Below are 487,587 nucleotides of genomic sequence, written 5' to 3'. Positions count from 1 at the left end.
TGCTTCCTTGATTCGTTGCTTTGCAGACGTTGCAAAAACTATCCCTGCATCATACAATACAGCTGATGAATGCGACCTTTTCAAACTAATGGGGCCGCACCACAACTGCCCCGCATGTGTGTGCAATGAACATGGTTGTGGCATGGTAATACAGATGGTTAGGAGGCAACATGTTGACACTGCGCTGCCTGCCAAACACTTCTGAAAAGTGATCTCACTGCGGATTGCCACTGCTCTGCCTGCCAAACACTTCTGAAAAGCGATCTCACTGAGGATTGCCACTGCACTGCCTGCCAAACACCTCTGAAAAGCGTTCTCACTGCGGATTTCCACTGCACTGCCTGCCATACACTTCTGAAAAGCGATCTCACTGCGGATTGCCACTGCACTGCCTGCCAAACACCTCTGAAAAGCGATCTCACTGCGGATTGCCACTGCACTGCCTGCCATACACTTCTGAAAAGCGATCTTACTGCGGATTGCCACTGCACTGATTGCCATACAATTCTGAAAAGCGATCTCACTGCGGATGTGTAAATTCAGCCTTAATGAGTTTCTAACCAATCCAGTATACTGTACAGTTGGAGGCTTTGATTTCACAACAGCCAACACAGATCAAAGCTTTCTATGCCAACTAGATACTGCTAGCTGCATTAGGTTGGTCGTACACTATTCAATCTGATTGTATTATCTCTGTACAATTTCCTTTAAGGTGACCATATACTATATATTCAGATTGTGCAATCTTCTTCAGATCTACTTTCAGTAGTGCAAGGGCCTGCCTGATTTGATACAAATTGATTGAGATGTTTAGATTTGTCCTCTAATTATTAGTTTTGGTACATCTAAAAGAAATTGTACAGGAATTGCACATTTCAGATTGTATAGTATATGACCAGCTTTACATTGTTATATAAGGGCAAACCTAAAACATTCATTCATTTAGTATCAAATCATGCAGGCCCTTACACTTTACAGCTGATGATACATCTAAAGGATTGTATTGTGTATGGTTAGTTATAGATTAAAAGAATTCTTTCTTTTTCTTTGTGTTTTGTTTGTTAGAGCCAAGTAGTACTCGATTCGTGACATTCTATCCTTTGCAGGGTAACGGGGACATGGTCATTTGCTCCAGCAGTGACACACGTGTAGCAGTAGAAGAGCCATGTATACAGAGTGCAGGCTGGGGGCTGGGAGAATATTAGAGGAGCGGGATCCGCCCAAGACCTTGTTAGGAAATGTTCCATCAGTCCTTCCTAAGTGTCTGAGGATGTGTCTAGAAAGATCCTGAGTGCTGCTTTATCCTGTCACTTTACCCATTCATTACCACGGCAGACATGGCTCAAGCTAAGATCCAAGCCAAGGCCAGCGAGGGGCCCAACGGGGGCAAGTTCTGTCGCTCTATGTCTATGGCCGCGCGCTCTTGTCACCTGCTGGAGATGTTAGACGATCTGGAGATCAGGTAAGAGAGTGCCGATTCTTCATTCGTACACCACAACGTCAGAAGGAAAGCTGATTGTCGGGACAGAGTCTGCCATGACCCGGACAGTGATCCGATGACATTCCAGGACATAGTACGCTTGTATGTCACATCCTCTAATCCTTATTGTGTATTCTCTACATGCAGCTACAGGACAAATCACATTCTTTCCACTTCCAAGTGCAAGGAATGATGGAAGTCACTTCATTCACTAAGCTCTGGAGAAAATTCCCTTGCAAAGCGAACAGCCTATTTACCTTTAATAAATCAAGCCCATTGCATTCATGTGTCAGAGTACAATGGGAGAGTTCAGACAGCTCCACTGGTACGTGATCTGTATTACAGTGTGAGAGGTCATAAATGACCCCCCCACTGATGAGTGTTCTGTAGTACAGTGTGAGAGGTCGTAGATGACCCCCCCTCTGATGAGTGTTCTGTAGTGTACTACAGTGTGAGAGGTCGTAGATGACCCTGCACTGATGAGTGTTCTGTAGTACAGTGTGAGAGGTCGTAGATTGCCCCCCACTCATTCGTGATCTGTAGTACAGTGTGAGAGGTCGTAGATGACCCAGCACTGATGAGTATTCTGTAGTACAGTGTGAGAGGTAGTAGATGACCCCCCACTGATGAGTGTTCTCTAGTACAGTGTGAGAGGTCGTAGATGACCCTGCACTGATGAGTGTTCTGTAGTACAGTGTGAGAGGTCGTAGATTGCCCCTCACTCATTCGTGATCTGTAGTACAGTGTGAGAGGTCATAGATGACCCAGCACTGATGAGCGTTCTGTAGTACAGTGTGAGAGGTAGTAGATGACCCCCCACTGATGAGTTTTCTGTAGTACAGTGTCAGAGGTCGTAGATGACCCCTCACTCATCCGTGTTCTGTAGTACAGTGTGAGAGGTCGTAGATGACCCCCCCACTGATGAGTGTTCTGTAGTACAGTGTGAGAGGTCGAAGATGACCCCTCACTGATGAGTGTTCTGTAGTACAGTGTGAGAGATCATAGATGACCCCTCACTCATCCGTGTTCTGTAGTACAGTGTGAGAGGTCATAGATGACCCCCCCACTGATGAGTGTTCTGTAGTACAGTGTGAGAGGTCGTAGATGGCCCCCCACTGAGTGTTCTGTAGTACAGTGAGAGAGTTCGTAGACGACCCCCCACTGATGAGTGTTCTGTAGTACAGTGTCAGAGGTCGTAGATGGCCCCTCACTCATCCGTGTTCTATAGTACAGTGTGAGAGGTAGTAGATGACCCCCCCACTGATGAGTGTTCTGTAGTACAGTGTGAGAGATCGTAGATGGCCCCCCGCTGATGAGTGTTCTGTAGTACAGTGTGAGAGATCGTAGATGGCCCCCCGCTGATGAGTGTTCTGTAGTACAGTGTGAGAGATCGTAGATGGCCCCCGCTGATGAGTGTTCTGTAGTACAGTGTGAGAGGTCGTAGACGGCTGTCTCTGGAGCGTGTTCTGTAGTACAGTGTGAGAGGTCGCAGACGGCTGTCTCTGGAGCGTGTTCTGTAGTACAGTGTGAGAGGTCGCAGACGGCTGTCTCTGGAGCGTGTTCTGTCGTACAGTGTGAGAGGTCGCAGACGGCTGTCTCTGGAGCGTGTTCTGTAGTACAGTGTGAGAGGTCGCAGACGGCTGTCTCTGGAGCGTGTTCTGTAGTACAGTGTGAGAGGTCGCAGACGGCTGTCTCTGGAGCGTGTTCTGTAGTACAGTGTGAGAGGTCGCAGACGGCTGTCTCTGGAGCGTGTTCTGTAGTACAGTGTGAGAGGTCGCAGACGGCTGTCTCTGGAGAGTGTTCTGTAGTACAGTGTGAGAGGTCGCAGACGGCTGTCTCTGGAGCGTGTTCTGTAGTACAGTGTGAGAGGTCGCAGACGGCTGTCTCTGGAGCGTGTTCTGTAGTACAGTGTGAGAGGTCGCAGACGGCTGTCTCTGGAGCGTGTTCTGTAGTACAGTGTGAGAGGTCGCAGACGGCTGTCTCTGGAGCGTGTTCTGTAGTACAGTGTGAGAGGTCGCAGACGGCTGTCTCTGGAGCGTGTTCTGTAGTACAGTGTGAGAGGTCGCAGACGGCTGTCTCTGCAGCGTGTTCTGTAGTACAGTGTGAGAGGTCGCAGACGACTGTCTCTGCAGCGTGTTCTGTAGTACAGTGTGAGAGGTCGCAGACGACTGTCTCTGGAGCGTGTTCTGTAGTACAGTGTGAGAGGTCGTAGACAGCTTCCTCTGCAGCGTGTTCTGTAGTACAGTGTGAGAGGTTGTAGGCGGCTTCCTCTGCAGCGTGTTCTGTGGCCAGTCTGACAGTGAATAAACAGGACAAGGGTTAGGAGTTCAGCAAATTAAAAAAAATCATTGACTCTTCTTCTCACTTAGTTTTATTACACAAACTACGACCCTATTTCAATACTTGATCAGCTGCACCAGCCTGTATATGCCTCTTCATTACTACACCCAAATACACATATATATATATATATTACCAAATAAAAGTTACACTTTAAACAATGTCAAATAAAAGTGACAGGACAGTAAAAACATTCCTGCAATGCCCCCTTTTAGGAAAGTAGACATCCCAAGGTGTTCTCATTTTTTTGCCACACTTTATGTGCATGTTGTCTAATGACGAGTCGATCACAGGCATTGTGCTTGTGCAGGGCATGCAAATAAGTAGTGAATAGGGCACCATTTATACTCCAGAACACCAGGGTCACAGCTCACCATTTTAAAACATATGCAGTGCAAGGCAAGCAAGAGTCTCAAACTGGTGGTCCTCCAGCTGTTGCCAAACTACAAGTCCCATGAGACATTGTAAGATTGACAGTTGCAAGCATGACTCCCAAAGGCAGAGGCATGATGGGACTTGTAGTTTCAAAACAGCTGGAGGGCAGCCAGTTTGACACCCCTGGTCAAGGAATTGTATTTTCTACTGTTGCATTATAAAGCAAATAAATAAATAATATATGTAATCCTATCAGGCCCTGAAATACACTGGGCAGGCGGCCCTTTTCACAGCTGGAGGGATTGTCCATGTACTGACAGAGAACAAGGCAAGGAGACCTTTGTGCTATAAAAACCATAAACACTTTAATAGGTAACAATAAAAAGAATTCACAAGAATACAACAGTGGCGTGAGAGTTTTTACAGGGTATTATATAGAGGTGGCTGGTTTTAAGCACATTATACACTCACCGGCCACATTATTTGGTCCACCTTGCTAGTACTGGGTTGGACCCCCTTTTGCCTTCAGAACTGCCTCAATTCTTCATGGCATAGATTCAACAAGGTGTTGGAAACATTCCTAAGAGATTTTGGTCCATATTGACATGAGCTACTCTTGCCTTTCTATCATCTTGAACCAGGCTGCCCATTCTCCTCTGACAACAATAAGGCCTTTGCATCCACACAACAGCCGCTCACTGGATATTTTCTCTTTTTCGGACCATTCTCTGTAAACCCTAGAGATGGTTGTACGTGAAAATCCCAGTAGATCAGTAGTTTTTTTAAATACTCAAACCAGCCCATCTGACACCAACAACCATGCCACCTTCAAAGTCACTTAAATCCCTTTTCTTCCCAAATTCTAATGCTCGGTTTGAACTTAAGCAAGCCATCTTCACCATGTCTAGATGCCTAAATGCATTGAGTTGCTGCCATGTGATTGGCTGATTAGCAGTTTGTTTTGCCAAGCAACTGAACAGGTGTACCTAATAAAGTGGCTGGTGAGTGTATATAAAGCAGGCTCCAAGGCACAAGAATGCTAAGGATGCCACTATTCTTTTAGCCTCTGGCAGGTCTACCAACTGTCAGATCCTATATCTAGGCATGATAAGCTACTCCACTTTTTTCTGTGTGTGAGCACATTTTATTGTTATCTATAAACCTCTTGTAGACCATGTAATGCATATATGTGGCAGCAGAGAGATGGGCCTTAATTTTCGCATGCTGCACTAATGCTCCCATGGGGCCATGGATTCTGTGCTGAGAACACTCTCACTGCATGCTCCCGGCACAGTGACTGAGCTGTCAAAGACAGCTTTCATTTTCTGATTATGATTGCAAGCTGGCAGGATAGGCTCCCAATGTTGTGATTAGTGTGAAAGCCAATCACAGTGATCATGTGATCAGAAGGGCTGTCCTGCTTCCCAGAATTTGGACCCTCTTAAAGATCTGCCAGGAAAGGGTTAATGTGTATATAGTTTTAAAAGCATGAAGGTCACCTCACCTTGTTCGTTATAAACAGTGCTTCCTATCCTTTCTATAATTTACAAATATTCACAATATACCTTAATACTACACCATGTTTTAAATCACATACAATACATAAATGATTACAAATAAAAAGAAATGGTATGGAATTAAAACAGAAATGAAAAATGTCTACACTCACTCTTCTATACATATAAAAAGTTATGAAAGATATTTAAAGTGTTACTAAACTGGGCAACAGTGGCTAAATGGTTAGCACTTCACCTGGCAGTACTAGGGTTGTTGGTTCGAATCCCAACCACGGCACCAACTGCCTGGAGTTTCCATGTTCTCCATGTCCCTGTGTGAGTTTCCTCTGGGTACTCTGGTTTCCTCCCACTCTCCGAAGACATGCTGGCAGGTTAATTGGATCCTGTCTAAATTGGCCCTAGTATGTGTATGTATGAATGTAAGTTAGGGACCTTAGATTGTACGCTCCTTGAGGATTAGGGAGTGAGGTGAATGTACAGTATATATGTAAAGCGCTGCGTAAATTGACAATGCTATATAATTACCATAAATAAATCCAGGACCCTGCATTCACTATATCTGGTCTCCCACAGAACATGGAAATTCAATTATTTTAGTAAATATAAACTGCTAAATATCTTCTCATCAGCCCTTACAGCAGTCTTGTGACTTCTATCAGTGTCCTACCGGGCACTGGTTAAAGTTTGTGGAAGGAGTTTTCATTTTGTCCTTGGAGGATGTAGAACCCCTGACTTCTGTCTGGACAGTGCTGATTGGCCCTGTGCTGATCACATGCACTCTCCCAAGAAAAAAAGAATCTCCCTAGCAATACGCATCAAACTGAGCATGTGCAGACTCCACACAATATGTCTTATTAGAAGAAGGGGGTCACTGGAAAAAGGAGAGGATCATAGAAGTCAGGATCAAACAGCCTTTTTACACAATGCAGAGGATTAACCCCTTAGGTTCCACAGTGAGTATAACAAGCATGCTTTACTGCATATACAGACTGATTTTACTGTGGTGGGTTTAGTAACACTTTAAAGCAGAATTAAACTGTATTTGAGTATCATAAACCAAAAACACTATTTAATGAAGAAACAAAGCAAAAGTTTAAAGCAAGTACATGTAATATTCTGTAGCTTTCTATCCATATACTAAGGCTAGCAGCATAAGGAGTAAAAATAGTTAATGTTGATTGAGAGAGTGATGTTGTGCTCTAAAAACAGGGTATATAGAACTGGATAGGAAAAGTGATTCCGATGAAATCACAAAGTTTTATTCTGGAAAAAGTTATCCCAAAGATATCAAATCAGCCCAAGCATATATTAGGTTGATATACAGTATATTTTATTTGTATAATACAGAATTTATATACAACCAACAGTTTGTGCAGTGCTTTATAAAAGGGAGACAGTACAGATTCAATTCAAGACAAGAGGTTAGCGGGGCCTTACTTGTGAGAGCTTACAATCTAAAGGGGAGGGGCATGTGTTACAAAAGACATTCATTGTGCGGGATGAGCTGACAGAGAAGGTAGAAGTACAGTTTTTAGGTGGAGTTTAGATAGGCCTCCCAGAAGAGATGAGCTTTCAGGGATTGCATTATGGCTAGTGCACATTATGAAAAAATTGGCCGCTTTCGGCGCGATCTTCCAATATTCTGATTGTTAGTACACAGCTTTTGAAAGCCGATCATGACATTTCATGCAAAAGGGACAACCACAAAAGTTTTTCTCGTAAGATAACAGAAAGAATGATGTTCATGTAATCAGTACAGTATTTGTCTGTAAAAAATTGAATGACCAAGACCTTGCATGCTAAAAAATGAAAGAATACATTACAATACAATACGGTACATTACATCTTCGTGGGATGTTGTATTCTGTCTTACAAGAGTTTTTGCAACTTTAGTAACCTATTCATTTTCAATACGAGGCTAGCATGCATCCCATATTCTCATCATGTGTACAAGGCACAAAGGTGGACAGAGTAGGGGATAGCAATTCAATCGCTTTTGTTGGGTAGATTGCATTTTCACATTGTTCAATGGAGACGATACTGGGCATCATGATTTGAAGCAACTAAAAGTAAAACAGTTTAGGTTTTAGCAACCAGTTGGTTTCTCTCTTTAATTTCTTAACCACTTGCCCTCCTGAGGATTTACCCCCTTCATGACCAGGCAATTGTTTGCGTTACAGCGTTGCATTATTTTAACTGACAATTGCGCAGTCATGCAATGCTGCATCCAAATCATTTTTTCCCCACAAATTGAGCTTTCTTTTGGTGGTAGTTGTGTGTTGTTTATTTTTTGCGCTATAAGCAAAATAAGACCGACAGTTTTGAGAAAAAAAACAATATTTTGGACTTTTTGCTATTAAACATGTCCAGTAAAAAAAAATAAAATAATCTAATTTTGTCATAACTTTAGGCCAAAATGTATTCTGCTACATGTCTTTGCTAAAACAAATCCCAATACGTGTAAATTAATTGGTTTACATAAAATTTATAACGGTATAGATAATGTGTTTTTTTTGCTTTCTATTAGTAATGGCGCCGATCAGCAACTTTTAGCAGGACTGCGGTGGACATTGTGACACTAGCGGGAACTAACTTGGTGTCACTAACACCCCAGTGACACCAATACAGTGATCAGTGCTAAAAAAAAGCACTGTCACTGTACTAATGACACTGGGCAGGAAGGGGTTAATGTGAGGGGTGATCAAAGGGTTAACTGTGTGCTAGGAGTGTTTTACTAGGGGGCGAGGGGGTGTTCTTCACTGTAAGCACACTGATCGGGATTGCTGTACTGTGCACAGCCATCCTAAGCAGTGTGCTCGAGCTGACAGGGAGGAAGATTGTTTGTAAACAAAACAATCTCCCCCCCATCGCAGATGCTCGGTAATCACTGGGTGCCGGCGGGTAATTGCTGGCCAGGACCCAGTATACTGTATATATGATCCTGTGCACAGGTGCCGCCCTGTAGCAGTATATCTGCTATAGGGTGGTCCTTAAGTGGTTAATCTGCCCTAGTAACAGAGAAGGGTGACTCTGGTTGGTGATGCAGCACAGACAGTTTTGGTTCCAGTTGGTTTCTCTCTTTAATCTCTTAAAGTGTCTCTTAAAAGTCTCTTAAAGTCTCTTCTGTCTCTTAAAAACAGAAATGAAAAATGTCTACACTCACTCTTCACTACATACAAAAGTTATGAAAAATATTTAAAGTGTTACTAAACCCAGGACCCTGCATTCACTCTATCTGGTCTCCCACAGTAGACAGAACATGGAAATGCAATTAATTTAGTAAATATACTTCGTTTGAAATCCCATAAAGGCTGTAAAAGCAATAGTTTCTCCTTCTTTCTGGCTGCATTCTTGCAGCCAATGAGAAATACTGTGTGAGCTGTGATTGGTCACAGCTTGTCACATGGTACAAGGCAATTGTGAATAGCCTTGTACCATGTGACCTCTGTGATCATTCAGATTTCACACGTAGTAAGCAATGATGTCAGAAGTGACATCTTGCTTACTACTCTGCATGTGATCACTGATTGGCCAATCAGTGATCACATGATCGGGACCTCGCACAGAGGTCCCGTACGACAATCTGTGTTCCACTGTGTCCGGAGGACACAGCAGGCACTGGATCGCGGTGCTGCACGCTCCCAGGGAGCACGCACAAGCAGGTGGCGGGGAAGCTGTTTATAAACGGCCACCCACCCCTGCACTGCTACCATCCGGCCGTTTATATACATTGGCCGGACGGTAAGTGGTTAAACCTCTACTGCACTAGGAGTCCTTGCCTTCTGGTCTGCCACGTTCTGATTGCTTGCTGTCTGTTGCCAACCTGACCTGGCTTGACTTCGCTTGAACTCCGCCTGCACCAACCCAGCTTACCCTTTGATTACATCTCTGCCTGTTCCTCTGCTATCTGCCTATGGTTGCTGACTTCTGGCTTGAACTTGGACTACCCACTTGCTTGCTCCTTGTACCTGATCCGCCCGATAGATCCTTGTCTGACTACTTCTCCAGCCTTTGACTAATCACTTGCTACCAGCTGTCTGCAGTTGCCAAGTTCCTGCTGGTACCTTCCAGCCACTGCTTCTGCTCACCTGCATCCGCAACTGACCTGCATCCTGGTCATCTGGGCTACCCACCTGTCGGCTGTCACCACAGACCTGCCAGGCAATCTTCATCACCCCCCCACAAGTGGTACAGTGTCACCATGGTGACACTGTACTGCTAGGGTGACAGTATGTAAAAAAAAAAAAACATAAATAATAATATAAAATAAAAATGTAAAACAATTTGTTAAAAATTATAATTTTTGGTTATAAACTAATTTGGGTTATTTTTTTTTTTGCTAAAAAGATAACTGAATACATTTTGGCCAAGATTTATGATGAAATTATTTATTTGCAAAATTTTATAAGAAAAGCACTTTTTTTCAAAATTTTTGGACTTTTTCATTTATAGAGCAAAAAGAAATAAAAATCCCAGTGGTGAATAAATACCACCAAAATAAAGCTTTATCTGTCTCAAAAAAATACTAAAATATTCATATGGGTTCAGTGTTGCATGACTGCGTAATTGTCATTCAAAGTGTGATAGCACTGAAAGCTGAAAATTGGCATGGACAGGAAGGGGGTAAAAGTGTCCGGACTTGAAGTGGTTAAATGGATATTTATTGAATTCTGTTGTATAAAGAAGGGCAGGCGTGCAAACACATGCGCACAGGCACAGCCGGCGGGCACCCGGCATTGGTGCATTGATGTTCGCCTGGGCATTCTCTCTTTTCCCTGACATAGCCTTTTTAGGCACAGCAGAGGATTAACCCCTTAGGTTCCACAATGAATATAACTAGCATGCTTTACTGCATACACAGACTAATTTTACAGTTGTAGGTTTAGTAACACTTTAAAAGAGTAGTTTGAAGAAAAAAAAACCTGTGATACTCACCTAGGTGGATCCTGGGTCAGTGAGCAGAGTGGGCAGGTGACTGTCAGTGATTGGCTCTTTGCCATGCCCCTCCATCGCTCACTGGAGCACCGGGCTAAGCAGTAGGTGAGAGTGGCTGGCTCAAGCTCTCAGTGGCATGCTAAGAAGCTCAAGCCTCTGGGTTCAACACAGGGGCAGACTGACAACTCATGGGGCCCCCGGGCAATAGGGGATCATGGGGCCCCTGTGTCCTTGCCCAAACTAAAAAAAGCCTATGAAAAAGGTACCAGGGGCATCTCATGGGGCCCCCTACTGACCCCGGGCCCTCGGGCAGTGCCCGAGTTTCCAAATGGTCAGTCCGCCCCTGGTTCAACACTAAAGCTGGGGACTTTCCAGAGAGTGGACCAGCTAAATGACTTCAACTGGCAGCAGCTGCAATTGGGTCACAGGAGTGCAGAAATAAGTGCACTCCTGTGATCCATAGGAGAAGTAAGGCCAAAACAGCGTTGTCCCTACTTCTTTAATCTACCCTGGGAACATGGAAGGGTGACGCTATTTGGTGATGCAGCACAGACAGTTTTGGTTTCAGCTATGAGGCCCTCCAGGTTCCTGCTTGTTGACAGCATGGTGTTGTCAAATTTGAAGGAAATACACAGCTGGGAAGTAAAAACCTGTGCTCATCTTAATGCCAGTATATAGCAGACATGCTGTATAGCAGGCCGTGCATCCAAAGAAAGCATTACCAGTGACCAGAGTTAAAAATTCCCAGTCTATGGAGCTCCTAGCTATTTTCATGTCACTGAGCTGATGTGTTTTAGTGTAATAACAGATGGCCCTCCCCCCTCACTGCTCGTCCTTAAACCTCTCTAATACATTCATACAGCAACTGAAAACCTAGCCGCGCCACGTACATCTGCACTAATTGCTCTGAGTCACATTACTAGGTCTTGTCCTGCACAGCTGCCTTTTCGATTTCCTTCTCTGCAAACATTAAACAGTGGCAGTGTGTGTAACTATTGTGTAACAAAAAAAGGGAAATTTCTATGTATTCTTCTTTTATGATGGATATTTATTGAATGCTGTTGTATAAAGAAGGGCATAGGGCTGGACAATCAGATAAAATAATAGACAATATCCACGCTGAATGAAAGTGCAATGCAGCTAACACCAATAGGTAGTATCAGGGTGGATTTGATTTAAATCAAACTGATTTAAATCACGATTTAAATCACTAGTCAGTAAGGCTTGATTTAAATCCTAGTTTTCTACATAAAGACTAATTCTTGCTGGTATAACTTTAATATGCAAGTAGATGAAGATTTTTAGAATAACAACTTTTCATATTCGTTTTTTTATCCCCAATTTAATAGGTTAATCATTCATATTTGGACAACTTTTCTGTTGTACTTAGAAAGGAGAAAAATAATCATTACCTTAATAATAACAATTTATATAGATTTATTCAACTGAAACAATAACATTCCAGCATATGTTATTTGCCTAAACAAACATCCATGTTTGTTAACTAATTTGGCTAAACAAAATATATATATTTTAAGAAACTTAGATTGTCAGCCCCTTCCTCCTCACACTTAGCTTCACTTTCTTCTTGTGCAGATCTATTCCACTCCAAACAATCAGAAAAATATTGTTTCTATTCTATTCACTGAACTTCTTGAAACTTAGCACTGAAGGGGTTGATTCTGTATTCATAGGTTTGTAGAAGTTAGGATTAAGGTCTTTTTCTTAGCTTTGTTCATTATATAACATTTTTGCTGTGAAGAAGAGGCATGTGATCTCCGCTGAGTCAAATTCAGTTTTGAGAACTGCAAAAGTAAACCAAACATCTGTGAATATATCATGTAGGCAGAGAAACTGCCCAATAATCTTACAAAAACCTCTGGAAGAGCATGACATTGTGAATGGATTAATGGAATTTATTTACCAAAAAAATTAAATATACACAGCCTTCTTCTACATAATTAAAAAACTAATCTTTATTTCATGATGGAATAACCTTTGGATGGTAATATATTTTCCTCAAAAAGCATTTTATTCCAAAAAATCTGATTTAAATCAAAAAAATCCAATTTAAATCCAAAAATCCGATTTAAATAAAAAAAAAATCAGATTTAAATAAAAAAAATCCAAATTAAATTAAAAAAATCAGATTTTTTTGATTTTTAAAAAAAAATCATTGATTTTTATCCAACCTGGGTAGTATACAAACCTAAATAATAATTGAAAACATAAAGTGTAGCACTAAATATATAATAATGAAATTAAAGTGCACCAAAATGAATGTCTGTGATATCAAAAATCAATAGTGCAAACAAAAATTTGTTTAAACGCATACCACCCAGCCACTGTACATATACGGTGGCAGGGCGGCACTCACAGACAAAACCATGTTTTAAGACGTGTGTTTTGTAAACAAATAGGGGGCGCGTGCGAGGCGCGCCACCACCCTATTTGTCCCGCGGATCACCGCCGCAGATGTCAGTCGCCGGGTCACAGCCGCTCCTTAGCGACTATGTCCCGGCGATCGGCGGCAAACAGTGACAGAGAGCACAGCTGCAGTAGCTGTGCTGTCTGTCACTTCCTTCTCAGCTCAAGGATAAGCTGATCGAGAAAGAACAGTTTCTCTTTCTCGATCAGCCTTGTCCTGCCCAGTACACACCCCCGCCCCCTAGTAAAACACTCCCCTCACTCCTATAACCCTTCCCTGCAAAATAAAGTTAACCCCTTCCTCCCCATTGCCATTAGTACAGTGTCAGTTTTTTTTTTTTTGCACTGATCACTGTATTAAGTGTTTTTGGGGATGTCAGTGACCCCAAGTCAGTACCCCCCAATGTCAAAATGTCCGCCGCAGTCCCGCTATAAGTCGCTGGTTGCTGCCATAAGTCCTTGATCGCCGCCATAATTCGCTGATCACCGCCATTATTAGTATAAAAAAACCCCTAAAAATCCCAGTATCTTTCCCACCATTTGTAAACGCTATAACTTTCACGTAAACCAGTTAATTTACACGTATTGGGTTTTTTTTTAGCAAAGATGTCGCAGAATGCATTTTGGCAGAAATTTATGACTAAATTTGATTTTTGCATTTTTTTTTACTGGACATGTTTTATAGCAAAAAGTCCAAAATATTGTTTTTTTTCCCTCAGCCTTTTTTTTTTATAGCGCAAAAAATAAAAACCGCACAGGCAATCAAATACCACCGAAAGAAAGCTCAATTTGTGGGGAAAAAAGGATGTAAATTTCATTTATGTACCATATTGCATGATTGCGCAATTGTCCATTAAACTAGCGCAGCGCTGTATAGCAGAAAAGTGGCGTAAATTGCAGTATTTTTACCATAGTTTGTAGACGCTATAACTTCCACAAAAAGCAATCAATATACACTTATTGGGATTTTTTTTTACCAAAAACATGTAGCAGAATACATTTTGGCCTAAATTTATAACCAACTTTGAGTTTACTATATATTTTTTATAGCTAAAAATAAAAAATATTGTTTTTCTTCAAAATTATTGGCCTTTTTTTGTTTATAGCGTGAAAAATAAAAAGCGCACAGGTGATCAAATTACACCGAATGAAAGCTCTATTTGTGTGAAAAAAGGACGTAAATTTCGTTTGGGTGCAGCATTGCATGACCGCGCAATTATCAGTTGAATTAGTGCAGCGCCGAGTAGCAAAAAGAGGCCTAGTCATTAAGGGGGGTAAATCCTCAGGAGCTCAAGTGGTTAAAATAATATGTTAAAAATAATATCCATCCACCACCATAAAGTGCTCTTGCTTGCAGCAAAACAACTCCAATCAAAATTGCCATCACTGTCTGCCAGTGAATTGAAAACTTACCAGAAATGATGGCTGCCACTACAACAGCATAAATGCCCATATGTTTAACCTCTAGACGCCAAGCGCACGCAAATATGCGGCCTCTTGGCTTCTAGGCCTTGACGCCAAGCGGCTGCATATTTGCGTGCCATTAGAAAATACATATGTGCTGAGAGCGCACACCCTGCGCTCTCCCAGCACATATGTCCGTGACCCACGGAAAGTTCCCGATCTCCCCTTGCAATCAAGACCTTTTCCGATCATGTGACCGCCGTGACAGCGAAATACGACGGTCACATGACCCTAAAACCCTGCCCAGCTTCTGAAACTCTTAAAGGGCCAGGAGGCGCCATGGCAAATGGGCTAAGCAGAAGCACATGTATCTTGACATGAGATTCTGTAAATAGGTGTCATTCTGTCTGGCCAGGCTGTAGTAAAATAAAGCTCGCCAGGAGGAAATAAACTTCCAGTAGTGTAGTATTTATTAAACACCAAGAGAATAAAAAATACATATAGCAAAGAGATGTCAGCTTACATAAACAGCCATTGCCGACCTGGAATCGTGCAGCGGCATGACGTCAGCACTGTAAACTCCTCCCCTTGGGCTGGACAATGCATGTAAAAACCTACAGTCTCAGCAAAGTTTGGGAACAATCTGAATTCTTGGATACAGAGAGATGCTGTCCATTTATCAGGGGAAGCAATAATCAGACAATTGTAAAACCTGTTCTATTGCTTATGTTATCCTCCGAAATAAGCAGCAAATTCTTACCGTGCCACTCTTTTCTGACTGTTCATGTTTATTGCCTTATTTACATGGATTTTTTTTTTAACACAAAAGAGTTTTTATTAGTATTGAAATAGACTTAAAGAGTAACTCCACTTTTGTTGACAAAACAGTATACCCCTCTGGGTGATCTATGTACATTGCAGGGATTTTAACAAACTTTGTTGCAGATTCCTACCTTTTGTTATTCTGAAGAAAGAGCTGTTTGTCTGTGTAGAAACTGAATCTAATGGGAGTGGTTTCATAATTATCAATAAGCTGCTGCACTTACAGGACTCTGTCAAGGAAAACTGCAGGGTCTGCATCCTTTCATGCAGACCCTGCATCCTTTCATGCACACATCATTTTCTATTGGGAATATCTTACCAAAAATGACATTTTTGTTGCAGGGGATGACTGAAATCTGACTTATCTTAGTGCAGACTTCTGGTTGAATCAGTGAGCTAATTATACAAGCAGAAAATGATGTTTCTGGAGGGTGTTCTGTATACCATCTGTGTACAGAACAACTCTGGGTTGCCATATTGAATTGCATTTTACAGAAAATGACAGAGCTGCAAATTAAAAAGGAAAGGTAATTTTTAATAACATTCAATTACAATATGACTTGTATCGCGGTTGTATATGCTATATTTTTTTTCCCCGTTAAAGTAGAGTTACCCTTTAAAATAAGTAAGATCAGTGCTGACAAAGACATGCACCTATGATGTGCGTATTAATTCAAAGAAATAGATAAGACAAGGTCTTTGCAATAAGACATATACAGAAGGATTGTATTATATTGACAATTGTCAAGTTTTCAGATTGCTGAAGACAAATGGAATGAGAGGCATAATCACAGACTGTTCACAGGAATAAGTGCAATATAATATCGCAAAGCCCATATAATTGCTTGAGAAGCTATGAAAACCCAAACCAAAAATGTTGGGTGCCATCTCAAATAGAGGGATATTTGGAATGTAGTAGTACCCTGAGACATCACAGATCACAAATGAGTACTAGTACAGTGGGGATCGAAAGTTTGGGCACCCCAGCTAAAAATTTGTATTAATGTGCATAAAGAAGCCAAGGAAAGATGGAAAAATCTCCAAAAGGCATCAAATTACAGATTAGACATTCTTATAATGTGTCAACAAAAGTTAGATTTTATTTCCATCATTTACACTTTCAAAATAACAGAAAACAAAAAAATGGCGTCTGCAAAAGTTTGGGCACCCTGCAGAGTTAATATCTTGTACTGCCCACTTTGGCAAGTATCACAGCTTGTAAACGCTTTTTGTAGCCAGCCAAGAGTCTTTCAATTCTTGTTTGAGGTATCTTTGCCCATTCTTCCTTACAAAAGTCTTCCAGTTCTTTGAGATTTCTGGGCTGTCTGTCACGCACTGCTCTTTTAAGGTCTATCCATAGATTTTCAATTATGTTGAGGTCAGGAGATTGTGAAGGCCATGGCAAAACCTTCAGTTTACGCCTCTTGATGTAATCCCCCGTGGATTTCGAGGTGTGTTTACGATCATTATCCATTTGTAGAAGCCATCCTCTCTTTAACTTCAGCTTTTTCACAAATGGCATCAAATTACCATCCAAAATTTGCTGAAATTTTATTGAATCCATTTTTCCTTCTACTCGTGAGATGTTCCCTGTGCCACTGGCTGCAACACAACCCCAAAGCATGATTGATCCAACCCCATGCTTAACCGTTGGACAGAGGTTCTTTTCATTAAATTCTGTGCCCATTCTTCTCCAAACGTACCTTTGCTCATTCCAGCCAAAAAGTTCAATTTTAACCTCATTGGTCCACAGAACTTGTTTCCAAAATGCATCAGGCTTGTCTATATGTTCATTTGCAAAGTTCAAACGATGATTTTTGTGGTGAGGACATAGAAGAGGTTTTGTTCTGATGACTCTTCCATGAAGACCATATTTGTACAAGTATCTCTTTATAGTGGAATAGTGTACCACAACTCCAGTGTCTGCCAGATCTTTCTGGAGGGATCATGCAGTCAAACGTGGGTTTTGAATTGTTTTTCTCACAATCCTGCGAGCTGTCCTGTCTGATATTTTTCTTGGTCTTCCAGATGTTGCTTTAACTTCCACTGTTCCTGATGACTGCCATTTCTTAATTACATTCCGAACAGAGGATATTGACATCTGAAAACGCTTTGCTATCTTCTTATAGCCTTCTCCAGCTTTGTGAGCGTCAACTATTTTCAGTTTCAGTTTTCTAGACAACTGCTTAGAAGAACCCATGGTGCTGATTGTTGGGGCAAGGTCAGATGAGTCTGGGCATTTAAAACCTTTGAGATTGACATCACCTGGTGTTCCCAGACAATGATTGAGAACAATCCATGACACTGGCAGGTCTCAGCTTTGCAAAGGGGGCAGTGCATGCTATAAATTCTGCAGGGTGCCCAAACTTTTGCAGACGCCATTTTTTTGTTTTCTGTTATTTTGAAAGTGTAAATGATGGAAATAAAATCTAACTTTTGTTGACATATTATAAGAATGTCTAATCTGTAATTTGATGCCTTTTGGAGATTTTTCCATCTTTCCTTGGCTTCTTTATGCACATTAATACAAATTAATACAAAATGGGTACAACAAGATATAAATGAATGGGTGAGCTTATCAGTAGGTTTCAGGGAGACTAATCGGTGACTGGTTAGAACCTCTTTCCAGGTCTCATCATCAGTAGGACCCAGTTGGCCTCCCACATAATCGTTCTCTTACAAGCCTGGGCTCATGCCATAGGGTTAAAGAACGCTGAGTAGAATTCCAAAATCATTTGCTCTAACAAGAAGTGACAGTCAAATGATTCTATGCAAGCACAGATAATATGGCCCCAAAATCCCTGGAGACTGCATGTCTAACCTGAACAGAAACAGAAAAATATGGAATTCGGCAAAATAAATTCCTATTTTAGATCCAAAAAGGGTTTAAAGTGATTGTAAACCCTCACCTTGTAAAGAAAAAAACCTATTCAGTTTAAAATAGAAATGAAAGGTAAAATGTGTGTTTAGATATAGAAAAATATTATAAATACCTTTCCCTTTTTCCTCTTGTTCTCAGCTGCATAAGAGCTGGGGGAGGAGAAACATCAGGCACATATCTTCCCAGTGATTGGCTGTGCAAAGGGCATGTCAGGACAAATCTGATCATTGGAGGTGAGCAGGTTGAGTTCCCAGCACAGCTAGCGAACTGACCATGCTGTGCTTTCCTGCATAGTGTGGTCAGTTTTTAATAGGAAAGCAGAAGGACTGGCTGGAACACCAGAGATTTCACACAAAGGAAGTAATACAAATAAAACAGGATACTTTCTTATACAAGTACATGGTACAGCAGGCATATATCAGGAATATGAAATGTTGGGTTCACATTTTTTTTTATTGCCCACCAGTTAGGATTTGAGCTAAACCAGTGATACCATGTCTATATTAGATTCAGCCTGGATTTTAGTGCCAGCTGCAGCAAGGGTCCTGCGTATTCCTGCAGCTGCATTCCCAGGTGGATGCAGATAGTTGTAGCTGCTCGGCCTGTACAAAATAATGACAGGCTGACAGTGGCCACAGATGTCTACATGTAAATACACATGAAGCAATTACTTGGGATTAGGGACAGATGGTAGCCCCTGGATACAAACAGTGTGCTTCCGTGGAGATCATTTGTGCCCAGGGGCGGACTGACAACTCATGGGGCCCCCAGGCAATATGGGATCATGGGGCCCATGTGTCCTTGCCCAAACTCAAAAAAGACTATGAAAAAGGTACCAGGGGCATCTCATGGGGCCCCCTACTGACCCCCAGCCCTCGGGCGGTGCCCGAGTTTCCAAATGGTCAGTCCGCCCCTGTTTGTGCCCAACCACAGGTATTTGCTCCATGTGTAATTACACTTAAATGCTACTGCCTCTGTCAGTCTGTTATTCTTTTGTAGGATAGAGCTGAGCTGCCACAACTATCCACATCCATGTGTAAATACAGCCAGGACTTTATAGGATTCTTGCCGCAGCTGACCATAAATCTGACCTATCACTCTTCTAGCTCATAATCACTTTACATGTGATTCCGTATAGTCTACAACTCATGATACATTAGTGTGATAGTCAGAGGTAAGAATGCTCCTTACACTTGTGGTCATTAGGAAGAATTACCTTCTTACAGATTGCTAAAAAGATCAATGGTGTCAGTGGGACCTTACCTGAGAGGCAAAAATTGCACATTGCTCAAGGAACCCCTGGCAACCTCTGCAGGAACCCTAGGGTTGAGAAACCCTGCCCTAGACTGTTTACTGAGCTAGAGGAGTGGATAAAGCTGTCTGCCTGACTGCGGCTACACTAGTCGGAAAAGAACCTGGGACAAAATCAGTGGGAGTTAGCGCTACAGGTTTCGGACTTTCCTAGTAGCAGTCAATGCGCATGTGCGGGAAAACCCTGCATGTGCTGGGATGACCAGGAAACCCAACACATGTGTATATGTGCCGCAGGGCTCTCTCCGTACCCAAGCTCTGTGGCACATCTGCGCATGCTCAGGGGGCATAGAGAGATTCTCCATTAGGTGAGAGTTGCACAAGTGCTGCATGGCAGCACAAATAAAACAGTAAGAAAAATAAAAATTCCATATGTACGAGAGGAAGAGGGGAAGAGGCAGGGCAGGACAACATGCCCTCTTGGGAGAAGGTCCACTTTAAGCCAGTCTTGTGATTTACACCAGTATTTCTCAACCTTTTTTCAGTCAAGGCACCCTTTATAATTATGGACAGTCCTGAGGCATCCTTTATAATTATGGACAGTCCTGAGGCATCCTTTATAATTATGGACAGTCCTGAGGCACCCTTTATAATTATGGACAGTCTTCAGGCACCCTTTATAATTATGGACAGTCCTGAGGCACCCTTTATAATTATGGACAGTCCTGAGGCACCCTTTATAATTATGGACAGTTTTGAGGCACCCTTTATAATTATGGACAGTCCTGAGACAACTTTTATAATTATGGACAGTCCTGAGGCACCCTTTATAATTATGGACAGTCTTCAGGCACCCTTTATAATTATGGACAGTCTTCAGGCACCCTTTATAATTATGGACAGTCTTCAGGCACCCTTTATAATTATGGACAGTCTTGAGGCACCCTTTTTAATTATGGACAGTCTTGAGGCACCCTTTTTAATTATGGACAGTCTTGAGGCACCCTTTATAATTATGGAGAGTCTTGAGGCACCCCATTCTAAAATGTGAAAAACTATTCTAATAGCAACATCCACAGATGTAGGACACCCAACATTAGAGGTGATTTATTCTTCCAAAGGAAATACACTTTTGCACACTGGTACTGACTAGTATTCCAATGTTTCTCTTCTCCCTCAGCTTTTATCCATCACTGAGCTAATGTGACCCCAGCACTGATGGAGAAGGGCAGGGGAGGGTCAAACCAGGATGCTGTGCAGGCAGCTGACATCCTCCTTATCAACTGATGGTGTCATTGGTTGTCAGGATGCCGGCGGCTAGAAGTTCGTAATGGTGCAAAATGAAAACCTGTGGCTTTGTGTAACTTAAAGGCTGGCTTGTATACACATTTTGGGCAAATTTTAGACATTTTGCCAAGGCACCCCTGTATGTAGAAACCTCAAGGCACCCCAAGGTGCCTGGGCACCCTGGTTGAGAAAGGCTGATTTACACACATCTGCCATACTGCACATGCAGGAAAGTCACCGATTGCCTACTGATTCAGTTCTGTGGCTCAGAATCATTTTTACTTCAAGTATACATATGTATAACCAAAACTATTTTTTTAGTTCTGGAAAGAATAAAGGTTAAAACTCAAGTCAATACACTTTTTCTGCCTGTGTCCTGCTGGGTATATTTTACTTCATGTTCTGCATTCGAGATGAAATGGGAAGCTGAAAAAATGTAGAAAGTTAGGTGAATTCCCAGATTTCTGTTAGCAGAACGTTTGTCCTCGCTGTGCCGATACTAAGCATTTGCACAAGCACCCTTACTCGTACAAATGGCCTGAAACTGATATGTTTGCAGAGAAATCTGAGCCCATGCAAAATGAATGGCTCAGATTGCAGTGCAAAGAATCGCATGTGATTTGAACAGGAATGCTGCGTGATTCATGTCTGAACCACATGCAGTTTCCCTGTGGGTGTGGTGCGCTTTGCAGTGCAATTTGAGCTGTTCATTTTGTATGGCTCAAATCGCACCGCACCTGCAGGGAAATTGCGTGAGATTGGGACAGGTATCGTACCACATTCCTGTGCAAATCACATGCAATTTTTTGCAGTGCGATTTGAAACAATAATATTGTATGGGCTCAAATTGCACCACAAAGGTATTGGTAGTCAGCAAGTACTTGAGCACAAGTATCGGTACTCACCGATTTAAAAAAAACGTATTGGCGCAACCCTGGCTTATATGCATTGTTTATTGCTGGTTTTGCTGATTCATGAGTTAATCCCAGGCTAGTGGTATGGAACTCTATTTTAAAGTGTTACTAACCCCACAACAGCAAAATCAGTCTGTATATGCAGTAGAGCATGCTTGTTATACTCATTGTGGAACCTAAGGGGTTAATCCTCCATAAAAATGCTGTTTGATTCTGACTTCTCTGATCCTCCCATTCTTCCAGTGTCCCCCTCTTGCCTCCTGATAAGACATATCGTGTGGAGACACTCTGCACATGGTCATTTTGGTGTGTATTGCTAGAGAGGTTTTTTTTTTCTTGGGAGAGTGCATGTGATCAGCACAGGGCCAATCAGCACTGTCCAGACAGAGGTCAGGGGTTCTGCATCCTCCTAGAGCAGAAAGAAAACTCCTCCTACAGGCTTTAACCAGTTGAACACTGATAGAAGTAACAAGACTGCTCTAACTGCTGATGAGAAAAGGTATTTAGCAGTTTATATTTACTAAAATAATTGTACTTCCATGTTGTGTGTACTGTGGGAGACCAGATATAGTGAATGCAGGGTCCTGGGTTTTAAGTTACCTGGGCTCCTCTTGAGAAGAGGAGATTAAGGGGGGACATAATCAACATGTATAAATACATCGGCGGTTCATATAGTGAACTCCATGTAGAGCTATTCACCCTGAGGTCATCACAGAGGACAAGGGGGCACGCTTTACATCTGGAGGAAAAGAAATTTAATCTCCAAACACGGAAAGGTTTCTTCACAGTAAGAGCTGTAAAAATGTGGAATAGACTCCCTTAGGAGTTGGTTCTGTCCGCTCAGTAGATTGCTTTAAAAAAGGCCTGGATTCTTAGATACACAGACTATAACTGGATACTTACATTTATAGGTAAAGTTGATCCAGGGAACATCCGATTGCCTCTCGGGGGATCAAGAAGGAATTTTTTTTCCTGTAAGAGAAAATTGGATCGTGATTTGCTGGGTTTATTTGCCTTCCTCTGAATCAACTGCGGATATAGGATTATCACTTTTTTTTTTTTTAATGGTTGAACTGGATGGACTTTTGTCTTTTTCCAGCCAGACTAACTGTACTGTAGTGATTATACTGTCTAGTGGACTGTGTCTGAACCTATTTCTGTGTTCTTTATATATGCTCAAACCACTATTTATTCTAACCCGTACCAATACAAGGCATATAGACTGTGCACTTTGCAATTGCAGTTGCACTCATTTTCCTTAAGGTAAATACAGAAAAGCTTCACTTTGTAAAGACTACCCAATCAGGTGCAAGGAAAATAAAAAACAGCATTTTTGCCTGCACATCATTGGATGATGGAAGTCAGCAGAGCTTTACCACATTTACTAAGCTCTGGGAAAATAGAGTACAACTGCACCTGGAAGGTGCACAGTCTATATGCCTTTAGTAAATCCACCCCATTGAGTTTATTTACCACTAAACGGTCTTGTGTCTAACTCCTGAAGATAATTTGAAGCTGAGTTAAGGGTCCATTCACACTCATGTGACTTCAAAATCCTGCGATTTTCATTGCGACTTTACAGTGCGACTTGACGCACATTTGATGCGACTTTGGATGAGTGCGACTTTGGCTTTGACCAAAGCATAATTGTTTCTGATGTACAAAGTTGCACACAAGTCGCAATCAAATGGCATGTACAATATTCAGGTACGACTTTCATGCAACTTTGGAGTGTTTACATTGAAGTCCATGTCCCTCAAGTCGCATGAAAGTTGGACCAAATAGTGCAGGAAATACTTTAAAGTCGCTGTGACTTGAAGTTGCACATATATGAATGGTACCCATTGGGAAATGGGGGGGGGGGGCACTTGTCATGCGACTGTGGACCCTAAAGTCGCATGACAAGTTGTATAAGTATGAATGGGCTCTAAAGGTACCTACGCTCGTGTTTCTATAACTGCTTGCCGTAACTTTCACTCAATCAGGTGTGTCAGCGGGGTGGGGTTGTTTTTGGAGTCGAAGCACAGAACAGAGAAATCAAATTACCAAGCGGCTCCTGCTGGGGTAGCACTACATTTGAGATTTAGGTTTAGTGAATAGGAAGTTAAACCAAAACACTGGATCTCTGGCAGGATCAATAGATACTTTTCTGTACTTGCAGAAAATGTGGATCGTTGAAGTTTGGATAAAGCAACATGCCACATAATGTATTGTTTTTTGTTAGCAATAACCGCTTTCCCGCCGCCCTGTAGTAGAAATACTGCACACAATCACGTGTATATATATATATATATGTGATTTTGCATTTCCAGGCCGGGTAGGCCATTGGTGGCCTCAGCTGTCGATCACCAGGTCCCGGCCGGTGATTCCCCGCTGGCACCCGGCGATTGCTAAGTATCACTGACGGGGGAGAGGTCTGTATGTAAACAATACAGATCTCTCCCCTGTCAGCTCCAGCACACTGCTTTGTATTATTCTGCATAGCAAAGCAATACAAAGCACTGTGTTGACAAAGTGAAACACAGACACAGCCCACAGTAAAACAGCACAGAGTTAACCCTTTGATTGCCCCAGATGTTAACCCCTTCCTGCCCAGTGTCATAACAGTGTCAGTGCTTTTTATTAGCAGTGGTCACTGTATTGGTGTCACTGGAGATGTCAATGACACCAAGTCAGTTCCCCCCAGTGTCAGAATGCCCGCCGCAGTCCCGCTATAAGTCGCTAATCTCCGCCATTACTGGTATAAAAAAAATTACAAATTCCAGTATAGATACCACCATTTATAGACACTATAACTTTCACGTAAACCAATAAATTTACATGTATTGGGATTTTTTTTAGCAAAGACATGTAGTAGAATACATTTTGGCCTAAATTTATGATGAAATTTGTGGTTTTTTTTACTGGACATGTTTAATAGCAAAGACAAAAATATTGTTTTTTTATCAAAATTGTCAGTCTTTTTTTGTTTATAGCGCAAACAATAAAAAACGCACAGGCGATCAAACACCACTGAAAGAAAGCTCCATTTGTGGGAAAAATGGACATACATTTCATTTGGGTGCAGCGTTGCATGACCGCGCAATTGTCAGTTAAAGTAACGCAGCTCCATATCGCAAAAAATGGCCTGGTCAGGAAGGGGGGTAAATCCTCTGGAGGGCAAGTGGTTAAAAAAAAGTTAAAGAAAAAAAAAAGTAAACAATGTGATATGTTATTGAAACACTGGTATACAAGTCCCCCCCCCCCCCCCCCCCCCCAGCATGCTCTTGTTATAAGTAGCATATTCTTGCTGGTGTGAACAGGCCCTTAATGTGATTTTTTTTTTTTTTGCTCATTGTTTTGGCATTGAATATTACAGTGTACAGTAGTGAATGCAAGTATCTGGTGCACATAATGTTGTCCTCTGACAGGTGTTTGCTCTATAACCTGTTTATCCTTCCCAATCTGACCTTGAGCTGCTGCCAGCTGTTTCCTGCTTATCAGTAAAGGCCATTTTGTGACCGAGTGCAAATCCTCCTTCCCATTCAGTGCAAATCCTCCTTCCCATTCCTACTTCTCCCTAATAAACGTTCATCCATGTGCTAGTTGCATGATAGCTGATAGCAGCGTTCCACATGCACCTAAATGATAAATTCCCTCTGTTTGCACTTCTCCACCCTCTTCGAAATTTCATTTATTCATTTATTTGCGTTTTCTGCTATTCATACTAATTGTAGCAGAGCTTTGTTTTTCTACTTTATTAATTACTCAGCTGATTATGACTACTAATGCACATAAAAAATTAAAGAGCAATTCCTGGCAACAAATGGAATTGGTCATCGACTTGACATGCTGTCCAGGAAACATCCTCTATGTACTAGTACGCAGAAGAATAGGATTTATCTGAGATGTGCCATTTTTTAAAAGGAAATCCATTGAGCAGGATATGCTGCTGCAACCAAGGCATTTATTGGATCATGCTTTGCTGGGGTTTTGCTGGATCAACTGTAGGTAAAAGGATTATAACTTTTTTTTTTCTATGAAAAAACTTGAACTGGATGGACTTTTGTCTTTTTTTCAGCCAGACTATCTATGTAACTATATTATCTAAGATGGCTCTCATTTGTGAATATTCTGTATTATGCAATATTTCTTAAATTTTCATAAAGCTCAAGTTTAGTCGCAAATAAATAAATCAGCACAAGGGACATTACTTACAGTCTGTAAGATGTGTCCCTTGTGCTGTGGCTGCTCTATTAGCTCCTCCTATCAGGGGCGGGCTGACCATTTGGAAACTCGGGCACTGCCCGAGGGCCCGGGGTCAGTAGGGGGCCCCATGAGATGCCCTTGGTACCTTTTTCATAGGTTTTTTTGAGTTTGGGCAAGGACACAGGGGCCCCATGATCCCCTATTGCTCGGGGGCCCCATGAGTTGTCAGTCTGCCCCTGCCTCCTATATCCCCCTTATTAACGGGGGTTAATGGAACCAATGAAGCCGTGACAGTCACTCATCAAGAGCCTGCAGAGAAATGCATTATTCTTGATTTAGTTTGGAGCTTGTAGAGGCTGTAGACAATTGTATATTGTCTGTGATACTTTTTATGTTTGTACTAACATCCAAATTTCCAGGACAAGCTTTTGGGGTGTATCCCCTTCTTCATGGTCCAAGCAGTACTAATACACAAAGTTTTAGCAGAATGTTAACCGCTTTCCCGCCACCCTATAGCAGAAATACTGCTACAGGGCAGCAGGGCTGCGCAAAATCACGTATATATACATGATTGTGCATTTCCAGGTGGGGGGCACGCGCGGCAGCCTCAGCTATCGGTCACCAGGTCCTGTCTGGTGATTCCCCGCCTGCACTTGGCGATCGCCGAGTATCACTGACAGGAGAGGTCTGTATGTAAACAATACAGATCTCTCCCCTGTCAGCTCCTGCACATTGCTTTGTATTGCTCTGCATAGCAGAGCAATACAAAGCACTGTGCTGACACAGTACACAGGTAACCCTTTGATCGTCTCAGATGTTAACCCCTTCCTGCCCTTTAGTACAGTGTCAGTGCTTTTTATTAGCACTGATCACTGTATTAGTGTCACTGGGGATGTCAGTGACAGTTAGTCAGTTACCCCCCAGTGTCAGAATGCCCTCCGCAATCCTGCAGTCCCGCTATAAGTTGCTGATCGCCGCCATTATTAGTATAAAAAAAAGAAATTCCAGTAAATATACCGCCATTTGTAGACGCTATAACTTTCACATAAACTAATTAATTTACACGTATTGGGATTTTTTTTAGCAAAGACATGTAGCAGAATACATTTGGCCTAAATTTATGGCAATTTTATTAAAATTTTTTTTACTGGACATGTTTAATAGCAAAAAGTCAAAAATATTGTTTTTTTCTCAAAATTGTTGGTCTTTTTTTGTTTATAGCGCAAAAATTAAAAATCGCACAGGCGATCATATACCACCAAAAGAAAGCTCTATTTGTTGGAAAAAAAGGGCATACGTTTAATTTACGTGCAGTGTTGCATGACCGCGCAGTTGTCAGTTAAAGTAACGCAGCGCCGTATCGTCAAAAATGGCCTGGTCAGGAAGGGGGATAAATCCTCTGGAGGGCAAGCGGTTAATAAGATCCAGGGTAAAAAACAAACATACATAGCAAAATTGAGGATGGTTAGTAAGATAAGGCAGGGAAGGGGCTGTGGACTGGGAAGGAAGAAGAGTCACAGAGTTGAGAGTGGTTGTAAAACTGTTAAATAGTGATTTAGAAAACTGAGGTCCACATTTAGTGCATTATCTTTTGTGTCAAATACAATGATCATTCTTTCAAAGGTTTTCCTCTCCTGAGTAGTTTTGAAGTTCCCTTTAAGAACCAAAATATTCATTTCTTCCAAATGGACTATTCAAGCACACATGCCAACTTCCTGGACACCACAGTATGCATCAGGGATGACAAGCTGCATACCTCAATATACAGAAAACCCAGATGCAACTATCTCCCAAAGAAGACAAGATGGGGTTATATTACAGGAGGTGGGGAAAATGGGAAGATTTTGTGCCCAAGGTGAAATATATGAAGCAGTAGAGAGGGATATGTGAAAGTACCCCTTATTTTGGAAAAGATGTAATGGAGAAATGCAGAGTGGGTGGTTTTATTATTGGGGGGGGTGGTTTTAGGGTGGGTGGGGGTATTAGATAGGTGCTGGGGGGTAATTGGAATAAAGATAGAAAGGGATATAACTGATGGTTTTGTATGTTATATGAGAGTAATGATGAAATATGTATTTTACATGGAAAATTAATAAATATTTAAATTTAAAAAAAAGAAGCAGTCTCTTAAAGGGAGTGCTGCTAATCTCATTTTTTTACCTGTATAAAAGACACCTGTCCACAGGAGCAATCAAACAATCAGATTCCAAACTCTCCACCATGGCAAAGACCAAAGAGCTGTCCAAGGATGTCAGGGTCAAGATTGTAGACTTACACAAGGCTGGACTGGGCTACCAAATATCACCAAGCAGCTTGGTGAGAAGGTGACAACAGTTGGTGCAATCATTCGCAAATGGAAGAAACACAAAACAACTGTCAGTCTCCCTAGGTCTGGTGCACCATGCAAGAGCTCACCTCGTGGAGTGTCAATGATCATGAGAACAGTGAGGAATCATCCCAGAACTACACGTGAGGATCTTGTCAATGATCTCCAGGCAGATGGGACCACAGTCACCAAGAAAACAATTGGTAACACACTACGCAGACAAGGATTGAAATCCTGCAGTGCCCGCAAGGTCCCTCTGCTCAAGAAAGCACATGTCCAGGCCCATCTGAAATTTGCTACTGAACATCTGAATGATGCAGAGGAGGACTGGTTGAAAGTGTTGTGGTCAGATGAGACCAAAATCGAGCTCTTTAGCATCAATTCAACTCACTGTGTTTGGAGAAGGAGGAATGCTGCCTTTGACCCCAAGAACACCATCCCAATGTCAAACATGGTGGTGGAAACATTCTGCTTTGGGTGTGTTTTTCTGCTAAGGGGACAGGACAACTGCACCGCATCAAAGGGACGATGGACGGGACAATGTACCATCAAATCTTGCTTGAGAACCTTCTTCCCTCAGTCAGGGCATTGAAAATGTGTCGTGATGGGTGTTCCAGCATGACAATGACTCAAAACACACGGCCAAGGCAACAAAGGAGTGGCTCAAGAAGAAGCACAATAAGGTCCTGGAGTGGCCTAACCAGTCTCCAGACCTTAATCCAATTGAAAATCTGTGGAGGGAGCTGAAAGTTTGAGTTGCCAAACGTCAGCCACCAGAGTTTGAGTTGCCAAACGTCAGCCAGCAGACCTTAATGACTTGGAGAGGATCTGCCAAGAGGAGTGGGCCAAAATCCCTCCTGAGATGTGTGCAAACCTGGTGGCCAACAACAGGAAACATCTGACCTCTGTGATTGCCAGCAAGGGATTTGCCACCAAGTACTAAGTCATGTTTTGTGAAGGGGATCAAATACTTATTTCCCTCATGAACATGCAGATCAGTGCATCATTTGTTAGACATGCATTTCGTTTGAATTTTTTGTTGCTATTCTGTCTCTCAGTGTTACAATACACCTACCATTCGATTTTTAGACTGATCATTTCTTTGTGAGTGGGCAAACATCCAAAATTAGCAGGGGATCAAATACTTATTTCCTTCACTGTATGGTATTTGAAGATACTAAATCCCAAGAAACAAAAAATGGAGCTATAAAACAGATGTGTACCAGGAACCGCCAAGGCTATGCAGAGAAAAAGAGGGCAGTACCTCAATATATTCTATTCCTGAAAGTAATATGTACACCCAAATCATAAAAAAGGGTAACTTCACTGTATAAGTGTTACACCTCTGAAAAAGGAAGAAAAAAGGATAAAAAGGCAAAGGAAATCCAATATTGGTGGACCATAGATGAGAAATGTGTGCAGTGTAAGGGTGACAGTGACAACACCTTAAACACCAAGAAAATACTTGCTAACACAGAAAGTTAACCCATGTGAGTATCTAGGGTCAGTGAATAAAAGTGCCACCAGAACTGAATGCTTGCACATGTGGAATATGGATCTCCAGCAGCAGTCCTCTGTCCCAAGTCAGGGTAACCACCCTCTATCTGTCCCTCTGAATTTATCCTCAGAGGGGAACCAAGCCCCTCCCAGTACCATGTAGCCCACAGCTATGCAGGGACCAAAGTCCCACCACCCAAGCTCAACAACATGTGGGCAAGAGGGTGCCAGAGCCTCATCCCACACCAAAGTCTGATAACTTCATGAACGCATGCATTATGATGGGGTGATGATGTCAAATGCACCATATGACATCATGCACTGGGAAAACATGGTGCCGATGCAGATGGATCCCACCGTCTCCCCACCTAACAAAGTGGCGGCAATCGAAGTTAGAAACAAACCCCCCACCTCACCCAACAAACATGGGAGACGAAGGTAGAGAGTCCACCAAGCACAGTAACTCTACCTAACGCTAGGTTCACACCTATGCAGTTTGTGTTTGATCTGTTTCTGCAGTGCATTTTGTGTTTTGCGTTTTTGCCACATTTTTGGTGCGTTTTGTGGGTTTTTAAATTTTTTTCTTGTTGCTAGGCAGATGTAAAATGCAAACCGCATCAAAAATGCATCACAAACGCATAAAAAAACACACTACATGCTTTTCTGTAGTATTTCCATTGAAGTCTATAGAACCAAAAACACAACATTTTGCTTTCAAAAAACGCACTGGGTGAAAACGATGTGATGTGAACGTGTCCCATAGGAAATCATGTTAAATTGACTGTAGTGTGTTTCTGCAAATCGCTGCCGAAAGTGCTAAGGTGTGAACCTAGGGTGATAATCATACCAACATCATCCAATGTAAATATCATGTGTCCACAAGTGCCATCATTTACAACAAGATTCAATATCATTATAAAAGGGTAACTCCACAAAACATTAATTATGCAAAGACTGACTAACTCATAGTAATAAACTTAATATGAAATGGTTGATTAGGCATCAGGTCACAGAGGTGGAAATGTTGTTTTACACCTAAGTACAATATTATAAAAATAAAATTGTGACCTGGTGCCTACAGTTGCAAGAAAAAGTATGTGAACCCCTTGGGATTACGTGGAGTTTTACATGAATTGGGCATAAGATGTGCTCTGAACGTCATCTAAGTCACAACAATAGAAGAACACAGTCTGCTGAACATAATACTACACAAACATTAGATGTTGCCATGGTTTAATTGCACATAACATGTAAACATTCACAGTGCAGGGAGGAAAAAGTATGTAAGGCCCTAGCTTAATGACTTCTTCCAGAGCTAATTGGAGCCAGGAGTGAGCCAACCTTGACTCCAATCAGTGTGATGATATTGGATGTGTTGCTGACAGTTGTCCTGCCCTTAAAAAACACACACCTGTTTTGGGTTTACTGGTTTCAAGAAGCACTGTCTGATGTGAACCATGCCTCTCAGAAAAGAGCTCTCAGAAGACCTACGATCAAGAATTGTTGACTTGCATGAAGCTGGAAAGGGTTACAAAAGTATCTCCAACAGCCTTGATGTTCATGTGTCCACAGTAAGACAGACTGTCTACAAATGGAGAAAGTTTAGCAATGTTGCTACTCTCCCTAGGCGTGGTCGTCCTGTAAAAATGACTGCAAGAACACAGCGCAGAATGCTGCATGAGTTAAAGAAGAAGTCCAGAGTGTCAGCTAAAGACCTACAGAAATCTCTGGCACATGCTAACATTTTTGTTGACACATCTACAATAAGGAAAACATTAAACAAGAATGGAGTACATGGGAGGACACCACGGAGGAAGCCATTGCTGTCCAAAAAGAATATTGCAGCACGTTTGAAGTTTGCAAAAGAGCACCTGGATGTTCCACAGCACTACTGGCAAAATATACTGTGGACAGATGAAACCAAGATTGAGTTGTTTGGGAAGAACACACAACACTATGTGTGGAGAAAAAAAGGCACAGCACACCAACATCAAAACCTCATCCCCACTGTAAAACATGGCGGAGGGAGCATCATGGTTTGGGGCTGCTTTGCTGCCTCAGGGCCTGGACGGATTGTTGTCATTGATGGGAAAATGAATTCCAGATTTTATCAAGACATTTTGCAGGAAAACGTACGACCATCTGTCCGCCAACTGAAGCTCTGCAGAGGATGGGTGATGCAACAGGACAATGACCCAAAGCATACAAGTAATTCAACAAAACAATGGCTGCAACAGCATAGAATACGCCTTCTGGAGTAGCCCAGTCAGAGTCCTGACCTCAACCCGATTGAAATGCTGTGGCATGACTTTAAGAGAGCGATTCACACCAGACATCCCAAGAATATTGCTACACTGAAACAGTTTTGTGAAGAGGAGTGGTCCAAAATGACTCCAGATCGTTGTGCAGGTCTGATCTGCAATTACAGGAAACGTTTGGTTGAGGTTATTGCTGCCAAAGGAGGGTCAACCAGTTATTAAGTCCAAAGGTTCACATACTTTTTCCTCCCTGCACTGTGAATGTTTACATGTTATGTGCAATTAAACCATGACATCATCTAATGTTTGTGTAGTATTATGTTCAGCAGACTGTGTTCTTCTATTGTTGTGACTTAGATGACGTTCAGAGCACATTTTATGCCCAATTCATGCAAAACTCCACGTAATCCCAAGGGGTTCACATACTTTTTCTTGCAACTGTATAAGGCTAAGCCTCCATCTTGATACAACTCATACACAAAAATAATTTGCCCATGGGACTTTAATTGAGGCATCACATATTGGTAATAAAATATCAATGTATTAAACAATGAATAACCTGATTGTATTTAGGTGGAAGACAGCTTTGCCCCCCTGTGACCTGATGCCTAATCAACCATTTGATGTTACGTTTACCTGGTTGATACTACGAGATTCATTTGTTTTTTACTCTAGTAAAAGGGTCTCCAAACTTCCTAAGCAAAGGGACCGTTTACTGTGCTTTAGACGTTAGGAGGGCCGGACTGTGACCAGTGGGAGTAGAAAATGCTCTGGCATCAATGGGCATAAACAATGCCTCATCATTTGTTTGAATGGAAGGAATTCCTATTGTTTGTATCAATTGGAAGGCATAAGCTGGTGGAATAGTGCTCCAAGGGCCAGAAAAGGCAAGCCAAGGGCCACATTCGGCCCCCGGGCTACATTTTGGAGACCACTGCTTTAGTATAATATTTGTATTATTATGACTTAGTCAGTCTTGCTATTAATGTTTCATGGAATGACCCTTATAATGATACTGAAACTTGTCAATCCTGGTACTTGTGGATAGGAAGTAGTTTTAATGGTAGAGGAGACTCAATATGGCTTTTCTGCCTGAAAGCACTTTCTCTGGCCCCTAGCAATTTTTTTACCAATTGTACACTGACAGCAGCGCAGCTTCATGGGCAATCTCAGCATGAGATCCAGAATGATGCAATTCCTGTGTGCACATGTGGGAATTATGTCATCAAGAACATTAGAAAAGAAAAGACTCTGGGCCAGTAGACTCTTGGCAGTGGCAATGGGTAGCATGAACCTCGTATCATTGCAGAAGAGCACTTTGGAAGGTAAGTATGCCAAAATGTGCAAATATGATGTACAGCCTGGTCCAGGACCCATGAATGGACAATTATGGAGCAGTAGTACATTGATGACTTCACCTTACTCTTGTAGGCAGATTGATTACATCCCCTCCATTCATAGCAGTTACAATGGAAGAGGTAGTAAAGAAAACGCATAGTACTTTGTAACTTAGTGTCCTCAGGCAGTGGTGAAAGAGTTAGAAATCCATGAGAGTTGTATACAGGATAGAGATCAATGCACAGATAAAGCATCACACTTCATCTGGCAGCTCAAACTCAATGGAGGGTATGCGTAAACTAGAAAATGACGGCAAATAAAGAGAAAAGCATACAATTTATTTGATAAAACCACAGTGGCAACTTACACATTATCAACTTGAAACAGCACTTATTAGGCCATAGGTGTACAGTCTGGTATTAGTCTGTGTGCCATGACCAGTGGCGGGGTAGGACGATTTTCTTGCAGCTGTTATTTCTGCAGATGGAACCTGTTGACAGCTGTCAATTTTAGCCTTCTGGCTGCAACACTGCTATCTTTGAAATCGGTAGCGTGGGTTCCACATGCAGAAGTGACACTTGCAAGAATTTCTTCCAGCCAGCTGTCTATGCTGTGCAGGCTAATACTGGACTTTCTACTTATGGCTTGATGTGTGCTGCTTCAAGTGGATAATAGGTGAGTTGCTGCTATGGCTTTATACAATAAATGATATATATATATATATATTTTTTGCACAAGACCTTTTGCATGTTTCTCTTTCACGCTGTTGTCCTCCATTCATAGCTTAAGCTGCAAATATACTGTATATCAAGACATTATTGTGATATATTGTGACAAACCAGACATAGTTTTCAGGGCATCCCTGCCCACTTTTATTTCAAAAGAAAGTAAAGTTCATACAGGTATGACATTCAGCCTCCGGGCTCTCTTGCAGCTTTACTGCTCTGATTAGTACCTCTTGGTCCTTCTGGCCCTTTGTACCTTTTTGGTCCTCCTATCAAAAATGTCCCAGTGTTCATGCACAGGCGCCGCACCTCAGCTCTGCGTCTTTCCTTGCAGTTCCCTAGCTGCTCTGTCCCTCATGGACTCTCTCAGGACAGTCTGGTGCATAGTAGCACCTCTCATGGCTCCCTTCACACACTGACCCCCTTGAGAGGGTGGGGTCTTGACCTCTATCTCTGGCTCTCATATGAAGCCTGCACACACCTGCGCCATTAGAGTGCTCGCTTCTTACAAAATCTGGTGTAAACCACCATTTTAAACAGTGGCACAGGTCACCCTGCCACAAAAATAACATATATATATATATATATATATATATATATATATATGTATATATAGAGCACTACCCCCTTAGGAGCAGCTGATGATTTGCCTATAGTCCTGCACATCCAGGAGTCAGTAACAAGTCCTTGAGCTTGTTTTGATATTTTATTAGGGGATTTTAGAATTTGGATGGGGTAAAGGGTGCACGGGATGCCCAAAGAACTGGGGAACCGAGGACAACTTTCTGAACTTTGTACAGATGGTTACAGCAGCAAACTCTTTTGGAGAGGTAGCTGTAGTACCACCCCAGACCCCAGCTGCTCCTCTATCTGGCTGCCTGGAGGAATCCCTGTGCAGGGGATCCAGTGCCTGTCACTTTAAGAAATAAGACAGTCCCAAGTGGTGGCTAATCTGGTTTCCCACCAGAATGCTCCTTCCCCTATCTGACCCAGGGGGTGCAGGTTTACTCAGTCCTTCTCGGTGGCTGCTACTAGACCTTTTAGTTGGGATGCTCCTTCCCTGCTTCACAGGTGGTCCTCTCAGGGGGGCATTGAAGTCCCAAGCTTTCCTCCTTCCAAGGTCCTCTGCCTGTAGGTGAGCCCCTCTCCATCTGGACCCCCTCACAGCCTCCTGTCTCCAGCCTCACATCTTCCCCATCTCCCACCCAAGCTCTCCTGTCTCTTACCAAGCCTCCTGTTGGGGATTGCCCAGGGTCCTCTAAGAGTAAAGTTCAGCCACTCCTCAAATCTGCTCACTGCTTCTAGACCTTTCTAAAAAGTTCTATAATGGGGAAATTCCAGAGGGCTGGTCTGCAGAGCATCTCAGCTTTGACCCTGCTAGCTATCACATCCTCCTGTGTGACAACTGAACTAGAGCAAACTAGGAGGGTGACACACACACACACACTAACTAGGAGGGTGACACACACACACACACTAACTAGGAGGGTGACACACACACTAACTAACTAGGAGGGTGACACACACACACTAACTATATATATATACACATAGTTCCAGCAACATTTTTGATAAGTCATATAGAATGTAATGATTTTTTTTTTGTAAATACATACTAGAAAAATACACAGGCTGTGAATCTGGACCTACCTCTACAAATACTAGCTGTTTCTGGCTTTAACACTTTATGGGTCACTGATCCAGAACAATCATGCAGCAAGTTAAGTCAGAGGGAAGTCAGAATTCATGATGTACAGTAGATACTTATTCCAAATCAGTGACTCAAAAAGTATAAAATCCATTGTATCAGCTTGACAGCCAGACAATTAGTATATATAGAAGAAGAGGTAAGCAATGGCAGCCTTCATATTCTCTCATTCCTCTTCAACAAGTGGCTCTGTGTAATTTCTGTAGCAATGAACTATATGACATAGGCATATAAAAATAGAACAAATGATGAAGCCATTTATTTTAAAATACTTGAACTTTTTCTCTCCCTAGAGTCCAAGCCCTGCGTGATTCAGCATCAGCCCTGGAGCTGGAGAAAGAATCTCTCATAGAACTCATCCACAGTATTCAGAACAGCCAGGATATGAGGAATATCAGTGACGGTAAGTCGTGCTTACACAGTTTCACCACCTAAAACTGGCTTATTTATTTTTATTTCACAGCAAAAACAAATGCAAGAAGGTGACCATAAGTGGAGGAAAATCTGTGAGTATAAAAACATGGGAGCTGCCATTGGTGACTTGAGGGCACTTGGCCTGCTGAGGTACTCTCCTTGACACCTTTACTTGTAGGTAAGCTGCAGAGTGCTTTACGGGTCCAGGAGCGCAGTACACCCTGTTCTTGAAGACTCATTGGTGGGATATGCCCCCTGGTTCTGCTCCGACTGACTGGGGTGCCTTGACACAGTCACTTCAGCTTACACATATATACAAATGTGTGCAACTATTATTATTATTATACAGGATTTATATAGTGCCAACAGTTTGCTCAGCGCTAAACCCCTTGTTTTTAATGTGAACTGTTCGACAGGGTCAATTCAGTTTTGTGGCACGCTGGCTGGTAAGCAAACCTGGACTGGCCATAGGGCACACTGTGCATTTGCTGGTCCACATGTATTTAATGTTAGGCAGCTGCAAAATGCAAATCAGATGCAGCAGCTGAGCTGCCCCTCATCTCGAGCCTGCACCGCTCCTTGGTCTCTCCATGGCTGCACAGTTAGTTTTCATCCTGTATGGCCATCAGAGCAGGAGGCGGGAGCTAGAGGTCAGCTGACCCATGGGCTGCCAGGTGACTGTGAAGGGGGAGTAGCTGGTGGAGACCCCATCACCTGATGCCAAATAGGTGTCACTGCTGCTGCCACAGACAGGGAGCTGGCCTGGACTAAATAAATGTGAGTGAGTGCCAACCTGCCACTGCCAGTGAACACTTACAGTTACAACAAATTATAAGACAATTTGTATAGACTTGCTGGACTGGGCTGTCTCTTTGCTGGACTGGGCTGTCTCTTTGCTATATTGGGCTATCTCTTTCCTGGATGGGGCTGTCTCTTTGCTGGACAGGGCTTTCTCTTTGCTGAATTGGATATGTCTCTTTGCTGGAAGGGGCTGTCTCTTTGATGGATGGGGCTGTCTCTTTGCTATATTGGGCTACCTCTTTCCTGGATGGGGCTGTCTCTTTGCTGGACAGGGCTTTCTCTTTGCTGAATTGGGTATGTCTCTTTGCTGGAAGGGGCTGTCTCTTTGATAGATGGGGCTGTCTCTTTGCTATATTGGACTGTCTCTTTTCTGGACGGGGCTGTCTCTTTGCTGGACTGGGCTGTCTCTTTGCCTGATAAGGCTGTCTCTTTGCTGGACAGAGCTTTCTCTTTGCTGGATTTGGCTGTCTCTTTGCTCGAGTGGGCTGTCTCTTTGCTATATTGGGCTGTCTCTTTCCTGGATTGGGATGTCTCTTTGCTGGATTTGGATGTCTCTTTGCTAGACAGGGCTGTCTCTTTGCTTAACTTGGCTGTCTCTTTGGTATATTGGACTGTCTCTTTGCTGGACTCGGCTGTCTCTTTCCTGGATTCGGATGTCTCTTTGCTGGACTGGGCTGTATCTTTGCTGGATAAGATTGTTTTTTTGCAGGTTTGCGCTGTCTCTTTGCTGGACTGGGCTGTCTCTTTGCTGAACTGGGCTGTCTCTTTGCTGAACTGGCCTGTCTCCTTGCTCAACTGGGCTGTCTCTTTGCTGGTCTGCACTGTCTCTTTGCTGGATAGGGCTGTCTATTTGCTGGATGGGGATGTCTCTTTGCTGGTTTGGGATTGTCTCTTTGCTGGTGTAGGCTTGTCTCTTTGCTAGATGGAGCAGTCTTTTTGCTGGACTGGGCATGTATCTTTGCTGGATGGGGATGTCTCTTTGCAATATGGGGATGTTTATTTGCTGGATGAGGCTGTCTCTTTGCTGGATGGGGCAGTCTCTTTAATATATTGGGATGTCTTTTTGCTGGATTGAGCATGTCTCTGCTGTATGTTGCTGTCTCTTTGCTGGGTGGGGCTGTCTCTTTTCTGGAAAGGGCTGTCTCTTTGATATATGAGGATGTTCCTTTTCTGGATTGGGTCATCTCTTTGTTGAATATATAGGAGGCACTGGGTTTAGAAAGAAAAGGGGGGGGGGCTCTAAACTTCAAGGTGATAGGGGGCTGTGATTGCTAGAGGCATTGTAATGCAAAGGGGCACTGTGATATAAAGGGAGGGAACTGCACTGTAAAGGGACACTGTAATCAATTTTCTGTCACCACTGTCACCAACCGCCCCTGTGAATGCCTGACCACTATTCCCTGGTCAGGCATTGGTCCGAAAAAGAGAAAATTTAGCGGCTGTTGTGTGGATGCAAATGCCTTGTTGTTGTCAGAGGAGAATGGGCAGCCTGGTTCGAGATGATAGAAAGGCAAGAGTAGCTCATGTCAATATGGACCAAAATCTCTCGAGGAATGTTTTCAACACCTTGATGAATCTATGCCACAAAGAATTAAGGCAATTCTGAAAGCAAAAGGGGGTCCAACCCAGTACTAGCAAAGTGTATCTAATAAAGTGGCTGGAGAGTGTATGTATGTATAAGTCCTTGTTGAGAAGTGGTTATATCAGGATCATGACTGCAGCTGCAGCCATGATCCTGATATCATTCACTACAATGTAAAAGTTAATCTGAGTGGCTATACAGCTACCAGATCACTTTTACTGGTAGCTGAAGGAGGTTCCCCCCGCCTCCTGTCATCAGCTGCCACCTTCCCTGGGCTCTCCTGTCCCACCTGGGAGCTCAGAACCAAGGCGACCTGGTCACCAAAAGTTCCTTCCCTTCTTCTGTTGTGTCAGAAACCGGAAATGACGAGGATTTAGTCAATACCAGTTTTTGTTTGTATGTTTAGCTGCTTAGTTAGTCAGCTGCTTAGCTGCTCAGCTGCTTTGGACCGCAGATCTGTCCATAAATCTGTCAGTTACGGCCCATGCTATCACATGGGATATTGTTCATCCCTTGTGATAGCAATAAAGTTCAATAAAGAAAATAGAGAGAAAGTGCAAACATATATATAAAAGAAAAAAAATTCAAGTGCCCTTGTCCCCCTGTGCCCACGTGCAAATGCGAACGCACATGTAGGTCCTGCACTCATATGTAAATGGTGGTTGCACCACACACGTGAAGTATTGATGTAGACATCAGAGTGAGAACAATAATTCTAGTGCCAGGCCTCCTGTGCAACTCTAAACTGGTAAGATTATTAAAGTGGTGCCCTCCGATAAAGTGGTGTGTCCGATCACTATACGGGACCTCTGTGTGAGGTCCCAATTCATGTGATCCCTGATTGGCCAATCAGTGATCACATGAATAGTAGTAAGCAAGATGTCACTTCCTGACATCATTGCTTACTACTAGTGAAATCTGTGAATGATCACAGAGGTCACATGGTACAAGACTATTCACAACAGCCTTGTACCATGTGACAAGCTGTGACCAATCATAGCTCTCACAGTATTTCTCAATGGCTGCAAGAATGCAGCCAGAGAGGAGAAATGATTGCTTTTACAGCCTTTATGGGTGTAAAAGCAATCAGAGTGAAAAAAGAAAAAAAAATCTTCATCACCCCCCACAAGTAGTACAGTGTGACTATGGTGACACTGTACTGCTAGGGTGATGGTATGTTAAAAAAAAAAAAAATATTAATATAAAAAAAATTAAATTAAAATGTAAATTTTTTAAAAAAATTTGGGTTATTTGTTTTTGTTTTGGACTTCTCCTCTCCCCACAAAGCACCTTCCGGTTTCTCCCTACACCTCCTTCTCTGTTGTTTTGAATTGTACTGCATTCGTCTTTTGTTCTCCAGTTTTTCTGATGATTGCAATAATTTACTGGCCTCCCGGCCCTGTGTCACACTTTCTCGATGATTTCTGCGGATGACTATCCTACTTTCTCTCCTCTGAAGTACCCGCCATAATCCTCGATGACTTTAACATTCCAATCAATGTTAACACCTCAGCCACTTCTCAACTACTCAGCTTAACCTCCTCTTTTACCCTAACATAATGGACACAAGCCACCACTCACTCCATAGGCAACACCCTCAACCTCATATTCTCCCATCTCTGCACTCCCTGCAACCTCTCTAACACCCCTTTTCCTCTCCCTGATCACAGCCCTATCAGTTTCACACTCTCTCTGTCTCCTGCCTCCCATGCGTCCAACCTGTTACCTGCAGGGAGCTTCGCTACCTCAACCCTTCCCTTCTTCATCCTGGTACTGACTGCCTTTATGATAAAATCGCAGTCCTGTCCTGCCCAGACCCGGCCACTTCTGCCTACAACATACTGTCATCTTCCCTGGACACACTCGCTCCTCTCTTTCCACGCAGAACCAGACCACGCCCGCTACAACCCTGTAAAACAGATGACACCAGAAAAATCCCTGCAAGACTTCACCCTCTACAAATCTGCCCTTTTCAAATACAACTCCTGCCTCCACACTGCTAAACAAACCTACAACATCACTCTCATCAAAATCCTGTCATTCAAACCTCGTCAACTCTACCCTTAATTCCTTACTTCACCCCCCCCCCCCCCCCCATTGCCTGCACCCACCAATTTGCTCACTGCCCAGGAGATTGCCAATCATTTCAAAAACAAAATTGACACAATTCGTGATGCATCTAGCTTTCTCCCCAAACCAACACACAAGGTCCAACACCACACTCAACACTTTCCTCCTTCAACCCTATTACCAATGAGGAAGTTACCAAACCCCCATCCGCTGCCCACCTCACCATCTGTCCCCTCACAATTACTGTGACCACCTTCCTACTCCATCCTAAACTCTCTAACCTATATCTTCAACCTCTCCCTCTCCTCCGGCACCTTTCCCCTCCCTGCTCAAACATGCACTGATCACCCCCATACTTAAAAAACCCTCACTGGACCCCACCTGTTTGAATAACTTAAGACCAATCTCCCTGCCCCCATTTGCCTCCAAGCTTCCTTGTCCACATCCATATGAGTTGCTACCTTACTGACAACAACCTTCTCCATCCCCTACAGTCCAGCTTCCACCCACAACATTCCACTGAAACTGCCCTACTAAAACTCACCAATGACCTACTACCTGCTAAAACCAACGGCCAGTATTACATACTCATACTTTTAGACCGTTCTGCTGTCCTTGACACAGTTGACCACCCTCTCCTCCTCAACTCCACTTCCTTGGCCTCCATGACTCTGCTGTTTTCTGGTTCTCCTCCTACCTATTTCAGCGCACTTTCAGTGTCAGATACAACACAATTTCCCCCATTGCTCTTGCTCTTTCTGTTGGGGTACCCCAAGGTTCTGTTCTTGGGCCCCTCCTCTTCTCTCCCTATACCTCTTGCCCAGGCCAGTTGATAACCTCCCATGGCTTCCAATACCACCTCTATGCTGACAATATCCAGATCTATCTCTCTTGAATCAACTCACTCCCTCAATCTCCTCACGTATCACAAATTTACTGAGCGACATATCAGTATGGATGTCACACTACTTCCTCAAACTCAATCTTTCTAAAACCAAGCTTGTAATATTTCCTCCTCCCTGATCCCCTCCCAATGACGTTACCATTGAGATCAACGGCACAACCATTGATCCCTCCACACATGCCAGGGTGCTAGGTATAATTCTAGACTAATACACCTTACTAACCGATCCGTGACTGCTGCCCCTCTCTGCCAGTCTCTTCACTGGCTTCCCCTACCCCATCATATAAAATTCAAAATGCTACCCAAAACATACAAGGCCATCCACAACATCACCCCCAGCCACATCACCAACCTTATCTGCAGATATTGCCCAAATCGTCCTCTCCACTCCTCCCAAGCTCACTTGCTCTCTAGCGCCCTTGTTACCTCCTCCCATGCTCGCCTCCAGAACTTCTCCAGAGCCTCTCCCATCCTCTGGAATTCCCTACCCCAGTATGTCCGGTCAGCTCCTACCCTGTTCGCCTGCAGGCAATCCTTGAAAACTCATTTATTCAAGGACGCCTACCCCGTCTCAACCTAAGAACTGTACTTGAGTCACCTCCATATGATCATCCCCTGCAGCTATTACTTTGTGTACCACCTGTCCCTCCCTTTAGAGTGTAAGCTCCATGAGCGGGGCCCTTTTTTCTTTCTGTATTGAACTGTATTGTAATTGTACTATCCCCCTTTATATTGTAAAGTGCTGCGTAAACTGTTGAGGCTATATAAATCCTGTATAATAATAATATTTTTTAAATATTAATTTTAAGAACAGTCATAATTTCTGTTTTTTGGGGGGCTGTTCTCGAAATTATGAAAAGCTGCCAACACTGATGGAAGATCTTTGAAAAGTTTTGGCTTCAAATTAACTTTGATTTATATTTTTGAATAATACATTGTTGAATTAAATGCCTTTCATTTGCACTGAGATTTTCTTTAAATATTGGTTTCACTGTATAGGAGAAAGAGAAGAACTAATTATAACAGCAAAGAGGCTGATGGGTCGTGCAGTGACTGTAGAGGTCTGCGTTGAAACTATAAGAAGCCCCCAGCAAGCTTCTTCTCTGGAACAAGCCACCAACATGATTGATGACATTCTGAAGAAAGTCATGGATAACTTGGAAAGTGGCAAGAAAGAGCTGGTATCTTTGTACGGAGCATGTAGTTCAGATGTTCCTTCAGGGCCAGTAGATCAGAAATTCCAGTCCATCATAATTGGATGTGCAATTGAGGACCAAAAGAAAATTAAAAGAAGACTAGAGACCCTTATTAGGAACATTAACAGTTCTGAGAAGTCCATTACACTTCTGGAGAACCAGAAGCAAAAATCAGCTGATCAGCAAAATAAAATCTAAAGTACATTTAGCAACTTGTTTTTGTCCATGGTGCACAATATTGTAGATTTAGAACCAGGTTTATATGCATTTAAGTGTTTTCCTTTAAGAAGTTATGTGTGTTCTTTAGATGACACCTTACTGATGAAGAAGCCATTTTACCAGTAGAACTATTCAAGGATTCATTCAGGTGCTTATTTGCAATTTCCATAGCTCTTTTGAAAAGGTGCAACAGATCAAGTGTACAGTATCTGTGCTGCTGTATTAGAAAAACAGCCTGTGGTTTAGCATATTTCAGAACATTTGGTTCATTAATTAGGTTTAAAAAAAATGAAAGTCTAATTGGACAATTATATACAGTATGTATATATAAATGTATGCATAACCTCTGACCCCAAAATAATTATCCAATGAGTAAATCAGTTGCCATATACATACTGTAGGTAACATATGCAGAAGCAATGCTGGAATCAGCAACACCGATATAATACTTTGCCTGTTTCACCTTTGTCAGTTATGCATCTGGAGTGGGAAGCAATACACCAGCATTCTTTAACACAAGGACATTTAGGGCCAGTTCACACCATAGAAACGCATAAAGATATCTGTTAATATGCAGGAAATGCAGTCATCTTTTAATTTAGTGGGGGGTTTTTTAAACTGAAATAGAGAAGAGTGTAAACCCTGCCCATTTTTTTCTTTTTTTGTTAACCTAATAAATCCCTTTCACTTTTACTCATATCCACATTTTAAGGGAGGATTGTTCAGTAGTCCAGTGTTTTTCAACTGGGGTGCAGAGGCAAAATGACATAAAACCCTGTACAGTCCAATCTGAAAGCATTCCTGTGTCAAAGTGTTACAAAACCCACAACAGTAAATTCAGTCTGTATATGCTGTAAAGCATGCTTGTTATACTCACTGTGGAACCTAAGGGGTTAATCCTCTGTATTGTGTAAAAAGGCTGTTCGATCCTGACTTCTCTGCCCCTCCTCTTGTTCAAATGTCCACGCTGATAAGACAGACTGAAACCGTAACCCTTCTGCACATGCTCCGTTTAGTATGTATTGCTAGAGAGGTTTTTTTTTTGGGAGAGTGCATGTGATCAGCACAGGGCCAATCAGGACTGTCCTGACAGAGGGTCAGGAGCTCTGCATCCTCCTAGAGAAGAAAGAAAACTCCTCCTACAAGCTTTAACCAGTGCTCTGCTGAAGTCACAAGACTGCTCTAACTGCTGATGAGAAAAGGTATTTAGCAGTTTATATTTACTAAAATAATTGCACTTCTATGTTCTGTGGGAGAACAGATATAGTGAATGCAGGGTCCTGGGTTTAGTAACACTTTTAAGTAGTTGTAATCCCTTACATACCGTATACCAAAAGAAGTGACTGGCCTCAGGTGATACACGGAAATGAAACAAATCCTCCTACATAAGTTGTGCTTGTTTGTCTGCAGTCTTCTCTTCTCTACATCCATTCAAAGTCCAGAATTTAGAAAGCTTCTCTAAAACTTCAAAAGTTCAGCTCAGGGGGTAGGGATCTGAAGTTACACTCTGCAGAGCTTCGTGAGGAGAGTTCTGAAAGCTGATTGGAGGGAAGAGACACACCTCCCTCCACACAGCTCACAGGAACAGAGCTGAGGCTGTCAATCTGCTGGAGGTCCCTCCCCTGCAGGGGCGGACTGACAACTCATGGGGCCCCCCGGGCAATAGGGGATCATGGGGCCCCTGTGTCCCTGTCTAAACTGAAAAAAGCCTATGAAAAAGGTACCAGGGGCATCTAACGGGGCCCCCTACTGCTGCTAAAACATGCTCAGACCAGTAAAGTCACGTGTTTATGCAGTGCTCATAATCCCAGTGGAGTTAGATGAACAGTCTGTAAAGTCCAACATAAGGTAGATGTGGTGAAGTTGGAAGGAATCCTGCAGCTCCTGGTATATGGATCTCTGATCAATCCCTCAATGGAATATGCAAAGAAAACAGCAACAGGGAGAAAGGATCAGCATGGGGTAAAAGCAGCACTTTATTGTATATTCACATTTACATCTCAGAGAAGTGTGCTTCAGCTCCAACAGGCAGCAAGTGAGAAGTGTACAATAGAACAACAATCCAAGGGCTGGAAATGCAGCTTTTGGGTGCAGACACAGGCTAGGACTCATCAAGATGATGGATAGCCAGTGGCATCTATAGCTGTCAGCAGAAGACACAGCGGTGAGAGGAGGTGGCAGGCGACAACGCGTTTCTGAGGGTCCATCTCCTTATTCAAGAAGCTTCAGTGCAGTGTGTTTTCTGCCTGCCTTCTTCTCACTCTCAGCCTGTTGGAGCTGAAGCATAGTGCTCTGAGACGTAAATGTGTATTTACAATAAAGGGCTGCTTTTAACCCCATGCTGATCCTTATGCCCTTTTCTTTGCAGATTCATGCTGGTAGTAGAAGAATGAGGCAGCAAACATAAATTACACTTCATGCTTTAAATGGAGACAAATACACACTATAGAGACATATGTTTTGTTCTAACAATGTCAGAGGTTTACAATCACTTTAACTCCCGCACCTCCTCCCAGTTCTCTCCTCCTCTCTGCTCATGTCATTACTGTCGACAACCCAGAAAGGTATGTGTGCTGCCCATCTGTGTCCTACCAACTGATGATCTCATCGATTGCTAAGGACAGGTCAGGAGGCCCACACAGCTTTCTGGGTTGCTGACAGAAGTAGTGAGAGGAGGAGAGAGATGGGAGGAGGTGTGGGCTGTGCTCTCTCCCTCCTCTTACTACTTCTGTCAGCAACCCAGAAAGCTGTGTGGGCCACCTGACCTGTCCTTAGCAATCGATGACATCATCAGTTGGTAGGACACAGATGGGCAGCCCACATAGCTTTCTGGGTTGCTGACAGAAGTAGTGAGAGGAGGAGAGAGATGGGAGGAGGTGCGGGCTGTGCTCTCTCCCTCCACTCTGTACACAGGAGTGAACACAAAATGCTCTCAGACCAGACTGCACAGGGCTTGATTACCTTTCCCCATCTCCTCCCAAGACTGCTCATGTCCCAGTTGCATAAATTGTGGGTAGGGGTTGGTAATCAAATCCTGCACAGTCCGATCTGAGAGTTCTGTGTCATCTCTTGTATACAGACAGGAGGGAGAGGAGCTGGAGGGGGTGGAGGGAGAGCACAGTCCACAACTCCTCCCAGCATTGCCTCCTCTCTGCTGCTGTCACTGCTATTGTAGTGATGAGAGCGAAGTGGTGGGACAGGGAGTTTTGTGCTAGGAGGGGGATGAATTTGTGCTGGGGGGTATTTGTGCTAGGAGGGGGGATCTGGAAACGGGGTATTTGTGCTAGGAGGGGGTACTTAGAAGAAGGGAATTTGTGTTAGCACAAGGGATAACCCCCCAAAGCAAAAACAAAACTGGCAGACTCGATGGACCACTTTTTTCTGCCATCACTTTTCTATGTTTCTATATTGGAGGGTGGGAGATTTGTGCTAGAAGGGGGATTTGAGGGGATTTACAAACTTAACTCTACGTTAAAACTACATTTTAGGGCTTGTTCACACCAGGTGCAGTGCAGTAACACGACTGAAACTGAGTGTTTTCCCGCACTACACAAAACTGTGCTGCCTTTTGCAGCAGCAGGGTAATACAAGGCAGCTTGTTTCCCTAGTAAAACAGCACACAGTTAACCCTTTGATTGCCCCAGATGTTAACCCCTTCCGGCCCAGTGTCATTATTACAGTGTCAGTGCTTTTTATGAACACTGATCACTGTATTAGTGTCACTGGGGATGTCAGTGGCAGTTAGTCAGCACTTTTGTGGTCTGCAGTGTATCAACTAAGGCAGGGGTGTCAAAGGCCTCCAGCTGTTGCGAAACTACAAGTCCCATCATGCCTCTACCTTTGGTAGTCATGCTTGTAACTGTCAATCTTAAAATGCCTTGTTGAGACTTGTAGTTTGGCAACAGCTGGAGGGCCGCCAGTTTGACACCCGTGAACTAAGGTAAAGGCAACACATGCAGAAGGAAAGGATTTATGCATGGGGGATTATGCACCAAATAGCTGTGGCAGGAGAACCACCTCAATGAGAAAATCAGTAGCAAAATCAACGCACTGATTGTCAGGACGAAGTCCTTGAGCACCCAAGGGCAAAAAGGTGAAATCACGGCCCACTCCCTGAGCTGTGAAAGAGTTCAGCAGGATAGATTTCAGGTTTACCTGTTTTGGACCTCACCCCCGTCTGCCAGTTTATGGCCTGTGCTGCACCATAGAAGCACATACCTGGGCATGCCTCCCCATCTCCTGCCCCTTGGTGATAGTGAAAGTATGGTCTCTTCTCTCCTCGAATCAATGACCTTAGGTGTTCATACTCAGAACCACCAGTGCCCCTTCCCCCCAAGTGCCGCAGAGCCTATGGAAAGCCCCATGGAAAATGCTGCAATGCTGCTTTACAGCCAGTATGCCTGGGGGACAGGACCTACACTGAGCTATAGACTTTGGATGCTCTAATGGGACAGGCAGGCTGAAAGGTGGCTGACCCCATGCCAACTTGTGCCAGTGCAGAGACAACTAGAATAGTGAACTACAGTGAGGCTCATGATCTCGCTTGTGTTCTTGCTAGAGCACACACCGCATGGTGTAATATCATGGTCACTGGAGATAGCAACAGGAGAAAGAGGAAAACTTTCTATTGTCTCAGATCCAGCAAGATCCTTCACCTATTGCCTCTATCCCTGTGAGGCAGAGTCAGCAGGAGACAGAGTAGGAGGAGTGCTGCTGGTGAGAAGGGGTAGAGTTGTGCTGTTGGTGGTGTAGTGAAGAAGGTTTGGCAGGAGAATGAATTTCTGAGGGGCTTCAAGAGGGTTTTCACTGCTCCCCAATCCAAGACAAGAATAGTACAGCGATCTCTGCAAGAGGGAGCACAAAGAACGCCCCTCTGAGGTAGCACAAATGACCTCCTTGCTGCATTTCCTGATGGTGGATGGATCCACCATCCTGTAGGCATAAGTAAAGGGCGTATAACTTTGCCCACCACTTCAAGAAGAGACAAAGCCGCCCTTTGTGGGGCACATCACCATACTCTTCTGCACAACAGAGGTTGACTCAAAAGCCCCACTCTGTTTTGTCCCACAATTTGCCAAATCTAACATAACATTAATTTAGTCTTGGAAAATCAAAAGGCATAGGATGACCGCCCTCACATAAACATAGTTGTTTTTCCACTTGTTCTTGACACAGGGAAAGCTTGTCTTCCTTTAATGTTCCAGTTGTTGATTTTTTCTTATTCAAGGAGTGAGAGAGCCACTGTCTCTGAAACAAAGATAGAAAAGACAGAAATTGGCCGCTGATAGTGCTAAAAGTAAAACACTGGTCCAGCCCCATACGTTTCCCTCCCCCAACTGTATCATTTTGAAATTTATTCAAAACAGTATTTTGAAAATAAGCATTTATCATTCCAACTTGTCATGAAAAATGTAGTGATTATCATTTTAAGGTAAGGTAGTGCCTGCACTGGTCAAGCAAAGATGGCAGGTAGGGACATCAAGAATGGAAGCACAATGCTTACACATTCATGAACTATTGGGTGTACAGAGTGGAACTCTGTCAGGAGGTGGCCCAACATGTGTTGCCTGTCTCATGTCAGAGAGGGCCTTCAAAGTCATTTACCCTTTCTGATTGAACCAAATCCTCCTTTATTTGTGTCTCACCTCCTCCACTCTTCCCTCCAGACACTGCAGCTCACAGTGGGAGGTCTTCAGCAACAGAAGATGTGCTGTCAATCCAGGAAGCAAAGACATGACTAGGTGTGGCCAGGAGCTGATTGGCAAGCTACAGGCTGGCAGAATGCTGACAGCCATGTCCTTTGTAACCTTTTTTTTTTTTGTATCCCACTGTAATGCAAGCAGGCACAGTGTACATGACAGTGGACAGTGGTGCATTTAGGTTTTGTGCTGTTCTAGGCATATTGTGCCCCCCCCAATCCCCAGCCAGTATCTCCCGTCCCCCTGGCTGGGCTCCTTCTCCTATTCACAGCCAGCACCCTCCGCTCTCCCCGCACAAACAATGGGCAGCACTCACAGATTAGCGGAGGCTTCTTCCTCGTCCTGCAGATATGGAGGCCACCATCCTCTCATGGATTGGATCCCATGTAGCGGAGAGTGCTGCAAGAAAACAAGCCTGCAAACATAATGGCTCCTGTGTGCCACTGCTGGGGAGTGGCGACATCCCCCCCCCCAGAAAGATGCCACCCAAGGCAAATGCCTTGTTTAACTCGTGTTAAATACGCCCCTGGCAGTGCCAACTCTGAATTTAGGGGCAGTGCAGCACAGTTGCCGGGCCATAAACACCAAGTTGCATTTGGTGGACCTCAAAAGTATTTAATAAGATCTTGCAGGGGGTCACAAGAAAACTGCAAATGCAGCAGCACATATTTATTTTTTCTTAAAGGTCATAATTCGACTTTACAGTCGATTTGGTGGCAAACCTTGATAGTCATTTTTAGGGTTAACAGACATGTTAGGGAAAAAAAAGCCTAGGAAGCTAGTGGGCACTGCCATGAAGGACCTGTACCAATGTCAACATTTGTTATTAAAACACTGGACAACAAGAAAGACCTATTCTGTACATGGCATTATGGAGCATCAAGATTTTCACAGCCTCAGTGACAGCATACTTTTGGCAGTGCATATTTAGTTGAATTTATATTTTTTATTTTTTAATTAGCATAGTTTCTATACAACAGCAGCACCCCAATCCATTTTTTTAAATTAATATGTTGGTTAAAAAGCTCTTTCATGCAGTTTTTGGTAATGCATGCTTTCACCAAGCAGTACTAGGCCTGCTGTGATCAGTGAATAGAAAATTGCCAAAGGTTTACCTACTGTCAGGGCTGCTGTTAGAAACCATGCGGCCCCATACAGCCCCCCCCCCCCACTAAAAACCCCAGTTATGAATGAACACAGTGAGTGATCGGTACCGATCACTTGCAGCTTGCGGTGGAGAGGGAAACCGCCAGCACTGTGGCATTGGGGGGGCACACAGGGGGAAACGTACGGTGCACAAGGAGGGTGATCGGGCGCAGCAGGAGGCAATTACTGGAACCGCTCTTTCTGCAACAGTTGAAAGCTAGCAGGAGGGAGAGAATCCAGCATTCAGCTGCTGTATAAGAGCCATACAGGGGATTGGTTCCAGTAATTGCCCACCCGCCGTGCGGATCACCCTTCCTGCCCACATCCGATTCATCTAGCTGTCTGGGCCCTGTACAGGAGGACTGGTGGTACCTCCTTATCCACGGCTCTGCCTACCGTTCTCACTGCTGCAAAAATCTTCAGCCTCATCTAAAATTTGCTGATGTGGTATCTTTTGTTAAATGAATTGTTTGATACATTTTTATGTTGAGGTAATTGAAGCCAGACCAAATGTATGCATCTCTGGCCCCCCTTCAAGAAAAAGACTCTAAATGCTGGAATGTACCCATGAATACAAACTTATTTGGTGCAAAATTATACATTTCCAGAATCTGAAAAGAGTGCATGTAGAGAAGCATTAAACAATATGCATTTGTAGTAATCTGACCATATTGGATTTGTACAAGGCTGGGTTCACACTAGAGTGGACAGCTACCAGAGCATTTCACCTATCCAGCAACTGTGCACTCCCACCTGTATAGGGAGCAGTGTGGTGCATGATTCAGCTCTTTTCTTTTGGACAAACTTTATTTGAAGTGTACTAAATGTACTGAGCTACTGTACAGTGCCATGCTACTCTGTACAGTGCGCTGCGATAAAATGTAGCATGTCATGCAGTGTGAATGGGACACTCGGGAAATTTTTTTCTGTGTGTCCTTGCAGTGACAGGCGTTTTTACAATGCAGTAAAGCATCTGTCACTGCACAATGTGTGAATAAGCCCCAAAGGCAACGTTCACCTTTTTTGTTTTAAATCTGTTTTCCTATGTGCTAATATACCATTAACGTACCTCTGTTGCAGAAAATAAAATGTTTTCTTTAGATTCTAGGACAGGCCTTACCTCAACCTCCAGTTTGTTCCATAAAAAATTCCTCCATTACTTCCTGCTACCTGTCCTGGTCTTTGGGATGTGAAAATTATTAAGATTTAGGAAGTAGTTCAGCAGCTGACCTCTTTAACATATACTCTGCACCTGACATCCCCCTGCAGCAGATTGTCCCAGTCACCGCTGTAGCTTCATGCTTCTCCAATGCAGGCAATGTCATAGAGCACCATTCTCCTTGAATACACAGCCAGTGTCTTCCTTGTTGTGTACCTTACTTTTTATCTTGCATAGATTGTTCATTTGGCAGCATGTGCAGGAGCTGAGCGATCACATAACAGCCTATGTGGAGCAGAGCTGTAGTATTAAAAACAGGAGAAGTGTGTCCCTGGAAGTCTGTTAAGTTCACCATACAATCGGATTGTACAATCTCCTTTAGCTCTACTATCAACTATATAGTGCAAGGGCCTGCCTGATTGGATAGATAGGCATGTCCTCCTATTATATAGTTTTGGTAAATATAAAGGAGATCGTATAGTGCATGACCACCTTATACACCTAAAATGAACTAGTTGTGCTTTAGGTGCCATTAATTGTTAACAGCACCCCAAATGCAAAAGAAAACTCGCATGTATACACCACAAAATGCCCCATGAGCTACTTTGCTGCACTTGTGTGTAGAGTAGTCTATTGAAATCAATAGGCTGCCTTATGCCTGTCGTGGGAAAAATATGCCAAGAAAAAGAGAGCTCCCTTTAGGCTTACACGAGCTATGAATGTGTGCCAAAATCAGTGAGCTGGCGCCCTGTATTTTTCACAGATGAGAGCAGGTTCATCCTGAGCATGTGACAGACGTTGAAAGGGTCTGTAGAAGCCATGGAGAATGTTATGCTGCCTGTACCATCATTCAGCATGACCGTTTTGGTGGTGGGTCAGTGATGGTCTGGGGAGGCATATCCACGGAGGGGCGCACAGACCTCTACAGGCTAGACAATGACACCCTGACTGCCATTAGGTATCAGGATGAAATCCTTGAACCCATTGTCAGACCCTATACTGGTGCAGTGGGTCCTGGGTTCCTCCTGGTGCACGAAAATGCCCGACCTTGTGGCGAGAGTATGCACGCAGTTTCCGGAGGATGAAGGTATTGATACCATTGAATAGATCCCACGCTTGCCTGACCTAAATCCAATAGAACACCTCTGGGATGTCATGTTTCAGTCCGTCCGACAATGCCAGGTTGCACCTCAGACTGTCCAGGAGCTCAGTGATGCCCTGGTCCAGATCTGGCAGGAAATACCTCAGGACACCATCTGCTGTCTCATTAGGAGCATGCCCCAATGTTGTCAGGCATGCATACAAGCACGTGGGGGCCATACATACTACTGAGTACCATTTTGAGTTGCTGCAATTAAATTTCAGCAAAATAGACTAGCCTGCTGCATAATTTTTTCACTCTGATTTTTGGGGTGTTTTTGAATTCTGTCTTGTGTAGGTTAATAATTTTCATCAAACGATGAGGCATTCTTATGTTCTTAACACATTACCCAGTCCATATCTGTATAGATATCCAGCTTGATATTTTTCCCCATTGAGATCTGATGTGGTTTCAAATGTTCGCTTAATTTTTTTGAGCAGTGTATAATCAGTTATAAAACATATTTTCCTTTCATGAAGAGTTTTCCACTACTCATTTTCCTATCTTTCCACATTTATGCATCCGCTTAGCTCTTTGGTTTGCAAAAAAAAGGATTCCTTACATTTTGCTACTTACAAATTCACTTTTTACTAGGTTGTTCCCCAATGTTCTTTTTCACTTAGCAATTATACTAAGTGAAGGACTTTTGGTTGTTTTCAGATCCATCAAAAGTACATCAGGGTAAGTCTCTGATAGATCTGCCCTGTATGTATTTTTGTTTTATTAAATTGACTGTGTAGGTGTGGTGTTTGAGTCTTGAAATGAAACCTGTTGGCATGGACCAGTAAATCCTCTTCATTCATGGAAGGTGGAGCCTGTAGTTGACTCTATCCTCTGGTTAGATATTCCACTTTTTTACAAATCATTTAATTCATCCCTCTCCATCCCACCATAATACATACCATAGAGGGTGGTAGCAAGAAGATCACAGACTTCCAGAGGTGTAAGATTGTGATTTATTTTACATAGCTTATAAACTGAAAACACAACCAATTAAAAATACCACACATATCCATTTTGTTTCATGTTTTAATAAAATCATGTAATTAAAAAAAAATCTTGATCTGGTGATTTTATCTCGTTGAAGCACACCTTGCTATGTATATGTAGGCTCAGGTTGTGTTAAACTATACCCCTTTAAACCCCTCCTTCACAACTGCATGCTAAGACAGCTACATCATGTTTATTATTTTCAGTGCTCAGGTGTGCCCCAGGTTTTTCATAATTCTAGCAAGAGCCCTGGTTGTTAGTTAATCTAAAGCAGATTGTTCAATGAATGACTAAAAATTACAGACCACACTGACGTGCTGGCAGGAAAATAGTGATTCACCTGTACTTCAGGCATTTGTCAAAGTAATTTATTAACAGCCTCATGGTTTCTTCAAGCATACACGCTTCTCAGCGCCTTAACCATCTGTTGGTGTTTTTCATTTGACTTTGTGCACTTAAAAATTTTGTATTTTTTTGACTCAGCACCCTCTTCATTTTAGCCTTTTTATCTTCCAAGAGGTAGACTCTAGCCTTATGTAGCTTAAAGCTCCAAAAATACTCAAACTTAAAAAAATGAATTGTTCTCTATGGTGCCTATTCACACGAACAGGCACTATAGAGAACAAATAATTTTTTTACGTTCAAGCATTTTTGGAGTGTCGAGCTTCAAGCTACAAAACGCTCAAGTGTGCATGTAGCCTTACAAGCCTTCAACTTCGTGGGAATCACGAAACCCAGCAACCCCTTGTCCCTTTCCATAGCCGTCAAAGCCAAAGACAGCAAAACAGGATGGAAGACTTGACCCTGGGAATGAAGGTCCTCCTAAAAGGCAGTCACTAGTGAGTGTCCACAACCAGTTAGACCATGTCCGTGTACTGCAGACAATGGGGCCAATCTAGAGCCACCAGAATGACCATAATCCTTTTAATCTCTAGTCTGTGAAGCATGCAGGGGTGCAACTTGAGAGGAGGAAAGGCATGAATGAGACCATACTGATCCCACAACACCACCAGCACAATCTTCATGGGATACTTCACCCTTGTCACAACTTCTGGACCTTCCTGTTGAGGTGTGATGCCTGCAGGTTCATGTGTGGCATCCCCCAGCATAGGCAGATCTGCTGGAATACATCCAGGTGCAGGACAAATTGCCAGAGTGCTAAACTGCTGCCTGCGTGTAGGAGAATGTGCCTGCCTCAAGTGTGGAGGTAAAATAAGATGGCCACTGCACAGCTACAAGAAAATGCCCCCCCCAACCAGCTCCCATGCATCTCAATGGAAGAGGTATACTGAAAAAATGGCCACTGCCTTCTTGCTACAAGGAAATGGCCATTGAAGCCTCATGAAAATGGCTGCCGCCAGCCATATGGAGAGCACGGTGGCTGCCCAGCACAGTTCTGACTCCAGGATAGAATCCCTCGATGCTACCTTGCCAGAAGAGGGGGCCCCACCGGAATGCTCACCCCAGGGAGTACCCTCTATCACACTGCTTCCAAAGAGGGGGGCAGCTATTTCCTGTTCCAGCAGAGCTTGAGGGAAAGGCTCCAACAACAGATCCTCCTCTCCACTGAAGTGGGGCAGCTGTTGGCCAGGGTAACATGAACTCTGGTGCCCAGTCATGTGTCCCCACGAGACGTTTAGCTCGCTGACCGCTCCAGTCCAGGAGTGGGCTTTCACAGCCAACCCAGCGCATAGCATAGGTCTACATGCACTCTTTAGTCAGACTGGCGTGACCACTGTATCTAGATTATCCAGTCTATCACCCAGTCTGGCCGTTAACTGATGATCTCTGCAGGAAATAAAGGAAAAAAGATATGGAACCCCAGATCCCAGCAGGGAACTAGGTCTTTACTCCTGAAACACTAGAGAGAAATGACTGGATTGCATATGCAGAGGGGGAGGGGTTTTCCAGTAAGGGTTGCCCATAGGAGGTGCCCCCCAAGTTCTTTTATGCCTAGTGTCTTACTCCTGGTAGGTGGTGCTATAAAACCCTATCAGTCTTGAATATGAAGTAGAGAGAAGCTGTCTCTGTCAAAGAATGAAAGAAAAATGAATGATAAACTTGAGATTACCATAATTACATACACTAATGTATGTACTTTGAAAATATTGAATAAAAGGATATTTGACAAGAATTCACTTGTGACCATTATTTATTGCCTTGAAGAAAAATGCCCCAACTAAAATTCATTATAAAAAAATAAATAAATAAAAATTAAAAAAAAAAATCAACTGTTTGCACAAGGTTAAACTGCATTTTCGCACACATCTAGCTGATAGTAGTTGGAGCTTTTATTTAGTATGGATTGGCATTTAAAGACTACTTGGTAAAAAGTTGAAAAAGCTACAGACAAAAGACGTCAGTTTTTCAAAGTGGTTTATTTATACAAGATAATAAATATTCCATTGTTAATATACAGATATGCAAACTTGGATTCTGCTTCAAACCATTCTAACAAGTCATTTTACCATGAAATCCTTTTAAAAGTGTAACTAAAGGCAAAATTATTTTTTTCCATTTTGGACAGAGAAAGGGAGAGTTATACCCTATAACCTGGAAACTTCCAGTCCCATAGCCAAAACAGGAATTCCCTCCAAAGTGAGCGAATTCAGGAGTGTCAGCAGAACTAGTGTCCCCATTGGAAGATTTCCCCTCTGTTAGTGTTCTGATGTCAACTCAAAGTTTAGGATTTTTTTTTTTACTTTCGCTTGCAAAGAATGGTAAACAGAAGGTGAACCTCCCTAATTGGGGCATAGATAGCCATAAAAACTTGACAAGTGTTCTGATCCCTCTCCACTCTATCTAAAGCTAAAAAAAAAAATAATAATAACTGAACAAAGGTTTTGCCTTAAGGAACACTTATTATCCACACTACAATCAGTTGTGGGATTTAAACGATTAATGGTTGCAGCAGCTCTCACACGGATTCTGTACATGCAGAACATACCGTGCATATTAAAACTCTGCCCTGCAGATTCCAGACTGTTGTGTGGGCTGGTTTGGAAATTTAGTAAGTAAAGTGCACCTGAGTTGAGGTTTGTCTTTGCGTTAGCCATTCTCAAGCTTAAGCTGTCCATCCACTGACAAACACTGCCAAAGAAAAAAAATATATGCAACCATGCACCTCTATGGATGTAAACAATTAGTATTTGTAAATGTATTTTAGAAACTAGCAGACTACTTAAATGATCATCCAGTAGGTTCTGGTGGGCATTCTCTAGTCCTGCGCTGGTTTTCACTGTAACTGGCATTGTAAAGATTTGACTTCTTACAGTGAATGGTGTTAACAAGCTTATAAAAATAATTTAACAGGAAGGTCTTGGTGGTGCCCCACTTCTAAAATGTCATTCAGTATAGCTTGTTATTAAATTATATCCAGTTTGTCTAATTATATCTATATATTTTTAGCACATGTAGCCACCCTCCAATCACACTAAACTTTACTATACATTGTCACAAAGAGGAATTGATACTCAATATTCCAAATGCCTTTTAAAAGCAATATAGAAAGGCGATGATCTGGCCAAAGCATTCCAACTTCATTTAGTTATATGTATAGGTTACACAAGACAGATCTACAAGAAGACACGATAATCTGACAATGACCGAGGATGTGGCTAGATACAACCCAATTCAGAATTCAAATCAGGTTGTGCTGTAAAGCAAGACATTTTAGCGTACAAATACTAAATAAAAGGCAAGAAAAAAAAAAAAAAGTTTTTCAAGAACTGTAAAATTAATTAGGCCACTCAAGAACTACACAAGGCTTCCTTGTGAAATTTGTTTATACAAAACATCAAGACAAAGACACGAAGGAATGTCTGATATGATGAGTCCACCAAAAATTAACATTGCAGATTTAGATAGTTGTAAGTAATAACCGACAGATCTGGTGAATTCCCTTCTGCACATTAAAATCAAAGTTGCTAGATCAAACCACCTATGCAGACATTACTTAGGGAACTGCTGAAGGATTTGACTTTAAATCACGAACAATGTAAGAGGAGGATTGACACTGCATGGCGAACGGCCACCCACGCTTGTAGGAAGATTTTATCCCTGTAGTGTCAAAGACAAGGTGGTTGAATAGCACACCCATGTCAGTTTTAGGATAGACAAACCCTTCAAAGTATGGCCACAGACACTAGAGTCTGTCCTTCACAATTTGTGTAATATTAATAAACGTGAACAATAGTCACAGAAGAAATAAACAGTGGTTGTTTGGTAGAATTTGCTTTGCTGGACCTGCACCACCTCCTCTATCAATGTAGAAAGATATAAGCAATGAAGGTCACAGTTCAGTATGTTGAAAATCTTTTTGGGATTATCTAATAGACCAGGACTGCATCTACATTCATCTTCAGACACCTGCATGAGTACTTTCATTTAACAAGATTCCACCACCAGTCAATAGGATTGCTTTTTACAGTACTTTATAGAAGCTCTTTTTTGCCACCTGGACAACAGACTAATAGACATTAGGAGTTGGTGACTTCCCACATGTATTTACCAGCATGTCTCAAACATCTACATTTGGATAGGATAATCATTAAATGATACCTTCTTATAGCACTCTGCAGTTGTAGGCCAGCAGCCTCATACCATCCTCTTATTGCAGTGTGTGAACATAACATTTGATGAATAGTAGAGTTAAAAAAAAAACAAAAACAAAAAAAAACAAACCCAAAACTTATATTAGCAGCGCAATGTCAAGGAGTTTGGCACTATGCACATCATTTCATTCATAAAGGTCCCAAAACATTTATATCAGCACATCCGTTTAGAACTGACTATTAAAATATGGGGAAAAAAATGTAAGGATCAGATTTAATGAAAATGGCAAACATCCTTGATGGGATGACATAAAAGACTGATAGACTGTAGGAAATATCTTGTGTGTTAGAATAATATTGCACAGGTACCAGTAGTGTTTACCATGGTATTCCAAGGTATTTGCAACTAGGTCTATAACCGCTTATATTAAATACCTAATTCAGTTTAAATACTAGTTAGTACCAATTTTATGGGTTTGTCCAGAATCACAAAAAAAAAAAAAAAAACCAGGACTGGGCAGCATTTTCTTTTGTTGAGAAACCTTTAAGTTTGTAAATTGTGATACTAGTGTCAAACACTAGGTGGTATAAGAGTCCACATAATTCTTCGGAGGTAACCCTCAGTTTGACTTGTTTCTGGAAGTGGCTGTATTCCTGTGTTTAAGAGTAATTGCACTGTAGTCCCCGATTTGCAGTTCACCTGTTTTTGCTATGTGTACAGAACAGTTCTAGAGCAGGTTACAACTGCTAAAAGGACTTTTGTTCTTCTTGGTCCTCTGTTTGTTTGGCCTTAGACTAATTACATTGCCTCCATTCATAGCATCAGCCTTTGGGCCAGAGTGGCTGCCACCTGCTGTGTTAAATACCCCTAAAAGATAAAGATGAGACTTTAACAGCACAGAAAAATGTGATTATTGTGAAAAGAGCACTTGTAACACAATGCTGTACAGTGTGGATGCTTTTCTAAAAACTATTCATTGCATTAACAACCTACAACGTGCATAAACCATAAAAGAAAAAAAAAAAGCGACATCAATATTTGGTGTGCCCACATGCACGCCTTTCGTTACATGGGGCATTTTCATTTTTTGCACATTAAAATGCACATTTTAGGCCTGTGATTTACCCCCCCCCCCCCAATGTCTTCTGAATGCAGAGACCCTGGAGAATAAACTCTTGGCAGCTACAATTTTTTTAAGTCACGATGTATTAGCACAACGGTCTATTAAACCCATATTTTCAGTAAAAATACACTAAGGTGAATTTTAGGGCAAACAAACACAAAATATTTTTCAGCTAAAATATAAAACATGAGGTTGTGTCGAGGATGAAATGCGAGAGTACTCAAAATTGTACAAAGGTGACACTTTGAAAGCCTTTACAGCTCATCAAGCTAACATTCAATGATGGGCGTAGAATTTTTGCTCTCACTTCAGCATGTGTGGTGATACACAATATGTGGCACAATGGTCATTTTCTGCGTTCAGGGCTGATCATCACAGGTAATTGCTCCATGAGTGATTACATACGAGCACCCGTGATTAGCTGTGGGTGCAGTCAGCCTCCCATTGTGTAGAATGGGGCTGCAACCCGCAGCTAAACACCAAGAACCCGCACTGGGTCATCTGCAGGTGTGAATGGGGCCTAAGCCATCTGACACATGGGTGGTAGTGAGCAGTTTTAAACCCCCCCCCCCCGGCCACCCACCTAAAGTGTAAAATAAAGCCAGCGAAGGCACATGCCGCGGCTGCGGTGCATTGCAGTTGCAGCACAATTAATTTGCCATGCCAACAGACAGCAGCGCCTGTCAAACTCAGCCAATTAAATCAATAGGGCTGCACCACAAGTGCAGGCCAAATGCTTGGTTCGCATTTGGGGACGCATTAGCCCTAATAAAACTGCGGCTTGGCAAAGGGAAAAACAAATATATATATATAAAAACCAGTATGCTGGAAACTGCAGGATCACCTCCTGAATACCTAAGAGTGGCTGCTTAGCTGCACTTTGATAAACGATGTGTGATGGATTGCTTTTCAGATCACAGGCTAGTGTGAACTCGTGTACAATGCTCCTGGAAGAATTCATGCCATTTTAAGCCAAAGGGTGGGCACAACAAATGTTGATTTATTTATTTATTTATTTTTTTAATATGTTTATGCACTTTGTAGGTCATCTCTATGTTAACTATCAGCGGAGTCTGATACTGTTTTATATCAAATCTTTAGGGCTGGTTCACACCAGCAGTGTGCACTACTGCACAGCAACTGATATGTAATGCAAAGGCAGCAGTGGCAATGGAAACTTTTTTTGGGGGGGTTAGAACTTTACTGAAATGTCACAACATAACATTTCACTCAGTTCCACTGGCCACAGTGTGATGCATTTTAGCGGACTGTGTTGCACCACTCTATGCATCTACATCTGGTGTGAACCAGCCTTAAATAATAAGTCAGAAAGTACAGTTTGTTGACTGAGGACAGAAGAGTGTAGCATATAAAATTGCACTCACTTGTGTGTCCCTGATACAGTTATGCTGCTTCAAAGTCCTAATTCTGCCTTTGACTGATGTATTGTCTACATACAAAATTCTACAAAAATATGCATCTTTGGGGACTTGGCTACAAAGATGCACCTTGTGAGACTGATGACATAAGATAAATATATAATGTTAAATACACTCATCTTAAGTGTTTTCATTTCCCCCTACTGAGAGAATCTACTAACTAGGAGCATGCAGCTCTGTTCACTTCTAGTTCTGAGACTAGCTGTCAACAACAGCCCTGATCTCACACTAACAATTGGGTAACATACTAACTGGCTCTTGGTCTTGTAACCAGCATAACCGGGAATCACAGGATTGTTTAGAGACAATTCTGCTTTCTCAGCCATCACTGTGTCTCGCACAAAAAGAGGCATATTGACAGATGCAACTGATCATGAAAGGGCCAATCATCAATCCATCAATTTTAACTGTGCAACTTCATTCACTAGAGTTTGCTCTTTATAAAATACCTTAATAGTGGTCCTTACCTATTTTGTTGCCACTTGTGTGTACAACCTCTGTGTCTTCTGCTGTCTGTTGCTTTAGCCTTTGCAAATACTTGTCAGCCAAATATTTAAAAACTGAAAAAGAACATGTGGATGTTACTAGATGTACCGTGCATATATTTAACATTTTACTTACAATCAGTTTAATCTGCAAATGCTCTCTTTGTGTATGGGAACAAGTTGAAGGAAAAACACACCTAAAATTGTTCCACCACAAGAGCAAAGGCAACGATACCTTCATCCAGAAGGCCCAAGTGAGCTCAATGGAAATGCCAATCTGTGTGGTGAGAGAGGAAGGTTGGAAGTGAGAAGAAAAGGAGGGGGCAGGAGGAAAAACTCCAGTTTATAGTCCTGGGATCCCATTTCTTGCACACAAGCATCAGAGATGCATATTTTTCAAGCGTACCCCACTGTGTAAATCGTGGTTCACCAAGGAAAGCTTGTTTGCAGATTTTGTGTGCCAGACTTAATGTGTAGACCTGTCTTGAAGGGTCTTAATCAGAAATTGGAGAAACAAAATGACTAAGAGTCAGAGAGGTGGGATAACTTGGCAGTCTATTCATCAGGCTTCTTCTGCTGATATCTAGAAACAATCCAAAGACATTGGGGTTGATTTACTAAAACTGTAAAGTGCAAAACCTGGTGCAGTTTTGCATTGAAACCGATCAGCTTCCAGGTTTTATTGTCAAAGCTTAATTGAACAAGCTGAAGTTAGAAGCTGATTGGCCTCCATGCACAGCTGCACCAGATTTTGCACTCTCCAGTTTTAGTAAATCAATCCCACTGTGTCTTGAAGACCATGTAGAACAAAATCTTTTGATACAAGAAGTCTGCAGTTCAGCAACATAACAAGGGTGTTGCTAAGCGCCACAATAAAGAAAAAATAAATTCTAAGATGCAGGAGTAAAAGCCTAAGACCTAAATGGGTCTGAACAATTCTTATTTTAGAGAAGGGATAGAGTGCAGCTCCAATAACAAGCCCAGCAACGGACTGATCAATCCAACACAGAAAAGGCCAGCATGTCAGTCAGATTTAACGGGGAATGGGAGAAGGGGAAGGCGGAAGGGTGGCAGAAGGGAAGACACTTAAAGCAGAACTATAGGCAACCATAGCCAAACAGGAAGTGAGTGGAAAACCCTGAAAATTAAGAGGAGTTCCTTGGGGACCCCCAAGTCACCAGAGGTAGTGTCCCCACTGGAAGATTTCACCTCTATTACTTTTCTGGGGACAACCCAAAATTTGGGATTTTCTTTTACTTTCTATTTATCCTATTTACGGTTATCTTTGAAAGTGAAAGGGTAATTGTTATTAATGGGGACACCTACAGCAATAAAAATTGACATGGGCTTTAATCCCTCTTCACTCTATCCAAAACTAAAAAGGTTTGCTTTTAGTTATACTTTACTGACACATGGGCCAGAGGTAACCCCCAGCGGACAGTTAAACCAGACCATATTGAGCCCCACATAACAGCCAATGCCCTGCAGTGCACTTGTATACACAGAGCAACCCACTTCTGTTTGCCAGAGACAGGAACTGAAGGCCAAACTAAACATGTCAAAAAGGTAAAGATCCCCAACTAATCCTCCACTGTTTGGAGGTAGTTAAAAGACAATGGCCTTTAACACAGCTGTGGCTAATACTGTACCCACTAAAGAACTTGTAGTGGCCATAGAGAAAACTGGAAATCCCCTGGTTGCTCAAAGCGAAGGGGTGAGCACTTTTTCAAATTTTCATCAGGGCATGTGGATCTTCAGGGAAACAACTGAACAAAAGAACCCACCACAGCTGAATACTAACCAGAAAATACTTGAAATCTAAAAAATTTCCCTAGCAAGCCAGAGAAGAAAAAAAAAAAAGAAAAAAAAAAAAAAGGAGGGCTCCTTGATGTGGCCAATTTGTAAAGTACATAAAAATGTAAGCAAGCATAGGTCATCATAGACACACATGTCGTCGTCAAAGTTTCTTGAATAAAGACTCACACAACCTCTGTACCTCACAGGTTTAAAAGTTCACCTTTTGCACAAAAATAATAAAATGCAGGTAATAAAATGTGCATTTATTCTTTTGGTTTGCAGGAGCCTAGAAAGCATTGCACCAGCAATCAGTAGATCACTGGTGCCATGCAGGTCTCCTGCAGATCTGTCATTATATCTGCTTGTCCATACAGGATGTAGAAGCAAGCAGATGTACTGACAGAAAGATTCAATGAACCACCATGGGCTCCAATGCCCTTCATCTCTTTACCTGTATATATTAGCTAAGGGACATCTTGCAAGACCAAATCAAACAATTCACGGCCTTGTGATGGGAGGACACCATCACAAAGCAGGTCTCTATGTGGATAACATGTTGCCTTATGTCTTGAATCCCAGGTTAAATTCCCCTCCATGTTGAAAGTATTCTATTTGCCCAACTGAACAATTTTAAAGTAAATATTCACAAATCAGTAGCTCAAAACAGAACACTTCCATGGCCCACCTCCTTTCCATTCCAGTGGCTCGATTTGGTCCATCAAGAGACATTCCTGGCTAGGCCATATTGTTTTGTTTAAGGAGTTCTAGACTTTGGGCATGTTAGATATGCTCACAAAAATTTTTTACATTGTACACATGACATGTGTAGCAGGTCCAGTGTCTCTGCCCTTCTACTGGGACCCCTTCTCATAATATGCAGCAATTGTCGGCTTTAATTAATCCAAGCCAGGAATGCTGTGTACTCAGAGAAGGTGTTGGAAGCTGTAGCTGTCAAAAAAACCAGTCTGAATCAGTGTTTATAAACAACACTGTTCTGTGAATACAGAAAGATGCAAAGTAACTTTTGTATCATTTTGTTCATTCATCTGCAGATCAAAGGGATAAACTGTGATTAGCAGATTATGTCAGATAAAATCAACCTGACTTTTTTTTCTTTTAATAATGTTCCTCTGTTTAACCTCTCATTAACCCTTAGTTTACGGCAATCTTGTGACAGTAGGTTAAAAAAAAAAAAAAAAAAAAAAATTGTGAATATTTTTTAATTTCTTAATTTTCCACAAAATGACAAAAAAAAATGACAACTTCAAAAAACTCATCATGTCTCTTACTAAATACCTCAGACTGTCTACTTTCTGAAAAGCGGTCATTTGGGGGTATTTGTACTGTCCTGGTGTTTTGGGGCCTCAAGAAACGGGATAGGCCATCAGTACATCATGATTTATCGATTTTTAGATATAGAACAGTTTTTGGACGCTATAAACTTTCCTACCAACTAAATAATAAACAATGATTTGGATTATTTTCACCAAAGAAATGTAGCAGAATACATTTTGGCCTCAATTTGTGTAGAAAGATTATTTATTTGCAAAATGTTATAACAGAATTAAAGAATCCTTTTTTTAATTTATAGCGCAAAAAATAAAAAACCCAGTGGTGATTAAATGCCAACAAAAGAAATCTCTATTTGTGTGAAAAAAACATTATAAAAATTTCATATGGGTACATTCACTGTCAAAGTGCGACAGCGCTGAAAGGTGAAAATTGGCCTGGGCAGGAAGGGGGTAAAAGTGCCCGGTAGGCAAGTGGTTAAACAAAACAAAAACAGGATTAAATGTGTGCTTTTTATCTGCAGTAACACTTTTTTGAAATTAACACTGCTCAAAAAAAAAAAAAAAAAAAAAAAAGGATCTTTTGCTTAGTTGTATTGCATATTAATGTCTAAGGATTGTGAAAAAATTTTTTTGCAAAGCAAAATAATGAAAAGAAAGAATTGTTTGTCCTTAAACAAGAAATGTATTAGCTTTATTACCCTATGTATTACTTGTTATCTTTAGTAATGACAAAGATATCGCTGAATAAACAGGTCCATAGCAGAAATGTAAAAATTGCTCTGGTCCATAGGGGGTGACTATGCCAACACCTCTGCCTCTATTCCTTTTCCATTGGATTTTTCTATCGACTGTCCCTGCCATTCTGCCCTCCCTATATATGTACCGCCTCTTCTGCAGACATCTCTATGGCACCTATAGTGGGAAAACCTGCTTTCCTTTACTTTCTTTTGTTGGTCCAATGGAAGTCTCTCTCCGATAACCCATTCTAAGAGCGACTCCTTCCTGACCACCTGCGATCCTCTGATGTGTAGCTGAAGATGAAGCACACTACCAGGAGCTCAGTGTGTAACAGCAACCTTCCGTGTGTGGTATATCAGCCAAATAAAAGGTTTTATTGCGCTAGGTTGCACTTCTCTTATGTTTTTCATTCATTCTCTTGGCCCACCATTCTTTGTTTCTTGTCAGCACTAGATTAATTCTACTGTATAGGCCTGGGGTATTGTGGATTAAGCTTTTTTCCTTAGACTGTCAAATCCCAACTTCTATAGTCTCTGTTCCAAAAACACTAATAAAATATTACTATTTAAAAGAAACAGAGTTGTGAAGGAAAAAGTCACTTTCACGCATTGCTCCGCTAATCTGTTTTGACAATACTGCGTCAGACAATTTTAGATAAAAGTAAGGAAATAATCCCCAACACAGCATTAGTCTGCTACATCCAGTCACGAAAGGTTAGTCTCCAGAGACAGAGTCAGGTGAAAACTGCCCCAGCTCTGAACTGAAATCTATTCCCGTCATACTGGCCTGACCTGAAACGTGTAATCCTTTGTTAACTGCAGCACAAATGGCAGTCACTGCCAACTTAAAATCTGACAAAAGGGAACACAGGTTTAGAAAAACTAGAACCTGTGCTGCTTGGCATACTGGAGAGCTGACCAGGGTTTCTATATTCAACCTAAAATTCATTGGCAGCTACAAATGACTGGAGACACTCCCAGAAATTTAGGGCTGTTGCAGAGATAACACTAGTATAAAACTGGGAACACGTGTTCTTGCTGAATGACTTGAGACACTTCCAGGATTAAATTTATGCAGCATTAATGTACCAGTAACCTGCTGACAGCAGAAAAAACTTCCAAATATGCAGAGAACTGCATAGCAGAAGAAAACTTGTTGATTCTCTAAGGAGTCTAGCAAAAAATGGTGGCATGATTGTGGGCAGGATTATCTTGTGCTGGCCAACAGCTTTTTTTTGTTGTCAATGTCAATTTCTCTTGCAGGTGGCAGCATAACCTGTCAGTCTAAGAATTCATGTGTGCCCCAATGGACTATAAATAATTATAGCACAGAAGTATAAGATGAAGATCCGGCAACTCGTTCTCCCGATAAAAGTATTTTATTCATAAAGGGTACAGTGTGCAAGTTATAGCAGCTTACACGTTTCGGTAAAAACCTTATTCATAGCCACTGGCTAGAAGTTTATTTACCGAAACGCATAAGCTGCTGTAATGTGCACACTGTACCCTTTATGAATAAAGTACTTTTATCGGGAGAACGAGTTGCCAGACCTTCATCTCATACTCCTATGCTGTTCAAAGTGCCAGGAAACCACTGAGCTTTGGAGCACCGTTGTTCTACCTCCAGGGGAATTCTACCTAGGTGTACATTTTTGTTTATAAAGAATTCTGCCTGTGGCATGAAAGTACTGCAAACTGGGATAACTAGGACACCATATTCTGGTATTTTTGAAAAAGTGCAACTTGTAAGTTGTACTTATGGTTTGAAATATAACCAAAAGATACAGTTTCCCATATTAGTACGTACATCAGCTTACGATAATCACACGTACAGGTAATATATTAAACACAGTATGCCAATGTTCTGAAACAATGAACGTGAAAACTGCTTAAGTAGACAAATCAATTACAGGTTTATAGCCAGAAAAACCAAAACATCTAGAGAAACTGCAGAACTGGTCAGGGTATCTATACCCTTCAATAACATCAGGTCAATGAAGGCTTTTTCTTGCACACAGATGGATGTAAAAACTTTAATGTACCCGACATTATCACTCACCTTCAGTAACATTAAGATCTTCTTTAACAGATGTCCTGTAAAACCGCAGTTTTAACCTCTTGGCAAGAGCTTCTGCCTCTTCGCTAAAATAAATTAATAAAAACAATACAAAGTAAAAAAAAAAGAAAAACATAAGGAAACTGCATCCGAACCCCCAAAATGTTCTCTCCTGACCAACTTAATTTAAGGAACTGCATCTTCCCCATACACACACCCACACACAAAATTTCTCTCCTGGTGACAGCTATGGAATTTATATGCATGATATAGGATCACTATTACATATCTCAGTGTCTAAGCTCCTCTTTCTTCAGGACTCTAACATTGTAACTTTGTTCAAGGAAATACACTCCTCTTCCCACTCTCTAGATCCTTATCAAATAGCTCACCATGACTCCAATCCTTCTATTTTTAGGGAACAACACAATAAAACAACAAATACAGTACATAAATACTAAGTACTGAAACTAACTGAAATATTTGAATTTTGTCTCGCGCTCTTGTTGTCCAATCCTTAATTCTTTTCTAAGTTGTACTTACTCCAACAGAATTCCCTACCACGTATGTCGCTTACTCAACAGTGAGCTTGTTCATATAGATATATGGCTTTCATCACGTGAATAACCCTTATTCTTTATATTTTAACACATTTTTTCAATAAAATATTATATAGAAATATAAAATTTATCTTACTAGTAGGCATACTAACCAGTGGCTTTAAATGTTAAACTGTTTTGGAAGGGCTGCCCCAGACCACTCTGAGCAGCCAGAGTCAAACTGTCATTCTCCAAAGACCATATTCCTACATATTTATGTTGCTGAGTTTTTTTAAAACAATTTTAGGTCTTCCTGCTAAAACTTACTAATGATCTACTAACAGCTCAAACTAATGGCCACTACTCCGTACTCTTACTACTTGACCTCTCTGCAGCTTTTGATACGGTTGACCATCTCCTCCTCCTCAAAAACCTCCACTCTCTTGGCCTGCAAGACTCCGCTCTCTCCTGGTTCTCCACCTACCTATCACAGCGCTCCTTCAGTGTTACCTATAACTCTGTCTCCTCCTCTCCACTCCCTCTTTCTGCAGGGGTCCCACAAGGTTTTGTTCTTTCACCCCTTCTCTTCTCCATCTACACCTCCTCCCTTGGTCACTTGATAAACTCCCATGGCTTCAAAGTACCATCTCTATGCTGATGACATACAAATCTATCTTTCTACTCCTCACCTCATCCCTTCAGTCTTCTCTTGCATTACTAACCTACTAAGCGACATATCGGCATGGATGTCACTCCACTTCCTCAAACTCAATCTTTCCAAAACTGAGTTCTTAGTATTCCCTCCAGCCCGTGCCCCCTCCCTTGACTTCTCCATCAAGACCAATAATACAAACATCAGTCCCTCCCCTCATGCCAGGGTACTAGGTGTAATGCTAGACTCCAATCTGTCCTTTCAGCCCCAAATCCAATCGCTGTCCAAATCATGTAGACTTCACCTCCGCAACATCTCCAAGATATGGCCGTTTTTAACCTCAAAAACTGCTAAGCAGCTTATTCACTCCCTTGTTCTATTTTGCCTTGACTATTGAAACTCCCTCCTCATTGGCCGACCTCAACGCAGGCTATCCCCTCTTCAGTCCATCATGAATGCTGCTGCCATATTCATCCACCTTACCAACCATTCCATATCTGCCACCCCTCTCTGCGAATCCCTCCACTGGCTTCCGATTGCCCAACGGATAAAATTCAAAACATCAACAATAACATATAAAGTCATGTATAACTCTGCCCCAAATTACATCACCAATCTTGTCTCCAAATATCACCCAAACTGCACTCTCCGCTCCTCGCACAACTTCCTGCTCTCTAGCTCCCTTGTCTTCTCCTCCCATGCTCGTCTCCAGGACTTTTCCAGAGCTTCCAGCATCCTCTGGAACTCTCTACCAAAATTTGTCAGACTATCACCTACTCTGCTCACTTTTAGGCGATCTCTGAAAACCTCTCTCTTCAGGGAAGCCTATCCTGCCCTCAGCCAATAATGGAATCTTCTACTCCTCCTACCAGTTCATCCCCTACAGTTGCCACCTTTTGTACCACTAGCCCTTCCCTCTTAGATTGTAAGCTCCTAACCTTCTTGTATTGAACTGAGCAAACTGCTGGCGCTATATAAATCCTGTATAATAATAATTATAACAATAGTGGCCTTACATGTGATGATAAATGAATAATCACAGATTTGATCATCTAAGAGTGGATTCACACTAGGTGTGATGCAGTTTTGAGCTCTGATTTCAGTGCGAATTTAAAGTAGTTGAACGGTTGAGGACAGGATTTGAAGAGAGAAAACCACGCTAAAATTGTGTTCACAAACGAATGACGTGTGCTTTAGAAGCTATTCTCATAGAAGTCAATGAGCCTGAATTCTCACCTGAACAGGACCCGCACTGCTCAGAAAACATACAGGATCCTTTTTGAATTCACACTGAATCTGCACTCTGGCTGCACCAAATATATGTGAACCAACGCAATAGAAATCAATGTTCTTTCACATGTCACGTGAATCTGTTCAAAACGCATCTGATGTGCAAATAAGTTAAAACGGCTCTCAAGGGCTTTTTGTTTAAAACAGTATGGGTCTTTCCTTTTCTATCAAAACAGTGGTTTGCCTAGCAAAACAATTATTTTCTGCAGTTGATTTCTAGAAATAGCAATTATTATTATACAGGATTTATATAGCGAAAACAGTTTGTGCAGCACTTTACAAAATGAAGGTATACATAACAGGTACAATACAATACAGAGGGCCCTGCTCGTTAGAGCTTACAATCTAAGAGGAAGGGTTGAGTGATACAAAAGGTAATAATCCTTTCATCAAAACAAACCTTATATTAACCATATTGTTATATTTATGGCCAGCTTGAGAAGTTATGAATTTTACCAAAAATGGAAAATTTAAGCTTTCTATTTAGATGCTCTGGACTCAGCAAAACATCTAAAGTAAATGTGCACACAATTTTGCATGATTCCTAAAGCAAAATGGGAGGGAAAAGTGGTTGTAAAGGCAGAAGGTTTTTTTTAACCTTACTGCAGGTTATGCAGGAAGGTAAAAAAACAAAACAAAAACAAAAACAAAAAAACCACACACCTTCTGCATAACTTCCCCTGCAGCTCTCCTCCTAAATACATACATGAGCCCCATCTTTATTCAGCAATGTGCATGAAAGCTGAGGCTGTCTCGGCTCTCTCACTCCTCATTGGCTCCTGCTGCTGTCAATCAGAGCCAATGATGAGGAGTGGGGAGTGGAGCAGAGCCCTGTTCTGTGTGTCTTATGCGCACACACACACACAGCAGGGCTCGGGAGTGAGCATGCATGAGTGACCCCAGAGCAAGCAGCTTGGAGCCCAGAGCATTGGTGAGGGACCCCAGAAGAGGAGAATCAGGGTTAAGCAAAAAAAAAAAAAGCAAACAAATCTTTCATATCACTTTAAAACACCTGACCCGGCAGTCCTTATAAAATAGAACTCTTTGCAGTTAAAAGTATACTAGGTTACTACCTCCCCTCCTTCATCTTTCCTATCTGTTCCACTATTTAATCCTACCGGTTTTCTTTTTCACTCCCTTCTTTCTCTATCTACCAACTACTATTAGGGTGCTTGTTTCTATCCATATCACACCCTCCCTTTACACTCTGATCACTTCCAAATATTTCTAATCTGTCCCGGATTTTCTTAAATCTTTTCTTTCTAGTGTGATATAGTTCCTCCATCCTATGTATATACTTCACTCTATTTATCCAATCTTTTATTTTTGGGGTTTCTAGTGTTTGCCAGAATTTGGGAATCAGTCCTTTAGCCACATTTAATAAATGAAATGTCATCATGCTCTTATATTGTTTCACTGTATACTCTGAATTGTGAAATAAACAAACCCAAAAGGTCCTTCAATGCACTAATATCCGTTATCTCCTGTATTTGTGGTATTACTCCCTGCCAAAATTCCTGTATTTTAGGACATTCCCACCAAATACGTGCCATTGACCCCTTCATCCCACATACCCTCCAACATAAAAGTGAACTTTCTGCTCCTAAATTATTTCCACACTGGGTGTAATGTACCGCCTTACTAAACATTTAGAATTCATTTCTACTATATTCATATGAATGGGGTGGAATCTTATATATCTGAGAAGTAACATGTTTTCGTATTATGTTTTTCTCAAATGGACACAAGTCTTCCCCCGTTCTTAGTGGCCACGGGAGCGCAATTACAAAATGTCTTAGTTGTTAGTAATACCACTCATCTTACCTAAAAAATACTTCTGTCTAATCTTTCAAATCTACAAAAGAACACAATTCCCCTTTGTTAGTGATAACTTTCAAACGTGCATGTCTCTCTTTTATCCATTTGCCTGTGATATTCTCTTTTCCTGGGGGGGGGGGGGGGGATCTGTTCCCTCCAGTGGTAATAACAGTGAATTATACTCCCACCCCCTTTGTTTATAGATTCTATCCCATATATTTCAAACATTCCATGCTGGATTGCTTGTGTTTTCAGAGAGATTTCGATACTGTTGTGGAAGCCAGATTATCGTCTCTAATTGTGTCTCACTCAGTGTACTTTCTATCTTTACCCAGCTTTTCCCCTCTAAATTATATGTCCAATCTGCTATTCGAGAAATCAATACAGAGCAGTAATATCTCCTAAAGTCTGGCACATTTAAGCCACCATTAATTCTGTCTTTACATAGTGTGTCACAGCTCTATTTTTTTTTTATTTGCCCATATATATTTAAGAATCATCCCTTTTATAATGTCAAAAAATTACCTCAGTAAATATATATTGGGAGCATATGAAGTTTATACAGAATCTCTGGGACTATCACCATCTTAATCAATTTTCAGAAATATACTATAGTAAAATGTAGCAAAATACACAATGGCCTAAAATTATGAAGAGTAATTTATTTTTTTTTCTCACAAATAATCAGTATTAAGTTCCTTTTTATATAACAAGTTTTAAAACCTAGTGGTATTAATTATCACCAAAATAAATTTTCAGTATAAATTTGATTTGGATCCCATTGATAAAGGACCTCAAGGATGAATTGAGGAGATTGTCAATAAGATCACTCTTGGATAAGTTGCATAAATATGGTAGAGTCCTGATGGCCTCTCTCATTTATTGAGGCCCAAAAATGCCAGGACAGTACAAATATATCCAAATGACTCCTCTTTGGAAAGTAGAGAGCCCAAAAGGTATTTTAAGAGGCATGGCGAGTTTTTTGAAGTTGTAGTTTGCCACATTTGTTTGGAAAATGAAGAAACTAAATAAAATTTATTTTTATTCACAATTTTTTTTTAAATACTGTCACCAGTGCAGTACAACATCAATTGACTAGTGTGGCAATGATCAGAGATTCAGTATGTAAAACACAAATTAAACAAAAAAAATAAATGTGATCATGGATTTTTTTTTTTCTTACTGTAACAGCAATTATTTGAGCTGTCATGAATGGTTTTCATAGAATACCAGTCTGCAGCCACTAGATGGCGCTTGTTTATACTAGTACACTAATATACAGTATAGTTTACTTCAATTGTTTGTTATTGTGTTTATTTTAATTACAGTAGCTCATATTCATAGCAAAGCTGACTTTTCACCTTTAGAAATATGCAGGTCTGTTATGGTCATATGTATTATGGAAGATGCCAATACTGACTTACTTATGAAGGTGCAAGTCCCAGGGCTGACATCCTTGTACCTGCTTTGTTATTTACTGTGTCTATGTGCCAGAACAAGCTTGTGTTTTAAATGCCCTGGGAAGGGGACAGAAGCTCTTGGCACAAGGTACAGTAAATATCTATACTCTACAAACTAAACAAACAGTTAGTGGCCAGGATTAAAAATGACCTGCTTTGATTAAAATGGCATGGGAAAGCATTCCAACTAGGCAGCAGGGATACCTTCAGGAATAGGGAGGCCCAATATATGCTAGCTTTGTTTAAATAGAAAACAGAACCTTGGGCTCAAGAAGCCTGTTCTCGGTTTACATTTTAGAGTGTTTGGCTATGCCAGTGGAGACATTTCTTTTGTTGAGTAGTCACTAACTGAAATTGAAATTGTCTAATTTTCTTGGAATTATTCAACTATAGCGAGCTAATGTAAAAAGGACAGCTTGTCCTTTGTTTCTACCATTCCGTGACATATGAGTACAGTAGCAACTGCACACAAAACTTGGTCCATTGACCATTTAGCTATTCTCACACATGCAAGTGTGTCTCAAGTAATTTTATGTATTACAGGTACTTATACAGCGCCGTCAATTTCTGCAGCGCTTTACATATATATTGTACATTTACATCAGTCCCTAACCCTCAAGGGGTGTACAATCTAAGGTCCCTAACTTACATTCATACATACACATACTTGGGCCAATTTAGACAGCAGCCAATTCACCTAGCAGCATGTCTTTGCCTGCGTGGGTTTCCTTCGAGTACTCCGGTTTCCTCTCACACTCCACAGGGAGAACATGCAAACTCCAGGCAGGTGGTGCCGTGGTTGGGATTCAAACCAACTGCCCTAGTACTGCCAGGCGGAAGTGCTAACCATTTAGCCACTGTGCTGCTTGTTCTATAAAAACAACCCTGTACCCCTTTTGTGCAGAAAGGAGGCTTAACCTCTGCACGTTTTACAAACAAAAGAAGGACTAATATTGCTCTGACATCTCAGAAAGGTGTGGACAGAGTAATAGACCAGTTTAGCCACCGCAAAATCTCCATATCAACTGGAAATCTTTTTAAAAAGGAAAAAAAATATATATATATCTTTGTATCAATAGGATGAAAATATCAAGGGAATGCTGACTTACTTCTTAATAACTGTATCATCAAGCAGGTCAATTTTATTCTGAACAAGAACTGTGGGAATGTCCCCAACTTCAGCCATGACTTTCTCCTTCCAGTTGGGAACTGCTTCAAAAGATTCCCTGTCTGTTGTAGAAAATACCAACACACAAGCTTGGGCACCTAGAAGACAATGGAGGTGATTAAAGTAAATGAAATCCAATTTAAAAGTCATGTTGGGGCCAGTTTATGACATACAGCAGATAACGCTATCCTCTCTTTGTTAGGGCCCATACACACGTAGACAGCTACCACACATTAAACCACAGCTGCTTAGTGTCTAGCGGCTGTCCATTTCAGCTAAATAAACTTTATTTGAAGTGCCCAAAAGTGATACTTCACTCATGTCACTGTACAGCAGCATGCTGCATTGTGCTACTGTACTGTGACATGCGACCCAGCTCAGAACGCAGCGATAAAATACAGCATGTCTGCATTGTACTGCAGAGCATTGCAGCGCAGCTCCAGACTGAACTGCAGTGTCAACAGAACACATAGAAAATGACTGATTTCTGTGTGTCCTAATGGTGACTGGCTTTCTTCAGTGTGGAAAAACTATGTATGCACTATGCATGAATTGGCCCTTCTACACCAGATTACATTAAAAAATGCAGCCTGTGGTGTAGAGCCATACGGAAAGTCCTGGACTTTTCTCCTTTTTTTTTTAAACAATATTTATTTTAAAAGAAGTTTGAAGCAAGCAGAAAAGGGCCAAGCACAATTTTGTTAAGCAGATCATTGTGCCATATACATGGGCCTTTTTTTTTTTGCTAAAAAGCAGTATTATGGTGGCCATACAACTGCTTAATAAATGGGTCTCTTAGTTTGCTAAAGCACTGTATTTAAAGTGGTATTAAATGTTTACCTGCAGTTAAGGTTATAATAAAGCTTACCTGTAGGTAAAATGAGTATCTCCTAAACGTGCACTGTTTAGGAGAGATTTATGTTCTGCAGCTGGTGACATAACCGGAGCATGTGCATAGAGTATGCTGTCCCTTCAGAGTGCTGCTCCACAACTGTGGCTCCTGTTCGCATGTGCAGGAATGATGTCATTACAGCTTGGTCGTTTAAATGGCTGGAGGTGCAAAATTGGAAGGAACACCGGGTGCAGAGGGAAGCCCTATAAGTGGTGACAGCACACCACTGGAGGACTTTTTTTACATGCAAGTCTTTCACAATGTGCTTGTATGTGATGCATACTAGCACACTATGCCATTACCTCGTGGGGAGGTGGGGCATCTCAATGCTGTTGATCTCCTGTAACCTCTTTACAGACATTTCCTGTCTACATTAATGTACTACAGTGATGGCAGCATGTCATTTCTAAGGGTGGGCGTCCTGATGGTGAGAACAGCCATGCCTGTGCAACAATGGTCACTCCATTGAAAAGCTAGGGTGACACTGCAGTTAAGAGACAAGGACAGAGCATTATCACCCTATAACAGGAAGATCCTGCACAAAGGAAGTACCAGGTATAATTTTAATTAAAAAAGGTACATTTCAAAATATATAAATATTAAAAAGGACTTGAAATTACATTATGTTAATATCCCCCTTTCATCCAGAGTGGGGGCACTCTAAGTCCCCGATCACACCACTCCGACCTCCAGTGAAGTCACACGATTTCAAAGTCGGATGTCATTCCAACTCAAGGTATAACTTGCAAGACATCTGCGACTTTTAAGACACAGATGCCTAAGCAAGTTGCACCTGAAGTTTCAGCACCAAAATTGGTGCGACTCTGATCAAGTTGGAATTGCACCGATATGACCGCTTTAATTGTGGACACTAGAGTGCAACTTGCCGTGCAATTTGAAACTTGCATCACATGGCAAATTGCATGGCAAGTCGCACCCAGTATGACCGGGCACTAATACAAGAGAGGTGTGTTCCTGACCAGATCACCAGGTTAAAAACCAAGAGAAAAAAAATCCTAAAAAAAAAAAAATGGAAAAAACTAATGCAGCCACTACATCTAATGACTGATAATCCGTAATATATCCTGTTTTTGGTTTAAATACTAAAACTGTACCTGAGAAGTACACCTGGCATACGGTATGGTTATTTTGGAGCGTATTCACACCAAATGCATTGAGACACATTGGCCATTTTTGCCCAAAACACAGAAAAGACAATTTGCCTTGAGTTCCAGGAGCCAAGATTATACCACTACTGAAAAAAAAATAGCATATGCTCTACTTTTTTTTTTATTTTTCATTCCCCACCACTGAACAAACTATATCCTCGGGTTTTGTATGATTTTCCTGTGTTTGAGAAGTTACTATAAATGTGTTACAACACATACGGACATTGCAGGCAGTCCCCTCTCCACCGGCCTCTCACTAGCTCAGCGGCTCCCTGTCCATCCACTCCGCTCGGTGGCCCCATTCAGTCCTGGCCACGACCACACTTCTTACTCTCCTCCTCCTTCTCGGATACGCTGACAAGCTGCCCTTCCCGCACCCCTTACCTCAGCACTCGCTCTCCTCTCAATTTGTATCCCTCCGTCTGCATACACTCTGCTGCAGAACACAGCGACCCAGACCACCATAGAGGACACATCAACGGCAACACACATTAAACTGTGTCCTATTACTACTTATCTACTCCACCTGCCACATCCACATTATGCGGTGAAAAAAAGAGTCTAACAAAGTGTGTTATCCCCATACTTGGGGAATGCTTTTTGGGGTGTAACTAAGTATGCATATTTTGTGTGTGAGAAATAACTTGTTAAAATGACAACTTTGTGAAAAGGAAAAAAATGATTTAATGTCTTCAATTTTCGAAAAAAAAAAAAAACCACAAAAAAACACCATGGCTTTTACCAAATACCTTGGTCTGTCTGCTTTCCAAAAGGGTTCAGTATACATGGATTCACATTATTTTTACCAAAGAAATGTAGCACAATGCACTTTGGCCCAGATACATAAAGAAAGATTTATTGGAAAGTTAACACAGGAAATAAGAAAACATTTTTCCCTAAATTTTCTCCTTTATAACAAAAAAACAAACAAACACAGTGGCGATTAGATACTATCAAAAGACAAAAGATTTATCTGTCTCCAAAAATGATATAAATTCCTTTGGGTACAGTATTACATGACTAAATTGTTATTCAAAGGGTGATACTTAAAACTGAAAAATGGCCTGGGAACGAAAGGGTAAAAGTCTATGGTGTGGAAAGTGGTTAAAGTACACAGCTAAATGGAAACTGGGTATGGTTTTCCTACTGCATGAATAACTGTCCTGGAAGCTATTATACTTGATCATAGAAAAGAGTAGCCCGTTTGTCGGAGATCAGAGGATTAGATGAGTTAAGTGGACTAAAAATGCATGTTCACTAGAGACTTGTTATTCTGCTGTCCTTATTACCTGCAGAAAAAAAACCTTCTTGTCCTGTGCAGACAATATTACATCATGAAGGTCTATATACAATGCACAATTGTAATATTTCATAAATAGTATAATTAAAAATGAGTATTTAGTCTTGCGTTGGGTTTGTTCTCCTAGGTAAACTGTATTACTCACGCTGTTTCCACACTTTAAAATGATTCATGTTTAGTAATAATTATCATATCCCTACAGAAAAACTGATAGGGTCTCTAGTGATCTAGCTGTATCATTAACAGTTACTTTGCCTCTGCAATGTCCTTTTAAAACACACATGTACCCTTAATAAAGCCTGCCATGTAGGATCCCAGAAGGATTGGGCTTGAGCAGCCTTGTTCCATTTCATTTGTTGATCTTACACATTATTTTATGTGATAGAAAAAAACAAATGACATCTCCTTTGTCACAATGCTCTGCATAAAGAGCAATCAGTATTAATATCTTAAATGGAATCTGTGTGAATAAAAATACGGAGTGTGTCCTATTTTTATAAAAAAGAAAAAAAAAAAAAAAGTGCTGGTTTATCTATGGAGCCATGGACCAAAAATGCTTCAACTCAATCTTTCCATGAAACAATGAAATACACTACTATGATTTCATCACTCCATCAATAATTGCATCACTGTCAGAAGATAATGAAAGGCTTTAATTCTGCCTTAATTAAATTAAATGCTCGTGTTTTAAATATGATGCATCCTCTGCTTAAAATGTGTTTCAAATTGCTTTCCCCATTTACTAAAAACAGCTCTACTCACCCCTGTAAAACCCTGTTTAGCAATACAGACAAAACAGTAAACAGTTTACAGTATATGAACAATGACCAGACCATTTAAGGAAGGCAGCTGTTCAGTTGCACCCTCAACTAATTCTATGAATGTTTCCGTATAAAGGTTTGAAATGTTGACTAGGAGGTTCAAAGAGCTTTAGGAGTCCTGCTGTTTGGTAAATGTAACCCCAAGCAACTGTATTAAATTATCAGTAGGTTAATTGGATCCTGTCTAAATTGACCCTAATACAGCAATGGGCAAACTACAGCCCGGCGGACCTTTTAATCCGGCCCGCGGAGCGTGGCAAACATCGGCTGTCAGAATGTGTGTAGGCGGGGCAGCGTGAGGAACGTGAGGGGAGCTAGGCTCCTCTCACAGTCCGCCCTGAAGACCGGAACGGCGCAGGGGACACGGCGAGAGGAACGCGCGGAGCAAAGGTAAGTGAATTGATACAGGGGGGACTTGGCTTACTACTTGGGGGGGGGGAATAGTACTGTGGGGGATGAATTACTATAGGGGGGATGAATTACTATAGGGGGGATGAATTACTATAGGGGGGATGAATTACTATAGGGGGGATGAATTACTATGCTTACTATGGGGGAATATTACTATACTTACTATGGATGACACATACACATCATTCATCTACTCTTGGTCCGGCCCCCGGGTCCAATATATGAATCCATTGCGGCCCTCAAGTCAAAAAGTTTGCCCACCCCTGCCCTAATATGTGTTTGTATGAATGTGAGTTAGGGACCTTAGATTGTACACCCCTTGAGGGTTAGGGACTGATGTGAATGTTCAATATATATATGTGTAAAGCGCTGCGTAAATTGACAGCGCTATACAAGTACCTGAAATAAATAAATAAAATAATAATAAATCAGTAACCAAATGTGCTTGGAAGCCCTCATAGCCAATTTTGCCCTTTACTATAATACAGGAAAAAAATCCCATGGTGCATATCAGTAAGCATTAGAAGGGGAGGATTTAAACAAATCAAGCTAGCATAGGCACCCTTTGCTTTTGACTACGTGATATAAAAAAGCCCAGCATGAAACAATAAAACCAAAAAAAAGTTCCATTTGTTTTATATTTTGGAATGGATTGGACGTAGTGATATATACAAGATACAGGGTTTGTTCTAATGTTCTAACCTCTGTAGTATGCTTTAGTAATTGCATCAAATTCTTCTTGCCCAGCTGTGTCCCACAGCATAAGCCGAACATCTTCATCATTTATCCTACAGGATGAAAAGAAAAAAAAACAAAAACAAACAAAAAAAACAAAACGTTAACATAAAAGATTAAACAAAAAAAAAATTCAGTTTCCAATGTTGTCTTATCACCTTAGTTTTGCCTGAACATTACCTGGGTCTTAATGATTGAGTAAACTATAGTTTACTTGTACAACATGTACAATTACCAAGTTGCAGGAGGCAAGTAAGAAATCTCTGACGAGGCTCTCTGATGAGCTTTCCCAGGTCACTACATAGATTTACAGTGAATTTCTAGTGCAAAACAGCACGTTAGCTTTTCTACACAGTATAGCTGCTGGAGTCTTGTACAATAACAAAATACAGTTATTTTAGCAGTTATTGGTGGTATTGGAGGGCATGGTGCAAAGTTTGCTTTCCATTTACAGTGGGGCAAAAAAGTATTTAGTCAGCCACCAATTGTGCAAGTTCTCCCACTTAAAAAGATGAGAGAGGCCTGTAATTGGCATCATAGGTAGACCTCAACTATGAGAAACAAAATGAGAAAAAAAATCCAGACAATCACATTGGCCGATTTGGAAAGAATTTATTTGCAAATTATGGTGGAAAATAAGTATTTGGTCACCTACAAACAAGCAAGATTTCTGGCTCTCACAGACCTGTACCTTCTTCTTTAAGAGGCTCCTCTGTCCTGCACTCATTACCTGTATCAATGGCACCTGTTTGAACTTGTTATCAGTATAAAAGACACCTGTCCACAACCTCAAACAGTCACACTCCAAACTCCACTATGGTGAAGATCAAAGAGCTGTCGAAGGACACCAGAAACAAAATTGTAGACCTGCATCAGGCTGGGAAGACTGAATCTGCAATAGGCAAGCAGCTTGGTGTGAACAAATTAACTGTGGGAGCAATATTTAGAAAATGGAAGACATACAAGACCACTGATAATCTCCCTCGATCTGGGGCTCCATGCAAGATCTCACCCCGTGGGGTCAAAATGATCACAAGAACGATGAGCAAAAATCCCAGGACCACACGGGGGGACCTAGTGAATGACCTGCAGAGAGCTGGGACCAACGTAACAAAGGCTACTATCAGTAACACACTACACCGCCAGGGACTCAGATCCTGCAGTGCCAGACGTGTCCCCCTGCTTAAGCCAGTACATGTCCGGGCCCGTCTGAAGTTTGCTAGAGAGCATTTGGATGATCCAGAAGAGGATTGGGAGAATGTCATATGGTCAGATGAAACCAAAATAGAACTGTTTGGTAGAAACACAACTCGTCGTGTTTGGAGGAGAGAGAATGCTGAGTTGCATCCAAAGAACACCATACCCACTGTGAAGCATGGGGGTGGCAACATCATGCTTTGGGACTGTTGATCCGCAAAGGGACCAGGACGACTGATCCATGTACAGGACAGAATGAATGGGGCCATGTATCGTGAGATTTTGAGTGCAAACCTCCTTCCATCAGCAAGGGCATTGAAGATGAAACGTGCCTCGGTCTTCCAACATGACAATGATCCCAAACATACCGCCCGGGCAATGAAGGAGTGGCTTTGTAAGAAGCATTTCAAGGTCCTGGAGTGCCCTAGCATGTCTCCAGATCTCAACCCCATAGAAAACCTTTGGAGGGAGTTGAAAGTCCGTGTTGCCCAGCGACAGCCCCAAAACATCACTGCTCTAGAGGAGATCTGCATGGAGGAATGGGCCAACATACCAGCAACAGTGTGTGCCAACCTTGTGAAGACTTACAGGAAAACATTTAACCTCTGTCATTGCCAACAAAGGATATATAAGTATTGAGATGAACTTTTGATATTGACCAAATACTTATTTTCCACCATAATTTGCAAATAAATTCTTTCCAAATCAGCCAATGTGATTGTCTGGATTTTTTTTCTCATTTTGTCTCTCATAGTTGAAGTCTACCTATGATACCAATTACAGGCCTCTCTCATCTTTTTAAGTGGGAGAACTTGCACAATTGGTGGCCGACCAAATACTTTTTTGCCCCGCTGTATATATCACTGAAAAATCCTGCTCCGTCTTTATTAGGTACACCTTGCTTGTACCAAGTTGGACCCCCTTTTGCCTTCCAAACTCTTAATTCTTCTCTTCTTAATTCTTCATGACATAGATTCAACAAGATATTAGAAAGCTTCCTCAGAGATTTTGGTCTATATTGACATAATAGCATCATGCAGTTGGTGCAGATTTGTCAGCTACACCTTCATGATGTGAATCTCCAATTCCACCACATCCAAAAGGTGCTCTATTGGATTGAGATCTGGCGACTATGAAGGTCAGTGGAGTACAGTGAACTCATTGTCATGTTCAAGAGACCAGCTTGATTTGAGCTTTGTTACATGGTGAATTATCCTCCTAGAAGTGGCCATCAGAAGATGAGTACACTGTAGCCATAAAGGGATAGACATGGTCAGCAACAATACTCAGGTAGGATGCTCAATTGGTACCAAAGGGCCCAAAGTGTACCAAGAAAATTTCCCCCACATCATTACACACCACCAGCAGCCTGAACCGTTGATCCAAGAGAAAGGATGGATCCATGCTTTCATGTTGTTTACACCACATTCTGACGCTGCCATCTGAATGTCGCAGCTGAAATCAAGACTCATCAGACCAGGCAACCTTTTTCCAATCTCCTATTGTCCAATTTTGGTGAGCCTGTGCGAATTGTAGCCTCCGTTTCCTGTTCTTAGCTGACAGGAGTGGTGTGTATTCAGAGACTGTATTCTACATACAGCTTGGTTGTAACGAGTGGTTATTTGAGTTACTGTTGCCTTTCTATCATATCAAACTAGTCTGACCTCTGACATCAACAAGGCATTTTTGTCCACACAACTGCCACTCAATGGATATTTCTTTTTCAGACCCTTCTCTGTAAACCCTAGAGATGGTTGTGCGTGAAAATCCCAGTAGATCAGCAGTGTTTGAAATACTCAGACCAGCCCATCTGGCACCAACAACCATGCCATGTTCTAAGTCACTTAAATCCCCATTCTGATGCTTGGTTTGAACTTTATCGAGTCGTCTTCACCACATCTAGATGCCTAAATGCATTGAGCTTCTGCCATGTGACTGGCTGATTAGCAATTTGTGTAACCAAGCAATTGAACAGGTGTACCTAATAAAGTAGCTGGTGAGTGTACACCACCATGCAGATAAGGTCCCTGGGTGGAACGCTTAACTGCTATACTGGCAATCACCAGAAGGTTGTGTATTCATTAAAGAATCAGCATTCTAGCTCATAAGGATTGCTATGAAACATCCTATGTTGAGAAACCTAACTAGTCATTCTGACACACAACAGCATGTGCTGTCAAAGGACAAACAGTGCATTTTTGGATTGTGGGAGGAAACCCAAGCTATGGAACGTGTGTGTACGTGTGTGTGTGTACGTGTGTGTACGTGTGTGTGTGTTACCCCACCATTGGTTATGCCATTTAAAATGCAAGTTGAATGGTCATGCTGATCTAGTGACTTGGGGGTGGGGCCAAGCCGCAAGTGCCTCCAGAGCAAGCTACTTGCTGTGGGGGCACCCGACATAAGTGAGGGGCCAGGAGAGCCTGCGGAGGACCCGAAAAAAGGAGGATTGAGGCTGCTCTGTGCAAAACCACTGCACACAGTGGGTAAGTATAGCATGTTTGTTATTTTCCAGAAAAAAAAATGAACCTTTAGAATCACTTTAATCTGACTGCAAGTACAACAGGGCTATGGGTGAAGACTGCACTCTTTGATGCTACATGGAGGGTCCCCAATCAAACGGTTGTACAAAATCAAAGAAAAAAAGAAGAATACAGGAAAGTATGCAATAACAATAAGGTATTTCCACATCTAGGCTTTGGTGGCAACTGGATTGGCATAAATGGGAAGGTAAAATATACTCAAACAATATTAAGGAATATTAACAAAAAAAGGAAGAAGCCCTACCATGACAAGCTAGCAAATACATCATGGATAATTATTAAGCTTCTCATGCCAGTTAATCCAATCAAAGTAAGATGACACTGAGTGTAAACGATCTTTGCTGGCAGTTAGAATACGCTCATATAAACCATGAGCGTGGATTACAGACATGACTTCCAATCTGGATACAGGGTCAGGAGATTTCCAATGGTGGACTGTAGCTAATCTTGCAGCCAATAATATATGGGTAATAAAGAGTCTCGTATGAGGCAGTAAATGTTCAATGTCTAAATTCAATATCTCCAAAAAAGAGGAGAAGCAGAGGGGTCAAATTTACTTAAGAGGCGGGGCACAATGTATCATCAGAGATTAAAGTGGTTCTAAAGGCTCAAGGTTTTTTACCTTCATGCATTCCAACCTCCTCTCTGCAGCATCGATGCCAGCACCCCCCCCCCCCCCCCCAACACTCGCCTAAGGCTCCTCTCAATCCAGAGATGTGCACTAGATTCTTGACTATCCCGGCACTCCCTCTCCTCATTGGCTGAGACAGAAGCCATCGGCTCCCACTGCTGTCAATCACAGCCAGTGAGCCAATGAGAAGAAAGGGGGTGGGGCTGAGCACCAGCTCCGTAAGTGAATGGACACAGAGTAGTGGGTGCCCCTTTACAAGCTGCTTGCTGTAGGGGCACCCAACAGGAGGGAGGGGCCAGGAGCGCCAGCGGGGGCCCCCCAGAAGAGGAGGATCGGGACTGCACTGCAGGGCTGCGGTCCACTGGGAGTCCGTGAAAATAGAGATTAAGTCTACTTCCCACTTCTGAAAGGAAGTTAACTTAGAGCAAGTGACCTTGTCTTAAAACAGGTTATAGAAGAGAGAAATGTCATTCATTGATGGAGTGGTTTTAGTTAGTTAAGAAATCCCTGGCTTATGCATCATTTTGAGAAGGTGCGGGCTATGGAGCAAACAGTAGCTAATTTGGGAATATTTGTAGTAATCCAAGAGTGGAAGGCTGAATTGTGACTGAAGTGTGCAGAAGGGCTTACGTCCCTTTGCTGACCATCAAGACAAGTTGGGGATAATCAATTTGAGCACAGCAACAGGAATTGGAAATCATACCGGTGCAGTGCTTTGTTGCTCTTTCTGTAGGAGGTATGCAAAGGCAGATCTCGTGGGAAAAATTGTGGATAAAAGCAGGGTATCAGTACCCTTTACCTTAATATCACATAGTAGCCAGTTGTAAAGGACTTTCTTGAGCTAGGCTAATAAGTTTGCACATTAGTAGTCCCTAAAGTCCACATAGCCTGCTCCTCCAGCAGATCTATGTTTAATTAATTTTACAATGGAGCAGCCTGGTTTCTTACCCTGCCATACAAATTGGGCTAGTACTGACTGAAGGGTCGTGAAGTATGATACAGGTACTGGGATGGGCAGGGCCCTGAAGATATAAAGCAGTTGAGGTAGCTACTGTTGCCCAAGCATAAGGGTAGTGTTCTCTCAGATGAGATATTGTTGTAGGGTACATGCCTAGGTCAAGAATATATACGATTTGATGGCACTTTGTAATATGAAGGAGCACTGAAAGTCAATAAGCTCTGTACCACAGCCAGGGAGGGTTCAGAAGGAAGACCAGGTGACACCCCCCCCCCCGCCCACATACACACTAACAGCAAAGCGCAGGAGGGCTTCCTTTGACAAGCAAGTCTGTCGTAATGTACGAATATGCGGTGCATATTAGCACATTATGACATAAAGCTGCAGGGGACCATAAAAAAAAAATATGTATATATTTTACTACTGCTTTAACAATGGCATGATCATGTGCACGATTCTCTCTATATTTTCAAGTACGTAACACCACTCTGCCCATGGCTAATTGATGCAGTCTGTCAAGGTCAACTCAACTTCAATCTGACAACCAACATGTTAGTAAAAACACATTTTCTTTTCAAGCCTCCAACAGAGGCTTTTTTTTTTTCTTAGTGATTACCAGGCACTTTGTAGAGATTTTAGAGGCGTTTTGACTCTTCTCTACTCAGAAGGCTTATATATTAGTTTTATAATAGTAAAAAGTAAAGGCAACTTTTTGATTGTTTGCTTTCTGGAGATTCCTCCTCATCTTCAGGATAAAGCTTCTATCCTTTTTCCAATCTATTCAGAGTTAAAAAAAAGCATGACTACCTGAAATCAAGAATTTTAAAAGGTAACTCCAGCCAATTTTTTTTTCTTTTATTTCTTTAAGAAATTTCTTAAAGAAATCCACCAGTGAAAGCAAAGGTTCATTTGTGCTACTGAGGCTTTTTGTTTTTGTATTAAACCACGGCAGGTTTACTTTAAAAGTTCCCCTTTTGCTAAAAAATAATAAATGCTCATTTTTTGGAGGTAGTTCATTCGGAACTGCAAGCAGACAGCTGCTAAGGCTGTCGGGACTTGTTGTTTCTCATTCACAAAGGACTATGAATGAGTGACGCGGCCAGGTGGGAGGAGCCCAAAACCACCAATTTTTAAAAAAAACTTTTGACAGCTGGTGGGAGGAGAAGATCCCCCACTAGCTGCCAAAGCGGGAGAGCGGGGGCTGGTCTATTCATAACATGCCACACCCTGAATATGGGTGTAATATGTTGTGAAAGGTGAACTTAACCTTTAAACAATTAATAGTAAGCATTATGTCTGTTGTATGCATGTATGATGCTAATTTTTTTTTTTTTTGCTGGCTTGCTTCTGTTAATAAAATATTTGTGAATACATTGCTACAGAAGCCAATCAAATTACAGCAACTAGCATTTTTAAGTGTAATCGCTATTAGTTTTGGAAAAAAATATTTTTGTTCACAAGGTACCTTTTTAAGGTATATTAGGCTAAGCAGGTTGACGTTCCCTTGCCCATTTACTGGCTATGAGCTGCTGCAGATTGACAGCCACACTCCCTCTGGGAGCCAGAGTTGCGGTCACATATCTCAGGAGGGTTGAGCAGGGTGCATGGCAGGTAAATTGACTATGGAAATACAGAAATACCGTGCATCAATCACACATCCTGTATCTCCAAGGAGTAAAGTGTAGTACACTGTGAGAAAATCGGAAGAACGATCGTCCAATTCATCACGAAGGTGCGTATCATGATGTAAACAACAGCATTAACTTGTACAAAATGTCTTGACACACAGAGGCAAACATAGCTACATACTAGTGTAGTAGAAAAGGAAGTGTAGTGCTTCTGATCATGCATGTACTTTTCTTATAGATTATTTCAGTACGATTACTGTACACAAACACAAATCGGACATTATGTTCAATTATACATCCCGCTCCTATGCCACCTTTCTTACCCTTCTCCTCCTAACCGCGGGGGATATCTCCCCGAACCCTGGTCCTCCTCCACCTCACTCACCCACAAGGCACCCACCTTCTTCCACGAAGTGCCGCATCCCCCTCAACCTAATAACGGTCCCCCTGCTCCCCAAAACCACCCCTCCATTTTCGTGTGCACTCCTGAACGCCCGCTCGGTTTGCCACAAACGTACCGCCATCCACGACCACTGTCTCCCGCTACCTCAACCTCCTGGCGATCACCGAAACCTGGATCCAAACCACCGACTCTACCTCCCCTGCAGCACTCTCCTATGGAGGTCTCACCTGGACCCACTCACCCAGACCCAGTGGTCGGAAAGGTGGTGGGGTTGATATGCTCCTGTCACTGCAGAGCACCTTCCAAGTCCTCCCTAACCCTCCCTCCCTATCCTCCTCCTCCTTTGAGGCCCACTGCATCCGACTACTCTCTCCAATCTCCCTGAGGATCGCAGTAATCTATCGGCCCCCTGGACCAGTTTCCTGCTTCCTTGATGACTTCTCCGCCTGGTTAACCTTCTTTCTCTCCTCCGAACTGCCCACCCTCATCCTTGAAGACTTCAACATCCCGACTAACAGCAATAGCCCGGCCACATCCCAACTCCTCCACCTAACCTCTTCTTTTGCACTCGCACAGTGCATACAGCCCTCCACCCACTCTGACGGGAACACCCTGGACCTTGTTTTCTCATCTCTGCACCCCCCACAACCTTACAAACACCCCTTTTCCTCTCTCTGACCACAACCTCATTACCTTCTCCATCTCCTCATCCTCATACACCTACCCCTCCAAACGTCAAACCATCACCAACCGAAACCTCCGCAACCTGAGCCCTGCCCCCTTCCTCTCTGCAGCTGACCAACTCTACGACAGTATCCTTCCCTTGTCCTGCCCTGACCTGGCCACTACTGTCTATAACAACTCGCTGTCAGCCGCTCTGGACTCCCTAGCACCCCTAACCACACGAAACATTAGACCTCGACCACTTCAACCCTGGCAGACCGACCGTACCAAAAACCTCAAGCGACTCTGTCGCGCGATAGAGTGACTATGAAGCAAAACCAGATCCCAACAAGCGTTCTCCCGATATAAATTCGCCTTCCTCACCTACACTTCCTCCCTCCAGCTCTCGCCGGCTCTTCTCCACCTTCAACTCTTTGCTCTCTCTGCCCCCACCTTCACCCAGTACCTCACTCACCGCCCACGAGATTGCTAACCACTACCAAAGCAAGATCAACGCAATTCGCAGGGGCATCACCACTGCTCAGACTTCCGCCCCACCTAGCATCCTTCACACGAAAACCCCCCCATCACGCCTCTCCTTCGTCCTCACCACTGTCCAGACCTCTACCCCGCCCAACATTCCCCACACTCAAACCCCCTCAACACTCCACTCCTTTGACCCTGCTACCACTGAAGAGGTCACTAAGGTCTTCTCTGAAGCTCGCCTTACCACCTGCCCCCTTGACCCTGTCCCCACACAACTCCTACGATCACCCTCCTCCTCCATCCTACGCTCCCTCACTCACATCTTCAAATCTCTCCCTCTCTACTGGCACATTCTCCTTCCCTCTGAAGCATGCGCATATCACTCCCATACTTAAAAAACCCTCCCTGGATCCCACCGACCTAAACAACCTTAGACCCATCTCCCTGCTGCCATTCTCATCCAAACTCCTTGAGCGCTTACCCTATAATCGCCTAAGCTCCCACCTCACTGACAACAACCTCCTTGATCCCCTACAATCTGGCTTGCGTCCCCTACATTCCACCGAAACCGCCCTACTCAAACTCACCAACGACCTACTAACCGCTAAAGCCAAAGGCCACTACTCAGTGCTATTACTCCTCGACCTCTCCGCAGCTTTCGACACGGTCGACCACCCCCTCCTCCTCAAAAAACTATTTTTTTTTGCCTCAGAGACCCCGCTCTCTCCTGGCTCTCTTCCTATCTATCACAACGCTCCTTCAGCGTCACCTATAACGTTGCCACCTCCCCCTCACTCCCCCTCTCTGTTGGGGTCTCCCAAGGTTCTGTCCTCGGGCCCCTTCTCTTCTCCATCTACAGCTCCTCCCTTGGTCAACTGATACACTCCCACGGCTTCAATTACCACCTCTATGCAATGAAACCCAAATCTATCTCTCCACCCCACGCCTCACCCCTTCAGTCTCCGCCCGAATCACTAGCCTTCTGAACGACATATCAGACTGGATGTCACTCCACTTCCTCAAACTAAACCTTGCTAAAACCGAGCTCCTAGTTTTCCCCCCAGCCCGCACCCCCCCCCCCCCCCCGACCTCTCCATCACGACTAACAACGCCAACATCAGCCCCACCCCACAAGCCAAAGTACCAGGTGTCATTCTAGACTCCAATCTGTCTTTCCAGCCCCAGATCCAATCGTTGACAAATTCATGCAGACTCCACCTCCGCAACATCTCCAAAATATGCACGTTCCTAATTCCTGAAACCACAAAGCAACTCATTCACTCCCTTATATCACGACTTCACTACTGCAACTCCCTCCTCACCGACCTACCCCAACACAGGCTATCCCCGCTTCAGTCTATCCTGAATTCTGCGGCCAGACTCATCCACCTCACCAACCGCTCCGTATCCGCCTCGCCCCTCTGCCAATCCCTTAACTGGCTTCCAATTGCCCAAAGCATTAAATTCAAAATATTAACATTGACGTACAAAGCTATCCATATCACTGCCGCAAACTACATCACTGACCTGATGTCCATCTACCACCCAAAACGCACTCTCCGTTCCTCACAAGACCTCCTCTCCAGTTCCCTGGTCTCCTCCTCCCATGCCCGTCTCCAGGGCCTCCCCCATCCTCTGGAACTCACTACCCCAATCCATCAGACAGTCACCTTCCCTCCTCCCCTTTAGGCGCACCCTGAAAACCCATCTTTTCAGAGAAGCCTACCCAGCCCTCACCTAATTGCTGATCTCCTCCGCTCTTCCCACCACTCCATCCCCCACAGCTATTTCCTCCTGTACCACTCTCCCCTCCCTCCTAGATTGTAAACTCCAAGGAGCAGGGCCCTCAAACCCCTCGTGTATCGCATTGTATTGTTACTGTACTGTCTCGTGTACTGTCTCCCATTATAATGTACAGCGCTGAGCAAACTTTTGGCGCTATATCAATACTGTATAATAATAATAATTTCGTTAAAAATTTTCTAGCGTGTACCATCAGTTTTTGTCATCTGAAAGTCGGAATTGGCTGTCGAAAACACTATACTAACGGATAATCGGCCGATCGTTCCTCACACGGAAATGCTCGTAAGATTTTCTTATCGTGAGCTGAGATACAAAAACTAGCCGTGCCAACACACATCTCATTTTGAACTGAATTCTTGTGGTAAACTAGGCATGACTATGGAGGTCAACTACCAAAAGATGGAAGAGTTCAAAGTTGCAAATTTAACTTTATGGTAGTAAATCATTGACCTACATCCACACCCCACCATCCTGTACAATCCTTTAACATTTATATGTACAATAGAGATATAGAAAGACATACGGATTTGATAAAGTTTACTTACTGAATTTGCCTTTCCAGAAAATCTACTCCAATGGTCTTCTTGTAATCCTTTGTAAATATGCCTTTGCAGTATCTCTGGATCATGCTTGATTTTCCAACAGCACCATTCCCTACTACCACCACTTTAATGGCCACCTCCATATCTTCTTCCAACATTGTGCTGGTCTTGTGTGATCACAGCTGTTTATTCTTTAATAATGTTCAACCTGTAAAGTTTATACAGGACACGTTAAAAGCCACAATCTAGAGAAAAAAACAACAACATGTTAAAGTGCACCTCTGCCCAGACTATGGACATTCAACTATTTACACATTCTAAAGAAGAAATCGTGTTAACTGCTTCAGCTCCACCCCATAGCAGAAATACTGCTACAGGGCGGCAGCTGTGAACGAAATCAAGTATATACACATCATTTTGCATTTCTGGGTAGAAGGCTCACGCCCTACCTGCACCGCCATTCGGGGCTGCGGCTGTCAATCACCAAGTCCCGGTCGACGATTGCTCGCTGGCACTTGGTGATTGGCGAGGATCTCCGATGGGGGAAGAGAACTGTTCGTAAACAAAACAGTTCTCCTCTCTGTCAGCTCCGGCACACTGCTTTGCATGGCTGTGCACAGCACAGCCATGCAAAGCAGTGGGCTTACAGTGAAACACAAACACAGATCATGTAAAACAGCACACAGTTAACCCTTTGATTGCCCCAGATGTTAACCCCTTCATGGCCAGTGCCATTAGTACAGTGTCCATGCTTTTTATTAGCACTGATCACTGTATTGGGGTCACTGGGGATGTCAGTGTCACCAAGTCAGTTACCCCCAGTGTCAGAATGCACTCCGCAGTCCCGCTATAAGCTGCTGATCGCCGCCATTACTAGTAAAAAAAAAAAAAAAAAAAAAAAAAAAAACACACCACACAAAAAAAAGCCCAGTATATATACCGCCATTTGTAAATGCTATAACTTTCACATAAACCAATTTACACGTATTGGGATTTTTTTTTTAGCAAAGATATGTAACAGAATACATTTTGTCCTAAATTTATGAGGAAATTTGATTTACATTTTTTTACTGGACATGTGCAAAAAATAAAGAACGTACAGGTGATAAAATACCACCGTAAGAAAGCTCTAATTGTGGGGAAAAAAAAAAGGCCGTAAATTTCATTTGGGTGCAGCGTTGCATGACCGCGCAGTTGTCAATAACATTAACGCAGTGCCAAAACGCAAAAAATGGCTTGGTCAGGAAGGGGGGGGGGGGAGGTAAAACCTCTGGAGGACAAGTGGTTAAAACAAACTAATCCTGACTTCTCTAATTGCTTGTAATGTTATTGCTTCTCAAAGATCCTCCAAAATAACAAAGATTCTGAAGTTTGGTTTCAGTCGGTTTCCAACAGCTTAGAAATATGTGCTGGGTTTTCATTAGAAAGAGAACAACCTGATAAGATCTGCTTTCACAGAAAAAACAGTGCCTAGGTTATGCACTTTGAAAATAATTTTTTTTCGCAATGCCTGTAACTACAGTTTTAAAAGGCTTTTACTGATTGCACATAATATGTAAATACTTTGGTGTGCATGATGCTGGCACAGGTTCACTTTAACCACTTCCCGTCCGGCCCATGTATATAAACAGCTGGACGGGGGCAGTGCAGGAGCGGGTTGGTGTTCATAAACGGCGCCCGCTATTTTAGTCTGTGCGCGCTCCCTGGGAGCGTGTGGCACCGCAATCTGGAACATCGATCACTGTACGGGACCTCTGTGTGAGGTCCCCATCATGTGACCACTGATTGGCCAATCAGTGATCACATGAATAGTAGTAATGTGAAGCAAAAACAAAAAAGAAGCGCACCAACCTTGCACATTACCTTAGTAGACCAAATATTTATTGAATACAAAAGTATACTCACAAACAACGAAGTATTTCAAGCATGTCAGTTCTCAAAGGAACTATGGAATGGTAAGACCTGCGCGAGTCCCATCATAGGGGTGGACACTCAGGGAACAGCTCACGCGTTTCGAAGGATGTTCCTTCTTCATCAGAGCTTCTGACATCATTGCTTACTACGTGTGAAATCTGTGAATGATCACAGAGATCACATGGTGCAAGGCTATTCACAACAGCCTTGTATCATGTGACAAATCAAAGCTCGCACAGTATTTCTCAATGGCTGCAAGAATGCAGCCAGAGAGGAGAAATGATGATTGCATTTACAGCCTTTATGGGTGTAAAAGCAATCAGTGTAAAAGAAAAAAAAAAAAAAAAAAAAAAAAACCTTCAATCACCCCCCACAAGTATTATAGTGTCATCATGGTGACACTGTACTGCTAGGGTGACAGCATGTTAAAAAACAAAGCAAAAAAAAATATAAACAAAATAAAAATGTAAAAAAAACTTTTGAAAAATTATAATTTTTGCTTATAAACTAATTTGGGTTATTTTTTTTACTAAAAAGAGAACTGAATACATTTTGGCCAAGATTTATGATGAAATATTATTTCTTTGCAAAATTTTATAAGGAAAATACTTTTCAAATTTTTTGGACTTTTTCATTTATATAGCAAAAAAAAAAAAAAATCCCAGTGGTGAATAAAATACCACCAAAATAAAGTTTTATCTGTCTCAAAAAAAAAAAAAAAAAAAAAAAAAAAAAAAAAAATTCATATGGGTACATTGTTTCATGACTGCACAATTGTCAAAGTGTGACAGTGCTGAAAGCTGAAAATTGGCCTGGACAGGAAGGGGGTAAAAGTGTCCGGACTGGACGTGGTTAAAGAACATCTGCACTACCATACATTTGTGGAGGGGGAAGGGGGGGGGGGATCTGTTGGGTCAGGGAAGGTGGATCAAAAATTTCCCCTATATAAAAAGACAAATAAAATCAGCCTTGTGTTCAGCAACACATACTGCTTGCTTTTTAAAAAATACACATTTGAGGATAAGTATCTGAATCCGACTTATGATCCACTAAACAGTGAAGCTCAGACTGTGAGAGATATAGCAGCACAAGGAGCCAGTTAGGTGCCAACAAGAAACATGCTGATAGGAGAGAGCAAAGTGACAGAAGGCAGGGCAAGGAATTTTTTCCCGTTTTACGGTCCAGTCACAGGCTGGACCTCACCTGGAGCCATCAGGATTTTAGTTCAACAAACTTAATAAGTAGGCAGGCACTGTTTTTGTGGGGTTTTGTTAGGTTTTACAAATAAAGACAATGAGCAGCACTCTAGTGACATCGGCAAATCTCTTGGTGCTAGCAGAGGCATCCCTGCTTTAGGTCTCACACTGCAGATATACAGCAATTGGAGTTTTAGCAGTGCAGTGCCCATGCATGTTAACATACAAGGTAATGCATTGTGGGGTTTTTTTGGGGAGTAATTTACAGACAAAAAAAAAAAAAAAAGGTACATTTTTCAAGCTACTTAGACACAATTGACATTTCCAGATGTTCCCTCAACCAGGGGTCCCCAACGTCTGGGCCAAGGACCAGTACCGGTCCATGGCCTTTTAGAAACTGGGTTGCAGCACTGCACTACAGGAGGTAAGCAGAGTGGCTTGATGTTTATTTACAGCCACACGCTGAGAGAGAGCATGGTGGGGTGGTTGATTGCGCTCTGGCACGACCTAGTCAGTGCCTTACATCAATCTCCACCCCAATTCCCGGGGTCCTGCCCAGCGGCTTCCAACCCGTGGTGACTGCAATACACCTGCTGCAGGATAGGGGACAGAGGGATTTGAAATTACAGAGAGAAATGAGGAATCTATTGTTCAGCTCTACAGTGGCCATGTTTTCTCCTTAACAGGGCATCAGCAAGAATGGGACACTGCCATGGCCCCTACTCGGGTATTGTGTGTGCATAGTTCAGCTCCCATGTTAGCCCACACTGATGACCCAGGGTCCTGTTGTCACCATTGCTGTTTAAGCAGCATTCCAGTATTTGGGGAGCTACCACAACATACAATGTCCAAATTACAAATCGGCAAAATACTTGGAGCCCCAGTGCTCTGACTTCACTGGTTGCTTGCATGTTTTGAAATAAAATGCACAATAATTTCTAGAATCAACCCCCGCCTCCCCAGTACATGAAACAATTGTCTTCCATTAAACCAGTTCCTGGCACCAAAAAGGTTGGGGACCACTAATCTAAACCATAGCAAATCTTCACTATTTCAGGTCCACTTTAAGACTCCCATCACACCTATGCATTGTAGTTAGACACACTGCCAGCGCTCATTCTTACTATTAGCAGTGACCTGTTTTTCAGCACTGGATAAACACAACTGACCACTATGACACATAGAAAACGAGATGTTTTCTATGTACCCCATTCACACCTCAAAGCTGTGGAAAATTGCAGCATGTCTACATTTATCTGCAGAGCACTGGATGGCATGCATGCCACTACACAGCAGCACAATGCACTGAGTTGCTGTGCAGTCATACTTCAGAGTTAGGGAAAAAAAAAAAGAAGTAACCTGTGTGATGTGCTGAATTGTGCATCACCATGCTCCCTGCTGGAGCCAGTACTGTTACTAACCTGCACAGTAAAACACGGTTACCATGTGGGCTAATGTAAATGTAGCCTAAAACATGAAAATGGCACTGGCTCTGTGGCGAGTTAGGCTACGTTCACACCAGCGATTTAGGCTGGGGGGAATTTCAGCGACAGGAATATGACTCTTGCTGCTGGGAGCGGCTAAGTGTGGCCACAAACCCTGTTCGCTATATTGACCGGTCGGGCTCGTGGTCAAGCCGGCGACCTGAGCAGACATGAGTGACCGACGTCCCACACCAGCCTGCTGCAATTATCCAATTTTTTTTTAGGGGTCTTCCCCTATAGGTGACATGATCTACACCTCAGCATCTTGCGGCATGACCAGAGGTCACTTTGGGACCGGATCTAAGCAGGTCTCCACCTCCAAACCTTCCCAGTCTGTAAAAGGGAAAGGCGTCCTGGACCGTTCAAATATGGCTACCCAGACTGAGGCAGGGGATCCCGCAGCATTGGAATCCGATTAATCTACTGCCATCTTGGTTTGTCAGATGATGCTCACTGCTAAGACAGACCTTCTGCAGAGAGACATTGAGCTGATTAGAAGAGACATGGGCAAGTTTCAAGACCGGCTTACCCAGGCAGAGAGGCGCATTGGCGACTTGGAAGACTGTTTTGGAACACCGTGCCTCCCTGCATACCCTCAAGGTCAAAGTGAAATCCCTGGAATGCCGAGCAGAGGACATCGAAAACAGGAACCGCCGGAATAACCTATGGGTAGTCTGGCTGCTGAGGGGGGCTGAAGGCCAAGATCCTATGGTCCTCACGGAGCGCTTACTGTGCATGCTCCTCCATCAGGCGCCATTCTCTTCCTTCTTCACAGTGGAGCGGGTTAGAGATATGGTACTGCAGGAGATGCGAAAACTGGAGGTGCTGCATTAGGAGAATGTTAAGCTTATGCTTTTTTCTGACTACTTGGTGGAAACTCAGAAGCTCCGGAGGACCTTCTACCACATCAAGGCCCAACTTTGCACTCGAAGTTTAAAATACAGTATGCTATTCACCTCCGGGTGGAGGACAGCGAGTCCACTCGCCATTTTACCTCTCCTGAAGATGTCTCACAATGGCTTAATACCCTGCCCCATGCTCGCGGTTATGACCTGCATTGTATTGACCGGTCACACCTATTAGCAACTGTCCACACCTGTGGTAATTACTGGCTGCGCGGACGGCCGTAAATAGCTGCTGCTTCTGGCAACCTGGCAGTATAGTGAACAGGGAGTTTGCATGTTTTCCCTGTGCGGGTTTCCTCTGAGTACTCCGGTTTCCTCCCACCTTCCAAAGGCTGGTAAACTGGCCCTAGTATGTATGAATGCGAGTTAGGGACCTTAGATTGGACATCCTTAAGGGTTAGGGATTGATGTGAATTTTTATATCTCTATCTATCTATCTATATATATATCTATATATATATATATATATATATATATATATATATATATATATCTCTCAACAATAAAGTGTCGCACATCAGACTTTAATTGTTGTTTATTTTTTATATAAGACATTGGTCTGTTGCGCTACACTTTGTTATTCATTTTGGCACAGGTGTTGGGAAGTCATCAACAGTGTTTTAGCAGCAACTATTTAGAGCACCATCATATTATTTTAAGGTGTGCTGCACTGATTGAATAGGGTTCGCACAGGCCTATATTGCTCATGTAAATATAGCCTTAAATGACCATTTACAATGACCAGGTTGTCATAGTGTATGTGGTAAGGAGGCCTTAACAACTGAACAGTTAATACATATATATGTAGTGCAATTGAGTATTTAGCTGCTGTTGAGCAGCTAAATACTCAATTGCACTACATATATATGTATTAACTGTTTTACCTGCCAAAGGACCTTTAATACTTATAAACAAGAAAAGACACACTGCAGTCAGGTCTTTGAACGCTAGCAGCACAGCATGTTCAAAAACACAAGTCCAACCTGCTGAGTGAACATGAAGGAACAGTAAATCATGAAGCAGTAATCCCTTTGCTCACTATTCTCTGTATTACCATCATTTTCCCTGTCAGCATATGTTTTCCAGAAGAGCCTGAATAACTCTTAGGGCTCGTTCACACTTGACTTTTTTTCCCAACTCTTGCCAAAAGCCCCTATAGCGTTTGACAAGAGTTGGTCCGGCGTTTGCGGAGCGCTTTTAACGCTTCAAAAACGCTGTATGCGCGGTTTAGCGGCGCTTGCCAATCCTTAAAAATACCCCACAAACACCTATAATGAAGTTTGAATGGTGTTAACGCTCCGCAAACACCTCGCAAACGCCCAGCATTTGTGGAGCTGCACCATAGACTTGAGTAGGAGGCTTCAACTCCTCCTGACTCGACCAGAGGTGTCCGTTTTGCCAGGACACTAACGCTCCCGTGTGAACAGCACTATGTGCTGCAATGCACAGAATTTTCCGAGGCGTTTGGAAAGCGGTAAAAACGCTTCCCAAATGCCTGTCTGCCGCTTGCTGACAAGGCTAGTGTGAACGTAGCCTTAATGCTAGAGAAGGCACACAGTAAACAGTGGAGCAAATGCATATGGCTTACAGTAGTGTCCAACTGATATAATTGAAAATATTAAGAAAGGATATGCAAACTGACTGTGGTTATAACATTTTAGCCTGAGTGTTAAAAGGGGTGTTAAAGGGGTGTCATCCTAATAAGAAGAAAACCCACCACAGCCTAAACATATTTTCCAAGGCGAGTATCATTTAGACACCTCAAATTCTTGCTGAGTGACCTAAGCAGGGAAAAAAATAAGATGCCTTGTTCTAGCCTTCCAGACACTTCAAGTTTTGAATAGTTTTAAAGGAAACCTGGTCTAAAAAACTCTGTGTCATTACCGATTGTTGGTTGCCTTCCATCCTTGTTCCAAATCAGTGACTGACAGCAATGCAACTATCTATAGTAGGAGAGGGCAACAATGGCAGCCTATGTATTTCTCTTAGCACAGGGTTTTTGAATTTTAAACATTTTAAACGTTAAATTCCTGCCTAAGAGAATGCATCACATGGTGTTTGCCACTGCATTTATCAGTCAGACAATCCTTGTTTGTGCATCCCACATACAACAAGAAGACCAGTCAGAGAACAGCAAGAAGAGTGGCTTCAGGGGACCAGTCATGACAACCAGACCCAAAGGGGAGGAAGACTGCATTTTATAAGTTTTTTGAAAACCCAGGGTTAGCTCAAATATTTAAAAACCAAATACACTTAGGTATTAAAATCACTAAGGCTCAGTTCACACTGCCACGACTTGGGATCCAACTTCTGAGACCCCAAGTCGCAGGACATGTGAAATCCCATATTAGTCAATGAGAGCCATCTTAACCTCCCTAGTGGTCTGATTATGTCCATATTTCTGTGCTCAAAGCAGTACTTTTTTTGCATGGAAATATGTATTTTTTTTTTATTGTAGGCCTGTAATGTTTAGGAATAACTCACTGAAATCTGTCCGAACAAGAGTCCAGTAAACATCCCGGGTATGATAAAACTTGAAACACGAAATCATAAATTATAATTTAATAAATAATCATAAAAAAATAATAATATAATAAATTTAATTCAATAATATAATCAAACCAAAAACACTGAAATTTGAAATATAGCGCCAAGTTCGCACATCACTGAGCAAAGGTGCAAAATCGTTTTCAGTGTCTGATGATGAATTTCCCCACGAATCATTATCACTCAATTCTGCAAGTGGTTCTAATTTACTATCGCTGTTCTCTAGCTGGTCTAAAACCGCTTTTGACCTAAAGGGACGCTTTTTCGGACGCCATGGACGTTTCTCAGTTTCCAGGCAGAAAGAATAGTAACAAATGTAGGCAGAGCACAGGACAAAGCACTCGGGACAAACTGTATGTGAAATGGTTTGATACAGTAATGTTTTACTATGTGATTTTAGTGAATGTCACTTTTTGTCATTTTTTAATTTCCCACCGTTCCATCCCCCGTACGTCCCGACGCTCATAAGGGACAGAACCCAGATGAAAGATGCCAGCATCCGCCGGATTATATTGGCCGGGACACTGCAGGAGGGACATTGCGGGAGCGCAGGACAAGGTAAGTGATCGAGGGATCGTGGAGCAGCGCCGCATAGTATTCCCGAGTGTAGCTCGGGGTTACTGCTTGTGGTACTGAAACTTTACCCTGAGCTACACTCGGGAACACCGCCAGAGAGGCTACTTAGCCCTCTTGAAGTTGCTCTGACTTTAGAAAAGGTTCCTGTACTACTTCAAGGTGACTTCTATCCAACTTGTGCTCATGTACTTTAATAAAAGTCACCTCCAAGTCGGATCCTCGCCTATATTGATGTGATTTGGATCAGACATTACAGGAAGATTACCCAGGCATTCCCTGAAAGTTGCTTCAGAGATGCTTCAAAATATTACTCAAGCTGCCTGGAAATGTCGCACTGCAAATCGTGTGACTGTCAGGTAGCAGTAGTGTGAACGGAGGCTTAATGCATTCTACAACACAGCAATTATGTCTTACAAGTAACAATCGGGTGTATCACATCATGCACAAAAAGAGCTGAAGACCTATAGTGCTCACTCAGACTAGGTTCACATTTGCAGGCATTGCAGCTATTCCTACAGCCGAATCTCGCTACTCTTGCAGAATGCGCAGGGCTGCCATTCATTCTGAACTGCACTCCAACGCATCTCAGCCCACAGTGCAATTGTGGGGACTGCAGGGAAATCGCACGGTCAAAAAAGACCACGTGGGTTCCCTGCAGCTGCATTTTCAAAAAGGTGGATGCACTTTTTGTGTGCGAAAACGCAGGCACAGCCCCCCATTAAAATGAATGGGCTGCCTTGCCCGAGCAAACGCAAGCCACACGGCCCGCAATAGTGTGAACCAAGCCTCATTGTCCAGTCACAGGCTATGTGTATGGAGGTATGCTTTGGATAGCTGTGGAAAGATGAGAATCCCTGTCAACCATTTATTGCTATGAGATGGCATCATCATCTCCCAGGGGAGGAAGTGCTCAAAATGTAAACAAGTGGTTTATGGAGATGAGGAGAGGAAGAAGTGTTCTGTAGTTCAGCATGGTGGAAATCAGACAGGGCTGACATCGCTACTTGAGATAACAGTGAAGTAAAAGCAGTATTAGCTCACTACAGATGTTTGGATTTCTGGCAAGATCACCATGACATGCATAAACATGTGGAACTGTGGATGTGTTGAAGAGATGAGCTGAATACATTTTGTTCCTTATTTTGCCAAGATATCCAGTACACTTCTAGCTAGGCTAGGGCTACAAGGGTAATTTAGTAACTGAGCTGAACTATTAAAATCTTCAGGATAAGATTTTTGACACTGCTTCTGTCCATATTGGGGGGAGGTTGGACAAAGCATGAGTGTTAACCAAAGAACTCAAGTGCAGATATTTCAATAAGAGTCCTAAAGGAATCAAAAGAAATTGCAGTCAAAGTAGCAAAAAAGTAGGAAGACCTGGTAAATGTGGCCATGATCAACCAAAATCTATGAAGACCTTATAATAGTTCATACTGTGGTAGCACCCAGATATGGCAGAGTTCCCATTTAAACTAACATCTGTAACAGTATCTGCTTGCAAGGTTTTTGGCTCATCTTCTCCCTTCCCTTATTTCCGGTGAGCGATTTGTACCAGCTTGTAGTTAGTACCCTTATCTGCAGCTGCTATTTCAAGGTTATTCTGCAGAGTTTAGAAAGCCTTTTGAAAGTATAGAAAGTGAAAGCAGAAATGTATGCATTGTGACATAATTGTTAATATGTATACTCTGTGAGATGTTTTTCAACTCACTTAGCAGATGAGAGCATGAGCCGTCTGTTAGGTCAAAACAGCACTGTTTTAATAAATCACTTGTATTCCTCAAGTCCGTGTCCGGCATTCTCTGGTTTTCCAAAATTGCAACAACAATACCAGAAGCAATACAATACATGGCTGGCTAACTTGTTTTATAAAGGGAAGAGTGATGTGCTGATCACAGCAATTCACACTGGTTAACTTTTGTCTCTTAGGACCCAGTCACTTTAGAGCAGTGACTGGTGTTTTTCCAGCACTGGAAGTAGTTTTCTATGTGCCCCATTCTCACTAAAATGCAGCCTGGAAGTGTGGTGCAGTGAGGTACATGGATGGCAGCTGATGTCACCTCACAGCAAACGTAAAGCACCATTCTGCTGTGTGGTGACATGAATGAAGTGTCACTTTGAATACTTCAAATACAATTCCTGAAAACAAAAAACAAGGGAGCCATGTGATGCGGTAAAACCTGCATTACACCAGCCCCTGCTGCACATCACTGCAGCTCAAAATGGACAGCTGACCGCTCACTAAACCACTCAGGTTTAGTGTGTGGGCAAGTGTGAATGGGCCCTTACCTTTACTGAAATGTCACAAAGTTATGTCCCATTTATTTTCATTCATTGCAGCATGTTATGATGTGGTGTGCTGCACTGCAAAATGATGCACTGAAAAGTACTGCATGTCCTACTTTTTTTCAGCACACACTACTGTGGGAGGTGTGAACTGAACACATAGGATTCAGGAAAAATTAACTTGTCTGTGCATTCTGCAAGGCTGCCCAGAACAGTCCAAAACATATGGTGTGAACAGGCCCTCCAGTGTTAAAGGCTAACTTCACTTTAAAAAAAAAAAAATTCCAGCTTCAGTATGTACCATTATAGCATTAATGTACCTCTTTTGCAGAAAAGAAAAAGGCTTTCTATTTTTCATACACCAGCCCGTACCTCAAGCTCAAGATTATGGTATGGAAAACTTCTATATTACTTCCTGGACAGACTTTAGGCTATGCAAACCAGTAAGACACAGGAAGGAGTTCACCAGCTGACCTCATTAACATACACCCTGCAGCTGCCCCCCTCCTCCAGGAGTTAGCTCCGACCCACCTCTGCAGGTACATTAATTTCCAATACAATCAGCAATCACCGTTTTCTCTAAATACTCAGCCATCAGTTTTTTTTCCCTTGCATAGATCGTTCATTTGGAAAAGTGTGCTGGTGCTGAGTGGTCAGCTGGATAGAGCTGTAGTATTGAAAACAGGAGAAGCCTCTCTTGGAAGTATGTACAACTCACCATACAATCTAATTGTACAATCTTCTTCAGATCTACCATCAACTATGTAGTGCAAGGGTCTGCCTGATATGACAATAATTGGACAGATGGTGTGTCCTATTATATTAGGAATACTAAATCTAAAAGGAGATTGTACAGAGATTGCACAGTATATGGCCACCTTTATACACCTAACACTAACTAGTCACACTTTTTGCCAATTGCAAAAGCAAAAAAACACATTCTGCCACATGAAAAACAAAGAAAAATGAAAAACACAGCAAAATGCACAGTAAAATACGTGCAAACTGCAACATGCCAAAATATCCTATGAGCTATTCTGCCACACATAGGGGGGCCCGCTGAAATCAATGGGCTGTGCTATGCGTGTCATGGGAAAAATAAGACAAAAAACATGCGCTTTCAGAACACTAGGTGTAAATAGGGCCTGAAAATGAAATGGGTGTGTTTACACAAGAACAGCGAGGGTCTGCTTCACATCTATAAACCGAAAACCGCATAGAAAACATATGCTTTGCTGTGTGTTTTGCAAACACACATTGCGTGTGCATTGCTGTTAAATGCTAATGGCACCACAAGCACGGGTTGCAGGCATGCATTTGCCTAGTGACTAATGTGATGCAAAAATACTCCTAAATACCCCACAAAAAAAAGCATGCCTGAACAAGAGTTCCTGTTATGCGGAGATGTGAATGGGGCCTTACAACTGACTGTCTCCGTCCTATGTACTTGTATAAAGATAGCCACACACTATGCAATATGATTGTACAATTTCCTTTAGATTTACAATATTTTAGTTCTGAAAGGAAAATTTAAATCCATCCAGGAAAGAAAAACATTTGAACTAAGAATGATAATTCTATTTGACACTAAAGAGAACGGTCTTAATTTGGACATGGGATTCCTCAACCACTATCCGACAGCTTTATGACTATCTATTAGCTAAAACTTGACCCCCTCTGAGTGAGTGTTGTATCCCCCCTCCCCCCCTCACTTTTGATGTATCTTATCTGTAGCCCCCTTTTTTTTTTTTTTTTTTTTCTTCTTCTTTCTCTCAATCCATTCTAACATTCTGCTTAAACTTTGTGATTTTTAATAGTACTGCTTAGACCTTGAAGAAGGGGACATACCCCGAAAGCTTGTCCTCAAAATTGTATGTTAGTGCAAATAAAAAAAGTATCACGGACAGTACTCAATTGTTTCTGTCGCAAATGCACTAATACGGCTACAATCACCTTTAGATTTACCAAAACTGTGGAATAGGAGGACACACCTGAACAACCTACAGTCATGGCCGAAATTGTTGGCACCCTTGATATTTTTCCTGAAAATCAAGTATTTCACACAAAAAAGGTATTGCATTAACACATGTTTTGCTATACACATGTTTATTCCCTTTGTATGTATTGGAACAAATATAAAACAGAGGCAGAAAAGCAAATATGACATAATGTCACACAAAACCCCAAAAATGGGCTGGACAAAAGTATTGGCACCCTTAACTTAATATTTGGTTGCACACCCTTTGGAAAACATAACTGAAATCAGTCGCTTCCTATAACCATCAATAAGCTTCTGACACCTCTCACCCGGAATTTTGGACCACTCTTCCTTTGCAAACAGCTCCAGGTCTCTCTTATTGGAAGGACACCTTTTCCCAACAGCAATTTTAAGATCTCTCCACAGGTGTTCAATGGGATTTAGATCTGGGCTCATTGCTGGCCACTTCAGAACTCTCCAGCGCTTCTTTGCCATCCATTTCTGAGTGCTTTTTGACGTATGTTTGGGGTCATTGTCCTGCTGGAAGACCCAGGATCTTGGACGCAAACCCAGCTTTCTGACACTGGGCCCTACAGTGCGACCCAAAATCCTTTGGTAATCCTCAGATTTCATGATGCCTTGCACACAGTCAAGGCACCCAGTGCCAGAGGCAGCAAAACAACCCCAAAACATCATTGAACCTCCACCATATTTTACCGTAGGTACTGTGTTTTGTTCTTTGTAGGCCTCATTCCGTTTTCGGTAAACAGTAGAATGATGTGCTTTACCGAAAAGCTCTATCTTGGTCTCATCTGTCCACAAGACGTTTTCCCAGAAGGCTTTTGGCTTACTCAAGTACATTTTGGCAAACTGTAGTCTTGCTTTTTTATGTCTCTGTGTCAGCAGTGGGGTCCTCCTGGGTCTCCTGCCATAGCGTTTCATTTCATTTAAATGTCGACGGATAGTTCGCGCTGACACTGATGCTCCCTGAGCCTGCAGGACAGCTTGAATGTCTTTGGAACATGTTTGGGGCTGCTTATCCACCATCCGGACTATTCTGCGTTGCAATCTTTCATCAATTTTCCTCATCCGTCCACGACCAGGGAGATTAGCTACAGTGCCATGGGTTGCAAACTTCTTGATAATGTTGCGCACTGTGGACAAAGGCAAATCTAGTTCTCTGGAGATGGACTTGTAACCTTGAGATTGTTGATATTTTGCCACAATTTTGGTTCTCAGGTCCTCAGACAGTTCTCGTCTCCTCTTTCTGTTGTCCATGCTTAGTGTGGCACAGACAGACACACAATGCAAAGGTTAAGTGAACGTCTCTCCTTTTTATCTGCTTTCAGGTGTGATTTCTATATTGCCCACACCTGTTACTTGCCCCAGGTGAGTTTACAGGAGCATCACATGCTTGTAACATTCTTATTTATCCGCAGTTGTGAAAGGGTGCCAATACTTTTGTCCAGCCCATTTTTGGAGGTTTGTGTGACATTATGTCGAATTTGCTTTCTTTCCTCCCTTTTTTTGTTTTGTCCCAATACACACAAAGGGAATAAACATGTGTATAGCAAAACATGTGTTAATGCAATACGTTTCGTGAGAAATACATGATTTCCTGGAGAAATATCAAGGGTGCCAACAATTTCGGCCATGACTGTATTTAATTTGAATCAAATCAGACAGGCCCTTGCACTACATAGCGAAGGATAGATCTAAAGGAGATTGTACAAAAAGTGGGTGGAAGGTGGTAAAGTAATGAGGGAGGTTTGGTCCAGAGTGATGATCTTGCCCTATCACTCACTCATCTGTGCTGCAGTAAGGCAGTGCATGCTGGGATTCAAAGCTTCCCGGGGGTCATGATCTGCATGAAGTGATGGAATTAAAAACATTTTTCAAATACTCAAATAAATAGAAGAAATTTCAAAGCTGCTATAGATGAAATAAGTGAAAGATAAGCACATTGGGATGCCTGGGGCAGAATTGATATTACAAAAGGCTTCTATTTATTAAAAGTGAAATTTTGCCCAAAAAAGTAAACTTAGCCTTTAAGTAGACAACTTCATGAGAATCCAGGGGAGACTGGAAAGTATATCGCATGCAGTACCCATATTTTACCTCTAAACACAACAGTAAGTATAGTAGAATGAATTTCTCACCAGATGTATGGTTGACAGTCAAGGAGAAGCAAGGCCAAGTCCAAAGCCCTGGTACAGACTCTGAAAAGACCCCAACTTTAATGTTGGGATCCACCTAGATGTCTAACCGGCAGCTGGCTCAGCCTCTTAGCGTGCCTCTGGGAGACTGAGCTCCACCCCCTGCATGGCTCAGCACTCCAGGGAGTGCTGAAGGGGCAGAGCAGAGAACCGGTGATTGACAGTCACCAATTCTGTGCGCGATGAAGATCTAGAATTGAGCGATCAGTGGTCTTTGATCGCTCAGTACTCGGTGTAGAGGCAGCGGGGGACTGATGCTGAATCCACCTAGGTGAGTATGCATGTTTGTTTTTTTTTTCCTATTCTCACACTTCTTTATACTTTCATTTGTAATGGGAGCAAAAGAAAAAAAAAAAAAAAGGAGGGATAGAGTCAAGACATATGGGGCTTTACTGATCCCCCTTAAATTGGGGCTTTCACATGTAAGGAGTGAGGGAAAGCTGGATTGAGATAGGGTGTCCTGGAACAGATTGCTTTGGCATGGATTAAAGGCCTACTATGGCTGTCAGCCTATAAGCACTTCCAACACAGAACATCTTGCACAGTACACAGTATGTGTAAAAATAAGTACAACCCCATGGAAATTGGTAACTTCCTCAACATATCTGAATAGGCAAACATCAGATCTTTACTTGCATAAAAGCAAAAGGATCACTTGCCTTTCCAATCATTAATTTAACAAAAATATGAATATATGCAATGATGTACTGAGAAAAAGTAAGTACACTCTTTGCCTCAGAATCTGCTGTTGCTCAAACATTAGTTGAAAATAGCTAATATAAAGCAATAAAATGATACGGCAGGCCAATTCCAATTTGTTCTAAATAGGAACTTAACAGTACAGTCATGGATGATTCTTGGGATGCTTCACATTCATCAGAAAAATATTTTTGTTGGAAACATATGTGTAGGGCGTTAGCACATAAGACTTCAGGATTTGCAATCTGTTTAAGTAAAACAGAAATCCGAGCGTGTGCCTTGGAAGAAAAGGGAACACAGATCTCCTATGACACAAAGTAATGGAACATTTCCCTGGCATTATCTACTTGCAAAAACTAGCAGCATGCAGAAAAAGAAAATATACTCACTTTGCTATGTAGTCAGGAGCAGTAAAAAGGTTGTACTGTGGTGAAAAGAAGGATGGACAAAAAGCACGTCAATGTTCTCCAGGTTGCTCTAACTTGTAAGAAGATATGTATGAGTATAGCTCCAGGGGACGCTAGGTGGAGAAGACTACAAGGAGGTTGCCATGGAGAGGGCAGTTTATTTACTTTAGAGCTGAACAGAAACTGAACTGTGACAGCCAACTGGTCACAGCTTTCTCTTGGTATTCATCTATCATCACAGGTGTGAACACAGGAGGGGACAGAGTTTAATTGAGAATTGAACACATGCCTTCCAGTGACAACTCTCTTCAGCCCTTTTTGCTGGGAAGACAATGTGGGCGATTTACTAAATGAATAAAGCCTTCTCACTTTGCTATACAATTGTATTTAGATTAGTGAATCAGTTGAATTTATTTATTATTATTTCAGTTACATATATAGCGCTAGCAATTTACACAGCGCTTTACATATATATTGTACATTCACATCAATTTCTAACCCTCAAGGGGTGTACAATCTAAGGTCCCTAACTCACATTCATACATACACATATTAGGGCTAATTTAGACAGCAGCCAATTAACCTACCAGCTTGTCTTTGGAGTGCGAGAGAAAACCGGAGTACCCAGAGGAAACCCACACAGGCACAGGGAGAACATGCAAACTCCAGGCAGGTGGTGCCATGGCTGGGATTTGAACCGACGACCCTAGTACTACCAGGCGGAAGTGCTAACCATTTAGCCACTGTGCTGCCCAAATCAGTTTTAATTTGTGTCTTCCAATCATATACAAGCAAATACAATTTTTAATGTAATTCTCCCTGCACATGACTAGATGTTTTTAAAATGAACTGTAAAGTAACAAAGTAAGCTTTTTTTTGCCACAATTAGCTCGAAAAGAAAAAAAAAAAAAACACACACACTCACTGGACATTACTACATCAAGCCCAAGTTTAAAAAAAAAATAGTAATCTTCCAGGCTCTCATCAAATGCCCAACTATGCCTGCCCTTTCCACTCAGCTCCTCCATTCACAGAAGCCATCGTACAGCATCTAGGAATAAAACTATTTATGAATGGAGGGGCGGAGGTATCAAACATCCTCCATTCAGAGATCCTGTTTCATTCATACAAGCTTCAGTATGGCTTCAATAATGGAGGAATTGGGCGGAAAAGGTGGGCATAGTCGGGCACTCTTGATGACAGCCTGTGACAGCTCCTAAGTTCTAATAACCCGTCACACACAAGATTTTTACTGAACTAGAAGACAGGAGCACAAGGGACATATCACACTGAGGGCCTGTTAACACTATGCGCAATTACCTTATGTTTTCCCTCATGAATGAATGCAGGTAAATGGAATGGCACATAGAAACCCCCCCTCTCCCCGCAGTACCTTGGGACACATCATGAACAGTGGGCAGCTGGCTGTGAAGCCACAGAGTCGAAGTCAGCTGCCCACATTTAAGTAGCAGGAGCCAGGGACCTGAAGATCTGTGAAGAGCCAGGATAGGGGAGTGTGTGTTGAACCCTGGGATAGGGGAGTGTGTGTTTTTTTAACATTTCTGTTTACAGGGTAAAAATCCTCTTTAACCACTTGCCGACCACCCACAGTACTTATACTGCGGGCGAGCTGCAAAAGTAAGCTGGATGGCATACATGTATGTCATTCACCCTTAGATCAAAGAGAAGTAAAAGTCCGGCATCGAAGCATCTTGGAAAAAAAAAAAAAATAGGCTTTATTCTTAATGCACCCAGCCTGCTGTGTCCGCCGGAAATAATGGATTGCGGATCCCAGTACCTGCAGCCCAGTGATCACGCGATCTATATGCTGTTATTGGACCACAGCTATCACATGGTCCCTGGACCAATTAAAAAAAACCCTGTACCATGTGATTACCTGTAGCCAATCACAGATCAGTATTCACCACAGCTGTCATAAGTGTGAAAAAAAAAAAAAAAAAAAAAAAAACCAGCCCTGATCAGCCAATCAGGGTAGTACAGGGTTACTATGGTGACAGTGAGCTACTCTGACAAAAGTATGTTGTTAAAAAAAAAAAAAGTAAAAAATGAAAAATAAAAAGGTTGAAAAAAAGTGAATTTTTTTTTTTTTTTTTTTTTAACATACTAGCCTGATCGACACCAAATCAGTCATATGATGACACTACTACAATGGTGACAGCAAGTTAAAAAAAAAACAAAAAAACATTTTATTAAATTTCTGCATTTTAAAAAAAATAATTGTGACAAAATTACAAACTTCAAAAAACTCAACATGCCTCTTACTAAATACCTCAGACAGTCTATATTCCAAAAAAAAAAAAAAGTTCATTTTGTGAGATAGGCCATCCATACATTAGAACTAAATATATTATATATATATATATATATACACACACACACACACACAAATACACACATACACACATATGCTATAACTTTCACACAAACCAATTAATAAACACTTATTGGGATTTTTTTTTTTTCTACCAAAGACATGTAGCAGAACACATTTTGGCCTAAACGTATGAAAATTTTTTTAGTTTATTGGATATATTTTATGACAAAGTAGAAAATTAATATCGCAAAAAAAAAAACAAAACCCAGTGGTGATCAAACAACACCAAAAGAAAGCTCTATTTGTGTGAAAAGGTATATAAATGTAATTTGCATATAGTACTGCATAACCGTGCAATTGCCAGTCAAAGTAGCGCAGTGCTGAATGCCTTGTTCATGAAGGGGGTACAACTGTCCAAAGCTGAAGTGGTTAAGTCATTCTCCACCAGCCAATCTAGACAGCCAAAGACCCAGCAACTGGAAGACGCTGGGGAGAAGGTGGCAGCGACACTGAGGAACCCTGCTGATGTTGCGTCACTTAAGTGGGAAGTATTTGGGGTGTTTAGTTCTACTTTAAAGTGGAACTAAACCCTCCAATCCTTTACAGCCAAGGAAACTGCCTCTGATCACAAATCGAGGTAAAGGCCAATCACAGCGGCCCTTTACCATGTGATCAGCTGTGGCCAATCACAGCTAATACCATTGTAAAACAGACTTGCCGGTTATCGGCAGTCCTTTCCTTACGCGCGGTCACAGCGTCAATAAAGGACAGATCATCAGTGCAGCCCAACAATTCCACCTATCAGTGCCCATCATTGCAGCCTATCAGTGACGAAGACAAAATTACTTATTTACAAAAGTTCTAACAGAAACTAAGAAATTGTTCAAAATTTTCATTTTTTTCACTTTGTTTAGCAAAAAATAAAAACCCAGTGGCAATTAAATACCATCAAAAGAGAGCTCTATTGGTTTCAAAACAATGACAAAAATATAATGTGAGTACAGTGCTGCATGACCACAAAATTGTCACTCAAAATGCGACAGCACTGAAAACTGAAATTTGGCCTGAGCAGGAAAGGGGTGAAAGTGTCTGATAAGCAAGTTTTAACATCCAAAAACAAACAAAACAAACAAACCAAAAACTTTAGCTGTGCTGCTTAAGTTTATTTTTCTTCTTCTCATATGGACACCTCCATGTATTCTTGGTGTGAAAACCTGTGTTGTGCATCTCTAAAGATACAAATCAGGGCTATATAAGAGGAGAGGTTTTGTTGTTGAAAATAAAGCTTTGTTAGTTAAACAAAAACTGACTGCTAACCTTTCTAGCTGGCTCCTAGATTCAAAACAAATGTGTCAAGTCCTATTGTAAACCTCACCTTGTAAAACAAACCATTCAGTTTAAAATAGAAATGAAAAGGTACAACATTTATATATACATATAAAAAGCATTATAAATACCTTTTCCCCTTTCTTATAAGTGATCGCATATCCTCTCTTCACAGCTGCATAAATTGCTGAAGAAGGAGAAACAGCAGTACACTGATCTTCTCAATAAATGGCTGTGCAGGGATGGGACAAGTCTGATCATTAGAGGAGAGAAGCACCAGCATAGCTAGAAAACTGACCACGCTGTGCTTTCCTGCTTAGTGTGGTTAGTTTTTAATAGGAAAGCAGAAGGACTGTCAGGAACACCACAGATATCACACAAAGGAAGCAATACAAAGAGAACAGGATACTTTTTCATACAAGTACATGGTACAGCAGGCATATATCAGGGATATGAAATGTTGAGTTTACATGTTCTTTAATCACGCAGTGTGTGGTGGGACTATGTTGGGCACCTATTCCAGCGCAGCCCCACCGCAAGAGAAAGCTGAATGTCTTGTCTTCTATGTAGACAGTTCATGTCACCACATTGCAGTGAAGTGCACTGAATAAAAAAACAAAACGAAAAAAAAAAAAAAAACAAGGACTGCAGGCCATACGTTTTTCCAGCACAGGGCAATACAAAGCAATCCACCACCTCACATTGTGCAGTGGTCAATAGCACTTATTGAAATGTCACCATGACATTTCAATAAAATTTACTTTTTAAAATTTATTTTAGGTACTTCTATAGCGCCATCAATTTACGCAGTGCTTTACATATATACATTCACATCAGTCCCTAACCCTTAAGGTGTGTACAATCTAAGGTCCCCAACTCACGGTTTTACCGCTTTTGTGGTGCAATTTTTATAGGACATGTGACTCAAAAAACACACCAAAAATGCACCATAGGTGTGTTCTTACCACGTTTTCCATTGATTTCAATGGAGAGGTGAGTTTTTCTACTACACCAAAAATGGAGCAAGCAGGATTTTAAGAAACGCACCTGACCCACAATGGATCAGTGTGAAGAGTTCCACAGAAATACACGGTTATGCGTTTTTCTTCGGGTTCTTTTCTTTTTTTAACGCAGATGTAGAAAAATGGATCAGTGTGAAAGAATCCTTAGCCATGGAGCAGAGATCACCTGCGCTGTCTGACATCACAAGCTATATATACCCAGAAAGGGTTAATGAAAGGGCAACAAATGACTTACTTCAGATGACCTCTGACCTTAGTCGAAGGGTCAGACTCTGATAAACTAAGTACAGCTCTACATGTGGAAACATTTAAATCTTTTAAAACATTTTTTTTACATTTTGACTAGCCTAAAAATGGAGAGTTATAACCCATCAGGTCTTTTTGTTTTTTTTAAAGAAAAAGAAAAGAAGGTGCTACTACCCATCCAATGCTCATCCCAGGAACTAGGCAGGTGCGTGATCCACAGTTGCTTAGCTGTTCCAGAATTAAATGAAATCCATCTGCCACTGTTCTAAAATCTTCCGTTTATTAAATCGACCACAGTGAATACAACACAGGTACAAAGGTTGACGCATTTCGGCTTGGGTTATGACTGAGGCTTGTTAAGCTGAAAAGTGTCAACCTTTGTATCTGTGATGTTTTTACTGTGGTCGAATAAAAAGAAGATTTTAAAACAATAGCGGTAGTGCGCATCAATTTCTTTTTTTTTTTTTTAGCCATCTGTGTGCCATTGGAGAGATTTCCCTTTGCTTCCTGTCACAAGTCAAAACAAAAAGTGAGAGGAAATCCCTGAAAAGTGAGGTTTTGCTTTTAGTTATACTTTCAACTATAACCGAGATTTATGTCTGAATAATGCAATTCCTTTGGGGCTCATGCACATGTGCGTATCCACCCATACAGCATTAAAATAAAATCATATTTAGGCCTTGATAATGCAGGGAGATTACATCTGTGCCCCATGCAGGGCCATGATTTACCAGCACAGGTGTTCCATACATCCCCGTGAAGGCAGTCCCATTGTTGTTTATTGGGTTACCTTCTCTGCATAGACAGACGCTGCTCCCAATGTATCTTCTAGGCGGGCGCTTAGCCCCAAATGCACCCAGGATGTCACACTGTGATGTAGTGTCTGTGTCCCAATAGACTACCATCGCAGTGAAGCACCGAACACTTGTAAGTCCCTGTGCTGGTAAAACATGGCCCTGCACGAGATACAGATGTAATCGTCCTGTTGGAACGTAGCCTTAGCACCAAGAGCTGCACCACTACTTGCCACAGACTGCCCCCACAGAGAGAGAGGCAAATCAGAGACTATGCCACACCGCCAGTTAGGGTTGCCACCCCACCCCTTTATAACCAAACACATTAATTGCACAGGTTCGCTGGCTGATTAAGGTGGTAATCACCTTAAATCCCCCGATTTCTTTATCAAAGTCAATGGCTCAACCACCAATCCTTCCCCTATGCCAAGGTTCAAGGTGTAATCCTGGACTCTGAACTATTCTTTTGGCCCCATATCCAATCACTGTCCAAAGCTTACCACCTCAACCTCAGCAACATCTCTAAGATACGCCCCTTCCTAACCAATGACATCACAAAGCTCCTAACTCACGCCTTGGTCATCTCTTGTCTTGACTAATGCAACTCCCTACTCACTGGCTTACCTCTCCATAGGCTATCCCCCCTCCAGTAAATCATGAATGCTGCTGCCAGGTTCATCCACTTAACCTAACGTTCAGTGTCAGCTATCCTTCTCTGCTAATCCTTCCACTGGTTTCTGTTTACCCAATGAATTAAATTCAAGATACTTACAACAATGTATAGAGCCATCCACAACTCAGCCCCCAGGTATATTACTAACCTAGTCCCAAAATACCAACCAAATTGTTCTCTTTGTTCCTCCCAAGACCTCTTGCTCTCTAGCTCCCTTGTCACCTCCTCCCATGTTCGCCACAAGACTTCTCCCGAACCTCTCCCATCCTACAGAACTCCAGTTTGTCTATCTCCTACTCTGTCCACGTTTAGGAGCTCCCTTTTCACCTCCTCACATGCTTGCCCCACAAGACTTCTCCCGAACCTCTCCCATCCTATGGAACTCCAGTTTGTCTATCTCCTACTCTGTCCACTTTTAGGAGCTCCCTTTTCACCTCCTCACATGATCGCCCCCAAGACTTCTCCCATCCTATGGAACTCCAATTTGTCTATCTCCTACTCTGTCCATGTTTAGGAGCTCCATTTTCACCTCCTCCCAGGCTCGCACCCCAAGACTTCTCCCGAACCTCTCCCATCCTATGGAACTGCAATTTGTCTATCTCCTACTCGGTCCAAATTTAGGAGCTCCATTATCATCTCATCACCCTGAGGGCTTCTCCAGAGCCGCTCCCATCCTCTGGAATTCCCTTCCCCAATTTATCTCCTACTTTGTCCACTTTTAGATCCCCTAAAAACAAATCTCTTCAGTGAGGCCTATCCCTCACTCCATACTTAACTGTACTTTTATTTTCTCCATCAGCTCATCCCCCACAGTTATTACCTTTGGTACCAATTGACCCTCCCTCTTAGATTGTAAGCTCTAGGGCGCAGGCCCCTCCAATCCCTCCTATACCCATTTGTACTGTAATTGTACTGCCTGTCCTATATATATTGGTGCTATATAAATCCTGCAGTTATAATTAAACTCACTCAGCTGCATTAAATTATCCTCTGAACCAGTGTAATGAACATGTGTTCGGTTTTACAAGGATGAGGTGGCAACCCTACTGCCAGCACAGAGAGACCCACAGACAGAGAGCGTGCCCCACAACTGACCCCACACAGACTGCCCCTGCCCACCACACACACACTGACTAGGAGGAACACGAGGAAAGAGCGCTAGCTACTACCGTGAATGAATTGGAGAAGCGAAGGCAAGCTGTGGGTGGAGACTGCTGAGCTCTGGACAACCAAACAGTGCAGCGGTGTGTTTATCCCGGAAGACGACTCCAGCAACACCCGGCGCATCGGGCGTGGCTTTCTGTCACATGCCCATGTGCGCCATGAGATCATCGCGCAGGCGTGCCTTTGGACCCGCCCCGCTGCTGGAGCCCGGCCGTTTACAATTCGTCCGTCTCCCGGACAACCCGCACACTTCTTCCTGTCACAGAGTTATTTTTCTTTGACAAACCGCCCGAAATGTCTGCGGCTGACGAGGACACCGAGCTGAGGGATCTGCTGATCCACACGCTGGAGAATAACGGCGTGCTGAACAAGATCAAAGCGGAACTGCGAGCCTCGGTCTTCATGGCTCTGGAGGAGCAGGAGCGGGCGGAGAGCAAGCCGGCTCTGGTCAATGAGAGGCTCCGGCAGTTCCTGAACAGTAGAGAGGGCCGCCTAGTAGCCGGGCTAGTCACTGACTTCCTGCAGTACTTCCACCTGGACTTCACCCTGGCTGTCCTCCAGCCTGAAGCCAGCCTGCCCAGTATACCCAATGATCGGATTCATGTGGCCGGAGAGCTGGGCCTGCCCGAGGCTGAGAAGGGTGGCCCATTACTCCTAGAGCTGATCAGGCAGTTCCAGAAGATACAGAACGGACTGCCGGAGCAGGAGCTGCCCCCTGGACACCTAGCGGAGGCACAGACCAAGTTTCAGCTGTACGATGGTGACAAGAACGGAGAGATCAGCAGAGACAAGCTGAGGGAGCTGTTCGGGGAGCTCTTCCCTCACTCCAATAGGGACACGCTAGACAGGTACATCAACAATGAGTACACCTCGGCCGATAAAGATCGCATAGACCTGCATGACTTTCTGGCCATGTACAGGCGCCTGTTCACCCAGTGTAGGGCTGTGGAGGGTTCAGAGATCGCTTATCCCTCCTTCGCCAATCTGCACCCCCATAGGACAGACAATTCTTCCTCCATTAGGAGCTCTGACAACCAAATGCCACAGCCCACAGCAGAGGAGCTCCAGTTGAGTCCACAAGAAAGCGAAGGTCCCAAACTGGATGAAGATGACCAGGACGGAGATTCTTTCTATGATGACCCGCTTCCTAAACCAGAGAAGACTTATGGCTGGAAAGAGGAGATCAGCAAGCCTAATGGGAGTCTATCAGCGCTCCTCAATTCACACTCTCACAAGTTGGAGCCCAGTTCCTATTCAGAGACACCCAATACCCTTCACAAGGACCTCAAATCAGCTTCGGAGAAAATGGCTTCCCTTGAACTGGGAGCGGGGAACGAGGATGAGTACGCCGACGACTTTAACAGCACTAGTCAACGTTCCGATAAAAGTGAGGTCAGCATTGGGGAGGATCTGGAAGAGGAGTTGTCTGTTGATGACCTCACTGGCAGTGACAATAAACTGGAGGATTTCACCTTGGACAATTCTATATCTCATATAAGTGATGTCGCAGATTACCTGGAAGACATTTCATGATGAATGTACTACTTTCTGCATTGATCACAAACTTTACAATCTATTTTTTTATTGCTCAATAAATTGCCTTCAGACTTTATATGAACAGTCATCTATACATCTGCTATATAGTTTAGGGTGGAAGCTAAAGCTAATTTAGCAAGAATTCTTCACAAGGAAGTTGGGAACTATGTGCAAGACTGTAGACGGTTATAGAATTGGATATGAAACCTAGAAATAAATAAAAGGGAAATCTTAACAGTATGAGGCTCCAGTTCACTGTCCATATTTCCATAAACTGACTTTTTATGGTATTTTTGTTCATATTGTATTTAAAGCTGGCCATACATGGTTCTTTTTTCTTTCTTTTTTTTCCCTTTCATCCAGCCAGCTGAACAAAAAAAACTGAGGTGGATACGGGAATCCACCTTGCTGTGTCATTGTATTTTGACATTGGAGAGATTTCCTGCTGTCAGAATATACAAATCAGCGCTGATTAAACTGAAAGTAGATTTTCACCTTCAGGGGAAACTTTCTCTTCTCTCCACCCCCTTCCCCTGCTAAAAATAGGGGTCATTTTTTTTTTTTCATTAATAAAGTGCAACCTGACCCACCCTCCACCTTGCACATCACACCCTAGGTGAATGCTGTGCAAGGTCCTCCTTTTGCCTCTTAGAATATGCATGTCACATATCCCAGGAGGCATATCGCTTCATTCAGAAGGGATAAAGGAGCAGGCCTAGCTCCATATCATCCATAAACGTGCCAGATGAACCAGGTGGCCTCTTGATGCTGTTACAACATGGTGATGCGGGACCAAAAGGCTGTGGAATACAAAAGCATCTCAGCGCAACAGCGCTGGTTACTTTGGGTGGGTGAGTATCATAAATGTGTCACCTGGACCACCTGGTAAGCGGAGATTGGGTAGTGGTGGCCAAAGATCCTCTTGAAATTTACCAGCAGTCCTATTTGTGAAATATATCAACTTCTCATGAATGGGAGCTGCCATACATGGATCAAATTTTAGCCCATTCCTGCTGAATTGGCCAAATTTTGATCCATGTATGGCCAGCTTTAGTATTATACTGTACATCTCGCCAATATGCTACTCTGTAGCTGTCTTTGGAAAAAAATAAAATAGTCCTAGATTGGCTGAGTCCTCCATATGTGATTGAGGGTGGTGGGTATGCTGGTGTTTATATTCCCAGCATTTGAGTCATAGGTTCAGGAAGTCAGTCCTATACAAACTGTTTAAAGCTGAATTCCAGTTATGGCTATTTTTGCACAATTACAATGGTCCTGCTTGGACCAATTTAAGTATTCATGTTCCATAGCTGGCTGATCCCCTTGGAAGCTGGAAATCACTGTAGTTAGCAGCACTATTACAATAATTACCACTAGCTTCCAGGTCCTGTGCTGAGCAGCTGCCTTGCTTCTTAGTGAACAGAGGAGGTTGCTAGCTCATCATGTGTGCCAGTCAGAGAACACTTCTCAGTTTCTCAATGAATGCAGAGCTTTCCATGAATAGGTAGGACAGTGACAATGTATTAACCACTTGCCTACCGGGCACTTATACCCCCTTCCTTACCAGGCCAATGTTCAGCTTTCAGTGCTGTCGCACTTTGACAATTGCGCGGTCATACAACATTATACCCATATGAACTTTTTATACTTTATCTCACAAATAGAGCTTTCTTTCGGTGGTATTTACTAGCCACTGGGTGTTTTACGTTTTTGCGCTATAAACAAAAAAAGAGCAAAAATGTGAAAAAAAAAAAAAAGTTTCTTTGTTTTTTTATACAATTTTGCAAACAGGTAATTTTTCACCTTCACTGATGTGCATTGATGAGGCTGCACTGATAGGCAGCACTAATGAGGTGGCACTGATAGGCGGCACTGATGAGCTGGCACTGATGATGGGTACTGATAGCGGCACTGACTGGCGCAACTTCTGGGCACTGACTGCTGCAACTGCTGGGCTCTGAATGGTGGCACTGCTGGGCACTGGTGAGTGGCACTGCTGAGCACCGATCATCAGTGCCCTGATGATCGGTACCAATCCCTGCTCTGACAACTGCCGGTTCTCGGTAGTACTTTCCTGACGCTCTGACAGCATGAGGAAAGTGCAGTCGAGAACTGGCAATTGCATTTCCCAGTGATCAGCGTGTCATTGGACACGGCTGATCTCGTGGTAAAAGGCCGCTGTGATTGGCCTTTTACCACATCACGTGATCAGCTGTGTCTGTAGGAAACAGTGATCACGGAGATCGACGGGGGCGCGCAGGAGAGCATGTTCTGGGAGGACGTCATATGACGGCCTCCCAGAACTGGCCGGCCGCAGTGCAGCCGTCATTCGGCTATCTGCGGTCGGCAACTAGTTAATATCTAACTGTGCTTATGAGTGGCACTTGTCAAGGGTCAATTATGCCCAACCTTCTGCCCCTGTGCTCCATACATAGCACCTGTATTGTAGGTTCCCACACCATGAAGCAAAGTTTTCCACGATTGAAGGAGGCTTTTAATCTTCAGTCCTCCAATCATGGAACTCTTTGCATTCTGGGAACCTATAGTAGAGTTGCTATGAATGGAGACAGTATAGTCAGCACTTTTGACCCTATTACAGGCGCAGCTGCTGATATTGAACCCCACAGCACTGGTCTATTAGGCTACATTCACATAGACGTTTTGCCACAATGTGAATAGCAGCAGCAGGAATATATGGATATATGCTGCGGTTTCTGACGGTGGGGAGCAGCTAGCTGCTGCCGCTGAGCCCATACACTTCAATGACAGGTTGTTGGCTGCCACAGCTATTCATTCAGCAGTGATTCCACAAGTAATCACTGGCTATGCAAACAGCTGCAGCCGCTGTAAACCTATCATTGAAGTTTATTAGCTTGGCAGTCGCAGCTAGCTGTTTGCACCTGTAAAAACTGTAGCAGGAGTTATTAGATTGCTGCTGCTATTTGTACCATGGCAAAACGTCCATGTGAATGTAGCCTTGTAAATTAGTGTGGCAGTCTATAGCATACTACTCATAAATCAATAATTATTATTCATCAGTAATGTGCATGTACAGTCATGGCCGAAATTGTTGGCACCCTTGATATTTCTCCAGGAAATCATGTATTTCTCACGAAACGTATTGCATTAACACATGTTTTGCTATACACATGTTTATTCCCTTTGTGTGTATTGGGACAAAACAAAAAAAGGGAGGAAAGAAAGCAAATTCGACATAATGTCACACAAACCTCCAAAAATGGGCTGGACAAAAGTATTGGCACCCTTTCACAACTGCGGATAAATAAGAATGTTACAAGCATGTGATGCTCCTGTAAACTCACCTGGGGCAAGTAACAGGTGTGGGCAATATAGAAATCACACCTGAAAGCAGATAAAAAGGAGAGACGTTCACTTAACCTTTGCATTGTGTGTCTGTCTGTGCCACACTAAGCATGGACAACAGAAAGAGGAGACGAGAACTGTCTGAGGACCTGAGAACCAAAATTGTGGCAAAATATCAACAATCTCAAGGTTACAAGTCCATCTCCAGAGAACTAGATTTGCCTTTGTCCACAGTGCGCAACATTATCAAGAAGTTTGCAACCCATGGCACTGTAGCTAATCTCCCTGGTCGTGGACGGATGAGGAAAATTGATGAAAGATTGCAACGCAGAATAGTCCGGATGGTGGATAAGCAGCCCCAAACATGTTCCAAAGACATTCAAGCTGTCCTGCAGGCTCAGGGAGCATCAGTGTCAGCGCGAACTATCCGTCGACATTTAAATGAAATGAAACGCTATGGCAGGAGACCCAGGAGGACCCCACTGCTGACACAGAGACATAAAAAAGCAAGACTACAGTTTGCCAAAATGTACTTGAGTAAGCCAAAAGCCTTCTGGGAAAACGTCTTGTGGACAGATGAGACCAAGATAGAGCTTTTCGGTAAAGCACATCATTCTACTGTTTACCGAAAACGGAATGAGGCCTACAAAGAACAAAACACAGTACCTACGGTAAAATATGGTGGAGGTTCAATGATGTTTTGGGGTTGTTTTGCTGCCTCTGGCACTGGGTGCCTTGACTGTGTGCAAGGCATCATGAAATCTGAGGATTACCAAAGGATTTTGGGTCGCACTGTAGGGCCCAGTGTCAGAAAGCTGGGTTTGCGTCCAAGATCCTGGGTCTTCCAGCAGGACAATGACCCCAAACATACGTCAAAAAGCACTCAGAAATGGATGGCAAAGAAGCGCTGGAGAGTTCTGAAGTGGCCAGCAATGAGCCCAGATCTAAATCCCATTGAACACCTGTGGAGAGATCTTAAAATTGCTGTTGGGAAAAGGTGTCCTTCCAATAAGAGAGACCTGGAGCTGTTTGCAAAGGAAGAGTGGTCCAAAATTCCGGGTGAGAGGTGTCAGAAGCTTATTGATGGTTATAGGAAGCGACTGATTTCAGTTATGTTTTCCAAAGGGTGTGCAACCAAATATTAAGTTAAGGGTGCCAATACTTTTGTCCAGCCCATTTTTGGGGTTTTGTGTGACATTATGTCATATTTGCTTTTCTGCCTCTGTTTTATATTTGTTCCAATACATACAAAGGGAATAAACATGTGTATAGCAAAACATGTGTTAATGCAATACCTTTTTTGTGTGAAATACTTGATTTTCAGGAAAAATATCAAGGGTGCCAACAATTTCGGCCATGACTGTATATCATACACCATTTAAAAAGGCACCAAGTTGTAATCCGTGCTAAGTGTCCATATTCCATATAACAGAATTCCAATATTCAACTCTCCTTAGTAGGGTATCATCATTCAAATGTAAAATCTTCCATCCAAAGAAATCCTGTGTGCCACTCCACCTCAAATTGTGATTTAAATTTCACCAGTGTACTCCACCATGAAAAAGTCCCCTCTTAGAAGACCATCAGTTATCCTTGATGTGTTTGAGGTCCAAATAACACTTTTACAGTTGTGTTCAAAATAATAGTGTATTGAAAAAGGTGAATAAAGCTCAAAATCCTTCTAATAGCTTTTATTTCCATACAGACAAATGCATTGGGAACACTACACATTCTATTCCAAATCAAAACATGAAGAAAAATATATCAAATTTGTGTTGTTCCTCTAAAATAATTGAAGTAAAGTGAATATTAGACTATTCAAAAAAATAGCAGTGTTTGTATTCTTCTTTACAAACTCAACATTCACTATATAAACTGAAAAATGTTTGAAGATTTTGCTTTCCTTTGAATCACTTAATATTTAGTTGTATAAGCACTGTTTCTGAGAACTGCTGTACATCTGTGTTGCATGGAGTCAGCCAACTTCTGGCACCTGTGAACAGGTATTCCAGCTCAGGATGATTGGACTACATTCCACAGTTCTTCTCTTTCTTGGTTTTGCCTCAGAAACTGCATTTTTGATGTCACCCCACACGTTTTCTATTGGATTAAGATCCGGGGATTGGGCTGGCCACTCCATAACGTCAATCTTGTTGGTCTGGAACCAAGATGTTGCACATTTACTGGTGTGTTTGGGGTAGTTGTCTTGTTGGAACACCCATTTCAAGGGCATTTCCTCTTCAGCATAAGGCAGCATGACCTCTTCAAGTATTCTGATGTATTCAAACTGATCCATGATCCCTGGTATGCGATAAATAGGCCCAACACCGTAGTATGAGAAACATCCCCATATCATGATGCTTGCACCACCATGCTTCACTGTCTTCACAGTGTACTGTGGCTTGAATTCAGTGTTTGGGGGCCGTCTGACAAACTGTCTCCGGCCACTAGACCCAAAAAGAACAATCTTACTTTCATCAGTGCACAAAATGTTGCGCCATTTCTCTTTAGGCCAGTCAATGTGCTCATTGGCAAATTGTAACCTCTTCAGCACGTCTTTTTTTCAACAGTGGGACTTTGCGGGGGCTTCTTGCAGATAGCTTGGCTTCACATAGGCGTCTTCTAATTGTAACAGTACTCACAGGTAACTTTACACCTTCTTTGATCTTCCTGGAGCTGTTTGTCCTTGCCATTTTGGCTATTCTTCTGTCCATTCGAATGGTAGTTTTTCGCTTTCTTCCACATCTTTCAGGTTTTGGTTGCCATTTTAAAGCATTTGCGATCGTTTTAGCTGAGCAGCCTATCATTTTCTGCACTTCTTTATACGTTTTCCCCTCTCCAATCACTTTTTAATTAAGGTACGCTGTTCTTCTGAACAATGTCTTAGAATTTCAGAGAGAAATGCACTGTAACTAGCATGTACAGCATTTGCTGCCTTCCTTCCTTAAATAAGGGCAATAATTGCCACCTGTTTTTCAAAGAATAAATGACCTCACTAACAGAACTCCACACTGCTATTATTGTGAACATGCCCCTTTCAATTAGTGATTCAATTACACAGAATCAGCAGCATGCATGTCATGACTGTTGGGTCTGTTGGATTTCTATTACTCTACTACACCTGCTAGTAAATTATTTGCCATGTAGAAATATCATTTCTACCAAAAACAGTGATTGATCAGGTTAGTGATGTCTGACTGCTATTATTTTGAACACAACTGTATATAAAAAAAGGACAGCGCCCCTGGGAACAGTATCACAAAAATATATATAAAAGATATATTAGGAAGAGCCGCTATCTTACCCCTGCAAAGCAAGGTACAAAAATATACCAAAAAACTGAAGGCAGCGCTCTTCAAATTAATATATCTCTGAATGAGTGAACTCAACAAGATAAATAAACAATAATATAAAATTATTACACCAAGTGATATCAAACAGAACAAACCAATGTGAAAAATAACTGTGAATAAATGAATAAATTTGTGTGCAACAAAAAAGTCCATATAAATAATCGTGTTCTTAGAAGTGATGTTCATGAAACAAAAAATCTTCTTTGATCCTTGTATTACGTTCTAAATAATGTCAAAAAACCACTATGAGAATCCACCACCAAATGAATTGAATCCACTCACCAGAGCTCCATGCTGGTAAAATTGTAAGCCAGCTGTAACTGCTCAAGCTCTGGAAGCAACAATCTGCAAGAGCATACCCCAGCTGATTGAAACTCCTTCAAATAACAATTGGCTCCTCATATACTCAGAATGGGACATAAAGGAAGACGAAAGGAATCCACATAGTGTAAAACCATCCATTTATTCAATACAAAACGTTTTAAAACCACTCATATTTGTCAGTGTCAAAGCCGACACTAGCATATACTGCACAGAACATAGACAATCACAGGTTTGCTCCGATTAACGGCAGCTCACCCATACGTGGTGATGTCATCTCTGAGGCCCCGCCCTACACATTTGTCATCTGCCGTCCTCCAGGTGCGGTAGGACGTGCATCACCATTGGCTGGCATTTTATACCCTGTACAATTACTTGTGCAAAGCCAACTAACCATCTAAAACCACTTATGGCAATATATATCTACAAACATTGTACAATACATCGATGCATTAGATCCTAGCATGCTAAAAACTGCAATTATATCAATATTAGTAGACGAATGACACAATCGTATTTTTACAGGACCAGTACATATTAAATGGCAACTCTAATCCTAATATCAAAAAATATCAAAACATTAACAAAATGGACATTCCTCAATGCTATAAATAGTAAACCTATTAAAAATAACATCCCAGTTATTATAGGAACTAATTATTAAAACAAAGTGTCCAAAATATGTGCTGAACAATATTATATTGTAAACACAGGATCTTAATCCTATTCCCTTTTAACCTGCATATCCTGACATAGTTAAATCAATGTAAACATGACATCTACATATTAAATCTTACCACTCTTAAAGGGCCAGTATCTATTAAAGGGTAACTGTGCCAACAAATTAAACATTTGTCAAAAAAAACAATTCAAATCAGTATCAATATTTAACCCTTTAGCTTGTAATGTATCTAATTTGTATATCCAATGAGTCTCTCTTTTTGACACCTCGTTCAACATATCTGTTCCTTTCCAATGATAATTAATTTTTCAATTCCATAAAAGGTTAATAACCTGAGATCACTGTTATGTTTCAATTTAAAATGTCTCGAAACACTATGTTTATCGAATCCATTACTTATGTTTTTAATATGTTCCCCTATTCTGGCTTTTAATTGCCTCACTGTCCTACCTACATACTGGTAGTGACAAGGACACTCCACTAAGTATACTACTTGAGAAGAATCACATGAAATCAAAGACTTGATATTATACTCCTTATTGGTAGACATGGACATAAAAGTTATTTCTTTTCCTCTTTTCTTTTTTCACAGTTCTACATGCTTTACATCTATTGCAATGATAAAAGCCTCCCAATTCGGGGAATAGCCTAACAGACCTAGGTGGATCAATAACATTATGTCTGATTTTAGTTCTTAATGATTTATTCTTTCTATATATATTCTATTCTTGTTACTCTTATTCACCAGGAGTGCTTCTCTATCCTTTAATCTGATGTTCTCTTTTTCTTTTTCCAAAAAAACCTTTATTATGACCATTCTCTATGAATCTATTGATAAGCAGATCAGTAATTAAAAAAGTAAAGAAATATATAAGGGATACAGATGATTATAAAACCAATAAGGTGTATAGATGGCATGAAGATCTGATGTCAGTTGACTGTGATTCCAAACAATCGACACCAGAAAAAAGATCAAAAGGTTGATACTGTTCCTCAACAAGTTAATTCAGATAAAACCATTAAAGGTACATCACCATCTAAGAGTAAGGTTCAGTTTCAGAGAGGTGTTGAACAAAAGACCCCAGAGAGAGGTTTTCATCGGTATGGACATCAGAGAGAGTTTCATAGAGATGGACAAGGAAGATCCATAAGGGGTTTTTCCAATTACAGAATGCATTTTTGGCAGAGGCAATTGGCATAATAGGGTTTTCAGGGGGGGGCCCAAGAGGGGGTTTCCACAGTTACAACAGATGGTGGAATCATGCACTGAGAGGGTAAAGGTCACAGAACCACTTCACGGACCCACCTTACTGAGAGTGGAGATGTGACAAATCATACTCAGAATTATATAGTTGTATGTTGTCAAAGTCCTAATGAAATGGGACAATTCGTTGACATTGCTGAGTCTATAAAAAAATCAAATCACAATTCATTCAAAAGATGCCATATTAACGTGCCACTAAGTCAATTCCAAAGTATCCAAAGATTGAGACCTACCAAGTCGGAGAGAAAGATGGATGACCTGTCCACTGGCTGCACATGCAACTTACGGACCCACAAGATGGAGTTTATATAACAAACAGATGGCTTATGATTGCACCAATCATAGTCCTTTACAAATTAACCTGGTAAGAACAGCCTATCACCTCATGGTGGTCCACAGCGGCCACATCTTTTTTGTTCCTATAACAGTGACTTTGTTTTTTTCATTTTTAAGTGCACCATTACTGTTTGTCCTATCTTTATTATTGCTCATTTATATATTTTCATAGAAATCATAATTTTGAATGGGGCATTCCTATCTGTCACCCAGTTGGGTCAGTGAAGTGGTTTCTCTTGGACGTAAGTGGGGCAGCGCCCTTTCTTCTTTTCCCTTCTTCCTCTCTTTATCTGGTTCGGAGGATTTTGGAAATATTGGCCTCATCTACGTTATCTCTGGTTTTATCCAACTGGCAGTGTTTTCATGTTCTCTGCTCATATGTTGGGCTATGTAAGTGATATCCTTGTACTTGTGATTGTAACTCCTATTGGAGTTATATGAAGATGTGATTATAATTATATATCCATTACAGGTATCATGCTTTTTAGGCACTTTTGAAGAAGAGATTATTTTTCGTCTCAAAACGCATCAAGTGCTTGCATGAATTCTTCTCTGTTTCTCTCACCCATGCATTTATTGCAACAGCTATGTAATGTATTACCACCATTTCTTGTGTGTTTATGTTCATTTTAATATTTTGTATAAGTAAAATATGGTCTGTAAAAATTATTACTTATCTAATGATTCTACTGGTTTTGTCTGTGCCTTTAAAATCCCACAAAAATGAGGGTTTTTCCATACATAATGCATAGTGTTGAGCTTTATGACATCACATCACAAATTTTATTTCACATGAATGTACTGCTTAGTAATTTTTAGATAAATGTGTGATACAGTGAGCACTATGAGCCTTTTTTCTTACTTTAGAGTGGATGAACTGATGGGGGAGAGTGATCTACCAGGGTAGGCTTGATCAGAAGCCATCCAGGATAAAGATGTTTAACCCCTTGAAGGTAAAAGTGCTATTTGGACCTCAATAATATTGGATCCTTCAAACAAGCTGAGAGCACAACTGGTGGTCTTCGAAGAGGGAACCTTTTCATGATGTAGCACACTGGTGAAATTGAAATCACAGTGTGAGGTGGAGTGGCATACAGGATTTGTTTGGATGGAAGACTTTGCATATGAATGATGATACACAACTAGGGAGAGTTGAATTTTGGACATTTATGGACACTTAGCAAAGATTATAACTGTTTTGAAATGGTGTATGGTATCTGTGCACACGATTGAAGAATATACAGTGGGGCAAAAAAGTGTTTAGTCAGCCACCAATTGTGCAAGTTCTCCCACTTAAAAAGATGAGAGAGGCCTGTAATTGACATCATAGGTAGACCTCAACTATGAGAGACAAAATGAGAAAAAAAATCCAGACAATCACATTGGCTGATTTGGAAAGAATTTATATGCAAATTATGGTGGAAAATAAGTATTTGGTCAATATCAAAAGTTCATCTCAATACTTTGTTATATATCCTTTGTTGGCAATGACAGAGGTCAAACGTTTTCCTGTAAGTCTTCACAAGGTTGGCACACACTGTTGCTGGTATGTTGGCCCATTCCTCCATGCAGATCTCCTCTAGAGCAGTGATGTTTTGGGGCTGTCGCTGGGCAACACGGACTTTCAACTCCCTCCAAAGGTTTTCTATGGGGTTGAGATCTGGAGACTGGCTAGGCCACTCCAGGACCTTGAAATGCTTCTTATGAAGCCACTCCTTCGTTGCCCGGGCGGTATGTTTGGGATCATTGTCATGTTGGAAGACCCAGGCACGTTTCATCTTCAATGCCCTTGCTGATGGAAGGAGGTTTGCACTTAAAATCTCACGATACATGGCCCCATTCATTCTGTCCTGTACATGGATCAGTCGTCCTGGTCCCTTTGTGGAGAAACAGCCCCAAAGCATGATGTTGCCACCCCCATGCTTCACAGTAGGTATGGTGTTCTTTGGATGCAACTCAGCATTCTCTCTCCTCCAAACATGATGAGTTTTGTTTCTACCAAACAGTTCTATTTTGGTTTCATCTAACCATATGACATTCTCCCAATCCTCTTCTGGATCATCCAAATGCTCTCTAGCAAATCTCAGACGGGCCCGGACACCTACTGGCTTAAGCAGGGGGACACGTCTGGCACTGCAGGATCTGAGTCCCTGGCGGCGTAGTGTGTTACTGATGGTAGCCTTTGTTACGTTGGTCCCAGCTCTCTGCAGGTCATTCACTAGGTCCCCCCGTGTGGTCCTGGGATTTTTGCTCACCGTTCTTGTGATCATTTTGACCCCACGGGGTGAGATCTTGCGTGGAGCCCCAGATCGAGGGAAATTATCAGTTGTCTTGTATGTCTTCCATTTTTTAATTATTGCTCCCACGGTTGATTTGTTCACACCAAGCTGCTTGCCTATTGCAGATTCAGTCTTTCCAACCTGGTGCAGGTCTACAATTTTGTTTCTGGTGTCCTTCGACAGCTCTTTGGTCTTCACCATAGTGGAGTTTGGAGTGTGACTGTTTGAGGTTGTGGACAGGTGTCTTTTATACTGATAACAAGTTCAAACAGGTGCCATTGATACAGGTAATGAGTGCAGGACAGAGGAGCCTCTTAAAGAAGAAGGTACAGGTCTGTGAGAGCCAGAAATCTTGCTTGTTTGTAGGTGACAAATACTTATTTTCCACCATAATTTGCAAATAAATTCTTTCCAAATCAGCCAATGTGATTGTCTGGATTTTTTTCTCATTTTGTCTCTCATAGTTGAGGTCTACCAATGATGCCAATTACAGGCCTCTCTCATCTTTTTAAGTGGGAGAACTTGCACAATTGGTGGCTGACTAAATACTTTTTTTGCCCCACTGTACATTATGAGTAGTATGCTATAGAAAGCCACATTAATTTATAACATTGTTTGTAATAGGTTTTGGTGTTTTTTGCACTTATAAATGTGGCCAACTACATAGCTGCAGGATTGCAGTGCATGAGTATGTGAATAGATAGCTTGAAGATCACTGCTGTGGAGGCGCCCACGGCAGAGGAATGGAAATTTTTGCTGTAAATAGCAGCCACCATCACACAGGACACACTTAATTGCTGATGAGTGGTGTCCTGGTGCTGTTTAGGAAGTAAAGAAAAAAAATATAAGCACTAAACTTCACCTTTAAGAACAACACTCACTATACAGAAGAGATGGGTCTGTTTTCTTTTTTTTCCTAATTAGTTATAACTGGCAGTATAAAAGAATCAGAAGGTTTAGTCTTTATAAATGTGCAGGCATTTTTATGACAGACAAAATATGTTGGTCGGTGGAGGATGCAAAAATGAGTTGAGTTGATGTGTCAGGGATGAGATGTCACCATATTTATGAAGCTAAAGCACACCTGAAGTGGAATATACAGTAAGTATCTAATCCATGCTGGAAACACCTTGCACAGTAGTTCCATTATTTGATGTAATTACCCACACTCTGGTAATCTGTATATACCTGTATTTTCTCGGCTTCCTGGGTTAAAGCTGAACTCTGGGAAAATTATAAGTTCTTTGCAGCGGGGCTGTGCTTGCCTAGGTGTCAGCTATATCATTATGCCATTCAGGGACATTTACAGATGAGACTATGGTTAATCCGTTTTCCCCCTAGTGCCCAGCACTGGGACTGCTACATCACTTTCTGTTAGTAGAGTGGATCCATTTCTTCTGACAGCAGAGGATCCTGGGACCTGTAGTCCTATAGCCAATACATACTGTATTTCTGAGTGCTGATTGAACTACAAATACCAGAGAGCTGGTGAACCAGGTTGCCGAGGGGAGCAGATATACCGTATTTTTCGCTCCATAAGACGCACCTGTCCATAAGACGCACCTAGGTTTTAGAGGTAGAAAACAGGAGAAAAAAAATTCTGAACTAATGGACTGCAGACATAGTGCAGGAGATGACCAGAGACTGCGGGCACAGTACAGGAAATGACCAGAGACTGCGGACACAGTACAGGAGATGACCAGAGACTGTGGACACAGTACCGGGATGACCAGAGACTGCGGACAGCACAGGGATGACCAGAGACTGCGGACAGCACAGGGGATGACTGCTGACCTTCGGGGAGGGGGGGGAGCGGGTACCTGAATTTGACAGGTACCCGCTCCCACTTCCGCGGAGTTGTTCTTTCATCTTACCTGTTCCTCTATCCAGCCGCGCGCTGTCTTCCCGGCTTCTGTAATGGCGCTCGGCATGACAGCCGGGTGCCCAGTGCGCATGAGCGAGAAGCACTTGCGCTTTGTGATTGGTCCGGCGGCTTCTGGGATCTGTCATGTGTCCCAGGTGCCGCCTTACCATTCACAAAAAGCACCGCTTCCTGCGCATGCGCACTTGGCACCCGGCTGTCATGCCCACACTACAGAAGCCGGGAAGACCGCGTCGCTGGATAGAGGAACGGGTAAGATGAAAGAACAACTCCACGGAAGTGGGAGCGGGTACCTGTCAAATTCAGGTACCCGCTCCCCCTCCCTCCCCAAAGGTCAGCAGTCATCTCTATAAGGTCCCGCTGTAGAGCTGAGCGGCCGGCCCGGTATTCTGACACGGCGGCGGTGGAAATAACGGACCGGCCGCTCCATATTCGCTCCATAAGACGCACTGACATTTTCCCCCCTTTTTTGGGGGGAAAAAAAGTGCGTCTTATGGAGCGAAAAATACGGTATTCTACAGCAAAGAAATGATTCGCTCTTGGTGCAGGATTCAGAGATGAACACAGGGGGGCTGCTATTCTCCTCCAGACAGATTGCTGACTATTCCTGCAGGATCACATCAGCTTCTTTGCATCAGGACTGTTACTATCCAGTCTTCAGTCAGTTATCTCTGCTTGTCGTACTGACAGGCTGTCAGGCAGTAGCTCTGCACATTTCTGCAAAGAGCCAAGAGCCTGTGCAAGAACCTTGTTCCTTGGAGGCCTTGCTATCCATGGGATTGGTGAACGGGTGGATGCCCAACCTCTTTTTCACAATACTCTAGAGGCACTGCATGCAGACATCTTTACCCATCCAAACAAATATATATTTGCTTTGAGCATTTACCACAGCCTGTTATCTTCATTGAATTACCGTCACTCACTACTGTATGTGAGCCCCACCATTGCTAGAAGAAGACAACAGCTACTATCACTTCAGGAATTTTAAACATCTCAGGTCTCAATTTGCTATTTCTAGTTAAAGGGACCTCTTTGCATCTAAGCCATTTTTATTAAAATTAGGGTGTCTCTGCCCATTTATGCCAGAGTATATATATATTTGCATAATCAACAAGCCTTTTCATCCCCTTCCTGCTGCTGATGTTGCAGTTACATAGTTACAATGTACCATTTGTGCCCATATAACGTTAACGGTTGCTATTTGGTTAATGGGGATGCAGCTCCTAAACCTTCATTCTGTGGTCTATGCTGTTGAATGAGCCTAATGTAGAGGTGCTACAAAAGAATCGTGTCTCTTGCATTATTATTCTATAGCAGGGGTGGACTGACCATTTGGAAACTCGGGCACTGTCAGAGGGCCCATGAGATGCCCCTGGTACCTTTTTCATATGCATTTTTGAGTTTGGGCAAGGACACAGGGGCCCCATGATCCCCTATTGCCCGGGGGCCCCATGAGTTGTCAGTCCGCCCCGTTCTATAGTGTTAAAATATGTCTGAACCAGAGTGTTGAAGGTGTCAGAAGGGTTGGAAGGTCAGGACAACCACTGGGGACAAGCATTATCAAGTGGGCCCTATAGGGGTAGCACTACAGAAGTGGTAACGTTTTTATGTCTAGTGGACCAGGTAAAGTACTTTTATGTACCTGATCCTCCACTTCTGCAGACTCCTGTGCTGCTAAACTGGTACCTGCAGTCTTTTCTCCTCCATGCTGTAGTAGTGGTTGGATGTCTCTGACGTCATCGAGACCAATGCAGGAACCATATCCCTGCATTGAAGGAGAGGACACTGAAGGACAGCCCACTGATGGCGTACAGAGGAGCGCTGTTTGCTAAGGAAGTAGAGGGTCAGGAAAGTAAAAGTGCTTTTACCATGCTTGAGCCTAAATGAGCATTTAACCCTTGCCATGCTGTGCGTTTACTTTTTCTGGAGTTGGGCTTTAAACATCTGCTCCTTGTTCTATTTATCTCTCACTATTGGATAATCACTGTAAATAGTAGCCTCAACGGTTGATTGCGATGCTTGGAAAGTGGAGCTGCTGTGTGTCAGATGAGCTAGGATTGGGAGCACCCACAACACAGGAGGTGCCGGCTAAGTGCTGCAAATATGGATTAGATACATATAATTTACTTTCCCCTGGCCAGGAAAAAAAAAAAAATACTTTCAACCTCACACCCCAAAAACAAGCTCCAAGGCAACTGTTGCTAATTATGCTCTACAGGAGGTAGAGAATTTGATTCCTGAATTTCAAAGGTCAGGTGGATCAATTTCATTCAAAATACAGTATACAATATCATTTCATTATAATTATTTGCTGTGAGAAAAGAAAAAAATGTTCATTTTTTTTTTAAACTGTTCTTACCTTTTGTGATAAGGCTTTTCCCAGCACCGCTGTCAGTCAAAGCAGAACTCCAGGCAAAAACGTCTTTATCCTTGTTGCTGATTTCCTACCTTCATTGAATTTGTCATCCATCTTTTGGCTCTCTCCGTAGTTGCTCTGAAATAGCCGGTTCATTTTCAAATCAAACCATTCTCTTTGGTTTCCTGTTTGTAAGACGAGTGGCTGCTATGCCCCCTATTCCCCATGCCACTGGTCTTGGCACATCCCTTCTGTAGTTCTTTCTCCAGGAAGCAGTGATGTAATTAAGCCCCACTTGCAGTGGTAGGCGGAGCGAGACTCTTAAGACACATTCAACATGTACAGGCCTAGTGTACCCACCCACATTCACTACAATTCCCTGTGGTTGGTGGGAACTGTAGTTTCCTTTTACTGCAGAGAGAGGAGAGGATATGATGCTGTTACATCACCTCCTTGGCAGAGCAGATGCTGTTATCTTTTGAATTACAAAGATGAGGTCATGAAAATTCAATGAGCCTTTTCTCCTAAAGGGTAAGGATTATCAAAATTTTAATAACAGTTTTGGGCAGGGGTGTACGAATGGACAATTTTTTTTACCTATCCCAGAGTTCAAGTGTGCAAAACAACTTCAAGTAACAGCTAACTGTAATTGTTTAAATTTTTCTAAACATTTGGAATGTGTTATTTGATAACGCTATACCAACGCAGATGATTGGTTAGGGGACTGTGAGCCGAAAAGCAGGTGATTGGGTACCAACTATCAGACTCCAAGTAAAGTCTCAACCTTTACTGGCAAATATAAATATTTGATAAGTTATCCTGTGAAGTTATCTTTCAAGAACAGATATTCAGATTCTTGCACTTCAGTTTTGACTGGAATGTTTTCTATAAAAACGTAGCTATGTGAACAGGATGTTTTTGTATTGCAGAAGAGATATACAATCGCAGGGAATTTATCAAAACTGGGGCAGCTGTGCATGGCAATCAGCTTTTATCTTTCATTGTCAAAGTTAAAGCAGAACTTCACCCAGAAAGAGCTCTGTGCTCTGCAAGGCAGATACATGCCTTACCTGTGTAGGGTTGCCACTGAAAAGGAATGGCACTGCAATGCCCTAATGAGTACATGGTGCATTGCAGTAAGTGTTAATAAGTCCTAAAAGTAACAGAGATACAGACAAGTTTAATATTGTCTGTTTAACTCCCTTAATACTTTTAGGCTGGGATCACACTAGTGCGTTAACACAGGATGAAATGTGCATTAACATGCACATGTTAAGTCATTGCATTTAGGCAGCAGGGCACTCCAGTGTGACCAAAACTGCATCTGACCATTTTTAAATAAAGCAGTGTACCTTTTTGTTCTAATGCAGCTAGTGTATTATCATGGAAGATGTTCTACAATGCAGGTGCGTGGGGTACCATTCAAACTGTATGGAAACGCAAGGTGTGACACCGTGATGTATGGCAGAGTGTAGTTTTGTATGTATGGCAAAGTGAAGCACACTCCAGAAGCATTTGAGCGTGCATGTTTTTTGACACATTTTTGGTGTGTTGCGGTTAATTCCCCCACCCCCCCTCCCTTTTTTCTTCAATGTAAATAGGGCCATGTGCATTCCAGTGTGTTGTACCGCATTCCAGTACAGTACTGTGCAGGTAAAATCCAGCCCATTCTACTTTTTTTTTTTTGCAACCGGAACGCAATTGAAATGCAAACACTGATGTAAACTATGACATTGACAACCATATAACCTACTTTCTGTGCATTGTGGATGCATAAAAAAAAAAGCACACTGAAATGCATGTAGTGTGAACTGGCCCTGAAGGTTCTCCAAAAACTTTGAGAACTCCTTACCCGGTTTAGTATAGAAATGTCATAGTGAAGAATACCAGAATGCTCTTAGGGGTTTGTTTGGAAAGGCAATGTAAATAACTTGCTCTTAGAGCATCCTATCAGAAATCATCTTTCACTGCAATGAAATATGAGCTGTGAGAGGAAGCCAATCTGAATGAGCCTCAAAGCAAGAAAACTAGGTTTTTCTGTATTTTTTCAGCACACTGCACCGCAATGCACATTGAAGCTTTTGAGGCAGGGCTGGCTTTAAGGTGGACCAGTGCCTTGAATACAGTTACAAAAAATTGGGAACAATTACAACTTAAAAACACAAAAAACTTGCCACATCTCTTAGTAAATGCCTCAAGACTGTCTACTTTACAAAAAGAGGTCATTTTGGGTATTGTACGGTATTGGCATTTTAGGGCTTCAACAGTGACATTACCAAGAAATGGACATCCCTCCAAAATTGATGAAAAGACAAGAAAGAAACTGATCTGGGAGGCTGCCAAGAGTCCTACATGAACATTAAGGGAGCTACAGGAATATCTGGCAAGTATGGAAGCCTTTTCTTACAAAGAAAAACATCCAAGCCTGGCTAAATTTTGCAAAACACATCTGAAGTCTCCTAACAGCATGTGGGAAAATGTGTTATGAACTGATGAAACCAAGGTTGAACTTTTTGGCCATAATTCCAAATATGTTTGGCACAAAAACAACAGTGTACATCACTAAAAGAACACCATACCCACAGGGAAGCATGGTGGTGGCAGCATCATGCTTTGGGGCGGTTTTTCTTCAGCTGGAACTGGGGCCTTAGTCAAGGTCAGTTCCAAATACCAGTCAATATTGGCACAAAGGCTTCAGGCTTCTGCTAGAAAGCTGAACATGAAGAGAAACTTCATCTTTCAACATGACAACGACCCAAAGCATACATCCAAATCAACAAAGGAATGGCTTCACCAGAAGAAGATAAAAGCTTTGGAATGGTCCAGCCAGAGCCCAGACCTGAATCCAATTGAAAATCAGTGGGGTGATCTGAAGAGGGCTGTGCAGAGGAGATGCCCTCACAATCTGAAAGATTTGGAGTGTTTTGCAAGGAAGGTTGGGCAAGTATTGCCAAGTCAAGATGTGCCATGCTGATAGACTCATACCCAAAGAGACTGAGTGCTGGAATAAAGCCAAAAGGTGCTTCAGCAAAGTATTAGTTTAAGGCTGTGCACACTTATGCAACTGTATTTTAATTTTTTTATTTTTACTTCCCTCCACCTAAAAGATTTCAGTTTGTTGTTCAACTGAGTTGCACAGTTTATATGTTACATTAAAAAGTGGAAAAAGTTCTGAAATTATTTATCTTTGTCTCATTTTTTTGACATCACAGAATCCTGACATTTTAAAAGGGGTGTGTAGACTTTATATCCACTGTAGAACAGCCTCTTAAGATCCACTAGAGTTGATAATTAGTGCTGTGGAACACCCAATGTGTTTCAGAATAATTTTCTTTCCCCAGAGGTGTATTAGTGAGAAGGATGCTGGAGATACCTTCTATAAGAAAAATAAATAAATCACAGTAAAAATCATACATTTTAACATGCTGTTCCAAAATGGTTAACCTTAGTTGCAAAAAAGTAAGTACATACCATCCTATGCACTTGCATTGTTAGTAGCCATAATTATGTAAAAACAATCTGCCAATGTCTGCCAGACCTGCCAGGATAAGGGAAACACCACTGAGAGGCCAATTGCCCTCACACTGGGGCCACCTAATGCGACAGCTCAAACCAAGCTACAATTAAATATGAATAGAATCATAAGTATATTGAAAAAAATTATATTGTGATTTATTTATTTTGTTATAGAAGGTATCTTTACCATCCTCCTCACTAATACACCCCCGAGGAAAGAAAATTATTCTGAAATGCGTATGGTGTCCCATATAACTAATCATCAACTCTAGTGGATCTTAACAGGATTATCTACATGCCCAAGTTCATATGTATATGTCTTCACTATAATGTAGCTATTATATTATTTTTAACGGACTAAACGTGTTGAATAAAATTCTTGGAATTTTACCTCAGTACTTGGTTTCTTTGCCAATAAAGTCCCGAACAATTTTTGGGAGAATCTCCATTTTCTCTATGATCTGGGACGTTGGTGAACAATTTATAGAGCTTGACAAGTGGTTACTTTGGTCATGTAACTAGATCAAAACACACTTTCCCCACACTGGGGTGAATCACAGGCTCCGTTCCACTACTACTCAATGTTCCCCCTAGTGCTTCTGATGGTAAACACAGCATATTTAAAAAAAAAAGGATTTTTTAATTAAACATTATTGCACTTACATTAGGTTAAAAATGACAGACAACTGGGCCGTGGCTCCTGCATCACTTCCGGTCTTGGCAATTGTCGCCTGACATGTCATCCATTGAGAAAGCTGTGCCAAGGCCACGACTTCTGAGCCCATGCACGGGAGTGACGCAATCACAGTTTTGCCATTCAAACAACCAGAGCCCGTGAACCCGGAAGGAAGACCGGGGGAAGGATGAAAGCCTTGTCAGCTGTGACAACGCGTCATGGAGGGCTTTGTTTTACGTAAGTCTTTCATAATGTACAAATATGTGCTGCATACTAGCACATTATACTCTTAACTTGCAGAAAGAAGAAATTTTTTGTTTATTTTTTGTGGTTTACTATTGCTTGAAGTCTCATGTAGTGGGGTAGGGGGTATAGAGGTATGCCTAAGGGGAGGTTTCTAGCAAAGCTTTGCCACTGTCCAGTCACCTAAAGGTACCAGCCTATACCCAGGGTTTATGTGTCCTTTCCTGTAAGATTAGGATAATGGGATTCCTAGTGTCATGCAATGTCACATGACAAATCACACAGGTGTGAATGTGGACTAACAGAGAAAGAACAAGTGTCAAACTGAAGAACAGCAAGTGACAAGTTTTCAGTGACAGCATTCCACACTTCAGAAGAACAGGTACATACAAAATTAACAGAATATTTATTAGGCAACCTAAATACAAGCAAGCATAATATTACCTAATTTGTCCCTCACAGACAAAATTACATACATATAACCATACCAAATACATAATATTGAAGTATTACATAATAATGAAGAATTACACAATTGAAAGTGAAAGCATTTTAGATACATGGCAATTGACACTGCCTTTTCGTAATGGTCACCTACTTGCTTGCAGCTGGTCTTATAGAAGACTTGTAATGAGAGAAGCATGTTGTAATTTCCTTCTAAAATGGTATTTCTCTACTTTAAACACAGCCTAAGCCAGAAAAGTCAGAGTTCCAGACAGAAGCAATTGTTTCAGGTCATTGACAAAGTGCAAAGACCACTGTATCAGCATGACAATCAAGTAGCTTGCATGTTCAAAAACCAATGTCAGCAGTAGCACACTACATTTATAAGAGTACAAACCTTCTCTAAAGAATTCCTGCACTAAGAACAAAGTAATCAGAGCAATGGTAAAATTTGACAGCAGACAGTCACCAGCTTCTCCTAGTATGCCACCGGATACACAGCTCAGACTCTGGACCAAAAAAAAAGGTCTAGTCAAGCACAACCTTTCTAAAAATTAGTAATTTGAACAGAGATAGGCTTTCCCCCAAAGTAACAGCACTCATGGGTCAAGTGGTAAACATGGCATTGTTTTGGCAGGGGAGGAGTATAATTTTTTTTAACGGGCTGTGGTAGTGGATTTCGGTAGCTAATAGATCCAAGGAACCTGCTGTTCATGTTTACCTTTGAATAAATTATGCTTAGGAATGGTTTGATTTAAAGCTACACAGCAATTATCCCAGTGAGTTAGACTTGGTTACATGGCCATTGTCATTTAGAAGGGACCCTGGCAGCTGACTGATCTTGCATATGTATGCTTACCCAAGCATATATATAGTGAATGGAATGAAGATGGACATCCAGCACCACCACCACCACATATTTTAAATAGCAGCAATACCAATGCGGCAAGGTTTGCCCCATTGTTTTTCCTATCAGTCAGCTCATCTGGCTAGACTAGACCAGGATTATCTCATGTTATGCCCAGCTTAAAGTGGAATTCTGGGATATCACCAACGAATCCTAAAACTGCTCCCACCCCTTTCCAAAACCTATACTAATTAGCCTGTATATAAAAGATGTATATAAAACTTTCCTATTTTCTCGCTGCTTTGGTCACGTGAGTGACCGTCAGTGTTCAACAGCTTCAGGGAAGAGGAGGGAGCGCTGACAACAGATGGTTTATAGTAAGCCTGTGGGTAACATCACCACTTAGGCATTATAGCCATTGTTGGAGCGCTCTCCTCTCCCCTGTAGCCTGCACTGGGCAACACCGGGGAGATCACACAACTGGACCAAAGTAAATGCATTATTCTTCTACAGTTTACTTAGTATGTGTTAGAAGTGGGTAGGAGCAGTGTTAAGGTTAATTCTGGAACTCTACTTTCAAAAAAGTGTTTTCAGCTGTCTTCACTGACTTATTTTAAAGTCCTGTTGCCAAGTAGCTACAGTATTAGGGAGGGTGATGTATATATAACTTTTCCTGCATAGTAGTCAAATAAGGTAAAGCAATTTAAAGCACTGCCAGTTGTTTCCTTCTTCAAATCTGACAGCGGTACACAACATTTATCAACTACCAAGTGAAACTATTTTTTTCATTTTTCTTTATTAATCTTGGCCCTGAAAGGAAGCTATTCAATACTGGCTAATAACTTCCTAATGGTATGAGAGCTCCCAGAGGATCCAAAACACAGTCCCACCCAATGACCAATGTACACCTGAAGTTGGATAATTTGCCCTTCACAAAATCTTCTTCATGGCAATATACTAACTTTGCAATACCATGTTTAATGCAAAGAACAGGTCTGGAAATCCCAAAAGCAATGGCACACATGTAGTTCAGAATATGAACATAATTTAAGTATTAGATTGACTATTAGGTTAAACAGAAAAAGCATGGGTTTTATTTAAGGCAGCAGCACTGATGATAAATATTCCTTTTATTTTTATAAGGAACCAGGAGTGTTCAAGATCCATTCCAAAAAGGGCTACATTTCCAGTAGGCTTCTTCTCATTGCTTCTTTAAGAGCAGCATCTGTAGAAAAGGAATTATACATATTAAAATCAGCCTGTCAGTTACAGACTTTATTCTCAAGGAAAGAACTTTTCATAGTAAATTTTAATCCATTACAAAAAACACAAGTCATGGCCTATTTACACATTTATGTGTTTAAACATGAGTTTTCTAGGAAGGGGGATCTTTCTAACCAGCTTGACAATGCATATAAGAAGTAGATTATTTCCTTTGCTTTTGTTACAGTTTCACAGAGATGTGGTATAGTGCACTAAAATCTAAAATGGTTTCCAAGTATGGAAAGACAGCATAAAAACAAAACAAATTAAATAAAACAAAAATACTGTAGTAGCTAAGGTGCAAAGATTGAGGTTGCCTTAAAGTTTGTAGAAATTTATATTGCAGCAGATGATGAGCCCAGACAGACACTATAAAGCAGAAACCAGGGGTTGTCTGAAGAATGAAGCAAAAAAAGTGCTGGTCTACAGCAAATTCTCTCTTGTGTTTTATATGTAAAACTTGATTGGCTGTTGTGAGAAACTGCTCCATTTTTGCATTGCTCTTGGTTTTCTATTTCTTGCACTTTCTTCTTTACTTTACAAATTTTAGGAACTGCAACCATTTTTATACACAATCCCTCCATTTTCAGGGGTTCAAATGTAATTGGACATATGAATATGATTTAAAAAGGAACATTTTATGTTTTGTTGAGAATCCTTTACTGGCAATGACTACCTAGAGTCTGGAACCCATGGACATGACCAAAGACTGGGTTTCCTCCTTTCTGATGCTTTGCCAGGCTCTAAATGCAGCTGTCTTCAGTTGTTCTTTATGGGTCTTTCTCAATTGGGTTGAGATCAGGTGATTGACTAGGCCATTGCAGAATATTCCACTTTTCCTTCAAAAGCTCCTGGGTTGCTTTTGCTGTGTGTTTTGGATCATTGTCCATCTGTACTGTAAAGATATACTGTCAGCCCAGATTCAGCCAAATGCAGCAAAGTTGATTGGATGGCACTTCAAACACTGCAGAATTCATTCGGCTGCTTCTGTCTTGTCACATCATCAATAAACACCAATGACCCAGTGCCACTGGAAGCAATGCATGCCCCTGCCATCACACTGCTTCCACCATGTTTTACAGATGACGTTGTGTGCTTTGGATCATGAGCAGTTGCAAGCCTTCTCCACACTTTTTTATTCCTGTCATTCTAGTACAGATTAATCTTAGTTTCATCCGTCCAAAGAATGCTTTTCCAGAACCGGTCTGGCTTTTTTTTTTTATTTTTTTTGGCAAAGTCCAATCTGGCTTTTCTATTCTTCAGGCTTATGAATGGTTTGTACTTTATGGTGAACCCTCTGTATTTGCTCTCGTGAAATCTTCTCTTGATTGTAGACTTTGACAATGATACGCCCACCTCCTGGAGAGTGTCCTTCACTTGTTTGGATGTTGTGAATGGGTTTTTCTTTACAGTAGAGAGGATCCTGCGATCATCCACCACTGTTGTCTTCCATGGACGTTCGTGCCTTTTAATGTTTGAGTTCACCAGTGCATTCTTCTTTCTTCAGAATGTACCAAACTGGTAATTTGGCCACTCCTAATGTTGCTGCTATCTCTCTGATGGATTTGTTTAGTATTTGGAACCTTACAATGGGCTGTTTCATTTGCATGGACAGCTCCTTTAAACGCATGATGTAGCTTCACAGAAATAGATTCCAAATGCAAATACCACACTTAGAATCAACTCCAGATCTTTTACCTACTTAACTGATAAAGAAATAATGAAGGAATAGCTCACACCTGGCCATGAAACAGCTTTTGATTCCATTGTCCAATTACTTTTGGTCCCTTGAAAAAGGGGGTGGCTACTCTTGCGAGCTGTAATTTCTAAACCCTTACTCCAATTTAGATGTACATACCCTCAAATTAAACCTGAGAGTGTGCACTTTCAGCCCATATCCATTATATAACTATAGCTTAAGTATGTTTTGGAAAATACCTGAAAAAATCTAAAATTGTGTCTGTGTCCAAATATATAGGGACCTAACTGTACATAAGACCATTGTATTAAAAATAAGCCCTTTGTCTTATTTAAAAATTTGTAATAAAACCTGATTTTACTTCAAAATCCCATTCACCTATTTCTGCCCGCTATAGGCAGTAAAGGGCTCCTCAATTCTCAGGTTCACAATTTAACCTATGGAATTCCTTTGCAGGAGGAACTTGGATGAGGACTCCTTGGTCTTCAGGACTGGTGAAGGTTTGCAAGGCATTGCAAGAACACTGGAAGATTGAAAGCCAGGAAGCGAGGAGGGAGTGGGGTGAAAATGTCACATCTAAGCCCGAAATATCAGAAATGGCATCCAAGCAATGTGGATGCAAGATTTCTAAATGTCTGCAAAAGCCAGAAGAACATCCCTCCACTTTGAAAAGTGAGGTGCACTTTTATGCTAAGGAGGGTTTTTTTCGTAGGCTTAACATTCTTGAGAATGTCAGCCTTTGTAGACTTACAAAAAAAAAAAAAAAAACATTGGAGGTATCAATACCGTAGCAGTTACCACGTGTTGGCAAAAAGGATTTTTTTTGCAAAGGAAAGGTGTAGGTTTATAAACCTGTCCTTTTCGCCAATACTCTTATAGCCAGTGATGTCCATGACTAGCTTGTACAATGATCTAAAACTAGATATCAGCTGTTGGCCTATGCCAGTAGCAGCCAAATCCCACTTAAGAGACAGAGGCCAGTCAAAAATTTGTCTGTGGAAAGAGTGTAGCATAGTGCCAGTGAGTGCAAAGACCATGGAGAGGGCTTTTTCTGTAGGATCCTTAAAGGAAAGTACTCGTTCCAATGGAATGGTAATCGCTCTGTTCAAATAAGAAATACAAATAATAAGCTATATCTGTAATGTGTTACATATTACAACCTGAATATGGGTGTAGCATGTAACATGTTACAAAAGGGGAACTTATCCTTTAACATCCCACACAACTAATCAAAGTGTTATTTTGGAAAGCGGAAGCAAAAAGATCCTACTAGAGTAAAACATGTAGGTTAATTGACAAAAGAAACAAAACTGATACAAAGGAGCACAGCAGGAAGACAAACTACCAAACATGCAGGATTCTGAAAAAACAAAACAAAAAAATCATGCTCGCGAGACTAGAACAAACCTTCATCCTGTCCCATGGAATTTATTTCCATGTCTTCATCAAGTATGCCTGTAGAAAAGAAAACATTCAGCTCTGTGAGCTAAAAACATGGCGATATTATATTAAATACAAATGCAAAAAAGTTTAAAAAAGCATATTTGCAATGGCGGAGCCACTGCTTTTCTATGGTCACGAACACTTAGTTAACTTGAATTAAACCTGTGTGTTTCCTACGCAGGTGATGAGCTTTTCCCCTTTTGTAAAACACCTTAAACTGCAGAGTAGACTGAGTTATATGAGATATAAACATACCGTGTGTAGTTTCTGATATGCTGTTAAGTAAAGCACACATCACATCTCCTCCCATATGGTGAGGGTATAGGATATGAGCTGAACGCTGAGTTTTCTTGAACTGGTTCTCCAATTCCATGACACCTTCATCACCAGAGAGAACAGTAAAAGGAATTTGCTTAGGAAGCAGCTCATCTGAACGACCAGCCTGAAAGAAAAAACACAATCAATAAGGCTCCATGCCCACTAAGAGCTGAAAAACACACCCATATGTCCATTTTTGCCTGGCATTTTTACTTTTTTTGTGCCAGCGTTTTGCTGCCTGCATCCTTAACAGATGGCTCCTCAGCTGTCAGCAGGACTTCCCGCTGACAGCTGAATGTAAACAAAAGAATTGCCAGCAATTAAAAATTGAGAAAAAAAACTGTGTGTGAGCCCTCTGAGTCTGGTATAGATTTTGAGAACCCCATGCCAAAAATCACCCCAAACCATACCAGACCCTAATCCAAACCTGCAGCCTGACATGGGAGGGGGAGTGCTCTGGGTTGGGGGCGGGGGGGGGGGGCTTATCGGAACCCGGAAGCCTCCTTTAACAAGGGGGCCCACGTATCCCCCCCGATGTGAAAGAAAATACCCCTACTCATTCACCAAAAGTCAAAAATAAATAAAAAACACAGTTTGTGACAAGTCCTTTATTAACCACTCGCACTCTGGAAGATTTACCCCTACTTTTTGACCAAGCCATTTTTTGCTATTCAGCACTGCGCTATTTCAATTGGTAATTGCATGGTCATGCAACACTGTACCCACACAAAATTTATGTCCTTTTTTTCACACAAATAGAGCTTTCTTTTTTGTGGTATTTGATCATCAATGGGTTTATTTTTTGATATAAATGAAAAAAGACCAAAAATGTAAAAAAATAAAAGATATCTTCTCCTTTCGGTTATAAAACAAAATCTCCAATAAACTCAGTCATAAATTTAGGCCAAAATGTATTCTGCTACATGTCATTGGTAAAAAAAATCCCAATACGTGTATATTAATTGGTTTATGTGAAAGTTATAGCGTCTACAAACTAAGGTATATATACTGGAATTATCTGACTGCCTATCACATTTCTTGAGGTGCTAAAATGCCAGGGCAGTACAAACCCCCCCCCCCCCCCCAAATGACCCCTTTTTGGAAAGTAGACACCCCAAGATATTTGCTGAGAGGCATGTTGAGTCCATGGAAGATTTTATTTTTTTGCCACAAAATTTTATACAAAGGACAATTTATTTTTTGCTACCTCGGGTATGGGGATACCACGTGATTTTTTTTTTTTTTCTTTAAATTTGTTTTTTATTTTTTTCACTGTTCCCTTTTATTGTACTATACAAAGGATGCAATAGTATAATTCCGTTTGTGATCAATATATTGATCTGTACAAACACTACACTATTAATGGCGGTGATCAGCAACCTATAGTGTGAGTGGAATAGTGTGCAGGCAATCTAACAGTAGCTGACCCTGGCTGGGAGGGGAGCTTACAGACCCCGACAATGTCTGATGTCACTAGTGGCAGTAATATCGTGCTCAATGAAAAATTCTATACCCTGACAATGTATTAATGGCACTGGCTAGGTGACAGGGTGATCAAAGGATTACTGGGGTGAAAAACGGGTTATATGTGCTAATCTAACATGTGTGTGTAAAATGTAGTGCTTGTTCTCTTTTCTCTCCCTGGACCGACAGGGTGGGCAGCAGGGGCTGCAGGCGCGTTCACACCCCGAAATAGAAAGCAACATAAGGGTACGTCGCTTTGCTCAGAGACGCCACTTGCCCGCGCATTGCAGGCAGACGGTCGGCAAGTAGTTAAAAAGAAAAAAAAAAAACCCTTAAAAAAAATTCTCAAAACATAATTTATTTAATTTTTACACATTTATAAAAGAGAAAAACAAAAAAAAAAAAAAACCCCAAAACACACTTATCAGAGTAGTACAAATGTTACCATAGTAACACTGTACTACTCTGGGGAAGTGATCAGGGATTTTTTTTTTTTTTAAAGATTTCTTAAGATTATTGTTCTGCAAAGCTTGCTTAGAACTGTCATGAATGGATTAAGTTTAAGACAGTTCAAAATAACAGTGATCTGTGATTGGCTAGAGCTGGTCACAAGGTATAGGGTGCTATGATCGGCCCAATGTACCATGTGAGATCTGTGGACCAATCACAGCTCACCAGGAAGAGAAGCAAAGCTGTCGTGAATCTGATTGATTCACATAGTTGGGGAGGATCTGGGGACCCCCTTGTTAAAAGGGGCTTCCAAATTCTGATCAGCAGACCCCCACAACCACCACCCAGGGTTGTAGGGAAAAGGTCCTTGTCCCCATCAGCAAGCACCCCTCCCACTATGTTGAGGGCATGTGGCCTGGCATGGTTCAGGAGGGGGGACACTCACGCATCCCCTCCCTTTCCTGGACTACCAGGCTGCATGCTCAGATAATGATCTGGTAGTGACTTTGGGGGAACCCCACGCCATTAAAAAAAAAAAAAAAATTGGCGTAGGGTTCCCCTTTAAATTCATATTAGAACTGAAGGGCCTAGTATGGATTGGGGGAGAGGCATGCGGTTTATTTTCCTCAAATTATTATTGGCAATTCTTTTGTTTACATTCCGCTGTAAGAGAGGAACTCCGCTGAGGAGTCATTTGCTGTTAAAGACTTCAGTTCCGAAAGAAGTTTCGGGAGGGAGACCAAGGGGTTGGAGAAAAAAAATAGTAAATCATCTGTGTAAGCGGCAACCTTGGGACCCAAACGGAAGTCGACAAAAATGTCACGCAATTCTTTTGCACCATTCATAGGAATGGCTCCAGAGTGAATAAAAATCAATGGTGAAAGGGGGCAGCCCTGGAGGGTCCCATTGATGATCGCAAATGGAGAGGAGAGATGACGGTTTACCTTCACTTGAGCCGAAGGGCACGAGTAAATAGCCCGCTTCCAACTGAGCATCCGCTGCCCTAGGTCAATATGTCCCAAGGTTTCCTGAAGGAAGGTCAGGCCCACACAATCAAAGGCCTTCTCAGGGTCAGTGGAAAGTAATAACATTGGCAATTTGCGCTTGCTGGCAAAATGTGCCTCCCTGGAGGGAACAAAACCCACCTGGTCATCATGTACCAGGGCAGGGACATACTCCATCAGCCGCATTGCTAAAATTTTGGTAAACAATATAAGATCAATATTTAAGAGCGATACAGGTCTGTAATTTTGGCTCAAAAGCTTATTCTTGCCCTCCTTCGGAATCAACGTGATGTGGGCCGTAGCATATCCCAAAGGAAATCATCTCCTGTCCCTACCCCATTATAGGTTGCAAGAAAATGCGGGGAAAGTATCGCACCAAACGCCTTGTAATATAGCAAGGAATAGCCATCCGACCTGGCGCCTTACCCGTGTTCATGTGAAAAAGGGCCACTCCGAACTCCTCTGCCATCAAGGGAGCATCCAAGGAATCAACTGCCTCCTCCGGTACAGTATATAAGTACCAAGTCATGTTTTGTGAAGGGGATCAAGTACTTATTTCCCTCATGAACATGCAAATCAGTGCATAATTTGTTAGACACGCATTTATTTTGAATTTTTTGTTGCTATTCTGTCTCTCAGTGTTACAATACACCTACCATTTAATGTTTAGACTGATCATTTCCTTGCGAGTGGGCAAACATTCAAAATCAGCAGGGGATCAAATACTTCTTTCCTTTACTGTATATTCGGTAGGTCCGAGTCCATCAAATAACGCCAAATATTCTCTACTCCAGCCGACCCCCCCAATGATGATTGTGCCGACAAATTATAAAGTGATTAATAATATCGCTGGAATACACCCCCTATATCGCCCGCTAAATGGACCATCCTACCAGGGTTGTCCTTAAGCTCCGGGATAAACGCTCTAGCTCTTTGATTCCGCAAGGCTCAAGCCAGAAGTTTGCTACATTTGTTCCCATGTTCATAGAAAGAACGGCGACATTTAGCAAGCATCGCCTTCACTTTATCCATGGCCAGAGAGCTCAACTGGTCAAGCAGGACTGTAAGTTCCGCCAAGGACGTATTAGCTAACAACTGTTTGTGAACCGCTTCTAACAATCTAATTTTGTCCAACAACTTCAACACCTGTTGTGATTGTTCCTTTTTCAGCCTGGCCCCCCATTTGATAAGAAGCCCCCTGGCATAGGCTTTGTGCGTCTCCCAAATCGTCATTGGGGTACAGTCTGGGTCTACGTTTGCCGTAAAGAAAGAGCGCAATTCCGCCAATAAGTTCTCTACTACCTCCGGAGTTTGTAAAAGAGTCATTTAACCTCCAGTGCCAATGTCTGGGGGTAACGGGTGATCAATTAGCATCCACCCACACCGGGGCATGATCCGAGAAAGTTATCGAACCTATGTCAGCCGCTGTGACCACAGGCAAAAGGGACTGAGGGAACAATATAAAATCAATCCTGGAATAAGAGTCATGAGGGTGGGAGTAGAACATGTAATCTCGCTGGGTAGGGTGCAAAACCCTCCAGACATCAACTAATTGCAAAGTATTAAGGGAACGCTTCAGATGCTTCAAGGCAGAGTATGACAACTGCGACGAAACCCTCGAAGCGTCCAGAAGCATATCAAATGTGAAATTGAAATCTCCTCCCACCATCAAAGTACTTCCCACAAATTCCTCCAATTTTGAGAGTCTGCTCGAGAAACATGATCTGGCGTGAGTTAGGAAGATATAAGTCCACTAAAGTAAACCTCTGGTTACCCAGCATACCTTTGACAAATAGAACCTGGCCCTCTGCATCACACCATTGATTCCTGAAGGTCCACGGCACACTTTTATGGATAAGGATACTCACTCCCTTAGACTTAGATTCCGCAGAACAGCCATGATATACAGTTAGGAAGAGGCGATCGGCCAGCTTGGGTATTTTGTCTGCACGAAAATGTGTCTCCTGAAGGAATCCAATCTGAGCTTTTAAATGATGTAAATTAGAGAGTGCTATAGAACGTTTCTCTGGAGTATTCAGGCCCTTTACATTAATAGACACCAGGCGGGTAGAGTCCCGTCCAACCGGCCAAGTGAGGAATGGCCTGGGAGACATGACCGTGAGGGGGGAAAAAACAAAACAAAAAAAAACAAATAAGACACTACAGTAGAAAACAAAGAAAGATAGCAGAGAAAGCAAGAAAAAAAAGGAAGGGGGGGGGGGTGTATGTGGGGAATGGGCTAGAAACCCAGAGAAAATAAAGTACCAGAAAGAAACGAGAGACGTCAGAGCAGAGAAAATTGGAGAAAGGATCCCAGAGAAAAAAACTATGATAGGCGAGAGGGAAAATCTCAAGCACCCACAAAAATCGTCGTGTGGGACAAACCCACGATGTGCAACCCTATGTGGGGGAGAGGCTGGAGACAACAGGCACAGATACTCTTCTGTCCCGACCCGCCCTGCTTAACAACCAGCTGCACGAACTTAAAAAAAAAGTAGACAAATGCTATGAAATCGTTACAGTCAACAAGAAAATAAAATATACCCAGCCAAAAACAACTAACCAACCCCTGAGGTGACACAAAGAGTGACTGGCATTCAACTTTCTGCCAGCAAAATCGCTCCCACGAATACAAACCCCCCCCCCCAAAAAAAACAAAAAACAAAAAAAAACAAAAAAAACGCTCATAGTTAGATGCTAGGAACATATTTTCAAGCTAGTGTATTTGGAGCCTAAAAAACTTTTTTAAAGCATGTCACTTAAGAGTGCCTGTACAGGGATTTTTAATCAATTGTATTTGCTGTATTTGTCCCTGTGCACAAATTGCCCCATACTTGCAAGTCCAGATGATGCTCAGAGCACTGTTGTGAGCCAACCTTCCCTGTTCACCCTCTCTTTGCAGCACATTTCCCATATAATCATTTGGGGAATCCATCAGCAATAAATACATAACAGAGGATACAATTATCTTTGACTTTACGGAAGAAACAGAGAAAAAGTAAAAGTAAGATAATGCAGATGTTGCCTAGCAGAGAAAAATTAAACTACAATGTCAGCCAGTATATAAAACCAGGAAATGTAGGTTAGTGAGCGCAATCCGGAAAGCGACCAATGCACTAAAAAGGAACTACAAGACCCTTTAAAATAAATTCATAAAAACAGGTAGTGCAGCGCTATATGAAATTAAACCTTAATAACAGAAAAATGAAAATAAGTCCACTGTAATATCAGTATACGGATTCCTCAGTCCACAATAAAAACTTCTAAAGTTGTAGATGCAATTCGGTCTCCCGTTGTGGTAATATGAATAGATTGCCTACTCACCAGAAACCCAGTACAAAAACGCATATCTGGATCACATGCATCCTCGGATCTCGGATAAAGACAGCCCGGAGATGGAATCCTCTGGTGGTCCCTCAACGGTATAAGAGAAGGATACCGATCTGGTCTCAAAGTGCCTACTTCTCCAAATCTGCAATAGTGCCTAAAACACTGGGGCTGAGGTGTGAAGGCTCAGTGCCAGATACGGAGAACAAAGGTGCTCATAGTGTAGTATTTAAAACTGTAAATTTATTGCATTTAAAATCTGAGCAAAATTACACATACATAAATGACTGTATACAGTATGAGACTGCTGCAAGTAGTAGTAAAAGCACCCAAAAGCACTGACCAGTGTAAATCTAATGTGGGCCGCCGGACCTCCTGATCCGGCGGCGTAGCGTCAAAGCGTGCAGGGGCTCCTCCTAGACGCGTTTCGTGTAAACACACATCTGCAGTAGGGGTGATCCAGATATGCGTTTTTGGTCTGGGTTTCTGGTGAGTAGGCAATCTATTCATATTACCACAACGGGAGACCGGATTGCATCTACAACGTTAGAGGTTTTCATTGTGGACTGAGGAATCCGTATACTGATATTACAGTGGACTTATTTTCATTTTTATGTTATTAAGGTTTAATTTCATATAGCGCTGCACTACCAGTATATAAAACCAGTAAATAAATGATATATGAAACTTACATGAATACATATGGCAAAATGTAAACGATCAGAGCAGCGAGGGTGAAGGAAAAAACAACCAGTATTAGAAAGATGCTTAAAAAATTTGCAGTCCATCGGAGGTTTCCATTCACTCTTCTCTCCTAAAAATGAAAATAGTGTTAAATAGAGGTCTACTTTACTTATTCTACGGTTAAGTAAAATGTTGAGAACACTGATACAGTCTAAGGGCTCATGTACACTGCAGCTGATAAATTCACGTTTAGGAGCTGTTCAGCATTTTTTTCAGCAGCTCCTGAACTCACCCTAATGTTTTCCTATGTGTCCATGTACACATCTTCGTTTACAGTCATTTACAGGCATTTGAGTTTACAGTTGTTTTTTTGAATGCAGAAAACTTGCGTTCAGCAGTCGATTTTATCAGCGTTTCAAACGCAAAATGCTTGTAAACGCGGCAAATCGCATTTATAAGCATTTGCGTCTGAAATTTGTTTTTAAACTCTTTCAGTTCCCAATGCTGTCCAGAGCCTTTTTAAATCATGAAAAATGCATGCAAAGCGTTTATAAGGTACTGAGATGGACAAAACACTGAACACAGGATGTTCCTACTAAGCTCCTCACACATTGTAATGACCAATTCACACCTCAGACCTCTACCACCCTTGGAAACAAAAGATATATTAATGACCATTCACACCTAAAATTCCTCACGAAGACCCCCTGCCAGGTGGCCTTAATGACTCACACCACAAGACACCTTTCCCACCCTTGAAAACAAAGATATGTTAATGAGCAACTCCCACCTAATTATCTCAACACATTCTGCTCTCTCTGCTTCTACTCTCTGTATTTCTCTGAAACAGTCTGAAATAGTTAATAATTTAACACTTTTTAGTGCATTCTGGAGGTTCTCCTGTGCTTATATTTAAAAAACGCTTCTAAACGCAAAACGCACATAAAAGCGTTATGCAAACGCAGCTAAACATACTTTTTTAACCTACATTTGCCATCATTCAGAAGTGTCCCGTGTACATGGGGCCTAAAACACTCAGCTGCTAATTGAAAAAAGAAAGCTTAGAAGCCATTATAAAAGGCAACTTAAGGTATGCAAGACCTACCTACCACACAGTCACTGAACTATTTGGTTAATCTGACTAATAAAAAGAAATTAACCACACCATGGAATCATCATTCCATAATTATAGTCTATACAGTAAGAAATCCTTTAAAAGGGTACTTTGTTTTTGTAGAGAAAATAACAACCCCCTCTGGATGATCAATGACCACTACAAAGATTTTAACAAACTTTGTTGCAGATTCCTACCCATTTCAGCGCTGAAGAAAAAAACTGTTTGCTCTTCTATGTCTTTTGGATACCAATTTTGAATGGGAGTGATTTTTCTTTTTTTTTTATTAATGATCAGCTAATACACTTGGTGTGCTCTAATGAAGAACACTACATTGTCTGCATCCCTTTAGAAGTGATTAACCCTTTAGAAGCATTGCACCAAAGTTAATTTTTTTGTTGTTTTCTTTTTGTTGCAGGGGATGCCTAAAATCTGAATTAGTGTAGACTTATGGGAAAATCATTGAGCCAATCAGACAAGTAGGAAATTATATTTCTGGGGGCAGTCTATACACCAACTGTGTACAGAAGGCCTCAAGGTCACCATATTGCATTGAAGATTACAGGATATTACAGTGCTGCAGATCAATTTTTAATAAATTACAATATGGCTTGTGTCGCAAGAGTATTTGCTATTTTTTTTCTCACAACAGTGGAGTTATCCTTTAGGTGGAACTATATGCAAGTATCAACATAAAGCTGATTTTCTAGGAAAAAATTACGGATAAGCAAAAGCTTAGGCAACTGGTCACATGATCCAATGCAAGGACGAAAAGGAGGATCAAAGTTAAAGTGGTTTTGATGGGTGAAGGTTTTTTTTATTTTCAGTTTTGATGATAATGGTAAACCAAACAAATATAAAAAGGTAAGTCTCCAAAATTCGGGCAGACAGCAATAAAAATCAAATACCGTATTTTCCGGCGTATAAGACGACTTTTTGACCCTTGAAAATCTTCTCAAAAGTCGGGGGTCGTCTTATACACCGGTACACGTCAGGGGGCACTTTTTAGGGGGGGTGGCGCGGTGCTGCCGCCGTCCCCCCCTTCCGACGGAAGGGACACCAAGTACAGGGGTGGGCAGAGGGCTGCAGTCTCTTACCTGGCTCCCACGACGATCCATCCAGGAAGCGCTGCTCCTTCAGTCACTCCGGCCACTCCCTCGCTCCTGCCGCTCGGCTCCTCCTCCTCACCGGTGATTGGCCGCCAGAGCTGTAGCTCAGGTAAGGCACACAGGCGGCCAATCACGGGCGAGGAGGCAGAGCCGAGCAGACCCGCGAAAATCGAGTGAGGGTAAGTGTGCAGTGCAGAGGTGCTGCTGCAACCACATATGCTGGATGCAGCAGTACCATACAAGAACAGGAGTCAGCAAGTGTCATTGGGAAGAATAGTGCCCCATCATTGGTGTCACTGATACTAATGATGGGGCACTATTCCTCCCACTGACACCAATGATGGGGCACTATTCCTCCCACTGACACCAACGATGGGGCACTATTCCTCCCACTGACACCAACGATGGGGCACTATTCCTCCCCCCACTGACACCAACGATGGGGCACTATTCCTCCCCCCACTGACACCAACGATGGGGCACTATTCCTCCCCCCACTGATACCAACGATGGGGCACTATTCCTCCCCCCATTGATACCAACGATGGGGCACTATTCCTCCCCCCACTGACGGAGTACTATTCCTCCCACTGACACCAATGATGGGACACTATTCCTCCCACTGACACCAATGATGGGGCACTATTCCTCCCACTGACACCAATGATGGGGCACTATTCCTCCCACTGACACCAATGATGGGGCACTATTCCTCCCACTGACACCAATGATGGGGCACTATTCCTCCCACTGACACCAATGATGGGGCACTATTCCTCCCACTGACACCAATGATGGGGCACTATTCCTCCAACTGACACCAATGATGGGGCACTATTCCTCCCACTGACACCAATGATGGGGCACTATTCCTCCCACTGACACCAATGATGGGGTACTATTCCTCCCACTGACACCAATGTTGGGACGCTATTCCTCCCACTGACACCAATGATGGGGCGCTATTCCTTCCACTGACACCAATGATGGGGCGCTATTCTTCCCACTGACACCAATGATGGGGCGCTATTCCTTCCACTGACACCAATGATGGGGCGCTATTCCTTCCACTGACACCAATGATGGGGCGCTATTCCTTCCACTGACACCAATGATGGGGCGCTATTCCTTCTACTGACACCAATGATGGGGCGCTATTCCTTCCACTGACACCAATGATGGGGCGCTATTCCTCCCACTGACACCAATGATGGGGCGCTATTCCTCCCACTGACACCAATGATGGGGCGCTATTCCTCCCACTGACACCAATGATGGGGCGCTATTCCTCCCACTGATACCAATGATGGGGCGCTATTCCTCCCACTGATACCAATGATGGGGTGCTATTCCTCCCACTGACACCAAATGATGGGGCACGATTTGTTGCTCTGACACCAATGATGGGGCGCTATTCCTCCCACGGACACCAATTTTGGGGTGCTATTCCTGCCACTGACACCAATGATGGGGCACGATTTGTTGCTCTGACACCAATGATGGGGCACTATTCCTCCCACTGACACTAATGATGGGACACTATTCCTCACACACTGACACTAATGATGGGTCACCATCAATGGTGTCCGTGGGAGGAATAGTGCCCCATCATTGGTGTTAGTGGGAGGAATAGTGCCCCATCATTGGTGTTAGTGGGAGGAATAGTGCCCCATCATTGGTGTTAGTGGGAGGAATAGTGCCCCATCATTGGTGTCAGTGGGAGGAAGCGTGCCCCGTCATTGGAATACCATACCATATTGAAATCAAATCTGATGTTTTTTAATTTTTGGTGTGCGTTGGAAGAGGGGTAGTCTTATACGGCGAGTATAGCCCAAACCCTATATTTTAACAGGAAAAGTAGGGGGTCGTCTTATACGCCCAGTCGTCTTATACACCGGCAAATACGGTAGGTATTCTAATCCATCTCCAGTTTGACCAAACCTAAATTAAAAGGTTTTACCTTTAGTTATACTTTAACTTGAGCATCTTACTGAACCACACAAGTATATCACCCTAGGTGAAGCAATTTCCCTTTAGCGGATTTTAGCTTGCATTTATAGGGACCGCCTAACAATACGTAATGCAGCACAGCTTAACACAAGTGTACTCATTCGCATGAGGATGTGTGATGCTATGTGTTTTTATTCTTAAACAAATCAAAGTAATGCTCACCTTGAAAACCCCACACAAATGTTCCCTGGTTTAGGTATCCTGGCAGATGAGAAAAAAACTGGGCCCAGTTGTCCAAGTCAATAAAAACAATGTGGGTCATTGTTTTGAGAAAATCCAAATCTGGTAATTCACAATCATGCAGTTCTAGAGGGGAAGATTTATAAAATTTATCATTACTCTGGTCAAAGTAAGTGACAAAAATAAGCAATAACACAATGGGAAAGTAATCCTTGAAAAAGATGATGAAGATGAAATAAATCCCAAAATAGAGCTCAAATGTTGTCACAAACAATTTTGTGACAGGGACATATTAAATTAAAAGTAAAAACTATGATGCCACAGTAGAAGGAAAGGGAAGATGCTGTTGAGGAAAAAAAATAAAATAAATTGAATTTTGGTGGTGAGGTCAGCTTTCGTTAAAAGTACTTTGTAGGAAAGTAAAAGTACAAAGCAAAGGTAAAAACAAACTAAAATAGGATGAAAGCCAAAAGCCTGGATTTGTGCCCCAACTCCCACTTCAGTTTTGCAAACAACTTTGATACCATAATAGATGCAGCAATAAAGAAAGGAGTAGAACCACTCCTGAGGATTTACCCCCCTTCCTGACAAGGCCTCTTTTTGCTATTCAGCGCTGTGTTACTTTGACAATTGCGCGGTCATGCTGCACCCATATTAAATTTACATCCTTTTTTCAAACAAATAGAGCTTTCGTTTGGTAGTATTTGATTGCCTGTGCGCTTTTTATTTTTTGCGCTATAAACAAAAAAACAAAAAAAAAAACAAACTGAAAATTCTGAAAGAAAAAAATATTTTTTAACTCGGCTATAAAAAAAAATATAGTAAACTCAAAATTAGTCATAAATTTAGGTCAAAATTTATTCTGCTACATGCCTTCAGTAAAAAAAAAACCCCAATAAGTGTATATTGATTGCTTTGTGTAAAAGTTATAGTATCTACAAACTATGGTATATATACACTGCAATTTAAGCAAATTGTATTTTTTGCTATACAGCACTGCGCTAGTTTAACTGACAATTGTGCGGTCATGCAAAGCTATACATAAATGAAATGTATGTCCTTTTTTCACACAAATAGAGCTTTCTTTTGATGGTATTTGATCACCTCTGGGTTTTTTTTTTTTTGCGCTATAAAAAAAAAACAAAAAAAAACAACAACATTTTTAAACACCCCCCCCCCCCCCAACCCCTCATATTTTCTCATAAAAAATATCCAAAAAACTCAAATTTCGTCATATATTTAAGCCAATATGTATTTTGCTACATGTCTTTGGTAAAAAAAATCTCAATAACTGCATATTAATTGGATTGTGTGAAAGTTATAGCATCTACAAAACTATGGCATAGATAATGGAATTTACAGAGCTTTTGCTTTCTGACTGCCTATCAAATTTCTTGAAGTGCTAAAATACCAGGACAGTACAGACACCCCCAAATGACCCCTTTTCAGAAAGTAGACACCCTAAGCTATCTGTTGAGAGGCATGTTGAGTCCATGGAAGATTTATTTTTTTTCCCACAAGTTTTTGGAAATTGGCAAAAATATATTTTTTTACTATGCAAAGTTGTCACTTTTTACACTGACCCTTTCATTTTTTTTCTTAAATCACTTTTAATGCTATCCCAGGGATTGCAAATATCTCCTATAACTTCAATGGGCACTGTCATATATTTATTTTTGGGAAATCTGGTGTCTATCAGACTCTAGATAACTCCTCTGCCCTTACACTACCTAATCTCACCAAGATCGGTGTGATTAGATGCTTTCCCAATTTACAAATGGTGTTGTTTATATTCTTCGAAACTGAAGTGATAAAAGCTTCCGATTTCTTAGACTATAGAGATTATTGGCGCCATTCTGGTCTCCAATAAGCTCTATGGTCAGCTGGCAGAAACACTGGCTGCATTCTCAGGTTCCTGACTGCCCGAGAAGGCTGTGGAAGGCAGCAGGGAAGGGGGGGCTGCTACGAGTTAGCCACTAGGATTGCTTTTACATGAAAGCAGATTGCCGGCTGAAAAAAAACTATACCAGGCTGATGTCCGCAGCTGCAGGCATCATCCTGGTATAACCACTCATAGTCCAGTGATGTACCAGTATGTCGCTGGTCCTTGTTGGGTGTGGGCTCCACTAGTGTATGGTAGCGACAGAAGCAGTCCTTGAGGCAGAGACCAGGTTGGCCAGGGCAGGAGGGACAAAAAAAAAAGCAGGTGTCGCATTGTATTCTGTGTTTGCTACAGACACATCTTTGGGGTGATCTTTGGGTTTGGGTAATAGAGAGGACATCTGGAAAATGCCTCTCATGCAGCCGGCTAACTGCATTTGGATTTGAGGATTGGGCCACAGCACCTTCTTGATACAGAAGGGCCATGATGATCTCTTTCTGAAATTTTAGGAAGGATCCAGTTGCTTTGTAAATTACAAAAGAGTTATATATAGCCAACTGAAATAGACACCTTTGAGTACCAGTGTTGCGCTTTTCGGGAAACTAGGTACGGATTTATCATTTGGGCGTTGAAATCCACCCCTCCCATGTTAAGGTTATAATCGTGGACACAGAGAGGTTTCCCAACAACGCCAGATAACGTGTTCATTTGGACTGTCGCATCTGCGTGAATGGAAAACAGGACGAAAACATCCCGTTTGTCCTTCCACTTCACTGCGAGCAATTCATCATTCCTCAAGCAGGCTAAGTCGGGTATTTACAAGCCGTTGGGGAAAGCCCCGGCGATTAGGTCACACGGTGCCACATGAGCCAATTCCAAGATTGTACAGATACCTAAATAGTGACACGCTTGTATAGAGATTGTCCACGTACGTATAAGTGGTACCCCTTACAGATCAAAGACGACCCCAAGTCCCAAACTATCTTGCCACTGCTCCTCATGTAGTCGGGGGGCTCTACTTCGCTGTCTTTTTCCTCAAACCTTAAATTTGTACAAATAGCCTGTGGCCCTCTCACAGAGCTTATACAATTTGACTCCATATCTGGCATGCTTGATGGGGATGAATGCAAGGCGGCCTGTAAAGTGAATAAGGGACTCATCCGCGCAGATGTTTTGCTGGGTCGTATACACATCTGCAAATTTCTCAGTGAGGTGGTTTATGAGGGGTTGAATTTTGTACAGCAGTCATGTTCAGGGTCACCACGAGGACGACAAAGTGTGTTATCATTGAAATGCATGAAGCGCATTATCGGCTCATATCTATGCCTGGCCATGGCAGCAGTGGTAGCAGAGAACTTGGGAATATGATGAATCGAGTCTGTGGACCGCAACGCATGCTTTTTTGTAATGCCCATGTTGAGGGTTAGGCCCCAAATTTTTAAATTCGGAAACTAATAGGTTTCCATGCAAATGGTCTGGCAAGGTTTGAATTTGGGTTTGTGGCAATATATTGTAGAGCATATAAATTGCTTTGGCCCACAATCAAATTGTGAAATCTTCTGTGAAAAACTGCTCAAAAAAAAAATCAAGGGGAGTATTTCAATTTTCTGTTTCCACCAGAATTCCGGGTTGGGCAGTGAATGGGGGAAGTACACGTGATGCAGAATCTGTAGGCTGCCAATCAGGATTTGCAAGCACGTCCGGAAGGACACTAGGGGCTCTATGGGCCTGTGTGCGAATTCTTGGTGGATGCGGGACACTACTTGTGCTCGCCACTGCACCAGCTTTTACTGCACTGATGGGACTCGCCACATCACCAAGTGATACTGCAGTACTGGTATAAAAAGACCAGGATATACTGGGCCTCTGATGCTCGCCAGTTCACCAAAAAGGTAGTGCGGCATTAGTACTGGCACTCTGCTACCTATGCAACAAGTCATGTAACCAGCCCAACCCCCGGCTCCATCCTCACTGGCTCTGACAGCAGAGGGAGCCAATGGCTTCCTCTGCTGTGTCTCAGCCAATGAGGAGGAAGAGACCCGGGAGAGCTGCTGCTCTCACGACATCACTGAACTGAGATTGGGCTTAGGTGAGTATTGGGGAGGGGGGGGGGGGGGGAGAGGGGGCTGAGGGAAGAGCTGCACACTGAAGGTTTTTTTCCTTCATGCATAAAGATAGAAAATCCTTCAGCATTAACAACCACTTTAAAATGTTTTTTTTTTAATTTGCTTTATTTTTTTCCTCCACTTCCCATTTTCCCTGAAGGTAGTGGTGATGTAAACCTGGCCATACAGATGTAACCTGGGAAGCATCTCACCACTGCCTTCAGGGAAAGCCTGTACTTAAACTCCAAGATCTTGTTGTATTGTCACATTGCGCTCCTGACATCATAACACTACAAGCATCTGTGAGAGAGAGAAAAAAAAATAAAACAAAAAAAAACTTCCTATTATCTTGCATTTACAGATGCTTGTAGGGTGCTTCATCTCACACATGTGCATTATCATGGGATCTTTAAAAATGACAGCATGGGAATGAGGACAGAGGCAGGAGAAAAACAGAAAAGTATGAACAAAAAGTCACAAGGGTGTAGGTAGGTAGGATTGTTTCTCTCTCTCCAGTCAGGTTTATAGATGGGTTTAATCACAGATGTGCAAAATTTTGAGGCTTGACATATTTGATGTCCAATTACTCGATGCAATCTCTTTTATATTTTACCAAACAAAAATTGGTATTATATTGTGTTTGTGCTAAAATCTGAGTGTATTGAACATGGTCTCTATGAATATAAAATGCTTGGGGGAGGGGGGCCGGGGCTTAAGTAGCCTTCAGGGCACATTTGTGCATTTTAAACATGGGTAGGGGAAAAAAAAAAAAGAAAAAAAAGAGCTCAACAGCGAAAGGGTTAAAATGAGAGTTTAATCCAATCCTCTAATTTAGACTCCTCCCCCCACCAAGATACTTATTACTATGACTATAGTAGACTACTTTCATACCCAAGTTTCGGTTCACATATATGCGGATTGGACACGCTTGAAATAACACTGCTTCCTATGGTGCTTGTTCACATATGTCCAGTGCACTGGCGATGCTGATTCAGTGCAGATTTAAAGAGTCATGTACAATTTCTGAGCAGTGCCTTCAGGTTCAGGTGCGGATTACAGACTACTGACTTCTATGGGAACCGTTTCTAAACTGCAGATGTGTGAACAGAATAAAATCCTGACTTAATCCTGTCTTGTACCTGATGTAAACCTGACATGAATTGCTGGACAACTACTGTGTCAATTAACTGTGAAACCTGAGCTTCAATAGGCACTGCACATGCGTGAATCAGCTCTAATAGATAATAAAGTGGTCTAAAGCACCTAAACTATGCATTCATCCACCCACTCCTGAAAGCAGAACTTAGACAAGGTAATTTTCTGCCAGAGGATTTGGGAAATGCAGGATAGAAAATTATTATTATTTTTTTTTTTTATCGAAACGTTCTCAATTAATAAATATCTCATAAAACACATCACAGGCATACTTATAATTACACACCGAAACACATTCTACTACTCCTATCGAGTATGGTGATACCACATGCGTTAGACTTTCATAATCTAACCACATAGAGGGACCAATAATCCAAGGATCACTTTCAAATGTTCCAGGGGCATAAATTACGCATCTAATTTCCTGGCTACCTATCACATTTTTGGAGGCCTTGGAGCAGCAGGACAGTGGCAACACCTACAAAATGACAATATTTTGGAAAGGAGAGCAGGAGGAGGAGAGGGAAAGAGACAGAGACCTTATTTTGATTTTTGCAGCACTTGTGGTTGCAGCCGCCTAGGTGAGTGACGTCATTAGGATATCCTGTTGACTTCTGGGATATCGGCATCATGGATCTAAGGAGTCTTCGAGCATCCTCGGCATCTAACATTGCGGTATTTCCAGACCGGAAATGATGCGTTTGGGAGTTAGTTGCCATTTTCAAAGAAGAGGTTTGCTGCCAGGAGTAAGTAATGGATACCTGTGTGGACACCGTTATGGAGGCGCTGGCTGTAATGGTTGCACTGTGATGGGGACAACGGCTGTAATACAAGCACTATTATAGGGACACTGGCTGTAATGCAAGCACTGTGCTGGTGACACTGTAATGCGAGCACTGTGATGGGGCAACTGGCTGTAATGCGAACACTGTGATAGGGACACTGGCTGCAATGCAAGCACTGTGATAGGGACACTGGCTGTAAGGGGGCATAGTGATGAGAGCAACAGCTGTAATGGGGGCACTGTGCTGGTGACACTGGCTGTAATGCAAGCACTGTGATAGGGACACTGGCTGTAAGGGGGCATAGTGATGAGAGCAACAGCTGTAATGGGGGCATTGTGCTGGTGACACTGGCTGTAATGCGAGCACTGTGATGGGGGAACTGGCTGTAATGCAAGCACTGTGAAGGGGACACTACTGTTATTAATTTACATTATAGATTTGAAATGATAGGCCAGAGCAAGAACAGGCAACTAAAAAAGAAAATACACTCTTTTCACTCATCCCACACTGCTCATAACTTTCTCTTAGATTTGATAGGCCAGCGGAAGAGAAGATTGCAGACTTGCTATTCTTTTTGACCTTATTTGATCCATTATTTTTGGATAAGTGAAAAAAAACAAAACATACTCTATTTATCCTCCTCTCCAATTCCCCTCCCCCCCCCATCTCTACACTGAATTTCTACATTTTAACCTACCTTTTTGCCACTAAAAATAGTTATGCTATTTTTAACCGCTTCATGTCCTGCGACCTAACGGTATATTTCTGGATAGAGGGGGTGAACGAGATATCATTGTTAATATAGCATCTGGATTACTTTTACAGACGACGGAAGGGGGTACAACCCCCTTTACTGGGCTCTCCCAAATGATCAGAGCGCTCAGTAAGGATGCGACCGATGGCATCCTGTTCCTGAGACACAGTGAGAAGAACTTACTCCCACTGTGTAATTTCAGAAACCAGAAAGCAATGAGGATTTAGGCACTTCTAGTTTGGGTTCTTTGTTTACCAGGTTGCTACCGGCCAGTGAATCAGCTGATCTGTGTCTAATTGGCTGCACTGGAGGCCACATGAGAGATCTGGTGTCTAATATGCCCCAATCGCTCCATAAAGAGGATGTGTCACGTCCCATGATATCACAAGGGATGTTGTTCATCCCTTGTAAGAGCAATATAGTTGATATTAAAAAAAATATTGTAATGTTTTTCTTAAATAAAACAAATGATTAAAAAAAAAAAAAAAAAATTGAGGCCGCTCTCTCCCCCATGCTCGTGTGAAAAAGTGAATACATACACTGATCCAGCACGCATATGTAAAGACACTTGTACCCTACATGTAAGGTATCACCATGAATGCCAGAGTGAGAGCATTAATTCTACCTCCAGACTGCTGGCGTAACTCTAAACTGGTAACGTGTATATGGAGATTTTTAGGTACTGTAGTTTAGCACCATTCCTCGGGCATACCCAATTTTAACCACTTCCCATCTGCCCTATAGCAGAAATACTGCTACAGGGCGGCAAAATCACGTCTATATACACGTGATTTTGCATTTCCGGGTAGAGGGTGCACGCGAGCCATGCATGCGTCCCATCCACGCCACCATTCGTGGCCGCAGCTGTCAATCATCAGGCCCCGGCCAGCAATTACTTGCCGGTGCCCGGTCATTTCCGACAATAACCGACGGGAAGGAGGATTGTTTTGTTTACATACCAGCAACAGTGTGTGCCAACCTTGTGAAGACTTACAGGAAATGTTTGACCTCTGTCATTGCCAACAAAGGATATATAACAAAGTATTGAGATGAACTTTTGATATTGACCAAATACTTATTTTCCACCATAATTAGCAAATAAATTCTTTCCAAATCAGCCAATGTGATTGTCTGGATTTTTCTCATTTTGTCTCTCATAGTTGAGGTCTACCTATCCTATGATGCCAATTACAGGCCTCTCTCATCTTTTTAAGTGGGAGAACTTGCACAATTGGTGGCTGACTAAATACTTTTTTGCCCCACTCAATTAATTTACATGTAAGGTGTTTTTTTTTTTTTTTTAGTAAAGACATGTTGCAGAACACATTTTGGCGTAAATTTATGATGAAATTTGATTTTTACATTTTTTTACTAGACATGTTTACTAGCAAAAAGTCAAAAATATTTTTTCTTTAATAGTGCAAAAAATAAAAAAACTGCATAGGCGATCAAATACCACTGAAAGAAAGCTCAATGCGGGGGGAAGGACATTCATTTCATTTTGGTGCAGCGTTGCACAACTGTGCAATTATCAGTTAAGTAGCGCAGTAACGCAAAAAATGGCCTGGTCAGGAAGGGGGTTAAATCTTCAGGAGGGCAAGTGGTTAAAGCATGACAGGTTTGGTATCTATTTACTTGGCATAACAATCTTTAATATTTTCCAATTAGGTATTACATTATGTTTTTGAGCACTGAAATCCATAAAAGTACATTTTTTTATTTTTAAATGTGCGTTTGAAAAATTTCTGCGCAATTATCTTGTGAAGTACAAATATGCAACACCCACCATTTTATTTTCTAGGGACTCTGCTTAAAAAAATATATATTTGGGGGTTTTAATTAGTAAAAAAAAAAAAAAAACTATGTTTACATATAGGCATGTAGGAGAGGGATGTTAGAATTGGATTGGACTGGAACTGAATTAGAAATTTTTTTTTTACATTCTATATTTTATAGGTCCGAGGATGAGCAAATTTTCTACAATATTAGTTTATTATGAATTTAAACATTATGGTTAGGCTTTCTCCTTTCCATGACCACACTTACCTTTGCTGATGTGTTCTAGGTGGTTCTCGTTTATCGAGTTGCTCTATAAAACAGGGCATTGCGAGACCGGGAGGTGCATGCTTGGTAGTCAGCTGCACAAAATTCCATAAATAAATTAACACTGGCTTCACATGGTCACAGCTGTGATGGCCATTGCCAGAATTTCTCCAGGGGAGGATAAAGTACACATTTGACAATTTAATTTTATATTCACATGTATGATAATATCCACAGTAGATGCAGCAATTCCTAATAATTAAGAGGATGGTTTTATTTCAGTTTTGTTTAGGAGACTGTAGCTCCTCTTTAATGTTGTAGGAGGTCTAACAGGAGGTCACAGGCAATGTTCTATCACCATGTGCATCAGCACATCCAGGGTTACACAGGAGGAATCCTCATGCAGCTCTCAGACGACATGTAATAAATAATCAAAATGCCAAAAAAAGCACTTACATAATCAAAAACAAAAACTGCTTTGATAGTCACATCCATCCATTCAGCTTCAATACTCCTCTGCCCAGCCTCATGAAGCTGACCTAATATACTTGCAGCGCTCATCAACCAGAAGGTGCCCATAACTGCAGAGCTTCTCAGTTGGAAGGCGCTGGTAATATCAGAAACCCACAGGACGGGTATTGGTAAATGACCGTGAAGCTCTGTCCCTTACGTGGATACCCAAAAGGCTTCCTTAGAGTGTGGAGCATCACAGGTAACACCTGCTTATAACCGCTTTGGAGCCTGGTAACCCCGATGCACAACAAATCAATGCCATTTACAATGGGCCTACCTGGGGGGATTAACACTAGCAATGTATTTCAGGAAATAAATACAGTGGATATAAAAAGTCTACACACCCGTTAAAATGTCTGGTTTCTGTGATGTAAAAAAATGAGCGATAAATCATTTCAGACCTTTTTCCACCTTCAATGTGACCCATAAAACTATACAACTCAATTGAAAAACAAACAGAAATCTGGGGGAGGAGTAAACATAAAGAACTAAAATAATGTGGTTGCATAAGTATGCACACCCTCTTATAACTGGGGATGTAGTAGTATTCAGAATTAAGCAATCACATTCAAATTCATGTTAAATAGGAGTCAGTACACACCTGCCATCATTTAAAGTGTCTCTAATTAACATCAAATAAAGTTCAGCTGTTCTAGTAGGTCTTTCCTGACATTTTCTTAGTTGCACCCTACAGAAAAAGCCATGGTCCACAGGGAGCTTCCAAAGCATCAGAGGGATCTCATTGTTAAAAAGGTATCTGTCCAAAAGATATGTTTGGTGCAAAAACAACACTGCATCACCAAAAGCACACCATACCCCCAGTGAAGAATAGTGGTGGCAGCACCATGCTTTGGGGCGGTTTTTCTTCAGCTGGAACTGCAGCCTTAGTCAAGGTGGAAAGAATTATGAACAGTTCTAAACACCAGTCAATGGCACAAAACCTTCAGGCTTCTGCTAGAAAGGGGAACATGAAGAGGAACTTCATCTTTGAGCATCACAACAACCCAAAGGATACATCCAAATCAACAAAGTAATGGCTTCACCAGAAGTAGGTAAAAGTTTTGGAATGGCCCAGCCAGAGCCCAGACCTGAATCTGATTGAAAATCTATGGGGTGATTTGAAGCGAGCTGTGCACAGTTGATGTCCTCTCAATCTGACAGATTTGGAGTGTTTTTGCAAGGAAGAGTGGGCAAATATTGCCAAGTCAAGATGTGCCATGCTGATAGACTCATACCCAAAAAGACTGAGTGCTGGAATAAAATCAAAAGGTGCTTCAACAAAGTATTAGTTTAAGGGTGTGCACACTTATGCAATCATATTATTTTAGTTTTTTTTTTTTACTCCCCCCCCCCCCAAAAAAAAAAGGATTTCAGTTTGTTGTTCAACTGAGTTGTACAGTTTATAGGTTATATTAACCATTTGCCGCCCGCCCTATGGCTGAATGGCGGGCGGCAAATGTCATCAGCGTTTCGGGTGGACTCCATATGGCGTCCTCCCGCACATGCGCAGATTGCGCTCCTGCAGATCTGTATAGCTTGGACACGGCCGATGACAGATCTGCGTATCGGCCCCGTTGCCGGTACCATGTGACCAATCACAGCAGGTCACATGACAGTTGTATACAATGGATGGCTTCATTCATGCCATCCATTGTATACTAGTGTCTAGCTGTGAATGGTCACAGCTAATCACATGCACATGTCATGTGATTAGCTGTGGCCAAATCACAGCTAAGCACAAAGACAAAAAAAAACAATAAAAAACAAAAAAAAACCCTGAATGAATTGATGTCATTCAGGTAAATGTAAAGTAATTCTTTGCTATAAGCAAATTGTGTAAAAAAAAAAAAAAAATACGGATCACTTCCCCAAAGTAGTACAATGTTACTATGGTAACATTGTACTACTTTGGTCATAGTGAAATATGAAAAAAAAAATCTTAAAGAAAAATTTTTTTTATAAAAAACAATTTAATAAAAAAAAAATAAAAATAAAATTATATATATATATATATATATATATATATATATATATATATATATATATATATATATATATATATATATATATATATTTTTTTTTTTTTTTCATACTGTCACCAGTCAGTGTCCCTGACCACTGCCATGCCAGTTATATGATGACGCTGTACTGCACTGGTGACAATATGCAAAAAAAAAAAAAATAGTTAAACTAATTTTTTTAATTTTTTCATTTTCCGAAAAATGACAAAAAAAAAATACAACTTCAAAAAACTCGCCATGCCTCTTATGAAGTACGTCGGACGGTCTACTTTGCAAAAAGGGGTCATTTCGGGGATATCTGTACTGTTCTGACATTCTTGGACTCCAAGAAATTAGATTGGCTGTCAGTACTTCAGGATTGATCAATATTCAGATCTATACCATAGTTTGTGAACTCTATAACTTTCCTACAAACTAAAAAAATACATTATAATTTGGGTTATTTTCACCAAAGACATGTAGCAGAATACATCTCGGCCTAAATTTATGAAGAATAATTATTTGCAAACTTTTATGACAGAAACAAAGAAAAAAAAAATTTTTTTTCAAAATTTTTGGTCTTTTTTTGTTAATTTAGCAAAAAATAAAAACCCCAGTGGTGATTAAATACCACCAAAAGAAAGCTCTAGTTGTGTGAAGAAAATGATAAAATTTTAGTTTGGGTACAATGTTGTATGACCGCGCAATTGTCATTCAAAGTGTGAGAGAGCTGAAACCTGAAACTGGCCTGTGCAGGAAGGTGTAAAATTGCCCGGTATTGAATTGGTTAAAGGTGGAAAAGTTGTGAAATTATTATTTTTTTTTTTTTACAGCACAGATACCGAACATTTTAACAGGGGTGTGTAGACTTTTTATATCCTCTGTATATTATTGGTAAAATGACAGGCAGAAAGGATTAAGTACCCAGATTCCTTTTTTCTACTCAAGATACTTCTATCTCCTTGCTTTGTCAATTTTTGTAATTCTTTTCTGTTCTCAATAGTAGGGTTCTTGCCTAAATTTTTATAAGTAGCTCTGTCCTGCAGTAGACAATCCATCTCCTGGTCACAATAATCCTTACAAAGAATAACGACCTCCCCCCTTTTGTCTGCTGGGCAAATCATTACATTTTTCTTTTTAAACTAATTTCTCCCTTTTATCCACCTGGGAATGTTAACTTTCTTTACCTCCAATTTCTCTAATCCTATACCATGTTCCTAAATATCCCAATATATTTAAAATCCTTATTTTGAGGATTAAAGGATAAGTTCAACTTAACAAAAATAATAAATGCACATTTTCTTGCAGGTAAAAAAAAAAGTGCATTTATTATCTTTGGTTGCGGGAGCCTGGAAACCATTGCACCTGCTATCACTGGATTGAAGGTGCCATGCAGGTCTCCTGCAGATCTGTCAGTACATCTGCTTGCCCATACGGGATGTACTGGCAAGTAGATATACTAACAGGAAGAATCAATGAACTACCACGGAGCTCCACAATGCTGTGGTAGTTCATTTAGAAATACAAGCCATCAGCCAGTAAGGAAGTCGTAATTTGTAGTTTCTCATACAAAAAACTCTGAATGAGTGACGTGGCCGAGTAGATCCCCTACTAGCTGTCAAAGCAGGTGCCGGTGTGTTCATAATATGTTACACCCTTAATACGGAAGTAACAGGTTATGAAATGTGAACTTCTTTAAAAGACTTATCTATTTTTCAAAGTACTGTGTAGACATACTGCACTGATTGAGTCCTGGGATCCACTAGGGGATTAGATAAAAAGTATTTAACATTTGCAATATAGAATACTTCTGGATTTTAATATAGGTCTCACAATTCAAACCTTTGTCTAGGAATTTAAGTTCATTCTTTTCCAAAAGGTACACCTCTTAAACATTTCTTTTTTTTACATATTTGATATATGTTCATTGTCATCACAAATGAATCTTATTTTGTCAAGTAATAACCAAAGTGTAATACCTGTGTCAATATTTTGTATCTCCATAGCTTCAGTTTCTGGTTGGCTTTTGTCACAGAGATTTTTATCTTTTGTCTCAGCCTTGTGACATAATTCTTTTTCATGGCTGTGCTTCAGTTTTGATGATGGTTTATTAACAGAGGTATCACTAGCTGTAAACGTAAACACCTCACCTGTGGATCCATCAGTTTTGAAATTATAATTGTTACTTGGCTCTTTCAGAAAACAGTGTTTCATATGGTAGTGAGACTGAGCACCTTCTGGGTGTGCAAAAGATTTTGAACAGATGCTGCATTTAATAACAAACTTTATGCCACTGGACTGTCCTTCCTTCTTACAAAGATGTGAATTGATGCCTTTAATTGTTTGGTCAGTTGCTGGACATAAACAGCAGCTGTACCAAAGTTTTCCTTTCCCAAACAGTCTATTCAAGCAGAGTTTCCTATCTGTCTTCTTTCTCACTTTGAGAGAATAATTTTCCAGACAGCCACAAGTCAGCTGCTTTTCATGTTCACTGCATGTGGTCAATGTCACCTCTGGAATTTTAATATCTGACTGCCCCTGGTTTGGTACAAAACTATAGTCCAAAGTGTGAAAACTCTCATAGTGGTCAAGGAAGGCAACTTCATCATCAAAATAAAGATCTTCACAAAGCCCACAGAAATATTTCACTTTTATGTTCCCATCATGCTGAAGCTGACAATGCCTAAGTAATGTCTCCAATTTATGAAACTTCTTCTTGCAGGTGTTACAGCAATATTTATGAAATTGGTGAATGTTTAAGGATTGGCAGTGTTGTATAACTGTTTCTTCAGCATCAAACGTCTCCTCACAAATATGGCACTGCCACAATCCTTCAGCAGACAGCTGTGGTGATGGGGATGGGTTACTTGCTGGACTTTCAGATCTCATCTCAACCACTAAGGAAGTAGGTTGCTCCTCAGGCACCTCCTGTTCATAGTAAAAGGAATGACCACCATGGCAATCTATAATATGGGTCAATACATTTTCAATCCTTGCCAGCTCAATCCTGCACATCTGGCACCAAAAAAGAAAACTGTCCAAACGTGCACCACCATGAAATCGGCACATATGAAGGCGGATAATGGCAGTGTCATCAGCAAGCTTACCACAAACCATGCACTTGTGAGAAATCCTATTGGCTACCATAATGTGTTTTTCAGCATCTTTCTCAGCTGGAAACTGTTGAGAGCATTCACAAAACCAAGCAGTCACCATTATATCACTCTCTTTCTTTAAAGAACCAGTTTCACTTTGCGGTTTGCGTTTTGACAAAACACCACTGTCGTCCGTATCGTTTAAGCTTCTTTTAAGCATGCAGTGTTTCAATCTAGCATTGGAAGCCAACAAGCAGAAATCAGAAGGTGTTCTTATACCTTCATTTAGGTAGCAAAATGATAGAATGGACTCTTGTACAGAAAAAACCCGCTTGACTTTGTGACTTGTTTTTGCGATATGTTTTGCAATGTGTGCTTCATCACTCAGATCTCTTTTACAAGTCAGGCAGACAGCTTTTAGCTGGAAAACAGATGCAACATCAGCTATGCTTTTTTCGGAAACTGAAACAGGACCAGCATTTCGACATAGCGTCCTAAAAAACAAACATAAGACAATTGAGCAAGAAAACAAAAAAAAAAAAAACTCCCCAAAAAAACTGATAACCTCGGGAGCAAAGTATAATAAGTCAAACAGAGCGAATATTTTTGTTTTACAGTAGAGAGATACAAATTCTGTAAGCTTTTTTTATTGCCATCTGTTCCCCAAGTGTGGAGAAATAGTCTCAGTTCCTGTTCTAATGACAAGGTGTCACATGGCCAAGAAGTTATGGGTCTCGCTCTCCGATGGAGACAAACAGCAATAAAACATTTGTTTAGTAGACTGGGTTTAGTAGGAACATTTTTCAGGCTTTACTGCTTCCATTTCTCATCCTGATCTCTAAATCTTGTTAAATAGACTATACTGTCACCTGTGGGAGTAAAATGCAAAATACAAAAAAAATAAAAATACAAACAGACTAGGGGACCCAGGGGCACCCCCTTTCTAATGAGTTTAGATAAAAAACAATCAGTAAGAGGAAAAAATACAAAACATGGGCAATCAACAATCTAGAGGGAAAGGTGCAGTGGCAGTCAACAGAATTTTTTTGTTCAGTAAAAAAAAAAATTTAACTTGCCTACAAACTCCATCATCTTGGACAACAGTACAGGACACTGGCAACTCATTTATACACCATGGGTTATAGGCATATACCTTCAGGTCATTGGACACTGTCAAGCTTTTGGAAAAACCCCTGGGGCATCTCCCATATGACCCTAGCCCACTCCATGAGTCCTCCGCTTTGTAGCAAGCAATAGAGTGTATACAAGAAAGTTGGGGAGGGTGGCCTGTGTCCTATACGGTACTCCAAGATATGGAATTTAAGTAAAAAATTCATCTTAATGATACAATAGAGGAACAGGCAACTTATTCATACACCAATGGGCATCCATATGCAATGAATAGAAGTGTGGGCAACAACTAAGTAAAAAGGAAACTATAAAAACAGGCCTGAAAAAAACAGGAGTCACATCAGAGTGCTGCTGCAATAACCTTGCAGCCTAGAGCTGCATCCACAGAATACTGGACATCCACCTGGTAAACTTTGAGAAACTATGAACAGAGAATCAGGTGGTGGCTTTACAAGAGTTTGGAAACAGAGGGTTGGTGCCCAAAAGGCCCCAGATACTTCTACAGATCTGGTGGAATGGACATGCAACAGCGCAGGAGGCTTGAGCGCATAAGCTCTTGTAATAAAATTCCTGATTCACCTTGCAATGGTGGATTGTGAAGCCAGGAGCCCCCCTGCGAAGTCCCGAGAAAAGGACAAACAGGGAATCCATTTGTCTAATGGAGGCAATAGCTTCCATGTGCACTCCTCTAATGGCTCTTACTACGTCCAGGCAATGTAAAGAGAATTCCTTTGGGTGCTTAGGAGCAGGGCACAATGGCAGAACAATATCGTCATTGAGATGGAACAACAAAACCACCTTTGAAAGAAAAGATGTAATAGATACAAGTCAAATGGAAATAAGAGCGGAAAATTTTTAGCCAGGGCCTTACAATCTAAAAAAGCAGCTCACATCATTCATCAACTCAACTCCCAACAAGGTCACTTACTTAAAACTTCTGCGGATATCGCAGCCAAATTTAATATTATACTACCCTCTACAACCTACCCTTAAGCCTCAAAACCGACAGGGGATATTACAACACGTAAGGTCATTATCCAGACTTTTCTCTCCCAATATCTTCTTAAACCTATCTCCCAATCACAAGCAAGAGAACTAGATGGAGCTTTGACACTGACATAACTAAAACAGGCTAATGCTCAACTAAAACCAGGTAAAAGCCCAGGCCCAGACGGACTTAAAACCATATATTACAAAACCTTCATAGACATCCTCGCACACCCATTCCTAAAGGCTTTCAATTCACTAGATACCCCAGGACAGTCCATGCGCCATCTTTCTGAAGCCCACATCACGATTATACCAAAAAGAAAACAAGAACCAGACAGACATCGCCAGCTAACTATCGTCCAATCTCCCTCCTGAGCGTTGATCTAAAGATTTTTGCCAAAATACTAGCCAATCGTTTAATACACATCATAGGCCCCATTATTTCCACTGACCAGGTAGGGTTTGTACCCGGTAGAGAGGCAAGAGACAATACGATTAGGACAATAAATGCACATCATTGGTTGACACAGAAGAATCAATCTGGCTTCTTCCTCTCTCTAAACGCCGAGAAGGCCTTCGACAGATTGGCATGGGACTACATGGAGGCCGTACTGAAGGGCCTTGGGCCTTCCTCCACGTCTCTTGAACTTTATCATATCTTTATATACAACACCAACGGCTAAAGTTAGAGTCAACGGCCTCCTTTCAGACGCCTTCTCGATAAGCAATGGGACCAGACAAGGATGTCCAATATCCCGCCTTCTATTCATTCTTACTTTGGAACCTTTCCTTTCGCATGGCAGTCTGAGGCCATTACATACTTAGGAAACCAATTACCGACTCGCCTTACAGAACTCTATGCCAAAAACTTTACCCATTTTACGTAGCATCACCAAAGATATACAGACATGGGACAAACCATTTTTCTCTTGGTTTGGCAGAGCAGATATTCTTAAGATGAACGTGCTTCCCAGACTACTATACCTGATGCAAATGATTCCAATTAAACTGCCCAATTCCTTAAGTCCTATAAAACATTATGTACCTCGTTTCTATGGTGTAATAAATGCCCCAGAATCGGTTTTGAACAACTTACCATGCCTAAGACGGGGGGAGGTATTGGACTACCCGCTACTATAGAGCCTGTCACATGGCAAGAATAGTAGATTGGTCTATGAACCGCAACCATAAGGCTTGGGTCAATCTGGAAGCTGCATTTTCGGAGATCCCACTCGCCACTTCCCCTTGGCTGAAAAATTCCCACATCCTGTCTGAGTTCAGGGAACACCTTCTTATAGGCCCTACTGTAGCTGGCCAGCTAAGACCAGTCCTAGGTTGCTAATATGGTTCACATATATGTGTATACCAAACCTGCCAATAACCTCAGTACAGTATATATGTGCATATGTTAAAGCCAAAAGCAGAATCATTGCTGTAATTTAATGTCTTTGAATGTTATATGACATTTATATATTCACTGTGTTAGCAGAAGCAGAAAGGAAAATATGCCTTTAAGAGTTAGCTAAAGGTGAGCCAATCACAGACAGCCTCACACTGTACAGAGCCTTAACCAATCCCAGCCAGTTTCACATTTACACCTGTGTAAAACTCCCTGCTAGGATTTTCTAGAGACACATGCTCACCAGGCAGAAGAGGAAACAGGCAAGGTTCCAATCAGAGAAGCTTTATGGAGGCAGAGAAGGCCAAATTAGGTATTTAATGCACTTGTGTGTTCCTCTGTTGTTTAGTAATGCAGGTAGATCTGTATGTAAAAACTGTTGTATGTGTGTTTACTTGTAGTTCCACCGAATTTACGAATAAAGTCACTGTAGAGTAATCATAATCGAATGAATCCTATCAAATTTATCGAGATAAGCTATCGAATCAACCCAATGAAATACGAATTAAACCATTGTAATATGAAAGAAACAAGCCATTGTAAGCAGTGTTATATGAAGAAGATCGAAGTTATTAAAGAAGTTAACTAAAGTATTCGGTGTGCTCTTTAAACCTACTGCATCCATAGAGCGGCATTGGAGGAATTACAGAGTAAAGTCGGCCTAATCAAACAAAGAAACAGCAATTGCATAATTGTTCTAATGCCACAGCGCACTAGGCACCAAAGGGTGCTGCGCCTGCCACACCTACTCTATCGTGTTATCACCTGATAAGTCAGAAAACAGGTTTTTCTTCAACCCCTGGTCCACTCACTCCTATCAAAATGAACTCAGACTTACCCCCTGGTATGTCTCGTGCCTTTCTCGCCGTGTCTAACCCCCCCAGACAATTTGACTCTGCATCAACTCTTCAAAGATGGGACATTCATACTCAGAGACCACCTTTTGAACAAATGGCCATCCCTAACCCTGACGCCATGGATGTATAGACAACTCCACCACTTTATACATAGCTCCTCACATCTAAAAGATTATACTAGACCACTCACCCAATTTGAAAAACTTTGCTCAACAGACTCTCCCCAGACATGTTATATTTAAGCTCTACACATGCCTCGAAAACATCATTGACCTTCAGTCTAGAAAAGCTTGCAAAGCCTGGAGCTCTGACTTACAACTCAAAGTATCGCCAGAAGACTGGAATCACATTTACGAACATATACACAAAGAATCCATATGTGTCTCCACACAAGAAAACAATTTTAAACTATATTCTAGATGGTACAGAGTTCCGTCCCTGCTTCACAAATACGACCCTAACATCTCAGATTCGTGTTGGAGATGTCACCAGGCGACGGGTACACTCTTGCATATCTGGTGGGACTGCCCATTGCTGCAGCCTTTTGGGAGAAAATCCAACCCATAATCATGCAAGTAACTACGTACTCCCTAGACCTCACCCCGCACAATTCTTGCTCCACCATCCACACTTCTATTTAGGACATACCATAAATCACTCGCCATACACATGGCAAACGCGGCAAAACAATGTATCCCAGTCCACTGGCGCTCAACACATGTTCCCACTATACGAGAATGGTTGCTAGGATCAACAAAATTGAGGAAAGGGAGGAATTGATTTCTGTAGCAAAAAGACCATCCCGAGAGATTCAGGAAGACATGGGCTTGTTGGAGTCATTTCAAAACCACCACTACCGATCACCTATTATTGCATGAACAGCCTATACCCCCTGACTAAATAATAGGACACAATGTTATCTCAAAAGACACCCTATCCACCAGTGACGCATTTAATGCACATTTAAATGGATTGAGACTCAACATCATAACCTACCTTTCAGGTTCTTGACCCACATATTGCACCATTAAATGATCTTGCACATATTAAAACCTAAGCTATATAGCTATCTTTCTGGCTCGTATAAAACTGTGATTTATTTTATCTGCAGCTACCCATTCTAACATCCCCTCTGCTCCTTACCCATTCTCCCCCCCATAAGTAATTAACATAGTTAAATTAGGTTATTAACACGGAAATAACCATCTCCTTGGCAGATAACTAGGTAGTAGTGTAGGAAAGATGACCTATAAAAAAAACTAAGTTCATGAAAGTGAAAAATACAACTACAAGTCAGTATAAAAGGAGAGAGACTCCTGTGGTGGTAATGTAGTTCTACAGCAGGGGTGTCAAACCAGTGGACTTCCAGCTGTTGCGAAACTACAAGTCCCATCATGCCTCTACCTTTAGGAGTCATGCTTGTAACTGTCAATCTTGCAATGCCTCATGGGACTTGTAGTTTGGCAACAGCTGGAGGGCCGCCAGTTTGACACCTGAGCACTACAGGAAGACAAACTGAAAGATTTCAGTGATGGAACTTGACCCTGTAGATACTTCAATTTGTTCTGGAGAAGAAAAGCCCTTAGTTTGAAAAGTATCTAGGAGAAAGTCCAAGTGATGCAATCAATGAGGACTTCATGGTGCTCAGGACTTATTCTGGGTCTTCCAAAGTTCGAGGTGTTGACACACTCAAGTTCAAAGAACGGTACTGGTCTGTTAATTCACCGGAATTATATATATATATATATATATATATATATATATATATATATATATATATATATATATATATATATCCAGTGAATTAACAGACAAGTACCCAAAGAACTCTGTCCTTTCAGCAACAAATCGTCCACGTATCTAATAACATTATTGGCAACGCTATAGTGGCAGTATTCACTACAAAGTGAAGACTTTGTTTGAAACGGAGTCATATTTTCAAGGTGTATGATGGTGTTGAAAGCCATTGAACACAAATATGTTGAAGATTTTGTAAGGGTTTCAGAACTGTAGACAGTATTGAGCAAAAACCCTAAAATCTCTTGGTCAAAGGAATGGGAATAACCACCCCTTGGTGTAATAATCTTTGAACAGATGAAAGAAGATTTATGTTACATCACAACAGACTAATTTGTTGGCTATGTGGGTTTCTAATATGTTCAAAGATGAACAACTGTCCCCTCATCTAAGATGGAACTGGTGGGGATGGATCTGCATCTTTAAGGGCAACATTTGAATGCTCTGAATATTTTTGTTGCCAAGGCATTTTGAAGTCCCAGAAACCATGGAAGTAGAAGATCTATGCATTCAAAGAGCATCTTATTGATAAAGAATCAATTTTTTTGGGGGCTTCTGCATTAAGGAAATCACAAGATTTTGCCATAGGAGAATTACTGGGGAAAAAAGTCTATATTAATATGTTTGAAGCATACTGACCATTGATAACATTAGAGATATGTACAGATTTAGTGAACTTATTTTTTTCATATAACATGTCGCACATGAGTAAGATTAAAATACTGTGAATTAGAATGGTAAAGACCTAGCGAGCGCACATAAAGCAGCTATATGCACCAAAAGGAACCACAAAACCATTCTATGACAAGCAAATGTAAAATAAAGTGCAGCGCTAAAATAGATGGTATAATTATGAGACACAAATGGAAACCTTATATTATGGGTAAAATCATATATAACACCTTAAGTCAGTTAAAAAGTGCTAAAAAAAGTAAGTCCAAAAGTAGGGTAATGATATGGTGGCTCTGTTAACCCAGTATGGAATCAAATACAGTGTCCTGGTGAAAAAAATTGAAAGATTGCCCACTCACCAGAAGCACAATCTTAATGCGCGTATAGATATCTCAATGGCCGGGAGGATCCGTGCTGGTACTGCCTGGTAATGCGATGTCCCTCAGGGGGTCCCTCTCCTTGGTTATAAGTATGCCAGTTTGGTCTGGGACTTCTCTCCTTTGGTCTAAGCAGATCCCCTGGAATCCTGGGCTGGGGTGTGAAAGCTCAGTGCAGAGCAACAAAAATGTAGATGCTCATAGTGTAGTATTCAAAACAATTTATTAAGCATAAAAGTATATAGTGTAGGTGGTGTACACACACAGATATAAAAAGGCACAGGGTAACTGAGTAGCAATGCAGCATGAAGCTGCTGAATACACTGACCAGTATACAAGTGATGGTGGCCGCCGGACCTCCCTGATCCAGCGGCGTGACGTCAAGGCGTGCAAGGGCTCCTCCTAGACACGTTTCGTATAATAATACGTCTACTGTAGGGGTGATGCCATAGCTGCTGGACATCATTTGGTTCTATATATAGCAAGATGTGCGCGCAAATGAGCGAGCGCCATCTTGCCAGAGATTCGCCTCACTGCGCATGCAATTGTGGATCGTCATCAATGAGCATTAAACTGCGCATGCGCGAGTGTTGCGGTCGCCATTTTACTGGTGATCGCATGGAATGCAGACATATAAGCACAGGATGGTTAAAACAAATATATCAATCTAAAATCGGTTGTTAGCATATTCTGGTTAACGGTGCTTATATATTATAGGACACATTGCTAGAGATTGATATATAGTACATACATACATACATATTGATCCATATCAGATTAGTTAAAAATAATGAATTCTAAAATGCCACAGACATATATAAGTTTCTAGTGTGATGATGCACACCTTTAAGGATGTGAACTATATAATACATAACATAAAAAGTATGGATCGTAAAAGTATATGACAGATATAAATATGCGGTTTAACTACAATATTAGTCCACTAAAACAGAATATTAATAATAAAAATTTATTAAAATATTAAATATATAATATGTACTTGTTGGTTATACATGAATAAATGGTAAAATGGTACAATATCTGTCCAGATTGTTTTAACCCTCTGGGAGTTGGTGCTCTAGATACTCATATCTATAAGTGGTTTAAAATCATCACATTATAAGATAAAAGCCTGTGTGAAAAAATTAGTATGCTATAAATTGAAAAGGTAGTGGTAGATGTCAGCTGTTGTCGATTGAAGCAGTTAATGTCCACTTCGACATTGTGGCCTGCAGGGGTCAAAGTCTTGATTTCAAAAATCCACTTGGTTTCCAAGCGTGAAACCTGCCTACACCTGTTAGAACCACGCCAATGGTGTTGTGCCACATCTATCCCTACAAATTTGAGGGATGATGGGTCTCTATGGTGGAAATGCCTATAATGTTTCGATAATGAATGTTCATGGAAACCTCTTTTTATGTTGTATATATGGTCCCGAAATCGGTCTCGTAGTCTCCTGGTTGTCCGGCCGATGTACTGCTTCCGGCACGGGCACTCCAGAAGGTACACTGCATATCAGGTATTGCAAGTGATAAAAGTAGATATGTCATATGACTTCCCTGTTGTAGCTGAGGTAAAAGTTTCAATTGTCTTTTTTGGCATATTGCTATGTTGGCAGATTTGACATTTCTTGCATGGGAAGAAGCCTTTGAGGTTAGTGAATAGGCTAGGACGAGGAGGGGGGTCAGTCACATTGGGAGCAATCGTGTTCCTCAGTGATTGAGCCTTTTTGAAAACAATTTCTGGCTTCTCTGATAGGGCTTGGGAGAGGATGGGATCGGCTTTGAGCACATCCCAATTTTTCTTGATTATTTTGCGTATGGTCTTGTACTGAATAGAGAAAGGGGTAATGAAAGGGTAAAATATGCTCTTTTTTTGTGTGGGTGGACCGGAAAGCATACGGTCCCTGTTCATTTTTGCTGCATTATCAATTTCTGTGTCAAGAGTATTAACCCCATATCCTTTTTCTAGAACCCTTTGTCTTAAGATGGCAGCTTTGTCATAGTAGGCATTGATATCAGTGCAGTTACATCTGACCCTCATGAACTGGCTTTTGGGTATGTTAGCCAGCCATCGGGGGTGATGACAATCATCAGTGGGGATGTAGCCGTTCCTATCTGTATGTTTGATAAAAGCCTCTGTGGTGCAATATCCTCCTTTATTAAGTATGGTGACATCCAGGAAGTTGACTCTATCCGTGCTGTATTCAAAAGACAACTGAATGTTCAAATTGTTATTGAGTGTGCCAAAGAAATTTACAAGGGCTGTTTCATCTACCTGCCACAAAATGAGGACATCATCTATAGATCGTTTGTAGAACAGTAACTCTGGCCACACTCTAGAATAAATGATGTCCTCCTCCCACCTGGCCATGAACAGGTTGGCCATGCTGGGAGCGAATTTAGCCCCCATTGCGACGCCTCTGGTCTGTAGGTAGAAGGTGTTATTGAACCAGAAGTAATTATTCCACATCGCAAAGTCTAATAGGTCCAAAATGAATGTTTTATGTGTTATGGAAATGTTATCAGCCAAATTGAGATAATAATTGACTGCTGTCATGCCATCATTATGATCAATGTTACTATACGAGGCTACATATGCTGTAACCAGGAAGGTCATGAGTTCAGGATTCCAACTGAGAGTTCCAACCTCATTTAGCACCTGTTTGGTGTCCTTAATGTAAGATGGTGTGTAAGAAAAAAATCTATATATTCCCCGACCCTGGAACACAGGGAACCAATATCGCTGATGATAGGTCTGCCAGGAGGATGTAATGGATCTTTATGTATTCTGGGGAGGCACGAGAATACAGGAAGCCTAGGTGCCTTAGGACAGAGGTATTCCCTTTCTTTTTTGTTGATTACGTTGAGATCGTAACCTTGCTTGATTAGGTTCTTCAGGGAATGTTTATACGTAATAAGAGGATTTTTCGGTAATATGGTATAGGTATCTTTATCCCCAAGGATTTTATGGGCTTCCATCATAGTTAGGTCCATATATATTTGGACACAGGCACAATTTTAGATTTTTCAGGTATTTACCAAAACATATTCAAGCTATAGTTATATAAATGTATATGGGCTGAAAGTGCACACTCTCAGGTTTAATTTGAGGGTATGTACATCCAAATTGGAGGAAGGGTTCAGGAATTACAGCTCTTAAGAGTAGCCATCCCCCTTTTTCAAGGGACCAAAAGTAATTGGACAATTGAATCAGAAGCTGTTTCATAGCCAGGTTTGGGTTACTCCATTATTTCTTCATCAATTAAGCAGGTAAAAGGTCTGGAGTTGATTCTAAGTGTGGTATTTGCATTTGGAATCTATTGCTGTGAACCTACATCATGCCTTTAAAGGAGCTGTCCATGAAAGTGAAACAGGCCATTGTAAGGGTTCACAAAAACTAAACAAATCCATCAGAGAGATGGCAGCAACATTAGAAGTGGCCAAATCAACAGTTTGGTAAAATTCTGAGGAAAGAAGAACGCACTGGTGAGCTCAGCAACATAAAAAGTAATGGACATCCACGGAAAACAACAGTGGTGGATGATCACAGGATCTTCTCTATGGTAAAGAAAAACCCATTCACAACATCCAGACAAGTGAAGGACACTCTCCAGGAGGTAGGCGTATCATTGTCAAAGTCTACTTTCAAGAAAAGACTTCACAATAGCAAATACAGAGGGTTTGCCACAAGGTGCAACCAATTCATAAGCCTGAAGAATAGAAAAGCCAGATTAGACTTTGCCAAAAACATCTAAAAAAGCCAAACCAGTCCTGGAAAAGCATTCTTTGGATGAAACTAAGATTAATCTGTACCAGAATGACGGGAAGAAAAGTGTGGAGAAGGCCTGGAACAGCTCATGATCCAATGCACACAACGTCATCTGTAAAACATGGTGAAGGCAGTGAGATGGCATGGGCATGCATGGATTTTAGTGGCACTGGGTCATTGGTGTTTATTGATGATGTGACAGAAGCAGCCAGATGAATTCTGCAGTGTTTAGAGATATACTGTCAGCCAGATTCAGCCAAATGTAGGAAAGTTGATTGGACGGCGCTTCACAATACAGATGGACAATGATCCAAAACACATTGCAAAAGCAACCCAGGAGCTTTTGAAGGAAAAGTAGTGGAACATTCTGCAATGGCCGAGTCAATCACTTGATCTCAATCCAATTGAGCATGCATTTCACTTGCTGAAGACAAAACTAAAAGGCAGAAACACCCACAGTCAAAGAACAACTGAAGACAGCTGCAGTTAGAGCCTGGCAAAGCATAAGAAAAAAAGGAAACCCGGTCTTTAACGCCCATGGGTTCCAGACCTCAGGCAGCCATTGCCAGTAAAGGATTCTCAACAAAATATTAAAAATGAACATTTTATTTATGATTATATTCATTTGTCCAATTACATTTGAGCCCCTGAAAATGGAGGGACTGTGTATAAAAATAGTTGCAGTTCCTAAAATTTGTACTTGATATTTATGTTCAACCCCTTGAATTAAAGCTGAAAATCTGCACTTCAAATTCATTTGGATTGTTTTTTTTTTTTAACTTTATTCTGGTTGCATACAGAGCCAAAAGTATGAAAATGATGCCTGTGTCCAAATATATATGGACCTAACTGTATAATCACAATTAAATACAGTGTACCCTTCCCCTTATTCACAAACTTCCCCAAAAACACATATAAACGTTAAACCCCAAAAAGTGTGATAATCTTATGAAATATGCTTAGTATCCCAAGTATAAATACAAATATAATAAGTGCTCAAAACAAAAAACACACAAGTCCCAAAATAATAAATTAGTCCTTCAAAATATCAAAGTCATTCCAAATCTCAAAATCAACCCCCAGGTGAAGACAGCCTCCAAAGTAATTTCTGAAACCAAAAAACCTCGAAAAGAAAGGAAAACGCACAGAGTGTACTATCCTTTACTTGAATTATTCATTCCATAACGCATGTGATTCATATGTTGTCTGGGGACCATATATACAACATAAAAAGAGGTTTCCGTGAACATTCATGATCAAAACATTATAGGGATTTCCACCATAGAGACCCATCCCCCCCTTAAATTTGTAGGGATAGATGTGGCACAACACCATTGGCGTGGTTCTAACAGGTGTAGGCAGGTTTCACGCTTGGAAACCAAGTGGATTTTTGAAATCAAGACTTTGACCCCTGCAGGCCACAATGTCGAAGTGGACATTAACTGCTTCAATCGACAACAGCTGACATCTACCACTACCTTTTCAATTTATAGCATACTCATTTTTTCACACAGGCTTTTATCTTATAATGTGATGATTTTAAACCACTTCTAGATATGAGTATCTAGAGCACCAACTCCCAGAGGTGTAAACAATCTGGACAGAAGATATTGTACCATTTTACCATTTATTCATGTATAACCAACAAGTACATATTACATATTTAATATTTTAATTAATTTTATTATTATTAATATTCTGTTTTAGTGGACTAATATAAAATTTTAGCCAAACCACATATTTACAGTTGTGTTCAAAATAATAGCAGTGTGTTGAAAAAAGTGAATAAAGCTGAAAATCCTTCTAATAGCTTTTATTTCCATACACACAAATGCACTGGGAACGCTACACATTCTATTCCAAATCAAAACATGAAGAAAAATATATCAAATGTGTTGTTCTTCTAAAAAAATTGAAGAAAAGTGAATATTAGACTGTTCAAAAATATAGCTGTGTTTGTATTCTTCTTTACAAACTCAAACATTCACTATATAAACTGAAAAATGTTTGAAGATTTTGCTTTCCTTTGAATCAATTAATATTTAGTTGTATAAGCACTGTTTCTGAGAACTGCTGTACATCTGTGTTGCATGGAGTCAACCAACTTCTGGCACCTGTGAACAGGTATTCCAGCCCAGGATGATTGGACTACATTCCACAGTTCTTCTCTATTTCTTGGTTTTGCCTCAGAAACTGCATTTTTGATGTCACCCCACAAGTTTTCTATTGAATTAAGATCTGGGGATTGGGCTGGCCACTCCATAACGTCAATCTTGTTGGTCTGGAACCAAGATGTTGCATGTTTACTGGTATGTTTGGGGTCGTTGGCTTGTTGGAACACCCATTTAAAGGGCATTTCCTCTTCAGCATAAGGCAGCATGACCTCTTCAAGTATTCTGATGTATTCAAACTGATCCATGATCCCTGGTATGCGATAAATAGGCCCAACACCGAAGTATGAGAAACATCCCCATATCATGATGCTTGCGCAACCATGCTTCACTGTCTTCACAGTGTACTGTGGCTTGAATTCAGTGTTTGGGGGTCGTCTGACAAACTGTCTCCGGCCACTAAACCCTAAAAGAACAATCTTACTTTCATCAGTCCACAAAATGTTAAGTCATTTCTCTTTAGGCCAGTCAATGTGCTCTTTGGCAAATTGTAACCTCTTCAGCACGTCTTTTTTTTTCAACAGTGGGACTTTGCGTGGGCTTCTTGCAGATAGCTTGGCTTCACATAGGAGTCTTCTAATTGAAACAGTACTCACAGGTAACTTTAGACCTTCTTTGATCTTCCTGGAGCGGATTGTTGGCTGAGTCCTTGCCATTTTGGCTATTCTATCCATTCGAATGGTAGTTTTTCGCTTTCTTCCATGTCTTTCAGGTTTTGGTTGCCATTTTAAAGCATTTGCGATCATTTTAGCTGAGCAGCCTATCATTTTCTGCACTTCTTTATATGTTTTCCCGTCTCCAATCAACTTTTTAATCAAGGAAAGCTGTTCTTCTGAACAATGTCTGGAATGGCCCAATTTCCTCAGAATTTCTGAGAGAAATGCACTGTAACCAGCATGTACAACATTTGCTGCCTTCCTTCCTTAAATAAGGGCAATAATTGCCACCTGTTTTTCAAAGAATAAATGACCTCACTAACAGAACTCCACACTGCTATTATTGTGAACATGCCCCTTTCAATTAGTGATTCAATTACACAGAATCAGCAGCATGCATGTCATGACTGTTGGGTCTGTTGGATTTCTATTACTCTACTACACCTGCTAGTAAATTATTTGGCATGTAGAAATATAATTTCTACCAAAAACAGTGATTGATCCGGTTAGTGATGTCTGACTGCTATTATTTTGAACACAACTGTATATCTGTCATATACTTTTACGATACATACTTTTTATATTATGTATTCTATAGTTCACATCCTTAAAAAGGTGTGCATCATCACACTAGAAACTTATATATGCCTATGTGGCATTTTAGAATTCATTAATTTTTAACTAATCTGATATGGATCAATATGTATGTATGTACTATATATCAATCTCTAGCAATTTGTCCTATTATATATAATATACTGTATAAGCACCGTTAACCAGAATATGCTAACAACCGATTTTAGATTGATATATTTGTTTTTAACCATCCTGTGCTCATATATCTGCATTCCATTCGATCACCAGTAAAATGGTGACCACAACACTCGCGCATGCGAAGTTGCTTGTGCGCGCATGCGCAGTTTAATGCGCATTATGACGATCCACAATTACATGGCGCCCGCGCAGTGAGGCGAATCTCCGGCAAGATGGCGCTCGTTCATTTGCAAGCGCATCTTGCTATATATAGAACCAAAATGACGTCTGGTGGCTATGGCATCACCCCTACAGTAGACGTATTATTATATGAAATGCGTCTAGAAGGAGCCCTTGCACACCTTGACATCACGCCCCCGGATCAGGGAGGTCCGTCAGCCACTATCACTTGTATACTGGTCAGTGTATTCAGCAGCTTCATGCTGCATTGCTACTCACAGTTACCCTGTGCCTTTTTATATCTGTGTATGTACACCACCTACACTATATACTTTTATGCTCAATAAATTGTTTTGAATACTACACTATGAGCATCTACATTTCTGTTGCTCTGCACTGAGCTTTAACACCCCAACCCAAGATTCCAGGGGATCTGCTTAGACCAAAGGAGAGAAGTCCCAGACCAGACCGGCATACTTATAACCAAGGAGAGGGACCCCCTGAGGGACATCACATTACCAGGCAGTACCAGCACAGATCCTCCGGCCATTGAGATATCTATACGCGCATTAAGATTGTGCTTCTGGTGAGTGGGCAATCTTTCCATTCTTTTCACCAGGACACCGTATTGGATTCCATACTGGGTTAACAGAGTCACCATATCATTACCCTACTTTGGACTCACTTTTTAGCACTTTTTAACTGACTTAAGGTGTTATATATGATTTTACCCACAATATAAGGTTTCCATTTGAGTCTCATAATTATACCATGTATTTAAGCGCTGCACTTTATTTTACAAATACTGTGAATTGAACTGGGACCTGGAGAATTTGAAAGAGCAGGTCTTACTGCAATTTGTAGGACTCATTCAAATGGGTGCTGACACCCAATCTTGCATGCTGGAGACCTAAAGTTTCAGTGGCTGATTGTTCAGGAGCAGCAGGAATATCAGATATAGAATCTGCAGGGACGAGTGCATACTGATCACCTGTACATTCAGTCAGCAAATAATTGGGTAACTGGGACATGACATTTTGCATGGCTGTCGTAAAAACCTCAGCTGAGGGAAGAAAGGGCTCAGCCACACCCAACATAGCCAAGGAGGACTCCGATGGGAGAACAGAATCTAAGGTCAGAGGATAACTTGATGCTCCATGAAATTTACCAATTCCACCACAGATGTAACTAATGTTGTTAACGTTTTTCCTTTCCTTCCTACTAGAGTGGATAATGTCTGATTTTGCCACTTATGGCAGTGCCGCCATAGTAGTCTACTTTCTCTCCTCTGAAATACCCACTATCATTCTTGGAGATTTTAACATCCCCCATTAATGTGAACAACCCAGCTACATCCCAATTCTTCAACCTATCCTCATCTTTTGCCTTAACACAATGGACACAGTCCTTCACTCACTGATGGGAATACATTAGACCTTGTTTTCTCCCATCTTTGCACTCCCTACAACCTCAAACACCCACTTTCCTCTCTGATCACAATCTCATCAACTTCACAGTGTCTTCATCTTCAAACACCTATCCCTCCAAGCAGCAAACAATTACTCGCAGAAACCTTCACAACTTTAACCCTTCTCTTTTCTACTCTGCAAATGACCACCTCTATGATAGAATCTCTCCTCTGTCCTGCTCTGACCACTTCTGGCTAAAACAGTTCACTTTCATCCACACTAGACTCACTTGCTCCCATAACTAAATGAAGTATCAGGCCCCAAACAACACAACCTTGGCATACTGATGACACCAGAAATCTCATGAGACAGTCATGCACTGGAGCGATTGCGGCGTAAAACCAAATCCCAGCAAGCATTCACCGTATGTAAATCTGCTTTCTTAAAACAGAATTCCTCCCTCCATGCTGCCAAAACAAGTCTACTTTGTCACTCTTATTAATACCTTTTCATCCAGTCATCATTGTCTCTTCTCTACTTTTAACTCTCTTGCTCACTCTCTCACTTCCACCCAGTAACTCACTCACTGCTTACAAGATTGCCAATCATTTCAAAAACAAAATTGATATTCCATACTATTACTACTTTACCTCTCTGCGGCTTTTGATACTTTTGACCATCCCCTCCTTCTCAAACTCCACTCTCTTGGCTCCCCAAGACTCTGCTCTCTCCCGGTTCTCCTATCGCAGCGTTCCTTCAGTGTTACCTATAACTGTCTCCACCGCTCCACTTCCACTTTCTGTAGGGGTCCCTCAAGGTTCTGTCCTTGGACCCCTTCTCTTCTCCATCTACACGTCCTCCCTTGGTACTTGAAGTCATGGGAGTTTATCAAGTGACCATCTCTATGCTGATGCACAAATCTCTCTTTCTACTCCTCACCTAAGTGACATATCAGCATGGATGTCACTGCACTTCCTCAAACAAAATCTTTCTAAAACGGAGCTCATACTAATCCCTCCAGCCCATGTCCTCTCCCTTGACTTGTCCATCAAGATCAATAATACTACCATCAGTCCATCCCCCTCATGCCAGGGTACTAGGTGTAATCCTCGACTCCCATCTGTCCTTTCAGCCCAAAATCCAATCAGTGTCCAAATCTTGTAGACTTCACCTCCGAAACATCTCCAAGATACACCCATTTTTAACCACTGAAACCACTAAGCAACTTATTTACTTCCTTGATTATTGTAACTCCCTTCTCATTAGCCTACCTAATCGCAGGCTATCCCCCCTTCAGTCTAACATGAATGCTGCTGCCAGACTCATCCACCTTACCAACCGTTCCATATCTGCCATTCCTCTCTGCCAATACCTCCACTGGCTTCCCATTGCCCAACGAATAAAATTCAAAATATTAACAATAACATATAAAGTCATTTATAACTCTGCCCAAAATTACATCACCAATCTTGTCTCCAAATATCACCCAAACTGTGCTCTTCGCTTCTCCCATGACTTCCTGCTCTCTAGCTCCCTTGTCCCCTCCTCCCATGCCCATCACCAGGACTTCTCCAGAGCCTCCCCCATCCTCTGGAACGCTCTACCCCAATCTATCAGACTATCGCCTACTCTGCCCACTTTTAGGCGATCCCTGAAAACCTCTCTCTTCAGGGAAGCCTAACCCGCTTCAGCTAATAACTGAATCTTCCATTTTTCCATCAGTTCATTCCCCACAGTTATTACCTTTTGTGCCGCCAACTCCTTCCTCTTAGATTGTAAGCTCTAAGGATCAGGGCACCCTTAACCATCTTGTATTGAACTTCATCGTTGCTGTATTGTCTCCCTTTATAATGTAAAGTGCTGAGCAAACTGTTGGCGCTATATAAATCCTGTATTATTATTATAATAAGTCTGCAGACACTCATTAAAGCAGAGTTCCACTCAACCTTTCAAAAAAAATAAAAGTCAGCAGCTACAAAAACTGTAGCTGCTGACTTTTAAAAAAAAAGCCAGTTATCTGTCCCTCGGTCCCGTGGTGTGTCGCCCCGCAGCTAGTTTCACGGGCCGTCCTGTACTCCAGGAGGCCGGCATCTTCAGTGTGGGCACCCGGCTGTGATAGCTTGCGGCTTCACAGCATCGTACCTACTGCGCATGTGAGAGTAGCGCTGCGCTTCGTGAATGGTCCTGTAGTCTTCTGGAACCGGTCACGTGTCCCAAAAGACTACAGGGAGGGAGGACACCTTCCGCTTCCGATCGCCTAGGCGATCGGACTGGAAGTGGGAGTGGGTACCTGTCAAATTTGGGTACCCGCTCCCTAAAGGTGCCAATCCTTAATGGGGAGCAGTCCTTAAAGCAGAACGTCCCCTTTTGGGTGGAGCTCCGCTTTAAGGAAAAAGATGGGAACAGAGGGGCTTGGACTGTGATAGGATGCATGCAATGAAGTAACCAAAACCGTCCCCTAACAGAGGTAAACAATAGATGAGGATGGTAAAAAATGGGAGGTAGAACCTTTGCTTACTACAGGGCAGGAAACAAGTGTCGGCTGGGGGCGAATTTGCGTCAGTGAACTAATCCATCATGGAAAATTAGGTCCTAACTCCTTAGTACAGACAAAAATAAGAGCATTTCAGAAAGTGTGGGGGTCACCAGCAGGGGCCACACCTCAGTTGAGCTTTTGTTTTGTATATAGTGTCCTACTTTTGCAGCTGGCAGTATATCCCAATTGCCAAGATTAAGAGAGCTGTGTCCTTCAATGAATGAAACAAAAATAACTACTTGGTGCAGCGCTTTTAATACAATATACTGGCACAGAAAGTGGGAAAACAGTTCACAGTGATGCAATAGAAGCCTATTTAAAAAAACAGCATCACTGGGATGGTATCTCCAAATAGGAAGGAGACACTAAAGTATACCAGTACACACATGTAGGTTCAGGCTAGCTGCAATAGTAAGGTTATTGCAGTGAAAACCTTATATTTTAGCATAAAAATTTTTGTAAACAGATTTCATGACGAATGGGCTTTGTAACGTTAGGTCACTTTTAATAGGAGTCCTTTATATTCAATACACCCGGCCGTTGTGCATCTTACTGAAATATGTGCTTTGCAACTTCCACTCACGTTGTTTCAATAATCACATTCAAACTTGAATTTCAGATGACATTGGAAAAGATTTCCTGCTTGTTATGTTGATAGTTACTTAAAGTCTGAAAATCTAAGAGCCAGCTTTAAAAGACAGCAGTTAGCAAAATGCAGCTTTACTGCCAGGCCCAAATATCGACACGTAAACAACTATTAGAAGTATGTTAATTTATTGTTGCCTATCAGCCTTCAACTGTCATATACTTAGGTTTGTTAACAGAACAAGGATTCTGATTGGTTCCTATTGATAAGCAATTTTCACATTAGCAGTTATGCACACTGCTCACTAGGATGCACTGCTCACTAGGATGGCTGCCAGCCCTCTAGCTATATTTCCTGTTGGTCTGCACAGCCATATTTAGACCCAATGCACAACTGTTGTAACAGTGGAGGTAAGACTGAAAGTGGAGGTGTATCTGGCTCCATATCTCTTTTTGTGACTTAAAACTTTAAAGTCAGTGTTTGTTAGAACCCAAGATTTAAAGCTGAAAAAATGCTCAAGCAAATTAAAATGGAATTACAATTCAATTCTAACCAAGCCTAAACCTATTCCCACCCATATTTAAGTCCATTTTATCTGCCCTGTAAATGAAAAAATGTCTATACTTATCTATGCTGAAACTGTTCTCGGTCTGGTCACATGATCCGGTCCTAGTGACTGCTTCAGTGTAAAGGAGGGACAGCAAACAACAGTTGCCCCACTGTAAGCCTATGGGTGACATCATCATCCTCGCTCTGCAGCCGTTGTTGCTGCATATCCTATATACTGAAGCTGGCGCTGGGATGCGTTCATGTGACTGGACTGAAGGGGCTTTAGAATAGTTAAAAAGGAGAAAGTACAGCCAAAGCGCTTTCGGTTGTACTTCTCCTGTGGATCACAGGAGTGCAGTCATGTGACCCCTTTTCAGCTGACAGCGGGCTGATGCCTGCTGTCATCTGACATCACTCAGCCGGTCCTGGCTGGGGAAAGATCCTGACTTTAAAGTCGGGATCCACCCCAGAGTCTGGAGCGACACCCGACTCAGCCTCTCAGTGATCTATTGAGAGCCTGAGCAAGCAGCTCTGTCCCCCTCCACGATCATTGGAAAATTTCTTACATTTTGGCAACAGCAAAGGAAATACTGAAATGGGCATGCAGCACTTCAGTGCCTCAGACAAATTACACTAGGAACACCAGCAGGTCCTAAAACGTCAGCGAACATGTGTCTATGAATATCCTTAGATATACTTCATTCTTACAGTAACAGGACTGTTACTTCAAAAATGTTTTATAAAATGTTAAGTCAGTGATTTTTCTGGAACCAGACAAACCAAGGATTTACAGTGGAGTGATATCAATCCAGGTTACTCATTCAATCACAGCTACCACACCTACCCACCTGAAGTGTGCAGTTATTTCCATGTGAGAGCGCAGCTCACATCGACAAGATGTACAAACAACCTGAAATGGAATGTCTTTACAAAGTGCAGTCAAGACTCTCTTTGCATAGGATGGAACAGGGACTGGGCATGAAACTCCTTTTTCACCTACAATAGGAGAAAGTGTTTATTAAAACAGAATCAATGCATTGATTGGAAATTAACCAGTAATGATTTTAACTTTTATAATACAATTCAAAAATCTTTACCTATACAATTGCATTAGAATACTCATAAAATTTAAAAGCAAATATTTTTTTTGCTGTACTTTTTTTAAAAGTGTAAGGCTCCATGAATACTGGACCATTTAGCTGCTCTCAGAAGGGCTGTACAGGAAACCTGTGCCCTTCATCCGCAACTAAAACGCTAGAGCCCCATGCACTAGAGCTAAAAGCCTAGCATGGACGGGACCTTAAATGTTGTACGGACTCAAAACATTGCAATATGTCCAAGGCTGCATTATTATATGCTGTCATATTGGGATGCATTTACTGAGCGGTTTCTTTGGACAACTGAATGATACAGTGAAACTAATAGTTAATAAAATAGTTTTCATCTGCATAAAGCAACAGCCTTAGGGCTCATGAACACAGGCATTTGAAAAAACTTTTCTGACCGCTGGAAACTGACTGCTAGAAAACGTAGGTCAAAAATGTCAGTTTAGCCGCGTTTACCTACCGTGTTTATGTTTAGAAGTTTTTTATTAAAAGATAACCTCAGGAGACCCCCCCCCCCCCAAATGCCCAGAGTGCACTGAAAAATAGTAAATAATTAACTATTTCAGACATTTTGTGAGAAATAGAGCAGAAGCAGGGAGAGCACTACTTTTTGATGGGTGTTGCAACTGTAGCAAAAGTGGCTCGTGAAACATGCTTGGCACTCTGGGCGGCGCTACATAGTGCAGTAATGCCTCCGGATGCATTCTGGAGTGCATAAAACACTCCTTGTGCTGTTTTTGCTGTGTTCCAGTACAGTTCTGTGCAGAAATAATGCAGCACGCTCTACCTTTTTTCCCAGCATGAGAAACCTGGAACCGACTGCACTGGTGTACTAGGTCCATTTGAAAACATGGAAAACGCTGTGCATGCATTTTTGAGGCAGAAAAAAGGCACTGGTCAACATCTGGATATGAACCAGCGCAAAAACGTGGCTAAACGCAAACACGCATAAACGCGTTTACACGCAGTTACAAGTGTTTGAAACACCAGTAAACTCTACTCCTGAATGCAATTTTTGTGCTTTCAAAAAAATGCCTGTAAACTACTGTGAACGACTATGTGTACATGGACTTATAGGAAAAACATAAAAAGGAGAGTTCAGGGGCTGCTGAAAAAAAATGCACAACTGCTCCTAAACTACAGTTAGCCGCTGCAGTATACATGAGCCCTTATCCTGGCTGTTTCTTGCTCATGAGTAGACCTATTGCATAGATCTAGTTAATCATGCAGACTGGCTATCACACTGGGCAACAAAATTAAAAAGGTATCTAAACACAAGAACAAAAATGTAATATTATGGCTTACCAGTCCTTAGATTCGGTGGTTGCATTAGTTTAAATTTTTCTGGCTAAGTACAATTACTCCAAGTACAGAAAAGTACGTAATGATTCTGACAAAAATCTATAGTCCTTTCAACTTTCTGTGCAGTGAAATGAAATTTCAAACAATCTTATCAGTTTTCTGAACCATCTTCTGTGAACTACATATGCCTCTCCCTATGTAATGCAAATAAGGATAGGTTGTGCTTTATTCCAAATCAGGAGAACAGCTGCACTTCTACAGATACAGTACAGTAAATGAGTGTTGTCACCCTAGGACAAGAAGTGTGCTGCTAGTAGGATCATCAGGTGAAAATGGAGGATAAATACTGAAATATAAAGAAAACTAATGCACCTACCACATTTAAGGACTGGTAAGCTGCAGTATAATATTTTTTATAGTTGTCACAACATTCTTTTTCCAAGTCTATGGAGACACAGCCTTTGATCAAAAGATCAACCAAAACCAATAGAAAAAAAAAGAAGGGGTAGTGTCATTTGATGGCTTAACCATCAATTGGACAGAAATGTCAGTTAGTGGCAAGCACTACAAGGATAAACCATAACATGGCAATTAGCCCTGTTAGAAAGGCAGGAGCGATGTCCTTCAGTGAACGTTTAGAAAATAATTTAATGCAGAGTACAAATATTTAACTTTACCATTCGTCGCTGAGACACAAACTTTGACCAATAGGTCAACTAGAACCAGTGGGAGGTCCACAAACAGTACACTATCAACTGGTGGGCAAAAATTCCAATAAAACAAGGTAATTACTCCATCATCAAAATAGGGTGAATCACACTTCTGCCTGAAAAAGATTTGCAGCCAAAGCGGGCATCTACCAATTTAGCCACATTGACCTTTAAAGTGGTTTAAACCTGTGGACAGAAGGCCAAATTAGAGCCTTATGGACTTGGAACAGCCCTGATGGAATGAGACCAAAAAGGAGTTTTCTTAATAGCACAGGCATGGGTTATGACCGGTTTATTCCATTTAGAAAAGGTAAATGAAGGGACTGCCAAACCTTTCAGGCACTATCCGCGTTAACAAACAGGGAATCTGTGTTCCTAAAGCACACACTTGAATGTTAATGGTGCCCAGTGCTAGATGCTGATACACTTTTTTTTTTTTACATAAAAAATAAAATCCTGCAACAATAAAAAGTATGACAAGGAGTCCGAATGACTTCACACACCACCTGAAACAGGCTGCCACTCAAGAAATCTGCCCCATTTCTGGCATCAGTGGCAGACTTTGTGCCTCCTGGATAGGCAACATATTCAACAGCGTTGTTGGACCGTTTCCTTTACAGAGTGACCCTGAAGGAGGCTCTATCCACTGAAGCCGATCCAGTATGATCACCCAGAAGTCCTTTGAGAGAAAAAGTTGAGATTATTCCCTGGTCCAATGACTCCAAGTCCAGAAGGAGTCTAAAATTCCTCCTCCACTTGTAAAGTCTCATGTTCACTACCACAATCCTAAAAGGAATTTGAACCACACCGCCAGGGATGCGATCAACTAGGTCAGAGCTAGGCTTACACAGCTGTTAATACAAAATTTTCTAACCAAGGCTAACAGGGATTTGACCCACTTTGGCAGAATCTCCCACTGCAAATATCAAGTATGGAACTGGGCATATAGAACTGCCTCAAAGGCAGCTACCATCAGCCCCAGTAAAGACCACCAAGATCTTACATGCCCTGCAGTTTTTAAAGGTTTTTTTCAAGGGCGGAAAAATGTTGGCCAGTCCAGACTCAATTTCAGGGTACCCAACAGGGAACATGGGCAAGGAAAGAATCAAGCTCAGGTACCCAAAGTGGGAAGATGGGCACAAAAATTACCTGACATTCAGGAGTAGCTGAATACTGAGTGAGTGTGAAAGTGTCAGCTGGAGATTCTCCTCCAGCTCCTTGACAGAATTCACCCTCAGCAGTAGGTCATGGATGTATCCCACTATGAAGAGAACAATCAGATGAAGCACTGCTAGCACTTTTATGAAAGCCAGGACATTTGGGATCTGGGTAAGATGGTTCGTGTGTGTGCGCGCGTGTGTGTGTGGGGGGGGGGGGGCATGGCCAGATGTAGCAGATGCCAGCCTGAGGAGCACCCACGATCTTGACTCATCCTGAGCAGCTTTTACCTCTTAATCCTACTGGTCACCAGGTCCCAGAGTGTTGGACACATCTCCGCTGGTCTCCTGCACCTTCTTGAATGCCATCCCGCCAAAACCTCCCTGCCACACTGGCTGGGAAGAAAGAGTAAGTGCTGCAGGTCCCTGGTGTGGGTGCCATCTGGGCCAGAAAACTCCATATACTCCTGGCTGAGTTGAAGATGGCAGCAGAACCCGATGGCGCTGCAGTGCTCTCCATACAGGGAGACACTGACAACACTACTGTCATCCTGGCAGCCATAGAGCAGTGTAACACCTCTTTCCTTGTCCGGAATGATCGGGTGGCGTGTAATCTCATCAGAAATTACCTGAATAAAATCAGGGGCTGCTTCTCTGAGACCAAGGATCGAATATCTACAATGGAAGATTTAACAGCTCAACACATAGATTTTCTCCAGTCCTTGCAAACTGTAGTTCCACATCCCCCTCATTTGCTTTTTAAACTACAGGGACTGTGACCGTTATCCTTAGCTAACCCAGGAAACACCCCTCATTTCCTTATGAAAACACCACGGTCCATTTATACCCTAATTTTTCTGCCAAGGTCCAAAAGAAGCGCAAGTCCTTCAATGATATCCGCAGGAGGCTCCATGACAGAGGCATTCTATACAGCAAGCTGTATCCAAGCCGCCTGCGTGTCCCGCACAGGGGCTTGGTTCACTTTTTCGACTATCCTGAGGCTGCGGATGACTAGCTAACCATACTACCTTGAACCCTGGCAGAAATCAGAGGTTTCCTGATCATCTCAATCCCCTGAATTGGTTGTCTCTTCCTGATACATAACCTGGGACAGGTAAGATGTGACCTTCCCTACATTTAGGATATGGGGCAATGATCAGAACTATATTAAATTTTCCTGTCACTTAATACTACTATCCTTGGGGGGCCAAAACTGGAGATCTCTGGGGGAAAAGGGGGGGGGGGGCAGAAGAGTCCTCTGCCTCAGCCTTTGCTCATACCAAGACCTGTGTACTTGCCTAATCTCATTTTTTTCTTTTAAAACTGGACATCTGCCATCAGTTCTCTCCACGACCCCCCCCATTTACCCCTTTTTGCTGTGTCCCTCTACTTTTGGCCCTACATTGGTGTTATCAGGGAGCTCCACTGTCAGGTGCGAATACTGCTGCTGCTACCTGTTCACCCCCTGTTCCATTGTAGTTCGTCCACTGGAAACATGGATTTGGAGGTAAAAGTTGATATCTAGTGGACATTGTTTACACTAAGTTTTGGGAATAAAACTGTGATAGCCAAGTATGTTTATTGTTAGGCTTCACGGTAGGGAGTTCTATTACTTGGGGTATTTCTTCCTCACTCAATTTTCTCGCAATTGAGTGGGCAGTTTCTTATTTTGGAGGGGTAAATCAGATTAAGGGGGTGGCAACCCCGTTTACAGGTCTCCTATGTGGAACGGAGAGGCTGTATCAACTATTCCCCGAGTATTGTTTTATACAGTTGTGCTCAAGAGTTTGCATACCCTGGCAGAAATTGTGAAATTTTGGCATGGATATTGAAAATATAACTGATCATGCCCAAAAAAATGCCCTTTTATTAAAGGATGATGATCATATGAAGCCATTTATTATTAAATAGTTGTTTGACTCCTTTTTAAATCATAATAACAGAAATCACCCAAATGGCCATGATTAAAAGTTTACATACCCTAGAATGTTTGACCTTGGTACAGACACAAGGTGACACTCACGGGTTAAAATGTCAATTAGGAGGTTAATGTCCCACATCTGTGGCTTTTTAAATTGCAATTAGTGTCAGTGTATAAATAGTCAATGAGTTTGTTAGCTCTTACGTGGAAGCACTGACTAGGCTAGATACTGAGCCATTAGGGTCAGAAAAGAACGGTCAAAAGTCCTGCGTAACAAGGTAATGGAACTTTATCAAGCTGGAAAAGGACATAAAAAGATGACCAAAGCCTTGAATATGCCAATCAGTACTGTTAAATCACCTATTAAAAAAGTGGAAAGTTCGTGGATCGCTTCTTCAGTGCGGATCCATTACCTTTGATAGCTGATGATTTTGAGACTCTTCCGTGAGACCCCTCCCTAAAAAACTATTATCAGTAATATACAAGGCCCTTCTTCCCTCTATACATTTGGGTCTTGACTCATTACAAGCGAAGTGGAGGTCAAAGACTTAGAAGGAGAAGATTGGGAGGATATTTGGGACTATCCCCTCTCCCAGTTGGAGACAACAAGAGATAAACTAAACCAATTTAAAGTATTTCATACGGTCTAGTTAACCCGATCTAATCTACATAAAAACGCACCCAGAGTTATCTCCCCAATGCTGGCGTTGTGGGCACATCCCAGCTGAATTCTACCATATCTTTTGGCATTGTCCTTACATTAGTGAGTTATGGTCAGCAGTTATTAAGTTCATCCATCCTCTGACCACTATTAAAGTTCCCCAATCAGTGGAAGGGTGCTTACTGGGCCTGGCCAGTGCTCTAGCATTCACTAAGGCAACTAGAACAGTGCTTGGTTTCCTGCTCTTTTATGCCAGAAAGGCTATAATCCTAAAAATGGAAAGCTGATCAAGCTCCGTCACTGAATTGCTGGAAAGTGTTAATTCAGTTATACCACTTTGCAAAAAGACATGTCTAGGGGTGTCTGAAAAAGTTCCACAAAATATGGGATGCTTGGCTGGAATCATCTCCCACTGTTAATGCTAATGCAGCAGGGGAGGAAGAAGGGACATTTTAAAATAAAGAAGCTTTGTTTTTGCCCTGGGAATACTACTTGGTATCCACATTATTATTTAATGACGCTCTAGTGCTTCTCTATTGTGTGGGCGTGATATGATTATTCATGCTTGGGATCTATGATGGAGTTCCCCCCCCCCCCCCCCCCCAACACATTTGTTCTTTTGAAATCTTAAGACTGCTAGGGTTGCCGACCACCATCGTGTCACCTAGCTGAGGCTGTTTGGTAGCAAGGATGTTAACAGCATTACGGTTTTCTTTTTTGCGTTTTTATTGTGTTGCGTCAATCTGGGGTATGCCCAGAGGCTGTTTTGTACCTTTTACTTGCTCTGCAAGAGCTTGGACACTAGACCGCAACTAAAATTTTCCTCCAGGTGGGGGGTGTGTGGGGGAGGGAGCTGTCCCCTTTAAGTGACTTATTTTTTAATACAACTCAGCATCCTACTCCTACTGATGGCACAATATTCCTCTGCTTTTGGTCGCTCAAATGCTGTTTCTCAATGATCTGGCTGGGCCTGTACCACACAGGTCAACTGCACATTTTGTCTAGGGGTGAAGACAAGGTAGTGGCCTTGCAAAGCTGCGCAACAGAAGCCAGATGTTGAAAAGCCCAAGATGTGCCAACAGATACAGCTGAATGAGCTTTAACCTGAAAAGGGAGGCGCTTTACCCTTCAAATAGGGACAAAGAATTACCCTGCAACTCCACCTAGCAATCATGGATCGCAAGACTGAACAACCCTTTCTAGTCACATTGTTTAACTTTCAGATGGTTGAGTTGGCTGCAATGTAAAACCTCACAGCCGATGTAGGGCTACGTCCTTTGGGCCCATGTGAGAATGGCAAAAGGGGGAACAAAACAATATCCCCAACAATTGTGCTTACAGTGGGGATCGAAAGTTTGGGCACCCCAGCTAAAAATTTGTATTAACGTGCATAAAGAAGCCAAGGAAAGATAGAAAAATCTCCAAAAGGCATCAAATTACAGATTAGACATTCTTATAATATGTCAACAAAAGTTAGATTTTATTTCCATCATTTACACTTTCAAAATAACAGAAAACAAAAAAATGGTGTCTGCAAAAGTTTGGGCACCCTGCAGAGTTAATATCTTGTACTGCCCCCTTTGGCAAGTATCACAGCTTGTAAATGCTTTTTGTAGCCAGCCAAGAGTCTTTCAATTCTTGTTTGAGGTATCTTTGCCCATTCTTCCTTACAAAAGTCTTCCAGTTCTTTGAGATTTCTGGGCTGTCTGTCATGCACTGCTCTTTTAAGGTCTATCCATAGATTTTCAATTATGTTGAGGTCAGGAGATTGTGAAGGCCATTGCAAAACCTTCAGTTTACGCCTCTTGATGTAATCCCCCGTGGATTTCGAGGTGTGTTTAGGATCATTATCCATTTGTAGAAGCCATCCTCTTTAACTTCAGCTTTTTCACAGATGGCATCAAGTTACCATCCAAAATTTGCTGAAATTTTATTGAATCCATTTTTCCTTCTACTCGTGAGATGTTCCCTGTGCCACTGTCTGCAACACTACCCCAAAGCATGATTGATCCAACCCCATGCTTAACAGTTGGACAGAGGTTCTTTTCATTAAATTCTGTGTCCCTTCTTCTCCAAACGTACCTTTGCTCATTCCGGCCAAAAAGTTCAATTTTAACCTCATCAGTCCACAGAACTTGTTTCCAAAATGCATCAGGCTTGTCTATATGTTCATTTGCAAAGTTCAAATGATGATTTTTGTGGTGAGGACGTAGAAGAGGTTTTCTTCTGATGACTCTTCCATGAAGACCATATTTGTACAAGTATCTCTTTATAGTGGAATAGTGTACCACAACTCCAGTGTCTGCCAGATCTTTCTGGAGGGATCGAGCAGTCAAACGTGGGTTTTGAATTGTTTTTCTCACAATCCTGCGAGCTGTTCTGTCCGATATTTTTCTTGGTCTTCCAGATCTTGCTTTAACTTCCACTGTTCCTGATGACTGCCATTTCTTAATTACATTCCGAACAGAGGATATTGACATATGAAAACGCTTTGCTATCTTCTTATAGCCTTCTCCAGCTTTGTGAGTGTCAACTATTTTCAGTTTCAGTTTTCTAGACAACTGCTTAGAAGAACCCATGGTGCTGATTGTTGGGGCAAGGTCAGATGAGTCTGGGCATTTAAAACCTTTGAGATTGACATCACCTGGTCTTCCCAGACGATGATTGAGAACAATCCATGACACTGGCAGGTCTCAGCTTGGCAAAGGGGGCAGTGCATGCTATAAATTCTGCAGGGTGCCCAAACTTTTGTAGATGCCATTTTTTTGTTTTCTGTTATTTTGAAAGTGTAAATGATGGAAATAAAATCTAACTTTTGTTGACATATTATAAGAATGTCTAATCTGTAATTAGATGCCTTTTGGAGATTTTTCCATCTTTCCTTGGCTTCTTTATGCACATTAATACAAATTTTTAGCTGGGGTGCCCAAACTTTCGATCCCCACTGTATGTGATACCAAAAATTATTCCCTACAAGACAGGGCTGCCAGCTCTGTAACCTGTTTGGCAGAGGTAATAGACCCTAGAAAAGCCCCCTTATGATTAAGATCTACAAAAAGAATTTCCTGGATTGGGTAAAAGGGCACCTTTTGGAAGACCGAGAGAAACAAGTGTAGGTCCCAAGTCTGGAGAGGCAGGGCAAGTCTCGATTATAGGAAGGCAAGCAACCAATCCATAGAATAATGGCGAGGGTAATCATTCTGCTCACACCAAATGGAAACATGCCTTCCAAATACAATGATAGACAGTGGATATAAAAAGTCTACACATCCCTGTTAAAATGTCAGGTTTCTGTGATGTAAAAAAATAAGATAAATAAATTTAAGAACTTTTTCCACATTTAAATGTAACCTATAAACTGTTCAACTTAGTTGAACTACATACTGAAATCTTTTAGGTGGAGGGAAGTAAAAATAAAAAAAACTAAAATACTGTATACAGTGGGGCAAAAAAGTATTTAGTCAGCCACCAATTGTGCAAGTTCTCCCACTTAAAAAGATGAGAGAGGCCTGTAATTGGCATCATAGGTAGACCTCAACTATGAGAGACAAAATGAGAAAAAAAATCCAGACAATCACATTGGCTGATCTGGAAAGAATTTATTTGCAAATTATGGTGGAAAATAAGTATTTGGTCAATATCAAAAGTTCATCTCAATACTTTGTTATATATCCTTTGTTGGCAATGACAGAGGTCAAACGTTTCCTGTAAGTCTTCACAAGGTTGGCACACACTGTTGCTGATATGTTGGCCCATTCCTCCATGCAGATCCCCTCTAGTGTAGTGATGTTTTGGGGCTGTTCCTGGGCAACACAGACTTTCATCTCCCTCCAAAGGTTTTCTATGGGGTTGAGATCTGGAGACTGGCTAGGCCACTCCAGGACCTTGAAATGCTTCTTACGAAGCCACTCCTTCGTTGCCCGGGCGGTATGTTTGGGATCATTGTCATGTTGGAAGAGACACGTTTCATCTTCAATGTCCTTGCTGATGGAAGGAGGTTTGCACTCAAAATCTCACGATACATGGCCCCATTCATTCTGTCCTGTACATGGATCAGTCATCCTGGTCCATTTGCGGAGAAATAGCCCCAAAGCATGATGTTGCCACCTCCATGCTTCACAGTAGGTATGGTGTTTGGACGCAACTCAGCATTCTCTCTCCTCCAAACACGACGAGTTGTGTTTCTACCAAACAGTTCTATTTTGGTTTCATCTGACCATATGACATTCTCCCAATTCTCTTCTGGATCATCCAAATGCTCTCTAGCAAACTTCAGATGGGCCCGGACATGTACTGGCTTAAGCAGGGGGACACGTCTAGCACTGCAGGATCTGAGTCCCTGGCGGTGTAGTGTGTTACTGATGGTAGCCTTTGTTACGTTGGTCTCAGCTCTCTGCAGGTCATTCACTAGGTCCCCCCGTGTGGTCCTGGGATTTTTGCTCACCGTTCTTGTGATCATTTTGACCCCACGGGGTGAGGTCTTGCGTGGAGCCCCAGATCGAGGGAGATTATTTGTGGTCTTGTATGTCTTCCATTTTCTAATTATTGCTCCCACAGTTGATTTGTTCACACCAAGCTGCTTGCCTATTGCAGATTCAGTCTTCCCAGGCTGGTGCAGGTCTACAATTTTGTTTCTGGTGTCCTTCGACAGTTCTTTGGTCTTCACCATAGTGGAGTTTGGAGTGTGACTGTTTGAGGTTGTGGACAGGTGTCTTTTATACTGATAAGTTCAAACAGATGCCATTGATACAGGTAATGAGTGCAGGACAGAGAAGCCTCTTAAAGAAGAAGGTACAGGTCTGTGAGAGCCAGAAATCTTGCTTGTTTGTAGATGACCAAATACTTATTTTCCACCATAATTTGCAAATAAATTCTTTCCAAATCAGCTAATGTGATTGTCTGGATTTGTTTTCTCATTTTGTCTCTCATAGTTGAGGTCTACCTATGATGCCAATTACAGGCCTCTCTCATCTTTTTAAGTGGGAGAACTTGCACAATTGGTGGCTGACTAAATACTTTTTTGCCCCACTGTATATGGTTGCATAAGTGTGCACAACTTTAAACTAATACTTTGTTGAAGCACCTTTTGATTTTATTCCAGCACTCAGTCTTTTTGGGTATGAGTCTGAGTCTATCAGCATGGCACATCTTGACTTGGCAATATTTGCCCACTCTTCCTTGCAAAAACACTCCAAATCTGTCAGATTGAGAGGGCATCTCCTGTACACAGCCCTCTTCAGATCACCTCACAGATTTTCGACTGGATTCAGGTCTGGGCTCTGGCTGGGCCATTCCAAAACTTTATTCTTCTTCTGGTGAAGCCATTCCTTTGTTGATTTGGATGTATGCTTTGGGTCGTTGTCAGACTGAAAGATGAAGTTGCTCTTCATGTTCAGCTTTCTAGCAGAATCCTGAAGGTTTTGTGCCAATATTGACTGGTATTTGCAACTGTTCCCTCTACCTTGACTAAGGCCCCAGTTCCAGCTGAAGAAAAAAGCCCCAAAGCATGATGCTGCCACCACCATGCTTCACTGTGGATATGGTGTTCTTTTGGTGATGTGCAGTGTTTTTACTCCAAACATATCTTTTGGAATTATGGCCAAAAAGTTCAACCTTGGTTTCTTCAGGCCAGAACACATTTTCCCACATGCTTTTGGGAGACTTCAAATGTGTTTTCGCAAGATTTAGCCGGGCTTGGATGTTTTTCTTCATAAGAAAAGGCTTCCATCTTGCCACTCTACCCCATAGCCCAGACATATGAAGAATATGGGAGATTGTTGTCACATGTACCACACAGCCAGTACTTGCCAGATATTCCTGCAGCTCCTTTAATGTTGCTGTAGGCGTCTTGGCAGCCTTCCAGACCAGTTTTATTCTTGTCTTCATCAATTTTGGAGGGATGTCCAGTTCTTGGTAATGTCACTGTTGTGCCATATTTTCTCACCTAGATGACATCTTCACTGTGTTCCATGGTATATCTAATACCTTGGAAATTCTTTTGTACCCTTCTCCTAACTGATACCTTTTATCAATGAGATCCCTCTGATGCTTTGAAAGCTTTCTGTGGATCATGGCATTTGCTGTAAGATGTGACTAAGAAAGTGTCAGGAAAGACCTACTAGAACAGCTGAACTGTATTTGGGGTTAATCAGAGGCACTTTAAATGATGGCAGGTGTGTGCTCCTATTTAACATGACTTTGAATGTGAATGCATAATTCTGAACACAGTTACATCCCCAGTTATAAGAAGGCATGCACACTTATGCAACTACATTATTTTAGTTTTTTTATGTTTACTCTCCCCCCCTAAATGATTTAAGTTTGTTTTTCAATTGAGTTGTACAGTTTAAAGGTCACATTAAAAAGGTGGAAAAAGTTCTGAAATTATTTATCTTTGTCGAATTTGTTTACATCACAGAAACCTGACATTTCAACGGGTGTGTAGACTTTTTATATCCACTGTACCTTACAGGATGTAGCCTTTCTTGCTTTAAGAAGTAAGAAGCAGGAATCACTGAGTCTCAGACAAACCTCTCCCTTAGGACCTGGGCTTCAACAGCCATGCAGGTGAAGCTAGTGACCATGAATTGGGGGGTAAATGAGACCTTGCAACAGAAGGGTCTGGACTATCCAAAAGAAGCCATTATGGTAATGCTAACATGCAAAGAATGCCCAATAAACAAGCCCTTCTTGGCCAATTTGGAGTCATTAGAATCACCAGAGTGCTTTCCGATTCAATTCTGTGAAGCAGATGTGTTAACAACTGAAGCAAGGGAATGGAATTGATCCCCTGGGGTCACCAGAATATCCAGTGTCAAAAGGCAGAGGATCCCTCATTCTGAACACAAAGCTGTTCAGTTTCTTGTTTAACCTGAATGCCAAGAGGTCCACAACTGGAGTCCTGTAATGCCGACAGACCTCCTTTAACATCTCCACCTTTCCCCTGACATAATTTCCTGTTGACTTAAAGTCCAACTGTCAAAGCTCTACTCCCTAAATGTGCATGGCTGATGTGGCTGGAACATTTATCTTTGCCCACTGTAGGATGAGATCTGTGACTTCTAGTGCCTCCCTGGTGCTTGACGCAAGCCACAGCCATGGCCTTGTTGGACAGGATTCTAATGAGAAGACCCCTGAGAAAGTCTGGCCACCACAGAAGGAAAAGATGGATTGCTTTGAGCTCAAAGTCCCTTACACCGTGGCTATCCCTAGCACTCTTTCCCAGCCCAAAAGACTTTGTTGCCCTTCTCTGGACTCTCTCCAGTTCCAGCACATCCTGAGGACTGGTGACCAGAACTGGATAGCACACTCAAGATGTGGCCGAACCAGATTTTAAAAATACTTTTTTTTTAATGCATGCCAATAGCCTCCTGGTCTTGCTTGCTGCAGCTTAGCATTGCATGCTATTGATGAGTCTGTCTCTACCAGGACTCTCAGATCCTTTTCCATCCTCAATTCCCCTAGGAGGTGCTCTCTCTAGCAGATAACTTGAATTCAAAATTTTTCCCCACAAGTCCATACTTTACATTTTCCTACATTGAGCCTTATTTGCCATGTACCGGCCCACCTTCTATTTTATGAAGGTCTTCGTGTAAAATTCCTATATCCTGTTGTGAGGTTATTACACAATCAGAAGGGGTGGCATTCTTCTCCATTATGGTTCAACCCTGTGTTTCTTCATTTTTGTGAAGTGCTGGACCCCATGCTCTGGGCTGCAGAAGGGGTCAAACAAATCAAAGATGTAGTTGTGGCAAGGAAACTCCTTACCGTTGATGGATTAAAATCTAAATTTCAACTCCCAAACTGGTACTTTTTTTTGCCATTTACAGTTTACCTGCATGTGTGTCACAGTTTGGTAATGCCATGCTAAACACTTGGTACTCCTACTTGTAACAGCTGCTTTGTTCTGACTAAATGGTAAAAACATTGTCTGAAGTGTTTAAGGAGCTGTTCACTGCGAGGCCGAGAGCTCTTGAAAAATCTGAAGCACAGTGGATGTCTCGAATTCCAAATTTCCAGGGGGATGACTGGGAAAACATGTGGGACTACCCTTTTAAAAAACTGGTGTCGACTACAGACCTCCTCATCCAGATCAAACTCTTACACAAAATCTAGTATACACCAGCTAAATTGTCTAACACATATAATTTCCTGCTCAGAGGAATGTTGGCATTGTACATTCTCCAAAGATCTAGACTACATTTTCTGGCATTGTCAGGAAGTTCAGAAATCTTGGCTGAGGAAAGGGGTGACACTTACTCTTAATGAAAAAGATGGCTCTCCAAATTCCTATTACTATCTCAGTCTGCCTACAAGGGTTGGTGGAGGAGGTAGCAGTTTTAGGGCACAAAGAACGCTCCTCACTATTCCTTGTTTTATGCATGTAAGGCAGTACCATTGTCTTGGAAAAAAAAAAAAAAAAAAAAAAACCTGAGGCCCCCGCTTTAACGCTTCTCCTCCACCAGCTCTCTGAGCTCCTTATGCAGCTGAGAACATAAGGGGTATGTGATCACTTCTAAACAAAAAAAAAAAAAAAAAAAAAAAAAGAAGGGTACTTATGATTTTTTTTATATCTATACGCAAATGTTTCTCCTTTCTTTAAGGTGCTGATGTTATCCTATGTTTCCATGCACAGTAGGACCTTTAGAGGCAGAAAAAAGAAACCCCCCTGTTGTGCATTTTTGAGAGCAGTTTTCTGGCAAAAAAAAACACAAACAAAATGCTACACACATCTAAAGAAGCTTAATGCTAATGCAAAAAATGGTCAAAATTAGATTTTTTTTCCCCAAGAGCACTGGCAATTTTTTTAAAGCCAGTGTTCAGAAATTCTAAAGTTTCTGAGCTACCTGTGAGGATATAAATGCTGCGGTTCCTGACATTCCTGGATGAGCTTTTAAACAACTTCAACATTACAGAACAAGTCCAGTTGAATATGTCCCACTAGCTATAGCTACCTACTGGCTTTATCATGACCTGTATAAATGATAACCTTTAGAGATACAAGACAATTGTTCACTAAGTACGAACGATGTTATATGTATTGTTTTCCTCATTTTTTTCTTAACATTACAGAGTACTGTTCATACAGTTTGTCAAGTCCAAATAAATATAGCAGGTACAGCAAGACTGTAAACCACATACTGAAATACATGGCAAAGAAATAAAAAAAAAAAAAAAAAAGGACACCAAATGTTCAACATAAACATGATGTTCAACATACATACCACTAGCTGTGATGCTTTGCACAAAGTGATTGTTTGCAGACATGTGCTTCAGACATTCATCTCTTTGGTTAAAAAGAAGAAAACATCTAGGACAAGCAAAACACTGGATAACTGATGGAGGAAGAGTTTGCTGATGGCCATCATCCAAATTTATCTAAAATAAAGCAAAAAAATTAATGTAAATACAGATAAATGAGAAGTAATAATATATAAGCACTTGCATAGGTCTGACCAAAGTAATAACAGTGCAAATAAATTTATATATGCACATACAGATATTAAGTGACAACTAACCTGGGTAACAACAAAAAAAAGTGTACATAGAAAACGCTGTACACCAATTTGTGCCTAAATGCACATATTCGCTAGCACACCATGGATCATCAAATAGCATCCAAAATCTTTAATGAAGAATGATCACATCACAGAGGACATGGTGCAAAGTTTCTGAGCCACGCAGGACCCCTTCATCAAGCATGTGATGTGTACAATAGTGCAAAAGTATTTAAAGAGCTCTCCACCAATCAGAGTGCAAGAAGAAAAAAAAAGTGACATACCTGATGTCATATGATGTCGGGGGGGAGGCCCCCACACACACACACACACGGCAAATTGATCGGGCATATCTAACAGATGTGCCTGATCAGTTAGCAAGAGCCAGTATGGTCTAGCATCTCAATTGCCAGGCAACCTGCCTTAAATCCAATCAGGAAGGGATTACGGCAGCTGCCTGTATCCAGGCAACAGTAAACATTGGTCGACTGGGCTGCCGAGATCAGATGCCAGATGTAAACAAACTCATACTGTCAGAAGTGAGGGGCGGAGTGTCCACAGAACATGGGGAAAGGATGTAAAGAAACAGTACACTAACAATAATCAAGAACAGGGAATAGAAAGACAAACAAAAAATAAAATGGACAGAAAGAAATATGAAAAAGGAAAAATAAACAATTGAAAAAAAACAAAAACAGAAAAAACAAAAAACAGAAAAAGAATGAAAATAAGTGAAGAAATGAAGAAACCCCAAAACACAAAAAAAAGTCAAGAAAACTGAAAATAAAAAAAACACCCCACCCAAAAAAAAAAAAAAATTGAGAATGGAGGCAAAAGAGAAAAAAAAAAAAAAAAAAAAAAGGGTGGGGGAAATGACTAAATTAATGAATAAAAATATAAGCACTCTTGACCCCTCCTAATCCTTCACACATTGTTAGGGTCATGGTAGTGGTTGGGTGAGAAATCCCTGCTCCTACATATATTTTTTTCTTTGGTCCCCCCCTTTTTTTCCCTCTTCTCTTGTTTTTTCCTTTTACTTGTATTCTCATTTTATTTTTTTTGCTTTCCTTTCATTTTCACATATCTTAAAATTTTTATTTTTTCATTTGTTCACTTTTTTCTGTTTTTATTTATTAATTTTTCTTTTAATTTTTGTATTTGTTTTTAGATTTCCTTATTTCACCCTTCATTTTCCCTCTCCCCCCCGCCCCCTTTTTTGTTTCCTTCTTTTCTCCTCTCTCTTTCTTCTTTTCCTTTTTAGCCCTTGTTTTTCATCCTGTTCTCATCCATTGTTTGTTTTCTTTTTTCCTTCTCTATATTTCTTTTTTCTGTCTGTCTTTGATCCACTGGTCTTGATTATTGTTTGTGTCTCTTGGCAAGTGGGTCTTGACGCCAAGTGACCTCATACAGTGGATATAAAAAGTCTACACATCTGTTAAAATGTCAGGTTTCTGTGATGTAAAAAATGAGACAAAGATAAAAATCATTTCAGAACTTTCTCCTCCTTTTAATGTAACCTATACACGGTTTAACAACAAACTGAAATATTTTAGGAAGGGAAGTAAAAATAAACTAAAATATGGTTGCATAAGTGTGCACACCTTTAAACTACTTTGTTGCAGCACCTTTTGATTTTATTACAGCACTCAGTCTTTTTGGGTATGAGTTTACATCTGGACTTGGCAATATATGCCCACTCTTCCTTCCAAATGCACTCCAAATCTGTAAGATTTAGAGGGCATTTCCTGTGCACAGCCTTTTTCAGATCACCCACACATTTTCACATCAGATTCAGGTCCGGGCTCTGGCTGGGCCATTCCAAAACTTTAATCTTCTTCTGATGAAGCCATTCCTTTGTTGATTTGGATGTATCAAACTCTCCAATGACCTGCTAACCGCCAAAGCTAATGGACACTATTCAGTGCTCCTACTCCTTGACCTCTCTGCGGCCTTCGACACAGTCGACCACCCCCTCCTCCTCAAAAAACTACACTCCCTCGGCCTCAGAGATTCTGCTCTCTCCTGGATCTCATCCTACCTGTCACAACGCTCTTTCAGCGTTACCTATAATGCTACCACCTCCCCCTCACTCCCCCTCTCTGTTGGGGTCCCTCAAGGCTCTGTCCTCGGGCCCCTTCTCTTCTCCATCTATACCTCCTCCCTTGGTCAACTCATACACTCTCACGGCTTCAACTACCACCTCTATGCCGACGACACACAAATCTATCTCTCAACCCCCCACCTCACCCCCTTGGTCTCAGCCCGAATCACACACCTACTGAGCGACATATCAGACTGGATGTCGCTCCACTTCCTTAAATTGAACCTCTCCAAAACCGAGTTTCTTGTCTTCCCCCCAGCCCGGACACCACCCCCCATTGATTTCTCCGTCACATCCAACAACGCTACCATCAAACCCGCCCTGCAGGCCAGAGTACTGGGTGTCATTCTGGACTCCAACCTATCCTTCCAGCCCCAAGTCCAATCTTTAACAAACTCGTGCAGACTCCACCTCCGCAACATCGCCAAAATCCGCACGTTCCTAACCCCAGAAACCACTAAACAGCTCATCCACTCCCTCATCATATCACGACTCGACTACTGCAACTCCCTCCTCACTGGCCTGCCTCGCCGCTGGCTATCCCCTCTTCAGTCCATCCTGAACACGGCTGCCAGACTCATTCACCTTTCCAACCGCTCTGTCTCCGCCACCCCCCTCTGCCAATCCCTCCACTGGCTTCCGATTGCGCAACGGATCAAATTCAAAATCCTAACGCTGACGTACAAAGCTGTCCACCATACTGCCCCGAACTACATCACTGACCTAATATCCAAGTACCGCCCAGCACGCACACTCCGGTCCTCACAAGACCTCCTTCTCTCTAGTTCCCTGGTCTCCTCCTCCCATGCCCGCCTCCAGGACTTCTCCAGGGTGTCACCCATCCTCTGGAACTCCCTGCCCCAACCCATCAGATTATCACCTACTCTCCTCTCCTTTAGGCGCACCCTGAAAACCCATCTCTTCAGGGAAGCCTATCCCACCCCCTGCTAACTTGCCTCCCTCCTCCACTCTTCCTACCACTCCATCCCCCACAGCTATCTCCTCCTGTGCCACCACCCCCTCCCTCCTAGATTGTAAGCTCGAAAGAGCAGGGCCCTTGATCCCCTCATGTTTTGCATTGTATTGGTATTGTTCTGTCACATGTTCTGTCTCCCTTTGTAATGTACAGCGCTGAGCGAACTATTGGCGCTTTATAAATACTGTATAATAATAATAATAATAATAATGTATAGTGAAGGAAATAAGTATTTGATCCTCTGCTGATTTTGAATGTTTTCCTCACAAAGAAATGATCAGTCTAAAAATCGAATGGTAGGTGTATTGTAACACTGAGACACGATAGCAACAAAAAATTCAAAAGAAATGCATGTCTAACAAATTATGCACTGATTTGCATGTTCATGAGGGAAATGAGTATTTGATCCCCTTCACAAAACATGACTTAGTACTTGGTGGTAAATCCCTTATTGGCAATCACAGAGGTCAGACGTTTCCTGTACTTGGCCACCAGGTTTGCACACATCTCAGGAGGGATTTTGGCCCGCTCCTCTTGGCAGATCCTCTCCAAGTCATTAAGGTTTGGTGGCTGACATTTGGCAACTCGAACTTTCAGCTCCTTCCACAGGTTTTAAATCGGATTAAGGTCTGGAGACTGGCTAGGCCACTCCAGGACCTTAATGTGCTTCTTCTTGAGCCACTCCTTTGTTGCCTTGGCTGTGTATTTTGGGTCATTGTTATGTGGAACACCTACTCACGACCCATTTTCAATGCCCTGGCTAAGGGAAGAAGGTTCTTACTCACGATTTGACAGTACATTGCCCCGTCCATTGTCCCTTTGATGTGATGCAGTTGTCCTGTCCCCTTAGCAGAAAAACACCCCCAAAGCAGAATGTTTCCACCACCATATTTGACAGTTGGGATGGTGTTCTTGGGATCATAGGCAGCATTCCTCCTCCTCTAAACACAGCGAGTTGATGCCACAGAGCTCGATTTTGGTCTCATCTGACAACAACATTTTCAACCAGTCGTCCTCTGAAGTTTGCCATTGAACATCTGAATGATGCAGATGGGCCTGGACATGTGCTCTCTTGAGCAGAGGGACCTTTCGGCACTGCAGGATTTCAATCCTTGTCGGCGTAGTGTGTTACCAATTGTTTTCTTGGTGACTGTGGTCCCAGCTGCCTGGAGATCATGGACAAGATCCTCACGTATAGTTCTGGGATGATTCCTCACTGTTCTCATCATTGACACTCCACGAGGTGAAATCTTGCATGGTGCACAAGACCTAGGGAGACTGACAGTTTTGTGTTTCTTCCATTTGGGAATGATTGCACCAACTGTTGTCACCTTCTCACCAAGCTGCTTGGCGATAGTTTGGTAGCCCAGTCCAGCCTTGTAAAAGTCTACAATCTTGTCCCTGACATCCTTGGACAACTCTTTGGTCTTTGCCATGGAGAGTTTCGAATCTGATTGTTTGATAGCTCCTGTGGACAGGTGTCTTATACAGGTAACAAAAAGAGATTAGCAGCACTCCCTTTAAGAGACTGCTTCTAATCTCAGCTTGTTACCTGTATGAAAGACACCTGGTAGCCAGAAATCCTGCAGAATGATAGGGGATCAAATACTTATTTCCCTTATGGACATGCAAATCAGTGCATAATTTGTTAATCCTGCATTTCTTTTGAATTTTTTGCTGCTATTCTGTCTCTGTGTTACAATACACCTACCATTCGATTTTTAGACTGATCTCTTTGTGAGTGGACAAACATTCAAAATCAGCAGGGGATCAAATACTTCTTTCCTTCACTGTATGCTTTGGGTCATTGTCATGCTGAAAGATGAAGTTCCTCTTCATTTTGAGCTTTCTGGCAGAAGCCTGAAGGTTTTGTGCCAATATTGACTGGTATTTGGACCTGTTCACAATTCCCTCTACCTTGATGAAGGCCCCAGTTGTAGCTGAAGAAAAACAGCCCCAAAGCATGATGCTGCCACCACCATACTTTACTGTGGGTATGGTATTCTTTTGGTGATGTGCAGTGTTGTTTTTACACCAAACATATCTTTTGGAATTATGGCCAAAAAGTTCAACCTTGGTTTCATCAGACCATAAACATTTTTTCACACATGCTTTTGGGAGACTTCAGATGTTTTTTCGCAAAATTTAGCCGGGCTTGGCTGTTTTTCTTCGTAAGAAAAGGCTTCTGTCTTGCCACTCTACCCCATAGCCCAGACATATGAAGAATATGAGAGATTGTTGTCACATGTATCACACAGCCAGTACTTGCAGATATTCCTGCAGCTCCTTTAATGTTGCCTCTTGGCAGCCTACCAGACCAGTTTTCTTCTGGTCTTTTCATCAATTTTGGAGGGAAGTCCAGTTCTTGGTAATGTCGCTGTTGCGCCATATTTTCTCCACTTGATGACAACTGTACTCGCTGTGTTCCATGATATACCTAATGTCTTGGAAATTCTTTTGTACCCTTCTCCTGACTGATACCGTTTAACAATGAGATCCCTCTGATGCTTTGGAAGCTCTCTATGGACCATGGCTTTTGTTGTAGGATGCGACTAAGAAAATCTCAGGAAAGACCTACTAGAACAGCTGAACTTTATTTGGGGTTAATTAGAAGCACTTTAAATGATGGCAGGTGTGTACTGACTCCTATTTAACATGATTTTTAATGTGATTGCTTAATTCCGAACACAGCTACATCCCCAGTTATAAAAGGGTGTGCACACTTATGCAACCGCATTATTTAAGTTTTTTATGTTTACTTACCCCCTCCAAAAGATTTCAGTTTGTTTTTCAATTGAGTTGTACAGTTTATAGGCCACATTAAAATGTGGAAAAAGTTCTGAAATTATTTAACGGTCTCATTTTTGTACATCACAGAAACCTGGACATATTAACAGAGGTGTGTAGACTTTTTATATCCACTATATATGCAGCCCTATGTAAACAGTTTTCTGTGCTTAGAGCACACGCCCTGTGTACTCCCAGCACAGTTACTGGTGGGGACTGGAAAGCTATCGATGCATACTAGTGATTGGGCGCTTTCCAATCATGTGATCAGTGTGACTGCCAATCACAGCAGTCACATGATTGGAATGTCCGCCTCCCAGCATTTAGAACCTCTAAAAAGGCTGGGAGGCGTTGGCGGGAAGGGGTTAAATAGTTTGCACCAAGCTAGTCCAAACGAACTACATGCTTCACTGATAAATTCACCGGCTGGGAGTGCTGTATAAACTGTGTGTAGCATAAGCTAGATTTAGTATACAACACTGTGATCTATAATAGGGATTATCCAGAGATAAATGCATAATTCTGCCAACTTGCTAACTTGTAATGTGGTCTTAGTGGTTCCTAAATAGCTCATCAAAATACAAAAGACTGGCATAGATACCACCACCACCCTAAAGAAACAACCAGGGGCAGACTCACCATTTGGAAACTCGGGCACTGCCCGAGGGCCCGGGGTCAGTAAGGGGCCCCATGAGATGCCCCTGGTACCTTTTTCATAGGCTTTTTTTTAGTTTGGGCAAGGACACAGAGGCCCCCATGATCACCTATTGCCCGGGGGCCCCATGAGTTGTCAGTCCGCCCCTGGTAACAACTCATATAAAACACCATGTAGCATGTACTTCAAAGTTCTGTAAACAAAAAATATATTTATTAAATACAAACGAATTATCAAAATTCATAACAAAAAAAAAAAAAAAAATCAATAATGGCGATGAATTTTGCTACATCTTTGGCATTTAATAAACGTATTTTTGCTTACTGAACTCTGAAGTTCCTGGCATGAGGGTGGTGGTGCCTAGGTCATAACCCAGTTTTTGTTTTTTGAGAACACTGATCTAGCAATGGGACAGGGGCTTGCCATCTTATTCTCGGAACAAAATAGAGTTGGTCTGAGTGCTGCTCAGCCATTCACAGGAAGCCTTATGATTTATGAATACATCATTGACTTAGGTGAAGAGGTGAGCAGATGACATCACAATTTCCTACTCAGTCAATCTACGGAAGCCTTGCATTCATTTATGAAACATAAGGCTTCCTGTGAATGGCTGAGCAGCTGGGTCCAAAAAACTATTTCAAGTCACAAGAAACCTGCAGTTCAGCTTTAAGTCAGTCATAGTTTCTGCTAAACAATAACCAGTTTAAAGACATATCAGGCATACAAAACCTTAATCTTCCTTGAACGCATTGCCAGTACATGCATATCAGCATACATAAAGCGGCTCCATGCACACCTCCCTTAAACCCCTCTCCCCACTTCCGACATACTGGCTATAAACCACAGGGTCAGTGGCTCCACTGGCTCAGAGCTCACCATCAAATCACAACAAAGCCAGACTAAAAAGAATATAAGTACTTTATTTGGTAGAACTAAAGACTGTTACCTCAACATTTTATATTCCTCATATGTGTCTGTTGTACCATGAATGTGTACTAAAAAAAGCATCCCGTTTTCTTCACATTGCTTCCTTTGTTTGAAATCCCTGGTGTTTCAGCTAGTCCCTTGGCTTTCCTATTTCATACTTCCCACTCTAGGCGTGAGAGCACATTCATCCCAGTGTAGTCAGTTTTCTGGCTGTGCTGAAAGAACAGTCTGCATGTCTTCCAATGATCAGAACTGTGCTGACACACCCCTTGCACAGCCATTTACTGTGAAAATCAGCATTCTTCTGTTTCTACATCCCCAGTTCTCTAAGCCTCTTATGCAGCGGAGAAGAGCTTATGTGATCAGTTATAAAAATTGTGTGTATACAGTATATGTATGTATACAGTTAGGTCCATATATATTTGGACTCAGGCACAATTTTAGGTTTTTTTTCAAGTAATTTACCAAAACCTATTCAAACTATAGTTATATAATGGATATGGGCTGCAAGTGCAAGTTTAATTTGAGGTTATGTACATCCAAATTGGAGGAAGGGTTCAGGAATTAAAGCTTTTAAGAGTAGCCATCTCCCTTTTTCAAGGGACCAAAAGTAATTGGACAATTGAATCAAAAGCTGTTTCATGGCCAGGTGTGGGCTACTCCATTATTTCTAAATCAATTAAGCAGATAAAAAGGTCTGGAGTTGATTCTAAGTGTGGTATTTGCATTTGGAATCTATTGCTGTGAACCTACATCACATCTTCGATCGAGCTGTCCATGCAAGTGAAACAGACCATTGTAAGGCTTCAAAAAAGAAAAATCCATCAGTGACATACAGTAGCAGCAACATTAGGAGTGGCCAAATCAACAGTTTGGTGCATTCTGAGGAAAGAAGAATGCGCTTGTGAGCTCAGCAACATAAAAAGGCATGGACGTCCACGGAAGACAACAGTGGTGAATGACCCATTCACAGCATCCAGACCAGTGAAGAACACTCTTCAGGAGGTGGGAGTATCATTGTCAAAGTTTACAATCAAGAGAAGAGTTCATGACAGCAAATACAGAGGGTTCACCACAAGGTGCAAACCATTTATAAGCCTGAAGAATAGAAAAGCCAGATTAGACTTTGCCAAAAAAAAAACATCTAAAAAAGCCAGACCAGTTCTGGAAAAGCATTCTTAAGACAGATGAAACAGAATGATGGGAAGAAAAAAGTGTGGAAAAGGCTTGGAGCAGCTCATGACACAAAGCACACAACGTCATCTGTAAAACATGGTGGAGGCAGTGTGATGGCAAGGGCATGCAATGCTTCCAGTGGCACTGGGTTATTGGCGTTTATTGATTATGTGACAGAAGACAAGCAGCCGGATGAATTCTGCAGTGTTTAGAGATGTACTTGCAGCCCAGATATAGCCAAATGCAGCAAAGTTGATTGGACAGCTCTTCACAATACAGATAGACAATGATGCAAAAGCAACCCAGGAGCTTTTGAAGGAAAAGAAGTGGAATATTTTGCATTGGCTGAGTCATCCACTTGAACTCAACCCAATTCAGCATGCATTTCACTTGCTGAAGGCAAAACTAAAAAGGCAGAAAGATTCACCAAGAACAACTGAAGACAGCTGCAGTTAGAGCCTAGCAAAGCATCAGAAAGGAGGAAACCTAGTCTTTATGCCCATGGGTTCCAGACTTCAGGCAGTCATTGCCAGTAAAGGATTCTCAACAAAATATTAAAAAATGAACATTTTATTTAGGATTATATTCATTTATCCAAATTACATTTGAGCTCCTGAAAATGGAGGGACTGTGTATAAAAATGGTTTCAGATTCTAAAATTTGTACTTGATATTTATGTTCAACTACTTGAATTAAAGTTGAAAATCTGCACTTCAAATTCATTTGGATTGTTTCATTTTAATTTATTCTGGTGGCATAAAGACCCAAAAGTATGAAAATTGTGCCTGTGTCCAAATATATATGGACCTAACTGTATATACACACATACATTATACTGCCAAAAGTATTGGGACGCCTGCCTTTAAACACACATGAACTTTAATGGCATCCCAATCTTAGTCCATAGGGTTCAATATAGAGTCGACCCACCCTTTGCAACTAACAGCTTCAACTGGTCTGGGAAGGCTGTCCACAAGGTTTAGGAGTGTGTCTATAGGAACGTTTGACCATCCTCCCAGAAGCGCATTTGTGAGGTCAGGCACTTATGTCGGATGAGAAGGCCTGGGTTACAGTCTCAGCTCTAATTCATCCCAAAAGGTGTTCTATCAGGTTGAGGTTGGGACTCTGTTCAGGGCAGTCAAGTTCCTCCACCCCAAACTCGGTCATCCATGTCTTTATGGACCTTGCTTTGTGCACTGGTGTGCAGTCATGTTGGAACAGGAAGGGGCCATCCTCAAACTGTTCCCACAAAGTTGTGAGCAAAAAATTGTCCAAAATGTCTTGGTATGCTGAATCTCTAAAAGCTCCCTTCACTGGAGGGGCCAAGCACAACCCCTGAAAAACAACCCCACACCATAATCTCCCCTCCTCCAAACTTTACAATTAGCACAATGCAGTCAGGCAACTACAGTTCCCCTGAAAACCACCAAACCCAGACATGTCCATTGAATTGCCAGACAGTGAAGCATGATTTGTTACTCCAGAGAACATATCTATACTGCTCTACAGTCCAGTGGCGGTGTGCTTTACACCACTGCACCAACGCATTTCATTGCACTTCGTGATGTAAGGCTTAGAAGCAGCTGCTCGGCCATGGAAACCCATTCCATGAAGCTCTCTACGCACGGATGTTGTGCTAATCTGAAGACCACATGAAGTTTGGAGGTCTTTAGCTATTGATTCTGCAGACAGTTGGCAACTTCTGAACACTGTGTGCCTTAAAATACGCTGAACCTGCTCTGTCATTTTATGTGGCCTACCACTTCATAGCAGAGTTGCTGTTCCCAGTTGCTTCCACTTTATTATATTATCACTAATAGCTGATCGTGGAATATTTAGTAGCAAAGAAATATCACGTATGGACTTACTGCACAGGTGGCAACCTATCATGGTACCACGCTTGAAATCACTGAGCTCATGAGAGTGATCCATTCTTTCACAGATGTTTGTAGAATCAGTCTGCATGCCTAGATGCTTGATTTTATACACCTGTGGCCATGGAGGTGATTGGAACACGTGAATCCAATGATTTGGAGGGGTGTCCCAATACTTTTGGCAATATAGTATGTGTGTGTATACACATATGTATAGAATATATATACATACACACACACACAAACACACATTTTGCCTCTCATTTCTGTTTTAATCTGAATGGGTTGTCTTGTAAGATAAGGGTTACCACTTACTGTGGAATCGTTTTGGTTTTTTTTCTTACCTTTGCAGCCAAATGAGAAGTGTATTCTTTGGTGGTTACAAATCGATCCTGACACACAAGACAAACGTATGAGCTATCACTCACTCCATGAAGAGATATAGTTGGATCACAAGGGGAGTGATCAAACCTAAAAAAGGTAAAAAAAAAGCAAAAAAACAAAAAACACAACAGTAGCTGGTAAGAGCAATTGGTGCAAATAAAGAGAGTAAATTCATCTACCTAGGTCAAAGAAATGTGGCTTCTGCAGTTATTTTTATTTTAAACCACATGACTGGGCAGTTAATATATACTGTAGGCTCTATGACCTATCAGCAATTGGAAAACATCCCCATTTTACAGTCATCATCCTCTTTTTTTGACCATCAACTACTCTCCCATGTCCAGCTGTTCCCCACAGTTCCCATTCAACCACCAGCCCCCTTTCTTCTGAAGTCATCACTTCCCTAAACCCCCCCACCCCCCTCGTGAGCTTTCCCCTCGAATGCGCTTGTTTAGCCCAGTTGTAAATGGACCTCCTTCCTTTCCCAGTATAATCAGCCATCAGTCCCATTTATTGATTTTTCACTACTTGTATTGTGCAGGTAGGTCTTCCGCCAGACAAGAAATTTAAATAATGTGCACCAACCAAAAATCATAAGCGCAAAGGAAGTGATGCCTCCAGCTCCCTACTGGCTTGCAGAACAGAGGAGACTACTAGCCCATCTGCAGTGAGCTCACAGAATGTTTAGACCTGCTCTTAAAAAACATTCCTGTGGGTGGTAGATCTAGTACAATATATACTTATACACTATCAAACCCCGGCATTTACCTGACAGTCTGCAAGAATATTTTGTTATATAAATGTAAGTTATCAGTCATCTTGTAAAAATTCTGAGGGTTCATTACTATTTTACATAAGAAGACTGCAGATGGAGTAACTGAAAGAAAGATAGCACTGCAAAAGATAATGCTCAATGATCTACTTGATGTACTGGGCTACAGTAATAACACAGACCAAAACGATAAATAAAAGCTGACCTATATTTAGACATAAAAAGAGACAGAAGTTTGTCTATGGTATCCCCTGGATGCGACTCAGATTTAAAAACAAAAAAACAAAACAATCACATACAATACTTTGATATTTTGGCCAAAGAAAAAGAATTATACCTTTTTAGGTGACCAAGCAGCAGTTGTCGGTTGTCAAATTTTCTGTTACAGTACATCACAGGACAAGTGATTGGTTCTGTGTTTATAGGGCCTATTTCCCTTGGCTGTGAGAAAGTTCTGCGGCTGGAGCTCACATTACCTGGCTTAAGACCTGGAAAAAGAACATGCTTATTTGTCACACACTACAAACAGAAGCGGAAAGTTGAAGCAAAGTTCATGTTGCATACTGAAGTCTCAGGGAGTAAAGGAATAACTGAAAATTGTGGATGGACACAGCATGGCTCCTCCAATGAACAATGATTCTGAAGTAGGAATCCAGCCAAAGGCTTTTTAGAGGTCTGTGGATAGAGTGGTGAAAGGCTAAGACCTACATTAGTTTAAAAAAAAAAGTCTTCTGTCCCCACTGGGAAAGATTCACCCTCCTATTTTGTCATTGGGACAGAACGTGAAGGTAAATCCAACATTTGGAAGTGGCAACCAGAACAGGGAGGAGGAAGAAAAGACCTATTCTGATAATACCCGTCAAGATGAAATTTTTGTTCGACAACGGCCATAATACTACTCTATCATCAGGACGAGGCAATGGGAAATCTACCCACAGGGTACACAGTCTGCATTTGAGGACACGCACCCACACAAATATCAAATTGGGAGCAGCGGCTGTTTTCTGTGCAGCTGCTGCCATTCAATAGATATTAATGGGACTGCCTGCCTAGGAAATCAATGCATATTTACTAGTTTTTGTAATGAAGCCTACAGAGCACTGCGCCAGCAATCGTGGGTGCCATGCACAAGCTCTTGCAATGTTTTCTCCCAGCCTTAAGTTCATATGAAGGTATAGACTTGCTAAAGGAAGTGCAGCTTAAAACTACAGAGCCGGAAAAAGGATAGCCAATGCGTCCCTTGGTTGCAGTGGCTGATGGAACAAGAAGGAATTCTCCCAAACCTGGCTGATGCGAAATTAAAAAAAATATCCCTAAAATCTGCATAAAGATGCACCCTGCAATATAGGTAAGGGGGAGGGCAGTTTGGGAATGGTGTATGGGATCATTCTTTGTGTTACGCCTTCAATATTGGTTTACCATGAAACACGGTCTAGAACAGACTTTTGTTTTGGTGATGCCTCCTTTCCACATATTCTCTCGTTTATGTTTTGTAGTACATCCTAACAGATTTTAAATAGTTTATTCAAGGCAAGGAAGGCTTTCATTTGGTAGCAAAATTTGGATACATATATTTTTATTTCTTTGGTTTTAATTGAGAATAAATAGTAATTTTTTTTTTTAAATTGTATTTTTCCCAATACAGCATTACCTATGTAGCTGGGCAGCCAATCTTGCCCCCTTCTTCCTGGCTCATCTGCCTGTCCTCCCTGCCAGTTTAGGCTCCATTCACACTTGTGAAACTTTAGCTTTGACAAAAGATCACATACATGGTGTGACACAATCCTTTTGTCTGCTGCATTTATTTCCCTTTCCTCTTTACTTCCTTGTTTTTTCTGAGGTTGTATGGTGTAAGCAATCATGCTGTCAATGCATTGTTGCTGCAGCAGCTGACCTGCCCACTGTGGCAGTGTTGCTGGAAGAAGAGAAGCGGAGAAGAAGGTGTAGGTACTGGATCCATCCCATCACTGCGAATCAAGAAGATAGAGGACAGTTCTGTGTGCTGTATAATGACCTGTGTGCACATGAGGACAAGTTCTTCAATTACACACACGTCAATAACAAGGTGAGAACATGTGAGTCCAGCCACCTTCACTGCTAAATAGCAGCCAGTGTGACAACCTACAACTGCTGAGCAAACAAAAAACACCACAAATATAAAAAAAGCTATGCTTTACTCTCTGCATTACAACCACAGTTCATATTGACAAGCAGTCACTGTGTTCTCTACTAGATTTTAACATGGGGAATTTAGATAATGGCCATATTTTCTTCTTTACAGTTTTGACAGATTACTGGGTTTGTTCTCTAGGCAGCTTGAGCGACAGAACACAAAGTTCTGAAAGGAGTATTCCACCTGTAGAAAGACTAATATTCACATTGAGGGAATTTTTATTACTGCATCCAAAAGGGAAAGTTGCACTTTTGATCATTATGCTCCCCCCCTCCCCCTTCTCTGCCATCTTTTTTTTTTTTTTTTTTTGTATCTGATTTTTGATAGTCTCCTCTCCCCACTGCTCCACTGGAGACGTCACAGGTCAAAAAGACTGAAGTATCATTCAATGGGCATAGCGGCCAGCTGGCTGTGAACCTGCTAGGAGTCACAGTCAGCTGCCCACAGTCATGCTGTTGCCAGGAATCGGAAAACTGGGGAAGAGCTGGGTCAAGTGGCGATAATGCTGGGATCCTGGGACAAGTAAGTGTATTTTTTAAAACTCAGTATGTGTTGCTGCTCACTTTTTTTTTTTTCTTTGTTTAAAAAGGGAGAACAACCTCTTTACATTAGATGTAAACCCTACATAGACCCTGTGAAGTGACTGTTCTCAAGTGATACTTGAATGAAACCAATCCTCCTGCATAAGTTGTACCTGTATCTGCACTCTTTTCCACATCCAAATTGCTGAATTTATAAAGTTTGTTTGAAATGTCCAAAAAATGTCCTGTCTCTCCGAAAGAGAACATAGCCAGGAATATTAATTGCTCAGTCATGTGAAGAATGACACAGCTTATCACATGATGAGGTAAAAAGCCAATCACAGCAGCCTTTTACCATGTGATCAGCTGTGTCCAATGACACAGCAGATCATGGAGTAAATACAGTTGACTGTTATTGCAGTACTTTTCTCATGCTGTCACAGCGTGAGGAAAGTACTGCCGATAAAAGGCAGCCGTCACAGAGGAGATCGGCACTGATGATCAGTGCCCTGCAGTGCCATCAGTCAGTGCTGCCTATCAGGGACCATCATTGCAGCATATCAGTGCAGCATCATCAGTGGCTCATCAATGCCCACCAGTGCCACCTCATTACTGCAGCCTATCCGTACCACCTCATCAGTGCTGTCTACCAGTGCAGCCTCATCAACACACATCAATGAAGGAGAAAAATTACCTGTTTACAAAATTTTATAATAGAAACAAAGAAAAAAACGTTTTATTTTTTTGCTCTTTTTTGTTTATAGTGCAAAAAATAAAAAAACACTCAGTGGCGATTAAATACCACCAAAAGAAAGCTCTATTTGTGTGAAAAAGAAAAAAAAAAAAAAAAATTTACATGGGTACAATGTTGCATGACCGTGCAATTGTCATTCAGAGTGCGACAATGCTGAAAGCTGAAAATTGGCCTGGGCCCGAAGGGGTATAAGTGGTTAACAAATATTGGCATCTCCTTAAAGCTGATCCTGTTGTAGCCACATGTGTAAGGGACAAGGCTGAAATTCCGTATCGTAGGAATACATACATTCTAGGGATGCTTTGGTACAAAGCCATTTTTTAGGTCAGGAAGGATAGACCCATGTCACCATAAGGGAACGTTTATCTGTGGTGGATGTGTATACTGTCAATACATTTCCCAGGGCAGAAAACATTTTGCCGAATGGGGAGTTACACGAAGCACAACACTACGTTAACTGCCAAACTGCAAGTGTCATTTATATGAGGACATGTAGCTGTGGAAGCTTTTACATTAGCAAAACCAAATGGAAGTTTTAGAAAAGAATCTATGACCACGTCAGCCATTCAATTGGGAGATATATCATCCCCTATAGGAAGACATAGTACTGTACATGGTATCATTCTAAGAATCCACAATGTGTCAGATTCTTTGCCCTTGAAAAAGTTCATTTAGACTCTAGAGGTGGTGACTGGATTGTTGCATCCTTCAGAAAGGGACTAGATGGATACATAATTTGGCTGCCACACAGCCCCCTGGTTTTGAATGATTTGTTGAGTTTTAAACCATTTTTGCCTTAGTTTACTAATGTGTATTCATGACACATACCACTGTTGTGGTTATTAATAGTTTCTTTTCTTCTCTTTTTCAATGCTAGATGGCAAGCAATCAATATAGGAGGATGGCTATTTAAGAACCATGGCTTTTTTTTCTGCAACTTCGTTGTATGTGGTATATATACACATACACTTTTGCATTGGATCCGAGTGGTCGGTGTTCCTTGGCCGATTTTTTTTGGCCCCAGAGGTGGAGGGTGTTGTCGGACGCTCGGTGTGTCCTCTCTGATGGACCTCTTTAACATGGTCGTGATAGTGTGATGTCAGACGTCACGTATGTCGATGCTGCGGCTGCGCCTTACGGCCGGGACGCAGGCATTTTGGCGCTCTTTGGTCTGCTATTTAAAGGTTGATAGTAGAGACAGCAAATCAATGATTACGCCTCTGGAGAGGACTACCTGACCAGCTGAAAAAAAAAAAAAAACACCCACGTCGCCGGCCAGCAAATAGCTAGACTGCTCGCTGGGTCCTCGACCGCGAGGACCCAGCTAGCAGCAGCCTGAAAACCCCGGATTTCACCTGCTGCAGCCAGACAGAGGACCAACACGAGAGTAGAAGAGCACACCATGCACCAGGTACAGTGCATTGTGGTGACCAGTGCATTTTAAATATTGTATTTTTTTTGCACTACGGATAATGTATGTGCAGTGTGCATAGGAATTTGTTTATGTTTCAAAAACAGTGTGAAGGTCCGTGAACTGGCCACCTGTTTAAATAGTTTGAGGACCCCTGCTCTAATTGATACCCTAGACATTTGCTCACATTGGAACTTTTTGTCATGGTATGCATAACATTTGTGTGTATGTATATATGACCATTTGAGATATACCCAGTCCATAGTTTTGTTATATAAACTTAAATTGTTGTCCTGAATTATAGCTGGGATTATATAACCTGCTTGGGGAGTAGGGGTGTGGTTTGTATGTCTTTGGGACACAACAAACATTTGGATGTTTTGACTTTTTCAGCTTTAAATATGGATATGGGGTTTTGTCCACTTGGTGCAACTTTTCACCTCTGATCAAGGGACCCTTCCCTCGTGGATCCAATGTTCATGGCTCTTACTGGCTTTCTATAAACTCGTTGATGCCATCATTGGGTAAATGTAAATATTTGTTTATAAACGTTATTTTCTTTCAATATGCTGTAAGCTTATTTTTGGCTTTGTTTACATAATAATTTTAGATTTATAGGTTATACCTCCCCGAGAAAGCAGGCTATTGTCTCGCAAAACGCATTGGTGAAAGAATAGAAGCACTAATTTGGAGCAAATATGTCAACTATGGTTCTTATGTTATTAAAAGTTATGCCTTGTAATAATATGTACTAAGCCTGTTTGTTTTAAGCATTACATGCGTTTTATAAGCTTTGTGACTGTGCAATATCACTACAACTGTGGTTTTCATTTTGTTATTAAAGTTGTACTTTTTGCACTTTTGTATATTTTCATTTTAGGTAACATGCCTCACAGCGCCATTCGTTTTTCCAGTTACTGTGGCACCATTAAAACCTACTAGCAAGGGGTGAGACCTTATCATAGGCCTCTCTCCCCCCCCTCCCACTGTTACACATCTTTTCTCAGCTAATCTCTATGCCTAGCCTCTGCAATTGCTGGATCGTGGAAGTAAACAGCAGTGGCTGAGGAAATTTTTAAAACCGGGGTTATGGCAACCAGCTGCAGCCATAACCCCGAAATTGCACGTCAAAACCTCAACATCATATATACGTCTTAAACCAAACAAAAAAACAAAACAAAAAAAAACAAAAAAAAAAAAAAAAAAAGCTCATTTTGCAGCTAAATAGGCCTTCGATGTGCTGAGAACCTTAGGTTTAAAAAAAACCCCAAAAAAACCCCCAAAAAACTAAATATATTTTATTCCAGTACAGAATGCAGTGGACTTGTTACTTGCTGTGAATCAAATCCTCAAAGTTATTGATCTGAACAATTATCCCCCTCAAAACAGAACCTTTATTTCTGCTGCCCTCAATTGTCAACTCAAACCTCAATGCCAGCCAGAAGTTAAGAAGATCTTTTGAAAAAAATCCATGTGTCAATCTTTGTTGACTTTTACTTGCATAACTTCTTAAAAAAAAAAAAAAAAAAGCCCCCATTCATATCTAGGCTTTTGCAAACACATTTTTTTTTTATTTCAATGGGCTGCTCTACACACAGCAAAAGTGGTTTGAGTAGCTTTCTGCCATGTTGAGCTATGAGCATTTTTTAACCACGTGCTTTGCCACATTTTTGCACATGGAAAAATACAAGTCGGCTTGCTGCATTTGGGGTGCTATTAACAATGAATGGCACCGCAAATGCAACACACGGTCTTAGCAGGTTCACAAAACACACAAGCGTGAATGGAGCCTAACATGTACAGTAAAATCATGATAGCACAATTCAAATAACACATTCATTAGACTTCTTTGAATTAAACACTATTATCAGAAACATAGCTAGATATATAATTAGATATAAGTTAATCAAATGTAAACTGCTCAAAAAAATTAAAGGAACACTTTTTAATCAGGAATATAGCATCAAGACAAACTCCTGGGGTATTGATCTGGTCAGTTAAGTAGCAGAGGGGGTTGTTAATCAGTTTCAGCTGCTTTGGTGTTAATGAAATTAACAGGTGCACTAGATGGGCAACAATGAGACGACCCCCAAAACAGGAATGGTTTTACAGGTGGAGGCCACGGACATTTTTTTCCCTACTCAGCTTTTCAGACTGTTTTTCACTAGTTTTACATTTGGCTAGAGTCAGTGTCACTACTGGTAGCATGAGGCGATACCTGGACCCTACAGAGGTTGCACAGGCAGACCAAGTCCTCCAGGATGGCAAATCAATACGTACCATTGCCAGAAGGTTTGCTGTATCTCCCAACACAGTTTCAAGAGCATGGAGGAGTTTCCAGGAGACAGGCAGTTACTCTAGGAGAGTTGGACTGGGCCGTAGAAGGTTCTTAACCCATCAGCAGGACCGGTATCTGCTCCTTTGTGCAAAGAGAAACAGGATGATCACTGCCAGAACCCGTCAAAATGACCTCTAGCAGGCCACTGGTGTAACTGTCTCTGACCAAAACAATCAAAAAGCAGGACTTCATGAGGGTGGCCTGAGGGCCCGACATCCTCTAGTGGGCCCAGTGCTCACTGCCCGGCACCATAGAGCTCGATTGGCATTTGCCATTGAAAACCAGAATTGGCAGGTATGCCAATGGCACCCTGTGCTTTTCACAGATGAGAGCAGGTTCACCCTGAGCACATGCGACAAACGTCAAAGGGTCTGGAAAGACAGTGGAGAACATTATGCTGCCTATAACATTGTTCAGCATGACAGTTTTGGTGGTGGGTCAGTGATGGTCTGGGGAGGCACATCCATAGAGGGATGCACAGAACTCTGCAGGCTAGAAAATGGCACCCTGACTGCCATTAAGTATAGGGATGAAATCCTTGAACCCATTGTCAGTGTAGTGGGTCCTGGGTTCCTCCTAGTGCACGACAATGTCCGGCTTAATGTGGCGAGAGTATGCAGGCAGTTCCTGGAGGATGAAAGAATTGATAGCATTTAATGGCCCCCACGCTCACCTGACCTAAATCCAATAGAACACCTCTGGGATATCATGTTTCAGTCCATCCGACACCGCCAGGTTGCACCTCAGACTGTCCAGGAGCTCAGTGATGCCCTGGTCCAGCTCTGGGCAGAAAAACCCCAGGACACCATCCGTTGTCTCATTAGGAGCATGCCCCGACGTTGTCCGGCATGCATACAAGTACGTGGGGGACATACAAACTACTGAGTAAGATTTTGAGTTTCTGCAATTAAATTTCAGCAAAATGGACTAGCCTGCTGAATAAAAATTTTTCACTTTGATTTTCAAGGTGTCTTTGAATTCAGTCCTCTGTAGGTTAATCATTTCCATCAAACGATGGGGCATATCTACATTCCTAACACATTACCCAGTCCATATCAGTATAGATATCCAGCATATGTTTCCCCATTGATATCTGATGTGTTTATAAAGTGTTCCTTTAATTTTTTTAGAGCAGTGTATTAATTACTCACCTGGCATTTTGAGCCACTGGTTTACACACATTTTTGCATCACTTGCACCAGGACGATCCTTGTTAAGCGCCAACTCTTGCAACCCATGTGCACGCTGGGAGTTTAACTTGTCCTGCATAATCATGAAAGAAAACCTCTATAAAATAAGTAGATAAAAGTTTGAGTCATTGCAGTTTGTACATACATCCATCGTGACACATGGTTAAAGTCCTGGTCATATATCTTAGGCAGAAATTGTCTAACAGCACTCGTTCCCAGAGATACATAAATATGCAGGTGTAAAAGTGATGACATGTTTCGCATTGACAGCGATGTGATGTAATAGTCTTTTTGCTTACGCTGTGTAATGAGACACCTAGCTAACAAGTGGGAAGCCTCACTTTTGTCATTCACTGTGTGCACTGCTAGTAGTATGGAGTCATGTCAGAGCTTACGGAGCTTCAAAGAGGGCAAATTGTTGGTGCCCACTTAGCTGGTGCCTCTGTGATTGGAGTTGCCAATTTCTTGCCGTGTTGCGAGGTATTCTATCAAAGGTTATGATGGGATATACATTTTCCATAAAAACGTCGTCTGATAAGCATAAGTGTGGTTGACATGGTCAACTGACCAAAAGAGACAAACCTTTTGCCTTCACAACTGCCTCAATCCTTCGTGGCATAGATTCAACAAAGTGTTGGAAACATTCCTCAGAGATTTTGGTCCATATTGACATGATAGCATCACGCAGTTGCTGCAGATGTGTTGGCTGCACATCCATGATGCTAATCTCCCGTTCCACCACATCTCAAAATGTGCTCTATTGGATTGAGATCTGGTGACTGTGGAGGCCACTGGAGTACAGTGAACTCATTGTCACGTTCAAGAAACCAGTTTGAGATGATTTGAGCTTTGTGACATTATTAGTGCATTATCTTGGTGGAAGTAGCCATCAGAAAATGGGTACACTGGAACACAGTGTACCCTTCTGCTGCTGTAGCCCATCTGCTTCAAGTTTTGACGTGTTGTGTGTTCAGAGATGGTATTCTGTAAACCTTGGTTGTAAAGAGTGATTATGAGTTACTGTTGTCTTTCTAACCTCTCGAACCAATCTGCCCATTCTCTGACATCAACAAGGCATTTTCGTCCACACAATTCCCGCTCATTGGATATTTTCTCTTTCAGATCATTTTCTCTAAACCCGAGAGATGGTTGTGCGTGAAAAATCGCAGTAGATCAGCGTTTTTTTAAATACGCAGACCAACCAGTCTGGCACAAACAACCATGCCATGTTCAAAGTCATATCTCCTTTCTTCCTCATTCTGATGCTCAGTTTGAACCTCAGCAAGTAGTCTTCACCATGCTTAGATGCACTGAGTTGCTGCCATGTGATTGGCTGATTAGCAATTTGTGTACTTAATAAAGTGGCCAGCGAGTGTATATGTATGTGCAATGTAGAAGGCGCCAAGGATACGTTGTGGAGGGGCGTTATTTTTGTTCATTTTGAGAGGTTCTCAGCCCTAGCTGAGAGATTTGAGGGAAATGCCAACAAGAGGGGAAATTGGTTAGCTGTTTCCCCTGTGTTTCTTTAGTTTGTTATAGGTCTCTGGAGTCTGGCGACTTTAAGAGTTAAAGGGAGGGACGAGTCTCCAATCTCTCACCCCCAGGAGCCGAAGGGTCAATGGCCTGATCTGGGAGGAGGGGTGTATTAAGGGCATAGCCCTCACCTAGCAGGGGGCTGTGTGAGCTGTGTGTGGGAAGACACATTGCTAAAAAACAGTGTCTGCTCCTAAACTGCCACTCCATTTTGCAGGAGTTGCTATGCGCTGTGTTTGACCCTCGGAGAAAGGCGAGGACACAGCCCCGGAGTGACAGCTCCGTGGAGCGACCTATTCTCTGGATGGCGGTAGAGGTAGAAGGACTATTACACTGCTGATGGGACAGATATATATATATTTGAAAAAAAAAAAAAATTACCCATAACCCACAATGGTGGTACATTCAAAGATAACACACAGATATTGACCCAGCTTCCTGCGTCTATCACCTACAGGCCTCTGCCTTTTAAGCCTCATTAGCCAATACTGACGCATAGGGGACAAGGTTAACTCAATAAGTGAAGTTGATGTGCATACCAGAGTACCCAAGGACTTGGGCACCCAGGGCACTGCTTTGGATGACATTGGCCATAATATGCACTGCTAGCTGAGATTACATCTAGCATGTGCAATAAAATTAAAGCCTAACTCCCAAAGGATTTCTTTTTTCTTCTCGGTTTAAGTTTTGACGGGGTGGAAAAAAAAGTTTAGAATCTCTAACAAGGAACAATATCAAACAAAGCTGCAAGCAGAGTATGATCAAAACCTCTCTGTCAGGTTTGTACATCTGTCGTGTCTCCCTTACCAAGTGATATTTGACATTTCTTGTAAGTTAGAGGAGATGTACCTAGTTGGGTCACATACAACAAAAAGCTGAAAGCTCAAATCAAAACCATAGAGATGAATGAATCTGATAGGCCCTGATCTCGGACTCTGGGTTTCAACAAACATGCAGACAGTTCAAGCCAGCAACTGAGAAGCAGTGTTGTAAGCCAACCCTTTGAGATTGGTTCTCCATATCTTCTATCAAGAACCTAACAAGGTCCGAGTAAGTGTGATGAAAATCACAGGAATGCCTCGTTTCTTGATCCTACAGCACATGCAAGGAAGGATTTTCATAGGAGGAAAGTCATAAGTCAGGTTGAACCAATCCTAGACAGTTGCCAGAGTGTCTATGCAAAGTTTAGAGGATCCCTGGACCTGGACTCTTGATCCCTAAACTGAAACCTGCTCAGTTTACTGTTGAACCTGGAAGCCAGCAGGTCCTTGTCCAAAAGTTCCCCATCTGAGACAGAGGTCCTGAAATGTCTCAGGGTTAGGAGATGATTCTTCGAAGTCCAAATATTGCCAACTGAGGACGTCTACAAGTTTTCCACACCTGGATGTGCAGAATGATAAGCTGGCATCCATCGGGAGAATTTTCCAAACCTTAGGTAGTAAAGATTTCCCCAATTAGAGTGATGAACTAGTGATTCACCATACTAGGACAAGCCTGGTTTGCTCATTATGCATATGGCACAGATTGCTCCCTCCAATCCCATGCTGCCAGAATACCAAGTTGCGGTGTTCTGGAGTGAAAGCTGCACCTGCAGAAGACTAAAAACGCCTACCTGGTAGAACTGTGGGAAGTTGAACAGAGGACTAGGTAGCAATCTTACAAAGTTGAGATCCCAAGGAAGCATAGGGCACTACAGGGAAATCAGAGCGAGATAAAGCTTGAATAAAAGTTGACAAAGAAGAGCAAAGCCAGAAGTTTTGAAAAAAAAAACAGGCAAGGCTGAAACTTGTTCTTGCAGAGGTACTAAATGCCAAGTTCTGGTGCACACCAGATTGTAGGAAGACCAAAATGCAAGAGACAAAAGTAATCTATGAAACTGAAGTGCCTGTGTACACATCAGGCAAAGAAGGATTTCCGGTTACGATCGTCAATCTTTCTGAAAGAGGCTTCTCTTGCTTTTAACAAACGTGGAGAAAACACCCTCCTATTTCTCTTAAAACCTGTGCTTCAAAAGCCAGGCCAATAAAGCTAGAGACTAAGAAGAAGAATGGAAAAGAGGTCCCCGAGACAGTATGTCTGGCCTGTTGGGAGGAGACCATGGGTTTTCTTCTAGTAGGTTTGTGTACAAGGTTCTTCTGGCCAGTTTGGGGCAAACTTCTTCTCTGGCGCTATCTTGGGGAGTAGAGGAGGTAGAATTTGCACTTTGTGGCAGACACAGAATAGCAAAAACTTAGACCTGGGGATTTCCAAGGCATTCAATGCCAAGTGATCCTTGGTTCTAGTCAGAAACAGGGATATCAGTTTATTAAATCTGGAGGCCAGGATTTCCCATTTTTTTGGCAAATCAGTTTGAAGATGTCTAGGTGAAGAGAGCATTCTTCTTGATCCAGGAGGCGGTGGCTAATGTAAGGCTAAGGTAATCCGCTTTCCAGTTGTCCACTCACTATATGTGGACTGCAAACAATGCTGATTCTGTGTGCCCCCTTTATGGTCTTTGTAAGGACATTGCCATGACATTTGCTGACTGCACCCTGATCGGGTGTCCTTGCAGAGCTTGCCTTACTGCTCTGAGCTCCAGGATGCCGATGGACAGCTTGGCTTCCAAGGATGACCATGTTCCCCGGACTGTGAAGGACTGAACACTCCACCCCAGTCTTAAAGGCTGGCATCTGCTGTTATCACTTTCCAGTGATAAGGAAGAAAAGACCTCCTTGCTGTTGAGGCTGGGCTGGAGATCCACCAAATTAGGAAATTCCTTACTTGGCTGGATGGAAACCATGGGCAGATCAAGAGAAGGAACATGCTTGTTCCAGGTCAACAAGATGTGCGGGAAAGATCTCAAATGAAATTGGGTGAATGGTACAGCCTCAAAGGAAGCTACCAAAAGGCCTAGAACTCTCATCTGACCTTAATTCTTGACTGTGAGCTCTAAAAAGTGAGAATTGTCTTCTCTGGGAGGATACTTTGCTTGGGCTGTATCTAGGACCAACTCAAAGTATTCCAGGGAAAGGGAAGACTGGAGAACAGGTTTATGGAAATGGATTACCCAATCGAAAGCCTGGAGCTGCTTAATTGTCCTGTGGACATTTGAAGACAGCTGGAAGAAAGAGGAGTCCATCATAAGTTCACCCAGATAATCCATGACCAGGATGCCCCGAGTTCTGAGAAGGACAAGAAGAGGTGCTAGGACCTTTGTGAATACTCTAGAATCAGAGGATAGTCCAAAAGACAATGTGACAAACTATCTTGTGGGAGCAATGGCACAACCACTCCCTTTGACAAGATATGGTTCAGACTTTTCAAAAAATCTGAGTATTTGGTAGATTTGAGATTAGAAGGTGGTAAGAGGCTAGAGTTTTGAACTCCATTTTGTATTCTTTGAAAACACAGATTGAACCCATAGGTCTGAGACATCTGTGACCCAAAAGGGAAGCAAACGAACGGATGTCTCCTAACTCTTAGGAGTGGTGATGCTCCAGCTAGTGAGAAGGGGGCTTTGTAGGCCACGTCTTATGCCAAAAGGAAGGGCCGAAATTCATAATAAAATCATCATGTACAACGATAAATCATAATCACATTAGATTCACATGATAAATACATAAACAAGGAAATCAATGAGAGAACTGATCTCTGCAAAAAGCCACTCAGTATTTGGATGATAGTATGGACCTAGCATTAATGAATACAACATAATCATACGAATTGCGATAAGAAAAAAAAACACTTGTATACAGTACATATATTCCATATGATTTACATCCAGTTTCTCAATTTTTGTAAAATAAATAAATAATATATATCTATCTATCCAGAGAAACGTCAGAGTAGAATGGTTGCCCCCTACCCCCACCCATTTTTACAACAGTTTTTCCAAGTTCACTGGCAAGACTCAGAACAAGTAGGGTTCAAACTGTGGTGTCTGCCCAGTCTACTGATGGGGAAGTTCTCCTCTCCTGGAGGACATCGGATGATGAACCGCGTAGGGCAGGGCTTAGGATGTGACGTCACCACGTATTGGTGAGCTGCTGCTGCTATCTGCCTAGACCGGAGCAGCACCTGTCAAAGTGATTTTGTTATGGCTGTGATGCTAGTGCAGTGATATGCGAGTGGTTTTAATACGGTTTGCATTGAATAAAGCCTTTTACGGTTTTACACTACGTGGATTCCTTTTCTTCTTTCTCCATCTACAGTTCTGGTTATACGAGGAGCAAGTACGATGTGAAGAAGTTTCTGATCATACAGGAGGAGCAGGTGGTATCAGAAAAGTTCTTTAAGTCTATGAGGAGCCAATTACTCGTTAAAGGATTACTCATCAGCTGCTATGTGCTGCTACAGATTATTGCTCCCAGAGTACAAGCGTATTTAGCTGGTTTATAATCTTACCAGCATGGAGCTCTGGTGAGTGAATTCACTTAATTTGGTGGTGGAGTTTTTCACGTTTTTCCACATTATATGAGAAAGTTTAACCACAAGCCTACAGGGCACTTATACCCCCTTCCTGCCCAGGACAATTTCCAGCTTTCAGCGCTGTCGCACTTTGAGTGACAATTGCATGGTCATGCAACACTGTACCCATATGAAATTTTTATCCTTTTTTTGTGACAGATAGAGCTTTATTTTGGTGGTATTTAATCACCTCTGTGTTTTTTTATTTTTTCTTAAACCAAATTTTTGAAATTTTGAAAAAAAAAAACCAAAACGTTTTTTCTTAGTTTTTGTTATAAAATTTTGTAAATAAGTTATTTTTCTCCTTCACTGATGTGCACTAATGAGGCTGCGGTGATGGGCATTGACAGGCATCACTGATAGGCACTGACAGGTGGCACTGAAAAGCAGCTCAGATGGGCACTGGCATGAGGCATTGATGTGCACTGGTAGGCACTGATATGTGGCACTGATGAGCACTGGCATGAGGCACTGATGAGCACTGGCACGAGGCACTGATGAGCACTGGCACGAGGCACTGATGAGCACTGGCACGAGGCACTGATGAGCACTGGCACGAGGCACTGCTGGGGCCACACTGATCATCAGGGCACACGGATCATCAGTGCCTTGATGATCAGTGTACATGTCCCCTTTGCGGAAAGCCGATTACCGGCACTCCTCACGAGCTGTCAGCATGACAGCTCGAGAGGAGAGAAATGCCGATCACCGGCATTTCCCTGTTTACATGTGATTGGACACAGCTGATCACATGACCGAGCCGACATCTTCGGCTCTTTCTGTGATCCGCTGTGTCCACTGAGCCGCGCATGCGCGGTGAGAATGGGAGGACATCATATGACGTCTTCCCAGAACGAGAGAACCACCTTGCGTCTGTTATATTACTATATGGCAGGTGGGAGGTGGTCAAGAAGATTTATTGGATCACGTTTTAATAATTTATTTATACTTTTCAATTTATATATACTTTTCACACTATATTTTTTGCAGTAAGGACTTTCAGTTGGACACTGGTTTATATATACACACACACACCTTTTTTTGCACTAATTGTTTTAATTTGGCCCAGATTTATATTTATTGATTGTACTGTTACATGTATTTGTTATATTAATTTTATTAGTTGTGTTCACTCAGTAAGATTACTATCCAGAGATATATTACTATGAAGAGAGCTACTTTATTTCCATTTCAGATTGTTAGCCTGTGTTACAGGGGCTAGTTAGCAACTCTTCCAAATATATCTGTTTGATATATGCACAGATTTTTTTTTTGGTTCCATAGGCGCTTTCACCAAATTGTTATTTCATATTTGGAATAATAGCCCAAGTAGAGCAAACCTGGTTCTCTACACCCGATACACAGACGATATCCCGATTATCTGAGATGGTCTGAACCACACATTAGAAGAATTCAGTACCCCTTCAGGCCACCATCTTCTGACCCTTTAAGAAGTTCTAAATGCTGGGAGGTGGGCAATCCGATCCCTGTGTTTGGCAGTAACATGACGGGAATGCACCCGATCGCAAGTATGCATCAGGAGCTTTCAGTACTCAATGGTTACTGTGCTGGGAGTGCTCTCTCTGCACAGTAATGTGTTTACATATGGATGAATATATGCAGCTGCTTGGAATTAAAGCCCACCCAGAGAGGCTGCATATATGCGTACTGCTGGCAGCAACTGGTTAATCACCACCAAAGCAAACCCCTTTGGGATAGAATTCACATATGACACAGACTCCAACCGGTTGGTATTTTTTTAGATCTAAAACTCAGTTTTGCATTTTACCAGATTTACCTAGACACACCTTAATGTGTTTTTTTTTTTTGTTATCTTGCTTCTATTTCTCTACCTCACCTGAAATGCTTTGCTTTTCTCTGCTTGCTTCTGTTTCTCTGCCTCAACACGGCGTGCAAGACGATCGAGGGTTGCAGCCACTTTTTCCATTGGATGGACAACATGATTTTTAGCTTTTCTCTAACAATACAAAAAATCTCCCAACAGTAAGCAAACAAAAATAATTTAAATATAAATGGTTGTTTTTATTAAAATACACACAACAAAAAGGAGAAAATATAGCTCACAGTAACACTGGTTACTAATTACCCACACAACAATGTTTCAGCGTAGCAAGTCAAAATGATTTTATTACAATGAAATGAGCTTAGAACAAAAAAATTACTACAGAATTGAAAACTAACAAACATACACAAACATTTAAGACACCTAGGTATAAAAGGCCATATAGCAGCTTTATGTTTGGGGTCATTGTTTAAAAAATGCACTTGACAAATGTACATTGCACTTTGCTTGCATCAGGATTTGGAAGCAAGCAGAGCACTACTGATAAAAATAATAAAGAAAAAATGTTTTCAAAGGAGAAGAGTTTTATCTTGAGTAGTATCTGCCCCTGGGATCAGTTTGCTTTATAGCAAGCTACCAAGTAAACACATTGATAGAGACTTCATTAAAACAAACTTACATTCTGGTACAAAGTCTGTGAATCATCATCACTAACCAGGTCAATACATTCCAGGACAGGTCTTGAAGGTCCCTCCTGCATAGCACAATAAGGATCACTGTAAGATAGGCTTAGACAAAGAATCCCATTAAAAAACAAAACAAAAAACTAAACTTTGATATTTTTGCATATTATATACACTTTTTTTTTTTCTTAAAAGACTAGCAAAAGAGCACTTGTTCCAAAATGGGTAAGTTTGGCAGCATTGCTCATCATCAGGACAGAATATATTGTGCAAGTTGCTGGAATCAAAAGGGGAGACTTGTGGGGTAAAGTGAGCTACCTGGGTAGGGAACGGTTGTGATTGGGCAGAAATACACTGGAACTAGGTATATAATTGCCCAGTACACATGAGCAGATAATCGGAAGACTTCAGCTCATTTTTTGTTGCATGCTAGTCTCAAATCGAAAATGAAGAGGTTACTAAAGTTACGAAAACTTTCGTACGACAGAATACAACTTAGGAGGTGACATGTATTGCACGGTATTGTAATGTATTCTTTCGTTTCTGAGCATGCACGATCTTAGTCTGTCAATTTTGTTTGGACAAATGCTGTACTGATTAAAAGGAAAAAAAATTTGCGCCGTTCTCATATGTAAAAAAAATTTGTGCTTGTTCCTTTGGATATTGTCGCATGAACTGTCATGAACAACTGTTGAAAGCTGCGTACTAAATCAGATTAGCATACGATCCCTCTGAAAGCGACTTTAGTCATCTGATTTTCTGATCATGTATACGGGGCATTAGATTACTACAGCCCAAACGCCAAAAAGTTGAAACACTGTAAAATCTACCGGTACATTAAAAAAAAACAAAAAAACACCCATTCGAAAGTAGTTAGCACTTCTTGAAACCAAAATTACGACAAAGACGACCCAGGACTGTTGAGCAGTTAGAATCCAGTATCAGGCAAGAATGGGACAACATTCATCTCCTAAAACTCTTGCAACTGGTCTCCTCAGTCTAGAGATGATTACAGGTGTTGTTAAAGGAAGAGGATATGCTACACTGTGGTAAACAGGGCCCTGTTCCAAAAAAAGTTTTTTTTCTTAAAAATGGTACAATTTGTTATGTTTTCCCTTATCTATTGTGAATAAAATATAGGTTTATGAGATTTTCAAATCATTGAATTCAGTTTTTATGTAGATTTTACACAGCATCCCAACTTTTTTGGAAACGGGGTTGTAATGTGTTGTTAATCCGGCCATACGCAAATTAAATTCGGCCAGTTCAGCAGGAACTAGATGACTTTTGATCCATTTATGGGCAGGCTGGTTGTACTAAAGACGATCGAACAACTTTAGCCCAACCAGTCTGTCAGGTTTTTTTCCCTCATACAATCACTGCTGGTGGCTGCCAGCAATGATCGTTGTACTGTCATGTCAGGGAAACATACAATAGCACAGTGGGAGGAATTCCCCCCCATCAACACAGAGCGATCTTCCCTTCTTTCAACTCATGGTTGAAAGAAAGAAAATTGCATACTCTATGGCCTCCTTTAGTGGGTGTGAGATGGTTGGGGAAAGGGGGATGAAAACTGCGCTGAGAGGAAGTGGATGTTGGCAGTGAGGAGGTTGGGGAGGGGAAGTTGAGTGGCCCAGAGAGGGAAGTGCTGTGAGTGTACAAAAGAGGGGAAGGATTCACAGTGTTCAGGGTGACCATGATTGGCGGAGATGCAGATAAGCTGGTAGTATTGTGCTGGGTATAGGAGCCATGTTAACCATTCATAGCAGTGGTGCTCTCGGCAGCTGGAATAAAAGCTGCTGACACATTGGTATCTGCTGGTAAATTCACTCCTACTACCACTGTTGCGCAGAATACTGCTGCCATAATGCAACAACATTTCCGCACTGCGTTATTCCTTCAATACATGCACAGTCTGGTGAGATCACACACACTAGGGACCTTAGAGATGAGTCACTACCGAATATGGATGGATCTCACTACACCCCTCAGCATAACTACTACTGCACAAGCATGGGGTACATGGCCAGTATATAGTGGTGCAGTACACAGTGGGGGAGCCCCTTCCTCCTTTGAAACCACATATAACATTAACCACTTGCGGGAAGTGGTTGTTATATACATGTTTTCAAAGTCTTGGCCTTAAATTCCATGTGGTCCAGCAAGCCACATGGGCATTCAAAGAGATAATCAGTGCGATTATATATAAAAGAAAGACTTAACTGCAGAGCATCTATTTCCAATAACTGTACAGATGACACATTTACTATGGGGGGGAAACCTTTTGCACCTCCAAAAGGACCATCTAAATAAAACTTACGGTGCATCCAGTAAAACTTACGCTAATATAGCATCTTATTCAGTTCCTCATTATTAAAAGGGTTGAGAGTAGCATGTATCCGTCCATACAAGCCACCTTCTTAATCAGCCCCCCATTTACTCCTGACTGTATCCTTTCTATACCAATCTATTTTGCAAATCCAAAGCCTGTGAAAAATAATCCTCATAACGATTTCAATACCTTCTTGTCCTAACAATCTGTCTTTGAGATGTTTTTCAACTTGGGGGTGGTGGCAATCATTGGTAGGAATAAAATTGTTCATATCCATGATTTTGAAATAGATTTGTGTGCCAATTACACCCTCTTTCTGAAAACCGAGTGAGGTCAAGAAATGAATCCAGATGACCGGAAACTTATCCCAGAGACTGATATTACAGTGTGCAAAATTGAAATACATTATAAAACTGACATATTCTAAAGCCAGATGTAATTTACGCTACAATATGATATAGAATTAAATGAAAGCTATGTCACATATCTGGTCGGGGATTTGTGAAACTGCTTTCACTTGCTTTTCTTTCATTTTATTATATCAATCTTTAAAAGTATTTAGCAATTACTTCTGGCTTCAGAATATCTTAGTTTTATAATATATTGTAATTGGTTTTGCACACTGTAATAATCAGTCCCTAGAAGGTCTGAAGTATGGGATTTGGATGCTCTGATCTAAAGAGGATGAGTATAGGTTAGCATATTCCTTATTTTCAAGTGTATAGTCAGTGTAATCAGCCCCTGATTATATCGGATTGGACGAAACGCCTTGGGCGGAACTGAGTGCATCTGGCATCATACACTGCTGTCTCTTGGTAAGCAGCAATGTACATACAAGTGTTGCTAGCTGGCTTATCTTGTTTTCATGATCCTGTATTTAAGACATTTTAAAAATTGCTACACTACAAGGAGTTCTCTTCCTGCCCCTTCTGTTATATGTGAAATCAAGGGTTGCCTTGCTTTGATGTAGGGAGCAGAGTCATCACAGTTAGGATACAAAGATCTGGATGTACGAGAGCTGCTTGTAAGCAGTCCATTCTGGTACAGCAGCTGCTGCTGCTTCACTTGACATTGCACCCATAATCCACTGATTGAGGTTGCTGCAATGCTTTGCAAGCTCCAGTGTAAAAATAAATAAATCAATCCACGTTTTTTAGCTTCAAAATCAAGTGCATATATTATCTTGTTACTAAAGGTAAGCTTAGCCTTTAATAAAGTAGAAGCTGAATGGAATTGGAAAATATATATGCCAAACATGGCCACAATCCACATGAAAGCAGTAAACCAACCATGGGCTTCAGATCTGGTTTAGAAAAAGGTGTGGTACTTTTCCTGTCACCTGTTAACAGCAACTGGGATGACAGGGGTTAAATAAGCACTTGCTATATGACAAAGCTGCATGTGGAGATCAGTCAGCACATAACCATATGAAATACTTACACTTACAAATTCCACCTCTTCTTCACTCACATGGTCATCCTGTATCAGCTTTTCTTTTGCTACCCTGTCATTTTCATTAGCGTCCATAATAAAGAATGTACTAATTAACCTGTTCTAGTAGGCAAAATAATACCCTAGGGATAAAAAGACACAAATGAAAATCATTACGATTGTTGGCAAGCCTTCACAAAATGTATGCAATTTGGTGCTGAAAACGGTCATCCCACTATTTTAACCTTTTTGCTGCCAGTCATTTTTGCACACGTTTAAAAAAAATAAAAAAAAAAAAAATCATTTTAGGCCTGAAGATTGCATTAACCTCCAACAAAATATTTTCTGAAAGCAGACACCCTAGAGATTAAAAAATAGTTGTTGTAGCAGTTTTTTTAAGTCACACAATATTACCGCAGGTCTAAGAAACACAAAAAAGTCCAGTAAAAATACACTAAAGTTCATTTTAGAGCACAAAAAACACAATGAATTACCAAATTTTTGGATAAAATATAAAAGATGAGGATGTACCAAGCAGGGTGGATTTGATTTAAATAAAACTGATTTAAATCACTAGTCAGTAAGGCTTGATTTAAATCCTAGTTTTCTACATAAAGACTAATTCTTGCTGGTATAACTTTAATATGCAAGTAGATGAAGATTTTTAGAACAACAACTTTTCATCTTAGTTTTTTTATCCCCAGTTTAATATATTTGGACAACTTTTCTGTTGTATTTAGGAAGGAGAAAAATAATCATTACCTTAATAATAACAATTTAAATAGATTTATTCAACTGAAACAATAACATTACAGCATATGTTATTTGCTTAAACAAACATCCATGTTTGTTAACTAATTTGGCTAAACAAAATATATATATTTTAAGAAACTTAGACTGTCAGCCCCTTCCTCCTCACACTTAGCTTCACTTTCTTCTTGTGCAGATCTATTCCACTCCAAACAATCAGAAAAATATTTTTTCTATTCTATTCACTGAACTTCTTGAAACTTAGCACTGAAGGGGTTGATTCTGTATTCATAGGTTTGTAGAAGTTAGGATTAAAGTCTTTTTCTTAGCTTTGTTCATGTTATAACATTTTTGCTGTGAAGAAGAGGCATGTGATCTCCGCTGAGTCAAACTCAGTTTTGAGAACTGCAAAAGTAAACCAAACATCTGTGAATATATCATGTAGGCAGAGAAACTGCCCAATAATCTTACAAAAACCTCTGGAAGAGCATGACATTGTGAATGGATTAATGGAATTTATTTACCAAAAAAAATTAAACATATACAGCCTTATTCTACATAATTAAAAAACTAATCTTTATTTCATGATGGAATAACCTTTGGATGGGAATATATTTTCCTCAAAAAGCATTTTATTTAAAAAAATCTGATTTAAATAAAAAAAAATCCGATTTAAATTTTTTAAAAAATCCGATTTTTTTGATTTTTTCAAAAAAATCATTTATTTTTATCCACCCTGGTACCAAGTAAACAGATAACCAACACGTCAAACCTTAAAACCGTAACTTCACTTTCGTTGGAAAAAAAAAACAAATAAAAAAAAAAATAATATATCATATACAATTGCAACACAAGTCATTGTAATTGCATATTAAAAATTGCCTTTCCTGTTCAATCTGCAGCCCTGTAATTTACTGTAAAATGCAATATGGCTACCTTGAAGTGTTCTGTAGGCAGAATGTGTACAGAACACCCCCAAAAACATTTCCTGCTTGTGTTTTTGGCTCACTGATTTTCAAAGAAGTCTGCACTAAGATACAAGTCAAGATTCAGGCATCCCCTGCAACAAAAATTTTAATTTTGGCAAGATACTCTCAATAGGGAGTCACGTCTAAAGGGATACAGACCCTGCAATTTTCAATTTCAAATTAGAGCTCTGCAAGTGCAGCAGCTGATTGATAATTATGAAGCCACTCCCATTAGATTCACTTTCCACATGAACACAAACAGCAATTTCTTCAGAATAAAGTAAGGAATCTGCAACAGTTTGTTAAAATTCTTGCAATGTGCATAGATCACCCAGAGGAATGTTTTTTTTTTTTTTCAACAAAAGTGGAGCTACTCTTTAGGTTTGCAAGCGTCCGTTAAATGACAACAAACATCAATACTCTATATTTGAAAACTTCTTATAGGTCATCAGTTTGGCATTATAGAGGTCTGGTGCTAGAAATATTGCTCTCACTCTGGCGTGCACAGCTAATGTAACAGGTGATTGATGTTTTCATGCAAAGGCGCCCCAGACACGCAAGTTTATGTTCATACGTGCGTATATGCGTGTGTGTGTGTGGGGGGGGGGGGATTGGGAATTTTATTAGCTTGGGTGTAACTTTAATCTTTCTTTTTTTTTTTTTTTAAATCACACAGGGAATAATAAGTCCTCTATGTGATGATTTTTTGGTGACAGGTTCTCATTAATGAGATATTCAGTCCTCCACTGAATCTATTGCAGTGCAGATTGCACTGCATTAGACTCTTTCGCTGCCATACTTGCTGGGGACACTGATGTAGGGACCAGAAGTGATGTCTTACACATTTCTTCCAGGTCACAACAAGAAGTGGAGGAGAGCGGACGCTATGCTGGTCCGGCAGCTGCTTGCATCTAACAGGCAGGATAAACTCATGGACATAGCAGCAAAAGGGTTAAAGAATTCCAGGTATGGCAATTTTTTTTTATATAGTTACATTGGTCCAGCTTGGAAAAGGCCCTTGTACTGAGAAATCTGTAGGATGGTACTGTGTTTTTGGACATCTCTGACCTACAATATCTACTGAAACTGTTAAAGTATCTCTTGCCCCATTGATCATCTTTAAATAAAATAGAGCTGTCAACAGTGGAGTAGTCTTCTAATGACAAGACCATTAGGGTTTGTTAACCTCTTGCCGACCGCGCATAGCCGAATGACGGCTTCACCGCGGCCGGCCAGTTCTGAGTGGACGTCATATGACGTCCTCCCAGAACGCGCCGATCCCACCGGCCTTTTACCACGTGATCAGCGGTGTCCATTGACACGCTGATCACAGGGAAATGCAAGTGCCGGTTCTCGGCTGCACTTTCCTCACGCTGTCAGATCGTGAGGAAAGTACTGCCGAGAACCGGCAGTTGTCAGAGCGGGGATCGGCACCGATCATCAGGGCACTGATGATCAGTGCCCTGATGATCGGTGCCCAGCAGTGACACCCGCAAGTTCCGCCCAGCAGTGCACCCACTAGCCCCGCCCACCCGTTCCCAGCAGTGCCCCCACCTGTGCCCAGCAGTGCCGCCCAGCAGTGCCGCCCAGCAGTGCCGCCCAGCAGTGCCGCCCAGCAGTGCCGCCCAGCAGTGCCCAGGGGTTGTGCCAGTCAGTGCCGCCAGTCAGTGCCCAGAAGTGATGCCAGTCAGTGCCGTCTATCAGTACCCATCATCAGTGTCACCTATCAGTGCCGCCTATCAGTGCTGCATATCAGTGCCGCCTATCCGTGACCCCTAATTAGTGCTGTCTATCAGTGCCGCCTATCCGTGCCACCTCATTAGTACTGCCTATCAGTGCCCTTTAGTGCTGCCTATCAGTGCCCATCAGTGCCGCCTATCAGTGCCGCCTCATCAACGCAAATCAGTGAAGGAGAAAAAATACCTGTTTGAAAAATTTTATAAAAGAAACAAATAAACTTTTTTTTTTTTTCTAATTTTTTGCACTTTTTTTAATTTATAGCGCAAAAAGTAAAGCGCCCAGTGGCGATTAAATACCACCAAAAGAAAGCTCTATTTGTGAGAAAAAAATGATCAAAATTTCATATGGGTACAATGTTGCATGACCGCGCAATTGTCAAAGTGCGGCAGCGCTGAAAGCTGAAAATTGGCCTGGTAAGGAAGGGGGTATAAGTGCCTGGTAGGCAAGTGGTTAATCAAGGCAAGAGTTTAAAGAACATAACTAATTCCAGGTATGGCATTTTTTACAGCTCATGACTGTTCAGCAAGTACAGTGGACAAGAATGGCTGAGGAGGTTAAAAATTGAAAGTATAACTAAACCCAAGAACAAAAAAAAGATGATATATTGCAGCTTATAAGTTTTTAAATGTGGTGCTGCAATGGTTCTCTTTTTTCAAGGACAAAAACATATTCAGCAAGTGCAAAAAAAAAAAAAAAAAGTTGATCTTGCCAGAAATGCAGTATCCACCTCAGTTCCAGTGCTTTGCCTGCTACTAATAGCATTGTTGACATGTTCCTGGTAGACAGTGACCCCTGCATTCTGTGTGCTATACACTCTGGCTCAGAAGCAGGCTCCGGTTTTATCTAACCATATACCTTTGAGTAATTCTTACTTATGATGCAATTAAGCCACACCCACTCATCAATTTCTCTCCATTAATGTGGAACTTTACCCAAAGCAACATGAAAAAATTAAAAATAAATTAATAATAGGAACATACATTCCCCATTAATACATTAATAATTATGCCACCAAAATTAGTGTCTGCTCTAAATTTCTTCCAGCATTGTTCCTGTTTCTTCTTGCCGTAGGCTGCCACTCTGCTGCAGCCCAGTGCCCCTGAGAAGCAGAAAATTTTTAGGCTGTCAGCAGATCGGCCTCTACATTTTTGGCACAGTACATGTGCAGAGCAAGGCAATGCAATTTAAAAAGCCACAGATATGGGAAATTACCCTTTAAATAGCCATATTAACGTGTGTGTGCGTGTGTGTGTGTGTGAAGGCCAAACATACTAGCATATGAAAACTTTTGATCATGGCCATTTGGGTGATTTCTGTTATTAGGATTTAAAAAGGAGCCAACTATGCGATAATAAATAGCTTCATATGATCATTATCCTTAAAGGGATACGTTCACCTTTGGGAACATGTTATGTGTTCCAACCATTTTTAGGGTGGAACATGTTCCCATAGCTGCAACCGTGCCCGCCGCCCTCCCTCCCTCTGACAGATAGTATGGGGAGAAGTTTCCCCGTACTGTCAGATTTGAAAACAGCGCGGTTGTGCAGGCCTCTGCCAACACAGCTGCAGTACTCAATCACAGAGTTCTGTTAATGAGTGCCTACCAGTCCCCGCAGCCTTAGCAGCTGTTGCCTTGTAGTTTTCAATGAACTACCACAGTGCTGTGGAGCACCGTGGTAGTTCATTGAAGCTTCCTATCAGAATATCTGCTTGCTTGCACATCCCATACGGCAAGCAGATATTCTGACAGGTCTGCAGGAGACCTGCATGGCATCAGCGATCTACTGATAGCTGCTGCAATGCTTTCTAGGCTCCTGTAGACAAAAATAAATGCATATTTTTTTGCCTGCAAAAAAATGTGCATTTATTATTTTTATCAAAAAGGTGAACTTTTTTTGTCATTATCAGTCATGCTTTCAATATCAATGCAAATATTTCACGATATCTGCCATACTATGCAAACCTGAGCACAACTGTATATTGAGGGCACTGATGCATGGGGAACCATTCATAAAAGGTGAAGTTACCCTTTAAATGAAGCTTGCTATCTAGCTTATGTTTGATTTTTGTTTTTTTATTGGTAAACTATCGTGATCATTCATGCAAATAGTTCACGACACTAATATCCCCTAGGATAAAGGTTAATGAACTGAGCCCAGCATCCTTTAGGACAGGTTTGATAAGAGAGGTCCAGTGTTGGTCAGAAAGGTACACACCTCACCAAGCAGGAATCTGTTAGGGCTTGTTTACACTTGCTTCAAAACGTGGCATTGGACAGACTTTTTTAAAGCGCTCTGGATGCCAGTCAAGGCACAGGTCACTAAATAATATGTTAAGCTGACAGTCCTGTTTACACAATGTGTTTGCGTCGCTTCAAAAATTATACCCCATGTCGCTTTCTTAGGTGCTCGTTTACAACACCTGCAGCTTTTGAGAGGCTTTTATTCAGCTTAGTTTTGGAGGTATTGCATACGTAAGATATCCCAGGATGCACTGGTAAACAAAGTGAAATGAAAACATGTAATCAGCAGTCACGTCCAGTTTATATGTAAACATTCTGGGAGTGTCTGGTGCAGACATCACCTCTGGTGTGCAATGTGCAGCAGCAGAAAGGCGAGAGGGGTCTGGACTGTAGCAACTATGAGAAGGTACACTTGGTGTGCAACATGGGAACGTTATGGTGAAGGTGGGAGGGTACCGGAGAGAGGTCACATGTGGTGCACAGCGTGGGAGCAATGTAGTGGGAGGTGTATGGGGAACAGAGCGAGGGTGCCAGTCAGCAGGGGCCCTCTGCCGAGCGACGGTGCCAGTCAGCTGGGGCCCTCTGCCGAGCGACGGTGCCAGTCAGCTGGGGCCCTCTGCCGAGCGACGGTGCCAGTCAGCTGGGGCCCTCTGCCGAGCGACGGTGCCAGTCAGCTGGGGCCCTCTGCCGAGCGACGGTGCCAGTCAGCTGGGGCCCTCTGCCGAGCGACGGTGCCAGTCAGCTGGGGCCCTCTGCCGAGCGACGGTGCCAGTCAGCTGGGGCCCTCTGCCGAGCGACGGTGCCAGTCAGCAGGGGCCCTCTGCCGAGCGAGGGTGCCAGTCAGCCGGGGCCCTCTGCCGAGCGAGTTTTTCTGCACACGTTGTGCCCTGTTCACACCACTTGTAGCACCTACAGATTTTTTTCTGCACAGGAATCTGCAACGTGTATAAAACAAGTGAAATCTGCACATCAGTTTCCATTAGTCTTTCTGCACATATGCTGTGAATGAGGCATTACAAGGAGGAGACAGGGGTAAGCCAGTTGAAGCAAACATGGCCAGCCTGGTTCTTCCTGTGATTTGTTCAGGTGTATATAAGACCTGACAGGGCCAGATTGAGCACTCCTCCCTTCCCAATGAAACAGCAGATGTTTTTCTGCCAACAAACCGAAGTGCTGACAAGCAGGGACTTACCAGCCACGTACCTACCTCAGCTCTAATGCTGCCTCTGTATTCATTTACCGGACACCTCTCCCTCACAGGGGCTACAAACATTGCCGTTATCACTTAAAACCGTTAGCAACTATATAACGTTATACTTGCTTTTCCGGGTACACCAGAGGGTTCCCGCGCCAGCCAACCAATCCCGTCTAACGCCTGGTGACACGGCACACTGACCTCTGGGAAGTGTAGTCCTCCCGACGGCGCTCGGTGATGATGCTAGATCGCCTATGTATGGGGACTCTGCTATGTCTTCTCCTATAGTTACTATTTATGTGAGACGCCGCCTACCAGCATTGTTTAGTAAAAATAGTAAGCACAGACACATTGTTACCAGCAGCTTTTTCTCGTTCAATAAACGTAGTATAACATTAAAGCGAGTGTAAGTCGCCGCTCTTCCACCAAAATCATGGCGGTGTGTTTTTATTTTCGCGGACGGCCTATCAGGTACTAGCACTGGTCCTCTCAAGAGCGGCGTCCACCTATTGGATATGCACGGGCCGCATGTCATACTACCGTGACGTGCCTATCGATGTGATCTGTAATCAGCCTTTTCAGCTTGTGTTTGCAGGTTTCTGCCGGTGTATTAGGAGCTATATCGATTTGTTGGTTGTTGCTATTGCTTTGGACTAGCTGCCGGCTCCATTTTCCCGCGTTCAATCTGACGGCGCGAGAGTGCAGAAGAGAGGGGAATAAGGTGTGTTGTGATCATTAGGGAGCTTCTGAAATGCTGACTGCTCTCGGTACAGCTCCTCATTCCTGAGCGCACGGCTGCCTTGTACCTCCAATGTACACTACATGCATTACATTCTACCAAGAAGTATACAGCACCACCTCTTCCCTGATTGGATAGAAAGGTGACTGTATAGGTAGGTTGTAATGTGATGGTGACCACACATGCTTTCATTTTATTATTGGTGTGTGCTCTGGTCACACCAGAACGTGCTTCAGGAAAGGCATGCTCCTTTTGTGTTCCCTGCAGCAAAATCAACACGCACCACCTTTGCGATTTGCTGCGTGTGCCAATTAATTCTTTAAGCAGAGTTCCACCTAAAAAAACAAAAGAAGTCAGCAGCTATAAAAACTGTAGCTGCTGACTTATAAAATACAGCCACTTACCCGTCCCTCGGTCCAGCAGTGTCCTCACCACCGCTGGTTTCACAGCCCGTCTTCTCTCCCTGGTGCTGGCATTTTCAGTGTGGGCACCCGGTTGTGACACTCGGGTGCCCACTGTGCATGTGCGAGAAGTGATGCGCTTTGTGAATGGCCCCGTAGTCTTCTGGGACCTGTCACGTGTCCAAGAAGTCTACAGGGAGGGGACACCTTCTGCTTCTAGGCGATTTCAGCAGGCATAAGTACTTGTCAAATTCGGTACCCGCTCCCAAAGGTGCCAATCCCTAATGGGGAGCGGGGGACAAAGGCGTAAAGCTTCACTTTCATGACACCAGCAAATGCAGTGCGTCTCCAGCCACCAAATCCCATGATTCAGCAGCACCATGCAGTTTGGTGCGGTATGTTTTTTAAAAGTGGTGCATGTGCTAATTTGTGTGTGGTACAATGTGATTTGCAGCCCATTCAAATGAATGAGGTGCAAAATCAGTTTGCACAAGAACATGGACCAGAGATGAGCAATTTGTAACTCCTGGGACATGTAATTCCGAGCAGGTAATTTTCATTTACATTTAGCTCAGTTGTGGGCAAGCAGCAGGGCTTGTCAGATAAAAGCATTCGAGGGACGTACTAAACTGCATATTGGGATGATTAGATTATTTGCTGCAATACTCAACACTATAATTTAACCTGTTTCTGATCAGAATATGAGAATAGCTATTTTTTTTTACATGGGGATTATGGATGGATTATTGAGTACACAGCCCAGGACCATATTTGATCTATTTCTGAAATAGTTATAGGTATAGTTATTTTTTACATGGGTAATATGGGTGGAATATCATGGGTAGCCTCCCTAGCGGTCTGATTATGTCCATATTTCTGTGCTCAAAGTGGTACATTTTCTTGCATGGAAATATGTATTTTTTTTTATTGTAGGCCTGTAATTTTTAGGAATAACTCATAGAAATCTGTCCGAACAAGAGTTTAAGAGTTTTGTAAACATTGTAAACATTCCGTTTTGTAAACATTCCGGGTATGTTAAAATTTGAAACAGGAAATCATAAATTATAATTTAATAAATAATCATAAAAAAATAATATAATAATTGAATTCAATAATATAATCAAACCAAAAATACTGAAATTTGAAATATAACGCCAAGTTCGCACATCACTGAGCAAAGTCGCAAAATCATTTTCAGTGTCTGATGACGAATTTCCCCACGAATCATTATCACTCAATTCTGTAGTTCAAGTAGTTCTAATTTACTATCGCTGTTCTCTAGCTGGTCTAAAACCGATTTTGACCTAAAGACGCTTTTTGGACGCCATGGACATTTCTCAGTTTCCAGGCAGAAAGAACAGTATAAATGCAGGCTGGGACAAAGCACTCGGGACAAAATGTATGTGAAATGGTTTGATACAGTAATGTTTTACTATGTGATTTTAGTGTATTTAGTGAATGTCACTGTTTCACATTTTTAAATTTCCCTCCGTTCCATCCCCCATACGTCCTGACGTCGCAGGGAACGGAACCCAGAAGACAGATGCCGGCATCGGCCGGAGGACATTGCCGGGGACACTGCAGGAGGGACATCGTGGGAACGCAGGATAAGGTAAGTGAAGAAGAGATCCCGGAGCAGCGCTGCAAGGTATTCCCAAGTGTAGCTCAGGGTCACCGCTTGTGGTGTTGAAACTTTACTCCAAGCTACACTCGGGAATACCTCCAGGGAGGTTAAACATGTCTAGGAACACATTTGACTTTTTTCTGTTAGGAATATGAGAATAGCTATTATTCTACATGGGGATTATGGGTGGAGGATTGCAGATACACATGCCAAAAGCCATATTTGATATGTTTTTCGTAGGAAAATGGGTATAGTTATTTTCTATATAGGGATTATGGGTGGATTATCATGATTAAACATGCCTATGAACACATTTGACTTGTTTGACTTGTTTCTGATTTTCACGTGAATGTGAAAAAGCTGCTGGTAACAATGTGTCTGTGCTTACTATTTTTACTAAACAATGCTGGTAGGCGGCGTCTCACATAAATAGTAACTATAGGAGAAGACTTAGCAGAGCTTCAGCCTGCCCATACATAGGCGATCTAACGTCATCACCGAGCGCCGTCAGGAGGACTACACTTCCCAGAAACATTTGTCATTGCAACACATTTCTGGGCAAAGTGGTGCATTATTTGATGAAAGGCAGGGTGCTAATATTTTTTCCATGTCTGTATATTATGTGAGATGTGTAACCATGATACTCTACTCATAATCCCCACATAAAAAAAAAATATTTCTATTCCACTTTTAGGTGATTCTTGAAAAACCTTTCTTAGAGAAGCCTATTCTTCCTCCTATCTAACAACTGTACATTTATTCTGTGCATCAGCTCACCCCCCCCCCAATTATTACCTTTTGTATCCCCTTTCTGTCCCTTTTTAGATTGTAAGCTCTATTGAGCAGGACCCTCTTATTCTTCCTGTATTGAATTGTATTTCTAATTTTACTTTCTGTCCTCATGTTGTAAAATACTGTACAAACTGTTGCCACAATATAAAACCTGTATAATAATAATAATAATAATTCCCATATTCCTATAAGAGACATGTTACATATTTTGTGCTGGATGTGTACCTATGATATTGCCCCCATAATCCCCATAAATGAAACTAATTTTATCCATATTCTTATCTAAAAAGGTAAAATTTATTGCGTGTGATGTGTAAACATGATTTTCCCCATGTGAAAAAATAATTATATGCATGTTCTTATCAGAAATAAGTCAAATATAGTCCTTGGCATATGTATCCACAATAATGCACCCATAATCCCCATGTAGAAAAATAACTATACCCATAATCATTTCAGAAATAGGTCAAATATGGTCATTGGCATGTGTATTCACAAAAATACACCCATAATCCCCATGTAGAAAAATAACTATTCTCATATTCTTTTCAGAAATAGGTCAAATATGGTTCTTACCATGTTTATCCACAATTTTATCAGAAAGGGGTCAAATGGGTTCCTAGGCATGTTGGAAAACTATATTCTACCCATAATCCCCATGTAGAAAATGAGCTATTCTCATATTTTTATCAGAAAGAGGTCAAATTTGTTCTTAGGCATGTTAAAAATCCTTATTCCCTCCCACATATAATCCCCATGTAGAAAAATAACTATTCTCATATTATTATCAGAAACAGGTCAAATGTATTCCTAGACATGTTTAACTATGATATTCCACCCATAATCCCCATGTGGAAAAAACTATGCCCACAATCTTTTCAGAAATAGGTCAAATATGGTTGTTGCCATGTGCATTCACAATACACCCATAATCCCCATGTAGAAAAATAACTATTCTCATATTTTTTATCAGATAGGGTTCAAATGTGTACCTAGGCATGTTTGAAAACTATATTCCACCCATAATCCCCATGTAGAAAAATAGCTATTCTCATATTCTTATCAGAAAAGGGTCAAATGTGTTCCTAGGCATGTTAAAAAGAACAATATTCCACCCATAATCCTCTATGTAGAAAAATAACTTCTTATATTATCAGAAAGGGTCAAATGTTTTCCTAGGCAAGTTTAACCATGATATTCCACCTATAATTCCCATGTAAAAAAATAACTATTCTCATTTTTTTTCAGAGAGAGATCATATGTGTTCCTAGGCATGTTAAAAAAAAAACAATATTCCACCCATAATCCCCATGTAGAAATATAAATGTTCTCATATTCTTATCAGAAAGGGATCAAATGGGCTCCTAGGCATGTTTAACCATGATAATGAACCCATAATCCCCATATAGAAAAATAACTATACCCATAATCTTAGGAGAAGCATGTCAAATTTGGTCCTTGGCATGTGTATCTGCAATCATTCACCCATAATCCCTATTTAGAAAAATAACTATTATATTTGTATCAGAAAGGGGTCAAATATGTTCCTAGTCATGTGAAAAAACAATATTCCACTCATCGTCTCCATGTAGAAAAATAGCTATTCTCATATTATTATCAGAAACAGGTCAAATGTGTTCCTAGGCATGTTTACCATGATATTCCACCCATATTACCCATGTAGAATAAAAACTATGCCCATAATCTTTTCAGAAATAGGTCAAATATGGTTCTTGCCATGTGTATCTCCAATTATCCACCCATAATCCCCATGTAGAAAAATAACTATTCTCATATTGTTATCAGAAACAGGTCAAATGTATTCCTAGACATATTTAACTATGATATTCCACCCATAATCCCCATATAGAAAAATAACTATACCTTTTAATTCTTTCAGAAATAGGTCAAATATGGTCACTGGCATGTGTATTCACAATAATCCATCCATAATCCCCATGTAGAAAAATAATTATATGCATTTGCTTATCCAAAATAGGTTAAGAGTTACCATGATATTTCCACCATAATTCCCATATATATAAAATTAATTTTACCCACATATTTTTCTAAAAAGGTGAAATTTAATTTATATGGGATGTGTAACCATTATATTCCAGCCATAATCATCATGCAGATCAATATTAACCACATTGTTATCACAAATGCATTAATGTTTTCCTTGGCATTTGTAATTTTTAATCTTCATTTTTCAAACATCATTTTCCAGGTTCCTAATAAAACAGTTGAAAATGTAGTGCTTTAAACATATATGTACTGTATGACATCAGTAAATCTATTCCCATTAATATATTGAGTAATGTTTCCATTATTTCTGTATAATTTACTATGATGCCATTTTACAGCTGCACATATAGCAGGTAAGTGAAGAGTTAAACATTAGCCAATACTACTTGCAACATAGTATCAAGCATTGCAGAATAGAAAAACATTTTGAGTAACAACAAAATCATTACCATATGTGTGTGTAAAAATATACTGACACCTAATGAGAGTGTTGAGCATTGCAGCCAATAATCCCATCATCCCAATATGCAGTTTAGTTCGTCCTAGCATTCGGGCAGCTCTGTTGCCGCCCTATTGCTTGAACACATTCCGAGAAAGTGCCAGCCCCCACACACATGCGACATGTATGATGTTACTTCCGGAACCCCATTGACAGTGTCCCCAGCCATTGAGGACAGGAAAGAATGTAATGCAGTGTGATCTGTACTGCATTTTATTCAGAGGAGACATGCAGGGCCTTTTAGACCCTATACAGTGGGGCAAAAAAGTATTTAGTCAGCCACCAATTGTGCAAGTTCTCCCACTTAAAAAGATGAGAGAGGTCTGTAATTGGCATCATAGGTAGACCTCAACTATGAGAGACAAAATGAGAAAAAAAAATCCAGACAATCACATTGGCTGATTTGGAAAGAATCTATTTGCAAATTATGGTGGAAAATAAGTATTTGGTTACCTACAAACAAGCAAGATTTCTGGCTCTCACAGACCTGTACCTTCTTCTTTAAGAGGCTCCTCTGTCCTGCACTCATTACCTGTATCAATGGCACCTGTTTGAACTTGTTATCAGTATAAAAGACACTTGTCCACAACCTCAAACAGTCACACTCCAAACTCCACTATGGTGAAGGCCAAAGAGCTGTCGAAGGACACCAGAAACAAAATTGTAGACCTGCACCAGGCTGGGAAGACTGAATCTGCAATAGGCAAGCAGCTTGGTGTGAACAAATCAACTGTGGGAGCAATAATTAGAAAATGGAAGACATACAAGACCACTGATAATCTCCCTCGATCTGGGGCTCCACGCAAGATCTCACCCCGTGGGGTCAAAATGATCACAAGAACAGTGAGCAAAAATCCCAGGACCACCCAGGGGGACCTAGTGAATGACCTGCAGAGAGCTGGGACCAACGTAACAAAGGCTACCATCAGTAACACACTACACCGCCAGGGACTCAGATCCTGCAGTGCCAGACGTGTCCCAGTGCTTAAGCCAGTACATGTCCGGGCCCGTCTGAAGTTTGCTAGAGAGCATTTGGATGATCCAGAAGAGGATTGGGAGAATGTCATATGGTCAGATGAAACCAAAATAGAACTGTTTGGTAGAAATACAACTTTGTCGTGTTTGGACGAGAGAGAATGCTGAGTTGCATCCAAAGAACACCATACCTACTGTGAAGCATGGGGGTGGCAATATCATGCTTTGGGGCTGTTTCTCCGCAAAGGGACCAGGACGACTGATCCATGTACAGGACAGAATGAATGGGGCCATGTATCGTGAGATTTTGAGTGCAAACCTCCTTCCATCAGCAAGGGCATTGAAGATGAAACGTGGCTGGGTCTTCCAGCATGACAATGATCCCAAACATACCGCCCAGGCAACAAAGGAGTGGCTTCGTAAGAAGCATTTCAAGGTCCTGGAGTGGCCTAGCCAGTCTCCAGATCTCAACCCCATAGAAAACCTTTGGATTGAGTTGAAAGTCCGTATTGCCCAGCGACAGCCCCAAAGCGTCACTGCTCTAGAGGAGATCTGCGTGGAGGAATGGGCCAACATACCAGCAACAGTGTGTGCCAACCTTGTGAAGACTTACAGGAAACGTTTGTTATATATCCTTTGTTGGCAAAGACAGAGGTCAAAGTATTGAGATGAACTTTTGATATTGACCAAATACTTATTTTCCACCATAATTTGCAAATAAATTCTTTCCAAATCAGCCAATGTGATTGTCTGGATTTGTTTTCTCATTTTGTCTCTCATAGTTGAGGTCTACCTATGATGCCAATTACAGGCCTCTCTCATCTTTTTAAGTGGGAGAACTTGCACAATTGGTGGCTGACTAAATACTTTTTTGCCCCACTGTATGTCTCATTAAAGAGAACCTGTCACCAAAAAATCATCACATAGGGGACTTTCTGTCCACTATGTGATAGGGGGGAAAAAAAGTTAAGTAAAAATACTGTATTTTCTGGCGTATAAGACGACCCCCTACTTTTCCTGCTAAAATGTAGTGTTTGGGCTATACTCGCCGTATAAGACTACCCCTCTTCCAATGCACACCAGTGGGAGGAATAGTGCCCCATCATCGGTGTCAGTGGGAGGAATAGTGCCCCATCATTGTATTAGTGGGAGGAATGGTGCCCCATCATTGTATTAGTGGGAGGAATAGTGCCCCATCATTGGTGTCAGTGGGAGGAATAGTGCCACATCATTGTATTAGTGGGAGGAATAGTGCCTCATCATTGGTATTAGTGGGAGGAATAGTGCCCCATCATTGGTATTAGTGGGAGGAATAGTGCCCCATCATTGGTATTAGTGGGAGGAATAGTGCCCCATCATTGGTATTAGTGGGAGGAATAGTGCCTCATCATTGGTATTAGTGGGAGGAATAGTGCCCCATCATTGGTGTCAGAGCGACGAATAGCACCCCATCATTGGTGTCAGTGGGAGGAATAGCACTCCATCATTGGTGTCAGTGGGAGGAATAGCACCCCATCATTGGTGTCAGTGGGAGGAATAGCGCCCCATCTTTGGTGTCAGTGGGGGGAATCGTGCCCCATCATTAGTATCAGTGGGAGGAATAGTGCCCCAACATTGGTGTCAGTGGGAGGAATAGTGTCCCATCATTGGTGTCAGTGGGGGGTGGAATAGTGCCCCATCATTGGTGTCAGTGGGGGGTGGAATAGTGCCCCATCATTGGTGTCAGTGGGGCGTGGAAGAGTGTCCCATCATTGGTGACAGTGGGGGGGGAATAGTGCCCCATCGTTGGTGTCAGTGGGAGGAATAATGCCCCATCATTAGTATCAGTGACACCAATGATGGGGCACTATTCCTCCCACTGACACCAATTACACTTGCTGACCTCTGTTCTAGTATGGTGCTGCTGCAGCCAGCATATGTGGTTGCAGCAGCACCTCTACACTGCACACTTACCGGCCGCTCCTTCACTCGATTTTCGCGGGGCCGCTGGACTCCGCCCCCTCGCCGGTGATTGGCCGCCTGTGTTCCTTTCCTGAGCTACAGTTCTGGCGGCCAATCACCGGTGAGGAGGTGGAGCCGAGCAGCCACGCTAACATCCAGTGGCCAAACTGAAGGAGCAGCCGCGCTTCCTGGACCGGATCATTGTGGGACCGGATCCAGGTAAGAAACAGCAGCCCCTGCCCACCCCTGTACTTAGTGTCCCTTCCGTTTAAAAGTGTCACCACGCCGTAAACCGGCGTATAAGACGACCCATGACTTTTGAGAGGATTTTCAAGGGGTAAAAAGTCGTCTTATACGCCAGAAAATACGGTATATACTTTTTTTATTGTATAAAAAAAAAAAAAAAAGTTACACCCAAGCACATAAAAATTTAAACATTTTGAGCCCGCCCCACTTCCACATATATGCATGTACAAACACACGCCTTGGGGGTGCCTACACATGAAAATGCGATTGTGATGCACGTTGCATCTTTCCACGCACATGAGAATGAGAGGAATATTTCTAGCACCAGATATCCTCCGTGATTCTAAACTGATGACCTATAGGGGGCTATCCAAAGCGTTGCCTATAGAAAATATAGGGTATTGAAGTTTGTCGCCATGCAAATTTAAGGTTTGACATGTTTGGTATCTGTTTACATCGGCGCAACCTCCTCTTTTATATCGTACCAAAACAATTGGGTAATTTATTGGGTTTTTATTGAAACTACCATTATTTTATTTTCTAGGGTGTCTGCTTTTAGAAAATATATAATGTTTTGGGGGTTTTATGTAATGTGATTTTTTTAAAATGTGTGCAAAAAACCCCCCTAAAACTGCTCTGGCAGTGAAAGGGTTAAAAGATAAGTTCATCTTTGGGAACATGTTACATGTTCCACCTATTTTTAGGGTGGAACATGTAAAATGTTCCCACTTCTGCTCAGTGATCCGAGCCCTCTGTTTGACAGCAGTACGGGGAGAAGTTCCCCATACCAGCTGTCCCTTTTGGAAGAGCGTGGCCTTGTGGGGCTCCACCACCAGAGTTCTGTGAATGAATCAACTACTAGTACCGACAATCCTTTGTGGATCTCGGCTTCTAGTAGTTCATTGATTCTTCCTGTCAGTGTGAAACTGCCTGCCCATGCAATGTGTGATGCAGACAGATTACACGAACAGTCTGCAGGAGACCTGCAGTACACCCATGTTCTGCTGATCATCCGTGCAATGCTTTCCAGGGTCCTAGAAAAAAAAACAAAAAAAAATAGTAAATGCATATCTTTTAAACTGCAAAAAAAAGTGCATTATTTTTTTTTTGTTAAAGGTGAACTTATCCTTTAATAGAGGGGTCTCCAAACTCTCTAAATAAAGGGCCATAATTGCTGTCCTTCAGACTTTAGGGGGGCTGGACTGTAGCCAGTAGGAGAAGCAAGCGTCCTGGTGTCAGTGGAGTAAACAATGCCCTAACATTAGTATTGGGGGAGTAATAGTGCCCCTTCATTGGTGTCAGTTGAAGCAATAGTGCCCCATCATTAATGTCAGTGGGCGGAATAGTGTCCCATCATTGGTGTCAGTGGGCGGAATAGTGTCCCATCATTGGTGTCAGTGGGCGGAATAGTGTCCCATCATTGGTGTCAGTGGGCGGAATAGTGTCCCATCGTTGATATCAGTGGGAGGAATCGTGCCCCATCATTGGTATCAGTGGGAGGAATCGTGCCCCATCATTGGTATCAGTGGGAGGAATCGTGCCCCATCATTGGTATCAGTGGGAGGAATGGTGCCTCATCATTGGTATCAATGGGAGGAATGGTGCCCCATCATTGGTATCAATGGGAGGAATGGTGCCCCATCATTGGTATCAGTGGGAGGAATGGTGTCCCATCATTGGTGTCAGTGGGCGAAATAGTGTCCCATCATTGGTGTCAGAGGAATAGTGTCCCATCATTGGTATAAGTGGGAGGAATGGTGCCTCATCATTGGTATCAATGGGAGGAATGGTGCGCCATCATTGGTATCAGTGGGAGGAATGGTGTCCCATCATTGGTGTCAGTGGGAGGAATGGTGTCCCATCATTGGTGTCAGTGGGAGGAATGGTGTCCCATCATTGGTATCAGTGGGAGGAATGGTGTCCCATCATTGGTATCAGTGGGAGGAATGGTGTCCCATCATTGGTATCAGTGGGAGGAATGGTGTCCCATCATTGGTATCAGTGGGAGGAATGGTGTCCCATCATTGGTATCAGTGGGAGGAATGGTGTCCCATCATTGGTGTATTATTTTCTAGATGTATATAGTTCATCTTCAAGCTTTAGGTACTACTCTTCTGTACTCCTCAAAAAAGTACTGTGGTGCAGGAGGCAGAATAGTGGCACTGTTTTCCTTGCAGAAGTTAAGATTTGCATAATAGGGCTCCCAGACTTTAGGAATCCAAGGGTGCTCAGGAAGTATGTACAGGCCCATAAGGGTACCAGAATTTTATCATTGCTGCCAGTTTTCAAGAACAGGTTCACAATGTCCGCCGCAGTCCCGCTATAAGTCTCTGATCGCCACCATTACTAGTATAATAAAAATTCCAATATATATACCGCCATTTGTAGATGCTATAACCTCCACATAAACCAATTAATATACAAGTATTAGGAATTTTTTTTTTTAAGCAAAGACATGTAGCAGAATACATTTTGGCCTAAATTAATCACTTGCCTACCGGGCACTTATATCCCCTCCTTTACCAATCAATTTTCAGCGCTGTCACACTTTGATTGACAATTGCGCGGTCATGCAAGATTGTACCCATATGAAATTTTTATCATTTTTTTCTCACAAATAGAGCTTTCTTTTGGTGGTATTTAATTGCCGCTGGGTGCTTTTTTTTTGCGCTATGAACAAAAAAAGTGCAAAACATTTGAAAAAAAAAAATTTTCTTTGTTTTTATTATAAAATTTTTCAAACAGGTAATTTTTCTCCTTCACTGATGTGTGTTGATGAGGCGGCACTGATAGGGAGCACTAATGAGGTGGCACTGATAGGCAGCACTAATGAGGTGGCACTGATAGGCAGCACTGATAGGTGGCACTGACTGGCATCACCGCTGGGCACTGACTGGCGGCACTGCTAGGCATTGACTGGCGCAACTGCTGGTCACTGACTGGCACAACCGCTGGGCACTGACTGGCAGCACTGCATTGATGGGCACAGGTGGGTGGGCACTGGTGGGTGGCACTGCTGGGCAAAGGTAGGTGGCACTTCTGGGCACAGGTAGGTGGCACTGCTGGGGGGCACTGCTGGGCACAGGTGGGTGGCACTGCCGGACACCGATCATCAGGGCACTGATGATTGGTGCCGATTCCTGCTCTGACAACTGCCGGTTCTTGGCAGTACTTTCCTCGCGCTCTGACAGCGTGAGGAAAGTGCAGCCGAGAACCGGCAATTGCATTTCCCTGTGATCAGCGTGTCATTGGACACGGCTGATCACGTGGTAAAAGGCCGCTGTGATTGGCCTTTTACCACATCAGGTGATCAGCTGTGTCCGTAGGACACAGCGATCACGGAGATCGCCGGGTGCGCGCCCCCGGGGCGTGCAGGAGAGCGCGTTCTGGGTGGACGTCATATGACGCCCTCCCAGAACTGGCCGGCCACAGTGTAACCGTCATTTGGCTATCTGCGGTTGGCAAGTAGTTAATGAAGACATATTTTTTATTGGATAAGTTTTATAGCAAAAAGTCAAAAATATTGCTTGTTTTTTTTCAAAATTGTCAGATTTAATTGTTTATAGCTCAAAAAATAAAAACCACAGAGGTGATCATATACCAAAGATAGAAAGGTCTATTTGTGGGGAAAAAAAATTACATAAATTTCATTTATGTACAGCGTTGCATAACCGTGCAATTGTCAGATAAAATATCGCAGCACCGTATTGCCAAACGGCCTGGTGAGGAAGGGGGGGTAAATCCTCTGGAGGGTAAGTGATTAAGCTCCAAAAACGCTGGATACGAAACGTTGGTAATAGCGTTTTTTAGAAGCATTAGTGCTTAATTAGCGTTTTTATGGTACATAGTAGAAGAAGAAAAAAGCTGTTAGGAGCGTTTAGCGGTTTTTTTTCTTCCGGAAAAAGACTCCCAAAAACTCTACAAAAACAATTTTTTTTCTGCTCCTAAATGCTGAAGCTTGAAAAAATGCTACTAGCTTAAAATAGTATGCATAGACACATAGGATAACACCATTTGGCTTCTAGGAGCAGAAAAAAATGCTGATAAGAGCTTCTAGGAGCTTAAAAATGCTAGTGTACGTGGAACCTAAGGACTCATGTACACTGCAGCTGATAAACTCACATTCAGGAGCTGTTCAGCGTTTTTTTCAGCAGCCCCTGAACTCACCCTAATGTTTTCCTATGTGTCCATGTACACATCTTTGTTTACAGGCATTTGAGTTTACAGTCGTTTTTTTGAACACATAAAACTTGCGTTCAGCAGTCGATTTTATCAGCGTTTCAAAAGCTAAACGTGGCAAATCGTGCTTATAAGCGTTTGCGTTTTGAAATTTTTTTTTTCTGCTCTTCCAGTTCCCAATGCTGTCCAGAGCCTTTTTTCATCATTAAAAATGCATGCAAAGCATTTTCATGGGGCTCAGATGGACAAAACAGTGAACACAGGATGTTCCTCCTAAGCTTGTCACACATTGTAATGACCAATTCACACCTTCGACCTCTCCCACCCTTGGAAACGAAAGATAATGACCGTTCACAGCTCAAATTCCTCATGAAGACCCCCTGCCAGGTGACCTTAGTGACTCACTCCACCAGACACCTGTCCACCTTTCCCACCCTTGGAAACAAAAGAAATGTTAATGAACACTTCACACCTAAGCTAATTTCAACACATACTGCTGTCTCTGCTTCTACTCTCTGTATTTCTCTGAAACAGTCTGAAATAGTTAATAATTTACCACTTTTCAGTGCATTCTGGGCATTTGGGAGGTTCGCCTGTGCTTATCTTTTAAAAATGCACATAAACGCAGTATGCAAACGCAGCTAAACAGACGTTTTTAACCTACGTTTTCCAGCAGTTGGTTTCCATCGTTCAGAAGTGTCCCGTGTACATGGGGTCTAAAGCTGCGTTAAGATTAAATATTGTACAAATTAAATGCCTTTTAGGAGATCTTAATGAAGGAAATGTTAAAGTGGAACTCCACAAAAAAGGGGACGTGTCGCTTTAAGGCCTCCACCCAACGTCCCCCCCCCCCCTGCTTTTTCACATTTTGGTGCTTTTTTTTGGGGGGGTGACCTGATTTTGACATGTTTCTGCTTGGATCGCCTAGGCGAAGTGCTCCTCCCCCCCTCCTCCCTTCTGGTCCACAGCATGGGTCCTTGAGGACTGTGGAACCAATCAGTGAGCAGCGTGGCTCGCACATGTGCAGTGGGCACCCAGCTTTGAAGCTGCAAGCTGTCACAATCGGTTGCCCACAGCTAAGATGCTGGCACCAGGGACCAAAGAAGGTACACGATGCCCCCTCAGGTGAGCACACCACTGGATCTGGGGACACTTGGGTGTCTGTTTTAATAAAGGTCAGCAGCTAAAATTTTTGTAGCTGCTGACTTTTAATTTCTACAAAAACGACTGGAGCTCCGCTTTAATGTTTACAATTATTTAAGATCATTTAAGAAAACTGCAGTAGATGCTGGTTGAACTACTTAACTGAGTTTGCCTTCCTTTTAAATTGCAGGTTGTGTATTCTAGTTTCCCTCACTTTTGGCAATGCAGTTCTCTAGGAATCGGCTTCTGAAGTTAAATCCCAGACTAACGGGAGATAGGAAGAGTGAAAATTACCCATTCAGCCTACAGTTTTACCAGGTTCCACCTACGGAAAATATTTCCCTTTCAGAGTTTGAAACCTTTGCTATTGAAAGACTTAAAAGTGAGTTTTTTTTTTTCTTTTTACAGAACAAGATTTAATTAATGTTTTAATGCAGTATATTTATCACCACAGCAGAACTATTTAATATTAACACTATTTAAGGTTCATTGTTAGATTATATGTATCCCATCATGTATTGTATTATCACAGAGGGCTTGTATTAATCAATTAACAGATTTTTGATTCTGACCTAGTTCTCTGAGTTACAGTATATGTATATTAGCTATTGAATGGGTTGAAAAATATATAAATAGCCTCTGCTTATGGAGTGAGGCCAAATGAAAGTTGAAAGCTTCCACAACTTTAAAGCGTTACTAAACCCAGGACCCTGCATTCACTATATTTGGACTCCCACAGTACACAGAACATGGAAGTGCAATTATTTTAGTAAATATAAACTGCTAAATACCTTTTCTCACCAGCAGTTAGAGCAGTCTTGTGTCTTTTATCAGTGTTCAGCAGAACACTGGTTAAAGCTTGTAGGAGGAGTTTTCTTTCTGCTCTAGGAGGATACAGAACCCCTGACCTCTGTCTGTACAGTGCTTATTGGCATTGTGCTGATCACATGCACTTTCCTAGTTAAAAAAAACCCTCTCTAGCAACATACATTAAACTGAGCATTTGCATGTGGCTACAGGTTCAGTCTGTCTTATCAGGAGATAAGTGGACATTTGAACAAGGGGAGGAGCAGAGAAGAAAGGCTCAAACTGCCATTTTACACAATGCAGAGGATTATCACTTAGTGAGTATAACAGGCATGCTTTACTGCATATACAGACTGATTTTACTGTTGTGGGTTTCGTAATAAGCTATTAATAGAAACATCTAACAAAGGTGATATAGTAGTATAAAAAAGAGAGAGGATCTTAAAGCAGAACTCTGGGAAAAAACTCTGTTCCATGTCCTTGCTGCTGATCTCCATCCTTCACCAAATATGTTCTCCCATCTTCTGGTTCACTCAGTAGTTGTTCTGAAATAAGCTGATTATTTTCAAATAAAACCGTTAATCCCCTGTGGTTTCTATGCCTTCTATTTCCCCAGCCAATGGTCTTGGCACATCCCCTCTATAGTCCTTCCTCCAGGGAGCTGTGATGTATTTCCTACCTGCTCACTGTAGTACATAGTGGTCGGCCACTAAGGTGTCAGTTAGTGGTATGAGCGGTGCCTAAGTGACAGTTATTTGTGTGAGCGTTGCCTAGGTGTCAGTGGTATGAGCGGTGCTTAGTTGTCAGTGGTCAGTCACCTGGCAGTCTCTGGTAAGTCTCTGTCAGCTCTTCGCCCCCCCCAATAGTGTACATGGTATACACAGTAGTAGGATGGAGATCACTCACCAGGCCTTGGCAAAACAGACAAAACACAAACTGCAGTGGTGTGAACAAGGCCTGAAATACACTAAAAACGCTTCAAAATATGTTACTTTTTGATGCATTTGAAAAAATTCCATAAACACACAACGCATAAAAAATGCGTCACTGGTGGGGTTAAGTTGACTGTGGCAACCCTCTATGCCCCTAACATCCAACAAGATCTCTTTCTGTGATCTACTTTAGCAAAACTCATGGACTTTACCGAGGGCCACTTGATTCTTTGTGGCAACTTTGACGTCCCACTTGTCCCCTTGGTGGATACCTTCTGGTTCCTCTTCACTGACGCTGAGCTCTAGCAAAATCCTCCATAACAACCAACTGGTAGATGTCTGGAGGTTGCTCCACTCGGGAGAAAGGGACTACACCTATTACTCGGCTCCTCATATGATCTACTCTCATATTGACTTTTTCCTGGTCCCCCACCGCAGTGGTTGAGAGCTCCATAGGGAATATTACGTGGTCAGGTCATGCGCCAATTGGCTTGATATATTCTGTCACAGACATCCCCTCTTCCAGGACAGCGTTTTGGAAGCTTAATGAGATCTTACTACAGGACCTGCCGATTTTAGCAAATGTGGTAAAGGAGCTGGGTGACTACTTTCAGACTGTGTGCTCTGTGAAACCGGGTGTGACTTGCCATGTTATTTGCCATGCCATGAGAGTTGCAAATTGCATGGCAAGTCGCACTCTATTGTCTGCAATTAAAGTGGTCATATTGGTGTGATTCTGACTTGGTCACAGCAGCACCGATTTCTAAAGTAGTGCATGCATTACTTCAGGTGCGACTTGCATGGTATTCTGTCTTGCAAGCTGCAGATGTCTTGCAAGTTGTACCTCAAGTCAGAATGACATCCAACTTTGAAATCATGCAACTTTACTGGAAGACACCATCTCCCCTCCTTTTTGCAGCTTGAGCCCTTTCTATGTAAAGTCCGCTTGAATCTGGACATCACTGGTCTTTGTATCAAGGGCTATCAATACAAGTATATATAAGTATTGGCCTATGCCAACGATATTCATTTTTCCGTGACAAAGCCAGCGATACCTCTCCCTAATCTCTTCCAAGAATTTGATTGATATGGAGCCTTATCTAACTTAAAAATCAACTTTACCAAATCTGAAGCGATGGGTGTGGCGATCTCATCTCTTCTACTCCACCAGCTCTAACTTTCCTTCAAAGTCAAATGGATAGACACCGCTTTAAAATATCTAGATAACTTTATTCCAGCTAGCATTCCCCATACCTTCAAGCTTAACTTCCCTCCTCTCCTTTAACATGGTTTGTACTCTACTAGATAACTGGCGGCACGGGCTTCACTCCTGGTTTGGGAGATACAATATATTCAATATGTCCATTTTACCAAAATTTCTATATTTGTTCCAAGCATTATCCATCTCCTTACCATCCAGTTACCTTTAAAAGGTTTACTTCCTTCTCACTAAATTCATCTGGGCTGAAAGGAAGCCTTGCCTTCGTCGCCGCCTTTTGACGTTCCCCAAACAAGTTGAAGGATTGGCAGTTGCCGACCTTCATAAATATTACCAGGCAGTGCATCTTGGCCGCCTTATAGATTGATGTCACCATGGGGAGATTTAAACTTTGGCCACAATTAGAACAGGCCCAAAGTGAATTGATGCTCTGTCGCTTGTCGTGTTGCTACAAGGAGATGTCCCCATCTTTCAGGTCACACCCCCATGGTGGGCATCACTGCCCGCATTTGCCTCCAATTGTTCTCTACCATAAACTTGTCCTTGTTGCACTCCCTGTTGTTCCCAATTTTGGGCAATCATTGCTTTGCATCGGGTGTATGGGATGGCATTTTTCGCCTGCTGACTTGATACAGGCGCTTTCAGGCCTCTTGCTTTTTAATTGCTGGAGACTGGCCCTCTATTTCATGCCTAACTGATTCCAGGGGGGGCCTTTCTGCTGCACTTCTGAAGAGCATTATTTTTGCTCCCTGCCTCCTCCCCCTCTTTAGTTTTCAGCCGTGACTTGACCTCATTTGAGAATATCTGTTTGGAACAAGGCACCGTACCCCATATGATTTCTGTAATGTATGCTGTTTTGATTACCATACTCCCTTTTTGGACAAATGGGAAGTGGACTTGGGTTGTTGCTTAAACGACTCTCACAGGACAAACATAATCTGTTTTGCATTAAAATCTTCTGTCTGTACAATGTTTCAAGAAACTAACTTTCCCAAACACAACTGATCAGTGTTGGAGCTGCCAACAGGAGCGAGGTACATTTTTACTTGTTTTTTGGTCCTGTCCTAAGCTGACTGGTTTTTGGACAGAGGTTCGCCGCTTGACCCAAAAATTCAGTATGTGGTTCCTTTTTCCTTCTACATGCCTGCAGTACCCCCTCCAGAATATACAAAAAGTCAATCCTTCGCCACCTTCCTAACTCTGCCAAATCTTGTATTCTCTTCAAATGGAAAAGTACGCAACCTCTGTCTATCTGACTGGCTTATAAAAGTGGAAGAATTAAATCAGATGGAGAATCTGTTCCTGGATTCACAACACAGAAGATACATACTACAATTAACCTAAAAAAAAGCGCCAGAAGATCCTGTCATCTTGAGGTGCTTTTCAGAGGCTTGTAGAACGGTCCTCATGCATCAAAAAAGCTCAGTGGCTAGATGGATAAGCAATGCCATTGGCTTTGTTTGCTTAAGAAGAGGGAAGTCATTGCCCATATCCAATTAAAGCAGGAGACACAAACAGCTCGGCTGAAGAGCGAACTTGCCTGAATGCCCCCATAGGAAGCGATTCCCTATAGGGGCACTCGGCAGGGGACTCGAAAAGAGGGGGATCAAGGCTGTTCTGTGCAAAACAAAATATAACGTTTGGTATTTTAATATAAAACAAGGGAAGCTTTACAACCACTTTTAGATATTTCTGTTTTTATATCCCAAATGTTTTCTAATATAAAATAAGGTCACATTTAAAAATAGAATTTAGGAGCTTTTAAATAAAAAAAGGTACTGCCCAGATTAAATGCGAGATTAATTGTTTAATTTTTTTTTACTTCTAGTTCTGAAATCCATAGAGAACCTTGGTGTTAGTTATTTGAAAGGCTCACTCGATTACAATAGCAAGCTGGAAAATGAACTTAAAAGACTTAAGTTTCCATACAGAGTGAGTATACGAGTGTGAAACATTTTGAATTAACTATGTTAGAAATGTTGATCAGAAGTTTACAACAATTCTATTTTATTATTTTCATGCAGGTGATTATGTGATTTGAACTTCCTGCTTGTTTATACCTTTCCATGTGTACAGTATATCATGCTTGGTTTGATTGCACTTTTATTTTTTATTAAGGTTTTAGCCCTTTGAATATTGTGCTTGCTCCTTTTAACAAACTTGCTTGTTTAAATGCAGTATACCTAGGAGTTATCGGCTTTGATGTGACCGGGGTGTAAAGGATCTGCTCTTCTTTGTTTTTTTTTTTTTTTTCTGTATACGACACATTTATAGTTTTCTGTATTCGCTGTGTTTTTATGGTTCCTTTATGAAAAGCCTAGAAGATTGTGAAAAACATCAGATAAGTCTTCAAAACTGCTTAGAAACCCACAAGGAAATTAGCTATTTGCAGTCCTTATCCTAGCCAAAACCTGCAAAGGGAGTGGTCTGCATTATTTTCAGTCACTTAGCCAGAAAAGTGCAGATGAAGAAAATCAGATGTCCAAATCTGTATACATAATAAACAGATGGCAAGGGGATCTGTGACATTATGACAATCAGGCAACTATCATTTTTACAAGAAGAGGTCAGAAATAGCAGCTAACATATTTTCCACATGACAGGTTTCTTTGTAAAGCTTTTGAAGGATTGAATCCTCTAACTATTTTTAAAGCTCTTGTTTAATATGAATGAGCTGTGTATTTGAGAATGAGCTTTTATTCTCTAAGATGTCCCTGTCTGTTTAGAGGAAGGGTTCTTCTTTCTTGGAAGAGCTACCATTACTAGACTTGTTTCCATTGTTTTTATTTTCTTTCATTCAGTTAAAGCCTAAGTGCAGCCAAGTTTAAAAAAACAAAAAATCTACACAAGGGACATAACTTACAGTCAGTAGGATGTGTCCCTTGTGCTGATTCCTTTGCTTTTAGTAGTAGTCTTCCTCTATCCTACCCTCCCACCTCCTCTGCCACTATCTTCCAGTGTGGCTGGCGTTAATACAACTAAAGGGCTGTCACAGGCTCTTGCCAAGACTGTGCCTGACCTTTCTGCCATTCATAGAAGCCATACTATATCCATTCATTGATACTGTAGATGCAGCACAGAGGAATTACTACGAACAGCAAAATAATTAGCACAAGGGACACATCCTACTGAACAAGTTATACCTCTTGAACTGATTTTTTCTGTTTTTGATTTTGACTGCACTTAGGCTTTAACAATAAACAAGAATGACAAAGTGAGTATGAGCATTATAAATGAAGGTAAAAAATGTAATTATTAGTAGGTAATATTATAATTTTAGTTGACAAGTTATGTATGCAGCAAGTGAGTGATCAGTTCATCATCATTGATGAAGGGAATGGAGCTACAGCATTATTTAGATACTATTTTGTGTTTCTTAAGAAATCTCAGTGAAAGAAAGAGACAATATGTAACGGAACCGCCCCAGCCTGCGCTGAGTACTTCCGTTAGAATACCGCTTCCCGGTCCGAACACCGACCACAGACCCCACAGCCAACCAAACAAGACTAGACGACACCAGTCTGTCTGAACATGGAACTCTTTTATTTGAAACTCGAACTGGCTTTTTATACACTCGGGAAAATCCCCCTTCCCTGCATAATGACACAGAGTGGGGCAATCTACACTGAGCAAGAAGAGACACACAGGTATTCAAACTTCACACCAACAGACAGTCCCTTCAGGAGAGAGGGCTTCTGGAGACCCTCCTCCCCCCCCCCACACACACACACACTAAGCTAATACACAAACACATACATCCCATAATAGTTTGCTCCCAAGCAAGACACACAATAGCATTAAACAATCAACAACTCCCCACCCCAATCTTACTATATTAGGACAGATCACCCTGTACCTTTAACAGGCACAGGGTGACTTAAACATAAGTGAGCTGGATTCCATGGGCCCCCCCACCCAAAGTGACTCCCATCACACAATAGAAACAAATAGAATAGGATTTGTTTCAGCATGAGAGAAGAGGGTGCCATAGAGTATCATCAGATTATACTTGTGAAAAATCTTTTATCCAAGGTCCTCATGTGACATTCTTATTATTATTTGGAATTTATTTAGTACCAACTGTTTGTGCAGCACTTTACAACATGTGGGCAGACAGTACAGTTACAATACAATACAATTCAATACAATTTCAGAACTCATTTTATGCAATTCACAGTGGAGGATCACCATTCCTAGTTTGGGGCATTTCCTTTCAGCCTGTCTGTGGTGATAAAATTATTTACTCTATTTGCAAGTTGTTCGCTCCATTTCTGAGGTTGTTGAGGGCTTGGGGTATCCTTGTTCTGGGTTAACTGAATGACCTGCATCTCAGGCAGCAATCAGCTCAGAAGCTGACCACAAATGCCCAGTGGATGGTACAAGTTCTGGAAAGGTCCTCTTGGGTGCTGATCACCGAGACCTTGGCCTTGGTTCTTTAGCAACATATGGAGTGCTTAGGCTTAGACTTCGACATGACACAAACGAAGGTAATGTGTTCATGGGAAAAATGCATGTTTCTTGATCCCAGGTTGTCGCAGGATCTGAGGTTGTTAAAAATTCCTTCATGAAGGTGCTGGGGAAGATGGTAGCTGCCTTTGATATGGCAGCCTTTGCCTAGTTCTACTGCAGAGCTCTTCAACTCAATATCCTGTCTGTATAGGCCAAATGTCAGATACAGTGAATGCAGGGTCCTGGGTTTAGTAACACTATAATACTGGAAAATCTTTCCTTACAATGAATTAGAAGGTCATGATGGTGGATGCTGACTTGTTGGGCTGGACAGGTGCTCTGGAGAACCTCTCGGTTCATAAAATGTGGTGATCAAAGAAGTGAAAATTGATAATCAACATTCTGAAACTTCGGGCGATTTGCCGGGCTCTCCTACACAGGTCTGTTCAGTGCTGTCCATCCGCTTGGGGTGCATTTGAACAATGCCACAGCTATGGCATGCATCAGCCATCAAGGAAGGACAATAAGTCATGCTGCTTAGGAATAAGTGGACCTGATCTTGTCTTTGGTAGAAATTTACGTTCTCTGCCATGCACATTCCTGTTTTGGAAAATTGGCAGGTGGAATTTCCCAGCCATCAGCAGTGGAATCCAGGAGACTAGGCCCTTGATCCAGAGATGTTTGTAGAGATTTTTCAGCATTGGGGGACAATGGATGAGAATCTAATGTCATCCAGATTCATCGACAAACTGAACAGGTTTGTGTCCTGAACCAGGATTCAAAGGCATTTACAATGGATGCATTGGTGACTCCTTGGATTTAATTTTCCCTGATCCTGTTCCTTCCATCCACGGCTGCTCTTCCTCACTTTCAAGATCGCAAGCCTGCAGTGACTAGCTAACCGAGGTGAGGACCTTGTTTCATATAGTAGGGAACGTGGGGGAACTTAATTTGAACAAAACTGGCTGTGACTTTTCACAATCCGCACTACCTTTGGCCACCACGAGAGGAAGTCTCCACTGTAATCTGACTGGGTCACCACACACAGATATAAATTTTATATGCTCTTGTATGCACTCTAAGGGTTGGGGCGCAGTCTAGCAATTAGCACACATTTCTGGGATTCCTCAAATTATCTTACAGCTAAGATCCTTGTATTGTTCACTCTTCCCACTCAAACACCCCCACACCAGACACGCCACCTAGCGGTTTGTCTGCTGACTGTTCTGCTAGGTTACCATGCACATACGAATCAATGTCTGGCAGATCTGCTAGTTTGCAATCTTCCAATACACAGTAAAATATCATACAAACTGGCAAGGAGTTTAGACCGAGTACACAGAATATATACAAAGAAAAAAAAAATACAAAAACACAAAGTTTGGCTATTAGCTATAAAATAAAAATGGATAAAAAACAAAACATTTTTTACTGAGGATTATCCTGTCGATGGGAGCACATCAAGAAATATTTGCAGTCCACCAGTTTTTAGAATGGCTCAATGTCCATTACTCATGCTCTTCAATTTGAGATATGGATGTGGGCTGGACTCTAGCTTATGGCCAATCAACCCCGGGGGTGTTTCCTCCTTAGACCAAAGGATGGTTCTGTGTTCTGAAGGTTCTGATGGCTGGGTTGGAATGGGATTTCTGAAACCAGCGTATCAGTCTAAACACAACAAGGCCAATCACAACAAGGCTGTCACAAGCAAGCTCCATACAGGTGTTTTGGGGATTTGTTAGGGATTCTATACACTATGCATACAATTTTTTTTTTTAGTACATGTACCCCAAAATGTGTATGATTAGGAAAAAAAATTGTTTAATCTCCTCAGCAACTATTTTTTTTTTTTTTTAACAAATAAAATCCAGTATATTTTTCTTATCCATGATATAAATCCATTGTTGGTAGACAGTTTGGAACCTTCTGGGTGTATAGGACTCTTACCCTGCTGGGCTTGTCAACAGAACAGCTAGGGCTAGTGCTTCCCTTTGAGCCTTGGTGAGGTAACAGTTCACTTATACTTAACTATATCTATAAGGATGTGAAGATGTCATTGGCATCTAGGTTTTAGTTCTGGTCTACAGACCTGCTCGTTCCTTTCCAATTCCAGTTGAGGATCATCAGTCTATTGATTACTGAATCAAGAGAATACAGTATTTTTAATGCCACAATCATACTAGGTTTACAGGTTATATCACATCTCAGCTATTGGAGATAGTACCCTACTTTTACATATATGTTACACATTCCTGTTGTGCAGGGTTAAGGTGGAAGGCATTCTGGTGATTCTCATTGGACCTGCTTGGCCAAGAGGAATGTGGTATGTGGACGACATAAATCTCCTGGTAGAGGAGCAGTGGACTCTTGCAGATTGACGAGATTTGCTGTGGCAGGATCTGGTCTCCCATCCTACTTTACTGTCACTTGCTTTGAAGGCATTGCTCTGGAAGCTCAAGTCCTGACTCTGTAATCCCTACCCTCCTTAAGGCAAGAAAGTCAACCTCCAGGATGGTGCACCATTCTACATAGAAAGATTATTTTGCCTGGTTTGAGACTCACAAGTTTAATCTCTGACAGTATGTTGTGATGTTTATTTTGGCTATTTTTTTTCCAATCTGGTGTGGATATTTCTTTGGCTTTAAGTACTATCAAGGGGTAGATTTCAGCTATGACTGTTCTTTTTGCAGAGACCTACTAGTGTTGATTTACTAAGACTGGAGAGACTGCAAAATCTGGTGCTCTGCATAGAAATCAGTCAAGTTCCAGTTTCTTTTCTTTTTTTTTCAAAGCTTAATCGAACAAGCTGAAGTTGAAGCTGACTGGTTACCATACATAGCTGCACCAGATTTTGCACTCTTCAGCCCTATTAAGTCCTATTCCTTGGTTAAAGCCTTCGTTGAGAGTGTCACATGGATTTTTCTACATATGTGGCCACCTTGCCTCTCTAGGGCCTCAAAGTATAACTTAACCGCTTGCCGCCCTGCCACTGTGTATATACGTGTGCAGGGCGGCAGTGGAGCGCAAAAGCACGTTTTAAAACGTGCTCCGCGCTCCCGACACATTCGCGGGTAGGGGGCGCGTGCTCCCGCCGACCCGCGGGTGATACGATTCGATCCAGGAGGGATCAATCATTAGATTTCAGCCAGTGATTTCTGGCTGAAATCACATGATCGGTCCCTGTCCTATCCTGTCCTGTGTTGATATTTACACAGGGCAGGGTATGATGTCATTCTTCTCTGCCTGGACACATTCCGTTCCAGACAGAGAAGAAGACATCCAAAAAGTGAGTACACAAGCACTACACTACAGTTAGAACACTCTAGGACACATTTAACCCCTTGATCGCCAACCCCCCCAGTTAACCCCTTCACTGCCCTGTCACCAGTGTCACTGATCAGTGAAGCGATTTTTACTGATCAGTGTCGCTGGCGACTTCCGATAGAGTTAGCGCCCCTCCCAGATAGCGCCAGTTTGCCCGCTAATACACCAGTAGTTCCGTCTAACCCCTTGATCGCCCCCCCCCCAGTTAACCCCTTCACTGCCCTGTCACCAGTGTCACAGATCAGTGAACCAATTTTTACTGATCACTGTATCAGTGTCGCTGGCGACTTCCGATAGTATTAGCGCCCCTCCCAGATAGCGCCAGATGGCCCGCCAGTACACCAGTAATCCCGTTTAACCCCTTGATCCCCCCCCCCCCCAGTTAACCCCTTCATTGCCCTGTCACCAGTGTCACTGATCAGTGAACCAATTTTTACTGATCACTGTATCAGTGTCGCTGGCGACTTCCGATAGTGTTAGCGCCCCTCCCAGATAGTGCCAGTTTGCCCGCCAGTACACCAGTAATCCCGTTTAACCCCTTGATCGCCCCCTCCCAGTTAACCCCTTCACTGCCCTGTCACCAGTGTCACTGATCAGTGAACCAATTTTTACTGATCACTGTATCAGTGTCGCTAGCGACTTCCGATAGTGTTAGCGCCCCTCCCAGATAGCGCCAGTTTGCCCGCCAGTACACCAGTAATCCCGTTTAACCCCTTGATCGCCCCCCCAGTTAACCCCTTCACTGCCCTGTCACCAGTGTCACAGATCAGTGAACCAATTTTTACTGATCACTGTATCAGTGTCGCTAGCGACTTCCGATAGTGTTAGCGCCCCTCCCAGGTAGCGCCAGATTGCCCGCTAGTACACCAGTAATCCCATTTAACCCCTTAATCTCTCTCCCCCCCAATTAACCCCTTCACTGCCCTGTCACCAGTGTCACTGATCAGTGAACCGATGTTTACTGATCACTGTATCAGTGTCGCTGGCGACTTCCGATAGTATTAGCGCCCCTCCCAGATAGCGCCAGATTGCCCGCTAGTACACCAGTAATCCCATTTAACCCCTTAATCTCCCCCCCCCCAGTTAACCCCTTCACTGCCCTGTCACCAGTGTCACTGATCAGTGAAGCAATTTTTACTGATCACTGTATCAGTGTCGCTGGCGACTTCCGATAGTGTTAGCGCCCCTCCCAGATAGCGCCAGATTGCCCGCCAGTACACCAGTAATCCCGTTTAACCCCTTGATCGCCCCCCCCAGTTAACCCCTTCACTGCCCTGTCACCAGTGTCACTGATCAGTGAACCAATTTTTACCGATCACTGTATCAGTGTCGCTGGCGACTTCCGATAGTGTTAGCGCCCCTCCCAGATAGCGCCAGATTGCCCGCTAATACACCAATAATCCCGTCTAACCCCTTGATGGCCCCCCCCCCCGAGTTGACCCCTTCACTGCCCTGTCACCAGTGTCATTGATCAGTGAACAGATTTTTACTGATCACTGTATCAGTGTCGCTGGCGACTTCCGATAGTGTTAGCGCCCCTCCCAGATAGCGCCAGTTTGCCCGCTAGTGCACCAGAAATCCCATTTAACCCCTTGATCGCCCCCCTCCCCCCCCCCCCCCAGTTAACCCCTTCACTGCCCTGTCACCAGTGTCATTGATTACAGTGAACAGATTTTTACATGTAGCAGAATACATTTTGGCTTAAATTTATGACTAACTTTGAGTTTAGGATATATTTTTTATAGCTTAAAGTAGAAAATATTGTTTTTTTTCAAAATTTTTGTATTTTTTTTGATTATAGCGCAAAAAATAAAAAGCGCACAGGTGATCAAATACCACCAAAAGAAAGCTCTATTCGTGTGAAAAAAAGGACGTAAATTTTGTTTAGGTACAGCATTGCATGACCGCGTAATTATCATTTGAATTACCGTAGTGCAGCACTGTATAGCAAAAAAAGGCATAAATTACAGTATCTAAACCATAGTTTGTAGACGCTATAACTTTCACACAAAGCAATCAATATACACTTATTGTGATTTTCTTTACCAAAAACATGTAGCAGAATACAATTTGGCTTAAATTTATGACTAGCTTTGAGTTTACGATATATTTTTTATAGCTGATAGTAGAAAAAAAATTTGTTTTTTTTTCAAAATTTTCGTGGTTTTTTTTGTTTATAGCGCAAAAAATAAAAAGCGCACAGGTGATAAAATACCACCAAAAGAAAGCTCTATGCCAACATTTTTTTTTTCAAAAATGGCGTGGGGGTCTCCCCAAAATACATATGACCCTATTATCCAAACATACAGCCTGGCATGTCAGGAAAGGGGGGGGGAACCAGTGAGCACCCCTCCATCTCCTGAACCATACCAAGCCACATGCCTTGAACATGGGGCAGGTGTTTTGAGATGGGGGGTTCCACCCCCCCCAAAGCACCTTGTCCTTATTTTTGTTGAAGATGAGGGCCTCTTCCCCACAACCCTGGCCGGTGGTTGTGGGGGTCTACAGTGACCCCGCCCCCTTATGATGTAACCAACATGGGGCATGCTGGGTTGGTGATGTCACAGGGGGGAAGGGGTCTCCAGGAGCCATCACCGATGGCCCCGCCCCTTGGTTATTTAAGAGCTGTCAGTGTTTGCGGGAACCACAGGAATATTGCATGGTCAAAAAGACAATGCAAGTTTTTTTTTTTGCATGCACTTTTATTTGTGGAAAATGCAGGCACGGCAGCCTGTTAAAATGAATAGGCTGCCATGCCCACGCAAATACAGGCCGCAGGGCCCACACAAGTGTGAACCAGAGCTTATTGTCAAAGTTTAATTGAACGAGCTGAAGTTAGAAGCTGATTAACCACCATGCACATCTGCACCAGATTTTGCGCTCCCCAGTTTTATTAAATCATTGCCCAGGAGTTGTATGTTGGCAGAGTCGTCCTGAAGAGGAACTGTGACAAGCCAACAAGTTTGATGATTGTTAATTGATTTGTTAATTTTAATGTTTTTATGCAGCCTCCACAGATTGACATCAGTGATGACGTTTATGACCAACGGAGAAAAGATCATATATCGCATTTTATTCTACGCCTTGCATATTGTCAGTCGTAAGTATTCGTATCTGTAGTTAATATGACAGAAATCTTCGTTTACCATCTATTGCCCTTTCAATGGTGGAGCACATGTATACCCTTCTTCTGCTGTTATTAGCTCCATACTTCCCTTACCCTTTGGCTCTACTCTCTCCCCTCCAAAATGTTTGCTCTACTCAACTCATTCCTGCATAGGTAACATACTGTCCTCTTCTTGCCTAACCCAGCTCCAGCAATTGCAGTTCAAGCTGCAATATAATACGGATCAAAAACAAACCATCGTTAACCATTATGAATAAACCTAATTGTGGTTACAGAAATGGCTGATATTTTACCAACTTGGGAAACATGATTTCAGCTTTTCTATGGTTATTGCACCACTAAAATAGGATATGCTTGCCTGTAATTCTTACTACTAAAGATCTTTTCTCTGTGACCAATCCAGCATAGGCCTTTTATACAAAGTGTCCTAAATAGAATAGCCAATGTTCAATCCAAACTCCATTAATATTAGTGCAACGTCATTAGTTCCTTTAACTAGAAGCTTAAGCCTGGGTTCACACATTCAGGTCCAGTTTGGAGTGCTATTTGTAAAAGAGTTTGGTGTGATTTTGTTCAGCAGTTCAGGTGCGATTCCAATGCAAATTGTTAAAGTGTATGACCTTGGAATTCGCACCTGAACAGGGCTGAAAATCATACCGGACTCTTTTTTTTTTTTTTAATTTACACTGCGGCCTGCCTGCACATATGTGGAACGGCTCCATAGAAAAGGATTTTTGTTCACATATCATGCGAATCGATGCGTTTCTAAACGCATCTAATTCGCATATCTCTGAAACTGGTCTCACAATATTTTTTCATCTCTCTTCAAGAACACTTGTCATGAGAGGAATGTGAAGGTGCCGTTGCTGTCCTGTGCTTCTAAACATGCCAGTTGTCTAGAGGTCATGATGACACCCTTGCTTTAGCACAGAGTCAGTAAGGCTGACTTACTGAAGGAGGAAATAATGTTCACTCGAGAAATTTATAGGATACGTTCACATTTGGCAACATGTATCACCTGTTTTTAGGGTGCAACATGTAACATGTTCCCATTCTGCAGCCTCTTGCCGATTTCCCCCGCCCCCCAATGTGATAGTGGGCCGGGGATTCTCTCCCTGTCACAGTTTGAACAGAACGCAGCTGTGCGCGACTCTGCCCACCCGGCTGCGTCATTCATTCATAGAGGGAATGAACTACAAGTACCCACAGCCATTGTGGCTGATGGCTTGTAGTTCTCAGTGAACTACCAGGGCGCTAGTGAGCACTCTAGGTAGTTCATTGAGTCTTCCTGTCATTGTGTAACTGCCTGCCTGTATGAAGTACAAGCAGATACACTGACAATCTGCAGGAGCCTGAGATTGACCCATGATATGCTGATCACTGGTGCAATGCTTTACAGCCCCCCCCCCCAAAGATAAATAAAAAATAAATGTACATTTTCTTACCTGCAAAAAAAATGTGCATTTATTTTTTTTTTTTTAGGTGAAGTTATCCTTTAAACTCTGTTTACTGTTATTTATCCAATCATGTGAAAAAGCATATGATTGGCCATTCAAAGTGAATACGGCTATTATTTACCGTATTTACAACAGTAAATAACCCCATTAATGCAGAAAAGGATTTATGATTTCCCTCTGACTTTATCAATCAGCACACTTGCTTTGTTGCAGTTACTGAGGGAGAAGGTGTCACATACTTAGGATTAACTAATCTATCCTAAAATATGGTCATTTTACTTGTTGTTAACTCCAGTAGAAGTGACCTGAACCAATGTAGGGAATACGTTTGGCTGTTTAGATATGCAGGGTTGTCCACAGAGAAGTATGTTTGTCCACAGCATTTATGTAGCACTGACACTTTTCCCAGTGCTTTGCAGAACACTGAAATATTGACAAAATCATTAAAAAATTAAAACCATTCCAACACAGGGAGAACGGTACCACAAGCGTTAACCCCGAGCTACGCTTGGGAATACCATGCGGCGCTGCTCCGCGATCCCTCGGTCACTTAACTTGTCCTGCGCTCCCGCGATGTCCCTCCTGCAGTGTCCTCAGCAATTTAATCCGGCGGATGCCGGCATCTGTCATCTGGGTTCCATCCTCTGCGAGCGTCAGGACGTACAGGGGACAGAACGGTGGGAAATTTGAAAATGACAAAAAGTGACATTCACAAAAATCACTAAAATCACATAATAAAACATTACTGTACCAAACCATTTCACATACATTTTGTCCCTAGTGATTTGTCCTGTGCCCTGCCTGCATTTTTACTGTTCTTACTGCCTGGAAACTGAGAAATGTCCATGTCGTCCACAAAGCGTCCCTTTAGGTCAAAAGCGGTTTTATACCAGCTAGAGAACAGCGATAGTAAATTAGAACTACTTGCAGAATTGAGTGATAATGATTCGTGGGGAAATTCGTCATCAGACACTGAAATCTATTTTGCGACTTTGCTCGGTGATGTGCGAACTTGGCGCTATATTTCAAATTTCAGTGTTTTTGGTTTCATTATATTATTGAATTAAATTTATTATTATATTATTATTTTTTATGATTATTTATTAAATTATAATTTATGATTTCATGTTTCAAGTTTTATCCTACCCGGGATGTTTATTAGACTCTTGTTCGGACAGATTTCAGTGAATTATTCCTAAGAATTACAGGCCTACAATATAAAACGCCAAATTTCCATGCAAAATAATGGTACCGCTTTCAGCATCAAAAATATGAAGTAATCATACCGCCAGGGAGGTTAATGCACACGTGTATGTGTGTCATTGTGCACAATAAACCACATTAAAATGTAACTGTGAGCATTTTCTACTATTTTCCTACATAGAATGTACAAAAACAATGTATTTTTTTATGGAGGGGAAAAAGGAGAAAAGAAAAATATCAGTTTGTTAAACAGTTGTTCTGCCACCAGATGGCACATGTGTGGGTTATGACTTGCAGAAGTGCAGTATTCACAGTACATTGTATTTTTAGAAATATTTTGTTTTTTCTCCCTTCATTGATGGGTAAAAGAAAAAAAATAAGTAGAGAGCTTAGTTTGTGTTTTAGCAATAGTTTATATTTTTGTTTTTTAATGAGCTATAGTTAGGTTCACATATCTGCAGGTGGGGAACGTGCATGTGTTCTCGAACTGCAGAGCAGCGTGCTCACCTTAGTAGACTTGTGGGGGGCGCATTAATCCTTACTGGCATTCCCACGCAACAGCAAAAGCTTTGTGTTTTTGAGTAAGCTCGGTGCACCGTGATTTAAAAATGAGTCAGCGACTTTTCCCCATAATTCTGCAGGTAGGGCAGCCCACTGAAATGAATGCACTGCCCTACCCGCAGAATGGAAAAGCTCAAATCTGAACAGAACCTTGCATAAAGCATGGAAAATATTGTTTTAACCTATGGACATGAGAAAAATAAAAAAGGTGCTGGACTGACACATTGCACTTTGCTGAATGTATTTTGTGTTTACTGATTTCATTCCATGTCGATTAAATATGTCTAATTTCTACATTGTTTTTTAATTTATATTTTTTGTTTAAATTTTATCAAAGGTCGGAGGCCGTAAGTACTATAGCTAACATTTGCAGTTTGGGGGGGGTGGTAAAACCCCATAGTTTAGGTATGTTCTGTCCCAACCCCCCCCCCCCCCCAACCACCACTGGTGTAGCATCAGGGGTCGCAATGGAAACCCCACATCATGCTCCAGGAGGCCTCCCTGCCGCATTCTGTTTTACACTTGAACAGGAGGGGTGGCATATACAGGAACAAATCCTCTCCATTTTCCTCCTGCAACTGCTGCAAACTGGCTTCTCCTCCTTTCCCTCCCACTGGCATTCAGTGGCTGCAGGAGGAAAATGTTCATTATGCTATTCAAATTAAAATGTGATATACAAAAATAGTTGCGCTGTGTCTAAACAAAATCCAGTTGTAAATCGTGATCCTACACAAGTGCTGTGTGAACCTTCAATAGAGACAGGTGTCCTCATATCAAAAACAGATAGTGCAGCGCTAATAGTGGTATTAAAATCATGTAAAGTGATCTAGATAGACGATTATTATTAACATATAGGCAATAAAATATAAATATAAAACTGATGTATATAAAAAACTTATTATGTCAAGATGAGTAATCACATATGGAATGATAGGTATATGTAAATCACAGATATATTAGAATGATAAAAGTACATATAAAATAAGGGTAAATATGCAACTATCCGCAGGAGGTGACTAAGTTGTGCAAAAAGTCCACCAGAACTTCAAACCGGTGCTTGTGCCTTGTATTAATATGAGAAGTGCCCACTCACCGGACGTGCACTAATTAAGTGCATTATATTTAATATCCTGGAGTCGGCAGATAGTCGTCTGGGCCAGTAGATGGAATAAACTCCCTCTCAGGATGGTTAGGGTCCAGGGACTAAGTGCTGATGCTCCTGGGGTGTCCAGAGTTCCCCTATAAGGATGGATGGATGCAGCTCTCTGAGGACAAGGCAGGAGGCTCCCTCTTAAGAAACACTGGATACTGGGCTTCTAAGAAAAAGGATAATCCCCGCATGGGGTCACAACAGAAGAATGCCAATAGTGTAATAAGACTAAATTAATTTATTCATAGCAAAGTAAAGAGTTAAGGATGCATCCAAGTAAATCAAACGTGTATGAAAGGAACAGGAAGGACTAACCGTCCCTAAAAGGAAATGGCCGCCGGTGACGGTTAGTCCTTCCTGTTCCCTTAATACATGTTTGCTTTACTTGCATGCATCCTTAACTCTTTACTTTGCTTTGAATAAATGAATTTAATCTTACTACACTATGGGCATTCTTCTGTTGTGACCCCATGCGGGGAGTATCATTTTTCTTAGATGCCCAGTATCCAGTGTTTCTTAAGAGGGAGCCTCCTGCCTTATCCTCAGAGAGCTGCATCCATCCATCCCTATAGGGGAACTCTGGACACCCCAGGAGCATCAGCACTTAGTCCCTGGACCCTAACCATCCTGAGAGGGCGTTTATTCCATCTACTGGCCCAGACGACTATCTGCCGACACCAGGATATTAAATATAATGCACTTAATTAGTGCACGTCTGGTGAGTGGGCACTTCTCATATTAATACAAAGCACAAGCACCGGTTTGAGGTTCTGGTGGACTTTTTGCACAACTTAGTCACCTCTGTGGATAGTTGTATATTTACCCTTATTTTATACGTACTTTTATCATTCTAATATATCTGTGATTTACATATACCTATCATTCCATATGTGATTACTCACCTTGACATAATACGTTTTTTATATACATCAGTTTTATATTTATATTTTATTGCCTATATGTTAATAATTATCGTCTATCTAGATCACTTTACATGATTTTAATACCACTATTAGCGCTGCACTATTTGTTTTTGATTTGGATAAGGATCTCTGTTGGTTGCCTTGAGTGTACAGCTGCTTATTAGAAAAGCGCTCACTTTCTACCCAGGTGTCCTCATATGCTATCGGAGTGAATAGTGTTCTATGATCGTGTCCATCAATCCAATGGTGAATTCCAGCGATCTCAACATCTCAAACATACACAGCCTCTTACCAGATCATTAGACCCCAAATTATAGGAGGTGCAGCAAAATTCGGGACACTTGTCTTTATTGAAGGTTCACACAGCACTTACATTTACAATTGGACTGTTATTTGTTTGTTTACTTGTTTAGACACAGCTCAACTATTTTTGAATATCACATATTAAGCATTTGTATTTTAGGTTTCAGAGTCCAGCTGTAAATTTTTTTTTAGATTTTGATTTTTTGATAATCACATTGAGCACCGAGCGCAGTTTGCCATTCAAACTATAAAACTAGAAATTCTGAACCATTTCATTTCATTGTGGCCTGTGAACGGTTACCAAATCACTTAAGTGGCTCTTGCCCTTCAAAAGGTTGAGCACCTCTGCTTTAGGGTAAAAAGATTGGTGCACTGATAACTAGAAGTGTGAATTGATATTAAAAATGCATTGTTTTTTTCAATATCAGGATTGTTTATATGGTTATTCTAAAGATGCAACAGGCTACATGCAATTTGATCTGCACCATAGTGTAACAAAGAACACTTTGATTTGAAAGTGGTTGTAAAGGCTCAAGGTTGTAAATGCATTCTATGCATGAAGGTAAAAGAACTTTTCTGTGCAACATCCCCCCCACCCCCCAATACTCACCTAAGCCCCCTTTCTATCCAACGATGTACACTGGAATCTTGGCTATCCCGGGACTCCCTCCCCTCATTGGCTGAGACAGCAGCAGGTGCCATTGGCTCCCACTGCTGTCAATCAGGCAGTGAACCAATCAGAAAAGAGAGGGGGTGGGGCCGAGCCACGGCTCCACATGTGAATAGACACACAGTGCAGCAGGTGCCCCCACAGCAATCTACTTGCTCTGGGGGCACCCGACAGGAGGGAGGGGCCAGGAGAGCCTGTGCGGGACACAAGAAGAGGAGGATCCAGGCTGCTCTGTGCAAAACCACTGCACACAGTAGGTAAGTATAGACATGGTTTGTTATTTTTGAATCACTTTAACTTGGCAGCTTTAGAAATTAATGGATGAGCACTGAAAATAACAATACCTTCTGTGTACTTCATTCGTGAATACTATTACATTGGTTTGCTTTTTTTTTTCTCATCTGCAATCGAAGGCCTATTTTGACCCTTATTTGCCATGTTAATGTCTCTCTATTCTTGGCTATTTGTTTTAACTGTGTATACTGTACACAGTATATAATTTGTTTTGATTGTTTTGGTAGCATCATATAAAATATATAGAAAATAAAAAGCTTGTCATTTATTTATAAGCATATGTGTTACGTTTTGTACTAGAAACATAATTGAATTTCAGTCGTATATAGGTCAAACTACGGAATAAAATCAGTCCTAGTACAGGTGCAAGACCTCAAGTGCCCAAATTAAATTATTAGTTATTAAAATTTAATTATATAGTAAATAGAACTGACATTGCTTTGGATCATTTTATTTTTCAGTGAAGACCTAAGACGGTGGTTTATTCAGCAAGAAATGGACCTCTTTAAATTCCGCTTCAATCAGTTATCAAAGGATAAGGTCCAAGAATTTCTCCAGTACAGTGGTCTGGAATATCTTGCTGTAAGTAAATTCCTTGTGTCAAAGCATCATTTAGGAACTGTGCCTCTAGCCTATCACTACATCCAAACATGCATGTACGTCCTCTTCTTGTCTATTGCTGATGTTTATAACCATAATTAAAGTGAATTAAAGCTCAGAAAGTGGAGATTTGTTATATTCTGCTAGTCTCATGATATTTGGTGATGTTACTACTGTGCTTCTCACTGTTCCCCTTGCTGGAGAGTAAATATACTTGAGGTCCTATAGATATACTTTTCCCTGCTTTTGAATCATTAAAGTCTTTGGATCTATGATTTATGAACCTCTTCTGTTGTTGCTTATTTACCCATCAGTTATCAGATTACTAATTATCAGGGGGGCATATCTTGCATGAAGAAGCAAAGTCCTGATCCGGCAAGATGGAGACAAGGCATGCCGAGTCAGTAATGGAAAAAGATAGACTCCATGAAATTCACAGGCAATACTGCTGATTATCCCTTTTGTCTTCTGATTGCTTATTTTTTGTGTGCAGCTTCCACATTCTAGGTCCTCTTTAACATACAGTACACTATATTGCCAGAAGTACTGGGATGCCCACCTTTACACGCACATGAACTTTAATGGCATCCCAGCCTTAGTCCGTAGGGTTCAATATTGAGTCGGCCCACCCTTTGCAGCTATAACAGCTTCAACTCTTCTGGGAAGGCTGTCTACAAGGTTTAGGAGTGTGTGCCTATGGCAATGTTTGACCGTTTTTCCAGAAGTTCATTTGTGAGGTCAGGTACTGATGTCGGACAAGAAGGCCTAGCTCACAGTCTCCGCCCTAATTCATCACAAAGGTGTTCTATCAGGTTGAGGTCAGGACTCTGTTCATACCAATCAAGTTCTCAAGTTCCTCCACCCCAAACTCACTCATCCGTGTCTTTATGGACCTTGCTTTGTACACTGGTGTGCAGTCATGGTGGAACAGGAAGGGGCCATCCCCAAACTGTTCCCACAAAGTTGGTAGCCTGAAATTGTCCAAAATGTCTTGGTATGCTGACGGCTTAAGAGTTCTCTTCACTGGAACTAAGGGGCCAAGCCCAACCCCTGAAAAACAACCCCACAACATAATCCCCCCTCCAACAAACTTTACACTTGGCACAATGCAGTCAGACAAGTACCGTTCTCCTGGCAACCGCCAAACCCAGACACATCCATCAGATTGGTAGACAGAGATTTGTCACTCCAGAGAACACGTCTCCACTGCTCTAGAGTCCACTGGTGGTGTGCTTTACATCACTGCATCTGACGCTTTGCACTGTGTGCTTCAGCATGCGCTGACCCCGCTCTGTCATTTTATGTGGCCTACCACTTCGTGGCTGAGTTGCTGCTGTTCCCAGTTTCTTCCACATTGTTGTAATACCACTAACAGTTGACCGTGGAATATTTAGTAGCAAGGAAATTTAATGGATGAACTGATTGCACAGGTGGCAACCTTTCACAATACCACGCTTGAATTCACTGAGCTCCTGAGAGCGACCCATTATTTCACAAATGTTTGTAGAAGCAGTCTGCATGCTTAGGTGCTTGATTTTATACACCTGTGACCATGGGGGTGATTGGAACACCTGAATCCATTGATTTGGAGAGGTGTCCCAATACTTTTGACAACATAGTGTATGTGACAAAAAATGTTTCTTTTGAATTGTTGTTCTTTACAAAATGACCAAAAAGATTCCTCTTTGACAAAGGTTTGATTGCAAGCTTATTGATAATCAGGTGTTATAAAAAGGAAAAGTCTTTGAACACTGTAAAAATCAATACACTGAACTGTGCAGCAAGCTTTGACATCGGCAGGAACCTCTAGACAGTTTTATTGAGCTTTAGCTAAAGCTCAGATTTAGATCTTACTCTATGAAATTCAAATCAATACTGTACTATTCTTGGTGATGTGGATTATTCTTATGGAGTGTACTTTTCTTCACCTTTTTAAAGGAAATTTGAGAGCTTCTCCCACTTAAAAAAAAAATTGCATTGTAATAGTTATGTTGAATGCTTCAAACCTATATAATAAATGGGGAGTATTTCTAATCTTTAAGTCAAATCTATTTTAGGTACTCATCTGTTACGGACATTTTGATTGTGTTTTGTACTGGAACCCTAGTTGAGCACAAATTTGATCTCAGTACTTGAAGATTTACTCATGACACTATGGCTTGAATATGCCAGCAGTGTACTTTCCTATTTGCACCCCTGGGAAAGTTTTTTCATATTACTTTCAAACAATATTGACAGTTGACCTTTTTGAACTACTGTTGAAGGAAATCTGTCCCAAAACTTGACAATTTAAACTGAGCTTATGATGGAAAAAATGTTTCTCAGAGGATAACTTCTGTGAAACCATATGTTAACACAGTCACTTGACATTTGAAATATAGGCAGCTGAGTTTCTTTGCATTTAAACTATTTCTTAGAAAAAAATAGCTTGGTTATGCCCTTTTTTCTCTAATTATCCAATTGGTTGTTTGAGATGCAGCATTTTGACTTGAGCTTATCTAAAGCCAATCACACACATTACCATCTGATGGTTAGTAAATGCAGAGTGATCTACTCAAGAAATATCACCAGGCTTATGATGTTGAATTAAAGGATAAACTAATGTAAATAAAAGTGCAGTGCAACATAAGCATATCTACCCTAAAACGGCATATAAGCTCAATTAGTGCCACAAATATATAACCAAAGTCCAAAATGTGAATGTCCAATTGAATCTCTGTGACACATGCACATCCACGTGTAACTTAGGTGTGCTCACTTCTTCCTTACACAATCAGTGCACCTCCACCACACCAGGTGAAAAACCTGCTCACCTCCAGAGAGTGCTGAGCAATTGGATCATTAGAGTTATATAATCCTCATGCACAATCAGCATACAACTCCAATTATCCAATTGCTCACCACTCTGTGAGCAAGATGGCAGCAAACTATTGTGACAGTGATCAGCTCCTCCTCCCCAGACGCGTTACGCCCCCATGCGGGCTTCTTCAGTAGCTGTGATTTTAATTGTGGGGATAAAATAATGTCTCAAAGTGGAGAGCACTATGTTCTGGCCTTTTTATTACATTGTACACACATCCATCAATCTCAAGCAAATGCGGAGGAGAAGAGGGATATTACCTGGACAAGAAGTGGAGTTTGGGACCAGAAGGACTGCTTTATTTTGAATGAGATGAGCTTAAAATGATATATTGGGGGCCCACAAGCGCCCCAGAGTGGCACGTACCACCCTTTAAACCCATATATTTAGAGGGGGTCTTGGGATCCCTAATGTGGCTTAATACTGCCTGGCAGCTCAAATCTCGCAACTTGCAATGTTACATGCAACCTCGGACATTCCTTTGTGGGTACTATTGGAAATCCTCAACTGTGCCCCTGTCCTGATTTTGGCCCTTCTCTGGCTTCCTCCCCCTTTAGCCCCCTTATGACCCAGAGCCTATGCCTTTAGGACTCTGTACGTTACTCGGCTAATTTGATGTCACCCTTTCTCCCTCTACTTCCCCTTCTGAACAACCCTCTTTTCCCCCTGGATCTGGACCAACCCCACGTTTTCGCTTAGTGGCCTGCCCATGGATATTCGCAAGTGCGCCTCTTCTTAAACTCCCACTCTTTTCCCTCTTGGGCCTCCATTTGTGAGGCCCCTTCAACTGAATTGTACTAATATGTGCAGTTCCGACACTGGATCTCCCCTCTTCACCGCAATTCCTCCTTCCCATTTCAGAAAACGGTCTTCGAGCACATCTGTCAGCACTCCTCTGATGTTAGCTGCACCATTTCCTCAATCTACACTCATCTAACTGTGGGGAATTCCCCTTTATCTCACCCTTATTTATCTAAGTGGGAATGTGATCTCACAACTTCTATAGACCTGGAGGATTGAAACAAGGCCTGCTTAGTTGTAGCCAAATGCTCGTTCAACACGACCACCATGGAGGTGGCATATAAAGTTCTCCTCAGATGGTACTGGGTCCCAGCTCGCATAGCACACGCAAACCCGTCATGTGGTGATAGATGCTTTAGGGGCTGTGGCCTAAGTGAAGATGATTCGTATATGGTGGTCTTGCTCTTGATTTGGCTTTTGATCCCGGGTTTATGGCCTCCTCTCATCTCTGTTTCATACTGCCTTCCAGAGAGACCCCTGCCACACGCCTCTCCATTGCTCGCTCCCTGGCCTTCTGTCCCATCAGCACAAATTGGCCACATATCTCTTCATAGCGGCTAAACGTGCCATTGACAGGGCTTGGAAGAAGCCCACTGTCAGCTTTGCCTAAGTGAGGAACATTTTGACCACTTTCATGGTCCATGAGAAAATGTCAAGCATACTTCATGATTCCCACTCAAAATTCCTCAAAATATGGAATCCGTGGTGGTCTTATGCTCACCTCACCCTTCTTACATCTACTAAATAAAAATATTATTGTACCAGAAAATTATATATTGGAGGTGAGCAGATTTTTCACCTGGTGTGGTGGAGGTGCACTGATTGTGTATGGAAGAACTAAACACACCTTGATGTGCATGTGTCACGGAGATTCAATTGGACGTTCACATTTTGGACTTTGGTTATATTCATTTTTTGCACTAATTGAGCTTATATGCTTTTTTAGGGTAGATGTGCTTATGTTGTGCTGCACTTTTATTTTCATTAGTCTGTTAGGGTGAGGTGAGATTCACTTAAGTGTTCAGCCTGCAATACAGTATTGGTTTTATTTATTCTTTTTTTATTTTATTTATTCACTGTCATTTGTATTGGTATATAGTTGTATGCATAGTTGCGCTGATTACAATTTTGGGGAATTAAAGGATACGTTCACCTTTTAACAAAAAATAATACATTTCCAGGTAAAAAAAAATGTGCATTTATTATATTTTGTTTCTGGAACCTCTAAAGCATTGCACCAGCGATCAGTAGATTGCCAGTGCCATGCAGATTTTCTGAAGACCTGTGAGGGTACATCCCATACAGGCAAGCAGATGCTTACTGACAGGAAGACTCAATGAACTACCACAGCGCTCCACAGCACTGTGGTAATTCATTGAGAACTACAAGCTGACAGCCGTAAAGGCTCTTGGAACTTGTAGTGTTCTCTTTTACAGAATGCTGTGAATGAGTGATGTGGCTGGCTGTTTTTTTTTTTTTCTTTGTTTTTTTTTTTTAATAGTGACAGCTAGTCACAACTGGGAGCATGGAGGAGCGGGGGGCTGGTCTGTTCATAAAATTTCAAGTTACACCCTGAATATGGTGGGTGTAACATTTCATGAAAGGTGAACTGAAGTTATCCTTTAATTATTTGGAAGAAGTTTGTTATTGCTGTGTTTGGGTAAGTAAAAGGGAAATTATGACCTCCTAGATGATGCCTTCTCCATACCTAGAAGTGATAGTTGTATTGAACAATTTGGAGGCTTAGAGTATGTGGGTGTGGACTCTGATGTTTTGTTTTAGGGGGGGCAGCAACGGATGAAACTCTTCCTCATAAAATAGAGAGGGGCTTTGAGGGAGCAGCTCATGAATTACCTTGGTTTTAAAAAAATTGCAGGGTTTTTTATGCAGTAATTGTTGGCTGGATTTTTCCATTATTATTTACTTGAAGGTTTGGTAGTTGCCTTTTAGGGTCACCTTCCGCTGCCTTTTCCAGCCAGTATAATTGTCCGGTACTTTAACATGTCACTACACAGCACCAGTGGTTATGTAACAGTATAATGTGAGCCATGGCTGATGCTGGCCATATGACTGCACTGACCAATGAGCAATCTATTGAGGCTTTTTTCTCCTAAGTTCTGAAATAGACCTGCATAGAATCTCATTGGTCATCAAGGTCACATGGCCAGCGGGTAATTGCTGCTATACAGCCTCCAGTGCAGTTTTAGTGATGTTTTAATGTTTTAAAGTACTGGGCTGTTATACCGGCTGGATGCTGTGATGCGGATTACATAAAGTACATACATTGGGGTCTAGAGAGTGGGGAGGGAGTTGTGTGAAAGTTAACTTTTTCATTTTTTGTGAAAAGGTGAACTAACCCTTTAAAGATGCAGTTTTCAGGATGCCTTACATCCCTTCTTCAGACTTTATGCAATTGAAGCTAAACTCCATGCACAGAAATGGTATTTAAATAAATTTTTTAGTAGCCACAGTGGATATAAATCCACTTTGCACCAAATGACTTTACAAACCCAGATTTTAATTTGTAAAAGTAGCAATGACATAATTGCTATGCTGTTCAAAGCCTATGCAGAGAACAGAGCTGTGGAAGCAATGCAGTAACTCTAACCACTACAGGTTTCCTGCTGAAAAAAAACAGATAAGGGACTGATCTGTCCTATGCATAAACCCCTGCGCTTCATGAAAAATGTGTTTAAACTAATAACTTGAAAATAGAGGGACCCAAATAAATGAAATAAAATAAGGGGACTGATCTGTGCAATAATATTGCACAAAGCAGGTAAGCATGACTTCTTTGTAAAGGTTTTTTTTTTTTTTTAAATAACTTCAAGATACTAAATGTTACCTTTGGCAATGACTAGGTATGTATTACACAACAGTTTTGTTCTGAAGCTGGCAAATGGAGGAAGCCCAGACTGTTGGCAGTCAAGTATAATTGAAGATATATTGCAGGCTTCATTTATATTTGAGTCATCAGATTTGCTTAAATGCCAAACCTTTAGGATGTTTACGCATCAATGAACTGACATGAATTTTAACCACTTGCTTACTGCGAGCAGGTGGCACAGGCAGGCACGGCGACAATTCCATGACCTGTGTGCCCACCGGACACAGTGAATCATAGTGCTCGGTACCCGACCACTGTCAACGTCTGGGGGTTCATGTGATCGTCATGACCAGTCATAGCGATAACAATGTAAACAAAATAGTCATGAATGGCTTTCATTCATGACTGCTTGCTTACTGTTGTGAAGCTGTGATTAGCCCACAGCTATCAAATGGTACCTGGCACCCTGTACCATGCGATTTAGCGGTAACCAGTCAAAGCACATCAACCGTTCATGACAGTTAACTATTGCTTATATCAGTGACCATCACGGTTATACGAAAAAACAGTGTAAAAAACAAACAAACCCTTATCATCCCCAGAGTAGTACAGTCTCACTATGGTGAAAGTGTAAAAAAAAGGGGAAAAAAAGTTTAAAAAATAATTTAAAAATTAGTTCTTTTTTTTTGCATACAGTCACCAGTCAGTATCTCTGATAACTGCCACACCAGTCATATGACGACACTGTTCTGCGCTGGTAACAGTATGTAAAGAAAAAAAATCTATTTATTAATTTTCCCAAAAATTGTCACAAAAAAATTAGTTTAAAAACTCTCCTTGCCTCTTACTAAATACCTTGGACTGTTTACGTTCCAAAAAGGGATCATTTGGGGGTTATTTGTACTGTCCTGGCATTTTAGGGTCTCAAAAAAAATAAAATAGGCCATTAGTACAACTGGATTAATCAATTTTCAAATATATATTCCATAGTTTGTAGATGTTTTAACTTTCACACAGACTAAATAATATACTCTGACTTTGGTTATTTTTACCAAAGAAATGTAGCAGACTACATTTTGGCCTAAATTTATGATGAAAGATTATTTGTTTGCAAAATTTTCAAACAGAATTTAAGAAAAACATGTTTTATTGTTTTCAAATTTTTCATTATTTTTACCTTTTTATATAGCAAAAAATAAATAACCCAGTGCTGATTAAATACCACCAAAAGAAATCTCTATTTGTGTGAAACAAATTATATAAATGTCATTTATGTACAGTGTTGTATGACTGAACAATTGCCAGTGAAAGTAGCACAGTGCTGAATAGCAAAAAAATGCCCTGGTCAAAACGGGGTAAAACCTTCCAGAGGTCAAGTGGTTAAAAGCACTGTGTTGCGTTTAAATAAAAATGGCAAAAATAAAGCATACATGACTTTTTTTCTCCCCAATTTAATCGAATGCAATTTTATTGAAAATGTTTCACTAAAACAAATTAGCATGTCCATGTGTTTTGCCTGTGCTGGGAAATGCAGCAAACACACATCTTGTGAGAGCAAGCCCTGGGTCACAACGCTAAAGTCTTCAAAAGAGATATCTGGCAGCACCCAACCCATGTATAATCCTGTGATTTTTCTGCCAACATCATTTATTTATAAAAGAAAAAAAAAAAAAACTGCAAAAAAAAAGTTGTGCTCTCAATTATTTGCTTTCATTTCTTAGCGAATGCGCCAATTTCATTATAATAATGCTCCTACCAAGAGCTGAATTAAGATATTTTCCCCATGTAGATATCACTGACGCTAAAATATCCAAATAAACCAGCTATTTTTATCCTTTATTTAGATCACTACATAACTTTGGGTTGACTAGATGCTGATGCATTTAAATCACTTAATAGGCTTTCTCTGTAGTTATAACCCCCAAAGTTAATTCTCTGCATTAAGGGCCAGTTCACACCACATGCAGTCCAGTGTGTTTTTTTTTTTTTTTTCTGCATCAAAAACGCATTGATAGTAGGTTACATGGTTTCCAGTGGCATAGTTCACACCAGTGCAGTCAGTTCCAGTGCGTTCCAGTTCCAGAAAAAAAGTAGAACATGCTGCATTTTTTCTGCACTGAACTATACTGGAACGCAGTAAAATGCATCGGAATGCACATGTTCCTATTTAAGTTGAAGAAAAAGAGAGGGGAAATAATGAACCTAAAAGCATCAAAAATGCTTAAGCACTTGTTTACCGCTCTATAGCAGATATACGGCTACATGGCAGCCGCTCCATGCAAAATCACATGTATATATATGTGATTTTGCAGTTCCGGGCCGCTCTTCCCGCGCTCTCGTTGGTTACAGTGGATATCAATCACCGGCTTCCGGTGATCGTCGCTAAAGCCGAACAACACAGATCTCCCTCCTGTCAGCATGGACATGCTGCTTTCTTTCTCTCTGCATAGCAGAGAGAGAGAGAGCGAAAGCAGCATGTCTCCCTAGTAAAACCCGCACACTGTGTAAGCACAACACAACACACAGTTAACCCATTGATCACCCCAAATGCTAACCCCTTCCTGCCTAGTGTCCTTAGTACAATATCCGTGCTTTTTGTTAGCACTGATCACTATTAGTGTCACTGGAGATGTCAGTGGCTGTTAGTTCCCACCCAGTGGCAGAATGCCCACAGCAGTCTTGCAGTCCCACTATAAGTCGCTGATCGTTGCCATTACTAGTATAAAAATATAAATAGATAAAAATTCCAGTATATGCACCGCCATTTATAGATGCTATGATTTTCATGTAAACCTATTAATTTACATGTATTGGGATTTTGTTTTAACAAAAACGTAGCAGAATACATTTTGGCCTACATTTATGAATAAATTAAATTTTTTAAAAAATGTAGTATTAGTCAAAAATATTGTTTTTTAAATTGAAGGTCTTTTTTGTTCATAGCGCAAAAAAAAAAAAAGAAAAGCAGATTATCAAATACCACCGAAAAAAGCTCTATTTGTGTGAAAAAAATGACATAAGTTTAATTTATGTACATCGTTGCAATTGTCAGTTAAAGTAACATGGCGCTGTATCGCAAAAAATGGCCTGGTCAGGTAGGGGGGTAAATCCTCTGGATGGCAAGTGGTCAAAAAAAAACGCACTGAGCGTGTCAAAAAAGCATATACAGAAACGCATTCGGACTGAATTTTCTATGGTGTGAACCGGCCCTATGGTAGAAAACCTTCTGTGTGCAGCTCTCCCCGCCCCTACTTATACTTACCTGAGCCCGATCTCGATCCAGTGCTGTGCTCAAGAGCAGTGACTCTTTCCATTGGCTACTGCTGCTATCGATCACAGTTAGTGAGCAGAGGGTGGGGCTGAGCCATGTGTGTGTGTGTGAGGACACACAGTGCGCGGCTCGGGATTGAACCTGCACAAGTGCACTTAGCAGGGAGGAGCAGCCGGTAAGAGAAGGATTGGCCCTGCTCTATGCAAAACCATTGCACGGAACCAGGTATGCATGTTTTAAGAAAAAAAAAATGGGTGTACAATAACTTTGAACTATCTGCTAATTACCAAAAAGGGTAAATTTATAATAGCATAAAATGTGTCCTTTTGATGGGAGTTGAGGACAAGAATATGATTGTTTAAAAAATTCTACAGAATGTAAACTCCAATCCTCCCTAATTAAACTAGGCCTTCTGAACCACAAGGATATGGATCCAGAACAGATAAACTCTGGACAGCTAAGTATAGCATTTAACCAGTGTTCACACCTTTTACATTTTGTGATAGAATGTTGATCAAACACAATAATAAGTAACGGCTGAAATAGAAAACAAAAGTCCAAAATAACTTTTCCTGGGAATAAAAGGCTTGGTTTGAAATGTATTGAATAGTCTACACTCTGTGGGATACAGTATTTATGGGTTTCTTAGTTTAATGGATGTCGCAAAGGAGATCCAGAATAATCTTGGGATTTGTATGATTCACTTTGTGCCATTTCATTGAGTTTCCACTGCTGTAAGAAAAAGGGTAGTTGGATGCTCCTCTGTGCCAGGCAATAGGACAGAAAGATGCTTTCCTTGGTACAGGTGATGCTGCAATTAATATCATAATATATCAGGATCCATGCCTGGAAAGGGGAACACTGCAGCAATAGAAAGCATAAGCTATAAGAGAATCCCCCTTGTCTCAGAATCAATGTGATCTCTCTCCTACAGCTGCATTTCTGTAATATGGATGGAAGATGATTAAATCCTTGTTGATGGTAAAAAAAAAAACAGGTAAAGGCATTAAATAGTGAACATAAAGCTTACATTTTATCCTCTAAAGCAAGCCGTAGATTGTAATTTTCTTTCCTTCCACCATGGGTAGAAAGAAAGTAATTCACTTAATTCCCCCATAAACGCAGTTAGTGTCGATGTGGAAATTTCGCCCTCTGCACTTTTGTATTCTGACATTGAGAGGTTTCCCCTCCATCAGAATACAATGATCTCTGCTGGCAGATATAGCCCCCGGCAGTGATAAAACAAACAAAACCCGACAGGCTAGTTGTACTGAAGTGGATAGATCGACTTTAATACAACCAGCTTGCCCATAGATGAATCATTGTTCCTGCGGAACTTGCCAGATTTTGATCTATCTGTGGCAGCCCTTACTGTTTGTAGTAGTATAGTTGATCTCTATTGCCAAACAAAAGTGCAAGAGCTGCAGAGAACTTATTTCAAGCACTTATAGAGTGCTGGCAAGTGCTGGCACTGGCACTTTTACATACTGTACATTCACGTCAGTCCCTGCCCTCAAGGAGCTTACAACCCAGTTATCGACTTGCCAGCATATCTTTATAGTATCCAGAGAACAGGGAGAACATGCAAACTCCATGTAGACAGTGTTGTGGCCTGAATTCTACCTATAAGCCACTAACGTGTGTGTGTGTGTGTGTGTGCGTGCGTGCGCGTGCGCGTGTGCGTGTGTGCGTGCACGTGTGTGTGTGTGCACGTGTGTGTGTGTGTGTGCGCGTGTGCACATCACATGCGGAAGGGTTGAATCTGGGGGTTTGTGGAGTGAGGCAGAGCAGGAGAAGGGTAATCCTCAGATGATTTATTTAATCTGGGAGTCTGATGTTTATATTGCTGAAGTTCATGTCCTTCAACACCCAGAGATAACATACTAGACTATTGCATTACTTCCATTTTTTCAAATTAAGCCGCAAGGATACTAACATGACTTTTTTGTTTGTAGCCAGTAGAGGGGGATATTACTCTACCCAGACATATTATGGAAATGCAACCAGTAACTAATAGTGACACTTTTGTTGTCACCTTTTTCCCTTAAAACTCCTAGAAGAGCATTTTGTTTTTTGTAATAAATGTTTGCGTTTATCTTGGGAAGTAATAAGTGTGTTTGTATAAAAATAAATAAACTCAATGCTGCGCTGCTAATGTGAAATATACATTCCAAATCATCAATAAATTAAATATACATATAGCATGCATGAATCATGACAATATAAATTCAATAAAGACAAGTCCATGTGAAATATGAAAACATTGGTGAATAAGCTTTACATTAACTCTCTTCACAACTTCATATGATTCCTGAAGTGCTCATATAACCAACACCATCTCTCGAAGTGCTGCAAAGCATGCAGGTTGTGCAACCTCAATGTTCACAGAACTCTCACCCTAAGGCAATTGAAATGCCTTTTATGATAATAAATAATTAGATGTTCCTCCACTCTCCTGGTCATCCACCATTTAGAACCACTAGGTGCCCTCTTTCCTTTCCCTTGATCACCGAACCAAAGAAAAACAGTCCCTTTAAGGGTGGCTTGGGGTCAAAACTCCTGTGACATGTTGCAGCTCTAGGTGCCTTCCTCTCTCTCTCTCTCTGTTTTTGTTGTGGGAACACAAATTTTGATGCTAGCAGCAGCTCTATACATTATTATTTATTATCACATTGAGGTAGCGCAGGAGTTTATTCTTTAATATGTGTGTTGTTCTATACAGATATTCCCTAACTTCTGTTACTTGGTCACAAACAAGCAGAATTTTTGGGAGTGTGCTCTGTGCAGTATGAAACAAACATGAATATTTCAACTGTGATGCTGCGCTTCTGTTCTCAGACTTTACTCATTTGAACTCAAATGTGTGAACCTCATGTCTCTTCCCACTCTCTTTTGCTTTGGTTAAGTGAAAGTGGCTTTTTCCCCATTTGAGTGATTTATGTACATCTTTTTCATTTTAAATCTGTTTGTTTAACCACTTGCCTACCAGGCACTTATACCCCCTTATTTACCAGGCCAATTTTCAGCTTTCAGCGCTGCCGCACTTTGATTGACAATTGCGCGGTCATGCAACATTGTACCCATATGAAATTTTGATCATTTTTTTCTCACAAATAGAGCTTTCTTTTGGTGGTATTTAATCGCCACTAGGCGCTTTACTTTTTGCGCTATAAATAAAAAAATTGCAAAAAATTTGAAAAAAGAAAAAAGTTTCTTTGTTTCTATTATAAAATTTTTCAAACAGGTATTTTTTCTCCTTCACTGATGTGCGTTGATGAGGCAGCACTGATGGGCACTGATAGGCGGCACTGATAGGCAGCACTAAAGGGCACTGATAGGCAGCACTAATGAGGTGGCACGGATAGGCGGCACTGATAGACAGCACTAATGAGGTGTCACGGATAGGCGGCACTAATATGCAGCACTGATAGGCGGCACTGATAGGTGACACTGATGATGGGTACTGATAGACGGCACTGACTGGCATCACTGCTGGGCACTGACTGGCGGCACTGACTGGCACAACCCCTGGGCACTGACTGGTGGCACTGACTGGCAGCACTGCTGGGCTGCACTGGTGGGTGGGCACAGGTGGGTGGCACTGCTGGGCACAAGTAGGTGGCACTTCTGGGCACAGGTGTGTGACACTGCAGAGTGGCACAGGTGGGTGCACTGCTGGGCACAGCTGGGTGCACTGCTGGGCATAGGTGGGTGCACTGCTGGGCACAGGTGGGCGGAGCTAGTGGGCGCACTGCTGGGCACAGGTGGGCGGAACTTGCGGGTGGCACTGCTGGGCACTGATCATCAGGGCACTGATCATCAGTGCCGATCCCCGCTCTGACAACTGCCATTTCTCGGCAGTACTTTCCTCACGATCTGACAGCGTGAGGAAAGTGCAGCCGAGAACCGGCACTTGCATTTCCCTCTGATCAGCGTGTCATTGGACACCGCTGATCACGTGGTAAAAGGCCGCTGTGATTGGCCTTTTACCACATCACGTGATCAGCTGTGTCCGTAGGACACATCGATCATGGAGATCGCCGGGTGCGCTCCCCCTGGGGCACGCAGGAGAGCGCGTTCTGGGAGGACGTCATATGACGTCCACTCAGAACTGGCCGGCCGCAGTGCAGCCGTCATTCGGCTATCTGCGGTCGGCTACTAGTTAAACACACAGTTAACTATTGCTCTGGTAAATTGTAAGTAGCCATAGAAACAATGTGTATTTGAGCAAGGAAATATATATAAAGTGTCACAAAATAATTATCCAGTAGAATCTGCATGATAGAAGAAGGGAAAGCTCACCATGTAGCAAAATGGCTTACTGTGAAATTTAACATTTTATCACATTGCCCCATTATGTTTCATTACCAGCATTCTGATCCTCTTTGCTTCACATCATTTTTTTTTTTCCAAAATGATATGAAAAGAACTTTCAGCAAATGATGCACCCCCACTGAAGATGCTTGAGCCTCTATGAATTGATTTAGGTTATAAAAAGTCATATTTATGGCAGTCAGATACATACCTGGATCAGCACTGTATTTTGATTGTAAATTTTTTTTTTTTTTTTAGGATACTATACTTTATGTTCCAGAATCTGTGGAAAAGTATTTTTAAAGTATTTAATTTCCCGCAGCTAAATACTAACCTTCCTTTTTAACTCCAGGGTAAAAGAGGAGCTTCTGGTCCCCCCCCCCCAAAAAAAACCCCCAAAAAAACATACTGTAGCTGCTGACTTTCAATAAAAAGGACACTTACCTGACCAGGGATCCAGAAACATCCTCACCTGGGAAGATTCTTGATTGGTCTTGTGGTCCCCAACTCTGGCATTTTTACTAAGGGAGTTTAACTGTGACTCCTTGCGGCTTAACAGCCAGCTTCCCACTGTGCGTGTGCAAGCCGTGCTGTGCTTTGTGAATGGTTTAGAAACTTGCTGCAATCTGTGATGTGTCCCAGAAGCCTCAGGCAATGGGGGGATGAACGCTGCTCGATCTGAGCGAAACTGGGAGCGGGTACCTACCTAAACTGGGTACCAGATTCCCCCCCCCCCAAAAAAAGGAGGAGGAGGTGAAAAAAAGCGGAAGTTCTCCTTTTAAGTGAATTTCCACTTTAACCTATAGTGGAACCCCAATCTATGCTTAAAAGGTAAACTATAGTGCATTTTCACATGAGCACACATTTTGTATGGCATGTGTTTTTTTTTTTTCAAGATATGTTGAATGCTGCATTTTCCTGATGCTTCATGTGGCATAGCATTCCTTATTATTTTTGCCTGTGTTGGTGATTTTCCCTCACTATTTGTCTGGTGATACCTTGGTCACCAAGACAGACAGCAAGGGAAAAGCTCTAACAGAGACCTGGACAGCACTAAAAAGCCAACAGGGGGTTTTAATCCTTTCTAATTCTATCCAAAACTTAAAAAAATATTTTGACTGGACATTCTCTTAAAGAAATATTAAACCCAATTCCACAATTCTAACATATTGCAACTTACTAATCCAGTGTGGTGGCTGCATTAGTTGTTTTTATTAGGCCTTTTCCCTTTCTTTTTTCACCTGTTGATCCAGCCAGTAACACACTTCCTGTCTTAGGGTGCCTACTCTCTGGGTAAAGGAGCTACTGAGACATCTTTGGAGAGCAGCATGGTTAATCTGGGGGGAGGAGAAAGTTAGATTCATTTTCAGATTTAGATAAACTAACACATTAAAACCAAACTCCAGCTTGCACTTTTAAGTAGTTACAGCAACAGTTTTTTCCTTTTTGGTTAAAGTTTTTTCATAAATAAAAGCTGACCATTATACGAACCCCTGCCAGTGATAAATGGTTTGCCTCAACCATCTTGTTCTGTTGAAAAACAGTAAACTTACTGACAGGATCACCAGGTGAAAATAAAAGAAAGAAAGCCTAAAATGAAAATAAATGCAGCCATCACATCTAGGACTTGGTATGCTGCAATATATTAAACGTTTAATATAACTTTAATGTTTATGAATTATAAGCACACCCAAATCCTTGTACTGAATTATTTGACACAATTTTGTCCTCATACTGTTTGGTGCATGAATGATTTAACTCCCAGGTGAACACTTTCTACATTTATACTGCTATAACTCTCATTTTGTCATGGAATTGGCAAATCACCTAGAGTGTCTAATATACAGTATATTCATGATAATAAACAGGATGAAACATTTTTTATAAAGCTGTACAATAGGATATTGGTTTATTGCCATGAACAAAACTGCCATTCAATTTAAAAGAATTTCTTTGACTATCATAAATAAGTGATAACACAAAGTTCAGTGGACTACATCAAACAAAACTTTATGAAATGTAGTGTTTTACAATTAGAAATGCTGTTAAAAAAGAAAAATTTAATCAAGTGCACAAACTCTGAAAAGGATGGTTATTATTATTATTTTTTTTTATTTGTTTAGTTCAGATGCCTTCTAAAGCCTTGTACACAGGGCTGGTATGAGAGCAGTTTGTACTACTTTTACAAAGCATATGTGCAGCTTTTAGCAAGCTTCAAGCTTTAAAGCACCCTTCAGTTCCAGTTTTGGGATGTGAAACACAGATAATATTGCATGTGCAATACTGCAAAACAAGCTGCTAGCAGACTTTTAACAAGTATCAAGTAGTGCTAAAACCTGGTGCTTTTTAATGTGCCAGTAAGCACTCTCTTTATCAGTTATCCTCCCATATTACAAGCTCATAATTGTAGCCAAAGGATGTAGCACAGCTGAACCTCAACCATGCACTCAGAAGGCCCTGTCTTTAACCTGGCTTCTGCAGTGGAGTTAGGACTACATTTAGGACATTCCATATCCAGCATATGATAGGACTGATGCGAGCAGCAATTTGCACTAGAAGTGCTGAGATGAGATATAGTGATGAATGGCTGTGTGAACAAAGTCCTTCTTTGTAAGCTTTCTATCCAAAGTTCCTGGGAAGCAGAGAGAATGTTTTAGCATGTGTGTGCTTTAAAGATTCTCATGAGTCTTTGAATAAAATTCTCTTTCTTTATTTGTATCCACAATTTGACAAATATTTCACTATGGGCATGTTATTTAATAGTTTCTATTTAATCAGGGAACTTTACTTTAATTCAGTGTGAACAGTTCTAGGTAATTTGATGTGTGGTATAAGCAAACTATTTTCTCTAATTAAGGTATATCAATTCACTATGTAGTTATAGAGTACTATTTTATTTATATTGCAGATTAGCGGGGAAGAGAAGAAGCAGCATCAAGATGATCTGATAAGTTCCACTTATGGATTAAGCTCAACTAAACTAGAAGAGTTTGAGTTTTACAAGGTAGGTAATTGTGTACACTCATAGTTTAAAAAAAAATGCAGGACAAGTAAATACCAAATAAAACATTTTAACTTCCTTACATCTGGCTTTTGTTCCTAAATGGCACTAGGGTGAATAGGTCCTGCGTGATCTACGTGGGTGTTCTGTATGCACATTCACAAAGACCCTCCTTCCACGGTTGTTATTTTTTAAACACATCAATATTAGCATGTTCCTTAATTTCCAAAAAAGTGGAACAAAAAAATATCACCACGGGGTACCCTCTTTCCAAATAATGCTCATGTTTAGGGGATTTTATACTATTCTGGCATTTTTATATGATATGTATTATACTAAAAACTGGTCTTCCTTTTAATTGCAGTGTTTTTTTTCCTTTTATATAGTAAAAAATAAAAAAAAACTCCAGTGGTTATTAAATACCACCAAAAAAAGCTGTATCAAAAAAATTATTAAAAAGTTAACTTAGGTAGAGGGTTGCTTGACAGAGTAATTGTCAGTGAAACTTTCCCACCACTGGAAAAAAAAAAATGGCCAGGACAGTAGTTATAACATGCCGTTGGCTCATCTCACTGTTGAACATAGATCTAAAGTTATTCACAAAAATCCTACCTGCCTGTTTACTACCGCACTTTGCTGAGATCATTTATTTATACCATGTTGACTTCATCCTAGCTGCAATAATGTCATCAAAGCCACCCCCACCTTGATCCTAATCTTTCTCTACCCCCTGCTTTTTGCTAGTGACTGATACCAAGAGGATCAGGTCAATTGGCAATTCATATTCTTGGTCCTAAAACGCATAGGCCTTGGGAACATAAGATTTAGCGTGATTTATTCGGTCCCTTCTGGTGATCCAATTTTCTTTCTCTTCCCTATTTTTAATGGTACACCCCAAGACCATCCATATCACTCTTCCTTTTTGTGCTCTCCTTGGAAATCTTTCTGTGCAAAATACTGGTAATCTCAGCATCCTGAGACTTCAGATAGGAGGTGTACAACATAGATTATCTGCCCACGCAGATAATCTCCTCTTCTCCCTCACCAACCTTTGCTGCTCTTTTCCCAATCTCCTACAAGATTTTGAAAGATATAGAAAGTACTCTCACCTGAAAGTCACTTTTATGAAATCTGAAAACCTGGTCATGGTGATTCCAATCTACCAAATTAAGAATTAATGAACAATTTTCACATTTAAAAGAGCCATTAACAATCAGTATGTAGGTACTCTGATCCCGAGAAGTCTAAAGGAAACGTGAGCCCTGAACTTCCCTCCTCCTCTTTTAAAAAAAAAGCAAACAATTAGAATACTACAACATAAATGTGTTACTGCAGTAGTTAAATCAAGAAAAATATCAAAATGTCTATTCTAGCCAAATTAATCTACCTACTTCCCTGTCTACTAGTTCACATCCCTTCATCATACTTTACACAGGTTAATGCTCTGTTTACTGACTTTGTATTGGCTCATGCCTAAGGTTCAAACAACTTATTTACTGAAAATCCATAGAGGCCTAGCTTACCTTGAAATATCTGATTAATATTAGGCCTGCCACCTGGTCAGATTACTAGATTGATGCAGACATGGTCCCTACAAGCAATTGATATCCATTGTGCAATCCCACCTTGCTTTCCTTTGGGGGATTTTCCATTGTGCGCAACCAAGAATCTCATCTTCTGTAAAGGCCCACCTAGCTAAAGGGTCCCACCATCAAGATCTTTGCCCAGGCTTTCACGCAACATGACCTCTTGCCCACTTATTCTCCATTATAATCCATTCCCATTACACCATTTTGTGGCCTTCTATCCAAACAGATATTAAGCCACTCGTCTTCTCATACTGGCCCTGCATAAGGGGACATGACAGATCCAGAAGCTCCCAGGTGGCTAAACCTTTGGAAGGCCTTGCAACTTGCTCCTTCACACCAAATGTGTTGGGACTACGCCTTGTTTCCTGTGGTGCCAGTTCACATCAGACTGTTGCTATGGTGTGTTCATAAAAAAAATAAGTTTTAAAAATCTTTCTCCCAGCGCTATAATCTATTCTACAGTACTTCGTTCGCTGATGAAGTTTGGACAACTTTGACTCTCTCTCATCTATGCACATCATTTCTACACTATGCAAACTTCTTTTGTGTACGAAATCTAACAGTACATCATTCTTTCAAACTCAGTTGGAGACAGATTATGATGCACAGTATTCTTAGGAAAACTGGTGAAAAGCATTCCCTCTTACTCATTCTCTATCCACTCCCTGTAAGGCATGGATGTGTAATTTTTAAAATCCTAACTCAGTGGTGTTCTTGCTCCTTTATATTTACCAAAACTTTCCCCACCATATCTGACCTCTGCTGGCATAATAGTCATCGAGGTACTTACATTTACAGTATATATAGTGAGTGTGTGTACGCGCGCGTGTACATATATACACATACCTTTTTTTGTTTCTTTTAACTATACTTCTGGGTAGAGTAGATAGTCTTAGATATACAAAAGGGGTAATTTGGTAAATCTTTTGCAACACTTTTCTGACCTTATTGCTGTATTAGTACTTGTACTTGTACCAGAGTGATGGGAAGAGAAGAGTATGGAGAAGGAAAGGAACTGCTCATGATCCTAAGCATACCACCTCATCATGGTGGTGGTAGTGTCATGGCGTGGGCATGTATGGCTGCCAATGGAACTGGTTCTCTTGTATTTATTGATGATGTGACTGCTGACAAAAGCAGCAGGATGAATTCTGAAGTGTTTCAGGCAATATTATGTTAGAATGTTAGAATTGTGTCGATGTCCCAATATTTATGGACCTGACTGTATATTCGGTGGAGATACCTGCCAATCAAACAGCTCTGCGATACAATTTTCAATATCTATAATGAGTGTTTCCTAACAAAGTACCACAACGCTTCACAAATGGCCCTGTTGTCTGATTCCAGGTGCAAAGCGACATGAAGAACACTGTTGTAACATTTTTTTGTGTTGGCTGTCAAATAAATTATACCACAACATTGGAAGTCACAAGTAGTACCTACCGTAGTGGAATGGTTTGAGACCTTGAATGGAATTATGTGGATTGGCCTTGGCTAATTTTCATCAAAACATCTTTAATCATAGATTATTTTACATGAAGGCATTATACACCTTACTTGATGCAGCTTACCTTTTTTGCTCATTGTGTACTTTTGTGCCAGGCCTTCTTTACTGTATCCTTCCTATCTCCCACATTCCTTTTAATTTTTTTCCTTATCTTTTCCTTTCCTTGCCCTGCCTCACCGACTTTCAGTACTCCAAAATTTCGAAGTTTTGAAAACATTAGAGACAGGCTGGTAAACTGAAGTACTTTTATTCTACAATGCAAAGATTGTGGTATCTTCTTTTTTTTTTTTTTTTAGTTCTTTATATTGAAGAAATAGTATAACAACTTTTACAACAAAATGACATTCTAATGGCACATAGTTAAACTTGGCACAGCAATAGATACCCAGTTATGTTTCCATACAGACAACATGAAGCCCTAAAGTATGCAATATAGTTAGTACGCGTGAAGCTGATCCATTTCAGACACATTTCGTCTTTCATTTTGTATTATTTACCATTGAGAAAAGGAGACAACATTCAACCCCAGTAGGAGTAGTGCAAAGAGGGGGGTGAATAAACACATAGTTTAAGAGAAGAAAAGAGGGAGGAAAGGGGAAAAAAGCAAACAAAAAAACAAAAAAGGTGGGGGGATCCCACCTATCCTCCTTGCTCTATGCTTGGGTTATCCCACTAGCCTACCAGCCAGTGTGAGGAGTTTTGTGCCTGCCCTATTCAACTCATGATCGGGAGGCCGGCACACGGTTTGATCTTTTTAGAAGAAGAAGTAGGGGGGTGAAGATTTTCCAGTATTTTTCTCCTTGCTCCTTGAACATCATGGTCATGTTTGCCATTCCTTGAATCTCATTGATTTGGGCGAGCCAGTTTGTTTTAGTAGGGGGTAGAGGATTTTTCCACAGTGCAAGGATGCAGGCTTATGCTGCATTGAGAAGAAGTTTTAAGAGGGAGCTCTTGTAACGTTTGTTTGAAAGGGCTGTGTCATGAAGGAGAAAAGCTGCAGGACTTCCTCCAAGGGACATTCCCGTTAATGTTTGTACTGTCTGTTCCACCATGGTCCAGAAGTCTTGTAGCTTGGAACACTCCCAAAAATTGTGGAGTGGAAACCCCACAGAATTCTTGCACCGCCAACATGAATTAGAAGCCTGGGACAACATACAGTGAAGTGCCTCTGGTGTCCTCTACCATCTAGTGAGAAGTTTGTATCCCCCCCCTCCTGGTATCTACTGTCCAAGGAGGCCTTGTGGGCAAAAAATAAGATTCTTTCTTTCTGCTTCTGAGAAAAAGTAACGTTTAGGACCCTTTCCCAAAACTGTAAGAATGGGAACTCTGGTGGAGCCTTGGAAGCTATCAATGAGGCATACAAATGGGAAAGCGAGTGTCGTAGGGGTTCACCAGTCATATATATACTCTCAAACAAGGATGGTTCCCACAAACTGATGAACTCTGTGGGTAAAGAGTGTAAGTATGTCCTCAGTTGTGACCTCCTTAGAAAATCCAAATTCGAGGAAAATATTTGTTCTATCTCCTGGGTCGTCAGATGACGATTCCTACAGAAATGTAATATGCTAAAGAGACCTCTCTTGGAAAGTGCTGTGAATTGCGGCTCCTGAAGCCCAGGTAGGAATCCAGCTGCCCCTATTATGGACATCATAGGACTTGGGTGCGGGGAGATATTAGTGGCTCTGAAAGTGGCATTGGACACCTGTAGTATTGCTCCTGTGTGCTGTCTGAATGATATTGACAGTGAGGCCTACGGATGCTAAGGAAGGCCAGCCAAGGGGAGATCGACCGTAGTTTTGGTCCAGGTGTACTCACAGTTTTGCATTGTGTGTAACACACCAGTCAACCACTCTTGCAAGATGTACTGCTTTGTGGTACTTAATGGGGTCCGGGAATCCTGCTCCTCCCCTGGCCTTGGGCAAGGTGAGGATATTCCTCTGGAGTCATGCCGGTTTGCCTGTCCAGACGAATTTCAGAAAAGTAGACCTCAACCCGGGTTAGAAACCATGTGGCAGTTTCATCGGGAGGGCCTGAAGCAGGTAGTTAAGCCTTAGCATGATATTCATATTCAAAATATTTATGCGCCCGAACCAGGTGAAGACCTCTTTGTCCCAGCATAGCAGGTCCGATTTGATTGTCCTAGCTAGGGCGGCAAAGTTTAGTTCAAATGTGCATCGTAGATCCCCAGAAATATTCGTTCCTAGATATCTAATATGAGAAGAAGTCCACTTAAAGTGGAACTGGGATGCAATTTGTTGCTAAGATTGTGGTATCTTCATGTCACAAACGTGCAAATATTTTCTGTCAAATATTCTGTAACTTGTTACATAGATGAATAATGTAAACCTTGTTCTATACAATTACTATTAATGCTTGTCACCTGTCTCTTTCTATAAATGGTGAAGGTGGACCTTTCAGTCATCCACCCATCCTCCATTCATGTCATTCATAGAAACTGTAGTATAGTGCCTATGAATGGAGGAGGTGGGTGGAAAGAGCAAGTATTGTAGGGCATTTTTGAGGAGCGCCTGTCACAGCTCCATTAGCTCTTTTATTTCCTGCTGCACTTCAAGATTACAGTGGTGGGGCGAGAGAGGAAGATTTCAACTAAACCAGGAGATAGCATATGGGACACATTGCACTGATAGTAAGTAATGTTTATTATTTATGGAACTTATGCTTTAAAAAAAAAACAACAATATAAATCATTTACATTCTCCTTTAAACTGTTGTATTGAGAAAAAAAAAAGACCAAAACATATGCAAATTTGACAGTTACATAGCCATCATACATTATAAGTAGGAGCATTATTGCAATACAAAAAAGGTCCCATAAATTGTACAGGAGTTGTAGAGTAATTACCCAGAGAATAAGCAGGGCAATGCCCATGATAATTCTGATACCCATCAAAAATGATCTATATTTAAAGTGGTATTAAACCCAAAAACAAACCCTTATTATATCGCTGCTTACTATTTCTTCTATGTGATGGCTGCATGTGTTTTTCTCTTTTAGATTTTCTTTCTTCTATTTTCACCTGGTGATTCAGCCAGTAAGTCTGTTGTTTTTCAAAAGAACTTGCTCTCCAGCAGAATTTATTAGTTACGTTGATGAGACAAACTATTAACCACTTACAGGGGTGATTGCAATGATCAGCTTTTATATATTTATGTAAAACCTTTATCCCATAAGGAAATACGAAAATGTTTGCTGTAATTACTTATAATGTATTAGCTGGAGTTTGGCTTCAGTTTGTCTATTTAAATCTGCTAGTACAGATAACACTCCCTTCCTTCCCCTCAGACTGACAATGCTGTGGTCCAAAGGTGCCCCCTGTGCTCCTTCATCCATGGTGGAGGGGTAGGGGGGCACTCTAATACAGGGAGGTATGTTACTGGACAGATCATCAAGTGAAAACAGGGGGGAAAGAATCCCAAGAAAACAATTGCAGCCACCACATCTAATGATTGGTTAGCAGCAATATATTACATTTTTGGTTTGAGTTTAATACTGCTTTAAATATGGTTATAAGTGGGGGGACTCCGATTTGATAAGCAGAGATCTGTTCGCTGATCACTTGCTGATCATATCAGAGCGGGTGGATGACAGGTCCATGTTTTCTCCATTTCTGCAGAGCAGACATGGACAGAGCCCACTCTGCTCTATGTGCGGCTGGGAGTAAATGGATTTCGCTGTCTGTGTTCAGCTGACTGCCCTCCTATACGATCTGCCTAGACAGAGGGGGACAAATCCCTTTCCATTTTATTAGCGGATTGGATTCAGGCGGATACAAGACTGTTTACACCTCTCAGTTCGTATGGGTAAATGGTGGATCCGATCAGGTCCGTCTGAAAAACTGACAGGTGGACCTGATTGGACCCTTTGTGCGAAAGGTGCCTTACTGTAATGGTGTTATAGCTGGTTCAGAACCTGCATAGTCACTGTTGTGAATAAACCGTTAATTGCATATTACTTCTTTAAAATCTCCTTACTGTGTATATTTCATAGTAATAGGTGTGTGAAAGTGAAAACTGTTTGATAGTTACAGTACATGAAGTACTTGTTGCATGGATCCTGGGGCCTGGTTAAAAAAATGTGCTCTCTAGATCTACATCTAGTCAAAATAAGAGACTCTACAGGGACTTACTGAAAAATCAACCTTTGTTTTGTTGTTGTTTCAAGGTTCGTTTCCAGGATGCTCTTGATTTAGTGCGGCCAAGAAAAGTGTTCCTCTTACAGGGATTTGCATATATTCCACATACAGAGATTCTAACCCTTATCCTTAATGACTTCAGAACAAGATTATCTAAAGCACTGGCTGTAAGTAAATTATTACTTTCTTTTTATTAAACATTTTAAAAGTAACAGACACAGTTAGTTTGTATTATGGTTTGATAGCCTAACAAATGAAGAAACAGATGTTCGCCTATTAACGTTAATGTAATAAACTAGCAATTTCAGGTTCCATTTAAGTTTCTGCATATATAAAGCTGCTGACTATTTGTGAAGGATATGCAATTATTATTATTGTTATTGTAGTTGTTGTTTTTAGAGGGATAAGTCATTTTGCACCAGATGCGCCCATCCTGTTTTGGCAATGAAAAATCATTTGTGTTAGGAAAGAAAAGTTCCAAAACAATAAGATCTCTAGTCTTCTCTTTTTGAATCTGGGAAGGCTATGTATACATGATATTTACTTTTCAGCCTTGATATAAATATCTTGTTCTGTGTTACAACAAGTAATCATTTCTGCTCACTGACTTTCTTACAGGAAAAACATAGTGTAGTCTAGTCTTGATTCTAAATGCATCACCGACATGATAGATGCCTTTGTTGAAATTTATTGTTACAAGTCACAAGCTTTTATGTAAGATACTGTGTGTGTGTGTTTGTGTGTGTGTATGACATGTCAACTCTGCTTTCTATAATCCCCTGCATGGTAGAATTTTTTTCTAGATACTCTTTATTGAACTTTTGTCTTTTATACAACACATTCACACAATTTGGATAACAATGCTTTTTTGTCTCCAGTTATCTTAATAGTTAGAAATACAAAACGGGATACAGTAAATACATATACATTATACAGTATATAAACAATAGTGCACTTCATACACAACGCACTTTATACCTCAAAAAGACTATCAGTTAAGACATCTTGCATAAAAAAAATCTAAAAATTCTCCACAAACATGCCCATATACCACTTACTATTAATTATTAAGGTCTCTGTGTGATCCACCTCACCACCTTTTTTATATCTGTGACAACATTATACATTTCAGTCATATTTTCCATAAAGATTATCCCATCAGCTGCTCGTGTGCTGAGTTTATTATCTGCTATTTACCATAACACCAACATTCCTTCCATTCCCTTTCCTTTCATCTTTCTTTCCCTCTTGAAACACTGGAGAAATAAAAAAAGAGAAGAAAAAAGGAAAAAAAAAATTCTTTAAAAGTATTAACTGGATATTAGCCTCTATTTGTTAGTGTATCCAAATTTGCTAATACATCTATAAGTGGTGCCTTACTAATAGAGGTGTGCTACTTGCCAGATCACCAGGTGAAACAGGGAGAAGTGTAAAAAGAAAAAAACAATGCAGCCACTACATCTAATGATTGGTAAGCTGCTGTATATTACATTTTTGGTTTTGGGTTTAATACTACTTTGCTTTTTTTTCTCCTACATTGGAATATTTTTTTTTTTTGGAAGGAAGAAAGGAAGGAAAATTGTTGCTTAGTGATAACTTGGAATATATCTAATGTGAAATTGTGATTGTAAGGTGGAGGGACAATTGGCTCCATCTCTTTGATTTCTGAGTAAGCACAGATACTAGTTTACATCCATCTATGGCCCTAATGTTTTTTAGGGGTTTGGGGTGTCATTAATTTGCTGCACAGCGTCCGGTTTCTAAAAATAACAAAATGTCTACATTTTCTCCATATTGTAGGACTGAAGAAAATTAAAAAGAGAAAAAAAAAACAAAAAAAAATACCTCTGTTAGAGATTGAGTTTAGATACAAATGAAATCTCCGACACTATGTGGATTAACTCAAAAAGATTAGTTTTAAAATCCATTGTGAGAGGTTTTGCAGACATTTTATACAGGAGAGAAAAATCCATACTGTGTAGGGAAAGACCAAGCGTTTAGCAGCATGTGCAGTTAATTCTCTTGCTAATCTCTAGGATATGGGGTTTGGTAATATTGAAAGAAAGGTACTCCTTTTAAAACTTCTTTAAATGCACAATATAATATTTTTGATCTTCCAAATAATCCGCCTTCCTGATTTTCATATAAGTATATCATCATGTAATGTGCTAATCTGAATAAAGTGCAGCGTTAATCCTATTGTATAGTGTCGTTATTAATAATTGGAACATCACTTTTGTACACCCTTGCTAGGTTTGTTGTTCAGGATGAAAAACTTTAAAGCATAAGTAGAAAATAGAAATCTAGGATTTATAAATGTTTATATTTGACACATATGAATGATAATTAAATGTAAAAAACCAACTGTGCTACTATTTCACTCTAAGGTGAACATTAAGAAAAACATTTTTACAATTTAAAATAAAAAAAAAATACTTGTGAATTGCAGCCAAACACTGTTATGTACCAGCAAACACAAATGCTCCTGCGCTTGGGGATGGACTCGATGCAGGCTGCAACCACATTAAGAATGTCCTGGAACATGCACACCTTGCTGCCCCCAACAGACTGGGGGAATCCAAATATACTGAATGAGGAAAGAACAAAGAGAGGGCGCACAGGCCTAGTGCATTACCATAAAAAATGTTTAATAAGAAATAAAATAGGTGTTGTACTCACAAACGACAATAAAGTCAAGGCACATCATAAAAGAACAGCTGGGTCAACACCGAGCTGAGTAACAGTCCGTAATGGGGAATGTAGACATTCAATAGGCTGACGCGTTTCGAGGACTTGCCTCTGAGGAAGATCAAAAACGCAACATACGTTTTTGCTGCGTTTCTGCTGCATTTTCAATGCATTTCAGGCTTAGTTCACACCAATGCAGTTTGTGTTTTGGCCAACTGTTGCTGGGCAGATTAAACATACTAAACAAGGGGATCTTATCCTCTCCAGGTAGTTCTCTCCAAATTTACTATTTGGATTCTTTTTCCAAATTCTTTTAACCAGACCACCAGGATGGAACTATTCACTAGCAATTACGCAGGGGGTCCAGAGACAACTCATGGCTCTGCAACTTGGATGGAGGCAGCTAACTGCTCTCTGAAGGTGAAGAGGCTGCCCTCCGGCAGAACACAACTGTGCTGTGAAAGGGATTCCGCCATCAACACTGACTGTGTTGATGGAAGAATCAAGCAATTTCAAGAATCAAGAATTTTTTTTTACTATAAACTTCTAAATACCTTTTCTCATCAGCAATTAGAGCACTGTTGTGACTACTATCAGTGTCCATCAGAGCATTGATTATAGCTTGTAGGAGGAGTTTTCATTTTCCCCCAATTAGTGGTGCACCGAAATTAAAATTCTTGGACTGAAACCAAAAATTGTGGGAATATGGGACACGTTCACATCTATGCTTTTTTGAGCTGCTGCTTTTTTGGTTCAATAGACTTCAATGGAGAAATGCAGAAAACGCATGTAGTGTGCTTTTTACATGTTTTCATGCATTTGCCATGTGTTTTGATGCATTTAGTATGTTTAATCTGCCCAGCAACAGTTGGCCAAAACGCAAACTGCATTGGTGTGAACTAAGCCTGAAATGCATTGAAAATGCAGCAGAAACGCAGCAAAAACGTATGTTTCGTTTTTGATCTGCCCAGCAACAAGTTGGACAAAAAAAATAAAAAAATGCAAAACACATGAAAAAAGTGTCAAAAACACACATGCAATAAACGCAAAAAGCACTGCAAAACAAAAAAACACAAACTACATTGGTGGGAACCAGGCCTGAAATGTATTGAAAGCCCATCAAAAACAAACACGTGTTGTGTTTTGATGCGCTTTTTTTTTTTTTTTGTCACATGACCTTTAAAACACAGCTTAAACATGGCAAAATCGCGTATTTTCGGTGGCCTTTATCGGCACCATTTTTCCTATCGGCAAAATGCCAATAACACTATTTTCGACTGATACATTTTGGCTGCCGATATATTGGTGCATCCCTATCCTTGATTGTCCTATGAGGTTGCGTAACCCTTGACCCTCTATGTGGTGGACAGTGCTGATAGGCCCTGTGCTGATCACATGCACTCTCCCAAGATGATCAGTGCCTAGCAGTGCCGCCCACCATTTCCCATCCATGCCACCCATCAGTGCTGCCCAGCAGTGCCACCAGTCAGTGCCGCCCATCAGTGTCACCAATCAGTGCCCATCATTGCTGCATATCCGTGCAGCATCATCAATGCTGCCTCATCAGTGCCGCCTATCAGTGCTGCCTATACGTGCCATCTCACCAGTGCAGCCTCATCAACGCACATCTGTAAAGAAGAAAAATTATCAGTTTTCAAAAATGTATAATTGAAACATAGAACAACTTTTTTTTTTTCTTTTTTCAAATGTTTTGCTGCTCTTTTTTTTTTTTTTTTTTTGCTTATAGTGCAAAAAAAGAAAACAATACCACCAAAAGAAAGCTCTATTTGTGAGAAAAAAATTATAAAAATTTCATATGGGTACAATATAGTATGACTGTGCAATTGTCATTCAAAGTGCAACAGCACTGAAAGCTGAAAATTGGCATGGGCAGGAAGGAGGTTTAAGTGCTGAGTAGGCAAGTGGTTAATAGCATTAAGTCAAAAATATTGTTTTTTTTTTCTCAAAATTGTCGGTCTTTTTTTTTTTTTTTTTTTATAGCCCAAAAAATTAAAACCGCATAGGAGATCAAATACCACCAAAAGAAAGCTCTATTTGTGGGGGAAAAAAGGTTGTAAATTTAATTTGGGTGCAGCGTTACATGACCGCATAATTGTCAGGTAAAATAATACAGCGCAAAAAAATAGCCTGGTCAGGAAGGGGGGTAAATCCTCAGGAGGGCAAGTGGTTAACAGAAGTTAAAAATTAATTGGTTTTTGTGCTAAGCTGCACCATATTTTGCACTCGGCAATTTTAGTAAGTCATTCCCTGTATCTCCAGGGCTTCTCCGTTTTTGCTTTAGTCATTGATTTAGTTAGGATTTGCTATCACAAATAGAATAATGTTTGAAAAATAGTCTTGGAACAGAAGTACTGCAAAAACAGACATCAACTGCCAACAAGGAGAGGAGGAAAACGTATGTGTGATATGGTTGTCAACCCAAGAATTGGAACCCAAGCTTAAGTTATACGCAAGCATAGGCCATATACTTTTGCACTTATGTTTTCTGCATGTTCAAATACCATAGAAGGCATTGCACAAGGCACTGCCTTTAACTTTTGGATAAGCTCCACTGACATTTTTAAACTCACTACTTGTTAGACTTAGCTAGAAGGTATTGTCTGGTCTGTCAGTGTTCAGGCTTGATGAGCTCTCAGTGTATGTGTACTGTTATCTCTGAGCAGCTGTAGAGACAGAAAAAGGAATTGAGTGTAACCCCCTACCATCTGCTCTCAACATTGAAGAAGTCTTTATATTGTTCTCTTATAGCAACAAAATGTGAAGAATTCAGTATGGTTTTCATCTTCAGACTGTATACAACCTACACTACACTGCTAAAGTTAGTCTTAGTTTTACTTCTTTATAAAAGGGAAAGTGTTTTTTTCCTTGATTTTATTCTGATGATTGTTTGTATGCAATCTTCTTCTTTTTTTTTTTTTTTTTACAAATAACAGTTCACGGGGTTTCGTGTGTGTGTATATATATGTGTGTGTGTGTGTGTGTGTGTGTATATATATATATATATATATACATATATATATCACTAACTGGCAAGATTGTGGACTGTGTACGTGTCGCCTAGGTTTCTCATCTGTAACTGATGTGAGAGGTTCCAGGGTTTGTGGCTGAGATTGAGAAAATAAACTGTTTGTTTTTTTAGATTCCAAATGCTTAAGTTCTGTACTGGTTCCTGGAGCCCTGAGGCTTTGTAGAGCTTTGGGTGAGAAAAAGTTGACATTATTGTATGTGAACTGACTGATGCTGAGGGCCGCTCTCTCTGCTGTGGGGGACTGCTGCTGGGTAAAATGCTGGCAAAAAAGTAAGGTACAAGAGCTGCCTGTTTTGTTTAGGTGACCCAATTTTGGGGGAACCCTACTAATGAGGAACTGACATAAGTTTAGTTATTAGCTTGGACAAGCAGAGATTTTGTTTGTTTTATGCTATGCAAAACCCTCCTTGCACTGAGACTGTGTTTGTTTGTGGCTTTGCTGAGTAAATGTGAAGGACATACCTTGTTGGACTGTTCCTGGGTGTCCTTGTCTCATGAGTGTTTTACTGCTGTCGATACCAGTTGAATGTGACCTCTTTAAAATATATCCTGTTGCTATAATGAAAAAGAAAAAGTAAAATCAGTGCCTTTCTTTAAAAGAAAGTTTTATACTTGTCTTTCTGCAGGATTATGTGTTAAATGTTCTTTTGCTTTAATATTTCTGGATGCCTGTATTTATCCTTGCTGGGTGTGTCAAATTGCATATGATTTGTTGGACAGGACATGGAGAACTAAGATTTAACACCCCAGCCACTGTAAAATCAGCATATAACATGTTTTTACAGGATGTCTATGGTTTTATTATATTTTTTTATCGACATCAATCTATTTCATGAAAAAATTTCCCTGCTTTTTCTAATCCAAATATTATTGAAGTTTTTGGTTTCCAGATTCCCCTGTTTATAGCATTTGTCGCAAATAGCATGTTTGTACACATAGGTATATAGTTGCTAAGATTGAATAAAGACACTTTTTTAACCTGGTTTTTATCCAGTGTTTTAACAATGCTGCGTGTTTATAGAACAAAGTAACAAGTACCAGATGTTAGAGTTTTTAATGGAATGGGCTTTATTGATGGGTTCTAACAGAAGTTCGTTTTTATATGCGTTTTATAGTCTCTTTGCACAGCTGCCATTACAGACATGGATAGTATATTTATGGTGCCTTCCACTGCTGCAGGGAACGGTGGTAGTACACTTTATGCTTCAAAATACCTTTTTTTTTTTTTTTTCTTCTCCATGAAGAATTTTTTTTTAAATTTTTCCTTTTTTTTAGATATCAGTCTTTTATAAAGGCTTTAAATACCTAAATAGATACTGCTTCAAAATGCCATGTTACGTTGAATGTGACAACCTGTGTGAAGCACAGTTGGGTCCATATATATTTGGAGACAGGCACAATTTTCATACTTTTGGCTCTGTATGCCACCAGAATAAATTAAAACAAAACAATCCAAATGAATTCGAAGTGCAGACTTTCAGCTTTAATTCAGGAGGTTGAACATAAATACAAAGTACAAATTTTGGAACTGCAACCATTTTATACACAGTCTCTCCATTTTCAGGGGCTCAAATGTAATTGGACAAATGTAATCATAAAATTTTCATTCTTAATATTTTGTTGAGAATTCTTTGCTGGTAATGACTGCCTGAAGTCTGGAACCCATGGACATTACCAAAGACTGGGTTTCCTCCTTTCTGATGCTTTGCCAGGCTCTGTCTGCAGCTGTCTTCAGTTGTTCTTTGTTTGTGGGTCTTTCTGCCTGTTAGTATTGCCTTCAGCGAGTGAAATGCATGCTCAATTGGGCTGAGATCAGGTAATTGACTCTGCCATTGCTGAATATTCCACCTCTTTTCCTTCAAAAGCTCATGGGTTGCTTTTGCAGTGTGTTTTGGATCATTGTCCATATGTACTGTGAAGTGCCGTCCAATCAACATTGCTGCATTTGGCTGAATCTGGGCTGGCAGTACATCTCTAAACACTGCAGAATTTATTCAGCTGCTTATGTCTTCTGTCACATCATCAATAAACACCAATAACCCAGTGCCACTGGAAGCCATGCATGCCCATGCCATCACACTGCCTCCACCATGTTTTACAGATGACGTTGGGTGCTTTGGATCATGAGCTGTTCCAAGCCTTCTCCACACTTTTTTTTCTTCCCGTCATTCTGTTACAGATTATTCTTAGTTTCATCCATCCAAATAATGCTTTTCCAGAACTGGTCTGGCTTTTTTAGATGTTTTTTGGCAAAGTCTAATCTGGCTTTTCTATTCAGGCTTATGAATGGTTTGTTCTTTGTGGTGAACCCTCTGTATTTTGCTCTCATGAAGTCTTCTCTTGATTGTAGACTTTGACAATGATACGCCCACCTCTTGGAGAGTGTCCTTCACTTGTCTGGATGTTGTGAATGGGTTTTTCTTTACCATAGAGAGCATCCTGTGACCATCCACCACTGTTGTCTTCCGTAGACGTCCAGGCCTTTTTATGTTGCTAAATTCACCAGTGCACTCGTCTTTCCTCAGAATGTACCAAACTGTTGATTTGGCCACTCCTAATGTTGCTGCTATCTCTCTGATGGGTTTGTTTTGTTTTTGAAGCCTTACAATGGCTAGTTTCACTTGCATGGACATCTTTGAATGCATAATGTAGGTTCACAGCAATAGATTCCAAATGCAATGCACACTTAGAATCAACTCCAAACCTTTTACCTTCTTAATTGATGAAGAAATAACGAAGGCGTAGCCCACACCTGGCCATGAAACAGCTTTTGATTCAATTGTCCAATTAATTTTAGTCCCTTGAAAAAGGTGAGATGGCTACTTTTATGAGCTGTAATTCCTAAACCCTTTCTCCAATTTGGATGTAGACACCCTCAAATTAAACCCTAGAGTGTGCACTTTCAGCCCATATCCATTATATAACTATAGCTTGAATATGTTTTGGTAAATGCCTGAAAAAACTAAAAGTGTGCCTGTGTCCAACTATATATGGACCTAACTGTATGTTGTGCAATTGTTTACCAATGTACATGTGGGGTGCTTTAGGATTTTTTTCTTCTTTTTGTTCATTTAAATGTATTATATTTTACATTGCAATCCTTTTTTGCTTTTACATTTAACCTTATTGCTATCAAAGTAGCAATAGTGATAGCACTAAGCAGGTGCCCAGTAGCCGAGAGATGTCAGAGTTTAGTCGGGTGTATAAATTTTTGAAAATACTACTTGTTCAGGGACTAAATCGGTGTCCCAATCTACTTGTCCCTCATGACAATCTACTTGTCCTAATAAAAAAACATAAATTTTAACCAAAACTGTATTTAAATCTGCTTTAAATAGTCTGGGGCTTTTAAAAACAAAAGGGGCTTTATAGCGACTGAAACGTGTAATATTTTTAACATTGCGCTGTTTATCTCCTCCTCCCCTCCCTGCCTGTCTCCAGCACCGCAGCCAGGGACTAGCAGGGAAAGGAGAGACCTTGCAGTGTAATGAGCACCGATTGGCTACTCGTCAGGAAAGGGGAGTGTCCGGCTTATCCTTTATCCCTGCCAGAGCTGTTTTTGCGTTATAAAATAGTTTTAGGCCTTAAGATGACATAAACCCCCCCAAACATTGTATATTTTCTGTAATCAGAGCTCCTAGAGAATAAAATAGCGGTAGTTCCAATTTTTTATGTCACACAATATTATCACAAAGGTCTAAGAAACACAAAATTTCAGTAAAAAATACACTTAAGTTAATTTTAGAGCACAAAAAGCAATAAATTATCCAATTCTTTGTAAAATCTAAAAGACGACGTTGCAGAAAGTAAACTGATATCCAACATGTCGAACCTTAAATTTGCTTGTGAAATGGCAACAAACTTTAGTACCCTATATTTTCTTTAAGTGACACTTTTAAAGCCCCTTATAGGTCATCAGTATAGTGTACGGAGGAGGTCTGGTGCTAGAGTATATCAAAAGCCACGTTTTCATGTGTAGGCGCCCCAGCCTACAAGGCGGGCCTTGAAAATTTGGTGGGTGTTATATGCTTGGGTGTAACTTCCATTTAAAAAAAAAAATAAAAAAAATGTTATTAACTTTTATTTTTTTAATCACGTACAGGATAAAAAGTCCCCTATGTGATGATTTTTGGTGACCGGTTCTCTTTTTTGAGACATGCAGGATCTACAAAACCCTGCATGTCTCCCCTGTTCTACACTGAATGTAATACGGTGCACATCGCACCGCATTACATTATTTCCCGGCCTCAATTACCGGGAATCTGTCAACCGGAAACCCGAAAGTGACGTCACATCACTTCCCGATCAGGAGAAGGGGAGGGGAGCAGATGTGTCCGAGCTCCTCCTCCCTCCCCTATACCACATCCCTTGGCACCCACCGAACCAGGCTTGGGCCCGCAGTTGGGCAAGCGAAGCCCAGGACATATATCAGGGGAGAGTGTTACACTGTGGGCTGTGTGGAAGCAATTGGGTGGCAGTGCTGCTGCTCGATTGCTTCCACCTGACAGGTGAGCCCTGCTGCTTGCCCGCAGCGGGGCTAAAGGCAAAAAAAACCTACCTGCCCGGCACCCGGAACTGCATGTCCCATGCGTCGGGCAATAGGAATTGAACATCCCTGGTTCTGTTAGAACTCTGTCTTCCCTGCCCTGTGCTCCAGCTGACCGAACACAGGATTGGGTATTGAAACCATTAGATTAGACATTACAGCAAGACAACCAGCATCTTCAAAAAGGTATCTTTTTTGCAGTAGTACAGTAGGCATTGTACAGGTGCTTTTTTGCTTGGCCTTACTTTTTCACTTACAGTGCAGCTACGAGGCAACCACCATATTAGTGGAGGTTCAAGGTATCATTAAATAGCTGATTGTGTTCCTAGACCCCACTCTATCATGACAACATTAGTGTAATGCATTCATCAAAACCAGAAGTTGTCAGATGGTGAGAAAGCACAGACAGAGTGCTATGAGAATAGAAGAACAGAGGGTGCCTAGGCAATGTCGCATGCAAGGAAATACTCTGTTGCTTAAAATCAGTGTTTATATGCTAGAAAGTAAATTTTACTTTACTGACTGATTTGTCACATTAAATGGTATTAATGAATCTCTGTGACAGCCAAATGTATACTTTTAAGTATATGTCTGGTTTAAGAAGTCAAGGAAATTGCAGTGATCTGTCTTATCAATTAAAATGATACGAAAGCTAAAACATGTTTTTTTAATTCAATGCATTCCTTGCATTAAGGTAAAAAAAAACTTTTTTTTTTTTTTTTGCTTCTCTGCCCCTCTTCCTTGTGTGAAGGGAAAGTGAGGGGAAAATAGATCCAGTGCATGGCAGCATCTTTTCTCCCCTCTCTTTCTCTTCACATTGGCTCCTGCTGCTGTCAGTCGAATGCAGTGAGTAGGAAGTGGGGGGGGGGGGGCAGGGCTAAGTCCTACTGTGTAAGTCTATGGAGTTCGACTCCTCCATAGCAGCGGCTTGCTATGGGGACACACAAAGAAGAGGAAGAGCCAGGATCGTCGCTGGGGGACCCGATAAGGGGAGGATCAGGACCGCTCTGTGCAATACCACTGCAGAGAGCGGGTGAGTATAACATGTTTGTTATTTTAATAATCGTAATGAAAAAAAAATTGACCTTAGTAACATTTTAAACAATCCCTTTTCTATCTGCTAAGCTTGTTAATGACTTAATCTGATCAGTTACTGTAGGCCAGGGGTCTCCAAGCTTTCGAAATAAAGAACCAGTTTACTGCCCTTCAGACTTTTGGGGGGGGGGGGTGAACTCTGGCCAGTGGGAGCAGAAAATGCCCTGGCATTGGTGGAGTAAACAGTGCTACAGGCTTGGTATCCAGTGGGAGTTAAAAATATTACGTCATTGGTGTCAGTAGGTGGAGCAGTGCCCCATCATTGGTGTCAGGGGGAGAATTAGCTCTCTGGTGTCATTGCGAGGTATAGAACCCCATTGTGTCAGTGTCAGTGGTGCAAAGAATAATTCCCTGTCTTTGTTGCTAGTGGAATGAATAGTGCCCCAAGGGCCGAATAAAGGCAAGCAAAGTGCCACATCCGGCCCACGGGCTGCAGTTTGGAGACCCCTGTTATATATCACTGCATTTGTTTTCAGCTCCTAGTTTTCCCTTGTATTAAAGATTAACGCAAGGTTAGGCAAAAATCACCCATTAGTACACCCCCCCCCCCATACACACAAAACACTAAACAGTTAATAAAATTTTGAAAATCCTTACCATGTAGGAGAAAAGTCTAATTGAATTTTCATGACCTCATCTCTGTAATTCAAAATATAACAGAATCTGCTCTTCCAATGAGGAGGTGTAACAGCAGGGATTACATCATATCGTCTCTTCTCTCTCTTTGCAGTAAAAGGAAACTACAGTTCCAATCAACTACGGGGAATTGTAGTGAATGTGGGCGGGCACACTAGGCCTGTACACATTGAATGTGTCTGAGCGGTCTTGGTCCATTCATCACTGCAAGTAGGCCTGAATTACATTACTGCTTTATGCAGAAAGAACTACAGAAGGGATGTGCAAAGACCAGTGGCTGGCAGAATAGGAGGCATAGCAGCCACTGGTCTTACAAACAGGAAACAAAGAGAAAATAATGGTCTGATTTGAAAATGAAAAGGCTATTTCAGAGCAACTACTGAGTGAACCAGAAGATGGATGACATATTCAGTGAAGGTAGGAAATTGGCATCAAGGACATGTAAAGAAGATTTAGCTTGGAGTTCTGCATTAAGTCAAGAAGATAATGTGGATCATGCCACATTGTAGCAAGTGTGAATGGTGTATATTGGGATATGAAATGTTTTGGAGTTTTTAAAATGATGATCTGTTTGAGACATATGCTCTATTTATAATTTTGAATTTTTGTAACCGTGTAATAGTAACATTTTGAACCTATATTTTTGTTTTTCTAAATACTGCACATTTTTTACAGTACGGATCCACTCCTCTTGACACTTGACTGCACTTAAACACAACAGATTTCATCCACATTACCCACTAGTGCTGAGAAAACATCAGCAGATTTTTGTTGCTAGGAGACAGCAGAAAAGTGAAATAGCTTTTTTTGTACTTGTAAATTCAGTTCTTTGACAGTTCTACTTTTATAGAGCAAAATATATTCAGTCACTACAAAGAAAAATGCATCACCTGCTCAGATTCTAATTTTAGAGAGAGAACTTGGTGGGTTATAACTACAGAGAAAGCTTATTAAGTGATTTAAATGCATTGGCATCTACTCAACCAAAAGTTATATAGTGATTCAAATAAAGGATAACAAACAGCTGGTTTATTTGGATATTTTAGCATCAGTGATACCTCTTTCGCTTGGAGCAAAGTTCCTAATTCAGCTCTTGGTGAGAGCATCACTATTGTGATAATGGAAAATTTGCTAGAAAATGAACGCAAATTTTTTTGTTTGCCTTTTTTCGGTTTTGTTTTCTTTTAAAAATAAATGATGCTGGTAGAAAACTCACAGGATTATACATGGGTTATGTGCCGCCAGATATCTCTTTTGAAGACTTTGGTGTTGTGTCCAGGCCAAGAGCTTGTTCTCACATGATGTGTGTTTGCTGCATTTTCCAGCACAGGCAAAACACATGGACATGAGAATCTGTTTTAGTAGAACCCATTTTCATCAAAATTGCATTGGATTAAATTGGGGGAAAAAAAGAGTCATGTATACGTTATTTTTGCCATTTTTATTCAAATGCAGCACATTTCCTTTAAAATTCATGTCAGTTCATTCTACTGAAGGTTTGGCATTTAAGCAAATCTGAGGACTGTAAATATAAATGAAGCGTACAATGTATCGCCAATTGTACTCTAGTACCAGCAGTCTGGGATCCCTTCATTTGTCAGCTGAGGAACACAACTGTCGTAGAATACTTGGTCATTGCCCATCATTACATTCAGTAGCTTTGACTTTTGTAAAGGGTAATTTTTTTTTTTTTAAATAAAAATAGGTCATACTTATCTGCTCTGTGCAACAATATTGCATAGATCATTCCCTTACCTGCTTTTTTTCAGTCCCCCTCTGATACTGTCTGCTCCTTCCTGTGGGTGCCCCTTCAGCAGGCCAGGTTCTAAGGGGGGCACCTATGCAGGTGCCATCCCCAAGCCAGGCTGTGTGTGTCTACGCACGAAGCCCGCATAAGCCATGCCCCTGCTCCCTCTTCATAGGCATTTTATTGACAGCACAGTCGCGCTCATTTTTGTATACAGATATTCTTGAAGTACAGAAAAAAAAAACATTTTGCTACCTGGAGCTCTTTCTCATTTATTTATATATATATATATATATATATATATATATATATATATATATATATTGTGTGTGTATACATATATACACATACCTTTTTTGTTTCTTTTAACTATACTTCTGGGTAGAGTAGATAGTCTTAGATATACGAAAGGGGTAATTTGGTATATCTTTTGCAACACTTTTCTGGCCTAATGGCTGTATTAGTCCTGCACCAAATTCGTGAAAGCCATGGGACAGTTTTATTGCTTTTTTAGATGCGTTGAACACATTTGTGCATACTGGATGAAATTTTCCCTCATTCTCTGTAATAGATTCATTCCTATGGTCATCTCAAGCTAGTGGCCAAAATGCATTATAATTTCTCATTGAGGTATTTTAGAAAATTACAGCGCATCTTCACCGCTAGATGGAGCTGACAGTCATAGGAATTATTCTATTACCGAAAATGTTTGGAAAATTCGTCTAGTTTGCATGAGCAATGTGTGTGACAATTGACCAACAAATGTTTTGTAAACAGACTCCTATGTCTGTTATATAATTTAGTCTACTGGGCTGGGATACTGTTTTTTCCTTCTCTTATCTGCAGAATGTTGACGTACACTTGTATATAACTGGAATATTTAACATATCTTTGTCTATGGAAATGTGTTTTCCTTTTCATGATTTATCACCTACAAGTCTAAGTGGTAGACAGTATATAGGAAAAAAAGGTTAACATATCCAAATTATTGTGGGGAGGAAGACAAAAAAGCAAGTGCTTTGACCTTGGTATGGCTTTAATGAAATATTAGAGGTGATACTTAATGGTATGCTGTTGATCTTGTAATAAGAGTAGATAAGAGTAAAGAGTTGATATGCTGGTAAGCAGATACAATGCTCTTTGTGTCCAGAGATTTTGTTTTTATTCAGGTCACACCACTGCAGCGACAGCTGTTTGGGATATGTCACATTGAATTCATTGAACTCCCACAATCTGTCATTTAAATTTAAAATGTAAAAAGGTTGGCTCCTGTAGCTTTTTTCATAGCTATGGAGAGCCTTTATTTCCTTTTATGATAAAGGACTGTCACCTTGTCTTTAAAACTACCTCTTAGGATGCCAGCTAAATTTATCTTGGTCAACAGGTTTGTACAAATAATGAGTTAATGTTTAGTCAATTATTATTTGTGTGTTCTCTCTATCTCCATCTCTATATATACAATATCTTACAGAAGTGAGTATAACCCCTCACATTTTTGTAAGTAAACACATCTGCTCCCCATTCACACCTGAGACCTTGTAAAACTAACGAGTCACATGACACCGGGGAGGGAAAACGGCTAATTGGGCTCAATTTGGACATTTTCACTTAGGGGTGTACTCACTTTTGTTGCCAGCGGTTTAGCCATTAATGGCTGTGTTGATTTATTTTGAGGGGACAGCAAATTTACACTGTTATACAAGCTGTACACTTACTACTTTACATTGTAGCAAAGTGTCATTTCTTCAGTGGCGTCACATGAAAAGAGATATACATATATATATATATGTGTGTGTGTGCATGTATATATATATGTGTGTGTGTGTATATATATATATATGTGTGTGTGTGTGTATATATATGTGTGTGTGTGTGTGTTTGTATATGTGTATATATATATATATATATATATATATATATATATAACATCCTTACAACCGGTATCCCCTGTATGTGCACAATCAAATATACGTGCAAACCCTAGGCAACAGGATATTACTTTCTCCCCTGAAAGTCCAAACAAAAGTCTCTCACAGCGTCTATGTAATAAATGACCCCTACAGTGATGTACAATATCTCCTCCTTATTATACAATATCATTCTGTGCATGATTTTTACTTCATCCTCCACTTGTTACCCTCAAAGAAAGATGTAAATGCACATAGTGTATTATCCTTAGTCCACTCACAGCTATCAAAAAGAATCACACTCGCAAACATTAGTGTAAAATCATGCTTAACCACTCCACCATGTGTTCACTTTTATACGTCTGTAATCCTTACTCTTACCCTCTATCTACTTGGAAACCGCCTTAAAACCAATTCCACCGACAAGATTCTTCCTATATACAGCCTCTTCTTCCGTCCTCCCCTTCATAGGAGATATACCCTCAGGAGAAATATAATCTAGTGTGATATCTTCAATACCTCAATATTGTGTTCTCTCGTGCTCCCCTCAATCATCAATTGTGACCACCAGTGATAAGTGAATTAAGACTCCACCACCTCATAGACCATGCACCTTACCGGACTAAGCCAGCCCAAAAGCATCTGATAGAAACCACTCTTCCTGGCCAGTAATATTCCCGGTTTCCAATGGCAATGTATAATGAATAGATAACTATAGCTATCAGAATAGATAAGCATATATAGTGCATTATGTTTTTAAGTCCAACTATTTATTCCAATAAAAAGCGCTTACAAACATAGCACATCAGCATTTCTCCTCATTAAAATCAGCATCAGTGTTTGCTCACTCTAGACCTCATCCAAGATGGCCGCTCTGCAACTTCCAGTCTACGACTGACATCACTTACTGATGTGTTTCATCACTTCAGACTTTATCAAAGGATCCTTTTATAAAGTCGGAAGTGATGAAACACATTTGGCCAGGAAGAGCTGTTTCTATCCTAAATAAGCATTGCCTTCTTTCATTATCACCAGCACAAGTGAGACAAATATGGTGTTTATTCCTCACTGAAGGTTTTGTTTCCAGCTAGCACTATGACCATTGGTATATTAATCGCTTCTCCGCTGCCCTATAGCAGAAGTACTGCTGCAGGGCTGTGCAAAATCACATATATACATGATTTGCATTTCTGGGTAGGGGGTGCACGCGCCACCCTACCCACACCTCCATCGGCGGCTACAGATGCCAATCACCAGGTCCCGGATGGAGATTCCCCACCAGCACCTGAGTATCACAGAGTAACACTGACAGGGGAGAGACCTATGTGTAAAAAAACACGGGTCTCTTTCTTGCCAGCAAGCACATGCTGCTTTTGTATTTCTATGCACAGCAGAGAAATCACAGCAGCATGTTTCCCTAATAAAAATTTCTATAGCATGTTTCCCTAGTAAAACACACACCGCACATTATGTAAAACAGCACCCAGTTTACCCTTTGATCACCCAAGATGTTAACCCCTTCCTGACCAGTGTCAGTACAGTGTCAGTGCTTTTTATTAGCACTGATCACTGTATTAGTGTCATTGGGATGTCAGTGCCAGTTAGTCAGTTCTCACCCAGTGTCAGAATGCCCGCCGCAGTCCCACTCTAAGTTGCTGATTGCCGCCATTACTAGTATAAATAAAATTAAAATGCCAGTATATATATATATATATATATATATATATATATATATATATATATATATATACATATATATATATATATATATACACACACATATACCCCCATTTCTAGACGCTATAACGTGCACATAAAACAATTAATTTACACGTATTGGGATTTTTTTTTATTTTTTTTTAGCAAAGACACGTAGCAGAATATATTTTGGCCTAAATTATGAGGAAATTTGATTTTCAATTTTTTTTTACTGGATATGGTTTATAGCAAAAAGTCAAAAATATTGTTTTTTTTTTTTTTTTCAAAATTGTCGGTCTTTTTGTTTATAACGCAAAAAAATAAAAACTGCAGAGGTAATCCAATACCACTGAAAGAAAGCTTTATTTGTGGGAAAAAAGACATAAATTTAATTTATGTACAGCATTGCATGACTTCACAATTGTCAGTTAAAATAAGGCAGCGCCATATCGCAAAAAATGGCCTGGTCAGGAAGGGGGTTAAATCCTCTGGAGGGCAAGTGGTTAAAGAGGAACTTCTTTGGTCCCCGGGGGTTGATGTTAATATTAAGTCCGTCTTATTTGGTATACTGGGTTAAGCTAAAATACTATACTGTCATTCACCAACAGCCTCTATTTGCCAGGTGCCTCCATCTTTGTGACATCATCAGGAGGCCTGCTGTCTCTCCTGGGTTCTAGCAACTGGCCTACTGATGTCACTACACTGTATGTTCAGTGGGTTTTAAACAGTCCCTGAAGCCTCCAGGGGTCCTTGACATAAGAGTCTCAAGAGGCTTGGGGCAGGGTGATGTCATTTTTGGCTGGGCCAGAAAGGCAAAATTGCTGTCTGTGTTCCACTGAAAAAATGACCCCCTCTCCTTTCTCCTGAAACAAAAATGCTGTGCTTGCTGAACGTGGGAGCGGAGGAAGATGAAAGGAAGCTAAAAATGTAAAGGTTTCGCTTTAGGGTCCATGCACACTGGCTTAACAAAATCCAGTGCTCTTGGCAGAAAATAGTTAATTTTGAGAGTTTTTTTTGCACTAGCATTTAGCAGCATTTAGGAGCGTTTAGCATTTTTTCTTCTGGCAAAAAGCTTCTCTCAAAAAGACAAAACAGAAGGGTTTTTTTCCTGCCTCTAAACACTGAGCTTAAAATATGCCTCTAAATGACCTAATGTGCATGAACACATAGGATAACATCAGTTTCTTCTACAGGCAAAACGCTGAACTCCTCTACCAACAGCGTTTAAGCCATTGTGCATAGACTCTTAATGTGAATATATTTCACTGTTAATTGTCCAAAGCAGTGTCAATTTGTTTTCATTCATTCCCAGAATGATCCCAACGTTACTGCCGTAGATTTTTTGCTTGTCTTCAATATTTTGATCGTCTTTTGTTGCATGACAGAATTTTTCCACCACCATGAGTGGTGTCTGACAGCTGCTGCGGGTGCGCGTTGCTTTGTCGTATTAGTTTGTGCTCTCAACACTTATTGAAAAACTTACAAAAATAGCTCATTTTAAATCCGTTTAACATATCCTTACAATATGCAATTTATTTTCACAATCTGGTGAAGACGGGAGCAGATACTGAATAACAAAATGGAAAGGTTATAAGGAGAATCACAGCTTGATGCTTGGCAGTATTATATAAAGTGTGTAGCTCTTGGATCTTGTGTCATTATCAACGTTACATCTGCCCATGTATGGACAGCAGTAATCCTCTTGAGTTTATTTAACCATGAATGCCCAGCTAAGCATTGAACGCTGTGATTCCATGAATAAATCATAGTGTATTAGATCTAAAACATTCAAAGCGGTTCTTTTTTTTTTTTTCATGGATATGATATGAGAGAACCATACCTATCAGAACAGCTTGAAGTGAACAAGTTCTGTGATTGATGTTCACAACAAAGCAGGGAAAGTGCTGGACACAGAGCAGTTTAATGTAGCGATAATAGCTCGGTATGCATAGATGAAATGAATCTTTTCAGCAAGATGTGTGAATTAAAGGTGGAAACCTATTGCAAAGTCTCTGAAGAAGTCACATTGACAGACAGCATTCTGCAGCCTTTGCTTTCAGATGTTGGTGTCTAGAAACATGATTAATGAGAGTCCTGTCACTTGAAATTCATTTCAGGTATTATCTCCTCAGTGTTAAACCAAAGTAATTCATTGTAACATAGATGGATGATTTTTATAATAACATGCATACACAAGGTTAGCAAGGTAATAACTTTGGCAGGGTAATATAAAACATGATTAACACAACTTTGTCCTCTGACTATTATACATTTGGTTGAACTTGATTAGAAGAAGTCCAAAAGCTGGCAATTTTATTGCAGCAGAAATTTAATTAGCATACCCCTGCTTTCCCGCACACTTTATCATGTGAGTTGTTGAAATAAATTATATATTGGGATATGATTCACTGAATATTAATTGAAATGTGGCTTTCTTTCCTCATTTTGGATTAAGGTGCAATGTATGCTCAGATTAGTCAGGATATAGCCACGTTTATGTATTTCTGTGATTAGTTTGTATTACTGCAACCATGGCCAAATCGTTTTTACTTAGCAAATAAAATGTTTTTTGTTCTAGAGTCCCTATGGTCAGGCTATAGACATTTAGGTATTTTCATATTTAACAAGCTGTAAAGTAATTTAAAATGTCCTATCTGCCCTTTGTTGCTGCAGGCACTATGAAGGAGTTGGCCCTAGAAGAAGCACTATTGTCTCAGCAGCTCAGCCCACACTGTGGCCACCTCTAAGGGCTCATACAGTTACTTTTTCTGAAACCTTTGGGGGTGAATTACTCCATAGCACCTTCAGCTACAGAGGTCAGGCGAAGGCTTTTTTTTAAAACTGCTTGTTAAAGGTTATATGTCATGTTTTACATGACTGTCATATACCTTTAAGTGTTGTTTGTATTTTTCTCTGCTCCTCCCTTTCATTTGGTTTAGTTCATGCTGTATAGATGGCTCCACCTTTGTATTCATTTCCCAGTAATGCACTTCAGCTTCAAGCCTCATGTCTTATGGAAGTAGATCAGATTATGATCTTTTGACCTATCATTGTTCATTGTTGTAAGATTCTCTCAGTTTATGGAATAAACTTCACAAGATCTCCAAGGTGTCGTCTGGATCGAGTCATTGCTTGTGTTATTCAACTAAGATTGGAGTTATCGCTATCTCATCAAAACTTTGTTACAGAGATCACACTTTCAATGCTTAGATTGGAGAGACAGAACAGTCAAAAGATCAGTGAAATGGCTTCATAGGATCCTTGCTAGCTTTGGATACACAGTGAGATGTTATATGGACACTGGTAATAGCAGCTAACAGACAGTGTAGCCATCTCTACACAAGCCTGTACATGTCTGCAAGTATATCTCAGCATTACACTCATCAGTGTCAGGACAAATTATTGATGTGAATGTCTTACAACTGCAAGTTTATTCACTGCATCTGTATGCATTAGCACATGGCTTTGTCTGTGAAATCTTATAAGAAAGTGAAAAAACATTTCTGCAACCATTGCCTAGTAAACCTGAGCTCACCCACAGAAAAATTGATACATTTCTCTTTAAACTTTCTATCAACCCTTCTCCTGGCTAACATGATGTTTCTGGAAAGTAATATACAGTGTGGGGAAACTAATACACAACGAGATCAGGACTTAAACCCTGAATCAGTCAAAAGAGAAAAACGCTTAACAAAGCCAACCTGGAAGGTGCAAGAGAATCTTAATGCTGACAAGGAAGAACTGCTGTCTAATATTAATGACTTATGGTCTAATCTGTTAAATGCATGTCTGCTCTCTCCCAACAATCTCATGAGCCAATACAACTAGAGGGCACTATCCAGCACTTGAATGTTGCTTATGAGAATTATCAAAGACTGTGTGTTAAATATATTGCTCTCTTAAAGCGGTACAAACCTCAAGGGTTATTGGAAGAATTAATGAGGTTTGAGGAGCTCAATCTTGAAAGAGACAGTTTAGTGGTGCGAACAAAGACAAAGGCAGAAGTGAGAATAACACAGCTCCATGAATCCAGATCTTATCACTCTGCATCTACTAGACTCTCCTCAAGATCTTCCAAACCCCTACAATCGAGGTCTCCTACACTCAGTCAACATCTACTAAAAGCCTGTGCTGTTGCTGAAGCTTCTAAAATTCAGGCAGCTTTCGCTCAAAAGAAAGCAGAAATGGAGGCTCAGGCCGCACATAAGAAAGCAGAAATGGATGCTCAGGCCGCACATAAGAAAGCAGAAATGGAGGCTCAGGCCGCATATAAGAAAGCAGAAATGGAGGCTCAGGCCGCATATAAGAAAGCAGAAATGGAGGCTTAGGCCGCCGTAATGGAGGCTCAGGCTGCACATCAAAAAGCAGAAAAAGAATCTGAAGCCACACGCCAAAAGGCAGAAAATGAAGTTTTGGAAAAACAATGTGAGCATGCCAAAGCCATGTCAAGATTAAGGGTCTTAGAACAAGCCACTAGTGAAAACGAAAAAGACAACAGTTCCAGACACTCAGTTGTATCTTATGTCTCAAATTCTTCACAAACCTCTTTAGAATGTCAACTCCCTGTCACAGCAGCCAAAGTACCTAAAGTCTCTTCTCTGTACCTACTGTACCTCAACACAATTTGCCCTTATATCCTCCAATATATCAGACTGTAGCATCTCAACTAGCCGCAGACACTGGTATGTATTTAATAGACCGTCCACCTTACTTTGGCACCAACAGAGTACCTCCTAGCAAATGCACTACTGTCAGGGATCCTGTCGCCGTGCAGCGGTGTGACGGCGACGGATCCCCTCGAGTAGCAGGGGAGCGAGTGCGCAGGCTCAGGAGCGCGGGAAGCTCCCACGTCACGGCCGGTGGGCTATTTAAACCTGCTGCAATGAAGAATCACTGCCTTCTGTTCTAAATACGTTCCTGTGCTCAAATTCCTGATTCTGATCCTGATATCTGCTCTTCTGTATACTCGCCTAAGAAAGAACTCCTCCTGCACTGACCCCGGCTATTCCTGACCATTCTCCTGCCTGCTCCTCTTGTACTTATCTGCCCGCTTGTTACCAACCCGGCCTGCTTGACTCTGGTGTATGATTCTTTCTGCAACCGCACCTGACCTGCATCTTGCCTACCTACCGCTGCGCACTCGGTTCCGCATCCAGACTACCGCCACACCTGCCTGCTGCTGCACCTACATTCCTGCACCCGCACCTGGCTTGTGTTCGGATCTCCTGAGTTCCCAGCTACCTACTGACAGCTGCAAGATCCGCACGGCACTCCTGCCACTCCTGGCTCTGCACCCGTGCTCCCACCTTCAGAGACTCCGAGCGGAAGTCATAAGAGGATGCCTTCTCTCCATTTCAGGCTCCCCAATCTGGTACGTAATAGTCACCCTGTATCCTGCTTCCGCTAGCGGTCTTCTCTACCTCAGCTGGGTGTACCGGGGGCCGCGACCTGGTCCCAGCCTGCTCCAAGTCCATCCCCACCATCAGGGGCTCTGGTGAACAAGCAGACTGGCGCTCTGGAAAACCCTAGCTGTGGGTCTAGAGAGCTACACGCCATAGTCGTGACATAGTCGTGACAACTACTCTACAAACTAACATGTCAATGGACTTTAAGCCAGTTCCGGCATTGAATGCCTTAGCAGCATCATATGTTCCCAAGTCATTCCACGTAACTCCACCAACTGTCACTCACAACCAACTCTGTTCCACCTGCAGTCATGTCTCTGCCCCTTTTGCTGGATAGCTTGGTTTGCCTGTAGAGAAAAATAATAGCAGCATGTGAAATACATAAGGAAATAACACATTTAACTGTTATTGTTTGGTATATTATCTGCATCAGTAAGCACAGTACAAGATTTTTTTTTGGCAGTAGTAGCCTATTAAAACTGGAGAAATAAAAATAGTCACATAGTTGATGCCCTTGGTTACCAGTCAGGTTCTTTTTTTTTTTGCATTTTTGCAGGAACTTATTTACAAAAGGAATCCATTCTTTTGTGCTTTTTCTTTTCTTCTGTTTTATCCACAGCATCCTTGTGTATTTATATTTTACCAAGTGTTGTACTGCAGTTCTTTTTTAGGTTTGTGTAGTCCCATGACTAGCAATTTTTGCAAAACATATAGCATTTGTTATGCTTATCCCCTGTATTAAATCACAACACTGCAGCTCAAGAATGGAACTTCAAATGACCTCTTATTTAGGGTGGAACATGTAACATGTTCCAGCTGCTGCCCCTTCTCCCCTCCCTATGACAGATGGCAGGGGTTCTGCTACCCGAACCCGCTGTCACTTTTTAAAAATAGTGTGGCTGTGTTGCAGCCGCATAATTCATTAACAGTTTCCTGTGAATGAATAAACTATAAATGGCGTCTGCCGTTGAGGCAGACAGACTTGTAGTTTCAATGGGCTGTGGGGGATCTGATGAGCGCACTCATAGTCCACTGACAAGTCCCCTGGCTTTCAAATAGAAAGCCTGTACAGAGGTATAGACTGAAAGATGGAGGACATGTCTGCAGGATCACAATAATGCAATGATGTTCAGGATAGAGCAGAAAAAAAATAGAACTACCTAATTAAATTTGATGAAATGCCTATGGTGGGGCTGTCGTATGTGATGTCATCACGCACATTCTACTGGCATCTGGTTTCCGGATTTTGTGGAACGCACTCTGGCTCCAAGGAGAGCTGTACGGAGTAGAGGCACTCCCTCTAGAACAGGGGTGTCAAACTGGCGGCCCTGCAGCTGTCGCCAAAATACAAGTCCCATGAGGTATTGCTAAACTGACAGTTACAAGCATGACTCCCAAAGGCAGAGGCATGATGCAACTTGTAGTTTTGCAGCAGCTGAAGGGCTGCCAGTTTGACACCCCTGCTCTAGAGGACTGGACACCTTACTTTGTGTGCCCCGATATAGGTTGTGGTCCATAAGTGTGATGTTTACTGTGTTGTAGTTTTTGCACATACTGTATACGTTATGGTCCATATGATGTGTGCACATTCTTGTATATTTTATGTGAGCACTATGAATTACTATCTAAGAGCTGCCAATTGTGTTGATAATTATTACTATAGTGGCTTTAGCACATATACACCATTTATTTGGTAGCTTTTTTTTGACATACTTACCTGAATAATATCTAGGCGCAGGTGTTCTCCATTATAAACTACCTTTCCCCTACCTATTTTATATAGATGGTTTTGTGGTTTAACATTTTCATAATTTATTTAATTTTAGGGATTTTATACTGTACATGTTCTTACAAGGTGGGCACAGGTGCGTAGCATGTTTTAATAGATGCAAGTTTTGCACTTTTATTGAGGATTTTTGTGAGTAGACCTTGAAATTTTAAAATATAACCTTAAGAATAATAATTCATTGTATGGTTTCAAAAGACAGAGCTCATTTCATGCCTTCTTGTGATTTGATGTGCTTATAACCTCAACACAGTGACTACCACACAAGTTGGCTTTTCTTTAATGGTGTTTATGTGAAGGTTTAACTTTGGCAGCCCCCCCTTCTCTATTGTGAGAGGTAAGTACATTTACTGTAGTGTGCTGGATCAGCATGCTTCTTTGAGGAGGCTAAATCAAGATAGCTGTGAATGTCTTTTTTCTTTTTTTTTTTTTTTTTTTAAACTGTCAGTGTAGCATCACTTCTTGCAGAACCTGCACACATTTTACCAAGATAGATAAATCCTATAGTGTTGGATTGTCAAGGACACTGGCTTTAGCATTCAATCATCCGCACTTGGAACGCTGAAGTTCCTCCGAGATGAGAAGGTGAGGTATATGCACAATAACAGTGCAAAGTGCCTGACATGTTACTTCATTGATTTCTAAGAAAAGATGACAAAATGCATTTGCAGACTGCAGAGTTTTAGGTTAACTGTTCATGTCAGGATAGGCTTAATGAAATGGGAGCTATCTCTGCAAAAAAACACACTGAAGTGAAGCTGTAATGGTTTTTGGTTAACTTTATGTCAAAAATGTTTTAGAATGTTTACAGGTTTATTAACTGTTTTTAATTATGGATGCACCAACATGGCTGCCGAAAATAGGGTTATCGGCATTTTGCCGATAGAAAAAAAAAGTGCCAATAATGGCATACTGCATCCCATAGACATCGATGCAAAATCGTGTCTTATTGACTTCCAATGCAAAAACGCCCCGTAGCGGCTTCAATGCAAAATTGCGTCCCATTGACTTGAATGGGAAAAATGCCCCCCATAGACTTCAATGCAAAATCACGTCCCATAGACTTCAAAGCAAAATCACATCCTATAGACTTCAGTGCAAAAATGCAAGTCACATTAATTAAGGCTAGGTTCACACCTGTGCAGTGCTTTTTTGCCAGCTTTTTGCTGGGCAGATTAAAACGCATCAAACATTGACTGCATGCATTTCTGCAGCGTCTCCATTGAAGTCTATTCAACCAAAATGCAACATTTTGCGTTTATAAAAGTCCCTGACCCTTTCCAAAACACACAGTGGGTGAAAACATGGAGATGTGAACGTGTACCACAGAAAATCACGTTAAATGGACTGTAGTGCATTTCTGCACTAGGTGTTAACCTAGACTAAAAAATTTTTCAAAACTGTCTTTCATTTTTGGTTTTTGGCCAAGTGTATCCTGCATTTTCGGTTTTGGCACCTTAATTTTCATTTCAGTGCACCACTAGTTTTAATTTTAAGTTTTGCATAGAGTGGGGAATGGTGACAACTTTTTTTAGGTCATCATTGCTGCTGGTTTCCCCTGACTTTCTGTCCCAGTAACATTCTTGGTCAAAAGAATGCCATGAACATGGCTTTAGCAGAAATAGTAGTTAATAACTGTGCATAACGTGTTTATACTTCTACTAAATGATAGTTCTAAATATGGTAAGAATAGTGAATCTAATGATACTTGAAAAAAAATGAGTTCCTTTACAGCAGTCTTAATAAGTAAAATTAATTTTCCTTGACAGTACATGGTGTTTAGGAAAGTGTTTTCTGTAAATCATCTGGGCTGCCTCTCAACCATGAAAAGTCCTAATGAATTTGACTTTCCACTTGCTATCATACTTGGTGCACAGGAGAGAACTCGTTTGGTATAGTAAATGTGGGCTTGCTATATATGTGTATTCTCTGGGACCAAGTACTAATATCTTGTGAGCCTCTTGTTATCCTTTATAAGTCTTGTTAGTGTACAGTACATTATCTAGGTAAATACTGGAATCTTGGATGAATATATTTGCATGTGTTTCTCATTATTTGGTGCAGCAAAATTACATAGCTGCTGTTTGGGTGTAGAAGAATTAGAGTACTTCATGTTTATCAATTCAATGAAAAATATATTTTTAATGAACTGAACATTTGCTTGTGCAGCTGGTTTGTCCACAGATTTTTTATTCCATACTTAGTGTTGTCTGGCTTATTTCATTTTCCATAGCATGGAGAATAAACTTACTTGTTTCACATTTCTTTCAATGTCTTTGAAATCTTATAAAACTTCAGACTGGTAGGAATCAACATGCAGCTCCAGGATGGGGAAAATTGAGGCTACAGATGTCACGTGACCCCCAGTTTGGGCTGCCATTTGCTATCGCTTTTCTTAGTGAAGAGTTGAAATTGACAGCTTGGAGTGGGCAGGGCAGGCTTTTCATCTGTTATTTTTTTTATTTACCCATTCCAGAGCTTTTTAAAGTGTTAAAGTATCTTTGTCATTTAAGGTCTGTTTAAATACACTGATACAGAAGCAGTAATGATAGCTTTTTAATTTCGCTTATCCATTGGTGAATTCTGAATTGAACAGACTAGCTTGGGCATAATTCAGGGATGTGCAAATCCTTTTGCTGGGCAGGCTGTTTTTCCTTACATTTAGCCCTGCTGCAGGCAAGCAGCAGGCCTTGCTTAAGAAAACAATTGATAAACTCGGGGACGGACAGGCTGCACGCTCAGTGTCTGACACTTGATCACACAACACACTTCCCCCCTCCCTCCCCGCATAGATGGGAGAGGAGAGAGATTACATTTTGCTCCACCTCTTCCCGCCCCTCTCCTCCGTAACTGCCCTGTGGGCGGGAGCTTTGAAGATCCATCCGGCTGTATGATTGCCAATGTCTGAGCCTGCAGAGAGCACCCTCTGATGAGCGATTTCTGCTCTATCACGGAGCTTGCCCCACCTCCTTCCTTTCTCTGCTTATCTAACTCCCCCCTCCCTGTTCTTCCAGGAGCTTCACACTCAACCATTTCATGTTCAGTTAGCAGCTGAGCTCTGACTGAAGGGGGCACTCCGCTGAGCTCTGACTGAAGGGGGCACTCCGCTGAGCTCTGACTAAAGGGGGCACTCCGCCAGGGTCTGATGTAAGCAGGGACTCTGATATATAGGAGTAAAGATGGGGATTTTGATGTCCCTGGGTGTGGTGCTGGAGACAGGCAGGGAGGGGAGGAAGAGATAAACAGTGCAATGTTAAATATATAAAAAATTTAGGTCGCCATAAAGCCCCTTTATTGTTTTTAAAAGCCCCAGACATTCCTAATATCACCTCCTCATATTACTGCCTAATAAAAAAAAAAACATCAGCCTTTCATATTTTCCATCCTTGCAAAGTAATTTCATGATTTAAAATCCCTAGTGATAAAACTATCATTCAGTAATAGTATAAAAATAAAGACCTTATTTACATACGGTTTTGGTTAAAAAAATAATTCTTATAAGGAAAGTAGATTGTCATAAGGGACAAGTAGTTTGGGACCCCGATTTAGTCCCTTGGACAAGTAGTTTTTTAAAACATTTCCACATCCCTGCATATGTTTGTGTTCTTATTTTTATGGTTTTCAGGATGTAAGGGCAAAAAGGTTTGCCAGATAGCTGCTACATGAGTTTTTAGAGCCAGTTGTTTTACTGTAAAAACTCTAGTTAGGGTTGTTGGTTATTATAACAGTACAAAAAATGGCCACTGCCCCAGTCTATAACTGGCCTTAACAACAAGGAGCACATGGAAGGGTGACGCATGTCAAACAACAACATAGAAGATTATAATATTATATTTAATATAATAATTGGAGAGTTAGGAACTACAGAATACTGGGGTGATGTGACGAGGATCTGTAACTTGCGCATGTATTTGCAAATGTGTGCTAACTAAACCCGTTTTTAACGCATAATGTTAGACAGGTAAATTCGGTTTGTTTTCAGACTGGCTGGCAAGTTAGAGCTGGGAATTTTTCTTTTTTGTTGTTTGTCAGTTATTATCACTCTCCAGAGACTCCAGTTTCCTCCCACACTCCAAAGATATGCTGTTAGGTTAATTGGCTCCTGTCTAAATTGGCCCTAGTATGTGTATTTTTGAATGTGAGTTAGGGACCTTAGATTGTAAGCTCCTTGAGGGCAGGGACTGATGGGAATGTGCCATATATGTGTAGAGCGCTGTGTAAATGTGTAAATTGACAGTGCTATATAAGCACCATAATAATACTACTACCACCCCTCTCTGCCAGTCCTCCACTGGCTTCCGATTGCCCAACAAATTAAATACAAAGTATTAACAACATACAAAGTCATCCACAACGCCCCCAGCTACATCACCAATCTTGTCTTAAAATATCACCCAAACCATCCTCTCCGCTCCCTCCAAGACCACCTGCTCTCTAGTGCTCTCGTCTTCTCCCATGCTCATCTCCAGGAATTCTCCAGAGCCTCTCTCATCCTCTGGAACTCTCTACTTCAATCTGTCTGGCTATCTACTACTTAGGCCACCTTTAGGCAATCCCTGAAACCGCATCTCTTCATGGAAGCCTGTTGCGCCTCCAACTAACAGCTGAAACGTTGACTCTTCCATCAGCTCATCCCCCACAGTTATAACCTTTTGTCCCAATTGCTTCACCCAATTAGATTGTAGGTTCTTATGTTCAAGGCTCTCTTAACTATCTGGTATTTTAATGTGTTGTAATTGTCTCCATTTAGATTGTAAAGTGCTGCATAAACTGTTGGCACTATCTAATTCCTGTATAATATTAATATGATTTTAAAAGTCAATCCATCAAGTAGTAATATTTTGCTTATAGGTAGAGATGGGTGTGTCAGCGCTGGACTTCTGACTTGTCTTCAAATTCACATATGAACTCTTGTCCATATGCAAGTTTTGGGTCTTCTTGTCCACCTTTTGTGTGTTCTAGCTCCTTCTCATCTCCATATCAGTAATAGACCAAAAAAATCAAGTAGGGAGAGTGGGATCCCTTCTAATGTCTATAGTAGACCTGCAGATGAGGGAACTCAAACACAGCAGCTCCCAAATAGAGCCTTTCCAGCAAGAGAGGGAAACTGTCATCCTCTGCCAGAAACTGAAATACCTGTTTTGGATGGACAGACCCTTTATTACAGTGGTTAATAAAATGTAGAATACAGGTGTCAGTCAATGTCAAATAGTTCAATCCACGTGTTAAGACCCTAATACAGCTAGCAGAAATACACGTATCTGCCCTGGTTTCAGCTGTGACACGACAGAATTGGAAATTCTTCTGCAGATAGGTGCTCACATGTGCTTTTAAACTGTGAATTGGTTTGCCTGATGTTTTAAATTAATTATGTAATATAATACACTGCTACAGAGGTATAGGAAAATCCATTTATAAACACAAAAAACATTTTATAACTTCCTATTTAATGTATAGTCCCGTTGTTGTTTCTTCCGTATGAACATATTTCAAAGGCCATTGTTTCATAATGTTGCTCTTTTTCTTTCAGTTGTCAGCTCGATCTCTTCCAGTAGTGCAATCAGATGAAAGACTGCAGCCTCTGCTTAGTCACCTCAGGTATGTTTTCCATACCATTGTGTGCATAATGTTTAAGTTGTGTATGCAGCATGCGCTTTCCCTTTCATTTGTGATGGATGGGAGTCCTTGAATTTCTGGTGGTGAGTATGCGGTGTTTCTCTACTTTCTTTGTCTCTTTAGTGTGCACCCTGTGCTGTTGTACCAACTGTCCTACAGTTAATGTGGGTTGCATTTTGGGACTTTTTTTTATGTTTTCCTTTATTTTAAAGTGGTTTCAAAGGCTGAAGGTTTTTTACCTTCAGGCATCCTATGCATGAAGATGATAAACCTGTGTGCAGCGCCCCAAATACTTAGCGATGGGCTTGAGAGCTGCAGCTCTCCCGGGTCTTTCCCGCTGTTGTCAATCACAGCCAGTAAGGAAGGAGTGGGGGGCGGGGCCGAGACGCGTTCTGTGTGTTTTACGTACACACAGGCAGCTTGGGTACGAGCATGTAAGTGTGCCCCCAGAGTAAGCATCTTGTTCAGGGGCACTCAGAGGGGGGAAGGAGCCAGGTACTCTGGTGGGGAACTGAGATAAGAAGGATCAGTGCTGCTCTGTGCAAAGCCCTTGCACAGAGCAGGTAAGTATAACATATTTGTAATTTTTTTTTTTTAAATCAGAACCTTTAGTATTACTTTGATCTATTTTCTTTAGTGACTGACTTGAGTGTATTTTATGTGAACCTTATCAAATCATGACTTTACTTGTGAACCCTCAAAGCTGTAGGACATTCAGTTTAGTCCAAATATAATTTGAACCACTTAGCGCTTGTCTGATTTCTCAGGACTTTCCTGTGGCACTTACAGGATGCAACAGTGAAGTATGCTACCAATCTGTTGCATGCATTTATTACCTGTTAAGTTGTTTTTGTCTAATCAACAACCCTCTGTTCCTTGGTTATGCCAGATTTTTTTTTATTGTAAACACAATCTTAGTCAAAAGTGTTTTTAAAATAGTGTGAGACGGGATGGGGGGAGGGGCCTGAACATGGCGCTGTGAGCTTGTGAGGCAGAGGCGCTCTGGACGCCGGCGGTGAGAAACTGCTAGACCGATAGGTGGATATCGCATTGACATCCCTCTGACATCTCACCGTCAGCCCATCTGGTCTGCCTTCTTACCTGGAGCCGGGCAGACAGGAGCAGAGTGAGGAAGACTGGCTCTCTTCTCTAGGTGAGGCAGCGGTTGGAGGGAGGAGGGTCAGACGCCCACAGGTACCCATGTGGAGGAGGACGCCAGGGATGCCTGCCGGAAGTGGAGGGGACAGGACGCCGGGACTTCCTGCATCGGAGAGAAGCTGTCCAGCTCTCCAGGCTGAGGATAGGCAGAGAGTAACTGTATGGACGGGACCCCTGGAGAAGCAGCTCTGTACTGCACAGAACAGCCCAGCCTGGTACACTGATCCCTGGAGCTCCTGAAGGGATCAGTGACAGAATCCCAATAGAGGACAAACCCTGGAGGGATCCTTGAAGGGTCTGCAGGTGGACTTCCATCTTATGAACAGTGACCCTGAGACACCCGCCAACACAGGATTTTGGGACTTGTTGAACTGAATCACCTCCCACCCAGGCTGCCTCACAAGGAGCCAGAGAGCCATGCTTGGATGGATATGATGAGTTGCCGTGGACAACGGCTAAATATTTATATCAATATTACTTTATTGCTATTACAGGAGATTTAACATCTGTGAGAAGGGTCTGGCCGTTTAGAAGGAGGCGGCACTGGGTGATCTCAGAAGGGCAAGGAAAGTGTACTCAAAGGAAGGTGATAATATAACATATCTGAGCAAATCTATCCAGAACTGTACATATGATAAGGAACAACTAGGAGGAGGGTCCTTTTTACAAGAGCAATATATATTTTTCTTCTTCGTATGCGAGTGGCGAATACGGCACTCGCGGACAAGTTCAATTAACATGAGGAGTAGAGTTAGTAAGGGAGGAGGGGTAAAGACCCCATAGTTGAATGCAAATACAAGTACAATTAAGAAATATATGCCAATACAAGAAAAAAGTCCTGAGATACAAGGTCCTGAGAATCAAAAGGAGAGAAATAGGAAGTCGGATGGAGAACAATCTAGACTGTCATTGGGAATCCGGGAGGGAAATCTGCCAAATGAATCCATAAACAATGAAAGTATGTTAAAACAAAACGTGACGGATCAACAGGGAGCGTTATCACAGATTCCTACTAAAAATTAGATAGTGGAAACGTTTGCAAAACTGGAATGCTCCATAAAAAATGAAATGACAGTGATTCATAAAGACCTAGGTCGAATGTTATCAAGAGTTGAATAAGTAGAAGGGAAAATGGAGGCCCAGGTTCAGCAGATTGTTAAATTGAAAATGTGAGTAGATGAGATGAAAAAGGAACAGAGGAAGTTATCATATAAACTAGAGGACCAAGAAAATAGACAAAGGAGAAATAATCTGAGGATCCGGGGCCTACCAGAGGATACAAGCGAAGAGTGTTAAAAAAGACCCTAACCAAGAAAACTAGGGGGGCTTTAGAGGTACCAAATCTTAACAATAAACATAAATTAACCCCTTGACGCTGACGTAAATATGCGGCCTCACAGAATTGGGCTTTTTTCCTTGGGGCCACATATTTGCGTACCTGTCTTTGTGCTGGGAGCGCGATACATGACGCACTCCCAGCACAAAGACCGCGGGGACTTTGATCGCTGTGATAGCCTCTGACTGGCTATCACAGTGATCAGTCGCTGTACAACCCAGCCCCTTTGTTTTTTTTCTCTCTCTATGAATGGAGGAGAGAGATACATTGTATCTCTCTAACTCCTGGCATAGAGGGGGGAAAAAATTTTGTAAAAAAAAAATAAAAATAATAAAATAAATAAAGAAATATTAAATGCCTAGATCAAGGTTTGATCTATTTCAGTGCCAGGGTTAGTGTTTGGATCAGGGTCAAAAACAAATTGGTGTCAGTGTGTTTTAGGTAAAAAAAAAAAAGACCAAAACAAATGTGCACAATTGTTTCTGGGCTGTACTACAGGTACAAACAACAAATAACGTACACATATATGGTATCGCTGCAATCATCAAGAGCTGGATAATTTATTTTGGGTTGTTCTTTGGTGGTAGGTTATGGCAATAACAAGAAACACACAGCTAAATAATTTTTTTACTATTTTGGGACAGTTTTCCTTTGATAATAAAAAAAATCAGGAGATATCCATTACCATTTACCACCAAATGAAAGCCCAATTTGTCCTGAAAAAAACAAGGTATAATTCACCTGGATGTATAAAGTAGTTGTGATGATATGTACGGTTTTACTAACACATGTCAATGTTGCAAAATTGTGCTTAGATTTGTTTTACCCTTAGGCGTGAAGGAGTTAAACAAAAATGTAAGGACAGTATGTAAAATTAAACACCTTTTTATTAGGTTAAAAAACCATCAACAGGTGGAGCATGATCATCAGACATATATAGAATAACATAAAATCGAATACAAAAAATGAGACCTGGCCACAGTAATTGTTGCTGATGTCCTAGACGCAAACAGCGTCACTGGCATCAGCCGGTAAAAAAACAACAGCTATAGCCTTAGGACATAAAGGCTAAGCTGTAAACAGTGATAGACATGATGGTACATGGTGTAACAGTATATATCCAGAGACTGACGCAGTCCTCCATTTTGTTAAGAACCTCTATCTTGGCAAAGGGGTTAACCATCCTGACAACATATTTCCCCCTCATTCTTCCCCTCCCTTTCTGACAGTCCCAGCGACATTTGGCCAGTGTGTATGTGTGTAGGAGTTTCACAGGAGGCCAGGGCCCAGTAGGGGGCTAGGAGCTATAAAGTCCCCAAGGGAGCTGGGGCCTAGCTGTCCGAAGAACCTGTAAAATGTAACACCTCGTATAAGATAAGGCAAGCTTTCCCCAGAGTTCAAGACATTCCAAGGAAAGCGGGACCAGCTAACACTTGTTCAAATCCAGTTTTCCCCTATGTCTCATATCTTGGAATATGAGAGATTTACATAAAAACCGGACATATTGTCAGATTGGCCACGAGAAGGCGAACAGTTTGGTAGGTCACTCGCATTGTCTCGAATACATAGGAAAGCCTAAAAATAGATCTCGTGAACCGTTGAGTGTATAATTTCATAATTCATATCTAATCAATCCTCAGACGTGTCTGCATAATAATCTACCCGCGGGTGGAATGTCACTTGTGCAGATGGAAAGTTATGGGCTAAAATATGAGTTAAGGGAGATTTTGGCTCTAGTTGAGGTATCCGCCCATACCTACACGCCTAAACGGGGTATTGATCCTTGACTTCAGAGACACCTCCTGCTGGGGAACTACAAAATAAGCTGCCAGGCCTAAGAGAGCTGAGTTGAAGACGTCTCCCATTTTAACATCAATACCACCTGGGGAGACCCATGCTCTTTTGCTCTGAAACTTGGATCTGCTAACCCAGGACTTTGGCAGGTACCTTAACCCTTTCACCTCTCTCTGATATCTCTTTGCTGTGCTGTTGGTCTCTGTATGTTTATATATATATATCTTAGTTACCTCTTTTCTGTAAATATTTTTATTGCACCCGTTTGACCTTTTAGTAATAAATCTTCCCTTCTGAAAGTGTTGAACTGTTTCTATAGCCCTTTTTTTGCAGTTTACGAATTCCTGCCTCTAAAGAGAACGCTACTGTGTTTGTTTAACCCTCTGTAGAACCGTGTTATGCAGACGATTACCTTCAACCATTATAGTGTTATTGCTGAGATTGCCGAGTTTCCTCTTTCTCTGTACTAAAAGGAGGTGGTGGCAGTGTGAAGGGTTAATTGCATAATTAAACTGACCCAGTAACAATCGCTCAGGCTGCCGGTACATTGATTTTGGTCCAATTAGCTGGAAAATCATGCTGGGTGTGGCATTGTTACGCATGTGACATCACGGTTTTAGATCGGCTAGTCCATCGGTCACGAGTTTGGTGAGAAGGTCTGGGGTCTGACGCCGCGATCGTGACACATGGCTAACAATGGAAACAAGTAATTGTATTTGAACTGGTATAGAACACCTAAACATATAGTATCATAGGTGTTGATAACCATGTAGATGTGGTTTTCACTTGACACCATGAGTAGGTACTTTGTTTAAAGATTCAAACGTGTTTCGCGGGACAGAGCCTGCTTCTTCAGGGAACAAAACACAAATTCCTACAGCAATAGTACTCTATTTTATGTTTTTCTATGTATATGTCTGATGATCATGCTCCACCTGTTAGTTGTTATTTAACCTAATAAAAGGTGTTCAATTTTACATACTGTCCTTACATTTTTGTTTAATTTATGTTTACTATTATGGTTAGGGTCTTTTTCAACATAATTCTCTTTAGGGGTGTGGTACCAGTAAAACCATAGTTACAAGGGTATGGAGAGACATTTTTTTCTCCACCTCTCACTCCTTCAATATTTGATACAAGAAAAGAGGACTTGCAGGAAAAAAATAAAAAGTGTATTTAACCACCTGTTAGGAAGATCAGACACAGATCCTCTAAAAATTGAGAGAGTGCATAGAGTTAGACGCCCACCAGGAATCATGTCAGAATTTCCAAGAGATGTGATTGTCCGCTTCCGTAATTACGAGGAATGAGAATATGGAAGAATTGAGGGTGTTGAGAATTTGGGATGGTTTGCACAAATCTATAGGGTGGAAGTATAAGTCACTATTTTTGCCTTTGGTGGACAGAGGGAAGTTATGCACTTTTCAGGAATTAATGAGTGAAAAAGGATTTATTTTTAGTATTCGATGAATTGAGATATTGTCAATTTGGACATTTTGTCTCAAGATGTGCTTCCTTCTGAAAATAATGTTGAGTTCCAAGACAGTGTGTAAACATATAACCTCTAGGATTTATAAGATCCTAAGTGAACTGATGGGAGCTGATCCTCCATCGTTCCTGGATAAATGGGAAAGAGAATTTGGTACAAAAATAAATGATCAACAGAAGATTAAAATGTTTAGGTTAATGCACGGTGTGATGAAAATGACTACAGTTGAAATGAATTATAAATGTTTGTCTAGATCAGCAATGGGCAAACTACGGCCCGCGGGCCGTATACGGCCCAGCGGACCTTTTAATCCGGCCCGCGGAGCTAGGCTCCCGCTAGGCTCCTCTCACAGTCCGCTCTGAAGACCGGTGTAGCATGAAAATCTGTCTCCTATGAGGATCTGTCCCCCTCGACGTATCTGCGCATGTGCCGGAGATCGCCGATCGGCTGCTAATGCCTGAAACTGGCACATGCGCAGATACGCTGAGGGGGACAGATCCTCATAGGAGACAGATTTTCATGCTACACCGGAACGGTGCGGGAACACGGCGAGAGGAACGTGCGGAGCAAAGGTAAGTGAATTGACACAGTGGGGACTTGGGGACTTAATATGGGGAATGAATTACTATATGGGGGATGAATTACTATGGGGGATGAATTACTATGGGGGATGAATTACTATATGGGGGATGAATTACTATAGGGGGGATGAATTACTATAGGGGGGATGAATTACTATAGGGGGGATGAATTACTATGGGGGATGAATTACTATATGGGGGATGAATTACTATATGGGGGATGAATTACTATGGGGGATGAATTACTATATGGGGGATGAATTACTATATGGGGGATGAATTACTATATGGGGGATGAATTACTATGGGGGATGAATTACTATATGGCGGATGAATTACTAAATGGCGGATGAATTACTATATGGGGGATGAATTACTATATGGAGGATGAATTACTATATGGGGGATGAATTACTATGGGGGATGAATTACTATGGGGGATGAATTACTATATGGGGGATGAATTACTATATGGGGGGGTGAATTACTATGGGGGATGAATTACTATGGGGGATGAATTACTATAGGGGGGATGAATTACTATATGGGGGATATATTACTATGGGGGATGAGTTACTATGGGGGATGAATTACTATATGGGGGATGAATTACTATGGGGGATGAATTACTATATGGGGGATGCATTACTATGGGGGATGAATTACTATATGGGGGATGAATTACTATGGGGGATGAATTACTATATGGGGGATGAATTACTATGGGGGATGATTTACTATGGGGGATGAATTACTATATGGGGGATGAATTACTATGGGGGATGAATTACTATATGGGGGATGAATTACTATGGGGGATGAATTACTATATGGGGGATGAATTACTATAGGGGGGATGAATTACTATATGGGGGATGAATTACTATGGGGGATGAATTACTATATGGGGGATGAATTACTATGGGGGATGAATTACTATGGGGGGGATGAATTACTATAGGGGGGATGAATTACTATAGGGGGGATGAATTACTATGGGGGATGAATTACTATGGGGGATGTATTACTATGGGGGATGAATTACTATATGGGGGATGAATTACTATGGGGGATGAATTACTATAGGGGGGATGAATTGCTAAATGGGGGATGAATTGCTAAATGGGGGATGAATTGCTATATGGGGGATGAATTACTATATGGGGGGTGAATTACTATATGGGGGGTGAATTACTATATGGGGGATGAATTACTATAGGGGGGATGAATTACTATAGGGGGGATTAATTACTATATGGGGGATTAATTACTATGCTTACTATGGGGGAATATTACTATACTTACTATGGATGACACATACACATCATTCATCTACTCTTGGTCCGGCCCCCGGGTCCAATATATGAACCCATTGCGGCCCTCAAGTGAAAAAGTTTGCCCACCCCTGGTCTAGATGGTATTGTACACCCGAGTGTGGCACACAAACAACAAGGAGAAATATCACCATTTTGCTGGAGGGGATGTGGGGAAATAGGGACAATGGTCCACATATGGTGGAATTGTCCACAAATACAGGTGTTTTGGCAAGATATAATCCAATATATACAGGAGATCTGGGAGATCTCTATTTAGAAAGACCCGTGGGTATTTTTTTTTTTTTTATAAGACTGAGATGTCAGTGAAGCAATATAAAAATAGTATATTATACCATCTGATTAGTGTGGCAAAGAGTTTGATTTCCTAAGTTTTGGCAGGTCCAGGATCCTCCAATAATGGACTGGATGGATAAAATTGACTATATTAATAGGATGGAGGAGTTACGCCATATAGAGGAAGATAAAATGGAAAAACGTAGAAAAGAATGGAGTAGGTGGTATGAATTTAAAACATCCGAAAAATATCTAAAGATGAGGGGGGCCCTGGTAGCAGAGTCGGAGAATTAAGTTGGTTGAACTAGTTAACTAGATTATAGAAAATAAGTTTACAGATATGGGCTGACAAACAGGAAGAGAAAGAGATGGCAAGATTCAATTGGACAGGGGTATGAGTACGGGGGGGGGGGGGGTTAATGTGGTTGTATTTGTTGTGGTTGTTTTATGTATTGTATAAATAAAAATTTAATAAAAGAATATAATTTAAAAAAATTAATTAAAATAGTGCGACTAGTCAGTTGGGTATAGTACTATGGTTGTATTTGTTGTGATAAAAGATATGTTGTTTTATGTATTATATAAAATAAATTGTAATAAAAGATATAATTAAAAAAATAAAATAAAATAGTGTGACTAGTCAGTTGGGTATAGTACACAACTTTCAAATTCTGCAGCTGCAATTTTGCACAGGTCCACTTTTTCATCCATTGCACAATGTCTCTGTGGAACAGTTCTTCCTGTTGCTAGTCCATTAATGTAATCCATTAATCAGAAGCAGTCCCCTGTAAGGCTAGAAAAATAGAGGATTCCAAGGCTCAGTCATGCTTGAGGTGATTGTAGCAGTATTAGTGCAAATAAAAAAAAGTATCACGGACAGGATTCAGTTGTTTATCAAAGCTCTGTCACATATACAGAAGTTCTCTGCTGCTTCTGGAATGGAATTCTGTTCGAAAGTATTATATTTCACAGATTTTTTTTGTTGCATTAAACTGTGCTAATGATTCTGCATTAGACAATTAATTTATAGATTTTAAGTTTGCCTGTCAGATTCAGCTACGTAGTTCTAATAGAGTGCTGAGCTGAGTACATCTGTTAGTTACAGCCACACAGGCAAAGCCTGTAGTCATAGAAGTTCTCTGTTTGCATTTGAAGGGTAGAGCATAATGCAAGGAGGGGGTGGGGCTTAATCCTGATTAGGGCAAATGTCGAATCCATGTGTACTGCCATAAGCCGGCCATAGAGGGTTAGAATCTCGCCTGTTTCAGCAGGAACCAGATAAGCTTTAAACCATGAATGTACCCAAGTTGATTGATCAACTTGAGTACAACCAGCCTGCCGAATTTTACATGCGAATATTGCTAGCAGCTGTTATAGCCGCTAGCAATAAACACTGCCGTCTCCGTTTACACCTATGCAGTTTGCTTTTTGTCCGTTTTGCAGTGCTTTTTGCAGTTCGTTTTGCAGTTTTTTTCTACATGCATTTTTGTTGCGTTTTTACCACGTTTTGTGTTTTTGTTAAGCTTTTTTTTTTGTTTTGTTAAAGTGGAATTTTTTTTGTTGCTGGGCAGAATAACAATGCAAAATATGGCAGAAACGCACTACCATGCATTTCAGCAGCTTTTCCATTGAACTCAATTGTAGCAAAACGCTGCTTTTTGCTTTTTAAAAAGTCCCTGACCCTTTCCAAAAAAGCAGCAGCTCAAAAAAACATAGATGTGAACATGTTCCATAGGAAACCCTGTTAAATGGACTGTAGTGCGTTTCTGCAAAAGCAAAAAGCACTAAAAAATGCATTTGTGTGAACGGAGCCTTAAGGGATGAGATGGCAACCCTAACCATAACACACAGCAGCATGCACTGCTGTGCAGTGCGCTGACAAAACATTTCAACTGGCAATGAATTTTGGTGCATTTGAATGGATCCCCTAACTCAACACACCAAAACAGTGGAGCACAATGTTGTAGTTGAACAGGTCCTAAAACAGTCACTTGCAAGCATAAGGTGCACTTCATGATTGCTATTACCTGAAAACTGTATTAAGCCAAATCTGTTTTACTTCTTTGAAGAGATGAATGTAGTAATGTGAACACAGAAACCTCCTGCGCTGCCACTAAACCCCAAAATGAATGAATCTATCCTCAAAACCAGGAATGGCTACTAGCACCAAACTATAAACCAGATAGTGAGAAAACAGCACGACAAAGGTGGTGCTGCTCTAATCCTAAATAAAGTGAAGACAAACTATATATTACTAATCAACAAAAAAGAATTAAATGAAAAAGTGGTATTTTTTATGATCACGTTTTTGCTGCTACGTTCTTACTTGCATAGGTTTTCAATATTCACTTGTGTTTTTTCTCATAGTATGTTTTAGATCTGCTCACTGTTTTTACTGGGGTAGTGCAGCACCTGTTTTCTTTGTGTGTTCACCATTTTTTAGTTGGGTTGTGTTTACTTGGATTGTATATGTTGATATTTTATTCATGACTACAGATCTGTGGACACATCCTTCTTCATTTTTTCATTTCATTCTTTTTTGTTGATGAGTGATATATAGTTTGGACAGCACAGTGGCTAAATGGTTAGCTCTTCTGCCTGGCAGCACTAGGGTAGTTGGTTTGAATCCCAACCACGGCACCACCTGCCTGGAGTTTGCATGTTCTCCCTGTGTCTGCGTGGGTTTCCTCCAGGTACTCCGGTTTCCTCCCACACTCCAAAGACACGCTGTTAGGTTAATTGGATCCTGTCTAAATTGGCCCTGGTATGTTTATGTATGAATTTGAGTTAGGGACCTTAGATTGTACACTCCTTGAGGGCTAGGGACTGATGTGAATGTACAATATATATATGTAAAGTGCTGTGTAAATTGACGGCGCTATATAAGTACCTGAAATAAATTTAAAAAATATATATATATAGTTTGTCTTTACTTTATTTAGGATTAGTGCAGCACCACCTTTGTCGTAATTAGAGATGAGCGAATTTTTCAAAAATTCGATTCGGCTGATTCGGCGAATTCCAGGAAGAAATTCGATTCGATGCGAATTAATTCGCTACGAAGTTAACTTATAAAAAGGGTTTCTAGGCTTCAGAGAGCCTTTAAATTAGTGCAGAACACTGTACCTTTAATTTAAATGCCCTTGGAGATGAGGAAGGAGAAGGAGAAGGATGAGAAGAAGGAGAAGGAGAAGGATGAGAAGAAGGAGAAGGATGAGAAGAAGGAGAAGGATGAGGAGAAGGAGGAGGAGAAGGATGAGAAGAAGGAGAAGGATGAGAAGAAGGATGAGAAGAAGGAGAAGGATGAGAAGGAGGACAGTTCTGTGACAGTTTCTGTCTATTTCTGACAGTTCTGTGACATTCACTCCATACAGCGGTTTCAACCGCTGTATGGAGGGAATGTCCCAGAACTGTCAGAAATAGTCTATTTCTGACAGTTCTGGGACATTCACTCCATACAGCGGTTTCAACATTGTATCTATTTGTTTCCATAAATGGATCCATTTATGGAAACAAATAGATACAATGTTTCAACCGCTGTATGGAGGGAATGTCCCAGAACTGTCAGAAATAGTCTATTTCTGACAGTTCTGGGACATTCACTCCATACAGCGGTTTCAACCGCTGTATGGAGGGAATGTCCCAGAACTGTCAGAAATAGTCTATTTCTGACAGTTCTGGGACATTCACTCCATACAGCGGTTGAAACATTGTATCTATTTGTTTCCATAAATGACATTCTGCAGATACACTTAGAGGAGCTCTGCAGATACACTTTTTGCCGGCTTGGAATTATTCTTATTTTCATCCTACTTCTTCTTCTTCTTCTTCATCCTCATCCTCTTCTTCTTCTTCTGAGGATGAGGATGAAGAAGAAGAAGAAGTAGGATGAAAATAAGATTAATTCCAAGCCGGCAAAAATGTATCTGCAGAGCTCCTCTAAGTGTATCAGCAGAGCTCCTCTAAGTGTATCTGCAGAATAGAGGAACTCTGCACATACACTTTTTGCCGGCTTGGAATTATTCTTATTTTCATCCTACTTCTTCTTCTTCATCCTCATCCTCTTCTTCTTCTTCTTCTGAGGATGAGGATGAAGAAGAAGAAGAAGTAGGATGAAAATAAGATTAATTCCAGGCCGGCAAAAAGTGTATCTGCAGAGCTCCTCTAAGTGTATCTGCAGAGCTCCTCTAAGTGTATCTGCAGAATAGAGGAACTCTGCACATACACTTTTTGCCGGCTTGGAATTATTCTTATTTTCATCCTACTTCTTCTTCTTCTTCTTCATCCTCATCCTCTTCTTCTTCTTCTGAGGATGAGGATGAAGAAGAAGAAGAAGTAGGATGAAAATAAGATTAATTCCAAGCCGGCAAAAAGTGTATCTGCAGAGCTCCTCTAAGTGTATCAGCAGAGCTCCTCTAAGTGTATCTGCAGAATAGAGGAACTCTGCACATACACTTTTTGCCGGCTTGGAATTATTCTTATTTTCATCCTACTTCTTCATCCTCATCCTCTTCTTCTTCTTCTGAGGATGAGGATGAAGAAGAAGAAGAAGTAGGATGAAAATAAGATTAATTCCAAGCCGGCAAAAAGTGTATCTGCAGAGCTCCTCTAAGTGTATCTGCAGAATAGAGGAACTCTGCACATACACTTTTTGCCGGCTTGGAATTATTCTTATTTTCATCCTACTTCTTCTTCTTCTTCTTCATCCTCATCCTCTTCTTCTTCTTCTGAGGATGAGGATGAGGATGAAGAAGAAGAAGAAGAAGTAGGATGAAAATAAGAATTCCAAACCGGCAAAAAGTGTACGTGCAGAGTTCCTCTATTTCTGACAGTTCTCTGACAGCTTCTTCACATGTACAGCGGTTGAAACATCTGTATCCTAAATGGAAACTAATAGATACAATGTTTCAAGCGCTGTACATGTGTTCCTTCTGTCAGAGAACTGTCAGAAATAGCGGAGCTCTCTGCAGGGACACTTTTGCCGGCTGATCGGGAAAAATCCGATTCGCGCACCCGAAGTAGGCAAATATTCGGATTCGCCGCGAATCGAATTTTTCCTGAAATTCGTATCGAATTCCGGTTCGCCTGGTTCGATTCGCTCATCTCTAGTCGTAATGTAGTAATGTGGGTAACAGCATATGCAAATATAAATACTTGTACAATACAAAGCGTGTATAAAACCCCGGCAACATCAAACCCGACTTTGAAATCGTGCGACATACAGTGAAGTCGCACAATTTCAAAGTCGGGTGAGATGCCGATTTCAGGTGTGATTTGCAAGACATCTTGCACAGATGTCTATGCAAATCGCACCAAAAGTAGTACATTTACTACTTTAGAAATCGGTGCGGTCAGAACCGCACTGATTTGACCGCTCTGATTGCGGACAATAGGGTGCGACTTGGCATACGATTTGCAAGTTGCATGGCATGCAAATCACATGCCAAGTCGCACCCGATGTGAGCGGGGTATAAGACTGATGGGTAAAGGGGATGGCAATGGTGGTCAGATTTTTTTTTTCCTATTGAGTAGCCATCACTGAACATGATCTTGAGTACCCTTAACTATCCATAGAGAATGCTTTGTTGCTCAGTCTATATGTGTGTAAGTAATTTAATGAGACTTTTTTTTTTTTTCAATCATTTATCTGCTTGTTTTTTATCTGACTTGTCTGGTTAGAGTTTGTCAAGATTAGCTGTGGGAAAATGTTAGCACAGCATGGAGTGATTAATTTGACACTCCTGGCTGCTTGTTTTTTTAATACTGGCTTAACTTAATTAGATCTATACTGAATACCCTGATTTCCTTTTTGTGTTATGTATTTTATATTTTCACATGTATTTTTAAATGCTGTATAGCAGGGCAGAGCAGCAATACACAAATTCCTACCTCTGCAGCCATAATAAGACATGCCTTTAAAGTGAACCTTTTGAGGCTAAGATATGTGAAGGCTTTGAGGCTGTCATCGTGATCTGCAACAAGCATGCAAGGATAGGTTCTCTGGCTTCATTTGCAGCCTACTAGTTCTATAACTCAATTTCTTTTGTTCTCTTCAAAGGATAAGTTCACCGTTGTGAACATGTTACACCCACATCTAGGGTAACATATTCTGCATCTCCCTACACCCACTCATTCTGCATCTCCCTACACCCACTCATCAACACCCCCCCCCCCCCCCCCCGTGACAGTGGGCCAGGGATCCTTTCTCCACACCCCCTGCCACTATTCAAAAAGCACGTGGCTCCACCCACACGTCCGCGTCATTCATTCACAGAGCGCTCTGGTAGTTCATTGATCTTCCTGATATTCCGTACAGGCAGTCAGCTACATAGACAGTCTACTGGAGGCTGACACTGCATCTGCGATCTGATGATCGCCTTTAAAGGTTAATAAATAAATACATTTTCCCTATGTATATTTTTTAAATTGTATAATATATATATATATCCATTCATTCATATTCAGATAATTAACGATGGGACAGACTCCATTACAACATGTTACACTATGTAACTCATTCAAATTTAAATATATTAAGGTTCTTAAAGAGATGAGATCTGGGAACACAGTGAAAATATTAAAACATCAATTTTAATCAATCATTATATTATAAAATTGTTTGTTCTTAATGTGCACAAACTGAAAACTGACAGACATAACAACAAACACGTATATCATGGACAAACAGTATATAAGTGCAGCGCTAGAAACTTAGTAATAATAAATAGATGCAAAAACACATAAAATGCATATATGGTGTTTAGAATGAGTGATCAAATGATAGTTCGTATTGGTGACAAATCGTGCCCATGTAGTACTGATGATAGTGGTCGGTGCTCGTGCAATCCAAAACAGAAGAAATGCGCACTCACCGGACGCGCAGTAAATATGCGCGTTATATATTAAATCCTGATGTCATCAGAGGGGGTCATCTGGGCCAGGTCAGGTGTAGAAATGGCTCCCTCTCAGGGTGGGGTAGGTCCTAGGGTTTATTGGGGTGATCTAAGTAGCTCCAGGGTTTCCCCCCTTTAAGGGATGGGTGGGTGCAGCTCGTGGTGATTGAACTGCATACTCCCTCTCTGAAGGCTTAGGGTTGGCACTGGGCGTCTGAGAAATCAGTACTCCCCAAAGGAGTTAGGTTATAAGATACCCATAGTGTAGTATGTTTTATCAAATTTATTAGTTAAAATGGATGCATCCAAGTATAAATCAAAGTGACAGATCGATAAGGAAATGGACTAACCGTTCACTAGTAAACATGGCCGCCGGAGATCCACTATGCTTTGACGGCGTGACGTCACGGCGTAATTGGCTCCTGCTTACGCGTTTCGTGCACCAGCACGTCTTCAGAGGGGACTGCCAAAGGCAGTCTCCAGTTAAATCACCATGAACTGCACCCACCCATCCCTTAAAGGGGGGAAACACTGGACCTACTTGGATCACCCCAATAAACCCCAGGACCTACCCCACCCTGAGAGGGAGCCATTTCTAAACCTTACCTGGCCCAGATAACCCCCTCTGATGACATCAGGATTTAATATATAGGGGGGCTACAGCTTATGGACATCTAGCCACTATATGTGGCCAACATTCTATGGTCAGTAATTTTTGTTGTTTCACCTTTTTGACCATTAAACCTGAGTCAAACAGCATCACACTATGTGGCGTCCTTTATTGGGCTCTCTTTGAGAGCACCATCTCCCACAGTGCCTATCTGGACTAAGGAGTACTTTGACGCCCATACGGTTTGATGAATCCTGGCTACTGTTCTTCGCGGTGAGACAGAGGATAGTACGCAGTGCGATCTGACCAGAGCTCTGATGCTGGAGAGATCTTGCAGATTATATTTCTCTACATGCGTTATTTTAACGCACCTCTGGTGAGTGTGCACTCTATCTGCTCCTAGGATTTCTTCACCTCTCTTCAACCATTAATCTGGGATGAGGACTTTATGTGTGCTTTAACATTTCTTATTGATTAACGCACTGTTTACCATTGTGTCACATCTTTTTGACCACTGACATTCACACGTATATATACCTTATAGAGAATTATTTGTATTTTGATTCTAGCGCTGCACCTATTTTTCTCTTTCTATTTATCATCAGTACTAGACAGGCACGATTTGTCACCAATACGAACTATCATTTGATCACTCATTCTAAACACCATATATGCATTTTATGTGTTTTTGCATCTATTTATTATTACGAAGTTTCTAGCGCTGCACTTATATACTGTTTGTCTATTTAAAGGTTTATTTGGTTACCATTGTGCACAGATGCTGATATTTTACACTTTGATCTTACAGTGCGCTCGCTTTATATATACCATTTGCACACGTATATCATAGAGTTCCAGTAAATCCTCAAAATAAACCAAATATTTAATTTAAGTAGTCATTTAAAGTATAAAATCACCTCAGTTTCCTCACAAAAAATTGTAAAAGACTGTTTAGTACAAGATATTTTTTTTCTTCTGCCTGTGGGCTGAATGGAAAAACAAAATCTAACCAATTCCTTCCACCAATGCTATACATTGTGGGTAGATGAATTTTCCAGCTGGGATATTCTGACAGATGCTGGCAGTGGCTGTCAGAATACCAAACAATGGCTGCATTGTGACTAGATATGGCCGACAATTTTCTGCCCACCTGTTTACATTTTATAATTAAAGGATGTTGAGCTGTGTTGGTCTGATAGGGCCAACAACTAAGTGAATTTATCTGGAATTATCTGAGTTTCAAGTAGTCTATGGCCAGTAAAACTGAGCTAAAACTCTATGCAGTGTGTTTTATTTACTGTACATGTATGTCAAACATCCTTTTCTATATGAAGAGTATGAAATAATAAAGGCAGCACACAAATATCCATACATAGAACACAATAGGTGCGCTAGCCCTTCAAAAAATTTTTAAAAAAATCAAATATATATGAATAAGTATATGCACTGCCATGTAAACAAAAATCACAAGAAAATCACGAAAAGATATAAAGTAAGTGCATATCCCTGTAAATGTGAATCCTATAAGCAAAAGTTCTTTTTGAATGCAGATAGGTTCAATCCACATAATGTGATATGCCTAACACTATGCAATCCAGTGGTTCCTTCAGTGCATCACACAACCAAGTGCTCCAGCTCCTTACCATAACCCAGGGACTTCTATATTTTAAGAGATCTGTGGTGTTTGAGATAATAGATATCAATACTATAGCCAAATCATAGCTCTGTCCTGATCCTTCTCCCACATCTAAAAACCAAATCAAAGCTTGATCAAAAGATTGTACTAAGGTGCTAAGAAATCTTGATCACACACAAACAAATTCTATATACAGATATATCAAAAATCACAAGTTAATTAGTTGCAAGATCAGTGACAGCGCCATCTAGTGGCCAAAAAAAAAAAAAAAAAATCAGAAATCTCTGTTCAATTCCAAAGGAGTATGTGTGTTTAATTTTCCATTTTAAAAATATGTATAAAATTCATACTATTTATATAATGAACACTTTGGTAGTGTCTAGTGAACGAAATTTGGCCGCAGGTTATATGGCCTGGGAACCTAGCAAAACCCAGAACAGCAGAGCCTGAGGAGATCCATGTGTGAGAGGTGAGTTCTGGAGGTACACAATGAGTGGACAGTAGTGCATTTCTCAGTATCTCTGTAACTGCTGAGAGATCAGTGTCCCAGTGACACCTCAGCGATGGAAGAGTCTTTATTTAAGTATCTTCCTGTGTTAACATTTACTCTCTAAAACAAGATGCTGGTTCAGCGATTTCATAATAATTTTTTGTGGGACTTTAATGTGTATATGTTTATTTATTTTATTTACTATTATTTTTAATTATGCACAATCTCATTGTTTTCTATATTATCATTTTATTGCGTTAATTTACACAAGTAGGGGACTGCAGCATTCAGTTTATTTGGATATCACTCATACATATTTTTCAAAAAAGTCACACATCCATTAAGCGCATAAGCACCTTTTTTATTATGTATTTACTAATGTTTGCTACAGTAGTCTGATCACATTCACATTAGGCGGTTTGGAATCGCAGGCAGAAGTGCCACGATTCTGCCTGCAATTACAAATTTCAGTAAAACGTGCAATGTGTGTTTGGATGCCATTATTCTTAATGGTCCCCCAAATGCAGTGCGGTTTAGCTCCAACTGTCGCGCGACAATGGTGGGTTTAAAATCATGATAAGCTTGTTGCCAAAACAGGAACAGGAACTTCTTTTGGGTCACAAACTTTCATAAAGCAGCCCATTGAAGTGAATGGGCTGCCCTATGCACCACATGTGGCGGGCTGCCCTATGCACCACATGTGGCAGCCCATTGAAGTGAATGGGCTGCCCTATGCACCACATGTGGAAATGCATGTAGATCATGCTTTAAATATGGCTAGATCTGAATGGGACATTAGGGAAAGGAGACTGAAAACATGCTTCCTCCTGTCTACATCAGAATAATGGCAGCATCCTTTCCTAGGCAAAGGCACTTAGCTGGAGTCAAAGGACTGCTTTTTATGTTAAAAAGTCTTTATGTTGCTATAAACAGTATTGTTACATGTCAGGTATTTGTTTTTGTAAGGGGGAGCGAAGTGTAACAACCATAGTGTAGAATGGAAAGTGTAAAAAAACACTCACAAAGTTAAAAAGGTGCTCAGCATGACAGACAGGTAGCCTCTGGGACAGAGATCGGACAGGCAACCAGGATGCCTGTCCGATCTCTTCTGCCTGTCTAAAATGGGCTACCCACCAGCATATAATCAGTAAGCAGGTCCCAGGGAGCTGTAATACACCCTCTCAAACACTGATTACCACAGCTGTCAGCAGGGATAGCAGCAAAGCACCCAGAGCTGCCAGAAATGAAAACAAATAACAGAGGCTAAAAACAAAAACTGTAAAAAAAAATTGTTTTTGCTTGATGTATTTTTGGAAAGTTACTGAAAAATCCACATTAAATGTGCTAAAACTTAATTGTATATTACTGATGGAAGACAGAAGTATACTTGCACCTTTATATGCCTGCTGGCTTCTTGATTGCACTGACTTGCTCTTGAATTCTGCTATAATTGAAGCGTTTTATAAATATGTTTTTAAAATATTTTTTCTTTTTTTTTGATAGCCATTCTTACATTGGTCAAGATTTCAGTTCACAAAGAAACACTGGTAAAATTTCACTTGACCAAATTGATGCGGTAAGTTTTTAGTTCCTTCAGTTTTTCTGTATGTTATTACTAAACATACATATTCAACAGCTGTAAACAGCTTAAGTTACACAGTGATGTTCTGTGATTTTTTTTAAATAAAAATTTAAAGCAGAGCTACACTGCACTATGCACTACAAATCAAAAACGCTGTTTTATTGATATTTACCATTCAAAGCAAACTCTCACACTCATCCATGTTTCCATGCTTTATTTTATTTTTATCAGAAATCACTTTTTGACAAAATACTCCTTAGCATTTCTGTACGTGGCCATCTTGAGTAAGGGCAGATGAGTCTTGTAGTATTTACTTTCTGGAATTCATCTGCCCTTAGCTCAGGCATGCAGGCAAAGGGTTGCGTTTAGCTGAGAAAACCCCTCAAGAAGATTTCTGGAATGTATGACATTTGCCAAGGCATGGAAACATGGAAGAAAAAGTGTACAAAAAAAAGGTCAAAACAAGTAAGTGTATTATACCTTCCTATCTATTTACTAATGCTAGCAGCATAAGGATTAAAAATAGTCATGTTGACTGAGGGAGTGAAGGTCCACTATAAAGCAGGCATCATTGTCATAGTTTAAAAAAAATGTCAGTTTGTTATTGGACTTTAGTGACATTATAAATATTACTGTACTTGTTAGCATTTATATGATTTACCTTTGTATTTTTATGACTATTGAAAATTGTTGTCACTTACAAAATATATGTTGCAAAAATTGCACTGCATCCTATTTGAATTCCCATGAAAGTCTTGGTCAGCTATATCAGTCTTTCTCAACTATATTAAAATATGTATCCCTTAATGTTCATAGTGTACCTTGTGGTTAAGCATACTTCATTACAATACTGCTTGGCAATGAGTACATTTATTAGCTGTATCGTTTCTGTAATTGCTTATATGTTTACGTAAATTATACCATTTTATATAATGTTATTTTAATTTTAATGTAATTTTATATATAAGAAGCAGTACACTGTGAGCCTACCCTCAAGAAATATGTATTGATTGAAAACCAGTGCACGTTGACACCAGATATTTTTGTGATGACCGTAACAGGAGGAATGGACAGCAGGGGAGTTACTGGAGTGAATGGGTGTAACTACAGGGGTCACAATTGTGACTCGGCCCCATGCTTCAGAGGGTGTGGCTCCCCTGTACACCTGGATAGGAGAGGTGGTGGCGAGTGTCATATAGGGGAACTGATGCCTTCCATTTTCCTCCTGTAGCAGTTGAAAGCCAGCTTCTCTTCCTCTCCCTTTTGCAGGCATTCAGCTGCTGCAAGAGGGAAATGGAGGGATAGGTTCCTCTATATGCCGCCCCCACCTATTCAGGTTTCTTGTCTCCTGCTGTTCCCGGGTGCCTGTGTGCTCCACTGGCCCCTCTCCCCCTGCAGCACTGCCAGCTTCCCACCTCTCCTTTCCTGCCAGCTGCTGTGGGGGATGTGTCAGGATGGTGAGCAAGCAATGGACTGGTAAATATGTAATTTACCGGCCCCTTCCTTTTCTGAATGGACAAAGACGTGATCAGTACCGATCATGGACTCTGTTTAATAATAAATGAATCATCGTAAACTGTGTTTGCTATGCTTCATTTTGTGAATGAACGGAAGCTCTGTACAGAGCTATTTCTGTCCATTCATTCTGTGCTGCTGAGGCTGCAGAGATGGAGATTGAGGGCTGTGTCCTCAAACTCCTTTCTCTGTCTCAAAGTTGAAAGATCAGAGACCCCTGATTTTTGATCAAAGCCCCCAAATGGGGCTCTTAAAAAAATAATAAATTAAATTGTAAAAAAAAAAAAAACCAACTACTAATACTAGTGGCAGAACTACCAGGGTCACAAAGGTTGTACTTTCCAGTGGGCCCTGGCATTCTGCTACTGTGGCAGGAAGGGGGCCTGACACGAGACCTTAAGGGTTCAGGGAGAAAGGCCCCGGCTTCATGGTTTCTTGCATCAGGGCCCTGAAGTTTCTAGTTACGCCTCTTGCCTCTGTTTGAGTGGTAAGTTTGAAGTGGTTTGGAGGGTGTGCGTTACACACACACACACTCTATTTGCCCTAAAGATTGCACAAGGTTGCAGTGTCTTTCTACTAGATCAAAATGTCATTTTTTTGCCTACCTGGGAGTTTAGTTTTGAAGGTGAATTGCATGTCTACAAAACTATAAACTGCTGGTGTAACGTTGTCAACTACATTGGATAACATAACATTGATTTTAGAACGAGCTCCATATGCTGCACAAAGTCTATCACTCAGTCACCTATCAAAAAAAGGTGTGTCACAGACCTTTCATTGGCCGCTATTTATTTTTCCTTAGCACCAGTAATACTAAAATGATCTATTCTGTACCACTATAGATTGCTGCTTCCAAATTATTCATGTGACATGCCTTAACTGGAAAGATCAGAATTTGCATTTGTTGTTCCTTTGCTCTGAGCAATGTAAATTGCTTTGATTTCAGAAGAGCTTTCAGAGTTGTTCAGAACCTTTAAAAAGGAGTAAGCTAGTCCTGCATCTTAAACAAGTATGTCTCATACATACTGCAGTTGTATGCCAGCTGTGGCAACAATCCAGCAGATTCCTGTGGCTGGATTCACAGATGGAAGCAGATAGTTACAGCCACTCAGCCTGTACACAGAAATGACAGTATTACACTGTCTGGTAGCCAGTTCTTAAAAAAAAAAAAAAAAAAATACATCTAGCATCCTACTTCACTACGCTTTTTTTGTGTTTGGTAATAGTGCAGATACCTGACTTCCTTAAATTGTATGCATCACATTTGAATTGTATGTATCCAGACATGCTTCAAGTTTGGTATATTCTCAGCCATTTTTCCAGTTGTGTGGTTCAAGGAAAAATAAGAACCAAAAGATGTATGCAGTTTTGTAAGACACTTTGTAAATGCAGACATAGTTTCTGTAGTTATTAGGTTTACTTGGGCCCATTCACACCAGCAGTTGCTGGTGTTTGTTGAGAAGGCTGTGGCATGATACAGTGGATTGCACTGAAAAAAAGTATTGCAAACCCACTGCATTGCAGTTGTGTGAACTGAGCCAACTGTAACCAAGTTATATTACCTTGTCTTGTGTTGGGACTGCAGTGGGCAAGTTTGCCCAGTGCAGTCCATCACACCTATTGTGAATACACGCTTTAACACTAATCATTGCCATGGAAATGTGTAATGCAGCTTGTGATATCTGTCAGGAATGGACTGGCCAGCAATAGTGGGACTCAGCTGCCTTATGAGCTGCAGTACCAGGGCTGGCCAGCGGGTGCTCCCAGCAATCAGAGACTCAACCTTGCAGCCAGTCAAACACCTGGAACTAATTATACTGGTGTATTTAAGGGACATTCAGACCTGCAGACGCGGCCTTGGTGTTGTGTTTCTCTTGGGCCCTGTATCCTGTTCCTGCTCTCTGTTCCTGTCTGATTCTCTGCTGACCCTGCTCTGATCCCTGGCTTGTCTGACCATTCTCCTCTGCCTGACCCTCTGTACCACGCTGCCCGCTACCTGCTGAACCTGGCCTGTGACCCCGACCATTCTCCGCTTGCTCCCCCTGTACCTACCTGCCTGACTGATATTGACCCGGCCTGCCTGACGACGCTTGCATTGTATGTACTGTTATCTGTGGGTGGTTGGTTGGTTTGTTTGCACTGTGTTATGTTTTAGTATTGCACTGCGTTTATGTTTGTATGGTTAGTGTTTATAAATTACATTGTTTATAACATATCTGAAGTCTGCGTTTCCCTGCGTCAGTCACACACCTCTGGTCATACCCGGGAGCCCTGACAATATCAGAGTACAGGCTTCTCAAAGAAACCGATGCTGTACTATTTATTAGGTTCATTTTGCCCACTTTAATGTTCAAAAATATACACAATACACAGGCATATACTGAATCAAACCAATGACATTCGCACAAATCATACGGTGGTTTCCAAAACAAATAATGCAAACTGACGTTTCAGTACAGGTTGACATTGCACTATTTCTTTTTTTTTAACTGGATCATATCCAGACTCTGCATAGCAGCTTTTCAGAATGGTGCCTCATTCTAATTTGACAAGTGTTATGAGAAGTTTGATGGTCTGTGATGACTTTGTCAAAGATGTTTGATTTTTTTTTTTTTTTCTTGAATAATGATCTGTTGACTTTATTTCTTTAGCTTTCTGCAAAGTCATTTCCACTCTGTATGCGTCAACTTCACAAGTCTTTGAGAGAGCACCATCATCTTCGTCATGGAGGCCGCATGCAGTATGGCCTTTTCCTTAAGGGTATTGGTTTAACACTGGAGCAGGCCCTCCAGTTCTGGAAGCTGGAATTTACAAAGGGAAAAATTGACTCTGAAAAGGTATGCATTTAACTAACTAAAAACAAAATATAAATATAGTTTATAATAAATAAACTATATGTGATCATAATAAATTAAAATAATGTCCAAAAGTGTTCCACTCAGTACATATACAGTAACGTATATTAAAAAAAAAAACATGTTTATACTATACTAACACACAGTGAATCAAAAATTGAGTGGAACACTCTTGGACACTAATTTCATTTAATATGATCACATATAGTTTATTTACTGAAAATAGTGCTGCATATTTTGTTTTTAGTTTGTTTTACACTGTATTATGTGTTGTGCAAGTACATTTTTGGGAGTATTTGAAGATTAGCGCAACTCTACCTGTATACACATACATTTATCTTCTAAACATTTTCTTTTTTGCTCATATTTATACATTTTAAAATTCTCATTCATTAGTCAAAAGTTGTTTACAGGTCCTGTGTGATCATTTATGATTTTATGATCGTCAGGAGCACCTTCATGATCATCAGGAGCACCTTTCTGCCAAAGGAATATATATATATATATATATATATATATATATATATACAGTGGGGATCGAAAGTTTGGGCACCCCAGCTAAAAATTTGTATTAATGTGCATAAAGAAGCCAAGGAAAGATGGAAAAATCTCCAAAAGGCATCAAATTACAGATTAGACATTCTTATAATATGTCAACAAAAGTTAGATTTTATTTCCATCATTTACACTTTCAAAATAACAGAAAACAAAACAAATGGCGTCTGCAAAAGTTTGGGCACCCTGCAGAATTTATAGCATGGACTGCCCCCTTTGCCAAGCTGAGACCTGCCAGTGTCATGGATTGTTCTCAATCATCGTCTGGGAAGACCAGGTGATATCAATCTCAAAGGTTTTAAATGCCCAGACTCATCTGACCTTGCCCCAACAATCAGCATCATGGGTTCTTCTAAGCAGTTGTCTAGAAAACTGAAACTGAAAATAGTTGACGCTCACAAAGCTGGAGAAGGCTATAAGAAGATAGCAAAGCATTTTCAGATGTCAATATCCTCTGTTCGGAATGTAATTAAGAAATGGCAGTCATCAGGAACAGTGGAAGTTAAAGCAAGATCTGGAAGACCAAAAAAAATATCAGACAGAACAGCTCGCAGGATTGTGAGAAAAACAATTCAAAACCCACGTTTGACTGCACGATCCCTCCAGAAAGATCTGGCAGACACTGGAGTTGTGGTACACTATTCCACTATAAAGAGATACTTGTACAAATATGGTCTTCATGGAAGAGTCATCAGAAGAAAACCTCTTCTACGTCCTCACCACAAAAATCATCGTTTGAACTTTGCAAATGAACATATAGACAAGCCTGATGCATTTTGGAAACAAGTTCTGTGGACCGATGAGGTTAAAATTGAACTTTTTGGCCGGAATGAGCAAAGGTACGTTTGGAGAAGAAGGGGCATAGAATTTAATGAAAAGAACCTCTGTCCAACTGTTAAGCATGGGGTTGGATCAATCATGCTTTGGGGTTGTGTTGCAGCCAGTGGCACAGGGAACATCTCACGAGTAGAAGGAAAAATGGATTCAATAAAATTTCAGCAAATTTTGGATGGTAACTTGATGCCATCTGTGAAAAAGCTGAAGTTAAAGAGAGGATGGCTTCTACAAATGGATAATGATCCTAAACACACCTCGAAATCCACGGGGGATTACATCAAGAGGCGTAAACTGAAGGTTTTGCCATGGCCTTCACAATCTCTTGACCTCAACATAATTGAAAATCTATGGATAGACCTTAAAAGAGCAGTGCGTGACAGACAGCCCAGAAATCTCAAAGAACTGGAAGACTTTTGTAAGGAAGAATTTCTTTAGAAGTGATCACATATCCTCTGTTCTCTGCTGTATATAAGGTAAGGGTGGAGACTGCAGAGGGGTGTTGCCAGGAGACAGAGGAAGTGCAATACACTGGTCTGGTGAAGATCTGTGTATGGGGGCTTATCAGCAGTAGTCTTGGCCACTGGATGTCAAGCAGGCTATGCTGACAGCACAGCCAGAAAACTGACTACGCAGGGATGGATGAGCTTCTAATTTTAGTGTGGTCAGTTTGAAATGGAAAAGCAGGGGACTGGTAGGATCACCAGATATTTCACACAAAGAAGGAAATATGGTGAGAATAGGATATTTTTAAACAAAAATACATGGTACAACATGCACATTTCAAAAATATGAAATGTTGGGGTAACATATTCTTTACGTCTGCCATAATGTGCAAATGTGCTGTGTATATATTATTGCAACAGCCAATGCACGTTAAGCGGTAAAGTCCTGCCTTAATAATCTCCAAACAAGTAATTTAAGCTTTTTACCAGACAAAGTGAAAGGACCTCTCCAATGTAGCCTCTGACAACAGTAAAACCTGATGAGAATTTTAACCTTTCCCCACTTTATTCAAAACTTAAAATACAAAAAAGGGTTTGGCTCTGGATTCACTTAGCTATAAAGTATATTGCATACATGTAGGATGTTTGTGCATGCCAAATAATGACTTGACATCCAGATGGCAATACACAGACTCCAGTAATATGTTGGGCACATCAAAAATGCTATAGGAGTATGGAGTGCCCAAAGGTTTACTTTGTCGCCTACCATATTTGCATAGCCAAAACAGGCATGCTACTTATCTGAGTGCAACACAACACCATCATTCTGTAGCCTGAATTGATGAATCTGTGCTAAGAGTTGCCAGGTTTACAAGGACTAAAATGGCATCATGTGACTTTTATTATATTCAGCATGTGTAAGGGAATAATGTTGCATTATTGTTTAATAATGCAACATTATTAAACAATAATGCTAAAAATTTGTATTAATGTGCATAAAGAAGCCAAGGAAAGATGGAAAAATCTCCAAAAGGCATCAAATTACAGATTAGACATTCTTATAATATGTCAACAAAAGTTAGATTTTATTTCCATCATTTACACTTTCAAAATAACAGAAAACAAAACAAATGGCGTCTGCAAAAGTTTGGGCACCCTGCAGAATTTATAGCATGGACTGCCCCCTTTGCCAAGCTGAGACCTGCCAGTGTCATGGATTGTTCTCAATCATCGTCTGGGAAGACCAGGTGATATCAATCTCAAAGGTTTTAAATGCCCAGACTCATCTGACCTTGCCCCAACAATCAGCATCATGGGTTCTTCTAAGCAGTTGTCTAGAAAACTGAAACTGAAAATAGTTGACGCTCACAAAGCTGGAGAAGGCTATAAGAAGATAGCAAAGCATTTTCAGATGTCAATATCCTCTGTTCGGAATGTAATTAAGAAATGGCAGTCATCAGGAACAGTGGAAGTTAAAGCAAGATCTGGAAGACCAAAAAAAATATCAGACAGAACAGCTCGCAGGATTGTGAGAAAAACAATTCAAAACCCACGTTTGACTGCACGATCCCTCCAGAAAGATCTGGCAGACACTGGAGTTGTGGTACACTATTCCACTATAAAGAGATACTTGTACAAATATGGTCTTCATGGAAGAGTCATCAGAAGAAAACCTCTTCTACGTCCTCACCACAAAAATCATCGTTTGAACTTTGCAAATGAACATATAGACAAGCCTGATGCATTTTGGAAACAAGTTCTGTGGACCGATGAGGTTAAAATTGAACTTTTTGGCCGGAATGAGCAAAGGTACGTTTGGAGAAGAAGGGGCATAGAATTTAATGAAAAGAACCTCTGTCCAACTGTTAAGCATGGGGTTGGATCAATCATGCTTTGGGGTTGTGTTGCAGCCAGTGGCACAGGGAACATCTCACGAGTAGAAGGAAAAATGGATTCAATAAAATTTCAGCAAATTTTGGATGGTAACTTGATGCCATCTGTGAAAAAGCTGAAGTTAAAGAGAGGATGGCTTCTACAAATGGATAATGATCCTAAACACACCTCGAAATCCACGGGGGATTACATCAAGAGGCGTAAACTGAAGGTTTTGCCATGGCCTTCACAATCTCTTGACCTCAACATAATTGAAAATCTATGGATAGACCTTAAAAGAGCAGTGCGTGACAGACAGCCCAGAAATCTCAAAGAACTGGAAGACTTTTGTAAGGAAGAATTTCTTTAGAAGTGATCACATATCCTCTGTTCTCTGCTGTATATAAGGTAAGGGTGGAGACTGCAGAGGGGTGTTGCCAGGAGACAGAGGAAGTGCAATACACTGGTCTGGTGAAGATCTGTGTATGGGGGCTTATCAGCAGTAGTCTTGGCCACTGGATGTCAAGCAGGCTATGCTGACAGCACAGCCAGAAAACTGACTACGCAGGGATGGATGAGCTTCTAATTTTAGTGTGGTCAGTTTGAAATGGAAAAGCAGGGGACTGGTAGGATCACCAGATATTTCACACAAAGAAGGAAATATGGTGAGAATAGGATATTTTTAAACAAAAATACATGGTACAACATGCACATTTCAAAAATATGAAATGTTGGGGTAACATATTCTTTACGTCTGCCATAATGTGCAAATGTGCTGTGTATATATTATTGCAACAGCCAATGCACGTTAAGCGGTAAAGTCCTGCCTTAATAATCTCCAAACAAGTAATTTAAGCTTTTTACCAGACAAAGTGAAAGGACCTCTCCAATGTAGCCTCTGACAACAGTAAAACCTGATGAGAATTTTAACCTTTCCCCACTTTATTCAAAACTTAAAATACAAAAAAGGGTTTGGCTCTGGATTCACTTAGCTATAAAGTATATTGCATACATGTAGGATGTTTGTGCATGCCAAATAATGACTTGACATCCAGATGGCAATACACAGACTCCAGTAATATGTTGGGCACATCAAAAATGCTATAGGAGTATGGAGTGCCCAAAGGTTTACTTTGTCGCCTACCATATTTGCATAGCCAAAACAGGCATGCTACTTATCTGAGTGCAACACAACACCATCATTCTGTAGCCTGAATTGATGAATCTGTGCTAAGAGTTGCCAGGTTTACAAGGACTAAAATGGCATCATGTGACTTTTATTATATTCAGCATGTGTAAGGGAATAATGTTGCATTATTGTTTAAGGTTTCCTTAAACATTTATTGCATCAAAGGATTTGAGAGGTAATGTCTCTTGAATCAGTAGAAGATAAGTTTGATTTTTCCAAATGAGTAACTAGACAGTACACATTTCACTTTTACCTTAATAAGATATTCTGAATTTGAAAAAGTAGGGAATTAATTCCCAGCTCTCCAGAATGATGTACAAGATCAGATTGTGCAGTCTATTTTTTCTGCCATTCAAACTATATTAAAAGATTGTACAATCACATTTGTGTCCAGCTTTATTGCTTGCTTAATCTACACCATACACCTGTACATGGTGTATTTTGGTTGAAATAGCTTAAAAAAAATACTTAAAATTAAAAAAAATTATATTTTTGGTTAAGAATCATTTACTCATTTATCTAATTGTTCTTTAATAAAATCTCAAGAATGTTTTATTGATAAAATGCTATATGGCACAGGTTTGAGATTTCTGAATAACACTATATACATGAAATAAATTACATGATCCAGTTGTATATCATCTTGTAGGAATATAATGAAGAAAAAAGCATCCAAGAGGCACTGATATGAGTTCATAGTAGTGAGAGGTCAAAAACATTTGTAGAGCTCACAGACAGGGCTACCCTCCTGTGGGTACACAGGAGGTTACAAGAAAAAAAGGCATGCCCCAACCATTTGTGATTTTTGTAGAGCTACTGTATAGCCTGGCTATAGACGTTCAAATATTATATATTCATTACAAACTCTGAGTTATACACCAAGCCATGATTGACCTCTGTAGCTGCACACACTGTTGAATAATTTGTCCACAAATCTTTAAAGCAGAAATGCTTTTGTTTCAGCAGCTTTGCTCATTCTGCTCCTCCTTTGCTGCAGTGGTGTGATAGCTTTTCATCCTCCTAATCTCTAATATAAATACAAAGCGGGTTCTCTGGAAGGGGGAAAAGAGGAAATGGTGTGTGTGTGTGTGTGTAGGGGGGGGGGGGGGGGGGTTCCGAGACTAAACTCTAGGACTTTACTGCACCTCGTGCTCATTGAGGATGAACTGATCTGTGTTGTCTGCAGCTACAAAGGTCTGTGAGAGCTTGTTATGTAGTGCTTGGTAACATAATTAAACATTTGGATTTCTGCTACAGCTCAGTTTCCGAGTTACCATAAACATTGGGAAGGGGGAGGTGGGGGGCCCGGGTGAATATGTTGGGCACAGTTTAACCTGTCCCCCCACCCCATACATTCGAGACAAGTTGTTATTGTGCAACCTTTTAAGAATAGACTATGGAAAGTGATGTTCTACAGATGCTTTTGGTGTTGTGGTGGAAAACAATATTGATTACACATGGCTTTCCATTATATCTGATTTACTTTTTACCCTGACAGGATTTGGTTGGAGGTAGATCTTTTTCCAGTTTAGTAGAGACTGTCATGTACTATCAATGGATATTTACAGAATGATTTATTTTCATATCAAGTTTATATTAGGTGTTTATGATAAGGCTTAGAAACGTTTCAGCTTATATCTGTCAATTTTCTGTGAAACCTGCTGATTTGAAGTAAAAAACACAAATATTTTTTTCTTCTCATTCTTTTTCAATTTTTCATAATAATATGTTTTAAAAAATATACTTTTTTAGTTTTACCCATAAAAAATAGATTGATTTTATGCAAAGCTGCTATATATTGTCTTAAAATGAATTGCATCTGAATAGTCTGCGTACTGTGAAGACAGTTGCAGTAGTTAGTGGTATTTGTTTTTGTTTGCTGACTGTACATTTGTGTACACTACAAGTATTCATAGAGCCTAGGAATATAGAAACATAACAATAACAGGCTCTAGTGTATCCTCAAATCTCCAAAGACCATTCCAGTGCATGAAATGAAAGATTCATATAGGTAATCGGGCTTTTCCCATGTCATGTAATAGCACAGGGATCAGTGCAAAGAGAAGGGTCATACGTTCTTTGGATCTCTGACAGTAGCTACTTAGCAAAATAAAGATCGGTTTCTGAAATATGTATTATTTTGTCAACTGTGGTAAAACACAACAGCTATGACTAGGAGGCACAGTATTGAGATTGCAGCTGCATAATCTTTTCCTAGCTCAGATTGCCAGCTTAGACCGGCCAGGAAAGAAATATGCACATTTTGGATTGTATGTGACATTGCAATATTGTGCAAATAGCAGTTTTCTGTAATTTAATGACTGTTAAGCAATAGTCCAGAAAGACAGTAATATAAAATCAATTTCAGGAAACAGATGGAGAATTATGGGTTCTTTGTAGGGAATGCTAATAAACTGTTGATATGTTCAGTTAACAGAATGTGAAAAGCAAAGAACTGTGAAATCCTTCTTTGCCACTTTATTGTATACTTGGGCACTCTGAAAAACTGAGGTATTAAAGTGGAACTCAAGAAAGAGAGTTAAATATGAAGTTCACATACACGTGTATGTATTTATTTATTTATTTTACCTGCAAATGTAATTTGGGCCAGCAATAGACTGTAACAAAACCACTTTAAAGTGAAATTTCCCTCCACTGTAAGACTCTCAAGTCTCCGATCTGGATAAACTTCTCAAGTCTATGCAGATCTAAGAAAAAGATGGATATTGGCTAAACACTAGCTTAATAGGTACTATAGGCAGAATTTAACAGTTAATTCTTTTACCTGCTAAAGTATTTGATATTCTGTTCAGCCAGTGTCATGATTCACAGGCTTTCATCACTCTGCACAGCTAGGCAGGTGGCACCAATATTTCCTGTTTTGCTTTTTACAGCTCCCTGTGTCATTGCCATGCTCACTGGAGTGTGAATCAAGTTGTCAGCTGTGCATTTAGCGGCTTGTCCAGAGTACCATTGCTTGAATTGGTGGTTGTTTGATATATAATGTATGACATTAGAGCAGACGTTGCATCCAGTGTAGAAATTTGCTGTACATTTAAAAGAAAAAAAAAAGCAAGCTTTGTTGTTTGTATAATTTCAGAGCAAACTTATTTCAGTTTGTGGAAGTGTGCTGAGATTGGGGTAGATTAGATGGCTACCTTTTATAAAACAGTGGTCCAAATAGTTTGACACCAAGGCTTATCTAGGCTGTGTTTTCATACTACACATGAAAAAGTAAAAAGTGATTTTATAGGAATAAAAGGTTTGTGCTGTTAAATTATGAAAACGTCTATTTTTAACATATAGCACTTTATGGTGGGCAAGATATGCTGAAAAATCATTCAGCACTTCCAATATATGACAGAAACATTTTTGTAATGTGCATGCTCTGTTAAAGCATTCTTAATTTGTCTTCATTTATTCCTAATTGATCAGCAACTTCAAATGTCTGATTGTAGTATAGTACTGAAAATAGCAAGTGTGGCAAAATGGTTATATTTTGTATATTGCCAACTTCTGATACAGGCATCATTTGAAACAATAAAAAGATAGCTTCACAGCAGGAACTTTCAGTGTGTATTATACACATTGGAGTTGATTTGCTAAAGGAAGAAACAGCTTACTGCGCCAATTAAATATACACTGAGCTTAGTTAAAGAGGTAAAGCTCTGTTTGATTTGAATAATCAAATACATGCAAGAACATTTTTGAATTTTTGACATGGAACACATGTTCACTTCCATTTGTTAAAGTTTTGTATATATTCACTTTAGGTGAACAGTTGCTGCTCCTTTAGTAAATCAACCCATTTGTTAAATTGCAAGGTTTATAACTGCGTCTATAGTACACAAAAATGTCCTTTTTACAGAGAATGTATGCTGTCATCTAAGAGGTATCTTTAAGCCCAACCTTTCTTCACTCTTGATAGCCACAAGGAAATCATTCTCTCTTAATTTGAAACATGCCAGTTCTAGAGATCCTTTAAAATTTGATCAAGTACAAAAGTTTCTTTCAAGTACCTATTAAAATACATGGCTAGCCCATGCTTTCTGTATTGCTGGAAGAATTGGATCTGCTATTCTGTACTGCTTGCCACTGTACATTCTTCTAATAAGATTAGAATTGCTTATCGAGCTTGTGAGAAATGCAGAGAATCTATTAGTAATTTTGTTCTGCAGTATAAAAGTAGTTTACGCTCAGAATTGTTTTTCAATGGAAAATCAATAGCCCGTTTTTGTCGGCTATATTGAAAGTTCATATTTCCATTAGTGCGATATTGATCATAGAAGTTTGTATAATTTTTTTCACATATTTGCTTTGTATAGTTTTTTGTTTCCCTGTTGGCCTTATATGTGTTTACATATAAAATGTGTGCTATATCCTGTTATTCACATGCATAAAAATCCTTGATGTCAACATTATATTAAGTAATAGTAGGTTTACTTTTCAGAAATGTTCATGCTGCAGTGTATGAATAGTAAACCAGATGGCATTTTAAAAGCCGGTTCAGATGTGTTGAGTTTGTTATATCTAGCAGTGCTATCTTTTTGCCAAATCCAGCCTTAAAGAGCCTCCAGGATTTCTCTGGAACCGCTCATTCACACTTGAGTACTACAGCATACACAGTATTTACCCACACCGGTGTTCTGTGCATCCCCAACCAGGCAATCGTCCATTCATATCAATTGGGACACAACAGAACAAAGACACAGTCACTGCTCCCAAATTAATATCCGTGTGGGTGCACAAGACCCAATACAGACAGTGTGTGTTTGGGGCTGTGCACATGCACGACTGTCAGAGTAGGAGCCATGGCCGATTTTGTGAGTCCCAAATGATGTGAATGGGACTGCCTTCTCCCCCACTTATATTGCGTGACAAAGAATTAGAACATTTTATTCTACAGGGTATCTGCTTTCAGAAGATATACAGTATGTTTGGGGGTTTTAAATAAATTTTGGGTCTGAAATGATTGTTTAAACCTGTGCAATAAAACACAAAACAGATCTGGCAGCGGAAGGGTTAAATGAGCTTATGTAGAGGGAGCAGTTTGAAATGCTTTTCAGGGATGTGGACTTTTTTTTTAAATTTTAAAATCTACTTGTCCAGGGACGAAATCGGGGTCCCAGTCTACTTGTCCCTCATGACAATCTACTTGTACTAATAAAAATAATAATTTTAACTATTGCTTTTAGCAGTGTCTGGGTCTTTTAAAAACGAAAGGGGCTTTATGGTGACTTAAACTTTTTTAATATTTTTAACATTACGCTGTTTATTTCCTCCTCACCTCCCTGCCTGTCTCCTGCGCTGCACCCAGGGACTAGCAGGGAGGGAAAGACCTTGCAGTGTGACGAGCACAAATCGGGTGAGTGTCAGGTTTTCTTAACACTCAGCAGAAACGCATCTGTTGAGTGAGAAAATGAGGCGCCAGCCCCAATGAGAAAAAAAAACTTTATTCCCTCAGGTTACCCTCACACACGGAAGCACTTGGGTTCTCAGTACAAGGGTCTGCTAAGCGGTCAGATCAAGCTCCAGTTTCTGTTCTGTTAAAGGATAAGTTCTCCTTTTCAAAAAATAGTAATAAATGCACATTTTTTGCACGTAAAAAAATATGCATTTTACTATTTTTTTTCTAGAAGCCTGGAAAGCATTGCACCAACAATCAGCAGATCATGGGTGTAATGCAGTACTCCTGCAGACTGTCAGTGTGATCTTACATCATACATGGCATGGGCAGGTAGTTTCACACTGACAGGAAGAGTCAGTGAACTACTAGAGTGCTCAACAGTGCCGTGGTAGTTCATTGAGTACTACAAGCCGACATCTCCAAAGAATGTCAGTACTTGTAGTAGATTCATTCACAGAACTCTGAATAAATTACGTGGCCATGTGGGTGGAGCCCCACACAGCCACACACTTCAAAAAGTGACAGCTGGTATGGGGAACTTCTCTCCGTACTGCTGTCACACAGAGGGCTCGGATCACCGAGCCACAGCAGACGTGGGCACATTTTACATATTCCACCCTAAAAGTGGGTGGAACATGTAACACGTTCACAAAGGTGAGCTTATCCTTTAACCCTTTCACTGCCAGGACAGTTCTTGAGGTTTTTTTGCACACATTTTAAAAATCACTTTATGCCTAAGGATTACATAAAACACATGGTTTATGAAAGCAGACACACTAGAGAATAAAATAATGGTAGTTCCAACAAAAACCCAATAAATTACCCAATTTTCTGTAAAATATTAAAGATGAGGCTGCACTGAGCAAATCGATACCCAACACGTCAAACCTTTAATTTGTATGCACCTGTGAAATGGCGGCAAACTTCAGTACCCTATATTTTCTATAGGTGACGCATTACAAGCCCCATATAGGTCATCAATTTAGCATTGCAGATGATGTCTTGTGCTAGAAATGTTCCTCTCATTCCGGAGTGCGCTGCGATATACATCGCAAACACATTTTCATGCTTAGGTGCCCCGATGCTTGTGTTTGTACAGGCATATATGTGGCGGTGGGGGAGAGCTCAACATTTTTTGGGGGGGGAATTTTATGTGCTTGGATGTAACTTTTTTTTTTTAATATACAATAAAAAAATATATTTTTACTTAACTTTTTTTTTCCCATCACATAGGGGCCAATAAGTCCCCAATGTGATTATTTTTTGGTAACAGGTTCTCTTTAATGAGACATGCAGGGTATAAAAGACCCTGCATGTCTCCCCTGTGCTCCTCTGAATGTAATGCAGTACAGATTGCACTGCATTACATTCTTTCCCAGCCTCAATGGCCAGGGACACTGTCAATGGGGACCTGGAAGTAACATACATGTTGCTTCCAGGTTAGGAAACAAGGGAGGAGAGCGGATGTGTGTCTGCTTTACTCCCTCCCTTCTGATCGGGATGCCTGCTATTTGCGGCCCGAGCACACAGATGGGCAAATGCAGCCCAGGATACATGGTGGGTGCGCGTACACGTGGGGGCTGGCACTTTCTCGGAATGTGTTGAAGCAATCAGGTGGCAATGGAGCAGCCCAAATGCTTTTATCTGGCAAGCCCTGCTACTTTCCCCCAGCTGGGCTAAATGTAAATGAAAAATACCTGCCTGACTCCCGGAATTACATGTTTCAGACGTTACAAATTTCTCGTCCCTGCCTTTGTCCAACAATGTGTTTTTAATCACCCCTGGAACTAGTTTGTCCTTTGGAGTATCTGGGTCTAGTCCTGGACACTTCTCATGACATAGTGGTCCACAGGTGAAACTTGCATCTCAGATTTGAACTCTCCTGTCCAGGACTGTGGACTAGCATTTGACTTTCAGCACTATCCAGGAACAGGCTTCTACCCTTCTGTCCTGTTTCAAAGACTGTTGACCCTACACTCCTTGATTAAACTGGATCTTTAGTCAGAAAATTAAGTCCTGCTAGATCACTTCATGACCCCTTTTGCGCATATAGCTACATAAAGCATTAAAAATAAGTGCCTATACTGTTTAAAATCCAGTAATGCTCTTATTTGTCTCACCCTGCTCTGCACATGCTCAGTTGCTCCTTATTCTTGGCACTGTGCCTAAAATCAAAGCCACTAGAGACCGATCAGCTGAAAACGTTAAGATTTACTGCTGCTGAAGGGGGAAGAAGGCAACAGAAATGACACAGACTGTGGTGATGGAAGATTAGGGAGGGAGAATAGCAGGGGAGGTGAAGGACAAACTATTCTGCCATGGAGAAACAAAAGAATTAAAATTACAAGAACAGTGTATTGTCTTGCCTTCCTGATTTTCTCTCCTTTCTCCCTCGTCAGCAACCTGTGAACTTCAGCACTGTAAAGCCTCTGTCAGCCTTCCTCTAACTGAGCCAGAACATACAATCAAGGCTGGAAATGTACATATTTTAATTGGAGAAAGTGACATATAGTTTTTGAGACCAGGGGAGGAGAGGGGGAGAGTTTCCAATAAGGAAGTGAGTGTTCTGGGCTTCAACAAAATGGTGGACTCCAGCAAGACGAAGCAGTTGCAATGCTGGAGGCAAATAACAGCACACACTAATTTTGGTTGCATAATTATTAACGTGCAATGTATGTTCTTTGTTAAAGACCATTGATTGTAATCAAACTGTTATGTATAAAGCTCTTCTTTAACCTTTGCACAGGGGGTCTCCCATGTAGCCTCACCGTCTGTTCCTCAGTGACTCTGAGGGATCTGAATTGGGTTCTCTCTGTGTGCCTCAAAGGGGGGGGGGGGGGGGGGACAAGCGTCACAATCTCCCCTTATTCAGTGGAAAAAATACAAGATGTTTTATGAATGGAGGAAATGAATTGTATATGTTGTATGAGAGCTGGAATTCTAAGTCTGTGTGTCAGCATTGAATGAAACTAACATTTTAACCTCCCTAGCAGTCTGATTATGTCAGTATTTCTGTGCTCAAAGCGGTACATTGTTTTCAATGGAAATATGTTGTTTTTCTATTGTAGGCTTGTAATTCTTAGGAATAACTCACTGAAATCTGTCTGAACAAGAGTCTAGTAACCATCCCTGGCATGATAAAATCTGAAACACAAAATCATAAATTATACCAATAAATCATAAAAAATAATATAATAAATTTAATTAAATAATGTAATCAAACCAAAAACACTGAAATTTGAAATAGAGCGCCAAGTTTGCACATCACTGAGCTCAGTCGCAAAATCGTTTTCAGTGTCTGATGACGAATTTCCCCACGAATCATCACTCAATTATGCAAGTGGTTCTGATTTACTATCGCTGCTCTGTAACTGGTCTAAAACCACTCTTGACTAAAGGGATGCTTTTTGGACGCCATGGACGTTTCTCAGTTTCCAGGCAGAAAGAACAGTAAAAATGTAGGCAGGGCACAGGACAAAGCACTAGGGGCAAAATGTATGCGAAATGCTTTGATACAGTAATGTAATACTAGCAGATTTTAGTGTATTGAGTGAATGTCAAATTTTTACATTTTTGAAATTCCTGCCGGTTCTGTCCCCCGTACGTCCCGATGCTCACAGGGACCGGAACCCGGAAGACTGATGCCAGCATCGGTCAGAGGACATGACCGGGGACACTGCCGGGGGGATATCGCTGGAGCGCAGGAAAAGGTAAGTGCTCGAGGGATCCCAGAGCAACGCTGCAATGTAATCATAAGTGTAGCTTGGGGTTACCGCTTCTGGTACTGAAACGTAACCCAGAGCTACACTCAGGAATACTGCCAGGGAGGTTAAGTAACACAGGAGCCATCCACACATGAGATACCTCATTAGAGGTGATAGATTGGTACATTGCAAATATCTAAAATATTTTTTCATCTTTAAACTGCTTCCATTTCTTTAACCACTTGCCTACCAGGCACTTATACCCCCTTATTTACCAGGCCAATTTTCAGCTTTCAGCGCTGCCGCACTTTGATTGACAATTGCGTGGTCATGCAACATTGTACCCATATGAAATTTTGATCATTTGTTTCTCACAAATAGAGCTTTCTTTTGGTGGTATTTAATCGCCACTGAGCGCTTTACTTTTTGCGCTATAAATAAAAAAAGTGCAAAAAATTTGAAAAAAAAAAAGTTTCTTTTATAAAATTTTTCAAACAGGTATTTTTTCTCCTTCACTGATGTGCGTTGATGAGGCAGCACTGATGGGCACTGATAGGCGGCACTGATGGGCACTGATAGGCGGCACTGATGGGCACTGATAGGCAGCACTAAAGGGCACTGATAGGCAGTACTAATGAGGTGGCACGGATAGGCGGCACTGATAGACAGCACTAATGAGGTGTCACGGATAGGCGGCACTAATATGCAGCACTGATAGGCGGCACTGATAGGTGACACTGATGATGGGTACTGATAGACGGCACTGACTGGCATCACTGCTGGGCACTGACTGGCGGCACTGACTGGCACAACCCCTGGGCACTGACTGGTGGCACTGACTGGCAGCACTGCTGGGCTGCACTGGTGGGTGGCACTGGTGGGCAGCACTGGTGGGTGGGCACAGGTGGGTGGCACTGGTGGGCACAGGTGGGTGGCACTGCTGGGCACAGGTAGGTGGCACTTCTGGGCACAGGTGTGTGACACTGCAGAGTGGCACAGGTGGGTGCACTGCTGGGCACAGGTGGGTGCACTGCTGGGCACAGGTGGGTGGAGCTAGTGGGCGCACTGCTGGGCACAGGTGGGCGGAACTTGCGGGTGGCACTGCTGGGCACTGATCATCAGGGCACTGATCATCAGTGCCCTGATGATCGGTGCCGATCCCCGCTCTGACAACTGCCGGTTCTCGGCAGTACTTTCCTCACGATCTGACAGCGTGAGGAAAGTGCAGCCGAGAACCGGCACTTGCATTTCCCTCTGATCAGCGTGTCATTGGACACCGCTGATCACGTGGTAAAAGGCCGCTGTGATTGGCCTTTTACCACATCACGTGATCAGCTGTGTCCGTAGGACACAGCGATCATGGAGATCGCCGGGTGCGCTCCCCCTGGGGCGCGCAGGAGAGCGCGTTCTGGGAGGACGTCATATGACGTCCACTCAGGACTGGCCGGCCGCAGTGCAGCCGTCATTCGGCTATCTGCGGTCGGCAGCTAGTTAAAAACGTCAACACTCTCCAGGTTTATGCTGGGTTGATGTATTCTTCCAAATGGCATTTTCTGCTTATACTTTTGGGGTAGGGGTAGATCCTTTGTAAGATTATTTCATTGGGAGTTTTTCTTCTTATAAGAACAAATTGGAAAATTCTACAGGGCCATAGGCAGCAGTTAGAGAGCTCATAGAGATCCTAGCCGTCCCACAGTCTACCAATAAAGTGTGCTTAAGCTGCAGTGTTCCTAGTGAAGAGGTTTCTCCCTGCTTCAGGTTTCGGTGACAACATTGTTAGAAAGTGAGATGAAGGGTTCCTGAAAGGGACACAAGCTGCACTAATAAATAATTGGTTCTAACCCCTATCTCCCCTAGCCAAAACAAAAAAAAAAGTATTGTTACAGTACATTATATTCCAAACACTGTACCTTCTAATAACATTTTTAAAGTTTTGGGTTTTATTTTTCTGTTTGTTTTATTTTTTGTGTTATCTTGTGATGTGTTTTAAGCATTCAGTAAATACAGTGTTAGACCTGCATCAGAACTACGTATGTATTCATTATATAAGACAACTAACATGGTAACAGCTATACACTCAAACCTCAAGACTGTACACATATACCGTTTGTGCTACCACCTTCACTGCACAAAGTTTAAACCTTTATTCCTGAATTTACTTTACTCAGCAATAACTACCCCCTGGGGTACATATAACCCTGGATGAGAGCTTCTGCTTTAGGTTTAAAGTATATTAGCTCCATTTCAGAGATAATCCCACTTAATGTATTGTACCCCAAACAAATTTACATTTATTTTTATAAATCACTGTGTATAAAACAATTGAGAGGGATAGGATGTTGCAGCACAAAAAAAAATCACTGAATAAGGACTTTCATAGCAGGATCGGTAGGTGATATTTTAAAGAAAGCTGAAGATTTAAAAAGATCAAAAATGACTTACGTTCCATTGAAGTGTTTGCAAACCCTTACATATACCCAGTGAAGTGATTTGCCTCAGGTGATACACAGAGATGAAACAAATCCTCCTACATAAGTTGTATCTGTTTATCTGCAGTCTTCTCTTTACATCCATTCAAAGTCTGGAATCTATAAAGCTTGACTGAGCTTCCAGAGCATAGGCGGCATGGAGCTGAAGTTACACTGCAGAGCTCAAGGAGGAGAGCTGATTAGAGGGAATTGACACTCCTTCACACAGCACACAGGAATGGAGCTGAGGCTGTCAATCACAGGCTGCGCGTTGGAGCTCCCTCCTCTATCACCTTTTTATCTCTTGGTGTGAGGAAAACGTTTCAGCAGTGACACATGCAGATAGCAGAGGAACAAGGCAGCAGACAAATGCTCTGGACTGAGACAAGTACACAGTATAGAAGGATATGCTTTGCTCATACTTTACTTTAGTGGTTTACAACCACTTTCAGCTTTATATTTTGGTATCTTAAAAGAAATTTTAACTTAGGCAAGACTCATTTCCACTTTTCTGCTCAAAGCGCTTGCTTTTACCAAGTTATCAGCCTCATGGCAGCTGCAAATTATTTTGTTTATTCAGTTTCATTTTCCTCATAAAAAAGATGATTTTACTTCCCTTCTGTGTTCGTATAAATATTTGCAAATTTTTCTGCAGTTTACTTTTTTAAAACAGATTTGTTCAGATGCACTCTCTGAATGTCAGATGTACTTTTCATTATTTCATATGGACATATTTTGGCAGTGATGCACAAGTGACAATAGCTAAGAATATGGTAATTTTCACTTCATCTTCTCATAAACTAACAAAAAGGTAGGTGGTAATGTCTATGCCATTACATGCTATTGGGCACCTGCTATTAACCTTTACAAGCCATTTCTAAATTAAATAATGACATTCTATGAAAGCATTACTAGAGCCCAGACACATTTTGTATTTACCCTTTCTTCTGAATTAAAATTAACTTCTTTGCTTACATTTTATCTGTTAAATATGCAAATAAAAGCATTTTTATATCTATTTGAGAAGTGCAAAAAAAACTTGTTGATTCTTCCAGAAATGTAGTGCTCTGCAGTGTTGGCTCAAACAATATTATCAGCCCTGTCTACCTCAGTTCTTTAAACTTCAGATCACCTTCCCCTATGTTATGTTCTGTAGTCCTAATACACTTTATTTCTTAGGCTGCTCCTCCATTGATACAGTGATGCGAGTGAGTGCTGTCACTCTAAGACAAAATGTATGTTACTAGCAAAATATGTTAAAAAAAAAAAAGCTAATAAAAATGTAGCTAATAACTGGCAAGCTGAAATATACTACGCTTTTTAATTTAAATACAATTTAAAAGGACAAAATGGATAGTCTAAAGTGTAATCAAGTTAACCCATGTTTCCCTCAAGAACCTAATCAAGTACACACTTTTGTTTTTTCCCAAATTCTTCTGTACCTGATTACAATTTTAAAGTGCACACTAGTGTACTTAAATCAAGTACCACATGGGCTTCTGTGTCCCCCTTTCCTGTATGTCCCTTAATACCTAAGGGCCCAGTCACACCTATTCAATATGGTGCATTGTGGCAATGCATCATACACACATTAGTGCTTTGCGGTGCCATTTGTTTTCAGTTACACCCCAACCTACTAGAGCAACTCGCTTCCAACACAAGTGATAGCTCACTAGTGTGTTGTGGTGTGCTGAGTGAGAAAAAATGCTGCTTGTTTGGCTGTTGGTATGTTGTCAGCGCATTCAAATGAATTGGCTGCCTTGACACAAATGACATGCATTAACACGTGGCAATGGACATCCTAGATGTGACTGGGCCCTTACAGATGGTATCATTTCTGCCTGACAACTGACAAGGGTTTTTTAGAATTCATTTATCTCTATCCCCTGTATATATGGTTTATTTTAAGCAAAATACCAGCAAAATTCAAGCAGTGTATGGCCTTGGCAGCTGCCAGAACACAATAGCTTGATGGGGGGATTTTACCAGGAATCTGTTAAATTTTCTTTTGTTTAGCCTAACCTTGCTTTTGTTAATATGACGATCTCTCGGAACGAAAAATACCTACTAGTGTGTACCAGGCTTTAGATTGAAAGCACCTTGAGGGCAGGGACTGATGTGAATTGTAATATATATGTATAAAATAATTATTCACTGCACTGTTTGTTTAAAATGTCATGTCTTTATATAAATTTAGAGGTATATTTGCATAGAACATTTCTAGACAAGCACCAGGATATTCCAAACAGATTAAGGGCTCGCTACAGACTTCTGGTTATTGCAACAAAAGCTGATACAGTTCTAGCACAGTGAATACCTACTTCATTTTACTCCATCATTAGCTGTACAAATTGCACCCTTTCTCTGTTTCATAAATATTGATACTTTCGATTAGGTTTACTGGAATCATATATGTTTTATATACAGTGGTGAAAATAATTGTTTGATCCCCTGCAGATTTTGTAAGTTTGCCCACTTACAAAGAAATAAATGGTCTAAAAAAATGTTTCATAGGTGTATATTAAATGATAAAGACAGAATATCAACCAAAAATATAGAAAAGAAACACATGATACAAATGTTATAAATTAAGTTGCAGTTCAATGAGTAAACTAAGTATTTGATCCCCTACCAACTAACAATAATTCTGGCTCCCACAGACTGGCTATGTGTTCATGTGGTACACAGATTAGTCCTGTCAATTTAAGAAGGTTTTCCTAACACCTGTCCACAGAATCTCTTCCATTCAAACCTCACCATCATAGGCAAGACTAAAGAGCTGTCAAAGGACATCAGGGACATGATTGTAGACCTGCACAAGGCTGGAATGCGCTAAAAGACCATCAGCAAGGAGCTTGATGAGAAGGAAACAACAGTTGGAGCGATTATTTGCAAATGGAAGAAATATAAAAAATAACCATCTATTGCCCTTGTTGTGGAGCTCAATGCAAGATTTTACCTCATGGGGTAGGGCTGATCATGAGTGAGGGATTAGCCCAGAACTACACGGAATGAGCTTGTGAATGATCTTAAGGCAGTTGGGACCATAGTCACCAAACAAACCATTGGTAACACAATACGCTGCAATAAATTGAAATCCTGCAGGACCCGCAAGGTCCCCCTCTTCAAGAAGGCACATATACAGGCCCATCTGATGTTTGCCCATGAACATCTAAATGTTTCAGAGAAGGATTGGGAGAAAGTGCTGTGGTCAGATAAAACCAACATTGAGCTCTTTTGCATTAACTCGACTCGTGTTTGGAGGAAGAAAAATGCTGACTATGACCCTAAGAACAACATCTCTACAGTCAAGCATGAAGGTGGAAACTTTATGCTTTGGGGCTGTTTTTCTGCTAAAGGTACAGGCCAACTTTTCCGCATTGAGGGGCCAATGGACAAGGCCTTGTATTGTAAAATCTTGGATGACAACCTTCTTCCCTCAGCCAGAACACTGAAGATGGGTCATGGATGGGTCTTCCAGCATGACAGTGACCCAAAACATACCACCAAGGCAACAAAGGAGTTGCTCAAGAAGAAGCACATCAAGGTCATGGAGTAGCCTAGTCAGTCTCCAGACCTTAATCCTATAAAAAATGTATGGAGGGAGCTGAAACTTGGGAGTTGCCAAGCAACACCCAAGAAACCTTAAAGATTTAAAGAAGATATGTAAAGAAGAGTGCACCGAAATCTCTCCTGAGATGTATTCAAACCTGGCAACCAACTACAAGAAACGTCTTACCTCTGTGCTTGCCAACCAGGGTTTCTCCACCAAATACTAAGTCATGTTTTGCTTGGAGATCAAATACTTATTTTACTCACTGAACTGCAACTCAATTTATAACATTTGTATCGTGTGTTTTTATGCATTTTTGGTTTATATCCTGTCCCTATCATTTAAAATACACCTATGATAAAAAATTATAGAACCTTCATTTCTTTGTAAGTGGACAAACTTGCAAAATTTGCAGGGGATCAAATTATTCTTTTCCCCACTGTATGGACTGTGATTTTGGGATGGATGTCCCATTAGAAAAGATTCATAAATAAGTTGTATAATATGAATACTCCCAATTGTTCTGCATTTATGATTTATTTTATAAAGATCTGTTTCAGGCAGATTTTCTCTATTATTATTATTATTATTTTAAATTTTTTTATTTTTTAATAATTTGCCTAATTTATTGTGTGACCTTGTAAACGAAGGTTCCCATTTGATATAAAACTGGATAAAGTATTACTAATGAGAATATCTCCAGGACATAGTTATGTAGATTTAAGAGTGATGTAGTTTTAATTATTCTGCACAACAAATGTGAATGCCGATTAAATGTAATTATGCCTTGCTATATTTCCCACTGAAATGTTTCCTATCCTGAAACCCTAAATAATTACGTACTTGGGTACCCCAAGGTTAGAAATCATATGTAAATGTTGACACTTGAAATTCCTTTCCCTGTCTCAGTTTTGTTGACTTTTTTTTTTTTTTTTGAGATTTAAGTGGGTTTCTGAAGCATTTTTTATATGTAGATCAAAAGCAAAATAATAGGAAAAGGCAGTACTTTACTGCAGTGGAGTTCACTTTTCGTGTTTTAAACTATTACAGGCTGCTGCCTTGGTTAAAGGAATACGGAACTGAAATAGATATGGAGTCTAGCATCTGTCGCTACAGTACTTTGTGACTTACTGAACAAGAGTACACATGTAGCAAATGATTTCAGATTTCCTTTGTCTGCATATTCATTTAAGGCCAGTAACTTTATATTTGCATGGTAGCCAGGCAACTAGACTCCAAGAAGATAATTTTACAGCGATTACAAAAATTCCATTTTTTTTTTAGTCCAATGAGAGATACAGGAAGTCATACACAACCAGAGTTTTGCTAGTGTCCAGTTCTTTTGTAGGTGGCAATATATCCTGACAGTATATGACTTCTGATGTCCCTTAATGCACTCCAGAAAGGACAGCATGTGGAGCTGCCCAAATATTTAATGTACCATTACCTTTACACCTCATACTTCCAACTCTGTAAATGTCAACTCGGTAAATGTCACATTTCGAGTTGCCAGGCCTGCCCACTGTTGCCAAAGGATGCACTCCACTTCACTGAAATTGTGCATACATGTGGGGTAGGAATAATTAACTGCAAAACAGAATAAAGCCAGTCTGCTAGCATTTACAGCAATGTGTGAATGGGAACTCTTGTCATATTCTGAGGCAGTTCCCCTCTGCCTGTGTTTCTGCCAAGCTCTTTAATTTGGATGTCAGTGGATTGCAACACTGTTTGAGGCCAGACTATGCTTTACTGTAAAATGCATTGAGGTGTCGTTGCAACTTGCAATTGGGCAGATGCGTGGAAGTGCTCTGCAAAAAAACAGTAAAGAGTGTTTTAGCACCTGCCATACACAACTCTGAATGCACCCTTAGAAATAATCCACATTCTACATGATTGATGGGTACGCCTTTACCACTCAATCCCAGCTGGTGCCTGCTTGAATTTTTGACAAGACTCTTTTGGATAACTAAAGCACAGCTATAACCTCTAAGCCTTTACTGCCAAGGAACTGCCATCTTAGACTGTTTGATCTGCAGTTTGCCATGATGCTGCATGTGTGATCAGTTATGACACCAGCCATTTGATGGCTTGACAGTTTGGTTGAGAGCACAAGCATTTGGACAGATATCATTCAGGGCATGTCGTTAATGATAATTGTTTTGGGAAATAAAAATACGGAAGTGATGCAGTTCTGCATCAGTTTCGTATTTTTATATCTTGAATCATTTGGGTATATGATTGGATGCTAGCAGCTTCCGATATTGATTTAGACTAGATAAAGGTTTTTAAGGTTTAAGCGCAGGAGGTTTCCACCATTGTTTTGGGTAACTCCAGTCAGTTTGATTCCACTTTAATTATTCTCTGGAAACCTTTGTTCGTTGTGCACGTTGTATATGGTTCTTGTGACGGAGGTATGGGTGGGACAAAACACACGCGGAGCGCAATGGCACACAAAGCTTTTGTTGAGTGATTTGAGGAGCACTTGATAGATATAGCAAGGGTTAAGTCCGGGGGCACACAGCAGAGGGGCAGTTCAGTCAGGCAACGGGTAAAGTCCGGGCACACAGCAGAGGGGCAGGCTGGCAGTCAATGATTAAGTCCAGGCACACAGCAGAGGGCAGTTCGGGCAGGCAATGGCTAAAGTCTGGGCACACAGCAGAGGCCAGTTTGGACAAGCAATGGGTAAGTCCGGGCACACAGCAGAGGACAGTTCAGGCAGGCAATGGGTAAAGTCCGGGCACACAGCAGAGGGCAGTTCAGGCAGGCAATGAGTAAAGTCCGGGCACACAGCAGAGGACAGGCTGGCAGGCAATGGGTAAGTCTGGGCACACAGCAGAGGGGCAAGCTGGCCGACAATGATTAAGTCCGGGCACACAGCAGAGGGCAGTTCAGGCAGGCAATGGGTAAGTCCGGGCACACAGCAGAGGGCAGTTCAGGCAGGCAATGGGTAAAGTCCGGGCACAAAGCAATAGGGCTGTTCACAGGGTAGCAATTCAGGGACTCGCCAGCCAGCAGTGGCCTCAGTAGAGGAAGTCTAGCCAGATAGGCACCAACTCCTCACGGTTATTCAGAGGGCTGTGTATCTTGGCCGCAGCTTCAAGATTACACAGACAACGTAGAACCACAAGTCCCAGCAGTGCACAAAGCAAAGCACAGTTCAGTGCATCTCCTGCTTAGGCCTGCAGCCTGGAGTGGCTCTGTACATCCTGACTCAAGCTCTGCCCATTCTAAGAGTCCTTCTCCCCACATAGGGGACAGTATATGGCCCTTTCAATTGGCAAATCCCCAAGCTCCTGGTGCCGAAACGTCTGGCTTTTCACAGCCACAAGACACCATGCTGTCTGCGCTCCCTACTGGGATAACTCTCACCCCCCCCCCCCTTCGGGGTGCAGGAACTTCAAATTATAAACAAAGCAGACAAGCTGACTGTTGGCCACACGTGTTAACAAAACTACACAAAAATAAAATATTTCTGCTGTCCGTCACAGTTCTAAACATATATGTTAATGGTTTGTAAAGCCAGAGAACAGTGCACCACACCAACCATCCAAGTGCTTCCCTGATCTGCTGGGATCAGGTGCTTGCTTGGAGTCCATCACTCCTCCACACATGACACACAGCCTGGTATAATCCAAAGAAAAAGTTGCATACCAATGATTTCTTCGCATGTAAAACTTTAATCAGCTAACCAGCTTTTAGTGTATGATCCTACTCCCAGGACCACCCCTCTAAACATAAAAGATCACCTATGATTAATACCATCTGCTGAAACATTTGAATTGTCATCCTGGAGAACAATATGATGAAGCTTGTTGACTGATTGAATCTTTTCCTTTAAAGACATCTTCGATTTGCAGGTTTTTCTTTGGTTCATACTAAGCTCTATATAATATACACTATGTTGCCAAAAATATTGGGATACCCCTCAAAATCATTGGATTTTGGTGTTCCAATCACATCCATGGCCACATGTGTATACAATCAAGCACCTAGGCATGCAGACTGCTTCTACAAACATTTGTGAAATAATGGGTTGCTCTCAGGAGCTCAGTGAATTCAAACATGGTACCATGATAGGTTGCAGTAAGTCCATCCATTAAATTTCCTTGCAACTAAATATTCCAAGGTCAACTGTTAGTGGCATTATAACAAAGTGGAAGCAACTGGGAACAACAGCAACTCAACCATGAAGTGGTAGGCCACATAAAATGACAGAGCGAGCATGCTGAAGTGCGCAGAAGTCTCCAACTGTCTACAGGGTCAATAGCTAAAAATCTCCAAACTTCATGTGGCCTTCAGATTAGCACAACAACCGTGCATAGACAGCTTCATGGAATGGTTTTCCATGGCCTAGCAGCTGCATCCAAGCGTTATATCACCACGTGCAATGAAAAGCATCAGATGCAGTGGTGTTAAGCACACCACCAGTGGACTCTAGAGCAGTGGAGACGTGTTCCAATGAACGTGTCTGGGTTTGGCGGTTGCTAGGAGAACGGTACTTGCCTGACTGCATTGTGCCAAGTGTAAAGTTTGATGGAGGGGGGATTATGGTGTGAGGTGTTTTTGCAGGAGGAACTTGGAGGAACTTGACTGGCCCGCACAGAGTTCTATTCTAACCTCAACCTGATAGAACACCTTTGGGATGAATTAAAGTGGAGACTGTGAGCCAGGCCTTCTTGGTCAAACATTCCCATAGACACAGTCCTAAACCTTGTGGACAGCCTTCATAGAAGAGTTGACGCTGTTATAGCTGCAAAGGGTGGGCCGACTCAATATTGAACCCTTCGGACTAAGACTGGAATACCATTAAAGTTTATGTGCTTGTATTGGCAAAATAGAAAATAGTGTGTGTGTGTGTGTGTGTATATATATATACACACAGTTGTGTTCAAAATAATAGCAGTCAGACATCACTAGCCTAATCAATCACTGTTTTTGGTAGAAATGATATTTCTACATGGCAAATAATTTACTGGCAGGTGTAGTAGAGTAATAGAAATCCAACAGTCATGACATGCATGCTGCTGATTCTGTGTAATTGAATCACTAATTGAAAGGGGCATGTTCAAAATAATAGCAGTGTGGAGTTCTATTAGTGAGGTCATTCATTCTTTGAAAAACAGGTGGCAATTATTTCCCTTATTTAAAGAAGGAAGGCAGCAAATGTTGTACATGCTGGTTACAGTGCATTTCTCTCTGAAATTCTGAGAAAAATGGGTCGTTCCAGACATTGTTCAGAACAGCGTGCCTTGATTAAAAAGTTGATTGGAGAGGGGAAAACATATAAAGAAGTGCAGAAAATGATAGGCTGCTCAGCTAAAATGGTCGCAAATGCTTTAAAATGGCAACCAAAACTTGAAAGACGTGGAAGAAAGCGAAAAACTACCATTCGAATGGATAGAAGAATAGCCAAAATGGCAAGGACTCAGCCAACAATCAGATCCAGGAAGATGAAAGAAGGTCTAAAGTTACCTGTGAGTACTGTTACAATTAGAAGACGCCTATGTGAAGCCAGGCTATCTGCAAGAAGCCCCCGCAAAGTCCCACTGTTGAAAAAAAGGCATGTGCTGAAGCGGATACAATTTGCCAAAGAGCACATTGACTGGACTAAAGAGAAATGGCGCAACATTTTGTGGACTGATGAAAGTAAGATTGTTCTTTTTGGGTCTAGTGGCCGGAGACAGTTTGTTAGACGACCCCCAAACACTGAATTCAAGCCACAGTACACTGTGATGACAGTGAAGCATGGTTGCGCAAGCATCATGATATGCGGATGTTTCTCATACTACAGTGTTGGGCCTATTTATCGCATACCAGGGATCGTGGATCAGTTTGAATACAGTTGCAAGAAAAAGTATGTGAACCCTTTAGGATTATGTGGAGTTTTGCATGAATTGGGCATAAAATGGGCTCTCAACGTCATCTAAGTCACAACAATAGAAGAACACAGTCTGCTGAACATAATACTACACAAACATTAGATGTTGCCATGGTTTATCTGCACATAACATGTAAACATTTACAGTGCAGGGAGGAAAAAGTATGTGAACCTTTGGACTTAATAACTGGTTGACCCTCCTTCGGCAGCAATAACCTCAATCAAACGTTTCCTGTAGTTGCAGATCAGACCTGCACAACGATCTGGAGTAATTTTGGACTACTCCTCTTCACAAAACTGTTTCAGTGTAGCAATATTCTTGGGATGTCTGGTGTGAATCGCTCTCTTAAGGTCATGCCACAGCATTTCAATCGGGTTGAGGTCAGGACTCTGACTGGGCCACTCCAGAAGGCGTATTCTGTGCTGTTGCAGCCATTGTTTTGTTGAATTACTGGTATGCTTTGGGTCATTGTCCTGTTGCATCACCCATCCTCTGCGGAGCTTCAGTTGGCGGACAGATGGTCGTACGTTTTCCTGAAAAATGTCTTGATAAACTCTGGAATTCATTTTCCCATCAATGACAACAATCCGTCCAGGCCCTGAGGCAGCAAAGCAGCCCCAAACCATGATGCTCCCTCCGCCATGTTTTACAGTGGGGATGAGGTTTTGATGTTGGTGTGCTGTGCCTTTTTTCCTCCACACATAGTGTTGTGTGTTCTTCCCAAACAACTCAATCTTGGTTCCATCTGTCCACAGTATATTTTGCCAGTAGTGCTGTGGAACATCCAGGTGCTCTTTTGCAAACTTCAAACGTGCTGCAATATTCTTTTTGGACAGCAATGGCTTCCTCCGTGGTGTCCTCCCATGTACTCCATTCTTGTTTAATGTTTTCCTTATTCTAGATGTGTCAACAAAAATGTTAGCATGTGCCAGAGATTTCTGTAGGTCTTTAGCTGACACTCTGGGATTCTTCTTTACCTCATGCAGCATTCTGTGCTGTGCTCTTGCAGTCATTTTTACAGGACGACCATGCCTAGGGAGAGTAGCAACAGTGCTAAACTTTCTCCATTTGTAGACAGTCTGTCTTACCATGGACACATGAACAGCAAGGCTTTTGGAGATACTTTTGTAACCCTTTCCAGCTTCATGCAAGTCAACAATTCTTGATCGTAGGTCTTCTGAGAGCTCTTTTCTGCGAGGCATGGTTCACATCAGACAGTGCTTCTTGAAACCAGTAAAACCAAAACAGGTGTGTGTTTTTTAAGGGCAGGACAGCTGTCAGCAACACATCCAATATCATCACACTGATTGGAGTCAAGGTTGGCTCACTCCTGGCTCCAGTTAGCTCTGGGAGAAGTCATTAAGCTAGGGCCTCACATACTTTTTCCTCCCTGCACTGTGAATGTTTACATGTTATGTGCAATTAAACCATGGCAGCATCTAATGTTTGTGTAGTATTATGTTCAGCAGACTGTGTTCTTCTATTGTTGTGACTTAGATGACGTTCAGAGCACATTTTATGCCCAATTCATGCAAAACTCCACATAATCCCAAGGGGTTCACATACTTTTTCTTGCAACTGTACATCAGAATACTTGAAGAGGTCATGCTGCTTTATGCTGAAGAGGAAATGCCCTTGAAATGGGTGTTCCAACAAGACAACGACACCAAACACTCCAGTAAACGTGCAACATCTTGGTTCCAGACCAACAAGATTGACGTTATAGAGTGGCCAACCCAATCCCTGGATCTTAATCCAATAGAAAACTTGTGGGGTGCCATAAAAAATGCAGTTTCTGAGGCAAAACCAAGAAATAGAGAAGAACTGTGGAATGTAGTCCAATCATCCTGGGCTGGAATACCTGTTCACAGGTGCCAGAAGTTGGTTGACTCCATGCAACACCGATGTACAGCAGTTCTCAGAAACAGTGCTTATACAACTAAATATTAAGTGATTCAAAGGAAAGCAAAATCTTCAAACATTTTTCAGTTTATATAGTGAATGTTTGAGTTTGTAAAGAAGAATACAAACACTGCTATTTTTTTAAACAGTCTAATAATCACTTTTCTGCTATTTTATTAGAGGAACAACACAAATTTGATATATTTTTCTTCACGTTTTGATTTGGAATAGAATGTGTAGTGTTCCCAATGCATTTGTGTGTATGGAAATAAAAGCTATTAGAAGGATTTTGAGCTTTATTCACTTTTTTCAACACACTGCTATTAATTTGAACACAACTGTGTGTGTGTGTGTGTGTGTGTGTGTGTGTATATGTATATATATATATATATATATATAAATTATTTATAGTTATATTAGTGCTTTGAAGAAAAATGCCCCCACTGAAAAATATTGGATTATAGTAGTAAACTTCAGAGTAATACGCAAAATGGCCACTGTCTCCAGAAAATATAGTACACGTTGATTAATTCCCTTCCCACCTTATGGTAGTCTTCTTGCTCAAAGGTAATACATTCACTTCATTATATGCATTTTTTCATGATTACATTGTGTGAGACCCTCTTTTCATGCTTTTATCAGGCTGCCTTTTGCAAAAATATTTACAGATTTATGCACATGAGTAGTAGAAATTAGGAAACGGTTGGACATAGCAGTTAATATAGATTTAATTTACAACAGTTCTATTTCAGAGGCTGTTTTTTTCATCATAGCTACTCCAGATAACACTTGTACTCCACTGTTAAAAGGAACATATATAGTACATTGTAATGGTTTTGTTGTGTTGACCAAATTTAAATTGAAATATCTCATGCTTTTTTTTTTTTTGTATATGTTTTATATATACTATTTAAAAAAGAAAGTTACTACAAATTTGCATTATGATTGCTTCCTTTCCTTTTCAACTTCTTTTCATTGTGTCCGTATTCATTCTTCTGAACCAACCACCACTTTATCCTTCCTATTGGCCAATGAGATAACTCATCGCATTAAAGTTCCAGTAGGGCAAGGTTAAACTTTCAGAGAAAAAGCCTAGATATGCATATATTCCTAGTAGCCTATATTTCGGGATATGATTAGGGTTTTTGATATGCCCTCAACAGGTAACATCAGTTATTGGATTGCAAGTTTGTGATTTTTTTTTTTGCCTACATCATTGCTACTTGATCGGTTTCTCACTGTTCCTATGTGTCAGCTATGAATACAAGTACATTATTTTCATCTTTTTATCAGGTTTTTAAATTCAAAAACAGGCATTTCTGAAACAGACAGGCTTCTACTGTATATAGTTCAAGGCCATTATCCAAATTGCCTTTATCATTTTTTGATAAAATTATACAGAAAAAAAATTTCAAGCACCTTGTTTAATAGCAAGTCTATTTTCTTTACACCTCTGCCTGAAGTGCCCATTTAAATAGCTTCACAGTGGCATGAAAGGCGTTACATGATGGAACACATGAAAGTAGAAGATTGACTGCTCTCTCCAACTACACCAGCATCTTGTAACAGACGAGAGTTTATTCTCCTGCTGTTTATTCAATGCCTTTGCTGGCTGTAAATTATATATTCATAAGCCTGGTAGTATCCCATCTGTTTCTGCCGAGTACGGCTGTTCTGCTCTGGGGATAATTATTTGTACAGCACATCTCATTAGATTACTGAATAATTTTGGTTCATGGCAGGAACAAGCAAGATCCGCAGTAAAGGTTGACTGCTCAAAGGCATAGCCAGACATTTTATGGGTGACAACTTCACTTCCAAGATCACAAGTCGACCAGCCACTCACTTAATATGGAGATTAATTTTCTTTATATCCGCAATACTGAAAAGTTGCTTTCCCTGCCCTGCTTAACATGTAAATACAAAGGCTTATGGTAATCTAAAGTATAATATATTGAGCATTTGACCAGGAATATAAACGCTTTTGTGTTGGGTTTTAAGGAGTAGTCGGTTGCACGCTTATGATTTAAAATAGCATTAAGGCATTATCAATTTCACGTCTTGCTAAGATGATAGCTGTAACAGGATAAACAAAATATGTCATCACCATTCAGCAATGAGGTGAATTACTGTGGCGGACTGTGGAAAAATAGCTAAACTGTTTTTGTTTTTGAATATCTTGAAACTGTGACAAGGGAAAAATATTATTTCTTAGCAGCTGTCCTAGGCTTGGTTTGTGCTCGGCAGTGTAAACACTTGGAAATGAATTCCCATCCATTTAGGAATAAATAATGCAGTGTGAAAGTTTTTGATCAGTATCCATCAATTTGCAGATGGTGCTCATGGCTTGAAAGCACTTTACATATCACAGCACTTTCTGTTTAATTTCTTGTCTGGTTAACCCAGTATTTACATCAGCTTTTCGTAACACTGTGTATGACTGTGTCTTGGAAGCAATAATATTGCTGATCAGCAGGTGGTGGCACATAGAAACACATACGCTCATCCTGTTAGGAATGTGCTGGTAGGTAAAGCTCCCCTTCCACCACTTTCATCCAATGTTTGTCACAAAAGATATGGCACAATCTGAATTGTAGCTTCTTAGCCCTTAATTGGTTCCATGGAATACATTGATCGCGTTCCTGCTTTATTGTCCACATCAGTGAGAGCAGCTTTCTTTTTTTTTGTGTGTCTTTTTTTGTGATTCATTGTTAAGTTCAGTAATGCAAAAGGCCAAATAGTAATATGTAACTTGTAAAAGAAATGTGTTTATTTAATTTTGTTTAGATTTAGCATTTTGTTTTATAATTTTGTAGGCTGTTCACATTACAGTGATAAATATCTAAGTGTTCTTGACTTCTTTACTGACTAGTTTCACCATATCCTTTAGAAAATATTACCAATATTGTAAAAAAAAAATTATAGAAATTATTACCAAATTATACCAACTTTCAAATTTACTGTATAAGTCTTTTAAAAAAGTCTTTGTTTTCAGTTTGACAAAGGGTATGCTTACAGCATTCGCCACAGCTATGGAAAGGAAGGAAAGAGAACAGACTACACACCATACAGTTGTATGAAGATCATTGTGTCAAACCCACCAAGTCAGGGAGATTATCACGGTAAGTTAATTTTAATGCAATATTTATTTTCAAATGCCCTGTGTTAACGTGGAACTAAACTCTCTTAATCGACATGAACTATTTTTAATACTTATGTGGCTAGCAATAGTAAATAAATTGGAAGGTATATTACTGTATATGTACTTGTTTTAACTTTTTTTTTTTTTTACATATCTTAAGTTGCTTCCAAGTTTCTGGCCTAGGCCAAAATGCTATCCTACATCCTATGAGTCATCTTTTTTTTTTTTTATCTTAAGAAGGGGAGGAGAGGGTTTCTCAGCCAAGCACACATTCCTGCCTGCACGCCTGAGCTAATGGCTGATGGATTCCTCGAAGTAAATGCTACATAAATCATCTGCCCTTACTCAAGATGGCTGTGATTAGAAATGCTACAGAAGATGTTTTTCAAAGTGGTTTCTCAATAAAATAAATCATGGAGACATGGATGGATGGGTACAATGAAGTAAAATAGCATTTTCAGTTTGTATGATACAGATACAGTTTAGCTCTGCTTTAATTTTTATATTCTGTTCTGTGATGCAGCATAGAGGTTGCACAGCCTCTTTCATACTGTAATCACAAGTGTCAGAGTGGCACTGTTGTGGGACTTCAAGTGTAAGTATGTGGTTCTCAACTGAACTATGGGGAATTTCCTAACCCTGCAGTCTAAAAAAGTAGCTTCCTGACACCCTGGTTTACAGCCACAGGACACACATTTTAAAGCTGCATTCTAGAGAGTCAGCCACTTTGTATTTATACTATGCATACCACCTCCTGGACTTCTCTCTATTATTTACACCTGACAGGTTTATTACACTCCTACAAGATATATTTGGGGTTGTGAGAGGAGAAAAGCACACACAGCAGGTATGCCCACCCTACCCTCTACTCCCCATTCACAGAATCCTTTGTATTTTGCAAATATGTTCTCATAATACAAAGGCTTCTGTGAATGGGCAGGGGAGGGGCAGACCTAGCAGCTGCATCGACTCACTTGAAGGAGCAGAGACCAGAGCATCCAGCATTGGAGCTCCAAAAGCTATTTTTCTGGAGCACAATCAAACTGTCAATGACAATAAAACAGATAAGTCTAGGAGTTGACAGACACCTCACTGGACTTTAGTCAAGCTATGCCTGCAATTTTTGCAAAGGGGCTGAATTCCTGGAGTTTGGCTTTAAGACTTGTAGCAATCAAAAAAGTGCAAATTCATATGCATGAGATAATGATAATAGAACACTAAATTATACACTTCCTTGTATGGAAGACCTAAAATATAAAGGACACTGCATTATCAGAAAGTAACAGATTTAAGATAAAGCTAATGGTGCGTGAAGTTTATGATTTTTCTACACACAAACTTTCAGCCTAGTTATTATCAAAGTGTTACTAAACCCACAAGTGTAAAATCAGTCTATATATGCAGTGAAGCATGCTTGTAATATTTACTGTGGAATCTAAGGGGTTAATCTTCCGCATTGTGTGAATCGGCTGCCTGATCCTGTCTTCTCTGATCCTCTCCTCCTTCTACTGTCCCCAATCCATCCAGCACAGAGCTATTGGAGTCACTCTGCACATGCTCAGTTTAGTGTGTATTGCCAAAGAGTTTTTCTTTGGGAGATTGCATGTGATAAGCACAGGGCCAATCAGCACTGTCCAGTCAGAGGGTCAGGGGTCCTGCAGCCTCATAGGACAGTGAGAAAATGAAAAGTCCTACAAGCTTTAACCAGTGCTCTGCTAGACGCTGATAGAAGTCACAAGACATATACTACTGATGAGGAAAGGTATTTAGTAATTTGTATTTACTAATATAATTGCATCTCCATGTACTGTGGGAGACCAGATATAGTGAATGCAGGGTCCTGTATTTAGTACCACTTTAAAGGACTGTCTGTCTACATGTCAGTCAGCACAGTAACCTACAGTGCAGAAGAATCTCATATAAGAACTCCACATGCACTTAGTTTTAGAGAGGTCTTCCAAAACATGTGGGCACCTATTACACTTCAGAAAAAAGAGATTTCAAACTTTCCATATCTCTTTGTCTCTTTACTTGGTGCACTTAATTTTTCTCTCTTTTCTTGACCCTTCCCTGGCACCTCTAGACAAACAGCAGCCTAAATCTAAGTCCTCAAATTATTCTAACCACATTTCTAAATTTGAGCATTGGGATTTGTACCATCACACATGATTCAGCACCACCGTCCACACTATCATGGGTTAGATCTTATATTATGTTTTTTTTTTGTTAAATATAGATTTTGTCCAAACGTAGCAAAAATAAGTTTAAAAGTATATACACTGGGAGCAGTTAAAGTAAAATTGATAAAAAAAATAGTTTGTTTCCATTTAAAGTGAGTTTCATGAAATGTGTATGGGCCTGGTCTTCTGAAAATGCTAGTTACCTGGCTATATTAGACTTAAGTACTTCTGAGTCACAGACAAAGAACAGGTATGCTGTAAATGAGTGTCAGAAAAGTGTCAGAACTCATCTATACCTGTTACTGGTGAACAAGCCCTAAGCTACATTGACATCCATTCTCAAAAAAAGAGTTTAATGTTGGCACCCTCTTTTTTATTCCCTTGTGAAGGAATTTCAGAAAATAGCCATCATTTCTTTGCTAAAAAATATTTAGTTTAGAGCCAAAGTATATACAAGAATTAAGGTAGACACACATCCCAGTTTGGTGTGTAAATGGTAATGAAGATGAAATGCTCAGTCCAGAAACACCAACATTATCTTTTTTTTTTTTTTTTTTTTTTTTTACTTCTGTGCTTACTAAATAGAACTCTACTGGTCGCATGTCTTTGTTTTTAATTAAGTTATTTTCTTCACAGGAAGCAAATGTTGTCTTGTTTCTTTTATAATGCTCCCTGGAAATTTTTAATCTGCAATGCTCTAATAACCATAGAAGACCTATTTGGGGGAAAAAACAATACAACAGTCTCCAGTATGAAGAATTAACTTTCCCTTTATCTTCATTAGACTTGTATGCAATTAGAAGTAATTTAGTCACTTTAGTAAGTATGTGTTTATTTTTCCCTTCATTTGTTAAACAAACCACTTTTGTTTCCTTTTCTTTCCTCTCAAAGGTTGTCCTTTTCGGCACAGTGACCCTGAGTTGCTGAAGCAGAAGTTGCAGTCTTTCAAAGTTCCTTCTGCAGGAATAAATCAAGTATGTACACATCTTTATTTAATACAAAACAAAAAAAAAAGTTACACACCCTGTATAAAAAAGCTCTGTATCCTATTATGTAAAATATGCAATACACACTGATGTGACTTTCAAGCACAGTCATAAGAGGATATTTACCTCAATACAGCTCTTTCTGCTTTTCCTTCTCATGTTAAGGAAAGATGAAGATATTGCACGGCTTAATAATCTGACTTAAGTTTTAGTAGAATTCCAAAAACCTCAACACAAAGCTGAGATTCGGCCCCTGCCGCCTCCCCAAAATAAAATTACAAGTCTGCGGCTACAAATACTATAGCTGCTGACTTTCAATATTATGGCACTTACCTGTCTATGTGTCCAGCGGTGTCCTCACCCCAAGCTGATTCTTCAGTTGGCTATCGGGTGCTGACCCTGCCACCTCGACTAAGGGAAGCCTTGCGACTTCACCGGTGGTTTCCTACTGCGTGAAGCACGCTGCGCTTTGTGAATGGGCCGCAGTCCTCTGGGACTCTGGAAGTGGGGGCAGGGGTTGCAGTGGCAGGGGTCAAAACTTCTGGCTCAGTTCACTGTGGCAAACTGAACCAGAATTGGGCACGGTACTGGTCAAAACCAGGTACCCGCCCATCCCCAAAAGGTGCTCAATGTGGCAGCGGAGGGGTGGAGGAGGCAGAAAAGTGGAGCTTCCACTTTTGGGTGGAACTCTGCTTTAAGGCAGTAGTAAACCATTGCCTTTTTTCTTAAAAAAAAAAAAAAAAACCTGCAAGACAATGGCAAATTGTGCTAGTATGCATTACATACTAGCACATTATGAAGTGCTTACCTTTGAATGCTGTCACCACTGACAGGGCTTCCATCTTCATCTGGTCTTCCTTCCAGGTTCGCGTGCTCCGGCCATCTGACTGGCCGAGCCATGATGACATCACTCCTGCGCATGCGTGTGGGAGTTTCAGCTATGGCATGGCGCTCTAAAGGGATGGTACAAGTATGCTGTCCCTTCAGAGCGAATGCGCCGGTGACATCACTGGCAGAATGCAGTGTGAATATCTCCTAAACCGTGCAAGTTTAGGAGATATTCATTGTACCTACAGGTAAACCTTATTATAGGCTTACCTGTAGGTTTAAGTTAAAAAAGAAAAAACTTCCACTTTAATAGAGAGTCTGTTCTGTGCCAACATCCATAACTATGAAGTGGATAGCCTCGTTCTACTAATAGTGATGTTCTTGATTATTTTAATTAATCACAGTCTATTGTATGAATAAGTTCTGTCTTGTAACATTGCATTGTTGCATGGCATTTCTTACTTGCAGTCTCTTGTAGCATGCCATTGCTTACTTGCAGTCCTTTGTAACAAGACCACAAACTCTTGGCTTTTATAATAATGCCCACCATGCACTTCTCCTCTGGCACTGCCCTTCCTTAACATATTTTGCTTCATATTCCAGTTTTCTGCTCCTGCTGCCAATGTTTGGCTCTAGATTTTTTTAATGAAATGAAATATTTTTTTAATTTTCAGCTTTTGAATATAAACATTTTATGTGTGTGGCCCCACCCACACAGCCATGTCATTCATTCACAGGGACCAGGGAAATGGCAAGTCTCGTCTGCCACTGTGACAGATGAACTTGTAGTATTAATGCATTGCAAGCATGCTAATCAGCACGCTTACCATTCCCACTGCCTACAGCACAGGTACTGTTTGCCTACAGTTCTGCTCAAGAAATGTCTGCCTGGGCAAAGAGCTCTAGGCAGTTTGTGTAGGATCTTGGCATTGCACCCACGATACACTGGTCGCGGGTGAAGCACCCTGCAGGCTCCTGTCAAAAAAATAATAAATGCATGTTTTTTTCTGAAAAAAAATGTGCATTTATTATTTTTTAGGAAGTTTTTGGCCTTTTAAAAGCATTTTTACTATTTTAATAACTGTCCAAAATGTGTATGCTTTTTCCTGTGGATTAAAAAGCTACTCTTGTGTTTAAACTCTCTAATATAGTGAACAACCTTGAAAGCCCAGAGCATTATTGTAGGGATTGCTTCTATTAGAGCCCATCATCCTTTTTTGGCTCAGTATCTTCTAACTGCATGCAAGCACTTTGTTGATATTATCATAATTTAGTAATTTGTGTGTGCTGCAGTTGTGAATTTCATTCCAGTGGAGGTAAGGCAAAGCTCTTCCTAAGTATTCATGCTTTTGCAGTCATTGGGGAAGAATTTATCTTCTGGCTTATGATGAAAGAATAGCATCATATGAAAGAGGCACCAACTTTACATCTGATTAAAGTCTGGTGCAGTGTGCCGTAGGGAAGACCATCTGGGATTGGCATGTCTCCCCTTCAATGATCTGATCTCAGCCTGGCAGCCACTAACATGATTAATAGCATTCAACTCTAGCACATTATGAGCAAATTAAACAGCAAATTTGGTTTGTGTGTGTTAGAAGATAGGCACAGTACAGTTTTGTGTGAAAACGACTGTGAAACCTTTGAAGTTTTCTGGATTTCTGCATGATTTGCTCCTCCTAAACTTTTGTCTGATCCTCTTTAGTTAAGTAATAATGAAAAATAAATGCATATTTAATAAACACACACAGCACTGTCTTTTGTAACATTTTCTGCTAGAACTTGAAATTCATTGCTATCTCAGTCACTGCTAGGCATCCTAGATCTTGGGTATCAAAGAAGCCCAACAGTTACCATCCCTTCACATTGCTTGTTAGACCCATGAACCCATGCTTTTTTTGTGTGTGTGTTGTTTCAAAGGGAGATTTTGAGCAGTGGTGAATTACTTTCAATTAATAACAGCCTGTTGGACTAATTAAACCCAAAATCTTAACTCTTCCATTCATATGAGAGTTTGCTCTGACACTGACAAACCAGTGCTGGCCCATTCTTCTCCATTCCTTTGTCTATTGGCAGACACACTTGAGGAATATTCGACCATACCTTTGCATACAGTGGTCTTCCAAGCATAGGGGCAGATTCAGATAAGGCCAGATCACATTTTAGAAGTTGTTTAGAAGTTGTAAAATAAATTTTAAAAAAATCTCATTACTATTTCTAACACGAATTAGTTCAAACCTGTAATTGCTTTTTTGTTTTTTTCTTTCTTTATCACATTGAGATTTATCAGCAGTAAATACATCTTAAATTTAAAGCCTGTTTATAAGACTATAGTGCATGGGTAATTTGGGTGGGGGGAAAGGGAAAAACTCAAACTTTAAATACCCATAATGTACCATTACCTAGAGCAGCCTTTATCAACCATGGTGCCTTGAGGTTTCTTCAGGGGTGCCTTGGCAAAATGTCTAAACATTTTCCAAAACTTGTATACAAGCCAGTGGGTAGAACAAGCCTGCCTTTTATTTCCACAAATCCACAGGTTTTCATTGGGCACCATTACGACCTTCTAGCTGCCGGCGTCCTGACAACCAATCACAGCAGGTGATAAGGATGAATTTCAGTTGCCTGCACAGCATCCTTGTCTGACCCTCCCCTGCCCCTCTCCATCAGTGTTGGGGTCACATTAGCTCAGTGGTGGAGAAAAACTGAGAGAGAAGAGAAACATTGGAATACTAGTCAGTACCAGTGTGCGAAAGTGTATTTGCTTTGGAAAAATAAATCACCTCTAACATAGGGTGTCCTACGTGTATAAATGTTGCTGTGTTACTGTATATAAAACTATTAGAATAGCTTTTACATTTTAGAATGGGGTGCTTAAAGATTGTCCATAATTTTAAAGGGTGCCTCAGGACGATCCATAATTTGAGAATGCCTTGACTGAAAAAAGGTTGAGAAACACTGACTTAGAAGAAGCGTGTCTCGAGAGAAATACAGGGGCTTTCATTGGTGAGCTGCTTTTTACAAATGCTATTTTCATAGCTGTTAGGCTGACTCACTGAATTCAGTACTTTGTAAGTCACTGACCCAGAGCTACCAAGCATATCAAAAAGGGTATCATATACACATATGCATGCTTGTTCCAGGTCAGTGACTGAGGTATTGAACCAGAGGGTCAGTATAACAGGCAACCAGTAATTCCTGCAATGGCAGCCTGTCTGCTTCTATCATATCATGTTTTCTTTAAAGTACATTCCATATCACATCTTGCTGCCCTCCCACACCCCAGTACATTGAGGATATCCATGGAAAGTGGGCAGTAATCATGTGCCATTTACTTGTGTTTTAGGGCTCAAAAAGATGCACTGGGATCTTCTATATATCTCTGGTTCACAAGAGGTGTGGAGATGAATTTGCCATATTTATGTAAAACTTAACTGCCCCACCCTTATGAACTTTTAAAGAGATTCATTATAATCCTTGGCTGTTAATTATGCTACAGGGAAAGTTTTTAAAAAAGAAAAAAATGTGTTACAGATAAAACAAAAGTCCATTTCTTAATTATTTACAAATCCAAAGGGGTATGCTATGTTACCAATTCTATATTATGTCACCTCTTCATTATAAATATAAAAAAAATCCTTAGACCTCTAATGGGTCAACTTGATATGTCAATAACAGATTGGTGGCAGCTATTCGTGGTGGTTGTTTGAAAATCAGCCAAATCTGCTTGCAATCTACACAGATGACTTCACTTGTGATAACTTAATATTGTTTGACAAGGATAATACCATATATGTCATATCCCTCCTCTGTTCTTTAATATTTCTGTTTTTTTTTTAATAACTGTAACAAAGAAGTGACCTAACATCTAATGTTGCACATTTCCAGGGATGATTGTTATCCTCTTTGCATTTCTGCTAGTAAAAAACAACTGAATGATGCAACTCATCCCAGTTTATTTTCAGAAGTAAAATTTCTGTAATAAGAAGATTCTTTGGTAGTGAAGAGTGATAAATTACAATAGCCGTAAAATGAAAGCACATTGATTCATATACTGATCTCTTTTGCTTATACTGTTTTGCCCTTGGATTTTAATATGAGTAAATAGCTTCCTGACCTCGGTGTGTTGTCTCAAAATATAACTGCCACATACTCAGAATTTTCATTAATAAGATAAATTTTGTTGTTTAAAATATAACCTTTTTAACCAGTTTGGGCAAAGATACAGAGGAAGTCAAGTTTATAGAGTAGCCACTATGTAAATATTGTACAAATGTTAAACACTAAGTGGGCATAAACTGTGAAAGCTGTGCCCAGAAAAGGCAAGCAGGGGGCAAATAGCTCTTCACCAGTATTGTGTGTAGGCTCCCTGCAGCTGATCTTTTTTCCATTACTGACCTACGCCTTGTTCTACGCCATGTCTGTGGGTAGATGGAATCTTGGTAGAGGCAAAACTGCTTCCTTTGGTCAGAATTGCCCCCCTTATGACTGGTGAGGTAATATTCTTGAATCAGCAGAACAGATGCTGAAAGCACGCTTACACAAGATGAATAAAGTAGGGAGATCCTGGAACTGCCGGTACACAAGTAAAGCTTGCTCTACAACAAAAGAGAACAAGACACAGGTATGTCTAGATACAGCAAGTGCCCTTCTAGTTTTATGGGGAATTGAAGAAATAAGGTAAATGTTTCAAGTTACTGCATTGGCACAATTAATGTTTCTATATGTTCCATATAGAATAGCAAATCTTTGCTTTTGGCACTCAGGTCCACTTTAAACCTTATCTTTTTAAACACTTTCATCTGTAGCACAAAGATCTTTGGTTAAAGCTGTCCGCTGTAAATATATTGCAGATATGAAGAAAAGTGCTGTAACAGTAAACTTCATTTCAGATGCGCAGTGATCCTCATGTGAGGCATTGTACTTTGCATTAAAATTTGCTGAAAAATGTCTTGTAATAAGTTTCTTCTCTGCGGTATATGTGCCAACCTTTACATAGCCAATGAGCTAAACTTGTTTTTTTTACCAAGCGTATAGGTGGTCACCTAGATGTCTACTGTCATGCAAAAATATTTAATGCCTTTAATGATCTATTTCATAACTGGTCACTGGTTTGTGGAAAGCTTAACAGCATAACGCAGCTCTGCTGCCCTGAGGAACACCATGATTACTGCTAGTGGTTATAATAGCTGCTAGCAATAATCTCATGGAAAATCCAACATGCTGGTTGTACCCAAGGCATACAACAATCAACTTAGGTACAATCAGCCTGCCCATACATGGTTTGAATCTCGACTGGTCCCTGCTGATCCGGCCAAGATTTGATCCATCTATGATTGGCTTTAAAGGTGATTTTAACATGCCCGCCTGCTTCGCTTTCCAGAAGTCTTGGTGGTTTTTGATTTTTCAGAGTTGTACAAAAGCCTAGGTGGACACAGAAAAACAAAAAAATGATTAGCTAAGTGTATGCATGTAGAGATAATCAAAGGATATTTGTACAAATGTTGAAATATGTCATGAATATTCGTAACAAGGCACAGAAAAAAAAAAAGGTTTTGATGTAACTGGAAAAAACAGCAGGTACTGTCGATATCTTCTAATGTAATCCTTTCAGCAAATGCAATTTATATCTTCAACCTTCACTAACAGTAAGGCAGTATCTAATAATGTGGACCGCAAGGATTTGAGGATGACTCAATTGCTATGTCTGACATGGAAAGGCCTGACTCTAGAAAGGAGGGGTAAAATGTCACCTTTCTTCAATTGTGTACTTATGTAGAGGTTATCTCTTCATAGCAGCAATTTCCTGTGTTTGATAAGCTGGCAAAGGACTTTTTTTTTTATTGTTGTAGAGGACTTCGCAAGGGATGTTGTCTATATGCATTTGCTTGATAAGAATTGGAGAACATTCAACTCTGAAGAGATTACATAAAATAAAATTAAGGAGCAAATTATATTTTTAAAGGGTTGTCATCTTAACATGTTAAGAAAGGAACTTTGGTCTTTGGACAGCAGTGCTCACTTAGCTAAAATGTTGCATTGCAAAATTTGCTTTCATAAATAGTGAGGAAGTCATGACATTCTGATATCTCCACAAGCAGGACATTTTTCCGCAGCCAAAAAAGCAGATGATTACACTCTGATGAAATGGAGAATGGGAGACTTCGGAAGCATACCGGAGGAAGTGAGGTCAGGGAGGACCCTAGCATTCTGATAATACTTCTTTCTTTGTAAATAAAAACGCAGGTGACAAAGGAATTTTTCGTTACAAGTAAAAATCCTCTCTTGCAGTGCTTAAATATCTCATAAGTTGAATGCTTGTTTAGGTCTGGGAGACCTGGCAAAGTAGTTTTACTTACATGATCCCCCCACCCGATAGGCTTCCAGCACACATGCGCCGACGGACTTTACTTTGGCATCCTCATGTCCAGTGCAGGGCAATGGGTTCTGCATTATACATGATTGAATCAGAGGTCCTGCAACCGCTAAAGTGTAGAAAAAGAAGCCGTTAAAGGGACAGGTCTTGCAGCATGGAGTAAGTCTGCAGTAAAACTGCTTTTCCTGGTTCCCTAGGCCTAAATAAGTGTTTAACCCTTGTAGTGCGCACAATCTGTTTGCTTTCCATGGAGTTCAACTTTAACTCTCTTAGCTAAAAAGTGAGATTGGTATATGTGAACTACATGAATAATAGGACAGAATTATAAATTAATTTCCAGGTATAATAGCAAAACATTATTTCAGAAGCATATTTTAGTTTGAATTGCTGTCAGATTCAGTTTTACATTTTTAACTCCATTTTTTCTTGCTTCAGATATTGGACCTTGTTAAAGGTATGCATTACCAGCTGGCATGCCAGAAATATTTTGAGCTGACACACAATGTAAGTCTGTGTTTTTATTTTTACATTTTTTTTTTCTGGAGGGGGATTGGGCACGGGTTATTGTTGACTGGGAGTTATGAATTTAATAGCTTTCATTTATGGTTCCACACCATGGTACATTTGGGTGATTTATTAAGTGCTCACACAATTTTAAAACTTTCTGGCAAACATGCATCCTTGATGGAAACAATCTGTTGTATAGAAAGCTCTATAGCTCAAGCTTAAATTTACATACGGCTGAATGAGCTGTGACAAGTCCTCCCTCCCTGCTTGCTCTGAACAGCTCTGTACTTTCAATTAGAGATGGTTTGAAAAGTTTAAAAAATATAAGCCATGCTCCACAATTTTCTCTTCCTACTGTGTTTTAATAATTGTGAAAAAAAACTGTATACAATAATGTTTCTGCCTGAAATCAAGCTTCCTTGACACATTTCACCATTGTTAGCTTGCTCACAAGGATAGGGGAATTCCATCCCCTATCCTTGTGATGAAGTCTGCAATGGTGAAATGCATCATGGAAAGTTGGTTTTGGGTGGAGACATCAAGTTATGCAGTCTTTTTATTTTGTAAAATCATTAAACGCAGTAAGAAGAGTAAAGTTTTGTAGTGATTCCATTTTTTTTTTTTTTTAACTGAGAGTGGAGACAGGCTGTGGTAGCCAGCACCCAGATGGGATGAGAAGAGCAAGTCTGGAGTGGAGCCATGGGTTTAAATGGTTTGAAAGGACACAGCTACTTGTGCACTTCTATTTAGAAAACCCAGAATGTTCTATGATGCCATTGATATGGGTGACTCTGTATGAAATATTTATTTGCAAAATAAAGTAAATAGTATTTAAGGAATTAAAAGGTATATCACATCACTCTAGACTTACAAACATGAAAATAAAAGTTGACAACTTTTTCTTTGTCCGTAATTTTCCATACCTTGGGCCTGTAGCAGGAAATGGTGCCTGTGTGAAGACATTGCCTGCTTCACTGACTTTCACACAACAACATTTCTGTTGATTTGTAATTGCAATTCCATTAAATTGAATTGAGCTCAGTGACTCAGAAACCTCTGAAACCATTAGATCAGCATGACATCCCAGGAACTAGAATCACCAGAAAGGATAGTCTGCAGTGGGCTGCATTCTTCTTTAGTATAGGTTTCCTTTAAAAGGAAATTAAATCGCAAGTGCAACTAACATAACATCAAGTAACATTGTTGTAGGGATTTGTATAATTTGTATTTTTTTTTAACTGTTACACATATCAGGGCAGCTACATTGGCTTGTTACATATGCAGGCTCTGCTCCCTTCTTTGTAGGGCTATACAAGGGTTGTCCTTTCAAGTTTAAATTGTCTGAATTGAGGAGAACAATGCACTCCCTGTGTGGTAGAGATAACAGTTGAGGTTTATATAAAAAATAAACATCCATACTCCCCTTCTATGCTGCAAATCAGTGTTCTGCTGCAGCTGTCCCACATCTGCTCCAAGACCAAGAACTGAGTGATCACATTGACTGCTGATAACTCAACTCTTGGTCTGCTGGGAGCAAGAAACAGTAACTTTCAGTCACCGCTCTCTCCTCTGCTCCTCCAGTGCTCACTGGAGTGTGGGGCTGCAGAGGGGGTGGGTACAGCTGGTCCTGGCTCTCAACTGTGCTCTGAGAGGCAGAGTCAACTGTCAATCAAGCAGCTGGGATGCATCCTGACAATATTGTAGGGATCCTTCCAAAACATGGAGCTGCTCTGCTCTGCCAGCTGATAACATCCTGTCCTCTATTGTCTGCTATCAGCTAACAAGATTTTGGCAGGATTAACATGTATTTTTTGCACTTATCAAAAGTATAACAAAATTATTTCAACAGTATACTTAACAGAGCAAAAGGGACCATATAATAGAATCTAATTTTTAAGATTTATATACTTGCCCCTTAAAGTGGTGTTAAACCCAAAAACATAATATATTGCAGCCTACCAATCACTAGATGTGGTGGCTGCATCAGCTTTCTTTTTTAGGCTTTTTTTCCCTGGTAATCTGGCTAGTAGCACACCTATATTAAAGTGCCCCCACTCTGGATGAAGGCGCACAGGGGGCAAATTTGGACAACTGCATTGTCAGTGTGGGGAGTGTTAGCTGTAGTAACAGATTTAAATACACTAACAAACTGAAGCCAGACTCCAGCTAACACTTTATAAGCAGTTACAGAAAACCGTTTTTTCCTTTTTGTGATAAAGGTTTACATAAATAAAAGCTGATCATTGTAAGCATCCCTGCCAGTGTTAAATGGTTTGTCTCATCTCTGTAACTGCAAGAGAGCGTTTTCTTTTGAAATACAACAGACTTACTAGCCAGATCACCAGATAAAAACAAAAGAAAATGAAGGCAGCTATCACATCTAAGAATTGGTAAGCTGCAATGCAATAAATGCTTGCTTTTGACTTCTTTAGTCTATAGAACTGGTCTGCTACAAGTATCTCTTATCAAATAACATAAATGAAAAAGAAAAACAATTACCATGAATTTTAAATCAGTGCCCTCTAAATGTGAAACCACATCATCCAGTTCTTGACACCGGTAACCACAAAGCATTGTGGATTGTAATTTTTGTAACATGAACGGTTTCACTATCATGTGTGTTCTCCAAACCACTTACTTAAACCCAAAAGAAAGTCCTAAATGTTGCATTAGAGCATTAATTGCTGTAAAACCACACTTAATCAGCCTGAAATGTGAGCTGACGTTTAAAAAGGTCACAGTGCATAAAATGTAAAGGAACTCAAGCAAAGGAGAGATACCATCTGTAACAAGCATAATAATCACTGGGGCATTTATCTGATAATGACAATGTAAGAGGCGCTAAGCTGTTATTAATGTATTTTATTGGTTCCTTAATTTTTATCTCTGCTCACAAAAATAAATCATCTATACATATTAAAATGGTTACACATATGCACATGAATATATGATGCCTTTCCAAGAAGGTATTCGCACACTGCGATCGTGTAAAGAAAGTGATACTGCTGTTACAACTATTTTGGGGATATAGTACTCATTACCAAAGGTTTGCAGGTCTTGCAAAGGTTAGGACCAGCTACTTTCTCTCACCAACCCCCCCCCCCCAAAAAAAAAAGTAAATACAAAATTTGAAAACCCGTACAAAATATTAAGTCAACAAAACATGAAACTGCTAAATTTATCTTAATACGCAAAAATAGGTGACATAAGATGCTACCAGCACCAATATTAAAGGCAAAATCAGTGTCATGGACAGACTGTATCTGTGGCTGGCAGTGGCAGGGTGACAGTTGCAGTGAGTGGAGGGTGATGGATCCACACTCTAACATATCCCAGGCTGGAATTCCCCAGGAAATGGGTGGAGATTAAAGCAGGCAGCCCAGCCCACACACAGAGACAACACCTGAACTGAGTGATCCCACACAGTGACAAATCCAACACACCACCACCAACACTGACACAGATCAGCAGGTACTAGAAGAGCAGGCTGTGGGAACGTGATGATGTCATCACTCACTGACACATTGCACATGTGATAGATGGCCGGCCAGGTCACACTCACACACACATGAGACATCAGAGTCCTATATTACCTTCCTTCATAGGCACACCTCCACTGATGAATGGGAAGAGAAGGGCTGGAATTCCACAGTGATCAGCAGCCACCAGCTGGCTTGCAGTAAGGGACTGAGTCTGATAGGAACACTGGAAGCAGCGGCAGCTCAGTTGCTACACTGGCCTCAGACATCAAGTATCTTCCTCTGTCCTTTCTTCCTCCCCTCAGTTGAAGGATCATTCATGACATGGCAGCATCCTATACAGAGAGGCAGCTGCCTAGTATGTCTAGTGGAAGCTCAGGCCCTGGTTAGGACAATGCTAACTTCACTCATCCATTAAGGCTCTTTTAAATGTGTCCATAATAAGTACATACAGTCAATAAAAAGACCTGGCCAGCTGAAACTCAGGTTGGTTAAGGAGAGATTAATATACCTCAATAATTGTAAAGACTGTGCATATGGGCATTACTTACTCTAAGAGGCTATAGCTGCTATAGAAGAGGCTGTACACCCCATGCACAGTGTTGTGCAGTTTTTTCAATCCCAAATGCAGCAGCCACATGACAAATTTCCATTCAGACTGTAAAGACGGGAGGTAATTTTATTTTTATGAAGGTAATACTCATACCAATGGTTGGGCTCAAGAAAAGAATTATTACTGAAATGTCAGCAAAGCCATACAAGGACAAATAACAAAGGTCAAAAATTAAAATTAAAGCAGTAAACACACTTTTTCCATTCAAGTATAGTTCATATTTGTTTCTCATTTGTACAGTAAAAACCTAACATTGTTTATAAAAGAATAATTCTAATTCAGAACGGAGTATGGATTCCTAATATACATTCCAGTTTGATTGTGAAAAATTTGGGGCACCCCTGGCCATCTCAAGCAGAACAGTAATGCACATGTTGGGTATGGCCACACTGCGTTGAAAGTGAAATAGAAATAAAGTGGTTCTAAAGTTTTAAACATTTTTTTCACATTAATGCATTTCCTCTATTAAGGTAAAAAGCATCCTACTAGTGGTTTTGGGTTCCCCATCCCTAAAAATGTACCCGAGTGTTCTATCAATCCAGAGCTGTCCTGACTGTAGGTTTTCTCTCTTCACCTGGTCTCACAAGACACTCTGAGAGCAGAGGAAGCCATAGACTGCTGCTGTCAGTCAAATCCTGTGATTTGGGGATGGGGGGGCGTGGCTGTGCTACGTTGCGTGTGTCTATAGATGCACACAGCCCAGCTCGGAGCACGCCTGCACAGGTTTCCACTCAGCACACAGAAGAGGAGGATCTGACAGCGCCGGTGGGGAAGAGGCGGTACGGGACCACTCTGTGCAATACCATTGCACAAAGCAGGTAAGTATAATGTGTTTTTAATGGTTTTAACTGCATTTACAACCACTTTAATTAGAATCTGAGCCTACTTGCTTTATACCGAGTGCTTGTACCCACAAGTCCTTGTACCCACAAAATATGCTTTGATTACTGCACAACAAGCATCTCACAGACACATTTAAAGTGATTGTAAATGTTTACATTTTTAAAAAATTAAAATAACAAACATCTTATACTTACCTACTCTGTGCAATGGTTTTGCACAGAGCAGTCCCAATCCTGGCTCCTCCTCTTCTCTGAGTGCCCCCATAGCAAGCTGCTTGCTATAGGTGCACTCCTGCGGGCTCGATCCTGAGCCATACTATGCATCTATTGACACACACCAGTGCAGCTTAGCCCTGCTCCCCCAGCTCTGCTCACAGGATTTGATTGACAGCAGTGGGAGCCAATGTCCTGTGAGAGAGAGGAGAGAAGCGCAGCACTGCTGCAGACAAGCACAGCTTTGAATCAAGATCAGGCTCAGGTAAGTATTACAGGGGGACTGGGGGGAACTGACATGGAAAGGCTTTTTATGCTAATGCAGAGAGTGCAATATGGTAAAAAATAACCTTTTACCTTTACAACCAGCGCAATCATTTTTAAAAATTGAAAATCTTCCATTTCTGCGTTCAGAATTAAGAGCTAACACTTTGGGGTTGATTTACTAAAACTGGAGAGTGCAAAATCTGGTGCAGCTGTGTATGCAAGCCAATCAACTTCTAACTTTAGCTTGTTCAATTACGCTTTGACAAAAATAAAATCTTGAAGCTGATTGGTTTCTATGCATTTTGCACTCTTCTCCAGATTTAGTAAATCCTCCCCGTTGTCTGAGCCTACCTTAAAGATGATCTTAATTAAAATATGGACAAATAACTATTGAGATGTTAAACACTTTGGTTAGGAATACTTTTAATTAAGTGGAAATCTTTCCCTTATCAAATGTCTCCCCCTTTTTAGCAAGCAAAAATCTCCCTCAAAGCAAATCTCCCCCTACTGTCCACCTCTGTGCTCTTCTGTGTCAACTGTTCACCCCTGCAAACCTTGTACACCCATCATCTCTGTCTGCATACCTCATCTACTACTCATCTCTGCTTCTCCTGCATTCCTTGTCCACTGCTAACCTCTGCACCAGCTGCATGCCTCCTTCACCAGTCATCTCTGCATCCCCTGTATACCTCGTTCACTGCTGACCTCTGGACCCCATGGGTACCCTGTGCACTGCTTACCTCTGCACTAGCTACTGTATATGCCTGATCCACAGTTCATCTCTGCGCCCCTTGCAAACCTTGTCCAGCATTCACCCCTAAACCCTCTGTACCAGTTGCATATTTCATTCACTGCACACCTTGTTCACTACTCAAAAGTGCACCCCTTGCAAATCTTGTCCACCGTTCACCCAATGCTCTCTGCACCAGCTGCATAGTTCATCCACTGAAGATAAAACCAGGCATTTTTTTAGTCCACTGACAATACTTGTAACTATAAAAATTTAAATGAAAGAATTTGTGGAATGTAAACAAAAATCATGTCCATTGGAAAAAAACAGATTATGTGCATAAGTTGATTAGACCACTAATCAATAGTCCAGGCAAAGAAATTGTCAAGATTTTGCTTTTGCTCCTTACAAGACTGGGGGTGTCAAATGAATGCACACGAAGTGTAGTAGAGTTAAAGGCTTTAATGTTAAAATCAAATGCAAATTAGCCACTCACAAATTTAAAATGGAGCGTGTGCCTCTGTATTCACACTTGTAGTCTTGGATAGCAGTGCTGTCAAATGGAGGAATAGTTTCAGCTGGAGGACAGACCAAGGTGACCCCTGTAACATTCTGTGCCTTTGTACAGAGCTATGATGTCAAGCCTTTTGAGTCCACCATTCAACCCTGTACCCTATGCACCAGCTTCCCCTTTGTCCACTGCTCACCTTTATACCTCCTGCAAATATTGTCAACCAATCATCTCTGCATCCCCTGCACACCCTGTCCAGTACTCACCTCTGCACCCCCTGCATACCTTGCCCACCTTTCTCTTCTGCACCAACTGCATACTCTACCACTTACCTCTGCACCCGCTAAATACCCTGTCCAACACATATCTTTGCACTTCCTTGCACACTTTGTCCACCAGAACCCTCTGCCCCTCTCTCACTGATCACCCTTGCACTCCACTCTTTGCACCTTGGTTTCCTTCAGCAACGCTCATACCAGATACTGTACCTGCCTGTACTCTGTCAGTCTGCTCCTAATTTGGACATGTAAAAATTGCAGGCAGTAACCCACGCCAAGTAGGTTTGTGACCCATATTTTAAGGAGTAAGTTTACCTTTATATTAAAATGTATTATGTAATAAAGGTCTCCAAATATTTAATAAAACATTGTTCAGTGGAAATGATATTCCTGTAGGCCATGGGTGGCTTCCTTAAAACCTGGCCAGAATATTTCAGTTGAAAGAGACGTATGCAGAATCTAGGACATGGAAACCTTTTTGGAGCGGCACTAATAGTTAAAATGTGCCACTATCATCTAAGGAACCATCTTACTCTACCTGTGCCATACAAGGGCGCATACGCAATGCACTTATCCTCCCCCTGTTGCAGTAGCTGCTTCTGAGATGAAGAAGCAAGAGTACACTACACGTAGAACAACATCATTGAAATGGGTGTGAATCGCATTATCCACACTGAATATTGCTGCACACGTCAACATACATGTTACTTATAAGAATCAGTAGTTGTTTTTCTCCCTGCATTCCAGCTGCCGCCATGGAAAATGTGGGCAGCTGAAGCTAGTCTGCATTCATTTCCACGTTGTCGTGCAGCTGGCAACCCAGCATGCACCCGGCTATCTCACGCCTGCGCAGTAACCACACTGTGAGGCACACTTTGGTGCAAGCTTTAGATTCCCGAAGACCCCTGGGATCGATGGCATAAATATCCCTGGAGTCAACAGGGTAGGATGATGACGCAGTTGCCTCGGCAGCTGCGACCAACAGTCCAGGAGAAAGCTATTTTTTTAAAAAAGGAACATTGTGAAAACATTGCAGTTTAACTATTCAAAGATATCAGTGACTAAATGGTTAGCACTTTTGCCTGGCAGTACTAGGGTCGTTGGTTTGAATACCAACCATGGCAGCACCTGCCTGGAGTTTGCATGTTCTCCCTGTGCCAGTGTGGGTTTCCTCCGTGTACTCCGGTTTCCTCCGACACTCCAAAGACATGCTGGTAGGTTATTTGGATCCTGTCTAAATTTGCCCATGTATGTATGAATGTAAGTTGGGGACCTTCGATTGTACACCCCTGGAGGGATAGGGACTGATGTGAATGTACAATATATATGTAAAGTGCTGCGTAAATTGACAGAGCTATATAAGTACCTGAAATAAAAAAATAAATATCAGCACTATGGGTGGGCATTGAAATAGGGCTAAGTGTAAAAAATGAATGAAACCCTGCTTTAAATACTGGGGCCTCTTCATTGCATAGTAAATTCTAATACAATGATGAACCTTAAGCAACATATTGCTTCAGTAGTTTTACTGGAGTATTATTCACCTAAATCTAGTACGGATATAGTCATTTAACAATTTTCTTATTTCTCTAAACAGGTTGACGACTGTGGCTTTTCACTGAACCATCCTAATCAATACTTTATAGAAAGTCAGAAGCTTCTTACTGGTGGTGGTCAGGAGATCAAGAAAGAGCAAGCATCTGTGGAAAGTTCTCAAGCAAACCCTCAAAGTCAGATGACGTCCAGTTCATCCAGTGCACTCATGAGCACACAGTCTGATGACGTGGAAGATCTAGAACAGTTTTTTAATGAATACTAAGCTACAAATGTGCTAATTCATTACTTTAGATCTTGCATTTGCTAGTACTTCTTGACATACAAAACCAGCATCGCAGTGGATTTATGTTAGTCAAAACAGCCAAACAGTTTCCAACAACCAATCCGTTCAGAAGTGACAAAAACATAATTGATTGTCCTGAGTTTCAATGTATTCCACATAGCCCTTGCCTTGTCAAGTATGTTTGAGTGTTTTCACCATCATAAGGAGGAGGGTGGACTACATACAGAATGCTTGTATGAGCAAGCTGTTCATAATTTTAGTACTTTTTTTCTTTTTTGTTTTGTTTTTGTATGTTTTAATGCAGTAATAAAACATTGTTGAAAAGCATTCAAATAAAACTGAGTTATGCCATGAATAAAAAATATTGGTTTGATATTTCTTATAGTGTTGTATGTTATTACATTGTTTTCTTTATAACTCTATGTAAAACCTAATGCCAAGCAATCCACTATAAGAACTTAAAAGTGGGGTTGTCTGCTTTAGGGAAATTAAAGTTTATGTCTGGGTAAAATAGCAAAAAAAACCCTCAGGACATCTCTAAAATATATGAATTTCCCCATGTGTTGGTTGTTTAAAAACACTGCACATGCAAAAGAAAACATTTGTTCTGGACAAATCCAATATGCTCCCTATTTGGACCAATTACTCTGCCTCTGCTACACTGAAACTCAAGCAGTGTTGTCAGCCCTGCCTGATGTTTTATTACCTGTTTGATCCTGCCAGTAGATCCACTACTTTCCACTTCCTGTAACAGGCTAGGCTGTCTAGCAAAAGTAGAAGTTAGAGGGGTTAAAGAGGCCCTATTACAATGGTGGGGGTGCTTGCATTGGTCAGCTTTTATTCATGTTGTTTAAACCTGGTTTCTAAAGTGAAAAAAAGAAAAAATGTTACAGTAACTGTTTAAAAAGTACAATCTGCAATTAGACATTAACGTGTGTGTTCTCTACTTACCCAGTGGCGAATACATACCACCAAAAGAAATTTCTATTTTTGTGAAAAAAAAAAAAAAATTATATGGGTGCAGTGTTGCATGACCGTGCAATTGTCACTCAAAGTGCGACCGCAATGAAAGATGAAAATTGGCCTGGGCAGGAGGGGGGTATAAGTGCCTGGAAGGCAAGTGGTTAAAATAACGCAGCGCCGTAATGCAAAAAATGGCCTGGTCAGGAAGAGGGGTAAATCCTCTGGAGGGCAAGTGGTTAAAGAGTAACTCCACTTTTAAGAAAAAAAATTCTCCCCTCTGGGCGATCTATGTACAATGAAAGAATTTAACAAACTGTTGCAAATTCCTACCTTTTGTTATTCTGAAGAAATAGATGTTTGTCCATGTGCAGAGTGAATCTGTATGGGAATGGTTTTATGATTGTCAATTAGCTACAGCACCTGCTCCAATGAGGGTCAGCATTCCTTTAGACATGATTTCCCTTTGGGAGTATCTCACCAAAAATGACAGTTTTGTTGCAGGGGATGCCCTAAATCTGACTTATCTTAGTGCAGACTTCTGGGCAAATTAGTGAGCCAATCACACAAGTAGGAAATTACATATCTGCAGGCTGTTCTGTACTCCATCTGTGTACAGAAGACCTCCAGATAGCCATATTGCATTGCATTTTACAGAAAATTACAGCGCTGAAGATTGAAAAGGAAATAATTTTTAATAACATTCAATTACAATACTTATTTTTTTGTTATAATTTTTTTTTTTATTTGCAATTTTTTTTGCCACAAAAGTGGAGTTACCTGTTAAAGTTCATTTAGAGCTACATGTCTAGCAAAGACTACCGTGTCCCACAAAGGAGAGCTGGGTAGGGGTGATAACACTGCTTAAAGTGTTACTAAACCCACAACAGTAAAACCAGTCTGTATATACAGTAAAGCATGCTTGTTATACTCACTGTGGAACCTAAGGGGTTAACTCTGTATTCTGTAAAAAGACTGTTTGATCCTATCTTCTCTGATCCTCGTCTTCTTCCAGTGTCCCCCTCTTATCTCCTGCTAAGATATATCTTGTGGAGTCACACTGCACATGCTCAGTTTGGCATGTATTGCTAGAGAGGTTTTTTTTTTTCTTGGGAGAGTGCATGTGGTCAGCACAGGGCCAATCAGCGTTGTCCAGACAGAGGTCAGGGGTTCTGCACCCTCCTAAAGTAAAATGAAAATTTCTCCTACAAGCTTCAACCAGTGCTGTGCTGGACACTGATAGAAGTCACAAGACTGCTCTAACTGCTGATGAGAAAAGGTATTTAGCAGTTTATATTTACTAAAATAATTGCATTTCCATGTTGTGTGTACTGTGAGAGACCAGATATAGTGAATGCAGGGTCCTGGGTTTAGTAACACTTTACAACGTCAGACCAGCAGAAACAGAGCACATATAAAGAGCTTACTGGATTTCCTGCACAGTTAACAAGTATTGTTTGTACAAACAGGCAGTTGTTGGAAGTAGTGCTTTAGCGAAGCTATGGAGCCCAGTCAGGTCCAGGAGAGGTGTTTGTCCTGTCAATATTACCCTGGCTGTTCATATGCAGTAGTTTTGTGAAAGCCATGTGTACAGTTCACATTCATTTCCCTTGCTTAAACAGGACTACGTCCACCTCATATAAAACTTTACACTTTACCATGCAGTGTCACTTGTCTCAAATCCAAAGAAGTAATGATGGATGGAGTCAGGTAGGTATTTAGTCTGCTGTGCATAATGATTCTGTCAAATAATTAGAGTGAAATAAGCCTTAACACGTGTGTTAGTTGTTATGATTGTGGCTTCGCAGAGAATTATCTTTCATTGCCTGACTGACACCAATACAAGAAGGGGTGTTAGTGGAATTCCTACTGACTAATGCAGCCTGGCTCACACTGATGCCAGTGCAAGAGGGGGCTTTCATCTGGAGACCCCCAAACTACCAATGCATAAGGGGCATTTTTCAGCCCACATATAACAATCTCCTTCACCACTTTACATCTGTTCTATAGCAGTTTTATTGCTACAGGGCGTCTTTCCTGTGCAAAATCATGTATATATACATGATTTTGCATCTCTGCCTCACGGGGGTGCGTGTGCGCCACAGGCAGATCGCTTCTACTTCACAGCAGAAGCCAATCTGTGAGTCTTGGCAAGCGGATCTTCACCAGCACCCACAGATCATCGAGCAGGGAGGAAGAACAGAGCTCTGCCTAACAGGAGGGAGTTATCAATCATGTGTCCCTGCAGGGCTGGGAACACGATTCATCACTTCCTCTTGTACAAGCACCACCTTTGTACACAAGCACGTAGGTAGGCAAACACTTAACCCTTTGATCACCCTAGATGCTAACCCCTTCCCAACCAGTGTTATTAGTACAGTAATGAGTGTATATTTTTAGCACTGATCACTGTATTAGTGTCACTGGTTCCCACATAGTGACAGTATAAAAATGTCCACCGCAATATCGCAGTCCCGCTATAAGTCTCTGCTCACGTCCATTACTAGTTTGTAGATGCTATAACTTTTGTGTAAACTAATCAATATACATTTTGGCCTACATTTATGAAGAAATTTGATTTTTGAAATATTTTAATGGATATATTTTATAGTAGAAAATAAAAATTATTTTTCAAAATTGCCCGTATTTTTTTGTTAACGCAAAGTAAAAACCGCAGAGGTGATCAAACACCACGAAAAGAAAGCTCTATTTGTGGAGGAAAAGGACATACATTTCCTGTGGGTGCAGTGTTGCATGACCGTGCAATTATCAGTTAAAGCAACACAGCGCCATATCGCAAAAAATGGCCTGTACTGGAAGGGGGGTAAATCTTCTGGAGCTGAAGTGCTTAAAGAGGTGCTTTGGTCAGTACATTAAGCCCTGCTAATTCACTTCATTCTGGCCCCTTCTGCAAGTATAGATATGTAAAACATTAAAAAATAAGTGCCTATACTGTTTAAAATTTAGTAATACACTGTTTCTCCCTGCTCTGCACATGCTTATTTGTTCTCTATTTTTGGCACTGTGTCAAAAATCAGCCACTAGAGGCGAATCTGCTGATAGTCTAAATATTTACTGCTGCTCAGGTGCTCTTGGCATCAGCAAAATGGCAGCCTCTAGCAAGAAGAAACAGAAGAAGTAGCAAAGTTGGAGGCAATTTACAGCACTAATTGTGGTAGCATAATATGTATGTTTCCTGCTAAAGAACATTGTTTTATCAGGTCGTTATGGGTAAAGTTCTGCTTCAGGTATTGGCAGTTTTCTTCCTGCAGGCACCTTTTGTATGTATGGCTATATAACACATTTTACACAACCTGTATTAGAAATCCAGTAGTTCACGCTCTCATCCTGTTTTGAACAGACCCCAATGATTTCTATTGTTGGCACATTTTCCGAGAATCTGAGCAGTGAGGCAGTCACCAGAGGCTGATCTGCTGACAGCATAACATATGTTGTTGCTGATGGAGGGAGGAAACCACAGGAATAAGCCAGCCTGTGCTGAGGTAGAATACATAAGGGGGAGAGAAGAGGAAAGCAGGAGAGATGACAGGACAAACTCTGCTGGAGAGACACAAAAAACAGAGTTAAACTTAGGCAAGCCATATGTGATTTGATTTTTTTTTTTTCCTTCCATTGCTACTGGAAGGAAAGAAAATCGCTTGATTCTACCATCAACACTCCACTCCCCCTTCACAGTGCTCTTGTGTTCTGAAAGCAGGGAGCTTTCCCCAGCAGACCACAATGATTACTGCTAGCGGTTATAGCTGCCGGCAGTAACTGCATGTAAAAATATTCAGGGTGTAACATGTTATGATTAGACTGGCCCCCCTGCTCCCTGTTTTGACAGCTAGAAGAAGATCCCCCTCCCTAGCTGTCAAATGTAAAAAAAAAAAACTTGGCTGCGTGGGGCTCCACCTGCCTTAGCGGCTGTCGGCTTGTAGTCCTCAATGAACTACCATGGCACTGCGGAGCACTGTGGTAGTTCATTCATTCTTCCTGTCAGGATATCTGCTTGCTTGTACATCCTGTACAGGCAAGCAGATATTCTGACAGATCTGCAGGAGACCTGCATGGCACAAGAGATCTGATGATCACTGGTGCAATGCCTTACAGGCTCCTGCAGACAAAAATAATAAATGCTCATTTTTATTTTTACCTGAAAAAAAAAATGAACATTTAATATTTTTTACTGAAAGGTGAATTTATCCTTTAACCTCCTTAGCGGTATTCCCGAGTGTAGCTCGGGGTAAAATTTCTATACCAAGAGCGGTAACCCCGAGCTACACTCGGGCTTACCATGCGGCGTTGCACAGGGATTCCCTCCAGCGCTTACCTTGCCCTTCGCTCCCGCGATGTGTCCCCTGCAGCGTCCCCGGCCATCTCCTCCGGCCGATGCCGGCATCTGGCTTCCGTGTTCCGGTCCCTGTGACGTCGGGACGTACGGGCGCCGGAATCGGCAGGAAATTTTTAAATTTTTAAAAAATGTAATTTTTGCTGTCATTGCTGTTTCAATGCATTTCACATATATTTTGTCCCTACTGCTTTGTCCTGTGCCCTGCCTGCATTTTGAATGTTCTTTCTGCCTGGAAACTTAGAAAAGTCCATGGCGTCCAAAAAGTGTCCCTTTACGTCAAAAGCGGTTTTAGAACAGCGATAGTAAATGAGAACCATTTGCAGAATTGAGTGATAATGATTCGTGGGGAAATTCCTCATCAGACACTGAAAACGATTCTGCGACTTTGCTCAGCGATGTGTGAATTTGCCTCTGTATTTCAAATTTCAGTGTTTTTGGTTTGATTATATTATTGAATTAAATGTATTATTATATTATTATTATTTTTTATGATTATTTATTAAATTATAATTTATGATTTTGTGTTTCAAATTTTATCCTACCCGGGATGTTTAATAGACTCTTGTTCGTACAGATTTCAGTGAGTTATTCCTAAAAATTACAGCCTACAATAAAAAACTACATATTTCCATGATACCGCTTTCAGCACAAAAAATCGGAAAGAATCATACCGCCAAGGAGGTTAAGGCTCTATTGCTTTGCATCCAACACAGTGAGCATGATTGTGGGAGAGGAGAACATGATGGGATAATCAGTGTGCTGCTTCTATATTGTCCAGCCAGTAGCTTGGGGTGGTTCTGGAACAAGTTTTAGGCTACATTCACTTGGGCAAGTATCACACCCTGTAAATTTTGGGGACAATGATCTATTATGTACTCCTGCAGCTGCAATGACAGGTGTGTGCAAAGAGCTGTGGCCACTCAACCCATATAATGAAATTACAGGCTGGCGGCATCTGTAGCTATCCGTAACTGTTTGCACAGCCAACGATTACCTGATGATCCTGGCTTGGACATGCACTGTGTGTGTGTCAAGATTCTTGGTGCCGGAATTTACAGGGTGTGCTAATCGTTCTTGTGAATGTAGCATCAGTTTGGGATGAAGGACAGAACGGTTAGAATACAATGGGAATGGAGCATGCAAAATCTGGTGCAGATGTGCATGGTAGCTAATTGGCTTCTAACTTGTTCAATTAAGCTTTGACAATATGGGCCTATGCATAATGACTGAAAAAAAGTGCTGCCTCTAAAGAAGTTTAGGGTTTTGCCTGTAGAAGAAGCTCAATCATGCATCTTGGAGACATTTAGAGGCATATTTTAAGCTCTGAGTTTAGAGGCAGAAAAACCCTTCTGGTTTGTGTTTTTGAGAGTAGTTTTCTGGCAGAAAAAAAGCTGAATGCTCCTAAACTCTCCTGAACGCTCCAAAACTCCTATAGAAAATGCACTATATATGTGTTTTTTTAAGCCCAGTGTGTATGGACCCTAAAACCTGGAGGCTGATTTCTATGCAGATCTGTGCCAGATTTTGCATGCTTGGGTTTTAGTAAACATCCCTCTATATATGCACATATTGATGGGATTTTATCATCAGGCATAAATTCTGTCCTATTTTTCCCCATAAAATATATTTTTTTTCTATTTTGAGACCCATCACCAGCAAAGAAAGTGAAGGGATATCTCCCTCATGGGTACATAACAGGTTCTAAACCTTCTTCACAGTGCTAGAAAATATTTTATTTCTGCCTGGAAATAGGGAGACTTTAAATAGATAATTAAAAAAGAATCTCCCACATGAGAACACAATAGAATGTTAATAGAGGTTATAACCCTTCCACTACACAAAACTAAAAAGTTTTGCCTGAAGCTGAAATTTAAGAATTCCAGGATAGGCAAAAAAAAAAAACATCACCCATTAGTACATTTCCTATACAAAATACTAAACAGTTAATACAATTCTGAAAATCCTTACCATTTAGGAGAAAAGTCTAATTGCATTTTTATGACCTCATCTCTGTATTTTAAAAGATAACAGCATCTGCTCTGCCGAGGAGGGATTACATCATATTGTCCCCTCTCTCTCTGCAGTGAAAGGAAACTACAGATCCCATCAATCACAGGGAAATGTAGTGAATGTGGGCTGGTACACTAGGCCTGTGCATGTTGAATGTGTCTGAGAGTTTCGGTGGGGCTGAATTACATCATTGCTTCCTGGAGAAAGAGCTAGAGAAGGGATGTGCCAAGACCAGTGGTTGGGAGAATAGGTGTCAGGCTCCGCCCAACGGGATCTCTAGTGGTCCACGGCACGGGGTTTCCCAGGACGCGGAGTCTAAGTCCCAGTCTGCCTTTTCACCAGGGCCCCTGATGGTGGGGATGGACTTGGTGCAAGACTGAAACCAGGTCGCGTCCCTGGGCACCCCCGGCGGCGGCAGAGGGGTCCCGCTGAGGGTATGTGCCCGGGTTGAGCCTGCTGTGAAGGGGACGACAGATCCCGATCCGAGCGGGATGGATGGGATGACAGATCCCGATCCGAGCGGGATGGATGGGCGACTGTCAGGAGTAGGCGAGGTCAGACTAGCCGGGTCGGTATTGTGCGGGCAGCGTGGTACAGGGGGAGTAAGCGGAGAATGGTCGGGGTCACAAGCCAGGTTCAGCAGGTAGCGGGCAGCGTGGTACAGAGGGTCAGGCAGAGGGATGGTCAGGAACGAGCCGGGGTCAGAGCAGGAGAAGGTCAGCATAAACAGAACAGGCAGAGTTTGGCAACAAGGAAGCGTACTTACAGGACAGGAACAAGACCTTACGGCAACTTGGAGATGCACAGGGCAGCTTTAAATAGAGCGCCCTGCTCTCCCATTGGTGCGGCCGCGATCGCTACTGCGCATGCGCGGCCGCCGCGATCGCCGAGGACTCTGCGCTCGCCGGCTGGGACGGATCGGCGGTCTGCGCATGCGCGCGCTGCCGAGGACCCGGGATCCCTGACAATAGGAAGCATAGCAGACACTGGTCTTACAAACAGGAAACCAAAGAAAATTAATGGTTTGATTCGAAAATGAAAAGGCTATTTCAGAGCAACTACTAAGTAAACCAGAAGATGGATGACGTATTCAGTGAAGGTAGGAAATCAGCAACTAGGACATGTAAAGACGTTTTTGCCCGGGGCTCTGTTTTAACTGCAGTGCAGTCTTCTGGAGGTCCAGAATGGGAAGGCTATAAAGAGATAAAAGTAGGATGGTGAACTTGGGCTAAAGTATTATAAAAGCAGCCGCTCTCCAGTGTGGAAGAGGCCTCCACATCCACTACTCAATGACCCTGTAATCTATGTTTCAGGAAATGTTTTCTTACTGGGTTTTTCTGCTTCCTTGTAATATCCTCTGTGAGCCCCATACCTCTCCATTCTCCCCTCATTTCTGTTTGTTTGGAGCAGGGAGTACATGTTATTTTAGTCATCTGTACTGCTCCCTATGCACACTACAAATTCCATAATCCATCTCAGGAGCAAACAAAAGAGGATGCTTCCTATACACAGTGGGAATATGAAGAATTAATGTAGCCATCCTCTAACAGAAAGTTGGATCACAATAGCTTGAAAGAAGGAATTTGGAGAAGGCTAAGAGCAATAGAAGGTAGATCTTTTAAAGTGATACTAAATGTAAAAAATATTTTCAGTTTCCTGTTCTCTCCCTTCCCTGTGTGGAGGGAAAGAGAGAGAAGAGAGCAGCACTGAGCATGGCTGCATCTCTTCTTAACTCTCTTCCTCCTCACACAGGGACTTGAACAACAACAGGAGCCATTGGCTCTTGCTGCTGTCATTAAAATGCAGTGAAGAGGAAGTGGGGTCCAGCTGTGTGTATTTCCATAGACACACAGGTCGTGAACGAGCACACACCATGTGCCCCCTAGCAAACTGCTATGGGGACACACAAAGAAGAGTAGGAGCCAAAATCGCGAATGGGGGAGCCAAGAAGAGGAGGATCGGGGCCACTCTGTACAATACCATTGCACAGAGCAAGTGAGTATAACATGTTTGTTAATTTAATTTTAAAAAAGTTTGGACTTTAGTAAGACTTGAAATACTTGAATAGAATTCTTTCTGTTTAAACCAGGGTTTAGTATCACTTTAAAAATATGGGTAAGAAAAAGTACCTCTTGGATCTGTAACATGATGATAAATTTCTTCATAAGTTTTATTTTGAGTCACAAGAGGAAGAGGCAATATCTGTAATTGTTCTTTTTATCCATAACTTTGTTTTTGGCTTCTTAAAATTTATCTTTCATTTTTTTATACTGCAGAAAAACTAAGCTTTTAGCATAAAAAGTACACGTGACATGAAATGTATTGAAGAGATGAAAAAAAAAAAACCTCATAAAATTGTTATTGCCAACACATTTTGTTGAATGGCCATCAAGGGAATAAAATCTATAATGCAATTTCAAATGTGTTCAAAGCTGAGAAAGGAAAACATTTGGGAAACATACTTCTGCAGCTGACAAATTGCTGACTTTATTTTTGAATCTGGGTAATGAATTATATCAGACTTGGGTTTTATAGAAGTGTGTCAAACTGTTTGACTTTGTTTGAAGGTTGAGCTCCAAAACTGAAGTGTGTATTTGTAATATGATGTTCATATAATTATGAACTGTTTGATTAACAGATAATATTAAAGAACTACCAAGATATTTTAGCTTGGATATATGAATGAAGATGATCGAACCATGACACATGAACCTAGATTTACTGAAGTTTGAAAGATGTATATTTATGCAAATTATATTCATTAAAATTTGCTTTGGATAATCAAGGATCAAGCTGGAAAAGATTTTAAAATGTTTGAGATTGTTTTCTAAAAGCTGAGAGTTGTTGACATTTGACACCATTATGGCTTTCAGTAGATGAAGTCAGCTTTTCATGAACAGTTATCCAGCTGTTGATGTTGTGGCCTAAACCATCCATATATCAAGAGTAATTTTCTAATTGTTGGGGTTGAAATTAAGTGCCCTGTCTTATGTCAAAGGTTGTATAAAAAGTTTGTAGTTTGAAATTTATACAATGAACCGATCTCTAACAATTAAACATACAAAACATACAAACACATACCTTTGACAAACTGTGATTGTGATAACAGCTCTTTTTTAAAAGCATTCTTTAATTTAATGAGAAGTCATACAAAGGATAATTTTATTGAGATTATGAATATAATAAAGTAAAGTTACAGGCATGTGGGTACTGCATACCTATTGATATAAAGCCTACACATCTCCTCTGTATGCATTCAGTTGTACCCGTCACCTTGGTTTTCGGTATAATGGAATCTGACATTCAGCTCTCATCAGTGTAACAGAAAGCAGCTATACAAGATGTTCAAAGAATTTTATTAACTACTGCACAAAAAATTTAAAAAATGATGAGTTGTAAAAGTGCATGTGTGTGTGTGTGTGCTGGGGGTGGGGGGGATGTATGGGCACAAAAGATCAGGGCAAAATGGGGGATGTCTCTGTCCCATCCCATTGCTTCTTATGAAGGTTCTGCCAGTCATTGTGCACAAGGGTTTCATATTCTGGGGTACTGGAAAACGCATTCTACTAATACCAGGTCTTCCTAAAAATATGTAATGAGAACTTCTATCTGAAGCTATGAAGTTCTCCATTCATTCAATTAAATATCATTTTTTTTTACCTATCTACATGGCTATGCAGGGGGCCTAAGGTTGTTTCCAGAGTTTTAGGATGCAATTCCAGGCTGCATTGATCAGGTGCAGGAGAATGGACAACAGCTATCTTGATATGGAGGTAGTATATATTCCAACAATACCAACTACATACATAATGTAATGACTGGGAAAAGGTTTTCTGGTCTGATGTTACCCATTTAACTCTTCCTCCATAATGGAAAACTCAGGGTCTGGCAAAATATTTCTGGGATGTTCCATGCCAGACCCTACAATTACCATCATGATAGCACAGTTAAACTGAATAAATTGGAACCAGAGAATTTTCCAGACACCCAACAGTCCAGTGCTAAAGAGGGTTATCTTTTGTGGTTGTTTGCTATCATTAAAATTGTATTTCTTGTATGGCCTGAATCACATGGTGAAGCCAAAGTTCATCCACCAAGTATGACAGCTTCCCATATAGAAAATGCTCAAGTGCACCCTGTTGGCATTAACAATGGCTGGCTTTATAGAATCTGTTCAGTTATGTACTAAGCCAGTTATTGAGTTGTATGCAATTAAGGTGTAGGAACAGAGTTTTTGCATGTCCATCTTTATGTAACTCCACATATGCAGATTATTGAGTGGTCTGACTTCTTCAGAGGCAAAGCATCTATATTGTTTTTGCCAATGAATCTGTACATATGATACAGCTTTAACCACTGCCTGACTGTAAATTAATGCTCTTAAAACTGTACATTCCCACTCACAACCGCACAATAATCTCTGGCTATAGGCTGCACCTTCCTGATTGTGAACCTCAATTAGTAACTTGTGAGTGGTTGCCAATTAGGTGTTCACCATGATTAATTAATCTTGACAGCTGGGAGCAGAAAACATTTCCTGTGATATGTCACTTTATTTCTCAGCTCTCACAGATGTTTCAGCAACAAGAAGATCTGTGTAGCAGACAGCAATATATGAAATAAGAAAACTACATTGTACAATTTGGTCAATGATGTCACCCAGGATCCCCAGCTGGTTTATTTACATACAGCAGCCAACGCAGTTTAGTAATAGTTGTGCAACAGGGCAACAATGTTGAGGCCATTTTGGTGGCAGGGCAATATCATGTTGGTAATCAGGACTGACAGTGGATCTACATCACCGGATGACTTGATTGACCCTGGACATTAGTTACATATTTCTTGTAATAAAAGTCTTTTTTTAAGGAGTAGATGTCCTTATTTCTTTTTTTTAATAATTTGTACTAATATATTTCATACTCATTCCCCTGTTGGAGGGACCAGATATCTATATAAAGAGGGTTTCCTGATTCTAAATCCACAATGACAATAAGTTCCTTGTCCCCTCAAGTGGTTAAATTAAGCTCACAGCTGGTGATGCTGCAAGCTTGGTACTGGCTTTAAGAGCCTGCAAAGGGTTTTCCGATAAAAGTGATTGGGCAGCTCTAGAGCCAGTTGATCATTTATACTGGAGTCTCAAAGCCCGACCAACCCTCCCCCCCTTCCCCGACTACAGCACCCATGTGGTGGTTTCAGGGATCTCCTGTTCCCCGGTGAAATCCAGAGGAACCCATGGAAAATATTGTCCCCAATCCACCCTGTGACAATAACCAGGAAGGCACATGTATTACGTCACTTCTGGTGTCACAGCTGTCATTCCTCGCTTTGGGTTGCCGAGGATGCACTATTCAAACACAAGCTGTGACTTCCATAAAGTAAATAAAAATAAAAAACTGTACAATATAAAAATAAATACATATAATATAGAAAAATAATAAAAAAAACACCCCATTCACCCCCTCGCACACACCCTATATAGAAAATCCAGCATAGGGAAAGTGTATGTACACATCAATTGCACCACATATAGTATGTGAGGTATTGTCATGAATATTGGCTTGAGATCAATAATTCTAGGACCATATTTCTTGGTTAACTCTAAAATGATAACCTGTTAAGGCTTTTAAAGCATGGAGAATTTTGGGTGCCATAGTTTTTTGTAATTCCACAGGCGTGCACAATTTTAAGACTTGACATGTTTGGTATTTATTAACCTGACATAACCCTATCTTCTATATTTTACAAAAAAATAGATATAATATAGTGTTTGTACTAAAATAATTTTAGTGTATTTTTACCTGAAAATATGCATTTGATAAATAACTGTGCAAAACAATTGCAACTACCACCATTTTATTCTCCAGAGGAGAATATATATATACTTTTGGGGGATTTACAGTACTTTTTAGCAAAAAATGTGGATTTTAACATGTGTGCAAAAAATTTTTAAATTGCTGCGACTGGCAAGTGGATAAGGAGACATTAGTTAACATTTAAATCTGCAATGTATGTTTCTTTAATGCATATGCCAAACTGCAAAAAAATAGCAGCAGCTGCAGTACAAAATGGGCAGAAAGGGCTAAGGAAATACATTTTATGTATTATGGCATTTAAGTAAAATTATCATTTGCAGTGACTCTAAGCACTGCAGGGCTTAATGGCTCTTTTTGTTTAGGGGTATGGGAATTAGCTCAATGTATACTTTATTCCTCATTCCCTCCACAGCCTCCCAGGATGTGCTCACACCCTCAGTGTCCTCATTATAAAATGCAAGCAAGCATATGTGACGACGTCTGAGAGCTGTGACTGGTCGGGCAGAGAAGAGGTGCGGCTTCTTACAGAAAGGAGGAAGCCTATTGGAGCGAGGAATAAGGTAGTTGATCTCTTACCTTATAAAACAACGAATTCAGTTTAAACTAGAAATGCAAGGCAAAACATTGGTGTATTTATTAAAAAAATTAGAAATACCTTTTCACGTTCTTTTTTATTAGTATTATGAGTGATCACATAATCTCTGTTTACAGCTGCATAAGGTACTTGGAGAGTAGGGGGTGAAGACTGTAGGGGCATGTCAGCAAGAGGCAGAGAAACAGTAGTACAGCCAGAAAACTGACCATGCTGGAGTAGATGTGCTCTCATGCCTACTGCAGTCATTTTGAAATAGGAAAGCGGGGGAGTGGCCAGATCACCTGAGTTTTCACGCAAAGGAAGCATACTTTTAACACAAGCACCTGGTACAAACACATATCAGGAATATGAAATGTTGGGGTAACAAACACTTTAAGGCTCATTCACACTGCAGTGTGTTGCATTAAGGCAGCACATTCATTTAAAAGGCCTGTACCAAATTGCACCAAAAAGATGCATGTAGAATTTTGGCAGCACACTGTAGTTGCCCCGAACACTGTGTATTGCCCTGAGCTGCATCACATGTTCAATATAAGTTTTTTTTTTTTAGGAATTAAGGTTCATTGAAAAATAAAATTTTCTTTGTAAAAGGTATAGTTATTTCACTTTTCAGTGCATTTTATCACATAACTGGCATACCTATTCATGTAAAAATTCTGCTGTTGAATATATCCACATCTAATTAATGTCAGGCAGCATGCTAATGAGCCATATTCTGCTCCTCTGCATTCATTTCTGAGAAAATCCTGTATTAAAAATTCATACATGTGAATATATGTGGATTTATATCCAGTATAATAAGCTGTAACTATATCTTGTGAGCTCTATGGCAAACCTAGCATTAAAGTCATACTTAAGCTTCAATCTTTTTCTTATTAAAATGGTAAACATGTTATACTTACCTGCTCTTTGCAATGGAATTGCGCAGAGCAGCCCTGATCCTCCTCTTCTTGGGTCAGTTGCGCTCCTGGCTGTACCTCTTCACGGAGTGCCCCATGGAATGGTGGGGGCACTTGTGCATGCTTGCTCCTGTCTGCATCTGTAGACAGAGACAGGGTGGCTCCCCCTCCCATTCCCTCATCACCAGGGTGGATAAAAATCAATTATTTTTTTAAAATAAATTTAAAAAATCTGATTTTTTTTATTTAAACTGGACTTTTTTATTTTTGTCAAATTTATTTTAATAAAATGCTTTTGGAGTAAAAATCTATCTAAAGATAGTTTTCTTTTTAAGATATATTAATAATTTATGTTTATTCAGCATGAAATGGAGCTTAGTTATGTAGCATGAGGCTGTATATTCTGCAATATGTACATTTTTTGGTAAACTCATTCAATCAATCCAAGCTCTGCAAGCTGAGATAACATGCACTGCATTGCATGCATTCACACAATTTCACAGTAACCATGAGAAAAAACATTAAACGAAAGAATATGAGTAGTTCTCCAGCAATGTGTGATTAACCTATTAACCTAAAATCAGTTCTGAGATCACTGTTTTACTAACCTGACAGATTATTATTCTAAAAAGGAAAACTTAATTTTCTTCGCAAATATGAAATATTCTAACTACCAGCAAGAATGAGTCGGATTCCTTATATTTAAAGAGCACCTGTCATTTTAGATCCATCATGGCAGCGCCTGTTAGCGGGCATCCACTCACCTGCTGCCACCACGTCCCTCACCTTGCTGTGTCACTGCCGCATCACCAGCCATCCAATTAAAGTGAATGGGACTGTTGGCGAGTCAACAGTGGGTCAGAAGAGGAGCCGCTGCGGGACAAAAATGACAGTTACTCTTTAAAATTTATGATTTAAATTTCACTAGGGATTTAAATCATGATTTAAATCAACTTGATTTAAATCAAATCCACCCTGCTCATCACAGAATTTGATTGATAGCAGAGGGAGCCAATAGCTCCTGCTGCTATCAATCTACCTTGTAAGAAGGGAAAGAGCTGCTCTTGTGCACATTGCTGGATCAAGATCTGGCTCAGGTAAGTATAAGGGGGGGCTGGGGGATCCTCTGACACAGAAGGTTTGTTGCCCTCGGATATAGAATGCATTAATGAAAAAAATGCCTGCCTATGCAACCACCTTGGGATTGTGGATGAAACTGTTTTATCCCTCTTGAGGAACATGTTATATGTTTATTTAGACAATAGAGGTTGAACACTCTGGGCACAAAGCACATATGTGAAGGGAGGGATGGAGAAAGCTTTACACACCATAGAAGCTGCATAGGCTGCTACTGTTTTTTCAGTGTCCACAATGTTAATCATATGCTTATAATAACTTTTGGCACAGTTTAGATGTTCATGTACACATGGGCTACTTATTAACTGATACAGAGTATCATTGTCACTGGAAATGTCAGTATCAGTGGTTGAACTGGACACTCTCAGTCGCAATTGTCCATGGTAACCTATAGAATACACTGCTCAAAAAATCCAAAGGAGCACTTTGAAAACACATCAGATCGCAATGGGGAAAAACTATCAGGCTGGATATCTATACTGATATGAACTGGATAATGTGTTGTTATTATTATTATTATTATACAGGATTTATATAGCGCCAACAGTTTGCTCAGCACTTTACATTATAGTGGGAGACAATACAGTAACAGTACAGTTCAATACAAGAGGGATTTGAGGGTCCTGCTCCTTTGAGCTTACAATCTAGGAGGGAGGGGTTAGTGGTACAAAAGGTAGTAACTGTGGGGGATGGAGTGGTTGGAAGAGTAGAGGATTCCAGTATTAGCTGAGGTCGGGATAGGCTTCCCTGAAGAGATAGGTTTTCAGTGATCGCCTAAAGGTGAGCAGAGTAGGTGATAGTCTGATAGATTGGGGTAGGGAGTTCCAGAAGATGGGGGAAGCCCTGGAGAAGTCCTGGAGATGAGCATGGGAGGAGGAGACAAGGGAGCTAGAGAGTAGGAGGTCTTGCGAGGAACGGAGAGTATGGTTTGGGTGATATTTACAGACAAGATCGGTGATGTAACTTGGAGCAGTGTTATGAATGGCTTTATACGTCAGTATTAGTGTTTTGAATTTTATCCGTTGGGCTACGGGAAGCCAGTGGAGGGATTGGCAGAGAGGGGTGGCAGATACAGAACGGTTAGTAAGGTGGATGAGTCTGGCAGCAGCATTCATGATAGACTGAAGAGGGGATAGCCTGCGATGAGGTAGGTCAATGAGGAGGAGTTACAATAGTCAAGGCGAGATATAACAAGGGAGTGAATAAGTTGCTTAGTTGCCGAGGTTAGGAACGGTCGTATCTTGGAGATGTTGCGGAGGTGAAGTCTACACGATTTTGTCAGTGATTGGATTTTTCGGCTGAAAGGACAGATGGGAGTTTATTTATTTATTTATTATTTATTTATCGAGTTTATATAGCGCCAAAGGGTTTGCTCAGCGCTGTACAATAGAGGGGGGACAATACATGAAACAGTACAGTAACATCAAACAGCACACAAGGGGTAAGAGGGCCCTACTCTTTCGAGCTTACAATCTAGGAGGGAGGGGGTAGAGGTACAGGAGGAAATGGCTGTGGGGGATGGAGTGGTAGGAGGAGGGAAGGGCAGCGGCTGTTAGGTGAGGGTGGGGTAGGCTTCCCTGAAGAGGTGGGTTTTCAGGGAGCGCCTGAAGGTGAGGAGGGAAGGTGACAGTCTGATGGATTGGGGTAGTGAGTTCCAGAGGATGGGGGAGGACCTGGAGAAGTCTTGCAGTCGTGCGTGGGAGGAGGAGACCAGGGAGCAAGATAGAAGGAGGTCCTGTGAAGAGCGAAGGGTACGGGTAGGGTGGTACTTGGGAATCAGGTTGGTGAGGTAGTTAGGGGCAGTGTTGTGAATGGCTTTATAGGTCAGAGTGAGCAGTTTGAATTTAATGCGTTGGGCAATGGGGAGCCAGTGGAGGGAGAGGCAGAGGGGGGTGGCAGAGGTGGAGCAGCTGGTGAGGTGGATGAGTCTGGCAGCTGAGTTCAGGATGGTCTGAAGCGGGGAGAGTTTGCACTGGGGTAGGCCGATGAGGAGGGAGTTGCAGTAGTCAAGGCGTGAGATAATCAGGGAGTGAACGAGTAGTTTAGTGGTGTCTGGGGTAAGGAAGGAGCGTATTTTGGCGATGTTGCGAAGGTGGAGCCTGCATGTATTTGTGAGTGATTTGACATGAGGTTGGAAGGAAAGGTTTGAGTCCAGAATGACGCCAAGGACCTTGGCTTGCTGGGCGGGATTGATGGTGGTGTTGTTGGTAGTGATGGAAAGGATGGGGGGGGGGCACGGGAAGGGGGAAAGACGAGAAGCTCGGTTTTGGAGAGGTTGAGTTTGAGGAAATGGAGCGACATCCAGTCAGAGATGTCGTTTAGGAGGTGAGTGATGCGGGCGGAGAATGTGGGGGTGAGGTGAGGGGTGGATAGGTAGATTTGAGTATCATCAGCATAGAGGTGGTAGTTGAAGCCGTGGGAGTGTATGAGTTTGCCAAGGGAGGAGGTGTAGATGGAGAAGAGAAGGGGTCCAAGGACAGAGCCCTGGGGGACCCCAACAGAGAGGGGGAGGGAAGAGGAGGTGGCGCCGTTGTAGGAAACGCTGAAGGAGCGTTGGGATAGATAGGACGAGAACCAAGAGTTTAGGATTACACCTAGTACCCTGGCATGAGGGGAGGGACTGATGACTGTGTTATCGATCTTGATGGTGAAGTCAGTGGAGGGGACACGGGCTGGAGGGAATACTAATAGCTCAGTTTTGGAAAGATTGAGTTTGAGGAAGTGGAGTGACATCCATGCCGATATGTCACTTAGTAGGCTAGTAATGCGAGTGGAGACTGAAGGGGTGAGGTAAGGGGTAGAAAGATAGATTTGCGTGTCATCAGCATAGAGATGGTAATTGAAGCCATGGGAGTTTATCAGTTGACCAAGGGAGGAGGTGTAGATGGAGAAGAGAAGGGGTCCGAGGACAGAACCTTGAGGGAAAGATTGAAGATGTGAGTGAGGGAGCATAGGATGGAAGAAGAGGGTGACCGTAGGAGATGTGAAGAGACAGGGTCTAGGGGGCAGGTGGTGAGGCGGGCTTCTGAGAAAACCTTAGTGACCTCTTCGGTAGTAGCGAGGTCAAAAGAGGAAAGTGTTGAAGGAGGTTTAGTATAAGGAATGCTAATTGGGGTGGATGTCTATGCAGTGGCGATGTCCCTAGGAATTGCGTCAATCTTGTTTTTGAAGTGGTTTGCAATCTCGTGAGCAGTGAATGAGGTACTGGGTGGTGGTGGACGTGGAGAAAGTAGAGAGTTAAAAGTAGAGAAGAGCCGATGAGGACTGGAAGAGAAGGTATTAATGAGAATGACAAAGTAGGCTTGTTTGGCAGCGTGAAGGGAGAAAGCGTATGTTACGAAAACAGATTTATATCGGGTGAATGCTTGGTGGGATTTGGTTTTATGCCACAATCGCTCCAGCGCACGACTATGTCGTTTGAGATTTCTGGTGTGGTCAGTCTGTCAAGGTTGTAATGGTCGGGGCCTGATGCTTCGTGTTGTTAGAGGAGCAAGTGAGTCTAGTGTGGATGAAAGCGAACTGTTGTAGACAGCAATGGCCAGGTCAGGACAGGGGATAGATAATGTCATAGTGTTGGTCAGTTGCAGAGTGGAAGGGAGCAGGATTCAGGTTTCGGAGGTTTCTGCTGGTAATTGTTTGCTGTTTGGAGGGATAGGTGTTTGAGGACGAGGAGACTGTGAAGGTGATGAGATTGTGATCAGAGAGAGGAAAGGGGGTGTTTGTGAGGTTGTAGGGAGTACAAAGATGAGAGAAGACAAGGTCTCATGTATTCTCATCAGAGTGAATGGAGGACTGTATACACTGTGCTAGTGCAAAAGAAGAGGTTATGTGAAAGAGTTGTTGACATTAATAGGGATGTTAAAGTCTCCGAGAATGATAGTGGGCAGCTCAGAGGAGAGAAAGTAGGGTAGCCAGGTGGAGAAGTCATCAAGAAAGCGGGACATGGGTCCAGGAGGCCGATAGATCACTGCAATCCTCAGAGAGATCGGAGAGAACAGCCGGATGCAGTGGGTCTCGAAAGAAGAGAAGGATAGAGAGGGAGGGTTCGGGAGGACTTGAAATATGCTCAGTGACGACAGAAGCAAACCAACCCCACCACATTTCCGACCGCTGGGTCTGGGTGAGTGGGTCCAGATGAGGCCTCCATAGGAGAGTGCTGCGGGGAGGCAGAATCTGCTGCTTGGAGCCAGGTTTCAGTGATTGCTAGAAGATTAAGGGAGCGGGAGACAAAAAAGGTCATGGACAGAGGTGAGCGTATTACAGACTGAGCAGGCGTTCCAGAGTGCACATGAAAAAGGGAGGGTGGTTTTTGGGAGCACAGGGACAGATATTAGATTGAGGGGATTGCGTCTATTCCCGGAAGAAAGAGGATGTCTTGTGTTAGGAACGTAAGGATGCCCCATTGTTTGATAGAAATGAAAATGATCAATCTGCAGAGGACTGAATTCAAAGACACTCTGAAAATCAAAGTGAAAAAATTATGCAGCAGGATGGTTCATTTTTCTGAAATGTCATTTCAAAATGGTACTCAGTAGTTTGTATGGCCCCCACGTGCTTGTATGCATGCCTGACAATGTTGTGGCATACTCCTAATGAGACGATGGATGGTGTCCTGGGGTATTTCCTCCCTGATCTGGACCAGGGTATCACTGAGCTCCTGGACAGTCTGAGGTGCAATCTGACAGCGTCGGATGGACCGAAACATGATATTCCAGAGGCGTTCTATTGGATTTAGGTCAGGCGAGCATTTGGCCATTCAATGGTATCAATTCCTTCATCCTCCTGGAACTGCCTGCACACTCTTGCCACATTAGACCGGGCATTGTCATGCACCAGGAGGAACCCAGGACCCACTGCACCAGAGTCTAACAATGGGTCCAAGGATTTCATCCCAATACCTGATGGCAGTCAGGGTGCCATTGTCTAGCCTGTAGAGGTCTGTGCGTTCCTCCATGGATATGCCTCCCGAGACCATCACTGACCCACCACCAAACCGGTCATGCTGAACAATGTCACAAGCAGCATAACGTTCTCCATGGCTTCTCCGGACCCTTTTACGTCTGTCACATGTGCTCAGGGTGAACCTGCTCTCATCTGTGAAAAACACAGGGAGCCAGTGGCGGACCTGCCAATTCTGGTGCTCAATGGTAAATGCCCCCAGACCACCCTCATGAAGTCTGTTTCTGATTGTTTGGTCAGAGACATTCACAACAGTGGCCTGCTGGAGGTCATTTTGTAGGGCTCTGGCAGTGATCATCCTGTCCCTCCTTGCACAAAGGAGCAGATACCGCTCCTGCTGATGGGTTAAAGACCTTCTACTGTCCTACCCAGCTCTCCTAGAGTAACTGGCTGTCTCCTGGAATCTCCTCCATGCTCTTGAGACTGTGCTATGAGACACAGCAAATCTTCTGGCAAGGGCACATATTGATGTGCCATCCTGGAGGAGTTGAACTGCCTGTGCAACCTCTGTAGGGTCCAGGTATCGCCTCATGCTACCAGCAATGACACTGACCATATCCAAATGCAAAACTAGTGAAAAATAGTCAGAAAATATGAGTAGGGAAAAAAATGTCAGTGGCCTCCACCTAAAAAACCATTCCTGTTTTGGGGGGTCTTCTCATTGTTGCCCATCTAGTGCACCTGTTGTTAATTTCATTAACACCAAAGCAGCTGAAACTGAATAACAACCCCCTCTGCTACTTAGCTGTCCAGATCAGTATCCCAGGAGTTTAATTGACTTGATGCTGCTTTTTGAGCAGTGTATAATAAATATGGCAGTAGTTACAGATTCTATTATTGTCCATTGTTTGTCAATAGAAGAAGACAATCTATTGAAATGCTCATGGCTACCTCCTTGTGGGTCAGCGTGCGTTCCACCTAGTGCGCATGACCGGAAGTGACGTATCTGACGTATGACGTCAACGCGTTTCGCCCATCGGCCGATGGGCGAAACGCGTTGACGTCATACGTCAGATACGTCACTTCCGGTCATGCGCACTAGGTGGAACGCACGCTGACCCACAAGGAGGTAGCCATCTTCACATGCCATGAGGCAGGCTTAGGCGGCACAGGCGCCATGGAGAGGTCGGAACCCGCGGTATGTCGGCTGATGTAAGCGGTGGTTCCCTGGTTCCATACAGCAGTACTTTTTTGAAGGGCAGTACTCATGAAGGATATCCTCTTCTTTCTTACTACCCATTGCACAGGTGGTGAGTGGACTGTTACAGGACATTAGATTCAAGGTCCTCTGTGACCTACATGGCATAAAACGTCTAATATAGAGTTCAAAGCTCTTACAGTGACTTCCCTCATATTGTTTGTCTTATTACAGGATGGGGACATTATGGTGCTTTACATAGGAAACAAGGCATGCCATATATATTTCAACGGGCGGAGGAGCCGCTGGGCTTTATCTTGTTTTCAACAACAAGTGATGTGTAGTCCACATACTGTGGTGAAGTCATCACCTAAAGCAGTGTTCTGCTATCTACATCTGTTTCTCCATCCAGGCAACAATCGGGGCGTTATTTACATCTAAAGAGTCCTAAATATCAGTCACTTCTATTACAGATGAATGGGCCCCAACCACATGTACTGGCATGGGACTGTACTGCATTTTATATATGATATCCTTTTGCTGCCTTACATAGGCTTATGGTTATGCCTCTCTTCTGACGCATACTGTGCTCGCCGCAATGCATACATGTGATATTTCATACCTTTGGTATAATTTTTGGGAAATCCCCTCTATGGGATAGAACCTACATGGTTATGACATATGTCTTTACATTTATTACATGTGACACTGTATACCTATGGTATAATTTTTGTGTACACCTCCTTTGGGAAGTGTTAACCTATGTGCCAGTGCGGCAAAGACTTTAGACATTTTTGTCATTGTCTTGGCAGCACATTTATTCAGACCGGTCTTGGTGATTTTATATGGTTTTAGGTCTGTGTGCATATTGTCTCATACTGAGGTGATGGTAACCAGGGCGACTGCCCATATGTCAAATATTTATATGTAATAAAGCATAATTTTTGGAATTTTTTCTGAGTATCACATTCTGTTCATAGTGTAGCCGCTTTCCTGTGAATTTCTTTTTCACAAACCCTTCTTTTTTACATACCTTACAACCCCACTCCTGGCAGCCCTGGAACTTTCCTCCTCTGTCCAAAGCTCCAGACTTTGATGTTATTGTGTACAATACAGGGCCATTAACCCTGTATTGTACACTGATGAGACTGGAGTGTGACTGGATATGGTTGCAGTGATTGCAGCTTACAGAGCAGGCAGCAGGGAATAATCACAACACTGGAGGAACCCTACTTGAACAAGGATTAAGGCAAGTTTTTACACCTAATTAATGCACCCTTAGATGTATCAACTGTTTAACCCTTGCAGTGTGGGGACAGTATAGGGGGGGGGGGGGGGGACTGCAAAATGGATTTTTTTTTAATTCCTGGAGTTGGCATTTAAGAACAGAACTTACAGGAAGCCTTCACAAAGCATTTGCAAAGCTTTCAGCAAGCTTTGAGAATCTTTGCTGAAGTTGCTAAAGCACCCTACAGGTCTGTTTGGGAATAATAAACATAGAATGTAATGATATAACTGTCACTTTAAAGCTGCTAGAAGTCTTCAACTGGTTTTTAGAAACTTTTTGAAGCTTGTAAATGCCTGTCAGGAGCTTGCTGAATACTGTTAAGATCTGTGTTTAAGAACTACACACTGGGGCTGAGGGTTGTTTTAAAATCACCAAGACCTTGTTCAGACACGCAGCTGCCTTTGCTGCCCCTCTGAAATGCGATATGTGGTGGATCATCTTTCAGAGGGCAGTTGATATGTCAGCTGGGAGGCAATATGTTGTCTCTGCAATTACTTTTTGACCCTGAAATGCCTGAACCACTGTGCTGCAATTGCTCAAAGTTGCTGGATGGTTGTGGAGTAGCCCAGTTCACATGAATGGGTCACAATCAGCAGAGGTAATGCCCACCAAATGCAACAAGGTTTACTTTTTGCCAGCATGTGTACAGCCCTGAAAGGCTGCACGTCCATCTTTACGTACAATGTGTAGGTGGCCAGGGGACAGTAAAACCACTGCTCAACCGCCTGTGTAAATGATTCCTAAGAAAGCTGTTGAAAGCTTGTAAAAGCTTGCTGTACACTTACTTTACATATTGCTTTGTACAATACCAAAACTGATTTGTAGCCAAATTACCATAAAGCATTTGCAAAGTTTTCATCCAAATTCAAGATGCCTTCTCAAAGTCTTTAAAGCACCTCTCATCTCCAGCTTGGAGATGGTAATGTAGCGCTACCCCTGTAGGAGCCGCTGGTTAGGATGGGTCCTCTGTTCTTTGCCTTGACCTCAAGAACCTCAGCCCCATACAATATCACAGGAAAATAGTGAATGCAATACTTAGTACCTAGTAGCAGCGCTATATATATATGTATATATATATATATATATATATATATATATATATATATATATATAAAAAAAAAGGTACCAAACCAGCTAATAAAGGCAAACTTAATATATTGGCACCCAGTGTGGTTGGTAACTGGACAAGCATGGATTAACAATGGTGTCATCATCTGCATACCCAGATAAAACTCCCCCAGTTATCACCCAGCCTATACTCTTTACACACTCAACCATAGACTTTGACAAGTTTGTTGTCTGATAAAATGCGCCAAACCGCTAGGGGAGGCGAAATAAGCATTTGGTACGACCGTCAATCGCACCCAGAGACCTTATATTCCATATTTGTTTACAAACTCCATACCTCCACTCTCTCCTATTCCCTCAAATCCCTCATACCTCTCAAACCCCTCCTCTCCCCCCTCTCCCCCCTTCTTGTTTTCGCCTCTTCTTTTTTTTTTCTTCTTATTTCTCCACCCTCCCACCCTTTATAGTGTCAAAGCCCAACCCCCGGACATGATGGAGTAATTAGGAGGACCCCATTGGCCACTGTGGATTTTATGTAACTCACTGCATTCGTACCCTGATGCCCTCCGCAATCTGACCAGAAACATCCCTCTCCATCTGGGAATACCTATTATTTCACACATTGCATGATCACTTGCCACACGGTCTATGCTCACCCTTCACCCTACCTGTAGAATGTGTTTAACAAACTCACGAAATGTGAGCAGTTAGCATAGGGAGGTTACATGAATTTAACTACAGGTTTTCCCTTTATGTCTGATATGATTGCTACAGGTTTTGAATGTCAATGTCATAATTTCATATCCATTTAGAACACCAGTTTTACATAAAGTTGCAAAGTTCTTCATCTTTTTGGTTTTTCTTGGTGTTACATTTTTTGACCCTGTATGTATAGTTAAACACCCCATCTGGGGGCCTTTGTTTGTACATTTTGTGATTCTATTGTTAACTAAACATATTCTCAATAAAAAATGTGTTTGAGAAAATACAAAAAAAATGGTAATACCACAACTTAACGTGCTGACGTTTGGCTTCCAGATCAGCATAAACAGAAGGCCACCTCAAGTGCAGCAGTGAGCAGTAGTAAAGTTTGGTCTACCAAATGCTGGAACTATACTGCCAGAGCACATATTATGGTGGCAATGCTAGTCATAGACTGACTGGGTATGCTCTGTCCAAAAGAAAAGGAGGATGGCAGAAAAGGGGACAGGGGAACAAAGAGTGCTTGCAGAATAATTATTATGGGAGATACAGTCCTTTAAGATGTTCTTCTGATGGCGATAGTTGGGACCCTTTAAGAGTGTCAGTGCACTTAACGACAGTCCCAAAAACCCTGCATGCAGTATAGGTACAGTATAGTATCTGCACAGGTGCAAGGGTAGATGTAGTTCAGATGCAGTAAAGGTCTGGTATAGGTGCAGTATAGGATTAGAATAAGTGCGGTATAGAGTGCAGTATGGGTGTGGTATGAATTTGGGTGCAGTTGGTGTACTGCTCTGAATGGCTCAATCCCTGCCATTAGTTTCAGCGATGAGCAAAAAGCCTTTTCACCAGTTCCCAGGATGCTATGGTGACCTCTCACAGTAGAAGGGGGCTCCCTCAGTCTCTACACAGACATCTGGAGATTCAGGGGTGGGAAGTAGAGGGTGAGAGGATGTTTCGGTCTCCCTGTTGCAACAGTGTAGATGCAATCACTGTGGTCTCTGCTATGCTGCCTTGGGTGTTTCTGCTGGTCTGGCCTCTGAGCAGTCTTGTCAGTATGCAGCAGATGTGCTCTCCTCAGCTCCAAGAGGAAGGACCTAGCTGAGAAGTCTCAAAAAAGCAGCTGCACTCCTCTTTCTTACCCCATTGTCTCTTGGGAATTACAGTGTAAGAGCCCAGTTATATGCCATCTTAAACTACTACTCCCTGGATTCTGAGTGCTCTGCATTTAAGTCCATGGGCTTATTTGGCTATAGCTCTCACCTTGCTGGCTGAAGGAGAATGGTGCATCATAACATCAGTATCTCAGTAGATGCAGAGTGGAATAAAAGGCAATGGGGGATTTACTCAAACTGGTGCACTAAGAATCTGTTGCAGCCCTGCATAGTGGTCAGTCAGATTCTAACTTCAGCTTGTTCAGTTAAGCGTTGACAATAAAACATGAAAGCTGATTGGTTTCTATGCAGAATTGCACCAGATTTTGCACTCTTCTGTTTTAGTAGATAATCCCCAATGTCTCCATGTTGATGTAGCACAGCACATGGCTACAATAAATACTGAATAATGTGATCATAATTTGAACGTTGGCCAGGGAAGCCATCAGAAATTTACACAGCATTAGGCCCAGGCCCCCCAGGTCTGACTGCAAATATTCCCCAGGGCCCATCCACTGGCCATTCCACCAAATCCACCCACCACCGAATTCACCCACTGGCCATCCCATCGAGTCCTTCACTGCACCCACTTTTATTTTAACACTCTTACAACTTAATATATGAATATAAAAAGTGTATTCCAAGTCATTAGTGCTTCAAGATTTAACTGTAAGGAATTATATTTTGGCCAAAATATATGAAGTCTGCCACCACAAGGTAGACTCTTTTGAGCAGGACACCAACACTAACTGCACTACAGTCCAATACAGTAAAGAGATATCCCCAAATATTCAGCAGAGACAGTCCAAACCAGAAAAGATACATCCCCATATATTCAAAGAGATGACCCAGTCCAGCAAAGAGACATGGCTATATATTGAGCAAAGATATGGCCCAGTCCAGCAAAAAGACAGCCCCATATATTCAGCAAAGAAGCTGGTTCATATATTTAGCAAAGAGACATCCCCATATATTCAGCAAAGAGAAAACCCAATCCAGCAAAGCGATAGCCCAATTCAGCAAAGATACATCCCCATATATTCAGCAAAGAGACAGCCCAATCTGTCAAAATGACAGCCCCATATATTCAACAAAGAAACAACCCAATCCATCAAAGAGACAGCCCCATATATTCAAAGAGACAGCCAAATGCAGCACAGAGATATACCCATATATTCAGCAAAGAGACAGCCCAATCCAGCATAGAGACATCCCCATATATTCATCAAAGAAACATCCCCATATATTCAGCAAAGAGACAGCCCAACCCAGCAAAGAGGCAGCTCCATATAATCAGAAAAGAGACATCCCCGTATATTCAGCAAAGAGACATCCCAATCCAGCAAAGAGACATCCCCATATATTCAGCAAAGAGACATCCTCATATATTCAGCAAAGAGAACTTCAAATCCAGCAAAGAGACAGCACCAACAGACAACAGACCGCCAGTATATAGAGACCACTGTATTGTGAGAGCACCAACACACACCAAACCGCCTGTATATAGAGTCCTGTATTGTGGAAGCACCAAAATATACTAAACTGCCTTTACATAGAGACTGCTGTATTGTGGAAGTACCTACTTGTACCAGATCACCTGTATATAGAGAGTGCTGTATTGCAGGAGCATCTACGTTCAGAAGCCATAGCCCGATCTCATGCATTAGGTCAATACTCTGAGAGTCCCCCTCACCTTAGTCCAAATTCTGTTCTCAGAACGAGAAGGCAACCAGCGGGAAGCTGGGACTCAGCAGAGTTCCCAACTTTGGGCCTGGGCCACTTGGGACATCCGGACCCATCATGTGTAAGGCTGCCCCCCTTCCCTATTGGGGGCCCTGATGCTAGATATCAGCATAAACAAGCTGCAGCTTTTCATCAGCAGGATTTCAATAAGTTTCAAGTTGTACTGAAACTTGCTAACAGCCTGCTAGCACCATAGCTGTTTAAAGCTGGCAGAATGCTTTGCACAGTGAAAAGCTACAACAGACATTGCTTTTTTATATGCTGGTGCTGTGAATACAAAAACAGAGACTTAATCACAATGTTAGAATTTATCAGCAACTAACTCAGTGGATTATGAGTTCTTGACCCTTGCTAAAGAAGAGCAGCAGTGTATATCATGAAGTGCTAACAATCCATAGCAAGGCCATTATCCGTGGCAGTGATCTATTTGAGCTAACTTTGGTGTCCGTTCATGACACAGAGAATAGCTGCGATTCAACAGATCTCAGCTATTCTCTGGTCATTCACAGTTTATGACACCCAGGAGATCATGTCAGCCCTTCTCTGGAGATCTGTGTTCTCCCTCCAGATTCTCCAGCCCAGAGCTGGAGAATCAGAGGGACCGAAAACTAAGCAGAGATAATTTACCTCTGCTTAGTAAACTGATCTTTTACTGTAATCTCGCGAGATTATAGTAAAATGAGCCGTTTTCCAGAGTTTGTAGACCGTTCTCCAGCGTTTGGAGACCGTTCTCCCTTCGTTCGGAGAACTGCTTCATAAACTGCATTCACAGGAGAACTGTGTTCTCCGAGAATGCCGGAGAACTGAGCAGCGATCTATTACCGCTGGTTCATAAACGGATACCTTAGTAGGCTTGGGTATGTGGCACTCTAGCCTGCTACCTACAATATGTTAACCCAGGAGACTGCGATAGACTTTCAGAGGTGCCTAATGATTGAAAAGCTCCAATTTCATTTTAATAACTTAGCTACTTGCTCACTAAAGGAACAATGTATTTCTGCATTAAAAATAAATAAAAAGTAGAACATGAGAAAATAAGCCAAGAAAAAATGAATGCAAAACGAAATTGTGTCCTTTCCAGCCGTGGGTGAAAATCCATGAAGCGGGAAGAAAAATATCTTTCTTATTTACAACTTTCATACCATCTCTTTTTGAAGGAGACTCCATTCAATCTTCCTGCTGAGTAATCTGCTGAATAATTGATTATCTTATAGATTTCTGCTGGGTCTGCAACAATTCTTAAAGTACAAAATTCATCAGAAAATGAATGCTTTCCCCTTATTCGCAGGAGAAAAACAGGATTTTTTTTACTTTTAAGGTTTCTCTTTATACTAGCTGTGAGGCTGTACATTGTTCCAAAAAATACCATGCTTTCTGCTTTGTCCTATACTAATGAAACTATTTTAGACAATACCACTCAGCCTCTCTTTCCTTTATGTGCTCTCAATTAGCTGTATTTCCTGCAGAGTGGGGCTGTCATTTTCTTGTCTCAAGGTACAGAATTGTAAGACAGGAACATCATTTTTATAGATGACTTCATATAATGAAAATGCAACATTTCCTTCCATATGTATATAACTAGGGAGTACCTGGCTTGATAGAACTGACAATTGGCTTCTATTTTATTTAATAGCTGTGCTCTGTTTTAAAGAGGAATTGAACTAAAAAAGGCAGACAAAGGCAAAGACTAATCAATACTGCCTGTGATCTTCCATTAACTAATCATTCCCTATTGCTCACTTATTATACATTGTTCCAGTCTGTGCCTCTGTATGGAGATGACCATCTTGTAGAAGCAGAGCTTTACTCCCTCACGTCAGAGCCTCCAGCCAGGAGAACAGTGAGCATTACAGTAGAAACATCACCAAATCTCACTGCCAATCCCCTGAGACTAGCAGTCAGAGGCAGCAGTGTCTTAGATCTCACACTGCACATATACATCCATGAGGAAGTAGCCACAGGAATAATAAAATAATATAAAACAAATAGGCAACAGAGTTATTTCACTGTATATTAGATACAGGCAGACCACAAGTGATGCACAAACTATTGGTCTATAAAAATACTGTATAATATTAATATTCAGTATGTAGGTAAAACAGACATAAAGGGGGCAATAAGAGAAGTTAATTGTTAGGGTTTACATATCCTTTAAGTGGAGGCTTGATGTGAGGAACAACCCCTTAATGCTAAGATGTAGAGAAAAAAATACCACACTAGTTTTAATAAACAATAGCATAAAGCAGAAGTAGAAAGCACACAGATTAACAGCACATAGCAATAGAGGTACAACTTGACCTTTTTTTAGTCCTGAACAAAGAAAATCTAACAAATCTCTTATTGCAGTCATTGTATTTTGACAGCTGGCCCTGAAACACCTGAACAGTGGCTACGGTAGGGCACGGAAAGGGCCACCCACTATAAGAACCGGCTAAAACTCACACAACATATGGCCAGCTTAAGAGTCTGCTGTTCCTGGCAGAGTTCTCAGAGAGCTGTATCTCAGAAAGGAGAGCACAGAGGTAGGTATATCTAACACCCAATGCTTTCCTCCTGTTTTTTTTTCTAGTTATGTGTAATGGAGTTCTCCTCTGGTAAATAAAGTGCGTGATTGAGTCCATCAATATCAGCACCATTTAGGTAGACAAGTCTATTATAAGGGTCACACCTTAAAAAGATTGATTAAAAAAACCCTTTCCTCTTGTGCTAAGGTCCTTCTTATGTTTAATTCAAAAATAAAGCCCAAATCCTTTATCACTGAAGTTATGCTTTCACCTTTTTGCTGTCTAAGTGCACTGTGCAGGTTTATACAATGATTGAGCTGAGAATTGAGAGCCACAATAATCTTCAGCAGGGACCTGCTGAGCTAGTTGCTGTTAATGTGGATGTGTATTGTTTCTAAAGTGCTGAAGCCTGAAATAAGTGGAATCTTATGTCTTCAGTAGTACTTGGGGATTATCTAATTATATTTTCCTCCTTGATCAGTGTTTCTCTGATAGAAGTAAATGCTTGTGGGTCTCAGATGCATTGGAAACTAATGTACAGTTTGCCAACTTTAACACAAGTTGTTTGAAGGAACACTTTATATCCAAAAACTTTTTTTGTGAGAAAAAGAAATTTGTGACTATGGCTGCTGAATCCTTAATGTGTATATATCAAAGATTCCTTTGCGCCCGGTATTTTAATGTTAAATTGACAAATCCAAAAAAAAAAAAACCTAATTCACTAAGCAATTACGTATGTGTTATTTGTTATGATTGTTATCTTCAGCTCCATAGCTGACAATAACCGTCATCATGGCAGATAACAATTATTCTAACTTAGTGAATTGTGTCCATAGGTCAGTGGTAGGCAACACTGACACTCCAGCTGTGGTGGAACCACAAATCCCATAATGCCACTGGGAGTCATGACTGTGGCTGGCAGTCTGAAAATGCCTCATGGGACTTGGGACATTTCCTCAAAAGCTAGAGCTTTTGTAGCTTGCCTACCCTTGATATAGGTTTTATCCCACATTCTTCTCTGGTTGCCAGACTGAGTAGTGCTCCTGAAATGATGTGTGAACAGTGCAGGGGCAGCATAGATAAGGGGGATTGGGATGCCCAAATATCCTTCCAGAGCGTTCGCGGGACTGAAGCTATCACTGAAACTATATGTATAAAGTGCTAATATACTAAATAACACTAATAAATGAATAAATACTACTGTCCAAAAATTATATTGTCCACAATAAAAAATAAATAAAGTAAAATAAAATCAACAAAAATCCTCCAGAAAGACAGTCCGCAAAAAGGCTTCCAGCCGAATGTAGATCCAGTGATTATGGAGATCGAACCTCAAAAAAAGAGAGAACTCACATAGTGTGATACCATAAAAATGCATAAGGTAATATCAACATCACTGCAAAGTCATGTGAATCACACTAAACCACACGTGGTGACTCATGCAGGTGAGTATAATGTGAGCTGTGCAAACCGCTATAAACACTCTCATGCAGTGTGCAAACCATGTAAACAAGTGTCCACTTCTAAGTGTAAGGATAAAACACTGTTACCAGAACATGGATATAACAAGCATGTAAATCCCAATCCAAAAACGGCTTTTCAAACTTAGCAAGTGGAAAATTTCTCCTCCATTACCATATAGATTCCCTCCAAAGCTGAACAGACTATGCTGATAAAGTTCATATAAAAACTCATCCGGTCATGTTCTCAATGACTCCGGATAATGCCACCACAAACAGCAATAGGAAGCTCTTCAATATCACATAAATTTTATTGCTTAAGTGTCACATCATATTAAAAATGAGAACATGACATGGTTTGCACACTGCACGAGAGTGTTTGTAGCGCTTTGCACAGCTCACATTATACTCACCTGCATGGGTCACCACGTGTGGTTTAGTGTGATTCACATGCGTTTGCAGTGATGTTGATATTACCTTATGCATTTTTATGGTATCACACTATGTGAGTTCTCTCTTTTTTTGAGGTTCGATCTCCATAATTAGAGATGAGCGAATCGAACCAAGCGAAGTGGAATTCGTTTCGAATTTCAGGAAAAATTCGATTCGCGTCGAATCCGAATATTAGCATACTTCGGGTGCGTGAATCGGATTTTTCCCGATCAGCCGGCAAAAGTGTCCCTGCAGAGAGCTCCGCTATTTCTGACAGTTCTCTGACAGTTCCTTCACATGTACAGCGGTTGAAACATTGTATCTATTTGTTTCCATTTAGGATACAGATGTTTTTATTCGGAAACAGATACAATGTTTCAACCGCTGTAAATGTGAAGGAACTGTCAGAGAACTGTCAGAAATAGCGGAGCTCTCTGCAGATACACTTTTTGCTGTACTGGAATACTTCTTCTTTTCATTCTTCTTTTCATTCTTCTCATTCTTCTTTTCATTCTTCTTTTTATTCTTCTTCTCATTCTTCTTTTCATTCTTCTTCTTCTTTTCATTCTTCTCATTCTTCTTTTCTTCTTCATGAAAAGAAGAATGAGAAGAAGAATGAAAAGAAGAATGAGAAGAATGAAAAGAAGAATGAAAAGAAGAAGAAGAATGAAAAGAAGAATGAGAAGAAGAATGAAAAGAAGAATGAGAAGAAGAATGAGAAGAATGAAAAGAAGAATGAGAAGAATGAAAAGAAGAATGAAAAGAAGAAGAAGAATGAAAAGAAGAAGAAGAATGAAAAGAAGAAGAAGTATCTTTTCATTCTTCTCATTCTTCTTTTCATTCTTCTTTTCATTCTTCTTCTTCTTTTCATTCTTCTTCTTCTTTTCATTCTTCTTTTCATTCTTCTTCTTCTTCTTTTCATTCTTCTTCTTCTTTTCATTCTTCTTTTCATTCTTCTTTTCATTCTTCTTTTCATTCTTCTTTTCATTCTTCTTCTTCTTCTTTTCATTCTTCTTCTTCTTTTCATTCTTCTTTTCATTCTTCTTTTCATTCTTCTCATTCTTCTTTTCATTCTTCTCATTCTTCTTTTCTTCTTCATGAAAAGAAGAATGAGAAGAAGAATGAAAAGAAGAATGAAAAGAAGAATGAGAAGAATGAAAAGAAGAATGAAAAGAAGAAGAAGAATGAAAAGAAGAATGAGAAGAAGAATGCAAAGAAGAATGAGAAGAAGAATGAGAAGAATGAAAAGAAGAATGAGAAGAATGAAAATAAGAAGAAGAAGAAGAAGAATGAAAAGAAGAAGAAGAAGAATGAAAAGAAGAATGAAAAGAAGAAGAAGAATGAAAAGAAGAATGAGAAGAAGAATGAAAAGAAGAATGAAAAGAAGAATGAAAAGAAGAATGAGAAGAATGAAAAGAAGAATGAAAAGAAGAAGAAGAATGAAAAGAAGAATGAGAAGAATGAAAAGAAGAATGAGAAGAATGAAAAGAAGAATGAAAAGAAGAAGAAGAATAATGAAAAGAAGAATGAGAAGAATGAAAAGAAGAATGAAAAGAAGAAGAAGAATGAAAAGAAGAATGAGAAGAAGAATGAAAAGAAGAATGAGAAGAAGAATGAGAAGAATGAAAAGAAGAATGAGAAGAATGAAAAGAAGAATGAAAAGAAGAAGAAGAATGAAAAGAAGAAGAAGGAGAATCTTTTCATTCTTCTCATTCTTCTTTTCATTCTTCTTTTCATTCTTCTTCTTCTTTTCATTCTTCTTCTTCTTTTCATTCTTCTTCTTCTTTTCATTCTTCTTTTCATTCTTCTTCTTCTTCTTTTCATTCTTCTTCTTCTTCTTTTCATTCTTCTCATTCTTCTTTTCATTCTTCTTCTTCTTCTTTTCATTCTTCTTCTTCTTCTTTTCATTCTTCTTCTTCTTTTCATTCTTCTTCTTTTCATTCTTCTTTTCATTCTTCTTCTTCTTCTTTTCATTCTTCTTCTTTTCATTCTTCTTCTTCTTTTCATTCTTATTTTCATTCTTCTCATTCTTCTTTTCATTCTTCTTTTCATTCTTCTTTTCTTCTTCATGAAAAGAAGAATGAGAAGAAGAATGAAAAGAAGAATGAAAAGAAGAATGAGAAGAATGAAAAGAAGAATGAAAAGAAGAAGAAGAATGAAAAGAAGAATGAGAAGAAGAATGAAAAGAAGAATGAGAAGATGAATGAGAAGAATGAAAAGAAGAATGAGAAGAATGAAAAGAAGAAGAAGAAGAAGAAGAAGAATGAAAAGAAGAAGAAGAAGAATGAAAAGAAGAATGAAAAGAAGAATGAGAAGAAGAATGAAAAGAAGAATGAAAAGAAGAATGAAAAGAAGAATGAGAAGAATGAAAAGAAGAATGAAAAGAAGAAGAAGAATGAAAAGAAGAATGAGAAGAATGAAAAGAAGAATGAGAAGAATAAAAAGAAGAATGAAAAGAAGAAGAAGAAGAATGAAAAGAAGAATGAGAAGAATGAAAAGAAGAATGAAAAGAAGAAGAAGAATGAAAAGAAGAATGAGAAGAAGAATGAAAATAAGAATGAGAAGAATGAGAAGAATGAAAAGAAGAATGAGAAGAATGAAAAGAAGAATGAAAAGAAGAAGAAGAATGAAAAGAAGAAGAAGAAGAATCTTTTCATTCTTCTCATTCTTCTTTTCATTCTTCTTCTTCTTTTCATTCTTCTTCTTTTCATTCTTCTTCTTCTTTTCATTCTTCTTTTCATTCTTCTTCTTCTTCTTTTCATTCTTCTTCTTCTTCTTTTCATTCTTCTCATTCTTCTTTTCATTCTTCTTCTTTTCATTCTTCTTCTTCTTCTTTTCATTCTTCTTCTTCTTTTCATTCTTCTTTTCATTCTTCTTTTCATTTTTCTTCTTCTTCTTTTCATTCTTCTTCTTCTTTTCATTCTTCTTTTCATTCTTCTCATTCTTCTTTTCATTCTTCTTTTCATTCTTCTTTTCATTCTTCTCATTCTTCTTTTCTTCTTCATGAAAAGAAGAATGAGAAGAAGAATGAAAAGAAGAATGAAAAGAAGAATGAGAAGAATGAAAAGAAGAATGAAAAGAAGAAGAAGAATGAAAAGAAGAATGAGAAGAAGAATGAAAAGAAGAATGAGAAGAAGAATGAGAAGAATGAAAAGAAGAATGAGAAGAATGAAAATAAGAAGAAGAAGAAGAATGAAAAGAAGAAGAAGAAGAAGAATGAAAAGAAGAATGAAAAGAAGAAGAAGAATGAAAAGAAGAATGAGAAGAAGAATGAAAAGAATAATGAAAAGAAGAATGAAAAGAAGAATGAGAAGAATGAAAAGAAGAATGAAAAGAAGAAGAAGAATGAAAAGAAGAATGAGAAGAATGAAAAGAAGAATGAGAAGAATGAAAAGAAGAATGAAAGAAGAAGAAGAAGAATGAAAAGAAGAAGAAGAATGAAAAGAAGAATGAAAAGAAGAAGAAGAAGAAGAAGAATCTTTTCATTCTTCTCATTCTTCTTTTCATTCTTCTTTTCATTCTTCTTCTTCTTCTTTTCATTCTTCTTTTCATTCTTCTTCTTCTTCTTTTCATTCTTCGTTTCATTCTTCTTCTTCTTTTCATTCTTCTCATTCTTCTTTTCATTCTTCTTCTTCTTTTCATTCTTCTTTTCATTCTTCTCATTCTTCTTTTCATTCTTCTTCTCATTCTTCTTTTCATTCTTCTTCTTTTCATTCTTCTTTTCATTCTTCTCATTCTTCTTTTCTTCTTCATGAAAAGAAGAATGAGAAGAAGAATGAAAAGAAGAAGAAGAATGAAAAGAAGAATGAGAAGAAGAATGAAAAGAAGAATGAAAAGAAGAATGAAAAGAAGAAGAAGAATGAAAAGAAGAATGAGAAGAATGAAAAGAAGAATGAAAAGAAGAAGAAGAATGAAAAGAAGAAGAAGAATGAAAAGAAGAATGAAAAGAATGAAAAGAAGAAGAAGAATGAAAAGAAGAATGAGAAGAATGAAAAGAAGAATGAGAAGAATGAAAAGAAGAATGAAAAGAAGAAGAAGCAGAATGAAAAGAAGAAGAAGAATGAAAATTCTTTTTTCTTCTCTTTTCATTCTTCTTTTCATTCTCCTTCTTCTTCTTTTCATTCTTCTTCTTCTTTTCATTCTTCTTCTTCTTCTTTTCATTCTTCTTTTCATTCTTCTTCTTATTCTATTCATTCTTCTCATTCTTCTTTTCATTCTTCTTCTTCTTTTCATTCTTCTTCTTCTTTTCATTCTTCTTCTTCTTCTTTTCATTCTTCCTCTTCTTTTCATTCTTCTTTTCATTCTTCTCATTCTTCTTTTCATTCTTCTCATTCTTCTTTTCATTCTTCTTTTCATTCTTCTTCTCATTCTTCTTTTCATTCTTCTTTTCATTCTTCTTTTCATTCTTCATGAAAAGAAGAATGAGAAGAAGAATGAAAAGAAGAATGAAAAGAAGAATGAGAAGAATGAAAAGAAGAATGAGAAGAAGAAGAAGAATGAAAAGAAGAATGAGAAGAAGAATGAAAAGAAGAATGAGAAGAAGAATGAGAAGAATGAAAAGAAGAATGAGAAGAATGAAAAGAAGAATGAAAAGAAGAAGAAGAAGAATGAAAAGAAGAATGAAAAGAAGAAGAAGAATGAAAAGAAGAATGAAAAGAAGAATGAAAAGAAGAAGAAGAAGAATGAAAAGAAGAATGAAAAGAAGAAGAAGAAGAAGAATCTTTTCATTCTTCTCATTCTTCTTTTCATTCTTCTTTTCATTCTTCTTCTTCTTCTTTTCATTCTTCTTCTTCTTTTCATTCTTCTTTTCATTCTTCTTCTTCTTCTTTTCATTCTTCTTCTTCTTTTCATTCTTCTTTTCATTCTTCTTCTTCTTTTCATTCTTCTCCTTCTTCTTTTCATTCTTCTCATTCTTCTTTTCATTCTTCTTCTTCTTCTTTTCATTCTTCTTCTTCTTCTTTTCATTCTTCTTTTCATTCTTCTCATTCTTCTTTTCATTCTTCTTTTCATTCTTCTTCTCATTCTTCTTTTCATTCTTCTTCTTTTTCATTCTTCTTTTCTTCTTCATGAAAAGAAGAATGAGAAGAAGAATGAAAAGAAGAATGAAAAGAAGAAGAAGGAATAATGAAAAGAAGAATAAGAAGAAGAATGAAAAGAAGAATGAAAAGAAGAATGAGAAGAATGAAAAGAAGAAGAAGAATGAAAAGAAGAATGAGAAGAATGAAAAGAAGAATGAGAAGAATGAAAAGAAGAAGAAGAAGAATGAAAAGAAGAAGAAGAATGAAAAGAAGAATGAAAAGAAGAAGAAGAAGAATTCTTTTCATTCTTCTCATTCTTCTTCTTCTTCTTTTCATTCTTCTTCTTCTTTTCATTCTTCTTTTCATTCTCCTTCTTCTTTTCATTCTTCTTCTTCTTCTTTTCATTCTTCTTCTTCTTTTCATTCTACTTCCTTTTCATTCTTCTTTTCATTCTTCTTCTCATTCTTCTTTTCATTATTCTTCTTCTTCTTCTTTTCATTCTTCTTTTCATTCTTCTCATTCTTCTTTTCTTCTTCATGAAAAGAAGAATGAGAAGAAGAATGAAAAGAAGAATGAAAAGAAGAATGAGAAGAAGAATGAAAAGAAGATATGAGAAGAAGAATGAGAAGAATGAAAAGAAGAATGAGAAGAATGAAAAGAAGAATGAAAAGAAGAAGAAGAATGAAAAGAAGAAGAAGAATGAATGAAAAGAAGAATGAAAAGAAGAATGAGAAAAAGAATGAAAAGAAGAATGAAAAGAAGAATGATAAGAATGAAAAGAAGAAGAATGAAAAGAAGAATGAGAAGAACAATGAAAAGAAGAATGAGAAGAATGAGAAGAAGAATGAGAAGAATGAAAAGAAGAATGAAAAGAAGAATGAAAAGAAGAAGAAGATGAATGAAAAGAAGAAGAAGTATGAAAAGAAGAAGAAGAAGAATCTTTTCATTCTTCTCATTCTTCTTTTCATTCTTCTTCTTCTTCTTTTCATTCTTCTTCTTCTTTTCATTCTTCTTTTCATTCTTCTTCTTCTTCTCATTCTTCTTCTTCTTCTGAGGATGAGGATGAAGAAGAAGAAGAAGAAGAAGAAGAAGTAGGATGAAAATAAGAAGAATTCCAAGCCGGCAAAAAGTGTATCTGCAGAGCTCCGCTAAGTGTATCTGCAGAGCTCAGCGGTTGAAACATTGTATCTATTTGTTTCCATTTATGGAAACAAATAGATACAATGTTTCAACCGCTGTATGGAGTGAATGTCAGAGAACTGTCAGAAATAGCGGAGCTCTGCAGATACACTTAGCGGAGCTCTGCAGATACACTTTTTGCCGGCTTGGAATTCTTCTTATTTTCATCCTACTTCTTCTTCTTCTTCTTCTTCATCCTCATCCTCATCCTCTTCTTCTTCTTCTGAGGATGAGGATGAAGAAGAAGAAGAAGTAGGATGAAAATAAGAATTCCAAGCCGGCAAAAAGTGTATCTGCAGAGCTCCGCTAAGTGTATCTGCAGAGCTCCGCTAAGTGTATCTGCAGAGCTCAGCGGTTGAAACATTGTATCTATTTGTTTCCATTTATGGAAACAAATAGATACAATGTTTCAACCGCTGTATGGAGTGAATGTCAGAGAACTGTCAGAAATAGGCTATTTCTGACAGTTCCCTGACATTCACTCCATACAGCGGTTGAGGAGTGAATGTCAGAGAACTGTCAGAAATAGCCTATTTCTGACAGTTCTCTGACATTCACTCCATACAGCGGTTGAAACATTGTATCTATTTGTTTCCATAAATGGAAACAAATAGATACAATGTTTCAACCGCTGTATGGAGTGAATGTCAGAGAACTGTCAGAAATAGGCTATTTCTGACAGTTCTCTGACATTCACTCCATACAGCGGTTGAAACATTGTATCTATTTGTTTCCATTTATGGAAACAAATAGATACAATGTTTCAACCGCTGTATGGAGTGAATGTCAGAGAACTGTCAGAAATAGCGGAGCTCTGCAGATACACTTAGCGGAGCTCTGCAGATACACTTTTTGCCGGCTTGGAATTCTTCTTATTTTCATCCTACTTCTTCTTCTTCTTCATCCTCATCCTCATCCTCTTCTTCTTCTGAGGAGGATGAGGATGAAGAAGAAGAAGAAGAAGTAGGATGAAAATAAGAAGAATTCCAAGCCGGCAAAAAGTGTATCTGCAGAGCTCCTCTAAGTGTATCTGCAGAATAGAGGAGCTCTGCAGATACACTTTTTGCCGGCTTGGAATTCTTCTTATTTTCATCCTACTTCTTCTTCTTCTTCTTCTTCCTCTTCATCCTCATCCTCATCCTTGTCTTCTTCTTCTGAGGATGAGGATGAGGATGAAGAAGAAGAAGAAGAAGTAGGATGAAAATAAGAAGAATTCCAAGCCGGCAAAAAGTGTATCTGCAGAGCTCCGCTAAGTGTATCTGCAGAGCTCCGCTAAGTGTATGTGCAGAGCTCAGCGGTTGAAACATTGTATCTATTTGTTTCCATTTATGGAAACAAATAGATACAATGTTTCAACCGCTGTAAATGTGAATGTCAGAGAACTGTCAGAAATAGAGGAGCTCTGCAGATACACTTAGCGGAGCTCTGCAGATACACTTTTTGCCGGTTTGGAATTCTTCTTATTTTCATCCTACTTCTTCTTCTTCTTCTTCATCCTCATCCTCAGAAGAAGAAGAAGAGGATAAGGATGAAGAAGAAGAAGAAGAAGTAGGATGAAAATAAGAAGAATTCCAAGCCGGCAAAAAGTGTATCTGCAGAGCTCCGCTAAGTGTATCTGCAGAGCTCCGCTAAGAAATAGCGGAGCTCTGCAGATACACTTTTTGCCGGCTTGGAATTCTCCTTCTTCTCATCCTTCTCCTTCTTCTCATCCTTCTTCTTCTTCTCATCCTTCTCCTTCTTCTCATCCTTCTCTTTCTTCTCATCCTTCTTCTTCTTCTCATCCTTCTCCTTCTCATCCTTCTTCTTCTTCTCATCCTTCTTCTTCTTCTCATCCTTCTTCTTCTTCTCATCCTTCTCCTTCTTCTCATCCTTCTTCTTCTTCTCATCCTTCTTCTTCTCATCCTTCTCCTTCTTCTCATCCTTCTTCTCATCCTTCTTCTTCTCATCCTTCTTCTCATCCTTCTCCTTCTTCTCATCCTTCTCCTTCTTCTCATCCTTCTCCTTCTTCTCATCCTTCTCCTTCTTCTCATCCTTCTCCTTCTTCTCATCCTTCTCCTTCTCCTTCTTCTCATCCTTCTCCTTCTTCTCATCCTTCTCCTTCTTCTCATCCTTCTCCTTCTTCTCATCCTTCTCCTTCTTCTCATCCTTCTCCTTCTTCTCATCCTTCTCCTTCCTCATCTCCAAGGGCATTTAAATTAAAGGTACAGTGTTCTGCACTAATTTAAAGGCTCTCTGAAGCCTAGAAACCCTTTTTATAAGTTAAATTCGTAGCGAATAAATTCGCATCGAATCGAATTTCTTCCTCAAATTCGGCGAATCAGCCGAATCGAATTTTTGAATAATTCGCTCATCTCTATCCATAATCACTGGATCTACATTCGGCTGGAAGCCTTTTTGCGGACTGTCTTTCTGGAGGATTTTTGTTGATTTTATTTTACTTTATTTATTTTTTATTGTGGACAATATAATTTTTGGACAGTAGTAGTTATTCATTTATTAGTGTTATTTAGTATATTAGCACTTTATACATATATTTTGATGATACACTTTTTGGGGTGAAAAGTGTTTAGGTGCAATTGGGGAATTATTATTATTTTTTTTTTTTATAAATATTTATTAATTTGTCACTTCATATACAAGTCATTTCAACATTTCTATTAAAATATTTATCAAAAAACATATTTTCTCATTATATAATTTATTCCTATATATGACCTTCTTTTCTTTCCATCCCCCCTCCCATGCTCCCCCCCTCCCTCCAACCCTCCCACGCTCCACATTCTCTCTTCTCTCATTTACTCCATATAATTCTGTTGTTCCTGAATCCAATTCTAAACCGACTACCAGGGGCATAGTCACTTCATCTATTTCACCCTTTCTTTATATTCTCCCCATCCTTTCCATTTTTTATTATAAATCTCCTGCTTGTCCTCGTGCGTATAATACAATCTATCTGTTCCGGATATCTGATTTACTCTACCCTTCCAGTCTTCCTCAGTTGGCACTTCTCTTTTCTTACAGTACCTGGGTATCAGGCTTTTTGCTGCGGTTAAGTAATACCATATCCCTGAACTCTTATAAGCTTTCACTGGGAGTTCTGAGATATGGAGGAGGCATAATTCTGGATCTAATCCTATATTGATTGTAGTGATCTTCCTTATCAAGTAAACTATCCTTCGCCAAAACACCTGTATTTCTGAACACTCCCACCAAATATGATACCACGTGCCCACCTCTCCACAACCTCTCCAACACATCTGTGAAATTTCTATATTCATCTTGTGCTCCAAATAGGGGGTGATGTGCCATCTAATCAAACACTTATAGTTTATTTCCACTTCTCTCATACTAATATTTTCGTGAATTAATGTGAACATCTTCTTCTTCTCCTCCTCCTCTATTTTTCTTCCCAAATCTCTTTCCCATTTCACTATGTGTATTAATTTTGTGTCTGTGTCAAGTTCCATTAATATCTTGTGTATTTTTGCCATTCCGTGTCTACCATTTCCCCGTGACTTTAAAATTCTCTCAAATGGATTCCAGTTTTTTCTAGTTCTTATAGGCTTAGGAAGGCTATCAAAAAAATTCTTCAGTTGGTAATATCTTAATCTATCCATCTTATTAAAGACTTCACCCTTTCTTTCCTCCATATTCTTATATGACCCAATTTCCTCTCCTACCATTATATCTCTCAATTGCGCCTCCCGTTTTATAATCCATTTCCCTGCTATACTATCTTTACCCGGGATGAAATATTTTGTGTTCCTAAGTGGTATTAATTGTGAATTAAAGACCCACCCCTTTTGTCTATGTAATAAATCCCATTCTTTTAAGACATTTAAGGTGTACGTACTTGTGCTCTCCTCTAATTCTCTATATTGTGCAGGTACCCATATACTATTACTCAAATTTATTCCACTCAGTGCTTTCTCAACTTTAACCCAACTTTTCTCCGGATTATGAATCCAGTCAAAGATTCTTGCAATAATCCCCGCTTTGTAATATCTCTTAAAATCTGGTACCCCCAATCCTCCTCTTTCTTTACTTCTAGTCAACGTTTCATAACCTATTCTAGGCTTTTTATTCCTCCATATACATTTTATTATCATTTTCCTCAGTTCTTTAAAATATGCCTCTGGGAGTTTGATTGGGATCATTTGAAATTTATATAATACTTTAGGGACAATTACCATCTTTATCAAGTTTATACGACCTATCCACGATGGGTTTCCATTTCTCACTCTTCTTAACTCCTCCTTCATTTCATTTAATAACGAGATATAATTGGCTTTATAAAAGTTCTTATTTGAGACTGATAGTTTTATTCCTAGATATTTTAATTCTTTATCTCTCCAAAGAAAAGGGAATTCCTCTTGTAGTTTTTCTTTTTCACTATTTTTGAGTTTTATGTTTAATATTTCGGTCTTTGTCTGGTTAATTTTTAGGTTCGACAGGTCTCCGTACTCCCTCAATGCTTTCATTAAATTTGGTAATGATGTTCTAGGGCTACCAACATAAAACATCAGATCGTCCGCATAAGCCACTACCTTATGTTCTCTATCTCCTATCCTTATTCCCTTTATGTCGATGTTCTTCCTAATCCTAGACAGTAAGGGCTCCAGAGATAGCACATATAGCAATGGAGACAATGGACATCCCTGTCTTGTACCATTTGACATCTTAAAATACTCTGATCTTCCTCCGTTTACCATTATAGTAGCGGTAGGCCCTCTGTATAACTCTCCAATCCAGCCTCTCATTCTATCTCCCATTCCTAACGTTTCCGAAGTGTCCATCATAAAACCCCAGCTCACTCTGTCAAATGCCTTCTCAGCATCTATCGACATCAGTATCATTGGGGTTTTCCCTTTTTTACCCGCCTGTATAAGCAACAATGATCTCAAAGCATTATCTCTACCCTCTCTTCCCGTGACAAACCCTACCTGGTCTCCATGTATCCACTCCGGCATCAGCTCTTTCAGTCTATTTGCCAGAACCTTTGCATATATTTTAGTGTCTACATTCAGCAGCGCTATTGGACGATAACTCGCGCATTGCGAGGGGTCTTTATCCTCCTTCTGTATCAATACTATATTCGCCTGTAAAGACTCTCCCCTCATCTCCATCCCGTTCCCCAAGGCATTCATATAGGTCTTCATTTTAGGTATTAAAAGCTCTTTATATTTTTTATAGTATTTGGCCGTATATCCATCCGGACCCGGGCTTTTCCCTCCCGCCATGCTTTCTAATGCTATTTTTATTTCCTCTGAAGTTATTTCTGCCTCTAAAGAGTTCAGTTGTGTTTCTCTTATTTTCGGTAGGCCTGCCTCCTCTAGATATTTCTTTCTTTCCCCTCTATTTACTGTTTCCATTTTCTTAAACGTATCCTGGGGTATAATGTTATACAAATCATTATAATACTCTTTGAATGTTCTAGCAATATCCTTGGTTGAATGTACAAATTCCCCCTTGGGATTTCTTATTTTCTCAATATAATTTCTATTTTTCTTCTTTCTTAAAGTTCTCATTAAATACTTTCCCGGCCTGTCTCCCCATCTATATCTTTCACTTGTTATTTTATTAAAGATTCTTCTTTTTCCTCCTCCATTACATTCTCTAATTCTTCTTTCTTCTTTATTAACATCTGCATTATCTCCTTGGATCTTTCCCTTTTATGTACCTGTTCAAGATCATATATTTCATTTAATAATCTATTTATCTTTTCTGTCCTTTCTTTTTTCTTTTTTTGCTCCCATTGCAATGAGTATACCTCTGATATAGACTTTATGTGCTTCCCACACTGTTGCAACCAAGACATCCTCTGTTTCATTCTCTTCAAAAAACCATTCAATTTCCCTCTCAATTCTTTGACCAATCTCTTCCTCCATGAGAAGTGCCTCATTCAACCGCCATACATAACCTTCTCTCCCTTCTCTACCCCATCTTAACTTCAATGCAACTGGGGCATGGTCTGACAGGGTACTTCCTTAAATTTTTACTTCCACCACCAACTCAATCATTCGATGTTCTACTAATATATAATCTAGTCTGGAATAAGTCTCATGAACGTGCGAAAAGAAAGTATAATCTCTCTCCTTCATATTCCTGATTCTCCAGATGTCTACCAGCTGACACTCATGCATCAATTTCTTTAACATTCTCAAGGATTTGCTTTCCTCCCTCCTCACAGAGGAAGTGGTGTCCATCCGCGGGTCCATACAGATGTTTAGGTCTCCCGCTACTATCATACACCCGCTTTTAAAGTCCATCAATCTCTTCAACACTTCTCTCATAAACCTCTCCGGCCTCTTATTTGGGCTGTATATGTTTGCTATTGTACACTCAATTCCCTGTAATTTACCTCTCAAAAATAAAAACCTCCCCTCCAGGTCCATTAATCTCTCCTTCAGTTCAAACCTTATATTATTTGCGAATCCTATAGCAACTCCTTTTGCTCTTTTAGTTGGTGAATCCGCATAGAACCATGTTGGAAAATATCTAGTCCTCAGTCTAACCTTCGACTCTATCTCTAAATGTGTTTCCTGCAAAAATGCCACTGAGGATTTTCTATGTTGGAGTTCTTTAAATAACCTGAATCTCTTTCCTGGACTGCTTAACCCTTTTACATTGTAGGTTATATATTGGATTTCTTCCATCTTACCCTTTTCCTACCATCTCCTTCTTCCTCCTTTCCTTCCTCTTTCTTATTCCTATGGAGCGTTTTTATCCCTCTACCCTTTTCTCTCCCCTTTTCCCTCCCCCTCTCTCAATACACCCCTCAATTCCTTTCCTCTCCCTCCCCTCCCTCCTCCTCCCTCCCCACCTCTCCCCCCCTCCTCCCCCCCTTTTTTTAGGCCTTCACTTTGCCTAACCGTCATTTGTGGAGATAGCATCCACCTTTGACTTAATCCTTAGGGCTTCACTCCTCCCGTGAACAGCCTCCCCTCCTTCCGGATCCCTCCCTTGAACTCCTCTCTACCTGTACTTTCTAAAGAAGAAAAAAAAAGGGGTCAGGCTGGAGGAACTAGGGAGAAAAAGAAGCGATGGAATGGGAGCAAGGAAAGAGAGAAAAAAAAAAAACACAATTCTCTCCTCTTTACTCACCATCCCCGCCCCTCCTCCCCTCCCCCACCCTCCTCCACCCCTCCCCTCTCTTTGATCTATTGCCCCCAGATTCTTCTTCCCAACCATTTATTTCAATTTTCTGCATTTGAAGTCTATCACAAAAATTTCTCAAGTCCTCTGGGAACCTCAAATGGGCTGTTATTCCATTTTTCCATCCTATTAAAGTCTCCGGAACTCCCCATCTATATTGCACCTTCTGTTTTTTCATCTGCTCCAGCAAAGGCCTCAGAGTTCTCCTCCTCTGGAGAGTCTCTAGTGACAAGTCCGCATGTATTTGAATATCCATTTCTCCATACTTTATACCTGATTTTCCCTTGGTTTTCCTCCAGAGTCTTTCCCTTTGCTGTAAATCATAAAATTTTACAAGTACCGTATGTCTCTCGGCCTGTCCTTCTCATAATTCCCCTGGAGTTTCCCATTTCTAGAGATTCTTTCTATATTAGTCCTTTCCATTTCAGAGTTTTCCATTATATAGTTCAGTATTTTGCAGACCATCTCTTCCAATATTTCTCCCTTTAAACTTTCCGGTACCCCTCTTATCCTTATGTTTCTCGTTCTTTCTCTATTCTCTTGAATTTCCGCCTTATACTGCAATTTTCCCTGAACTTTTTCCATGATAATTATTTTCTTCTCTAATTTGGAAATAATCTGGGTCTGATTTTTAACTTTCTGCTCCGTTTCTTCCACTCTTAACAACAACTGCCCCAGGTCATTCCGAATATTTACGATTTCTTGCTTTATTGCTCTCTCCAAATCTTTAAACATTTCTGTCATCTCTTTTTTATTTGGAATTTGTAGATCTTTTTCTATCTCTGATATTCGTTGATTGCTGGTGTCCAATTCTAGTGATTGTTTAGGGCTGTTTTGTATACTTAAATCAGATTCTCTATCATTTCTGCTCTGGGGCCTTTCTGGGGTCATATTTCCCTGGGATGTATACTTTTTAATTGTCCCCTTTTGGATCCCTTTAGGCCCAGTTCCTTTTGTACTTTTATTTTTCATTTCTTCTATAACTTTTATTTTCTTCTCATAGACTTATACTTTACAAAACAAGGGAATTAATAAGGTGTAGAGGTAGAATTCCCAGCTCTGTCTTCCCACCTTTCTATGCGCCTTTGGCTGCACCTTGCGCTCTTCTCCTTATTTTTATTGTTATTCTCTGGGGGTCCCCCCCTTTTCTCTCTCTCCCAGCTCTATACGGTTTTTTTTTTAAATTTTTTATATTTGGGGCCTCCGCCAGTCTCACTCACCCTTCCTGTGCTTCTTGTGAGACTGCTCCAGGCTCCACTCTCCAGCTTCCTTGATAGGTTAGCTCTCTTCCTCTCAGGCGGACCCTCCAGGACTTCCTCCACGCTCTTCTGCCTTGTTGGTTTGTTGGTTGGGGAGGCTCACCATCGATCCCCTGCCAGGGCTCCAGAGATAGCAGGTCGTCCGACAGAACGGGGATCTCTCCTGCTCTCTGTCAGCCTCTGGCCGGGCGGCCGGCTTCCTTGCCTCCCAGGGATGCACCACGGCCGGTCACATGTCCCGGCCGCGCCTCCTTGTTTCCCGGCAACCCGGCTCGGCGTCCAGGCTCAGCGTCCCCTCCTCTTTTACCGCAGGCAGCCGTTCAGCAACAGAAGCCAGTAAACTGAAGCCAGTAAACCCCCCGGTCAAGGTAGGTCTCTGGCTTCTAAGGCTCCATCTCCATGGGGGGAATTTTTAAAGTTCAAGGGGGGGTAGGTCGGAGGAGCCTCGTGCGGGAGCTCCTACAACGAGCTCTCCGCCGCCGCCATGGTCAGGCTCCGCCCCCCACTCTGCCCCAATTGGGGAATTATTTAAAGGGAACACCGTTCAATTTTTGTTATCACTGAAACTGCATACGCACCTGAAGTGCTGCAACAACTGCTTCTGCTTCCTGGCAGAGCTCAGAGACAGTCAGTGGCATTTCAGGGAAATAGAGGTTTTTTTTAGCTCCTCCTCAGCTCTTGTTACACAACACAACCAAAGGCAGACTTTCCCCCACTGACTTCACTCTAAAAGAGGGAGGAGAGTTGTACTGGGGGGTGATCTGTAGTGGAGGGGAGCTTTGCTGGTAAGGGAAGGGGGATCTGTACTGGGGAAACTGTTCTAGTGGGGGGGGGGCGTGGAATCTGTACTTTGGGAGATATACTGGTAGGGGGGAAATCTATACTGGGGGGATCTGTACTAGTTGGGGGAGCTGCACTGGTGGTGGTGGGGTAGAAATCTGTCATGTGGTAGCTGCACTGGTGAAGGGGGGTGGAAATCTGTACTTGGGGAAGCTGCACTTGTTGGGGCATATATCTGTTCTGGGGTGGAGATTTATATTTGGGGGATCTGTACTGGAGGGAAGATCTATAGCGGGGGGTAGATTTTTTTAGGGGGAGATCTGTACTGGTGGGCAGCAGTATTGGGTATCTGTACTATGAGGGTAGGAACCTCACTAGTGGAAGGGAGGGAGATCTGTACTGGGGGGATACTGGTATAGGGAGATCATTTTTTTTCTTGTATTCTGTCTACTGACCTGTGCGTTAAGCACTCTTGACCCCTGTGCTCTGTTAGGATCTTGCTTTTGGTGGCACAGTAAATAAAGATTTTTCTCGGGTACAAGACTGTGCCGTATATCACCATGTACACAGTGCCTAGGCTTAAGTTTTAAGCCCACAGACTGTTAGCACAATTTTGTCGCAACTACAATTCACCAGTACACTACCTAATTATTTTCCCTCCAGTAAAGATATTACAGCCCTGGAGCAAGGCTCAGTGTGGTAATACTCTAAGCCCAGGCTGTAAAATGTCATGGAGATGGGTCAATGATTCCCTGGGCTTATATGATGCTGGCCATCATCCAACCCAGAAACCTGAGCATTTTATAACTATTATTGAGCTATCATTTTTTTGTATTATTTAGCTGGAGTTCAGCTGTAACAACCTTAATAATGCACCCCTAACAAACAGAAGAAAAATAAATCCAGCTATAATAGGTCTATGTGATATTATATTTTTAAAGACTAAAGGTTTATTCATTTCAAAGACATACAAAAAGAAAAGGAACAGGGCTGATAACTTTATTTTAACACATGGCGTGGCAAATGATCATTGCAAAGTATACATGCATTAAGAAGAAAAAGAGAGCAGGAAAACTATTCAATTGGATATATCCATTGCATCCTGTAGGCCTCTAGTGTAGTACTATATGACATTTGACTGCTAACTTATTAGAGTGGACATGAGGGAGCACTTGGAGTACATCTCATTTGTAGTCATTATACAGTTTTGCAAGAGAATCTATACCAAGTTGTGCCGTTCTGGCCTATGGCATCAGAGATAAAGAAGGATGTATCAGAAGAAAGTGAAATAAGTAAAGGATAAGGGCATTAAGTGCTGGGGTGAAGGGCAGGCCCTATAGACATATGGGTTTGTATTAGGCATTCATTGGAGAATTGTGGGTAACTCGAGAAAACGATCCAAATAGCCCCTGTGCTTACGAGGTGCAAGATGCAAATGTCACCAGCTGTCATGGACACATGCCCTGGGGTTGCATCATAATGTCAGTCAAGAGTCACAGTACGATACTTCAGAAAGTCGCTCTGACTTTATAACACCAGCACCACTCTCTAGAGTATTGGAGACCATTCATCACTGCAGGAAGATGAGAACCATTGGACCTCTTATGACCAACCAATAAACTGCTGAGATAGGGTATGTAAAAAGGATATTTTTAAAAAATAAATGTGGGGTAATAGAGGTCAGAGATTGCTAAAAGTATTGGAACACCTGCCTTTACACGCACATGAACTTTAATGACATCTCATTCTCAGTTCGCAGGGTTCAATATTGAGTTGTCCCACCCTTTCCAGATATAACAACTTCAACTCTTTTGGGAAGGCTGTCCACACGGTTTAGGAGTGAGTCTATGGGAATATTTGACCAATCTTCCAGAAGTGCATTTGTGAAGCCAGGCACTGATGTCGAACGAGAAGGCCTGGCTTGCAGTCTGCGGTCTAATTCATCCTAAATGTATTCTATTGGGTTGAGGTCAGGACTCTGTGCAGGCCAGTCAAGTTCCTCCACCGCAAACTTGCTCATCCATGTCTTTATAGACCTTGCTTTGTGCACTGGTGCCCAGTCATGTTGGAGCAGGAAGGGGCCATCCCCAAACTGTTCCCACAAAGTTGGGAGCATGAAATTGTCCAAAATGTCTTGGTATGCTGACGCCTTAAGATTTCCCTTCACTGGAACTAAGGGACCAAGCCCGACCCCTCACAAACAACCCCACACCATGATCCCCCCTCCAACAAACTACACTTGGCACAATGCATTCGGGCAAGACCGTTCTCCTGGCAACCACCAAACTCAGACATGTCCATTGGATTTGCTAGACAGGGAAGAGTGATTCATCACTCCAGAGAACACGTCTTCACTGCTCTAGTGTCCTGTGGTGGCATGCTTTACACCACTGCATCTGACGCTTTGCATTGCACTTGGTGATGTAAGTCTTGGATGCAGCTGCTCGCCATGGAAACCCATTCCATGAAGCTCTCTTCACACTGTTCGTGTGCTAATCAGAAGGCCACATGAAGTATGGAGGTCTTTAGCTATTGACTCTGCCAACAGCTGGCAACTTCTGCACACTGTGCGCTTCAGCATGCGTTGACCACACTTTATCATTTCACGTGGCCTACCATTTCGTGGCTGAGTTGCTGTTGTTCACAAATTTCACGGATGGACTTATTGCATAGGTGGTAACCAAACATGGTACTGTGCTTGAATTCACTGAGCTCCTGAGAGCAACTCATTCTTTCACAAATGTTTTTAGAGGCAGTCTGCATGCCTAGGTGCTTGATTTTATACACGTGTGGCCATGGTGGTGATTGGAATACCCGAATCCAATGATTCAGAGGGGTGTCCCAATACCTATGGAAATATAGTATGTATATATATATATATATATATATATATATATATATATATATACAGAGAGAGAGAGAGAGAGAAAGAGAGAGACTGGTAATTTTAGAATTGAGGATTAGGAATGTATATAAAGCATACAGGAACTTGAGAATCCAAACCATTTTTCTGAAACTGGTCTGTCAGATAACTGAAATTGGAAATTCTTCCAGGATTTTATTTTAGCCCTGACATTGCCACCTCATTGCTCCCTATTGCCCTGCATACATTTTATAAAAGGTAATGTCAATACCTTTTTAAAAAAGTTTCACTGTATGGTTATATGACTGCAATGCACTGGCTTTTCTGTATAAATAAGAAGAGCCCACAATGGGACAGCAGCGACATCCTGGTTTCCATAGCTCTCTAGGTGGTATCAGCAGGGGAGAGCATTCATGCCCACCAGCCGCAGCAAAAGGAGACATAGCTGGAGCTTTGCAGTCACATTGCCCTGCATATATTTTGTAATAAATTGCAATGTAAAAACCTTTTTTAATATTTTGTGGTGAGATTATTATTATTATTATACAGGATTTATATAGCGCCAACAGTTTGCTCAGCGCTTTACAATATAATGGGAAACAGTACAGCAACAGTACAGTTCAATACAAGAGGGATAGGAGGGCCCTGCTCCTTGGAGCTTACAATCTAGGAGATCACTATCTTCTTTCTGTGCAGCTGGTGCAGCTGATGGGAGTGAAATCTTTAATTGACAACGCCTAGAGCTATAGATGCCAGTGGGTGATGTCCCTGTTCAATGCAGTTTAGTCCCCTTGTTGGTCCTCATGTACACACTTAAGCCAAAGTTTTGTGTTGATGTGACTGCATAGAAAAACATCAAACCGTTATTATAAAATGTATGCAGGGCAATGGGGCCGTTAAAGCTGAACTCAAGGCAGATATAAAAGGCACACATTAATTCAGCTCTGTAATCAATAATACACTGATTATAATCTATGTTTTAAATACAAACAGTGGAAGTACCTGAATTTGACTTGATATCAGTCTCTTGTACAACAGGGCTTGAGTGTGAGAGAAAGAAACAGCAGAGTGACAAAGAAATAAGCCCATTATTGTGCTGCTTCTCCTTTCCCTGCCCACCTGTATGATGCTGGCCATCAGAATCCAGTGGTAAAAAAGTACTGTGGGGAAATTTCTGAATTGAAGGTGCAGCAAAATCCGTTTTTGTAATTTTATCTTTTAATGGGTTATTCATTGTTATCTTGTGTTTTTGTTGGCTGAAGTTCTGCTTAAGTAGATTTAGATGTAACTATTCACAAATATTTTAAAGAAGAGGACCATTTTAATTGCTTTGTTGACCCTGTGAGTACTGTGCCTAATAGCTCTACTTTGAATAACACTATTTTGTTCCAATTAATTTGAGTCCCAATCAGGGGCGGACTGACAACTCATGGGGCCCCCGGGCAATAGGGGATCATGGGGCCCCTGTGTCCTTGGCCAAACTCAAAAAAGCCTATGAAAAAGGTACCAGGGGCATCTCATGGGGCCTCTACTGACCCCGGGCCTTCGGCACTGCCCGAGTTTCCAAATGGTCAGTCCGCCCCTGGTCCCAATAAAACTTCAAACTCAAAGATACTTTTCATTACCTTCTTAAAACAAAATGTATTTACACATAACTAGACATTTTAGCTGTATAGGTACTGTAAACGAAAAGTTCTGAAAGTACAATTACAGTATAGCATCTTTCATGCCACTATGTGTAAAGATAACCCGTCAGAATTGGGCTGATGCAAGAATACAAATAGTCAATCTCCGATCATTGTAAATGTGCAAGTTTAATTTTAAAGGTTTTTATTTCCACCTTCTTTTGCTTTACTTTCTTTGTCTGAGTCGAACACTTTAGCTGAATTGTCGGGGGGTCAGATGTCATCTTAAGTCTATGTAATGACCATGTGCTCTTGCTGCCTGTCAAACTCCTTACTCCAGACTGCAAACTCAGGAGATTGGAGTTGATTTGTGAGGTTAGGCTATTGACAGGGCAGCCACCGTCAGACTTTAATTGATCTCTGTCCCTCTAATTGCCTCAGTTCCCATATTTCAATCTTAACAAGGTATTTGTGAAGAGAAATGTAAATCCTTTGCCTTTTGGGTTTGTGAAGTTTTAACATTCTTTTTTCACAATAGTTTTTATAGGCAAGCTTTCTGGTTTCTTGTTCCCCTTCATAATAGCCTTCTCAGAACTACTGTACTACCAGTGTAAATATTATATAGCAGCTTGGTATTGGTGAGCATATAAAGTTTAACATATTGGGGCTGCTATAAAAACTAGTGTTCAGTGTGGGTAGTGTATCTACTGTAAATTTAGACTGAGTATATTTAGCAAATGTATTGTATCTTTATGTGTACAGTCATGATTTTCATTTGGGTTTTAACAGGTTGTTGTGATGATTTGCTTGGTCACAAAAACACTATATTATTTGTTCTTTGTTTCTTCAAGAATTTTGTGCAGTAAAGGGGGAGGGGGGCATATAGAACTTTATACATAGTGAGGTTGATCTGCTAAAAGAGTAGAACATGTTCACTTTGCAAAACTATAGCTTTTAATTAGCTTTGTGAATGAGATGAAGCCGTGTAAGCAACAATCTTGTTCTTTTAAACATTTTCTTGCACATGATAAGGTACTCTTTGCAAAGTTAATTTTCACTTAAAGTCTTACTAAATCCAGGACCCTGCATTCACTGTATCTGGTCTCCCACAGTACACAGAACATGGAAATGCTTTTTTTTTTAGTACATATAAACTGCTAAATTCCTTTTTTCATCAGCAGTATATAGCAGTCTTGTGACTTCTTATCAGCCGAGCACTGGTTAAAGCTCGTAGGAGTTTTCTTTCTGCTCTAGGAGGCAGAACCCCTGACCTCTGTCTGGACAGTGATAATTGGCCCTGTGCTGATCACATGCACTCTCCCAAGAAAAAAAAACCTCTCTAGCAATACACACCAAACTGAGTATGTGCAGAGTGTCTCCATACAATATGTCTTATCAGGAGATAAGAGGGGAACACTGGAAGAAGGGGAGGATCAGAGAAGAATGGACTGACCATTTGGAAACTCGGGCACTGCCCGAGGGCCCGGAGTCAGTAGGGGGCTCCATGAGATGCCCCTGGTACCTTTTTCATAGGCTTTTTTTGAGTTTGGGCAAGGACACAGGGGCCCCATGATCCCCTATTGCCCGGGGGCCCCATGAGTTGTCAGTCCACCCCTGATGCTGTACATTCCCTGTTACATCCCTCCTTATGTATAGCATGTATCTATGTACAGTATGTCTCGATTCTAATGAAGACAACTAGATCTTAAATAATCCTAGATTGTAAGCTCGAAAGAGCAGGGCCCTCGATCCCCTCATGTTTTGCATTGTATTGGTATTGTTCTGTCACATGTTCTGTCTCCCTTTGTAATGTACAGCGCTGAGCGAACTATTGGCGCTTTATAAATACTGTATAATAATAATAATAATGTATATACAGTACAGTTACAAATAAGGAGAGGGGGAATAGGGAATAAGGTAATAGGGGAAGAAAGGGGTTTTCTCTAGTCCAAAGTTGGCCACAGAGGGTTTGAATCTCGGCTAGTTCAGTAGGAACCGGCCAAGATTTGAACCAAGTATGGACAGGCTGAATATACCCAAATTGATGGATTGATCAACTTGGGTACAACCAGCCTGCTGGATTTTACATGCAATTATCCCTAGCACTTGTTATAGCTGCTAGTAATAATCACTGTCTTCTCCCGGCAGGGACGGCTTCCCCTGCCCCCCCCCCCCCCCACCCAGGAGAGGAGAACACAAAGGCTCGGAGGGAGAGATTCCCCTGTCAACGCTGTGGTTGCAGGAAATTAATTTGCACTTTCTACCGTGTATATTGAGATAGTGCCCCCCCCCCCCCCAGTCGGGTGCTGGTGATCACAGTCAATGAAGACATCTTGAACCAAAGGGCATAAAAGTTCATTCCTGTCCCAGGCTTAGAGTTGAGTTCTTGATCAGATGACCATGTGATCTCTCCCCCTCCAAGAGGCATGCTGTTATTCTGGCCAGGTTTGGCAGTACACACTCCAAGGGGTCGTGCCATTCAATGTCCTAATGAGCTTATGCATTCATGCAGTCTTCTTTGATGTCACCTAGCTGTGCATTATCTATCTACCCTAATACATAGTCTATTTAAATTTGCTTTAGCAGAAGCCATAGTTTAGTTCATATCCAAGCTGCAACTGATATCATTTTTTATCCAATACTACATGGCCCATTTACAGTTTTTCTATTGGGCCCAATGATGTCTAGTTATGCTGTTGCTACTGTTGACAGTCAAAATTAATAGAATATTTAATATTTAAACACACCTAACTTAGATTATTGTGCCAGTTTTGTGGTGTTGCAAAGTCCCAACCCTTTTGCCACCAAGCAAAGTAGGGTAGTATGTGCAGTAAACTGATATACAATATAGCAAATGTCAGGTTTTCCAACTGTGCCTAATTATGTAAGTCTTGTAAAAATGACCCGACAAATTAAACCAACCTGACACCATCACTTTCTATTCAGCACTTTTAGAGTATGGCATAACATAAAGAGTGTAAGCTGCTGCGACTGGTTTTAATTGACCTGTTTATGTAAAAAGAGGGTAATGAGCAGCAATGTAGAAGCCACAGGCTTTTCATTTAACTGCACTTTCTATACTCTATTCTATTTGATCTCCATTCTACTCTTCTTCCCCTCCTGCTACCTATTTTGCTGTGCCTTGTGTTAGAAACTACCTGAATATTAATATTAATAATAAATATATTATTTTTTAATGTCTAATATAATGTAAGTATATATATTTTATTAGGGGGCTGAAGCCACGCCAGTGAATAGAATGTTAACATTTTCAAAACAATCAGTCTGATTTACTAAAAGATCATGTAAAAAGAGAATGCCTGTTTTCATATTTCATCTGCTAATTACTAGGTAATTGAAGTGAATATCCACACAATTTACTGTGTGAAAAATCTCAAATCGTTTAGTAAATCAGCCTCAATGCCTCTGCTGATCCTGGAGTTGAGTATGGGGATTATCAGATGGAACTGGGCATTATATGTTACATCGGATGTATAGTTTATTATAAACAGCTAGATGCTACAAAATAGGAAAGAAATGCTATTACAGAGATGGTCTGTGGATTTTGCATAAGATACTTTATGTAGCGTGAATTTTACTGAAGCAAAACTGCTGAGTGCAGCATTTGTTTTGCTAGTCTTCTTAATGGCTTCATTTTCATCAGTTCTCTGAGACCAATTTTCATACATGTAGTTTATTTGAAAGTCAGGAAGCAAGCAATTTCGCAAGCTGCTAATATAGTCCTCAGAATAAGTAAAGGCAAATTACAACACATGGATTGATCCAGCTCAAATATTTCCATAGAAAATGCATAACACCGTGATTGTTTAAAATTAGTAAATTTAGTACAGAGCAAACTTTTAGTGATTGTGTAGGATCTGAAATTTTAAATTAACTGTGAAGCTGTACACAAATACAGTTTGTTTTACTAACAATAACTAATTTTATTTCAAGTAACTTTCCATATTCTAGCATATGCTACTCAAAGATTATTCTCTGGAAAATATTGGAAGATTTACATATTAATAAATACTCTGCAATATTTTGAGAATGCTTTTCTATTATGCAAGGAAAAGCTTTATTCTGAAACTCTACTTCAGGGGAATGGATTAATTTCATTAATGTTAACTTGCCATTTTTAAGCTGACATATGTAACTAGGGACCATCCCGCAAAATGGTAATCTTTAGCTACTTCAGATTCTCATATTCCCACATAAAGCAATTCTATACTTTGAGTTTTCTTACCATCTTTGTATCTATTTTTAAAAGATTAAGTTTGTTGTAAAAAAGCAGAGCCACAAATTTAACCTCTTCCGCTTCGCCCTATAGCAGAAATACTGCTACAGGGTGGCACAGTGCGCAAAATCACGTATATATCCGTGATGTTGCAGTTCTGGGTAGGAGGCACGTGCGCCGTGTGCACACCCTACCTGTGCCGCCATTCGCAGCCTTGGCTGTCAATCACCGGGTCCCGGCTGATGATTCATCGCCAGCACCCGGTGATCGCCTGGAAAAAACAACACAGATCTTTCCCCTGTTAGTTCCTGTACACTGCTTTGTATGGCTCTGCATAGCAGAGCCATACAAAGCACTGTGCTTAAAGTGGAAAGCACAAACACAGCACCTTTGATCACCCCACATGTTAACCCCTTCCTGCCCAGTGCCATTAGTACAGTTTCAGTGACACCAAGTCAGTTCCCCCCAGTGTCAGAATACCCACTGTAAGTCACTGATTGCCACTATTACTAGTAAAAACAAAAATTCCAATATATATATCGCCATTTGTAAGCGCTACAACTTTTGCGCAAACCAATTAATATACACATATTGGGATTATTTTTAGCAAAGACATGTAGCAGAATAAATTTATGATGACATTTGTTTACAATTTTTTTACTGTACATGTTTAATAGAAAAAGTAAAAAATTTTTTTTTTTTCTCAAAATTGTCGGTCTTTTTTTGTTTATAGCGCAAAAAAAAACCACACAAGCGATCAAATACCACCATAAGAAAGCTCTATTTGTGGGACAAGAAGGACGTAAATTTAAATTGGGTACAGCATCGCATACTGCCCAATTGTCAGTTAAAGTGATGCAGCGCCGTATCGCAAAAAAATGGCCTGGTCAGGAATGGGGTAAATCCTCTGGAGAGTAAATAGTTAAAGCAAAACTATAATCCAGAAAGTATTAAATTACACTCCAAGATGTAGTCTTTAATAGTAAAGGAAACCAACAAAGCAATTTGTCAAGAGCAGTTTCTACGTCCAGCAGCGATATGCCATTAAAAAGGAGTTCCTCATGCTGGAGTGATGTAGGTAGCTAGCACTGGCAAACTATTCAAAACAGAAATCAGTTCTTTGAGCACTGTTTGCATGCAGGAATTCCACAAGTGTTAGGCTGGCCTACAATCCCAAAATTGGACAGTGGCATTTATTCCAATTTGGTAATGGTGGCGGAGAATGAACACTATAAATGATGTTGTGGTGAACAAGTAGCTCCTGGGAAAGGACTGAAAAGGTTGAGGACTTAAATTAGAACTGTGACCAGGTTATGGAAATTCAGCTATCTACTTCTTCTTAACAAACAGTAAATAAGCGTTAAAACAGGTCCTCACTGACCTGCATAGCTGCAAGTACTGCAGAGAAATTACTCTTTAAAGATAACAAGTTTAAATAGTCTGTTTGACCTATGTTCTGGTACTTTGAATCTCACTTACATAATTAAAAGCACTAGCACTGATGCTGTTTTAGTACTGGTGCGTGCTTTTTTTTTTTTTTTTTACTCTGACATCATAACACTGTTAATGTGATGGTATTAAGTGTAACCCACTATTTTAATAAAAAGAAGGCCTTCAAATGCATACATTTACAAATACATGGGAAATTCACCTGTTAGCATTAAAGTGGTTTTATTTTGTGTGGCCTAAAAAGTAGTAACTAGAAAGCCCTACACAGTGTACAAAAGCCTTAAAACACAATGATTTTACTGGTAATGGGGAAGTCTCTACTGAGACATTGGGGTTGATTTACTAAAATTGGAGAGGGCAAAATCTAGTGCAGCTGTGCATGGTAGCCAATCAGTTTCTAACTTCAGTTTTTTCAATTAAGTTTTGACAAAAAAAACTGGAAGCTGTTTTTATGCAGAGCTGCACCAGATTTTACATTCTTCAGTTTCAGTAAATCAACCCCATTGTGTTTGACGTATTACACAGACAATTTTCTCAGGACAACCTAACATTGTATTTGTCAGCTATCAGCGCCACATTTATGGGTGATATTCAGCATTCTTGGTACTTGAACCACACACACACATACACACACACACGAAAAGGAAGATACTATCACTGAACCTTTAACTTGGTCTCATTCAATTGCATTTTCTCTTCTGTCTCTACCCTGACCCTTGGCGACTAACAGGAAAGTAAAATGATTCTAAATAAAATTTACTGCTTCAGTTCCAGTACAAAAAAAAGCAATATAAATGACAATAGGCACTGCCAGTTAACTTAGAATAAACTATGGAGCTGTCAGTCAAAAAATATGCTAAGATGGTTAATGAGGAGGAGTTACATGAACAAAAACACTGTAACAAATGGTAGCAGAGGATCCCAGTAGTGCTAGGGTCTGATGATGGTAAAGAGTATTTACAAGTCTTTACACTGAAATCCTCTTCTGGAGAGCTAGCCAGCATCTCCCAATGTACCTCTCTATCCCCAGATGCTCCTCAATCCGGCTCTGCGGAGGAATCCCTGGACAGGGGATCCAGTAGTAACTACTAGAAGGGCATTAGTCCCAGCTGCAGAGCGAGTCAGGTTGTACCCACTGAGTCCTTCTCCTGTGCTGCGGTTGGGTCAGTGGCTGCTACCAGGTCTTTAAGCTTCTTCCCTGCTGCCAGGTGGTCCTCTCTCAGGGGACCAGTGAAGTCCCCAGCTTTCCTCCTTTCCGGCATCACTCCTGGAAGTGAGCCCCTTCCAGTCTGGGCTCCCTCCCAGACTCCTGCACCTCATCCTCTCTCTTCCACCTTCTCCCTCCTTCTCCTTCTGCTCAGCAGGCTCCCTTACACCTAAGGGTTGTTCTGGCCCCTTCCAAGCCTCCTGCTGGGGAGTGGCCAGGATTCCTCAAGCGTACAAGCCAGCCACTCCTCGGACCCACCCACTGCCTCTAGACCGTCCTTCAAAGCTCTAGTGCAGGGGGAAATTCCAGAGGGGCTGGCCTGCAGAGCCAAATTTGATCTCCTGACTATCACACCTAGGCTGCTACTCAGCCCTCCTGTCTGGCAATCAGGATTCTAGCTCCCCCAAGCTAACTAGGGGGGTGCTACAGTAGTAACACTATTAATAATATTATCAATATAATGTTTATATATTGATATAATAAAGAGCACTTCATTGTGATGTTATTGGCTGTCATCCATTTGTTATGGCATTATCCTATCTATATATATATATATATATATATATATATATATATATATGAGGTACGCAGACAATACATATGAATGTAATATATTTTTGTCTTTTGTTGTTATCTTTTTACTTGTGAAAGCTCATAATCATTTGTGTTTTATTTTTTTTCTATGTCCATTTATTCATTATAGCCTTCCATGAATCAGGCCAAAATAGTTGCAAATTATCACATATAAAAACAAAGGGGTTGATTTACTAAAGTCTAATATACTGTGCACTTCAAGTGCATTTACTTCAGAGCTTAGTAAATGAGGTAAAGCTTCACTTTGAAAAGAATACCGAATCATATGCAAGGAAAATAAAAAAGCATTTTTGCTTACACATGTTTGGATGATAGAAATTGGAAGAGCTTCCCTTCATTTCAGAGCTTTCCTTCAGATCTAGAGCAACTGCACTTGCAGTGCACAAATTATTGGTCTTTAGTAAATCAACCCCACAGTCTAACAGTCTCAGAATAACCATGATGCCAAGTACTACTGCAATTTATATTATGGTGCAAGTAAGCATATTACTATAGTGCTGTTATGACTGCAGCTTGTTTTGTGTGAGCTTCAACATTTTGAAAATAATTTTGATGTTTATTTTCATATTATGGCTAAAGAAAAAATATAAATTGTAGCATCTGCAATTCCACTATCTGCTTCATTTAAACAGATATTTACTGCATTTAGGGTACAGTATGTAATCTTTTTGTAGAAAAACAAATCATCTGATCACAAACGAAGCCATTTTCCTTCACACAAAGAGGCCAACAAAATTGAACAAAGAAAATTTTCCCATAAATCCACATAAGAATAGACATTGTGAATGCATTTCATATATGGCTGCATTATAGCTCTGCATGGTGCATAGTATGCTTATTTTATGGACAGTGGAAGAAATATGGAAAAGATGATTTTAGATGAACATGCACCTTCAATGTAAAGTGAAAATAAAGTGTTTCTCTGACCTGTCATGAAATTAATAGAATTTATGTTCTGTAACAGTGAGCTTGGACCAGGAAATATAAAATTGCCACTGAGAGTTCAGGTATCTTAGAATTGCACTGAAAAAATCCAGATACTTCTACGTCTATTTCTGAACATTTGTAGAGTCAGGGTCAGACCACTCTTGGTGCTTAGTACCAGTGGCAAATAGTAGTTAGGGCCTGTGACTTATAGGGTTCCATGGACAACCACCCTCCTGAAGTGGTGTTTCCTCAAAAACTCTAAGTGAAGATCCCTTTACAGGCATGGGTAAAGTTGCTCATTGCTTTTCAAGAGACACCATACATTAGCTGATTATTAACTTCAGGTCTTGTTAGACCAGAAGATCGCCATGGATTCTGGTACAGGAAGAAGTCCTCTCAGACTTTCCTTTCATTGTGTGGTCATCACATGACACAGAGCCTGAGGAAAACTGAGAGGATGCTGTGATGGCAACCATGCTGGTCTTGAAATCTGACAACGACTGCAGAGTCTCCTCTAATTAGGTCAAATCTTCACTGATCAAGTAAAGTCTTTACTAAATATCAGTGTAATGGGGGACCTTTTCCAAGAAAGGGGCTAACATGCCCCTTCTCAAAAATAATTTCTCTTCTCCAAAAATACTCTCTCTTTCTCTGATCTTCTCAAAATTCTTTCCACAACAGTACAATACAAAAGTCCCTAAATAAAAATGTTATATATATATCTGTAGGGTAATCCTTTATCACATTGCAAATGACAGAGGTAACTGTTTCTTTGTTATAGGCTTCTGTGTAACTTAATTTTGTGAGTCTAAAAGAAAATCTGAAAAAATGAATGTTTCTACCAAATGTTTGTCCCATAAAAGCATACTATTGGGTATACAGGAATACAGGGAATTGATATCACATGTAAACCACTTGCTGTCAGTCTTCTTACCTTTCATGTCTCACCTCCTCTCTAAATTTTTAATAACATGCTTTTTTGTATCTTGTACACACGTGCGTAGGTTGACTACTACAGGCTGAAGGAGACTGTCCTAAAAATCCCTCAAAGGTTCACAAGGGAACACAATACTGACCACAATGGTTCTACCAGTAATTCAAATTCCCTCCTTGTATACCTTTGGGAGATGATGGAATACTGGGGTCACTGGATAGTCAGGTATTGGCGTATGGGACCGATCTGGAGATAGTAGCCCCACTGCACTTGTCTCTAACAACAAAGTTCCTTCTTGTCCCTTACTGTAGGATCTTGTTCTCCTCTGACAGTTGCCAAGGGCCTCATTGTAATGGTCCTCAGAGTTTAGAAATACCACATCACCCCCTTTATCCGCATTTTTAATGGTAATAGATTTTGCTTTAGACTGTTAAAAATCTGCCTCTTCACCCTATTCATATTATGTTTCCAATTGTCCGCTCTCACAAAATCAGTGCCATAATTTAAGAGCCATTATCCCCAGCTGAGGGTCCTCAGACTACCCTGAACACCCAGCGCTTCCAGCTATGTCTGTATCATGTTTCTTTGAAGCAAGCTTTCTGGAAATATAATTGACACCCAACAATGTGTTAAACAAACCAAACGATGGGGAAAAATTAAGACCACATGATAGAGCCTTAACTTCCTGTAAGGGTAAATCATAACGTAAAAAATGCAAAAACATTATTTGCATATGTGCGCTGTGAATGGCTTTTTTAAATATTTTTTTTTTCTTGGCCCCACTTTGTCTCAGTGTTTTCTTTGTTGGATTTTGTATTTGTCTCTGTGGGACTTTTCAATTTTCTTTTCCTATCACTGTCCCTAAAGTGTAAACCCATAGAGAACAAGGATGGAATATATAGATTTTCCATAAAAACTGATGTTTGTGGGTGTAGAGATAGTTCTCAAGATAAAATCCCCCTGTAATGGCTTTCCCAAACCTATTATGTCCCCACATGTCCCTTATGTAAACACTGGAGTTCTTATAGTTCTGTTTATCTCCATGAACTTAGCCCTTTTAGTGCTAGTGGTTTCTTCTTTCCGAGTATGCAATTTAGAATTCAGCTTATCATCAAACACCTGGAAACATTATATGTTCTTATATATTTTTTTTTTCCAGTTCACTCTGTGACCTTTGTATCTCCACATGTAACTTGCTTAAAGGAGAAGTATAGCCAATGCTATTTTGGCTATATTTCTCTTATGGTCACAGGAGTGCAGTTAGTTCTGCACTCCTTTGACCCATCACAGAGTCTGTCCAGGCTCTGAAAAGATCCCAACTATATGGTCTGCGTCTACCACATACCTGGACTGGTAGCTGCCTCAGCCTCTCAATGAGCAGATCAGAACCTGAACCAGCGGCTCCCACCCCCTCCACAGCGCAGCAATCCAGTGAGGGATCAGCAGTCCTTGATTGCTCAGGTCTCAGTACAGAGCCGATGGGGGACAGATGCAGCATCGGATCGATGCTGTATCCACCTAGGTGAGTATGTTTTTCTAAATCCCATACTTCTCTTTTAAATGGGATTTCTGCAATCAGTCTCAATAGCTTGAAATAAGCTTTGCTGAGGAAGTGATACCCTACCCTTCACTTAAATCAAAATATACTTTATATTTTATTAGCTGAGGTCTCCCCCCTTTCCTCCACCTGCTACTTGCTAGACCATCTGCCGTCCATCCAAGTGCTTACTGTCCACTTGCTGACCAGCCTCAGTACATATACTGCGGCTGGGTGGCATGTGCAGGCAATATCACGTCCAATGTACACCATTTTGCCTGTACCGGCTTAGGGGCACGCAGCACCCACTGCGACTGCTGTGTCCACTGGACACAGCAAATTGTGGATCTCGGATCTCAGTGATCATGTGAAGAATTTTGAACATTTATATGCATGCTCATGCATATAAATTTACGTGCTTGAATGCACAAGGTCTTTGTGGACCATATTGTGCTTTTACTTGGGATTTTTCTGTCAGCCTCTGTCAGCCTCTGCCAGCAAGTTCCTGTATATAAACATCAGTAAATTATTAAGTCAGTGTGCAACAGTCATAAGAGTGAGATTTACCTCATTGGTTGGAAGCACTGTCAACCAGCAGTGTAGATCTGGTCTCTGTGTCCATTCAGCTTGTTTCTTACTAGGGATATTAATCCTATGTTGCACCAGAAAGGATCCCAATTATAGAGTCCTAGTGATGGAGTTGGCTACAAGTGTTTCCAGTTGGTTAGTACAGTTTAACAATGCTTGCTTATGGCCAATGAGTTTGCAGGCTGAGATGAGAGAGTGTGCAATACGTAAAAACAAGGTTTTAACATAAAGACACATCAGCAAATGGATCTCATTTATATATATACATTACCTAAACACATTTCTGTTACACTATATTTCCCTAAAAGTAACCAAAAAAGTGAAACTTGTTTTGCTGTTTTTTCATTTATTTTTACTCTTGGAGTAAAAAGATTTTTTAGCTTAACACTATGTTACTCACATATATAAAAAAACAGTGCATTTTATGTCTTGCAATAAACAGTTACAATACTCTGCATGATCACAAGATGTAAACAGTCTTGACTAGATGTGCTGATCAATTTATTCCTCACTATTGCTAGGGAACAGCATTAGTGTGATGGAGTAAGTTTGCCAAAAATCATAAATCAGCTCTCATTGTCTTAGTCAGCAAAGCTGATACTAAAGAAAAGCACTGAAATGAAATCACAACTGTAATTCAGTTTAGTATCTCAAAGCAATTTGTCCCTGTAGCTGTCTCCTGCGTCTAGAACTGACAACCTCTTTGATTAAAACAAGTTAAAGTTGAATCTCTCTATTTTTACGGTGACTGTGTGATCTTGTAGGTGACAAAAAGTCCATTTAGAAATAAGACAAAAATCAAGAAAATGGAAGCGATGCAGTTTACCATAAAGACAAGGGCAATTTCTATTAGCATTGCTGCTTGCAAAAATGTAGACAATGCATAGGACGTGTGGATTCGGAAGAGTTGGTTTAGTGGGTTTAAATGTAAGGATAGGTGGAGGAGGGAACACAGGGATCAACTAGATCAGGGTTTCTCAACCAGGGTTCTGTGGAACCCTAGGGTTCCTCCAGAGGTTGCCAGGGGTTGCTTGAGCAATGAGCAATTTTTGCCTCTCAGGTAAGTTCCCACTGACACCATTGATCTTTTTAGCAATCTGTAAGAAGGTAATTCTTCCCAATGACCACAAGTGTAAGAAGCATTCTTACCTCTAACTATCACACTAATGTATCATGAATTGCAGATAGTCATTTTAGCAGGGGTTCCCTAAGACCGGAAAGTTATGTCAAGGGTTCCTCTGCATTGAAAAGGTTGAGAAAGGCTGATCTAGATGGTAATAATAAATATAAATCACTATTAATCCCCAATATCTTTTAAGCACACTTCACCCCTATCCTTAGAGGTGTACAAATATAAACAATAATATGCTCAGTGATAAATAAATATCATAACTCCTTTCCTCAAATCTATGAATATAATCAAAATAAAGTCCAAAAATTAAAATAAATCAAAAATATCTCAAAAATATCATATGTCCCTTTTAACAAAAATAAAAATAAATAAATAAATCCGAGTGTCCAAAGTTCAATTCAAGTGTAAAGATCCTCAGCCTCTTGCATCAACTTGATTTACCTCAAAAACGTCTACTGAAGTAAGGAGTGAATACCCTTACCAATATTCAAAAATAACTTAATTATTATAAAAATTATTTTTGAATATTGGTAAGGGTATTCACTCCTTACTTCAGTAGATGTGTACACTGTGTTGTGTGATTTTTGAGCACAAAAAGAGTGATTCACATACACGATTTTTCACTATATATTGTGTATATGCACATGAGTCTATATATATTTTTATTTATACACCTTTTTCACTTGGGTGAAATATCACTGGATTGTTTTCATGTGTTAATTTGCTTTATAAAGGATAATGCACTATGTGGTTTTTATGTTTTTGTTTTTGAGGTAAATCAAGTTGATGCAAGAGGCTGAGGATCTTTACTCTTGAATTGAACTTTGGACACTCGGATTTATTCATTCATTTTTATTTTTGTTAAAAGGGACATATGATATTTTTGAGATAATTTTGATTTATTTTAATTTTTGGACTTTATTTTGATTATATTCATAGATCTGAGGAAAGGATTTATGATATTTATTTATCACTGAGCATATTACTGATCTAGATGGTGCAATGATTTTTAAATGACATTAATACTATCCAATATATCAGACCACAAAAAGAATCTTCAGTACCATCGAGTAGTAAATATAATAAATGTTTTACACTTGTAATGAATGATTTACAAAAAAAAGTCATAGCTGCAACAGTGAGCCAATCAGGTTAGAGACCACCATGGCAAAACTAGTGCTAAAATGTAATTCTGTGGGCCCAAAGACAAAAGGTAATGGATTAAAGTATAACTAAAGGCATTTTTTTTTGTGTCAAACAGAGTAGAGAGGGACTAAAACATCTGTCAGGATTTTATTTCTTTCTTTGCCCTCATTAGGGAGATTCAACCTCTCTCTTAGTCATGTTCTGGTGACCCTGGTGATAACTAGGGATTCCCTCACTTTGGAGGGATATCCTGTTACTTCCTGTTTTGGCTATGTAAAAGGACATGAGAGCACAACCATCTCTACAAAAATCGAGGTCATCAGATAAGGCAACAATCTTCTATTGTTCAATTTTGGAGAGCCTGTGTGAATTGTAGCCTCCGTTTCCTGTTCTAAGTTGACAGTTATGGCACCCAATGTGGTCTTCTGCTGCTGTAGCCCATCTGCTTCATGGTTTGATGTGTTGTGCTTTCAGAGATGATATTCTGCATACCTTGGTTGTAAAAGTGGTTATTTGAGTTACTGTTGCCTTTCTATCGTCTCAAACCAGTCTGCCCATTCTTCTCTGACATCAACAAGGCATTTTCATCTACACAACTGCTGCTTACTGGATATTTTTTTGGACCATTCTCTGTAAACCCTAGAGATGGTTGTGAGTGAAAATTCCAGTAGATCAGCAATTTTTTGTCATACCCAGACTAGCCCATCTGACTCGAACAAACGTGCCACACTCAAAGTCTTTTAAATCCCCTTTCTTCTCCATTCTGATGCTGGGTTTGAACTTCAGCAAATCGTTTTCACCATGTGTTGATGCCTAAATGCATTGAGTTGCTGTCATGTGATTGGCTGATTAGCAATTTGTGTTACCAAACAATTGAGCAGGTGTACCTAATAAAGTGGCCAAGGAGTGCACATACACCTTTACATATAAATCCCATTATGTTGAGCTGTTTTCTTTTATACCAATATTAATAGAAAGGCGCTAAACCCTTGTAGCTAATAACTAGTGCATATTAAAAAAAAAATCAATTAAATATTATAGAAATATATACACACATGAGTAAACACTACAGCCCAAAATGTTGTAAAGTGTGCAAACATTTTTTTGAAAGTCCTTTCAAAATTTCAGTGATTCAACAATTCATCCAACTCTGGTGTCCAATCTAATAAACAAAAAACTCTTCACCACCAATGTGTAGTAGAATGAGAGGTTTACCAGATCCAATCACAATCCACACTTCTCATATAATCAAATGATAAAGGGAACAGGCACCATCAGAATCTCCAGAATTAGTTTAGTCATACCATATAGACCAGACAATGTTGAAAGAAAGACCAATCTCTCTAGGATCTTCTTCTCAAACTCATAGCATGTATGACAATACATATTAACTATTAATATTGGTATCAAAATGGTATTTACACTCTATTAAGAGCTGCTTCCCTTATTACTATTTTGTACACTTATATTATAATTTTTTTGTATAATAATTAAATTTTTTTAAATATGAATTTGTAAGTGTGGATGGCGCCACCTAGTGTATTTATTTATTTGTTGTTTGTTTTCTTTTTGCTTCACTTTTGGGATCTACCTCCAGACTCTTGTTAGTTCAAATAAAAATATTTAAGTCTCTGCAGAATGCAGGTTGGCACCCTTCAAATAAAAAGGCTTTAAAATGACTTTCACAACCCCAGAACTATACTATTGAAAATCTGAGTAGGTTTTAAGCATGAAGTGCATGGAGCCAAATGAAGGATTTTTTCGAAATAGAAGCATTTGACAAGTGGGAAGGATTCCTATTTCAAGAACAGAAAGGCAGTTACAAAGGTTTGGTGGCTAGGATTTCTGTCAAAGAGGATGTTACTAAAACCTTGCTAAGAAAATTGCAATTGTACTCTTTCATTTACTTGAACATGCTATATTTAAAGCTGATCTCCAGGCAAACAGTAAATTGCACAGATTATATATGTATATATTTATACTGTATGTGTGTGTACAGCGCTCAGCATAAATGAGTACACCCTTTTAAAAAGTAGAATTTTAATCAATATCCCAATGGACACAAGAACAATTTCCAAAGTTTTGACAAAACTGAGTTTTATAGAACATTTTTTTAGCTCATTACATGAAAGTAAGGTTAATAATATAACTTAGATTACAAAATCTTCAGTTTTACACAGATTAGTTGATGCAAAAATGAATACACCCCATAACAAAAAACTACTAAATCTAGTATTTTGTGTGACCTCTATGATTTGTAAGGACAGCACCAAGTCTTCTAGGCATGGAATGAACAAGTAGGCAACATTCTGCAACATCTATCTTTTTCCATTCTTCAAGAGCGACCTCTTTCAGAGCCTGGATGCTAGGTGGAGAGCAGGGGCGGAACTGACCATTTGGAAACTTGGGCACTGCCCGGGGTCAGTAGGGGGCCCCATGAGATGCCCCTGGTACCTTTTTCATAAGCTTTTTTGAGTTTGGGCAAGGACACAGGGGCCCCATGATCTCCTATTGCCTGGGGGCCCCATGAGTTGTCAGTCCACCCTGGTGGAGAGTGATGCTCAACTTGTCTCTTCAGAATTTCCCATAGGCGTTCAATTGGGTTCAGATCAGGAGACATACTTGGCCACCAAATTACTTTCACCCGGTTCTTCTTCAGAAATGCAACAGTGACCTTAGATGTGTGTTTTGGATCATTGTCATGATGGAAAAGTGTACGACAACCAAGGGCATGGAGTGATGGTAGAATCTTTTCTTTCAATATAGAGCAGTATATCTGTGAAATTACAATACCACCAATGAAATGCAGCTCCCAACACCAGCAGCACTTATGCAGCCCCACAGAAGGACACTGCCACCACCATGTTTCACTGTAGGCACCATGCATTTTTCTTTGTACTCCTCACCTTTGCGACGCCATACAGTTTTGAAACCATCAGTTCCAAAAACATTTATCTTGGTCTCATCACTCCAGTGTGCAGAGTCCCAGTAGTCTTCTTTTTTAGCATGAGCCCTGGCAAATTCTTGGTGGGTTTTTTGTGCATAGGCTTTAGGAGAGGCTTCTTTGTGGACGACACCCATGCATGCCATTCCTCTGCAGTGTATGTCGTATTGTGTCAAGGGGAAACAATCACCCCAGTTTAGCTTTCTGCTTTTTAAGCTAACTGCAATGAACTTGCATGGTGATTTTCTTCAACCCTTCTCATCAGAAGATGCTCCTGTCGAGGTGTTAACTTCCGCGGATAGCCTGGACATCTCTGTGAGATCGTTGCAGTTCCAGCTTTGTTTTTGTATCACTTTTGCTACAGTATTCTGACTGATAAGGGAAGTTTTGCTTATCTTCATGTAGCCTTCACCTTTTTTGTGTAAAGAAATTATTTATGACATTTATCTTCCATGTGGTGCCATTGTTGACAGCATGAAGTGGGAAGGGTTTTTCTTTGTTAAGTAACAGCCTTTTATAATCAACTGTCTGCTGGACACCTGTTTAATGAATAATTAGACTCACCTGTATTTGAATTCTTGTTAATTAGGATTTTGTTTTTAAAATGTAGCTTTGCTCGTAAGACTTTTATTGGGGTATATTCATTTTTGCAACATGGTCTTAAATGAACTTGTTAGGAAAAATACTTTTTTGTGAGTGCAAATTAACAAATCTTGTTTGCAATCAATGGCCCGCATTTGTGGGAGTATTTTGTAGTATAGTGTCCCATAGAAAATGTTGATTCTGAAAGGAAAGGTTTGCTGATTAATATGTTGGGGTGTACTCATTTATGCTGTGTATATATATATATATATATATATATATATATATATATATATATATACACACTGTATATGTTAAGGCTTTTTAACTACAAAAGCATTTGTATTTTTTTTCATCCCGTCATAACATTTGCACAACTCACAATCCTGGCTGGCAGGCGAGGTTACCTGATCTTTCATTTTCCAGAATAATTAACTCATCACTTTGTCACTATGCTTTCTCCTCATACCAGCATGCTACTCTCATTGCAACACAACTGATGGGCTGCTTGTTCTGCTTCTCCCTCCTTCTCTATGAGCCCCGCTGCACAGTGGATTGCAAGCAGGGTCGGTGCTACCACCAGACAAACTAGGCAGTCGCTTAGGGTGCAGCCACGGCCACTGGTTCCCCTACTTTCTGCCATGGCCTGATCTAGGGGGATGCTGGGGTGATCTAAGCTCCCCCAGATTTCAGTTGATCCCCCTGAGGCCGGTCTTTCTTTGGATGCTGTGGCTGGCCACTGAGTGTCTTCCCCCATTCCCACACTCATGGCTGGGAAAGCGGAGAGCAGCCTGGAGCAGTGAAGTCTGAAAAGGAGAAATGACAGGCGAGAGCCGAGAGGTGCAGGCTGTGCTCTCCTCTCCTGTCAATGGAGTGATTCTCCATAAAGCATATGACAAAGGATCGCTCTTACATCAGCATGTTCAGTGTTTGATTCATTCCCTGGCTACCTGCTGCCAAGAGATGAGCGATCATTGGAGGAGATAAGGGGCAGAATAATCAAACAGCCCAATCCAAGAGTGATCCTGTGTAATCTGAGACAAAAACACACCTCTACCTGGTTTTTCGCCAGGGAACTGTACACAGTGAAAGGGGTTTGGAGGAGTGGTAACAATCACTTGGGCTGAGATGAGAGGTTTTTGAAGGAGGGAGATGGGGTCTATTTTTGCTGGGAAGAGTAATGGGGATGATGAGGGGGGATTTGTGTTCGGAGAAGGATTGGGGGTATATGTGCGGTATATGAGTAGGTGGTAGGTTTATGAGGAGGGTTGGTGGGGGGATTTGTGCTAAAAGTGGGGAGGGATTTTATGTTGAGAAGGGTAATATGGAGGGGTTTTAGCTAGAGAAGGGATTTGGGGGCATTTGTCCTAGGTGGGGGGATTGAAGGAAGGGGACTGGTGCTGGGAGGAGGGACGGGGTGGGGGAATTGTGCTAGGAGAGGGAATTGGGGGGATATGTGCTAAGACAGGGGAAGAGGTGGTTGTGTTAGGAGGGGGGATTGGGGGTGAGGGTTGTGCTAAGAGGGGGGATTATGGAGGGATTTGTGCTAGGAAGGGGATTTGGATGGGGAGAAAGGATTTGTGCTGGGAAGGGTAATTTGTAAAGGGTTGTGCTAGGAGGTGGGATTGGAGGGATTTACACTAGGAGGGGGTATTTTGGGGAGAAGATTTGTGCTGAGGTGGAAAATTTGAGGGGAAAGAGGATGTATGCTAGGAGTGGTGAAATAGAACTACAGGTGAACTACAGGACCTGATTGCAAGAGGCTTATACCATGTTTTATTCAGGTACTTACACTGCTTGCATTTAAGAAAATGCATTTAATTTGTTAACAATTACAGAGCTGCAGTATTATAGACCATTTATATTTGACTTACTTGAGATTATGTTACCTTTTTTAAAAATGTCGTTTGAACAGGGGAGTCCAAAGATTTTCTTGTAACTGTAAAACAAAAAAAAAATCTAAATGACTATATCTTGGTGCTGTGCTTTAACCACTTGCCGACCGCGCATAGCCGAAAGACGGCTTCACCGCGGCCGGCCAGTTCTGAGTAGACGTCATATGACGTCCTCCCAGAACGCGCTCTCCTGCGCGCCCCAGGGGGCGCGCACCCGGCGATCTCCGTGATCGCTGTGTCCTACGGACACAGCTGATCACGTGATGTGGTGAAAGGCCGATCCCACCGGCCTTTTACCACGTGATCAGCGGTGTCCAATGACACGCTGATCACAGGAAAATGCAAGTGCCGGTTCTCGGCTGCACTTTCCTCACGCTGTCAGATCGTGAGGAAAGTACTGCCGAGAACCGGCAGTTGTCAGAGCGGGGATCGGCACCGATCATCAGGGCACTGATGATCAGTGCCCTGATGATCGGTGCCCAGCAGTGACCCCCGCAAGTTCCGATCAGCAGTGTGCCCACTAGCCCCGCCCACCCATTCCCAGCAGTGCCCCCACCTGTGCCCAGCAGTGCACCCACCTGTGCCACTCTGCAGTGCCACCTACCTGTGCCCAGAAGTGCCACCTACATGTGCCCAGCAGTGCCACCCACCTGTGCCCACCCACCTGTGCCCACCAGTGCCACCCACCTGTGCCCACCAGTGCCACCCACCTGTGCCCACCCACCAGTGCTGTCCACCAGTGCCACCCACCAGTGCAGCCCAGCAGTGCTGCCAGTCAGTGCCACCAGTCAGTGCCCAGGGGTTGTGCCAGTCAGTGCCGCCAGTCAGTGCCCAGAAGTGATGCCAGTCAGTGCCGTCTATCAGTACCCATCATCAGTGTCACCTATCAGTGCCGCCTATCAGTGCTGCATATCAGTGCCGCCTATCCGTGACCCCTAATTAGTGCTGTCTATCAGTGCCGCCTATCCGTGCCACCTCATTAGTACTGCCTATCAGTGACCTTTAGTGCTGCCTATCAGTGCCCATCAGTGCCGCCTATCAGTGCCCATCAGTGCCGCCTCATCAACGCAAATCAGTGAAGGAGAAAAAATACCTGTTTGAAAAATTTTATAAAAGAAACAAATAAACTTTTTTTTTTTTTTCAAATTTTTTGCACTTTTTTTAATTTATAGCGCAAAAAGTAAAGCGCCCAGTGGCGATTAAATACCACCAAAAGAAAGCTCTATTTGTGAGAAAAAAATGATCAAAATTTCATATGGGTACAATGTTGCATGACCACGCAATTGTCAATCAAAGTGCGGCAGCGCTGAAAGCTGAAAATTGGCCTGGTAAGGAAGGGGGTATAAGTGCCCGGTAGGCAAGTTAAACTATTTTTAGACTATAACTATATTTAGAATCAAAGCAACAAATCTGTATAATAAATTAATATAATAAATGTGGCATGGAGGCTTTTATGGTACCAGCTTATTTAAATATTCAACAATGGATTTATTTCAGTAAATAACATTTTAAACTACTATTTTGGTGTATTTGTTGTGTAGCTGCTCATGCTGTTTGCTTTGTTTGCTTGCTATAACAGTAAAATAGTTACTGTTCGTGATCAGACATGCAGAAGTTGCCTGTCAGATCTTCTGTCAGTTATGTAATGGATCATTCAGTTATTTCCAGCAAAGAGATAGAAAAATAATGGCTTTTCTGAGGCTCCTGTGCTTCATTACCTGGAAAGGCTTATTTACAGCATGCATCACTCTGTTTTGAATAACGCTATCACCATACAGGTGCATCAATTGAGTGAGGTTGTCAGTGCTTTTCTTTTGATCAGTTACTGGGTTACATACAACACAAACATCACTTGCTGTATCAAACCTAAATTACATCTCATCAAAGATGTCTGCACTAAGTGGAATTCCATCTTACACATGACACATCTTTGTGAAATGGAAAACAGGCACAAAGTAATGGACCCATACATCAAAGACTCAAAAGAAGGGCCTTACAAATCTTACAAGTCTACAGGAAAACATTGTTTATATGGCAGTTTGTTAATAGTTCTACTAAGATATCATACTCCAGCACAGCAGGCTTTTAACTTAAAAGGCATTAGCAAAGCTTGTAAGTAAAATGCTACAAATAATTTTGCTTTATTAAAACAGCAGTAATATTTCTTTTAAGACTAATTCAACTTTTTTCCATTAGTTAGAATGAGTTTTAGATGTTTACTGTACAGTATCAATGTACAATATTGCATTCAAAATGAAACTGTCTGGGGGGTTGCTAAGGCTTCAGGTTGAGCAGATGCAAAGCTTGTTTTCTATCTCTTATGGTGAAATGACCTTCATAGCCAACCATTCATTATATCAGTGACCGTGATGACCAAGGAAGACCCAAGTCCCATTTACAAACCCTGTTAAGATGATGCCAGAACACATGATGGCACAAAAGCAGTGCAAAGGAATGTTCAGGAAAGTCTGGATGCCAGGATGTTTACGAAGAATCCTTTTGCTTCAACAGTTGTGATCTTCATGATAACCTCTTGGGATCTTGATGAAGAGGAGGAGGACTTAGACCATCTTCTATTCCCAGCCAGTGACTGAGGACCTCTATCTAAAGACTCATTCCTAAATATAAGTACCAGGGGCGGACTGACCACTCGGGTACTTGGGCACTGCCCGAGGCCCGGGGTCAGTAGGGGGCCTCATGAGATGCCCCTGTTACCTTTCATAGGCTTTTTTGGGTGTGGTTTGAGTGTGGGCAAGGACACAGGGGCCCCATGATCCCCTATTGCCCGGGGCCCCATAAGTTGTCAGTCCGCCCCTGATAAGTACTATGCCTTCTTCTAATATTGTCAAGCAAAGCTGATGGAAGCAGGTAAGGGCCAGAATCATTAAAAAAACCAAAAACATTTTGGAAGCTGTGATTTGACTGGATCACCATAGGGCCAATTCAAAAGCTCGGCAGTGTGAAACTAGAAGTTTATTTGTTCTTATTTTACCTATCTTGATTTTGCTTGCAGAAACATGCAATTCTTAACAGCTGGAATTGTTGCATTCTTAATTTACTGTGTTTGTTTGTGTTAAGTCAGTGTTATTTTAACATTGCATACTTTATTTTATCTATTATTGTAACAAAATAATATTTTGAGTTTTGTTTTAACAAATTTCCAATTTATTTTAGTAGCAGAACAGGTAGAGATGATGCCCTGCAGATGGCTGTTTTACTTTAACTGTCACCACATGTGTAAGGATGTGAAAATAAGAAATATCTTTGACACATTCATACCAATTTAAAATAAGGAAAGTAGGAATCCTTTATTAAACAACATCTGTTTTTCCGAGTAATATGAATTTCTGAAATTTATTTTTTTTGTCTTTTTTTTTGTAGATTTACATGCTGTGTAGGGCAAGCAATTTCCTTGAGCACCCTAAATCTGTTTTAGTGGCATTGAACAAGACACTTGCCCTACAACTCCATTGATGGGTGTCCAGAGATATTTAATTTTGTATCAAGTGAAATTTGTTTATAATCTCTAACAGTAAAAAATCATCCAAACTGGTAATAGGACAAAAAACGTGTGTCAAAATTACAACTACATGATGCTTTCTTCTTCTGCACCATATAATAGCATTCAATTAATGTAGGCGTGAGGAAAAAAGGATCCATTTCTATTTACCTTACTTCATTACAGTGCAACAAGCATCAGACAATGCCTAGAATCTCTCATAATGCCACCCTGAAGGAGGTGATAATTCTCTGTCCAATAATAAATTATAAAAAGTAATTTTCTCCTTGTGAATTGCATTTCATGCTTGTTTAGTTATTCTGGTTTTTAAAATAGCAACTGACCAGGTAAAATAACACCTAACATTTTATTATACTGCTACTTAAAGTCAGTTCAGCTTTTCAAGATAAGTGTTATTGAGTTTAGTTTTGTGAACTGACTACCTTTCCACAGGAACCTTTTAATATGCAATAAAATAATAGGTGCAATTAGAAAAAAAGCTTTGTGAATTGAGCTAATGTGAGATTTGAAACACCAAATCTTGTGCATACTGTGAGATTTCATAGCAGTTTACAAACCTGAAAAAATACAGTATATATATTTTTATAATATATATATATATATATATATATATATATATATCCTATGATTAAGAACGTGTAAAGCGCAAAACGTTAATCCCTTGCCCAGTGCCCTCTGCTTGATGCCTGTGTTGCTGCTTTATTATATTTAAAGATAAAGGTGATTCTCCGGTTGTGTGGCTGTTTGGACTTCTTCTAATTCTATCAGTGGTACGCTGAGCTGGTACCCTACCCTTGGATCGGCATCCCTTATGTGGCTTTGCCTGCGGCTGTGTTTTTGCTTTCTTCACTTAGTAATGCTGGTGCCTTGGGCAGCATTTTGTCCCACAAACATTTGAACATAAATTTGTTTTCTCTCAACAAGTTAAAACCTCCATAAGAGCTTTAAGGGACCCCCGTTGGAAAGTAATTTCCTATACAAATGAAATTCTTAACATATTAATTTCATGCTACATAAATCTGTACACCCCTGGAGTCTCTTGTAATTGTCAAGAGCTTTTCAGTTTTTTTTAGAACAAATCTCTATACCAAAAACTAAGTAATCCAGAGAGCACATTTTTGGATGCCCGCTTTACCCTTGAACAGAGGTAGTAACCACTATCAACTTAAAATAAAGCCCTTGGACAGAGACAGCATCTCTTTACTATCTTGACTGTTCTCATTATAACCTGGTCATTTTTTAAAAGCTGGGCAGAAACTTATTAATGACAGGTTCCTGTAGTTCGATTACGGTTTTATTGTCTAATGTTAAAATTGTAGCAACAATTTTTGGCAACCTCTCTCTCGTAAGTAGGTTCTCAACACTGAGATTATTGAAATCAGTTGGGAATGTGTTGGTCTGCGTATATTTTAAGTTTTCTCACAGAGGACATGTATTAGGACATATAAAAAGATTATGTGTGTGCCCTTAAAAATATAAGGAGCTGACGTCTGGGTAGCCCCAAAGGAAAGTTTAAGATATAAAATTATAGAAATCAAAGAGCTATATATTTATATATAGCAGAAAGATGTATATTTAGCCTTTTGGGTGAAAGTATGCTGATTCTGTGGCTCTAAAATGCTTTGGACAATCAACATGAAGGCAGAATAGTTATTAATTTTGCTGCGTTTAATAAATTAATGTTTCTATCATAATACAAAGCCAAATGTTGAGATAACCCTTTGTTGGAATATAGTGTTTTCATTTTTTGCAACAACTACATCAGTATTCAGTAGAGATATATTCTTTGATCAGTAGATGGCAGTGTTTACAAGTTTGTAGCTTCATTTATGGTAAATGCTTTGTCTTTTCTCTGAATAAAATTTCCTCTTTCCTGGTTGAGGTGGAGCAGAAAACACATGTGGACTGTGCACTGTCTGTTCTGTTGGGTTATATACAGAATTTCTAACACCCTTTTGACAAAACGTTTTTTCTAAATCAGTCTGCATTAATGTGTTTGGACTGTTTGTATTGTTTAAACTACATACTGTAAGTTATATGAGAGAACAGGTACAACATGCACTCTGTATAAAAATTGGATATAAAATTGATAGATGTGCACGTAGCTGATTTGAGCCATTTATGTTTTTTTTTAGGGAAAACACAAGCATCTATCTGTCTAGCCACACAGTAGAAGTCATTAAGGTCTTTAAACAATGAACTCTGTTTCTACTCTGTATTTATTGAACTCATTTATGCTCATCTCCTATTCCAGAATGAGTTACTTGATCCAGTGTATCTGTAGTCCCAGGATATTAACTGAACTCCAACTAGTGATACACAATATAAAACTCTGCTGTTCATTGTAAAGTGGAACATAATGTGAACATCAAGTGACCGTGTATGCATCTTAAAGTGTGTAGAATGTGGAAGGTTAGAATTCTTACTATCACTTCTTGTTCCATGGCCATGAAGAAAGTACAGGGAATCTCAGAAAAAAAAGCATATTCAAGAAGGCCTATAGAATTCACCAACATAATCTATAATCACATTATATAAAACATCCTTCATTATTTTTCAATTATTATTTATAATTGTATTTATAAAATTAATTAAGTTATTATATTATAGTTATAATTTGGCATCACCCAAATAAAGTAGTACATAAAAGGTTTGGCACAAGCAAACACCAATAAAAATATATGTTTGCAATGGCCTGTACTTATCATTTATTTCAAACGGATCATATATACCAGTCTTTTTCAAACAGGGTGCCTTCAGGTTTCTTCAGGGGTGCCTTTGCAAAATACCTAAAAATTGTCCAAAAACTGTATACAAGCCAGCATAGCATTGATAAAACACTTTACATTTTTATCAGTAGCCAATAAAGATTTTGTAAAGAGAAGTCCACTCAGTTGCCAGCTTTTTGTTTGTGAATCTGCTGTATTGGAGGATGGAACTTCCCAGCCTAAGCATAGGTCTCCAGCCTTTGAAATGTAATTTGGCAGTTGAGCTTGAGTATGTCATTTTCTTTCTATTCTAGCAGACATCATCCAAACAACTAATGACATCATTAGAGAATGCTGATTACCTGCACAGCATCCTTCTTTGCCCTCTTCTGTCCTTCTCTGTCAGCACTGGGGAAACAACTGATGGAGAGAAATTAAGGGAGAAGAGAAACATTGGAATACTAGTCAGTACTGGTGTGCAAAGATGTGGAAGAATAAATCACCTCTAACTGGTGACCTACATGTGTGGGTGTTGCTGCATTATGTAAAACTATTAGTTTAGTTTATTACATTTTAGAATGGAGTGCCTTGAGATTGTGCATCATTTTAAAGGGCGCCGTTAATGAAAAAAAAGTTAAGAAACATTGATTTATACAGTGTCTCTTTATACATATATATATATATATATATATATATATAAAATTTTCATTTGCAACCAAATATACAGTGGTTGTCTCTATTTTACATAGCACCAGTTATTGTATCCTCACTTGATGCCTGGAATCTCAGTTATTTGCCAAATGAATAGGACTGAAGTCTCCTATACAGAGAGATATCCCCAAAATAAACTTTACAGGACACAGGATTAATATCCTTTAGCGTGAAACAATCATCCATTTTTCAAGGTCATAGTCTCATGATTCTTTAGTGGAGTTGCCCCCCCCCAAACTGCACACACATTCTCCTCCCTGCTGAAGATACTATTGCTGCAGTAATGGTATCCAAATATATATGTAACCTACAATATTGTACCCCAAAGTTGAATTGCAATTGATTCTTTGTACAAGTTGTCAAAATTAGAGCATATCTACTCAAACTCATGTACAATGTCCCCTGGTTGCTGTTCACAATATATTTCCATGCATATCCTTGATGGAAAGACAGTGTTGCAAAACTGAATTGTGATACATTCTTTGCATTTATTACCATGAATAAGATATATGTGGCTATCATGTGTATCACAATTATTAGTTCCTTGTATATCCTTGATGAAAGGGCGGTGCTGCAAGATTTCATTGTGATAAATAATTTGAAAAGATTAAGGCCACTCATCCATATATATTAACAGTTCCTTATGGAGTACCTGCTCAATCTGGTCACATGGAAAGCATACATTCCAAATAGTAAGCAATATAGTGCTATAAATTGTACCCATCACAGCAGGGCCAGATCTAGCCTATCTGATCCGAGGGTGCAGTACGGTTGCATCATGTCAATAGTGTGACAGGGGTGCATTGAACCACTTCTGTACCACAGAGTCATTATCCAGAAGTAATATCTGATAGGTAGTGCAGGAATGAACTGGGAATGCTGGTATGAATTAGGCTGTCATTAGTTTAGGGTGATTAAACAGAACCTGTGCCCCCCTTATATCAGTTCTCCTCAGAGTTCCTCCTTACATCAGGGATCCTGTAGGAGTCCCTCCTTACATCAGGTGTCCTCAAAAGAGTGCTTCTTACATAGAATGTCCACGTCAGTGTCCCCTTACATCAATTGCTTCATCAGAGTAGCCCCTTACATCAATCCTCCCTCAGAGTGCCCCCTTTACATCAACTGTCCCCATCAGAATTCCCCCTTACATTAACTGTCTGCATCAGAGTGCCCCCTTACATCAACGGTCCCCATCAGATCTCATGGATTTGTGAATGCACTCTCAAAGGGGGGGGGGGGGGCACAACTAAACTCTGGGGGGGGGGGCATAGCCCAACCCAGCACCCCCCTAGATCCAGGCCTGCATCACAGGGTAAATTGTAAGCAAGCTATAAACTGAGATTCTACTTACATCCTGGTCTAGTGATCACAGGAGAAATGGGAAGAAATTTCCCAGGGACTCAAGCAGCAATACAAACCTAGCACAGTTTCTAACCTTTCCTGCAACCCTTCCTATCCAAAGTTTTGGTTGCCATTCCACTGTAAATATTCTGAAACCTGAAAAGTCTCGTGTGCTTGTTTTTTTAATATCTTTTCTTCCTGATTTTATTGTAGTGCTTGAGTAGGTTTCAGGTGGTTATTGGAATTGTGGAGGAATGATGTACAGAAGTTCTTGATATGTCACATCAATATTGGAACCTCTGGAATGCTGTCTTTGTAAAGATTACAGACGGATGCAAGTAGAGGTATCTGTACAGTATGTTACATGATTCTGACATTTCTTTACCTGTGGCTTTTATGAGATATCCCTAGAGCTGATATTTCCTGCAGTATTGAAACACAGTAAAGATACAGTATTTCTGAATGTGTCTTTAAATACAACCATGCTTCGGCAACCTAGGGCTCTGTTTGTAAAGGCAAGAAAAATCAAAGCTTATTCAACACCCTGTATTTATTTTCCTTCACCCCTATAAAGCTGGCTGGTAAATATGGCAGAGGGTGAATACTTTGAAGGCGTAAGGAGAATGTTCTAACAAAAATCTGTGGCCAATATGGAATTAGGGTAAAATGTTGTTCAGAAACCGGCTTTACCAATTCAGAGTGGTAAACGTGTATGAACAAATCTTGTAACATTTGTTGCTTTATAAATGGGGCAAATGTCAGCAAAGAAGCAATCCAGATGCTGGCAAATCTTTTTTTGGGAACAGGTGAATGTGTCAAAGAATACAGATATAGAATGTACTTTATGAATCAGACACATGATGCATGCATGGTGCATCTGAAATTTGACTTGGTCTAAATAGACCCCAATTTTAATTTCTTTTATAAACTGTACTGAAACTCCAAAATAGTTTAGTTGCTTTCTGTGGAACACGATGCATTTTCTACATGGTTTTCAGTTTTCATAGATACTACTTTAACATTTTATGTAGAGTATGTAGCATTTAGTGGAAGTCTCAGGGATGGTGTACAAACTAAAATGTCTTTGGCCAATTTCAGATGGGGCGGACTCCGTCAAGCGGATCCGCCTGCTCAGTGTGGGATCTCTCTGCTGATCCCCGCTGAGCAGGCTGATGACAGGTCCATGTTCACTCCTCCATGCAGAGCTGACACAGACACAGACCGCTGTTTTCTAAGGGGTTGGATGGAAATGGACCACCTGTCTGTTTTCTATGGGGTTGGATGTAAACGGACCACCTGTCTGTTTCCATACGACTGTCATCCGATCCGCTGGATGGATGGGGAACGGATTCTCATCTGTCTGTTCTTAGCGTACAGGATTGGATCGGATGCCGGCAGGTGTCAGTGCACACATGTTCGCTGACACCCGCTGCTCCATAGAGAGCTATGGATGGTCTGATTGATCCTGAAAAACTAACAAGAGGACCAGTTTGGACTAAGGTCTTATTACATATTATGGCACTTGGAGTGTGTGTATGACAATAAACCCTCCTTATTTTTGTTAACATTCACATGCAGGTAAAAATATGAATATCCCAGGAATGGCCTTTACAGACATAAACCCCAAATACATTATATAGTGTTTGAAAATG

General features: G+C 40.9%; 5 protein-coding genes across 9 annotated transcripts; 3 read left to right on the top strand and 2 right to left on the bottom strand.

Annotated features, from left to right (window-relative positions):
• Nucleotides 1-1,211: 1,211 nt before the first annotated feature.
• BAG2 (BAG cochaperone 2) lies at nt 1,212-42,848 on the top strand. Its single transcript, XM_089694125.1, has 3 exons — nt 1,212-1,462; nt 35,967-36,076; nt 42,444-42,848. Exons 1-3 carry the CDS (start codon nt 1,338-1,340, stop codon nt 42,836-42,838), a joined length of 630 nt encoding a protein of 209 aa, XP_089550251.1. The 5' UTR covers nt 1,212-1,337; the 3' UTR covers nt 42,839-42,848.
• A 12,505-nt stretch (nt 42,849-55,353) lies between these two features.
• On the bottom strand, nt 55,354-113,488 carry RAB23 (RAB23, member RAS oncogene family). 3 transcript variants are annotated; one of them, XM_089694122.1, is made up of 7 exons: nt 113,357-113,488; nt 89,590-89,794; nt 78,700-78,785; nt 73,346-73,502; nt 66,481-66,563; nt 60,578-60,670; nt 55,354-58,415 (listed from the first exon to the last, which is right to left on the bottom strand). In XM_089694122.1, exons 2-7 carry the CDS (start codon nt 89,742-89,744, stop codon nt 58,276-58,278), a joined length of 714 nt encoding a protein of 237 aa, XP_089550248.1. In that variant the 5' UTR covers nt 89,745-89,794; nt 113,357-113,488; the 3' UTR covers nt 55,354-58,275. The 3 variants fall into 3 exon arrangements, with proteins under 3 accessions (XP_089550248.1, XP_089550249.1, XP_089550250.1); XM_089694123.1 differs by having other exon boundaries at nt 89,590-89,831; nt 113,357-113,473; XM_089694124.1 differs by lacking the exon at nt 113,357-113,488 and adding an exon at nt 109,584-109,710.
• A 31-nt stretch (nt 113,489-113,519) lies between these two features.
• CEP43 (centrosomal protein 43) lies at nt 113,520-115,127 on the top strand. The gene has a single exon (XM_089694121.1). It carries the CDS (start codon nt 113,646-113,648, stop codon nt 114,882-114,884), a length of 1,239 nt encoding a protein of 412 aa, XP_089550247.1. The 5' UTR covers nt 113,520-113,645; the 3' UTR covers nt 114,885-115,127.
• A 20,375-nt stretch (nt 115,128-135,502) lies between these two features.
• Nucleotides 135,503-242,459, bottom strand: ZNF451 (zinc finger protein 451). Of its 3 annotated transcripts, none has more exons than XM_089694117.1 (15): nt 242,171-242,457; nt 235,273-235,406; nt 231,497-231,571; nt 230,872-230,991; nt 222,996-223,107; nt 214,985-215,135; nt 213,836-213,962; nt 202,723-202,876; nt 187,490-187,637; nt 165,692-167,301; nt 152,458-152,601; nt 148,071-148,192; nt 141,071-141,257; nt 140,780-140,827; nt 135,503-137,635 (listed from the first exon to the last, which is right to left on the bottom strand). In XM_089694117.1, the coding sequence occupies exons 2-15, from the start codon at nt 235,357-235,359 to the stop codon at nt 137,589-137,591; spliced, it is 3,132 nt and encodes a 1,043-aa protein (XP_089550243.1). In that variant the 5' UTR covers nt 235,360-235,406; nt 242,171-242,457; the 3' UTR covers nt 135,503-137,588. The 3 variants fall into 3 exon arrangements, with proteins under 3 accessions (XP_089550243.1, XP_089550244.1, XP_089550246.1); XM_089694118.1 differs by having other exon boundaries at nt 242,285-242,457; XM_089694120.1 differs by lacking the exon at nt 140,780-140,827 and having other exon boundaries at nt 242,171-242,459.
• A 287-nt stretch (nt 242,460-242,746) lies between these two features.
• Nucleotides 242,747-406,770, top strand: PRIM2 (DNA primase subunit 2). The gene is made up of 14 exons (XM_089694116.1): nt 242,747-242,879; nt 256,916-257,107; nt 261,512-261,615; nt 270,465-270,556; nt 277,606-277,726; nt 294,726-294,821; nt 302,098-302,235; nt 332,156-332,223; nt 351,342-351,414; nt 355,587-355,772; nt 386,595-386,721; nt 389,813-389,895; nt 397,544-397,612; nt 406,146-406,770. The coding sequence occupies exons 2-14, from the start codon at nt 256,948-256,950 to the stop codon at nt 406,365-406,367; spliced, it is 1,539 nt and encodes a 512-aa protein (XP_089550242.1). The 5' UTR covers nt 242,747-242,879; nt 256,916-256,947; the 3' UTR covers nt 406,368-406,770.
• Nucleotides 406,771-487,587: the final 80,817 nt, after the last annotated feature.

The sequence above is a fragment of the Staurois parvus genome, unplaced genomic scaffold, assembly GCF_062004578.1.
Source record: "Staurois parvus isolate SC_StPar_1 unplaced genomic scaffold, SC_StPar_1.0 ptg000652l, whole genome shotgun sequence".
NCBI classification, from domain to species: Eukaryota; Metazoa; Chordata; class Amphibia; order Anura; family Ranidae; genus Staurois; species Staurois parvus.
Note: the sequence above shows the minus strand (reverse complement) of the source record. Positions and strands in the feature narration are given on the sequence as shown.

Coding starts and splice junctions, on each gene's coding strand:
- BAG2 (XM_089694125.1), top strand. CDS start 1,338: ATGGCTCAAGCTAAGATCCAAGCCAAGGCCAGCGAGGGGCCCAACGGG. Junction 1,463..35,966: donor TTAGACGATCTGGAGATCAG/GTAAGAGAGTGC, acceptor TTCTCTCCCTAG/AGTCCAAGCCCTGCGTGATT. Junction 36,077..42,443: donor TATGAGGAATATCAGTGACG/GTAAGTCGTGCT, acceptor TTCACTGTATAG/GAGAAAGAGAAGAACTAATT.
- RAB23 (XM_089694122.1), bottom strand. CDS start 89,744: ATGTTGGAAGAAGATATGGAGGTGGCCATTAAAGTGGTGGTAGTAGGG. Junction 78,786..89,589: donor TTTCTGGAAAGGCAAATTCA/GTAAGTAAACTT, acceptor TTCATCCTGTAG/GATAAATGATGAAGATGTTC. Junction 60,671..66,480: donor AGATCTTAATGTTACTGAAG/GTGAGTGATAAT, acceptor GTTCTTTTTCAG/TTTTTAAATATTTGGCTGAC.
- CEP43 (XM_089694121.1), top strand. CDS start 113,646: ATGTCTGCGGCTGACGAGGACACCGAGCTGAGGGATCTGCTGATCCAC.
- ZNF451 (XM_089694117.1), bottom strand. CDS start 235,359: ATGGACGCTAATGAAAATGACAGGGTAGCAAAAGAAAAGCTGATACAG. Junction 152,602..165,691: donor GATACAAAATATTGACACAG/GTATTACACTTT, acceptor CTTCCCCTCTAG/AACTGCATGATTGTGAATTA. Junction 141,258..148,070: donor ATTTTGCCATATGTATTCAT/GTAAGTTTCATA, acceptor TTTTTCTTTCAG/GCTGGTCGTTCAGATGAGCT.
- PRIM2 (XM_089694116.1), top strand. CDS start 256,948: ATGCAGTTCTCTAGGAATCGGCTTCTGAAGTTAAATCCCAGACTAACG. Junction 270,557..277,605: donor CGCCTTGCATATTGTCAGTC/GTAAGTATTCGT, acceptor TTTATTTTTCAG/TGAAGACCTAAGACGGTGGT. Junction 397,613..406,145: donor ATTTTGAGCTGACACACAAT/GTAAGTCTGTGT, acceptor TTCTCTAAACAG/GTTGACGACTGTGGCTTTTC.